The 576,716-nt window shown below is 41.7% G+C and overlaps 1 protein-coding gene and 1 non-coding gene across 12 annotated transcripts; both read left to right on the forward strand.

Moving 5' to 3' along the window:
* The first annotated feature begins 10,850 nt into the window (after positions 1-10,850).
* SYNDIG1 (synapse differentiation inducing 1) lies at positions 10,851-285,130 on the forward strand. Of its 11 annotated transcripts, none has more exons than XR_007515430.1 (6): positions 10,851-10,974; positions 72,619-72,733; positions 154,561-155,093; positions 175,958-176,095; positions 224,471-224,658; positions 283,189-283,210. XR_007515430.1 is itself a non-coding variant. In XM_049869586.1 (6 exons), the coding sequence occupies exons 3-5, from the start codon at positions 154,614-154,616 to the stop codon at positions 283,345-283,347; spliced, it is 777 nt and encodes a 258-aa protein (XP_049725543.1). In that variant the 5' UTR covers positions 10,851-10,974; positions 72,619-72,733; positions 154,561-154,613; the 3' UTR covers positions 283,348-283,386; positions 283,545-285,130. The 11 variants fall into 11 exon arrangements, 9 of the variants coding, with proteins under 9 accessions (XP_049725543.1, XP_049725542.1, XP_049725544.1 ...); XR_007515429.1 differs by lacking the exon at positions 283,189-283,210 and adding an exon at positions 233,453-233,525 and having other exon boundaries at positions 224,471-224,660; XM_049869586.1 differs by lacking the exon at positions 224,471-224,658 and adding an exon at positions 283,545-285,130 and having other exon boundaries at positions 283,189-283,386.
* LOC126067861 (U6 spliceosomal RNA) lies at positions 271,812-271,918 on the forward strand. The gene has a single exon (XR_007515475.1). It is a non-coding gene; the product is annotated as a U6 spliceosomal RNA (small nuclear RNA).
* Positions 285,131-576,716: the final 291,586 nt, after the last annotated feature.

The following is a 576,716-nucleotide window of genomic DNA, read 5'->3' on the forward strand; positions in this document are numbered from 1 at the left end:
GTATTACGCAACGCTGTAGAACAACAATGAATCAATCTGTGAAGCATCACATAACATGGATGTATCTGGAGGACATTATGCTGAGTGAAATAAGTCAATCAAGAAAGGACAAATAGCGTATGAGACCACTACTGTAAAAACTCATGGAAAGGTTTACATACAAAAAGAAACAATCTGTGATGGTTATGAGGGTGGGGAGGGGTGGGGATGGAAAAACACTTAACAGACAATAGATAAGTGGAAACTTTGTTGAAGGTAAGACAGTACACAATATTTGGCAAGCCAGTACAGCCTGTACAAGGCAGAGCCATGGCAGTTCCATAGACATACCCAAACTCCCAGAGGGGCCAAATTGCTGGGCTGAGGGCTGTGGGGACCATGGTTTCAGGGAATATCTAGCTCAGTTGGCATAACAGAGTTTATCAAGAAAGTGTTCTACATTCTACTTTGGTGAGTAGCATCTGAGGTCTTAAAAGCCTGTGAGCAGCCATCTAGGACACTCCACTGGTCTCACCCCTTCGGGAGCAAGGAAGAACGAAGAAAACTAAAGACACAAGGGAAAGATTAGTCCAAAGGACTAATGGACCGCATCTACCATGGCCTCCACCAGACTGAGTCCAATATAATGAGATGGTGCCCAGCTACCACCATTGACTGTTCTGACAGGGATCACAGCAGAGGTTCCCGGACAGAGCTGGAGAAAAACGTAGAACAAAATTTTAACTCAAAAAAGCAAGATCAGACTTCCTGGCCTGACAGAGACTGGAGAAACCCTGAGAGTATGGAGCCCAGACACCATTTCAGCTCAGTAATGGGGCCACTCCTGAGGTTCACCCATTAGCCAAAAAATGAACAGCCCCATGGGACAAAACAAGACTAAACGGGTGCAGCAGCCCTAGGGCAGGGACTGGAAAGTAGGAGGGAACAGGAAAGCTGGTAATAGGGAATCCAGGGTTGAGAAGGGAGGGAGAGTGTTGACATGTCATGGGGTTTTTAACCAATGTCGTACAAAAATGTGTGCACTAACTGTTTGATGAGAAACTAGTTTGTTCTGTAAACCTTCATCTAAAGCTCAATTAAAAAAAATAAAAAGAAAAGGAAAAAAAAAGATGCATTCTTTTCCTGACGTATGAGTGATATACCGGGAATCACAAAAATGAAATTGCTTACCTTTGTAGTTTTTTCTCCGGCTCCACATCCTACAAAATTATAGAAGTGGTTATTTTTTAAACAGAACTTTTTTTTTTTTAAGAAAAGGGCAAATGCAGCAAAAAATATATTTTCATGAGCCAAAAACAAGTATTCAGGACTTTCAGAAACTGCCAGATATCATGCTAGTAATTAATGACATGTTTAAATGGTAAGTTCTATACTGGCAATGTTTTTAAGAATTCCAACCTCTTAGGTTTTCATTATGTTGGAGCTACACAAATACATTTAGTGCTCTTTACAACAAGGAAAACACAGTCCTATATCATTTTAGACAAGGAGGGACATTGCCTGGTCCTCTTGGGTACACAGGTCACAGGGGATGTCTGTCTTGGTTTCTTGAGGTCAGTTTTTTGAGCACATGCTCTAAATTTTGGCATCAAAGGTGATCCTGATGGCAAGGTTTTGTGAAGATAAACATTTCTACTATTTTTTTCTTCTCCAACACTCTCGGAAACAATCGTATTTTCCACCTTCCCTCTAAAACACATTTTCTTAAAGACATTGATTATTATAATACTACATCTGTCATAACAATAGACACTTAATTTTATATTTAAATATATCATATAAATTATTAGATAAAAATTCAACCAGAGGCCTGCTGTGGATTGAATTTGTTTCCCAAAAATGTGTGTCAACTTGGCTAGGCCATGGGTCCCAGTATTGTGTGATTGTCTACTATCTTGTCATCTGATGTGATTTTCATACGTGTTGTAAATATGGGCTCTATGGTGTTAATGAGGCAGGATTAGAAGAAATTATGTTAATTAGGCAGGACTCAATTACAAGATTAGGTTGTGTTTTAAGTCAATCTCTTTTGAGATATAAAAGAAAAGTGAGCAGAGAGACTTGGGGACCTCATCACCACCAAGTAAGAAGAGCCAGGAGCATGCGTCCTTTGGACCCAGGGTTCCTGTGCAGAGAAGCTCCTAGTCCAAGAGAAGACTGATGACAAGGACCTTCCCCTAGAGCCTACAGAGAAAGAAAGCCTTCCCCTGGAGCTGACACCCTGAATTTGAAGTTCTAGCCTCCTAGACTGTGAGAGAATGAATTTCTATTTGTTAAAGCCATCCACTTGCAGTATTCCTGTTATAACAGCACTAGATAACTAAGACAAGGCCATGTGCGAAGGCAAGACGGGTGATGCAAGTGTCTACTCTATACAGAGGGCTGGCTACATTGGCCACATGGGGCACTGGGTGCTAAGGCTTTGGTTTGATTAGGCTGGGGATGTTACTTAAAGTAGTCAGAAATGCCCAAAAGAAGACTGAGGCCAAATATTCATTTAGGTCAAGTAACAATCTAGGAACAAGAAATGAATTATTATTGTGTAGTATTCCATTGTGTGTATGTACCATAGTATGTTCATCCATTCATCTGTTGATGGGCACTTCGGTTGTTTCCATCTTTTTGCCATTGTGAATAATGGTGCAAAGAACTTGAGTGGTCATATGTCTATTCCTATGACGGCTCTTATTTCTCTAGGATATAGTCCTAGGAGTGGGATAGCTGGATGTATGGTATTTCTATTTCTAGCTTTTTAAGGAAGCACAATATCATTTTCCAAAATGGTTGTACCATTTTGCATTGCCACCAGCAGTGCATCAGAGTTTCCATCTCCCTACAGCCTCTCCAAAATTTGTTATTTTCTTTTTTTTTTCATTCTAGCAGGGACTGTCAGGGTGAGACGGTACCTCATTGTGGTTTTGATTTGCATTTCTTTAATGACTAGTGATAGTGAGCATTTGTTCATGTGTCTGTTAGCCAACTGAATGTTTTCTTTGACCAAGTGTCTGTTCATATCCTTTGTCTATTTTTTAATTGGATTATTTGTTTTTTGTTGTAGGAGTGTTGGGTTTTCTTACAGATTTTAGAGATTAAACCTTTGTATTTATCTCATGTAACCCACAGAAAGTCTCCAAGCCTCATGACCCAGTCTCAGTCCAGGGTCCCATTCGAAGAAAGATGCATTTGATGCCTAAAGTCTTGAAACTAAATGAAGATCTTTAATATAGGGTTCCTTGAATGGGTGATATAGGGATTTCACACAGTGAATTAAACAGCAAAACTTCCCAAAACCCTATTTAGATGTCTCTCTTATGCCAGAGGGAGTCTGTTTGACATATTTTTAGGCACCACCAGAAACACGGAGTGTTGATACCCCAGGGGGTAGCTCTCAGCCATGGGGGCAGGGCTGATGGATGTGCATGTTCTCCTTATTCCTTGGTTGAGTGATTCTGAGGAAATCTGTCTTCGTTTGTCAGATGTCAGGTGGCTTCAGGGGACAGAGAAGTGGTCACTGCCCACAGTGGTAACCAACCTGGGGATCCCTTTGTATTGGCTCCCTCCACCCATTCACCCTCCTAGCCCTTACTCCATTTCCCTGGGACTACTTCCTGAATGAATTCTTGGGCTTCAATGCCATGAAGGAGGGCAACTTGACACTTTGAGTATAATGACACCAAGAGACTATGCAGCAAAATCTGTTGTTTTGGCTTCATTTGGGTATTGAAGGAAGAAAAGAGAGAGCCTTGAGGGATTTCTCCAGCAGCACATCTGATCCCATTCCCCCATGTGTGCTCAATTCTGTCAGGTGCCCTGCACTGGCCCTATATAGAGAATGTCACTATGCCCATTTAATAGAAGGTGAGACTTGTATTTTGAGATGTTGACGAACTTGCTGAATGCCAAATGGGGATCTATGGATGAGCTGGGCTCTAACCTTACCCACCCGCCTTGGAAGCCTGAATTCTTCAACTGTGCCATGGTATGCTCCCAACTTCCAGAGCTTATGCTTCTGCCTCTCCAGTCTGAGAGGTCTGAGCTCTGAGAATAGAAAGCAGGATCTGTGCTCTAAAGTGGGATGGAGAAATTGACTGCCCAAGGAGTGAGGGCAGCACTGAAGAAATTTGCAGGTGCGAGCCATTAGCAGCAAAGCATGCAGAAGCTGAGGCCAGTAAAAGGATCTGAGGGGATCTGCGCAGGCACCCACAGTGACAGCCCTACACAACTTCAGCCCCCTTGAAACAATTGTATGAGAGATACCATCAATTATCATTCATATGTAGTATTCTATTGGCCATTCATCATAAGCATCAGTTTTCTGTAAAGAATCTAGTATCTGCCATTCCCTCAACTTCCTTGGAAAAATTGCCCAGCACCCCGGCCTAGCTAACTGTCTTTAATAGCAATAATCAGCTAACTCTGCTCAGAAATACAGGCTCAGTGCTTTGAGCACATTCTTGCCTCAGCAGATGCTATATTTTTACTCATTTGAGATATGAGGAAACCAAGGCTCTATCAGGTACTGATAAGAGAGTGATGTTGTTGTTGTTGTTAGGTACAGTCGAGTCGGTTCTGACTCATAGCGACCCTATGCACAACAGAACGAAACACTGCCCAGTCCTGAGCCATCCTTAGAATTGTTGTTACGCTTGAGCTCATTGTTGCAGCCACTGTGCCAATCCACCTCGTTGAGGGTCTACCTCTTTTCCGCTGACCCTGTACTCTGCCAAGTATGATGCCCTTCTCCAGGGACTGATCCCTCCTGACAACATGTCCAAAGTATGTAAGACGCAGTCTCGCCACCCTTGCTTCTAAGGAGCATTCTGGCCGTACTTCTTCCAACACAGATTTGTTCGTTCTTTTGGCAGTCCATCGTATATTCAATATTCTTCGCCACCACCACAATTCAAATGCGTCAACCCTTCTTCGGTCTTCCTTATTCATTGTCCAGCTTTCACATGCATATGATGTGATTGAAAATACCATGGCTTGGGTCAGGCGCACCTTAGTCTTCAAGTGACATCTTTGCTCTTCAACACTTTGAAGAGGTCCTTTGCAGCAGATTTGCCCAATGCAATGCATCTTTTGATTTCTTGACTGCTGCTTCCGTGGCTGTTGATTGTGGATCCAAGTAGAAGGAAATCCTCCACAACTTCAGCCTTTTCTCCATTTATCATGATGTTGCTCATTGGTCCAGTTGTGAGGATTTTTGTTTTCTTTATGTTGAGGTGTAATCCATACTGAAGGCTGTGGTCTCTGATCTTCATTTGTAAGTGCTTCAAGTCCTCTTCACTTTAAGCAAGGAAAGTTGTATCATCTGCATAACACAGGTTGTTACTGAGTCTTCCTCCAATCCTGATGCCCCCGTTCTTCTTCATATAGTCCAGTTTCTGGTATTATTCGTTCAGCATACAGATTAAATACGTATGGTGAAAGAATACAACCCTGACCCACACCTTTCCTGACTTTAAGCCAATCGGTATCCCCTTGTTCTGTCCGAACAACTGCTTCTTGATCTATGTAAAGGTTCTTCATGAGCACAATGAAGTGTTCTGGAATTCCCATTCTTCGCAGTGTTATCCATAGTTTGTTGTGATCCACATAGCCTAATGCCTTTGCATAGTCAATAAAACACAGGTCAACATCCTTCTGGTATTCTCTGCTTTCAGCCAGGATCCATCTGACATCAGCAATGATATCCCTGGTTCCACATCCTCTTCTGAATCCAGCCTGAATTTCTGGCAGTTCCCTGTCGATATACTGCTGCAGCCATTTTTGAACAATCTTCAGCAAAGATTAAGAGAGTGACAGTAAGGGCAAAAGCCTACATCAAACCTAGGTTTGTCTGGCTCCAAAGCCTGTGCTTCTAACCTTGATGGTAAACATCTGGCAGACTACTGGTAGACAAGACACCCTTTCTTAACTTTGGCTATTGGGGAAGGCTGAAGACAGACCTGGATCGGAATATCACACCTCCACCCACCAGCTATGTGATGGCTGCAGAGCAACTCCATCTCTAAGGCTTAGCTTCCTGTCTCCTGGGACTTCTTCTCCCTGCCCCACAGAACTAACACCAAGATTCAACGAGGGTGTGTATATAAAGAACATACCTTAGTTCTCAAATGTGCTCAACTGCAAAAGTGGCCACAGATTCCTCCCACCCCCGATCACATGCCTTCTTCCAATGTGCCTTATGGTTTCACCCATCGTAAGGTGGAGTCCATTTCTCCAGCTCCTGGATCTGGGCTGGAGTACATGATTTGCTTTCTTTAAAGAGACATTAACTAATGTGGTGTTGCCTTGAAAAACCCTGCACATTGGTGCTTGTTCTCTCTTGCTGCTTTTGGGAACCCTGCAGCTTCCACTTTATGAAGAATCTCAGGCTGACCTACTGGACAAGGAGGGACTAATGGCCCCTTTGGCCCATTGCCCCAGTCCACAGACAACTGACCCTCCAGACTTGTAAGCCTGGCCCACATCTTGTGGAGGAGGGGCAGTCCATCCCAGCTGGGCTCAGCCTAAACTGCCAGCCCTCAGAATTGTGAGCAAATAAATGATTACTACTAGAAGTTACCAAGTTTTAGGGTAGTTTGTTATGCAGTAATAGATAACTGATACACTATTAACTATACACTGATACACTAAAAAAAACAAAAAATAGATGCCTTCGATTTGAGTCCATACCAACTCATGGCAATCCCACGTGTCCCAGAGTAGAACTGCACCCCATGGGGTTTTCAATGGCTGATTTTTTAGAAGTAGATCACCAGGCCTTTTTTTCTGAGGTGCCTCTGTGTGGACTTGAACCTCTAACCTTTTGGTTAGTGAATGAGTGCATTAACCATTTGCTCCACCCAGGGTCTCCCTGATACACTACAATGGTTCCTTAAAATGTATGAACTTTCTCTCTTCCTTGATTCTTTCCAAACAGAGATAATCGTTGCAGAGACAAAACTGGGATGTAGAAGTCAGAAGACCCAGGCCTGAACTTGACTTTGCTCCTTGCTCCACTTCTCTAGAACTGTCTCGTCACTTGTAAAGTCAGAGGGCTGGATTCAGTGGCCTCCAAGGTCTCCTCTGACGCTAACCTCCTGATGTTCTATTGCATCTTTTTCTGTTCTAAACTCTCACATCAACATTCCCTCAGGCATTTTTCTAGGTTTTGAATCTTTCTCCTTTTATATTTGATAGCAGTTCATGTTTTTCTTAGAGACTTTCCTGTCGTGTCTGCGTTGAATGTTTATCTTTCTACCTTTCCAAGTCAAGGAGATTCTCCAACTGTAGGATGTCATCAGCTTAGGACAAACAATTTAATAACAGATTTTTGGGAGAGAAAATAATAAGGCAGATTAATTATTAAAAAAAAATACAACTTAAAAAAATGTTATATCAGTTTTTTCTTTAGTATTAAAATCAATGTTTGAGGCTAAGCATTTTACGCATTTGACCTAAAGATAGTTTCTGAGTGAGCAATGTGAACCCTTAGTCCACACAGCTTCACAGGGCTTTCTGTAACCTGTACCCGTGGTCTAATGCCCTTTAGTTAAGACATATCGAGGAATGTTTCCTACTTGAAAAACTCTTAAATTCATGTTTCCTGTCACCAGATCACCTGTCTCAGAGAATGCCATAGATTCTCCTGAGAGTTGCCCAGAGACCCTGACAGAAGGCAGGGTGCCAATGACAGCTCCTCACAACACGTAAGTCTGTCCCAACCTTGCTCCACTCTGGAGATTCTGTTATCTTTTCTATGAGATACAGCATTGTGGAGGACCTTACCCAATTTCGCAGAGATTTGGCAGTTTCTACAGTGTCCTGTTCCCCCATACATGGCAAGGCCCTTGTTTGCTTCCTTCAATGCCTTTTTCATTTCAGCGCTCTGTTATAGCATGATATTTGTGATAACATTCCAGGCAACAATTCGGGATCCAGAGTCAAGAGAAAGTGCAATTGTTATAAACCAGCTGAGGTGTCCATGAGGAGCCAGAGAACTTTCCCAAGCTGCACACCCACCTGAAAGAGGTAAAGGAGGATGACACCACTTTCTTCACACATGACCCCCCAGCCCTGGCAGCTGGCACATCACTTTTGAAATAAGTGTAAGGCCCGTTCTGATTGTAGAAACACTAAAATGTGTGTGGGGATTGGGAGGTCAAGAAAAGATAACATACATCTGGGATCTTGATGCTCTGTGGGTAGTGGGGCAGGGGGCACCACCTCTGAACTTATCCTTGTTCTTTCAAGCCATCCTCTTTCTTTAGTAGACATCTATTTTTTGACCCCACAACCCAGTGTGATTTTTCAATAACTATCACTCACTAAGTATTTGTTGAGTGTTGCTTAGGATATGCCTAAGCAAACAGTTGTGCAGGTATAAAACAGCCACCTAAAGGGGCCCAATGATATAACTGGGAGAGATATGTTACAAATTCATTCAACAATAGGAAAAAAAAAAAAAAATGAAAGCAGGTTATGAGAATTAAGCCTGAGAAAATTTTAGGAAAAGCAAGCCCACCAAAAAAAGAGCTGTACCCATGTTCAATACACTGCCTAAGAGCCAGATTTTAGAGTTCCCCTGGAAACTTTCAAAGGACCTAAAACATGGAGCTGTTCCACGAGGACTCAATCCAGGAAGCAAGTGCAGAGGCATAGTTCTTTCTTTAACTTCTGCGACTCTCAGGCTGCACGCTACAAGATGGCTGCCTGTGGACTGCAGTGTGAAAAGCCCAGTTTAAACTGAAATGGTACACTGGAGGTTAAAGTCCCCATAGCTGCAACCCCAGAAGTGACTTTCTGGCTTGGCAAAAACAACGAAAACAGCTGTTGTCCAGTCAGCTCCAGCTCATGGCGACCCCATGTGTGTCTAAGCAGAACGGTGCTCTACAGTGTTTTCGGTGGCCCAGTTCTCAGAAGCAAATCACCAGAACTCTCTCCTGAGGTACCTCTGTGTGAACTGCCAGCCTTTCTGTTAGCAGCCTAGTGTGCCAGCATTTCCTATTACCCAGAGATTCCTAGTAAAATAAAACTGACCTCTAAGCCATATCGAACTCGCGGCCACCAAGTCAATTCCAACTCATAGCGGCCCCGTAGGTTTTCCAAGGCTGTAAATCTCTAGGGTAGCAGACTGTCACAACTTTCTGCTGTGGGGTCACTGGTGGTTTCCATCTTGGTTAGCAGTAGTGCACTGGATAAGCAAAAAGGCACTGATTTGGAGGCAGGAAGCCTGAGTCCCAGCCTACTCCAGCGTTTTAGGTGGCTTTAGAAAACTCAATCTTTTTAAATCGCAGCTTCTTCATCTGATAAACGGGAATAATGATTCTCTTCCTCAAAGGGATCTAACACTATCTGCTCAGCCCAGTGGTTCAGATGAGAATACACCCAGGAAAAGGACCCAGGAACTGTAAACTGCTTTACTAAGTAAGTTAAGGCGGCATTATCCTCCATTTTGAGACGTTCTGCCCTTTTTTGTATTTTGTGAAATGCCCTTTTTTCTGAGTGTTCCAGACCACAGCCTTGCAGATCTAGGGATCCAGAGGAAGGAGATGGAGTTGTGCCTGAGGATATGGAACCAAAGGTGGGATGTGCCTCAGATGGACACATACCACACATGGCGCTGGTCCCTCTGATCTGCTCCTCCACCTATACACCCCCTTACTGGCCCATCTGAATTCTGCTCTTCTCTTTGGGCTCCTGAGGCTCTACAAGGGCCAAGGGAACACCTCCAACTCTGGCCTTTTGGAAGCACTGCCATAGGAGGAGACCAGAGGCAAAGGGTTGGTTACCAGGCAGTAGGGTAGGGAAGGCTCTGCACCTAGGAGGACAGGTTCCATAGGAGGACAAGTTCCATGAGCATAATCAGCTGGGATCAGCAGGGTGGGGAGCCTAGGTTGGTGGGGTGCCTGGGTTGGTGGGGCTGGTACATGTGGTGGGACCACAGCCTGATGTTGGAAGAGACATACTTTTTTTTTTCTGAATCACTTTTGACCTTAATGGGAAATCTTTCTTTAATGGTGGTTTTCTAAGATACCCAAACCAAACCACCGAGCCCCCCTCCCCCCACACCGAGTTTGAAATGCATAGTGTCCTGGAGGTAGCCTTCTTGGATTCCCACTAACCACCCTCCCAGCCATGATATGCCCCCCTAGTCTCCTTTCAATTCCAACTGCCTAGTTAGTTCCTACTGCTGGTGGACAAGCTGGCTGGTGGCGGGGGCAGGTTCCAGCCTCTGGGCTCCACTCTCATTTGGCCTAGATGGCTTCCAGCGTCAGGACTTGAACAGACGCTGGGCCTGTCAGGTGGTTCCTTATGAATCTCAAAATTGAACAGGAGTCTGGGGATGCCTTTAGGACCGAGGGGAGCCATCTCCTCCTTGAGCCTGGCGGCAAATTCTGTCCTCCCTGTCCCCAGCAGCTTCCTCCCCTCCCATCCTCTGTCTCCCTCACAATCCCAGACACGGGCCCCGGGGCCACGCGCCACAAGCGCTCACCCGCTGGCTCCGCAGGCCTGGGGTAAAGTTGGCCCCCGCCTTTGCGCGTGGCCGATACCTCCTCCTCAAGGCCTTCCTCAAACCCCCATCCCCCCAGCCCGCTGCCGCTCCCTCCGACTAAGCGTCGCCAGACTCCGAGCTGATCGCCTCAGGGCGATCGTCGCCCACCACAGTGACGGACCACGAGCCGCGGAAGTCTCCTTGCACCCTTCCCTTTCCGGACCGAAGACCCGAGCTCCGCCTCGGCGGGCGCCGCTCCCGAACCCCCAGCGCCCGGCGCTCCGGTGCGCGCGGGGCAGCCGGGGGCGCGGGTGGCGAGCAAGGAGGGGGGCGCGGGGGCGGGGCGGAGCGGAGCAGAGGCGGGGAGAGCAGGAGCCGCGGAGCAGCAGCGGGCTCTGCACCGCTCTGCGCCCGCCAAGCTTGCCCAGAGACGCGCGGGCGGCAGCTGGGTGGCCGCCGGGGCGAACCGGCCGGGTCACCTTGCCCTGGAGGTAAGTCCAGCCGGCCGGGGGCCGGGGTCCGGGGGACCGGGGCCGGCAGGCCCGGGCGGGGCGAGGGCTGGGCAGGCGAGGGAGACGGCCCCAGCGAGGGCGAGCAGGCGGGCGTCCTGGCTCCGACTGGGTGCTAGCAGACCCGGCAGCGGCGCCGCACCCGCGGTGAGTCAGGGCGGTCGCGGCGGGGACCCGGGAGGCGCGGGGCCCCGGACTAGGGGAGAAGCAGAGCGGCGGGAAGATGCGCGGGAGGGGGTCGGCGGCTGGCGGACCCGCTGCAGTGTGGCACCTCGCCATCCCCCAGGTGCCCCGGCGACGCCAAGGGACTGCTGCGCGAAGTCGGCGGGAGCGGGTGAGACCTAGACCTGGGCGCGCGGCGGAGCTGGTTGCCCTGGGCTGTGGGGGCGCATGGGGATAGGCTCGGCGGCTTCGGGCGACTCTTGTGGAGCGGCTCCCCTGGAGCGGGGTTGGTGAGCGCGCTGGTGCGTATCTGGGGACCGAGGTCCATCTGGGACCGGGAGGGAAGCCGCCTCCGATTTTCCTTGCTGAGAAGAAAAGGAAGGCGAGGGGCAAGCGAGCTGGAGATGAGGAACCCCAACCGGCGACGGGGACAAAGATGAGGACACCTAGTCGGACATCCGAGCGAGCGGTCTGGCCCCCTGGCCTTGGTGTCCAGCAGCCGCGACCGGCCGCTACCCTGGGAGCCGCGGTCCCCTACACCGCGAGGGAGCCCAGCGGTGCGCTTTTTGGATTTAAATCATGGTCTCACTACCTTTGGGCGCGATTTCTTCCTCTTGGTGTGCTCTCTCCAAGCAGCAGAGAGGGACTTGGTTGTCAGAGGAGTTAGGCACTTTTCTTAGGGAAGAGGGCTTTGGTTGTTATATGCTTTCTGGGAAACCCGAGGAGAAAGAATGCCAGCAGCCCAGCTTTGGGGAGGATGTCAGAGGAGTCGCTTGGCTTTGGGGAAGGACAAGAAGAAGGGGTCCTCTGGTCGCTTGGGTGTCCCCTTGCACTCAGAGGCTTGGGTGCCTCGGTACCCACACTTCAGATGCTGGCGGCCCTCCTGCGGCGTCAGAAGCCCTGGCGTCATGCTCCTGGCCCCGACCCTGTCTGCGACTCCGCTGGCCTCATCCTCGCGTCCAGCGCAGCAGGCACTGGCTAGGGCTTGGTTGACTTGGGTGGCCCCATTTTAGGGTTAGTGTCAGGGGTGGGGTGTCTGCGCATCAGTGGCTGTGTATCTAACTGACCCCCTCCTCCTGGCAAGCAGCTTTGGTCAGAGACTAAAGCGAAGGAGTGCTGCGGAGACCCGCAGCCGGGGGCATGAGCAGCCTGTTCTGACAAACCCCTAGCCAGCCAACTTTTTATCGCTAAGATGCGATTGCTGGTGCCGCCTGAGTCCATGCTGGGATGATGAGATCTTCAAACGGGTCCTGATTTCTCAGATCATAGCAGCGAAAGTAAAAAGGACACACAGAAGTGGCTGGTGTCAGCTGGCTGTCTGCCCTGGGGAGGACAGAAAGGATGTGGAGCCGAATATTCCGAGGAGCTGCGTGTTGTGTTGTGTAGCTGGTAACCGGTCCTGCTGACTGACTTTATTTTTTGGAGATGCATACACAAGTATGGGTCCTGTGGGATTTGTGAGGAAGGGTGTCCATCTTCATCCCCTCTTCCCAGCAGTATCACCTGGCCACTTGGCAAGCTCCAGGTGTTGGCTGGTAGCTATCAGGTGCCCTTTTCCTATCCCATCCCTACGGACTGCATGAAAACTGAATTATATAGTCAACAGGACCTTGTTAAAGAAAGAGGAGAAATGGAGAAATCTATTTTTAAACTTTTGTATTAGGGAAAATTTCTATGGTGCAAAGGTAGGATAGTAAATGACCCTCCATACACCCCTCACCCACTTGCCATGTCCTTCACAGTTTGACAGTTTGTCCCTTCCGTCTTATTTATCCATCTTTATCACTGTTTTGGGGATCATGTTTGATGAAGGATTTGAAAACCTAATCCAAGCCTCATTTCACTTCTAAACTCATCCCTGTGTATCTACAGCTGATGACGCTTCATTTTATTTCCCCCTAACCATCATCAGAAATGACTGCTTTTAATGATTCCATTAGAACATAAGTGATGTTAAAATAAAAGTAAAGGTACCCCCCCATTTCCATTTTTGGATAGGAACAGAAAACGAGCTAGCTTTCCTTGAGGCATTGAGAAATGGGTGGAGGAAAGAGAAATCCAGGACCTGTGAAAACAGACATTTTAAATCATTGGATTTGATTTATGCTAATGGTTGTACAAGGGATCAACAAGATTCCCGATGAATCATGACAGGGAAATCAGTTTTTTGGTACAAACTTTAAAACTCAGTTAATAAATCATAAGCAATTAATTTCTCCCATATACAGCCTTGCCGTAAATGAAAAATGTACTCGACTCATCTTTCTCATTAACTTTAACTCATATTTTCAAGGGAATTCTTGCTACTATCAGAGAATTATAAGATGGTTTCTTACGTAAGTTTTCTCTTTGTGACACTAGTTGATGCTCCTCTGAGGTCCCAGCGCTGTGCTGAATACTTAATGTAGAATTAGAAAATGCTTGGCCATCTGATGAGAGAGACCCTGTGTAGAGAATTCTTCTGGCTCAGGTTTCTCTCAGGTGTGATTTCATGGCTGGAGAGGACTAGGTGAGTTAGCGGGAGGTGGCTTCCTCCCCACACGCCCCTCCCACATGCACGCCTCTGTGCCTAACTTTATATAAAAGCTGATCGTAATAATTGTCAATGACATTCTGGGAGCATTCAGACTTTTTATAACTTTTTAAGGGGTGCTATTTAAAGTCTTCATTAGTTAACCTGTAATATGAATAACCCTCCTGTGGAGGAACAATTTTATAAGTCCTCCCAAATAAAACCTGTCTTTTCATGACATCACATGGTCCCGTACCCCTCACTTTGGCGTCGCAGTGCCCCTAGATACTGGGAAACACAGATTCTCATTGACCCCATGCACTAAGTGCAGTGCTATGCCTAGAGTTTAAACAGGCTCCAGGCTATCAGTGCGAGTCTCTGAGCGAGTGGGTAAAGGCGGCAAAGATCAAAGTTTGATATGTTTATTTGTCAGCATCAGCAATGCAGTGGGGTAAATGGGAAGCCAAGCACCCTGTTCATGGCAAGTCACAGAGACCATTCTGTGGAAATGCACAGATAGGACATCACATTGGAGCCATAGCTTTGGCCCAGCATCATGCACTCGAGACATTATGGCAACATGTCAGTGTAACCTAGTGGTGCCAGAAGCCTTCTAACTTCAGGGGAAGGCAGGAGAATCACCATTGTCTTTGGTGATTCCTATGAGGTAGAGGTCAGGCAAACCTCCACTCTCCAACTTTTTCACCATTTCTGATATTTGCCATTCCCCCACAGCACTGTCTACTTCTCTTCTGGGTTTGCTAATTCCTTACAATGCCACACAGAACTCAGACCATTGTTGTTGTTAGGTGCCGTCAAGTCAGTTCCAACTCACAGCGACCAGGACCAAATACTGCCAGTTTTCTGCTATCGTCACAATCGTTGTTACGCATGAGCCCATTGTTGCAGCCACCATGTCAGTCCATCTCATTGAGGGTCTTCCTCTTTTTTACTGACCCTCTACTTTACCAAGTATGATGTCCTTCTCCAGGGACTGGTTCCTCCTAATAACATGGCCAAAGGAAGTCTCGCCATCTTTGCTTCTGAGGAGGATTCTGGCTGTACTTCTTCCAAGACAGATGTGCTCGTTCTTCTGGATGGCCTTGGCATATTCAATATTCTTCGCCAACACCATGATTTAAAGGCATCGATTCTTCTTTGGCCTTCCTTATTCTTTATCTACCTTTCACATGCATATGAAAACCCACTGCTGTCAAGTCGATTCCGACTCATACTGACCCTATAAGACAGAGTAGAACTGCCCCATAGAATTCCCAAGGAGTGCCTGGTGGATTTGAACTGCTGACCTTTTGGCTAGCAGCTGTAGCACTTAACCACTACGCCACCAGGGTTTCCTTGCATTCGTATGAGGTGATTGAAAACACCATGGCTTGGGTCAGGTGCACCTTAGTCCTTAAAGTAACATCTTTGCTTTTGAACACTTTAAAGAGGTCTTTTGCAACTGATTTGCCCAATATGAGTCGCTTGATTTCTTGACTGCTGCATCCTTGGGTGTCAATTGTGGATCCAAGTAAAACGAAATCCTTGACAACTTTAATGTTTTCTCCATTTATCATGATGTTGCTTATTGGTCCAGTTGTGAGGATTTTTGTTTTCTTTATGTTCAGATGTAACCCATACTGTAAGTGCTTCAAGTCCTCTTCACTTTCAGCAAGCAAGGTTGTGTCGTCTGCATATTGCAGGTTGTTAATGAGTCGTCTTCCAACCCTGATGCTGCATCCTTCTTCATATAGCCCCGTTTCTGGGATTATTTGCTCAACATATAAATTGAATAAGCATGGTGAAAAGATACAACCCTGATGCACACCTTTCCTGACTTTAAACCACACAGTATCCCCTTGTTCTTTTCAAATGACTGGCATACTCATGATTATGTGGTTTATTAGGGAAATAGCAGGCTATAACCCAGGATCAGGATTAACTCGGAAATAATAGCATACAACTCAGGAGGCAGAATACAAATACAGTTCTTCAATCAAGATGACTTCCAACCAAGATTGCTCTCAGCTTCTTCTCAGCCATGCCTGCTGCTGGACCTCACTCTTAGCCTGGCCTCTGCTGCCGGTCTCTGCTACCGGACCTCACTCTTGGCCTGGCCTCAGCCCTGCTCAGGCAAGTGTTACAGCTCTTTAGTTCCTCCAGCAAGTGCCTGGAGGCAGCCTCCTGCCCAAAGCTCTCTCTAGCTCCGTGGGTTGACAAGCTCACTGCAGCTGCCTCACACCAGCCTCCTCGTTCACGCTGCTAGTGCTCCTGCGCTGCCTCATGGTGTCTCTCACAGTGTTACAGCTCTCTCTACTATGTCTAGGAGGCTCTCAGGCCAGGGACCTGGGCCCAAAGGACGTGCTCTCCTTCTTGATGGTAGTGTGGTCACCCTCAAGCTGTGTGAGATTGCCCCTTTTATAAGCCTACCCCTCCCACCAAGACCACAAAGTGACCAATCCCCTTCGTAGGCCACAGTCATCTAATTTGCATATTAATTGACCAGTCCTCAGAAAACATTTTATGTGCCCTGTGAAACCCTGGTGGCATAGTGGTTAAGAGCTACGGCTGCTAACCAAAAGGTCGGCAGTTCCACGAGGCGCTCCTTGGAAACTCTATGGGACAGTTCCATTCTGTCCTATAGGGTCGCTATGAGTCGAAATCGACTCGACGGCAGTGGGTTTGGTTTAGCTTTTTTATTTGAGTAGCAGACTAACCAATCTCTTTGCAAGATTGTGGTCTGGCAAATCATCTTGGAGAACTAAAAAACTGAGGGGCCAGAAAGGCCATGTATAAAAAAAAACACATTGCACCGCAACTGAAAAAGTGGAAATATTCAAAACATTAAAAATAGGCTAGGAGTCCCCACCCATGTCACTGGATTGGAAAAATGAAGGTAGTACCGGGTGGCTTTAACAAATAAGATTTTCAACATTCTCCACACACTATACTTAGACATCTCACACTGTTCCCAAGAGTTCATGTACATGACTCCTGAGGAGAAGCTGCGGTGACTTTCAGCCGCATGGTGACAATTTAGTGCCCTCATGATTGCCCTCTTCCTTATGTCCCCACAATGTACTGAAGTTTCAGCGGGAGTGGAGGAGAGCTGGGGGGATGCCCATTTTCTTCATGTGGCCTGATGTCTCATGGCTCCCTTCTGGAGTGAGTGTGAGAGGACAGGCTCCTAACCCTGGGATCTGCCAGAGTTGGAAATGAGTGTCCACATTCCCATGGGATGTTCGTACTGGCACAGTGATGTGCCTCAGTTGTGTAGACATTTGTGCTCAGTAAGAATGTCAGGTAAATGCACAGTAAAGGCATATGAGCAACTATCTTAAGAAATGTGCCTTTAATACAACCAAATTTAGATTCATATCACATTATAAAATTTGCATATTTTCTACTACAAAACATTTTAAAACAAATTACCAACAAACCAAAATCCACCATCTATGATATGTGATGATTTAAGTTACAAATTGTGTTTAAAGTTAAAACTATGTTTAAAACATGTATGCTATAAGGCATCTTATAAGTAACATGTTGAATTACCAAAACTAAAGTCAAATAAAATGCTAATGAACAGCCAAAACAAGTAAGCATTTTGACCCAAGATAGCTGTTAAAACCAAGAATAACAACCAGGAGACAACATATATGTATGGAAAATAGGAAAAATAAAAGGAGGCTGCAGGTCAATCCAGGGGAAAACTTTGCATATCTGCTTGCATAATAACAGTTTACTGATAATTCAGTGCTGGGTATTTTGTTCTCAGGATTCAAATCAATGTTGAGTGTGAAATGGTTTCTTTTGACCTTTTATCTCCAAATCTATTCTTGTGTCAATCACTGTCATTTTTAAACCTTAGGTCACAATAACACTAGAGTAATACATTTTAAGGGAAAAGCTCCGAGAGAACTTGTATACATGTATTGATTGTAAACTGGCTCTTTTAAAAAACATACACCTAGTTGAAATCCATATTTTGAAAAATGATTAAATCTCAAACAAGTTCAGCTGTAATACATCATTTGTACCCCTGTGCACCAACATTCAAACATGTCTTTCTCTCTCTTCCCTATTCTGTTTCTCTGTTGGGAAAGTTCAGTGTCCAAAAACAGAAAAGCAAACGAACAATTGAGACAGTTTGAACCACAAAAGTTGCCTCAACTTTAAACTGAGAATATTTCTGAAAAAATGATACAAGTGCTCTTACCTTAAATACACTTGGGCCGGCACATGCCCCTCCCCGCCCAGGAGAATAAAGAAACACAAATGCTGCATCAACTTACTTTTATGCCATGTGTACAATTGCATTTTTAACTTATCCGTGTGATCTGGGTCCTCACACCTGGGTGATGCAAGCCTTTATCTGGGGTAGGTGCTTGAAGTACAAAGGCTTGCCTTTAAGGATTGTGATGGCTTAAATCCTGGAACACGGTTAAGGACCCAGTTGCAATGCTGAGAGCTCTAGCTTTAGCATTGGCTTGGACCCCAAGGGTAACCAAACTCATCCTACCATTGTTAATTTTTTGAATTATCTAAAAATACCTTTAAATAAAGCTTGTTTATTTCTGTAGCCAAGCTTAATATCTGAAGCCTCAGCCTCAGCCCATTACTGCACAGTTTTCTTTATAGGAAATGTTATCCTTACCATTGAGTGTACCAGGGCTAATGGCACTGTGCCCTGAAGGGTGGTCGGGAAAACTGAGATGTAATAGGTAAGCAATGTACACTGTATCTGAGACACCATCTAAGCACAGGGCCTGCTCTGTGATAATGGCTCCAACCTCATAGATTTACTTTAAGAGCTGCTCACATGCTCCAGATCTTCTGTAGACGCCCTCCACCTACACGCATGAAGGCCATGGTGAAGCTCTGGACTAGGATCTTCAATTTTTTTTTCTCCATTTTTCTTTCCTTTCCTTGCCCCTTTGGGACAAGCAGTTCTACAGCAAAGAACTCTGAGCAGAATAATTAACAGGCATACTGTTCTACAGTTTTTCTTGTATACTGGACTCAGAGATATGATGCATTTGAATCAGTATTCTGAATTCCCTCACAAAGAAGAGATTTTTGTTAAAAGCTAATTTTAAGTGTGAGAAAGAACTCATTTTTTTGTTTTTAAATTCGTGCTCTGCCTTTCATTCTTATCCTTCTTGGAATCCTCTTCTAGCTTCCTCTGGGCTTCGTAAGGGCCATGCAGCCTGCAACAGCGCTACTCTACTTGAGTGGCTCATAAAAAGGAGGGCATTTGCCCGTCTGGGTCTCAGTCCTTAAATCACCCCTTGGGCCTGCCTGTTGTGTGCTCTTGCAGAATATTCATTGGCACAATTGCAAATCTGAATGTTCTGGGTGTAGATGTATTATCTGTGAATACGATCCTTGGATATATTTTGGGGAATCACAGTCTATTCTAGAACCATAGAGAAAAAATACATTTTCCAGCTCAAAATGTGCAGAACAATGCAGTTTCCTTTCCTGTTGCTAGACCTTGAGATGCTAATTTGCTCAGAACCTTTCTAGAAAAAACACATGTCAGGCCCAGGGTCACAAACATTTACCTATGTCCCAAACCCCAGTGTCCACACTCTTGTCTTGGATCATAGATCCACAGGCACACACAGGTGCTTGCACACATTGGTCAATCTCCAGACGTGAGGTGTCCCTTACCTGTCTGGGCCTTGGACACTGACTCTTTCTGGCCTTATTGACTGCAGGGTCTTGGCCCCACTGACTTGATACAGCTGTCATCCATGGGTGATGGGTGGCCATGCCCATGCTGTCCTCCCTAAGACCACTGCATGGCCTAAAGCCTGCCCCTCACCAGCAAAGTCGGTCCGGGCACATTGGAAGGGTTACTGCCCTTCTGGTTCCTGGGTGAAGTTGAGATGAGCCAGTGTATTTGGAAGAGTAAGCAGAACTAAAGTCTGAGGGCAGACAAAAGTTTTAATCACTTGCCTGTATCTTGTTGCAAGGTTACTCAGGGAAGGGAACAGAGCTGTATGCACTGTATTGTATTATCGCTATCTATCCAGGCAGGAATGGCAGTGCCAAGAATGGAAGGCGAGAAGCAAAGAAGGAAAAAATGAGGGCTGGAAACATGTGTTATTCCTTCTGACTCCCTCAACAGCTTCATGTGATGCCCATTTTACATGTAGTGCCCGAGCCCAGGGGTGCGCAGACTTGCTCCTTAATGTTGCTGTGGAAGAGCCATATGTGAACCAGGCTCTTTTTTCAGGTTCATGGTGGTATGTTCTATTCTTGTCTCTGAAGTTCATGTTTCCCACTCCACAATGCTCAGTTATCGATGTACTGCTAGCACCAGCATCCCGCTCAGAACAAGGCACTTCCTCCATGATAGCTGAGCCAACATGCAGATGCAGACATTCGTTTTGACCATAAATCCCAAGAAGGACAAACTGTAATTAGGCCATCTCTCCACCTGTGATTTCTGAGTGCTTCCAGTGGAGGAGTGATCTCACAGCAATCAGCCATGGTGACCTGTGGGCCTGGGGACCTGGATTGTTGGCTGGGCGAGGAAGGAAGTTGTGCACCTAGAAAAGTCTAGGAGAAATCTCCTGCAGAACATACAGGCTGTCAAAGGGGAACACTCATGTCCAGAGAATGCCACAGGCTCAGTTGTGTACAGAGAACAAGTTGTGAACAGAGACAGCAGCTTGGCAGCGAGACCCCATTGTTACTGTTCGCATCTTACTCTCAGCATAAGGCTTTTCCCAGAAGAAGGAAATGCCCTTTCTCCTGAGAGGCTGCCCAGAAACATTAACCTTACTGGAATTTGTGTTCAGAACTGTATATATTTCAGAAGTATACTTCAGTGACTCAGACACTGCCCACTGCTAAGTCTCTCCTTAGAAGAAATTGGTATCTTCTTAGGGAGTCATGCAAGATGGGCCCAGGTGCTTCTGGGGCCCAGATCACAGGGAATGTGTCTCCCCCAGAGGCTGGCAGGGCCCTGGAGCAAGTCCTGGGAGCAAGGTTGGATCAGCACTTCACTTTCCTCCAACAATTTGCCCTCATCCACATCTTGATTTCTAGGCCAGGCCTTCTCCATATGTCTGTGGTGAGCCAACCTGGTAGGCCACCCTTGGCTGTTGTCTTCATACTCCTCACACCCTTACCAACTCAACTTCTCTGTGTTCTCCTTTGAGTTGTGATCAGTATTTTTCTGGCTCCAGGACTTATTTTTATCTTTCTGGGCTCTGTCCAAGGCCCAGCCTTGTCTATCCGAATGCTTACTGGCCCCCTCCACTGGGGTTCCCTGGAGTATCAACCTCAGCTGAAGTCGTCCTCCCACCAGCCTCCTTCATGACTTTACCCTCCCCACCTCCACGTCCCTTCTTCTGATAATGAAACAACCCAAAACCACCAAACCTGTTGCCATTGAGTTGACTCCAACTCAAAAAAACTCATGCGGACCTTATAAGACAGCGTAGAACTTTCCCATAGGGTTTCCAAGGAGGTGCTGGTGGATTTGAACTGCCAACCTTTTGGTTACCAGTTGAGCTCTTATCCACTGTGCCACTAGAGCTCCAAAACAACAGCAACCCAGATATCTATAACTTAGGTCTCCACGGCCCAGGGCTCCACAGCCCAAGTATCCACACCAGTGAAGAGTGTACCTCCTGGGCCCTTCCATCTTCCTCAGCTGCAGATTTTTTATTTTTTTTAAGTTAGTGTTTGAATTTTTCTTAATTGTGGTGAACTATATACAGGAAACATTTGCCATTTCAACCGTTTTTATATGTACAATTCAGTGACATTAATTACCTTCACCATGTTGTGCAGCCATCACCATAGTTTCCAATTTTCTCATCACCTTTCACACAAACTCAGTGCTTCTTCTCTGTTTCATCAATAACTTTGTAACCACTAATAAACTTTGATCTCTATGTATTTGCCTATTCTAGATATTTTTATAAGTGGGATCATACAATATTTGTCATTTTGTTTCTGACTTACTTGGCATAATGTTTTCAAGGTTCAGCCATGTCTTTGTATGTGTCAGAACTTCATTTCTTTTTATAAACTCATTGCCGTCGAGTTGATTCCAAATCATACTGACCCTATAGGTCAGAGTGAAACTGACCTGGTGGCTGGTGGACTCAAACTGCCGACCTTTTGGTTAGCAGACATAACTCTTTTTTTTATAATTTTTATTGTGCTCTAAGTGAAAGGTTACAAATCAAGTCAGTCTCTCACACAAAAACCCATATACACCTTGCTACACACTCCCATTACTCTCCCCCTAATGAGACAGCCCACTCTCTCCTTCCACTCTCTCTTTTTGTGTCCATTTCTCCAACTTCTAACCCCCTCCACCCTCTCATCTCCCCTCCAGGCAGGTGATACCAACATAGTCTCAAATGTCCACCTGATCCAAGAAGCTCACTCCTCACCAGCATCCCTCTCCAACCCATTGTCCAGTCCAATCCATGTCTAAAGAGATGGCTTCAGGAATGGTTCCTGTCCTGGGCCAAAAGAAGGTCTGGGGGCCATGACCACTGGAGTCCTTCTAGTCTCAGTCAGACCATTAAGTCTGGTCTTTTTATGAGAATTTGGGGCCTGCATCTCACTGCTCTCCTGCTCCCTCAGGGGTTCTCTGTTGTGTTCTGTTGTGTGTCAGGGCAGTCATCAATTGTGGCCGTGCATCATCTAGTTCTTCTGGTCTCAGGATGATGTAGTCGCTGGTTCATGTGGACCTTTCTGTCTCTTGGGCTCATAATTACCTTGTGTCCTTGATATTCTTCATTCTCCTTTGATCCAGGTGGATTGAGACTTATTGATGCATCTTAGATGGCCACTTGCTAGCTCTTAAGACCCCAGATGCCACTCTTCAAAATGGGATGCAGAATGTTTTCTTAATAGATTTTATTATGCCAGTAGACTTAGATGTCCCCTGAAACCATGGCCAGACCCCTGCCCCTGCTACCCTGGCCTTTGAAGCATTCAGTTTATTCTGGAAACTTCTTTGCTTTTGGTTTAGTCCAATTGTGCTGACCTCCTCTGTATTGTGTGCTGTCTTTCCCTTCACCTAAAGTAGTCCTTACCTACTATCTAATTAGTGAATGCCCCACTCTCATCCTCCCTCCCTCCCCATCTCGTAACCAAAAAAGAATGTTTTCTTCTCAGTTTAAACTATTTCTCAAGTTCTTATAATAGTGGTCTTATGCAATATTTGTCCTTTTGCAACTGACTAATTTCACTCAGCATAATGCCTTCCAGGTTCCTCCATGTTTTGAAATGTTTCACAGATTCCTCACTGTTCTTTATCGATGCGTAGTATTCCATTGTGTGAATATACCATAATTTATTTATCCATTAATCCATTGTGGGGCACCTTGGTTGTTTCCATCTTTTTGCTACTGTAAACAGAGCTGCAGTAAACATGGGTGTGCATATATCTGTTCTTGTAAAGGCTCTTATTTCTCTAGGATATATTCCAAGGAGTGGGATTGCTGGATCGTATGGTAGTTCTATTTCTAGCTTTTTAAGGAAGCACCAAATCGATTTCCAAAGTGGTTGTACCATTTTACATTCCCACCAGCAGTGTATAAGTGTTCCAGTCTCTCCACAGCCTCTCCAACATTTATTATTTTGTGTTTTTTGGATTAACGCCAGCCTTGTTGGAGTGAGATGAAATCTCACTGTAGTTTTGATCTGCATTTCGCTAATGATCGTGAACGTTTCCTCATATATCTTTTAGCTACTTGAATGGTTTCTTTAGTGAAGCGTCTATTTATATCTTTTGCCCGTTTTTTAATTGGGTTGTCTTTTTGCAGTTGAGTTTTTGCAGTATTATGTAGATTTTAGAGATCAGGTGCTGATCAGAAATGTCACAGCTAAAAACTTTTTCCCAGTCTGTAGGTCATCTTTTTACTCTTTTGGTGAAGTCCGTGGATGAGCATAGGTGTTTGCTTTTTAATAGCTCCCAGTTATCTCGTTTTTCTTTTACGTTCTTTATAATGTTTTGTATACTGTTTATGCCATGTATTAGGGCTCCTAATGTTGTCTCTATTTTTTCTTCCATGATCTTTATCGTTTCAGGTTTTATGTTTAGGTCTTTGATCCATTTTGAGTTAGTTTTTTGTATGGAGTGAGGTATGGGTCTTGTTTCATTTTTTTGCAGATGGATATCCGGTTATGCCAGCACCATTTGTTAAAAAGACTGTCTTTTCCCCATTTAACTGTTTTGGGGCCTTTGTCAAATATCAGCTGCTCATATGTGGATGGATTTATGTCTGGATTCTCAATTCTGTTCCATTGTTCTATGTATCTGTTGTTGTACCAGTACCAGGCTGTTTTGACTACTGTGGTGGTATAATAGGTTCTAAAATCAAGCAGAGTAAGGCCTCCCACTTTGTTCTTCTTTTTCAGTAATGCTTTGCTTATCCGGGGCTTCTTTCCCTTCCATATGAAGTTGGTGATTTGTTTCTCCATCTCATTAAAGAATGTCATTGAAATTTGGATTGGTATTGCATTAAATGTATAGATCGTTTTTGGTAGAATAGACATTTTTATAATGTTAAGTCTTCCTATCCATGAGCAAGGTATGTTCTTCCACTTATGTTAAGTTTCTTTTGGTTTCTTGCAGAAGTGTACTGTAGTTTTCTCTGTATAAGCCTTTTACATCTGGTAAGATTTATTCCTAAGTATTTTATCTTCTTGGGGGCTACTGTAAATGGCATTAATTTGGTGATTTCCTCTTTGATGTTCTTTTTATTGGTGTAGAGGAATCCAACTGATTTTTGTATGTTTATCTTATATCCCGATACTCTGCAGAACTCTTCTATTAGTTTCAGTAGTTTTCAGGAGGATTCCTTAGGGTTTTCTGTGTATAAGATCATGTCATCTGCAAACAGAGATAGTTTTACTTCTTCCTTGCCAATCTGGATGCCCTTTATTTCTTTATCTAGCCTAATTGCTCTGGCTAGGACCTCCAGCACAATGTTGAATAAGAGTGGTGATAAAGGGCATCCTTGTCTGGTTCCTGGTCTTAATGGGAATGTTTTCAGGCTCTCTCCATTTAGGGTGATGTTGGCTGTTGGCTTTGTATAAATGCCCTTTGTTATGTTGAGGAATTTTCCTTCTATTCCTATTTTGCTGAGTTTTTATCATGAATGAGTGTTGAACTTTGTCAAATGCCTTTTCTGCATCAATTGATAAAATCATGTGATTCTTGTCTTTTGTTTTATTTATGTGGTGGATTACACTAATTGTTTTTCTAATGTTGAACCATCCCTGCATACCTGGTATGAATCCCACTTGGTCACGGTGAATTATTTTTTTGATATGTCGTTCAATTCTATTGGCTAGAATTTCTTTGAGGATTTTTGCATCTACATTCATGAGGGATATAGGTATATAATTTTCTTGTGGTGTCTTTACCTGGTTTTGGTATCAGGGATACGGTGGCTTCATAGAATGAGTTTGGGAGTATTCTGTCCTTTTCTATGCTCTGAAATACCTTTACTAGTAGTGATGTTAACTCTTCTCTGAAGGTTTAGCAGAACTCTGCTGTGAAGCCTTCCAGACCACGGCTTTTTTTTCGTTAGGAGTTTTTTGATTACCTTTTCAATGTCTTCTTTTGTTAGGGGTCTGTTTAGTCGTTCTACCTCTGTTTGTGTTAGTTTAGGTAGGTATTGTGTTTCTAGGAATTCATCCATTTCTTCCAGGTTTTCAAATTTGTTTGAGTATAGTTTTTCATGGTAATCTGATATGATTCTTTTAATTTCAGTTGGGTCTGTTGTAATATCGCCCCTCTCATTTCTTATTCAGGTTATTTGCTTCCTCTCCTGTTTTTCTTTTGTCAGTTTGGCCAGTGGTTTATCAATTTTGTTGATTTTTTCAAAAAACCAGCTTTTGGTCTTGTTAATTCTTTCAATTGTTTTTCTGTTTCATTTAGTTCTGTAATTTTTATTATTTGTTTTTTCTGGTGCCTGTGGGTCTTTTTTGTTGCTCTGTTTCTATTTGTTCAAGTTGTAGGGATAATTCTTTGATTTTGGCCCTTTCTTCTTTTTGGATGTGTGCATTTATTGATATAAATTGGCCTCTGAGCACCACTTTTGCTGTGTCCCAAAGGTTCTGATAGAAAGTGTTTTCATTCTCATTGGATTCTATGAATTTCTTTATTCCATCCTTAATGTCTTCTATAATCCAGTGTTTTTTTGAGCAGGGTATTGTTTGGTTTGCAAGTGTTTGATATCTTTTCCTGTTACTGATTTCCACTTTTATGGCCTTATGGTCAGAGAAGATGCTTTGTAATATTTTGATGTTTTGGATGCTGCTAAAGCTTGCTTTATGACCTAATATGTGGTCCATTCTAGAGAATGTTCCGTGTGCACTAGAAAAGAAAGTATACTTGATTGCTGTTGGGTGGAGTGTTCTGTGTATGTCTTTGAGGTCAAGTTGGTTGATTGTGTCTTTTAGGTCTTCCGTGTCTTTATTGAGCTTCTTTCTGGATGTCCCGTCCTTCACCAAAAGTGGTGTGTTGAAGTCTCCTACTATTATTGTGGAGCTGTCTATCTCACTTTGTAATGCTGACAGAGTTTGTTTTATGTATCTTGCAGCCCTGTCATTGAGTGCATAAACATTTAACATGGTTATATTTCTTGGCTTATTGTCCCTTTAATCATTATGTAGTGTCCTTCCTTATCCTTTTTGATGGATTTAACTTTAAAATCTATTTTGTCAGAAATTAATATTATCCCCCCTGCTGTTTTTTGATTGTTGTTTGCTTGATATATTTTTTTTCCATGCTTTGAGTTTTAGTTTGTTCGTGGCAGACATAACTCTTGACCACTGCATCACCTGTGCTCCATTTATGACTGAGTAATATTCCATTGAATGTACATACCATACTTTTTTTTTTACCTATTCATCTGTTGAATACTTGGATTGTTTCTCCCATATGGCTATTGTGAATAATACTGCAATGAACACTGGTTGGTATACAGGTATCTGTTTCAGTTCATGGGAGTGGAATTGCTGGGTCTTATGGTAGTCGTATGTTTAACTTTTTGAGGATCTGCCAAACAGTTTTCCACAGCAGCTGTACCATGTTATATTCCTACCAGCAGTGGATGAGGGTTCCAATTTCTCCATATTCTTGCCAACGACTTTTTTGTTTTCCCTTTTTCTGATAATAGCCATCCTAGTGGGGTTGATATTCCATCAATTCCTGGAGCCTTGTTTTTCGCCAGTGCCTTCAAAGCAGCTTGGGCTTCTTCCTTCAGTACCATCGGTTCCTGATCATATGCCACCTCTTGAAATGGTTGAATATCGATAATTCTTTTTGGTATAATGACTCTGTGTATTCCTTCCATCTTCTTTTGATGCTTCCTGTGTCATTTAATATTTTCCCCATGGAGTCCTTCACTATTGGAACTCGAGGCTGGAATTTTTTCTTCAGTTCTTTCAGCTTGAGAAATGCCGAGCATTTTCATCTGTTTTGGTTTTCCATCTCCAACTCTTTGCACGTGTCATTATAATACTAATATAATGCTATGAAGGCATTGGCAAAAAACAAGGCTCCAGGAATTGATGGAATATCAATTGAGATGTTTCAACAAACAGATGCAGTGCTGGAGGTCCTCACTTATCTATGCCAAGAAATATGGAAGACAGCTTCCTGGCCAACTGACTGGAAGAGATCCATATTTATGCCTATTCTCAAGAAAGGTGATCCAACTGAATGTGTAAATTATGGAGCAATATAATTAATATCATATGCAAGCAAAATTTTGCTGAAGATCATTCAAAAACGGCTGCAGCAGTATATCAACAGGGAACTGCCAGAAATTCAGGCCAGTTTCAGAAGAGGGCGTGGAACCAGAGATATCATTGCTGATATCAGATGGATCCTGGCTGAAAGCAGAGAATACTAGAAGGATGTTTACCTGTGTTTTATTGACTATGCAAAGCATTCGACTGTGTGGCTGATAACAAACTATGGATAACATTGGGAAGAATGGGAATCCCAGAACACTTAATTGTGCTCGTGAGAAACCTTTACATAGATTAAGAGGCAGTTGTTCAGACAGAACAAGGGGATACTGATTGGTTTAAAGTCAGGAATGGTGTGTGTCAGGGTTGTACTCTTTCACCATACCTATTTAATCTGTATGCTGAACAAATAATACCAGGAGCTGGACTATATGAAGGAGAACGGGGCATCAGGATTGGAGGAAGACTCATCAACAACCTGTGTTATGCAGATGACACAAAGTTGCTTGCTTAAAGTGAAGAGGACTTGAAGCACTTACTAAAGAAGATCAAAGACCATAGCCTTCAGTATGGATTATACCTCAACATAAAAAAAAAAAGAAAAAAAATTAAAGAAAACAAAAATCTTCAGAACTGGACCAATGAGCAACATCAGGATAAATGGAGAAAAGGCTGAAGTTGTCAAGGATTTCGTTTTACTTGGATCCACATTCAACAGCCATGGAAGCAGCAGTCAAGAAATCAAAAGACGCGTTGCATTGGCAAATCTGCTACAAAGGACCTCTTCAAAGTGTTGAAGAGCAAAGATGTCACCTTGAAGACTAAGGTGTGCGTGACCCAAGTCATGGTATTTTCAATCACATCATATGCATGTGAAAGCTGGACAATGAATAAAGAAGACTGAAGAAGAGTTGACGCCTTCGAATTGTGGTGTTGACGAAGAATATTGAATATACCATGGACTGCCAAAAGAACGAAAAAATTTATCTTAGAAGTTCAACCAGAATGCTCCTTAGAGGCAAGGATGGTGAGACTGCATCTTACATACTTTGGACATGTTGTCAGGAGGGATCAGTCCCTGAAGAAGGACATCATGCTTGGCAGACTACAGGGTTAGCCGAAAAAAGGAAAACCCTCAATGAGGTGGATTGACACAGTGGCTGCAACAATGAGCTCAAGCATAACAACGATTGTAAGGATGGTGCAGGGCCAGACAGTGTTTCGTTCTGTTGTGCTTAGGGTTGCTGTGAGTCAGAACTGACTCAATGGTGCCTAACAACAACAACAACAGCAACAGTGGGGTTGAAGTGGTATTTCATTGTGACTTTGATTTGTATTTCCTTAATGACTAATGAATGAGATCTGGTTGCATAGTGGTTAAGCTTTTGGCTGCTAAACAAAAGGTAGGCAGTTAAAGCACACCAGTTGCTCTGCGGGGGAAAGATGTGACAGCCAATTTCCATAAAGATTACAGCCTTAGAAACCTGGTTGGGCAGTTCTACTGTGCCCTATAGGGTCAGTATGAGTTGAAATCAACTGGATAGCAGTGGGTTTGGTTTGAGTGACTGATGACATTGTTCATCTTTTCATGTGCTTATTAGCCATTTGTATATCTTTGGTAAAATGTCTGTTCAAATTCTTTGCCCATTTTTGATTGGATTGTCTTTTTGTTTTTCAGTTGTGGGAGTTCTTTGTACAGTCTGGATATTAAACCCTTACAAGATACACAGTTCCCAGATATTTTCTGCCATTTTGTAGGTGTCTCTTCTCATTGTTGATAAAGTCCTTCAGTGGACAAAAGTTTTTAATTTTGGTGAAGTCCAACTTCTCTATTTTGTCTTTTATTTCTCATGCTTTTGGTGTCATATCTAAGACTCCATTGTCAAAAACTAGGTCCCTTAGCATTACCCCTATGTTTTGTTCTAAGGGTGTCATGGATTTTAGCTCATGCATTTAGGTTGTTGATGCATTATGATCTCTGCATATGGTGTGTTCTTGGAGCCCTGCTCATATGGTGTGAGGTGTGGGTTTGGCTTCATTTTTCTGCATGTGGAAATTCAGTTGTCCAAGCATCGTTTATTAAAAAGACTATCATTTCTGCTGTTGTATAGACTCAGCAGCCTTGTTTCAAATCAAATGACCATAAATATATGGATTTATTTCTGAACTCTCAATTGTATTTCATTGGTTTGCATGTCTATCCTTATACCAGTACCAACTGTTTTGATTACTGTGCCCTTAGAGTATGTTTTGAAATCAGAAAGTGTGAATTTTCCGGTTTTGTTCTTCTTTTTCAGGATTGCTTTGGCTATTCAGAGCTCCTGCAATTCCATATAAATTTGAGAATTGGCTTTTCCATTTCTTCAATGAAGGATGTTGGAATTTTGATAGGGGTTGCATTGAATCTACAGATTGTTTTGGGTAGTATTGTCATTTTAACAATGTTAAGTCTTCAAATACATAAACATGGTATGCCTTTCCATTTATCTAGGTCTTCTTTAATTCCTTTCAGCAAGGTTTTATAGTTTTCTTTAAACAAGTCTTTCAAATCTCTGGTTAAATTTATTCCTAGGCGTTTTGTTCTTTTAGATGCTGTTATAAATGAAATTATTTTCTTAACTTCCTTTACAGCTTGTTCATTGCTGGTGTTTAGAAACCCAACTGATTTTTGTGTGTTGACCTTGTACCTTGCAACCTCAGTAAATTCACTGATAAGCTCTAGAAGTTTTATTGTGGGGATTTGGGGGTTTTCTATATATAGGATCATGTCTATGAATTGGAATTGACTCAACGGCAACAAGTTGTTTTATCATCTGTGAAAAGGGATAGTTTCACTTCTTCCTTTCTGATTTGAATACTTTTTGTTTCTTTTTCTCCTTAACTGCTCTGACTAGGACTTCCAGTACAATGTAGAATAACAATGGTGACAGCAGGTATCTATGTTGTGTTCCTGAGCTTAAGGGGAAAACTCTCAATATTTCTCCATTGAGTGTATGTTGCCTGTTGGTTTTTCATAAATGCTATTAATCACATTGATGAATTTCCCTTTTATTCCCAGTTTGTTGGATGTTTTTACCATGAAAGGGTGTTGGATTTCAATAAATGTTTTCTCTGCATTGATTGAGATGATCATATGATTCTTTTCCTTTGTTCCATTAATGCATTGTATTAGAAAGGTCAGTTTTCTAATGCTGAACCACTCCTGCATTCCTGGAATAAACCCGACTTGATAATAGTGTACAATATTTTTAATATGGTGTTGGATTAGGTTTCCTAGTATTTTGTTCAGTATTTTTGCATATATATTCTTAAGTGATTTTGGTCTGTAGTTTTCCTTTCATGTAGTATCTTTGACTTGCTTTTGTATCAGGGTAATGTTGGCCTCATAGAGGAGTTAGGAAGTGTTCCCTCTTCTATTTTTGGAAGAGTTTAAGCAGGATCGGTGTCAGTTGTTCTTTAAATGTTTGGTAGAATTCCTCAGTGAAGTCATCTGGTCTGGAACTTTTCTTTGTTGTGAGATTTTTGATTACTGATTCAATCTCTTCACTTATTATGGGTCTTTTAAGATTTTCTGTTTCTTCTTGGAACATACAGGGGTGGATATGAGGCTAGAGGGTAGACAGGACTGTGTCACCAAGAGTCTCGTATCCTCTCCAATTTACCTGGCCTGAGTTACTGGAGATAAGTAGTCAATGGAGGGTCCCAAGCTAGAGAGTGTCTGGAGCTGGAAGAACAAGTACTGAGCAGCTGTGGGCTGGCCAGAAATCTCCATGTGTAACGTCAGTAACTCTCCAGGTGGTCTCTCCACATAGGCTAGATTGGGCTTCCTCATGCCCCAGTGGTCTTGAGATGTTGGGCTATTAAATGGTTGTGCAGGGCTCCAGTGCAGGATTCTAAAAAAGGGCTGAAGTGGCATGATCTCTTCTGACTCAGCCTTAGTAGTTCCATAACATCATCTCTGCCACCTTCTATTGGATATATGCATCCTAAAAACCAAAAACTTGTTGCTGTCGAGTCGATTCTGACTCATAGTGACCCTAAAGGACAGAGTAGAAGTGCCTGCTTGATAGGGTTTCTAAGGAGCGCCTGGTGGATTTGAACTGCGGACCTTCTTGTTTAGCAGCCGTAGCTCTTAACCACTAAGCTACCAGGTTTCCTACGTATTGTGAGCCCACCTGTATTCAGGAGAGGAGCAGAGGTCCCACCTCCCAATGAAAGGAGTGTCAAGGCAACCTTATGGCATAGATGTGGGATGAGAAATAGTGTTGTGTCTACCTTTGAAAAATATGGGCTAACACAAATACTAAAAAATAAAAGACTCAAATTACTTGTCTCATACATAGTAGGTTTTTAGATAACAAATAAATAAAAAACGGAACTGTTCCTCATCAGAAAATTATCTAGACCCATTTTGAATATATGGATTTTTACACAGTTCATTAATTATTTTTCACTGTCAGCATAAATCCTTAGTGTGTCAAATTGTTCCTCAAAAGAATGTTCTACAGTGTGATGCTGATGCAATAGTTAGGTCCATAAGTAAAAAACTGGGATATTAATTAATAGCACCAGTTTTGCACATTATATGGGTGGGTGCATTAGCTATTATTTAAGGGAATTCTAGGTCTTCAAAGGAATCGTTCCATCCTATCACTCTCCTTTTTTTTTTTTTTAATGAAGATATAGAAGAGAAAGGTGATAAAAATTGGAAGTTTGAGGTCCTTCTGTATCTAGTGATTTTTCCAGACTCATGCAGCAATGAGCGCAAAGCTAATTTGGATCTAGCTTTTTCCCTTCTTTTTTTTTTTTTTTTTTTGCTCTTTTCCTTCTTTTTTTGTTTTTTCTTATTTTGCACAGGACTGTCTCTTTGAAGAAAGACCCCTTTAAGTCAGTGTGTGAGACATAAGTTAGAAATGGTACAGCAACCAGTGATAGGAAACCAGCAATATAGGAGCTAAACAATTGGTGTGTATTTTTCCTCATGAGAAAAGTCTGGAGGTAGGAGGCACCAGTGCTGATTCAGCAGCAAATGGAGTCAGGGTGGGCATTGCTACATCTTCACAGCCTTCCCCTCCTGGTTCCCAGGTGGCTGCCACAGCCCCAGTCATCATATCTGAGACCAAGGCAAGAAGCAGAAAAGGTGGACAGAGCCTCCCAGAAAACATTTGCTAATAGCTTTTTCGACAGAGCTGTGTCTCTGTTATGGAAAAGGCTGGGTGAAGGATGCGAGGAAGTGTATTTAACTTTGCCAGTCTCAGTGGTGAAGTTGTCAAGGATGAAGGGGACTGAAATCCAGTGGCGGGTTACTCACTCAGTCACTGGCTGTCATAGCAACACTGTGTGTATTTGTGACTAAAGAGGAGAACATTCGGTGGCTGGCTGGTGACTCTGAAGTTGTGTGTGATGCAAGTGGGAAGGATGGCAGTAGATGGGGACAAGAAAAGAGGCAAACCTTGTGGTTAGGGTGGGCAGCAGGGGCGGAGGTCTGGACTGCAGCAGAGGAGTGCTGCCCAGGCTTGAGTGTGCGTATGAAACTACGAGGGTCTTGTTAAAATGCAGATTCAGATGCAGCGGATCAGGGTGGGAGAGCCTGCATTTCTGACAAGGTCCTAGCTGCCGTTGCCGCTGCTGCTCCTGGTTCTTGGGCCACAATGTGAGCACCCCAGATACAAATGAGGCCACAAATGGAGTCCCTAGGTGGCACAAACGGTTAAGCACTCTACTAGTGGAACAGGTGGTGGTTCAGACCCACCCAGAGGTGCCTTGGAAGACGGGCCTGAGGATCTGCTTTTAAAAGGTTACAACCATGAAAAACCTATGGAGCACAGTTCTGCTCCACACACATGGGGTTGTTATGAGTCGGCGTCAATTCGACAGCAACTAACAACAACAGGTCCAGAGAGGCTCTCAATTTTTGCTGCACATTAGAGTCATCTGGGTATATTTAAAAATTGGCTTACACACACATAATGTAAATAAAATAAATTGAGTTGGGTCACTAATATTAAGGAGGCAGCTGAATTAGTTTTGCTTACGGACACACCTGTTAGAGCAGTCCTCCTCATGCTAACGCACAGCCAGCGTGCTGGGGTCTGCACAGGTGCAGAGTCTGGCCCAGTGAGTCTGGCCTGGAGACTGAGCTACCAGTGATGCTGCTGCTTCTGGTCCCTGGACCCGCTTTCAGCAGCTCAGCAGTGATGGACTGAGATGGTGGTGCACAGGAGGTGGAGGTGGCACTGGAGTGTGTGTGGGCACTGAAGACAATGACATCTTTTGTCCCTGGTTTGAGCAAGTGACAGTGGAAGCTGTTCAGCTAGAGATGCTAGTGGTGCAGAGCTGCAGGCTTTGATACATAGTCCTGCAACCATAAGTAAACTTATATAACCTGGATTTTGCATCAAGAACTATATGTTTAAAGTTTGTCTTATATAACAGCATGATTAAAAACAATTCTGAGTATCCCGTTTGTTTAAATATGTGGAGGTAGAAAATAAAGGCTAGAGTTGGAGACAGTTGTGCCTCTGGGCTTACTGGGGTTCGACATTGCAAGGAGACATGGCTAGAACCGAAGCCTGGACGAGGGGCCTGTATCCAATGCCAGCTTTGCCTCTGGGCCAACTCCGTGGCCATCCCATACAACTTCTCAGTGCTTTTTTCTCCATTTCCACAGTGAAGATAAGTGCTTTTATCTCCAAGATGTGAGATAATGTTGTACAAAATGCCTAGCACACTTCTTGACACATTGTTCTTGTTAGCTGCTGTGGAGTCAACCTCTGACTCATGGTTTCCCCATCCGCAATGGGATCAGACCATTGCAGTCCATAGGGTTTTCACTGGCCGATTTTTGGAAGTAAGATCGCCAAGCCTTTCTTCCTAGTCTGTCTTAGTCTGGAAGCTCTGCTGAAACCTGTTCAGCACCATAGAAACATTCAGGTCTCCACTGACAGATGGGTGGCGGCTGTGCTTGAGGTGCATCTGTCAGGAATCGAACCTGGGTCTGCTGTATGGAAGATGAGAATGCTACCACTGAACCACCGTTACCCGCTGGATATGTAGTCAAAAAAAACAAAACCTACTGTTGTTGAGTCGATTCCAACTCATAGCGACCCTATAGGACAAAGTAGAACTGCCCCACAGGGTTTCCAAGGCTATAAATCTTTACAGAAGCAGACTGCCACATCTTTCTCCTGCGGAGCTACTGGTGGTTTTGAACTGCCGACCTTTCTGTTAGCAGCCAGGTACTTTGACCACTGTACCACCAGGGCTCTGATATGTAGTAGAACTTAATGAATAAATGAATTGTACCTACATATGTAAGTACACACGTGCACACACGTATATATGTGTGTATATATGTATGTATACATATGAATATATACATACATGCTAACCTCCCTGCCCCTTCTTCTCCCTCTGTAATATTTAACCCATGTGAGATTTGGTAGGCTGTTGGCAAACATGTGCTGCACCAGTTCCTCTTGTCTCCTGTCACAGCCCTTTGCACTGTGACATTTTCACTCCTCCATCAGGAAGAGGAGTCCATTCTTCCTTCCTTGAATCTGGGCTAGCCTTGCGACAGGCTGTGACTGATACTATGAAATGGAAGTGACGATGTGCCCAGGCTGCTGAGTCAGGCCTCAAGAAGCCTGTGTACTTCCTATCTCACTCTTTTGGACCTTGTCCACCCTCTTGTGAAGGAGCCCAGATTGGCTTGCTGGGGATACGTGGTCCAGCCAGCAGCTGTCACTGACCATCATTGAGTGAGGCCAGGAGATTCAGAGGTAACCAGGAGTGGCCCTGTTTCCAGGCTGCCTGGGGAAAGACTCTTGGTGCAGTTAATAGTCAAACTTTTCCATCAAACTGCCTGCTACTTGCAGACCTTTGTGTACCAAGCTCGATGGCAGGACCTGCGCTGTGTAGGATGACAACCCTGAGCTGAGGGTCTCAGACCCACCATGTGGAGTGGTGGGGGCCGTGGCAGAGAGCTTTGGGGTGTCTTCCTGAGGGAAGGGGAGATGCAGTGTGCCCCTTCATTCCTTGAACCCTACTTTGACCTCTGGCCCATGAGGTGACGAGCCAAAGAAGACGAGATTTTTGAGCATGCACACAATGTCCCCACTCCCTCCCTCCTGTCCCAGCTCTTCTAGGGAGGAGAGGAGGACAGGGCTCCTGAGCCCCACAGTGGTTTCCTGCAGTGGAGGGAGTGTGCTGTCTCCAGCTCATGCTTCTATTGGAGCTCGTGGACATTGCCAGAGGCTTTGGCTCTGTGAGAGTGGCAGGCCTTCATGGAGCTTTCGGCAGTGCTGACAGAGAATCTCCAGCCAGTTGCATGGAGGGCCAGTGGGAAGCTCAGAGGAGCCTGCCGCTCTGGGACCACTCAGACAGAATGTCCTTGCTTTCCTCCCTTTGCCACCATGCACCTGCCCCTGGTAGGATTGCGTGAAATGGACAGCAACACTCCCTGTCTGTGCTCCAGATGCCTTCCAATCAGACAGGAAGAAAAGAGTCCCTAAAGAGACTCGAACCCAGCTGTGGCAGGGTGGGTGGGCACCACAGCTGCTGTAGGTCTGGTGGTGCCTCCTTACCTCAGAAAACAGCCCTGAACTCAAGCTTCAGGGACGGGCCATTCTTTCTGGTCAACTACATGAAATGAGAGCTGTAATTGTTATGAGTATTTGTTCCTTGTATGTGAACAGCAAATATTTTTGTTTTCTTCACTTACAAAATACACAATGTAAATGCGGATAGTGCAATTTTAGTTGTGTGCATATTGTGTCATGTTACACACAAGTGTGACTTTCTAATTTTATTTTGTTTAGAGATTATTTATTATTTAAGGAGATGTATACCATCCTACAGGGTCGGTATGAGTCGGAATTGACTTGACGGCACTGGGTTTTGGTTGGGTATACAGGTGCCAAGTTGACACGGGGTGGACTCCAGTGGTTAAGGTTGTGTGTCAACTTGGCTGGGCCATGATTCTTAGTGGTATGGCAGTTACGCAATGATGTAATTTGGCAGTTATGTAATGATATAATCAACTCTGTGATGAGCTTTGCTATGAGCAGCCAGTCAGTTGAAAGAGAGTTTCTTTGGGGGTGTGGCCTGCCTACAGTGTATAAATGAATGTTCCAGAAAGGCTTTTGCTCTGGATCCTGCATCCACCTCATCATCATCTGACCTCTGCATATATATGTGTGTGTGTATATATATGCTTCGTTGGTTTTGCTTCTCTGTAGGACCCAGACTAAGATAGTCCTCTAGAAAAATATAACTTCTCCTTGAGTCATGCTGTTCCACTATCCATAAAAGGATGAATTTGTTCCAAGGCTGCAGGTATTTCTAGGTTATGCCGTTTAGACAGAGGCTGATCTGGGTGTAAGTTGTCCCTGGACCAAAGAGAGATTAGAATACAAGAGTTATAAAAGTAAAGATTGAGATGATGTGCTTTCTCCTTATTTAGTGTTAAATTTTCCTTTTAACAAAATGATATTTTCTCTTCTTACCTGACAAAAATAAGAAGTTGGCAGTGTTATTTTCATTTCTTCCCTAACCACTTTTCACATTTAATTTCCTAATCCATTATATTCAGATGACTGAGAAATATTGAATTAGGAAATAGGTAGCAAAGCATAGCCTATTCTTTTAATCTTTTTTAAGATTGAAATATAATTCATGTACCATAAAATCACTCTTTTAAAGTTTTTTTTTAATATACAGGCAGTTCCTGGTTTATGAACGAGATCTCTTCCTAACTGTCTTTAAGTCGAATTTGGAGGTAAGTCGGAACAGGTACATATGGCTCTTATTTAGCCTGACTTTAGTGCGAGAACAGGCTGGAAGCCTTTTCAGTGATTTAAAAGCTGCACATGAAGAAAGTGAAGAAGATTCTGATGAGGAATTTGTTGCGAGTGGGGGGGTTGGTTCAGTCGTTTCAAAGTGAGGGCAAATTTACATAACCTTAAAGGGCAAGTTGGACCTTCTTAACCTGGGGACTGCCTGTATTCACAAGGTTGTACAACCATCATCACCACCTAATTCCAAAACATTTTCATTACCCCAAAAAGAAACTCAATACCATTTAGTAGTCCCCCTTAATTTGCCCCTGTCCCCATGCCCTGACAGACAGTAGTCTACTTTTTGTCTCTATGGAGACATTCTCTCTGAAACTTATTTTCTCTTTTTTTGATAATAGCCATCTTAGTAAGCATGAGGTGGTATTTCGTGGTGGTTTTGATTTATATTTCCCTAAAGAATAATGTTACATTGATCATCTTTTCATGTATTTATTGACCATTTGTATAATTTATTTGAAGAAGTGACTATTCAAATATTTTGCCCATATTTATTGTTGATTTGTAGTACTTCATTATATATTCTGGATGGTGTTGTTGTTAGGTGCTGTCAAGTCGGTTCCAACTCATAAAGACCTTATGTATGATAGAATGAAATGATGCCCAGTCCTGTGCCATCCTCACAATCTTTGCTATGTTTGAGCTCATTGTTGCAGTGACTGTGTCTTTCCATCTCATTGAGGGTCTTTTCTTTTCCTTGACCCTCTACTTTACCAAGCATGGTGTCCTTCTCCAGGGATTGGTCCCTCCTGATAGCATGTCCAAAGTATGTGTCTAAAGAGCTTTCTGGCTGTACTTCCAAGACAATTTGTTCATTCTTCTGGCAGTCCGTAGTATATCCAGTATTCTTTGCCAGTGGCATATTCATTCAGGTGCATCAATTTTTGTTCCATCTTCTTGTTCATTGTCCAGCTTTCACATGCATATTAGGCAATTGAAAATATCATGGCTTCTGTCAGGTGCATCTTAGTCCTCAAAGTGACATTTTTGCTTTTGAACACTTCAAAGGGTTTTTTTTTATGCAGCAGATTGGCCCAATGCTATACGTTGTTTGATTTCTCAACTGTTGCTTCCATAGGCATTGATTGTAGATCCCAGAAAATTAATTCCTTGACAATTTTAATATTTTCTGCACTTAACATGATGTTGCTTATCAGTCCAGTTGTGAGGATTTTTGTTTTCTTTATGTCGAGGTGTAATCCATACTGAAGGCTGTAGTCTTTGATCATCATCAGTAAGTGCTTCAAGCCCTCTTCACTTTCAGCAAGCAAGGTTGTGTTATCTGTGTATCGAGGGTTGCTTGCCTCCAATCTTGATGCCATGTTCTTCTTCATATAGTCCAGCGTTTGGAATTATTTGTTCAGCATACAGAGTGAATAAGTGTGGTGAAAGTATGCAACCCTGATGTATACTTTTTGATTTTGAGCCACACATTATCCTCTTGTTCTGTTTGAACAACTGCCTCTTTGTCTATGTACAGGCTCAAAAAGAGCAGAATTAATTCCCATTCTTAACAATGTTATCCATAATTTGTTATTAACCACACAATTGAATGCCTTTGCATCGTCAGTAAAACACAAGTGAACATCTTTCTGATATTCTCTGCTTTCAACCAAGATTCATCTGACCTTAGCAATGATAAACCTCTTTCCATGTTCCCTTCTGAATCTGACTTGAATTTCTGGCAGTTTCCTGTGGATGTACTGTTGCAGCTGTTTTTGAATTATCTTCTGCAAAATTTTATTTACATGTGATAATAATGATATTCTTGGGTAATTTCTGCATTCTGATGGATTGCCTTTCTTTGTAATGGGCTTGAATAGGGATCTCTTCCAGTTGGTTGTCTGGGTAGCATTTCTTGCCATAAATGAGTGAGTGCTTTCAGTGTTGCTTCCACTTGCTGAAGCATCTCAGCTGGTATTCTATCAATTCCTGGAGCCTTATATTTTGCCAATGCCTTCAGTGCAGCTTGGACTACAATGGCTACTAGATACTTATTTGGATACCAGACCCTTATCAGATATGTGATTTGGAAATATTTTCTCCCATACCGTGGGTTGTTTATTTATTTTCTTTTTTTTAATTAACTTTTATTAAGCTTCAAGTGAACGTTTACAAATCCAATCAGTCTGTCACATATAAGTTTTACATACATCTTACTCCGTACTCCCACTTGCTCTTCCCCTATTGAGTCAGCCCTTTCAGTCTCTCCTTTCGTGACAATTTTGCCAGCTTCCCTCTCTCTCTATCCTCCCATCCCCCCTCCAGACAAGAGTTGCCAACACAATCTCAAGTGTCCACCTGATATAATTAGCTCACTCTTCATCAGCATCTCTCTCCCACCCACTGACCAGTCCCTTTCATGTCTGATGAGTTGTCTTCGGGGATGGTTCCTGTCCTGTGCCGACAGAAGGTCTGGGGAGCATGGCCGCCGGGATTCCTCTAGTCTCAGTCAGACCGTTAAGTATGGTCTTTTTATGAGAATTTGGGGTCTGCATCCCACTGATCTCCTGTTCCCTCAGGAGTTCTCTGTTGTGCTCCCTGTCAGGGCAGTCATCGATTGTGGCCAGGCACCAAGTAGTTCTTCTGGTCTCAGGATGGTGTAGGTCTCTGGTTCATGTGGCCCTTTCTGTCTCTTGGGCTCTTAGTTATCGTGTGACCTTGGTGTTCTTCATTTTCCTTTGCTCCAGGTGGGTTGAGACGAATTGATGCATCTTACATGGCCACTTGTTAGCATGTAAGACCCCAGACGCCACATTTCAAAGTGGGATGCAGAATGTTTTCATAATAGAATTATTTTGCCAATTGACTTAGAAGTCCCCGCAAACCATGTTCCCCAGACCCCCGCCCCTGCTCCGCTGACCTTTGAAGCATTCATTTTATCCCGGAAACTTCTTTGCTTTTGGTCCAGTCCAATTGAGCTGACCTTCCATGTATTGAGTGTTGTCTTTCCCTTCACCCAAAGCAGTTCTTATCTACTGATTAATCAATAAAAAACCCTCTCCCTCCCTTCCTCCCTCCCCCCTTCGTAACCACAAAAGTGTGTGTTCTTCTCAGTTTTTACTATTTCTCAAGATCTTATAATAGTGGTCTTATTCAATATTTGTCCTTTTGCCTCTGACTAATTTCGCTCAGCATAATGCCTTCCAGGTTCCTCCATGTTATGAAATGTTTCACAGATTCGTCACTGTTCTTTATCGATGCATAGTATTCCATTGTGTGAATATACCACAATTTATTTAACCATTCATCCGTTGATGGACACCTTCGTTACTTCCAGCTTTTTGCTATTGTCAACAGAGCTGCAATAAACATGGGTGTGCATATATCTGTTTGTGTGAAGGCTCTTGTTTCTCTAGGGTATATTCCGAGGAGTGGGATTTCTGGGTTGTATGGTAGTTCTATTTCTGTTTAAGATAACGCCAGATAGATTTCCAAAGTGGTTGTACCATTTTACATTCCCACCAGCAGTGTACAAGAGTTCCAATCTCTCCGCAGCCTCTCCAACATTTATTATTTTGTGTTTTTTGGATTAATGCCAGCCTTGTTGGTGTGAGATGAAATCTCATCGTAGTTTTAATTTGCATTTCTCTAATGGCTAGTGATCGGGAGCATTTTCTCATGTATCTGTTGGCTGCCTGAATATCTTCTTTAGTGAAATGTGTGTTCATATCCTTTGCCCACTTCTTGATTGGGTTGTTTGTCTTCTTGTGGTTGAGTTTTGACAGAATCATGTAGATTTTAGAGATCAGGCACTGGTCGGAGATGTCATAGCTGAAAATTCTTTCCCAGTCTGTAGGTTAGGTGGTCTTTTTACTCTTTTGGTGAAGTCTTTAGATGAGCATAGGTGTTTGATTTTTAGGAGCTCCCAGTTATCGGGTTTCTCTTCGTCATTTTTGGTAATGTTTTATATTCTGTTTATGCCTTGTATTAGGGCTCCTAGGGTTGTCCTTATTTTTTCTTCCATGATCTTTATCGTTTTAGTCTTTATGTTAGGTCTTTGATCCACTTGGAGTTAGTTTTTGTGCATGGTGTGAGGTATGAGTCCTGTTTCATTCTTTTGCAAATGGATATCCAGTTATGCCAGCACCATTTGTTAAAAAGACTATCTTTTCCCCAATTAACTGACACTGGTCCTTTGTCAAATATCAGCTGCTCCTACGTGGATGGATTTATATCTGGGTTCTCAATTCTGTTCCATTGGCCTATGTGCCTGTTGTTGTACCAGTACCAGGCTGTTTTGACTACTGTGGCTGTATAATAGGTTCTGAAGTCAGGTAGAGTGAGGCCTCCCACTTTCTTCTTCTTTTTCAGTAATGCTTTGCTTATCCGGGGCTTCTTTCCCTTCCATATGAAATTGGTGATTTGTTTCTCTATCCCCTTAAAATATGACATTGGAATTTGGATCGGAAGTTCGTTATATGTATAGATGGCTTTTGGGAGAATAGACATTTTTACTATGTTAAGTCTTCCTATCCATGAGCAAGGTATGTTTTTCCACTTAAGTATGTCCTTTTGAATTTCTTGTAGTAGAGCTTTGTAGTTTTCTTTGTATAGGTCTTTTACATCCTTGGTAAGATTTATTCCTAAGTATTTTATCTTCTTGGGGGCTACTGTGAATGGTATTGATTTGGTTATTTCCTCTTCGGTGTTCTTTTTGTTGATGTAGAGGAATCCAAGTGATTTTTGTATGTTTATTTTATAACCTGAGACTCTGCCAAACTCTTCTATTAGTTTCAGTAGTTTTCTGGAGGATTCCTTAGGGTTTTCTGTGTATAAGATCATGTCATCTGCAAGTAGTGATAACTTTACTTCCTCCTTGCCAATCCGGATACCCTTTATTTCCTTGTCTAGCCTAATTGCCCTGGCTAGGACTTCAAGTACGATGTTGAATAAGAGCGGTGATAAAGGGCATTCTTGTCTGGTTCCCGTTCTCAAGGGAAATGCTTTCAGGTTCTCTCCATTTAGAGTGATATTGGCTGTTGGCTTTGCACAGATGCCCTTTATTATGTTGAGGAATTTTCCTTCAATTCCTATTTTGGTAAGAGTTTTTATCATGAATGGGTGTTGGACTTTGTCAAATGCCTTTTCTGCATCAATTGATAAGATCATGTGGTTTTTATCTTTTGTTTTATTTATGTGATGGATTACATTAATGGTTTTTCTGATATTAAACCAGCCTTGCATAAAAAAAAAAAGCCTTGCATACCTGGTATAAATCGCACTTGATCATGGTGAATTATTTTTTTGATGTGTTGTTGGATTCTATTGGCTAGAATTTTGTTGAGGATTTTGCATCTATGTTCATGAGGGATATAGGTCTATAATTTTCTTTTTTTGTAATGTCTTTACCTGGTTTTGGTATCAGGGAGATGGTGGCTTCATAGAATGAGTTGGGTAGTATTCCGTCATTTTCTATGCTTTGAAATACCTTCAGTAGTAGTGGTGTAAACTCTTTTCTGAAAGTTTGGTAGAACTCTGCAGTAAAGCCATCCGGGCCAGGGCTTTTTTTGTTGGCAGTTTTTTGATTACCTTTTCAATCTCTTTTTTTGTTATGGGTCTATTTAGTTGTTCTACTTCTGAACGTGTTAGTTTAGGTAGGTAGTGTTTTTCCAAGAATTCATCCATTTCTTCTAGGTTTTCAAGTTTGTTAGAGTACAATTTTTCGTAGTAATCTGAAATGATTCTTTTAATTTCATTTGGTTTTGTTGTGATGTGGTCCTTCTCGTTTCTTATTCGGGTTGTTTCCTTTCCTGTATTTCTTTAGTAAGTCTAGCCAATGGTTTATCAATTTTGTTAATTTTTTCAAAGAACCAGCTTTTGGCTTTGTTAATTCTTGCAATTGTTTTTCTGTTCTCTAATTCATTTAGTTCAGCTCTAATTTTTATTATTTGTTTTCTTCTGGTGCCTGATGGGTTTTTTGTTGCTCACTTTCTATTTTTCAAGTTGTCGGGACAGTTCTCTGATTTTGGCTCTTTCTTCTTTTTGTATGTGTGCATTTATCGATATAAATTGGCCTCTGAGCACTGCTTTTGCTGTGTCCCAGAGGTTTTGATAGGAAGTATTTTCATTCTCGTTGCATTCTATGAATTTCCTTATTCCCTCCTTGATGTCTTCTATAACGCAGTCTTTTTTCAGGAGGGTATTGTTCAGTTTCCAAGTATTTGATTTCTTTTCCCTAGTTTTTCTGTTATTGATTTCTAGTTTTATTGCCTTGTGATCAGAGAAGATGCTTTGTAATATTTCGATGTTTTGGACTCTGCAAAGGTTTGTTTTATGACCTAATATGTGATCTATTCTAGAGAATGTTCCATGTGTACTAGAAAAAAAAGTATACTTTGCAGCAGTTGGGTGGAGAGTTCTGTATAAGTCAATGAGGTCAAGTTGGTTGATTGTTGTAAGTAGGTCTTCCGTGTCTCTATTGAGCTTCTTACTGGATGTCCTGTCCTTCTCCGAAAGTGGTGTGTTGAAGTCTCCTACTATAATTGTGGAGGTGTCTATCTCTCTTTTCAATTCTATTAAAATTTGATTTATGTATCTTGCAGCCCTGTCATTGGGTGCATAAATATTTAATATGGTTATGTCTTCCTGATCAATTGTCCCTTTTATCATTATGTAGTGTCCTTCTTTATCCTTTGTGGTGGATTTAAGTCTAAAGTCTATTTTGTCAGAAATTAATATTGCTACTCCTCTTCTTTTTTGCTTATTGTTTGTTTGATATATTTTTTTCCATCCTTTGAGTTTTAGTTTGTTTGTGTCTCTAAGTCTAAGGTATGTCTCTTGTAGGCAGTATATAGATGGATCGTGTTTTTTTATCCAGTCCATGACTCTCTGTCTCTTTATTGGTGCATTTAGTCCATTTACATTCAGCGTAATTATAGATAAATAAGTTTTTAGTGTTGTCATTTTGATGCCTTTTCATGTGTGTTGTTGGCAACTGCATTTTTCCACATACTTTTTTGTGCTGAGACTTTTTCTTAGTAAATTGTGAGATCCTCATTTTCATAGTGTTTGACTTTATGTTAGTTGAGTCGTTGTGTTTTTCTTGGCTTTTATTTTGAGTTATGGAGTTGTTATACCTTTTTGTGGTTACCTTATTATTTACCCCTATTTTTCTAAGTAAAAACCTAACTTGTATCGTTCTATATCGCCTTGTATCACTCTCCATCTGGCAGTTCAATGCGTCCTGTATTTAGTCCCTCTTTTTGACTATTGTGATCTTTTACCTATTGACTTCCATGATTCCCTGTTATGTGTATTATTTATTTATTTTTTAAATTAATCCTAATTTGTTTGTTTTTGTGATTTCCCTATTTGAGTTGATATCAGGGCGTTCTGTTTTGTGACCTTGTATTGTGCTGGTATCTGATATTATTGGTTTTCTGACCAAACAATATCCTTTAGTATTTCTTGTAGCTTTGGTTTGGTTTTTGCAAATTCTCTAAACTTGTGTTTATCTGTAAATATCTTAATTTCGCCTTCATATTTCAGAGAGTTTTGCTGGATATATGATCTTTGGCTGGCAGTTTTTCTCCTTCCGTGCTCTGTATATGTCGTCCCATTCCCTTCTTGCCTGCATGGTTTCTGCTGAGTAGTCTGAACTTATTCTTATTGATTCTCCCTTGAAGGAAACCTTTCTTTTCTCCCTGGCTGCTTTTAAAATTTTCTGTTTATCTTTGGTTTTGGTGAGTTTGATGATAATATGTCTTGGTGTTTTTCTTTTTGGATCAATCTTAAATGGGGTTCGATGAGCATCTTGGATAGATATCCTTTTGTCTTTCATGATGTCAGGGAAGTTTAGTGTCAGGAGTTCTTCAACTATTTTCTCTGTGTTTTCTGTCCCCCCTCCCTGTTCTGGGACTCCAATCACCCGCAAGTTATCCTTCTTGATAGAGTCCCACGTGATTCTTAGGGTTTCTTCTTTTTTTTTAATTCTTTTATCTGATTTTTTTCAGCTATGTTGGTCTTGATTCCCTGGTCCTCCAGATGTCCCAGTCTGCATTCTAATTGCTCGAGTCTGCTCCTCTGACTTCCTATTGCCTTGTCTAATTCTGCAATTTTATTGTTAATCTTTTGGATTTCTACATGCTGTCTGTGGATTCTTGCAACTTATTAATTTTTCCACTATGTTCTTGAATAATCTTTTTGAGTTCTTCAACAGTTTTATCAGTGTGTTCCTTGGCTTTTTCTGCAGTTTGCCTTATTTCTTTTGTGATGTCTTGAAGCATTCTGTAAATTAGTTTTTTATATTCTGTATCTGATAATTCCAGGATTGTATCTTCATTTGGGAAAGATTTTGATTCTTTTGTTTGGGGGGTTGGAGAAGCTTTCATTGTCTGCTTCTTTATGTGGTTTGATATGGACTGCTGTCTCCGAGCCATCACTGGGAAACTAGTTTTTCCAGAAAATCCGGTGACTGGTACGCTGGCTCCAGGCTCTGAAAACAATTGCTGCCTCCCCGTATTTGTTCGTTCTCCGTCTCTAAATCTGTGTTTGTTGTTCAGGGTTCGTATATTGTTATGTATGTGATCGATTCACTTGTTTTTCTGAGTCTTTGTTGCAAGAGGGATCCGCGGTAGCGTCCACCTAGTCTGCCATCTTGGCCCCGCCTCCTCTGGTTATTTATTTTCTTGATAGTGTCTTTGGACGCACAAATGTTTTTGGTTTTAATGAAGTCCAGTTTATCTGTTTTTTTCTTTGGTTGCTTGCACTTTTGGTGTCATATGTAAGAAACAGTAGCCAAATTCAAGTTCAAGGAGATTTACACTTATTAAGAGTTTTATAGTTTGTGCAAATAATTTTACAGTTTTAGCTTATGTAGTTAGGTTTGTGGCCCATTTGAGTTAATTTTTGTTTATGTTGTGAGGTAGGAGTCCATCTTTACTCATTTGCATGTAGATATCCAATTGTCTCAGCACCATTTTAAAAAAAAAAACTATCCTTTCTGTATTGAATTGTCTTGAAACCCTTGTTAAAATTCAGTGGAGCATAAATGTTTAGGTTTATTTAAGGATTCTCAATCCTATTCCATCCATACATGTTTATTCTATTTTATTATTATTATTATTGTGCTTTAAATGAAAGTTTACAAATCAAGTCAGTATCTCATACAAAAATTTATATACACCTTGCTATGTCCTCCTAGATGTTCTCCTCCTAGTGAGACAGCACACTCCTTCCCTTCACGCTGTATTCCCTGTGTCCATTCAGCCTGCTTCCGTCCCATTCTGCCTTTTCACCTCCCCTCCAGACAGGAGGTACCCACGTAGTCTCATGGGTCTACTTGAGCCAAGAAGCTCACTCCTCACCAGTATCATTTTTTACCTTATAGTCCAGTCCAATCCCTGTCTGAATAGCTGGTTTTGGGAATGCTTCCAGTCTTGTGCTAACAGAAGGTCTGTGGACCATGACCTCCGGGGTCCTTCTAGCCTCAGTCAGACCATTTAGTCTGGTCTTTATATGAGAATTTGAGGTCTGCATCTCACTGTTTTCCTGCGCCTTCGGGGATTCTCTGTTGTGCTCCCTGTGAGGGCAGTCATCAGTTGTAGCCGGGCACCATCTAGTATTTCTGGTTTCAGACTGATGTAGTCTCTGATTTATGTGGTCCTTTCTGTCTCTTGGGCTCATAATTACCTTGTGTCTTTGGTGTTCTTCATTCTCCTTTGCTCCAGGTGAGTTGAGACCAGTTGATGCATCTTAGGTGGCCACTTTCTAGCGTTTAAGACCCCAGAGGCCACTCACCAAAGTGGGATGCAGAATGTTTTCTTAATGTGTTTTATTATGCCTGTTGACCTAGATGTCCCCTGCAACCATGGTCCCCAGACCCTGGCCCCTGCTACTCTGGCCTTCAAAGCATTTGGTTTATTCAGGCAACTTCTTTGCTTTTGGTTTAGTTCAGTTGTGCTGACCTCTCCTGTGTTGTGTGTTTTCTTTCCCATCACCTAAAATAGTTCTTGTCTACTATCTAATTAGTGAATGCCCCTGTCCCTTCCTCTCTCCCCACACTCCTAACCATCAAAGAATATTTTCTTCTCTGTTTAAACTATTTCTTGAGTTCTTATAATAGTGGTCACATACAATATTTGTCCTTTTGCAGCTGACTAATTTCTCTCAGAATAACGTCTTCCAGATTCCTCCATGTTATGAAATGTTTCATGGATTCATCATTGTTCTTTTATGGATGTGTAGTATTCCATTGTGTGAATGTACCATAATTTATTTATCCATTCATCCATTGATGGGCATCTTGGTTGCTTCTATCTTTTTGCTATTGTAAACAGTGCTACAGTGAACATGGGTGTGCATATATCTGTTCGTGTAAAGGCTCTTATTTCTCTAGGATATATTCCAAGGAGTGGGATTGCCAGATTGTATGCTAGTTCTATTTCCAGCTTTTTAAGGAAGTGCCAAATCAATTCCCAAAGTGGTTGTACCATTTTACATTCCCACCAGCAGTGTATAAGTGTTCCAGGCTCTCCACAACCTCTCCAACATTGAATTTTTTGTGTTTTTTGGATTAATGCTAGCCTTGTTGGAGTGAGATGGAATCTCATTGTAGTTTTTGATTTGCATTTCTTTAATGGCTAATGACCTTAAGCATTTCCTCATGTATCTGTTAGCTGCCCGAATGTCTTCTTTGGTGAAGTGTTTATTTATATCCTTTGTTCATTTTTTAATTGGGTTATTTGTCTTTTTGTTGTTGAGGTTATACATTATCTTTTAGATTTTAGAGGTCAGATGCTGGTAGGATTTGTCATAGCCAAAAGTTTTTCTCAGTCTGTAGGTTGTCCTTTTACTCTTTTGGTTAAGTCCTTTGATGAGCATAGGTGTTCGATTTTTAGGAGCTCCCAATTATGTAGTTTTCTCTTCTGATATTTGTGCATTGTTAGTGATGTTTTGTATTCTGTTTATGCCATGTATTAGGGCTCCTAGCATTGTCCCTATTGTTTCTTCCATGATCTTTGTTGTTTTAGATTTTATATTTAGGTCTTTGATCCATTTTGAGATAGCTTTTGTACACGGTGTGAGGTATGGGTCTTGTTTCATTTTTTGCAGATGGATATCCAGTTATGCCGGCACCATTTGTTGAAGAGACTGTCTTTTCCCCATTTAACTGGCTTTGTTAGTTGTTACGTGCCGTAGAGTTGGTTCCGACTCGTAGTGACCCTGTGCATAACAGGATGAAACACTGCCCAGTCCTGTCCCATAGTTACAATCACTGCTATGCTTGAGCCCATTGTTGCAGCCACTGCATCAGTGCATCTCATTGAGGGTCTTCTTTTCTGCTAACCCTGTACTTTACCAAGCATTATGTGCTTCTCTAGGGACTGATCCTTCCTGACAACATGTCCAAGGTATGAAAGTCACAGTCTCACCATCCTGACTTCTAAGGATCGTTTTTGTTGTGCTTCCTCCAAGACAGAGTTGTTATTATTTTGGCAGTCCATGGTATATTCAATATTCTTTGCCAACACCACTCTTCAAAGGCGTCAGTTCTTTTTTGGTCTTCCTGGTTTTGTTCATTGTCCAGCTTTCACATGCATATGATGCAATTGAAAATACCATGGCTTGGGTCAGGTGCACCTTAGTCTTCAAGGTGCCATCTTTGCTTTTCAACACTTGAAAAAGGACCTTTGCATCAGATTTGCCCAGTGCAATGCATCTTTTGATTTCTTGACTGCTGCTTCCTTTGGTGTTGATTGTGGGTCCAAGTAAAGTGAAATCCTTGACAACGTCAATCTTTTCTCAGTTTATCATGCTGTCTCTAGTTCATCCAGTTGTAAAAATTTTTGTTTCCTTTATGTTGAGGTGTAATCCATACTGAAAGCTGTGGTCTTTGATCTTCGTCAGTAAGTGCTTCAGGTCCTCCTTTTCAGCAAGCAAGGTTGTGTCATCTGCATAACACAGGTTGTTAATAACTCTTCCTCCAATCCTGTTGCACCATTCTTCTTCATATAGTCCATCTTCTCGGATTATTTGCTCAGCATACAGATTGGATAGGTATGGTGAAAGGGTACAACCCTGACGCACACCTTTCCTGACTTTGAACCACTCAGTATCCTTTTGTCCTGTCTGAACAACTGCTTCTTCATCTATGTACAGGTTCCTCATGAGCACAATTAAGTGTTCTGGAGTCCCCGTTCTTCGCAATGTTATCTATAATTTGTTATGATCCACACAGTTGAATGCCTTCACACAGTCAATAAAACACAGGTAAACATCCTTCTAGCATTCTCTGCTTTCATCCAGGATCCATCTGATATCAGCAATGATATCCCTGGTTCCACGCCCTCTTCTGAATCCAGCTTAAATTTTTGGCAGTTCCTTGTGGATATACTGCTGCAGCCACTTTTGAATGATCTTCAGCAACATTTTGCTTGGGTGCAATATTAACAATATTATTCTATAATTTCCACATTGGGTTGGATCACCTTTCTTCTGAATAGGCAGAACTATAGATTTCTTCCAGTCTGTTGGCCAGGAAGCTGTCTTCCATATTTCTTGGCATAGATGAATGAGCAGTTCCAGTGCTGCATCCATTTACTGAAACATCTCAGCTGATATTCTGTCAATTCCTGGAGCCTTGTTTTTCATCAGTGCCTTCAGTGCAGCTTGGATTTCTTCCTTCAGTACCATTGGTTCCTGATCATATGCTACCTCTTGGAATGGTTGAACATCAACTAATTCTTTTTGGTATAATGTCTCTGTGTATTTCTTCCATCTTCTTTTGATGCTTCTTGTGTAATTTAATATTTTCCGCATAGAATCCTTCACTATTGCAACTCGAGGCTTGAATTTTTTCTCCTGTTCTTTCAGTTTGAGAAACAACAAGAGTGTTCTATCCTTTTGGTTTTCTATCTCCAGCTCTTTGCACATGTCGTTACAATACTTTACTATCTTCTTGAGCCGCCCTTTGAAATCTTCTGTTCAGTTCTTTTACTTCATCATTTCTTCCTTTTGTTTTATCTGCTCAGTGTTCGAGAGAAAGCTTCAGAATCTCCTCTGAAATCCATCTTGGTCTTTCTTTCCTGTCTTTGCAGTGACCTCTTGCTTTCTTCATGTATGATGTCCTTGATGTCATTCCACAACTCGTCAGGTCTTCGGTTGTTAGTGTGCAACACAAGAAATCTATTCTTGAGATGGTCTCTAAGTTCAGGTGGGATATACTCAAGGTCCTATTTTGGCTCTCATGGACTTGCTCTCATTTTCTTCATTTTCAGCTTGAACTTGCTTATGAGCAATTGACGTTCTCTTCTGCAGTTGGCCCTGACCTTGTTCTCACTGATGATACTGAGCTTTTCCATCATCTCTTTCCACAGATGTAGTTGATTTGATTCCTGTGTATTCCATCTGGCGAGGTCCATGTGTATAGTCACCATTTATGTTCAAGAAAAAAGGTATTTGCAGTGAAGGAGTCATTGGTCTTGCAAAATTCTGTCATGCAATCTCTGGCATTGTTTCTATCACCAAGGCCGTATTTTCCAACTACCAATCCTTCTTCTTTGTTTCTGCCTGTCACATTCCAATCTCCAGTAATTATCAATGCATTCTGGCTGCATGTTCGGTGAATTTCATACTGCAGAAGCTGATAAAAAAATCTTCCATTTCTTCATCTTTGGCCTTAGTAGTTGGTGTGTAAATTTGAATAATAGTCGTATTAACTGGTTTTCCTTGTAGGCATATGCATATTATCCTATCACTGACATTGTTGTGCTTCAGGATGGATCTTGAATTGTTCTTTCTAATGATGAATACTGCACCATTTCTCTTCAACTTGTCATTCCTGGTGTAGTAGACTGTAAGATTGTCAGATTCAAAAGGGCCCAAACCAGTTCATTTGAGCTCACTAATGGCTAGGATATCGATGTTTATGTGTTCTATTTCATTTTTGACATTTTCCAATTTTCCTAGATTCATACTTTGTACATTCCAGGTTCCAAATAATGGATGTTTGCAGGTGTTTTTTCTCATTTTGAGTCATGACACATCAGCAAACGAAGGTCTCGAAAGCTTTGCTCCGTCCACGTCATTAAGGTTGACTACATTTTGAAGAGGCAACTCTTCCCCATTCTTGTTTTGAGTGCCTTCCGACCTGGCGGGCTGATCTTCCTGCACTATATCAGACAATGTTTTGCTGCTATTCATAAGGTTTTCACTGGCTAATTCTTTTCAGAAGTGGACCACTAGATCCTTCTGCCTAGTCTGTCTTAGTCTGAAAGCTCAGCTGAAACCAGTCCTCCATGGGTGATCCTGCTGATATCTGAATATTGGGGGCATGGCCTCCAACATCACAGCAACACGCGAGCCCCCACAGTACGACACACTGACAGACATGTGGGGTAACTGACTTAGATCTTTGTCAAATATCAGCAGCTTATGTGTGGATGGATTTATGTCTGGATTCTCAATTCTGTTCCATTGGTCTATGTATCTGTAGTCATACCAGTACCAGGCTGTTTTGACACTGTGGCGATACAATACATTCTAAAATCAGGTAATGTGAGGCCTACCACTTTTTTCTTCTTTTTCAGTAATGCTTTTCTTATCCGAGGCTTCTTTCCCTTCCATATGAAGTTGGTGATATGTTTCTCGTCTCATGAAAAAATGTCTTTGGAATTTGGATCTGAATTGCATTGTATGTATGGATTGCTTTTGGTAGAATAGACATTTTTACAGTGTTGAGTTTTCCTATCCGTGAGCAAGGTATGTTTTTCAACTTATGTAGGTCTCTTTTGGTTTCTTGCAATAGTGTCTTGTAGTTTTCTTTGTATATGCCTTTTACGTTTCTGATTAGATTTATTCCTAAGTATTTTATCTTCTTCGGGGCTACTGTAAATGGTATTGATTTGGTGATTTCCTCTTTGACATTCTCTTTGTTGGTGTGAAGGAATACAACTGATTTTTGTATGTTTTATCTTGTATCTTGATAATCTGCTGAACTCTTCTATTAGTTTCAATTGTTTTCTTGAGGATTCTTTAGGGTTTTCTGCGTATAAGGTCGTGTCTTCTGCAAATAGAGATACTTTTACTTCTTCCCTACCAATCTGGATGCCCTTTATTTCTTTATCTAGCCTAATTGCTCGGGCTAGGACCTCCACCACAGTGTGAATAAGTGTGGTGATAAAGGGCGTCCTTATCTAAGAGTGGTGATAAAGGGCATCCTTGTCTGGTTCTCCTTCTCAAGAGGAATGCTTTCAGACTCTCTCCACTTAAGACGATGTTGCCTGTTGGCTTAGTATAAATGCCCTTTATTACGTTGAGGAATCTTCCTTCTATTCCTATTTTGCTGAGAGTTTTTATCATGAATGTGTGTTGGACTTTTTGAGATGCTTTTTCTGTATCCATTGATAAGGTCATGTGGTTCTTATCTTTTGTTTTATTTATTATGAAGGATTACATTGGTTGTTTTTCTAATGTGGAACAATCCCTGCATACCTGGTATGAATCCCACTTGGCCGTGGTGGATCATGTTTTTGATATATTGTTGAATTCTATTGGGCAGAATTTTGTTGAGGACCTTTGCATCTAAGTTCATGAGGGATGTTAAAAAATAGGGATATTACCCATTAAAAACCCATTCCTGTTGAGTCGATTCCGACTCATAGTGATCCTATAGGACAGAGCAGAACTGCCCCATAGGGTTTCCAAGGAGCACCTTGTGGATTTGAACTGTTGACTTTTCGGTTAGCAGCCAAACTCTTAACCACTACGCCAGCAGAGGGGTATAGTTCTGTAATTTTCTTTTTTTGTGTGTTGTCTTTACCTGGTTTTGTTATCAGGGATATGCTGGCTTCATCGATTGAGTTTGGGAGTATTTCATCCTTTTCTATGCCCTGAAATACCTTTTGTTGTAGTGGTGTTAACTCTTCTCTGAAAGTTTGGTAGAACTTTCCAGTGAAGCTGTCCAGGCCTGGGCTTTTTTTTTGCTGGGAGTTTTTTAGTTACCTTTTCAATATCTTTTTTGTTACGGGTCTATTTAGTTCTACCTCTGTTTGTGTTAGTTTAGGTAGGTAGTGTGTTTCTAGAAATTTGTCCATTTCCTCTAGGCTTTCAAATTTTTTAGAGTACAATTTTTCATAGTAATTGGATATAATTCTTTTAATTCCAGTTGGGTCTGTTGTGATACTGCCCATCTCATTTCTTATTTGAGTTATTTTCTTCTTCTCCTGGTTTTCTTTTGTCAGTTTGGGCAATGGTTTATCAATTTTATTATTTTTTTCAAAGAACCAACTTTTGGTCTTGTTAACTCTTTCAGTTGTTTTTCTGTTCTCTATTTTATTTAATTCTGCTCTAATTTTTATTATTTGCTTTCTTCTGGTGTCTGAAGGTTTGCTTTGTTGCTCTCTTTGTATTAGTTCAAGTTGTAGGGAAAATTCTTTGATTTTAGCCGTTTCTTCTTTTTGAGTTTATTGCTATAAACTGACCTCTCAGTACTGCTTTAGCTGTGTCCTAAAGGTTCTGATAGGAACTGTTTTCATTCTCATCAGATTCTATGAATTCCTTTATTCCATCCTTAATTTCTTCTATAACCCAGTCATTTTTGAGCAGGGTGTTGTTCAGTTTCTAAGTGTTTGATTTCTTTTTCCTGCTTTTTCTGTAATTGATTTCTACTTTTATGGCTTTATGGTCAGAGGAGATGCTTTGTAATATTTTGATGTTTTGGATTCTGTTCAGGCTTGCTTTATGACCTAATATGTTGTCTATTCTAGACAATGTTTCTTGTGTGTTTGAAAAGAAAGTATATTTGTCAGCTGTTGGGTGGAGTGTTCTGAATATGTTTATGACGTCAAGGTGGCTGATTGTGGTATTTAGATCTTCTGTGTTTTATTGAGCTTCTTTCCGGATGCTCTCTCCTTCCCTGAAAGTGATGTGTTGAAGTCCCCTACTGTTATTGTGGAGCTGCCTGTCTTATTCTTCAATGCTGTTAGAGTTAGTTTTATGTATCTTGCAGCCCTGTCCTTGGGTGCATAAATATTTAATATGATTATATACTTCTGGTATACGTCCGTTTAATCATTATGTACTGTCCTTCCTTATCCTTTGTGGTGGGTTTAACTTTAAAGTCTGTTTTGTCAGAAATTAACATTGCCACTCCTACTCTTTTTTGATTGTTGTTTGCTCGATACATTTTTTTTCATCCTTTGACTTTTAGTTTGTGTCACTAAGTGTAAGGTGTTTCTCTTACAGGCAGCATGTAGACAGCTCGTGTTTTTTTTATCCATCCTGCAACTCTCTGTCTCTTTATTGGTACATTTATTCCATTTACATTCAGCATAATTATGGATAGGTATGAATTTAGTGCTGTCATTTTGATGTCTTTTATGTGTGTGTTTTGACAGTTTCTTTTTTCCACTGAATTTTTTGGGCTGAGTAATTTTTCATTACATAGTGTCTTTTCCTCTCATTTGTTGTTGTTTATTTTGTTTTTGGTGATTCTCTATTTTTTTTCTTGTATTTTATTTTGATGTGTAGAAATGTTAGTCTCCATTGTGGTTACCTTAATATTTACCCCTTGTTTACTTAAATTAAAGCAAACTTTTATTTCTTTGTATCACCTTTACTTTCTCTCCATGTGAAAGATCTATGACTACATGTTTTCGTTCCTCTGTATTGTTTTAATGTTGTCGTCTTTTACATAATGACATCGATGTTTCCCTGTTTTGAGACTTTTTTTATCTTTATTTATTTTTGTTATTTTCCTATGTGGGTTGATATCTGGTTGCTCTGTCCTATGTTCTAGTCTTGAGTTGATATCTGATACTATTGATTTTCTAACCAGAGAATTCCCTTTAATATTTCTTGTAGTTTTGGTTTGGTTTTTGCAAATTCCGTAAACTTCTCTTCATCTGGAATTGTCCTAATTTCACCTTCATATTTGAAAGACAGTTTTGCTGGATATATGATTCTTGGCCGACAGCTTTTTTCTTTCAAGGCTTTATATAAGCCATCCCATTGTCTCCTCCTTACTTGCATGGTTTCTGCCGAGTAGTCTGAGTTTATTCTTATTGACTTTCCTTTGTAGGTGCCTTTTCATTTATCCCATGTCACTCTTAAAATTCTCTCTTTATGTTTCGTTTTGGCAAGTTTGAGTATAATATGTCTTGGTGACTTTCTTTTGAGATCTACCTTATGTGTGGTTCGATGAGCATCTTGGATAGATATCTTCTTATCCGACATGAAATCAGGGAAGTTTTCTGCCAACAAATCTTCAGCAATTCTTGCTGTATTCTTGTTCTCCCTCCCTGTTCTGGTACTCCAATCACTCGTAGGTTATTTCTCTTGAGGAAGTTCCACATGTTTCTTAGCATTTCTTCATTTTAAAAATTCTTTTATCTGTTTTTTCTTCAAATATGTTGGTGCCAAGTGTTTTATCTTCAGTCTTGCTATTTCTGATCTCCATTTCCTCAATTCTGCTCCCCAGACTTTCTACTGAGTTGTCTAATTCTATAATTTTATTGTTGATCTTCTGAATTCTGATTACTGTCTCTGTACGGATTCTTGCAGCCTATTAAATTTTTCATTATATTCTTGAGTAACCTTTTTAATTTCTTCAGCTGCTTTATCTGCATGTTCCTTGGCTTGTTCTGCATTTTGCTTATCTCCTTCCTGATTTCTTGAAGAATTCTGTACATTAATTTTTTTGTATTCTACCTCTGGTAATTCCAGGAATACATCTTCATCCAGAAGATTCCTTGATTATTTGTCTTGAGAGCTTGTTGAAGTGATCGTGGTCTGCTTCTTTATGTGATTTGATATTGACTGTTGTCTCTGAGCCATCCATAAGTTATTGTATTAATTTTTTTTATGTTTGTGTACTGTATCCTAGCTTCTTGCTTTGTTTTCTTTTGATATGCCCAGATAGGCTGCTTGAGTGAGCTAGCTTGATTTTTTCTATCTTTGAAACTCTAACATCCTGTCACTAGATGGCTAGAGCAATTACTAGGTATATTAGCCTAGGAGTCCATTCACTTTTACGGATTCAGCTCAGGTGTCCAGGTAGTTGGACATCAAGTGTGTGTTTCAGGCTCTGTCCTACAGTCTTAGAGGGGCAGGGGTGATAGATCTAGGCACAGGTATCTGGTTGCAGCAGGGGGTCATGCTCTGAACAAGGCAGGGGGCTGACATCTGTCTCCTGAGTATACGTGAGGAAAGCACGTTTCTGTTCCCATGAGCTCACAGCTTGGTGCATTATGCAGCTGGACCATGGGCTCCCAATGCTTTGGGTTGTAAGGACTGGGAGGTGCCATTTATCCTTGGACTCCTGTCGCGGGTGGCTAGGTGAAGTGGGTGGAGCCACCAGTCCTCAGTCCCCTGATGTGGGTAGGTGAGGACCCTGTTTAATAGGCAAAATGATGTCAAACATCAAAAACCCACCTCTGGGCCTCACAGTTGAAACAGTTGTAGTCAGATCTCAAGCACATACACTGCCAACAAGGGCTTAACCTAGTGAAATGGGCCCACACAGTCCACACAGGGGTGAAAGATATTGAATGTCCACAGGCGGACTGTTTGTGCCTGGACAGGAGCCGCTTCTCTCCTGAGCGCCCCAGCTTAGTGGAGCTGGCAGATTATCTTTTCCCCCAACAGTTTATTTATTCTTTCTCCAAGGCTAGAGAATGGTTCAGGGGGTGCAGCAGGACCTATCTCAGGCCCAGGGAAATCGACAGTCACTGATGCCGGCTTGGGGGCTGGGGGTACAGTAAAATAAACACAAGTACTTCACTTTTGCCGAAAGCACTGTTCTTCTCTGGTTCCGGAGGTGTGAGTAGGCTGCATGGCTCGCTGTCTCTCCCTGAGGAAACCGCGCCCTAAGGCTACCGCCTCGCTGCAGTCACTCCAGGGGATTGTGCCTGAGGGGCATTGGTTCCCGCCGAGTCAGGTCCAGCAGCTCGTCACTGCTTCTGAACTGTCTCTCCCTCTCCCTGCTGCTCAGTCCAATTTCCTAACTTTGCCTTTGATGTGCAGGGATCCTAGCTTGTCGTATATGTAATTATTTCACTTGTTTTTTTGGGTCTTTGTTGTAAGAGGGATCAATGGAATCGTCTGACTACTTCACCATCTTGGCCCTGCCTCCAATACATGTTTATTCTTAGACGTACCACCTGTTAATCAATTTGGGAATTATTCCCATCATAACAATATTGTTTTCCAAACAATGAACATGGAATATCTTTCCATTTATTTAGGTCTTTTTAAAGTTCTTTCAATGATATTTTGTAGTTTTCAGTGCATGAGCCTTGTGTTTCTTTCGTGAAATTTCTTCCTAATTATTTTATTCTTTTTGATGCTAAAAGCATGGAGTGGAACAAGCATGAGTTTTGGCGTTTGACAAACTAGGTTTAAATTCTGTATCTGTACTGACCAGGTTTGTAGATACTGGTTTCTCTGAACTTCTGTTTCATCATTTTTAAACTGGGCATCATAAGTCATTCTTGCTGGGGTTGGTGAAATGATCACCAAGGATGATGTATATGAACATGCATAGCACAATGCTAACAAATATTAGTTTCACTCCTTCTTTTATTTGATCTGCAGTAAAATTATTTTTTTCACATATGACATCTTACCCTCCTGAATCAAAGTACCTTCAACAGAGTTAGAAAAAATATATATTTTTCACTCTTTCTTTCTCTTCAATGATATAATTTAAAAAATGTATTTCTAATTCTCCATTCTCTCTGCCTGCCCCAAACACTGGAATCTCTGAGCTTCTTCAATTTAAAACCAGTCTTTGAGTTTATTAAACAGTCTCACCTCTTTAAGATAGCGTGAATGTAATTCGGGGGCAGTGGTGGTTCAGTGGTAGAATTCTTGCCTTCCGTGTGGGAGACCCAGGTTCAACTCCTGGCCAACAGGCCTCATGTGCAACCACCACTCATCTGTCATTGGAGGCTTGCCTGTTGCTGTGGTGGTGAACCAGTTTCATCAGAGCTTCCAAACTAAAATGGACTAGGAAGAAAGGCCTGGCAATCTAACTCTGAAAATTAGGCAGTGAAAACCCTATGGATCACAACAGTCCAATCTGCAACTGATAATCGGGATGGTGCAGGACCAAGCAGCATTTAATTCTGTTGCTCACGGGGCTGTCATGAATCGGGCCAACTTGATGGCAGTCAACAACATCAATAAGAATACAATTTACATCTTTTAAGGAGCCCTGGTGGCCCACCGGCTAAGCACTCAGCTGCTAACTGAAAAGTCAGTGGTTTGAACCCACCAGCCACTCCACAGGAGAAGGATGTGGCAGTTTGCTTCTGTAAATATTACAGCCTTAGAAACCCTATAGGACACTTCTACTTCATCCTGTCGGGTCACTTTGAGTTGGAATCATCTCAAAAACAACAGGTAATACCTCATTATTAGCTCATATTAGAAGCGTTGAGTTTTATCAGAATTTCATTCTTCTGTTCTGTCCTTACGTATATTTAAATACACCTTATCATACTTAAGAATATGATGAAATAAATGAACTGACTGATGCCTAGGCCCTGTAGGTCAGGCAAGTTTATTACCAGTCTTTAATTCATTATTGTGCATGGAATACTTGGATTTCAGGACACTGAAGGACTGACCACCTGGCCTTCAAGGGACAGGCCCAGTCATTTCACATGTGCTGCACTGCACACACTGCAGGTGGAGTGACAGGTGTGCTGTGCCACCCACACGCAGTGGGGAGTAGGGGTGTGCTGTGCACACATGCTGTGGGGGGTAGGGGTGTGCTGTGGCACACACACGCAGTGGGGAGAAGGGAGTGCCGTGCTGCACACCTGCAGTTGGTGACAGGTGTACCATTGCACACACTGCTGTGGTGTACACAAGTGTGTCTGCTCTTTGTTGCTTAGTTGGATGAACTTGTAAGAGCAATTTAGGACTCTGACAAAATAAATAGAATTAGACTTTTAAATAACACTGGAAGCCGTTGCTGTTAAAAGAAAATCCATGATCTGGTGAAGAATGCCAGCAACATGAATTCAAGTACTGAGTTATCTAACAACCCCAGTGAATATTTGTAGACCATTCACTGTTCTGGTTTTACACGTGATGCATAATTTCACTTCTGCCAGAGCTAGATGGAAAATGATGGCTAGATAATAATAGTAAATGACTTTCTCCACCTGGGCTGTTGAAATATATGATTTTACAATGGGAACTCAATACACACTCTTATGCAGAGATTTTTTTTTTCAGTCTGGTGCACAGACACGTTATTTAAATAAACACCCAAAGCTCTCAAAGCCCTCATTCTTGGGTGGCTTCTTGCATGGGGATATCATGGTCTAGACCTTAAAGAAGCATCACAGTTCATACTCTTGATATGCATGAGTTTTACTCTTTGTGTTTGTTTGTGGTGATTTCTTTAAAAAATGTATTGTGGTAAAATATGTATATATATATATTTTCATTTAACAATTTTTAAGTGGAATTCAGTGACCTTAATTACATTCACCAAGTTGTGTAGCCATCACCACTATCTACTTCTAAAACTTTTTCATCACTCAAACAGAAACTCAGTGCCCCATAAGCCTTAACTCGTCCTCCCCCACAGTCCCTGGTAACCATTAATCTCCTTTGGTTTCTATATAATTGCCTGTTTTAGGTATGTCATATTAGTGGGATTATACAATATTTGTTCTCTTGTGTCTGACTTATTTTACTTAGCAGAGCATTTAAGTTTTACTCTCTTAAGGAGAGATGGAATTTTTTCCTGATTCAATTGTCAGTAATAAGTGGTCAGAAAAGGGCCAGGAAAATGAGGTTTTATTCTCTCTCATTTTCAACTTGAGTGCTGCACAGTTTGTTTCAGGCGAGTGGTGGCAGGTAATTGGTTTACATTCTCCACTGTCCACCGTCGCTGCTCCGGGCAAGTCTTCACTTTGTGTCTCCTGTAAATTGGCAGTTATGGCATTTACCCATGAACATATGAGTGCACCTAACATAAAATGAGAACCATAATGCTGACCTGGTGTCTTATAAACAACATGATATTTAATATCAATAATTAGGAGTGACTTGTTAGAGGTGGATGGTATCCCTCCAGATAAACTAGCTCTGCAGAGAATCTCAAATACACAAATGGCAGTTTCCCCAGCCTTATCAGGTAGAGGTTGCTCACCAGTGGGAAAGTGAGAAAAACAGGCACCCTAGGTAAAGCAAGTAGAGAACACACTCTTGTCATTTAACAGTTCTGTAAAACAACAGGGAAATCTTTTTTTATTTTTACTGTGCTTTTTTTTTTTAGGTGAAGGTTTACAGGGCAAATTAGTTTCTCATTCAACAATTCATACACGTATTGTTTTGTGACATTGGTTGCCAACCCTATGACATGTCAGCACTCTTCCCATCTTGGGTTCTCCATTTCCATTTGTCCAGCTTTCCTGCCGCCTCCTCCCTTCTATTTATTTATTTATTTATTGTGCTTTAGGTGAAAGTTTGCAAGTCAGGTCAGCCTTTCATACAAAAAGTTATACATACCTTGCTATGTACTCATAGCTGCTCTCCTCCTAATGAGATACCACATTCCTTCTCTTCACCCTGTATTTCCCATGTCCATTTAACCAGCTTCTGTCCCCATCTTCCTTCTCATCTCACCAGCAGACAGGAGTTGCCCACATAGTCTCATGTGTCTGCTTGAGCCAATAAGCTCACTCCTCACCAGTATCGTTGCCTATCTTACACTCCAGTCCAATCCCTGTCTGTAGAGTTGGCATCAGGAATGGTTCTAATCTTGGGCTAACAAAGGGTCCGGGGACCATGACCGTCAGGGTCCCTCCAGTCTCAGTCAGACCATTAAGCCTGGTCTTTTTTTACAAGAATTTGAGATCTGCATCTCACTGTTCTCCTGCTCCATCAGGGATTCTCTGTTGTGTTCCCTCTCAGGGCAGTGATCAGTGGTAGCCAGGCACTATCTATTTCTTCCAGTTTCAGGCTGATGGAGTCTCTGGCTTATGTGGCCCTTTCTGTCTCTTGGGCTCATCTTTACCAAATGTCTTTGGTGCTCGTTCTCCTTTGCTCCAGGTAGGTTGAGACCAATTGATGCACCTTAGATGACTGCTTGATACCGTTTAAGACCCCAGACCCCATTCACCAAGGTGGGACGCAGAATGTTTTCTTCATACATTTTGCTGTGCCAGTTGATTTAGATGTCCCCTGAAACCATGGTCCCCAAACCCCCACCCCTAGCCTTCGAAGCATTCTGTTGTATTCAGGAAACTTCCTTCCCTTTCGTTTAGTCCAGTTGTGCCAACTTCCCCTGTGTTGTGTGTTGCCCTTCCTGTCACCTAAAACAATTCTTGTCTACTATCTAATTAGGGAATATCCCTCTCTTTCCCTGCCCACCCCCTTCTGTGTTTAAACTTTATCTAGAGTTCTTATAATAGTGGTCTCATACAATATTTGTCCTTTTGCAACTGACTGATTTCACTCAGCGTATTGCCTTCCATATTCCTCCATGTTCTTCATCATTGTGTAGTATTCTGTTTTGTGAATATACCATAATTTATTTATCCATTCATCTGTTGATGGGCACCTTGGTTGCTTCCATCTTTTTGCTATTGTAAACAGTGCTGCAGTGAACATAGGTATGCATACATCTGTTCGTGTGAAGGCTCTTATTTCTCTAGGATATATTCTAAGGAGTGGAACTGTTGGATCCTATGGTAGTTGCATTTCTAGCTTTTTAAGGAAGTGCCAATTTGATTTCCAAAGTGGTTGTACCATTTTACATTTCCAACAGTGTATTAGTGTTCCAGCCTCTCCACAACCTCTGCAACACTTATGATTTTGTGTTTCTTGGATTACTCCCAACCTTGTAGGAATGAGATGGAATCTCATTGTCATTTTGATTTACATTTCTCTAATGGCTAATGATCATGAGCATTTCCTCATGTATGTTAGCTACCTGAATGTCTTCTTTAGTGAAGTACCTGTTCATATCCTTTGCCCATTTTTTAATCGGGTTGTCTTTTTGTTGTTGAGTTTTTGCAGTAACATGTAGATTTTAGAGATCAGAGTCTGATCAGAAATGTCATAGCTAAAACCTTTTTCCCAGTCTGTAGGTAATCTGTTTAGTCTTTTGGTGAAGTCTTTGGATGAGCACAGGTGCTTGACTTTTAGGAGCTCCAGGTTATCTAGCTTCTCTTCTGGTGTTTCTGCATTGTTAGTAATGTTTTGTATACTGTTTGTGCCATGTATTAGGGCTCCAGGAGTTGTCCCTATTTTTTCTTCAATGACCTTTATCGTTTTAGATTTTATATTTAGGTCTTTGATCCATTTTGAGTTAGTTTTTGTGCATGGTATGAGGTATGGGTCTTGTTTCATTTTTTTTGCCGATGGATATCCAGTTATGACAGCACCATTTATTAAGGAGACTGTCTTTTCCCCATTTAACTGACTTTGGGCCTTTGTCAAATATCAGCCGCTCATACATGGCTACATTTATGTCTGAATTCTCAATTCTGTTCCATTGGTCTACGTATCTGTTGTTGTACCAGTAGCAGGCTGTTTTGACTACTGTGGCAGTATAATAGGTTCTAAAATCAAGTAAAGTAAGGCCTCCCACTTTGTTCTTCTTTTTCAGTAATGCCTTATTTATCGGGGCCTCTTTCCCTTCCATATGAAATTGGTGATTTGTTTCTCCATCTCATTAAAGAATGTCCTTGGGATTTGGATTGGTATTGCATTAAATGTATAGACCGCTTTTGGAAGAATAGACATTTTTATAATGTTAAGTCTTCCTATCCACGAGCAAGGCACGTTCTTCCACTTATGTAAGTCTCTTTTGGTTTCTTGCAGAAGTATACTGTAGTTTTCTTTGTATAAGTCTTTTACATCTCTGGTAAGATTTATTCCTAAGTATTTTATCTTCTTGGGGGCTACTGTAAATGGTATTGATTTGGTGATTTCCTCTTCGACGTTCTTTTTGTTGGTATAGAGGAATCCAACTGATTTTTGTATGTTTATCTTGTATCCCAATACTCTGCTGAACTCTTCTATTAGTTTCAGCAATTTTCTGGAGGATTCCTTCGGGTTTTCTGTGTATAAGATCATGTCATCTGCAAATAGAGATACTTTGACTTCTTCCTTGCCAATCTGGATGCCCTTTATTTCTTTATCTAGCCTAATTGCTCTGGCTAGGACCTCCAGCACAATGTTGAATAAGAGTGGTGATAACGGGCATCCTTGTCTGGTTCCTGATCTCAGTGGGAATGTTTTCAGGCTCTCTCCATTTAGGGTGATGTTGGCTGTTGGCTTTGTATAAATGCCCTTTATTATGTTGAGGAATTTTCCTTCTATTCCTATTTTGCTGAGAGTTTTTATCATGAATAAGTGTTGAACTTCGTCAAAGGCCTTTTCTGCATCAATTGATAAAATCATGTGATTTTTGTCTTTTGTTTTATTTATGTGGTGGATTACACTAATTGTTTTTCTAATGTTGAACCATCCCTGCATACCTGATATGAATGCCACTTGGTCACAGTGAATTATTTTTTTTGATATGTTGTTGAATTCTATTGGCTTGAGTTTTGTTGAGGATTTTTGCATCTACATTATTGAGGGATATAGGTCTATAAATTTCTTTTCTTGTGGTTTCCTTACCTGGTTTTGGTATCAGGGATATGGTGGCTTCATAGAATGAGTTTGGTAGTATTCCATCCTTTTCTGTGCTCTGAAATACCTTTAGTAGTAGTGGTGTTAACTCTTCTCTGAAAGTTAGGTAGAACTCTGCAGTGAAGCCGTCCTCACCAGGGCTTTTTTTTGTTGGGAGTTTTTTGATTACCTTTTCAATCTCTTCTTTTTTATGGGTCTATTTAGTTGTTCTACCTCTGTTTGTGTTAGTTTAGGTAGGTAGTGTGTTTCTAGGAATTCATCCACTTCTAGGTTTTCCAATTTAAGTATACTTTTTCATAGTAATCTGATATGATTCTTTTAATTTCAGTTGGATGTGTTGTAATATCGCCCATCTCATTTCTTATTCAGGTTATTTGCTTCCTCTCCTGTTTTTCTTTTGTCATATTGGCCAATGGTTTATCAATTTTGTTGATTTTTTTCAAAAAACCAGCTTTTGGTCTTGTTAATTCTTTCAATTGTTTTCCTGTTTTCTATTTCAATTAGTTCAGCTCTAATTTTTATTATTTGTTTTCTTCTGGTGCCTGTGGGTTTCTTTTGTTGCTCTCTTTCTATTTGTTCAAGTTGTAGGGATAGTTCTTTGATTTTGGCCCTTTCTTCTTTTTGGATGTGTGCATTTATTGATATAAATTGGCCTCTGAACACTGCTTTTGCTGTGTCCCAAAGGTTCTGATAGAAAGTGTTTTCATTCTCATTGGATTCTATGAATTTCTTTATTCCATCCTTAGCGTCTTCTATAATCCAGTCTTTTTTGAGCAGGGTATTGTTCAGTTTGCAAGTGTTTGATTTCTTTTCCCTGCTTTTCCTCTTATTGAATTCCACTTTTATGGTCTTATGGTCAGAGAAGATGCTTTGTAATATTTCAATGTTTTGGATTCTGCTAAAGCTTGCTTTATGACCTAATATGTGGTCCATTCTAGAGAAAGTTCCATGTGTGCTATAAAAGAAAGTATAGTTGGTTGCTGTTGGGTGGAGTGTTCTGTATATGTCTCCGAGGTTAAGCTGGTTGATTGTGGCATTTAGATCTTCGGTGTCTTTATTGAGCTTCTTTCTGGATGTCCTGTCCTTCACCGAAAGTGGTGTGTTGAAGTCTCCTACTATTATTGTGGAGCTGTCTATCTCACTTTTCAATGCTGATAGAGTTTGTTTTATGTATCTTGCAGCCCTGTCATTGGGTGCATAAATATTTAATATGGTTATATCTTCTTGGTGTATTGTCCCTTTAATCATTATATAATGTCCTTCGTTATCCTTTCTGATGGATTTAACTTTAAAGTCTATTTTGTGAGAAATTAATATTGCCACTCCTGCTCTTTTTTGATTGTTGCTTGCTTGATATATTTTTTTCCATCCTTTGAGTTTTAGTTTGTTTGTGTCTCTAAGTCTAAGGTGTGTCTCTTGTAGGCAGCATATAGACGGATCTTGCTTTTTATTTTTTAATCTATTCTGCCACTCTCTGTCTCTTTATTGGTGCTTTTAGTCCATTTACATTCAGGGTAATTATGGATAGGAATGAATTTAGTGCTATCATTTTGATGTCTTTTTTTGTGTGTTGACAGTTTCTTTTTTCTACTTGATCTTATGTGCTGAGTAGATTTTCTTTATATATTGTCCTTTCCTCGTATTTGTTGTTGGTTATTTTGTTTCTGCTGAGCCTGTATTTTTCCTTTGTATTTTATTTTGATGAGTAGGATAGTTTGTCCCCTTAGTGGGTACCTCATTATTTACCCCTATTTTTCTAAATTTAAAACTAACTTTTAGTTCTTTGTATCGCCGTATCTTCCTCTCCATATGGAAGATGTATGATTGTATTTCTTAGTCCCTCTTTATTATTTTATTGCTGTCTTCTTTTATGGGCTTTTTTTTTTTTTTTTTTTAAATCTTGCTGTGTTTTTTTGATTTCCCTGCCTGGTTTGACTTCTGATTGCTCTGCCCAGTGTTCTAGTCTTGGGTTGATACCTGATATTATTGATTTTCTAACCAAAGAACTACCTTTAGTATTTCTTGTAGTTTTGGTTTGGTTTTTACAAATTCCCTCAACTTGTGTTTATCTGGAAATGTCTTAATTTCACCTTCATATTTAAGAGAGAGTTTTGATGGATATATGAGGCATTTTTTTTCCTTCAGTTTTTTAAATATGTCATCCCATTGCCTTTTTGCCTGCATGGTTTCTGGCAAGTAGTCCAAGCTTATTCTTATTGGCTCTCCCTTGTAGGTGACTTTTCATTTATCCCTAGCTGCTCTTATAATTGTCTTTATCTTTGGTTTTGGCAAGCTTGATTATAATATGTCTTGGTGACTTTCTTTTAAGATCTACCTTATGTGGAGTTCAATGAGCATCTTAGATAGATGTCTTATCTTTCACAGTATCAGGGAAGTTTTCTGCCAACAAATCCTCAACCATTTTCTCTGTATTTCCTGTTATCCCTCCCTGTTCTGGTACTCCAGTCACTCGTAGGTTATTTCTCTTGATAGAGTCCCACATGATTCTTAAGGTCTCTTCATTTTTTTTAATTCTTTTATCTGATTTTTCTTCAAATATATTAGTGGCAAGTGATTTATCTTCAATTACAGAAATTCTAGCTTCTACTTGCTCAATTCTGCTCCTCTGACTTTCTATTGAGTTATCTAATTCTGTAATTGTATTGTTAATCTTCTGAATTTCTGATTGTTGTCTGTCTATGGGTTTTTCCAGCTTATTCACCTTTTCATTATGTTCCTGAATAATCTTTCTGATTTCTTCAGTTGCTTTATCTGTGTGTTCCTTGGCTTGTTCTGCGTAGTGCCTCATTTCCTTCCTGATGTCTTGAAGGGTTCTGTATATTAAACTTTTCTATTCTGCATCTGGTAATTCCAGGAATGCAATTTCATCTAGAAGATCCCTGGATTCTTTGTTTTGAGAGCCTGTTGAGGTGATCATGGCCTGTTTCTTTATGTAACTTGATATTGACTGTTGTCTCCAAGCCATCTATAAGTTATTGTATTAGTTTATGCTTGCTTACTGTGTCGTAGCTGCTTGCTTTGTTTTGTTTTGGTATACCCCTATGGGTTGCTTGAATGAGCTAACTTGACTATTTTCACCTTCGGAGCTCTGGTGTCCTGTCCCAGCTGGCTAGAGGTGTTATCAGGTATATCAGTCTAGGAGTCCATTCAGTTTTTTTGTATGAATTCAGCTCAGGTTTCCAGGTAGCTGATATCAAGTGTGTGGTACAGGCTCTCTCCTACAGTCTTAGAGGAGCAGGGGTGATTGGCGTATATACCCATATCTGACTGCAGCAGGGGGTCATGCTGTGAACAAGGCAGGGGCTGAGAACCGACCCCCAAGTGTCTCTGAGGAAAACATGTCTCTGTTCCTTAGAGCATGCTGGTGGGTGGGCTCTGCAGAGGGACCATGGGCACCCAAAGTTTTTGTTGTAAGGGCTGGGAGGTACCAGTTATCTTTGGACCCCTGTCGGGGGTGGCTGTGTGACCTGAGTGGAGCTACCAGTCCTTTGGTCCCTGTTGTGGGTAGGTGAGGACCTTGTTTAATAGGCAAAGTAATGTCAAACGTCAAACACGCACCTCTCCACCGCACAGCTGAAATGGTTGGAGTTTGCCAACAAGGGCCTATTCTTCTGAAATAGGCCCACACAGGTCCATGCAGAAGGGAAAGGTGCTCAAGGTCCACAGATGGTGTATGCCCGGATAGGAGCCGCTTTTGTCCTGAGCTCCCCCAGTTAATGGAGCTAGCAAATTATCTTTTCCCTGTAGTTGCAAATTTTTTCCTTCCCCAAGGCCGGGAGGACAGCTCTAGGTGCTCACCAGGGTCTATCTCAGGTCTAGGGATTCAGCCGCTGAAGCCGGCTTGGGGTTGGGGTGTGCGGTAAAATATACGCAAGTACTTAGCTTTTGCGGAGAGCGCCCTTCTGCTCAGGTTCCGGAGGTGCGAGTGGGCTTTGTGGCTGGCTGCTTCTCCCTGAGGAAACTGCGGCTGAACGCTAGGACCAGCCCGCCTCCGCTGCCGCTGCTGTGGGAATGGTACCTGAGGGCTCCCTGCAATTCAGGTCCGGTAACTCCTCTTTGCTTCTGAACAGCCTCTTCCTCCCCCTGCCCATCAGTTCATTGTCTAAGCTTGCCTTTGATGCTCAGGGCTCCCAGCTTGTCACAAATATACTCATTTCACTTATTTTTTTGGGTCTTTGTTGTAAAGAGGGCTCAACGGAAGCATCTGTCTATTCCGCCATCTTGGCTCTGGCTCGGAATCCAACTGATTTTTGTATGTTTATGTTGTATCCTGGTTCTCTGCTGAGCTCTTCTGTTAGTTTCAGTAGTTTTCTTGAGGCTCCCTTAGGGTTTTCTGTGTATAAGATCATGTCATCTGCAAATAGAGTTACTTTTACTACTGCCTTCTGAATCTGGATGCCCCTTATTTCTTTATCTAGTCTAAATGCTCCAGCTAGGACCTCCAGCTCAATATTGAATAAGAAAAAAAAAAATTTTTTTTTTTTTTCTTATCAATATTGAAAGAGCAGTGATAAAGGGCATTCTTGTCTGGTTCCAGATCTCAGGAGGAATGGTTTCAGGCTGTCTCTATTTAAGGTGATGTTGGCTGTTGGCTTCGTATAAATGCCCTTTATTATGTTGAGGAATTTTCCTTCTAGTCCTATTTTGTTGAGTGTTTTATCATGAATGGGTGTTGAACTTTGTCAAATGCCTTTTGTGCATCAGTTGATAAAATCGTGTGATTTTTGTCTTTTGTTTTATTTATGTGGTGGATTATATTGATTGTTTTTCTAATGTTGAACCATCCCTGCATACCTGGTATGAATCCCACTTGGTCATGGTGAATTATTTTTTGATATGTTGTTGAATTCTATTGGCTAGAATTTTGTTGAGGATTTTTGCATCTAAGTTCATGAGGGATATAGGTTTGTAATTTTCTTTTTTTGTGGTGTGTTCACCTGGTTTTGGTATTTGGGATATGCTGGCTTCATAGAATGAGTTTGGTAGTATTCCATCCTTTTCTGTGCCCTGAAATACCTATAGTATTAGTGGTGTTAACTCTTCTCTGAAAGTTAGGTAGAACTCTGCAGTGAAGCCCTCTGGGCCAGGGCTTTTTTCATTTGGAGTTTTTTGATTACCTTTCAATCTCTTCTTTTGTCATGTGTCTATTTAGTTGTTCTACCTCTGTTTGTGTTAGTTTAGGTAGGTAGCGTGTTTCTAGGAATTCATCCATTTCTTCTAGGTTGTCAAATTTGTTATAGTACAATATTTTGAAGTCATCTGATATGATTCTTTAATTTCATTTGTGTGTGTTGTAATATTGCCCATCTTATTTCTTATTTGGGTTATTTGTTTCCCCTTCTGTTTTTCTTTTGTTAATTTGGCCAATGGTTTATCAATTTTGTTATTTTTTTTCAAAGAACCAGCTTTTGGTCTTTAAATTGTTTTTGTTGTTTTCTATTTCATTTAGTTCTGCTCTAATTTTTATTGTTTTCTTCTGGTACCTGAGGGTTTCTTTTGTTGCTCTCTTTCTATTTGTTCAAGATAGAGGGATAATTCTTTGATTTTGTCCCTTTCTCCTTTTTCTTTGTGCGCATTTATTGATATAAATTGGCCTCTGAGCACTGCTTTCACTGTGTCCCAAAGGTTGTCATTTTCATTGGATTCTATGAATTTCTTTATTCCATCCTTAATGTCTTCTATAATCCAGTCTTTTGTAAGTAGTGTATTGTTCAGTTTCCAAGTGTTTCATTTCTTTTACCTGCATTTTTTGTCATTTATTTCCACTTTTATGGCCTTATGGTCAGAGAAAGATGCTTTGTAATATTTCAATGTTTTGGATTCTGCTAAGGCTTGTTGTATGGATGTCCTGTCCTCCACCGAAAGTGGTGTGTTGAAGTCTCCTACTCTTATTGTGGAGCTGTCTATCTCACTTTTCAATGCCGATAGAGTTTATTTTATGTATCTTGCAGTCCTGTCATTGGGTGCAAAAATATTTAATATGGTTACATCTTTTTGGTATATTGTCCCTTTAATCATTATATATTGTCCTTCCTTATCCTTTATGACGGATTTAACTTCAAAATCTATTTTGTCAGAAATTAAAATTGCCACTCCTGCTCTTTTTAGATTGTTGTTTGCTTGGCATATTTTTTCCTATTCTTTGAGTTTTAGTTTGTTCATGTCTCTAAGGTGTGTCTGTTGTAGGCAACATATAGATGGATCGTGTTTTTTAATCCATTCTGCCACTCTCTGTCTCTTTATTGGTTCATTTAGTCCGTTTACATTCAGGGTGATTACAGATAGGAATGAATTTAGTGCTATCATTTTGATGTCTTTTTTTGTGTGTTGTTGATCGTTTCTTTTTCCCACTTAATTTTATGTGCCGAGTAGATTATTTTTTACATTGTCCTTTGCTCATATTTGTTGTTGTTGATTTTGTTTCTGCTGAGTCTGTATTATTTTCTTTTGATATGTAAGATAGTTTGTCTCCTTATTTTAATGAGTAGGACAGTTGTCTCCTTTACCTCTATTTTTCTAAATTTAAACCTAACTTTTATTTATTTGTTTTGTGGTATCTTCCTCTCTATGTGGAAGATCTATGATTGCATGTCTTAGTCCTCTTTATTATTTTAATGTTGTTTTCTTTTATACATAACATCACTGTTACCCTGTTTGAGTTTTTTTTTTTTTTCTTTTAAATGTTACTTTGTTTTTTTGATTTCTCTGTCTAGGTTGACTTCTGATTGCCCTGCCCAGTGTTCTAGTCTTGGGTTGATACCTGATATTATTGATTTTCTAATGAAAGAACTCCCATTAATATTTCTTGTGGTTTTGGTTTGGTTTTAATGAATTCCCTAATCTTCTGTTTATCTGGAAATGTCCTAATTAACCTTCATATTTAAGAGACAGTTTTGTTGGATATATGATTCTTGGCTGGGAATTTTTTCCTTCAGTTTTTTAAATAAGTCACTCCATTGCATTCTTTCCTGCATAGTTTATGCCAAGTAATCCGAGCTTATTCTTATTGGCTCTCCTTTGTGGGTGACTTTTCATCCCTAGCTGCTCTTAAAATTCTCTCTTTATGTTTGGTTTTGGCAAGTTTGATTATAATATGTCTTGGTGATTTTAACATCTACCTTATGTGGAGTCCAATGTGTATCTTGGATAGATATCGTCTCATCTTTCATGATATCAGGGAAGTTTTCTGTCCAGAAATCTTCAACAATTCTCTCTGTAATTTCTGTTATCCCTTCCTGTTTTGGTGCTCCAATCACTCATAAGTTATTTCTCTTGGTAGAGCCCCACATGATTCCTAAGTTTTCTTCATTTTTTCAAATTCTTTTATCTGTTTTTTTCTTCAAGTATTTTAGTGCCACGTGATTTATCTTGAAGTTCAGAAATTCTTGCTTCTACTTGCTCAATTCTGCTCCTCTGACTTTCTATTGAGTTGTCTACTTCTTTAATTTTATTGTTAATCTTCGGAATTTCTGATTGCTGTCTGTCTATGGATTTTTCCAGCTAATTAAACTTTTCATTATGTTCCTGAAAAATCTTTCTAATTTCTTCATTTGCTTTATCTGTGTGTTCCTTGGCTTGTTCTGTGTATTGCCTCATTTCCTTCCTGATGTCTTGAAGGGTTCTGTATATTAATCTTTTGTATTCTGCCTCTGTTAATTCTAGGAATACACTTTCGTCTAGAAGATCCCTGGATTCTTTGTTTTGAGAGCTTGTTGAGGTAATCATGGTCTGTTTCTTTATGTTTCTTGAAATTGACTGTTGTCTCTGAGCCATCTATAAGTTATTGTATTAGTTTATGCTTGCTTACCGTGTCATAGCTGCTTGCTTTTTTTTTTTTTTTCTGGTATACCCAGATGGGTTGCTTAAGTGAGCTAGCTCCATTATTTTTGCCTTTGGAGCTCTGATGTCCTGTCTCCAGATTCGTAGAGCTGTTATTAGGTATATCTGTCTAGGATTCCATCCACTTTTCTTGTATGAATTCACCTCAGGTTTCCGGGTAGCTGATCATCAAGTGTGTGGTACATGCTCTGTCCTACAGTCTGAGAGTGGCAGGGGTGATTGGTATATGTACGATCTGATTGCAGCAGGGGGTGACACTTTGAGTAAGGCTGGGTGCTGAGATATGGCCACCCAGTGTCTCTGAGCAAAGCACATCCCTGTTCCCTAGAGCATGCAGGTGGGTGGGAAGACCGACCATGGGTACCAATGTTTTTGGTTGTAAGTCGTGGGAGGTACCAGTTATCCTTGGACCCCTGTCGCAGGTGGCTTGGTCAACTGAGTGGAGCTACTAGACCTCAGGCCCTTGATGTGGGTAGGTGTGGATCCTGTTAATAGGCAAAGTAATGTCAGACATCAAACACCCACCTCTCCACAGCGGAAATGGTTGGAGTCTGCCAACAGTGCCCTATTCTCCTGAAATAGGCCCACAGAGGTCCATGCAGAATGGAAAGGTGCTCAAAGTCCACAGACTGTTTATGCCTGGACAGGAGCTGTTTCTGTCCTGAGCTCCCCAGTTAGTGGAGCTGGCAAATTATCTTCTCCCCCAACTGCAAATTTTTTCCTTCTCCAAGGCCAGGAGGATGGCTATAGGTGCTCAGCAGTGCCTATCTCAGGCAAAGGGAATTCAGCCACTGGAGCCAGCTTGAGGGTGGGGAGGGCATGACAAAATATATGCAAGTACTTAGCTTTTGCTGAGAGCGCTGTCCTTCCCTGGTTCCACAGGTGTGAGTAGGCTGTGTGGCTGGCTGCTTCTCTCCGAGGAAACTGTGGCCGAATGCAAGTACCAGCACACCACCACCGCTCTGGGAATGATGCCGGAAGACTCCCTGTGATTCAGGTCCGGTAACTCCTCTTCACTTCTGAATGGTCTCTTCTTCCCCCGACCCTCTGTTTGTTTTCTATGCTTGCCTTTGATGCTCAGGGCTCCTAGGCTGTCATAAATACACTTGTTTCACTTGTTTTTTTGGGTCTTTGTTGTAAAGAGTGCTCGCTGGAAGCATCTGTCTCTTCTGCCGTCTTGGCTCTGCCTCCACTATGTTGATTTATTTTTGTGATTTCCCTGTCTGTGTTGATATCTAGTTGCTCTCTGTCCTGTGTTGTGGTGTTGGGTTGGTACTGATATTATTGATTTTCTAACCAGAGAATTCCCTGTATTACTTCTTGTAGTTTTGGTTTGTTTTTTGCAAATTCCGTAAACTTCTTTTTATCTGAGAATGTCCTAATTTTGCCTTCGTATTTGAGAGACAGTTTTGCAGGATATATGATTCTTGGCTGGCAATTTTTTTCCTTCAGTGCTTTCTATAAGTCATCCCTTTGCCTTCTTGCCTGCATGGTTTCTGCTGAGTAATTTCAGCTTATTTTTATTTACTCTTTTATAAGTGACTTTTTTTTTATCCCTAGCCATTCTTAAAATTTTCTCTTTATCTTTGGTTTTGGCAAGTTTGATTATAGTATTTCTTGGTGAGTTTGTTTTCGCATCTACCTTGTATTTGGTTCAATGAGGATCTTGGATAGATGTCTTCTCATCTTTCACTATATTATGGATGTTTTCTTCCAACAAATCTTCAACAATTCTCTGTTTATTTTGTGTTTTCCCTCCCTGTTCTGGTACTGCATTCACTCATAGCTGATTTTTCTTCATAGAGTCACTTATGATTTTTAGGGTTTCTTCGTTTTTTTTTTAATCTTTTTTCTGATTTTTCTTTGAATATATTGTTGCCAAATGCTTTATCTTCATTCTCGCTTATCCTAACTTCCAGTTCCTCAATTCTCTTCTGGTGACTTTGTACTGAGTTGTCTAATTCTGAAGTTTTATTGTTAATTTTCTGAATTTCTGATTGCTGTCTCTCTACAGATTCTTGCAGGCTATTAAATTTTTCATTATGTTTTTGGATAACCTTCTTAATTTCCTCGACTGCTTTATCTGTGTGCTCCTTGGATTGTTCTGCATTTTGCCTGATTTCCTTCCTGATGTCTTGCAGAGGTCTGTATATTAAGCTTTTGTATCGTACCTCTGGTAATTCCAGGAATACATCTTCATCTGGAAGATTCCTTGAGTCTTTGTTTTGGGAGTTTGTTGAAGTGATCATGGTCTGCTTCTTTATGCGATTTGATACCGACAGTTCTCTCCATGCCATCTATAAGTTATCATATTAATTTATTTTATGTTTGTTCACTGTGTTCTAGCCTCTTGCTTTGTTTTGTTTTGATATACCCGAATAGGCTACTAAAGTGAACTAACTTGATTATTGGAGCCTTTGAAGCACTAATGTCCTGTCACTAGACGGCTTGGTCTATTATCAGGTATATGAGCCTAGGAGTCCTTCACTATTCTTGTATAGATTTAGGGCAGGTGTCCAGGTAGTTGGTCACCAAGTGTGGGGTGCTCACTCTCACTTACAATCTTAGATGGTGATTGGTGTATGCACAAGTTTCCAGTTGCATCAGGAGTTCCAAGTCTGAGGAAGGCAAGGGCTGACAACCTTCCCCCGAGTGTCTTTGGGGAAGGTGCATTCCTGTTCTGTAGAGCACACTGGTGGGTGGGCTCTGTAGTCGTACCATAGGCACCCAGTGCTTTTAACTGTAAGGACTGGGAGGAATCACTTATCCTTGGACCCCTGTCATGAGTGGCTAGGTGGTGTGGTTTGGAGCCACCCGTCCTCAGACCCCTGATGTGGGTAGGTGAAGACCTTGTTTAATAGGCAGAGTGGTATCAAACATCAAAAATCCCCCTCTCCACTGCACAGCTGAAACAGTTACAGTCAGACCTCAAGCTCATTTACACTTGCAATGTAACAGCCAGATCCTAGCTGCTGAAATGGGGCCACCTGGGTCCACGGAGGGGTGAAAGACATTCAAAATCTGTGGGCCACTTGTGCCTGGGCAGTAGCCTCTTCTGTTCTAAGTTTCCACATTGAGGAATCCAGCAGACTATTTGTTCCCCCATTAATTAATTCCTTCTCAAATGCCAAGAGAATGGCTCAGGGAGTGCAGCAGGCCCAGGGAGATCCAGCTGGGGCAGAGGGAGGAAGGATCAGATAGATGAGAGAGAGTTCTTTTAAAAGGAGGAGCTATTAGATCCACATGGTTAATTAGATGAAATCACTTATCTTGTGCCAAGAGCTCTTTTTTTTCACTGATTCTGGAGGCATGCATAGATTCTGTGCTCTGGCTTGGCCCGGTTGCAGTTGCACCAGGCATCAGGGTTGAACCACTTCGCTTGCCTTCTTTTGCTGAAATAACCATGTCCCAAATGCTACTGCCAGCTCCACTGCATTTGTGCCAGGGGATGGGGCTGAGGGGTGCTGGCTCCCACCAAGTGAGGTCCAGTAACTCTTTACTGCTTCTGCACTGTCTCTCCCTTCCCCTGCCAGTCAGTCTGATTTCTTAACTTTGCCTTTGATATTCAGGGTTCCTAGCTTGTCATATATATGATCGATTCACTTGTGTTTTGGGGTCTTTGTTTTTTAGAGGAACCACTGGAAACATCTGACTATGCTGCCATTTTAGCCCCACCTCCCAAGATGGAAATCTTTATGACTAGTTTATGTAAATACATGTAAGGCTGACACCTGAATACTAGCCAAGGGATCAGTGATAATAGAAGCTTCATAACTCATGTCATTAATTTTAATGATTCTGAACAAAGCATGTTTCTAATGCAGATAGCTGCATTTGGAAGTGCCATAGTCACTTTCTTTCTATACCCACTTATCTCCCCAGATTTGATGGGGAGCAAAATGGTCAAAAGGTGGGCATCAGTAAAGGCAAAGAAATGAAGGCCAGCAAGTTATCGATATACCAGCTGTTGGTTTGCTGTGACAGACTCAGGAGTCAGTGTCTGTTCATCTGTGCAGACAAAATCATGGAGCAGAGTTGGCAGCTCTGGCCCTCTGGGTGGTGCTTTTGCTACTGAACCCTCAAAGTTGGGTTGTTGGCTGGCATCCTCAGACTTGCCAGTTATCTGGACACCAGTCTTTGAAGAAGAGAAACTAAGTATTGCAATGTGTAAAGCAAGGAGCCATGAGGAAGTTCCTCAGATCTGACTTCCCTAGCTATGGGGAAGCACGGCTTATATGTGATTTGGGCAGCAAGACAGTGGCCACATAGGGATACTGGGGAAGGAAAATTCTAGAAGGTGGCCAGGAAATAGGAGGTGACGTGGTTTCTGTCAGACCTCCCACTTTGGAATAGGGTCCAGGTGCTGATTTTCCTTCTGATTGATTCCATCTGTTGCTGCATCCACTGTTGATATCAGTTAGTGGTCACACCTGGCCCTTCCGTGCATGCAGCGTGGGCGAAATCTGGCTAGGGCTAGTTTAAGGACTAATGGAAATTTGCTGGCATTTGTAGGGTCAGGTTACACTTTGATTTAGTTATTTACATCTCAAGTGATACAGAAAATGATGCCAAATGGTGGCTCTGATACTTCTTTTAAAATGGATAGAGTTGGAAGATGTTACTGATGGAAAATGCCAGAAAAAAATAGAAATGCCTTAGGGGTACCAAAGAAAGGATCAAGCACATTCCTTTCCGTAAAGTGCTATGTTTATCCCTTTCCGTGTGTTTCCATGGGCCATTGAGCTATTTGGACATTTCAGTATCAACGTACAGAATCTGATGTTTCTAATGGGCAAACAAAAGCAAATACTTTTCTTCTCCTTGCTTACATCTTAATTCAAGTAATATGCACCACATCCTGAGAAAGCATGGGATCTGAACATACTGGCCTTGTGGTATATCTCCATCTATAGCTACCAGGCTGTGCGGGAGCTGGACTTGGGATTTACAACGGCCCTTGCTTTGAAGCATAACAGTTCTTAGTTTACAGTTTTCTTCAGACTGAATCAAGATCCAAACTTCTAAGTCTATACTTCATGGAGAACAGCTTTTACTTCAGAGAATAAAAAAGGCCAGATGGCTGAAGCTCAGAAAGCTAGGGGTGGTGGATGGAGGTGGGGAACCAACAGGGGTTGGTGCATACTAGGTCTTGAAAGCTGTGTTAAGGCCTTTGTACTGCAGGAGTAGTGGGAAGTCACTGCGGTAATTTATGCAGGGGTGTCACAGATCAGTTGCCTTTCTAGAAGACCCCTACAGCCAAGAATGGATGTGGGAAAGGCTTGGAAGATAGTTGAAGTTGTCTGGGTGGGAGATGGTTTTCGCCTGGTCCAGGGTGGGAGATAGATCAGAGAATGGGCAGGGCTTGTCAGATGATTAGGTTTTGGTGGTGAGGAGGAGGTGGTAGTGAAACTGGACTCACTCCCAAGCTTGGGCTTCACAGTTGGAGAGATGATGATGCCAGTCAGGCACAGATGTGGGTGAGAACACTGCAGAGGGCCCAGGATATCCTAGTGGGTCTGGAGGTCATTGTCTCATGGATAGTAGTGGCAGCCATGGGCTACAGGAGATTATGAAAGAGAAAAGGATTAAACCCATTCCCTATGAGTTGTATGGAGGAAGGTGATCTGGTGAAGAAGAGCAGGTAGGAGACCTGGAGAAACAGCAAGAAAGACCAGAGAATGTAGGGTCATGGGAGCCAAGGGGAATTGTCTCACAGAGAAGGGAATTGTCAGAGGTCAGTTTGGTCCTGAGAGGTCAAGCACAGCCTGGCTTGGAAAGCAGCCATCTGGCTTATGGACGTTTAGGCCACTGGTTATTTGAGAAGACGGGTGCGGGGGCGAGATGTCAGATTTATTCCTGAATATCCACACCCTGGGACCTGTCCTCCTTCCTCAACCTCACCACTAAATTTGGGTGCATTTTAGGAATCCACATGGGTTTCTCAGACCTCAGGGTTTGTTTTTTAATGGCACTGAAACATTTTTAATAAGATTTAAATTTAATAAGATCCCAGGTGACCTCTACCCATATTCGTTGCCTCATTTTTTACTCTGGTAACCTGCTTGGGTGTTCCTGTTAACTGGCTCACTTCTCAGCACTCTCTTAGGAGAGAAGATCATACACACCAAGGCAAGTCAGGGTAGGGCTCATTTTAAGAGGCCAGAAATCTAATACAGGTATTAGATGTTAGACCTTATCCTTGTAGCCTTTGAAGCAAAGCTTTAAAAAAATGCTGTAGATAATGACATGTTATTAAAAGATGTTTTCAGTTGTCTCACTCTCCCAATCCTAAATTTTGTGGTTCAGTGGTAACCAGAGGCAGGGAAATGGTTTCTTTTAACTTTGTTGTTGTTAGTTGCTGCCAAGTTAGCTCCGACTCATGGTGACCCCACGTATAACAGAATAAAATGTTGCCCAGTCCTGCGCCATCTTCACGATGGTTGGTATGCTCTAGTGCATTGTTTCAGCTGTTGTGTATTTTGAGGGCCTTCCCACCTAGGGGGCTCATCATCTATATCAGGCAGTGTTCTGTTGTGATCCCACAGGGTTTTAATTGGCTAATTTTCAGAAGTTGATCACAAGGCCTTCCTTCCTAGTCTGTCTTATTATGGAAGCTCTGCTGAAACCTGTCCACGACAGATGACTCTGCTGGTATTTGAAATACTGGCTTCCTGCATCACAGTAACACGCAGGCCACCTCAGTACGGCAGACTGACAGACGGGTGGTAGTTTTTTTAACAAGTCCAGAATGCGTGTACCAGGATGGCAGAAATAAAAGGAGGCTATTGACCCCAAGGCCTGGAGTATGATTTTGCCTCTGCAAGCCCCCACCTCTGGCCTTGATTTATCCCAAGTGCTCGCTTCCATTTGACACCACCAGGTTCTGTTCATAAATAGCCCCAGGGAGGAATTTTCCATTTAGGCTAATGCAACTGTGACTGCAAGTACTCTCACTGCCCAGTGGTTCCAGGCATGTTGTGTCTATCCAGGCATCCACATCCTTAGCATGTATTAGGACAGAGGGCACGTGGAATAAGGTAAAGTTAAACATTTATCTAAAACATAGTGTTCAGGTGACAGCATTCCCACATACTCAGAAAGCGAAACATGCCATGACACATCTGAGGTAACCAAATCAGGTTTAGGAGAAAGAAATTCTTCCTCGATGAGGTAGAGCACATAACAGCACCCCTGTCTGTCACACCACCAGATTTAGGGCTACCAATATTCTGTTACACTGTCACCTTCCTTTTTTTCCTTGAACTCCTGAGAATAAGATCTCAAACCATAAACTTTCCAAAATTCATGAAACCATGTACTATATACATATAACACTCACTGAAAAAGACAACACATTAGGGTCTTTCCCTGGAAGCCCCAGATTGGCCGTTGCTAGAGAGGAGCCTGGTCCCTATGGGAGCAATACAGGGATTGTCCACACCTATGATAAAAGTGCTTGTTGGTCTTACTTGCTGGTTTGTCTAAAGTTTGCCAATGCTTTGACATCCAGGGCAGTAGCTCCTGGATCTGGCAAGTCAGATTATGGAGTTCTAGGTCCTGGAATTGACAGAATGCCATGTGAGTGAGAAGCTGGGAAGTGAGTGAGGCAGCTGCAGGTCAGCTCCTCATTTGGTCTGGGGTAGGGTGGGGTGGGGTTATGAGAATAAAGGAGCGGTTGGGCTAAGGATCTGGTATCTTCTCACCCCCAAAGCAACTACAAAGATATGGGTGCAGGTAGCTTATCTGAGAAGTGATTCCAGGAAGTACTGGTTGGAGAGTAAAGAAGGGAGCTGGAAGATAAGATAGTCAGAGACATCTGGGGGTCAGCCCTGCTGGGGGAGCTCTGGAGACAAAAAGGGGCACTTCAGAATCATCACACAGATCCAGGTGTTGGTGGACTCACCCCACCACAGTCCATCAGCTCCCTGCCTGCCAAGCTCCTGGATCAAGAGTACTCATGACGGTTGCAGCAGAATGCTGCAGTGAAGAGGCCCAGGGCATTTAAGGTGCACCACTGGCTTCTTCAACACCAACAGTGCCTAGACTAGTGCTAGTTCATCATCTTTACTCCCATGCGGCCCCTGTTGGAGAACAGACAAGACTCAATATCAGTTTATTCCTGCCTGGAAAGAGCCCTGTTTTTTCTGGAAAAGCTGAAGCTCTCTATGTAGGCCCCTCCTTTGCATGAAGCCTGCTCCCTAACCCTTTCCTGCACCAAACAGGAATTGAAGTCTTGCCACAGTCTAACCTCTGTGATCTCAGGAGCCTGAGCATGACCAGCTGCTAGGTGGGCAGAGGGGAGGGAACCTGGCAGGGCCTTCGAGGTTCCACTCAGCATAGAGAGGTAGGTGACTGCATGGGAGAAGATACCTGAAGCAGGCCAGGAGTGGTGTGTCCAGCAGAAGACGCTGCCTGACATCTCCCCGTTCCTTGCCCAGGACAGACTGAACAGGTTGCTCATCACTCAGAAGGGGTGGTGGGGTAGCCAGGAGACGTGCTATTCTAGTCAACCCAGGAACCCTACCAGGGAAGCTGCATTCTGCAGGGAGGTGCCAACACTGGGATGCGAGCATGCCTCTCAGAAGAGCTGGGAGCCCAGAGGGGCACTTCAGGCACAGCCAGAAAATGCCTGGATCTCCCCAGGTACACAGTGTGGTCTAGAAAGCAAAAATAAGAAAGGAGAGAGAAATGCCTGAGAAGCAGAGGGAATAAAACATAGTTAAGAAAGATGAGAAGAGTTTAAGAGATTTCCAGAAAAATGTTAACAACGGGGTAATGCAAAATTAAAGTTAAGGGGGTTACTATTTAAATGTCAGGTATTTAAATGTCCCAGTGAAGAAAAAGGTGAAACAGATAAGATTTAAAATAAAAGTTAAACAAACAAAACTCTTAGAACCAACAAAATTCAAAGGAAAGCCTAGAAGTTAAAGATTGCATTTTACAGTAAAACCAAAACAAATGAGCAAGCAAATACTAACACATGGCTAGGAAGTGTTGTTGTTAGGTGCCATCGAGTCAGTACGGACTCATAGCAACCCTATGAGCCACAGAACCAAACACTGACTGGTTCTGCTCCATGCTCACAATCATTGTTATACTTGAGCCCATTGTTGCAGCCACTGTGTCAGTCCATCTCATTGAGGGTCTCCATCTTTTCTGCTGACCTTGTACTTTACCAAGCATGATGTCCTTCTCCAGGGACTGATCCCTTCTGACAACATGTCCAAAATATGAAAGACACAGTCTCTCCATCCTTGCTTCTAAGGAGCATTCTAGTTGTACTTCTTCCAAGACACATTTGTTCATTCTTTTGGCAGTCCATGGTATAATATTCTTAGCCAACACCACAGTTCAAAGGTGTCAGTTCTTCTTTGGTCTTCCTTATTCATTGTCCAGCTTTCACATGCATATCATGCAACTGAAAGTACCATGACTTGGGTCAGGCACACCTTAGTCTTCAAGGTGATATCTTTGCTTTTCAACACTTGAAATCCTTTGCAGCAGATTTGCCCAATGCAATGCATCTTTTGATTTCTTGACTGCTGCTTCCATGGCTGTTGATTGTGGACCCATGTAAAACGAAATCTTTCACAACTTCAGCCTTTTCTCCGTTTATCATGATGTTGGTCATTGGTCCAGTTGTGAGGATTTTTGTTTTCTTTATGTTGAGGTGTAATCCATACTGAAGGCTGTGGTCTTTGATCTTCATTAGTAAGTGCTTCAAGTCCTCTTCACTTTCAGCAAGCAAGGTTGTGTCGTCTGTACAATGCAGGTTGTTAATGAGTCTTCCTCCAATCCTGATGCTGTGTTCTTCATGTAGTACAGATTCTTGGATTATTCCTTCAGCATACGGATTGAATAGGTATGGTGAAAAGATACAACCCTGATGCACACCTTTCCTGACTTTAAACCACTCAGTATCCTCTTGTTCTGTCTGAACAACTGTCTCTTGATCTATGTACAGGTTCCTCATAAGCACAATTAAGTGTTCTAGAATTCCCATTCTTTGCAATGCTATCCATAATTTGTTATGACCCACACAGTCGAATGCCTTTGCATAGTCAATAAAATACAGGTAAACATCCTCCTGGTATTCTCTGCTTTCAGCCAGGATCCACCTGACATCAGCAGTGATATCCCTGGTTCCACATCCTCTTCTGAATCCAGCCTGAATTTCTGGCAGTTCCCTGTTGATATACTGCTGCAACCACTTTTGAATGATCTTCAGCAAAAATTTGCTTACATGTGATATTAATGATATTGTTGTATAATTTCCACATTCGGTTGGATCACCTTTCTTGGGAATAGGTATAAATATGAATCTCTTCCAGTGGCTTGGCCAGGTAGCTGTCTTCCATATTTCTTGGCATAGACGAGTGAGCACTTCCAGCAGTGCATCGGTTTGCTGAAACATCTCAATTGATATTCCATCAATTCCTGGAGCCTTTTTTTCCACCAGTGCCTTCAGTCAGGTTGAACTTCTTCCTTCAGTACCATCGATTCCTGATCATATGCTACCTCTCGAAATGGTTGAACATCAACTAGTTGCTTTTGGTATAATGACTCTGTATTCCTTCCATCTTCTTTTGATGCTTTCTGCGTCATTTAATATTTTCCCCCATGGAATCCTTCACTATTGCAACTCGAGGCTTGAATTTTTTTCTTCAGTTCTTTCAGCTTCAGAGACGCCGAGTGTGTTCTATCCTTTTGGTTTTCTATCTCCAGCTCTTTGCACATGTCATTTTAATACTTTACTTTGTCTTCTCGAGCCACCCTTTGAAATCTTCTGTTTAGTTCTTTTACTTCATCATATCTTCCTTTTTCTTTAGCTGCTCGACATTCAAGGTGAAGTTTCAGAGTCTCCTCTGACATCCATCTTGGTCTTTTCTTTCTTTCCTGTCTTCAGTGACCTCTTGTTTTCTTCACGTATGATATCTTTGATGTCATTCCACAACTTATCTGGTCTTCAGTCATGCATGTTCTACGTGTCAAATCTATTCTTGAGATGGCCTCTAAATTCAGGGGGATATATTCAAGGTCATATTTTGGGTCTCATGGACTTGCTCTGATTTTCTTCAGTTTAAACTTGAACTTGCATATGAGCAATTGATGGTCTGTTCCACAGTTGGCCCCTGGCCTTGTTCTGAGTCATGATACTGAGCTTTTCCATTGTCTCTTTCCATAGATGTAGTTGATTTGACTCCTGTGTATTCCATCTGGTGAAGCCCATGTGTATAGTCGCCATTTATATTGGTGAAAAAAGGTATTTGCAATGAAGAAGTCAGAAGTCACTGGTCTTGCAAAATTCTATCATTTGATCTCCAGCATTGTTTCTATCACCAAGGCCATATTTTCTAACTGCCGATCCTTCTTCTTTGTTTTCAACTTTTGCATTCCAATCAACAGTAATTATCAGTGCATCCTGATTGCATGTTCAGTCAATTTCAGACTGTAGAAACTGATAAAAGTCTTCAATTTCTTTATGTTTGGCCTTAGTGGTTGGTGTGTAAATTGGAATAATAGTTGTATTAACTGGTCTTCCTTGTAAGTGTATGGGTATTATCCTATCATTAACAGTGTTGTACTTCAGTATAGATCTTGAAATATTCTTTTTGTCGATGAATGCGACACCATTCCTCATCAAGTTGTTGTTTCCGGCATAGTAGACTATATGATTATCTGATTCAAAATGGCCAATAGCAGTGCGTTTGAGCTCACTATTGCCTAGGATATCGATGTTTATGTGTTCCATTTCATTTTTGACAATTTCCAATTTTCCTAGATTCATACTTCATACATTCCATGTTCCTATTATTAATGGATGTTTGCAGCTGTTTCTTCTCATTTTGTGTTGCGCCATATCAGCAAATGAAGGTCCCGAAAGCTTTACTCCATCCACGTCATTAAGGTCAAATCTACTTTGAGCAGGCAGCTCTTCCCCATTTTTCTTTCGAGTGCCTTCCAACATGAGGGGCTCACCTTCCGGCACTATATCAGAAAATGTTCCACTGCTATTCATAAGGATTTCCCAGGCTAATTCTTTTCAGAAGGAGACTGCTGGGTGCTTCTTCCTAGTCTGTCTTAGTCTGGAAGCTCAGCTGAAACCTGCCCACCATGGGTGGTCCTGCTGGTATCTGAATACCAGTGGTATAGCTTCCAGCATCACAACAACACACAAGCCCCCACAGTACAACAAACTGACACGTGGGGGTGGCTAGGAATTGGAAGCTAAATAAATATAGTTTTTCGAAATTACAAAAAAGATAAGATTGTTACCAGTTTCCACTCCCCCCTCCCCTATAGACACACATTGGCATAATCATCAGGATTGAAGGACAAAGGAATTAAATATAGAAACAAAAAGCCTAGGATTAAATAGCATTAAAAAAAATTTTTTTTTGAAGAAATAAAAACATAATTGCCTAGATGCCAAGTTCTACAACAAAACATAGTGATTTCAGAAAGTACCATGCAGTAAAAGACCACAAGTAAAATACATGAAGAATTCCACTGAACTAAGTTGTTACTCTCTTTGGAGTAAACATTGGTTTACTGTGTGACATCTCTGGGTCCCTGGGGCAGACAAGTGACTCTCAAAGATTACAAGCTGGCAGGCTGTGTTGTTGTTCTGACTCATAGCGACCCTATAGGATAGAGTAGAACTGTCCCATAGAATTTTCTTGGCTGTAATGTTTATGGAAGGAGATCACCAGGTCTTTTCTCCCCGGAGGCACTAATGGGTTCGAACTGCTGATCTTTTGGTTCACAGCTGAATGGTTAACTACTGTGCCATCAGGGCTCCTTTTGCAGGCTATAAAACAAACAAACCCAGTGCCGTCGAGTCAATTCCGACTCATAGTGACCCTATAGGACAGAGTAGAACTGCCCCATAGAGTTTCCAAGGAGTGCCTGGCGGATTGGAACTGCCGACCCTTTAGTTAGCAGCTGTAGCACTTAACTACTATGCCACCAGGGTTTCCTAGCTATAAAAAAAAAAAAATTTTTTTTTTTTTTTTTTTTTTTGCTATAGATATGTTTTATTTAGCCCCTAGAGGGACTCAATGTGTGTGTATGTATATATATATAATTCAATTACTTATCATTATCAAATAAATCTGAAATCCGAATTTCCATTTTCTCTTGAACTGTTTGTTTTTTTCTCCCTCTACCTGTTTTGAAGATATGCTTTTTATTTATATCATTAGCTATCACCCTTAAATTTTTAATGTGTATTCCGTAATGTAAATATTCTAGAGTTAATACTATATCCATCTTTCTTCTTAATAACATAAGGATCTTAGAACCTCCTTCCTATCTTACATTATTGTTCAGTATATCAATTCCGTCTCACTTTTATTCACCTTGCATATCATTTCTACTCTCTTTGATCATTTTCCTTTTTTTCTTGAGGACAGTAGTCCCTTTCAGGAAGGTCTGTTAGAGGTTCATTCCCTCAGTCTTTGGCCAGGTGTGCTTTGTTCTTATTTGTGAATTATATTTTAACTACGTATAGAATTCTAGGTTAACAGTGTTTTTTCTTAGGAACTTTGAAACTATTTTTTATTCTCTTACAGTTTCTATCACTGTTGTTGAGAAATTTACTCTTGTTTTTCCTATGGGTTGAGGTCATATTTTTGGTTAAGATCATATTCTGGTATGTTGCATAGTTTTATTACAAGATGTTTTGGTGTGTAATACCTTTCATTTACCTTGTTTAATGTGTTTCTGAATCTGCCAGTTCATATCTCTCATTAGTTCTCATAAATCTTCTAGTCTCTTCAAACATTACCTCTTCCCCATTTTCAATGTTTTCTCATCCTGGAATTCCCAGTCTATTCTTCCGTAATTTCTACTAGTTGAATGAGGATGTTCTCATTTTTGTCTTTCTTCTTTTTAATCTGCCTTTCATATTTTCCTTTGTATGCTGAACTCTGGATAATATCATCAGGCCTATATTCCCATTCATTAATTTTCTCATCTGATATTTCTGATTTGCTCATTAACTCACCTGCTACGTTTTTAATTCAATGACTTTTTTTTCTGGAAATTCAAATTTGTCTTGTATCTTATGATAATGTATTTTTCCCCTGTAGCTTTGATTCCTTCTCTTATGTCGTGACTATACCAGAAGAGACTATTTGATCACTTATTTTATTACCTCCATCACATTGTTTCACTATATGAAGTCCTTGGGTGGCCTTTCTGTCTGCTGACTCAGGCTCATTGTGGATTCTTTCTTTGTAAAAAATAAAAGACTTTGAATTGTGTTTAAGTGAAACAAACTGTGAAAATTCTGTTTGAGGATTTCCTGAGGTGAGGGTGTGTCTGACAGGTACCCTAGGGATTATTGACTTGCAACCACTTTTTATGTTAATTTCTCAGTTTGCAGGCTTCCTGACCATGCAAATACTAAACTTTCATACCTCAGATCCACGTAATCCTCAGTTTCTAGCAGAGAACTTTCCCAGTGCTTTTGTCCGGCACTGATGAGCAGGCAGAGTGATTCTAGTCTGCACGCTCACTGGACATGTCATACTTCGAGATTCTCAGCTTAGTGTGGGAGAATCAGCTCCTGTCCCCACTGGAAAAGACCCAAAGTCTTGTGTCCTCTCTATACATGGCCACTAAAACTCAAGCCTGGTTTACCAGCACTGGCATTTGTCCCTAAGGCTGCAGTGGCATCAACCTGGGTTTGTAGTAGCTAAACACCAGTCTTACACTCTGTTAGAAATGAAAACAAAGAATTTTATTGAAGGATAAAACTGATTCACGAATTGCGAGACACACAAGCATCCAGGCAGGGTACCGCAATGTGTTCCAAATTGCGAGAAGACAGGGAGGCTTTTATCAGGTGAAGCAAACAAAGGTCTGTGTGTCTTAGGCACGAAGTGGGGCAGGGGAGGGGGGGAGGTTACACGGCAAAAGTTAGAAAGGGTTTGTTAAATTATAACCTTAATATCAGTAAGTCTTATTTACTAACATCCTGGGGTATGCTGAGCAAGACATTCTGTCTGGAACAGGTGAGTCAGTTTTCTGTAACAGCTGCGTGATTGCCTCTTCTTAGAGTAGCAAGCTATACTCCTACCTTGGTTACAGAGTTACAAGGAGTCAGCAGAAAAGGAGTGAAGGTCTCAGTGAATGAAGTCTGATTTGGAGGAGTCAGAAAATTAGAACAGACTTGGTTGATTGGCGTTTATCTCATCATTGTTTCAGAGTTTTGAGACAATTACACGTCCCATCTTTACTTAACATTATCAGTTCTATTTCCTAACCTCCTGGGATATGTTGACTAAAGTATTTTTCCATAGGACATGCTGTACAAACATCCTTGACAAACATCTTTTACCAAACAATACTTTGCATAAGCTAAAGTTCTGACCCTTGCTTTTTTCTGTGTTACAGTTAAACTTTTATGAGAGGCTGAATTGTCTTTTTGTAACAGCAGAAGCAGAGGCTTCTAAATCAGACTGCAGTCTGATTCAAAATGGAGTTTAATTTAGATCTGGGGCAGCCATCTCAGATCATGCCAAGCACTCTGCTTTAAGGTCTGCATACATAGGTTTAAGACTCCGTATTTCACCTCCCTCTTTATTTTTAGCCCCTGAAGGTTTTCCTTGCTTACTTGTGAGCTCAGCTATGCCTGTAAAGGAATATTTGCAGCATTACCCAGCATGTTTAGCTGTTTTGTTGCAGGAGGTTTTCCGATTGGATAGTCACCCACAGTGTTAGAAACAGATTTCTCCTGAGAAGTATGAAGATCTAGCAACACCAGATGTGTTTCTGCAAGACTGAAATAAGCTGGACACTTGGGTGAGGGGTATGTGCTCCCTGTTCGGTCTCTAATTTATCACCTGTAATGTTATTTTAATGTTATTCTCAGGAGTTCCTGGGTGGTGCAAACTATTATGGTTAAGGTTGTGTCAACTTGGCTGGGCCATGATTCTTAGCGTTTGGCAGTTATGATATAGTTTGGCAGTTATGTAATGATGTAACACCTCCATGGTGAGATCTGATATTATGTAATCTCCCCCATGACAAGATCTGCTGTGAACAACCAGTCAGTTGAAGGGGAGTTTCCTTGTGGGTATAGCTTGCATTCAACATATATGGACTGTCTGGCAAAGCTCACTGACTTTTGCCCTGCTGTGGATCCTGCATTTGGTTCATCATCATTGAATTCCAGTTCTTGGGACTTGAGCCAGCAGCCTAATACCTTCTAACATCTTACCTATCAATCTTGGATTCGTCAGCCTCTGCAGCTTTGTGAGTCAGGAGAAGTCTCCATCTACAAGCCTGATCCACGAACTTCATACTTGCCAGCCTCTGCAACCACGTGAATCATTTTGTTGAGACCTATAACTAGACTAAAGTCTCAGTGAGCCCCAAAAGTTGAAGTAAAAAGTGTGACCCAGGAGGAGGCACACTACATGACAAAAGAACTGCTTCAGTTTTCATTTTTTTTTATTTTGCATCTTGAGTCAGTCTCTCTTTTTTTTAATTGTGCTTTAGGTGAAAGGTTACAGCTCAAGTGAGTTTCTCATACAAAAAGTTATACACATACTGTTATGTGACCCTAGTTGTAATCCCTGTAATGTGATAAAACACTCTCCCTTTCCACCCTGGGTTTCCCATGTCCATTCAACCAGCTCCTGTCCCTTTCTACCTTCTCATCCCGCCTCCGGACAGAAGTTGCCCACTTAGTCTCACGTATCTACTTGAACTAAGAAGCAAACGCTTCACGAGCATTATTTCATGTTTTATACTCCAGTCTCATCTTTGTCTGAAGAGTTGGCTTTGGGACTGGCTTTAGTTCTGGGTTAACAGAGAGTCCAGGGGCCATGTGTTTTGGGGTTCCTCTAGTCTCAGTCAGACCATTAAGTCTGGTCTTTTTATGTGAATTTGAATTCTGTACTACATTTTTCTCCTGCTTCATTGGGGACTCTCTGTTGTGTTCCCTGTCAGGGCAGTTGTTAGTGGTAGCCAGCCACCAACTAGTTCTTCTGGTCTCAGGCTGATGGAGTCTTTGGTATATGTGGCCCCTTTTGTCTCTTGGGCTAATATTTTCCTTGTGTCTTTGGTGTTCTTCATTCTTCTTTGTTCCAGGTGGTTTGGGACCAATTGATGCATCTTAGACAGTGACTCACAAGCTTTTAAGACCTCAGACGCTATGCAACAAAGTGGGATGCTGAACATTTTCTTAATAAACTTTGTTACGCCAGTTGACCTAGATGTCCCCCAAAACCATGGTCCCAGTACCACTGCCCCTTCTACTCTGCCCCTTGATGTGTTCGGTTGTGTTCAGGAAATTTAGCTTCTCCTTTAGTCCAGTTGTGTTGATTTCCCCTGTATTGTATGTTGTCGTTCCCTTCACCTAAGATAATTCTTGTCTACTATGTAGTTAGTGACCCTAATTGGACATGTCTTAGCCAAAAATTTTTTGCCTGTCTGTAGGTTGTCTTTTACTCTTTTGGTGAAGTCGTTTGATGAGCACACGTTTGATTTTTAGGAGCTCCCAGTTATCTAGTTTCTCTTCTGGTGTTTGTGCATTGTTATATTTTGTATTCCGTTTATGCCATGTATTGGGGCTCCTAGCGTTGTCCCTATTTTTTCTTCCATGATCTTTATTGTTTTAGATCTTATATTTAGGTCTTTGATCCATTTTGAGTTAGTTTTTTGCATGGTGTGAGGTATGGGTCTTGTTTAATGTTTTTGCAAATGAATATCCAGTTATGCCAGCATCATTTGTTAAAGAGACAGTCTTTTCACCATTTAATGGACTTTGGGCCTTTGTCAGATACCAGCTGCTCATAGGTACATGAATTTATGTCTGGATTCTCAATTTTGTTCCATTGGCCTATGTATCTGTTGTTGTACCAGTACTAGGCTGTTTTGACTACTGTGGTGGTATAATAGGTTCTAAAATCAGGTAGTGTGAGTCCTCTCATTTTGTTCTTCTTCAGTAATGCTTTATTTATCTGTGGCTTCTTCCTTTTCCATTTGAAGATGGTGATTTGTTTCTCCATCTCATTAAAAAATGCCATCGGAATTTGGATCAGAATTGCATTGTATCTGTAGATCGCTTTGAGTAGAATTGACATTTTCACAATATTGAGTCTTCCTATCCATAAGCAGGGTATGTTTTTCCACTTATGTACGTCTCTTTCGTTTTCTTGCAGTAGTTTCTTGTTGTTTTCTTTGTGTAGGTCTTTTATGTCTCTGGTTCGATGTATTCCTAAGTATTTTATCTTCTTGGAGTCTATTGTAAATGATATTGATTTGGTGATTTCCTCTTCGAAGTTCTTTTTGTTGGTATGGAGGAATCCAGTTGGTTTTTGTGCACCTGTCTTGTATCCTGATACTTTGCTGAAATCTTCTATTAATTACAGATTTCTTGTGGATTCTTTGGGATTTTCCGTGCATAAGATCATATCATCTGCAAATAGGGGTACTTTTAGTTCTTCCTTACCAATTTGGATGCCCTTTATTTGTTTTTCTTGCCTAATTGCTCTAGTTGGGACCTCCAGCACAATGTTGAATAAGAGTGGTGATAAAGGGCATCCTAGTGTGGTTCCCGTTCTCAAGGGGAATGCTTTAAACTCCCTCCATTTAGGATGATGTTGGCTGTTGGCTTCGTATAGGTGTCCTTTATTATGCTGAGGAATTTCCCTTCTATTCCTGTTTTACTGAAAGTTTTATCATGAAAGGGAATTGGACTTTGTCAAATGCCTTATCTGGATTAATTGATAATATCTTGTGATTCTTATCTTTTATTTATCTGATGGATTACATTGACTGTTTTTCTAAAGTTGAACCATCCTCCCATACCTGGTATGAATCCCACCTGGTCATCGTGAATTCTTTTTTTGATACGTTGTTAAATTCTGTTGACTAGAATTTTGTTGAGAATTTTTGTGTTTGTGTTCCTGAGGCATATTGGTCTGTAATTTTCTTTTTTTGTGGTGTCTTTACCTGGTTTTGGCCTCAGGGTCATGCAGGCTTCAGAGAATGAGTTTGGGAGTATTTCTTCCTTTTCTATGCTCTGAAATAGCTTTAGTAGGAGTGGTGTTAACTCTTCTCTGAAAGTTTGGTGGAATTCTCCAGTGAAGATGTCAGGGCCAGGGCTTTGTTTTGTTGGAAGTTTTTTTAATTACCTCTTCAATCTCTTTTTTTGTTATAGGTTTATTTAGTTATTCTGCTTCTGTTTGTGTTAATTTAGGTAAGTAGTGTGTTTCTAGAAATTAGTCCATTTCCTCAAGGTTTTCAAATTTGTTGGAGTACAATTTTTCATCGTATTCTGTTATGATTCTTTTAATTTCATTTGGACCTGTTCTGATATCACCTATCTCAGTTCTTATTCAGGTCATTTTCTTCCTTTTCTGTTTTTCTTTTGTCAGTTTGGCCAGTGATTTATTGATTTTGTTGATCTTTTCAAAGAACCAGCTTTTGGTCTTGTTGTCTTTCAATTGTTTTTCTATTCTCTATTTATTTCTGCTCTAATTTTTATAATTTCCTTTTGCCTGGTGCCTGTGGGCTTGTTTTGTTGCTCTCTTTTTTTATTTCAAGTTGTAGGGTTAATGTTTTGATTCTGGCCCTTTGTGCTGTTTAGGTATGTGCATTTATTGCTATAAATTAGCCTCTGAGTACTGCTTTTGCTGTGTCCCAAATGTTTTGGTAGGATGTGTTTTCATCCTCCTTTGATTCTGTGAATTTCTTTATTCCATCCTTAGTTTCTTCTATAATCCAGTCGTTTTTGAGCAAGGTGTTGTTCAGTTTCCAAGCATTCGATTTTTTTTTCCTTGCAATTTCTGTTATTGCTTTCTACTTTTATGGCTTTATGGTCAGAAAAGGTGCTTTGCAATATTACGATGTTTTGGATTCTTTTAAGGCTCGCTTTGTGGCCTAATATGTGGTGTGTTATGGAGAATGTTCCATGTGCGATGGAAAAGCAAGTATACTTGGTTGCTGTTGTGTAGAGTGTTCTGTATATGTCTATGACGTCAAGTTGGTTGATTGTGGCATTTAGATCTTCCATGTCTTTATTGAGCTTCTTTCTGGATGTTCTGTCCTTCACTTAAAGTGATATGTTGAAGTCTCCTACTATAATTGTGGAGCCATTTCTGTTTTCATTGTGGCTAGAGTTTGTTTTATGTATTCTGGAGCCCTGTTGTTGGGTGGGTAAATATTTATTATGGTAATGTCCTCCTCTTGTATTGGCCCTTTAATCATTATATAGTGTCCTTCCTTATCCTTTGTGGTGGGTTTTACTTTAAAAACTATTTTGTCAGAGATTAATATTGCCAAGCCTGCTTTTTTTTGGTTGTTGTTTGCTTGGTATATTTCTTTCCATCCTTGAGTTTTAGCTTGTTTGTTTCTTTGAGAATAAGGTGTGTCTCTTGTAGCTAGCATATAAAAAAAATAGACAGAATTTTAACCCATTTTAATGTTTTTTAAGCCATTCTGCCACTTTTTGCTTCTTTATTGGTGCATTTAGTCCATTCACATTCAGTGTAATTATTGGTAGGTATGAGTTTAGTGCTGTCATTTTGATTTTTTTTTTTTTGTATGTTTGTGTGTTTTTGACAGTTTGTTCTATTTAATTTTCTGTGCTGAGTCTTTTTTCTTTATGTATTTTCTTTTCATCGTTTTCATTGCTGATTTTTTATTTGCTGAGTCTTTATGTTTTTCTTTTGATGTGTAAGATTCTTAGTTTCCTTTGTGGTTACCATAATATTTACCTCTGTTTTTCTAAATTTAAACCAATCTTTTATTTCTTGACTTCCAGTTCATATGAAAGTTCTATGGCTACATTACTTAGTCCCTGCTTTTTGTTTTAATGCTGTCATCTTTTACATATCGATGTCTCTTTTTCTCTATTTTCAGTGTTTTAGCTTTGATTTATTTTTGTGACTTCCCTATCTGGGTTGATGACTGGCCATCCAATCCTGTGTTCCAGTCTTGAATTGTTATTGATTTTCTAACTGGAGGACTCCCTTTTGTATTTCTTGTAATTTTGGTTTGGTTTTTACAAATTCCCTAAAGTTCCCTTTATCTGGAAATTCCCTAATTTTGCCATCATATTTGAGAGACAGCTTTGCTGGATATATGAATCTCACCTGACAATGTTTTTCCTTCAAGGCTTTATATATGTCATCCCATTGCCTTCTTGCCTGCATGGTTTCTGCTGAGTTGTCAGAGTTTAGTCTTATTGATTCTCCTTTGTAGATGATTTTTTGTTTTTCCCTAGCCACTCTTAAAATTCTTTATCTTTGGGTTGGCATGTTTGATTGTAATATGGCTTGGTGGCTTTCTTTTGGGATCTTACCTGTGTGGAGTTCATTGAGCTTTTTGGATAGATATCTTCTCATTTTTCATGATATCAGGGAAGCCTTCTGCCAACAAATCATCAACAATTCTCTCTATATTTTGTGCTATCCTTGTGTGTTCTTCTTGATAGAGTCCCACATAGTTCTTAGGGTTTCTTCATTTTTTTTAATTCTTTTATCTGATTTTTCCTGAAAAAGTTGGTGTCAAGTGCTTTATCTTCAGTCTCACTGATTCTGACATCTGTTACCTCAGTTCTCCACCTATGAGTTTTTTATTGAATTGTGTAATTCTGAAATTTTTATCATTAATCTTTTGGATTTCTGTTTGCCGTCTCTCTATGGATTCTTGCAGCCTGTCAAATTTGTCGTTATGCTCTTGTATATCCGTCTTAAGTTCCCCTCTTGCTTTGTGTGTTCCTTTGCTTGGTCTGCATTTTGCCTGATCTTCCTGATCTCTTGAAGAGCTCTCTATATTAATATTTTGAATTCTACCTCAGTAATTCCAAGAAGTTATTTTCTTCCAGGAGATTTCTTGGTTCTTTGTTTTGATTGCTTGCAGAAGGCATCATGATCTGCCTCTTTATGTGATTTGATATTGACTGTTGTCTCCAAGCCTTCAATAATTATTATACTTATTTATCTTATGTTTGATTAGTGTGTCCTAGTTTCTTTTTTTGTTTTGTTTTGACATGACCAAATAGGCTGGTCGTGTGAGCTGCTTTGATAATTGGCCTCTTTGAAGCTCTCACATCCTGTCACCAGGTGGTTAGAGCTGTTACTAGGTATATGAGCCCAGCAGTATTTTTACTTTTCTTGTATGGGTTCAGCTCAAGGGCCCAGGTCATCAGTCACCAAGTGTGTGGTTCAGGCTCTCACCTGCAGTCCTAGATGGGTAGGGGTGATTGGAGTAGGTGCAGATATCAGGCTGCAGTAAGGGATCATGTGCTGAGCAAGGTAGGGGGCTCATGTCTGCCCGAGTGCCCAGGTGCAAGGCATGTTGCTGTTCTCTAGAGCATGTGAGTGGCTGGGTTTTGCAGCTGGACTTTGGGCACCCAATGCTGTTGCTTGAAGGGCGGGAACACACCACTTATTCTTGGACCCCAGTCACGGTTGCCTCGGTGGAGTGGGTGGAGCCACCAGTCCTCAGGTTTGTGATGTGGGTTGTTGAGGGCTCTGCTTAATGGCAGGGCAGTGCCAAATATCATGAATCTACCACTCCCCCTTAGCTGTCACAGTTAAAAATAGCCTCAGGTATATACACTGTTGTGCTGTACTAATGAGGACCTATGCAATTGAAATGGGCCCCGCACAGTTCTATGCAGGGGTGAAAGGTGTTCAAAGCCTGTGGACCTCTTATGCCTGTGTGTAGACAATGGGGCTGTGCCTGCCCTGTGTTCCTGGCTTAGGGGAGCTGGAAGATTATTTTTTCCTGTTTGTTAATTTTTTTCCCTCTACAAAGGTGAGCAATGGCTCTGGGTGTGTGGCATGTCCTACTTCTGGCCCAGTGGCACAACAGTCACTGAAGGTGTACCGGACCCAGAGTAGAGTGGGGAGGGGGCAGGTAAATGAGAGAGAGTTACTTCCCAAGGGAGGAGAGGATTGTTTTTCATCCCTGGCTTAGGTTAGATGCTTGTACTTATCTTTTGCCTATTTAGGACCACTTCACCCTAGTTCCAGAGGTTTGAGCAGAATCTTTGCTGTTTGGTTTCTCCCTATGTGGAAAATGTATCCAGAGCACTACTGCTTGCCTCAGGCTGTGCATGCCAGCTGAGCCAGCCTGCAAGGTGCCAGTCAGGTCAGGTCTGGCAAATCCTCACTGCTTCTGAACTTTCTCTTCCTCCCCCTGCAGCTCGGTCCAACTCCTCAACTTTAACTTTGATGTTTAGGGCTCCTAGATTGTCATATATAATTGAATCACTTGTTTTTTTGGGGGGAGGTATTTATTATAAGAGGGGCCATGGGAAGCATCTGACTACTTCAGCTTCTTGGTTCCACCTCCTTGAGTTTTCCAATATGTATGAATGGAAACCTTGGGAATATGTTTGTGAATGGCTATTAAGTGTGTGGGATAATGGTGTAAGGAACATAAACTTGCATTAGTGTGAGTTTATTGATATTGGCCCACTAAGCCCAGATTCTTCATTCAGTGTTTCAGTTCGAGAAGTTAGGAAAGGATCTTATAGTTTATTTGATTGGGATGCTGAATCATGGATTACATGGTGGCCTGCACTAAATCAAGTTGAAGAGTCAGTCCTGCTTTGGTATACTGTAGATGCAGGTATCCTAAAGCTTAGGTAAATTGGCATGCTACAGTGAATTTATCAGGTTAGATCCACAGATCCATACATGGAGTGCTCAGAAGACAGACCTTTTACCACAACTGTGATGAACAAATTTGTGAAGGGAGCCCCAGCATCCTTGAAGCCTGCTGTGATTGCTGTTTTATGTAAGTCAGATTTGACAGCGGGAACAGCCCTAACTGAATTAAGACCTGTCATGCTAGGGGCCAGGTGGTAGAACTCATCAACAAAGATGAGTTGGGCATGGTTACTGTAATGGACAGTGGAGTCAAACAGTAATTAGAATATTCTGACTTATATGGACTTACAGTATTGCCTACTTAGTCTTGGTGTCCCCAGGAGTGAAATAGATGGAAAATCTACTAAATAATTACTTGATGTGTATAAGTGGAAGAATTCTAGGTCACGTGAATGGCAGTCTAACTCAAATCACCAGAATAGAGAGTCACGGACCCTCAATCAATTACCAGGTTTGAGTGAGTTTACAGACCCACATGGCTTAAATGAAGGGAGACCAGGTCCTCTTGAGGAAGGACCCTGCTACACCGCCAATAATTTATACTGTTAATCTTTCTGCCAGCCTTCCCCAAAGGGATCTACTGCCTTTTATGAGAGTGACTATTCACTGGGGAAAAGGAAATAGACTTTTCAGTTATTACTGGATACTTGCTCTGAACTGATTGTAATTCCAGGAGACCTTAAATATCACTGTGCTCCGCCAGACAGAGTGGGGGCATATGGAGGTCAGGTTAGTAATGGAGTCTTAGCTCATGTCCATCTCACAGTAGGTCTAGTGGGTCCCTGAACTCATGTTGTAGTGATTTCCCCTGTTCCAGAATGCATAATTGGAATAGATACACTCAGCAACTGGCAGAACCCCCACACTGGATCCCTGACAAATGGAGTAAGGGCTATTTACTATTATGGTAGGAAAATCCAAGTGGAAGCCATTAGAATTTCCCCTCCGTAGGAAAATAGTAAACCAAAAGCAATACCGCGTTCCTGGGGGGATTGCAGCAATTACTGCCACCATCAAAGACTTGAAGTATGCAGGGATGGAGATTCTCACCACATCCCCGTTCGCCACGTCTATTTGGTCTGTGCAAAAAATAGATGGATCTTGGAGAATGACAGTAGATTATCTAAAGTTTACCTAGGTGGTGACTCTAATTGCAGCTGTTCTCCCAGATGTGGTTTTATTGCGTGAGCAAATTAACATATCTCCTGGTGACTAGTGTGCAGCTAATGAGCTGGCTAATTCCTTTTTTTCCATACCTGTTTTGAAGTTCCACCAGAAGCAGATTGCCTTCAGCTGAAAGGGACCTTGGTCGCCTTTCCCTTCTATAAGACAACACACTGGTCTGTTAAATTAATGACATTTTGCTGATTGGACCTAGTAAGGAAGAAGTGCCCATGACTCGACTTATTAGTAAAACACTTGTGTGCTAGAGGGTTAGAAATTGACAAAAATTCTGGCACCTTCCACCTCAGTGAAATTTCCAGGGGTCCAGTGGTGTGGGGCATGTTGAGATAGTCCCTCTAAAATGAAGGATAAGTTATTACATCTGGCCCCTCCTACAACTAAAAAGGAGGTACAATGCCTGATGTGCCTCTTTGGATTTTGGAGGCAGCATATTCGTCATCTGGGTGTGCTGCTTTGGCTTATTTATCAAGTGACTTAAAAAGGTGCCAGTTTTGTGTGGAGTCCGGAATAAGAAAAGGCTCTGTAATGGGTTCAGTCTGCTGTGCAAGCTGCTCTGCCACTTGGGCTGTATGGTCTGATGATCTAATTGTGCTTGAAGTGTCAGTGGCTGATAGAGATGCTGTTTGGAGTCTTTGGCAGACCTCTATTGGTGAATTATAGAGCAGACCCTTAGGATTTTGGAGCGAAGCCCTGCCATCCTCTGCCTATAACTACTGTCCTTTTGAGAAAAAGGTTTTGGCTTCTTACTGGGCCTTAATAGAGATTGAACGCTTAACCATGGGCCACCTAGTCACCATGCAGCCTGAGTTGCACATTGTGAACTGGGTGTTGTCTGACCCACAGAGTCATAAATTCTGGTGTGCTCAGCAGCATTTCATTATTAAATGGAAGTGGTATATACCAGGTCATCCTGAGCAGGACCTGAAGGCACAAGCAACTTAGCATGAGGAAGTGGCCCAAATGCCCATGGTCTCCACTCCTGTCACATTACCTTCCATCTCCTGGTCTGCACTTATGACCTCATGGGGAGTTCCTTATGATCAGTTGACTGAGGAAGAGAAAACTCATGCCTGGTTTACAGATATTCTATGTAATATGCAGGCACCACTTGAAAGTGGACAGCAGCAGCACTACAGCCCCTTTCTGGGACCTTCCTGAAGGACAGTCGTGAAGGGAAACCCTCCCAGTGGGCATAACTTCAAATAGGGCACCCAGCTGATTACTTTGTTTGGAAGGAGAAATGACCATCTGTGCAATTGTATACTGGTTCATGGGCTGTGCGGCCAGTGGTCGGGGACTTGGAAGGAACAGGATTGGAAAATTGGAAACAAAGAGTTATGCGAAAGATGTATGCAAATAGATCTCTGAATGGGCCAAAGAAGTGAAGATATTTGTGTCTCATGTGAATGCTCACCAAAGGGTGAACTTGGCAGAGCAGGATTTTAACAACCAAGTGTGTAGGGTTACCTGGTCTATGTAAACCAGTTGTCCTCTGTCCCTAGCCACTCCTGTTATTGCTCAATGGGCTCATGAACAAAGTAGCCATGGTGGCAGAGATTGAGGTTATGCATAAGTTTAGCAACATGGACTTCCACTAACTGAGACTGACTTGGCTACAGCTGCTGCTGAGTGACCAGTCTGGCAGCAATACAGACCAACACTGTGTCCCCGATATGGCAGTATTTCTTAAGGTGATCATCCAGCAAACTGGCGGCAGGCTGATGACACCGGAAAATTTTCATCATGGAAAGGGCAGCATTTTATTATTATTGGAATAGACACTTACTCTGGATATGGACCTGCCTTCCCTGCAAACCTGCTTCTGCTCAAACTACCATCCATGGACTTATAGAATGCCTTATCCACTATCACGGTATCCCACACAGCATCACCTCGGATCAAGGGACTCACTTCACAGCAAATGAATTGTGACAATGGGCCCATGCTCGTGAAATTCACCATGTTCCCCATCATCCTGAAGCAGCTCGTTTGATAGAATGATGGAATGGCCTTTTAGAGACAAAATTATTGCTCTAGCTAGGTGACAGTACCTTGCAGTGTTGGAACAATATTCTCCAGGAAGCTGTATTTGTCCTAAATCAGCATCCAGTATATGGTGCTGTTTCTCCCAGAGTCAGAATTCATGGGCCCAGGAATCAAGGTTTGGAAATAGGAGTAGCATCACTCACTATTACCCCTTGTGACCCACTCTCAAAATTATTGCTTCCTGTCCTCGAGACCTTATGCTCTGTGGGTCTAGAGGTCTAGTTCCATATTTCCAAAGGGAAGAATACTCCTTTGGTAAGATTTATTCCACGGAGACACATCACAGGATTTCACTGAAATGGAAGTTATGAATGCCTCCTGGCCACATTGGGCTCCTCACACCTCTGAATCAACAAGCATATAATGGAGTTACCATATTGGCTAGCATGATTGGTCCTGATTACCAAGAGGAAATCAGATTGATACTACATAATGGAGGTAATGAAGAGCATGTCCGGAATGCAGAGATCCCTTAGGGTGTCTCTTAGTACTACCATGCCCTGTGATTATTATCAATGGAAAACTGTAGTAACCGAGTTCTGACATGACTACTAATGGCCCAGATCCTTCAGGAATGAAGGTTTGTGTCATCCCACCAGGCCAATTGAGGTGATTGCTGAGGATAAGGAGAGTATGGAATGGGTGGTAGAAGAAGGTAGTTCTAAATACCAGCTATAACCACGTGACCAGTTGCAGAAATGAGGACTATAATTGTTATGAGCATTTGCTCCTTGTATGTATGCATCAAATATTTTTATTTTCTTCACTTATAAAATATATGATGTAAACAGGGCTAATGCCATTTTTTTTAAATAATTTTTACTGAGCTTTAAGTGAATGTTTACAAATCAAGTCAGTCTGTCACATATAAGCTTATATACACCTTTCTCCATACTCCCACTCATTCTCCCTCTAATGAGTCAGCCCTTCCAGTCTCTCCTTTTGTAACAATTTTGCCAGTTTCTAACCCTCTGTACCCTCCTATCTCACGTCCAGACAGGAGATGCCAACACAGTCTCAAGTGTCCACCTGATACAAGTAGCTCACTCTTCATCAGCATCTCTCTCCTACCCATTGTCCAGTCCCTTCCATGTCTGATGAGTTGTCTTCGGGAATGGTTCCTGTCCTGGGCCAACAGAAGGTTTGGGGACCATGACCGCCGGGATTCCTCTAGTCTCAGTCAGACCATTAAATCTGGTCTTTTTATGAGAATTTGGGGTCTGCATCCCACTGATCTCCTGCTCCCTCAGGGGTTCTCTGTTGTGCTCCCTGTTAGGGCAGTCATCGGTTGTAGCCAGGCACCATCTAGTTCTTCTGGTCTCAGGATGATGTAAGTCTCTGGTTCATGTGGGCCTTTCTGTCTCTTGGGCTCATGGTTATCGTGTGACCTTGGTGTTCTTCGTTCTCCTTTGGTCTAGGTGGTTTGAGACCAATTGATGCATCTTAGATGGCTGCTTGTTAGCATGTAAGACCCCAGACGCCACATTTCAAAGTGGGATGCAGAATGTTTCCATAATACAATTATTTTGCCAAATGACTTAGAAGTCCCCTTAAGCCATAGTCCCCAAACCCCCGCCCTTGCTCCACTGACCTTTGAAGCATTCAGCTTATCCCGGAAACTTCTTTGCTTTTAGTCCAGTCCATTTGAGCTGACCTTCCGTGTATTGAGTATTGTCCTTCCCTTCACCTAAAGTAGTTCTTATCTACTAACTAATCAGTGAATAAACCTCTCCCACCCTCCCTCCCTCCCCTCCTCATAACCACAAAAGTATGTGTTCTCAGTTTATACTATTTCTCAAGATCTTATAGTAATGGTCTTATACAATATTTGTCCTTTTGCCTCTGACTAATTTCACTCAGCATAATGCCTTCCAGGTTCCTCCATATTATGAAATGTTTCACAGATTCATCACTGTTCTTTATCAATGCGTAGTATTCCATTGTGTGAATATACCACAAGTTATTTAACCATTCATCTGTTGGTGGACACCTTGGTTGCTTCCAGCTTTTTGCTACTGTAAACAGAGCTGCAGTAAACATGGGTGTGCATATATCTGTTCGTGTGAAGGCTCTTATTTCTCTAGGGTATATTCCGAGGAGTGGGATTTCTGGGTTGTATGGTAGTTCTATTTCTAACTTTTTAAGAAAATGCCAGATAGATTTCCAAAGTGGTTGTACCATTTTACATTCCCAACAGCAGTGTATAAGAGTTCCAATCTCTCCGCAGCCTCTCCAACATTTATTATTTTGTGTTTTTTGGATTAATGCCAGCCTTGTTGGAGTGAGATGGAATCTGATCGTAGTTTTAATTTGTATTTCTCTAATGGCTAATGATCGAGAGCATTTTTTCATGTTTCTGTTAGCTGCCTGAATATCTTCTTTAGTGAAGCGTGTGTTCATATCCTTTGCCCAATTTTTAACTGGGTTGTTTGTCTTTTTGTGATTGAGTTTTAACAGAATCATATAGATTTTAGAGATCAGGCACTGGTCGGAGATGTCATAGCTGAAAATTCTTTCCCAATCTGTAGGTGGTCTTTTTACTCTTTTGGTGAAGTCTTTAGATGAGCATAGGTGTTTGATTTTTAGGAGCTCCCAGTTATCTGGTTTCTCTTCGTCATTTTTGGTAATGTTTTATATTCTGTTTATGCCTTGTATTAGGGCTCCTAGCGTTGTCCTTATTTTTTCTTCTATGATCTTTATCGTTTTAGTCTTTATGTTTAGGTCTTTGATACACTTGGAGTTAGTTTTTGTGCATGGTGTGAGGTATGGGTCCTGTTTCATTTTTTTGCAAATGGATATCCAGTTATGCCAGCACCATTTCTTAAAAGACTATCTTTTCCCCAATTAACTGACACTGGTCCTTTGTCAAACATCAGCTGCTCACATGTGGACGGATTTATATTTGGGTTCTCGATTCTGTTCCATTGGTCTGTGTGCCTGTTGTTGTACCAGTACCAGGCTGTTTTGACTACTGTGGCTGTATAATAGGTTCTAAAATCAGGTAGAGTGAGGCCTCCCACTTTCTTCTTCTTTTTCAGTAATGCTTTACTTATCCGAGGCTTCTTTCCCTTCCATATGAAGTTGGTGATCTGTTTCTCCATCACATTAAAAAATGTCATTGGAATTTGGATCAGAAGTGCACTGTATGTGTAGATGGCTTTTGGTAGAATAGACATTTTTGCTATGTTAAGTCTTCCTATCCATGAGCAAGGTATGTTTTTCTACTCAAGTAGGTCCTTTTTAGTTTCTTGTAGTAGTACTTTGTAGTTTTCTTTATATAGGTCTTTTACATCTTTGGTAAGATTTATTCCTAAGTATTTTATCTTCTTGGGGGCTACTGTGAATGGTATTGATTTGATTATTTCCTCTTTGATGTTCTTTTTGTTGATGTAGAGGAATCCAAGTGATTTTTGTATGTTTATCTTATAACCTGAGACTCTGCCAAACTCTTCTATTAGTTTCAGTAGTTTTCTTGAGGATTCCTTAGGGTTTTCTGTGTATAAGATCATGTCATCTGCAGATAGAGATAATTTTACTACCTCCTTGCCAATCCAAATGCCCTTTATTTCTTTGTCTAGCCTAAGTGCTCTGGCTAGGACCTCTAGCACAATGTTGAATAAGAGCGGTGATAAAGGGCATCCTTGTCTAGTTCCCGTTCTCAAGGGAAATGATTTCGGGCTCCCCCTTTTTTTTTTCTCCATTTAGGGTGATGTTGGCTGTTGGCTTTGTATAGATGAGCTTTATTATGTTCAGGAATTTTCCTTCAATTCCTATTTTGCTGAGAGTTTTTATCATAAATGGGTGTTGGACTTTGTCAAATGCCTTTTCTGCATCAATTGATAAGATCATGTGGTTTTTGGCTTTTGTTTTATTTATATGGTGGATTACATTAATGGTTTTTCTAATATTAAACCAGCCTTGCATACCTGGTATAAATCCCACTTGGTCGTGGTGGATTATTTTTTGATATGTTGTTGAATTCTATTGGCTAGAATTTTGTTGAGGATTTTTGCATCTATGTTCATGAGGGATATAGATCTGTAATTTTCTTTTTTTTTTGTGATGTCTTTACCTGGTTTTGGTATCAGGGAGATGGTGGCTTCATAGAATGAGTTAGGCAGTATTCCGTCATTTTCTATGCTTGGAAATACCTTTAGTAGTAGTAGTGTTAACTCTTCTCTGAAAGTTTGGTAGAACTCTGCAGTAAAGCCATCCGGGCTAGGGCTTTTTTTTTTGTTGGAAGTTTTTGATTACCGTTTCAATCTCTTTTTTTGTTATGGGTCTTTTTAGTTGTTCTACTTCTGATTGTGTTAGTTTAGGTAGGTAGTGTTTTTCTAGGAATTCTTCCATTTCTTCTAGGTTTTCAAATTTGTTAGAGTACAATTTTTCGTAATAAACTGATATGATTCTTTTAATTTCAGTTAGGTCTGTTGCGATGTGGCCCATCTCGTTTCTTATTCAGGTTATTTGTTTCCTTTCCTGTATTTCTTTAGTCAGTCTGGCCAATGGTTTATCAATTTTGTTAATTTTTTAAAGAACCAGCTTATGGCTTTGTTAATTCTTTCAATTGTTTTTCTGTTCTCTAATTCATTTAGTTCAGCTCTAATTTTTATTATTTGTTTTCTTCTGGTGCCTGATGAATTGTTTTGTTACTCACTTTCTATTTGTTCAAGTTGTCGGGACAGTTCTCTGATTTTGGCACTTTCTTCTTTTTGTATGTGTGCATTTATTGATATAAATTCATCTCTGAGCACTGCTTTTGCTGTGTCCCAGAGGTTTTGATAGGAAGTATTTTCATTCTTGTTGCATTCTCTGAATTTCTTTATTCCATCCTTAATGTCTTCTATAACCCAGTCTTTTTTCAGCAAAGTATTGTTCAGTTTCTAAGTATTCGATTTCTTTTCCCTAATTTTTCTGTTATTGATTTCCACTTTTATGGCCTTGTGGTCTGAGAAGATGCTTTGTAATATTTCGATGTTTTGGACTCTGCAGAGGTTTGTTTTATGACCTAATATGTGGTCTATTCTAGAGAATGTTCCATGTGAGCTAGAAAAAAAAGTATACTTTGCAGCAGTTGGGTGGAGTGTTCTATATAAGTCAATGAGGTCAAGTTGGTTGATTGTAGCAATTAGATCGTCCGTGTCTCTGTTGAGTTTCTTACTGGATGTCCTGTCCTTCTCCGAAAGTGGTGTGTTGAAGTCTCCTACTACAATTATGGAGGTGTCTATCTCACTTTTCAATTCTGTTAAAATTTGATTTATGTATCTTGTAGCCCTGTCATTGGGTGCATAAATATTTAATATGGGTATATCTTCCTGGTCAATTGTCCCTTTTATCATTATGTAGTGTCCTTCTTTATCCTTTGTGGTGGATTTAAGTCTAAAGTCTATTTTGTCAGAAATTAATATTGCTACTCCTGCTCTTTTTTGCTTATTGTTTGCTTGAAGTATTTTTTCCATCCTTTGAGTTTTAGTGTGTTTGTGTCTCTAAGTCCAAGGTGTGTCTCTTGTAGGCAGAATATAGACGGATCGTGTTTCTTTATCCAGTCTGAGACTCTCTCTCTTTATTGGCGCATTTAGTCCATTTATATTCAACGTAATTATAGATATGTATGTGTTTAGTGCTGTCATTTTGATGCCTTTTTATGTGTGTTGTTGACAATTTCATTTTTCCACTTACTTTTTTGTGCTGAGACGTTTTTCTTTGTAAATTGTGTGTTCCTCATTTTCATAGTATTTTCCTTTATGTTTGCTGAGTCGTTATGTTTTTCTTGGTTTTTATTTTGAGTTATGGAGTTGTTATACCTGTTTGTGGTTACCCTAATATTTATCCCTATTTTTTTTTTAAGTAAAAACCTAACTTGTATTGTCCTATTTCACCTTGTGTCCCTCTCCATGTGGCAGTTCTATGCCACCTGTATTTAGTCCCTCTTTTTTTTTTTTTTGATTATTGTGATCTTTTACATATTGACTTCAATGATTCCCCGTTTTGAGCGTTTTTTTCTTTTTAGAATTAATCTTAATTTGTTTTTGAGATTTCCCTATTTGAGTTGATATCAGGGTGCTCTGTTCTGTGACCTTGTGTTGTGCTGGTATCTGACATTACTGTTTTTTTGACCAATTTCCTTTAGTATTTCTTGTAGCTTTGGTTTGGTTTTTGCAAATTCTCTAAGCTTGTGTTTATCTGTAAATGTCTTAATTTCACCTTCATATTTGAGAGAGAGTTTTGCTGGATATATGATCCTTGGCTGGCAGTTTTTCTCCTTCAGTGCCCTATATATGTCATCCCATTGCCTTGTTGCCTGCATGGTTTCTGCTGAGTAGTCTGAACTTATTCTTATTGATTCTCCTTTGTAGGAGACCTTTCTTTTATCCCTGGCTGCTTTTAAAATTTTCTCTTTATCTTTGGTTTTGGCAAGTTTGATGATAATATGTCTTGGTGATTTTCTTTTTGGATCAATCTTATATGGGGTTCGATAAGCATCTTGGATAGATATCCTTTCGTCTTTCATGATGTCAGGGAAGTTTTCTGCCAACAGATCTTCAGCTATTCTCTGTGTTTTCTGTCCTCCCTCCCTGTTCTGGGACTCCAATCACATGCACGTTATTCTTCTTGATAGAGTCCCATATGATTCTTAGGGTTTCTTCACTTTTTTAAATTCTTTTATCTGATTTTTTTCAGCTATATTGGTGTTGATTCCCTGGTCCTCCAGGTCTCCCACTCTGCATTCCAATTGCTCGAGTCTGCTCCTCTGACTTCCTATTGCGTTGTCTAAATCTTTAATTTTATTGTTAATCTTTTGGATTTCTGAATGCTGTCTCTCTATGGATTCTTGCAACTTATTATTTTTTCCACTATGTTTCTGAATAATTTTTTTGAGTTCTTTAACTGCTTTATTAGTGTGTTCCTTGGCTTTTTCTGTAGATTGCCTTATTTCATTTCTGCGGTTATCCCTGATGTCTTGAAGCATTCTATAAATTAGTTTTTTATATTCTGTATCTGGCAATTCCAGGATTGTACCTTCATTTGGGAAAGAGTTTGATACTTTAGTTTGGGGAGTTGTAGAAGCAATCATGTTCTGCTTCTTTATGTGGTTTGATATCGAGTGCTGTCTCCAAGCCATCACTAAGATATTGTAGTGATTTATTCTATATTTGCTCACTGAGTCTTATCTTGTTTTGTTTTCTTTCAATATACGTAGATGGGCTACTAGATTGTGCTGTCTTGATTGTTGTAGCCCTTGACTCACTTACGTCCTATTACCAGCTGGTTTGGGCTGTTACCAGATATATAAGCCTGAGTCCATTCACTATTCTTGAGTAGAATCTGATTTTGGGTCATCAAGTGTGTGGTGCAGACTGTCACCTATCCACCTAGAGAAGTAGTGGTGATAGTTGTGTGCACCAGTTTCTGGTAGCAGCAGGGGTTCACACTCCAGGGGGGCAGGATGCTGACAGGCTTCCCCCAAGTGCCAGTGAGGTAGGTGTGTCTCTATTCCTAAAGCACCTTGGTGTGTGGGCTCTGCAGCTGTACCTTAGGCCCCCAATGCAAGTACCTCTACAGGTTGGTAGGTGTCACCCTCCTTAGATCCCTAAGGCAGGAGGCTAGGTGGTCTGGGGGGAGCTTCAGCCCTCAGTTCCCTGTTGTGGGTCAGTGAGGGCTCTATTGAATATGCAGAGGTATCAGACCTGGGAAACTTGTCTTTCCAGTAATCCGCTAAAACAATTACAGGCAGATCCCTATCAGAAATGCCTTTACATTATAATAGCCACCTTGTTCCCTGTAGGGATGAAAGCCCATTACTGTGGATCACAGATGCTTGGCTGGAGCTGGTTCTGTGTTTTTAGTCCAATTAGGGAAGGATTTTTGGTCCCTGGGTTTTTTGTAGCTGCTTCTCTCAGGCCAGGAGAATGGGTTAGGAAAAGACAAAAAGAAAAGAAAAACCGCAACGCGGTTCACTCTCTGGCTCAGGAAATTCCAATGTTAATGAAGCCGCCTGGCAAGGGGAGGGGAGGTGTCAGATAAATAGTAGAGAGTAGCACCCTGGAATATAGATGAAGTTACTTATCTTGCTTGGGATGACTGTTTTATCTGAGATTCCCAAGGGGCACGTCGACTGTGTGCACTGGCTGGGTAGAGATTGCCCCCGAGGATCAGGCCTGCGTCCCGTGCTTGCGCTGTCTCAGAAGCTGTGGTTAGTTCCTCCGCTCCCAGTCCAAAGCCCAGCAGCAAGCCGCACCCCCGGCTTCAAAACCATTCGCTGCCTCCTGGTGACTTCTCCTCCTATCAGCGGCATCGCTGCGCTGTATGCGTGCACTGGCTGGGCTTCTCCCGAGGTCAGTTTTGAGGGCTAGGGCTGCATCCCGTTTTTGCTCCATCTCAGGATTCCCTGCTCAGCTCCCCTGTGCCCAGTCCAAAGCCTGGCACCAAGGTTTCCTGACTGGGACACTGGCTCCAGGCTCCAAAAACAGTCGCTGCTTCCCCGTGGTTGCTCGTTCTCAGTCTCTGTCACTCAGGTCAACTCTTTAGATCTGTGTTTGATGGTCGGGGTTCTTAGATTGTCATGTATGTGATCTAGTCACTTGTTTTTCTGAGTCTTTGTTGCAAGAGGGATCCGAGGTAGCTTCTACCTAGTCAGCCATCTTGGCCCCTCCTCCGCTAATGCCGTTTTGGTTGTATATATGTTTGTTTTGTCATGTTACATGCAAGTGTGACTTTATAATTATAATTCATTTAGAGATTATGTACAGTTAAGGGGGATATGCACAGGTACCAAGTTGACAAGGGGTGGACTCTGATGGTTAAGGTTATATGTCAACTTGGCTGGGCTATCATTCTCAGTGGTTTGGCAGTTATGTAATGATGTAATTTGGCAGTTATGTAATGATGTAATCATCTCCATGATGAGATCTAATATAATGTATTCTGCTCCATGATGAGATCTGCTATGGGCAACCAGTCAGTTGAAAGGGAGTTTCCTTGGGGCAATGGCCTGTATCCAATATATATAGACTGGCAAAGCTCACTGTCTTTTGCTCTATTCTGGATCCTGCATTCAGCTCATCATTATGTGAACCCCAGCTTTTGGGCCTTGAGCCAGCAACCTGCCATCTTGGATTTGTTAGATTCCACAGTTCATGAGCCAGTAGCCTGCCATCTGATCTGCCACTTTTGGATTCATTAGCTACTGCAGCTACATGAGTCAGGAGAAGCCTCCGGCCTGATGCCTGACCCTCAGACTTGGGACTTTCCAGCCTTTATAACCTCGTGATCCATTTTCTTGATATAAACCTCTCTTTACTAATTTTGCTTCTCTAGAAGTACCTTGAAAGAAAGGCCTGGTGATCTTCTGAAATATCACTGCCTCTAGAACTCTATGGAACGCAATTCTACCCTGACACACAGGGGTTTGCCATGAGTCAGTCAACGGGATGACGACTGGAGAGGAGAGAATATCATTCTCATCATGTGTTAAGATTTATGAGCCAGTGTTATACGGTGCCTATTTTTTCTGACTTTAAGGCTCGCTTCTGTTCCACCTACCAAATACCAATAGGAACACACCCATAGTTTAAAAAAAAAAGAAAAGTTTTTTTTTTTTTTTTTTTAGCTTGCCATACCAAGAAAAATGGACTGCGTGGAATCTTAGAAGCATCTCAGTTGGGAGGAGAAGCTTTTTTAAAAATTGGAGTTGTGCTAAATGATTCTCAGGAGCATTTAGAGAAAGGGGTAGGGAGCTCTGGATTGGACACTATGGGGAAGTTTAGGAGGTTCCACAACTGGGTGTCTAGCAGTCTCTGTTCATTTGGTAGGAGGAGCCCCGCACGGCTGGAACTGGCACTGGTAAGATGGAGCCCTCACTCAGAGGCAAGAATGCAGATGTTTTGCAGCTGCAGTAACATGTAAAAAAAAACATGTAAAATATGTTTAAAAAATTAGCGTAGCATGCTTATGTACCTTGTGAGGGGGAGGGTGTGGTTGGCAAAAAATCTAGAATACATGAGTTATTTGCATAAAAATATGGTATTGCTCTTGTATTCGAAGCATGATTTATGGGGACTGGACCATGTCCTGTTGGAAACATAGTATTACCAACAGGACTGAATTTTCATTTTTTCACTTCTTGGGGCTTAACTGACATTTCAGAGAAATATTTTCATTAAAGAGAGGTCCCCAGTTCTTTAAAGTGCAATGCAGAGGGCGATCACAGTAGCTGCCCAGGCAGCCCGGCCCAGGCTTCTTGCCTAGTGTGATGCATAGGGGCCCTGGCGCTGCTGTATGTATGACTCACCTTCATACCCACTCCTGGAGCAGATTTCTCAGCACTGTGCCTTCACTCTTCAAAGCCCAGTCCACAGAGCATCAGGAAATTAACCTGAGGAGAGACCTGTTCTCATCTGTAGTGATGTAACAGAATTGACACAAGCCTAATTACCCACCATGATGACAGTTCCCCAGATTTAAAGCCTGAGCAGGTTTTATTTTTACTTCATCAAATGGTCGAAAACACTCCAGGGTGAGTGGAGGCTGGCCCAGTGGGCCCTGGGGTGTGTGGTTTATTCCAGTTTGTGTTCCTTGACCTTCCTTAGGTCTGTGAGGCACACCACTGGCTGGTATAGAATAGCTGAAGAGCAAATGGCCACAGGAGTAAATTCGAGATATTAACACAGGAATTCTGGGTGGAAATGTGACTCATTTTCCCATCAGTGAACTTGGATGACCTGATGCTGCTACTAATTTTTTATATGCTTCTCCTAAGTTTTTTTTTTTTTTTTCCTCCAGCTAGACTTGTACACTTCCTCCTAGAAAAGCCCAGGAGGTAGCCTGAGAGTTTATTATATTGATTAATTGGAAGGTGAGCGCTGGCCGCCACCTGTGAAATTGTGTGTTCAATTCTGAATCTTCGGAATAAAGAAAACCATATTTCTATGTTGAAGACAGACTTAGTTACAGGGAAAATGTGAGAGAATAGCCATTTTTAATTTTTTTCTGCTTTTGGCTTGTTTTAGCAAATCTGAGGTTTAGTAAAAGCTCATTGCATAGGAAGAAGCACATCGATCTACCACTTTGTATTTGTGGGTACCAAGGTCTCATGTTGCTTCCTAAGTGTCTTTTGATAGATTGATTTGAATGACGGGTTGGCCATGCTCTCACTTTTAGATTCATTTCTGTGACCTTGGGAAGGTAAGAAGCACTTTGTCCTTGCAGTTTTCTTTTTACACTTTTCCATAAAACAGATCCTAGCAACAGCCAATCCATATTCCATTTCTGTACTCGGTGTCTTCACTATCGATACAGAGAGCAGCAGCTATATGACTCCTTTGATCACTTATATTCCTCAGGAAACCTGGGTCTACTGGAGGCCCTTACTTCCAGCAGATTGACCTCTCTCTCACACCCCCCACAACACAAAACACAGGATGTAATTACTGGAGATGTCCATTTTATTAAAACTGTAACACATGCTGAAGGATTATCTGGGTTAAATGTTATACTCTGAGGTTGTCTTTCTCTTTCCTCTTTAATGTTGTATGTCTCGGATTCTATGACACCATTCTTTTCTTTTCACATTTTAACATTTTTGAAGTAGGGATATATCTTATAATCAATGGCTTCTGAGATTTGATGAAAAAATGATATTTTCTCCTAATCATAGTTTTACATATGTGGTAAATCTTAATTAGTAGTGTCTGCATAAAACAATAATAATACACTATTGTGAGATTTAAAGATGTATACATATAGTTAAAATGATGACAACAGTAGTACAAATGCTGGGAAGATGCAACCAGAATTAACGTGTTCTAAGTTTCTTGTATTTTCCAGAAAGTGGTAAAATAACTAATTTATATTAAAATCTAATAAGTTCAAAAATACCATATCTTAAGCTTATATGTCAATGCCAATACTTCTTTTTTTTTGGTGGTGGGGGAAGTGATTTAAAAAAATATATTTTTGTTATCATTTTTCCAGGATAATAAAGACACATTAAAAAATTAAGTAGTGTTAAAAATAATCAAAACTCAAAGAAATTGAAACAAGTTTATTCTAAGCAGTTATTCCGTATGCATATAGGGAGACCATTTGGATTCTAAGAAAAGCAAATGGCTGGAAGTAGACTAGTGACAATGAGGTTTGTAAAGAGAAGAGGAGGGAGAAGAATAGAAGATCAGCCTTTGGCTAATTTTAACATGATTGATTGAACCCTGCCTCCCCCTTTTACTGAGATCAGCTGATGTCCAGCCACAAGGTGGCCCTTAGCCCTCCACCCACCTGCAGCCATGATATCTTTTGAATTTAAATCAAGTAAGCTTGTCTTAGAACAGGAAAGGAAAAAAAAAAAAAAAAAATCAGCAGTTTTGGGTGAAAAAAGCCACTGGCAGAATTTGGTCAGGAAATTTTATGGTTAATATTTGGTGGGTAAAGAAAACCCTAAAATCAATGTAAAATGATGTCTGTTACTAATTTTTCTCTTTGCCAGTAGTACTCAAAATATAGCAATGGAAATTTCAAACCTCTTCTTTTGGTGCCTAACATACCACTCCATACCCCTGATCTACTTCCCTGAACCAACTGCTGTTAGCCTTTCTCTTTAGACAGGTATGGCGAGTGGAAAAGTAGCAAATCTCCACTTCTCATGCCAAACTGAGTTGATCAGTGCAAATCAATGTGTTATCAATTCTGTTCCCCTCTGTTCCATTTCTGTTCTAAAATCAGCACTTCTTCCTCCGCAGCACTCCTTTCTCTGACCCTAACCACTCAGAGCTAGGTCAGAGTAACCACCCAGAGCAGGTCAGAGCTCACAAGTTAAAGAGCACAGTCCTCCAGACAGCCAAGTTGGCCCAAGACTTTATACACCAGCACAAACTCACTTCTGACCTGCTGCCTACAAATTTGGGGTTTTCCAGCTACTCCTTCAGGATGTCAACCACAAGCTCCAGGTGGGAGGTGGGGGTTGAGCTTCCCCATTTGTGACCTGCTGACTACAAATCTGAGGGTTTCCTCTACCTCTCAGTTTAGCAGTCTTAAGTTGGAGGTGGTTGTCATCGCCTTCACTTCTCACCTCCTGGATCCCACAACTCCCTTGAGTTCGATAATTTATTGGAACAGTTCACAGAACTCATGGAAAGTGTTTTACTTAGCATTACAATTTTGTTACAGCAAAAAAGGATAAGAATGAAGAGATGTGTCAGGTGAGGTCTGGGAGGTTCTCAAAGTGAAGTTTCCATGTCTTAAAAAAGGGACACACATCTCATAGATGTCTTTCACCCAACCTGGGAAGACCTAGAGCTTCCTTGTCCAGAACCTTCACTGGGGACCTGATGCTCAATCATGATCGATTGAATCACACCTCCACCCTCTCTGAGGCTGACAGATATCACAAAGTGGTCTTTCTGGCCTGGCCAGCTTCCGCCTGAGTCACCACATGAACATAAACTCTCAGATGTGGCCTGGAGGTCTGTAGATAACAGAGGCCCCTCAGTTACTCAGGAAATTCTAAGGGCTTAGAGTTATCTCTCAGGAACCAAGGGCAAATACCAGATTACTTTAGGTAAAATTGGTGTAAACCCCACATATGGCTGTATTAAACTACTGTGTTCATCTAGGTATTTTTTTATCTATCAACTTTAGATTCCAACCAATGGACTTCCTGCTCCAAAGGGTGGAATTTTCTGTATCTGCCCTCTCTCTCTCATTTTTGGAGTAGTGGCTTGCCCTGTGTTCTCAATTCTCTGACAAATCTAAGGGTTGTTTTTCAATTTGTTCAGCTCTTTTCTTGTTGTTAGGATGGGAGTGACAACTTCCAAGGTCTTTACATTTGGGAGCAGAAATTAGAAGCCTAGACTCACCTTTTTAGCTTAAGTTAGAATTGAGTTCACTTATACTACACTCATCTCCTTACCCTCTTCCCAGTGTCTCAGAGTTGTATTATTATTTTGAGTTTTTACATTGGTTACTATTGGACCTTTAAATGAACGTCATCAATCCCCTGTCTCCTGTCTTCCCATTATGGAGGCTAAGACTGTGGGTGGCCCCCCTTCCCCACTCTTCCTTCTTTCCTATTCTGGCCTTCCATTGAGTGAATATCCTTGATTTTCCATTAGAATGAGCCAATCTAACTTAGTGCCATGAATTAGACCCTACCAGCAGACTTCATAACTTCCTGGGGGCAAGATCTAACACTGCTGCTTACCGCTGAGAGACCCTAAGCTAGACTCTTCATTTATTGGTGCCTCAGTTCCCACCTCAGTAAAATAAGGATGACAGCAATACCAGCCTCAAGGGGTTATTGTGGGAATTTAACAGGATAATCCTTATGAAGATTTAGCACAGTGCCTGGCAATACTTCTTGGCCAGAAAGACATTGTTGCAATGTTGAAGGTGACTTTGTCAGGAGTTACCTTTAGAGTCTGTATTTTAATTATTTTTGGTCTGTACGTAAATTCCAAATGTTAAATTATTAGACATTTATTATCATTGTTCTACAGTCGTTGCTGACTGTAAATCCAAGTCTTGTGGTAAAATAATATTTCCTCTGTAAATATTCTTAGTGTGTATGCCAAAGGGATTGTCTTAAATTTCAAAATTCTTCAAAATAATGGCAAATTTTGTTTTGCTTTGTGTTTGGACCCTGGCATTCCCGAACAGTTTTCCTGGTGGTGTGTTTTTTTCTGGAGTTCCTAAATGACTTTATCTCAACATTGAGGAGAGAAACCGATGCCTTCTTCGCAGCATCACTAGTATCTCCCAGCTTTGTGTTTGTCCTGTCATTCTTGCTCAGGATAGCGGTCTTTGTGAAGCCCAGTGATGTTTGTTGTAAGTTGGACAGATTGCTGCTGGACAACTTTTATACAGAGATTTCTTTTTATTCATTTCTTGAGTTGTTTCCACTGTTTCTTTTATCCTTGATGACGCTTTTTTGGTTTTCACTCTCCTTTTCGCTGGAGTAAATTTGCAAGTTGTTTCTTCAGAGGGGGTGTATGTAGATCTTTTTCTGAATCCTGAAAATATTCATTGTTGTTCTGCTTTCTTTTTTGTTTTTGCTCCTACTTGAATGGCTCATTGGTTAGGTGTGCAATTTGAACATTTTTTTCTCCCAACTTTGATAGCGCTGCTCCCCACCCTTTCTCGAATCCATTGTTCCAGTGAGGAGCCTGACATCAGCCTGAGCACCTGTCTGTACCTTCTCATGGCCATCCATCCCTCTCCCATCCTGCAGCTTCCCGGTTCAACTTCCACTCACTTTCCTTCCTCCAGCAATTAATTGAAATCCTAACCTACTTAGGGATTTTTAAAGTTCTTTATTTTGTTTAGGATTTCTTTCCATTTTATCTTCTATTAAGATCCGTTTTGAATTCTTTTACTAAAATATTGATGGGTCTTGAAGAGAAGGAAGAAAAATAATATGTGCCAATTCCCCCATCATGAATCAGAAACACTACGTAACCTTTCTCTTTATCCAGTCTCATCAGAGAGGTGTCTTTTTGAAGAACAAACTTTTGGTATTTTTGATTCTCTGTATTATATCTTTGCTTTCTTTTTCACTAGTTCCTGTTCTTATATTTATTATAGTCAGTCATATATTCTTTGCCCTTCTTATTATCATTTTGCCAAATTATTAAGTCAGATGTTCAGTGCATTATTTTTAAATTTTATTTCCTAATATATGCATTTAAGGCTAATTATTTACCTCTAAGTATTGCTTCACTGCATATGTGGTCTTTTCAGTATAATTAAGTTTTAAGTAATTTTACTTTTAATTTTGACTCTTCTTTGACTTTATAAAATAAACTTTTATTTTATAAAATAAACTTTTATTTTATAAAATATTATTTTATAAAATAAACTTTTATTTTATAAAATATACTTTGACTTTTATATCAACTGCATTGTGGTTAAAGAAAGTGGTCTATAAGATACTCATTCTTTGGGGTTTGTTGCCCTAGTATTTGATCAGTTTCTGGAAGAAAGGAAAGAAGGTGGAGCGGGGAGGAAAGGAAGGTGGGGGAGAAGGAAAATATATGTCTAGAAGAATCTGTATTCTCTAACTATTGGATGTGGAGTTATATGTATATGAAGTTGTATATACATGCTCAGTTGATCAAATTTGTTACTTATTATTCAAATATTCTATGTCTTTGTTATTTTTGGTCTGTTTATTTCTTAACATTAATTGTGAGAGTGTTTTGCAGTCTCCTTTCTAGTGTTGAAGACACCACATTATCCTTGTAATTCTATCAAGTTTTGGTTTATATAATATGATACTAACTGATTATGTACATAAAAGTGGAGGATTGTTGTATCTACCTGGCGAATTGAACTTCTTACTATGTAGTAACTATGTTACTGGGTAGTAACACTTTCTATGCCTTAAAGTCAGCTTGTTTTGTGTACCTTAAATTGTGCCAGATTTCATATTTTTACCCAGGATTTTATATGTATATGACTGAAGACTAGGCGAGTTGTGGAATGACATCAAGGACATCATATATGAAGAAAGCAAGAGGTCATTGAAAAGACAGGAAAGAAAGAAAGAAAAGACCAAGATGGATGTCAGAGAAGACTCTGAAACTTGCTGTCAAACATCAAGCAGCTAAAGCAAAAGGAAGAAAAGATGAAGTAAAAGAACTGAACAGAAGATTTCAAAGGGCAGCTGGGGAAGACAAAGTAAAGCATTAGAATGACATGTCAAACAGCTGGAGATAGAAAACCAAAAGGAAAGAACAAGCTTGGTGTTTCTCAAGTTGAAAGAACTAAAGAAAAAATTCAAGCCTTGAGTTGCAATAGTGAAGGATTCTATGGGGAAAATATTAAACAATGCAGGCAGCATCAAAAGAAGATGGAAAGAATACACAGAGTCATTATACCAAAAAGAATTAGTCGATGTTCAAACATTTCAAGAGGTAGGATATGATCAGGAACCAATGGTACTGAAGGAAGAAGTCCAAGCTACACTGAAGGCATTGGCGAAAAACAAGGCTCCAGGAATTGATGGAATATCAATTGAGATGTTTCAACAAACAGATGCAGCACTGAAGGTGCTCACTCGTCTATGCCAAGAAATATGGAAGACAGCTACCTGGCTTTCTTTTTATTTTGCCTTATTTAATTTGATGAGGTTTCAATTTTTCTTCAGTTGTATTCATTTGTTTCTGTCTCCTGATTTGGAATGTATATAACTATTACTGCTCATTTAGTAGTTATCCTTGAAACTTACCTGTTTTTAACATAAGTCTAAAACTAAATATTTTAACACACTTCTGCAACATTAAAGATTTTAGAATCACTCACCTCCTTATTTGCATGCTATTGTTTTCCAGTTTTTATTTATTTTTTAAAAACTTTTCTTCTTTTAAAAATAAACTTTAAAATTCTGATATTATTATTTTTGTTGTATGTAGTCAATGTTTGTTTGGATTTACAAACATGTTATTTATGTGCTTATCAGTTCTTTCATCTCTGAAATGTATCCTTTAGAACTTCTTTTAGCTTACATCTCTTGGTTTTTTTTTTTAATTTATCTATAAATGTCTTATTTCACTTTTTTCTTGAAGGATAATTTTAATGTATGTTGTTCTAGGCTGGGAAACCCTGGTTGTAGTGGTTAAGTGCTACAGCTGCTAACCAAAGGGTTGGCAGTTTGAATCCGCCAGGCGCTTCTTGGAAACTCTATGAGGCAGTTCTACTCTGTCCTATAGGGTCGCTGAGTTGGAATCGACTCGACGGCATTGGGTTTGGTTTTTTTGGTTTGGTTCTAGGCTGACAGTTTTTCTCAGTTCTGTATTTTTATGCAAATATCACATGCATCCTACTTTTTTTTTGCTAAGTGTGCCCTCCCTCTGGTAAGGTATTTTCCTAAGCATACTATGCTTTTTTTTTTAATAGCCACATGTAAAAAAAAAAAAAAATTGGCATAGCGTGCTTATGAAAATACCTCGTGGGGGGAGGGAGTAGCTGGCAAAAAATGTACAAAACATGCATTATTTGGGTAAAAATACAGTATATTTAAAACCTTAGTCTATTGTCTTTTGGCTTCTATGATTGCTTGATATGTCTGTTGTCATTCTGCTTTGTGTTGCTTTATAGGTTATATGCTTCCTTTAAAAATTTCTTTGAATTTGATGTTCAGAAGTTTTATTACAGTATATCATTGTGTTGTTTCTTGAATCAGTGAATTTGTGTTTGTCTTCAGTTCTGACAATTTGACCAGTGACATCTTTTCAAGTATTACTTCTCTTCTCCCCAATATTCTTCCTTCTCTTTTTCTAGTACTCCTCTTACAAGTAGGTTGGGCTTTGTTAATCTATACTCTAGACTCTTACCCATCCATTTATATTTTCTACCTCTTTTTCCATCAGTGGTACATTCTTTTTTTTTTTTTTAAATTAAAGATCTGTTGTAGTTTACAGGTTTTTCTTCAGCTGTGTCTCTTCTGTTAATTTTTAATTACACTGTTGACTTTTTAAATAATTTTTATTGTGCTTGAAGTGAAAGTTTACAAATCAAGTCAGTCTCTTACACAAAAACCCATATACACCTTGCTACACACTCCCAATTACTCTCCCCCTAACGAGTCAGCCTGCTCTTTTGATGCTTTATGTGTGGTTTAATATTTTCCCCATGGAATCCTTTACTAATGCAACTCGAGGCTTGAATTTTTTCTTCAGTTCTTTCAGCTTGAGAAATATCAAATTTGTTGTTCCATTTTGGTTTTCTATTTCCAGTTCTTTGCACATGTCAACATAATACTTTGTCTTCTCGAGGCGCCCTTTGAAATCTTCTGTTCAGTTCTTTTATTTTGTCATTTCTTCCTTTTACTTTAGGTACTAGACATTCAAGAGCAAGTTTCAGAGTCTCTTCTGAAATCCGTTTTGGTCTTTTCTTTCTTTCTTGTCTTTTTAGTGACCTCTTGCTTTTTTCATGGATGATGTCCTTGATGTCATTCTACAACTTGTCTGATCTTCAGTCATCAGTGTTCAATGCGTCAAATCTGTTCTTGAGATGGTTTCTAAATTCAGATGGGATATACCCAAGGTCGTACTTTGGCTCTCCTCGACTTTTTCCAGTATTCTTCAGTTTCAGCTTGAACTTGCACATGAGCAATTGATGGTCTGTTTCGCAGTCAACCACTGGCCTTATTCTGACTGATGATATTGAGCTTTCCCATGTCACTTTCCAAAGACGTAGTCGATTTGATTCCTGTGTATTCTGGTGAGGTCCCAGTGTATAGTCACCGTTTATGTTGGTGTAAAAAGATATTTGCAAAGATGAAGTCACTGGTCTTGCAAAATTTTGTCATGTGATCTCTGGAATCATTTCTGTCACCAAGGTCATATTTTCGAACTACCAATCCTTCTTCTTTGTTTCCAACTTTTGCATTCCAATCACCAGTAATTATCAATGCATCCTGGTTGCATGTTCGACCAATTTCAAACTGCAGAAGCTGGTAAAAATCTTCAGTGTCTTCATCTGTGGCCTTAGTTATTGGTGTGTAAATTTGTTTAAGAGTCGTATTATCTGGTCTTCCTTGTAGGTGTATGGATATTATCCTATCACTGACAGTGTTGTACTTCAGGATAGATCTTGAAATGCTCTTTTTGACAATGAATGCAACACCATTCCTCTTCATGTTGCCATTTCTGGAATAGTAGACTATTTGATAGTTCCAATTCATAATGGCCAATACCAATCCATTTGAGCTCACTAATGCCTAGGATATCATTGTGTATGCATTCCATTTCTTTTTTTTTTTTTTTTTTCTATGCTCTGAAATACCTTTAGTAGTAGTGGTGTTAACTCTTCTCTGAAAGTTTGGTAGAACTCTGCAGTGAAGCTGTCCGGACCAGGGCTTTTTTTGTTGGCAGTTTTTTGATTACCTTTTCAATCTCTTCTTTTGTTATGGGTCTATTTAGTTGTTCTACCTCTGTTTGTGTTAGTTTAGGTAGGTAGTGTGTTTCTAGGAATTCATCCATTTCTTCTAGGTTTTCAAATTTGTTTGAGTATAGTTTTTCATAGTTATCTGATATTATTCTTTTAATTTCAGTTGGGCCTGTTGTAATATCACCCCTCTCATTTCTTATTCGGGTTATTTGCTTCCTCTCCTGTTTTTCTTTTGTCAGTGTGGCCAGTGGCTTATCAATTTTGTTGATTTTTTTAAAAAAACAGCTTTTGGTCTTGTTAATTCTTTTAAATGTTTTTCTGTTTTCGATTTCGTTTAGTTCAGCTCTAATTTTTATTATTTGTTTTCTTCTGGTGCCTGTGGGTTTCTTTTGTTGCTCTCTTTCTATTTGTTCAAGTTGTAGGGATAGTTCTTTGATTTTGGCCCTTTCTTCTTTTTGGATGTGTGCATTTATTGATATAAATTGACCCCTGAGCACTGCTTTTTCTGTGTCCCAAAGGCTCTGGTAGGAAGTGTTTTCATTCTCATTGGATTCTCTGAATTTCTTTATTCCATCCTTAATGTCTTCTATAATCCAGTCTTTTTTCAGCAGGGTATTGTTCAGTTTTGTTCCATTTCATTTTTGATGATTTCCAATTTTCCTAGACGCATACTTTGTACATTCCAGATTCCTATTACTAATGGATGTTCGCAGCTGTTTCTTCTCGTTTTGAGTCATGCCACATCAGCAAATGAAGGCCCTGAAAGCTTTACTCCATCCACGTCATTAAGGTTGATTCTACTTTGAGGAGCTAGTTCTTTCCCAGACGTCTTTTGAGTGCCTTCCAACCCGGGGGGCTCATCTTCTGGCACTATATCAATGTTTCACTGGTATTCATAAGGTTTTCCCTGGCTAGTTCTTTTCAGAAGTAGAGTGCCTGGACCTTCTTCCTAGTCTGTCTTAGTCTGGACACTCAGGTGAAACCTGTCTGCCATGTATCTGAATACCAGTGGCATAGCTTCCAGCATCATAGCAACACACAGGCTCCCACAATACGATAAACTGATAGACACATGGAGGAAATATATGTAAAGAGATTTGTGTCAAGAAAATGGCTCACGTGGTTGTAGAGGCTGGAATCAGGCTTCACCTGATTCACATAGCTGCAGGGGCTTGCGCACCCAAGATCCGCAGGTCAGACATCAGGACTCTTGCTCACAAGTTGTGAAGGTCAGTGAATCCCAAGGTCAGCAGGCAAGGTGGCACATAAGCTGCTAGCTCAAGCCCCAAGAACAGATGAACAAGAGCCAGCTGCAGGATCCCGAACAAGCAAAAGCCAGCTAGCCTTTCAAGAAAGCTTACTTACATTTGATGCAGGCCACTCCCCCAAGGAAACTCCCTTTCATCTGATTGGGTACTCCCAGCAGATTCCATCAATGAGGTGATCACATTATATTAGATCTCATTATGGGGTGATCACATTATCATACGACTGTCAAACTACATCATAAATGTCAAACCACTGAGAATCACGGCCCAGTCAAGTTGACACACAACCTTAACGATTACAAATGGATAAACAAAACGCGGCACACACATACAATGGAATACTACTCAGCCAGTAGGAGAAATGAAGTCTTGGTACATGCTACAATATGGATGGAGCTTGAAGGCACAATGCTGAGTGAAATTAGTCCACACAAAAGGCCAAATATTGTATGACCTCACTTATATAAAAAGACAGGAAAAGGCAAATGTATACAGACCAAATTTTGTTAGTGCTTACCTGGGCCAGGAAAGGGGGTATAGGGGAGTTAATGGTGATGGAAAAATCATATTTATTAAGGATAGGGCTCCACAGTTGACTATTGTAACTGTTGTCGATAATTTGTACACCCAAAAAAGTTGTATTTAAATGTATTTTTTATTGTGCTTTAAGTGAAAGTTTACAGCTCAAGTTAGTTTCTCATACAAAAATTTATACACACATTGGTATATGACTCTAGTTGCTATGCCTGTATCATGATGATGGCATATTCCTCCTTTCCACCCCAAATTTCCCGTGTTTATTCAACCAGCTCCTATCCCTTTGTGCCTTCTCATCTCACCTCCAGACAGGAGCTGCCCATCTAGTCTTGTGTATCTGCTTGAACTAAGAAGCGCACTCTTCACGAGTATCATTTTATGTCTTATAGTCCAGTCTTTGTCTGTAGAGTTGGCTTTAGGAATGGTTTTAGTTCTGGGTTAACAGAGAGTCCGGGATTCTTCTAGTCTTGAGCAGACCATTAAGTCTGGTCTTTCTACTAGAATTTTAGTTTTGCACCCCATTTTTCTCCAGCTCCATCAGGTACTCTCTGTTACATTCCCTGTCAGGGTGGTCACTGGGGTTAGACAGGCACCATCTAGTTCTTCTGGTCTCAGGCTGATGGAGTCTTTTGTTTATGTGGCCCCTTTTGTCCCTTGGGCTAATATTTTCCTTGTTTCTTTGGTTTTCTTCATTATCCCTTGCTCCAGGTGGTTTGGGACCAATTGATGCATCTTAGATGGCAGCTCCCAAGCTTTTAAGAAGCCAGATGCCATGCAACAAAGTGGGATGCAGAATATTTCTTAATAAACTTTGTTATGCCAGTTGACCTAGATGTCCCCTGAAACCATGGTCCCAGATTCTCTCCCCGTCTACACTGTCCTGCAAAGTGTTTAGTTGTGTTTAGAAAACCTCTTAGCTTTTGTTTTAGTCCAGTGGTACTGACTTCCCCTGTATTGTGTGTTGTCCTTCCCTTCATCAAAGATGATTCTTGTTTACTTTCTAGTTAGTGAATTCCTCTCTCCCTCCCTCCCTACCCTGGTAACCATCAAAGAATGTTTTCTTCTACGTTTAAACCTATTATTGAGTTTTTATAATAGTGGCCCCATACAGTATTTGTCCTTTTGTGATTGACTTATTCCACTCAGCATAACGCCTTGCAGATTCACCCATGTTATGAGATGTTTCGAGGATTCATCATTGTTCTTTATTATTGCATAGTATTCCATTGTGTGAATATACCATAATTTATTTATCCATTCATCCACTGATGGGCACCTAAGTTGTTTCCATCTTTTTGCTATTGTGAACGGTGCTGCAGCGAACATGGGTGTGCATATATCTATTCATGTGATGACTCTTATTTCTCTAGGATATAGTCCAACAAGTGGGATTACTGGATTGTCTGATAGTTCTATTTCTAGCTTTTTAAGGAAGTGCCAAATCAATTTCCAATGTGGTTGTACATTTTACATTTCCACCAGCAGTGTATAAGTGTTCCAGTCTCTCCACAACCTCTCCCACACTTATTATTTGGGGTTTTTGGATTAATGCTATCCTTGTAGAGGTGAGATGGTATCTCATTGTAGTTTTGATTTGTGTTTCTCTAATGGCTAATGATCGTGAGCAATTCTTCATGTATCTGTTAGCCACCTGAATGTCTTCTTTGGTGAGGTGCCTGTTAATATCCTTTGCCCATTTTTTAATTGAGTTATTTGACTTTTTGGTTGTTTAAGTTTTGCAGTGTCCTGTGAATTTTAGAGATTAGACCCTGACTGGATATGTCATAGCCAAAATTTTTTTCCCGGTCTGTAGGTTGTCTTTTTACTGTTTTGGTAGGCCTTTTGATGAGTATAAGTGTTTGATTTTTAGGTACTCCGAGATGTCTAGTTTCTCTTTTGGTGTTTGTGCATTGTTAGTAAGGTTTTGTGTACTCCTTTTTATGCCATGTATTAAGGCTCCTAGCGTTGTCCCTATTTTTTCTTCCATGATCTTTATCATTTTAGATTTTATATTTAGGTCTTTGATCCATTTTGAGTTAGTTTTGGTGCACGGTGTGAGGCATGGGTCTTGTTTCATTTTTTGTAGATGGATATCCAGTTATGCCAGCACCATTTGTTACAGAGACTGTCTTTTCCCCATTAAATGGACTTTGGGCCTTTGTCAAATATCAGCTGCTCAGAGGTGGATGAATTTAAGTCTGGATTCTCAATTCTGTTCCATTAGTCTGTGTATCTGTTGTTGTACCAGTATCAGGCTGCTTTGACTACTATGACAGTATAATAACTTCTAAAATCAGGTAGCGTGAGGCCTCCAACTTTGTTCTTCTTCGGTAATTCTTTACTTATGCAGGGCCTTGTCCATTTCCATGTGAAGTTGGTGATTTGTTTCTCCATCTCATTAAAACTGCCATTGGAATTTGGATTGGGATTGCCATTGACATTTTCGCAATATTGAGTCTTCCTATAAGCACGGCATGTTTTTCCACTTATTTAGGTCTCTTTTCGTTTCTTGCAGTATTGTCTTGGATTTTTCTTTGTATAGGTATCTTACATCTCTGGTTAGATGTATTCCTAAGTATTTTATCTTCTTGGGGGCTATTGTAAATGATATTGATTTGGTGATTTCGTCTTTGAAGTTCTCTTTGTTGGTGTGGAGGAATCCAACTGATTTTAGTATGTTTATCTTGTATCTGGATATTTTGCTGAAATCTACTTGTTCTGGTAGTTTTCTTGTAGATTCTTTGGGGTTTTCTGTGTATTATATCCTCTGCAAATAGTTATACTTTTAGTTCTTCCTTACCAATTTGGATGCCTTTTATTTCTTTTTCTAGCCTAATTGCTTTGGCTAGGACCTCCAGCACAGTGTTGAACAAGAGTGGTGATAAAGCGCTTCCTTGTCTGGTTCCTGTTCTTAAGGGAATGCTTTCAGACTCTCTCTATTTAGGATAATGTTGGCTGTCGGCTTTGTATAAATGCCCTTTATTCTGTTGAGGAATTTCCTTCTATTCCAATTTTGCTAAGTGTTTTTACCGTGAAAAACTGTTGGTCTTTGTCATATGCCTTTTCTGCATCAGTTGATAAGATCATATGATTCTTGCGTTTTGTTTTATTTATGTGATGGATTGTATTGATTGTTGAACCATCCATGCATACTGGTATGAATCCCACTTGGTCATTCCGAATTATTTTTTTGATATGTTATTGAATTCTGTTGGCTAGAATTTGGTTGTGGATTTTTGCTTCCATGTTTATGAGGGGTATTGGTCTGTAAATTTCTTTTTTTATTTTTGTGGTCTCTTTACCTGGTTTTGGTATCAGGGTTATGCTGGCTTTATAGAATTTGTTTAGAAGTATTCCATCCTTTTCTATGCTCTGAAATACCTTTAGTAGTATTGGTGTTAACTCTTCTCTGAAAGTTTGGTAGAAGTCTCCAGTGAAGCTGCCAAGGCCAGGCCTTTTTATTTGCTGGGAGTTTTTAAATTACCTTTTCAATCTTTTCTTTTGTTATAGGTTTATTTAGTTGTTCTACCTCTGTTTGTGTTAGTTTAGGTAGGTAGTGTGTTTCTAGAAATTATTCCATTTCTTCTAGGCTTTCAAATTTGTTGGAGTACAATATTTCATAGTAGTCTGTTATTCTTTTAATTTCAGTTGGGTTCTGTTGTGATATTGCCCATCTCATTTCTTATTCGGGTTATTTGCTTCCCTCGTGTTTTTCTTTTGTCAGTTTGGCCAGTGACTTATTGATTTTGTTGATCTTTTCAAAGAGCCAGCTTTTGGTGGTGTTTTTTAGTTGTTTTTTTGTTTTCTGTTTATTTCTGCTCTAATTTTTCTTATTTCCTTTCTCCTATTGCCCATTGGATTCTTTTGCTGCTCTCTATTTGTTCTAGTTATAGGGTTAATGTTTTTATTTTGGCCCTTTCTTCTTTTTGGATGTGTGTGTTTATTGCTATAAATTGACCTCTGAGCACTGCTGTTGCTGTGTTCCAAAGGTTCTCATAGGATGAGTTTTCATTCTCATTTGATTCTGTGAATTTCTTTACTCTGTCCTTAATTTTTTTCTATAACCCAGTAGTTTTTGAGCAAGGTGTTGTTTAGTTTCCATGTATTTGATTTTTTTTTTCCCTTGCTTTTTCTATTGTTGACTTGTACTGTTACGGCTTTGTAATCAGAAAAGATGCTCTGGTAATATTCCATTGTTTTGTATTCTGTTAAGGCTTGCTCTGTACCTAATACATGCTCTATTCTGGTGACTGTTCCATGTGCATTGGGAAAGAAAGTATACTTGTGTGCTGTTGGTTGGAGTGTTCTGTATATTTCTATGAGATCGTGTTGATTGACTGTGGCATTTAGATCTTTCTTGTCTTTATTGAGCTTCTTTCTGGATGTTTTGTCCTTCACTGAAAGTGGTATGTTGAAGTCTCCTACTATTATTGTGGAGCTATCTCTCTTTTCAATGCTTCTAGAGTTTTTTTTGTGTGTGTCTTTTGGAGCCTTGTCATTGAGTGCATAAATGTTAATTATTGTTATGGCCTCCTGGTATAGACCCTTTAATCATTATGTAGCGTCCTTCCTTATACTCTGTGGTGGATTTTATTTTAAAGCGTATTTTGTCAGAAGTTGTTATTACCACTCCTGCTCTTTTTTTTGACTGTTGTTCGCTTGATATATATTTTTTCTATCCCTTGAGTTTTAGTTTGTCTTTAAGTCTAAGGTGTGTCTCTTTTAGGCAGCATATAGACGTATCGTGTTTTTTAATATATTCTGCCACTCTCTGTCCCTTTATTAGTGCATTTAGTCTGTTTCCATGTAGCCTAATTATTGATAAGTATGAGTTTTAGAGCTGTCATTTTGATGTCTTTTGTGTATGTGTGTTGTTGACACTTTCTTTGTTCCTCTTAATTTTCTGTGTTGAGTGGATTTTCTTTTCATCTTTTTCATTGTTACTGATTTTGTATCTGCTGAGAATTTATGTTTTTCTTGTTTTTTATTTTGATGTGTAGGTTTGTTAGTTTCCTTGTGGTTATCTTAATATTCATCCCTGTTTTTCTAAGTTTAAACCAATCTTTTTTTCTTTATATTGTCTTGACTTTCTCCACATGAAAGATCTGTGGCTACGGTTTTAATACTTCTTTTTTGTTTTAATGTTGTCGTCTTTTACGTATTGACATCTCTGTTTTCCTATTTTCACTTTTTTAGCTTTGATTTATTTTTGTGACTTCCCTGTGTGGGTTGATATCTGGTTGCTCTATCCTGTGTTCTAGCCTTGGGTTGTTACCTGATGTTATTGATTTTCTAACCATAGGACTTCCTTTAGGATTTCTGGTAGTTTTGGTTTGTCTTTTGCAAACTCCCTAAAATTCTGTTTGTCTGGAAATGTCCTAATTTCGCCATCATATTTGAGAGACAGGTTTGCTGCATATATAATTCTTGGATGGTAATTTTTTTCCTTCAAGGCTTTGTATATGTCATTCCATTGCCTTCTCTTCTGCATGGTTTCTGCTGAGTAGTCTGAGGTTAGTCTTATTACTGTCCTTTGTAGATGACTTTTTGTTTATCTGTAGCTGCTCTTAAAATTCTTTATCTTTGTTTTTGGCAAGTTTGATTATAATATGTTTTGGTGACTTTCTTTTGGGATGTAACTATTGTGGGATTCGATGAGCATCTTGAATAGATATTTTCTCATCTTTCATGATATCAGGGAAGTTTCCTGCCAACAAATCTTCAACAATTCTCTCCGTATTTTCTATTATTCCTCCCCCCTCCCCGTTCTGGTACTCTAATCACTCATAGGTTATTTCTCTTGATAGAGTCCCACATGATTCTTAGGGTTTCTTCTTTTTTTGAAATTCTTTTATCTGATTTTTCCTCAAATAAGTTGGTGTCAAGTGCTTTATCTTCAATAGCACTAATTCTGACTTCCCGGTGCCTCATTTCTGCTCTTATGACCTTCTATTGAGTTGTATAATTCTGAAATTTTATTATTAATCTTTTGGATATCTCTTTGCTGTCACTATGGATTCTTGCAGCCTGTTAAATTTGTCACAATGTTCTTGTATCAGCTTCTTAAGTTCCTCTATTGCTATGTCTTTGTGTTCCTTGGCTTGTTCTGCATGTTGCCTTATATCCTTCCTGATCTTTTGAAGAGTTCTGTATATTAGTCTTTTGAACTCTGTCTGAGATAATTTGAAGAAATTATCTTCCTCTGAAAGGTTTCTTGATTCTTTCTTTTGGTGGCTTGCTTAAGCCATCATTGTCTCCCTCTTTATGTGATTTTATATTGACTGTGGTCTCTGAGCCATCCTTAAGGTATTATATTTATTTATTTAATGTTTGTTTACTGTGTCCTAGCTTCCTGTTTTGTTTTGTTTTGATATGCCCTCATAGGCTGGTTGTGTGAGCTAGTTTGATTGCTGGTGTCTTTGAAGCTCTCACATCCTTTCTCCAAGTGGCTAGAGCTGTTACTAGGTATGTGAGCCCAGAAATCTGTTTTCTTTTCTTGTGTTAATTCAGCTCCAGCATCCAGGTCGTCGGCCGCTGAGTGTGTGGTTGTAAGCTCTCACCTACAGTCCTAGATATGCAAGGGTGATTGGAGTAGGCACAGGTTTCTGGCTGCAGGAGGGAGTCACGCACTGAGCAAGACAGGGAGCTGATGACTGGCCCTGAGTGTCTGGGTGGAAGGCATGTCTATGTTTCCTAGAGTGCATAGGTAGGTGGGTTTTGCAGTCGGACTGTGGGCACCAATGATGTTGGCTGCAAGGACTGGGAGTCACCACTTATTCTTGGACCTCTGTCGTGGGTAGCTCAGTGAAGTGGGTGGAGCCACCAGATCCCCAGGCCCCTGATGTGGGTAGGTGAGGACCCTGCTTAATGGGTAGGGCAGTGTTATGAATCTGCCACTCCCTCTTATAGCAGATACAGATGAAAATAGGCTTCAGGTATATATCCTGTTATATTGTGCTAATGAGGGCCTACGCTGTTGAAATGGGCCCACACAGGTCTGTGCAGGGGTAAAAGACATTCAAAGTTCATGGACCCCTAATGCCCATGCCTATGCAAAGGGGCTGTGCCTGCCCTGAGTTCCTGTCTTAGGGGATCTGGCAGATTATTTTTCCTGTTTATTAATTTGTTCCTTCTCTGAAGCCGGGTGAATGGCTCAGGATGTGCAACGAGTCCTACTTCCGGCCCAGGGAGTACAGCACTCACTGAAGCAGGACTGGGACTGGAGCAGAGTGACAAGGTCAGGTAAATGGGAGAGAGGTATTTTCCAAAAGGGTTTTTTTTTTTGGATCCACACAGTAGGTTAGACACTTGTGCTTATCTCACTGATTGATCACCATTTCTTGCTGGTTTTTAAGGCTTGAGCAGACCCTCCGCTGCTCGGTCTCTCCCAATACAGAAAACAAGTCCTGAACACCACTGCTTGCCTCACTGTGAGCACCAGCTGATCCAGTCTGCAGGGTGCTGGTGCTGGCCAGGTCAGGTCTGAGAACTCCTTGCTGCTTCTGAACCGTCTCTCCCTTCTGCTGCTGCTCAGTCCAATTCCTCAACTTTGTCTTTGATGTTCAGGGCTCCTAGATTGTCATATACAATCGATTTTACTTGTTTTTTCGGGTCTTTGCTGTCAGAGGCCAACAGGAAACATCTGACTACCCCACCGTCTTGGCCCCTTAAACTTATTTTAAAAAGTATTATTTAAAACAATGACCAAAAAAAAAAAAAAAGAGTAGCTGCTGAGGCTGCTAATCTACAACCAGACACCTCATGGGATTTGGATCCTTGGTTTGGAGGTTTAGGGTCATAGTTTCATGGGACATCCCAGGTAATTGGCCTAGTTATGTGTTTAGTGCTTCTGTTCTACATCCTGATTCATCGTATAGTGCCTGGGGTCTTAAAAGCTTTCACACAGCCATCCAAGGCGCAGCAATTGATTTCTATTTTTCTGGAGCAACAGAGGAAGAAGGAGAGTCAGGAATAGCAAGAGGATATCAAATGTGTTGGTAATTGCCTCCATGAACAACTGCCTTCTTTGCCCTGAGACATTATTATAATCTAGGACCTTGTCTAATTTAAAAACACCCCCGGGAACACTCTCTAGGCTGCCTCCATGAGGCCATGGGGAGCATTCTTTTTCTTGGTGAGGAGTAGTGACTTAGGTTCCCATCCTGTGCCATCTAGGCCAGGAAGTCTGTTTCCCACCATGTGGTAAGAGAATCTATCCTTCAGGGGGAGGACTTAAGCCCCCCTCCTCTTCCTGAGTCTGCTGCAGGGAACCAGAGCGCCAATTTGTCAATTAGCGATGAAGAATACTTCTCTTGGGAATTGAGGAGAGGAAGCCCGGGGGCCTCACAAACACTCTTCTTACAGTAAGGCAGCTTATACATCTACAAAGAGGATGGATTGTCCCACAAGCCTGCTTTTAATTTTTGCTTTGAATTGTGTTAATCTATGCAGACATGTCACTCTTCTGACTTGGAGGCCTTCCACCTATTTACGGTGGCTTCTGTTGGGATATGTGAAGACAAATGTCTACCTTCTTCTCCAAGTTCCGACACAGAAATGAGTGTCAGTAATTCAATAATATTTATCCAGCTGTGATCATTATAGACACTCCCAGGGCCTGCTTGGTTTTCTTACCTGTCAGATGTAGTTGCACCATACAGGCTTGCTGGAAGACAATCTGATTCCTTGGGTTGGCTCCTCAAGGAATCTGTGACAGGATTCTCAGAGGTGGTTGGTGAGTGTGGAAGTGAGAGGGGACAGGTAGGCAACAGATTGTACATAACCCACCCAGTTACTCTTCGGACAGCTGGGCTCAGTCTCTGGGCCCTATGGGAGGATGTGTAGGACACACAACACAAGGTTGTTTCATGCAAGGAATAAGGAATTAGGGCATTTGTCCACCAACCCCTCAGCCCCTCTAGCCTGCCTATGTGTAAGCCAAGATTACAGCTCAGTACCTGGAATGGAGAGAGCCAGGGGATGGGGTGCAGCTGACTGTTTCAGCTCACCTGATATATGTGAGTTTATCATCACCCTCCACATCTTTCCCCAATCTCCCCTCAGTGTTCCCTACCTCAGAAAGTAACCCCTCATCCACCAGGGATGCTTTACCTTAACCTCCTCCCCATGCCCCATTATGCATACTCAAGGAACCATCAGCCCTGCTGATTCTACCTTCTGCACCCCTCCTGAACTTGATCACTCCTGAACTGCTCCACCTCTAGCCATTCTCATGACCTTTCCTGCAGCCTGGATACCTCAGTGGCCTTCTACCGGGCTCCTGCCCAGCCCTGCTCCACCCAGTCCACTCCCCACCAGCAGCCTGTAGAGCATCTTTTCAAATTCTCACTGACCTACAGGCCTCTCTTCTCTTTTCAGTCCTGCTTCCCTTTGGATCCAAGGTTCTCACAATAGGGCCCAGCACTGTGCTGCAGTTCACACCCTGCCACCTCTCCTGAGACTCCCTCTTCCCCGTTCTACTGCCCCTTTGTGTCCAACCTCAGAGGCTCAGGGAATGTGGAACACTTCTCTGAATTCTTGGCATAGTTAACTTGCAGGCCTCACCTTGAATGCCATCCCTGCAGCAGGCCTTTCCAGAATCTCCAAAGTGGGCCATTGCACTTCTGTGTGTGCCCTCGATGCTGGGGCTTTCCCTGTTTATACATAAACATCGTGCTTTAGACCCTTTTCAAAGACTTTCTTCTGGGTGCAGCATCCTGGCTGGATCTTTGTCTGAGTCCCCCGTCTACTCGCTCCTCATTCTCAGCGGGTGCTCGTTAAATTCATGTCACATGGGTGCATGGACTGGCCTGGCACACGCTCTCCATACACTGGTGTTTGATGCATATCAGCTTCCTTCCTTCTCAGGTGTTGGGAGAGGGGATTTGAATTTGCACATTTTGAAACTTTCACAGGGGACATTGCATCATGCTGAGGCTGCCCCTACTCAGGCCATGGTTCATTCTGGAGGTTGGCTTTAGTTTACCCCAGGTCCTGACTCCCCAGCCCTAGGTGGCTTCCACTTGGACTGAGAGATGATTGTCACCTGAGAGGTGTTTGCTGGTCTAGGCCTAAAAAGCCTCTGACATTTAGCACTCATAGGAAAATGGTATGGCTTTGTGGAAAGAGATAACAGGATATCATCTTTAGCTAAAATGGGGATGAACTGGGCACTATGGCCTGTTTTTAAGCAGGATCATAATAGTTTGCTGATATTTATTGCTGGCTTATGTGCAGACACCTACTAGATGAGAATAAAATGGTAGTTCTTTGTGCCAAAAGGAAGTTCTAGAAAACTGTGTAATTAATGAAAATCCAGCTCTTATCACTAAAAGTATGGCAATATGCTTCCTCCTTAAATACTATGGAATTCCTGACTGGAAATCTTCTTGTTACATGAAATGTTTATTTATAAGTCAAGGAAAGCTACTAGCATTCAGTATGTTAGTCTAAGATAGGTGAACTTTTAAATTACACATCTCTCTGGATTAGTGACTGAACAAGTAATTTTTCTGCAATGATGAATAATGTTTTGTTTTCATCAGTGAAGTTCTTGTCACACATATTTTATGGTTCAGGAATGGCCTATATTGGCAAACCATCACTTATTTATTCATCAAGCACTTATGGAACCAATGAATGATATACTCCTACCCATCAGAATGGCCAAGATCCTTCAGGTAGTTTCTCTGACCTTGAGGAGCTCGAGGTTCAGTTGAGGAAACGGCCATGGGCCCAAGTGCATCACAGACAATTGTGGCAGGTGGTATAATAAAGGTATGAACTGGGTAGTTCGAGAATCCAGATTATTTAACTCTGCTTGGGGTAATTGGAAGGGCTTTACAGAGGAGATAGTGTCTGAGCTGGATCTGCCTCGAAGGCCAGGTATGAAATTGCTGGACAATGAAGGGAGAGGGGCAGAGGAAGGAGAGGGAACAGATCCAGCTGGGGACCAGCATATGCAAAAGCCTATCAAAATGGCCTTTTTGCTCCAGGAGGAGTGAGGAGTTGGGCATACTGAGTCCCTGTGTGGGGTTGAGCTGGGGAATTGAGGCTGAGAAGGGACATGGGTACAGGGTCGGGATGTGGTTGCCCAACGGGGCATTTGGAATGTGGAGTATGGGCCCACTGGAGCCATTCAGGACAAGCATAATCAGGACCTCGGTGTCAACAGAGCATCACACCTATGACCCTTGGCAGAGCTTGGTGGGCAAGAGTTGTCCCAATTAGCACTTTTCATAGAATGAAAAAAAGAAAAAGCCAATATGAGTAAATTTGGAATATTTTTCATAAAAATCTCTACTTTCATTGTCTCTTAAAAAATTAGAAGTGGCAACCCAGACCGAATTCCTGCATGGGTGGGGGTTGCAGGAGCTGGAGCCGCAGCTTCCTTTGGCTGAGCGGTGGAGCTGCCTCTGGCCACTGCCCACACATGGCCACTGCCCACACGTTGCCACCTGGCTCTGTGGGCATTTGTGATTGAGACCCTTGGTCTGATACCAGCTGAAGAGGGCTTTTTGGGTGGCCTGAGTCTGAGGGCATCTCTGAGCCAAAAACAGCAGAATTTGTTGACTGGTTGGTTGATTTCAGGGGAAGGAGTAAAGAGTAGAGATGGCTTTTTGAACTTGGGAGATTGGAGGGATGAACTGTGTGAAGACTGGTTTTGAATCTAGGTTCACTGGCAGTAGAAGCACTAAGTATTAAATACCAGACAAACCAAAGAACCCACAAACCAAAAGAGAGACGGAGCATGGGAGCAAAGAGCTGTATCCTGAGTCCGTGTTCAGCTCTCCTGTCACTCTCTCTTCATTATTATTATTCATTTTACCCCTTTCCTCTTTCCTGGAGGTCTTCTCTGCCTGTTTTGGTTGTTCATAACTAGTGTTCAATGAATTATTGAGCCATAGTTTCAGATAAATTCTTGTCTCTTTAACCTGAGTAGCAACAGGAGTCAGGGGACAGCTGTTGCTTCTTCCTCTTTCTTGCTGGGAGAGGGCTGTGCCTCCAAATCTATGAACTTCAGGCTGTCCATGAATAAGCTGTAGTTGGGTCTCAGCTTGCCTTACTCAGAGACTCCCCAAGTAAGAAGCCCCCACCTCCCCCTCAGAACACACCAGTGCTACCTACCTCTCCAGGGACTAATCTCAGTGTGCTATGCACACATCAGGCTCTGCAGTGAGCTTTGTGCTTCTGGCCACTGGTCCTCATTGGGCTTTTGGGGGACCTCAGGACCTGCAGCAACCTTGTGTTAGAATGTGGTCTGGGGTTCATAAATACCCTCTGGGCAAAGCTTACTCATCAGGTGAGTCAAGCCCATCACATTCTTCTGGAAAGTGGAAAACCACATACCAGCCTGGAAGGATAGCTGTGCTGCAGATGAATGAGTAAGAGGGATCCATCAGGACACCGTCTTCAGCACCTCCTTCCTCCCACTGTGTGCCAGGTCCTCACCCGTTAAACTGGAAGGAGTTGCTACTGTGGTCAACTCATGCTTTCCAGTGGGTCTGGCAGCCTTGTGTCATTCAGGTAGGTCTTTTTTTACCTCTCGTGGGATGGCAGACCAGGAGCTGCTGGTTATAGAATTTTCCATCTCCTGGAAGTGGCTGCACAGCTTGCCTCTTCATCACCTGTTTTCAGGGGAAAAAAATGAAACACACAAAACTCAGGAAATGTGATTTAGGGTTCTGTTGGTTCATGTCATCCCGAAGACTTCTACAGGGTGTCAGCACCCTAAAGGCTCCTACCGGGTGTCAGACCTTCTCATCGCCCTAATGCCAGCTGAATATTAGAGTGGATGGTTTGTCCACTGCCACGTCACCAGTGATTTTCCTTGTATTCATTCCCTACGCTGTCCACAAGTCCATTTGCCTAAACTGCCTCTATGCTGATCACATTCCACTCAAAAGCCTTTCTTCAACATTGGCATTCAAGACCTTCCAAATAAGGCCCCTCCCCTTTTCAACCTTATTTCTCCTGGCTCCCCTCCTCTACTAGCATTTTCCCAAACACTTCCTGTACACCCCTTGCCTCCTTGCCTTTGTTTAATGCTGCTCCCTTGGCTTGGAAAGCTCTTCTTACACTTCTTTGCCTGTTGAATTTTAAACTCTTTTTCTACAGAAAATTTAAAATATACGTGAGAGAGAATTGTGTAATGGACCTCCACGTGCCCATCACTCAACTTCAATATTTACCAACTCATGCCTAATCTTGTTTCATACCCTCATCACTCCTCCTCCTTATCCCAATTATTATTATACAAGTCCAGATATCATATTATTTCATCTGTAAATATTTCAGTACGATTCTTTTAAAAAGTAGGTAGCTCTTTTTTTTTAGTTTTTATCGTGTTTTAAAAATTAACAAGACCCTTATGCCTAAAAGAATTACAATAACTCCTTAGTATTGTCTACTATCCAGTTAATATTCTTATTTCTTCAACATTGTATGTATAAATGTGTATGAATATAAGCATATAGAAACATGTGTGCATATACATAAATATATACTTACATGTGTATATGTATGTATAGATATAGATACAGATACAGATACAGATACAGATACAGATACAGATACAGATACAGATACAGATACAGATATAGATATATGTTGTTTGTTACTGTCAAGTGGGCTCTAACTTATAATGACTTTATATATAACAACGAAACATTGCCCAGTCTTGTGCCATCTCCATGATTGTTGGTATGTTTGAGCCCGTTTTTGCAGCTATTGTGTCAACCCATCTTATTGAGGGTTTTTCTGACTCTCTACCAACCATGATGTACTTTTCTAGCAACTGGTATTTCTTGATGTATTCAAAGTGAGCCAAATTCTCCCCAACTCATCTTCTAAGGAGCATCCAGGTTGTATATCTCCTAAGAGTGATTTGTTCATTCTTCTGGAAGTCCATGATATATTCAGTATTCTTTGTCAACACCACAGTTTGAATGCATCAGTTTTCCTGTCTTCCTTTTTCGTTTTCCAGCTTTCCTATACATATGAGATGATTGAAAAGAGCATGGTGTGGGTGCTGTGCACCTTAGTCATCAATGTGACATCCTTGCTTTTTAAAACTTTAGAGAGATCTTTTGCAGCATATTTGACCAATGCACAACGTCATCTGATTTCTTGAGTCCTGCTTCCATGGACGTTGATTGTTGATCCCAGTAGAATGAAATTAATAACAACTTCAGTTGTACTTATTGTTAGTTGTCATGAGTCAACTCTGACCCATAGTAACCCCATGCATGCATTGTAGCAGATTTCCATAGAGTTTTCAAGACTGTGAACCTTCAGAAACAAACCACCAGGCATGTCTTCCAAGGAACCTCTTGGGGTGTTTGAACTACCAACATTTTGGCTAGTAGTTGAACACTTAAACATCTGCACCACCCAGAGAGTTCTAGGAAACTTCAATATCTTCTTTCTTTATCATGATGTTGCTTATTAGTCCAGTTGTGAGGATTTTCATTTATTCATGTTCACATGCAATCTATACTGAAGGCTGTAGCCACTGACCTCCATCAGTAAGTGCTTCAAATTGTCTTCACTTTCTGCAAGCAAGATTGTATCATCTGCATGTCTCAGGTTGTTAATGAGTCTTCCTCCAATCCCGATTCCACTTTTATCTTCATATGGTACAAATTCTCAGATTATTTGTTCAGCAAAGAGATTGAATAAGTAAAGTTAAAGTATATAACCCTGCAGCACACCTTTTCCAATTCTGAACCATGCAGTATCCCCTTGTTTTGTTAGAACTACTGCCTCTTTTATTTATTTTTTTGAACATTTTATTGTGTTTTAGGTGAAAGTTTACAGAGTGTTTTAGGCTGGGTTCTCTAGAAAAGCAAAACCAGTAAAGCATATAAATATATATATATAGAGAGAGATTTATATCAAGGAAATGGATCGCGTGATTGTAGAGGATGGAACGTCCCAAGTCCATGGATCGGAATAGAGGCTTCTCCTGATTCAAGTAGGTGCAGGGGCTGGTGAGCCCAAGATGGGTAGGTTGGAGGGCAAGGCTCTTGCTCACAGGCTGTGAAGATCGAAAAATCCCAAGATTGGCAGATAAGCTGCTAGCTCAAGTCCTAAGAACAGGAGGTCAGATGAACAGGAGTCAGCTGCAGGATCCAGAGCAGGCAAAAGTCAGAACAGCCACTTATATTCAGATGCAGGTCACATGCCTGAGGAGACCCCCTTTCAACTGATTGGCTACTCAGAGCAGATCCCATTGTGGGGGTGATCACATGTAAACACCGAGGACCATGGCCCAGCCAAGTTGACACATGATCTAAACCATCACACAGAGCAAATTAGTTTCCCCTTCAGTAATTTATAAACAAATTGTTTTTTGACATTGATTGCAATTCCTGCAATGTGTCAGCACTCTCCACCTTTCCACCTGGAGTTCCCTGTTTTACATTGCTCTGGTTTTCTAGCCCTTTCCTCCCTTTTTGGAGCCCTGGTGGCACAGTGGTTAAGATCTCAGCTATAACCAAAAGGCCAGCAGTTCAAATTCACCAGCCCCTCCTTGGAAACTCTGTGGGGCAGTTCTACTCTGACCTATAAAGTTGCTATCAGTCAGAATCAACTCGATGGCAATGGGCTTGGTATTGGTCCTGCCTTTTCATTTTAGCTTTTGGGAAGATGCTGCCTGTTTGGCCTCTTATACTTGATTGTTCCAAGGAGCATATTCCTCACAGGTGTTATTGTTTGTTTCACACACCTGTCCAATATTTGGCTGAAAGGTGATTTCTGGGAGTAGTTTCAATTCTGAGTTAGAAGGGTGTCTAGGGCCCATAGTCTGGGGGATTTCTGCAGTTTCTGTCAGATCAAAAAGTGGTCTTTATTTTGGATTTGAATTTCGTTCTACATTTTTCTCCCACTCTGTCCAGGACCCTCTATTGTGATCCCAATCAGAGCGATTGGTGGTGGTAACCGGGCACCATCTAGTTCTTCTGGTCTCAGGCTAGCAGAGGCTGTAGTTCATGTGGTCCATTAGTTCTTTGGACTAATTGCATCCTTATGTTTTTGATTTTCTTTATTCTCCTTTGCTCTGGATGGGATGAGACCAATAGTAATATCTTAAATGGCCACTCCCAAGCTTTTAAGACCCAGACACTACTCACCAAAGTAGGATATAGGACATTTTCTTTATGAGCTATATTATGCCAGTTGACCTAGATGCCCCCCTAAGACCTATCCCTCAGCCCCAGCAACTCAGTCCCAAAAGGTGTTTGGTTATGTCTAGAAGCTCCCATGACTGTGCCCCATGTGTGCTCTATTATAGATATATGAATATACATGCTACACAAACAAATATGTATTTAAAAATATCCACACCCAAACCTATATATGTACATGGGTATACTCCTATACTCCCCTCTACCCCTCTTCAGCATATACATCTGCTTGGAAATTATTGTTTGTTTTTGCTGTCATTGTAGGGTTGTGGGTTGTATATGCTATAGTATATACTGTGTTTGTGTATTTTTTTTAACCATTCCTCTCAGTGTCTTGCCTTGGTCAAGTTGTGATGACTTCCCCTATGTTGTGTATTGCCTTTCCTTTCACCAAAGTTAACACACAGCTACCATTTAGCTGATGATTTTTCCTCCACCAATCTTCCCTCCTAGTAACCATCAAAAATTGTTTCTTTATGTGTGTAAACCTTTTCTTGACGTTTAATAGTAGTGGGCTCATACTATATTATATATGTAATTAATTTATTTCGCTCAGCATAATGTTCTCCAGATTCATCTATGTTGTGAGGTGTTTCGAGGATTCATAAGTTTTTTTTTTTTTTTTAAGCAGGTTTGGTTTTTCTTTTTTTTTAATTTTTATTGTGCTTTAAGTGCAAGTTTACAAAACACGCCAGTCTGTCACACAAAAACTTATATACACCTTGCTATTTTTTTTACATACTCCCAATTGCTCTTCCCCTAATGAGATAGCCCACTCCCTCCCTCCTTCCTCTCTTTTTGTTTCCATTTCACCAGGTTCTAACCCCCTTACCCTCTCATCTCCCTTCCAGGAAGGAGATGCCAACATAGTCTCAAGTGTCCACCTGATCCAGGAAGCTCTCTCCTCACCAGCATCCCTCTCCAACCCCTGGTCCAGTCCAATCCCTGTCTGAAGAGTTGGCTTTGGGAATGTTTCCTGTCCTGGGGCAACAGAAGGTCTGGGGGCCATGACCACCAGGGTCCTTCTAGTCTCAGTCAGACCATTAAGTCTGGTCTTTTTACGAGAATTTGGTGTCTGCCTCCCACTGCTCTCCTGCTCCATCAGGGGTTCTCTGTTGTGTTCCCTGTCAGGGCAGTCATTGGTTGTAGCTGGGCACCATCTAACTCTTCTCGTCTCAGGCTGACATAGTCTCTGGTTTATGTAGTCCTTTCTGTCTCTTGGGCTGGTAATTACTGTGTGTTCTTGGTGTTCTTCATTCTCTGGCCCAGGTAGGTTGAGACCAATTGATGCATCTTAGATGGCCACTTGCTAGCATTTAAGACCCCAGACATCTCTCTCCAAGGTGTGATGCAGAATATTTTCTTAATAGATTTTATTATGCCAATTGACTTAGATGTCCCCTGAAATCATGGTCCCCAGACCCCCGCCCCTACTACGCTGGCCTTTGAAGCATTCAGTTTATTCAGGAAACTTCTTTGCTTTTGGTTTAGTCCAGTTGTGCTGACCTCGCCTGTATCGTGTGTTGTCTTTCCCGTCACCTAAAGTAGTTCTTATCTACTATGTAATTAGTGAATACCCTTCTCCCACCTTCCGTCCCTCCCCCTCTCATTACCATCAAAGAATATTTTCTTCTCTGTTTAAATGATTTCTTGAGTTCTTATAATAGTGGTCTTATACAATATTTGTCCTTTTGCAACTAATTTCTCTCAGCATAATGCCTTCGGGATTCCTCCATGTTATGAAATTTTTCACAGATTTCTCTCTGTTATTTATCAATGCGTAGTATTCCATTGTGTGAATATACCATAATTTATTTATCCATTCATCCATTAATGGACACCTTGGTTGCTTCCATCTTTTTCCTATTGTAAACAGTGCTGCAGTGAACATGGGTGTGCATATATCTGTTCATATAAAGGCTCTTATTTCTCTAGGATATATTCCAAGGAGTGGGATTGCTGGATAATATGGTAGTTCTATTTCTAGCTTTCTCAGGAAGTGCCAAATTGATTTCCAAAGTGGTTGTACTATTTTACACTCCCACCAGTAGTGTATAAGTGTTACAGTCTCTCCACAATCTCTCCAACATTTATTGTTTTGTGTTTTTTGGATTAATGCCAGCCATGTTGGGATGAGATGGTATCTCATTGTAGTTTTGATTTGCATTTCTCATGGGTGGGTTGGGTGGGGAATGGGTAATGATCCTGAGCATTTACTCATGAATCTGTTAGCCACCTGAATGTCTTTGGTGAAGTGCTTATTCATATCCTTTGCCCATTTTTTAATTGGGTCATTCATCTTTTTTTGTTGAGGTTGGTTGTGCATTATCTTTTCGATTTTAGAGATTACACACTGATCAGATTTGTCGTAGCCAAAAATTTTTTCCCAGTCTGTAGATTGTCTTTTTACTCTTTTGGTTAAGTCCTTTGATGAGCATAAGTGTTTGATTTTTACCAGCTCCCAGTTATGCAGTTTCTCTTCTGATGTTTGTGCATTGTTAGTAATACTTTGTATTCTCTTTATGCCATGTATTAAGGCTCCTAGCATTGTCACTATTTTTTCTTCCATGATCTTATCGTTTTATATTTTATATTTAGGTCTCTGATCCATTTTGAGTTAGTTTTTGTGCATGGTGTGAGGTATGGGTCTTGTTTCATATTTTTACAGATGAATATCCAGTTATGCTGGCACCATTTGTTAAAGAGACTGACTGTTCCCCAGTTAATGTACATTGGGACTTTTGCAAATATCAGCTGCTCATAAAAACCAAAAACCCAGTGCCGTCGAGTCGATTCCATCTCATAGCGACCCTATAGGACAGAGTAGAACTGCCCCATAGGGTTTCCAAGGAGCGCCTGGCAGATTCAAACCGCCGACCCTTTGGTTAGCAGCCGTAGCACTTAACTCTGCTCATAGGTGGATGAATTATGTTTGGATTCTGAATTCTGTTCCATGGTTCTGTGTATCTGTTGTTGTACCTGTGTGGCAGGCTGTCTTCACTACTGTGGCAGTATAATACTTTTTAAATCAGGGAGTGCGAGGCCTCCCACTTTGTCCTTCTTCTTCAGTAATGCTTTACTTATCCGGAGTCTCTTCCATTTCCGAATGAAGTTGGTGATTTGTTTCTCCATCTCATTAAAAAATCCCACTGGGAGGCGGGGCCAAGATGGCGGACTAGGTGGACGCTACGGCGGATACCTCTTGCAACAAAGACTCAGAAAAACAAGTGAATCGATCACATACAACGAACCCTGAACAACAAACACAGATTTAGAGACAGAGAACGAACAAATACGGGGAGGCAGCGATTGTTTTCAGAGCCTGGAGCCAGCGTACCAGTCAGCGGATTTTCTGGAAAAACTAGTTTCCCAGTGATGGCTCGGAGACAACAATCCATATCAAACCACTTAAAGAAGCAGACCATGACAGCTTCTCCAACCCCCCAAACAAAAGAACCAAAATCTTTCCCAAATGAAGATACAATCCTGGAATTATCAGATACAGAATATAAAAAACTAATTTACAGAATGCTTCAAGACATCGCAAACGAAATAAGGCAAACTGCAGAAAAAGCCAAGGAACACACTGATAAAACTGTTGAAGAACTCAAAAAGATTATTCAAGAACATACTGGAAAAATTAATAAGTTGCAAGAATCCATAGAGAGACAGCATGTAGAAATCCAAAAGATTAACAATAAAATTGCAGAATTAGACAATGCAATAGGAAGTCAGAGGAGCAGACTCGAGCAATTAGAATGCAGACTGGGACATCTGGAGACCAGGGAATCAACACCAACATAGCTGAAAAAAAATCAGATAAAAGAATTTAAAAAAATGAAGAAACCCTAAGAATCATGTGGGACTCTATCAAGAAGGATAACTTGCGGGTGATTGGAGTCCCAGAACAGGGAGGGGGGACAGAAAACACAGAGAAAATAGTTGAAGAACTCCTGACACAAAACTTCCCTGACATCATGAAAGACAAAAGGATATCTATCCAAGATGCTCATCGAACCCCATTTAAGATTGATCCAAAAAGAAAAACACCAAGGCATATTATCATCAAACTCGCCAAAACCAAAGATAAACAGAGAATTTTAAAAGCAGCCAGGGAGAAAAGAAAGGTTTCCTTCAAAGGAGAATCTATAAGAATATGTTCAGACTACTCAGCAGAAACCATGCAGGCAAGAGGGAATGAAACGACATATACACAGCACTGAAGGAGAAAAACTGCCAGCCAAGGATCATATATCCAGCAAAACTCTCTCTGAAATATGAAGGCGAAATTAAGATATTTACAGATAAACACAAGTTTAGAGAATTTGCAAAAACCAAACCAAAGCTACAAGAAATACTAAAGGATATTGTTTGGTCAGAGAACCAATAATATCAGATACCAGCACAATACAAGGTCACAAAACAGAATGTCCTGATATCAACTCAAATAGGGAAATCACAAAAACAAACAAATTAAGATTAATTAAAAAAAAATAACAATACACATAACAGGGAATCATGGAAGTCAATAGGTAAAAGATCACAATAATCAAAAAGAGGGACTAAATACAGGAGGCATTGAACTGCCAGATGGAGAGTGATACAAGGCGATATAGAACGAAACAAGTTAGGTTTTTACTTAGAAAAATAGGGGTAAATAATAAGGTAACCACAAAAAGGTATAACAACTCCATAACTCAAGATAAACGCCAAGAAAAACGTAACGACTCAACTAACATAAAGTCAAACACTATGAAAATGAGGATCTCACAATTTACTAAGAAAAACGTCTCAGCACTAAAAAGTATGTGGAAAAATGCAGTTGCCAACAACACACATGAAAAGGCATCAAAATGACAACACTAAAAACTTATTTATCTATAATTAAGCTGAATGTAAATGGACTAAATGCACCAATAAAGAGACAGAGAGTCACGGACTGCATAAAGAAACACGATCCATCTATATGCTGCCTACAAGAGACACACCTTAGACTTAGAGACACAAACAAACTAAAACTCAAAGGATGGAAAAAAATATATCAAGCAAACAATAAGCAAAAAAGAAGAGGAGTAGCAATATTAATTTCTGACAAAATAGACTTTAGACTTAAATCCACCACAAAGGATAAAGAAGGACACTATATAACGATAAAAGGGACAATTGATCAGGAAGACATAACCATATTACATATTTATGCACCCAATCACAGGGCTGCAAGATACATAAATCAAATTTTAACAGAATTGAAAAGTGAGATAGACACCTCCACAATTATAGTAGGAGACTTCAACACACCACTTTCGGAGAGGACAGGCCATCCAGTAAGAAGCTCAATAGAGACACGGAAGACCTACTTACAACAATCAAACAACCTGACTTCATTGGCTTATACAGAACTCTCTACCCAACTGCAGCAAAGTATACTTTTTTTTCTAGCGCACATGGAACATTCTCTAGAATAGACCACATATTAGGTCATAAAACAAACCTCTGCAGAGTCCAAAACATCGAAATATTACAAAGCATCTTCTCAGCCCACAAGGCAATAAAACTAGAAATCAATAACAGAAAAACTAGGGAAAAGAAATCAAATACTTGGAAACTGAACAATACCCTCCTGAAAAAAGACTGGGTTATAGAAGACATCAAGGAGGGAATAAGGAAATTCATAGAATGCAACGAGAATGAAAATACTTCCTATCAAAACCTCTGGGACACAGTAAAAGCAGTGCTCAGAGGCTAATTTATATCGATAAATGCACACATACAAAAAGAAGAAAGCCAAAATCAGAGAACTGTCCCTACAACTTGAACAAATAGAAAGTGAGCAACAAAAGGACCCATCAGGCACCAGAAGAAAACAAATAATAAAAGTTAGAGCTGAACTAAATGAATTAGAGAACAGAAAAACAATTGAAAGAATTAACAAAGCCAAAAGCTGGTTCTTTGAAAAAATTAACAAAATTGATAAACCATTGGCTAGACTGACTAAAGAAATACAGGAAAGGAAACAAATAACCCAAATAAGAAACGAGAAGGACCACATCACAACAGAACCAAAAGAAATTAAAAGAATCATTTCAGATTACTACGAAAAATTGTACTCTAACAAACTTGAAAACCTAGAAGAAATGGATAAATTCTTGGAAAAACACTACCTACCTAAACTAACACATTCAGAAGTAGAACAACTAAATAGACCCATAACAAAAAAAGAGATTGAAATGGTAACCAAAAAACTTCCAACAAAAAAAAGCCCTGGCCCGGACAGCTTCACTGCAGAGTTCTACCAAACCTTCAGAGAAGAGTTAACACCACTACTACTGAAGGTATTTCAAAGCATAGAAAATGATGGAATACTACCCAACTCATTCTATGAAGCCACCATCTCCCTGATACCAAAACCAGGTAAAGACATTACAAAAAAAGAAAATTATAGACCTGTATCCCTCATGAACATAGATGCAAAAATCCTCAACAAAATTCTAGCCAATAGAATCCAACAACACATCCAAAAAATAATTCACCCTGATCAAGTGGGATTTATACCAGGTATGCAAGGCTGGTTTAATATCAGAAAAACCATTAATGTAATCCATCACATAAATAAAACAAAAGATAAAAACCACATGATCTTATCAATTGATGCAGAAAAGGCATTTGACAAAGTCCAACACCCATTTATGATAAAAACTCTTACCAAAATAGGAATTGAAGGAAAATTCCTCAACATAATAAAGGGCATCTATGCAAAGCCAACAGCCAATATCACTCTAAATGGAGAGAACCTGAAAGCATTTCCCTTGAGAACAGGAACCAGACAAGGATGCCCTTTATCACTGCTCTTATTCAACATCGTACTTGAAGTCCTAGCCAGGGCAATTAGGCTAGACAAAGAAATAAAGAGTATCCGGATTGGCAAGGAGGAAGTAAAGTTATCACTACTTGCAGATGACATGATCTTATACACAGAAAACCCTAAGGAATCCTCCAGAAAACTACTGAAACTAATAGAAGAGTTTGGCAGAGTCTCAGGCTATAAAATAAACATACAAAAATCACTTGGATTCCTCTACATCAACAAAAAGAACACCGAAGAGGAAATAACCAAATGAATACCATTCACAGTAGCCCCCAAGAAGATAAAATACTTAGGAATAAATCTTACCAAGGATGTAAAAGACCTATACAAAGAAAACTACAAAGCTCTACTACAAGAAATTCAAAAGGACATACTTAAGTGGAAAAACATACCTTGCTCATGGATAGGAAGACTTAACATAGTAAAAATGTCTATTCTCCCAAAAGCCATCTATACATATAACGCACTTCCGATCCAAATTCCAATGTCATATTTTAAGGGGATAGAGAAACAAATCACCAATTTCATATGGAAGGGAAAGAAGCCCCAGATAAGCAAAACATTACTGAAAAAGAAGACGAAAGTGGGAGGCCTCACTCTACCTGATTTCAGAAGCTATTATACAGCCACAGTAGTCAAAACAGCCTGGTACTGGTACAACAACAGGCACATAGGCCAATGGAACAGAATTGAGAACCCAGATATAAATCCATCCACGTATGAGCAGCTGATATTTGACAAAGGACCAGTGTCAGTAAATTGGGGAAAAGATAGTCTTTTTAACAAATGGTGTTGGCATAACTGGATATCCATTTGTAAAAGAATGAACCAGGACCCATACCTCACACCATGCACAAAAACTAACTCCAAGTGGATCAAAGACCTAAAATAAAGACTAAAATGATAAAGATCATAGAAGAAAAAATAGGGACAACCCTAGGAGCCCTAATACAAGGCATAAACAGAATACAAAACATTACCAAAAATGATGAAGAGAAGCCTGATAACTGGGAGCTCCTAAAAATCAAACATGCTATGCTCATCTAAAGACTTCACCAAAAGAGTAAAAAGACCACCTACAGACTGGGAAAGAATTTTGAGCTATGACATCTCAGACCAGCGCCTGATCTCTAAAATCTACATGATTCTGTCAAAACTCAACCACAAAAAGACAAGCAACCCAATCAAGAAGTGGGCAAAGGATATGAACACACATTTCACTAAAGAAGATATTCAGGTAGCCAACAGGCACATGAGAAAATGCTCTCGATCATTAGCCATTAGAGAAATGCAAATTAAAACTACGATGAGATTCCATCTCACACCAACAAGGCTGGCATTAATCCAAAAAACACAAAATAATAAATGTTGGAGAGGCTGCGGAGAGATTGGAACTCTTATACACTGCTGGTGGGAATGTAAAATGGTACAACCACTTTGGAAATCTGTCTGGCATTATCTTAAACAGTTGGAAATAGAACTACCATGCAACCCAGAAATCCCACTCCTCGGAATATACCCTAGAGATACAAGAGCCTTCACACAAACAGATATATGCACACCCATGTTTATTGCAGCTCTGATTACAATAGCAAAAAACTGGAAGCAACCAAGGTGTCCATCAACGGATGAATGGTTAAATAAATTGTGGTATATTCACTCAATGGAATACTACGCATCGGTAAAGAACAGTGACGAATCTGTGAAACATTTCATAACATGGAGGAACCTGGAAGGCATTATGCTGAGCGAAATTAGTCAGAGGGAAAAGGACAAATATTGTATAAGACCACTATTATGAGATCTTGAGAAATAGTAAAAACTGAGAAGAACACACACTTTTGTGGTTACGAAGGGGGAAGGGAGGGAGGGAGGGAGAGGGTTTTTTATTGATTAATCAGTAGATAAGAACTGCTTTGGGTGAAGGGAAAGACAACACTCAATACATGGAAGGTGAGCTCAATTGGACTGGACCAAAAGCAAAGAAGTTTCCGGGATAAAATGAATGCTTCAAAGGTCAGCGGAGCAGGGGCGGGGATTTAGGGAACATGGTTTGAGGGGACTTCTAAGTCAATTGGCAAAATAATTGTATTATGAAAACATTCTGCATCCCACTTTGAAATATGGCATCTGGGGTCTTAAATGCTACCAAGCGGCCATCTAAGATGCATCAATTGGTCTCAACCCACCTGGAGCAAAGGAAAAGGAAGAACACCAAGGTCACTCGACAACTAAGAGCCCAAGAGACAGAAAGGGCCACATGAACCAGAGACCTACATCATCCTGAGACCAGAAGAACTAGTTGGTGCCCGGCCACAATCGATGACTGCCCTGACAGGGAGCACAACAGAGAACCCCTGAGGGAGCAGGAGATCAGTGGGATGCAGACCCCAAATTCTCATAAAAGGACCATACTTAATGGTCTGACCGAGACTAGAGGAATCCAGGCGGCCATGCTCCCCAGACCTTCTGTAGGCACAGGACAGGAACCATCCCCGAAAACAACTCATCAGACATGAAAGGGACTGGTCAGCGGGTGGGAGAGAGATGCTGATGAAGAGTGAGCTAATTATATCAGGTGGACACTTGAGAGTGTGTTGGCAGCTCTTGTCTGGAGGGGGGATGGGAGGATAGAGAGAGAGGGAAGCTGGCAAAATTGTCACAAAAGGAGAGACTGAAAGGGCTGACTCAATAGGGGAAGAGCAGGTGGGAGTACAGAGTAAGATGTATGTAAACATATATGTGACAGACTGATTGGATTTGTAAACGTTCACTTGAAGCTTAATAAAAGTTAATTAAAAAAAAATCCCACTGGAATTTGGATTGGGATTGTTTTGTATCTGTAGGTAGAATAGAATTTTTGCAATGTTGAGTCTTCCTATTCGTGAGCAATGTATGTGGGTCTCTTTTGTTTTTTTGCAGAAGTGTCTTGTAGTTTTCTTTGTATAGGTCTTTTATGCTTCTGATTAGATTTATTCCTAAATATTTTATCTTCTTGGGCTATTGTAAATGGTATTGAATTGGTGATTTCTTCTTCAACATTCTCTTCGTTGGTGTAGAAGAATCCAACTGATTTTTGTATTTATCTTGTACACTGATAATTTGCTGAAATCTATTAGTTTCAGTAGTTTTCTCGTGGATTCTTTAGGGTTTTTGGTGTATAAGATCATGTCATCTGCAAATAGAGATAGTTTTAATCTTTCTTACCAATTTGGATACCCTTTATTTCTTTTTCCAGCCTGATTGCTATGGCTAGGACCTCCAGCACAATGTTGAATAAGAGTGGTGATAAAGGGCATCCTTGTCTGGTTCCCATTCTCAAGGGGAATGCTTTCAGAGTCTCTCCATTGAGAATGATGTTGGCTGCTGGCTTTGTATAAATAAATCCCCTTTGTTATGTCGAGGAGTTTCTCCTCTATTCCTGTTTTGCTGGGAGTTTTTATCACAAATGGGTGTTGGACTTTGTTAAGTTCCTTTTCTGCATCAGATGATAAGAATATGTGGTTCTCGTCTTTTACTTATGTGATGGATTACATTGATTGTTTTCCTAATGTTGAACCATTCCTGCATATCTGGTATGAATGCCAGTTGATCATGGTGAATGATTTTTTAAATATGTTGTTGAATTCTATTGGCTAGAATTTTGTTGAGAGTTTTTGTGTCTATGTTCATGAGGGATATTGGTCTGTAATTTTCTTTTTTTGTGATGTCTTTACCTGGTTTAGGTGTCTAGGTTAAGCAGGCTTCACAGAAGGGGTTTGGGAGTATTCCATCCCTTTCCTATGCTCTTAAATACTTTTAGTAGTAATAGTGTTAACTCTTCTCTGAAAGTTTGGTAGAATTCTCCAGTGAAACCATCATGGCCAGGATTTTTTTTTTTTTTTTTAGTTTCTTAATTACCTTTTCAATCTTTTCTTTTGTTATAGGTTTATTTATTTGTTCTACATCTTTTTGTGTTAGTTTAGGTAGATAGTGTGTTTCTGGAAATTTGTTCATTTCCTCCAGGTTTTCAAATTTGTTAGAGCACAATTTTTCATAATCTGTTTTGATTCTTTTATTTTCAGTTGAGTCATTTATTCATTTATTATTCAGGTTATTTGCTTACTGTCCCGTTTTTCTTTTCTCAATTTGGCCGATGGTTTATCGATTTTGTTGATCTTTTCAAAGAAGCAGCTTTTGGTCTTGTTAACTTTTTGTGTGTGTGTGCTCTAATTTTTATTATTTCCTTTCTTCTGTTTCCCATGGGCTTCTTTTGCTGCTCTCTTTCTATGTGTTGAGTTGTAGGGCTAATGTTTTGATTTTGTCCCTTTCTTCTTTTTGGGTGTGTGCATTTATTGATATAAATTGACCTCTGAACACTGCTTTTGCTGTGTCCCAATGTTTCTGGGAGGATGTGTTTTCATTCTCATTTGAGTGTATGAATTTCTTTACTCTGTCCTTAATTTCTTCTATAATGAAGTAGTTTTTCAACAAGGTGTTGTTCAGTTTCCATTTGTTTGATTTTTTTTCCATGCTTTTTCTGTTATTACTTTCTACTTTTATGGCTTTATGATCAGAATAGATGCTTTGTAATTTTTTTTTAAATAATTTTTATTGTGCTTATATACACCTTACTCCTTACCCACTTACTCTCTCCCTAATGAGTCAGCCCACTCCCTCCTTCCAGTCTCTCCTTTCGTGACGGTTTTGCCAGTTTCTAACCCTCTCTACCCTCCCATCTCCCCTCCAGACAGGACATGCCAACACAGTCTCAAGTGACCACCTGATACAAGTAGCTCACTCTTCATCAGCATCTCTCTCCAACCCACTGTCCAGTCCCTTCCATGTCTGATGAATGGTTCCCATCCTGGGCCAACAGAGAGTTTGGGGACCATGACTGCCGGGATTCCTCTAGTCTCAGTCAGACCATTAAGTCTGGTCATTTTATGAGAATTTGGGGTCTGTATCCCACTGTTCTCCTGCTCCCTCAGGGATTCTCTGTTGTGTTCCCTGTCAGGGCAGTCATCAGTTGTAGTCATCTGGTTCTTCTGGTCTCAGGATGATGTAAGTCTCTGGTTCATGTGGGCCTTTCTGTCTCTTGGGCTCATAGTTATCGTGTGACCTTGGTGTTCTTCATTCTCCTTTGATCCAGGTGGTTTGAGACCGATTGATGCATCTTAGATGGCTGCTTGTTAGCATTTAAGACCCTAGACGCCACACTTCAAAGTGGGATGCAGAATGTTTTCATAATAGAAGTATGTAATATTTTGATGCTGCGCATTCTGTTAAGTCTTGCTTTGTGGCCTAATATGTGGTCTATCCTGAAGAATGTTCCATGTGTGTTGGAAAAGAAAGTATACTTGGCTGCTGTTGCCTGGAGTGTTCTGTATATGTCTATGAGATCAAAGTGGTTGATTGTGACATTTAGATCTTCCATGTCTTTACTGAGCTTCTTACTGGATGTTCTGTCCTTCACCGAAAGTGGTATGTTGAAGTTTACCACTGGTATTGTGGAGTTGTCTTATTTCTCTTTTCAGTGCTGTTAGAATTTTTTTTATGTATTCTGGAGCCCTGTCTTTGGGTGCATAAATATTTATTATGGTTATGTCCTCCTGGTGACCCTTTAATCATTATATAGTGTCCTTCCTTATCCTTTATGGTGGATTTTACTTCAAAGTGTATTTTGCCAGAGATTTACATTGCCTCTCCTGCTCTTGTTTGATTATTTTTTCCTTGATGTGTTTTTCCATCCTTTGAGTTTGAGTTTGTGTATTTAAGTCCAATGTATGTCTCTTGTAGGCTGCATAGACAGTGTTTTTTTATACACTCTGCCACTCTCTGTTCCTTGATTGGTACATTTATTCCATTTACATTTAGCATAATTATTTATAGGTATGAGTTTAATGCCTTTTTGCATGTGTGTTGTTGACAGTTTCTTTGTTCCACTTAATTTTCTGTGCTGATTTTTTTTTTTTTATGTATTTTCATCCTTTTTATTGTTGCTGATTTTGTATTTGCTGAGTCTGTGTGTGTGTGTGTGTGTAGGTTTGTTAGTTTCCTTTGTGGTTACGTTCATATTTACCTGTATTTTTCTAAGTTTAAACTGGTCTTTTATTTCTTTATATCCTTGACTTCCTCTCTGTTTGAAATGACTATATTATTTAGTCCCTCTCTTTTGTTTTAATGTTGTCATCCTTTACATATTGACGTCTCTTTTTTCCTATTTTCATTGTTTTAGGTTTGATTTATTTGTGACTTCCCTATCTGTGTTGATACCTCGTTATTCTGTCCTGTGTTCTAGTCTTGGATGGTTACCTGATGTTATTAATTTTCTAACCAGAGGAGTCTCTTTGGTATTTCTTGTAATTTTGAAAATGATTTTACAAAGTCCCTACACTGCTGAGTTTTGAAAATGCTGTAATTTCACCATCATATTTGAGAGACAGTTTTGCTGGATATACAATTCTTGGGTGGCAGTTTTTTTCCTTTAAGGCTTTATATATGTCATCCCATTGCCTCCTTGCCTGCATTGTTTCCGCTGAGTAGTCCGAGCTTAATCTTATTGACTCTCTTTTGTAGATGACCTTTTGTTTATCCGTAGCTGCTGTTAAAATTCTGTCTTTATTTTTGGTTTTGGCAAGTTTGATTATAATAGTCTTGGTGACTTTGTTTTGGGACCTGGTCTTCTGCAGGGTTTGATGAGCTTCTTGGACAGATATCTTGTCATGTTTCATGACATCAGGGAAGTTTTCTGTCAACAAATCTTCAACAATTCTCTCTGTATTTTCTATTTTTCCTCCCTTCCCCCTCCCCATTCTGGAACTCCAATCACCCATAGGTTATTTCTCTTGATAGAGTCCCACATAATTCTTAGGGTTTCTTCATTTTTTTTAATTCTTTTATTAGATTTTTCCTCAAATAAGTTTGCGTCAAGTGCTTTATTTTCAGTCTCACTAATTCTGACTTCCATTGCCTCAGTTTTGCTCCTATGATTTTCTATTGAGTTGTACAATTCTGAAATTTTATTGTTAATCTTTTGGATTTCTGTTTGCTGTCTCTCTATGGATTCTTAAACCAAAAAAACCAAACCCACTGCCATCGAGTTGATTCCGACTCATAGTAACCCTATAGAACAGAGTAGAACTGCCCCACAGAGTTTCCAAGGAGTGCCTGGAGGATTCGAACTGCTGACCTCTTGGTTAGCAGCCGTAGCACTTAATCACTACTCCACCAGGGTTTCCTATGGATTCTTACAGCCTGTTAAATTGTCCTCATACTCTCGTATAGCCTTCTTAAGGTCCTCTATTGCCTTGTCTATGTGTTCCTTTGCTTGGTCTTTATTTTGCCTTATCTCCTTCCTGATCTCTTAAAGAGCTCTGTATATTAATCTTTTGAATTCTGCCTCCCGTAATTCCAAGAAGTTTTCTTCCTCTGGAAGTTTTCTTTTTTGTTTTCTTCTCTTGCTGAAGGCATCATGGTCTGCCTCTTTATGTGATTTGATATTGACTGTTGTCTTTGAGCCATCAGTAAGTTTTTATATTTATCCATTTTATGTTTGCTTACTGTGTCCTAGCTTCATGGTTTTTTGTTTGTTTGTTTTTGATGTGCCCAAATAGGCTGATTGCGTGAGCACTTTTATTATTGGCCTTTTTGAAGCTCTGATGTCCTGTCACCAGGTGGTTAGAGCTGTTACTATGTATGTGAGCCCAGGAGTAGGCACAGGTATCTTGCTGCAGTAGGGGGTCATGCGCTGAGTAAGGCAGGGGCTGATGGCTGCCCCTGAGTGTCTGGGAGGAAAGTGTGTTCCTGTTCCCTAGTGTGCATAGGTGGGTGGGTTTTGCAGCCTTAATATGGGCACTCAGTACTGTTGGCTGTAAGGACTTGGAGGCACCATTTATTCTTGGTGGTATGGGTGGAGTCACCAGTCATTGGGGCACCCCGTTTGCTTAGGCAAGGACGCTGCTTAATGAACAGAGCAGTGTCAATCATCACGAACCTGCCACTCCACCTTACAGCTGAAACAGTTGAATGTAGGCTTCAGGTATATACCCTGTTGTACTGTGCAAATGAGGGCCTACTGTTTTGAAATGGGCCCACACAGGTCTATGCAAGGGTGAAAGGTATTTGAAGTCCCTGGACCTCTTATACCTGTGCCTAGGTAAAGGAACTGTGCCTGCCTTGAGTTCCCAGCTTAGGGGAACTGTCAGATTATTTTTTCCTGTTTGTTAGTTTGTTCTCTCTCCGCAGTCAGGAGAATGGCTCAGGGAGCGCCATGGTTCCTACTCCCGGCCCAGAGGACACTGCAGCCACTGAAGCTGGCCAGGCCCTGGTGCAGAGTGGGCAGGGGGCAGATAAATGCAAAAGAGGTTCTTCCCAAAGGGGGTGTTTTTTGATCCACACAGTAGGTTAGACACGTGTACTTATCTTCAGCTGTTTGAGCACCACTTCTCACTGGTTTTGGAGGCTCGAGCAGAATCTGTGCTGCTTGGCCTCTCCCAATGTGGAAGACACGTCCAGAATGCCAGTGCTTGGTGCACCACCCACACCAGGTGATCTGGCCTGCAGGGTGCCAGTTCCCACTGGGTCAGACTTGGCAAGTCCTCACTGCTTCTGAACCCTCTCTCCCTACCTCTGTCACTCAGTCTGATTCCTCAAATTTGCCTTTGATGTTCAGGGCTCCTAGATTGTCATATATAATTGATTCACTTGTTTTGGGGGGGGGTCTTTGTTGTAAGAGGGACCACATGAAGCATCTGACTACTTCACCATTTTGACCCTGCGTCCAATCATTTGATTCCTTGACTGCTGCTTTCATGGGTGTTGATTGTGGATCCAAATAAAATGAAATCCTTGACAACTTCAATCTTCTCCCCATTTATCATGATGTTCCTTACTGGCCCGGTTGTGATGATTTTGGTTTACTTTACGTTGAGATGTAATCTGTACCGAAGGTTGTGGTCTTTGATCTTCATCAGCAAGTGCCTCAAGTCCTCGCTTTCAGCAAGCAAGGTTGTGTCGTCTGCATTATGCAGGTTGTTAATGAGTTTTTCTCCAATCCTCATGCCCCATTCTTCATATTGACCAGTTTCTTGATTATTTGCTCAGGATACAGATTGAATAGGTATCGTGAAAGGATACAACCCTTACACACACCTTTCCTGACTTAAACCACACAGTATCCCCTTGTTCTGTTCAAACGACTGCCTCTTGATCTATGTACAGGTTCTTCATGAGCACAATTAAGTGTTCTGAAATTCCCGTTCTTCTCAGTGTTTTCTATAATTTGTTATGACCCACATAGTCGAGTGCCTTTGCATAATTAATAAAACACAGGTAAACATCTTTCTGGTATTCTCTGCTTTCAGCCAGGCTTCATCTGACATCAGCAATGATAATCCTGGTTCTGTGTCCTCTTGTGAATCCAGCTCGAATTTCTGGCAGTTCTCTGTCAATATATTGCCGCAGCCTCTTTTGAATGATCTTCAGCAAAATTTTACTTGCATGTGATATTAGTGATATTGTTCAATAATTTCCGCATTTGGTCGGATCACCTTTCGTGGGAATAGGCATAAATATAGATGTGTTCCAGTTGATTGGTAAGGTAGCTGTCTTCCAAATTTCTAGGTATGGATGAGTGAGTACTTCCAGCATTGCATCCATTTGTTGAAACACCTCAATTCGTATTCAGTCAATCCCTGGAGCCTTGTTTTTTGCCAATGGCTTCAGTCCAGCTTAGACTTCTTTCTTCAGAAATATGGGTTATGGGTTCCTGCTTATTGGTACCTCCTGAAATGGTTGAATGCCAACTAATTCTTTTTGGTATAGTGACTCTGTGTATTCCTTCCAATTTCTTTTGATGCTTCCTGAGTTAATATTTCCCCCATAGAATCCTTCAATATTGCAACTCGAGCATTGAAAATTTTTCTTCAGTTCTTTCAGCTTGAGAAATGCTGAGTGTGTTCTTCCCTTTTGGATTTCCATCTCAGGTTTTTGCAGATGTCATTATAATACTTTACTTTGTCTTCTCAAGCTGCCCTATGAAATTTTTTCAGTTCTTTTACTTCATCATTTCTTCCTTTCGCATTAGCTACTTGACCTTCAAAAGCAAGTTTCATAGTTTCTTCTGACATCCATTTTGGTCTTTTCTTTCTTTCTTGTCTTTTAACTGACCTCTTGCTTTCTTCACAGTTGATGTCCTTGATGTCATTCCACAACTTGTCTCTCTTTGTTCATTAGTGTTCAACGTGCCAAATCTATTCTTGAGATTGTCTCTAAATTCAAGTGGGAAATACTCCAGGTGGTACTTGGGCTTTCATCAACTTGTTCTAATTTTCTTCTGTTTCAACTTGAACTTGCATATGAACAATTGAAGATGTGTTCTGCATTCGGCCCCTGACCTTGTTCTGACTGATGATATTCAGCTTTTCCATCATCTTTTCCTACAGATGTAGTCAATTTAATCCCTGTGTATTCCATCTGGCAAGGTCCATGTGTATAGTCTCCATTTATGTTGGTGAAAAAAGGTATTTGCACGGAACAAGTCATTGGTCTTATAAAATTCTAACATGCTATCTCTGACATCATTTCTATTATTTCTGTCACCAATGCCATATTTTCCAACTATCAATCCATTAGTTTGATAGTCAGGTGCAAACCATTTGTGCCACCCAGAGACTCCAGTAAGTATATTAGAATATACTAACATGTACATATGAGGAATTCCTGAGATGAGGAATTTTGTCCACATACAGTACTAATGATGTGGGTCCTCTTGTCATTTATCTTCCAAATCTGTTTGGGACATTATTTCAAACCCTTTGTCCTTGATTATGTGTTTTCCTGTTTGAATGAATAACTATGGATTTGGAAAGAGCCAATGCTGATTACAGATTTATGGATTTTTTTCCCCTGTGGACTGGATGGATGCCAATGGGATTGTGTTTTCCCTGTTGGTTTCAGGATATCTGCTGGCTATCATAGGCTCCTCTAGAGCTGCAATACCTCTAATTCCTGCAGAGTCCCCACAGTTTGGAAGCAGAGACTTTATATAAATGTGGGTAATCGATTTTTGGCTTCCTTCCAGGTGGCTGCCCTGATAGAGCTTTTTTAAAATTTGGCAGGCCTGGATGTTGTCTGACTCTCCAGGTTGACTGGTACAGTCTGGAACAAGGGTTTTGCTGATTAGCTATCTCTCAGGTGTGGTTTTCTGGTCTCATCTCTGTCTCCTCTACCTCTAGGAGAAATGGGCCCATGAGGTGAAGGTGGACTCACCTGTCCAGAGGAGGGTGTCATGGCGAGCATCATGGAGCAGAGGAGCATGCTGGTGCACAGTAAAATCAGTGATGCTGGCAAGAGGAATGGCTTGATTAACACCCGGAACTTGATGGCAGAGAGCAGAGATGGCCTGGTGTCTCTTTACCCGGCACCCCAGTACCAGAGCCACCGGGTAATGGTTGGCACCACACCGGCTGTCCTGGACAGCAGCAGAAGTGAGCCAGTCCAGCAGCTGCTGGACCCCAACACCCTTCAGCAGTCAGTGGAGTCCCACTACCGCCCCAACATCATCCTCTACTCAGAAGGCGTGTTGCGCTCCTGGGGGGAAGGCATGGCTGCCGACTGCTGTGAGACCACCTTCATTGAGGACCACTCACCCACCAAAGACAGCCTAGAATACCCCGACGGGAAATTCATCGACCTCTCGGCTGATGACATCAAAATCCACACCCTCTCCTATGATGTGGAGGAAGAGGAGGATTTCCAGGAACTGGAGGTCAGAGGATATTTGTCCGCTCCCATTTTCACGGGCCTTCTGGGATGGGATGGTAGGGGTTTGATAGGAAACCATGAGTGCTAGGCAACAGCAAATAAAACCAGTGCACAAAACGTCAGAGAAATTGAAGGCATTCTCGACGCCTCTTAACTCTTGAATATTTTTGAAAGATGGAAGGAGTGGAGAAACGCTAGATGCGTGAAGACCCAATGGGTGCTTCATCAGTGATCTGGTCAGAGAGGACCAGGCTACAGAGTGAAGATGCAGATAGATTTAAGGGTGAGCATCACTGATGGGTTAGTTGGAGGATCCTCATTTTCTACCACCCCAAGCATTAGTAAGTAGGTAAGAGTGGTATATGGTTCTAGAGCCACACAAGGCTGGAAATGTATGTGTGGGGGCAACTTGGGAACTGTTCTTGCTATCCCATGTGGTTTCCCTAATTTGGCATTCTAAAGTTTTTACTAAGGGATTATTGGTATAGCTAAAATCTGTTGGAAGAAATAGTAGAAATTGATAGCATAAAGGGAAGGTGACTTGAATTATTATATGCAGCATTTCTTTAGTAGATTGGAGGGCAGGTAAGGGCATTTGAAGTACAAGTATACGAATGTGCACACTGGACATGGTGTAAGATGGCGCAATGGTCTCTGGTTGGTGTAGCACATCCCCTCCCCTTCAAAATGACATTGAGTGGGAGGTGGAAAGAGTTGATGCCACACAGGCATGAAGAGGGTGGATCTGGGGCAAAGTCTGTGGCATTTGTCAACTGGGAGGTGGATGCTCAGGTTTGAGAAGGCACTGTGACTACAGTGAAAGTAGAGTGTGTTCTTCAAAGACACGAGTGGCAGTAAAGTCATATTCTCGGTAGGTTTATGGGGAAGGAAACTACTGAGATGGTCCAGTCTTGGTAGGAAGTGTGATCAAAGGGAAGAATGTCTGTCTTGGCTGAGGTAGGTGAGAATATTTTACAGGTGGAGGGGGATGTCCAGGGAAGAGAGGTCAGAACAGGGAGGCTGTAGTGCACAGTTCTGGAGAAACGAGAAGGGCTAGCCTTTCTTGAGAAGTCCAAGATGAAGAGGAAGGAAAGGAGGGAGTCTGTGTTGTCTGGGAGTAAACAGAGCCAGGGGAGTTTGAGGCATGAAGAAGTTGGGACACCTCAAAGCAGCCGTCTGGAGGAAGCGACCATGAGATTGTTGTAGAGACAGTCAGGCTGCAGTGGGAGTCTGTTTGGAAGTTTGGTCTGATCTGTGATTCCCAACTGTCTCCAGCAGGTAAGGGTCTCAGCAGGGCATACATAGTCTGGCTTCCTGCCTACAAGTACAAGATGGGGGAGGCAGAAGAAAAAGGGAGAAGTTTTAGAGTGAAATTAGACCCACATCACCCAAAAGCATTGGTCATGGAGTACCAGGCTGGTCAGAAAGACAAGTGAACTCACAAGGAAACCATAGGGGCCAATGACAGGAGCTACCAGTGGGAACCAGAAGCAACTGGAGAGACGGTTTCAGTCAGGACAATTCAGAAATATAAAAATAAAGTCAGATGTTAGAACGACCTAATGATGGAACACATGAAAGTGAGTTGAAGGGGTTGAGAGAAGATGTTAGGTTGGACGAGGTACATGGAATGGGAAGTCAGGAGGTCAGAGGAGACTCATAGAAGAAAAAGAGTGTGAGCTCAGGCTAAAGGTTTGAGAAAGTTGACAGGGTGCTTTGGCTTCAATTCAAAAACATATATTTAGTGTCAACTGCTTTCCAGGTCTGAAGTTTTTGCTGAAAGAGAAAGTATAAATGTTACCTGTTCTATTGAAGTTTTAGGGTTTAGGAAGCCAGTACCTAAAAAAGCAATTTCAATATAACGCACGGTGATTGAACACCCAGTTTACTCCAAAAGCATCCAAAGGGGAATGGGACTCTGAGCTCAATCTGAGGGAATTACTTATTGTTCCAGGGGCCACCTGCACTGCATCTTGACGTACAAATCTGCGATAGTCAGGCAAAGGAGGTTTGGGGTGGTCGGTGGAGAATTCCAGGAGAGGAGACCTCAGGAGCTGATGGAAGCACAGAAGCATGAGACGTGGGAGCTTGGAATATGAGAGATTTTTAGGACACAATCACTAGTTTAAAATTGCTGAACTTGTAGCTGGTGGTGAGGGGTGCGGGAGACAGGGCCAAGAGGGACTGAGTTTTAGTGAAGTCACTGACTCAGATACCTACAGGAAAGGAAAGGAAGAAACACAAGAATGAAAAGAGCCCTGAAGGGGCCACAGGGTGGGGAGAGTCAGAGACTGGAGACACAAAGTGAGCAGGGCACTGTGTGGAGAGAGTGGAGGCCACAGAGGCTGGCCTTGACACTCCACTGCCCACAGACACCCACTGGTGAGGGGGTGCTACAGGCAGGAGGGAGGGGTCAGACCTACATTCTGGGGAGTTGCTCTGCTTGCAGAGTAGGGCACGGTTTAGGGAATGGAGGTGAGAAGGGAGGGGCAGGGGGCCAGGGCCAAACCAGATGCACACAGCCCTGTTGGGGGGCCTGTGGTAAGAAATTTAGGACAGTGTTAGAGATGTTGATGAAGCACTTGAAGGCAGAATTTGTCATTGATGGGCATGATGGTTAAGGTTGTATGTTAGCTTAGCTGGGCTGTGATTCTCAGTGGCTTGGCAGTTATGTAATCAGGCATTTTTGAGATCTGATGTAATCATCCTCCATTTCATGATCTGATATGAGCAGCCAATCAGTTGAAAAGGGAGTTTCTTTGAGAGTGTGGCCTGTATCCAATATTTATGGACATTCTGTCAGAGCTTGCTTGCTTGCTGTGGATAACACATCCAGCATGGCATCATCTGCCCTCTGATTCTTGGGACTTCAGTGGCCTGCAGTATTGCCTGCCAGTCTTGGGATTCGTCAGCCTCTGCAGCCTGTGTGAGCCATTGGCCTGTGGTCTGACCTGCTTATTTTGGGTTCATCAGCTCCTGCAGCTGTGTGAGTCAGGAGAAGCCTCCAGTCTGATGCCTGAACCATGAACTTGGAACTTACCAGCCTCTACAATCACGTGAACCATTTCCTTGAGATAAATCTCTCTGTATCCATGTATTTTTTTTTATGTATGCTTCACTGGTTTTGCTTCTCTAGAGAATGCAGCCTAAAACAATGGGAGACAATGGGGACTTGCCAGGACTCTGGTGTGGCAGAGCTGTTCCTAAAGTCCCAGGAGCAAAATTGTCTAGGAGAGGATTCTCAGCTTTGCTTTGAATTTACAGTAAATCAGCTGTAGTATGTGATATGCATCAGCAATAGAAGGCTTGGTATAACACTAGATTGAAATGAAAGAGCATTTTCTGAGTGTTTTCATCATTACTTGCTCATTTGTGTAAGCTTTATTCCTGCCCGCCTTCTGTTTATTGCCATACACTTTCCTTGAATAACTACATGTTAAGGTCAGTGGGAGTTGTTAGTTCCAACTCAGAGTGACCCCACATACAACAGAAGGAAACACTGCCTGGTCCTGTGTTGACTGATCCTCACGTTGAGTGTTGTTATGCTTGAGCCTGTAGTTGTAGTCACTGTGTCAATCCGTCTCATTGTGCATCTTCCTCTTTTTCACTGACCATCTACTTTGTCAAGCATGATGTCCTTCTCCAAGGACCGATCCCTCTTGACAACGTGTCCAAAGTACTTGAGACTAAGTCTGGCCATCCTTGCTTCTGAGGAGCATTCTGGCTGTACTTCTTCCAAGACAGATTTGTTTGTTCTTCTGCCAGTCCATGGTATATTCAGTATTATTTGGCAACGCCTCAATTCAAAGACATCAATTCTTCTTAGGTCTTTCTTCTCATTGTCCAGCTTTCACAGGCATATGAGGCGATTTGAAAACACCGTGGTTTGGATCTGGTGTACCTTAGTCCTTAAAGTGACATCTTTGCTTTTTAACACTTTAAAGAGATCTTTTGAAGCAGATTTGCCCAGTGCAACGTGTCCTTTGATTTCTTGACTGCTGCTTCCCTGGGTGTTGATTGTAGAGCCAAGTAAAATGAAATCCTTGACAGCTTCAGTCTTTTCTCCATTTATCATGATGTTGCTTATTGATCCAGTTGTGAGGATTTTTGTTTTCTTTACGTCGAGGTGTAATCCATACTGAAGGCTGTGGTTGTTGATTTTCATCAGTAAGTGCCTTAAGCCCACTTCACTTTTAGCAAGGTCAGAGGGAGATGAACATGTTATTAGAATATCTTCTTAGTCCTATGTTCACTTCCATTCTGTAGCTTTACAATTAATTAAATTCAAAAGAATTCTATCTCTTTCTTTAAGACTTGCATGGGCTTCTGATTGAGCTTGCAAACAAATACAACCAATATTTAAATGTAGATCTTTTATTCATAGTATGCCTGAATCCACATTTTGCCCATCAATTACTGAATCCATTTTACTGGAACAGTTTTCGCACAATGACCTCATCCAATACATGTGATTTATGGAACTCTACAACGTCCTAGGGCAACTCAGAGACAGTCCCTTACATGTCAGGATATGGGGGGGGCGGGGACAGACTTGTTCATCCTGGTTAGTCCAAAGCTTTCTCCAGGTGAAGTGGTGTATACTTCTAGGGAAGCTCATTACCACCCTTTCATGTCCTCTTTCCTAGCAGCTGTGGTGGAAACCCACCATAGATAGTACTCTTCTTTTTCCTAAATTTTATCTATTTTGTTGTTGTTGAGAATACACACAGTAAAATATATACCAACTCAATAGTTTCTACATGTGCAATTTAGTGACACTGATTATATTCTTCAAGTTGTGGCAAGCATTCTTACCCTTTTTTGTTTTTTTAGTTGTTCTGCCCCCATTAACATAAACTCATTGTCTCCTAATCTTTCTACATGAGATAATTGCTGTTGTCTCATATTTTATCTCATGTAGATAGAAAAGCATAGTCTTCAAGCAGACATTTTTTACTAGTTAAGCTAAACTATTATTTGGTTTTAAGAAGATTTCAGGGAATATTTGTGGTTTAAAGTTTAAATCGGAGCAAGTCCACGAGACTCAAAATACGACCTGAATTTAGAGACCATCTGAAGAATAGATTTGACACACTGAACACTAGTGACCAAAGACCAGATGAGTTGTGCAATGACATCAAGGACATCATACATGAAGAAAGCAAGAGGTCTTTGAAAAAACAGGAAAGAAAAGACCAAGATGGATGTCAGAGGAGGCTCTGAAACTTGCTTTTGAACGTCAAGCAGCTCAAGCAAAAAGAAGAATTGATGAAGTAAAAGAACTGAACAGAAGATTTCAAAGGGTGTCTCGAGAAGACAAAGTAAAGTATTACAGTGACATGTGCAAAGAGCTGAAGGTGGAAAACCAAAAGGGAAAAACACGCTCGGTGTTTCTCAAGCTGAAAGGACTGAAGAAAAAATTCAAGCCTCGAGTTGCAATAGTGAAGGATTCTATGGGGAAAATATTAAATGACTGGAGAAGCATCAAAAGAAGATGGAAGGATTAGTTGATGTTCAACCATTTCAAGAGGTGGAGTATGAATGGATGATACTTAAGGAAGAAGTCCAAGCTGCTCTGAAGGCATTAGTGAAAAACAAGGCTCCAGGAATTGATGGAATATCAGTTGAGATGTTTCAACACACAGATGCAGCACTGGAAGTGCTCACTCGTCTATGCCAAGAAATATGGAGGACAGCTTCCTGGCCAACTGACTGGAAGAGACCCATATTTATGCCTATTCCCAAGAAAGGTGATCCAACTGAATGTGGAAATTATAGAACAGTATCATTAATATCACATGCAAGCAAAATTTTGCTGAAGATCATTCAAAAACGGCTGCAGCAGTATATCGACAGGGAACTGCCAGAAATTCAGGCCCGTTTCAGAAGAGGACATGGAGCCAGGGATATCATTGCTGATGTCAGATGGATCCTGGCTGAAAGCAGAGAATACCGGAAGGATGTTTACCTGTGTATTATTGACTATGCAAAGGCATTTGACTGTGTGGATCATGACAAATTATGGATAACATTGCAAAGAATGGGAATTACAGACCACTTAATCGTGCTCATGAGGAACCTTTACATAGATCAAGAGGCAGTTGTTCAGATAGAACAAGGGGATATTGATTGGTTTAAAGTCAGGAAAGGTGTGCATCAGGGTTGTATTCTTTCACCGTACCTATTCATTCTGTATCCCGAGCAAATAATCTGAGATGCCGGACTATATGAAGAAGAATGGGGCAAATCTGCTGCAAAAGACCTCTTTAAAGAGTTAAAAAACAAAGATGTCGCTTTGAGAACTGAGGTGCGCCGACCAAAGTCATGGTGTTTTCAATCGCCTCATATATATGTGAAAGCTGGACAATGAATAAGGAAGACCAAAGAAGAATTGATGCCTTTGAATTATGGTGTTTGCAAAGAATATTGACTGTACCTTGGGCTGCCAGAAGAACGAACAAGTCCGTCTTGGAAGAAATACAGCCAGAGTACTCCTTGGAAGGGAGGATGGTGAACCTTTGTCTCACACACTTTGAACGTGTTATCAGGAAGGACCAGTCCCATGAGAAGGACATCATGCTTGGTAAAATAGAGGTTCAGTGAAAAAGAGGGAGACCCTCATCAAGATGGATTGACACAGTGGCTGCAGCAATGATTGTGAGGATGGCACAGGATCAGGCATTGTTTTGCTCTGTTGTACATAGGGTCGCTATGGATCAGAACTGACTCGACAGCATCTAACAACCTTACCCTTAGCTATATTCGGACCACACAGAGAGACTTTCTATATGGGGAGAAAAGAAGGAAATGTCCAATAATCAAGTAGTATGTGCCAGAAGGAGCCCTGATGTCACAGTGTTTAAGCACTTAGCTGCTTACCAAAAGCTAGGTGGTTGGAGCCCACCAGCCACTCCCTGGGAGGAAAATTTGGTAGCTTGCATCTGTAGAGATTACAGCCTTGGAAACCTTTTGAGGTACTTCTGCTCTGTCCTATAGGGTTGATATGAGTCAGAATTGACGCCATGGCAATAGGTTTGGGTTTTTTTTTTTTGTTGTTGTTGTTTGCTTTTGCCCTCTCTTATGTGAGATTACGGAGTTCTGCTAGAGCAGTGGTTAAGCGCTCAGGTGCTCCTCAGAAGATTGGCTGTTCAAATCCACAGTCCACTTTGACAGAGAAAGATTTTGCAGTCTGCTTCCGTAAAGATTTACAGCCTTGGAAACTATGGGGCATTTCTACTCTGTCCCATAGGGTTGCCGTGAGTCATAATTGGCTCAGTTGCAGTAGGTTTGGGTTTTCTACCATAAGATTGAGGATCCGTGGTGGTGCAGTGGTTAAGCACTCGCTGTTAACTGAAAGGTCAGTGGTTCGAACCCACTAGCTCTTCCTCGGGAGAAAGATGTGGTAGTCTGCTTTGTCAAGATTTAGAGCCTTGGAAACCCTGTGGGATAGTCCTATAGGTTCTCTATGACTTGTAATCACCTAGACAGAAATGAGTTTTTGGCAATGAGTAACAATATTGCAAATGTACATACATATAAGAATGACTAAAGTCCAAATATCTGACAACATCAAGAGTTGACAAGAACATGGAGGAACTAGAACACTCATACACTGTTGGTGGGAGTAAAAAATGCTACAGCCACTGTGGAAAACATTTTTTGGTTTCTTATAAAGTTAAACATACATTTACTATATGACCCAGCAATCCTAGTCCTGGGTATTTACTGTAAGAAATACATACTTAGGTTCACTCAAAAACCTGTATGTGAACGTTCATAGTACGTACTTAATTTGTAATTGCCAAAAATTGGAAACAGCCCAAATGTCCTTCAGCAGATGAATGGATAAACAAACTTTGGTACTTCCTTATCATGGAATACTCCTCAGCATTTAAAAAGGAGCAGACTGAACACACAACAACGTGGATGAATCCCTAGGGTATTATGCTTCGTGGAAAATGCAAGTCTGGAAAGGTTGCATACTGAGTGATTCCATTTTAAATGACATTGCTGAAGAGATGGAATTATAATGAAGGAGAGCATATCAGTGGTGGTCAGGGGCTAGGGTTGAGGGAGGGTGTGCAATAAAGGGGAAGTGAAAGGGAGTTTTTAAATAGGACACTTCTGTATCTTGATTGTTGTGGTGGTTGCATGAATCTATACATGCGTTTTGGTATGATGCTAGAACCTATGCCACCGGTATTTCAAATACCAGCAGGACCAACCATGGTGGACAGGTTTCAGCTGAGCTTCCAGACTAAGACAGACTAGGAAGAAGGACCTGGTGGTCTACTTCTGAAAATAATTAGCCAGTGAAAATCTTATAAATAGCAGAGGAACATTGTCTGATACAGTACAGGAAGATGAGCCCCTCAAGTTGGAAGGCACTCCAAAAATGACTCGGAAAGCACTGCCTCCTCAAAGTAGAGTCGACCTTAATGATATGGATGGAGTCAAGCTTTCGGGACCTTCATTTGCTGATGTGGCATGGCTCAAAATGAGAAGAAACAGCTGCAAACATCCATTAATAATCAGAAAGTGGGATGTACAAAGTATGACTCTAGGAAGATTGGAAATTGCCAAAAATGAAATGGAACGAATAAACCTTGATATACGAGGCATTAATGTGCTGAAATGGACTGGTACTGGACATTTTGAATCAGAAAATCATGTGGTCCACTTTGACAAGAATGACAAAACTTGAAGACGAGTGGCATTGCATTCATCATCAAAAAGAACATTTCAAGGTCTATCCTGAAGTACAATGCTGTCAGTGATGGGACAATATCTGTACACCTACAAGGAAGACAAGTTAATATGGGTAATATTTAAATTTATGCACTAACCAATAAGGACAAAGATGAGGAAATTGAAGATTTTTACCCACTTCTGCAGTCTGAAATTGATTGAACATACAGTCAGGATGCTTTGATAAATACTGGTGATTAGAATGTGAAAGCTGGAAATAAAGAAGGATTGGCAGTTGGAAAATATGGTCTTGGTGATAGAAACAATGCCAGAGATCGCATTATAGAATGAACAAATCTGTCTTGGATGAAGCACAACCAGAATGCTTCTTAGAAGCAAGGGTGACGAGACTAAGTCCTATATCCTTTGGAAACGTTATCAAGAGGAACCAGTCCCTGGAGGAGGACATCATGCTTGGTAAAGTAGAGGGTCAGCGAAAAAGAGGAAGACCCTTCATGAGATGAATTGACACAGTGGCTGCAACAATGACCTCAAGCATAACAATGATTGTGAGGATGGTGCAGGACCAGGCATTGTTTCATTCTGTCATGCATAAGGTCACTATGGGTCAGAACCTACTCAATGACACCTACCAACAACAACATATGCCACCAAAAAAAAAAAAAGAAAGAAACAAAAGTGGGGCCTGGGTAAACTGAAGCCCCATTAAGGTTTGTAGTTTAGTCTGTCGTATCATACCAATGTCATTTCCCTGGTTTTGATCATCATACTGTGGTTATATGAGAGGTTAGGTAAGGGTTCACAGGCACTCTCTCTTTTATCTTTGCAATTTCTACGGGAACTCTTCTGTTTTTGGAATTTTTATGTGAGACAAAGTTATTTCAAAGCTTATGTGTGTTTTTATATAAGGTCATCTTTAATGAATTTTAATATTCTTTCTAAAGTCTTCAAACCGTAACCTAAAAAACAACTTAAATACATGTTTTTCTTCCAGTAAAACAGAACATTTCAGAAAAGTGAAGAAAAAAGGAAATTAATCATTTTCAAAAATGGCAGATACAGCGCCAAAACATGTGCTTACGCAGACAGTCCAGCCTGTTCCTTGATCTGTAATCAAAGGTGTGCTATAACTGGATTTTGCATGAAGCAACCTTTGATTTAGAGCATAGCCTGATTCTCAACAAGGAAGGTGCCCAGATGTGCAGGGCTCTGATCCACGGGTCTACCACAAGGGGCCAAGAAAGGCCAGGCTGGTGGTTTCTGGAATCAGCTGAATGCAGATTTTCCCTGATCCTTATAAAAAAATGGAAAATGTAGATTCATGACTCTCACACAATACAGGGGCTGCTGACTTTGGGTAGATGCCTGGGACTTTGAGAGGGTGCAGAATACACTGTACCAGTCAGGTGAGGGATCTGCATTCTCCTCACTCTGGAATAAGATGGACCTGGTTCTCTCAGGGCAAAGAGGTCTCCGGTGCTCTATGACAGAGGACAGGGCGGGAGGACAGGCTGGGTCCAGATATGGGGAGTAAGAGATGGTTACTGGTCCCTTAGAGGAAGGGACACTGTGTTTATTCATTTGTGCCCCTCCCACAGCATCTGAAACAACTCCTGGCCCCCACTAGAGGATCTGTTTGTTGGCTAGATAGTTGTGGATGGATGGATGCCAGAATCCTACACCCTTTCCCCTTTTTCCCAGGAGGGTATTCTACAGGTTCCTCCAGCCCCCAGTGTGTGTGCCTGTCATCACCCTCCTCCATCTGCCGTCTTACCCAGTTGTTCTGTCTAAGCTCCTCGACTGCAAAGCAGTGGGTCTGACAAGTACAGACCGTGTGTCCTGTGAATAGCATCAGCCGTGGGCACATCTGAAGAGCAGCTTATATCTGGGCTCCTGGTGGTGGGCATGCGCCGCCTTTTCTTTGAGATGCTGCCTCTTACTCTGAAGGGTTACCCTCTCTTCCTGTATGGCGGGAAGGAAGGCGGTGCAGCTGCCACAGCAGCCAGGAGGAAGATGTGCCCATCACCTCGGAAAGCTCCCCCTGCCTGTGGGCTCAAGTATCTTTCCAAGTGTTCGACGTGCTGCGATGCGATACCAAACTCTACTAAGTAGCTTCTCTGTGAAAACTTGATGAAATACCAAATTGCAGTGTAAAATGAATTGTTCATATGGCGTAAAAGTGAATTCTTTTTTTTTTCATTTTTTCCAGTAATGCTAACAGTATTTCCATTAAGCATTATCAAACAAAAGAAAGAAAAAAAAAAAAAGATACAATGCTTAACCCCAAAAGGAAAGAAATTGAATTTATAGTATAATTTTTTCCTACTAAAATAGTACATGTGTGAGAGTTTTTTAAACTTATTTTTGAAATAATTTCAGACATGCAGAAGAGATGCAAGAATAATACAAAGAATTCCTGTATACTCTGCCTAGCTTCTCTAAATATTCATCATTTACCATACTTGCTTATCACTTCCTCTGTTGATACAGGTATTTATATATTTAATGAACTATTTGCAAGTAAGTTACAGACTTGATATTCCTTTTCCCCTACCAACCCTCTTCAAAAAATTCCAATTGTGCCAATATTGCCAGTAATAGCAAAAGGAAAAAGAAATCCAGGTCCAGGATCCAATTCAGGATCCCTGGCTTCATTTTCTTGTCATGTCTCTTTTGTTTTCTTTTATCTATCTTTCCTGACCTTGATATTTTTGAAAAGTACAGTTCATTTATTTTATAGGACCCTGGGTAGTGTGAACAGTTGACTGCTTGACTGCTAACTGAAAGGTTGACGGTTCAAGTCCACCCAGATATGCCTCAGGATAAAGGCCTGACCATCTACTCTCAAAAAAATTAGCCATTGAAAACCCTGTGGAGTATAGTTCTACTGTGACACATATGGGGTTGTCATGAATCAAAATCAACTCGATGGCAATTGGATTTTCCTTTGCCATGGGTTTGGCCTCTGTTTCCGCGAGCTGGACGCTGGAGTGCACAGAAGTGAGGCAGTACCTGACTCAGTGCGCCGGATGAGGAGGCCCACAGTGCCTCTGTGTCCCGTTGCTGGAGTGGTAACTGGTTGGTTATTTAGGATGGTGGCTGCCAAATGGCTCACTAGTCAAGTTACAGTTATTTTCTTTGTAATTAGTATTTTGTAGGGAGGTACTATAAGACTGGGTAAATACCCTGTTTCTCATTTAGCAGCCCTTGATGAATTTCTACCTCCATAGTTAACCTCAATATTTATTAGTTGGCATCCCACTATGAGAAAGAGTGCTCCCTTCCCTTCCTCTCATTTGTGTATTTATTAGTTTATAAATCCATTCATTACTTTAATTATGGATTCACTGATTCTTAGTTCACTCAGTGGTTCATAATCCCTCACTCTCAGCAATTTGCTATTATGCTCAATTTGTTCCAGACATGGACAGCAGGGGATCATTCAAGATGGATTCTATGCCTTTTAACATATCTTATCATTCTTTTATCCTTTTTAATCAGTATTTTCCAGTACAACAAGTTGTTTGAGGTGCACCTTGTACTCTGCTAGCCCTAACCCTGGAATCAGCCATTTCCCTAAGGAGTCCTAGTTCCTTTACTGGAGAATGGTGTTAGAGACTGAGGTCTGGATGCTGTGGGGGTGTCACTGTTTCTAGACCCTCTTGGCAGACCAACCTTGGATATGTACATAAGCACGTACGTACCTATAATGCGTGTATGAGGATATACCTAAACATATTTATATAACAATATACATACACACACACATATATATATCCTATGTATCTATCCTCCTTAAAAAGTATAGCTTCAAACTGATACCCTCAATTTCAATCCAATTAATCTGAACAGAGACCCCTAATTCTTTTTAAAATAGCATTGTAGTTCATCATGTGGGTGTGCCATAGTTTCTTTAACCATTCTCTTTAAGTGGGAAATTAGGTTGTTTCCACTATTTTGCTATTACAAATAACATGATAATGAGAACCTTGTGCATATGTATTTATATTATTTGAGGTGAACCTTTAGGGTAAATGCTTAGCAGTGGGATTGCTGGGTCAAAAGTGAACACATGTCTAGCTTCGTTGTATTTACCAAACTTGCTTCCCAAAGGCTACACCCATTTGTGTTCCCATCAGCCTATTGCCCCAGTGCCTAACTAATAGTATGGTTGGTGGTGCTTTCTAATTTTGACAATCTGAGAGGTGAGAAATGGTCTATTATTGTAGTTTTAACTTGCCTTTCTCTAATTATAAGTGAGGCTGAGCATCATTTCCAGGGCATGGACTAAGATGAGGCCCACCAGGTGCCTAGGGCAGTGCTTTGAGGAAGCAGGTACTTCCAGACTCCAGGCCTGCACTCGTACGCCTCTAAGAGTGAGGTCTCCCTAAGAATACAAGCATACTGACGAGAAGGCTGGACTAAAAGTAGATATCCTATTTCCCGTATGTACCTTTAAATTGAACCTAAACCACACTGTTAAGACTGCTTTCCTCTGAGAACAGTAAGAAACATGGGAGATTATGTGTTCTGGGTTCTCAGACAAATGTGACATAAACTGGAAGAACTAAAAGGGACCTTATACAATAATATATGTACCTCTCATGTGTAGAAAATCATTCATGCAAGCAATGAACATTTAAAGCACTGGTATACATTTGAAGGTGAATCAACATTTGATGATAACTTGACATTCCGGGGCTAATTTCTGAGCGTAACACGAGCCTCTGTGTTGGTCCTAAAACCTTTGTTGCCTTTAGCTCCCAGTCAGTGGTTGCTGTAGAATAAGAAAGTCGTGTGATCTCTGGTTTTCTCGAAGAACAAAAAGCTGGTTGGCTCTCTGCATGGTCTGGCTGCAGACATTTTCCTGGTTTTACCTCAGGACACATTTTCCCTCGCTCTCGACAGTCTTTTGTGTGTAAAGTACTCACTCCTGACCCAAGGCCTTTGCACACACTGCTCCCTCTGCTCACAGGCACTTCTCCTTCAAGGGAGCAAGGGGCCCTCAGACAAGTCTCAGTTTCTTCACAAAACTCCAAGTCCACATCCTGAAAACAAAGCAATGTGAGAGTGAAAGGATAGTAACGAAGTTACTGACACTGTTATGCGCTGGTCACTCTCACCTGAATCGTTTGACTCTTCTCTTTTAAGCACGCAGAAACCCTGACATAGTGCGTTTTATAACAGTTCTGTCCTTGAAAGCACATGATGTGCACTTGTTCTTGCTAGTTTGTAGTACTGTGCTGATTTGTATGTGCTGTGTTGCTGGAAGCTATACCACCACCACCACCACCGCCAGTATTTCAAATACCAGCAAGGTCACCCATGGTAGACAGGTTTCAGTGGAGCTTCCAGATTAAGACAGACTTGTAAGAAAGAACTGGCTATCTACTTCTGAAAATTAGCCAGTAAAGCCCTATGGACCAAAACAGAACATTGTCTGATGTGCTTGCTTTGGACATGTCATAAGGAGGGATCAGTCACTGGAGGAGGACACCATGTTTAGTAAAGTCAGCAAGGGAGACCCCCAGTGATAAGAATTGACACAATAGGTGCAAGGATGGACTCAAACATGCTGGGGATCATAAGAATTACACAGGAGAAGGCACCATGAGGTCACCATGAATCAGAGTTGACTCATCGGCAACTATCTATCTATCTGTCTATCCATCTGTCTATCTATCTATTATGTATTTGGAAGTGGTGGTGGGATTTATCATTCTGGCTGACCACATCCCTCTCGTCCCTGCTGTCTTCTCACCACCCCCCAGATGTTTGCTGACTGGGCTGATCTGGCTCCATGTGAGTTGCCCCATGGGAGTTTTTAGGGATCTAACCAACCCCTTCTGTTCTTCCACGGGTTCTGTGGCAGGTGCTCTCAGTGCCTGTCCACACCATCCCAGATGTGCCCTTGTAGCAGAAGTCACTTGGGCCTGGCCAGCACTGGCCTGGGCTTTCTCTGAAGACTGGAGCTTGCTCTGAAAATGTGGAGGACCGTGGCCTGAAAGCAGTGGCACCAATGACTGTGGGGAGTTGGTCTGTGCTGTGGGGTGATCTGGGAAATATGCTGCACCCTGACTCCCTGTGCCACTGCAGAATCCAGCTCCAGTTACCCAGAGAGTGAGCTAACTGAATAGCATGCTTTTTGTGGGCTAGTCTCTCTCCTGTGTCTTTCTTCTCTTCTTCCTCCCTGTGTTTCCTGCCTTGCCTCCCAGGAAGACATTCCACTCGTATCCTCGACTCAGGATCTGTTTCTAGTGGAACCCTGATTAAGGAACGTGCCAAGAATGCACTCCCGGAACATAGGAACAATTTAACCTAACAGATTACATCAGAGTGGGAGTTTATTATCATAATTCAGTTGTCGAATTAAACACCTGTGTAGCTAGAAAGCAAATATTTAAATCAGTGCAGGAATACAGAATATCAGTTCTCTAGTATGGAAATCCTAGTGGCGTAGTGGTTAACTACTATGGCTGCTAACCAGAAGGTCAGCGGTTCAAATCCACCAGGCACTCCTTGGAAACTCTATGCAGCAGTTCCCCTCTGTCCTATAGGGTTGCTATGAGTCGGAAGTTACTCGATGGCAATGGTTTGGTTTTTGTATGTTTGTTTTTTAAGTATAACTATATGTCTAACTGCCATACCGCACCATCACAAGGACAACCAGGCACTCCACACAGAGGGGAACTGGAATGAATTTTGCTTCATTGGGCTCCTGCTTCAGAGTATTAAGGACCCTGCAGGCCGCAGCCATCTTCAGATGCTAATTAGACGTGGCTCAGTCTAGAGACCTGAGACAAAAGGGGCTGACATTGAGAGGTTAACAGAGAGGTTTCTTTCTTGACCGTGACTCTGTGCAAGCAAATGCTGGCCCCCTGAGAACTTCAGCCGTGCCATGGGGCCCTGGCTATGCACTCAATTACCTCAGTTGACTTTGGTGAGCTTATTGTCTGGCAGAGGTAAACGGAGAGTGCAGCCCTACAGGTTGTTCACTGGAACCTTCTGGAACCTGATGCCTACCTGAAAAAGGCTGAACATTTTAGATGGAGAGTGGACATCTCAGAGGAATCATGTCCGTTGATCATGGCGTGGTCTTTGTGCAAAGGTAGTAGGTGCTAAGACCTGAAGCAAACACCACAAAGACGAAAACAAACCTTGAAGGAGCAGAAGGAAGAACACTGCTCTCAACAGTGACCACACAGATGCATCTGTTAAGTTTCTGCCGCTCTACTTTCACAGACTAAAACTTGGTTTAGTTTACACAGAGTCTGTTTGCAAGTAAAAACTAAACAAACTCATCGTGTTGAGTCGATTCCAACTCATAGCGACAGTGGCTCAGCAATGGGCTCAAACATAGCAACAATTGTGAGGGTGGTGCAGGACCAGGTAGTATTTCCTTCTGTTTTATATAGGATTGCTATGAGTCAGAACCGACGTGATGGCATTCAGTAACAACCACCGGAAATACTAGATTCCGAACTGCCTGAGGTCCACCCCTGCATCATCCTCATCTCTGTGTCTTCACTACCTCCCCCAGGGCCCTGTACTCACCAGATATCAATAACAGCAGAGAAGGCTAGGTGGAGGGAGGACAGCAGGAGTGGTCTGAGGACCCCAGAGGGTGGATGGTGAGTGCTGGAGTGAGGTAGCCAAGTCCCAGGCGCCTGAGCCGGCTCCCGCACCCATAAAACAGAAGCATGACAGCCCCTGCTCAGGAGCTGCAGCCAAGAAGGAACAAGGTGATGTCATCCCTAAAGTTATTTTATTACAGCATTCTAAGGAAGAAAACCCCAGACTGAGAGCCATCTCTCTAAGTGAAGGTACTGAAAATGGGCAGATTGTGCGGGGAGGCAGGTGAATGAGCAGGGGACAGGTGGAGAAGTGGAAGACAGATGAATGAGCAGGGGACAGGTGGATGAACAGGAAGGTGTGGAGGACAGATGGATGAGCAGAGGGAACAGGTGGATGAGCAGGGAACAGTTGGGTGAGCAAGGAATAGGGGGACAGGTGGGTGAGCAAGGGACAGGTAGGTGAGCAGGGTGCCAGCCAGAGTCCTGCAGAATCTTCTGCATTCCTCCACCTTCTCCTGAGCTCTCTGTCAAAAGGGGGCACCCCTGCATGGAGTGTAAACTGGTTTGGAGTGCTTCCCAACTACCTTGCAGATTCTCCAATCTACAGACTCATGAGGAAGGTCTTAGACACAGCTTTGGGTGCAATGATACCATCGGGGTCAGTGGTTAGGTGTAATCTCCACTTGGTTTATTGGTATCTTTACAGAACCACTTGGGCCAGATTTATCTACTCTGTAATATTCCCTGAGTTTTAAAAAGTTGACTAATTGTTTTGGTGCCATGGAGCCACAGCTCTGCAATTATGGACTGTGATCCCTTTATTCTTCCAAATAAAAATCTGTGAAGGTTCTGGAATTGAATCCTGCTTCGTGGGGGTCCCAGTTGACTCCAAAGCAGCTTCCACAGAGGATGTCAGCACCCTGCCTGACTGAGTGGCCTGGGACACCCTGCCTGACTGAGTGGCCTGGGAGCGGGGCATAGAGCGTTGACTGCTTGATTGGGCGAACACTGTTGCCACGGCCTCCTCCTTGCCACCAAAAGGCGAGCCATCAGAATCCTTGGGGGTAAGATGCCTTGTCTTTGGACGAGAAGTCATTGGGGCAATGCAGCTTGGGTTCTGTTTATAACCAAACTGTGCAGCACAGAGCCTGGGACTAGGATCCAGGCAACACGAGTCTGAGATTCTTGCGTAGCTGTCACCTGGTCAGTTCTGTGATTGGGCAAGTGTTTTAACAGAAAGCCTTGGAACCTCAGCTTTGTCCTTTGTGAAATGAAAATAAAAATAAAAGTAGAATAACATTTATTTTCATAGGTGCTGTGAGGATCTAGTGAGCTCAGTATAAAAAACATTTTGTAAACTAAGAAGAAGGAAGAAAAAACTTAATAAATATACACAGATCTATATTGTTCATATGCAAATACATTCGTCTACGCATCTTCACAGGAGGCTGTCAATGCAAAGCTCATCAAGCAAGTGGTCTAGTGGACAGCGAGGAGGACTGAGTAAGCCTGGCATCCTCCTTTTAGTCCTCCACCTCTCTGAATGGGGTCTTGGGCCTGGCTTGCCCTGGATTTGACCCATGCCAGATCCATTCCCTTCCCGGCACCACCGGCACCCCAGGGTCTTCCGAAGCATCTCAGCAGAGGTGGCCGCTTTCAATGTGGGTGGGGACCTCTGGATCCTCAGGCACTTTATGTAAGAAGAAGCACAGCTGTGGAGACTCCCAGGCCCCACCTGGCAGCCCAGGACACTGCCACCCTTTGTCGGTCCATGGTTAGATCTTCTTGAAGACTGTGGAAGGTGCATCCCCCTGGGCAGCTCCAGGTCCCAAGCTCACTGTGAATCGCAACCCCTATACGCTGATCAGCGTGACCCCCTGGAGACAGCACCAGGGCTTTCATTCCCCCCCCCCGCCCACTGTCTGGGAGACCATCTGGGAGAGGGTGCCACAGAGAGAGAGGAACAGAAGCTCCCTGATGGTTTACGGTCAGACAATGGGGACGCAGCCATGGTGACCACATCAGATGGTGCCGACTCTGTCCTTGAGCTGGTACCTCCCCTTGGGCCTCACTTCCTCTTGGGGAAGCAAGGTTCTAGGTTCAACTGATCTTTGGTGATGTGGGATATGGGGGTGGATGGGGTGCAGTGCGGTGTAAACCACTGAGCCACAGACTCAGACCCCAGGGCTGCCCATGGGGTCCAGCAGAACATCGCTGTTTTCTCTCAGCTGACTAGCCAAAGACAGGAAGCAGGAAGCTGGGGCAGTGTGTGCTGTCTCCGTGCTGATTAGAGACTCCTGTTGGCAGTGTTGTTGCATTCATTAACAAAAGGAGGAACAGATCCTGCTATCGCTTGTGGGCTTCCTATGTGTGGCCTGTGAGGATGCTTATCTAGGGCTGAGGGCGTCGGGCATGGGGAGCATAAGCCTCCCCAGTGGTGTTAGGACCTTTCAGTGTGGGAACTCTTGAGTGTGGGAGACATTATTTTTGGGGACCTCAGCGTGGGGAACCCTCCAGTGTAAGGACTCTCCACTGTGGGGACTTCCTAGGGTGTGGGAGACCCTCCAGTGTGGGGGACTCTTCAGTGTGAGGATTCTCCACTGTGGGGACCTCCCAGTGCGGGAGACCCTCCGGTGTGGGGGACTAACACCCTCCCGGCAGGCAGGACCTGCACATGGTTTTCCCTGCAGTTAGATTCCTAACCAAAGGGCTACATCCCTGTGGGCGTGTTCTGAGCATCTCCATGCTCTCCCAAGCCTCTGGTAACTGGTTAGGGAGTGTGGACCTAATCCACCTCTTTGGGGGAAAATGCTGTTTCTTTTTTTAGAAAATGGAATCTGTAGTGAAGGTGACTCCATCTTTGTATAAAACAAACGCATCAAGACAGGGACCCCATTTCTGATGAGTCAGAGTGAGTGCGGTGTGTTTTGATGAGGAAAGAAAATTCACAGTGGCAGGGCCAAGCAGCGTGGGGACTTGCTGATTAAGAACAAGTGCTTTCTGCGTGTGGGCATCAAGACAGGATAAGTATTTTACAAGTCTGGCCATTAGCTCTCTGGGTGCACCAGCCCACTGTCTGTAGGGAGGATAGTCAATGAAGGCATGGCTGGGCAGGAGTGCCCAGAGCATGCCCATCACAGGCCCCAGGAGGCTGTCACTTGAGACCTCTGCCAAGAACAAACCAGTTATGTACCTGATCATAAGGAACCAGGGGTGGGTGCTCAAGGCAGCAGTTGAAAAGGAGGCTTCAGCTCCTTGAGGAGGAGCCTGCACGTCCCAGGCTAGAATCAGCCTCACCCGTGTCTGTGCCCAGATCAGTGTCGAGGGAGATGTGAAGGGAGATTCAAAGGGTAGTGCCCTCCATTCTGCCACACCGTTGGACTGCCCTGTAACCACAGGTCAGTCTTGGAATAAAAAAATGGAATCCCAATGGTCTTGTGCCTCTACGAGTCCCCCAGCCCATTCATTCTCTCAGAGATCAGACCTTCATCACCACTGTCAAACACTCAGATCCCAAAGGAGATCTTGAAATGATCCACTTCTGAACAGGTTTTGTCTCCTACTGAACCTACTAAGGGCCTAGCACTTGGGACTTGTTCTTCCTGTTCTTGGTAAATGTTATGGATTGAATTGTGTCCCCCCCAAAAAATGCGTGGCAACCTGCCTAGTTTGTAATTCCCACCATTGTGTGATTGTCCACCATTTTGCCATCTGATGTAATTATCCTATGTGTTGTAAACCCTACCTCTATGATGTTTATGAAGTGGGATTAGTGGCAGTTATGTTAATGAGGCAGGACTCAATGTCCAAGATTGGATTGTGTCTTAAGCCAATCTCTTTTGAGTTATAAAAGCAGACAGACAGGGGGACCTTATACCATCAAAAACAAGAGCCAGGAGAATAGTGTGTCCTTTGGACCCAGGTTTCCTGTGCTGAGAAGCTCCTAAACCAGAGAAGATTGATGACAAGGATCTTCCCCCACAGCCAAGAAAGAGAAAGCCTTCCCCTGGAACTGACACCCTGCATTCGGACTTCTAGCCTACCAGACTGTGAGAGAATAAAGCTCTCTTTGTTAAAGCCGTCTGCTTGTGGTATTTCTGTTATAGCAGCACTAGATGACTAGAACAGTAAGCATGTCCTTCACTGAGCCAGGTGCCATACGTGTCCTTCTTTTGAGGATGTGTGCTTTCAGGCAGTGGCGGCATTGGAGCATTAGTTGGCAGAATTCTCGCCTTCCATCAGAGGCTTGCATGTTTCTCTGATGCCAAACATGTTTCAGTGGGACTTCCAGACTAAGACTAGGAAGAAAGGCCTGGCAGTCCATGTCCAGAAATCAGCCAATGAAAATCTGTGGATCACAACAGTCAGATCCACAACTGATTGTGGGGATAGCGTTTCATTCTGTTGTGCATGAGGTCACCATGAGTTGGGGGCCGACACCATGGCAGCTAACAACAGCAACAACTTGCAGGCAGTAGCAACATCAACCACAGTAACAGCATCAACAGCAGCCTTCCTGGGTGTGCAGTTCACTGGTGGAGCATTCCTTTATTAACCGCCACCGCCCACCTTTTCTCTGTTGCAGAGTGACTACTCGAGCGACACGGAGAGCGAGGACAACTTCCTCATGATGCCCCCCAGGGACCACCTGGGCCTCAGTGTCTTCTCCATGCTCTGCTGCTTCTGGCCCTTGGGCATTGCTGCCTTCTACTTGTCCCATGAGGTAGGCATGCCAGACTTAGGGTGGAGGCACCAGTGAAGCCTGCTCAGCGTCTGCTATGAGCAGGGGCTGTTTTGTACTTGTGTGTACATATGGTGGGGACTAGGCCAAGGGAGGTGTGGGCCCTGGGGATGTGCTTCATCTCAGCATGACTAGCAACCCTCCAACTGTGCTCTCCAAGGTGTGCTTCCCTGGGAACACCGGGGAGCAATGTGGGGCAGTCTTCAAGAAGGGGCCTGCACAGCAGAATCAAGCCTCCACCTGTGTTGCCGGTGGCCTTCAGGAGCCTGGCCTTCCCTTGGGAACTGGTGTCACTCTGACGGTCAGACCTCGAGCTGGGAAACAGTGCCCAGGCCAGGGAACCAGTGGCAAGGTTGGACTCCATGAAAAAGGCGGCAGAAGCAGGCCTTGTTTTTCTTGTAAAAGGTCTTTTATATACAATAAATTCTATTTGAACAGCAGATTTGTACTCACCCCAGGTTAATTTTCTACTAACAAAAAATGGCATCTCTTAGTGCATATTCATGCCCTTTCCCCCAGTGTAAGGGCTTCCAGCCCCTTCTCACCATCAGGCATTCTGTTTGCTGTCCCTTCATGGAATCCAAGTTTGAGAGCTTTTCTCTAGCAAATGAAGGGTATTCATTCAGAATTAATCTATTTGCCTATTTTTATTAATCAAAGAAAATAAAAAAAACAAACCTGTTGCCGTCAAGTCGATTCTGACTCATAGTAACCCATGTGTAATTGCCAGTTAAGGCATACGATTACCAGTGTGTCCAAGCCTGCCACAGTTGTCCCGACCAGAGCACAGATGGAGGTGCCCCACTCACTGGCAGGACTGGTGGGTTTTCTAAGGGCTGTCAGTGGTGGGGCACCTAGGCCACTCTGGTTCTAGGGTTCAGTGCTGAGCTTGGGGACACCTGGCTTGTTTGCAAAATTCTTGGCTTGAAAACAGACCCCTCACTAGTCAAGCGGTGGCGTCTTGTTGCTGCTTGCTGGCTTCTGTGTTAAGAGCCAGTTTTACTTGATGGGGGAGAGCAGCCCCCACCCCTGCCTGAGGCCCTGGTCTTATCTCACCTACACTTCTGTTCCCTGATGTGGAGGCTGCTCCCTCTCTCTCCTAGCACAGAGGCACCCTGTCCACAGAGGAGCCAGGCTCTTCTGGGGCCGATGCTCCTCAGAGGCAATGCCAGACGCCTGAGAAGCCCCTCGGGGGAACGGGGGAACAGAGGGGTGGGGGATGCATAGTCCTGTGTGGTACTGATTCCAGGGGATGGTGGGGGTGACGGAGGAAAGCCCAAGCTGCTGGTTTGGGGTGAGCAGTATTTCATGTCCCAGCTTCGGCCTCGAGGTTCTGTCCAAGTTTCATTTTGTGAATTTGAAAAAAAAAAAAAAATTTTTTTTTTTTTTTTTTTTTTTTATGCCAAAGTCCCCCTTCTCTGGAAGCACCAGCACAGAACAGAAAACCAACATCCAAGTCTGGCTGGGTGTGGGTAGCTGTGGGGGGCCAGAGCCGGTGAGACCAACTCAAGGGAGAGGCCCAGTACTGCGGCCTGAGGGTCTGGGAGTGTGCAGAGCCCTGGAGAGAGGCGCATACTGAGGCCCCACAGTGCACGGAGCACACGCTGAGGAGGTCCCGTGCTGGCCCAGAGTTGCGCCGCCTTTGTAAACAGCAATTCGAAGCCTGGGCTAAAATACACAATTACCATGGAGTTGGCCCTGGTGCATGTCAGAGTAGAACTGTGCTCACAGTGTTTTCAATGACTTACTTTTCTAAAGTAGACCACCAGGTCTTTCTTCCGAGGCATCTCAGGGTGGACTCCAGTCTTTTGGTTAGCAGCCAAGCATGTTAACCATTTGCACCACCCAGAGACTCCAAAACCTGGGCCGGGGTGGTACAAATAGCCAGCATTCACCTTATTAAGAAATGTCAGGGAAGGTCAGAAATGTGGAGGGGAGAGAAACTGCTTCCCACACACAAGGGGCAATTGTAATGTTTCTTCAGGACCCCTCTTTCTCCTGCTTCCCTGCCCACCCACATCTCCTCATGTGTAAGGCAGACATGCTGAGAAAAGCCTTTACCCCTCCTGGCAGGGCACAGGGCTGACATCGGAGCTGTATTTTCATTACCAGATTTTAGCATTGGACTGGCATTTTAATCTTGGATTCTATTGGGAGAGGTATTGCCTGTTCCAAGAGATGGTGGCAGGGCTCTGGGCAGGAAGTGAGCCCCGGACACAGGGCAGGAAGGGTGAGGGGCACAGGCTCTGTGTGGAGAGATGATTGATTCTCCTCGGCCAGCAGAGCACTGACGATGCAGCCTTCCATGGTCTCTGCAGCTCCACGTGGCGGTGGAAGGCCTCTGTGTGCAGCCATGCAACTGTCAACAGTGTCACTGTCCAAAAGAAGTAATTATAATAAAAACCAATACTGTGATGCCCAGAGAGTGGCGATCCAGATTCTCTTTCTCAGAAAGCAGTTTAATTCTTAACACCATAAGAGCTGTTCAGCCTTCATCCTGGTTACTCTTATCTAATGCCTTCTATGGTAAAGAGGACTTTGGTGACTTGTTTAACATCGATTATGAAATGTTGTTTCTGTCAAGGCCTCTGATCACATTTCTCAGAGGTGAGGGCAAACATTTTGAGGGGTGCAGGCCTCCCTAAAACTGTTGGAACAAAAAGAGAGGCTCTCTAGGGTCTGATCCTGCAGCCCACCCCGCTTCATTGTGCTGCCCGGATGGTTTCCACTCAGCGGAACCACAGTGGAGCAGAAGTGCTGATGTTTTCATATAGAAGCCTTTGTAGGCGGGTGCCCGTGTGTTTGTCTGTCTGTCTGCATTGCACATGTAGACAGGCTGTGCCAAAAACTTCCAGGAAGCAGTAAGACTGCTAGGAACGAGACGTGTACACCCACTGGCATCAACCATTCCAGTGTACTACATTCATCTGTGATCAAGCTGGACAGAGTGTTGGCAAAATGAAAGCCAATATTATTTATAGAAAGCAAATAGTAAAAAATAACAACAGATTCTCCAAGCGGAAACACCCTTCCCCAAATTACCCGTGTCCATTCTTACATCACTGGGCAGGTACGCAGTGGTTCAGGACAGACGCTGTGCTCGCATCACCTCAGCCTCTGGTTTCCACCATGTTGTTTGGGGGCTTCTGAGGCCTCTGCTCTGCACCTGGGCCTCCCTGGGGCTTGCCTTGCTAACAGGAAAACCTCTGCACAGGATTCTCCAAGCCTCTGCCACTGGGCCCTTGTAGGCCTCTGACACTGGCTCCTGCCACACTACCAGACCTCTCTCTCTTGGTTCTCTCTCTTGCCACCAAGATAACCAGGCCTGCACTGCCCAAGGGCAACTATGGCTCCCACCATGCTACCCAAGGGGAAGCGGGGCGGGGGAACATGGAATCCCTGCACAGAGTGCACTCAGGCCCCTCTGCCCTCCACTGGCAAGTGTTACAGCTCTTTTAGCTCCACCAGCAAGTGCCCGGTGGCACCAGCTCCAACAGCAAGCCTTGTGCATGAAGGCTCTCAGCTCTCTCCCACCACGGCCACCTCTCTCCATGGGCCGGCAAGCCCACTGCAGCCTTCTGCTGATCTATTGGTTCCCTCCACTCATTCTGCAACCACCATTTCTCTCCTGCTTGGCTTTGCTGTTCTCGTGCCATTTCTCTTCACCTCACACCATCTTCAGTGTTACAGCTCTCTCTTCTGGGCCTAGGAGCTTCTCAGTGCAGGGACTCCAGGTCCAAATGGGCACTCTGCTCCAGATCCTTCCTGAGGGTGTTGAGGTACCCCTGAACCTTTTTGGGATTGGCCCTTCTATAAGCCTAACATGATGGCAAAACTGACCAATCCCCAAACTGGGCCTCAAGGGGCTCAGTCCTACTCTGTGGATTTTCAAGCTACTATTTGCATAATGGATACTTGATGGTGTAATGGTTAAGTGCTCAGCTGCTAACCAAAAGGTCGGCAGTTCGAATCCACCATCTGCCTCTTGGAAACCCTATGAGGCAGTTCTACTCTCTCCTGTAGGGTCGCTATGAGTCAGAATCAACCGAAGGCAAAAGGTATGGGTTTTTTGCATAATAAATCGACCAATCTTTTGCAAGATTGTGACCCAGCCAGTCATTTTATGGGTGTTATAAAGGCCGTATAAAAGGGATTCATTGCGCTGAAGTGCCTGCCACAGGGCTGTGTTCACATTCTTCCTGGTAGGAGCCCACACTGAGACCCTCCCCACACGGCCTCCTCTCTGCAGGCCTCAGCTGTGGCCTTGCTGGGCTTTGCCACAGACCTGGGCAGTGTCAGTTCCTGGAACTCTGAAATTCTGCCCAGACATTCGGCTGTTGGGCATTCTGTTTACACTTATGTAGCCTCAACTGAAAACTGCAGCTCTCCAAAGGCTGTTTGATGGAGCAGCAGCCACAACAGGAAACATACAATGAGGCAGGAGTACAGCAGTCTGCTCTGAGAGTCATCACAGTAAATGTGGTTCCCTGTCCAGGTGGGAGCTCCAACGCCTGTGGAGCTAGGGGGAACCAGTTCCTCATGGCCCTTTGGAGTTGGTCCAGCCTTTCCTGCTGTCCGGTGTTGTTGGGGTGGGGGTGATGCTATATCAGAGCAAACAGCGTATCTGTTCAGCTAAGACTGCACCCCTGAGTTCTAAATGCTGTTGCCAAGGAAATTTTTGACATCTAAGTGAGACTCTTCAGTGTTTGTCTTTTATCAATATCTCAGTGTAGTCCTGAGGCACAATTAAGCTGTGCCTGCACATTGTCAAAATAACTACTCGTGAAGCCAAGGGAACAGGTGAGGTCTTTCCCAGAAAACAAAACAAAACAAACCATGGTAGCTGGGTGAAATCAGGTAATGGTGAAAATAATCACCATGGCCCTTAGGCTTGCCCTCAAAACCCAAGACAGTCTGTCCAGTCCTGTTCGAGCTGCCATCACCCATCTGTCAGTTTGTCATACTGTGGTGGTCTGTGTGTTACTGTGATGTTGGAAGCTATGCCACTAGTATTTCGAATATCAGTAGAGTCACCAATGGTGGACTCGTTACAGCAGAGCTTCTGGACTAAGACAGACTAGAAAGAAAGGCCTAGTGATCTACTTCTGAAAATCAGCCAGTGCAAGCCTTATGGATCACAACAGAATATTGTCCAATATAGTTCTGGAAGATGAGCCCCTTAGGTTGGAAGGCACTCAACATATGCGGTGGCTCCGATAACGGACTTGAGCAGACCAACCATTGTGAAGATGGTGCGGGTCCAACCAGGCAACGTTTCCTTCTGTTGTTCATGGGGTTGCCATGAGTCAGAACCAACTTAAGGCAACTAACAACCAAAAACAGCAGTAGTTGTATAAGTATTAGCAGAGTGGGTAACACTTATTGAGCACTTACTGCGTGCCAGTACTGCGTTAAATTCTGCAGACCTTCACTTCTCAGAGTGGGATCCAGGACCAGCAGCAGGATCCTTCTGGGAACTTGTGAGAAACACACATTACAGACCCCATCACAGACCTGCTGAATCAGAGTCTCAGGGTGGCGGACCCTACGTGTGAATAAGCTGAGGCTGATGGGAGGATGCTGCTGCCCACTCAGGTTTGGGAAGTCCTACTCTGCATGCATGGTCTCATGGGAACTCTGGGGCATTAGTGATGCCATCACCCCTGCTCTGTGGCTGATGGGGTCAGGGTTCAATGAGATTAGAGGTTGTGCCTAAGGCCACTGCTGGTAACAGTCACCCCCACTCTGTGGCTGGTGGGGTCAGGGTTCAGTGAAGTTGCAGGTTGTGGTAGGCAGTGGGCTGGTCAGGGCTGGGCTGGTCAGCCCTGGAGCACGGTTAAGGGAGTCAGCGTGGAGGCCAGGGAGAGGAAGAGGAGTGCAGTGTTTCCTGCACACCCTCTTTTGCCCCCAGCAGTATAATCGCTTCATTCAGCTCCCAATGCCGTCAAGTTTTAGCAGCCAGTTTATCAAGAGAAAAGTGTTGTGTATGTGACTTTAGTAGTATGGAACCGTCTAGAAACTGGAGCTTCTATGACTGTCAGCATAGAAATCCACCCCATAACTCACTGAGTGACACTGTGAGCTGGTTAATACAACACTCTCTCTTATTTAATCGTTGCAGTGGATCTAAAAGGGGAAAAATTATCGTCCCCATTTTACGGATGGAAAGAAAACCCTGATGTTTCAAGATTTAAATAATTTACAGAAATCAGAGATAGCAAGTACTGGCACACTGATGCAAATTCCAACATTTTTAACCCTTAAAACCAAATTTTCTGCAGTGTAACTTTGACTTTTATCTGCAAACAAAAACTGAAGCATATCTGTGGTTCTGAATCCACTGTCCACTGCCATCCTGCGTGAAGAGAGCTGCAGTAGAGGAGCCAGAAGCCCACTGGAGACGGGAGTGTGAGGACTGCCCTCGTGGCCTTCACTCCTTGGGCCCTGGCTCTGTCTGGAACAGGCCCCCATCAGGCCCAAGGACTCTGCACTGCACCTGCTGGCAGACATCGTACTCGAGCATTTATTATGTCTTGATTTCATTTCATTTCATAAAATGCTTCTTTCCTTTATTAACTGCAACATTATAACAATAATTAAATGAGAAATGGGTATTAAGAATCAGATTATGAATTTTATGAATAGAACCAGCAAAGGAAATTGGGCAAATTAAGAAGAAAAAAAGAAAAAAGGAGAATCTCTTCCTGATACTGAAAATCTAGAAGAACAAGTCCACCTTAACTAATAACAATGTTCCCTAAAATCCAACCATTCATTCAGTATTTATTGAGCAGGCCTTCTCCTGGACACCAGAGATACAACGGTAAACAAAAGAACTACCTTCACAGAACTTACATTCTAGTGAAGACAGCCAGCTAATAAAAGTAAAATTATAAAATGTCAGAAAACTGTAAATACAGGGATGTGCTGCATAACGTCCATTCAGGCAGCATCCTATTGCACAGACATCCGTGACCCCAGCCCCCTTAAAGCCTATTATATTAAAAATTTGACGTACATACAATGGTTCGTAATAACAGGCACTACTTTGCGATGCACGTGAAAACATTATTATTATTACTGTATTATCATGTTAAAGATGTTTTAGTGTATCTGGAAGTGTTTCTTTAGTGTTTTGTATGCATACAAAGGTACACTATATTTTATAGACTAAGACAAACATTTGACTAACTGACTCTAGATATGAACCATACCTAAGTGTTCCAACTTATGTATAAATTTGACTCAACGACAGATTTAGGAATGGAACTCATTCGTAATCTGGGGATTGTCTGTATATAATATGGTGTTGGCACAATGTCCAAATCAAATAACATCCTATTTCACAGAACATATCTTTCATGTTAAGTGACACATGATTGCATAAGGAGAAAAATAAAGCTGGAAGTGGGTAGGGGGAATGTGAAGCTGAGATAAAATTTTAAACAGGGTGGTTGAGGAATGGCTTACTGAGAGGATAACACTTCCAGATAAAACTATAGGAGCAAGTCACAAGAATATCTTGAGGAAGAGCCCCCCAGGCTGCGAGGCAAGTGCAAAGACTGTGTGGTGGGAACACTCCTGGTGTGTACAAGGAGCAATATGGAAGCCAGTGTGGCTGAAGAGAGTGACACTGGGTACAGAACTAGGAGATGAGGTGGGAGAGGTGACAGGGCAATGGAAGAGGGGGAGGGCAGACCCCCACAGGGCCTTTTAGGTGGTGAGAAGACTGGGGGACACAAGTCCCTCGGGCGTTTGAGCCAAGGAGCAACACTGTCTATCTACACTCCATCAGCATGGCCTGTAGATGGCAAGGGCAGAAGCAGGGACACCATTTTGGAGAGAGACAATGGTGGTCTGCACTGTACCTATGCTGGAGACTTAATAAGAAGTCAAGAGATGCTAGAAGGATGGCCAACAGATGTTGGTTGCTGGGTATGCAAGGAAAGGAAGCTGGAGGAATCCACTGAAAGATGGAACCCCTACGCTGGGGAAGGCACGGTGTATAGAGAAGCAGGTGGAGCTTGGCTTTGCCATGGCAGGTTCAGAGCACCTCCTGGGCATCCGGGTAGAGGTGCTGAGCAGGCAGCTGGAGACGTGTTTGCGGTTCAAGGTGGCAAATGTAAGACAAGATCTGAGAGCTAATTGCTGATGTAGCAATGAGGAGGCCAGTGGTAGCATGGACAAAAGTGGTTCAGGGGGCACTGGGAGGAGAGCTCGACTGGAGCCGGTCTGAGAGGGAATGGGTGGGACAGTGCTGGACTGTGCTGCTGATAGAAGTTGGAATGTGGCTTCCATGAGGGGTAGTGACCAGAGGCAGCCTGAGGCAGACGTCTGGGTGCTGGGAATATTCTGTTTCTGGATCTGGGTGCTGGTTACACAGTTGCCAAAGAGATTGAGTTTATACTTGTGATCTGAGTGTTATACCTCCCAGGGGTTTCTTGGCCCTTACTCTGTCCCTGTCCCCACATTTAGCAGGGGTCAGTGGTCATCATGTGGACATGTGGTTTCTGGGTCACAAAGTGCACTGCCTGCCCACCAGGGTTTGTGTGGGAGCAGCCTGTGTAGAGGCAAAGGAGTGCACAGCCCTTTCGGCCACAGAAGTTGAATAGAGTGCCTTGGGTGCCCTGAGGGCTGGATGATCGTATTCTCCAGGGATTGGGAAAGAGAATTCTACACACACTCCTTTCCTCCTCCATCCTTCCCTACCCCCCCATCTCATCACCACAGGCCTTCTCAATGGTTCTCTTCCAGGACGCATTTGGAGGGACAGTTTTGGCAGCACTCCCCAAGCAGACAAAGGACAAATGCCCATTGTCCAAAAAGGCGCAGTTCAGGAAGGGAAAACATCACGTGTGCAGGAGACATGCTGGCTTTATGTTATGAAGAGGGCTGCATGTGGTTTTTCTCATTCCAGGTCTAATATTTTAGGACATAATTTCCTTCCCCAGTGACGGCCCTATTCCATCTGATTTCTGTTTCTCAACGAGCTGTAGTATAGGCTTTTTGTAAGGTGAAAAGTAGACATCTTGTCCCATTTTTTTTTTCTTCCTAAGTATCAAACAAGGTTATTTTTGCCTTGTTCTCGAGAAAATGCTGAGGCTGGGAGATACAGTGCACTTACTGCAAATTGTTGAGTGATCTCGGCCAGCCAGGGCTTGGACTCAGGACCTTGATTTCCTCTGGCACTCTGTGCATTCGCTAGCAATATGGCTGATGAGCATTGAGCAGAGGGGTTCCAGGAGCCTCTTTGACTTGACCTGGATTGCCGGGAACATGGCCCGCAGTGAGGTTTATGTGCTAATGCTTTCTCTGGAGGTACACCACAGGCCAACAAGAGTAAGATGAGGCATAGAGAGAGGGAAAGAAAATCCAAGCTGGAGCATTGCCACCCTGGCCACCACTTCAGAGAGGCAACTGGGGGCTTGGCCACCTGGACCTGTCTGGACATGTCCTTCTGCCCCATTGGTCAAAGTGTGCCCTGTGGGGAATTAACTTCCCTACACTTCCGGGCAGTGTTTCGTTCTGTTGTGCATAGGGTCACTATGAGTCGGAACCGACTCGACGGCACCTAACAACAACAACAACTCTTCCAAGTTGTCCATCTGTCTTTATAGAGATGCAGCGGGGCCAGATATGCCACACCTTCCAGCACAGAGCTCATATCCACAGACAGTGGTGCAGGGGCCAGGAACTCCAGGCCAGGGAACCACGTGACCTGCCAGGAATTGGTTGTAGAGGAAGGGCCAAGGCAGAGCCAGCACTCAAGAGCTTGAGAGACTGATGAGGCCAAGTGAGATGGGTCTGACATTTCTCCTCCTGGAAGCAAAACACTGACCTGGAGTCTCCTCTTTAACCAACAAGCTGGAGGGTGCCTCACCCCACTGACCTCAGTGCCCTCATTTGCAAAGTGCAGATGACCTCATTCCCAGTCCACAGGACCTGGGAGGGCTAAACAGCAAAGACCTCTTCTGCTCCAGACGGGACCTTACACCAAAGGGCAATCTAAGTGATGTAATAAACTAAATATAACCAGTGTTAGCCAAATCTGAACTAATCCTCACCAGGACAACCCTATTTGGAGCACATGGTCAGGATCCTACTTGGCGTGAGAACGAAGTTGTTTTCAGGCCCTTGTTACTGGCCCCAGCTCCAACTGAAGGGCCCAGCTGGCTGAGAACTGCACTGCTTAGACTTACAGTGCTCTCAGCACATGGAATGTAGGATAAAGTTCTCCCCTCTTACTTCCCTGAGACAAGATTTCAATTATAGTATCCTTTGGGATTATCAAGCTCTAAATACAAACTATGCAATTTGCAAGATGCTGCATATGCACAGTTGCACCCTTTCTTGCATAGTCCTGTGAAATGTTGTACTAGCGTTGTCACCATTTTATACATGAAAAAACTAGAACTTGGTTCCTGGATTGTCCCAAGGCATGTAGGAAATGACAGAACCAGGAGTCGATCCCAGGTCTTTACAAATGAAAGTCTGTTCTCTTTTTTAATCCTTCTCATACTCCCAGAGCCACTTGTTCAGTCATCAAGTGGCCTCTCTCTTTTTTCTCTCATCTCCATCTCTGACTCCATATGTGTATTCCCTATATTGATTGTAGCTTTTGAGAGCTGTTTTGTAACTTCTGGTTTTAAATAATTCCGTATAAATATTAATGATCTAGTGCAGCCAAGACAAATCAGATTTCTGATCTATTTTTCCTCTGGAATCTATATTTCAGTCAAGTTATTGATTTTAACTTATCTTGGTATATAAATGAACAGATGCTTTATGTCTGTGTCGTTCCTGCAGTGTACTGGATGGATTTATTCAGTTACGGGTGCTACGCTGTCTCAGAATTAGCAACTTGATTTTGTGATTATTTGTAGCAGAGAAAAGGTGCATTGTTTGTCCACAGGTGGGGCCCACACAATGCCTTCACAACTGAAACCCAGGTTGGAATTGCCATATTTCAAACTTTACCATCTTCCATCTGGCCTTATGCTGCACCTCTAATTGCAATTCCAAATGTGTGCTCATATTTTAAAACGAAGCTTCCAGTGGGAGGGCTCTTCCCATGTCTCTTTTGGATCTCTTTGAAGACCAAGGCCCCAGGCACAGGTACTGTTACTGCCTAAGGACTAAGCAAAAGGTGCAGTCCCAGGAGCTTATGGTGTTGTATGTGGCCATCATCTGTGGCTGTTTCTGGGAATGCCAAGCCCAGCCGAGCTGAGGCCTGGACACACCTCAGCCCAGAATGCCGTGGTGAACCACAGAGGCACCAAAGTCACTGCAGGTGTCCCTGGGCTCAGCCATAAGGACGTCCTCTGCCTCTGTCAGATGGCATCAAATCAGGTCCCTTTCATCTGGATACATCAGGGATGTGACTCAGGGACCGCATGGGTTGGTGGGATTTCACCTGCTTCCTGAGCTGGAGAGCAGATCATGGTTACCACTGCAGTCTATCCGATGGATAACTAACAAACGGTCGGCTTCAGGAACTTCTTACTTACTGAACTCTAACAGAATTTTCCCAGAAGGCATTTTGTCCCAATTTTCTTCAAAATTCCCATCTTCATGGTACTTTTTAATATAAAAAACACATATTCCATTTTAAGATAAAACTAGTTATATTGTTGAATATTAAAATGATTGCACTTTAGGAAATGTTTAGAACCAATATGAAGATAATTAGAAATGTTCTATATCTGCATGATAACGCAAATAGATTTAGGAAAAATTGCTAATGTCTATTTGATCAACTATCAGAATTTTATGGAAATAGGAATCAGAAGTAGACTTTATGCTGGAAGTGGGCAGAGAGAAACACACACCAAACTTGGTTCAGGGAAGCCCTCTCCTGTGCACATTTGAGAGAGAATCTGCAGGGACGGAGGAGCAGGAGGATTTGGTTCAGTTGAAGCACATGTGCTCGTGTGTTCCTCAGAAAAAGAGAGACCTCATGTAATGGTTACCCATGGACTCTGACCTGGAACGCCACAGATGGCAATCAGGAGCAGAAGCGGGGTCTGTGAGGGGGTTCTGTGCTTTCTCATGTTGAAGTGTCTGTAGGCAATTAAGGTGATGATGTCAGTTGTTAGTGTTGTGAGTTGCCGGGTAGTCAGCTTCAACTCGTGATGACCCCATGTACGATAGAAGGAAATGTTGACAGGTCCTATGCCATCTTCTTGATCTTTGGTGTGCTCAAGTTTATTGTTGTGGTGACTATATTTTGAGTTCCTTCCAACCTAGGGGGCTCATCTTCCATAGGACAGTATTCTATTGTGATCCATAAGATTTTCATTGGCTAATTTTCAGAATTAGATCATAAGGCCTTTCTTCCTAGTCTGTCTTAGTTTGGAAGCTCTTCTGAAGCCTGTCCCTTGGGTGGCTCTGTGAGTATTTGAAATACTGGTGGCATAACTTCCAGCATGGCAGCAACATGGAAGCCACCACAGTATGACAAATGGACAGATCAGTAGTAGAAAAACATGGAACACTGAAAGGTGTTTGAAATAGGGAATTTTCAAGGCTTATATGTTCTGTGAGTGTCCTTGTTTGTGTTCATGTGGGCTTGTTTTATTTTTCTGTGATTGCCTAGTGAATGTTCTTGTTGAAAAACCCCAATCTCTTTCAGCTGAAGGGTATCAAAACTGAATTCAAACAGGGTGCCATTGTGCTGTCACTTGGCCAAAGGGGCCACAATACTTGGGCTCACTTGCAGCTGTTACAGTGGGGCAAGACTTGGGAAAGCCATAGATAATGACGGCACCCATTCCTTCCATTGACTACCTGTGACTTTTTCTACACAAGAGAGAGGCAGGGTGCAGCAGGCCATGTTCACCAGCCAAAGAGAAGGCACACAGCTTCACTCTTCTCCCTGCCCAAGTGATGAAATTCACAGGAAGCTACAGGGAAGTGGAGCCAAAACTGCACAGTGCAACTCTGGGACTCAACAAAATCCAAGAACCTTCATTAATTTAGTTAATAAGGATCAGCATAAATCCAGTCCCAAGAATGTGAGGAGTAATCAAATCCCTACCTTCTAACTTCTCCATCATCTGTGATATCAGCCAGCCACGTGGTACTTTCTGTCTCTGACCGTAGCCACTCAGAGCTAGGTCAGATCTCACAAGTTAAAAGGACACCGTCCTTAAGACTGCCAAATAGGCAGATGCCAGCTGAAAGTTTGGGGAGTTCACACGACATCCCAAACTTCTGATCTGGCCACATGGTTCTTCCACTACCTTCAGGATACCAGCCACAAGGTTGGGGGCCTCCCCTGTACTCCCTCACTTTTACCTACTGTCTCCCCTTTCTCCTCTGGGCTCAATAATTCACTGGAATGACTCACAGAACTCACAGAAAGTACAATACTTATAATTACAGATTTAATATAGGAAAGTATACAAATTAGGATTGTCATAAAGAAAAGATAAGCATGGGCAAGGTCTGGGAAGGTTCCCAATGCACAGCTACCATGTCCCAAAGAATGTGCTGTCCTCTCAGATGCATGGATGACTTTCACCAACCAGGAAGCTCTCTGAGCCTTCATATTCTAGGCTTTTATTGGTCAGTCCTGCATGATAGGCTAAATCATGCCTCCTGAGGCCAGTTGATACAAGTCTCCCAGGTGAACCTTTTCTGGTCTGGCCAGCCTCCATTTCCCAGCACAAATCCTCAGGTGTGGCCTGGAAGTCCCAGACCAAAGCACCCCAATTATTCAAAGGACAAAAGTCATCTTACTTTGGGTAAGGCTAAATTATTATCCCACATTAGTTAATTCCATTCTTTCCCTTATACAGAATTTTGCAGCAGCATTTTAGAGGAGCCCTGGTGGTGCAATGGTTAAGTGTTTGGCTGCTAACCAAGAAGTCAGCAGTTTGCACCTACTAATCGCTCTGCTGGTGAAAAGACCTGGCAATCTGCTCACATAAAAGTTATATCCTGGGAAACCCTGTGGGAAAATTATCATCTGTCTTATAGAGTCGCTATGAGTCAGAATGGACTTGACAGCACACAACAACAACAACCTATTTTAAGAAAACTCTATGATGTAAAAAATTCCAAGGAGTTGTTGGATTTTAATGTTTCCTTCCAAGTGTGTGCAAAATAGTAGATATTTTAATTATAAAGATACGGTCTATCTATCAATGCTTTCTCAGATGTAAAACCAAAACAAAACAAAATAATCTATTGTTATGGAGTTGATTCTGACAAATAGTGACCCTACAAGACAGAGTAGAACTGCCCCATAAGCTTTCCAAGGAACAGCTGGTGGACTGAATTGCTGACCTTTTGGTTAGCAGAACTTGCTATTAACCACTGTATCACTGGGGCTCTTCTCAAACGTAAACTCGTCACTAATAATGCAGAGGCTATATAAAAGGTTTGACAATATCATCTTCTAGATAAAATCTTGATTGTGATAGTTGGTCTTCTATCAATGATCTGCTTCAAGAAAGCCCTAAAACTCTTTGATCGCTTCCACTGGGCCTTATGTACTCAGGAAAACGAGGAGCCTGCAGATGAGAAAATAATTGGGAGTAAAACACAGGAAATTACATGTGCTGACCTCATACATGAGACAATAATTAATGGATGAGAGAAACCACTTTTCCTGGTGATTAGGAAAAGCTTTATGCTTTTATCAGTAACCACCTCTCATAATGCCCAGATGACTTTAGAAAAGACGTGGCTGAGAAGTGACATAGTTAAGGTGTATAGTATAAATGATATTGATACTATAACCTCATTCTTTTTCCATCCTCTGCATCCCTGAATTAAAGCTAGGTGTAGATAATGTTCAGAAAAATAGCACAAAGTGTTGCTCTGCGTGGTGCATACTAATCGCATGTGTCTCAGCCCATACGTATATTGGTGCAAGCCAAGCATACAAATTCAACAAGATTGTGACGGGTCATTGGCTGGTCCACACATTATAGGCCCTCCTGGGGCTCTAGGGTCATTTCAGGTCAATTTCTGATATTCTAAATTTGGCATCAACAGAAGGAAGCCATGTTCTATAGAATGTCCCGATATCACTGCTAGAGACCCCCTTCTGGCATACCTCACCTGTCATTCAATTGTGCATGGCTTTTTAAAGGTCCTGCAGTCTCCTTATAGCATTCTTGTCTAAGCTCCACCGTAAAATATGACACAGAAGAACACAAGAGCTCTGCTCACGACTCTGGAGGTGGCTGCTCTTGGCAGTGCCTGTTTTCGTGCCTCTTCACATGGCTTTAGTATTTTCTGGCATTTTGAGAATTATATGAATCCTAGAAATGGTGCAAAGCAAATGCCACATCCAGAGCTGAAAAAAATTACCTTGAGTGTGTACTATGACATGGAGAGCATATGCATCATTCTTCTCTTCTTTTAGACTGGGCATACTTTATTTTAAAACTGCCTAGATTTATGCATAAAGTAGTAAAGGGTCTTTGAAACACAACTGCAGAATTTGTTTACATTGGTCTGTATCTATGTCGACCTAAGCTTTGTCGTTGTGGAAGTGTTCCAGCATTCACGAGAGTAAAGAGGATACTGTAATAAACCCCCATGTGCCCTGCTTGTGAGCTTGTAGGTGAGAGCTGTGGAGATGGATGCCTCAAAAATAATTGCAAAGATAAATGACAAAGCAACGAATTCTTAAATGACATGACTACAGACTGCTCAGGGAACCTGGACACAACAAAGTATATAGCAGAAAGAGGTGTCTTTTAGAACCAGCCCTGCACTGGAGCAGTAAAATGCAAGCGGTGAATTTATGAGTATAAATCAGCTGGTCAGGGACCAATCACCTGCTCAGGCCAGGCCCTAGATGCCTCCTACCATCTGAACTGGCACAACCGGTCCATGGTTCAGGACTGCTTTAGCATTCATATCTCAGTTCCACCTGCAAGGCCCAACCTCCACATGGGCAGTATGTCACTCCTCAGGGGCTGCCTGGGACTGCCCACTGTATTCAAACTGATTTTGCATTTTAACACAAGCCTGAACCCCAAGAACTTCCCAGCCACCTACCAGCAACCCTCCAGCCACCTCCTACCTTACTACCCACCAACATTATCACCACCAGCCCCACTCCACGCCCACCACCAGATGGGGTTTCCAAAGAAAGACCAACAGCTTCCAGGGCTGTCCTGGGAGTGATTCACAGGCACAGAAAATGCCATTCCTGTGGTTATACCAGAAATCCTTTCTTCTAAGCTTAATTGAAGACATGAAATGAAAATTCTTATCTGGTTAATCTTAACCTTGAACTTGTAGATGGAAAGATGGGGCATCTTGAGACCCTTTCCATGGAGCTTAATTTTAAAGTAATTCTCTGCTTTCCTGAGATGATTTTTAATTATTTTAGCCTGATCATTATAAATGTTTTGCATTCTGTTGGGATGGCATGCAGAGCTTCATCACAGAGCCATGTGCATCCAAGCAAGGATTCCAATCACCCTGTCATTGGTGCCCAGGTGCATGTTTATGCATGTAGCATTGCATAAGAGGGAGCCAGGTGCTAATCACCGGCCTTGCATAATGTCCCATCTCTGATTCCACAGCAGGGTTCCTCAGTCACGCACACTGCTCATAAAAGAAGTTCAGATTTATGCATCGCCTGATTGTTCTGGCCCTTAAGCTGATTGTTAGGTAATTGGAAAGGTATCTCACAAGTAACACTCACAGCAAGGCACAATGTATTATGCATCAAGAGAAAGGGAGCTGCCCAAAGACAATCTCAGCAGACATCCTGAAAGCTGAAAGAAGCCAGAGTCTTACTGAAGTGGCTGACCCTACCCCACCCAGGCTGGGTTTGCTCAGGTACACATGGTTTTTCTTGGCCAAAGTTCTGCTGGTCACTTCTTAGGGAGGGAAGATATGCCTACGAAGTGAGGCAAGGCCACTTTAGGCATCCTGACTTTCTAGAGAAGGTTTGTATTTGTCCTTGAAGATGCTTCTACCTAAGAATCCTTCTTGTTGTTAGTTGTCTGTCAAGTTGGCTGTCTCATGGTGACCTTATGTATAACAGAAGGAAACATTGCTCAGTCTCGTATCATCTTCAAGGTCGTTGGTTGGTATGTTTGAGTCCATTGTTGTGGCTGTTGTGTTAGTACATCTCATTGAGGGTTTCCCGCATTTTCACTGACCCTCTACATTACCAAACATGATGTCCTTTTCTAGTGATTGGTCTTTCCTGATGACATGTTCAAAGTAAGCAAGTAGAAATCTGGCCATCCTCACTTCTAAGGAGCAGCCTGGTTGTATCTCTTCCAAGGCTGATTTGTTCATTCTTCTGAAAGTCCTTAGTATACTCAGTATTCTTTGCCAACACCACAATTTGGATGCATCAATTCTTCTGTTTTCATTTTCCTTCTACCCTGATTTAATTGTGGGAAACTGGTTGAGCTGGCATCACATTTCTTTAGTCAACGGGGAATTTTCTGTGCTGGGTGGCCTTCAGGCACAATTCCCTGAGGATATCTAGAATCTGCTTCGTGTCTGAACCTTGTGATAGTCAGGATATTCCAGATGCTGCCTAACAGTGTTTTCTCTGTCTTCATGGCACTGATATTTGCCCACTTACAGCACCCTGCAAGGTAATGGCCCTCACAGTCACTTTCTTCCATCCCTTTGCTTCCCTCTAGGCCCTCGTGGCCTCTTCTCTGAATCATTAAACTACTATTCTGGCTCATCTCTCTGTTTCTAGTGTCTGTCTTTTCTAATAAAAAAGTTCCACTTCTTGGTGACCCCGCATGTTACAGAGTAGAACTGCACCAGATGGTTGTCTTAGCTGTAATGTTTATGGAAGTAGGTGGTCAGACCTTTCCTCTGCAATGCCCCTGGGTGAGTTTGATCTGCCACCCTTTAGGTTAGTAGTTAAGGGCAAATTGCTTCTGCCACCCAGGTACCATCACCCTTCTAATAGGTCTCCCCAAATCACCAAGCTAATATCTTTGGGCCAGATTGACCATCCTCAGCTCAGCAAGCCTGTGGCTCCGAAGACCTGCAGGGCAAGCTCAGAGCACCTTTACCCAGCAGCCAAAGGCCGTCTTGGCAGGCTGAGGGTCTGCTTCCAGCATCCCCTTCCCCATAGCCCACCTGCTGTGTCCCAAACAAGGCTGTTACTCTTTCATCTCCACATCTCTACTGCCACTGGTCCCTATGTCTGGTGTGCCCTTCCCTTATCCACAGCCTGTGAACTTGACTCTGCCACCTAATCCATGAATGCTCTATTGGCCCCAGCCATGGGGACCCCTACCCTGCAAGCTGCCACTTTATCTGCACAAAGGAGGATGTGCCCATTTTCTGCCCACCATAGGCCCCTTGTCTTCATCTGTGAGCCAGGCCCCACATGCATACTCAGTCATCATATGCTGGTGGAGTGAGCAGGCCTGAGTACCCATCAAGGGACATGCACTGGTCCTTTGCCTGACTTCTGTTCTTGTGATGTCAATCTCAGAAACATGTGGGGAGCATCTCTTGGCTCAAGAATCACAGGGAACTAGGCCAAACTCATCTTCTTGTCAGTGTCAGACTTGATCTTATGGATGGAATAAATCTATAGTTCAGATGTTTTAAAATAAAATATATGAAACACACAAACTCTCGCTGCTGTCTCGTAATACACATCTTAACGAGAGTGTTCTCGATTTATCTAATTTCACTGCATAACTGTGCTAACAGTTACATAGCCACTTAATGCCAATAGCAAGGAAAACATTACCCCAATGAATATTGCACTAATTTAGCTATCTAATTCTGTACGGATATGATTAATAAATTGCAGACAATTTTACCTGCCTCCATTCTTCATGTAAGAGCCTTTCATGAGAAAAGCCAGTTCCTTCTAAAAATTCTTTATTAATCCTTATCACCACTTGAGGGGCAGGGAGGCCACAAAGTGACTCAGTGTATTTCACCAGAGAGTGGACCTTTCTTCCAATAATTTTTCTGTTTTATTAGATAGGCACAATCTGACTCTAGTTGAAGAGTATGGGGGAGAGGGCCTTTAATTTATGGCCAGGACTTAAGCCCTTGATGCCAGGACAGCAATCAGGTGTACCCTAAACTCCCCATATAGTTGGAGATACTGTGGCTGGCCCTGCTGTCATAAACACCCTGGTGCCTTGTCCGGAAGTTGGAGTGGGGAGGTAAGAGAGTGCACATATGTAGCATCCCAAGTCATAAAACTAAAGTATGGCCTTGGCAGCAGGACTTAAAACTGACCTTGGCACAACTTTTCATTAACCTGCAAAATGACTAATTTTACTTCCTACTAACTTAGTATCCTTTAACCATACTTATTCAATCTGTATGCCAAGCAAATAATCCGAGAAGCTGGACTATATGAAGAAGAACGGGGCAACCAGGATTGAAGGAAGACTCATTAACAACATGTGTTATGCAGATGACACAACCTTGCTTGCTGAAAGTGAAGAGGACTTGAAGCACTTACTGATGAAGATCAAAGACTGCAGCCTTCAGTATGGATTATACCTCAACATATAGAAAACAGAATTCCTCACAACTGCACCAGTAAGCAACATCATGATAAAAGGAGAAAAGACTGAAGTTGTCAAATATTTCATTTTACTTGGATCCACAATCAACCACCATGGAAGCAGCAGTCAAGAAATCAAAGGATGCATTGCATTGGGGAAATCTGTTGCAAAAGACCTCTCTAAAGTGTTAAAACGCAAAGATGTGACCTTGAAGACTAAGGTTCACCTGACTCAAGGCATGGTGTTTTCAATGGCCTCATGTACATGTGAAAGCTGGACAATGAATAAGGAAGACCAAAGAATAATGGGTGCCTTTGAATTATGGTGTTGGTGAAGAATATTGAATATACCATGGACTGCCAAAAGAACGAACAAATCTGTCTGAGAAGAAGTATAGCCAGACTGCTCCTTAAAAGCAAGGATGGCAAGACTACATCTCACATACTTTGGACATGTTATCAGGAGGGATCAGTTCCTAGAGAAGGACATCATGCTTGATAAAGTAGAGGGTCAGAGAAAAAAAGGAAGACCCTCAACAAGATGGATTGATACAGTGGGTGCAAAAATGGGCTCAAGCATAACAATGATTGTGAGGATGGTGCAGCACTGGACGGTGTTTCCTTCTGTTGTACATAGGGTTGCTGTCAGTTGGAACCAACTCGACAGCACCTAACAACAGCAACAACTAACTTAACAGAATCCAAAAGTTAGGGAGAAATGCTTACAGTAGAGTCAACCTGAGCTATGCTTCTAAATATATCTTCACTTGGAAATATCCTACCTCAGCTCCCAGCACAGAACTATAGTAATAGTTTGTCACTATCAAAAAGCAAATATTAAGGGTAGTGGATGGACAGCTAATGTGAAGAGTCAGGAATTTGAAGTCTAGACAGGCCCTCAATGCTGCACACACCTGATGGCCCCTCAGGACAGGGACAGTGTACGCTCAGTATCATGTGTACACTCAGCACACACATTAGGGACAGCAACTACAGTCACACTACTGTAGCCGAGGGCATAACACATGCTGGGCACCATGCTGAGCATCATCATCCCTGCTGCAGCCCTGAGGTGATACGGGGAGGATTCATTACAGGTGGAGAAACTCAGTCTTGGGTGTTAGGTAGCCTGTCTGAGGCCCCAGCTGTAGAGTGCTAGGGTCCCTGGCTGCAGATCCAAGTTCACTTTGCCACACTGCCTCACTACACAGGAAGCCACAAGACGCAGTGCCTCCAAACCATTCAGGGTGTTTGGAGCTGGAATTTTGGAGACCATCCTGGTGTGCGGTCTCACTGGGGGAAAGCAACAAGGGTACATAGCAAGCTGTATGTACCTAAGTTTTTGTATAAGAGACTGACTTGATTTGTAAACTTTCTGGAGTGGAGTTTTGACCTTGCAGCAGATGTGCACTTCCTCTTTTCCAGGCACACAGTGTCCAGGAAAGGCAGCAACCTGCCGAGGTCACACTGCCAGGAGCAAGTCACCAGGATGCCTCTCCCTTCACTGCACCCTCTGGTTTCTACTCCAGAGCTCCTGCTCAGACCTTAAAATCAGCTCCATACCCACCAAGTGAAGCAGGCTCCCACAGTGCCCTGTGGTACCCCTGAAGAGTAAGCCCTTTTCCTGTTAACAGAGGCATGAGGTGAAGGTATGGGGAAGCTGGGAGGCATTTGGGAGTTGTGAGCCTCTAAAGCCTGTAACTCAGGGCACACAAGATGTGGGTGGGAGGCCAGACCTGACGTGGACTGAAGGCCAGTCATCACCAAGATAGGGCTAAAGCCATGCAGACTCTGTGCTGTGGGTTCTGGGGAGCCCTCGACGTCTGCAAACAGGGGTCCCTTTGCAGGTGTGTAGTGTAGGAAGCTGACTGACTGTGGAGGCAGCATGACAGATACAGATTCTGCTGAGGCTGTCTAGGGGTGAGATGCACCTCTCCTGAGTGGAGTTTTGACCTTGCAACAGGTATGCACTTCCTCTCGTCCAGGCACACAGTGTCCAGGAAGGGCAGCAACCTGCCGAGGTCACACTGCCGGAAGCAAGTCACCGGGATGGTCTCCAAAATCCCAGCCCTGTCTTCTCATCTCCCTTCCAGACAGGAGCTGCCCAAATAGTCTCACGTGTCTACTTGATCCAAGAATGTATCTCCTCACCAGTATCATTTTCTGTCTTATAGTCCAGCCCAATCTCTGTCTGAACAGCTGGCCTTGGGAATCCTTCCAGTCTTGGGCTAACAGAAGGTCTGGGGACCATGACCTCCGGGGTCCATCTAGTCTCAGTCAGACCTTTAAGTCTGGCCTTTTTACGAGAATTTGAAGTCTGCATCCCACTGCTCTCCTGTGCCATCAGAGATTCTCTGTTGTGTTCCCTGTCAGAGCAGTCTTCTAGTTCTTCTGCTCTCAAACTGATGTAGTCTTTGGTTTCTGTGGCCCTTCCTGTCTCTTGGGCTCATAATTACCTTGTGTCTTTGGTGTTCTTCACTCTCCTTTGCTCCAGCTGGCTTGAGACCAACTGATGCATCTTAGATGGCTGCTTGCTGGCATTTAAGACCCCAGATGCCACTCACCAAAGTGGGATTCACAATGTTTCTTAATACATTTTGTAATTCCAGTTGACCTAGATGTCCCATGAAACCATGGTCCCCAGACCTTCGCCCCTGCTACTCTGGCCTTTGAACTATTTGGTTGTATTCAGGAAACTTCTTTGCTTTTGGTTTAGTCCAGTTGTGCTGATGTCTCATGTATTGTGTGTTGTCTTTCCTTTCACCTAAAATAGTTCTTGTCTACTATCTAATTAGTGAATACCCCTCTCCCTCCCCCCTCCCCACCCCCATAACCATCAAAGAATATTTGAAGAATGGGAACTTTTGGTAGCTTGGATTAAGATGTTCGGCCTCACAGGTGGGGACAAGGGACCACTTACAAATGCCAATTAAGGTTTATAAAGGAGAAAGCACTGATGACCAATGGCATTTACATCACTTTAAAGTTTCAATATGATTATTAGCGTTTTTAACATTCATGTAACCTGTGGCTTGGTAGGAAGTATAATAAAGGTAAGTTTTTTTTAGGTTTGTTTGATTCGTTGGTTTAAAGAGGAAAATAGGGAGGCAACATTCAGGGTGTGACAGATAAGAGTGCTTTTCCCAAAACTTTCCACTCTAATTGACGGTCAGAAGACAAATTGAGGGGAGCTACTTTAAAGTTCCTAATTTAAGATTCTGGAGTGATCGAGGCAACATATTAACTTAGATCTTAGAAACTAGAACTTGGAGTACCAATTGGAAAGTGTCACTCCTATGCGAAAGATGAACTAACCCTTTGCTTGGGTCTTTTTGAAAGTTTTTGGGATTATTCGCAAGACACAGATATAAACTACTAATAATTGATAAATTGTTGTCCAGGAGAAATCCTCCTTCACTGATTTAAATTCATAGAATGCATTTAGAATATTTGTTGTTCATAAATTAATGTAACCAGAAGGTGTGAACCCTCCCAACACTGGTTCGTTGGGGAATGATTGAACAGAATTTAACAACAACTTATAGGTTGGACCAAATTGTCTAATACTTTTATTCTAATATTTTTTAACACAACATTATTTGCTTTCAAGTACTTCTTGTTAGCTTGGTATTAACTAGTTCACATTTCAAAGGATTTCTGTCCTGGTGTACTTTAACAAAAGAAAGCTCATAGTTGAAATTAATAGATGATTTCCACATGTTTATCAAATTCCTTGCATTGATAATTACTGGCAATTGGAATGCAAAAGTTGGAAAAAAAAGAAGAAGGATCAGTAGTTGAAAAATATGGCCTTGGTGATAGAAACAATACCAGAGATTGAATGATAGAGTTTTGCAAGACCAACGACTTCTTCACTGCAAATACCTGCTTTCACCAACATAAACGGCAACTATACACATGGACCTCACCGTATGGAACACACAGAAATCAAATTGACTACATCTGTGGAAAGAGACAATGGAAAAGCTCAATATCATCAGTCAGAACAAGGCCAGAGGCCGACTGTGGAACAGACCATCAATTGCTCATATGCAAGTTCAAGCTGAAACTGAAGAAAATCAGAGCAAGTCCACGAGAGCCAAAATATGACCTTGAGCATATCTCACCGGAATTTAGAGACCATCTGAAGAATAGATTTGACACACTGAACACTAGTGACCGCAGACCAGAGGAGCTGTGGAAAGACATCAAGGATGTCATCCATGAAGAAAGCAAGAAGTCATTGAAAAAGACAGAAAGAAAAGACCAAGATGGATGTCAGAGGAGACTCTGAAACTTGCTCTTGAGCATCGAGGAGCTAAAGCAAAAGGAAGACTTGATGAAGTAAAAGAACTGAACACAAGATTCCAAAGGGCCTCGAGAAGACAAAGTAAAGTATTATAGTGACATGTGCAAAGAGCTGGAGATGGAAAACCAAAAGGATAGAATGCACTTGGCGTTTCTCAAGCTAAAAGAACTGAAGAAAAAATTCAAGCCTCGAGTTGCAATAGTGAAGGATTCCATGGAGAAAATATTAAATGATGCAGGAAGCATCAAAAGAAGATGGAAGGAATACACAGAGTCATTATACAAAAAAGAACTAGTCGATATTCAACCATTTCAAGAGGTGGCATATGATCAGGAATGGATGGTACTGAAGGAAGAAGTCCAAGCTGCTCTGAAGGCATTGGTGAAAAACAAGGCTCCAGGAATTGATGGAATATCAACTGAGATGTTTCAACAAACAGATGCAGCACTGGAGGTGCTCACTCGTCTATGCCAAGAAATATGGAAGACATCTTCCTGGCCAACTGACTGGAAGAGATCCATATTTATGCCTATTCCTAAGAAAGGTGATCCAACCAAAAGTGGAAATTATAGAACAATATCGTTAATATCACACGCAAGCAAAATTTTGCCAAAGATCATTCAAAAACAGCTGCAGCAGTACATCGACAGGAACTGCCAGAAATTCAGGCTGGTTTCAGAAGAGGACGTGGAACCAGGGATATCATTGCTGATGTCAGATGGATCCTGGCTGAAAGCAGAGAATACCAGAAGGATGTTTACCTGTGTTTTATTGACTATGCAAGGGCATTCAACTATGTGGATCATAACAAACTACGGATAAGAGTGCGAAGAATGGGAATTCCAGAACACTTAATTGTGCTCGTGAGGAACCTTTACATGAATCAAGAAGCAGTTGTTCGGACAGAACCAGTGGATACCGATTGGTTTAAAGTCAGGAAAGCTGTGCACCTGGGTTGTATTCTTTCACCATACGTATTTAATCTGTATGCTGAACAAATAATACCAGAAGCTGGACTATATGAAGAAGAACAGGGCATCAGGATTGGAGGAAGACTCATTAACAACCTGCGTCATGCAGATGATACCACCTTGCCTGGTGAAAGTGAAGAGGACTTTAAGCACTTACTAATGAAGATCAAAGACCACAGCCTTCAGTATGGATTACACCTCAACATAAAGAAAACAAAAATCCTCACAACTGGACCAATGAGCAACATCATGAAAAATGGAGAAAAGATTGAAGTTGTCAAGGATTTCATTTTCCTTGGATCCACAATCAACAGCCATGGAAGCAGCAGTCAAGAAATCAAAAGACGCATTGTATTGGGCAAATCTGCTGCAAAGGACCTGTTCAATGTGTTGAAGAGCAAAGATGTCACCTTGAAGACGAAGGTGTGCCTGACCCAAGACATGGTATTTTCAATCACATCATATCCTTGTGAAAGCTGGACAATGAATAAGGAAGACCGAAGAAGAGTTGACGCCTTTGAATTGTGATGTTGGCGAAGAATATTGAATATACGATGGACTGCCAAAAGAACGAACAAATCTGTCTTGGAAGAAGTGCGGCCAGAATGCTCCTTAGAGGCAAGGATGACGAGACTGCATCTTACATACTTTGGACAGGTTGTCAGGAGGGATGAGTCCCTAGAGAAGGACATCATGCTTGGCAGAGTACAGGGTCAGCGGAAAAGAGGAAGACCCTCAACGAGGTGGATTGACACAGTGGCTGCAACAATGAGCTCAAGCATAACAATTGTAAGGATGGCGCGGGACTGGAGAGTGTTTCGTTCTGTTGTGCATAGGGTCGCTATGAGTCGGAACCGACTCGACGGCACCTAACAACAACATCAAATTCTTAAAGGCATTAGTATCTTAAGTAGGTCAAACAGCTTCCTTGCTAATATTTTAACATCCAGTCATTTGGTCCACACAGATTTGTGTCTGTTCTAGTTACCTGTCTCCCATGTGCGATGCCCGTGTTCCTACAAAGCCATTCATTGTTTGAGCTGCTAACACCCTGAGATGTGACCTGGCCAGGCATTACACCAGTGTGGCAGAACACAGACACAGAGAATCAGAGGTGCCAAACCACCCACCTGATATCCCTCAAGTGAGGATTTTCTCGAAGTTTCCCTCTGCAGCCTTTCCCATCCTTCCAGGTTTCATGTTCCTAATCCATGGGGCCTGGAATAAGGAGCCAAACAGTCGCCATCGAGTCGACTTCGACTCAAGCAACCGTGTGTCAGAGTACAACTGTGCTCCATAGGATTTTCAGTGGCTGATTTTTCAGAAGTGGATTCCAGGCCACCACTTCTCCCTAATCACCTGATACCTCTGTAGACAGTGAGGCTCCTGGAGGCAGGAGATGGGGTGGCGGTGCCAGGATCCCATCCTCTGAACTTGTGCTCCCTGAGCACCTTTGCAGAGGGGCACAGGCCCTCAGTTTACCCCACATTGCTGTCCAGGAACAAGCACCCACCAGCACGCAGTGGGGTGTCTCAACTGTCAGCACTGCCACTCCACGTGCTGCTCCCAGGGCCCCTGAACTTCCTTTTCTTGCTCAGAGGCCTGCAGTCCTCTCCCTCTCCTTTTCTCTCTTCACCTGTCTTTCCAGAGGGGTCCACAGCCCCTGAGGACTCCATGGAGACAATTTAGAACACGTATGAGCTTGGGTGGGAAACAAGTTACATTGTCACTTTTCCCAGCCTCTACTGTAGCACTCCCTCTGTTCGTGAACACAGCAACAAACCATGTAGGTTGGCAGTGCCTGTGGCCAGGCCACCTGTAGAAGCCATGATGTCTTTACATCCCATGAGAGTTGTTGCAGGTGTCTGGAAATACGGCATATGTTCACCACTACTCTAAAAACCAAACCCTAGTTCTTATTTAATGCCTTAATAAAGTAACACATAATGCATTGCAAGTGTAACTTTGTAACATTTCCACAGCTTTATTCCAATCCATTTGGTTCCTTTGGAAGCCTCTGTATTTAGTTTCGCGTTTAAAAACACTGCTCTGAGAAAGAGCCCACGGCTTTCACGATCCTCAAAGGCACCGTGCACCAGGAAAGACCGGTGCCCAGACAGGCCTATCGTCCTTGCTGGACCCTCCTTCCCACTCGGCTAAGTCCAGCTTCTCAGAATTTTCACCTAGCCTTTCCTGAAGCTCACCTCTTCCACCTGTCTGTCCTGGCACCACTTTGCACTGGCGTCCTTCCAGCTGCTGCCATCACCACCCACTCTCTGCAGCCTGGTCTCCAGTGTCTGGCGCTGCCTGTGTTTTTTGGTCTCCCTGATCAGCTCACCAGGATCCCCAGACCTAGTGCTGTACCCACCACCTCAGCAGGCCCAGAAGTGCTATTTGCCCAGCTCCTGCATGGGAGCGAGGCAGGCTTGAGTGGGCCACTCCCCACCCGCAGTACCAGGTCACGGAGAACACATATGATAAAGGACTGTTTGAATTCACTGGAGGTTGTCAATGAACCTGCATTGCATTCCTCTTAATGGCTTTTGCCTGCTTTTGAAGCACAGCCTCACAGACATCTGTGAGATACATTTAATCAGCTTATACATAATGCTTGGTATTTGAATGGTGCTCTGTGGTAACCCCTTCCTTCCTCCGAGAAGGCCTCAGCCTGTGGGTGAAGGACTATTTCACCTTTAGAAAACCCAAAGAGTCAGCATACCTAGCATTGTAGAGGTAAGCCATCTGGGTTTCTTTTGCCGTCTGGGATTCACAACAGGATGGACACCTCTCCACAGGGTAAGTGGCCCACAGTTGGGCTCACCACTGATCTGGTGGGGCTGCAAGAGGTGGGCACAAGGGCAGGAGGAAGGAGGGCCCTGAACTGCTCCTCAAGTCACACCATTAGGCCTGCTCTTTCCAGTCTGTCGCCAGGGTAGTTGCTGACCCAGCAAACTGTATTCCTCACAACTCTGTGACTGCCAAACCTCAAGTCTCCAAGGAGAAAAAGACATAAACTCAACAGCAGTTTCATTACCTTCATCTTTTACTCTCATCTTTTTGTGGAAAAAAGATATTTTGTATTAAAATGTTCCTCCCCACTGTGCTCAGTGCTAATGTCCTCAACATAAAAAAGCTAATGGAATATTTTACACACTGCAAATAGCCGCAGTGACCTTTTCTTCATTCTGGAAGAGTCGCTTATTTTTTCTTTCTTTCTCCTCCCTTCTTCCCCTCCACCTTTTTTTTTGTTTTCTTTTCCTTCCTTTTTTTTTTTTTTTTTTTTTTTGCATTTCAGTTATCAGACACCTATAACTAAGCGACCAGGGCATCTTCCAGGATTAGTATTTCCTTGATTAAAGCAACAACAAAAAATACCACCAAGTAATATATCCAGAAGGAGATGCATTTCCTTGCTCCAGTTATGGCCTCTGCAAACCCTCAGACTTCTGCATGAGAAGATTCAGATCTCTGGGAGGCCCCACGCACTGCAGTGTGCACTGTTGGGTAGCTTTGGTCGGAAGCTTCCTGTAATTTTAGGGGGTTAGACTTATTAGAACCATCTACTGACCTTGACTATCATTGGGTCAGAGATTCTTTAATACAGATGCTTTATTGAATAGGGCCAGTCCACACACCTTGGCTCCATGTTAAGTCCCCCTCAGGGCAGTCTGTTTTTCTGTCCCTTCCCTGAAGAGCAGGTGACCTATGGCCCTTCTTCCTCATGCTCAGTCATCACCTGTCATATTTAAGTCTGTTCTTCTTAAGTGTCACTCTTCCTACGGGAACGAGTGGAAACACATCACTTGTACAGCACAGTCAAAGCTCTTTTCCTTCCTCAGCCTTTAGGAGGTGACAAGAGAAACAAGACAGAGGCTGGCCTGTGTGTGACTGATGGCAAAGGTGCAGCAAACCAGAAAGAATTGTCTGCAAGGTGTGGGGAAGTGGAAGAAAGAGCAGGGTTCTGAGTATTCTGTGTTATAGATTTCCTAGCCAGAAAGGTGCTTTTCTTCTAGAGGTTGCACTTGTTTCTTACAATGGAAGGATGGTGGCAAGAATATCGAGGCTTGCAAAAGGGGCAGCCATGCAAAAGGGGAAACATAGAGTAGGTGTGATGGGCCCAAGCTATGTCTCAACTGCACATGTCTAATCTGTCTTTCCTCTGCCTACCCTCCCTCCATATGCCATACATGGGCCCTGTTGCTGGTGGTTCCCATGGATCTGGTGTTTACATGGCAGACAGAGGAGCCTGCATTTGCAAACTCACAGAGTGCAGTGTCTCCCATTTGACAGTGGCATTGAGAGAGAAGAGGTGGGGTGAAACTAATCTTCTGGGTTCAGCCTCTGAATGAGTTCCCAAGTTTTGCAAATGAAGAAACTGAGGCCACAACAGTTTAATTATGGACCCAGAAGTACACCAGCTCGTAAGAGGTACAAAATCCCAGATTCACCGTGAGATTTCTAGAGGAGGAGATTGACTTCTCTCTTTCAGGGTGACTTTGGATGTTTCTCTCAAGCTCACATCCACACTTTGTGCAATTCTCAATGGTTTTGTAGTAGAAGTGCTTTCCCTGAAACACATGCACACCTTTCCTGATAAATCTGGAAATTTTATTTAAGATCCTGAACCAGTTATTGTTGCAAAACAAACCACCCCAAACCTAGTGGCATAAAACAACCTTTTTATCATGCACTTGTTTGGTTTCTGGGGTCAGGAGTTTGGGAAAGCCAACAGGGGTGATTTTTCTCTGTTCCATGATGTTTGGGGCCACAGTGGGGAAGACTCAAGGCTGGGGACCACTTGGCAGCTGGGGGCTGGAGCCATCTGAAGATACCATCACTGACATGTCTGGTAGTTGATGCTGGCTGTTGGCTAGGACGTTAACTGGCTGTGCATGGGAATACCCATACATGGCCTTTCTTTTGTTTCCTCCATGTGGGCTAACTTGAGTTTTCTCACATCATGACAGCTGACTTCCAAGAGCAAGCATCCCAAGTTTTCAAGATGGTAGCAAGAGACATTTTTATGATCCATCCTCCCTTCCTGTGTACTCTGCTTTTGGGGCATTCATAAAGGTCCATCAAGATTCGTCAATGCCATGTCTGGGTGCAATAGTGGCAAGCTTCTAGAAGAGTATCAGGGATGGGAAATATTGCACAGCCATTTTGGGGCAGGTAACAATCTGCCACAGTTGCATTTCTAAGGATTCCAGAAAACTATACATGCAACATATTTGTATTATTAGGTTCATAGGAAAATGAATAACTAGTGACAGAACAACTTTATTTTCTAAATAACCTATTCAGAAAGAATATATCAAATTAGCCAAACCTCTGAGATGTAAAATGCCTTCTAGTTTATGAGATCATGGCATTGTTACAGGATAAGGAAAAAGGCATTTTTACACAAAAGCTGTTACACTTATCAAGTGCACATTATCATGTGTAATAATGATGATACATGCATTCCTAATGAGGACAGAAGTGCTGAGAATCTTGTGACTCTTTAATCAGCAAAGCAAACAGATTATGTTGGTAAGGCTTAATGATATCATTAAGTATTTAAAACAGTTTGCTAAGCTAAAGTTAGCATATTCCTTTAAATATCTACAACCTGATTCTGTGTGTACGTACAGGAAAGAACAGAAACTGTCTCACCAAAGGAGAGCCGGCTTGGAGCATTTTTTAACCTTCAGTGCACATCTGATTTACTATTCTAAAAGCAAAGTGCTGGGGAAAGTTCGTCATACTTGCTTTTGCCAGTTAAGAAAATAATTTATTGCATCATAAGTGTATTGCACTTAGGAGGTTTGAGCTGGCTGGCCAAGCACATGGTTAACACCAATTTGGCACATTCTTGTTGTTAAGTAGCCATTTAGAAAGTGTATCATCTCAGATTTGCTGAAATGTGGTATTTCTAAGTCCCTATCTTGCTTTTTCATATTTTTAAATCGCTTTTCCATTTGATCTCAAACCCTTTTATTGACATATATGATGGGATCTCTGTACTTCCTCAGTATTCATATCTGAGGCAGGATGGTCTCATGCTTTTGATGGGGCTTGGAGGAGCTAAGTGTCATGCAGCTTCCATTTTTTTAAGAATCTGTGATAGTTAACTGTAAACCAGGGCTCTTAAGCATTGAGGTGCACCAGAATCTTCTGGAAGGCTTATTAGCTCACAGATTGCTGGGTCCCACCCCCAGAGTTTCTGAATTAGTAGGTCTGGGGCAGGCCCCAAGAATTTGCATTCCAACAGGTTTTCAGGTGGTGCTGCTCGTTTGGGAGCCCTCTTTGAGAAATACTACAGAAACAGTGGACTTTGATTTTGTGTTTCAACTCCATCCTGTAAAGAGTTCAGAAGTCATCGTTTCCATTCTTACAACAAGAAAAAGCTGAACAAACTGAAAATCAATGGCTTTTTTGCACCCACCAGAGAATTGAGGCCACAGGGCAAACTGCCATCCCCAAATCTGGAGAGACAGATGCATCCAGGAAAATAAAAGACCCAAGATTTGTTTACCTAGAGCAGAAGCTTCCAGACTTCATAAACCCATAGGAACATGAAACAAGCAAGTCTGAGGATTTGCTGGAGGCTGAGTGTGGGCAATAATGAGAGTGAAAAAGTCTTGGAGCCAGAGTCATAAGGGGTCCCCAACACTTTTCACAGGCTTTTCCTCCAGGAACCCCACCAGGCTGTCACAGGGAGGATTGAGATGAATCCGAAGAAAGAATCCCACCCTGGCAGAGGGAGCGCAAGAGTAAAGTGTGGCCATTGTGAAGCCCTCCTAAACCCTCTCCCTTACAGAACAAAGATTTAATGTCCAGGTGTAGGGACTTCACTACAGAGTAATAGTGAAATCTCATCCCAACTGGGGAAAAGGAACTCCATCCAACTCCACACACTTCAGTCTCCTTGTCTTACCTAAAAAAAAAACCAAACCAAACCCACTGCCGTTGAGTCAATTCCGACACATAGCATCTTACCTAAAGGGAAAAAAAAGCCATAGTATACAGAAAGAGGATTTCAAGGACTTAGACTGGGAATGCTGCAACTGGGGAAAGGACTGGGGACAGAAAAACAGAAAAACTATATCCTGGAGGAGGAGGAACAGAAAGAGCTGTAAAGTCACACCCCTTTCTGGAGTGAACCCCAGGCCCCCAGTGCACTCCAAAGAATGAAGCTTAATCAGAAGATCAGAGAAAACCCCTCTCCCATACCCTACCACCATGTGAATAAGCCTCCAGTATAATAACCATGGACTTCAGCTAAAAAAAAAAAAATTTTTTTTTTTTTTTCAGCTAGGAGATCTGCAAGATATAGACTCCATCTAAGGAATAGTGCATACAGAAGCCCCAATGCCAAGAGGGAAGATGAAAATAAGGGTGCTAGAAGAATTTTAAACCTCTGGTACCTAAGGCTACAACAGTGATCAAATACACTCCATCCTCTGACCAAATTAACAAATCCTATTTATCTTAGTATCTACTGTCCTATACAACATGTTTATCTTTCAACAAATATTATTAGGCATGTCAAAAGTCAAGAAAAGACTGAGAGACAAAGCATTCATCAAAAACACTCAGATATGACTCAGATGTTGGAATTATCAGACAAGAAATTTTACACAACTATGATGTTAAAGGTTCTAATGGGAAAGGTAGACAACATCCATGAATAGATGAATAATGTTACTAGAGAACTGGAAACTATAAGAAATAAATGCTACAAACACACAGAAACAGAAATGAAGAATGCTTTTGGTGGGCTCATTGGTAGATTTGACCCGCTGAGGAAAAAATCAGTGAGCTTGAAGTAAAAATGTATTACCCAAACAGAAAGACAAAGAGAAAAAGGAATGATTAGAACTGTGGAACAATAGTGAATGGTATAACAAATATGTAATTAAAATAACAGAACAAATATTTGGAGAAATAATAACCAAGACCTTTACAATATTAGTGACAGACACCAAATCCCTACTTCAAGGGACTCAGAATTTAACATTTAAAAAACCTATACATATACTCAAACTGTAGAAAACCTAAAGCAAAGAGAAAATCTTGAAGATATCCACAGGAAAAAACACCTTACCTACAAAGAAACAAGAAAACAAATTACAGCAGACTTATCAGAAACCAAGCAACCAAGAAGGCAGTTAAACGCAATCTTTATTGAAAGAATTAAAAAAAAAAAAAGTCAACCTAAAAGCATATATCTACTGAAAGTATCCTTCAAAACCAAGCAGAAATAAAGGCTACTCAGACAAAACAAAACAAAATCTGAGGAAATTTATTGCCAGCAGACATGTCATGTAAGATATATTGAAATAGGGAAGCAGGGCCAAGATGGCCAGACACTTCCTGTGGTCCCTCTAACAACAAAGATCTGAAAAGACAAGTGAACTGGCAACCTGCAGGCTAGGATCGGCTGGCGCCAGCCATGAACCAACCAGTGGTGTTTGGAATGCATTTTTCACAATGGCAGAGACTGAGAGGTGAAGAGTCAACTCACACCTCCAGAATCAGCAGAAAGCAGCACTCAATCTGCAAAAGATAAGTACATGCGTCTAACCTACTGTGCAGATCAAAAAACACCCCTTTGGGAAAAAACTCTCTCCCATTTACCTGACCCCTCCCCACTCTGCACTGGGTCCTAAGCTAGCTTCAGTGACAGCCACACTTTGGGCCAGAAGTAGGACCCATTGCATGCTCTGAGCCATTCTTCCAGCCTTGGAGAGTGAACAAATGAACAAACACAGAAAAAATAATCTGCCAGCTCCCCTAAGCCAGGAACTCAGGGCAGAAACAGCTCCTTTGCCTAGGCGCAGGCATAAGGGGTCCATGGACTTTGAATGCATTTCACTGCTGTGTAAACCTGTGTGGGCCTATTTCAACAGCACAGGCCCTCATTAGCACAGTGTAACAGGATATATACCTGAAGTCTAACTTCAGCTGTTTCACTTATATGGCAGAAAAGTAGGTTCATGACGTTTGACACTGCTTTGCCTACTAAGCGGGGTCCTCACCTACTCACATCAGGGCGCTGAGAACTAGTGGCTCCACCCATGCCACCTAGCCACCCACTGCAGGGGTCCAAGGATAAGTGGTGCCTCCCAGTCATTAGATCCAACAGCATTGGGTGCCCATAGTCTGGTTGCAAAACCCACTCATCTAGGCACTCTAGGGAACAGGGACATGCTTTCCTCCCAGACACTTAGGGGCAGTTATCAACTCCCTGCCTTGCTCAGCACATGACCTGCTACTGTAGCCTGATACCCCTGCTCTTCTAAGACTGTAGGTGAGAGCCTCTACCACACACTGGATGACTGACTATCTAAACACCTGAGCTTAATCCATACAAGAAAAGTCAATGGACTCCTGGGCTCATATACCTAGTAACAGTTATAACCACCAGGTAACAGGAGGCTAGAGCTTCAAAGACTCCAATAATCAAATTAGCTCACTTGAACAGCCTATTTGGGCATATCAAAACAAAAAGCTAGGACACACTGAGCAAACATAAATAAATACAACTACTTTCTGCTGCCTCAGTGACAACCAAAAAAAACCATTGTCATTGAGTCGGTTCCGACTCATAGTGACCCTATAGGACAGAGTAGAACTGCCCAATAGGGTTTCCAAGGAGTGCCTGGTGGATTCTAACTGCCAACCTTCTGGTTAGCAGCTGTAGCTCTTAGCCACTACGCCACCAGGGTTTCCTCAGTGACAACAGTCAATATCAAGTTCTATAAAGAGGCAGACCATCATGCCTTCAGCAAGCTCCCAAAACAGAAAATGAAGACATCTTCCAGATGAAGAGAACTTCCTGTAATTACAAGAGTTAGAAAACAAAAGATTAATATACAGAACTCTTCAAGAGATCAGGCAAAACTCAGAACAGGCCAAGGAACACACCAAACAAAGCATGAGAGGAACAAAAGAAGATTAGAGAAGAGCATAATGACAAATTTAATACACTGCAAGAACCCATAGAGAGACAGCAAACAGAAATCCAGAAGATTAACAATAAAATTTCAGAATTAGACAACTCAATAGAAAGTTACCCGCACGTGTCTGTCAGTCTGTTGTACTGTGGGGGCTTGTGTGTTGCTGTGATGCTGGAAGCTATGCCACCAGTATTCAGATACCAGCAGGGTCACCCATGGAGGACAGGTTTCAGCTGAGCTTCCAGACTAAGACAGACTAGGAAGAGGGACCCGGCAGTCTGCTTCTGAAAAGCATTAGCCAGTGAAAACCTTATGAATAGCAGCAGAACATTGTCTGATATAGTGCTGGAAGATGAGCCCCCCAGGTTGGAAGATACTCAAAAGATGACTGGGGAAGAGCTGCCTCCTCAAAGTAGAGAGTCGACCTTAATGATGTGGATGGAGTAAAGCTTTCAGGACCTTCATTTATTGATGTGGCATGACTCAAAATGAGAAGAAACAGCTGAAAACATCCATTAATAATTGGAGCCTGGAATGTACGAAGTATGAATCTAGGAAAATTGGAAATCATCAAAATTGAAATGGAATGCATAAACTTTGATATCCTAGGCATTAGTGACCTGAAATGGACTGGTATTGGCCATTTTGAATCAGACAATCATATATAGTCTACTACGCTGGGAATGACAACTCGAAGAGGAATGGTGTCACATTCATTGTGAAAAAGAACGTTTCAAGATCTATCCTGAAGTGCAACGCTGTCAGTGATAGGATAATATCCATACCACTACAAGGAAGACCAGTTAATATGACTATTATTCAAATTTACATACCAACCACTAGGGCCAAAGATGAGGAAATAGAAGGTGTTTATCAGCTGCTGCAGTCTGAAATTGATCGAACATGCAATCAAGATGCATTGGTAATTACTGGCGATTGGAATGCGAAAGTTGGAAACAAAGAAGAAGGATCAGTAGTTGGAAAATATGGCCTTGGTGATAGAAACAATTCCGGAGATTGAATGATAGAGTTTTGCAAGACCAATGACTTCTTCATTGCAAATACCTTCTTTCACCAACATAAACGGCAACTATACACATGGACCTCGCTAGATGGGACACACAGAAATCAAATTGACTACATCTGTGGAAAGAGACGATGGTGAAGCTCAATATCATCAGTCAGAACAAGGCCAGGGGCCGACTGTGGAACAGACCAACAATTGCTCATATGCAAGCTCCAGAGTTTAGGAAACAACCTAATAGTTTATTTGGTTAGGTTGCTGAAGCATGGATTATGTGGTGGCCTACACTAAATCATGTTGAAGTACCAGACCTGCCTTGCCGTACTGTAGAAGAAAGTATCCAAAGGCTTAGGGAAATGGGCATGTTAGCATGAATTTATCAAGTTAGACCCACAGGCCAACACGTGGCCTGCCCAGAGAACACACCTTTTACCACAATGTTGAGGAACAAATTTGTGAAGGGAGCCCTAGCATGATTGAAGACTGCTGTGATTGCTATTTTATGTAAGTCAGATTTGACAGTGGGAACTCTCCTAACTGAATTAAGACACAAACTACACTGGGGCCGATTGGACCCCATGGTGGTATGGGCCAAGTGGCAGCACTCAATCAACAAAGACAAGGTGGGCATGTTACTTAATGGGCAGCAGAGTCAAAGCAGTAATCAGAATAGTGTGACTCATGGATTTATGGTGTTGGTTACTTAGTCGTGGTGTCCTTAGGAGTGAAATAGATGGGAATTCCGTTTACTTGATCTGTACAAGCAGAAGAATTCTAGGTCAAGTGAATGGCTGCCTAACTTGAATCACCAGAATAGATAGTGATGGCCCCTCAATCAATTCCCAGATGTGAGCAAGTTTACAGACTTACAACCCCTTGTATGAAGGGGAGGCGAGGTCCTCTTGAGGAACAACCTCACTACACCGCCAAAACTTTGTGCTGTTAATCTTTGTCCCAACCTTCCACAAAGGAATCTGCCACCTTTTACAAGAGTGACCATTCATTGGGGAAAAGGAAATATTCAGATTTGGGGGGGAATCACTGCATACTGGCTCTGAACTGACACTAATTCTGAGACCCAAAATGTCACTGTGGCCCACCAGTCATACTAGGGGCATATGGAGGGGTCAGGTTATTAATAGAGTCTTAGCTCATGTCTGTTTCACAGTAGATCCAGCGAGTCCTGGATCCCATCCTGTAGTGATTTCCACTGTTCAAGAATGCATAATTGGAGAGATATACTCAGCAACTGACATAACCCCCACATTGTGTCTCTGACAAGTGGAGTACTGACTCTTATGAAGTGGACTACTGACTCTTATGGTAGGAATAGGCATGTGGTAGCCATCAGAATTACCCCTTCCTAGGAAAATAGTAAACCAAAAGCAATACCACATTTCTAGAGGAATTGCAGAGATTATTCCCACCATCAAGGACTTGAAGGATGCAGGGGTGGTGATTCCCAATACATTCCCATTCAGCTGGCCTATTTGAGCTGTGCAAAAAACACCTGGGGGCAGAGCCAAGATGGCGGAATAGACACACGCTTCCTGCGAGCCCTCTTTACAATGAAGACCCAAAAAACAAGTGAAACGAGTATATTTATGACAAGCTAGGAGCCCTGAGCTTCAAACACAAGCTTAAAAAACAAACAGAGGGGCAGGGGAGGAAGAGACTGTTCGGAAGCGGAGAAGAGTTACTGGACCTGAGTCGCGAGGAGCCCTCAGGCACCATTACCGGAGCTGCAGCAGCGGGCTGGTACAAGCGTTCACCCGCAGTTTTCTCGGGGAGAAGCATCCAGCCACACAGCCTACGCACACCTCTGTAACCAGAGAAGAACGGTGCTCTCGGCAAAAGCTAAGTACTTCCATATATTTTAATGCGCCCCTCCACCGCCAAGCTGGTTTCAGCAGCTAAATTCCCTGGGCCTGAGATAGGCACTGTTGAGTGCCTAGAGCCATTCTCCCAGCCTTGGAGAAGGAAAAAATTTGCATTTGGGGGGAAAAAATAATTTACTTTCTACACTAACCGGGGGAGTTCAGGAAAGAAGTGGCTCTTGTCCAGGCATAAACGATCTGTGGATTTTGAGCACCTTTCCCCTCTGTCATGGACCTGTGTGGGCCTATTTCAGGAGCATAGGCCCTTGTTGGCAGACTCCAACTGTTTCAGCTGTGCAAGGAGAGGAGAGTGTTTGATGTTTCTCATTGCTTTGCCCATTAAACAGGGTCCTCACCTACCCACATCAGGGGCCTAAGGACTGGTAGCTGCACTCAGGTCACCCATCCTCCCGTGACAGGGGTCCAAAGATAACTGCTACCTCCCAGTCCTTACAACCAAAAACATTTGGTGCCCATGGTCCATCTGCAGAACTCACCCCCCTGCACGCTCTAGGGAACAGGGATGCGCTTTCCTCAGAGACACTCGGGGGTCAGTTCTCACCGCTGCCTTGTTCAGAGCATGACCCTTTGCTGCAAGCAGATACCAGTACTTAAACCAATCACCCCTGCCCCTCTAAGACTGTAGGACAGAGTCTGTACCACATACTTGATGATCAGCTACCTGGACACCTGAGCTGAATTCATACAAGAAAAGTAAATGGACTCCTAGACTGATATACTTGATAACAGCTCTAGCCATTTGGGGACAGGACATCAGAGCTCCAAAGGTGAAAATAATCAAGCTGGCTCACTCAAGCAATGCATCTGGGCATATCGAAACAAAACAAAGCAAGAAGCTATGACTCAGTAAGTAAACATAACCTAATACAATAACTTAGAGATGGCTCAGAGACAACAGTCAATTTCAAGAAACATAAAGAAACAGAACATGATCACCTCGACAAGCTCTCAAAACAAAGAATCCAGGGATCTTCTGATGAAAGTGCATTCCTGGAATTACCAGAGGCAGAATACAAAAGTTTAATATACCGAACCCTTCAAGACATCAGGAAGGAAATGAGGCAATACGCAGAACAAGCCAAGGAACACACAGATAAAGCAATTGAAGAAATTCGAAAGATTATTCAGCAACATAATGAAAAATTTAATAAACTGGAAAAATCCGTAGGCAGACAGCAATCAGAAACTCAGAAGATTAACAATAAAATTACAGTAGACCACTCAATAGAAAGTGAGAAGAGCAGAATTGAGCAAGTAGAAGCCAGAATTTCTGAACTCAAAGATAAATCACTTGGCACTAATATATTTGAAGAAAAATCAGATAAAAGAATTTTAAAAAAATGAAGAAACCTTAAGAATCATATAAGACTCTATCAAGAGAAATAACCTACAAGTGATTGGGGTACCAGAACAGAGAGGGATAACAGAAAATACAGAGAGAATTATTGAAGATTTGTTGGCAGAAAACTTCCCTGATATCGTGAAAGATGAGAGGATGTCTATCCAAGATGCTCATCCAACTCCACGTAAGGTATATGTTAAAAGAAAGTCTCCAAGACATATTATAATCAAACTTGCCAAAACCAAAGATAGAGAATTTTAAGAGCAGCTAGGGATAAACAAAAAGTCACCTACAAAGGAGAGCCAATAAGAATAAGCACGGACTACTCACCAAAAACCATGACGGCAAGAAGGCAATGGGATGACTTATTTAAAAAATTGAAGGAAAAAGATTGCCAGCCAAGAATCATATATCCAGCAAAACTGTCTCTTAAATATGAAGGTGATTTTAGGACATTTCCAGATAAACACAAGTTTAGGGAATTCACAAAAACCAAACCAAAACTACAAGAAATACTAAAGGGAATTCTTTGGTTAGAAAATCAATAATATCGGGTATCAACCCAAGATTAGAATACTGGGCAGAGCAACCAGAAGTCAAACCAGACAGGAAAATGAAAAAAAACAAAGTAAGATTACCAAAAAAAAAAAAAAAAAAGCTCCAAACAGGGCAACAGTGATGTTATTATACAAAAGAAGACAACATTAAAACAATAAAGAGGGACTAAGAAATGTAATCACAGACCTTCTGTATGTAGGAGAAGATACGGTGATACAAAGAAATAAAAGGTTTAAGTTTAGAAAGATAGGGGTAAATAATAAGGTAACCACAAAGGAGACAAACTATCCTGCTCAACAAAATAAAATACAAGAAAAAAAATACAGACTCAGCAGAAATAAAATCAACAACAAATATGAGGGAAGGAGAGTATATGAAGATAATCTACTCAGCACATAAAATAAAGTGGGAAAAAGAAACTGTCAACAACAAACAAAAAAAGACATCAAAATGATAGCACTAAATTCATGCCAATCCATAATTACGCTGAATGTAAGTGGACTAAATGCACCAATAAAGAGACAGAGAGTGGCAGAATGGATTAAAAAACACTATCTTTCTATATGCTGCCTACAAGAGACACACCTTAGACTTAGAAACACAAGCAAACTAAAACTCAAAGGATGGAAAAAATGTATATCAAGCAAACAACTAACAAAAAAGAGCAAGAGTGACAACATTAATTTCTGACAAAATAGACCTTAAAGTTAAGTCCATCATAAAGGATGAGGAAGGACACTATATAATGCTTAAAGGGACAATATATGGCGAAGATATAACCATATTAAATATTTATGCACTCAATGACAGGGCTGCATGACACATAAAACAAACTCTATCAGCATTGAAAAGTGAGATAGACAGCTCCACAATAAGAGTAGGAGACTTCGACACACCACTTTTGGTGAAGGACAGGACATCCAGAAAGAAGCTCAATAAAGAAACGGAAGATCTAAATGCCACAATCGACCAACTTGACCTCATAGACACATACAGAGCACTCCACCCAACAGCAACCAAGTATACTTTCTTTTCTAGTGCACATGGAACATTCTCTAGAATAGACCACATATTAGGTCATAAAGCAAGCCTTAGCAGAATCCAAAACATTGAAATATCACAAACCATATTCTTTAACCAGGAGACCATAACAGTGTAAATCAATAACAGGAAAAGTGGGGAAAAGAAATCAAACACTTGGAAACTGAACAATACCCTGCTCAAAAAATACTGTATTATAGAGGACATTAAAGATGGAATAAAGAAATTCATAGAATCTGATAGGTTCCTATCAGAACCTTTGGGACACAGTGAAAGCAGTGCTCCGAGCTCAATTTATATCAATAAGTGCACATATCCAAAAAGAAGAAAGGGTCAAAATCAAAGAATTACCCCTACAACTTGAACAAATAGAGAGCAACAAAAGAAACCCTCCGGCACCAGAAGAAAATAAATAATAAAAATTAGAGCTGAACTAAATGAAATAGAAAACAGAAAAACAATTGAAAGAACTAACAAGACCAAAAGCTGGTTCTTTGAAAAAAACAAAAAAAATTGATAAACCATTGGCCAAACTAACAAAGGAAAAATAGGAGAGGACAAATAACCTGTATAACAAATGAAATGGGCGATATTACAACAGAGCCAACTGAAATTAAAAGAATCATATCAGATTATTACCAAAAATTATACTCTAACAAATTTGAAAACCTAGAAGAAATGGATAAATTCCTAGAAATGCACTACCTACCGAAACTAACGCAAACAGAGGTTAACAAAAAAAAACACAACTAAAAGACCCATAACAAAAGATTGAAAAGGTAATAAAAAAAACTCCCCGCAAAAAAAGCTCCAGCTCCTATGGCTTCACTGCATAGTTCTACCAAACTTTCAGAGAACAGTTAAGACCACTACTACTAAAGGTATTTCAGAGGATAGAAAAGGACGGAATACTACCAAACTCATTCTATGAAGCCACCATATCCCTGATACCAAAACCAGGTAAAGACACCACGAGAAAAGAAAATTATAGACCTATATCCCTCATGAACGTAGATGCAAAAATCCTCAACAAAATTCTAGCCAATACAATTCAACAACATATCAAAAAAATAATTCACCATGAACAGGTGGGATTCATACCAGGTATGCAGGGATGGTTCAACATTAGAAAAACAATTAATGTAATCCATCACATAAATAAAACAAAAGACAAGAATCACATGATTTTATCAATTGATGCAGAAAAGTCATTTGAAAAAGTTCAGCACCCATTCATGAAAAAAACTCTCAGGAAAATAGGAATAGAAGGAAAATTCCTCAACATAATAAAGGGCATTTATACAAAGCCAACAGCCAACATATAACCCCATTCTAAATAGAGAAAGCCTGAAAGCATTCCCCTTGAGATCGGGAACCAGACAAGGATGCCCTTTCTTACCATTCTTATTCAATATTGTGCTGAAGGTCCTAACCAGAGCAGTTAGGCTAGACAAAGAAATGGAGGTCATCCAGATTGGCAAGGAAGAAGTAAAAGTATCTCTATTTGCAGATGACATGATCTTATACACAGAAAACCCTAAGGAATCCTCAAGAACACTACTGAAACTAATAGAAGAGTTCAACAGAGTATTGGGATACAAGATAAACATACAAAACTCAGTTGGATTCCTGTACACCAACAAAAAGAACATCGAAGAGGAAATCACCAAATCAATACCATTTATAGTAGCCCCCAAGAAGATAAAATACTTAGGAACAAACCTTACCAGAGATGTAAAAGACTTATACAAAGAAAAATACAATAAACTTCTGCAAGATACCAAAAGAGACCTACATAAATGGAAAAACATACCTTGCTCATGGATAGGAAGACTTAACATTATGAAAATGGCTATTCTACCAAAAACAATCCATACATTTAATGCATTTCCAGTCCAAATTCCAGTGACAGTCTTTAGTGATATGGAGAAACAAATCACCAACTTCATATGGAAGGCAAAGAGGCCCTGGATAAATAAAGCATTACTGAAAAAGAAGAACAAAGTGGGAGGCCTTACTCTACTTGATTTTAGAACCTATTATACCACCACAGTAGTCAAAACAGCCTGGTACTGGTACAACAACAGAAACATAGACCAATGGAACAGAATTGAGAATCCAGACATAAATTCATCCACATATGAGCAGTTGATATTTGACAAAGGCCCCAAAACAGTAAAATGGGGAAAAGACAGTCTTTTTAACAAATGGTGCTGGCATAACTGGATATCCATATGCAAAAAATGAAACAAGACCCATACCTCACTCCATGCACAAAAACAAACTCAAAATGGATCAAAGACCTAAATATAAAATCTAAAGTGATAAAGATCATGGAAGAATAAATAGGGACAACATCAGGAGCCCCAACACATGGTATAAACAGTATACAAAACATTACTAACAATGCAGAAGAAAAACTAGATAACTGGGAGCTCCTAAAAATCAAACACCTATGCTCATCCAAAGACTTCACCAAAAGAGTAAAAAGATTACCCACATACTGGGAAAAAGTTTTTAACTATGATATTTCCGATCTGCACCTGATCTTTAAAATCTACATGACACTGCAAAACCTCAACTGCAAAAAGGCAACCCAATTAAAAAATGGCCAAAAGATATGAACAGACACTTCACTAAAGAAGACATTCAGGTAGTTAACAGATACATGAGGAAATGCTCACGATCATTAACCATTAGAGAAATGCAAATCAAAACTACAATGAGTTTCCATCTCACTCCAGCAAGGCTGGCATTAATTCAAAAAACACAAAACAAATGTTGGAGAGGCTGTGGAGAGATTGGAACACTTCTACACTGCTGGTGGGAATGTCAAATGGTACAACCACTTTGGAAATCAAATCTGCACTTCCTTAAAAAGCTAGAAATAGAACTACCATACAATCCAGTAATCTCACTCCTTAGAATATATCCTAGAGAAAGTAGAACCTTTGCAGGAACAAATATGTGCACACCCATGTTCATTGCAGCACTGTTTACAATAGCAAAAGGATGGAAGCAACCAAGGTGCCCACCAATGGATGAATGGATAAATAAATTATGGTATATTCACACAATAGAATACTAAGCATCGATAAAGAACACTGCTGAATCCGTGAAACATTTCATAACATGGAGGAATCTGGAAGGCATTAAGCTGAGTGAAATTAGTCAGTTGCAAAAGGACAAATATTGTATGAAAGCACTATTATAAGAACTCAAGAAATAGTTTAAACAGAGAAGAAAGTATTCTTTGATGGTTATGAGAGGGTGGAGGGAGGGAGGGTGGGAGAGGGGTATTCACTAATTAGATAGTAGATAAGAACTACTTTAGGTGATGGGAAAGACAACACACCATACAGGTGAGGTCAGCACAACTGGACTAAATGAAAAGCAAAGAAGTTTCCTGAATAAACTGAATGCTTCAAAGGTGAGCATAGGAGGGGCTGGGGTTTGGGGACCATGGTTTCAGGAGACATCTAAGTCAATTGGCATAATAAAATCTATTAAGAAAACATTCTGCATCCCACTTTGGAGACAGGTGTCTGGGGTCTTAAATGCTAGGAAGCGGCCATCTAAGATGCATCAATTGGTCTCAACCCACCTGGATCAAAGGAGAAAGAAGAACACCAAGGACACAAGGTAATTATGAGCCCAAGACACAGAAAGGGCCACATAAACCAGAGATACATCAGCCTGAGACCAGAAGAGCTAGATGGTGCCCAGCTATAACCGATCAGTGCCCTGACAAGGAACGCAACAGAGAACCCATGCAGGAGCAGGAGAGCAGTGGGATGCAGACACCAAGTTCTCATAAAAAGACCAGACTTAATGGTCTGTCTGAGACTGGAAGGACCCCTGTGGTCATGGCTCCCAGACCTGTTGGCCCAAGACAGGAACCATTCCCAAAGCCAACTCTTCAGACAGGGATTTGACTGGACAGTGTGTTGGAGAGGGATGCTGGTGAAGAGTGAGCTTCTTGGATCAGGTGGACCTTGAGACCTTGGCATCTCCCCCCTGTAGGGGAGATGAGAGGGTAGAGGGGCTTGGAAGCTGGCAAAATGGACACAAAAAGAGAGTGGAGGGAGGGAGAGGGCTGTCTTATTAGGGGGAGAGCAATTGGGAGTATGTGGCAAGGTGTATATAAGTTTTTGTGTGAGAGACTGACTTGATTTGTAAACTTTCACTTAAGAAAAAAAAAGCACAATAAAATTTTTTTAAAAAGCTGGGTCTTGGAGAATGAAAGTGGATTATTGAAAACTTTACCAGGTGGTGACTACAATTACAGCTGCTGTTCCAGATGTAGCTTCATTGCTTGAGCAAATTAATACATCTCCTGGTACCTGGTGTGCAGCGACTGACCTGACTAATGCGTTTTTCTCCATACCTGTTTTGAAGGACCACCAGAAGCAGTTTGCCTTCAGCTGGCTGGGCCAGTGATACACCTTCGGTGTCTTACCTCAATGGCATATCAGCTCTGCAGCCCTATGTCATAATTTAGTCTGCCGGGACCTTGATTGCCTTTACTTTCCACAAGATGTCACACTGATTCATTACACTGAGGACAGGCTGATAGGACCTAGTAAGGAAGAAGTGTTAATGACTCCGGACTTATTGGTGAAACATTTTCATGCTAGGTGGTGGGAAATTAATCCAAAAAAATTCAGCTACCTTACAACCGTTGACTGCCCTTACAGGGAACACAACAACCCCTGAAGGAGCAGGAGAGCAGTGGGTTGCAGACCCCAAATTCTCACAAAAAGGCCAGACTTAATGGTCTGACTGAGACTTGAATGACCCTGGAGGTCATGGTCCCCAGCCAGACCTTCTGTTAGCCCAAGACAAGAACAATTCCTAAAGCTAACTCTTCAGGAAGGGATTGGACTGGACTATGGGATAGACAATGATACTAGTGAAGAATGAGCTTTTCGGATCAAGTAGACACATGAGACTATGTTGGTTATCTCCTGTCTGAAGGGGAGATGAGAGGGTAGAGAGGGTCAGAAGCTGGCCAAATGGACTTGAAAAGAAATAGAGGAGAGAAGGAGTGTGGTGTCTCATTAGGGGGAGAGCAATTAGGAGTATATAGCCAAGTGTTTATAAATTTTTGTAGGAGAGTCCGACTGGATTTGTAAACTTTCACTTAAAGCAAGATAAAAATTAAAAAAAAAAAAAAAAAAATTTCAGCCGCCTTCCATCTCAGTGAAATTTCTAGAAGTCCAATGTTGGGAGTATGTTGAGATTTTCTTTCTAAAGTGAAGGATGAATTATTGCCTCTGCTCCCTCCCACAGCTAAAAAGGAGGCACAATGCCTGTTGGGCCTCTTTGGATTTTGGAGGCAACATACCCCTCCTTTGGATGTGCTACTTTGGCCTATTTATCAAATGCCTTGAAAATCTGCTAGTTTTGAGTGAAGACCAGAAAAAGAGATGGCTTTGCAACAGACTAAGACTGCTGTGCAAACCACTCTGCCCCTTGGGCCATATAATCTGGCTGATCCAATGGTGCTCAAATTGTCAGTGGCTAATAGAGATGCTGCTTTTTTTTTTTTTGATAGAGATGCTGTTTGAAGTCCTTAGCAGGCCCCTATTGGTGAATCACAGCACAGAACCTTAGGATTTTGGAGCAAAGCCCTGCCATCCTCTGCAGATAACTGCTCTCCTTTTGAGAGTAGTTTGGCTTATTAGTAGGCCTTAGTAGAGACTGAATGCTTTACCATGAGATACCAAGTCACTATGGGACCTGAACTGCCCATCATGAACTGGGTATTGTCTGACCCACAGAGCCGTAAAGTTAGATGTGCACAGCAACACTCCATCATTAAATGGAAGTGGCATATATGAGATTGGGCCCAAGTAGGACCTGAAGGCACAAGTTGCATGAGGAAGTAACCCAAATGCCCACGGTCTCCACTCCTGTTACGTTACCTCCCATTTCCTAGTCTATACTTACGGCCTCATGGGAATTCCTTATGATCAGTTGACTGAGGAAGTTAAAACTCGTGCCTGGTTTATAGATGGTTCTGTGCAATATGCAGGCACCACTCGCAAGTGGGCAGTGGCAGTGCTACAGCCCCTTTCTGGGACCTCCCTGAAGGACAGTGGTGAAGGGAAATCCTCCCAATGGGCAGAAATTAGAGCAGTGCACCTGAATGTTCACTTTACTTGGAAGGAGAAATGGCCAGATGTGCGATAGTGTACTGATTCATGGGCTGTGGCCAATGGTTTGGCTGGATGGTCAGGGACTTGGAAGGAACATGATTGGAAAATTTGAGGCAAGTATTTATGGCAAAGAAGTATATGCATAGACTCTTCTGAATGAGACAAATAAGTGAAGGTATTTGTGTCTCATGTGAATGGTCACTAACGGGTGACCACAGCATAGGAGGATTTTAACAGCCAAGTGGATACCATGATACATTCTTTGGAAACAAGTCATCCTCTTTTCCCAACCACTCCCTTTATTGCCAAATGGACTCATGAACAAAGTGGCCATCGTGGCAGGAATGGAGGTTATGCATGGGTTCAGCCAAGTGAACTTCCACTCGCCAAGGCTACAGCCACTGCTGTGTACCCAATCTGTCAGCAGCAGAGAAGGCCGAGTCTCCAACATGGCACCATTCCTCAAAGTGATCATCCAGCAACCTGAGGCTGCGTATGCTTTATACCAGCATTCAGTATATGGTGGTGTTTTTTTTCCATAGCCAGGATTCATGGGTCCAGGAATCAAGGGGTGGAAATGGGAATGGCACCACTGACTATTACCCCTAGTGATCTATTGACAAAGCTTTGCTTCCCGTCCCCACAACCATGTGCTCCACAGGTCTCCTTCCTAGTTCCAAAGGGAGGGATGCTCCCACATGGAGACACATCACTGATTCCATTCAATTGGAAGTTAAGAACGCCACCTGGCCACTTTGGGCTTCTTACACCTCTGGACCAAAAGGCAAAGAAGGAAGTTACAATATTGGCTGGTGTGATTGATCCTGATTACCCAGAAGAAATTGGATTGAAATTACATAATGGAAGTAAAGAAGAGTATGTCTGGAATGCAGGAGATCCCTTAGGGTGTCTCTTACCAGTACCATGCCCAAGATCAAAGTCAATGGAAAACTCCAGCAACCCAATCCAACAGGACTGCTAATGGCCCTGACCCTTTAGGAATGAAGGTTTGGGTTATCCCATCACGCAAAGAACTACAGCCAGATGACATGCTTGCTGAAGGTAAAGGGAATACGAAATGGGTGGTAGAAGAAGGTAGTTGTAAATACTAGCTACAACCATGTGACCAGTTACATAAATTAAGACTGTAATTGTTATGAGTATTTCTGCCTTGTGTATATATGTGTGCATCGAATATTTTAATTTTCTTCATTTATAAAATATAAGATGTAAACAAGGCTAGTGTGTTTTCAGTTGGATGAGTGTTGTATCGTGTTAGGTGTAAGTATGACTTTATAATTGTCTTCATTCAGAGATATGCATGGCTTAAGGAGCTGTGTACAGCTGCCAGGTTGACCAGGGGTGGATTGTGATTGTTAAAATTGTGTATCAACTTGGCTGGGCTGTGATCCTCAGTGGTTTGGCAGTTAAAATGTAGTTTGGCAGTTGTATAGTGGTATAATCACCTCAATAATGAGATCTGATATAATGTGATCACCTCTGTGATGGGATCTGCTGTGAGTTGCCAATCAGTTGAAAGAAAGTTTCCTTGAGGGGTGTGGACTGCATCCAATATAGGTGGGCTTTCCTGCAAGGCTTGCTGACTTTTGCTCACTCTAGATCCTGCAGCTGGCTCCTGTTCATCCAACCTCTGATTTTTGAGACTTGAGCTCGCAACTTGCCACTGATCTTGGGATTCGTCAGCCTCCACAGTCTGGATCTTGGTTTCGACAGCCACTGCAGCCACATCAGCTGGGAGAAGCCTCCAGCCCACCTCATGAACTTCGAACTTTCCAGCCTCTACAGCTGTGTGAGCCATTTCTTTGATATAAATCTGTCTTTTTTTTTCCTCTCTCTCTCTCTACATATAGATGCTTCGCTGGCTTTTCTTCTCTAGAGAACCCAGCCTAAGACATCACCTAAGCCTATAAACACCACCATTGACTGCCAGCCTCCAATTCAGCATTTCTTCTTCTTGAAAAAATTTACCAAAACTTTTATTTTTGAAGAAAGGCAAGATTTTTATATTGCTGAAGAACATTATTAGTTTATTAGGAATATACTTGGAAGGACTTCAGAAGCACAACCTCAAGGCACAAGTCTGCTTAGGCCTCTGGGCATTAAGATGTCTCGCCTGGAAACGGACAAGTTGTAAAAACTGCAGAAAATGGCCCAATGATTCCTCTAGCCTGTATAGTACCTCTGTTGGTAAATACATGGGAAATCATACCCTTTGAAGCCAGTCTTATTTTCAGTGAGCATTTGAAGAGTTGTAATAAAGTAAAGTTCTTTGTCTGTTTCTATTCTCTACCATCACCTGGCAGCATATATGAGGGTAAGTCAAAAAGTATTGCTACAAAATCGTAGATATTTTTGATATTTTTATTTAATAAAATCATATCTTATTAAACAAAAATATCAAAATGTGAAGCTATTATTTCATGATATATCTTCCATCTAGGTCTATATACTTCTAAAAGTGGTGTTTCCATCTCTTTAACCTTCCCTGGAAGAATTCTGTCTTCTGTGTACACCATGTCAAAATGGCAGTTTTGGCATCCTCGAGGAACTCAAATAGTATTACTTTTAAATGTCCTCTGACTTTTGGTAACAAAAAAAAAGTCTGAAGGGGCAAGATCAGGGCTTCAAGGTGGTTGAGGTAGGGTTTCCCAATGAAGTTCTCATAGAACAGCCCTTGCTACTTTCAAAGGATGAGCAGGTGCATTATCGTGATGGAAAAAACTCTCTTGGCACAACTTTCCTGGCCTTTATCTCACAAAAGCAGTTTTCAATTTTCTTAAAACTTCTTCATAATAAGCCCCTGTGATCGTCCTGTGTCTTTTGGGAAAATCTATCAAGATTACCCCTTTGGAATCCCCCCCCCAAAAATTGTCATAACCTTCTGAGCAGTCTTCCCTCTCTTGGCTCATTTTTGAGGTCTTCCCTACCTTCCTTAAAACACTTGATGCATCTAAAATCTGTTGTTTTATGTAGGGTAGCATTCCCATAAACTTGTTGCAAAGCTTCAATGATTTGGGAAGATGTCCACCTTAGTTTTGTTAAAAATTTGATGCTAGCCCTGACCTCAAAATCATTTTTTTTTCCATTGCACAAAAAGTATCCCTTTTTTTTCTGAAGGTACTCTAATGAGACTAAGACAAGTGTATCACTGATAGAACTTGTCTGTAACCATCCACTGATCACAGAGACACATTTAAACATGTTTTGTTTGGAATAAACCTGTGCATGTATGAACTGGAACCATAGTAGCAATATTTTTTGACCTACCCTTGTGTATGTATATTTTTTCTTTTTCTTTTTTTTAAATAACAGGCTTGCTATGTTGATGATTTCTAAAGCCTAGATTTCTGGAAGTTGCACCAACTGGGACTCTCAAAAATTATGGACAAAAGGCCCTGTCCATGTCCTTCGGGTCTTATCCTTGTCCTATCTTCAGACTGGGGTCCTCAGACTGGATCAGTATGGTTCTTCTTTTTCCAAATGTATCACTGTTGGAGTTGGGGTTGTTGGCCATGGAGAGGGTGTGGGCAGTGAGGAGCTTGGAAAACCTCTCCAGTCATGTGGAATCTCTTGCTGCTTGGATTCAGTACCTAATTTAATTAGGACCCCATGAAAATATGCAGAAGATTGTTAACAGCCTGAAAGCTGGTAGAATCATTTCAATGAGGTAGAAATCTGCCACCAAAGCACATGTTCCACCTACTATTCTTTGTGGGGAGCACCAGGTAAGAATGGATCCAGTCATCTGGCCTCTACCGGGTGGGCAGGTGAAGGAGCAGGAAGCTGCCTTACCTTTTAGATACTCGTAAGTGTCTGAGGGAAAGAGGGATCAACAGCAGTGACTTTATAAGGAAACAGTTTTCCTAATGCTGAGAGGACTCAGGTATAGAGGAGCCACACGGGTTTCTGGAGGGAGTTCTCACAAACTGGAATAGATTTGTGAGAAGCCAAAACAAAACTCAGAACAAACTGTGGCGTTTTATGAAGGCCCTTGAGGATACGGTCATTGCTTATGTGTAGCTGCTTATGTTTTTTTGTGGTCCATAACGTTACCATTGGCCTCCACAACACAAAATCATCGTTCCCATCTTTTCCATGTTTCTCTGTGTTCTCTTCTGCTTGCCCCTCAGGAAAATCAGAAGCAATGTATAAATTTTGTCTAGTGTGAACATAGCTTGGTTTGGTGGCAAGTGTACCACATTATGTATATTGGTGAGGAGAAATGCCAGAGGCTGTCTCCTGCTGGTCAGAGTTCTTGTACACATCCAGAGTGCCCTCATCCACTTATCTGGGTGGATTTTACAGTTCTGAGTGCAATGTGGGACTGCAGCCCTATGCTGTCCACAGTCCACCGGTGCTGACCACTCCCAAGCTCTTCTGCCTGTGTCAGCATCCCACACTGTTGGTGACCACCTTTTCTCTGTTATCATCCCTTGGCATTCTCCTGGCACCCCAACCCTAAACACATGTTCCAGCAGCCTGAATCTCCGATATTTCAGCTCCTCAGGCCCCCAGACCTTCAATGGCCTCAGTCTTTTGCATGTTCCCTCTTCTGGAATGCCCCTCTTTCCTTCACTGCCTAGCTGGGTCTCCTAAGATGTTGAGACTCAACTTAGACTATACCTCTTGCAGAAAAACTTCCTAATCCACCCCTTCCTCATCTGATTTAGGTTTTCCATCAAGTCACCTGCTCCCATGGTGGTCTGCAAGTACCTCTCTTGGGGATCCTACACACAAAGGGTAGCTATGCTTTCCTGCTTTGGGCTCCCGGGCCAGACTGGTCCTTGCCTGTCTGGTGTCTCCATTTCCTAGCCCTGCAGCTGGTACAGAGTTGGCACTCAGTAAGTGATGGGTTGAGAGATGGAAGGATGAGTTCTGGCTGGCAATTTTATCAGTTATAAAGAAAAAAAAGTGATATTATTTCATACTTTCTGGTAGAACAAGATGCCTAAAAGTCTAGAAAAAAAGTGCATTTTGATAAAAGTAAAAATTAAATTTTGAATCTGACAATCATATAGTCTACTATGCTGGGAATGACAACTTAAAGAGGAATGGTGTTGCATTCATCGTCAAAAAGAACATTTCAAAATCTATCCTGAAGTACAATGCTGTCAGTGATAGGATAATATCCATATGCCTACAAGGAAGACCAGTTAAAACGACTATTATTCAAATTTACACACCAACCACTACGGCCAAAAGATGAAGAAATAGAAGATTTTTATGAGTTGCTGCAGTCTGAAATTGATTGAACATGCAATCAAGATGCATTGATAATTACTGGTGATTGGAATGCGAAAGTTGGAAACAAAAAAGAAGGATCGGTAGTTGGAAAATATGACCTTGGTGATAGAAAAATGCCAGCGATGGGATGGTAGAATTTTGCAAGACCAACAACTTCTTCATTGCAAATACTTTCTTTCACCAACATATACACCAACTACACACATGGACCTCGCCAGATGCAACACACAGAAATCAAATTGACTACATCTGTGGAAAGAGACGATGGAAAAGCTCAATTTCATCAGCCAGAACAAGGCCAGCGACCGATGCTGGAACAGACTATCAATTGCTCATATGCAAGTTCAAGCTGAAACTGAAGAAAACCAGAGCAAGTCCACAAGACCCAAAATATGACCTTGAGTATATCCCCCCTGAATTTAGAGACCATCTGAAGAACAGATTTGAGGCATTGAACACTAGTGACCAAAGACCAGACAAGTTGTGGAATGACATCAAGGACATCATACATGAAGAAAGCAAAAGGTCATTGAAAAAGACAGGAAAGAAAGAAAAGACCAAGATGGATGTCAGAGGAGACTCTGAAACTTGCTCTTGAGCATCGAGCAGCTAAAGCAAAAGGAAGAATTGATGAAGTAAAAGAACGGAACAGGAGATTTCGAAGGGCCTCTCGAGAAGACAAAGTAAAGTATTATAATGACATGTGCAAAGAGCTGGAGATGGAAAACCAAAAGGGAAGAACACGCTGGGCATTTCTCAAGCTGAAAGAACTGAAGAAAAAATTCAAGCCTCGAGTTGTAATAGTGAAGGATTCTATGGGGAAAATATTAAACGATGCAGGAAGCATCAAAAGAAGATGGAAGGAATACACAGAGTCATTATATCAAAAAGAACTAGTAGATGTTCAACCATTTCAAGAGGTAGCATGTGATCAGGAACTGATGGTACTGGAGGAAGAAGTCCAAGCTGCTCTGAAGGCACTGGCGAAAAACAAGGCTCCAGGAATTGATGGAATATCAATTGAGATGTTTCAACAAACAGATGCAGCACTGGAGGTGCTCACTCGTCTATGCCAAGAAATATGGAAGACAGCTTCCTGGCCAACTGACTGGAAGAGATCCATATTTATGCCTATTCCTAAGAAAGGTGATCCAACCGAATGTGGAAATTATAGAATATCATTAATATCACAAACAAGCAAAATTTTGCTGAAGATCATTCAAAAATGGCTGCAGAAGTATATTGACAGGGAAGCCAGAAATTCAGGCCAGTTTCAGAAGAGGTTGTGGAACCAGGGATATCATTGCTGATGTCAGATGGATCCTGGCTGAAAGCAGAGAATACCAGAAGGATGTTTACCTGTGTTTTATTGACTATGCAAAGGCATTAGACTATGTGGATCATAACAAATTATGGATAACTTTGCAAAGAATGGGAATTCCAGAACACTTAATTGTGCTCATGAAGAACCTTTACATAGATCAAGAAGCAGTTGTTCGGACAGAACAAGGGGATACTGATTGGTTTAAAGTCAGGAAAGGTATGAGCCGGGGTTGTATTCTTTCACCATACCTATTCAATCCATATGCTGAGCAAATAATAAGAGAAGCTTGGCTGCATGAAGAAGAACAGGGCAACAGGACTGAAGAAAGACTCATTAACAACCTGTGTTATGCAGATGACACAACCTTCCTTGCTGAAAGTGAAAAGGACTTGTAGCACTTACCAATGAAGATCAAAGACCACAGCCTTCAGTATGGATTGCACCTCAACATAAAGAAAACAAAAATCCTCACAACTGGACTAATAAGCAACATCATTATAAATGGAGAAAAGATTGAAGTTGTCAAGGATTTCATTTTACTTGGATCCACAATCAACAGCCATGGAAGCAGCAGTCAAGAAATCAAGTGATGCATTGCATTGGGTAAATCTGCTGCAAAGGACCTCTTTAAAGGGTTGAAGAGCAAAGATGTCACCTTGAAGACGAAGGTGTGCCTGACCCAAGCCATGGTGTTTTCAATCGCATCATATCCTTGTGAAAGCTGGACATGAATAAGGACGACTGAAGAAGAATTGACACCTTTGAATTGTGGTGTTGGTGAAGAATATTGACTATACCATGGACTGCCAAAATACCAAACAAATCTGTCTTGGAAGAAGTACGACCAGAACGCTCCTTGGAAGCGAGGATGGCGAGAGTACGTCTTACATACTTTGGACATGTTGTCAGGAGGGATCGGTCCCTGAAGAAGTACATCATGGTTGGCAAAGTACAGGGTCAGCAGAAAAGAGGAAGACCCTCAACAAGGTGGATTGACACAGTGGCTGCAACAATGAGCTCAAGCATAACAACTATTTTAAGGATAGTTGCAGTACCAGGCAGTGCTTCGTTCTGTTGTGCATAGGGTTGCTTTGAGTCGGAACCGACTCGATGGCACTTAACAACAACAACAACAGTAGAACAAGTTCCTTAAAAGTCTATAAAAAAAGGTGCATTTTGACAAAAGTAAAAATTAAATTTCAGATTGTCAGTGAGGCTTTGAGTAAGACCAGTTTGCTCTGCTTTCCACATTTCACAAATGAGTAAAGAGCGGCTGGTAAATGGCAGAGCCAAGTCTGGACCCAGGCAGTGTGAGGACGGGAGTGCATGGCTGCATCTGGTTTACCTGGTGCCTGGTACAGTCCTTAGCACCTAGCATGGGACCAAGTCACAGGGAGCACGGAATTAAGCATGGGTCAGTATTGACTAAGTGTCAGAGAAGTAACAGTCCAGGGAAATACACTTTCCAGATAAATTTGTTAAGCCCCTTAAGTTTCCCCGCTTTTAATCCTACATGAAATTGCAAAATTACAATAAGACTTTTCCTTCTTTACTGAGAACAGTGCTCCAACCAACAGCATCAGCATCACCTGGAAGCTTGTTAGAAATGCAGATTCTCGGGCTCCACCCCAGAACTGCTGATTCAGAAACCCTGGGGGTGTGCCCAGCAAACTTTGCTCTAACACATACTGCAAAGGGTTTTGGTGTGCCTCAAAGGTGAGACAACTGGATTAACATATACTTCTCCTGATGAGCCCAGTGTCCATGTGAAGGTGTGGTTCAGAGTTAGCACCAGGGTGTGTGAGGAAGGCTGTGTGCACGGTGCCTACCAAAGGTCTCTGTGCTGTGCCATCATCACAGGTGCTGCTGCCTGCATTTGTCCTCTCTCATCACCACTTGACACTGTCAGATCCACCCTCTGTAAGTTCACCAGTATGCATACTGGCCTGCTGCTCCTTTAATTATCAGAGGAACACATGGACATAAGTTTCTGCTTTTTCATTCATTGCCTTTTAAAATCACATGAGTCATGCATTCCCATAGTAAAAAGCAGGAAAAGGAGAATGGAGAAAGGGCAAAATGTGAAACTCCCTCTCCATGCCCCTTCCTCAAAGCCCTCCCTCTGAGGGGCCACTGTTTTCCATGCCTTTATAAACATGCGGACGTGTAGTTTTGACATTTTGATTTACAAGTGAAAGAGGATCAAATGCGTGGTAACTTGCTTTTTCACATAATAGAAATACTTTGATATCGGTACTTTTAGATCAGGATCAATGTTTTTAATGGTTTTGTAGCATTACATAATAAGAATGTGCAGTAATCTATCATTTCCTTACAAATGGACATAGAAGTTGTTTTCAATTTCTTTTCCTTTGAAAGTATATGAACAAATGAAAGTCCACTGGATCAGAGATTAAACCAAAGCTGAACCAGTTGCATTTAAGTCGGTTCTGACTCATAGCAAGCATGTAGGACAGAGTAGATCTGCCCCTTAGGGTGTCCGAGGCTGTAATCTTTAGGGAAGCAGACTGCCACCATCTTTCTCCTGTGGACAGGCTGGTGGGGTCGAACCATCAGTCAGGCACTTAACCGCTGCTCCACCAGGGCTCTTAATCAGAGATTATGCACATTTAAATTTACTTCTTTTTGTTAGCTGCTGTCAAGTTGTTCCCAGACTCATGGGAACCACATGCACAGCAGAATGAAACACTGCCTGGTCTTGCCCTGTTCCCATGGTTGGTTGTTGTGATCCATAGGGTTTTCATTGGCTGATTTTCTTAGCTATTATCAAATTGTCCTCCAAAGTCTGTCCCAATTTCATTCCTGTGGGTGCACTGTTCAAATTTCTTCAATCTGATAGGTAAAAGTAGAGATCATACTGCCTTTCAATTTAGATTTCATTGTATATTGTGATGTCAAATATCTTTGCATGTTAGACTTTTTACTGTTTTTATTATTTCTTCTGCAAATTGCTAGTTTATACCCTTTACCTATTTGTATTAGGCTTTCTATATTTTGTTGATTTGTAGGAACTCTTTGTTGTTGTAGGTGCTGTTGAGTAGCATGTATATAGGTGATTGAAATCACCATGGCTTTGGTCAGGTGCACCTTAGTACTTAAAGTGACATCTTTGCTTTTAACACTTTAAAAAGGTTTTTTGCAACAAATTTGCCCAATGCAATACATCGTTCGATTTTTTTGACTACTGCTTCCATGGGTATTGATTGTGGATCCAAGTGAAATGAAATCCTTGGCAATCTTTATATTATAGAAATTAGCCATTTGTCTGCTGGGTTATCACAAACACCTTCCCCTGGTAGACTTCTTGTTTGTCAGCGGTGGTATTTGCTGTACAGAGAAGTTATGGAATCACTTTTGTTTTCTTGGAAGGAAGCTAAGAACACACCAGTCCCAAGTCTATAGCCAATGTGAGCCGTCTGCTTAGTGTCCCACATAGCAGAAGTTGAGGCTGGTACTCACTGTCTTTCAGACTCCATCTGGATGAGCAGCAGGAGTCTGACCCAGCCTAGGGTCACCCTGGACTCAATACAAGCAGGCTGTGTGGCTCCTGCATTTCAGCCCTCCTCCCCACCCCCACCCCCCTCCCCGGAACATGCTGGGTCCAGGGCAGACAACTCAGAAAGCTGACACAAACTTCTACCTGCCCCTTTTGCTGCTAGCGTGGAGCCCTCCAAGTCTTGTGGAGAAAAGGCAGTCAAGACTCCCCCCACCTACCCACCCAACAGCCCCACCCTAAAGAGTGCTGAGCTCAGTCTCTGGTGCTGGCTTCACATTTGTGATTCATAAACAGATGTGGAATCAGACCTGATGGCACCAGAAGCCCGCCAAGCTTACACAAAGCCCCATGGCTTGCTTCATTTCTGCTCCACCACCTGCACAAGTTCCACCCAGCCTCCTACTAAGATAGTCCTCTTATCATCCACAGAGTTTGTGGCTTTCCTTGTTCTGAATGGCCTCTCCACTCACTGTCAATCTTTTGTATTTTTCCACAGAACCTGGGTGGAGATCAGAGGACTTGCAGTTACTCCAAATGCTGTAGAGGCCCTTCCCTGTTCTCATTTCCCGGTTAAATACTTCAGTTTCTATACTGCAGACACATCTTGAAGAGGCCAACCAAAGCAGTAGATTTTTTTAAATGTGGTTTTATCTCTATATATTCATATATTCATACAACATACTTAATCTTGCGCGCATGCAGTCATTCACACATGCATTTATTTTTTTAGTGCAGCCTTTCCCCCTCTGTGCTGTGATTGGGCTCCCCTACCCCACACCAGCACCACCTGGAACACCTCCCACCAAACCTCCGCATTCTTACCTTGACATACACGTGTGTTGTGTACATCCATCCACATGGTGGCCCTATCATAAAGTTGTTTTTAAATGGGATGAGACAAGACACACTTGGTCTTAATCTTTTCACTGACAGTACTTCACAGCACTCTCAAAATTTCTTAGTTAACCTGAATGGCTGTTTTAACATCTATGAACTAATCTACATAAAGATGGTTGTCATTTATTCATCTATCCTCCCAGTTCTGTACAGTTCTGATGTATGGGTTTTTTTGGGGGGGGGTGAGTGGAGGAGGAGAGGGGTGTACAAACAATGTTTCGGTCAAGTGTACATGGTGAAAGTTTAAATGCAGTATTCCCTGGTGTATAAGACTAGGCTGTAAACAAGATACTTTCATTTTCATGGAAAAGAATTAACTGCTTTTCCCTATTTTGAAAGTGATTTTAAAGCACTGTTGTAGGAACAAATCTATGTCAATCATGTAACTAAACCCAGATTGTGCCCTGGAACCCAGTAGGAAGTCAGAAATTGCAGTTAAAGCTTTTGAGGATCCTAGGAGGAGTTCTCAAAAATTTTCCCAAACAGGGGCCTTTGCCTCTCAGCCAATCATGGCTGTGACCCTTCCCCTGGAGGATGGCCTTGGGCAAGACAGTCACCGGCGGCCAAGGGCAGTGCGCTATGAAGGGCACAGCCTTGAGCCTCCCACAGCGCAGGCTCCCAGCAGCTGTAGTGGGGGAAGGGGAGAATTGCCCTTGGAGAGGGCTATGGGCAGAGCTCCTCCAGGATTGCATCACACACACATAGTGAAAGGACAAGTGAGCAAAGAACCAAACACGTGAGTGTGTGTATGTCTCATACAGTACCAATCATGTGATTATTGTTTTTTTATTGTTGAAATATACACAGCAAAACACACCTATTCAACAATTTGTGTATGTACATTCCTTAAATTATACACCCATCCTCACCTTTTCCAGTCTGTTCCTTCCCTATTGACATAAACTCACTTTTCCCTAAGCTTCCTGTCTAACCTTTTCAGTTGCTGTTAACAATTTGATTCCATATACTATGTTTTTAATTAAAAGAGCACAATGCACATGACAAATATTCTTTACCAATTAAACCAAACTGTTGTTTGGTTTCAAAGTTGGCTTCATAGGCTATTTTTGATTTACGAATTTTTCATTTTTAATTTTTCTTGTGTTTTAAGTGAAAGTTTACATATCAAGTCAGTCTTTCATAAAAAAAACTTACATACACCTTGGTATATACTCCTAGTTGCTCTTCCCCTAATGAGATAGCACATTCCTTCTTTCTACTCTCTATTTTTGTGTCCATTTGGCCAGCTTCTGACCCCCTTCTCATCTCCCATCCAGACAAGAGCTTCCCATATACTCTCATGTGTCTACTTGATCCAAGAAGCTCATTCCTCACCAGTACCATTTTCTATCCCATAGTCCAGTCCAATCCCTGTCTGAAGAGTTGGCATTGGGAATGGTTCCTGTCTTGAGCTAACAGAAGGTCTGGGGACCAGGATCTCTGGGGTCCTTCTAGTCTCGGTCAGACCGTTAAGTCTGGTCTTTATATGAGAATTTGAGGTCTGCATCGCACTGCTCTCCTGCTCCCTTAGGGGTTCTCTGTTGGCTTCTCTGTCAGGGCAGTCATCAGTTATAGCCAGGCATCATCTAGTTCTTCTGGTCTCAGACTAATGTGTTGCTGTTGTTGTTAGGTGCTGTCAAGTCTGTTCTGACTCATAGCGACCCTATGCCCAACAGAACAAAACACTGCCTGATCCTGAGCCATCCTCACAATCGTTGCTATGCTTGAGCTCATTATTGTTGCAGCCACAGTGTCAATCCACCTCGTTGAGGGTCTTCCTCTTTTCTGCTGACCCTGTACTCTGCCAAGCATGATGTCCTTCTCCAGGGACTGATCCCTCCTGATAACATGTCCAAAGTATGTAAGACGCTGTCTTGCCATCCTTGCTTCTAAGGAGTATTCTGGTTGTACTTCTTCTAAGACACATTTGTTCGTTCTTTTGGCAGTCCATGATACATTCAATACTTTTCGCCAACATCACAGTTCAAAGGTGTCAATTCTTTTTCAGTCTTCCTTAGTCATTGTCCAGCTTTCACATCCATATGATGTGATTGAAAACACCACGGCTTGGGTCCGGTGCACCTTAGTCTTCAAGGTGACATCTTTGCTCTTCAACACTTTACAGAGGTCCTTTAAAGGATCTCAGGCTAATGTAGTCTCTGGTTTATGTGGCCCTTTCTGTCTCTTGGGCTCATAATTACCTTGTATCTTTGGTGTTCTACATTCTCCTTTGCTCTAGGTGGGTTGAGACCAACTGATGCATCTTAGACGGCTGCTTGCTAGCATTTAAGATCCCAGACGCCACTCTCCAAAGTGGGATGCAGAATGTTTTCTTGATAGATTTTATTATGCCAATTGACCTAGGTGCCAATTGACCTAGGTGTCCCCTGAAACCATGGTCCCCAAACCCCCACCCCTGCCACACTTGACCTTCAGTTATTCAGGAAACTTCTTTGCTTTTGGTTTAGTCCATTTGTGCTGACCTCTTCTATATTGTCTGTTGTCTCTCCCTTCACCTAAAATAGTTCTTGTCTACTATCTAATTAGAGAATACCCAACTCTCCCATTCCTCCCCACTCTTGTAACTGTCGAAGAATATTTTCTTCTCTGTTTAAACTATATCTTGAGCTCTTACAATAGTGGTCTCATACAATATTTGTCCTTTTTGCAACTGACTAATTTCACTCAGCATAATGCCTTCCAGATTCCTCCACATTATGAAATGTTTCACAGATTCATCATTGTTCTTTATGGATGCATATGCATAGTATTCCATTGTGTGAATGTACCATAATTTATTTATCCATTCATCCATTGATGGGCACCTTGGTTGCTTCCATCTTTTTCCTATTGTAAACAGTGCTGCTGTGAACATGGGTGTGCATATATCTGTTTGTGTAAAGGCTCTTATTTCTCTAGGATATATTCCAAGGAGTGGAATTGCTGGATCGTAAGGTAGTTCTATGTCTAGCTTTTTAAGGAAGCACCAAATCGATTTCCAAAGTGGTTGTATCATTTTACTTTCCCACCAGCAAGTTTTTAAAATAAGTTTTGTAAGTTTTTCAGTCTCTCCACAACCTCTCCAACATTTATTATTTTGTGATTTTTGGATTAATGCCAGCCTTGTTGGAGTGAGATGGAATCTCATTGTAGTTTTGATTTGCATTTCTCTAATGGCTAATGATCGTAAGCATTTTCTCATGTATCTGTAAGCTGCCTGAATGTCTTCTTTAGTGAAGTACCTGTTTATATTCTTTGCCCATTTTTTAATTGGGCTATTTGTCTTTTTGTTGTTGAGTTTTTACAGTATCATGTAGATTTTAGAGATCAGGCATGGAATGGAAATGTCATAGCTAAAAACTTTTTCCCAGTCTGTAGGTAATCTGGAAACGCTGGTGGTGTAGTGATTAACTGCTACAGCTATTCGAATCTGCAAGGAATTCCTTGGAAACTCTATGGGGCAGTTCTACTCTGTCCTGTAGGATTGCTATGAGTTGGAATCTACTCTACGGCACTGGGTTTGGTTTGGTTTGGGTTTTGGTAGGTGATCTTTTTACTCTTTTGGTGAAGTCTTTGGATGAGAACAGGTGTTTGATTTTTAGGAGCTCCCAGTTATCTAGTTTCTCTTCTGGTATTTATGCATTGTTAGTAATGTTTTGTATACTGTTTATGCCATGTATTAGAGCTCCTAGCATTGTCCTTATTTTTTCTTCCATGATCTTTATCGTTTTAGATGTTATATTTAGGTCTTTGATCCATTTTGAGTTTGTTTTTGTTCATGGTGTGAGGTTTGGGTCTTGTTTCATTTTATTGCAGATGGCTATCCAATTATGCCAGCAACATTTGTTAAAGAGACTGTCTTTTCCCCATTTAACTGACTTTGGACCTTTGTCAAAATCAGCTGCTCATAAGTGCATGGATTTATGTCTGGATTCTCAATTCTGTTCCATTGGTCCATGCATTTGTTGTTGTACCAGTACCAGGCTGTTTTGACTACTGTGGCGGTATAATAGGTTCTAAAATCAGGTAGAGTGAGGCCTCCCACTTCCTTCTTCTTTTTCAGTAATGTTTTACTTATCCAGGGCCCTCTTTCCCTTCCATATGAAGTTGGTGATTTGTTTCTCTGTCTCATTAAAAAATGTCATCGGAATTTGGATCGGAATTGCATTGTATCTATAGATTGCTTTTGACCTTTTTTCAATGTTAAGTCTTCTTATCCATGAGCAGGGTATGTTTTTCCACTTATGTAGGTTTCTTTTGGTTTCTTTTAGTAGTGTCTTGTAGTTTTCTTTGTATAGGTATTTTACATCTCTGGTAAGATTTATTCCTAAGTATTTTATCTTCTTGGGGGCTACTGTAACGGCATTGATTTGGTGATTTTCTCTTTGATGTTCTTTTTGTTGTTGCAGAGGGATCCAACTGATTTTTGTATGTTTGTCTTGTATGATTTATGGATATTTTGGGGTTAAACAAAATCTCAGGGCAGCAGTTTCGGGGGTTCATCCAGCCTCAGTGGATCCAGAAAGTCTGGATTCCATGAGAATTGAAGTTTTGTTCCACACCTTTTCCCCTTTTGATTAAGATTCTTCTTTAGACTCTTTGATCAAAACATTCAGTAATGGTAGCTGGGAACCATCCAGTTCTTCTGGTCTCATGGCAAAGGAGGCAGTTGTTCATGGAGGCGATGAACTACGCATTCCATTTCCTCCTCCTATTCCTGGATCTTCTTCTTCTCTTACTCCAGACCCATAGAGACCAATTATTGTACCTTGGATGGCCACTTGAAAGGTTTCAAGACCCCGGGCACTATGCAACGAACTAGGAGGTAGAACAAAAGTGCTAAAAAACTATTTTAGGCCAATTAATTAGAATGTTCCATGAAACCATGATCCTAAAACCCCCAATCAAGAAACTCAGTCCCATGAGGTAATTTAGCAGCCTTGACAGCAACTCTTTTTTTTTTTTTTAATACACATCACACTGCATTTGCCATTTCAACTTATTACAGGTGAAAAATTTAGTGATATCATTTAAACCAAAGGGCTGTGTATTCATTATCCTTAATCAATGCAATTTTTGCATCATCGTGAACAGAAACTCGGGTTCTGTGCAATAATTCCCTCTTTCTCAAACCTTCTGCCCCTGGTAACCACTAACAAACTTTAGTCTCTATACATTTGCCTGTTCTTATCTTTTTATATACATAAAACCATATAATATTTGACCTTTTGTGATTGACCTATTTCACTCAGTATAATGTCCTCAAGCTCCACCTAGGTTGTAGCATGTATCAGGACTTCATTTCTCTTTGTGGCTGAGTAGTATTGCATTGTATGCATGTACCACATATTATTTATCCATTCATCTGTTGTTGAACATTTAGGTGATTTCCGCCTATTGGGTATAGTGAACAGTGCTGCGGTGAACATTGGTGTACGTATGTCTGTCTGTACAGCTGCTTTCAAGCCTTTTGGGTATATTCCTAGCAGTGGAATTGCTGAGTCAGATAGTAGTTCTATTTTTAGATTTTTGAAATACCACCACCCTGTTTTCCACAACCCCCAAAAAACCAAACCTGTTGCTGCCAAGTTGATTCCAACTCATAGCAATCATATAGGAGAGAGTAGAACTGCCCCAAAGGGTTTCCAAGGCTGTAATCTTTATGGAATCAGACTCCCACATCTTCTTCCCATGGAGCAGCTGGTGAGTTCCAACTGCCAACCTATTGGTTAGCAGCCAAACTCTTAACCACTTGCCACCAGTTTTCCACAACAGCTGGACTACAATGCTTTCCCAGCAGAGATGGATAAAGGTTCTAATTTCCCCACATTGTCGCCACCATTTGTTATTTTCCTTTTTTTATTATTTTTTTTAAATCTTTTTAGCCATCCTAATTGGAGCGAAATGGTATCTCCTTATGGTTTTGATTTGCATCTCTCTGAATGCTAAAGACATTGAGAGTCTTTTCATGTTTCGTTGACCATCTGAATATCCTCTTTGATGAAATGTCTATTCAAGTCCTTTGCCCATTTTTTTTTATTGTTCTTTAGATGAAGGTTTACAGAATAAACTAGTTTCTCATTAAACAGTTAATACACAGATTGTTTTACAGCATTGGTTAACAACCCCACAACATGTCAACACTCTCCCTTCTCAATTTTGGGTTCCTTATTAGCAGGTTTCCTGTCCCCTCCTGCCAGCTAGTCCTTGCCTCTGGGCTGGTGTGCCCCTTTAGTCTCATTTCGTTTTATGGGCCTGTCCAGTCTTTGGCTGAAGGGTGAACCTCAAGAGTGACTTCATTACTGAGCTGAAAGTGTGTCCACGGGCCAAACTCTCAGGATTTCTCCAGCCTCAGGCCAGCAAGTCTGGTCTTTCTTTTTGAGTTAGAATTTTGTTCTACATTTTTCTCCAGCTTTGTGAAGGACCCTCTATTGTGATCCGTGTCAGAGCAGACAGTGATGGTAGCCAGGCACCATCTAGTTGTACTGGACTCAGACTAGTGAAGGTTGTGGTAGATGTGGTCCATTAGTCCTTTGGACTATTCTTTGTATCTTTAGTTTTCTTCATTTTTCCTTGCTCCCAAAGGGGTGAGACCAGTGGAATATCCTGGGTGGCTGCTCACAGGGTTTTAAGACCCCAGACACTGCTCACCAAAGTGGAACATAGAACATTTTCTTTATAAACTATGTTATGCCAATTGAGCTAGATGTTCCCTGAGGCCATGGTCCCCACAGCCCTCAGCCCAGCAAATCAGTCTCTCAGGGAATTTGGATGTGTCTATGGAGCTTCCATGGCCCTGCCTTGTACAAGTTGTGCTGGCTTCCCCAATATTGTGTACTGTCTTACCCTTCAACAAAGCCACCACTTATGTATTGTCTGTTTAGTGTTTTTCTACCTCCACCCCTGCCTCCCTCGTAACCATCGAAGATTGTTTCTTTTTGTGTGTAAACCTTTTCCTGAGTTTTTACAGTAGTGGTCACATACAATATTTGTCCCTTTGTGATTGACTTATTGCACTCAGCATAATGCCCTCCAGATTTATCCATGTTATGGGATGCTTCACAGGCTCATCACTGTTCTTTATCATTGCATAATTCTCCATTGTGTGTATGTACTGTAGTTTGTTTATCCATTCATCTGTTGATGGGCATCTAGGTTGTTTCCATCTTTTTGCTGTTGTGAACAATGCTGCAGTGAACATGGGTGTGCATGTGTCTTATTTCTCTAGGAAATAGTCCTAGGAGTGGGATTGCTGGGTTATATGGTATTTCTATTTCTATCTTTCTAAGGAAGCACTGTATCGTTTTCCAAAATTGTTGTATCATTTTGCATTCCTACCAGCAGTGCATAAGAGTTCCAATCTCCCCGCAGCCTCCCCAGCATTTTTTATTTCTTGGGTTTTTTTTTAATTCATGCCAGTAAAGTTGGGGTGAGATGTATCTCATTGTGGTTTTGATTTGCATGTCTCTAATGGCTGGCTAGAGATTGTGATCATTTCCTCATGTGTCTGTTGGCTGCTTGAATGGCTTCTTTGGTGAAGTGTCTGTTCATTTCCTTTGCCCATTTCCTAATTGGATTATTTGTCTTTTTGTTGTAGAGGTGCTGGATTTTCTTGTAGATTTTAGAGATTAGATAGACCTTTGTCTGATTCATAATAGCCAAATTTTTTTTCTCAGTCTGTAGGTTCTCTTTTTAGTCTTTTTGTGAAGCCTTTTGATGAGCATAAGTGTTTAATTTTTAGAAGATCACAGTTATCTAGCACATCATCTGGAGTTTGTGTGTTGCTGGTTGTGGTTTGTATCCTGTTAATGCCATGTAGTAGGGCCTCTAGCATGGATCCTATTGTATCTTCTATGAACTTCATAGTTTTGGGCTTTATGTTTAGTCTTTGATCCATTTTGAATTAATTTTTGTATGTTGTGTGAGGTATGGGCCTGTTTCATTTTTATGCAGATGGACATTCAGTTTTTCCAGCACCGTTTGTTAAAAATACTGTCTTTTCCCCTATTTGATGGACTTTGGACCCTTGTCAAAGAGCAGGGGACCATAGGTGGATGAATTTACCTGTGGGTTCTCAATTCTGTTCCATTGGTCAATGCATCTGTTGTTGTACCAGTATAAGGCTGTTTTGACTACCTTAACTGTAGAGTAGGCTCTGAAGTTAGATACTGTGAGTTCTTCTACTTTTTTCTTCTTTTTCTATAGTGCTTTACTTATCTGGGGCTTCTTCCCTTTCCATATAAAGTTGATGATAATTTTTTCCATCTTTTTGAAGAACATTATTGGTATTTGGATTGGGATTGCATTGTATTTATAAATTGCTGTGGTTAGAATTGTCATGTTCACAATGTTGAGTCTATCCATGAGCATGGTATGAGTTTCCATTTAGGTAGATCTCTTTTGATTTCTCACAGTAGTGTTTGGTAGTTTTTTTGTATAGGTCCTTTATATCTCTGGTTACATTTATTCCTAAGTTTTTTTAAGGGGTATTATAAACAGTTTTTTTTTTTTAATTTTTATTGTGCTTTAAGTGAAAATTTACAAATCAAGTCAGTCTCATACAAAAATTTATATACACCTTGCTGTATAGTTCTAATTGCTCCTCCCCTAATGAGTCAGGCCGCTCCTTCCCTCCATTCTCTTTTTTGTGTCCATTCTGGCAGCTTCTAACCACCTCTTCCCTCTCACCTCCCCTCCAGATAGGAGATGCCAACATAGTCTCAAGTGTCTACTTGATCCAAGAAGCTCTTTTTCTATCTCATTGTGCAGTCCAATCCTTGTCTAAAGAGTTGGCTTTGGGAATGGTTTCTGTCCTGGGCTAACAGAAGGTCTGGGGGCCATGACTACCAGAGTCCTTCTAGTCTCAGTCAGACCATTAAGTCTGGTCTATTTACCAGAATTTGGGGTCTGCATCCCACTGCTCTCCTGCTCCCTCGGAGGTTCTCTGTTTTGTTCCCTGTCAGGGCTATCATCAGTTGTAGCTGGGCACTCTCTAGTTCTTCTGGTCTCAGGCTGATGTAGTCTCTGGTTTATGTGGCCCTTTCTGTCTCTTGGGCTCATAATTACCTTGTGTCCTTGATGTTCTTCATTCTCCTTTGATCCAGGTGGGTTGAGACCAATTGATACATCTTAGATGGCGACTTGCTAGCGTTTAAGACCCCAGATGCCTCTCTCCAAAGTGGGTTGTAGAATGTTTTCCTAATAGATTTAATTCTGCCAGTTGAGTTAGATGTTCCCTGAAACCATGGTCTCCAAAGCCCTGTCCCTGTTATGCTGGCCTTCAAAGCATTCAGTTTACTCAGGAAACTTCTTTGCTTTTGGTTTAGTCCAGTTGTGCTGACCTCGCATGTACTGTATGTTGTCTTTCCCTTCATGTAAAGTAGTTCTTATCTACTATCTAATTAGTGAATACCCCTGTCCTTCCCTCCCTCCATCCCCCCCGCCTTTAACCATCAAACAATATTTTCTTCTATGTTTAAACTCTTTCTCGAGTTCTTATAATAGTGGTTTCATACAATATTTGTCCTTTTGCAACTGACTAATTTCACTCAGCATAATGCCTTCCAAATTCCTCCATGTTAGGAAATGTTTTACAGATTCATCATTGTTCTTTATGGATGTGTAGTATTCGATTGTGTGACTATATCATAATTTATTTATCCATTCATCCATTGATGGGCACCTTGGTTGCTTCTATCTTTTTGCTATTATAAACAGTGCTGCAATGAACATTAAAAAAAAAAAAAGTGTGCATATATCTGTTCGTGTAAAGGCTCTGATTTCTCTAGGATGTATTCCCGGGAGTGTGTTTGCTGAATCATAAGGTAGTTCTATTTCTAGCTTTCTCGGGAAGTGCCAAATTGATTTCCAAAATGGTTGTACCATTTTACATTCCCACCAGCAGTGTATAAGTGTTCCATTCTCTCCACAACCTCTCCAACGTTTATTATTTTGTGTTTTTCAGGTTAATGCCAGCCTTGTTGGAATGAGATGGAATCTCATTGTAGTTTTGGTTTGCATTTCTCTAATGGCTAATGATCATGAGCATTTCCTCATGTATCTATTAGCTACCTGAAGTGTCTGTTCATGTCCTTTGTCCATTGTTTAATTGGGTTATTTGTCTTTTGTTGTTGAGTTTTTGCATATCGTGTAGATTTTAGAGATCAGGTGCTGATTGGAAATGTCATAGCTCAAAACATTTTCCCAGTCTGTAGGTAATCTTTTTACTCTTTTGGTGAAGTCTTTGGATTAGCATAGGTGTTTGATTTTTAGGAGCACTCAGTTACCTAGTTTTTCTTCCACATTGTTAGTAATGTTTTGTATACTGTTTATGCCACGTATTAGGGCTCCTAACTTTGTCCTTATTTTTTTTTTCCATGATCTTTATCGTTTTAGATTTTATATTTAGGTCTTTGATCCATTTTGAGTTCATTTTGTGCATGTCGTGAGGTATGGGTCTTGTTTAATTTTTCCTGATGGATATACAGTTTTGCAAGCACCATTTGTTAAAAAGACTGTCTTTTCCTCATTTCATTGATTTGGGGCCTTTGTCAAATATCAACTGCTCATATGTAAATATATTTAGGTCTAGATTCTCAGTTCTGTTCCATTGGTCTATGTATCTGTTGTTGTACCATTACCAGGCTGTTTTGACCACAGTGGCGGTATAATAGGTTCCAAAATTAGGTAGAGTGAGGCCTCCCACTTTGTTCTTCTTTTTCAGCAAAGCTTTAATTCTCTGGGGCCTCTTTCCCTTCCATTGAAGTTGGTGATTTGTTTCTCCATCTCATTAAAAAATGTTGTTGCAATTTGGATCGAACTTGCATTAAATTTATAGATTGCTTTTGGTAGAATAGACATTTTTACAATGTTAAGTCTTCCTATCCATGAGCAAGGTTACGTTTTTCCATTTATGTAGGTCCCTTTTGGTTTCTTGCAGAAGTGTTTTGTAGTTTTCTTTGTATAAGTCTTTTACATCTCTGGTAAGATTTATTTCTACATATTTTATCTTCTTGGGGGCTACTGTAAGTGGTATTGATTTGGTGATTTCCTCTTCAATGTTTTTTCTTGGCATAGAGGAATCCAACTGATTTTTGTACATTTATCTTGTAACTTGATACTCTGCTGATCTCTTCCATTAGTTTCAGTAGTTTTCTTGAGGATTCCTTAGGGTTTTCTGTGTATAAGATCATGTCTTCTGCAAATAGAGATACTTTTACTTCTTCCTTGCCAATCTGGATGCTCTTTATTTCTTTGTCTAGCCTAATTGCTCTGGCTAGGACCTCCAGCACAATGTTGAATATAGTGGTGATAAAGGGCATCCTTGTCTGGTTCCCGATCTCAAGGGGAATGCTTTCAGGCTTTCTCTATTTAGAATGTTGTTATATGTTGGCTGTTGGCTTTGTATAAACGCCCTTTATTATGTTGAGAAATTTTCCTTCTATCCCTATTTTCCTAAGAGTTTTTTCATGAATGGGTGCTGAACTTTGTCAAATGCCTTTTCTGCGTCAATTGATAAAATCATGTGATTCTTCTCTTTTGTTTTATTTATGTGATGGATTACATTAATTGTTTTTCTAATGTTGAACCATCCGTGCATACCTGGTATGAATCCCACTTGGTTATGGTGAATTATTTTTTGATATGTTGTTGAATTCTATTGGGTAGAATTTTGTTGAGGATTTTTGCATCTAAGCTCATGAGGGATATAGGTCTGTAATTATCTTTCTTTTTTTTTTTTTTTTTGTAGTGTCGTTACCTGGTTTTGGTATCAGGGATATGCTGGCTTCGTAGAATGAGTTTGGGTGTATTCCGTCCTTTTCTATGCCCTGAAATACCTTTAATAGTAATGTTGTTAACTGTTCTCTGAAAGTTTGGTAGAACTCTGCAGTGAAGCCGTCTGAGCCAGGGCTTTTTGGGGGGAGAGTTTTTTGATTGCCCTTTCAATCTCTTCTTTCATTATGGGTCTTTGTAGTTGTTCTACCTCTGTTTGTGTTAGTTTAGGTAGGTAGTGTGTTTCTAGGAATTCATCCATTTCTTCTACGTTTTCAAATTTGTTAGAGTGCAATTTTTCTAGTAATCTGATATGATTCCTTTAGCTTCAATTGGGTCTGTTGTAATATCACCCATCTCATTTCTTATTCGGGTTATTTGCTTCCTCTCCGGTTTTTCTTTTGTCAGTTTGACCAATGGTTTATCAAGTTTCTTGATTTTTTTCAAAGAACCAGCTTTTGGTCTTGTTAATTCTTTCAATTGTTTTTCTGTTTTCTATCTCATTTAGTTCTGCTCTAATTTTTATTATTTATTTTCTTCTGGCGCCTGAGGGTTTCTTTTGTTGCTCTCTATTTATTCAAGTTGTAGGGATAATTCTTTGATTTTGGCCCCTTCTTCTTTTTGTATGTGTGCACTTATTGATATAAATTGACCTCTGAGCACTGCTTTCACTGTGCCCTAAAGGTTCTGATAGGAGGTGTTTTCAATCTCATTGGATTCTATGAATTTCTTTATTCCATCCTTAATGTCTACTATAATCCAGTCTTTTTTGAGCAAGGTATTGTTCAGTTTCCAAGGGTTTGATTTCTTTTCTCTGCTTTTCCTGTTATTGATTTCCACTTTTATGGCCTTATGGTCAGAGAAGATGCTTTGTAATATTTCAGTGTTTTGGATTTTGCTAAGGCTTGCTTTATGGCCTAATATGTGGTCTATTCTAGAGAATGTTCCATGTGCACTAGACAAGAAAGTATAGTTGGTTGCTGTTGGGTGGAGTGTTTTGTATATATCTATGAGGTCAAGTTGGTTGACTGTAGTATTTAGATCTTCCATGTCTTTATTGAGCTTCTTTCTGGATGTCCTGTCCTTCATCGAAAATGGTGTGTTGAAGTCTCCTACTCTTATTGTGGAGCTGTCTTTCTCACTTTTCAATGCTGATAGAGTTTGTTCCATGTATATTGCACCCCTGTCGTTGGGTGGATAAATATTTAATATGGTTATATCCTCATGGTATACTGTCTTTTTAAATCATTATACAGTGTCCTTCCTTATCCTTTGTGGTGGATTTAAGTTTAAAGTCTATTTTGTCAGAAATTAATAACACCACTCCTGCTGTTTTTTGATTGTTGTTTGATATTTTTTTTTCTACCCTTTGAGTTTTAGTTTGCTTCTGTCTCTAAGTCTAAGGTGTGTCTCTCGTACAGGATATAGATGGATAGTGTTTTTTAATCCATTCTGCCACTCTCTGTCTCTTTATTGGTGCATTTAGTCCATTTACATTCAGTATAATTATGGATAGGTATGAATTTACTGCTGTCATTTTGATGTCTTTTTTTGTGTGTTGTTGACAGTTTCTTTTCCCACTTAATTTTTTGTGCTGAGTAGACTATCTTTCTATATTGCCTTTTCCTAATATTCGTTGTTGTTCATTTTATTTCTGCTGAGTCCTTTTTTTTCTTGTATTTTATTTTGATGTGTAGGATTGTTTGTCTCCTTAATATTTACCCCTATTTTTTTAAGTTTAAATCTAACTTTTATTTCTTTGTATCGCCTTGTCTTCCTCCCTGTAAGAAAGATCTGTGACTACATTTCTTAGTCTCTTTTTATTGTTTTAATGTTGTCTTTTATGCAATAACACTGCTTTTTCCTTGTTTTGAGCATTTTTTTATCTTGATTTATTTTTATGATTTCCTTATCTGGGTTGACATCTGATTGCTCTGCCCAGCGTTCTAGTCTTGGGTTGATACCTGATATTATCGATTTTCTAACCAAAGAACTCCCTTTAGTATTTCTTGTAGTTTTGGTTTGGTTCTTACAAATTTCCTAAACCCCTGTTTATCTGGAAATGTCCTAATTTCACTTTCATATTTGAGAGACAGTTTTGCTAGATATATGATTCTTGGTTGGCATTTTTTTTCCATCAATGCTTTATATATGTCATCCCATTGCCTTCTTGCCTACATGCTTTCTACCAAGTAGTCCAAGATTATTCTTATTGACTCTCCTTTGTAGGTGTCTTTTCGTTTATCCCTAGCTGCTCTTAAAATTCTCTCTTTATCTCTTGTTTTGGCAAGTTTGATTATAATATGTCTTGGTGACTTTCTTTTAAAATATACCTTATGTGGAGTTCGATGAGCATCTTGGATAGATATCTTCTCATCTTTCACAATATCAGTGAAATTTTCTGCCAACAATTCTCTCTGTATTTTCTGTTATCCTTCCCTATTCTGGTACTCCAATCACTCGTAGGTTATTTCTCTTGGCAGAGTCCCACATGATTCTTAAGGTTTTTTCATTTTTTTTTTTTTAGTTCTTTTATCTGATTTTTCTTCAAATATATTGGTGCCAAGTGCTTTATCTTCAAGTTCCCAAATTCTGCCTTCGGCTTGCTCAATTCTACTCCTATGACTTTCTATTGAGTTGTCTGATTCTGTTATTTTATTGCTAATCTTCTGAATTTCTGATTACTGTCTGTGGATTTTCGCAGCTTATTAAATTTTTCATTGTGTTCCTGAATAACCTTTTTGATTTCTTCAGCTGCTTTATCTGTGTGTTCCTTGGCTTATTCTGCATATTGTCTGATTTCCGTCCTGATGTCTTGAAGGGTTCTGTATATTAATCTTTTGTACTGTTCATCCGGTAATTCCAGGAAGGCACTTTCGTCTAGAAGATCCCTTGATTCTTTGCTTTGAGACCTTCTTGAGGCAATCATGGTCTGTTCTTCATGTGACTTGCTGTTGACTGTTGTCTCTGAGCCATCTATAAGTTATTGTATTTGTTTATTTTATGTTTGCTTCTTGCTTTGTTTTGTTTTGATATGCCCAAATGGGTTGCTTGAGTGAGCTAACTTGATTATTTCCACCTTTGGAGCTCTGATGTCCTGTCTCCAGATGGCTAGAGCTATTATCAGGTATATCAGTGTAGAAGTCCATTCACTTTTCTTGTATGAATTCAGCTCAGGTGTCCAGGTAGCTGATCATCAAGTGTGTGGTACAGGCTCTGTCCTACAGTCTTAGAGTGGCAGGGGTGATTGGTGTAGGTACCGGTATCTGAATGCTGCAGGGGGTCATCCCCTGAGGAAGGCAGGGAGTTGAGAATCATCCCCCACATGTCTCTGAGGAAAGCATGTCCCTGTTGCCTTGAGAGTACAGGTGGGTGGGTTCTGCAGACGGACCATGAGCCCCCAGTGTTTTTGGTTTTAAGGACTGGGAGTTACCACTTATCCATGGACCACTGTCACAGGTGGCTGAGTGACCTGAGTGGAGCCACCAGTCCTTAGGCCCCTGATGTGGGTAGGTGAGGACCCTGTTTAATAGGCAAAGTGGTGTCAAACATCAAACACACATCTCTTCACCGCACAGCTGAAATGGTTGTAGTCTGCCAACAAGGGCCTATTCTCTTGAGATAGGCCCACACAGGTCCATGCAGGGGGGAAAGGTACTCAAAGTTCACGGACTGTTTATGCCTGGACAGGAGCCATTTCTGTCCTGAGCTCCCCTGGTTAGCGGAGCTGGCAAATTATCTTTTCCCCCAATTGCAAATTTATTCCTTCTCCAGGGCCTGGAGGATGGCCCTTGGCACTCTCAGGCCCAGGGAAATGAACAGCTGCTGAAGCCAGCTTTGGGGCAGGTGGCTCGATAAAATATACTCAAGTACTTAGCTTTTGCTGAGAGCTCGTTCTCCTCTGGTTCTGGAGATGTGAGTAGGCTGTGTGGCTGGCTGCTTCTCCCTGAAGAAACTGTGGCCAAACGCTAGTACCAGCCCACTGCAGCCACTCCCGGGAATGGTGCCTGAGGGCTTCCAACAATTCAGGTCTAGTAACTCCTCTCCGTTTCTGAACCATCTTGTCCTCCCCCGGCCCCTCAATTCATTTTCTAACCTTGCCTTTGATGTTCAGGGTGTCTAGCTTGTCGTAAATATAATCCTTTTGTTTTTTTCGGGTCTTTGTTGTAAGGGGGCTTGCCAGAAGCATCTGTCTATCCCGCCATCTTGGCCCCACCTCAAAATGGTATTATTTTTGTGATTTTCATTTCCTTGTTCTCTTTATTGTCATATAGGAATTCAACTGATTTTCATACTCTTACCTTGTATCCTGCTACTCTACTGAATCTTTCTATTGGTTCCAGTAGTTTTCTCGTGGAGCCTTTTGTGTTTTCTATGTATACCATCATGTCATCCACATATAGGGACAGCTTGACTTCTTCAATACCAATCTGGATTCCCTGTATTTCTTTTCTTTTTTCTTTTTTTTTTTCCTTATTGCTCTAGCTAGGACTTCCAGCACAATGTTAAGTAGAGAGGTGAGATAAAGGACATCCTTGTTTTGTTCCCATTGTCAAGGTGAATACTTTCAGTCTCTCTCCATTGCAAATGATGTTGCCCATTGGTTTTGCATAGATGCCCTTTATTATGTTCAGACATTTCCCTTCTATACCTATTTTATTGAGAGTTTTCATCAGAAATGGGTGATGGACTTTGTTGAATGCCTTTTCTGCATCCACTGAGATGATCATGTGATTCTTTTTATTTATGTAGTGGATTATGTTGATTGATTTTCTAATGTTGAGCTATATTTGCATAGCTGGTATGAATCCTGCTTGGTCATGATGTATTATTATTTTTTGATATGCTGAATTCTATTAGCTAGAATTTTGTTGGGAATTTTTGCATCTATATTCATGAGAGATATTGGTCTCTAATTTTCTTTTTTAGTGGTGTTTTTGCCTAGTTTTGGTAACAGGGTTTATGCTGGCTTCATAGAATGAATTCAGAAGCGTCCCTTCCTTTTCTGTATTCTGAAATAGTTTGAGTAGTACTGGCATAAGCTCTTCTCTAAATGTTTGGTTGAATTCTCCAATGAAGCCAGGGCTTTTTGTTGTTGTTTGAGTTTTTTGGTTTTTTGTCTTTTTTTTACCTTTTCAATCTCTTCTCTAGTTTATGAGACTGTTCAGATTTTCAACATCCTTTTGTGTTAGTTTGAGTAGGTAGTGTGTTTCTAGAAATTTGTCCATTTCTTCTAGGTTTTCAAATTTGTTAAGGTATAGTTTTTCATAATAGTTTGTTGTGATCCTTTTTTTTTCAGTTGAATCTGTTGTAATGTCCCCCATTTCATTTTTTATTTGGGTCATTTGCATCCTCTCCTGTTTTTCTTTTGTCAGTTTGGCCAGTGGTTTGTCGATTTTGTTGATCATTTCCAAGAACCAATTTTTGTTTTTTCTGGTTCTTTCTATTGTTTTTCTGTTCTCTATTTCATTAATTTCTGCTCTGATCTTTATTATTTTCTTTCTTCTGCTGGCTTTGGGCTTCTTTTGCTGTTCTGTTTATATTTGTTCAAGTTGTGTAGCTAACGTTTTATTTTATCCCTTCTGTTTCGATACGTGCATCTATTGCTATAAATTGACCTCTATGGACTGCCTTTACTGTGTCTCATACGTTTTGGTATGAAGTCTTTTCATTCTCGTTTGATTCTAGGAATTTTTTTTTTTTTATTCCATCCCTATTACCCAGTGGTTTTTAAGCAGGGTTTTTATTCAGTTTCCACATACTTGATTTTTTTTACTTGCTCTTCCTGTTGTTAATTTCTACTTTGAGGCTTTGTGGTCAGAGAAGATACTTTGTATTATCACAATGTTTTGGATTTTGTTGAGGGTTGCCCTGTGGCCTATGATGTGGTCTGTTCTGGAGAACGTTCCACGCGTATTGGAAAGAAATGTTTACTTCGCAGCTTTTGGGTTGAGTGTTCTATTTATGTCTCTGAGGTCAAGTTGGCTGATTGTGCCCTTTAACTCTTTGGTATCTTTGTTGAGTTTATTTCTAGATGTTCTGTCCTTTACTGAGAGTGGTGTGTTGAAGTCTCCTACTATTATTATGGAACTGTCAATTTCTCTTTTCAGTGCTCTTAGAGTTTGTTTTATGTGTTTTGGAGCCCTGTCATTGGGTATGTAAATGTTTATTATGCTTAAGTCTTTATGATGGATCATCCATTTAGTCATTATATAGTGCCCTTCTTTGTCTTTTATGGTGGATTTTGTTTTAAAGTCTATCTGAGATTAGTATTGCCTCTTCTGCTCTTTTTTGGTAGTTATTTGCTTGATATATTTTTTTCCATCCTTTGATTTTTAATAAATTTATATCTTTGCTTCTAATGTGTATCTTTTGTAGACAGCATATTGATGGATCTTGTTTTTTTAATCCATCCTGAAACTCTCCATATGTTTATGGGTTCATTTAGGCCATTTACATTCAGTGTAATTGTTGATAGGTGTGAATTTATTGCTGTCATTTTGTAGTGCTTTGTTTTGTGGTGCTGACATTTTCTTTGTTACTCTTACTTTCCTGTGCTGAATTCCTTTTGTTTGTGGATTTCTTTTGTTTTTTATTGAGACTTTCTTCTTTACTTTAATGAGTAGGTTTGTTAACTTTCTTTGTGGTTACCTTGAAATTTACCCTTATCTTCCTGGATTTGAACCCATGTATTATTACTTGGTATCACCTTGCTTTCCTCTCCATTAGAAAGTTCTATAAGTACGCTGCTTATTCCCTTTTTTATTGTTCTGACGTTGTTGTCATTTACAGATTAACCTCTCTGGTTCCCTGTTAATTCTTTTGGCTTTGGATAGTACTTGAGAGTTCATTTCCTAGGTTAGCATCTGGCTGGCAAAACCTTACATCTTAGATTCAGGCTGTGGTTTGTTGTTTGTTCTCAGACAGAGGGACTCCCTTTAATAATTCTTGTAAGTTTGGTTTGGTTTTTACATATTCCCTTAATTTCTGTTTATCTGGAAATGTCCTAATTTTACCATCATATTTGAAGAAGAGTTTTGCAGGATATATCATTCTGGGTTGGCTTTTTTTTTTCCCCTTCAAGGTTTTATGTGTGTTATCCCATTGGCTTCTTGGCTGCATGGTTTCTGCCAAATAATTAGATCTTAGTCTTATTGTTTCTCATCTGTATGTGACTTTTTGCTTTTCTCTAGCTGTTATCAGGAGTTTTTCTTTGTCTTTGGTTTTAACGAGTGTGATTATGATATGCCTTGGTGGTTTTCTTTTGGGATCTATCTTATTTGCGGTTCGTTGAGCTTCTTGGATGGTCAGCTTTTCATCTTTCTTGATATTAGGGAAGTTTTCTGCCAGCAATTCTTCATTGATCCTTTCTGTGTTTCCCATTTTCTGCCTCTGTTCTGGAACTCCTATCACTCCAAATCTTTGCTTTTGATTGTATCCCACATAATTCTCAGGGTTTCTTCATTTTTCTTCTTTCTTTTTTCTGATTTTTCCTCAAACAGAGTTGTATCCAAGTTTTCGTCTCCAATTTTGCTGATGCTATCTCCCATCACTTGAACCCTGCTCCTCGGCCATTCTATGACACTGCCCATTTCTGAAGTCTTGTTGTTTATCTTTTGGATTTCTAATTGTTGTTTTTGTATGATTTCTAGTTGTGAACTTATTTTGGCACTTTTTTCCTGTATGTTCCTGAATTCTTCCATTTTTTTGTCTGTATTTTCCATGGATTTGTCTGCCTTTTCCATGCATTTGTCTATTTTTTTCCTCATTTTTGTCTGCTTTTTGCTTCAACTCTTGATTTTCTCTGAACGTTAGAAATTTGAATTCCCTGCTTGGTTGGTCAGATAGTTCTAGTGCCTTTTTCTTCTACTGGAAATTCATCTGGTGTTTTATTTTGGAAGCCTACTGGAACCATCCTGTCCTTTTTTAAAAATATGTTTCAATATTATCTGCTGTCTTTGGGACATTCAGTAGTTATTTTCTTTGTTTATTGATTGTAGATCTGTTTATTTCATCCTGCTTTTTTGTTTTATTTAGTTATGTCTGACCAGGCAGGCTCTGCATTCTTTGTTTACTTGTCTGTGATCATGATACTTTTCACCTCCTTGTCCACTGGTCAGGGCCAGTTGCTCAGCTATGGTGCAGCAAGGCAGGTTCAGCTCAATGGAAGGGGCTGGCATGGGTTTGTGGCACGTACCAGGAATGATACAGTAGGCCAGGAATCAGTGCTAGACAGGTTCTGGTAGGCTGTGCCTGCACTGCTTTTGGGTGTGATGGAAGGCAGGAAGAAGTGGGGAGGTTGTCATATGTGGAGCTAATATGGGTTTGGTAAAGATGAGAGGGAAACAGGAGCCAAAAATAACAACAACAAAAAATGCTATGAGAACTTGCCATTCAAGTGTAGAGATGAGAACTGGAGGAAAACAAAAGGGAAAAAGAAAAGAAAAAGGAAAAAAAAAATAGATAAAAATTTAGAAAATGAAAGCCCCCAGGAGTTGCATTGGTGTGGCTGTGAAGACCAGGGAAGTGGCTTTCACCCTACATAGCCTGGCTAGAGGGGGTATGGATGTCACACAGTGCCACATATTCAGGAGACAGGAAAAGAAGGTAAGTATACAGAGACAAGAATTGAGAAATGAAGAAAGAAAGAAAAAAGAAATGTCCCCAGGGATCCCACCAACACAGCTGCACAACTGGGAGGGTGGTTTCTAAGCTATGCCTTGCAGTTTGGCTAGAAGGGGCTCCCAAGCTGTGAGAAGAAAAAGAAAACAAACAAGCAAAACAAATCAAAGTGAAACAAAAAGCCCCAGGAATCCCAGTGTGACAGGCTGGGGGAGTGTTTCCTCAGTCGAGTGGTGCTTCATAGCCTTTCAAGAGGAAGCAAAGATGGCACATGGAGTCAGAAGTTTGAGAGAAAGGCAGGGGAGGTGGCAGGAGGCACAGAAAAAAAACAAGAGAAATGGGAAAAGGTAACAATAGCAATAGACAAATGGCACTCAGGGAGCCAACCCGTTTGGGTGGGATGAATCTAAGCATCTCAAGGTCAAAGCAGTTGCCTTCCAGCCAAGAGACTGCAGCCAGCAGGAAGCAGGGGAGGTGAAGGGGGGGAGGGGAGAGGGTTAGGAAAGCTTATATCGCTTGTTACCAGATGCTCTGTCTCCTGCTGGGAACTTCGTAAAGCTGCTTTCCCGTACTCCCTGTCTGCCGATCTCCAATGTAGGCAGGGTGAATCCAAGCAGCACAGATGCTGCACTTCCTGGCTGTCTGAGCCACCACTGCCAGCCAGGAAGCATGGAGGTAGAGTAGCGGGGAGAGGATGGGGGATGGGAAAGCATGTAGCATGGATTGAATTAAGTCCCCCCAAAAATGTGTGTAGCAACTTAATATCACAGATTGAATTATGTCCCCCAAAAATGTGTTTATCAGCTTAGTTAGGCCATGATTCCCAGTATTCTGTGGTTGACCTCCATTTTGTGATTGTAATTTTATGTTTACAGAGGATTAGGGTGGGATTGTAACACCCTTACCAGGTCACATTCCTGATCCAATATAAAGGGATTTTCCCTGGGATGTGGCCTACACCACCTTTTATCTCTCAAGAGAAGAAAGGGAAGCAAGCAGAAAGTTGGAGACCTCATACCACCAAGAAAGCAGCACCAGGAGCAGAACACGTCCTTTGGACCTGGGGTCCCTGCCCCTGAGAAGCTCTTGGACCAGGGGAAGATTGAGGACAAGGACCTTCCTCCAGAGCCAACAAAGAAAACCTTCCCCTGGAGTTGACACCCTGAATATGGGCTTGTAACCTACTAGACTGTGAGAGAATAAATTTCTCTTTGTTAAAGCCATCCACTTGTAGTATTTCTGTTATAGCAGTACTAGATAACTAAGACAGCATGTATCCCTGGTTACCAGGTTCTCTGTCTCCTGCTGGGAGCTCCGTGAAGCTGCTTTCCTGTGCTCCCTGTCTGCTAATCTCCAAGAGGAGTCCAAGATGGTGAATCCGTGCTGCGTTAGCTGATAGGGGACTTCTGCACATATCTCTTCTCGATTTCTGTCCTATGTCAGTTTCTTATTCCATTCGGTGCTTGGCTGAGTTCTTTATCTCTTCATTTGGCACATCGGGTTCCAGGATTGTTTCTCTGTTTTACTTAGTTTTTCAGGTCTTTGCTGTAGAGGAATAGTGTGGTGCTTCTGTCTATGGAGCCATGTTGGCCTGAAGTCTATGGTCAATTCTTTTGCCCAGCTTTTGACTGGGTTATTTGTCTTTTTTGTTTGTTTATTTAATTGTTGAAGTTTTATTTTATTTTTTTTTTTTCAGATATATGGTTTCCAAAGATGTTCTCCCAATCACTAGTTTTTCTTTTCACTTTTTGGTAAAGTCTTTTGATGAACAAAAGTATTTAATTTTATGATGTCCCATTTATTTATTTTGTCTTTTGTTTGTGCTGTTGTTATTATATCCAATAATCCATTATTAAAAGCTAGGCCTGACAGCCTTGCCCCTGCTTTTTCTTCTAAAAATTTTATGGTTTTAGTTTTCACATTTAGGTCTTTAATCCATTTTGTTTGTTTTTGTGTATGGTGTGAGGCATGGATCTTGTTTGATTTTCTGCAGATGAAGATCCAGTTTTCTCAATGCCATTTTTTAAAGAGACTCTTCTTTCCCCATAATGGATTTAGCACGCTTATAAAAAATCAGTTCATCGTCGATGTGTGGGTTTATTTCTGGATTCTGTATACTATTCCATTGGTCTCTGTGTTTATTGTTATACCAATACCAGAAAAAACAATCAAACAAACAAAAGCCCAAAACCTGTTGCCATCGAGTCGATTGTGACTCATAGCAGCTCCATAGGACAGAGTAGGACTGATAGAGTAGAACTGCCCCATAGAGTTTCCAAGGAACGCCTGGCAGATTTGAACTGCCGACCCTTTGGTTAGCAGCCATAGCACTTAACCACTACACCACCAGGGTTTCTCACCAGTACCAGGGTGTTTTAATTACTGTAGCTGTAGAATATGTTTTAAGATCAGGGAGGGTGAGTTCTCCTACCTTGTTCTTCAAAATTGCTTAAGCTATTTGGGCCTCTTGCTTTCCATGTAAAATTGAAGATTTTTTTTCGCAAATCTGTAAAGAAGGCTGTTGGAATTTTGATTAGGATTGTGTTGGCTCTATAGATTGTTTTGGGTAGTATTGACATCATAACAAAATTAAGTCTTCCAGTATGTAAACCAGACATATTTCCATTTATTTAAGTCTACTTTAATCTCTTTCAGCAGTGTTTTATAATTTTCATTGTGAAAAAGTCTTTCACATCCCTGGTTAACTTTATTCCTATTTTCTTCTCTTAGATGCTATCGTAAATGAAATTGTTTTCCTAATTTCAGTTTAAGATTTCTCATTACTGGTGTATAGAAGCCCAACTGATTTTTGTTTGTTGACCTTGTACCCTGCAACTTTACTAAATCCCTCTATTACCTCTAGAAGCTTCCTTGTAGATTCTTTGGGGTTTTTTATATATAGGATCATATCATCCACGAATTGAAATAATTTTACTTCTCTTCCAGTTCTAATACCTTTTACTTCTTTTGCTTGTCTTATTGCTGTGGGACTTCCAATACAATATTGAATAGGAGTGTGGGAGTGTGCATCCTTGTGTTGTTCCGATTTCATCACGGGGAAAGCTTTTCATTTTTCTCTATTAAGTCCAGAACGGGCTGTTGGTTTTTTATGTCCTTCATCATATTGAGGAACTTCTCTTGTATTCTTATTGTGTTGAGGGTCTTTATCAAAAAAGGGTGTTGCATTTTGTCAAACACCTTTTCTGCATCAATAGCGATGATCATGTGGTTCTTTTCCTTTGTGCTATTAATGTGGTGTAATACATCGGTTGTTTTTTTAATGTTGAGCCATTCTTGCATGTCTGGAATAAATTCCATTTGTTCATGGTGTATAACTCTTTTAACATACCGTTGGATTCTACTTGCTAATATTTTGTTGAGGATTTTTATACCTATGTTCATTAGGGATATTGGTCTGTAGTTCTCTTGTGGTATCTTTGTCTGGTTTTGGTCTTATGGTAATGTTGGCTTCATAGAATGAGTTAGGGCTTGTTCCTTTCTTCTCTATCTTTTGGAAGAATTTAAACAGGATTGGTGTTATTTCTTCTCCAAATGTTTCGTAGAATTCCCCATTGACACCATCTGGTCCAGGACTTTTTGTTGTTGGTGGAAGGTTTTTGATTACTGAATTAATCTCTTCACTTGCTATTGGCCTGTTGAGATTTGCTATCTCCTCTTGAGTCAGTTTAGGTAGTTTGTGTGCTTCTAGGAATTTGGCCATTTTATCTAAATTCTTCAGTTTGTTGGCGTACAATTGTTCATTGTATTCTGTCATTTATTTTTATCAAATCAGCTGTAATGTCTCCACTTTCATTTTTTATTTTGGTTATTTGCATTTTTTCTCTCTTTCTTTTCTGGTCTAGCTAAAGATTTGTCTATTTTATTGATCCTTTCAAAGAACTAACTTCTGGTTACATTGATTTTTCTGTATTGTTCCTCTGTTTTCAGTTTTTCTGCTCTGATCTTTGTTAATTCCTTTCTTCTAGTACCTTTGGGTTTAGCTTGCTTTCCTTTCTCTACTTTCTCAAGTTGTAAAGTTAGATTATTTATTTGAGATCTTTCTCTTTATTAATGTGTTTATTGCTATAAATTTTCCTCTGAGGACTGGTTTTGCTGTGTCCTGCACGATTTAGTATGTTGTGTTTTCATTTTCACCTACATCCTGGTTTTCATTTTTTTGATTTTTTAACTTCTCTCTTGATTCCTTCCTTGACCTGTTGTTTTTCAGTAGTACATTGTTTAATTTTCATGTATGTATGTGAGAGAGCATATGTGTGTGTTTCTTCTTTTTTTTTTTAATTTTCCCTTCTGTTATAAATTTCTGTTATTCCTCTGTGGTTGGAAAAGATACTTTGTATAAATTCAGTTGGTTTTTTGTTTGTTTGTTTGGATTTGTTTTGTTACCTAGCATATGATCAATCCTAGAGAATGACCTATGTGCACAGGAGGAAAATGTGTCTTGTTTTGATGATGAGTGATGTTGTTGTTGTGTCCCATTGAGTAGAGTTTGACTCATAGTGAGCCTGTAGGACAAAGTAGAACTGCTTCAAAGGTTTCCTAGGCTGAAATCTTTACAGGAGCCAATCACCAGGTCTTTTCTCCTGCAGAGCACTTGGTGAATTTGAACCTCCAATGTTTTGGTTAGCAGCCAAGTACTTAACCATTGTGCTATGCAACTTTGATAATGGGTGTAGTGTTCTATATATGTCCATTAGTTATAATTGGTTTATGGTGTTGCTTAAATCTTCTATGTCATCTTTTTTTGTTTTTTGTTCTCTACCATATTGAAAATGGTATATTGGAGACAACTATTATTGTGGAGTTGTCTATTACTCCTTTCAGATTTTTCAGTATGTGTTTCATGTATTTTGGGGCTCTGATGTTAGGTGCAAAAATGTTTATAATTGTTATGTCTTATCGATGGGTTGATCCTTTTATTATTACATAATGCTCTTCTTCATCTCTTTTAACAAATCTTGATTTAAAATTTATTTGTCTGATACCAGTATGGCCACCTCTGCTTTTTTGTTGGTTACTGCTTGCATGGAATATTCTTTTCCATCCTTTCACTTTCAGTCTGTTTGTATGTATCTTTGGGCCTACGATGTGTCTGTCTCTTGTAGGCAGCAGAAGGATGGATCATGTTTTTTTTTTTCTTTTTTTAAATCCAGTCTGCCACTCTCTGCCTTTTGAATGGAGAGTTTAAACCATTTACATTTAAGGTAATTACTGAAATTGAAGGACCTACTTCATTCTTATTTCTAATTGGTTTGTATGTGTGTCTCTCTTGTTTTCTACAATTTCTGTAATTTTGTTATTTTTGGCATTTAGTTGCTTTTTGTGTTGAGACTTTTAAATTTCTTCCTTATTCCTTTCTGTGAATAGTTTCTAAGTAGTTTTTTAGTGGTTTCCACAAATAAAATATTTAACAGTGTACAATTCCACCAACGTATTTTAGCTTTATGCCAATATTTAACATACATAGGACAACTAACACACATTAACATACTAAAACTTTATTCCTGTTTCACTCCTGCCTTCCTCATTTTTGTTGTTGTGACATCATTACATCATTATACATTTTATGTCTGTTAGGTTAAGTTTATAATTATTTCTCATACATTTGACATTGTATTGTTTGTGGAACTTAACTACTATGGTTACCCTCTAGAAATACCATAAAACTGGCCCTTATATTTCCTCATGCCATTGCATTTGTTGGTGATCCCTCTCTCTCTCTCTGTCTCACTCTGTCTCTTTTTCCTTTTCCCATGTGCTGATTTGAGTATCTGTCTTGTGTTCTTTTTTTTCCATCTGAGAAACTCCTTTAAATTTTCTTGCTGAGTATATATGGTAGTTATGAATTCACCCAGTTTTTTTTTTAATTTAGGAATGTCATCATTACATTACTGCCAAGTTATATCATTGCATAACTGCCAAACCACTGAGAATCACAGCCCAGCCAAGACAGCCTTAACCATCAAAGCCAGCATTACTCTTGCCTTGGACATCAGGGTTCATTACTGCCAGATATATGTCATTAATGTGCAAAGTAGTAAATTTTTTAATATTATTGTAAATGTGAAATGTCAGATAACAAAACAGTCAATAAGTGAGAAGGTGTATATGTTGTTCCGTTCCCACCTGGCCACCAGGGTTTCTGAGGAGAAATCTACCCCTTTTATGTTATCCTGTACTTTTGCTGCTTTCAGAACTCTCTCCTTGTGTTTGGTTTTTAAGAATTTTATTACAGTATGTCTTGATGTAGACCTGTTTGTATTCTTTCTGTTTGGAGCCCACCTGGATTCCTGGATTTGCAGGCATGACTCTTTATTCAGTCTGGGAAATTCTCTTAGAAAATCCCTTTCTTTTCTCTTCTTTTGGAATTCCAAAAATCCTAATGTTGGATTTCTTGTGTCCCATAATTCCATTTGACTTTGTTGGCTTTTTGTGTGTATGTTTTTTCTTTGTTTGTCTGAGACTTGGTAAGTTCAGTTACCCTGTCATTTAGTTTTCTTATTTTGTCTTCTGTCTGCTCAAGTCTACTGTTGAATTCTTCTCTTGTATTTTCCATTTCAGTAATTTTATTCTTCAGTTCTAATATTTCTCTTTGTTCTTTTTAACATTGTCTATCTTCTTACTGAGCTTTTCATTTTGTTTCCTGATATCCATTAATTTGTTTTCTCTGTGTTCTTTGCTTTCTTTGAACGTATTTAATGTTGTCTGCAGGTCCTCTATTTTTCCCATTACCTGGCCTCCATAGGACTAATTTCTGCTTCTACATGGTTTTCTTTTAATTGAGCATTTTCTCTTGTTTTTTATATGCCTTATAATTTTTTTTGGACCTAAGGCATTTGAATATTTTATTGCGGTAATTATGGCACTCAGAATCTTCTCTTTCCCCAGGTCTTGTGATTTTATTTTTTCTTTTCCCCTTATTTTCTTCTTCCTTCCTAAAAAAATGGAGCCCTGGTTGCTCAGCGGTTAAGATCTTGGCTGCTATCCAAAAGGTCATCTGTTCAAACCTACAAGCCACTCTTTGGAAGCCCTATGTGGCAGTTCTACCCTGTCCTATAGGGTCATTATGAGTCAGGATGGACTGGACAGCAACAGGTTTTTTTTCCTAAAAATCTCCTAGAGGGTGCTCTTGCCTTTAAGTTTTCCATCATGGACTCAGCAATTCTGGGGACTTGTGCACTCCTCCCCTCTTCTGTGGTAGGGCCCCTAGCACTTTCTTTGTTTATATTTCACAGCTGTGCTTGTGTTTCCCTCCTTGTTTGGGGACAGGGTAGTAGGGAACTCTCTTAAATGCTGGAGAGAAAGGTCTTCCTGCTTTGTAAAATTGGTATGGGCTATTTTCTCCCTGTGGTTCAGTTTTACTAGTTGCCCCCAGAAAGACATTTGGAGTTTGAAGTATCAGACTATTGGTGAAATTTAAACTTCTTCATTTTTTTCCTTGCCTTAAAGAACTCATTCTCTATATTTTACAGCACAGCTCAGTCCACTTCTAGCTGTATTTGAGATTCCTGGCTTGGATGGGGGAGGGACAGGAGTGGCTCTCTAGATCACTGTAAAAAAAAAAAAAAACGATTGCCCTGGAGTCAGTTCCACGTAGGATAGAGTAGAACTGCCCCATAGGGTCTCCAGTGAGTGGCTGGTAGATTCAAACTGTTTACCTTTTGGTTAGCAGCCAAGCTCTTAACTTCTACACCACCAGGGCTCCAAAGCTCTGTAGAGAAAGATTTTCCTTAGGCTCTTCTTTTTTAGGTCTGTGCACAAGAGGCTTCTCTGCCTGTAGTATGCTCGTGGGTGTCTGGCTGCCTGCAGAGACTGGATCTTACTGTGTTCTGCATGCCACTCTTTCCTGGGACTGACATGGCCCCAGATTTGATGGATGCCCAGACTCCCCTTCTTATGTCTGCACACAGAGGCTTTTTTGCCTGCAGTGCCCTCAAGGGTGATTAGCTTGCCTGTGAAGTCCTGGTTTCCAGGGTACCAAGCTAGCAGTACACCAAGTCACCCTTTCATAGGTCTGCTTTCTTAGCCTTCCCTGCCCACAGTGCCCCCAACAGGGCTTCACTACCACTAACTCCAAGCCTCACTGTGCCCTGCACTAGCTGCCACTATCCCAAGATGGTCACACTGTGCCTGGGAAAAGAGTGGAGTGAAGATACTCTGTGAAACTTCTCTTTCCTACGGTATGTCACCTTTTACTTGATTCAGAGTTTCCTTTGATCCTCCAATCCTTTGTCTGGTGTCCAGGATTCTGAGGGTATTTAATTTTACAATATTTGCTTCTTTTCTTTTATAATAGCTGTGGGGGATTCAGGGCATGCAACTGTTTATGCCACCATCTTTCTCTACCTCCCAACCATATGATTATTTAAAGCTCCTTTTATTTGAGTGATATTTTCCCCAAGTCCTTCCTCCTCTCCATTCACTGTCTTTGTGGAAAGTGGGCCTGCAGAGACGACACCCCCATTTAGAGAAGCCTGTCCTCAAAGGCCCCACCCAGCCACAGGATCCCTTTCATGAGGCCTCATTAAGCTAGAACACTCCAGCCTCTTGCCACAGAGAAGACCTTTTTCAAATCTGACATCCATAGACTTTGCAGATATTAAGACATTATGATCCTAAATTTCAAACGAAGGAAAAAAGGGCAAATGTTGCAGAAAACAAACACTAAGAAGCAGAAGGATGTCCCAGCAGGCACTGTCCGAAAGCCAAGCACCACAGGATATGAGTGTGTGCTCAGGAGAAGCAGGCATGGGGCAGGGTGAGGATGGCTATCTGCAACTCTTGCCTGCCATGTAGCTTGGATTAGACCACCTGGTGCCCTTTGAACTCCCCTCCCCCTGAAATCCTCTCAACCCCGTTAGACTCTGTGCTGTCAGGACCTCTTGGATACAATCCAGGATGATCATAGAACCAAAAGGATCTTAGAAACTGCTGAGTCCAGAGGGGTTAAACACTGCTAGTCATGGTCAAGCAGGATCAAAGGAGAGGTGGATGGGTCACCTAAGCAGAGCATATACTGCTCATCCCTCATGTGCAGAAGGAAAGCAGGCAGCAACCACCCCCACCCCCACCCCACAACCACAACCATCAGCACCAAAGAAGCCAGGAGCCATGGTGGTGACCAAGCAAACCAGCATAACACCTCCCTGGGCCAACAGGAAACGGAGGAGATGGCAGAGGAGAATGGCTGTGAAACAAAGTCTGCTGTGGCATGGGCTGGGAAAGGGCTCACAACTTGTCTGAGAGGTTCACAGTGCACTGTGTCTGAAGATCAACTTCATGCTTGGTCAGAAAGTTGGACTCATGAAAAACTGCATGAGGTCCCCAGCACACTGCTCCTCACCAAGGAGAGTTGGGTCTCAGAGAAAAGGAACTTTTGAGCTTTGGAAGGTAAAGCATGGCCTGACTTCTCTTCACATAATAGTCAAATGGGAAATAATTGCCAGTGGTTTGTCAATGGTCTCTCCTTACCGTGACAAAAATATACACGAGAGGTACACTCCTCCCTACCCACCTTGGGAAGAGCAGTATTTGTTGTTGTTAGTTGCCCTTGAGTCAGCCCAGACTCATGGCAACACTATGCACAACAGAACAAAACATTGCCTGGTCCTGTACCGCCCCACGATCAGTTGCAGACCAGGCCATTGAGATCCATAGGGTTTTATTGGCTGATATTTGGAAGTAGATTGCCAAGCCTTTCTTCTTAGTTGGTCTTAGTTTGAAAGCTTCACTGAAATCTGTTCAGCATTATAACAACACGCAGACCTGCACTGACAGATGGCAAGTGGCTGCACATGAGGGGAACTGGCCAGTAATCAAGCCCAAGTCTCCCACACAGAAGGTGAGAATTCTACCACTGCATCACCACTGCCCCAGAGCAGTATTTAAAACTTAACAAATAAACACCCAGTGGGGTGGCATTACTTTCTTGGTGGTATGTACCCATGTCTCTTTTCTTGCTTCTCTCTTTTATATCTCAAAAGGAATTGGCTTAAAACACAATCTAATCTTGTAGATTGAGCCCTGCCCCATTAACATAACTGCCGCTAATCCCATCTCATGAACATCATAGAGATAGGGTTTACAACACATAGGAAAATCTTATCAGATTACAAAATTGTGGACAATCAGACAGTACTGGGAATCATGGCCTAGCCAAATTGATACACATATTTTGTGGGGACACAACTTAAACCTGGGGGAGATATTTCTCACCCTCATTCATGGAGAGGACACCTATTTGAGGCTATGATCTTTATACATGACACCTGTCCTGGCCAAAGACCATGTCCTCTCTTCCCTTAAAGGCTTTAGAAGCCCAACCACAGCCCAGGCCTGTCTCTAGGCTGCATGGTTTCTGTGTCTTTGCAGTGGGAGGGGTCACCCATATTGGCTCATCTGCAAAGGCATAATACCTTTCACTGATAAACAACGACAATAGCAGATGCTCTTTAAAAAAAGAAAAAAAAAGACTAGAATAAAAATGCAAGCATAATTGTAATCCTCCATGCCTTGACAACAGGTAGTTGGGTCTCACGGTCATAGAAGGAGCACCAAATGCAGCTGCTCATGTCTGTCTAGCCTCATGGCTCCACACTTACCCATCAGACGAAATAGGGAGCAGCATGCAGACTGGGAAGGGCACTGGAGTTTGATTCAGAAAAACACGTGCCTCTCCCAAACTTTCACTGACTCTTTGCATCTGTTACTTTCTCAGTCTTGGTTTTCTCATCTGTACCGTGTCATCCTGACCAGCCCCCAGGATTGTTGTGAAAGCAATCTCGTAGACAGTGAATCAGGGAGAAACTAGCATTAGTTCCAGCAGAATGCCATGTCTGCCTTTAGGAGATAGCACGTCTAGGCACAGAAAGATGTGAGTTTGCCAGCTGTACTAGAAATAAGTGGTTTATCTAATTTGTGTTGTGTCCTTTGGCCACATTTGATTCTCCAACCGCAGTCCACAAACAGCCACATCTAGCTGTGCATCTCTAACATGGCCTTCTGCATTTGGGAGCCACCCAGTTCTAAGTGCCATCATCACTGGCACCATTGTACTTAGTGCCTAATCTGACAATAGTGTAGCCAAATGAGGCAAATTTTGGGGCAGCCTCATTTTCATCCTTTTTTAAAAACTTGGATTATAGAAGATTCACCCTGTGTATTCCACAAATCCTCCAAGTGAGGAAACAGCCCTGCTCTTCACCATAAATAATGAGTCTCAGAATTCAGAAAGCTGACCCATCCATCGGGGACTATAGTCTTTCTTCAGATGCTGTTGTCAGCAGTAAGCATTTGCTGTATATATTTTAATGACTGTTTCATAATATGAAAACAAGGGTGTGTCTCTTGGAACTATACTACATCGTGTAGTGCTTCAAGTTTACTTCTGACGACCAAGGCCAGTGAGATCTGTTAGCTTGCTCCTGTACCAGGAAATCATTGTTTATTTTTTTTCTTTCTATTCATATTTATATTTGCTTTTATTAATGTTTCCTCAGCATTTCTTTGTATTTGTTCCCATATATTTGCTCTTGAACTTGCCTGCTTTACTTCTCTGCAGAGAGTCCTCCTTTAAACATCTGTGTTAGCCAGGGCTGTACCCCAAAGTCACCTTAGAAACCATGGCCACAGGCTGCACTAATAATAGATAAAGGCCACAAAAACCTCACAAGTGTCTCTCTTGGTCAAAAAGGCAATGGGGTAAGAGACCGTGGGCTAATAGATATAAACCTGCCCCACCAAGAGCCCATCTAAATTTCCTGAAGTTGTAAACAGGTGTCCCTGCTATAGGATTAAGAAATCATGAATAGTGAGCACATGTGAACCAAGCTTACAACTAAATCAGAAAAAGCATGTGTCAAAACCGTTGTGACATGTGTTTCAAGCAATGGAACTTTACTCTGCTGCATGAATTACAAACCCCATAATGAGCGAATAACACTTCACAGGCAAAGCTTCCACTTCTGGGGCCTTTCAAGTAAAAGTGGAGTGCCAGAAAGGTAACTAGAAGAGAGGGATTATCACTGCAGTAGGTGGACACAAATTCTTTGAAGTGCTTTCCATCTGTGTCCCCTCCCCTTGAATCTGGGCTGGGCCTAGTGGCTTGCTTATAATCAGTAGAACACAAAAGAGTGATGTCTGGGTCTTCTGAGGCTGGTAGTAAGAAGCTTTTCAGCTTCAACATGTATGTCTTAGAACACTCATTCAGAGCTCTGAGGTGCCACACAAGATGTCCACTACCCAGTGACTGCCCTGCTGGAGGGACCCAGTGTGAGCTGTCCCCACCAAGGTGCCAGACATGTGAGTGAAGCCACCTTGGACCCTCCCAAACAAGCTGAGTATTACTAAGTGATCCCATTTCATTCCATGTGGCGTGGAAGAATCAATTACCCACCTAGCTCCATCTAAATTCCTGACCCACAAAGTCATGAGATATAGCACAATGGTGGTTATTTCAAACCACTCAGTTTGGGGGGTAGTTTGTTACACAGCAACAGACAGTTAGAGCAGTCACCACTCCTTCATACAGAAATCTTTGCTGAAGAACAAAGCATAGACAAGGTAGCCCAGGCCCTCATATTGCATCTGAAAAGCAGAGAGTACTAGGAAGGAGGAGACAAGGAGCTCCTCTCCTCAAGATGACTGTTGAGGCCAAAGAGGAACCTGATCCCCAGACTCTGGTCCATACATATTCCTCTGCCTGGATCCCTCACATATATATATATTTTTTTTTTCCAATTCCCAGGGTTCATCCTTATCCAAAGCTGCCTTAATGAGAAATCTTCACAAAACTTGTGAGAGTTCCATCACTGCAATATTTTCCTCTTATCTCCTCCTACTTCTGATCCTTCCCATCACCATGGTAACCTACAAATAAAAAGAGCCATCAGTAGAGGTTCCTGTTGGTGTCTTATCTGAGGTCTGATCCAGCCCTCAGTTCATGGTTGGCTCTAGCTCCAATAAGTTTAGCAGTTACCTTGGTAATTCTAAGTTATCCAGCTGTTTCAATCAGCTTATTAGGATATGAGAAAAAATAGAAATACCCTAAGTCAGTTGTTTGAGACATGCAGAAGATGATGCCAGCGCCATGGTTTTATGCCCTTGGCCCTCACAGTGCTTATTGCAAGAACCCATGATTCTCTGCCTGAAGGCTCTCTCTAGTCACAGAAGAGTGCCATCCATGTGCAAAGGCAGGGCAGAAATGGCAGAGGAGGGGTAAAGCCCAGGAGCAGCCCCCACCCAATGGTTAGATACCTCAGAGTCTGTGCTACTTGAGGGAAGATGTCATTTGTACAGTGTAGGAGGATGGGAAGGTCAGGGACTTCCCAAGTGAGAGCAGTGGGCTTATGGGGACCAAAGCAAAGAGGAGGGTCCCTGGGGCAGGAGAGGTCAAGGGGCTCTTTTGATCTGGTTAAGCAGTTTTCCTTTTCTTGTTGCCTTCACTCAGTCCTGCCTTTTGGTGCCCTAAGTGCTCCTCTCTGCCTGTGCAGACCAGGAACTCCCAGTGGCAAGCGGTTCCTGTTCCAGAATTACCTCTCTACTTCCTTTACCTGGTTGCACCTCCCAACCCCTTCGGCACTCCTGTTCTTTTCAAGGTGCCACAGGTGTTCAGAGCACAGATTGTTAAGGAATAACAATGGTCATAAGAAATTCTCTTGTAAAATCGGAATTAGAGGTAAAATCAAGGGAGCTGAAAATTTTTCTTCTCCATTCCTCAAGTCTGAACTGCTGTGAGTGGTCATAATTTTGCATACAGACTTTCCATGTGTCTTCTTTCTTTAAAAATAATAATAATATATATATATATATATAGCTTTACAACAACCATAACATTCATAGAGAAAAGTGCATAATTAATATATGTACGGCTAGGTGAATGTCACAAAGAGCACCACCTATGGAACCACCATCTAGATAAAGAAGAGAACACTGTCACCACCAGAAGTCTCCCTCTGCCCCTTGCAGCCACTCTCCCTGCATAATGACCACCATCCTGACTTAGATCGGATCAATAGTATGGATCACTTGCCCTGTGTTGGAGCTTCCTATGAACAGATCCTTCAGCATTTGTCATTGTGTCTGGCTGCCTCACTCTTTCTTCAAGATCCATGTCTGCTGTATACAGTCATAGATCATTTATTCCATAGTGTCTTGATGCATGACTCTACCGCAATTAACTTGTCCATTCTCCTGTACACACACATTTGAGTAGTTTCCAGTTTGTGGCTATTATAAAATAGTGCCATTAATGATATTCTAGTACTTTTTATTTTTTTCGATGAGCATATATTTCTATTGGGTACACAGATAGGAGTGACACTGCTGATAATAGGGTATGTGTATGTTCTGCTTTTTAAAGTTTTTATAATCAAAGTCATCCCTATGCAGACTTTTAGGAAACACATCATACCAAAAGTTTTAAAAAATATACATCAGCTGCTGTGCTAGTTTCCCTACCTGAGCCATCCAATATGGTGGCTACTGCCCACATGTGACTATTTAAATGTAAATTAAAACTAAATAAAATTCAGTTCCTCAGTTGCACTAGCCACATTTCAGGTGCTCAGTAACCACATATGACTAGTGGCTCCCACACTGGCCAGAGCAGATATAAACATGTCCATCCTCACAGAAAGTTCTAGACAGCACTGCTGCCCTTTCCAGCTTCTAGCCATGTTCCTGCCTCTTCTCGTCCTCCTTTTCTGATCACCTGAGGAGCAATGAGTCTGTCTCCCTCTGTCTTGTGAGCACTGTATCACATAAGCCCATCCTAACTTAGGTGGCATATCCTCTGATGTCACACAGAGCCAAAGGGACTTCTGTTTAGTAAGCTTCGCCCTCCATGAGAGGTAGCACTGGTTATAAATATTTATTTTGGGGGGATAATTGATATATAATTTGGTTAATAGCTTATGGTCTCTGTGTAAGACCAGTGATTATCAGCCAATAGGCCTGCCTCCAGAGTCCCTATATGTAGTGGAAAATGTTTCTGACTGAAGTATGCTGTGCTCAGGAATGGTGTGGGAGGAAATGTGGTACAGCAGTGCCCCCCCCCCGCCCCCGGCCAGCACTCCTTCACTGAATAAGTAGGTATCAGCTGGACAGGCCAGTTCCAACCTGCAGGACACAGAAGAGAGATATGGTGTCTCCTGTCTCAAGGGAGAGGGAAGAGGGGGGGTATAGATGCACCCCAGGGTGGAGACCTCGGGGAGACAGGGGAGTAGGGAGTATAGATGCATCTGGTGTGGAGACCTCGGGGACCCACAGAGGAGGGCTCCTTCCTTCAGTAGGTGTCAGCTAAGCATAAATATGGTTAAAGGGCAGCGAGTGACATGAAGGCAGCTGCAGATACATCTGGAGCTGAGGTATGAAGGAGGTGAGAGTAGGTCTGGTGCAGGGGCCCAGCCACACCTGTGCTTGACGAGAAGCATTTTCACCTACGTTTATAGGAGAAATTAGCATCTTATTTCTTCCTCTCCCACACTCCTTCTGGTTATGATAGCAGAATTTTACTAATTTTATAAGTTTCTTTGTTCTTCATGGATCATTCTTATCTGTTCATTTAATTCTTGGTAGAATTCACTTCTAAACTACCTCGGGGTACAAGAGCAGATTTTTTTTTAACTATGCTTTCTTCCACTTAACGACCTTTCTAAAGGTAGCCACAACTCTGACATCCCTACGCTGGCAGCACAGATTCCTTTGGCCTACTTTGTACTTTATATAAATGGAGCCTTACGTCTAGCTTCTTTTGTTCAACATTGTGTTTCTGAGATTCATTCTCATTGCTGTGTAGCATTGCCCTGTGTGAACATGCTGCGATTATTTATCCTTTCTACTCCTGTTGGGCATTTGGGTGGTTTCCAATTTGGGACTATTATGAACAGTGTTGCTATGAACATTCCTGTAGGTATCTTTTCAAGAACATATAGAATAATTTTTGTTGGGCATTTACTTAGGAGTGGAATTGTTGCTACATAATGTGTCCATATGTTCAGCTATAAGAAATACAACAGTTTTCCCAAGAGGTGCCACAAATTTTCACTCCCAAGAACTGTATGAGAATATTCATTGTTCCACATTCTCGACAACACTTCCTATTGTTCGATCTTTCCACTTTAGCTATTCCGGAGGGTTGGTGTATAGCTCTGCTGTTTTTAACAACAAACATTGCCAACTAGGACAGGATCTACCACCACCAGTGGAGAGAATTGTTGGTTGATAAACACAGATTAAACATTAAAGCTTACCAACAAGGAGTATAAATTTGATTTTATTCCGCTGTAAACAGATCATCTCTCATCATGAAAACATGAGCACAAATGATTTACAAGTGCGCATCAAAAAACTTTTTGCTGCCCACTCTAAGGAAAAAAAAATTGATTTAATAGTGGTCACCATGCAAGCAGGTACATGAGACATGGCTGGTGGCACCACACTCTCATCCGACAGCAATTGCAGCTCTGTTGGGACCATTTTGGCCAAAGCACATTTTTCCATTTGTGCAATTTCTGTTTATGTGATTTTTATTTTCTCAGTTCAAATAGCACTTTACTCAAGGGAGAGGATGTTGTTTTCGTGCATTTCAGCACTACGGTTTTATTTTTACTCTTCAATTTAAAATCAGTTTTCTCCTTATCTTTACAACTAAGTAAGTGAATGTAGCTGTGTAATGAAGAAAAGAGTGTGCACACCTAATACTTCAATTAGCAGTGTCCCGGGGGCTGTATGTGAGCTCAGCTCCCATGGGTTGTTGATTGAGCCGACATGCCCTTGAGTGGGACTGCCTGATGCTTGTGTCTGGTTGTTGGTGCTTTCTGCCCGGTGATGTAAGGCTCGGCTCTCTCCATCCCCCATGGTTTTTGTTCTGTGAGGTGGAATGCACACATTCACTAGCATTCATGAGCGTAGGGCCACATCAACTCCCTGCCCCCAAGCCCACTACCTAGAACAGTCGCATCTCAATACTTACCAACCACCCGCACTTTGTTTTCTGAGCAAAAGGCCCCAAAAAGAAAGTAACAGACTTTACTCATGACCTGGTAAAATTCAGCACCAAGGAAGAACTTTACCAGCTGACCTTCTTCAGAGGGCTTCAAAGCAGAGCGCTGATACCCAGATTCACTTTGTCCTTTGAAGTGGATTCTGTACACCCAGGAGGCTCTTTTCAGAAGGGATTGTGGACTGGCTCAGACCACACACTGGTTACTGCCTTCTGATTGAACCCGGACCTCCACAGTCCTGTGCTGGAGTAGCACTAGAGCAAGCTGGGAGGTGAGAAGAAGCATAGGTAGCTGAGGAAAGGTGACCATACACCAGTAGGCCTGCACATCTAGAGCTGCCATGCAGGATGCCAGGCACCACAAAATAGCTAACTCTGGAAGGACATGTGCAGAGGGAGCCACGAAGCAGCAGCACTGCTCCATCCCTGCTGCCTGGTCTTCTTGGCTGGGCACAGACATGCTGATGAGTCTTTGGGGATCATTGTGGCCCAGTCTTATCAGATACAGCTGGTGAGGGACTGCAGGTCAGAGTTGCCCAGCCCAGCAATCCCTTTGGCAGCACATATACTAAAATTGGAACAAAACTGAAGAGATTAGCATGGCCCCTGCGCAAGGATGACATGCAAATTTGTGAAGCATTACATAGTTTTACATTTTCAGATAAACAGAAGTTTAGGGAATTCATAAAAACCAAACCAAAACTACAAGAAATACTAAAGGGAGTTTTCTGGTTACAAAATCAACAATATCAAATATCAGCCCAAAACTAGAACACAGGACAGAGCAACCAAATGTCAACCCAGATAGGGAAATCACAAAAATAAATCAGGAAAAAAAAGCTCAAAAGAGCAAAAAAACGATGTCGTTATGTAAAAGAAAACAACATTAAAACAAAGAGGGACTAAGAAATATAATCATAGATCTTTCATATGGAGAGGAAGGCAAGGTGATACGAAGAAATAAAAGAGGTTTAAATTCAGAGAAATAGGGGTAAATATTAAGGTAACCAAAAAGGAGAATAAAAATCATACTCATCAAAATAAAATAAAGAAAAATGTAGGGACTCAGTAGAAACAAAATCAACAATAACGAATGACAGGAAAAGACAATATATAATGATAAACTACTCAGCACAAAAAATTAAGTGGGAAAAAGAAACTGTCAACAACACCCTGAAAAAGGCATCAAAATGACAGCACTAAACTCATACCTATCCATAATTACGCTGACTGTAAATAGACTAAATGCACCAATAAAGAGACAGAGAGTGGCAAAACGGATTAAAAAACACAATCCATTTATATGCTGCCTACAAGAGACACACCTTAGACTTAGAGACACAAAAACAAACCAAAACTCAAAGGATGGAAAAAAATATATCAAGCAAACAACAAACAACAAAAAGCAGGAGTGGCAATATTAACTTCTGACAAAATAGACTTTGAAGTTAAATCCACCACAAAGGATAAGGAAGGACACTACATAACGATTCAAGGGACAATATACCAGGCAGCTATAACTATATTAAATATATATGCACCCAATGATAGGGCTGCAGGATACATAAATGAACAGCATTGAAAAGTGAGATAGTTCCACAATTATAGTAGGATACATAAACACACCACTTTTGGTAAAGGACACAACATCCAGAAAGAAGCTCAATAAACACACAGAAGATATGAATGCTACAATCAACCAACTTGACCTCATAGACATATACAGAACACTCCACCCAACAGCAGCCAAGTGTACTTCTTTTCTAGCACACATGGAACATTCTCGAGAATAGACGACGTATTAGGTCATAAAGCAAGCTTCAGCAGAACACAAAACATTGAAATATTACAAAGCATTTTCTTTGACCATAACACCATAAAAGTAGAAACCAATAACAGAAAAAGCAGGGAAAAGAAATCAAACACTTGGGGAGCCGAACAAATACCCTGTTCAAAAATGACTGGATTATAGAAGACATTAAGGATGGAATAAAGAAATTCATAGGATCCAATGAGAATGACAACACCTCCTATGAGAACCTTTGGGACACAGCTAAAGCAGTGCTCAGAGGTCAATTTATATCAATAAATGCACACACACAAAAAGAAGAAAGGGTCAAAAGTCAAAGAATTAACCCTACAACTTGAACAAATAGAAAGAGAGCAACAAAAAACTCCTCAGGCACCAGAAGAAAGCAAAAAATAAAAATTAGAGCAGAGTTAAATGAAATAGGGAACGGAAAAACAATTGAAAGTGTTAACAAAACCAAAAGATGGTTCTTTGGAAAAAAATTAACAAAATTGATAAACCATTGGCCAAACTGACAAAAGAAAAACAGGAGAGGAAGCAAATTACCCAAATAAGAAATGAGATGAGCAATATCACAACAGACCTAATGGAAATTAAAAGAATAATATCAGATTACTATGAAAAATAGCACTCTAACAAATTTGAAAACCTAGAAGAAATGGATGAATTTCTAGAAACACACTACCTAAACTAACACAGAGGTAGAAGAACTAAATAAACCCATAACAAGAGATCGAAAAGGTAATTTAAAAACTCCCAACAGAAAAAAGCCCCGGCCCAGACAGCTTCACTGCAGAGTTCTACCAAACTTTCAGAGAAGAGTTAACACCACTACTACAAAAGGTATTTCAGAGTATAGAAAATGATGGAATACTCCCAAACTCATTCTATGAAGTCAGCATATACCTGATACCAAAACCAGGTAAAGACACCACAAAAAAGAAAATTACAGACCTATATCTCTCATGAACAAAACTCTAGCCAATAGAATTCAATAATATATCAAAAAAATAATTCACTATGACCAAGTGGAATTCATGCCAGCTATGCAGGGATGGTTCAACATTAGAAAAACAATTAATGTTTTTTTTTTATCATATAAATAAAGCAAAAGAACCACATGATCATTTCAATTGATGCAGAAAAGGCAATTGACAAAGTGCGGCGCCCATACATGATAAAAGCTCTCAGGAAAATAGGAATAGAAGGAAAATACCTCAATATAATACAGGGCATTTATACAAAGCCAACAGCCAACATCACCCTAAATAGAGAGAGCCTGAGAACATTCCCGTTGAGATCGGGAACCAGACAAGGATGCACTTTATCACTACTCTTATTCAACATTGTGTTGGAGGTCCTAGCCAGAGCAGTTAGGCTAGATAAAGAAATAAAGGCATCCAGATTGGTAAGGAAGAAGTAAAAGTATCTCTATTTGCAGATGATATGATCTTATACACAGAAAATCCTAAGGAATCTTCAAGAAAACTACTGAAACTAGTAGAAGAGCTCAGCAGAGTATCAGGATACAAGATAAACATACAAAAATCAGCTGGATTCCTCTACACCAACAAAAAGAACATCGAAGAGGAAATCACTAAATCAATACTGTTTACAGTAGCCCTCAAGAAGATAAAATACTTAGGAATGAATCTCACCAGAGTTATAAAAGACCTATGCAAAGAAACCTACAAGACACTACTGCCAGAAACCAAAAGAGACCTACGTAAGTGTAAAAGCATACCTTGCTCATGGATAAGAAGATTTAACATTGTAAAAATATCTATTCTGCAATGAAATTCTGATCCAAATTCCAACAACATTTTTTAATGAGATGGAGAAACAAATCGCCAACTTCATATGGAAGGGAAAGAGGCCCTGGATAAGTAAAACATTACTGAAAAAGAAGAACAAAGTGGGAGGCCTCACACTACCTGATTTTGGAACCTATTATACTGCCACAGTAGTCAAAACAGCCTGGTACTTGTACAACAGCAGATAAATAGACCAATGGAACAGAATTGAGAATCCAGACATAAATCCATTCACATACGAGCAGCTAATATTTGACACAGGCCCAAAGTCAGTTAAATGGGGAAAAGACAGTCTCTTTAACAAATGGTGCTTGCATAACTGGATATCCAACTGCAACAAAATGAAACAAGACCCATATGTCACACCATGCACAAACACTAACTCAAAAGGATCAAAGACCTAAGTATAAAATCTAAAACAATGGAGATCATGGAAGAAAAAATCGGGACAACGTTAGGAGCCCTAATACATGGCATAAACAGTATACAAAACATTACCAATGCACAAACACCAGAAGAGAAACTAGATAACTGGGAGCTCCGAAAAATCAAACACCTATGCTCATCCAAAGACTTCACCAAAAGAGTAAAAAGTCTACCTACAGACTCGGAAAAAGTTTTTAGCTATGACGTTTCCGATCACCGCCTGATCTCTAAAATCTACATGATATTGCAAAAGCTCAACTACAAAAGGACAAATAACCCAATTAAAAAATGGACAAAGGATATGAACAGACACTTTACCAGAGAAGACATTCAGGAAGGTGACAGATACATGAGGAAATGCTCACGATCATTAGCCATTAGGGAAATACAAATCAAAACTACAATGAGATTTCATCTCACTCCAACAAGGCTGGCATTAATCCAGAAACACAAAATAATAAATGTTGGAGAGGCTGTGGAGAGATTGGAACACTTCTACACTGCTGGTGGGAATGTCAAATGGTACAACCACTTTGGAAATGGATTTGGCACTTCCTTAAAAACCTAGAAATAGAACTACCTTACAATCCAGCAGTCTGACTCCTTGGAATATATCCTAGAGAAATAAGAGCCTTTACACGAACAGATATATGCACACCCATGTTCATTGCAGCGCTGTTTGCAATAGCAAAAAGATGGAAGCAACCAAGGTGCCCATCAGTAGACGAAAGGATAAATAAATTATGGTATATTCACACAATGGAGTATCTACTCATAAAGAACAATGATGAATCCGTGAAACATTTCATAATGTGGACGAATCTGGAAGGCATTATGCTGAGTGAAATTAGTCAGTTGCAAAAGGACAAATATGGTATGAGACCACTATTATAAGAACTCGAGAAGTAGTTTAAACAGAGAAGAAAATATTCTTTGATGATTACAAGAGTAGGGAGGGAGGGGGTATTCACTAATTAGATAGTAGACAAGAACTATTTTAGGTGAAAGGAAAGACAACAGACAATACAGGAGAGGTCAGCACAACTGGACTAAACCAAAAGCAAAGAAGTTTCCTGAATAAACTGAATGCTTCGATGGCCAGTGTAGCAGGGTCAGGGGTTTGGGGACCATGGTTTCAGGGGACACCTTGGTTGATTGGCATAATAAAATCTATTAGGAAAACCTTCTGCATCCCACTTTGGAAAGTGGTGCCTGGGGTCTTAAACGCTAGCAAGCAGCCATCTAAGATACATCAATTGGCCTCAACCCACCTGGAGCAAAGGAAAATGAAGAACACCAAAGACACAAGGTAATTATGAGCCCAAGAGACAGAAAGGGCCACGTAAACTAGAGACTACATCAGTCTGAGACCAGAAGAGCTAGATGGTGCCCGGCTACAACTGATGACTGCCCTGACAGGGAACACAACAGAGAACCCCTGAGGGAGTAGAAGAGCAGTGGAATGCAGACCTCAAATTCTCATAGAAAGACCAGACTTAATGGTCTGACTGAGACTAGAAGTACCCCAGAGGTCATGGTCCCCAGGCCCTCTGTTAGCCCAAGACAGGAACCATTCCCAAAGCCAACTCTTCAGACAGGGATTGGACTGGACTATAGGACAGAAAATGATACTGGTGAGGACTGAGCTTCTTGGCTCAAGTAGACACATGAGACTATGTGGGCAGCTCCTGTCTGGAGAGGAGATGAAAAGGCAGAGGGGGTCAGAAGCTGGCTGAATGGACACAAAAACAGAGAGTGGAGAGAAGGAATGTGCTTTCTCTTTAGGGGGGAGAGCAACTAGGAGTATATAGCAAGATGTATTTAAATTTTTGTATGAGAGACTGACCTGATTTGTAAACTTTCTCTTAAAGCACAATAACAATTTAAAAAAAGAAAGAAAGAAAGAAAAACTGCCCAGCCCAGCTGCTCCAAGCTCCTGACCCACTGAACTGGGAAGAAGGCAATGACTTTTTCTTTTTTGTTAAGCCACTCAGTTTGGGAGTAACATGTTTCTAAACAGTGGATAATTAGCATACCCATGGGAGGGAGGCTGTTCTGGTGTCCTTGACTGGTGTCAGCAGACAGCCTGGGGGCTGACTGGGCCCGTGGTACCCAAAGGAACATGCTCTCAGTGGGTAGCCAGTCCACCCCAAGGCAGGCAATGGTAACCACCATAATTAGAGCCAGGTCAGTCAGCAAACAGACGCACTCAAACTAGATAACTGAGGGGATTATTCACAAGAATGGTGTAGGGGACCTGAGCACATCTGAGGGGCTACCAACCTGGGGCCTGGAGGGCCAGGAGAGGGTGTGGTGAGCATGCCTGAGGGAAAGGGTTATGTAGATGAAGGAGGGTGCCTTGAGGGAGCCTTCAGTCAGGGAGCCTGGGACTCAGTACCCTAAGCCAGCCCCCTCCATCCCTGTGTCCAACCTGCTCTCCAGCCAGAGCATCCAGGTGCCTACAGACAGAGTACATCGGGTCAGCCTCCCCAAGAGAGACAATGTTGATGTGGAGGTGGGCAGGGGAGGGGAGTCTGCCTCTGGACTGCAGAAAGAAACAGCCAGATGGAGTCACAGCGACAGTGCACCCCTCTTTGCCTGTGCCTCCCAGCCCTCCAGCCACCCTGTCGGGCAGGCACCATGGGGCCCATTTCACAGACAGGCATGGGAATCCTAAAGCAGCACAGTGAGGTGCTCTGCTCCTGGGGTGGTGCCACCTTCTGCCACTCCTGTGGCTTTACACCCTGGAGGCCTTCTTGGTGGCCACCCAGCATATGACCTCCCTGATTTGCCCAAATAGCAGCAATGTCTGTCCTTTCATTCCCCACTCCTAGAACCACTGCACACACTTCCTCTCCCCAGCGCGGCACCTGACATGCCTGCTGCCTTTCGGAAGCTACTGGGGCGTTTCAAGTGTCAGCAAAACCTCACCCAGTCCAAATGAAGAGCTTTGGCTAGAGTATCAGGGACCTTGGCGGAGTGAGGGCCAGGGTGTTGAATAGGCTTTTTGGAGAACTACGAGACGAGGATGCCTGGTCGTGGAGAGCAGTGATGCTGGGCAAGTACAAGGAGCAGAACCAGAGGCCAGGGACACACTGCTACAGATGGTGGTGATCAAGTAGGGCACTGTAGACCACATTTGACTTAAGGAAGAGCAGCCCAGGCAGCATGTAGAGTGAACTACAGTAGTATGGGCAAGATAGGAGGTGGGACATCTGTTGACAAGCCTGAGACCACTTAAAATAAGTTTTTTGAGTGTTTCAGAACAAAGGATGTGACCTGGATTAAGGTTTTGATTTCCTTGGGTACAAGTCACCTTCTTCAGGAGGTAAAATGACAGGAAATAATAGAGAAAGCAGTTGCCACACATCAGTCAAGGAGCAATCAGGCTTGGAAATAATGCCCCACAAGCCAAAAATAAACCTTGAGGGCTGAGTCTGGGGCTCCCCTTCCTGCAAACCACACCTCAGTGTGATGGGAACTTCTGATCCCAGCATCAGAGTTGTACCTCCTCTGAGTGGCTTACACAGAGGCAGGCAGGCCATCAAGGGGATGCTGTGCCAGCACAGGAGCATATTTGGGGCACACAGTGTGAGGGAGGGAGACAGGAACCCAGGCCTTCCTCCAGCCAGATCAGTAGACATGTGAGGGCCTGGCCAAGCTGCCACACCTTCCACCCACGCCTGATAGCTTCCTTCTCAACTGAAAGAGGAAGGCTGATGGATGGACAGAGAGATGGTGAAGAGGTGATTCTATTGGTTAGTGGGTCATCAGGATCCTCTTCATGCAGGCAAAGTAGTGGGTCTTAGCTAAAGTTCCTGTGCCAGGATAGTCCCAATTTTGGCACTGGAATTTTCTTGTCCCAGGAACTCTCAGGCCTGGGATGACCAGACAGATGGCCTCCCTTGCTCAGCCTTGGCTGCACACTGGAGTTCCTGAAACCTTTAAAAGCACTGGGCTCCTGATGCACCTGACCTGGGGTATGCCTGACATCAGCTTTGTAAAGCTCCCGGCTAAGTCTGATGTGCATCCAGGGTAAGGGACCTGCTGCATTGTCAGTGTGCCACAGATGGTGCTGGTCATCATACCCTGGCATACTTGGGTTGGCTTCCTCAGGGATACTTCTGGGTCTCCACTAATCCCCAGGTGGGCAGTCAACCAAGGGCCAACAGGCTTAGAGTTCCAATTAGGACAGGCAGATGACACTGTTCATCCAAGCCAAGAAGCAAAACTCCCCTGTCCCCACGGGGAGAGAGGCTGCACTTCTTGCCTCTTCTCCTCCCCTCACCCCACTAATGCAGTGGGTGGAGGGCTGTGAACTTGGGCTGCTTTGAGAATCAAATGAAGTTGGTAGAGCCATCTTCTCATAAAAATACTCTCACACACAAAACCTTGCCTTCAGTATAAGGTTCACAGACTCATGGACCCCAGGTTAAGAACCTGGCCACAGTGCATAGAGAGAAGACTGTCAGATAGCCTGGGGTTTTAGTCCAGAAGTTACTAGGATGGAAGGAAACATTTCCTTTAATTGTACCTTCTCAAAGGGATGAGCAAACTGCTTTGTAACTATGGTAATCCATTTGCTGAAACAAAGGATGAAAGGTCAGGGAGTTAGCTTCATCAGGCCACGGTGTTCCTTCTGTGTAATGCAGATGACATCCTGGACTCAGGAATTCTCTGCTTCTGTGAAACGAAGAAGGAGAAAGGCCTGGCAAGCTACTTCTGAAATCAGCCAATGAAAACCTCATGAATCACAACAGAATATTGTCCAACTCACTTGTTTTGGACAGGTAGTCAGGAGGGATCAGTTGCTAGAGAAGGACATCATGTTTAGTGAAATAGAGGGCAAGGGAAGCCCTCAGTGAAATGGATTCGCACAATAGCTGAAACTATGGACTTGAACATGCCGATGATGGTAAGGATGACTCAGACCAGGCAATGTTTCATTCTGTTGTACATAAGATCGCCATGAGTCAAAGTTGACTTGATGGGACAGCTCTCAGCTGTCTGTCTGCCTGCCTGTCTTTCTGTCCATCCATCCATCCATCCATCCATCCATCCATCCATCCATCCATCCATCCATCCATCCATCCATCCATCCATCCATCCATCCATCCATCCATCCATCCATCCATCCATCATCCGTCCATTTATCTATCTATCCATCTATGAAATGAACATGTTGATAGCATAATTGAAAGCCTATTTGTGAAGGCATTGTTTGTTTGCTCTGTTTGAATATCTCAAACTGATAGTGTTTCCAACAGCAGATTTCCTAGGTCTCTTGTTGGAACAGTTGCCCGAGGCTCAAACATATGAACATGCAGAGCACCTGCCCCCAGCTTGGACCACAGAATAAATGAGTGGAAGCGATTTTCACAAAGACAATTCTGGCTTCTCGTGATCAGCTCTCAGAGCAGGCAGAAGAGTGAGTTTGGTGGAGAGCTGAGCCCAAGCATTGGTGAAGAAATAGCACAAGGCCATGGCCTTCCTCATAAATCCCACCAAAGAACCCAGGAGCATGTGTGTGTGTGTAGGTGTGTGAGGGCTGACACCACGTAGGGAACTTGAAGGGGATGAACTGCAAGGGGTCTCACTCGTTCACTCACAGCCCAGGCTGCAGGGAGACCACAGGGACAAGGAAGACAGGGACCCTGCTTACAGATGAGCAGGAAAGGCAACTATCAAACAAGTAATCACCAAGCACGGGACTCTGACAAGCTAGGCTACATCCAGGTTGAGTGGATGTCGACAGAGGCTGACAATGTCCAGGGAAAGGGCGGTCACCTCCCTTTGAGCCCCTTTAATTATCTACTCCACCAGTGCCCATGGAGTGTGATGAGGACGGTGAAGAGGGCAGAGACAGCAGCAAAGCTGCGATTCTAGTGAGTGATGGCTGTGTGCAGTTAATGCTAAGGAAGGATAATTACAGTAAATTATGTTATGGGAGATCGGGGTGTTTGGGAGTGCAGTTAGATAAAATGAAGCTCAACTAATTAAGAATTAATTAGTTAATTAATTACTGTTGTCCTGGGAGGCTTCCAATTTTGTATTCCCTTAGCTCTGCTTCATTAAAAACTGATGTGAGTTGCTAAGCTCAGTTCCAAGCCAAAAAATTTGAAGGAGGAAAAATTAAAACTCACATTCAACATCATGAGTTGGGGAAAAAAGAGGGAGGCCAATTGGCAGATTGGAGTCCCTTCTCAACCCAGCACAAGTGTCCAAGTCCCATTTACACCAAGGCTCAAGAGACTGTGGAAGATGAAGATCCAAGCCATGAGTTATCTCTGAGTCTACTCCTTGTGGTGCATTGCAGACGTGTTGGTACTTTTTAGTTTAGTAAGTGACATGCTGATGCTCACACCTGCCTGTAAAATGTACAAACCCCACTGATGACACAGGGAAATGGGGCCAGAATGATGCTGGTTCTCTGGAGATGGACCACAACAGTGAATCAGGATGACCCCCAGGGCAGTGGGTGTGCCTTGACCACAGGGTCCTCCACTGGCTTAGAATTTGCTCTATTCAGCAATGCAAAACTCCTGGGATGTATCTGCCATTGTAGTACATCACCCCCATTTGCCAAATGAGTTTTATTCAGGTGACCACTACATAGAGGTTACAGCTGCATATCACATCACATTCCCTGCACTCCCTAACCCTAACCCAACCAACAAAAGTATAAACAGTGTCTGTTTTCCTCACACTACCATCTGGGGCAGGATGCTTCTGGTGTGGTTCCGGTGTTCTATAGTATCAGCTTCTGCTTCCATGCAATTCTCTCAGCTTCTCTGGACCCCAGCGTGTCCACCATAGTTCCAGACATCATATCTAAATTCCAGACAAGAAGGAGGAAGACTTATGCTGTCATGACTCCTATTTTTTATCAGGAACACAAACACTTTTCCATAATCCCCGCCCCTCCCCAGAGACTTCTCCTGAGAACTTGATGAGCCCAGTGACCACCCCATGCAGCAAGCCAAGTTAAAGCATGCAGCATGTCTAATTTTGCTTATGGCCCTGGACAACTAAGGGGCTGTGAGTGCGTCTGTGGTGTCAGACACAAAATATCAAATCAGATACAACATCTCAGACCTCTAATTCCTGTCCAGCTCGAGACCCCAATAAGCATGGATCTTATGTAACCAACACCCTCCAATATGTAATTGAGTACCCAGAAATATAGGTTTTGGTGTTATATTACATTATTTTATTTATGGATAAATTTTACCAATGCAGCCATATTCAGGGTATGGTCAGGACATGAGCGACTGTGGCCACATGGTCACTGACCAGAGGAAAAGTAAAGTCTCGAGTAACTTGCAATTGATTTAATGATCTGATGCCATAATTTCTGAGAAAATAGAATTATAATTTCCTCCCCCATTAGGCCTACTAGGTTGTAGAGATGAAATGAGGGAAATGTGAACATACTTTGGAAATTGTTACTCAGATGAGATAATGCTGTTCAAGGTGGAAAGAGCAGCAATGGAGGAGTGATATCTGGCCACCCCTCACCTACTGTGCCCCAAGACTCTAGCCACCACATTGGTGGCAGTCAGTGGGCTACTGCAGTCATGGCTATTTCAGGGCAAGGAAAATTGAAGCTTTTGACTGTCTCAGTGGTATGGGGAACAGTGATAAGCAACAGCTTCAAGTCCCCTTCTCGCCAGGCAGAGTGAAGACACTTCCATGGCTATGAACACACACTGTCCCCTGGCCTTCTCTACCTTGCAAGCCAGCTCTTTTTGGGATCCAGTTAAGTTTCATTTGGAAGGAAGCCGTAGACAAACCCTCCACTCACTGTGTTTGTTCAGACATGCTCATCTTGACTCCTTTTTCTTCTCCTTCCTTCCTCTCCAATTCTGCAGACCAACAAAGCTGTGGCCAAGGGAGACTTCCACCAAGCCAGCACCAGCTCCCGGCGAGCCCTCTTCCTGGCTGTGCTCTCCATCACACTGGGAACTGGCATCTACGTGGGCGTGGCTGTGGCCCTCATCGCCTACCTCTCCAAGAACAACCACTTATGAGTCTCCTACAGGCACAAGGGGAGAGTCTCAGCCATTCTGGTAGGTGTGGACAAGGCAGAGCTGACGTGGGGCAGGCACACGGGAGCTCACACTGTGTGATGCTGTAAGAAAATCATGGCAGAACGACTCCAGGAAGCCCTGGAATTTTCTACCCATGGATTTCCTTTATTTTTATCCTTTAATTTTTGTCTTCTCAGCACTGTGTAGAGCAAGAGACAGATGGACTTTGCAAACTCTTACGTACGGAAGTTCCAAAGAAGATCCCAACCTGGAAGGCTGTCTCTATATGGTTCCGGGTGGGTGGATGGCAGTGCAGTGCTCTCCACAGCTGCTGGTGCCTGCAAGGCCACCACATTAGCAATATACAAACAGTTTTAAAAAAATGTTTATTTTTTAATGGACCATGGTGCAATAGGCAGAGGCAGGGACAGCCCTGTGTGACCCCTCTGGTATTGCCCCAGCTCACAGGCCTTCCCCCAAAAAAGAACCTGGAGGCTGAGGAAGAAGAGCCCATTATTGAAACCACCCCAAAAGGACAAAGCAAAGAGACAAAACAGCACCTGGTAGAACCCCCAAGGTCACTGGTCTGCAAGTCAGCCCAGCCCTGAGAAAGCAAAGCCAATATAGCCTGAGATATGCTCAGGCCAGTGCTCTATTCAAGCCGCACTGCCTCCAGCAGAGAGAATGCCAGGCTCTCCTTCTGAACCTGTCAAGCCCAGCAGTGACCAAGCAGCAATACCGCAGTCTTGGGAACTAGTTGACCTAGGACAAGGGAGGCCAACCACAGCCTTCCTTCTAAGACCCAAACAGAACAGCCAATATGCACCCCAGGAACTCAAGGCAAAGAATGTGTGAACACCCCCTCAGCCTGGATAACGCTCACCTTAGCGATAAGAATGGCACTAATAAGCTTACAAAGGAGAGGAACCTTTGCTCTGTTGACTCAATGAATAGCTTATTTTCTTGTCATTTTTTAAGTCGCAACTATTGCTTCATGCTGCCTAATTTATCAGATGAATGCTAAAAAATAAGTAATCACAGACATTTTAATACCATTTCATTGCTCTTTTACCAGTGTTCATTATTCAACAAAAATTATCTTTTAACTTTTTTGCTTATGGCTTTTTTTTCTGATTAGTATCAATGGTTGGGTTTTATTTTTACTTTGTACTTGTGGTTGAAACAACTGCAGAGCCACCCAGAACTCTGATGCTTAAATAATAGCAGGGTTTCCAGCAGCCCTGGCTGCTTAACTTTGACCACCATTAACACTCTCTAACATGCTCTATGGACACAGATGTCATCCTTCCATGATAGTGATTCTACCCTTGGCACTGTAGAAACCCCTGACTCCTGGGTCCCAGCCTCAGAAGTCCCAATATGATTAATCAGTGATGCAGCCTGGTGGCTCCAAGGTTGAGAATCACTGCTCTGGAAACAGAATTCCTCTCACCTGCTGCTTTCCCCCTTCACCTTGAATATTTAAAATTCTGAAAATTATTAGCACTGTCTTTGTGGGTCCAGTCCAACATCCCTCCAGCATTTGGCTCTAATAGATACTTTGAAATGTCCTCTAAGACTCTAGCCCTAAGAACAATGTATGGAAGAAAATGAAACATCCCTGTAAGAGTCAGAATGACCTGGTGGTAAAGAGGATGGGCTTGGGGTAAAACCAGTCTGGGTTTGAATCCAGTTGTGCCACCTTCTAGCTGTGTGATTATAGACAAATCTCTACACTTCTCTGAACCTTATCTCTCAAAGAGGTTAATAAATAAGGCCTACTTACCCGGATTACTGAGTTATCTTATGAAGCACAAAGCATAGTGCCCTGTTCCGTGGTCAGAGCTTTCTGTTTTGCATTAACTCATTTAAGTCTTAAACTCTTTATTACAGACATAGTAATTTCTCCAAAACCATGTACATGGGAAATGGCAAAGCCAGGATAAAGTCCAGACCATTGGATCCTGACTCCCAAGGGCTTCCTAATGCCTTAGTTACTGCCTTATGAAGCAAGGTAAATTGCATTTTGGCCCAAATCACATTGGTGGGTCAAAACTCTTACGAACTTGCAAGAACTTCACCAGATAATCCCACCTCACCAAATGTCCCTACCTTACCAGGTAGCTCTGCCTCACCAGGTATCCCAACTTCACCAGGTATCCGCACTTCACCAGATATATCAACTTTCCCAAGGGAACTAATGGGTGCCAAGGAAAACATGAGGAAGGGCTATACTGGTCACTCACTGTACAGTTGGGGGCTGCTTGAGATGCCACAGACAAGCAGGTAACACTGAAAAGCTTGCCAGGAACAAGGCTCACCAACAATAAGAGTGGCCTCTCCAAACACTGCAGTGATGATTCCCCAAACCCAGCCAGCCACCCTGCCCCTCTGAAGGTGCTGAAGGCACCTCACATTCATAGCAGCCTGTGTTTTAAGTGTGTCAATGGAGCAACTTTCCCATTTGCTAACACCTGCTCTACTCCCTGGAAACAAATGCCAAGTGGCCATCTCAGCTGAGGCCATGATGGAGGCTGCCCTCACCAGGGCCCCTGGGCTGAGTTCCAGAGCCTCACCCCTCCCTTTTTACAGGGCCTCTTGGAGGACCCTAGTACACTGGCTTAAAAGCCAACCTTAGAGGACGTTTCTGCATTCCTCCTCATGCTCCCATCCACCTGCATCAGTTACCATGGGCTTTGATGCCTGCCAGCCCAATACACTATTAGATGTAAATCCAAGCCCTCTCAGAAGACGCAGCCTTCCCTTTCATGTCGCGAGACCACATCCATGCCACTGCTTTGTGATTATGATGTGGGACCTGTGCCAGGCAACCAGATGCAGAATGAGGCTCAGTCTGTGCTGTCCCCTCCTCCTCTTGACCTCCTGATAGCTCCTCCCAGTCTTCAGGACAAGCTAAGCTGCTGAGGGGGGGAGACCCTCTTGTGTCCTGAGGCTTTCCTCTAGACCTGGTGCATCTCTGCAGAGCAGTGGAAGTGCTAAAAGTCCAGGCACACAGGGCCCACCGATGGCTGGCAGCGTGCCAAAAAAGCATGGACACTAGGCAATGGACTTGTCAGACACTAGGTTCCAGAGAAGGGGCCAGGGCTCTGCAGGGCATAGGAAGCAGGGCAGGGAGCTGTCAACCTTTTAATCCAGGCCAGCAGGACTCAGGCTTCACAGGTAGGGGCTGTGCCACTGCCAGGATGGGGGACAGGGCATGGATCACTACAGCCTCAGAATGGGCTTCAGGGATGATGATAAAAGCAAGTGCAGTTGCCCACACAGAAGGGAATAGTGATGTGCAGAGCATCTTCGTGTTTGAAAATGGTATCTTAAATGACAGAGCAGGGGAAGACTCTTTGAGGATCTAAAGATATGCCCATTGTGCTTCTGCATTATCATTCCCATACAAACACAGCTATCTGAGAGTCCTGAGCCAGCTCTGCAGATGGTGTTATATGATTTTTTTTTTGTAACAGGTATTGTGGAAATAACAGGGTTCCCTAAACTTCAAGAGTGCATTACACACCCTATTTACCTAATTGACTTAACTTCATATTGACATCAGGCCTGAGAGATGCCTGTCATGGTCCTCACTTCCAGATGAGGAAACTGGAGCTCACGGAGGGCAGGTGTTTTACTCAACATCAACCAGTGAGGAAGTGACAGAGCCTGAATTTGGGACTAGGTCATGCAGCTGCAGCCAGCATCCTTAAGCCATAGCAGATCCACTACAGAATCCAGATTCTCCCCATCACCCTGAAAACCCAGGCATCAGGCTGTGCCTCCCATTAGAGTTTGATCTGTGGCAGGAGAGAAGACGGGAACGCCACTGTGCTACGGTTTTCTAAAGAAACAGATCCAATGACGTAGAGAGAGAGAGAAGCAGAGAGACAGATTTACTTCGAGGAATTAGTTCACACAATTGTTGGGGGATAGCAAGCCCCCAATCCGTAGGTCAGACATCAGGTTGGAGACTTCTGCAGCCTTCTGTCCAAAGATCAGTAGGTCAGGCAATGGGAAGAGTGAAGAGTGAAGTGAGAGTTCTGCAAAATACCTATTTGTAGTCTGAAGGCAGAATACGCCCTAGAAAAACTCCCTTTTCAAATGATTGATTAGATTACATTATGGATGGTCATTACATTACATAGAAGGTCATTACATTACGTTATCAAAGTTCATTCCATTCCATTCCATTCCATTACAGAAGGTAATTTGCTATACTCAAGGTCCACTGGTTTAATCACATGTACCTAACTACTCCATGACAGTAACTAGATTAGTGTTTAGCCAAACAACGGAGAGCCGTGTCTAGCCAAGTTAACACATAAAATTAACCATCAAAGTCACATTTCCACAAATGTCTTGGCCTAAAGTGTGACTTCCTCTGGAACAGGGGCAGCTTCTCAAACAAGAGAAGGAGCTTCTTCCCCCATTCCCCATCAGTGCTGTCAGGGTCAAACCTAATGTGTGGCAGTGGTTGGAACCAGAGACATGAGACCAGAGTAAGTGAAGCAGAGTTTAATGACCTCCAGCGCATGAGAGACAACCAAGATCTGACAGTAAGTGGAGAAAAGCAAAATGAGAATAACGTGCCCAGAGGCCACTGCTCTGAAGGAGCAAGTCTCAGGTTCCATGGCAGAGTCGTCACAGGAAGGTGGGGCCAGGGGGCAGGTACACTTGCTGTTGTGTATGAGTGGAGTGGGGTGAGAGTAGGAACCTAGAACCACTACCCACCTAGAACCACTACCCAGCTTGGACACACTAAGGGCTGCCAGGCTACTCTTCACCCATGTTTCAGGTTCCTCCTTGTGAAGTCCACCTTGTCCCTGGTCCTGGGGATGGATCCTTTTAGAGCCCCAAAGAGAGGAGTCCAAGTTACTCCTAAATCAAGGAAAAGTCCCCAGGTGAGAGGTCAGGAAGGGGTAGATGCTGCACTAGGCTGTCTGTGAGGAGATTAAGCACCCAACACGGCTCCCATCAAGGAGGCAGCCAGACGCTTTCTGTCCACTGCTCATGAATAGGTTCCCCAGTACAAACTCTGAGTTGGAGACTTACTAGGGGGAAATTTACTTCTTAAGCAACACCTGCAAGGGCAGGAGGACACGGACAGACTGAGGGAGAAGCTGGGCTCTGATGCCCTCACAGCACAGGCCTCAGGCTCCCTCAGGAGCTTTAGGGCGAGAAGGACCTGGAGATAACCTAGCTACAACTCACCTGGAGTCAAGGCCTCACCTGAACCCTCCCCACCAGGGCCACTCTGGACAGGCAGCCCAGGGGAGGGGGTGTGGCCTTGGGTAGGTGACTCTCCTCAACTGAGTCCAATTCCTGAGGGGAGCTCAAATGTGAGCAATCACCCACCGACACACTTGGTGGTTGGGCAAGTGAACACCTCACCTTGAGAAGGGTGTGAGTGTAAACTGGGCAAAAGCTTAACAGTACCTGTTACACAGAGGTTTTCAGTTGGGGTGATTTGCCTCCAGGGGACATTGGACAATATATGGAGACACCTTTTGTTATCACAACTGGATGTGAGGGTGCTGCTGGATGGAGGCCAGTTGTGCTGCTGAACATCTATGATGCACACAACACCCCCAAAGCAGAATGATCCAGCCCCACGTGTCAATAATGCTGAGAAACTGCACCTATCACCTGCCATGGCCCCTGTTCACAGATACCCACACCTGAGATAGCTGCTCTGTATTAGACACCTGCAGGCAGAGCACCAGCAGGTCAACTTGGAGTCCACTCACAGACTAGCAAGGCTGTAGTGAAAACCCTTTCATGGATTAAACTAACGAGAGAAAAGAAGAAGAAGAAGGAGAGAGACCAACTCCCCCTTCTCCATCTTCTGGAAGAAACTGCTGAGCCAAACACTGCTTCAGTGTCTGGGGTGACCTGCCACCTATTTGACCAGTACAAGTATCCATTATAGTAAAATAGTGACAGTAGCCCCTCACCTGATGTGACTTTGAACTTTAGAAACGATGCTTTTCCATCCACTGTGTCCTTGAGTCCACAGACACCCTCCGACTCAAAAAGTCTTGGCCAAGGCTCCACACAGTGAGGACTTATTCAGTGGGCACAGCCAGGCATGGTCTGAGGGAGCTCCAGTTTTCTCACCATTGGCTGAGCTTCTCCCCACCTGCACTGCAGGAGCTCAGGCTGTGGAGCTCATCAACCAAGTTGGGCCACGTGCAGCAGGTGGACACAATCCCAGGTACCTGGACCATCCATGGGAATTGTCCCCAGGGGCCACAAGTTTTGTGATCTCGTGGTGATGAGATCAGATCCACTGGGCCAGAGCTGGTCACAGAGGGATTCATTTTCCTCCTCTTCCTCCTGAAGAAGGAGAGGACAGAATGAGAACAGAGGCTGGAGGAGGCCAATGGGGCCACCAGGAAGCATCAGGCTTTCATTGAAGTTAGTGGGAGTGTTTGTTCATTCTGGTCCTTCAACAACCCAATGGACTAGAACCAAAGGGGCTGTGTGGCTGAGTAGCCGATTTTACAAGTATTTGCTGAGCACCTACTGTGCACAAAGACTAAGACAGACCCTTGGGAGGGAAGATGAGGGAGAGATCAGATCTGTGGAAATGTTCAGCCTCAAGGGAACGGAGCGGGTGCATGTGCAAGACTGCGGGTACACGCATGGGTGGGTGAGCTACAGGACTGGGGCAAGAGTCAAAGCCAAAGATGAACCAAGGGCCAAGAGGGGGAGGTGGGGCATGAGGGGCTGGACAAAAAACCTCAAAGACAGTTTGTCTTTTTCTCTGACATGCTTCCATTTTACTGACATTGTTCATAGATGTCATGTTTGGCTCAATGTGTCACATAGCAGTGCTGTGCCAGCCATGGACTTCCTGTCCATTCCCACATACTAAGCTTCACAGCAGAGAGGGAGGCCCTGTCCAAGTCTCACCTAACACAGGTGGTGGCATCACCTCCCAAGGGTGTCTGAGCATGACTGGAAGTATTCCCATCCACTTGTCCAGATGGCCAGTGATGGAGCACCTACCTGTGTGGGCATTGTGAGGCAAGGCCACAAAGCCACCTTGAAGGTCCTAAGCTTGTTGTCAAAAGTAGTGCATCATTCTACAATTAACGAGAAGGTAGCCATGTCAATGAGAATAGCAGACAGACAGTGTGGAGGGCAGATGTGTGACCATCATGTAGCTCTGTACATATGCCGTCTCGTTAATGCTGCAGCTCTGGGAAAGGAGTGCCATTATCTTTTCCAGATCTCAGGGGCAGACCAAGGTTCACATCAGGCCAAATGTGACACCTAGGAACAATGTCAGTAAAAGTGGTAGCATGTCAGAGGAAAAGCCAAGCCTTCTTTGAGGTTGCTGATCCAGCCCTGAGTGTGCTTTCCCCACACACCCTCTTAGACATGGGTAGTCTTTGGTTTTGACCCCTACCTAGTCCTGCATCACACCTGCCCATGCTCGTACCCACAGTCTTGCACCTGCAGCTGCACTGTCTCCCTGTCCCAGGTGACACAGCTCCCACTGATCTGAATTATGACTCTGTGCCATATGAATCCCAGGTTCATGATCTTAACTGCCTCACACAGACCCAGGTTTGGTTGGGCTCATTTGCCCTCAGTCTTCATAACTGGAGGCCCTGCCCCTCTAGTTTTCTGTGCATATCACCTGAGAGGCTGGGAAGTCCTGGGCCTAAGGAAACCTTGCCTGATCTCTCCACTGCTCTCATCTGAAATTCCTGGCCTCTCCATTTCCTTGGAGAAAATTGATGAGATTTGATTTTGTGCCTGGGAATTCAAGTCCGTGTCCCCACATGCACAGAGGTGGGATGGCTATAGAGAAGGAAGGACAGCACAGCCAGACTGTGCTGAGGACCAGCAGCATGTCCCCCTGAAATCAACATCAACAAAGACTTCCTCTGGGAAACCTCACCACAGCCCTTCAAGATGGGCATGATGCTTATCATTCCTGTTTTAGAGATGAGGAAGCTGAGGCTCTGAGGATGAGTAACTTGCTTAGGTGGCAGAGATGGTCCACCACAAGCAAGAGTCAGGAGTCCAGACCTATGTGACTCCAATGGGAGGCCCCATCTTCATCATCTCTTGAGGCCTGCACTGGAAGAAAAAAAATCATCAAAAACATACAATCAAGGCTGAAATTGTATGTCCAGGATAGTGACAGTGACCTTACACACTTGAAAATCACTGCCCAACCTTGTGATTTTCCATCCCACCCTCTCATCCACATACACTGCCTGACCCCCCTACCACCCACTCAGCAGTGCTGCCCTGGGTCCAGCCCATCTGTACCTCTGTCTGTTGCTTCACTCACCACAGGCCCGTGGGCTTCACACCAAGGTGTGCTGGATCCACAAAGGGCTCAGGCTAGCCTACCCTTGGGCAGTGAATGGTGCAGCATCCTGGCCTATTGCCCTGTATCTGGGAGCTGGTTGGCACCTTGCTGAGCCCCAGGTGCTGTTATAGGCAGACCTGTAAGGAGAGGACAAGTCAGCCTCTGAGATGGAGAAGGTTGACTGTATGGGCGACCTGGTAATGGTGCTTCCATGCCAAGAGGCAGCTGCAATGAAGGCCTGGTGTTCCCCACTCAAGTGGTCTTCAGCCCACATCTGAGCCCTATGAGACAGAGGAGCTCCTCATGGAACTCAACAAGAAGTTACTTCACACTGCCTCAGGTTCTTCTCCCATCATGTGAGCCCCTGGGAACAGCCACACCACAGGGGGTAAGGTTGGCTGTACATGAGGCACCACTGATGGGAAACAGGAGAATTTCAGAGGCATGGCGGCCTCCAGTGAGGACTGATGATTAACACACAAGCACACAGGGTGCCCCTGAGGAACTCCCAGAAATACTCATCTGGGGGAGGCAACTGATGAAGTACCACATGAGCCTGCCTGAGAATAACAGCCAACCCAGCCCCTCCTACTGAGGTCCTGTGTCCACACAGAGACCCTGCTCAGTCCCATGGCTATTAGCTGTGAATGTCCTGGCACCTAACTGCCTCCAGCTCCATCCCTTCAGGCATGTGACCCAGTGTCCCCAGGGGTAGTGGAACTGCCATTGGGCCTCATGTCCTGCTGTCCCTTCTTGCCAACCTGGTAGCCCCATTTCAAGTTCAGAGGAACCCCCACCCCCAAATAAACCTTGTGCCCTTCTCGCTCCGTTCTAGTATCACTTCCCAGGGACCCAACCCTAAAAGTTTCTTGGTGCGGAAATTTGAACAGATTTTAGGAAGTTGAATCCCAAAGAAGAGATATGCCCAGAATTCATCAGTGACTGGAGACAGCATCATGCAATTTCCCACTTGCCACAATCAAAAACTATAATCCAGCTTTCCATTTTGGATGTGCCTCCCGGGTCTCATTTGACTTCATACACCCCACCTCCCTCCTCACAATGAGGCTCTAGGACCTTTGCCTGGCCTTCCCCTGGGTTTCTGATTCAAACCCACACTCTTCCCCTGCAGATCTAGTTATCGTCTATTGCCACTTCCCAACACAAAGCAGCCCCTGCTCACCAAGGTATCTGCAGAGAGTTGGGAGGAAGAAGAGCAGAGTTGCTATCTGACAGTTGCTATCTCTGTTTTCAGCCCACACAATTCATTCTGATGGAGACAAGTTTGACAGGCCCAGCAAATTTATTCATAATCCAAGTGTAGTGCAAAATTTTTATCTCTCTCTACTGTAAAGAGTAGGCTTCTGTTTGTTTTCAGAAGACCCTTATTAGCACAACTGCCATGGTAAGTGTAGTTAATACTAAGCATAAAAACTAAGCATAAATGTTTGGAAAGCCAGGATTTGAATACAGCCATGGTAGTTTCTACTACTCTCTTCCTGTGGGTCCCTGTTTACTTATGTTTTCTCAAGTTTCATTTGTGAAATAGAACTCTTTCTGGATCAGAGCTCAGCATGGTTGTTCCAGGAGCAGAACTGTACCACAGTGGTGCAGCTTTAAGGTGTGGGCATAAAGGAAAATGCATCATTCAGTTTTAAAGTTATAAATGCAATTGTGATGCACTGGAAAATCAATCAGCCCTGGACTCCCATCCACAGCTAAGCCACAGGTCCTCAGGAAACGTGGAGTAGCAAAGGAGGCTGGGCAAGTGGGCACATTGGGCTCAGCTTCCTGCACCTCTTCCAGACTTTGAGGTGCCCAATGTCACCCCCACTGTTGAAGCTCACATACTGCCCACAAGCTGAGGCTTCCAAATAACCAGTTCCTGACATCCACTTGGGTTTTACAGACCCAAACTGCTCCTGCTCATATTTGATAAGATGCTGGGTTTGCACCAGCCTGGGAGCACAGGGGCATTACTGCCCCACAATGTCAAAGGTCAGCTCACACCACTCCCAGCAGCAACCCCACCTCCTGGAAGCCTGCAGGTGTTTTATGGAGGCCTGCGTTGGTAGACATAATGCCGATCACTTCAGTGGACTGACTGCTTCCCAGGGAAGCCTGATTTTCTCTGTGTTCCTCCTTGTCTTCAGGAAGGTAGAACACTGGCCTCTGACCTACCTGGACTTCTCTGCCCTCTAGGTAGGCTGTTCCTGCTTATCTTCCAAAGCCAGCTGAGGCCCACCTTCTCCAGAAAGTCTCTTCTGATCATCTCTCCAGAACCAGGGACCCATGCCTCATCTGGACTCATGTAACATTAAGACCTAGTTGTCCCTCATCCCCAGCAGATGGGTGGACTTGACCAGCTGGCTGCTCAGTCACTGACACACGGGTCTTGCAGATCTGCTCTGTGCTTGGTATTGTTCTGAGCTCAGAGGTCACGATAATCAGTAAGAGAAAGGCACAGTCTTTGTGGGGAACAGATGATGATCATGCACACCAATAGCAGAGAATTGTGAGGTCCATAAGGAAGCAAGGGCAGGGTGATAGAGTGGGCATAACTGGGGGTTGAAAGTGGAAGCAACTGGGAGGTGATTGAGGTGATGAATCCAAGGATGTGGCCTCGAGATGTACTGAAGCCAACTCAGGTGCCATTGACTAGAAGTTCCAGAAGAGGGAGAGATGCGTATTTTGTATTTTGGCAAATTACATGCTTGGGTCTCTTTGGACCTCACATGTCATCAGTGATACAAAGGTCAAACATGTTTCTGGAGCCAGCTCATATCCTCTACCCCAGTACAGAGGGAGGGCCCCAGCCAGTGTTCATCATAGGTGCCTAATGAAACCAGTGGCAAAACTCAGTGCCCGTTTCCCATCTTGGTGTATCTCATCATTAGATTGTGGAAATGAGATATGTAAGAATTTAGGATTGCCAGAATGAGAGGTGGCCTCAGAGTTCAGGTTGTCACATCAGGGTGGTAACAGACACCAGCTCTGATAATGATTATAGGTGGGTGTTGTGAGATCACTAGGGACATCCTGGAAAGGCATCTCAACCAGGAAATAGTTTCTAAAGAGCATAACGTGAAAACCTCAAATGGTCAAAATTACCTTCGGACCTTGTTTTAATTAATACCTATACCAGTCAACATGTTGTGAGTTAACAGCCCTGTGCAGTAATACATTCCAGTGTTGTATGTACGATAACGGCTGCTAATGTCATTGCACAAAGCGATCACATTGAACAAGTGAACCATCTCTGTGTTCTACTGCTGGCAACACTGCAGCAAATTCAGGAAGATTCCAACTTTCCAGCTTTTCCTACTGGTCATTATAATTTTCGTCTTCAGGAGATGGTTCACCAGGTCCTCCAATTATACCTAAGGTGGTCTTTCTATAGGCCACCAGCAACTTTGATTCTTCCTTGAGAATACTGAAGGCACCAGTATTCTCAAGGCCCCTCCCCCTCAGCAACACCATCACTCCCTCGTCAACAGCAGGAAAACTTTACAATCATTAAGCCTTGCTTAAAATACATTGACTTTTTTCAGGCTTGATTGCATTTGTTGCCTCAAATAAATGCTCATTGACTGAGGTACCTATATAAATAGCGTCCCTACCTCCAGCCTGCCCTCCAAAGCTCTGTTTCTTTGCGCTGGTTGATTATAAGGATGGCTCAGGATCAGGCCGTGTTTCGTTCTGCTGTGCATAGAGTCGCTATGAGTCAGAACCGACTCGACGGCACCTAACAACAACATGGTGGAACTCTACTGTAATCTCTGGATTGATGTGGAGGAAAGGTCTTCATTAAATGTTTGTTGAATTTAATTACATCGAATTTGAGATTTTATGCATAGCCCTTCCTGAGTGAGGTGCTAAGCTTTTCCAAACAGAAATGAGAGACCCATCTTAAAGAGAGTAAGAGCGGAAGGTTGAGGAATGAAGGTTGTGAGTCTTGATAATGAATGATCAAATGAAACGTCATCAATCACAGGGCTCAGTGCCTCAGTGACCCTTTCCGTTATCCTCTGACAGCAGTTGGCTGAATGAGGCAGCATCCTGTATTCAGGATGCTAGGCATTGGTTGGGAACAACCTATATTCTGGGGAATACCTGAGGGTTCTGCCTTCAGCCTGGGTTCTTCAGAGCTTGAACCTGGAGCCTTCCAAGCTCCTTGATTCCAAATAAAGTGAACTTAATCTATGTCCTAAGACTGCTAAGAAGGAAGTTCCATTTTAGACTCCTTGAACCAGCCCCTGCAGCAATCTTTGTAGCTCATTGGCAAAGGCTGGCCCTATGTGAGAATATTTCATTAAGGTGATAAACCCAGAGAATAAAGGACATTTTCTTCCCTTATGCTTCTCTCTGATATGCATACATTGGGGGATGGGAGATATTTAATATAATAATAGAGGAGGATGGACAGGATGTGACATAATGCAGTGAGGTTAATTTCTTGCCCTGGTGAGTGGAATCTGCCTTGTGACTTCAGAGTCATACCTCGTACATGTGCATATGAAAACAGAATGATGCAATGCTGAACACTTGGACACTTCTCCTTATTGTACAATACACTTTTCTTAACAATGTTCACATTCTCCAGGAGCTTATTTTACAAGGCTTTCTTCAAGGGATTGTTGACCTTGAAAAATGAGGACAAAGGGGAAAGAATTCTGATTTTCTCCTTCTTTTTAGTGATCCACTTCCTGCAACTCAATTCATTGAACTACCAACTTTTTCCTTTCACTCCGGTTTGGAATTTAAACTTTTTTCTCAATAAATGCCTCAAAAGTTAATTTTCCCTTGGGGTCCAGAAGCAAACTAGCAATCTACCAGTCTCTCTCTCACTCACACACACACACAGAGACTCACTCACAAGGTAACAAAATTACACATATATCTATCAAAATTTTGCTTAAGAACCTTCCACAGATCCTACAGTGCAGAATCCTACTTCCTGGCCTGAGAGCAAAGCCCACACAGTCTGACCCTAAGCCAGCGCTGTGACCTATCCTCTCCAGAACATACTCTGTGCTTCAGAAACACCAAGCTGGCTCCTCTGCTTTCTAACTATTCACAAGGCCTGGATGAGAACACACTCCACGGAAAAAACAAAGAGATCCCCTCCACAAGGTTGTGGACACATGGCTCAGGAACCTGTATTTCAAAACAGCTCATTTGCTGGGGTTGATAAGGTACCCTAGTTTCACCAGTACCTTCCTTAATTTTTGTCAAACTGTGTCTGGGGGACATGTGCCCTGGGGACCGTTATAGACAGCAAAAGGCTGAGGAGGTGAATATACAGCAAGAGAAAAACTGTGAAGTGCCTTTCTGAACTATGTGAATTACCACATTTAGGGTTGTCTCACGTTTACAGGTAATACAGGGACTAGGAACTCATCCTCGGGTCTTAGCAGTGTCTGCATATCTCTGTATGTGAAATAAGAAGGCTCCAGGAAAAGCTAATGTCACTCATCTTAGTAAGTGAGTGCTCAGGGTCTGGACTTACTTCCCTCTGAGTGTGAATCCAGGAGCCCCTTCTGAAGGTGAAGTGTGGGGGAAGTGTCTGCACATAGAACTGAGATCCTAACTTTGCTTCCCCAAGGAGTCCTCTCTCACTGTACCTTTCCCCTTTCTACCCTTGGTCATGCTGATCCCTCAGTGTGGCACACCTTGATCAGCCCAGTTCCACAACTATTACCCACACATACACATCACATCACATCCCATCCCATCCCACACAAGTACACATCTGAGACAGGTGCATCCCTAAAGTTCCAGGTAAATGCAGACCCTTATGAAACCTTGCCTTTAAGTCACCTCCCAAACTCAGACATCCTTCTGCTTCTGTACTCAGGCATATGTGGATCTTCAATCCATTTGTTTAATCAATAACCTTTTCTGAAGGCCTACTACCACTAATGCTACTGTGGGAGGCCCATGGAATGTTGAAAATGAATGAACAACTGCATGAATCTGAAAAACATAATACTGAGCAAAAAAATGTAAGTCCTAGAAGATACATGTTATGATCCATTTAGATTTGGTTCAAAAGAAGAAAAACAAAACTACAATCAAGCATACATTAAAAAAAAAAAAGAAAGAAAGAAAAAGTTGCTGTTGAGACAGCTCCAACTCATGGTGATCCCATGTGTTTCAGAGTAAAACTGTGTTCCATAGGGTTTTCAATTGTTGATTTCCCAGAATTAGATCACCAGGCTTTTCTTCTGTGGTACCTCTGGGTGGACTTGAACTTCCAACCTTTCCGTTAGTATCCAAGCACATTAACCATTTGCATCACCCATGGATTCCAGAGCATATATTGTTGTTATTAGTTGTCATTGAGTTGATTCTGACTCATGGAAACCCATCCAAAACTAAAAACCCATTGCCACAGAGTCGATTCCAACTCATAGTGGCCCTATAAAGCAGAGTATAACTGCCTCATAGGATTTCTAAGGCTGTAATCTTTACAGAAGCATACTGTCACATCTTTCTCCTGCAGAGCTTCTGATGGATTTGCACTGCTGATTTTTTCAGTCAGCAGCCAAGCACTTAACTACTGTGCCACCATGGCTCCTTATGGCAACCCATAGATGATAAAAATATAATGAACCCAAAAACAACAGATTATACACTCTTCTCAAGTACACATTGAATATGCTCCAGGATAGGCCATATAATAAAACTTAAAACAAACCTCAAGAAATTTAAAACATTAAAATAACAAGAAGTATATTCTTGAATGGCAGTGCAATAAAATTAGAAATAAATAGCAGGAAAAATTGGGGAAATCTCAAATATGTGGAAATTAAATGACACACTCTTAAATAATCAATGGTTCAAAAAAGAAAACAAAAGGAAAATCAGAAAAAAAAACTACAAAATAAATGAAAATGAAGACACAACATACCAAAATTTATGGGATGCAGCTAAAGCAGTGCTTAGAGGGAAATTTATAGCTGTAAATGCCTGTGTTAAGAAAGAAGAGAGATCTCAAATCGATACCATAGCCTTGCATCCTAACACACTGAAAAAAATTAAAAAAAAAAGAGCAAGCAAAATCTAAAGAAAGCAAAAGGAAGGAAATAATAAAGATTACAGTGGAAATTAATGAAATAGAGAACAGAAAAACAATAGAGAAAATCAATGACACCAAAAGCTAGTTCTCTGAAAAGATCAACAAAATTGACAAAGTTTTATTTAGATTGATCCAGAAAAAAAGAGAGAAGACTCAAATTACTAGAATCAAAAATGAAAAAAAGGGGCCATTACTATGGACCTTGGAAACCCTGGTGACAAGGTGGTTAAGTGCTACAGCTGTTAACCAAAAGGTTGGCAGTTCAGATCCAGCAGGTGCTTCTTGGAAACTCTATGGGACAGTTCTACTCTGTCCTATAGGGTCACTATGAGTTGGAATCGACTCAAAGGCAACAGGTTTACTATGGAACTTACAGAAATACAAAGAATTTTAAAGGAATGCTATGAAAAAAATTGTATGCCAATAAATTAGATAACTTAAATGAAATGGACAAATTCCTAGAAAGACACTAACGACCAAAACTGATTCAACAAGAAATAGGCAATCTGAATAGACATATAACAAGTGAAGATATTGAATTAGTAATCAAACAACTACCCAGAAAGAAAAGCTCAGGCCCATGCTCTGCCACTAAATTCTAGTAAAAATTTAAAGAAAAATTAATACCAACTCTTCAGAAACTCTTTTAAAAATAAAAAAGGAAGGAATACGTCACAATTTATCCTATGAGGTGACTGTTACCCTAATAACACAACCAAAGATATCACAAAAAAAGAAAGCTACAGAGAAATATATCTTATGGATATGGCTGGAAAAATCCTCAATGTAATATTAACAAACTGAATCTAGCAAGACACAAAAATAATTTTGCACAGTGACCAAGTGGGATTTATCCAAGAATGCAAGGTTGGTTTAACATCTGGAAATTAGTTAATGTAATAACATATATAGAATGAAAAATCATTACATGATCATCTCGATAGATGCAGAAAAAGCACTTGACAAAATTCAACACTCTTTCATGATAAAAACACTCCACAAACTAGGAATAGAAGGAAACTTCCTTAACCTGATAAAGGAGGTCTATGAAAAAAACCCACAGCTAACATCGCACTTAATGTGAAAGATTATGAAACAAAGATATCCATTCTTGCTGCTTCTATTTAGCATTGTACAATAAGTTTCAGCCAGTGCAATTAGACAAGATGACATTATCTTGTATATAAAAAAAAACCTATGGACTTCACTAAAATACTATTAGAACTAATAAAGGAGATCATCGAGGTTGCAGAATACAATATTAATAAACAAAAATAAATTTTATTCCTGTACTCTTGCAATGAACAATAACACGAAAAAGAATAGACTACTTATGAATAAATTTAACAAAAGAAGTACAAAACGTATACTCTGAAAACTACAAAACATTAATAAAAGAAATTAAAGATTTAAATATAAGAAAAATATCCCATGTTCATGGAAATGAAAACTTAGCATTATAAAAACTGCAAATTGATTTATAGATTCGATGCAATTCCTATCAAAAATCCCAGTTGACATCTTTGTAGAAATTTATAAACTCAATCTAAAACTCATATGGAGTTGCAAGGGATCCAAAATAGCCTAAACAATCTTGAAAATGAAGAAAGTAGGAGGACCTGCACTTCCCAATTTCAAAAATTACTATAAAGTAACAGTAATCAAGACAGTGTTATACTGTCACAGGATAGACATAAAACAATGAAATTGAGAATACAAAAATAAACCTACACATCTATGGTCAACTAATTTTCAAGGGTGTCAAGATCATTCAATGTTGAAAAAAAAAGTCTCTTCAACAACAGGTGCTGGGAAAACTGGATCGCTGTCACACTCCAATGGGCCAATGGCAGGAGTGGCTCTTAGGGGATCAGGTGGGATTCTGAAAAAAGAGGAACCAACAGCCAGATTGATCAGATGTAGCTTTATAAGGAAACTTACATAGATCAGTGCCAGAAATCTCAGAACAGTCACTAAAGTGCCAAGAGTCACCCAGGTACAAGTCCGTGCACAATAGTGAGGATTGGGTGTTTTCATACCATATCAGTTAATGCTAATGTGTAGGGAGAACAACATACCTACATTCAAAGATATTTGCAGGGGATTCAGGAAAAAACATGTCTAATCTATGATTGATCGTTTGTTTTTGGACTAGTTAATGGGTTTCAATTAATGTTACCATAAAGTCAGGTGTTTGATGTGCTTTTTCTTGGCCCAGGTTATCTGCTTGGTAGGCACTATGGTTCTCTCCCACAGCACTATGCCGGCAGGACCAACCTTGTATTGTTCATGGCCTTCACGATGCCATATGCAAACGGATGGATTTGGACCCCTACATTTCACCATACACAAAAATTAACTCAGAATGGACCAGAGACTTAAATGTAAGAGGTAAAACTGTAAAACTCTGTAAATAAAACATAATTTTAAATCTCCATAATCTTAGATTTGGCAAAAGATTCTTAGGCATGACACCAAAGTAGGACAACAAAAGAAAAAATAGATAAATTGAACTTCACCAAAATTTAAAAATTTTCTGCTTCAAACACTACCAAGAAAGTGAAAACACAACCTACAGAACAGCAGAAACTGTTTGCAAATCATACCTTTGGTAAGGCACTTGTATCTAGACTATATAAAGAACTCATACAAACCAATAATAAAAAGACAAATAGCTCAATTTAAAAATGGGCAAAATACCTGAATAGACATTTCTCCAAGGAAGATATAAAAATGGCCAATAAGCACATTAAAAGATGCTCAACGCCATTAGTCATCAGGGAAATGCAAATCAAAACCATAACGTTGTACCACTTTACAACCACTAGGATGGCTAAAATAAAAAACTCAGCAATAAGTGTTGCGCAGGGATGTTGAGAAATTGCAGCCCTCATGCATTGCTGGTGGGAATGTAAATTGGTGAATCCACTTTGGATAATAGTCTGGCAGCTCCTCAAATGATTAAAAACACAGAGTTACCATATGATCCAGCAATCCAAGATAAGTGAAAGCATGTGTCCACACAAAAATCTGTACACAAGTTTTCATAGCAGAATTATTCATAATACCCAAAAGGTGGAAACAACCCAGGTGTCCATCAAACTAAATGTGCTATAGGCATAAAATGGATTAGTATTTATCCATAAAAATGAATGAAGTTCTGACACAAGTTACAACATGGATGAACCCTGAAAACACTATGTTAATTGAAAGTAGCCAGTCACAAAAGACCACATATTATACGATTTCATTCATATGAAAGTCCAGAAAAGGGAAATCTATATAGACAGGAAGTAGATTAATGGTTGTTTATGGCTTGGTGGAGAGGGTGAGAGAGGATTAAGGGGTAGGAAGGCGACAGCCAAAGAGTACAGGGGTTTCCTCTTGAGGTGATGATAATGTTCTAAAATTGACTGTGGCAATGGTTGCACAACTCTGTGAATATACTAAAATCTATTTACCGTGTTTTTCTTTCCCACCAAAATAGCATGTGGCATAGCTTGCTTACGAAAATAGGGAGAGGGATTGCTCAGTTGGCAAAAATGTGTAATGTGCATGTTATTTGCATAAAAATATGGTAATTGTACTCTTTAGAAGAGTGCTGTGTATGCTATATGAATTATATCTCAATAAAGCTGTATAAAAGAAAAAAGTAATGAAAAGCTGGAAAGTGATAGCACACAATTCATGATAGTGGTTCTTACACAGGAAAGGAGGAAAGGAGGGAGGCAGTCAGCAGTGGGGCACACAAGGCACTGGCGGTGCTGTGTTTTTTAAGCTGGATGGGGTACATGGGTGCTCATTATTGTTCTTAAGCTGTATTGTATGCATTGCCTTATGATGTCTTTACAGTTTAAAACAAACGCCAAATATTCAGTATGTGCCAGGCACTCTGCTTGTTTTGAGGACATAACCCCTGAACTGAAACACCTGCTGTCTACATTTCTATGAATGCAAATGTAATGAAGTTGTTCCAACCACAAACTTCATGGTCAGACAGTATGACTGGAAATTCTTCCACGCCTTCCCTAGCAAGTTATTGAATATCCCTGAGCCTCGCTTTCCTCATCTTTATAGTGGGGGTAATGTTGACAGAACAGACATCTTATTTCATGCACTTTATGCGTTCCCTCAATATTAGGCGTTCAGGAAACAGGGTGAGTATATATGTGTACGTGTGTGTGTTTGGCAGTAGTGTAATGTTGTGATAACTTCCCTGTTGAGATTTGATATGTGATTACCCCCATGATGAGATAAGCTGTGAGTGGTACTGGTGGAGGCGGGGTCTGTGGCAGCTCACCACTGCCTCAGCCTTCATCTCTCTGCCCCCTGCTACCTAGTCCTTCCTGCTCTCTTTGCTGAGGTTTTTGCTTGTTCTGGATCTTGCAGCTGCCTTCTGTTCATCTGACCTCTGGTTCTTGAGACTTGAGTTAGCAGCTCACCTGTGGTCTTGCCTGCTGATCTTGAGGTTTGTTGGTCTTCACAGCCTGTGAGCAACAGCTCTGCTTTCTTGCCTGCTGATCTTGGGTTCGCCAGCCCTTACAGCTCTGTGAATCACCAGAAGTCTCTTTCCTGTCCTGTGGACTTGGGACATTACAGCTTCTAAAAACTCTGTGAGCCATTTCCTTGACATAAATCTCTCTCTCTCCCCCTCTGTCTCTCTCTCTCTATATATATTTATACGCTTTACCAGTTTTGCTTCTCTAGAGAACCCAGCCTAGGCCAGACACTATCTGTTTAATTTACAAGTAGGGAAAATGAGACTCAGAGATGCCAAATGTCAGCAGACAAGACAGTTCCTCTATTACAAAGCAACAATGCTGAAACATGAAAGCAATATTTATATATAAGATTTTCTCTCTGCATCTGAATACGTAACCATAAATTTTGAAAAGACATGGGTTCAAAGCATTCAGCACAGCTAATGTCAGGGGCAAGTGTTATGACTGATTGTATCATGCAATGGGGAGGTGTGAAAAGGAGCCAGACAGAAGTTGTTGGAATCTGGGTCTTGACAGCAGCTCAGCTTGAGCCCCATGTGTGGGCTTCATCAAACAGCCTGACCTCTCTACCTGGGCCTTCTCAACCTCAAGAGGGAATTGGTCATGAGGATGAGAGAGGGGATGAGAAATGACATTACCACTCACTCACATGGATGTTGATGAGATAACAAAGAAAGCCAAACAGTTCTGTAAAGCAATTTCATTTCTTGATAATAAGACTTCTCCAAATGCAAGTCAGTTTTGTTGAGTCAACTATAACAGTATTTGGTGGCGCTCTGCCCACATGCTCTCAACTCAAGTCTCCAAAAAGGCCATGGAGCCCCACCTGAATGCTCTGCTTAAGGGTTTCTCTTTGCCTCTGGAAGTGAAGGTCACGTGACCAGCATCTAATGCCCTGGAAGCATCCTCTTGCCAGTGAAAATGGAAATTAGTGAACCACATCCAGCTTCTTCACTGCTCAGTGTATAACTCCAAGGTGTGCTCTACAGGAATTTCCTAGTGTCTCCAGTAAAACTGAGCTTCAGTTGTCCATAGCTGGTACCTGCTCTTTAATGTACCACATATTAGCTCCTTCTGCCACACCCCTTAAGTGCTTCCTGGGATCACCTCCCCAGGAAACAATTGGCACTCAAGTCTTTCCCTAGGGATCTGCCTGAGGGAGGAGCAGACAGAGCAACAACTTTCCTTCCCTCTATTCTTCCACATGAAGCTCTTCTGAACATGCCCCAGGACCATCTTTGTTCATGCTTCTGCCCCTCAGCTTAGTGAAATCTGACCTTCAAAACTTTACTCAAGTGTGTAGGATCACCCTAAAACTGAGGCACCTGGCATAACTGAAATGGCTGACCCAGGTTGGAATCAAACTCCGGTTTCAGTTTTCCCTAAGTCCCCACTTCTGCTTTCAAAATACGCAACTATTTTCAGTAAATAAGAATGTAGCTGTCTTGGGAAGGGTTTGGTGATGTTAAGAAAGATTATGGTACTGGTGGTCTCTGGCTACCCTTCCCCATTTTGCTGATAATCACACACTATCATGCACTTGCCTTCTCCATTTTACTATATAAAAAACTCACTTCCCCCTCAGAATGTTGGAACACTTGGTATATTAGTTTGTGCCCTGTGTTTGCTGGTTTGAACTGTATCTCTTGCCCTCAAAAGAACTCCTTGCTTTTACTTTTACAGAACAGCCTGTTTTATTATTTGACAATTCTGGTGTTAGATATGTGGGATTCAAAGATGCTTTATCTCTGTTGACACCCCCAGGCACTGAGGATTCAGGTTTGTGGCACCAGGAGGAGCCACTTGAACTCTCTTTCTCCATGGAACTCTTGGGAGTCTACTAAGGTAAATAATTACTAAGACTCAAGCTCCACTTCCTTTCATTGAAGTTCTCTGGGTTTTGCTGAGGGTTTGTTTCTTTGGTGTTTCTCTCCATTTTAAGTCAACCTAGGTCTTTTGTGCAGAAATTACACTGGTGGGGGTTGTTGTCTTCAGGAATCTCAAAGCCTTAAAAGCCAAAAGTCATTTTGGACACAGGTTGGGTGTTAGATGCCATTAGGGTGTCCACCTCCAACTGAAAGGTTGGTAAAGATTCCCCTGAAAAGAGAAGCTGGGTTATAAGAAGGCCCAGGAGCATCAGGCTATCCACCAGCTACAATAAACTCTCATGCAGTCTTAGGTACACTTTGGCCCAAGCAAAACACTATTGCAAACCCCATAGCTGTTCCCCAATTAGTAAATTTATTCTGGCTCTGAGAAAGCAAAGTTCTCCATTTTCAAGACTCAGGTTCAGAGTCTTTTGTGTGCACCTACTGGTGGAAATCATCAACTTGCTCTTGCGAGAAAATAGGGAATTTCAAGTCTAAAGGGGGAGATTTCCCTTGAGGGACTGCCGCTCACTACTTGAGCAAGCACTTTGGTTCCAAAACATGCTTGTTTTTACTGAACAGCATAACCTCACCAGGGACAGTTTAGAAAGTCAGTGGCCCCTGTGAGAACATTTTGACCTCTCTAAACTAATTTTTTTGCACAGTATATTGGAAAAACTAGGCTCCAGAATTAAGCCACCTCAATGGGGTGTCTATTTTGATTGGTATTTAGCAGCTTCCAAAAGCCAGTTGGAAAGTAAAAAGCCTTTTGTGAGACAGTTTCTAAGTTAACAAAAAAAATAAAGAATTGCAATGCCAAATTCCTGCTACTAAAACTTCTGCTGTACCACCGATGCTAATGCCCCTTTATCCTTTTCTTCCCTATTACATTCCTGAAAACTCCCTAGCTGAACTCTACTTTTATCCTAAAGAGACTCAGGGAGAAAATAAGCCTCAGCCTGAAACGGTTTTTAAACTAAAATGCTCGGAGGAAGCTAACAAATCTCCACAGGTTACTTTCACTCCTTCGTATAAAGTGGAACTTCACACATTTGTAAAAGAATTTCCTAACCTTTGTGAAAAAAAAACCCAAACCAAACCCATTGCCATTGAGTTGATTCTGAGTAATAGTGACCTTATAGGACAGTGTAGAACTATCCCATAGGGTTTCCCAGGAGTGGCTGAATGATTCAAACTGCTGACCTTTTGGTTAACTGCCAAGCTCTTATCCACTGCACCACTGCCACCAGGGCTCCAAACCCTCATGAAGACTCCTAAAAATTTACTGAGGAATTAAAAATTTTAACTGACACTAATGAACCTTGACTATATGATTTATTTCGATTAATAAATATGTTACTTGGGCCAGGAAAAGCTCAGATATGGTTAAGAGAAACTAATTGGAGAAACCCAGAATGGTCTTTAACTATTAAAGTCAAGGCACCTGGCACTGAATTATTAGAAGAGTCAAGAAACAGAGCCATGGATCTCTTAAAAGACATTCCAAGAGGATTCAACAGAAAAATAGACTGGGCTAAGTTCCAAAGTTGTAAACAAACAAATAAAAAAAAGATGAAAGTGTTTATAATTACAGGGATTGGTTAGCTAAATCTTTGCTGAACATTCTGGCCTGACCCTTGAGGAGGAGGATGCTGTAATTGGTTTTAACTCAATGTTCTTAAATGGCTTATACCCAGACCCAGAATTTTCTGAGTTTTACTAAACTTTTATAAAACTGTTTTAGTGTTTTACTAAACAGTGCTCTAGGTTAGACTGGGAAACTGTACCCATAACTGAATTAACCATTATCAGTTATAAGTTGACCCAAACTCTAGAGCAAAAAAGCAAGCCAAGCAAGATAGGATGATGGCTTTACAGCTTCAACAGCTGCAGCACCTTGGTAAAAAGGGACCACTTATGCCCCCTGAAGGATCTAAAATCTGCTACTACTGTAAGAAATCAGGTAACTGGAAGTATTATTTTAATTTAAAAAATAAACAGAGGACTCCCAGGAGGAAGACTTCACCAAATAACTTAGAATGAAGGGTCTCTGGGGACAAAACAAGGGTTTTTCCAATGGTAGTATTGAATTCTCAAGAAGAAAATATTCTGATGGTCAGTGGGGAAACACACAAATTTTAAATTGATATGGCAACCACCTTATCTGCAATCAACCCACAAATTTACAAAAAACCCTTGCGCTGGAGTACAAATACAACCAATATAGTGAGGGTTACAAATAAAACACAGACTTTAGATCAATCCCAACAAGTAGCCATATCTCTTGGTCTAATTGATAATTTCCATCCTTTCCTTCCTTGTTCAGATACCCCAGTTAACCCTTTTAGGAAGAGATCCCTTATCTAAATGGAATTTCCATTTGCAGTTCAATAAAACAGTAGATCTTATTGACCCTCATAAGACCTATGAGTAAACAGGTTCTGAATTAGATAACATTAAAGAAAAAGAATTTATTTGCTATATGCAGGCACTTATCTTTCCTCTTCAAGACTCAGCCTTGCCTAATCTTCTCCCCCAGAGGGCCTTTCTTCAGTTCTAGAAACTTTGTGAGCCACTGTATCTACTGATGTAGGGTGAATCTTATCTGCAGAACCTATTAAAATCCATGTAGGTACATCTAAACCCTTGACAAAAATCCCCCCAATATCCTCTTAAATGAGAATCTAAAGTGGGACTAACTCCCACTATTCAAGGTTTTCTTTCTAAGGGCTTAATTGTCCACTGCACCAGCCCTTGTAACACTCCTGTACTCCTTGTCAAGAAACCAAACAACAGAGATTGGAGGTTTAGTCAGGATTTAAGAGCCATGAATCACACCATGATTCCTAGGTTTTCAGCTGTCCCTAAACCTTGTTTATTATTTCCTGCAGCTGGCAGAGTGATGGGGACAATTAGCAGGGTATGGAGTGAAGTGAAGACAGTGCTTGTCTCCTGGTTGGGGGAAGCAGCCTGGATTTTCCTTAGCAGAGATGCTTAAATGCACTATTAAACTTCCATAGATGGAGTATAAAAGAATGGACTGGCTTTATAATGCGCACAGAAAGATGCCTAAAACACATTGCTGAGTGAAAAGAAAAAGCAAGCTACAGAATGACATGTACATAATAATACGATTTTTGTTAAAAAAAAAAAAAAGAAAGAACACAAAATTATGTCTTTCCATATATATAATACATAATACATGCAGTACTTAGGAAAAGTCATGCCACTCTTCTCAAAAGGCACCCAGGTTCCACATGTGTAGAGTGAACAATCTAGTGTGCCTTCTTCAGTGCATTGGGGAATCAAGGGTTATTTTTACTTTATTTGCATACTTTAAATATTATACAATAACATATGTATGTTTTACTTCCACATGTAAAAGCATAACGAGTTTATTCGATACCTGGCATTTGACTGATTCTACCAGTAATTCTGTGATGTCATCTTTAAAAGACTTCCTCATACACCTGCATCTTATGAAAATGCAGACTCTGACCTGGTGGGCCTGAGTTCCCCATTTCCAATGGGGTTGCCAACAGTGCTGGTCTGTGGACCACTGTTTGAGAAGCAGGGAAATAGTCATGATTAGCCCAAACTTCCAGTTGGGCTTAGAGTCTGAACCTCCCTGGAGTACAAATGTGGGACTGGGACATGAGCTGGATGCCAGCTCCTCTTCTCTTAGCTCACAGGCCAGACTTGTGTTCCTGCAGCATCCTGCTTTGCTTCTGAGAATTAACCCTTGATTAGTGCCCTCTGTGGCCACCTCACATTTGTTGTTCACCACCAGATACTGCTTCTTCTACCTACGAGGCCAGGCAGTGTTGGGCAGAGGATGCACTTCCCATACGGGCTCAACCTCAGGGTCAGTGGTCCTGCTGCCATTGTTGCAAAAAGGGAACATGACCACAGCCAGAGCCCTGCTTCAGGGCCCTTACTCACAGAAGTCCCTCAGCCTTACCTCACTCTGTGCAGCCCCCTGAGCCCCAGACCAAAGGAGGCTCCAGGAGGGGCAGGAAGCTGTGTTGTGTTTGTACTGCCTAGTGCAGGGGATGCCAACTACATCCAACTACTGAGCACTTGAGATATGGCAATGATGCTAGTGTTTAAAGTAGGGGACAGTGCATGCCTAGATGTGAGGGCAGGGGAGGCATCTGGGACACAGCTCTGCTTACACAGCAGGGAAGAAGCCACCTGTATCTTCCACAGCAGCACAAGGGCAGAGATAATGGATGAGCTGGTGGAAGGCTTATTTTAGGGTTTTAGCGGGTAGCCTCTTGGAACGGAAGGGGAAAAACAAGGGGAGAAGAGCCACAAGTTGTGGGAGAGGACTGGAGATGGATGGAGGTAGACGGAGCCCAACTTGGGATGAGGAAGGTGAGTGGGGGAAGCAGCTCCTTGAAGTAACTGTGCTGATCCAACACAAATAGAACCTGGTCAAGAGCCCGTCCTGGGGTAAGAACTTGGCTTAGGAAGGAACCAAAGTTATATTGCATTATGGGACAAAATGGGGCCAGAGTGATTTTCTCATGTAACCTTCTTTGTGGATAATTTCCGAGGCCTGAATACGAATTCAGATCATAAAGCTCCAGCTTGGAACTACAAGGAAAGATGGAGAAGGAGAAAGACAGCATTTCTAAGAGTCGGTAACCCTCCATGTTATTTTGTCATTGCAACTACGGCCCAGAAGCCTGACCAGACCCATCTCCAGCACCAGTGGTATGTTGAAATTCTGCCCCAAGATGATCCTCAGTCCAACAGAAACGTTACCAAGTAAAACTGTCACTGGTTGCTGCATCTTCAGTTCCTTCTCACCATGTGTGGAGCTAGGAGCCAAGATGAAGGAGGTTCTAGAGCATGGAGCCATGACAGGAGCTCCAGGTTGAATTAAAGATGTGTGATGGGAAGAAGAAGACCGAAGTCCCCCTCCAGTGCTGCCTCCAGCAGATGGCCTGGGTAACCCTTGGCCCTCCCTGGGCTCCTGTTTCATCAGTAAATTGTAGTCCATAAACAGATCAGGCTTTCAAGTTCTGGTGGGCCTAAGATGGCAAGAAGTGCTTGTTTGAAATCTAGTTCCTGGTATCTTGGAACAGAAAAAGTACATTCATGGAAAAACAGGTGAAATTCTAATAAAGTCTTGTAATGTAGCAATGTTTTTTTCTTAGTTCTGACAAATGTACCATGATAACATAAAACCCATTGCCGTCAAGTGGATTCTGAATAAAGTGACACTATAAGAGAGAATAGAACTACCCCACAGAGTTTTCAAGGCTGAAATCTTTACAGAAGCAGACTGTCACATCTTTCTCCTGTAAAGCAGCTAATGGGTTCAAATTGCCAACCTTTCAGTTAGCAGCCAAGCATTTAACCACTTCACCATCAGGGCTCCTTATGATAACTTAAGGTGATAACACAAGGAGATACTGAAAGAGAGGTGTATGGAAACTCTGTATACTTATTATTTTTGCATCTTTCCTGTAGATCCAAAATTATTCCAAAATAAGATGTCTATTAAAAAAAAATCCACAACTCAACAACAAAAAAGCAGTGGCTGAAATTGAAAAACCAAAACAAAGAAAAAAACACACACACACACAATATCCATCATCAGGTAACTAGTTAAATAAATTCTGATGCCCTCAGATAATGGGAGAAAAAAGATCCTGAGCCCCATCCCAGATACCCTGACTAGGTTTGGGTACAAGTTTAAGGAATCAGGATTTTATCAAGGTCTCCAGGGGTTTTGATGGAATGGGTTGCAAACTTTTGTTGAGATGACTGTTGCTGAAGTTTTCTGAGACAGGTTTCCACCCCAGTGAGCAGGGTACACCACAAGGAAGCAGGACACAGAGGACCAGTGGGGTCTGAAAACTACAGTCAGAGATGCCTGAGGTACAGAAGGGCCAGAGGGAGAGGTGAGGAAGCCAGATGGTCCAATCTGGAAGCAGGGCAGGTGGGGCAGAGCTCAGGTTTCCTGCAAAGAGGCACAACTCCTTGGATCAGCATGGAGCCCAGTGTCTGAGAAGGGCATTGAGGCCGGACGCCATGCACCCGGAAGGCATATCTGGGTGAGGCTGAGCTACCCAGAGTACCCACCCACCCACCCGAGTCCACAGGTGAGGCCACCTTTGTCTCACTCCTGAGAAGGCATGTAAGGCACTTGTGGCTGAGGCTTTGGGCTTGAAGCCAGAGCTGAAGATTGGGCAGAAAATCCAATGCCTGGGTGGAAACAGCAAGAATGTCAGTAGTTCAAAGGTCCAGCCTGCTGTCTCCAGAGCTCTTTTGTGTTGAGAAAGTTCTCACTGAATAAAGGGGTTTGACATTGTGACCAGAAAGGACCAATAGATTTGTACTCAGAGGGTTGAGTGGGGGACATTCCAGCCACAGCAGTCAGCACTTGCAATGTGATATGTGTGTGTGGGGACCAGTGGGGAACAGCTGTGACTGACACCAAGGGTGAGGAGGCACATGGCTGCCTAGGCCCAGGAATGGGGGAATCACTTGTCCCGTGAGGATGGGGCCTCTTTCTTGAGACCAGTGAGGAGTCTGGGAGGCAGGACAACAGAATTGTACTCCTGGAAGGCAGCTGTGCTAGCATGCTTAGGATAGGGGGCCACAAGAGCCTGGAGGAGACCCAGTCTAGTAGACAGTCATAAAGCCCCAGGGGGGAGGCTGTGAAGGTGGAGCAGAGTCCTGGCAGAGGGAATGGCACAGAGACTCTGACTGGCAGCAGATCATGGGGCCTTGGGGGATAAGCGGGGTGAGGCAGTCTGAGGTTGAACTTTGACTCTGTCTGTGACCACATCTCCGAGCCTCAGTTTCTGGGGAGAGGGGTAAATGAGATTCCCAATCCCAAGCATTGATGTAATTTACACAAAAACCAAAACCAAAAATCCCTGTTGCTGTCGAGCTGATTCCAACTCAGAAGGACCCTACAGGACAGAGCAGAACTGCCCCATAAGGTTTCCAAGGAGTGGTTGGTGGATTCGAACTGCCAAACTTTGGGCTAGCAGCCATAGCTCACCATAGCTCTTAACCACTGTGCCACCAGGGCTCCAATTTACACAAAAGTCGCTCAAAAACATTTCAACAAGAGCAGGTAAAAACTCCTCTGAAGTTTGGGACCCTGCGAGCTGTTTTCTTGTGGGGGCTACAGAGGCAGGTGAGGTGATCACTATGCCCTGTTCCACAAAGCAGCTCAGAACCTGGATGAGGGGGCTCAGTTTGTGCTGCACGGCAGCGTACCTGGAGGGCCATCATCACTGCCTATGCTGTCTGAAGGGAGCACAGCTCCTCCCCTCTGTTCAGCACTCCCTCTGTGGCCAGAAGGCCTGAGCTCCCCTGTGCTGCTGACCCCAGAGCCCAGAGCCATAAGACCCACTGTTGCATGAGTGGACTCTGATAGCAGAGTGCATGCTTCCTGAGCCAGGGTACAGCTGGCTCCCAGCACTCCAAACCATGTTGCTTAGATAATAAATATCTGCTTAGTGAATTGAGACCAAAGCTAAGCTCCCCACATTATACAAGAAGTAGAGTGTTTTAGAACTCAAGTTCTGGCTGTTCCTTTCCCTAAAGACATAGAAGCTGCTGAAGACATTTCTCCATCCTTGGAGGCCTAAGACTCATCCCTGCTTGTCACCCAGTCCATTCTGATGCCTTATCCCTTTGCAGTAGGAAGGCATATTACATTTCTAGGGGATCGAGGCAGGGAAGTATCAGGGTAGTCAGGGGTGTGCAGAGGGACTCATGTGGAGGACGACTCACAGGCAGCCAGTAGTAAGACAGGTAAGGTGGCAGGTGCAATCAGAGGGCTGTGAAGAAGAAGGCCTGGCAGGCATTGGGACCCACCCAGGTAGACAGGGAAGAGAAGGGCACAGTTGAAACAGCTCATTCTGAAGAACAGAATATCTAACTTAGAGAGGAAACCACGGGGTAGCTGTGGTACAGCATTCAAAGGGCTCTCAGGGCATAGTGAGAGGACACTGAGAGTCATCAAGAGAAGATGCAGTACCCCAAGGTCACTTGGATTGTCCGTGCCCTTCCTCATGTGACTTTGCCACACCTCCGCCATGGGCAGTGTGAGATTCTCCATAGGATCCGTGGTCCCAGGGATCAGGGCTGTATTGCCAGGTCTGCTCAACTTGCTACTAAATACAGGTCCTACCTTGGACTTGCTAAGTTGGCATCTCCAGGGTTGAGGCACAGGGATCTGCATTTTTTAAAGCCACAAGACGATTCTGATGTTAACCAGGTTTAGAAACCTCCGGACCAGATAACTGCCAAGTCCCATCCAAAGCCTAGATTCCAGATTCTTACTGAAGATCAAATGAGAGACATAAACCAAATGCTTAGGCCCTGGCTATGCTGAGAGAAGGACTATCCCACTCCCATCGCAGGTGCTTGGAAGTCTTCTTCATGCTCATCTTCACCTGCTGAGTCCACCAGGGCCACGGCAGTTATTGCTGCCCTGAGGGGACTCAAGGAGTTATTGCTGCCATAAATTTAAAGAAATGAAGCATTTGAGGAGATAATTTCCTTTTTGATGCCCAGCCAGGCTTCCTGTGGAGAGATGACTATAAATCCACACTATCGCCGGCAGTCTCCCTTCCCTCTCTACCCTGCACAACCAGCAGCATCACCTTGCTGGCTCTTGGGTGGGTTCGAGGCTTCCTGGATCCCAGGTGGCTCTTTCTGAGCCTCTGGCCTCCCCTCCTTGGCAGCGCCGTGGCACAACACAAACTTCATTCATTCTCTTTCTCTACCTTACTTCCTTGACCTTCCTTCTGTTTCTGCTCTTTTAGCTTCCATGAATGCTCCATGAACTTTAATCTCGACAACCTTCAGAGCTGGTAGTTGATGCAAGCAGAAACTGAGGTCTGCTTGTTGTGAATAATTTAATTCAGGTGCCAACTCAATAGCCAAATTTTACTTTTGCCCTTGATTCTGTGCACAGCCACAGTTGTGCATAGGAGAGCTCACATCACACTGAGCAGAAGGATAAGTTACACAAGTCTGGTAGGACTGAGTTGCAGGTGGATATCAAAACAGAGTTAAAAACACATGACATCCTGGAAGTGTATTCAATCACTCATTCATTCACTTACTCATATTATTGAGCAGCTGTTGTGTGCAAGAAACTGTGCTAGGTGGCCTCTACCAAAGGGAAAAGAGGAAAGATCGACAGTTTTGTGTGTGTATGTATGTATGACATGATTATATATGAACTGTATATACATATATGATAAAACAAACATGAATGCTCATGGTATGTAATTGCCCTAAGAGTGTGCAATGGGATGTTACATGGGAAAGAAAAGCATTTCAGAAGGGCTCCTAGCTGTCAACAAAGCAAAGACGGGTTCGTCAACTAAAGGAAGTCTCTACACTTGCAGGGAGTAATTTGGTCACTAAGCACCACCTGCCCTTTGAGTTCATCCTTCAGCATTAGCCCTTTGTCCTCTTCTGAATATCTGTGGCTGGAACCAGGGCACTCTGGATGTGAGGGAATGAACCTCGTTAAATTGTTTCTGCACATCTGGGGCTTGTGACTTATGTATTTGCCAACTCATGTTGCCAGTCATCCATGTGCACCGTGCACTGCAGGAGCCATGGCACACACATAACACATAGTCCTGTGTGGCATGGGTGGAGGGGGTCCACAAACCACTCACAGATGGTGGAAAGTGACAGGGGCCACAATAGAGGGGTAGGGAAAGTGCTACAAACATCGGGAGGGATCAGGGAACTCTTCCAGGAGTGAAGTGTGGGCAGACTTCATGGAGAAGGGTAAGTGGGATTTAGACATGGCAGTGGTGAGGGGAGGAGTGAGTGACTTGCCAAGAAGAGGGAACCATAGAATAGACCCAGGAGTGAAACTGGTGGTATAATTAAGGGGAACATTAGAGCCAGACTTGAAGACCTTGAGTGACAACAAGGGCTCTGAGCTGTACCCTAAAAAGCTGGGGGTTTGTTTGGTGGAGCAGAGTGTCAGATCAGCAATGTTCCAGGCTCTGCAGTCTTATGACCTTGTGGAGGCAGGTGGAGGAGAGGACATGGTATGAGGTGGGTGTAAGGCTCCCTGTGGGCTGAGACTGGGTACAGAATCTGCACAAAGAAGGCTCAGATTTGGGGAGGCTTTGCATTTGTCAAGCCCATCCTCTAAGCTTAAACAGAACATCTGAAGAAGAGCCTAGAATATGAAAAGAAGAAACTATGTCCACGCAGCTTCCAGCATCTTGAGTAACCCATCCTTGGCTCATACCTGACAGGCTGCTCCAGGTTCCTGAGGGGTCACCTAGGGGTCCTGGTTTCTTGTGTTGTTTAGACACTAAAAGTAACAAGCTGGATTTCTCTCTCTCTCTCTTTTTTTTTGTAAAGAAAAAGAAAGGTTTTATTCAGCATATGTTGAAAGAGGAAAAATTGGGAAATGGACAAACATGCTGCCAGAGCCATGTCTGCCCAAGTCCAAGGAATATTACAGACTAAACACAAGTGGGAAAACAGAAAAGCATACTGCCAGAGCCATGTCTGCTTGAATCCAAGGAACTTTACAGAATGATCAGAATATTTAACATTAAAAATGGGTAAAATCATTGAACCCTTCACCTTTTCACAGCGTGGCTAAAAAAGTCAAATCACCATTATTCTACATTTTTACCCGCCTTTTTTAATAATCATCGGTACAGGTTTCAATAATGACAGTCAAGAGGGTCTGCACTGGGTCAACAAATCTTAATATTCACTGAATGCTAAAAAAAAAGATACAAGTGAAAAATAGTGGGTGTTTTGCGCTCTGTTTATGATTTGTTTATCTGAAAGGTTCCCTAAAAGATGCTTTCCAAGATTGTCCTAGCTATCGTCTTTCTACCTTGGGGGCCAGATGATGTGTCCTTGCAAGTCCTTGTGAGTCCAGCTCCAGCTGGGTCACATTCTTTATACTCAAGGACATGGAATAATGGTTCCAATATTATCTCCTAAGTCATTCCCTCCTTTTGATCAGATATTGGACATAATACATCAACGATCAATACCAGGACTTAGTCAGGCTCCTAGATGGTGGCTATGGCAGGCTCTTTAAACTTACAGTGCTGGTTTTCCACCAGATACCATCTGGCTCTTCACCAGAATCTTAAGTAAGAGTGACATTCTCATCAATCACATTGACAAAAAGAGCTGATTCATTGTACATCAGCATTCTAGCCCAAGGCCTTCTTTTGCCTTTTAAGTGTGTAACACAATAGAAGATAAGTTTTATTATCCCTAATACTATTAGGGTGCAGACTAAGAATATTACTATTACTTGCAATACTGATCTCACCTATGTACTTATTCCTGATGGTAACCAACTACATAAATCTTGTGTTTGTAAGGATGTTTAAAGCCAAAAGGACACTCAAAAGACAATGGCCTGTGTGGGTTACCCCAACCTCCATGATAAATTTCTTAAGGATTTCTCCAGCTCTACTATACCATAAATAGGAATTGAAGCTACCACCCTACCTTGAGTGTTGGACCAGTGGGTTTTCTTCTGACTCTTGTTTTACAATGTGTAACAATTTAACATTATATTTTCAATATTTACTAGCACCATTACTATAAATATCTAAAGGTAATCCTAAAGTTCCCAAAGGCATTTCCCATGCATTTCCCAGGAATCTAAACAAGAGATTGCCCATGTAAATTCACTGTCAGTTGAAAAGGAAACACCTAAACTAGTATACTTGAATCCACCACACAAAAACATATATCCATAAGGAGCACACAAAGTTTGTCTAGAGGAAAAAGAAGGTATAGAAAAATTTGCATGTGACAACAAAGTTTCCATTAGCGAATACATGATTACCAAGATAATAAAGGATGGACCTCTCCTGTTGGAGGTCTTCAGTTAATCTCTTTAAAACATACTAAGTAGGGAGGCAGGGCCAAGATGGCTAAATAGACAGACACTACTGCTGAGCCCTCTTACAACAAAGCCCTGAAAAAACAAAGTGAAACGGTTATATTTATGACAATCCAGGAGCCCTGAACATCAAAGGCAAAGTCAAAAAACAGACTGAGCAGCAGGGGGAGGAAGAGAAGGTTCAGAAGCAGAGAGGTGTTACTGGACCTGAATCACCAGGAGCCCTCAGGCACCATTCCAGTGTGTGGCTGGGCGGGGGGGTGGTACTAGCATTCCCCTGCACTTTCCTCAGGGAGAAGCAGCCAGCCGCACAGCTTAATGACACCTACGGAAACAGAATAACAGTGCTCTTGGCAAAAGCTAAGCACTTGCATATATTTTATCATGCCACCCCCCCCAAGATGGCTTCAGTGGCTATTGATTTCCCTGGGCCTGAGATAGACCCTGTGAGCACCTAGAGCCATCCTCCTACCTTGGAGAAGGAATAAATTCGCAACTGGGGGAAAAGAGAATTTGCCAGCTCTACTAACCGGAGGAGCTCAGGAAAGAAGTGGCTCCTGTTCAAGCATAAATGGTCCATGGACTTTAAGCAAATTTCCCCCCTGCATAGAACTGTGTGGGCCTATTTCAGGAGAATAGGCCCTTTTTGGCAGACTACAACTGTTTCAGCTGTGCGGTGGAGAGGTGGGTGGTTGATGTTTGACGCTGCTTTGCCTATAAAACAGGGGCCTCACCTACCCACATCAGGGGCCTAAGGACTGGTGGCTCCAATCAGGTCACCCAGGCACTTGTGACAGGAGTCCAAGGATAACTGATACCTCCCAGTCCTTACAACCAAAACTTTGGGTACCCATGGTCTGTCTGCAGAACTCACCCACCTGTACACTCTAGGGAATGGGGATGCACTTTCCTCAAAGACACTTGGGGGTCGATTCTCAGCCCCCTGCCTTATTCCATGCTGCAACCCCCTGGCCCTCTGCTGCAACCAGATACTAGTACCTACACCAATCACACCGCCTCTCTAAGACTGTAGGACAAATCCTGTACCACACACTTGATGACCAGCTACCTGGGCTGAGTTCATACAAGAAAAGTGAATGGACTCCTAGACTGATATACCTAATAACAGCTCTAGCCATTTGGTGACAGGACGTCAGAGCCTCAAAGGTGAAAATAATCAAGCAAGCTCACTCAAGCAACCCATTTGGGCACATCAAAACAAAACAAAGCAAGAAGCTATGGGACAGTAAGCAAGCATAAAATAAGCTAATACAATAACTTATAGATGGCTCGGAGACAACAGTCAATATCAAATCACATAAAGAAACAGACCATGATTGCTTCAATAAGCTCTCAAAATGAAAAATCACGGGATCTTCTAGATGAAAGTGTCTTCCTGGAATTACCAGATGCTGAATACAGAAGATTAATATATAGAACCCTTCAATATATCAGGAAGGAAATCAGGCAATATGCAGAACAAGCCAAGGAACACACAGATAAACCAGTTGAAGAGATTTAAAAGGTAATTCAAGAACATAATGAAAAATTTAATAAGCTGGAAAAATCCAAAGACAGACAGCAATGAGAAATTCAGAAGATTAACAATGAAATTACAGAATTAGACAACTCCATAGAAAGTCAGAGGAGCAGAATTGAGCAAGTGGAAGGTAGAATTGGTGAACTTGAAGATAAACCACTTGGCATCAACACTTTGAAAAAAAAAATCAGATAAAAGAAATTTTAAAAAATGAAGAAACCTTAAGAATCATGTGGGACTCTATCAAGAGAAATAACTTATGAGTGATTGGAGTACCAGAACAGGGAGGGATAACAGAAAATACGGAGAGAATTGTTGAAGATTTGTTGGCAGAAAACTTCCCTGATATCGTGAAAGATGAGAAGATATCTATCCAAGATGCTCACCGAACTCCACATAGGGTATATTTTAAAAGAAAGTCATGAAGACGTATTATAATCAAACTTGCCAAAACCAAAGATAAAGAGAGAATTTTAAGAGAAGCTATGGATAAACAAAAAGCCACCTACAAAGGAGAGTCAATAAGAACCTCAGACTACTCGGCAGAAACCATGCAGGCAAGAAGGCAATGGGATGACATATATAAAGCATTGAAGGAAAAATATTGCCAGCCAAGAACCATATATCCAGTGAAACTGTCTCTCAAATATGAAGGTGAAATTAGGACATTTCCAGATAAACAGAAGTTTAGGGAATTCATAAAAACCAAACCCAAACTACAAGAAATCCTAAAGGGAATACTTTAGTAGGAAATCAATAATATCAGGTATCAACCCAAGACTAGAACACTGGGCAGAGCAATCAGAGGTCAACCCAGACAGGGAAATCATTAAAAAAAAAAAAAAAATCAAGATAAAAATGCTCAAAATAGGGAAACAGCAATGCTATTATGTAAAAGAAGGCAACAATAAAACAAGAAAGAGAGGCTAAGAAATGTAGTCATAGATCTTTCAAACTGAGAGGAAGACAAGTTGATATAAAGAAATAAAAGTTAGGTTTAAACTTAGAAAAACAGGTAACTATAAAGGTAATGACAAAGGAGAAAAACTGCCCTCCTTACCAAAATAAAATACAAGAAAAAAATAGAGACTCAGAAGAAACAAAATCGACAACAACGAATAAGACCAAAAGACAGTATATAAAGACAAACTACTTAGCACAAAAGATTAAGTGAGGAAAGAAACAGTCAATGACACACCTAAGAAGACATCAAAATGACAGCACTAAACTCATACCTAGCCATAATTATGCTGAATGTAAATGGACTAAATGAACCAATAAAGAGACAGAGAGCAGCAGAATGGATAAAAAACACAAGCCATCTACATGCTGTCTACAAGAGACACAAATAAACTAAAACTCAAAGGATGGAAAAAAAATATGTCAAGGAAACAACAATCAAAAAAGAGCAGGAGTGGCAAAACTAATTTCTCACAAAATAGACTTTAAAGTTAAGTACACCATAAAGGATAAGGAAGGGCACTGTATAATGATTAAAGGGACAATATACCAGAAGGATATAACCATATTAAATATTTATGCACCCAATGACAGGTCTGCAACATACATGAAACAAACTCTATCAGCACTGAAAAGTGAGATAGATAGCTCCACAATAAGAGTAGGAGACTTAAACACACCACTTTCGGTGAAGGACAGGACATCCAGAAAGAAGCTCAATAAAGACACCGAAGATCTAAATGTCACAATAAACCAATGTGACCTCATAGCTCGTATACAGAACACTCCACCCAACAGCAGCTAGGTATACTTTCTTTTGTAGTGCACATGGAACATTCTCTAGAAGAGACCCCATATTAGGTCATAAAGCAAGCCTTAGCAGAATCCAAAACTTCAAAATATTACAAAGCATCTTCTCTGACCATAAAGCAATAAAAGTAGAAATCAACAACAGAAAAAGCAGGGAAAAGAAATCAAACACTTGGAAACTGAACAATACCCTGCTCAAAAAAGACTGGGGTAAAGAGAACGTTAAGGATGGAATAGAGAAATTCATACAACTCAATGAGAATGAAGACACTTCTTATCAGAACCTTTGGGAAACAGAAAAAGCAGTAATCAGAGGTCAATTTATATCAATAAGTGCACACATCCAAAAAGAAAGGTCCAAAATCAAAGAATCATCCCGACCTTTTGAATAAACAGAGAGAGCAACAAAAGAAATCCTCGGAGCAATAGAACGTAAAAAAAAAAAAAAAGGAAATCCTCAGGCACCAGAAGAAAAAAAAAAAAAAAACGATAAAAATTAGAGCAGAAATAAATAAAATAGAAAACAGAAAAATAGTTGAAAGAATTAACAGGACAAAAGGCTGGCTCTGTGAAAAAATCAACAAAATTGATAAACCATTGGCCAAACTGACAAAAAGAAAAACAGGAGAGGAAGCAAATAACCCGAATAAGAAATGAGATGGTCAATATTACAACAGACCCAACTCAAATTAAAAGAATCATGAGATTACTTCGAAAGATTATACTCTAACAAATTTGAAAACCAAGAAGAAATGGATGAATTCCTAGAAACACACTACCTACCTAAACTAACACAGAGGTAGAACAACTAAATAGACCCATAACAAAAAAAGAGATTGAAAAGGTAAACAAAAAAATTCCTCTCCCCCCACCCCCCACCCCCGAAAAAAACACTCCCTTGCCTGGACAGCTTCACTGCAGGGTTCTACCAAACTTTCGGAGAAGAGTTAACACCACTACTACTAAAGGTATTTCAGAGCATAGAAAAGGACAGAATACTCCCAAACTCATTCTATGAAGCCAGCATATCCCTGATACCAAAACCAGGTAAAAGGTAAAGACACCACAAAAAAAAAAAAAAGAAAATTACAGACCTATATCCCTCATGAACCTAGATGCAAAAATCCTCAACAAAATTCTAGCCAACAGAATTCAACAACATATCAAAAAAATAATTCACCATGACCAAGTGGGAGTCATCCCAGGTATGGACGGATGATTCAACATTAGAAAAACAATTAATGTAATCCATTGTATAAACAAAACAAAAGACAAGAATAACATGATTTTATCGATTAATACAGAAATGGCATTTGACAAAGTTCAACACCTATTCAGGATAAAAACTCTCAGCAAAATAGGAATAGAAGGAAAATTCCTCAACATAATAAAGGGCATTTATACAAAGCCAATGGCCAACATCATCCTAAATGAAGAGAGTCTGAAAGCATTGCCATTGAGATCGGGAACCAGACAAGGATGCCCTTTATCACTACTCTTATTCAACATTGCGCTGGAGGTCTTAGCCAGAGTAATTAGGCTAGATAAAGAAATAAAGGGCATCCAGATTGGCAAGGAAGACGTCAAAGTATCTCTATTTGCAGATTACTTGATTTTATACTCAGAAAACCCTAAGGAATCCTCCAGAAAACTACTGAAACTAATAGAAGAGTTCAGCAGAGTATCGGGATACAGGATAAACATACAAAAATCAGTTGGATTGGTCTACACCAAAAAAAAGAATATTGGAGAGGAAATCACCAAATCAATACCATTTACAGTAGCCCCCAAGAAGATAAAATACTTAGGAATAAACCTTACCAGAGATGTAAAAGACTTATACAAAGGAAACTAAAAGAAACTACTGCAAGAAACCAAAAGAGACCTACATAAGTGGAAAAACATACCTTGCTTATGGATAGAAAGACTTAACACCGTAAAAATGTCTATTCCACCAAAAGCGATCTAAAGATACAGTGCAATTCCAATCCAAATTCCAATGGCTTTTTTTAATGAGGTGGAAAAACAAATCACCAACTTCATAAGGAAGGGAAAGAGGCCCCAGATAAGTAAAGCATTACTGAAAAAGAAGAACAAAGTGGGAGCCCTCGCTCCACCTGATTTTAGAACCTATTTTACTGCCAGAGTAGTCAAAACAGCCTTGTATAGCTACAACAACAGATACATAGACCAATGGAACAGAATTGAGAATCCAGACATAAATCCATCCACATATGAGCAGCTGATATTTCACAAAGACCCAAAGTCAGTTTAATGGGGAAAAGACAGTCTTTTTAACAAATGGTGCTGGCATAACTGGATATCCATTTGCAAAAAAAGGAAACAAGACTCATACCTCACACCATGCACAAAAACGAACTCAAAATGCATCAAAGACCTAAACATAAAATTTAAAATGTTAAAGATCATGGAGGAAAAAGTAGGAACAACACTAGGAGCCCTAATACATGGCGTAAACAGTGTACAAAACATTACTAACAATGCAGAAGAGAAACCAGATAACTGGGAGCTCCTAAAAATCAAACACCTATGCTCATCCAAAGACTTCACCAAAAAAGTAAAAAGATTACCTACAGACTGGGAAAAGGTTTTTAGCTATGACATTTCTGATCAGCACCTGATCTCTAAAATCTACATGATACTGCAAAAACTCAACTACAAAAAGACAAATAACCCAATTAAAAAATGGGAAAAAGATATGAACAGGTATGTCCCTAAAGAAGACAGTCAGGTAGCTAACAGATACATGAGGAAATGCTCACGATCATTAGCTATTAGAAAAATGCAGATCAAAACTACAATGAGATTCCATCTCACTCCAACAAGGCTGGCATTAATCCAAAAAACACAAAGTAATAAATGTTGGAGAGGTTGTAAAGAGACTGGAACACTTATACGCTGCTAGTGGGAATATAAAATGGTACAATCATTTTGGAAACTGACTTGGCGTTTCCTTTAAAAACTAGATAAAAATCTACCATACAATCCAGCAATCCCACTCCTTGGAATATATCCTAGAGAAATAAGAGCCTTTACAAGAACAGATATATGCATACCCATGTTCATTGCAGCACTGTTTACAATAGCAAAAAGATGGAAGCAACTGAGGTGCCCATCAACGGATGAATGGATGAATGAATTCTGGTATATTCACACAATAGAATACTACACATCGATAAAGAACAGTGATGAATCTGTGAAACATTTCATAATATAGAGGAATCTGGAAGGCATTATGCTAAGTGAAATTAGTTAGTAGCAAAAGGACAAATATTGTATGAGACCACTATTGCAAGAACTCAATAAATAGTTTAAATGGAGAAGAAAATATTCTTTGATGGTTATGAGAGGGGGGAGGGAAGGAGAGACAGAAAGGGGAAGATCTATTTTAGTAGATAAGATCCATTTTAGGTGAAGACAACACACAGTACAGGAGAGGTCAGCACAACTGGACTAAACCAAAAGCAAAGAAGTTTCCTGAATAAACTGAACGTTTCGAAGGCCAGTGTAGCAGGGGTGGGGTTTGAGAACCATAGTTTCGGGGGTCCTCTAAGTCAATAGGCATAATAAAAACAATTAAGAAAAAATTCTGCATATAACTTTGGAGAGTGTCATGTGGGGTCTTAAACGCTTGCAAGTGGCCATCTAAAATGCATCAATTGATCTCAACCCACCTGGAGCAAAGAAGAATGAAGAACACCAAAGACACAAGGTAATTATAAGCCCAAGAGACAGAAAGGGCCGTATAAAAAAGAGACTACATCAGCCTGAGACCAGAAGAACTAGAAGGTGCCCGGCTACAGCCGATGACTGCCCTGACATGGAACGCAACAGAGAACTCCTGAGGGAGCAGGAGAGCAGTGGGATGCAGACCCCAAATTCACGTAAAAACACCAGTTTTAATGATCTGACTGAGAGTAGAAGGACCCCAGTGGTCATGGTCCCCAGAGCATGTGTTAGCCCCCGACAGGAATCACTCCCAAAGCCAACTCTTCAGACAGGGATTGGACTGGACAATGGGGTAGAAAATGATACTGGTGAAGAATGAGCTAATATGGATCAAGTAGACACATGAAACTATGTTGGCATCTCCTATCTGAAGGGGAGATAAGAGGGCAGAGGGTGGCAGAAGCTGGCTGAATGGACATGAAAAGAGAGAGTGGAGGGAATGGGTGTGCTGCCTCATTAGGTGGAGAGCAATTAGGAGTACATCACAAGGTGTATATAAGTTTTTGTATGAGAGACTGACTTGATTTGTAAACTTTCACTTAAAGCACAATAAAAAAAAAATCAATAAAATAAAACAGCATACTAAGTACTCTTTCCAAGGGCAAGCTGCCCCTTCCCGGTTTACCTGTTAACAGTCATGGGTCACTTTCTCAGAAGCAAAAGTGGAACCTAAGACAAAATGAAGTCTGAGCCATGAGGTCAATCTCCTCTGAGAACCTGGTTTCTTTAAGACACATAAATTTCTGCATAAGGGGGTGACAGTTTGATTACAAACATTAGATAGGTATTTCCTACAACATTGTCTTGAAGACTAATTAAAATAATTACTGATTTACCCTAAACATTTTTTAGCTCCCAGTCTGAGGTTTGGAGTCAGTTTCCCAAAACAGACTGAATTCCTTAAATAAACACAATTCCCAGAGCAAAAGTGTCTTACCAGTGTATCTGGATCATTGTTTGACTCAAAAGTGACTTCACGAACCAGTTTTTTTCCCTCAAAGTTCAAGATTCAAAATGACACCCAAAGTCAATGGCCTGTGTGGGTTACCCCAACCTCCATGAAAGCCAGAAATCTGGGTTCCAGGAGAGTTATGACTCTTTCATGGTTTCCTCCTTTGTATCATGATCCTACTATAGAGTCTTTGATCCAAAACATTCAATGATGGTAGTTGGGCACCATCTGGCTTTTAAGGTACCAGTCACCGTACAGCAAATTTGAAAGTAGGACAGAAATGCTAACAATAATATTAGGCCAATTGTGTGAAATACCCAATGAAACCATGACCCTAAGGTCTTTGAACTAAGGAAACAAATCTTATGAGGTGTTTGTTCATACATATGCAGCAACAGTAATTGCTTTTCATGTGCCCCAGCAGCAACTACATTCTGCAATACCTCAGATCTCATATTCATGTAAACATAGCAACATATATCTATTAAAGCACAAAATGTTCCTTGAGAGACTAACAGGAGATCTAATGCTGTTCTATTTTGTAAAATCATAGCTCACACTTCAGACACTTATCTGGTTATGATAGTTACAACTTCACTAAGTTTACCAACAGAAACTTTTAATTCAAGAGTTATAATATCTAAATCCATTAGTTAGATAATTTAGGAGAAAGGAGGAAATGTTTTCTTATATCCAGAAAGTAAGACCTTAAAACATCAGCAATATTCCCACATAAAACCCGCAGTAATCTTTTCATTTACTCAGTCTCATGTAGTTAATTTCTGTTCCACATGAATCAAGATCAACCACAATCTGTGCACCCACCAGCTTATCCATACGAGTTCCAGAAATCTTGCAAATACATTATAGTCCATCTTTTTGTTGAGATATTTTGGTCAAACTTTTTCAGCAAATCAGCAAAATAAAAACTTATCTGCAGGTTGCAAAACTTAATATGGCCATGATTAATTTATAAAAATAATACTCTTAAAAGAGAAAGACCTGATAGAAACTAATTGCAAGTGTAATGCAAAGCCAAATACATTGTCAGTTAAAAAAAAAAAAAAACTTTGGATAAAAATACTTCTAACTACAATGATTAACCTTATTTTCATAGAGCTTCAGATATAATACATAATAATCTTGAGGCACAACACCATATAGTCAGAATATACCAAGAAGAACCAAGATTGTCAATTTCCTAAATAGGTGAATAGTAAAAAAAAAAAACAAACTTAATAGGTAAATGATGTGAATTTCCCAATCAAACCATTGGCTTTGATGATGCAAGATTAAAAAATAAAGTTGCGACCAAGCTAGCAATGAAGAAACAATAATAAAATTATGACACACTATTATGTGTTTATTGTCTAATATTAGGCAAAAGCATAAGAGGAAATACATATAAATTTTAACCCAAAGAGAATCAGGTGCTTCTCTTAATTTTGGTAACATGTTTCATGTTATTTATAACATATTAAGTAAATCTTTTTAGCACTTTTATAAAAAAAAATTGTGACTTTCCATGAAATTTCGAGTTGTCAGGAGCTTATTATAGGTCACTAAGGAACAATTCTTATTTAACCAAAAACCTTAAAGGTAAAAAACTTAGCTTTTTTTTTTAAACCATGTGGCTTGGTTTTCAAGTCAGGAATCGTATTCTAATGAGATCAGACCTTTGCCTTTGAAACGGATTACACAAAGGATAAATTAACTCTTCAACTCAGTAATCAAAGAAAATTTTGTTGTTTTAACAGCAAGAAACCAATTCTTTGTTTTATATGCTATTTAACATTAAAAACCTGTTGCCATCGGGTCTTGTCTCCACAGGACAAAGTAGAAGAGCCCAACAGGGTTTTCCGGGAGTGGCAGATTCAAACATCCAGCCCTTTTGGTTAGCAGCCAAATGCTTAACCATTGCACCACGAGGGCTCCTATTTAACATTGAAGCTCCTAAAAATCTCATAAATTAAACCATTAAACTTTATCGTATAGTGGTTAAGAACTTGGCTGTTAACCAAAAGGTCAGCAACTCGAATCTACCAGCCACTCCCCAGAAACCCATAGGGCAGTTTCATTCTATCCCACAGGGTTGCCATGGGTCAGATTCAACTCCACAGCAACTTTTTTTTTTTTGACAGATAAAACTTTTGACCACATCAAATAAATTTCTTTTAATAAACCATTTAAACATTATCTTTGTTGCATATCTTTTATAGTACATCCCTTAAATGGCAAAAAAATGAACACACTCACTGGCAGATTTAAATATATATATGTGTATATGCGTGTATATACATCCTTTCTCTGGGGCATAAAAATCAAAAGTATATGAACTTAAATTATGACAAATATCTATTAACTCAATTTAATACCGGTAAGTTATCTAAAAGTTCCTGGAAATTATTTTAAACCTGTGCACAGTGAAACATAACTGCAGTTGAAACAAAGTTTGTTTAAACATTTCAAGTTTTCATTCAACTTTTACTATTTCCTGTATTTTTCCCAATCTAATTTTAGCTCTTTAAGATTTAATCAATAGGCTTTGGAAATCACAAAGTCTTTGCTCAGCTGACCAATTCATTGATATGGCTATAATCTTAAGTCTCTCGCTACGGTTGGAAACATTTTTCCAGGTCATTTCAGATGTGTCTCATCTTAATTTCTATTTTTTTTTTTTACGGCTTTTTATATTTTATAGTTCCCTTACAATAGAGAGAACTTGTTTACAATTCCTTTATGATTGGAATCCACCAAAATTCTGATAACTATATAAAAAAAAAAAGTAGAACAGTAATTTTTTTTCTTTTTTCTTTTTTTGGTCTAGAAAGGTCTCCACTCCACCCCTTTGGAAGGGGTCATTCAAAAGCTTCCCTGGAGCTATATGACCTCAGAGACTGAGGGCCCAGGGAGGCCTGATCTTGCCCAGCCCTCTTTCTCTTTTTAACTCATGGTAGAAGGCAAGATTAGGCCATTCCACTTCATTTACACATGCTTAAATTGAACTAGGCATTTTGAAAGGCAAAAGATAACTAATTTCTTTCCCTTTTACTATTCTCTTGGTAAGCAGTTTTGCTTTCTCTTTATCACAATCTTTTATCTACCCAGTAAATACCAAAGCACTTCAGCAATTTTTTTCTAGCCTTGTCCTATGCCTCCTTTTTCCCACCCTGGAACTATTAGTTTTACTTAAAGACAAAATTATCCTTTTTCCTTAAATAAAACATGTTTCATATATCTAGCTTAAGTTACTTGGAAAGCTTTTCCTTTTAAGGTTGACATAAACATTCCTTTTCAAAGCCTTGTTATGTCAATCAAAATAAACAACCTATCCTTCTTTTACCGCATCTTTTCAAAAGGCCAATTTATATCAAATCTTCTCCAAGTAGCTACTAAAAGTCTAAATTGTAAGACAGACACAATATACAGTTTTTCTTTGGATGAGGAAAAAGCTGCGGTTCTAAAACCAGCAACTGTCAGCCATAGCCTCCTACCTGATACAAGACAGAAATTTAGACACAGTGCTCTAGACCAGAAGCAAGCTCTCAGGACAAAATGAGACAAAAAGACCACATAAACTCACCATCCAATACCACACAAACCAAGGATATGGGGATCCTAGCTTCTTAAAGTGTGTACAGCAATTTTTGGTAATATCAACTCAAAAGAAAAAACAGGTTCTAGATAAAACTTATTAACTTGCCAGATTCTCAGATGGAGGAATATTAGGCCTTTTGACAAAGCCCGAGAAATAAGCAAAAGTTCCCCAAAAAGGAAAAGACAACACAAATTGAAACTCATTTTCCCAAAGTGGTCACTGAAATTACATATTACTTCTAGTGTATTCAGTTTATAGTGTTTTAAAAATATGAACCCGAAACCAGTGTCTCGGGGTGGGGGTGGGGGCTGGGAGTCGAGGCTCTTTTATTAAAGATGTTAAACTCTAAAGATCAAGCTTTTGGTATCCTTCTTTTTTTTTTTAATTTTTATTGTGCTTTAAGTGAAAGTTTACAAATCAAGTAAGTCTCACACAAAAACTTATATACACCTTGCTACATGTTCTCATTCACTCTCCCCTTAAAGAGACAGCCAGCTCCCTACATAGACTCTCTCTATTCGTGTCCATATCGCCAGCTTCTAACCCCATCTACCCTCTCATCTCCCCCCCAGGCAGGAGATGCCAACAGAGTCTCAAGTGTCCACCTAAACCAAGAAACTCACTCTTCACCAGCATACCTCTCCATCCCATTGTCCAGTCCAATCCCTGTCTGAAGGGTTGGCTTTGGGGATAGTTCCTGTCCTGGGCCAACTGAAGGTCTGGGGAACATGATCACCGGGGTGCCTCTAGTCTCAGTCAGACCATTCAGTCTGGTCTTTCCACGAGAAGTTGGGGTCTGCATCCCACTGTTCTCCTGCTCCCTCAGGGGTTCTCTGTTGTGTTCCCTGTCAGGGCAGTCATCAGTTGTAGCCAGGCACCATCTAGCTCTTCTGGTCTCAGGCTGCTGTAGTCTCTGGTTTATGTGTCCCTTTCTGTCTCTTGAGCTCGTAATTACCTTGTGTCCTTTGTGTTCTTCATTCTCCTTTGGTGCAGGTGGGTTGAAGCCAATTGACGCATCTTAGATGGCTGCTTGCTAGCATTTAAGACCCCAGATGCCAGTCTCCAAAGTGGGATGCAGAATGTCTTCTTAATAGATTTTATTATGCTAAATGACTTAGATGACCCCTGAAACCATGGTCCCCAAAACCCTGCCCTTGCTACTCTGGCCTTTGAAACATTCAGTTTATTCAGGAAACTTCTTTTCTTTTGGTTTAGTCCAGTTGTGTTGACCTCTCCTGTATTGTGTGTTGTCTTTCCCGTCACCTAAAGTAGTTCTTATCTACCATCTAATTAGTGAATACCCTTCTTCCACCCTCCCTCCCAAACCCCTCTCGAAACCATCAAAGAATATTTTCTTCTGTTTAAACTATTTCTTGAGTTCTTATAATAGTGGACTCATGAAATATTTCTCCTTTTGCAACTGACTAATTTCACTCAGCATAATGCCTTCCAGATTCCTTCATGTTATGAAATGCTTCACAGATTCATCACTGTTCTTTATCAATGTATAGTATTCTGTTGTATGAGTATTCCATAATTTCTTTAACCATTCATCCATTGATGGACATCTTGGTTGTGTCCATCTTTTTGCTATTGTAAATAGTGTTGAAATGAACATGGGTGTGCATACATCTGTTTGTGTAAAGGCTTTTATGTCTCTACGATATATTCCAAGGTATGGGATTACTGGATCATACGGTAGTTCTATTTCTAGCTTTTTAAGGAAGTGCCAAATTTATTTCAGTTCTGACCCATTGGTCCATGTATCTGTTGTTGTACCTGTACCAGGCTGTTTTGACTACTGTGGCAGTATAATAGTTTCTAAAATCAGGTAGAGTAGGCCTCCCGCTTTGTTGTTCTTTTTCAGTAACGCTTTACTTATCTGGGGCCACTTTCCCTTCCATACGAAGTTGGTGATTTTTTTCTCCATTTTATTAAAAAATGTCATTGGAATTTGGATCAGAATTGCACTAAATCTCTAGATCGCTTTTGGTAGAATAGACATTTTTATAATGTTAAGTCTTCCTATCCATGAGCAAGGTATGTTTTTCCACTTATGTGGGTCCTTTTGGTTTCTTACAGAAGTGTTTTGTAGTTTTCTTTGTATAAGTCTGTTACATCTCTGGTTAGATTTATTCCTAAGTATTTTATCTTCTTGGGGGCTACTGTAAATGCTATTGATTTGGTGATTACCTCTCCGATGTTCTTTTTGTTGGTGTAGAGGAATCCAACTGGTTTTTGTATGTTTATGGTGTATCCTGATACTCTGCTGAACTCTTCTATTAGTTTCAGTAGTTTTCTTGAAGATTCCTTAGGATTTTCTGTGTATAAGATCATGTCGTGGGCAAATAGAGATACTTTGACTTCTTCCTTGCCAATCTGGATGCGCTTTATTTCTTTATCTATCCTAATTGCTCTGGATAGCACCTCCAGCACAATGTTGAATGAGAGTGGTGATAAGAGCATCCTTGTCTGGTTCCTGATCTCAAGGGCAATGCTTTCAGATTCTCTCCATTTAGGGTGATGTTGGCTATTGGTTTTTTATAAATGCCCTTTATTATCTTGAGGGATTTCCCTTCTATTCCTATTTTGATGAGAGTTTTTATCATGAATGGGTGTTGTACTTTGTCAAATGCCTTCCCTGCATTATTTCATAAAATCGTGTGATTCCTGTCTTTTGTTTTCTTTATATGATGGATTAGCTTGTTTTTCTAATGTTGAACCATCCCTGCGTACCTGGTGTGAATCCCACTTGGTCATGGTGAATTATTTTTTTGATATGTTGTTGAATTCTGTTGACTAAAATTTTGTTGAGGATTTTTGCATCTAAGTTCATGAGGTGTCTTTACCTGGTTTTTGTACCAGGAATATGCTGGCTTCATAGAATGAGTTTGACAGTATTCCGTCCTTTTCTATGCTCTGAAATACCTTTAATAGTAGTGGTGTTAACTCTTCTCTGAAAGTTTGGTAGAACCCTGCAGTGAAGGCGTCTGGGTCAGGGTGTTTTTTTGTTGTTGTTGGGAGTTTTTTGTTTACCTTTTCAGTCTCTTCTTATGGGTCTATTTAGTTGTTCTACCTCTGTTTGTGTTAGTTTAGGTAGGTAGTGTGTTTCTAGGAATTCATCCATTTCTTCTAGGTTTTCAAATTTGTTAGAGTACAATCTTTTGAAGTAATCTGATATGATTCTTTTAATTTGAGTTGGGTCTGTTGTAATATTGACCATCTCATTTCTTATTCAGGTTATTTGCTTCCTCTTCTGTTTTTCTTTTGTCAGTTTGGCCAATGGTTTATCAATTTTGTTAATTTTTTCAAAGAACCAGCTTATGGTCTTGTTAATTTTTCAATTGTTTTTCTGTTTTCTATTTCATTTAGTTCTGCTCTAATTTTTATTATTTGTTTTCTTCTGGTGCCTAAGAGTTTCTTTTGTTGCCCTCTATTTGTTCAAGTGGTAGGGATAATTCTTTGATTTTGGCTATTTCTTCTGTCTGTATGTGTGCATTTATTGATATAAATTGACCTTTGAGCACTGCTTTCGCTGTTTTCCAAGGTTCTGATATGAAGTGTTTTTATTTTCATTTTTTCTGTGAAGTTCTTTATTCCATCCTTAATGTCTACTATAATCCAGTCTTTTTTCAGCAGGGTATTGTTCAGTTTCCATGTGCTTGATTTCTTTTCCCTGCTTTTTCGGTTACTGATTTTTACTTTTATGGCCTTATGGGCAGAGAAAATGCTTTATAATACTTCAGTGTTTGGGATTCTGTTAAGGCTTGCTTTATGACGTAATATGTGGTATATTGTAAAGAATGTTCCATGTGCACTAGAAAAGAAAATATACTTGGCTGCTGTTCGGTGGAGCATTCTGTATATGTCCATGAGGTCAAGTTGGTTTATTGTGGCATTAAATCTTCCTTGTTTTTATTGAGCTTCTTTCTGGGTGTCCTGTCCTTCACCGAAAGTGGTGTGTTGAAGTCTCCTACTCTTATTGTGGAGCTGTCTATCTCATTTTTCAATGCTGATAGAGTTTGTTTTATGTATCTTGCAGCCCTGTCGTTGGGTGCATAAATATTTAATATGGTCATAGCTTCTTGGTATATTGTCCCTTTAATCATTTTATAGTGTCCTTCCTTATCCTTTCTGATAGATTTAACTTTAAAGTCTGTTTTGTCAGAAATTAATGTTGCCACTTCTGCTCTTTTTTGATTGTTGTTTGTTTGATATATTTTTTTCTATCCTTAGAGTTTTAGTTTGTTTGTATCTCAAAGTCTAAGTTGTGTCTCTTGTAGGCAGCATATAGACGGATCACGTTTTTTAATCCATTCTGCCACTCTCTGTCTCTTTATTGGTGCATTTAGTCCATTTACATTCAGCATAATTATGGATAAGTATGAGTTTAGTACTACCATTTTGATGTCTCTTTTTGTGTGTTGTTGACAGTTTCTTTTTCCCACTTAATTTTATGTGCTGAATAGATTATCTTTATATATTGCCCTTTACTCATATTCATTATTGTTGATTTTGTTTCTGCTGAGTCTCTATTTTTTTCTTGTATTTTATTTTGATGTGTAGGATAGTTTGTCTCCTTTGTGGTTATGTTATTATTTACTTCTGTTTTTCTGAATTGAAACCTAACTTTTATTTCTTTGTATCTCCTTGACTTCCTCTCCATGTGCAAGATCTATGTCTATATTTCTTGGGCCCTCTTTATTTTTTGTAATGTTGTTTTCTTTTACATAACATTGCTGTTTCCCCATTTTGAACATTTTTTTATCTTGATTTATTTCTGTGATTTCCCTGTCTAGGTTGACCTTTGATTGCTCTACCCAGTGTTCTTAGTCCTGGGTAGATACCTGATATTATTGATTTTCTAACCAAAGAACTCCCTTTAGTATTTCTTATAGTTTTGGTTTTTCAAATTCCCTAAACTTCTGTTTAACTGGAAATGTCCTATTTTTGCCTTCATATTTGAGAGACAGTTTTGCTGGATATAAGATTCTTGGCTAGCAATTTTTTTCCTTCAATTTTTTGTATAAGTTATCCCATTACCTTCTTGCCTGTGTGATTTCTGCTGAGTAGTCCGATCTTATTCTTATTGACTCTCTTTTGTAGGTGACTTTTTGTTTATCCCTAGCTGCTCTTAAAATCCTCTCTTTATCATTGGTTTTGGCAAGTTTGATTATAATATGTCTTGGTGACTTTCTTTTAATATCTACCTTATATGGGGTTTGATGAGCATCTTGGATAGATGCCTTCGCATCTTACACAATAGCGGGGAAGTTTTCTGCCAAAAAATCTTCAACAATTCTCTCTGTATTTTCTTTTATCCCTCCATGTTCTGGTACTCCAATCACTCGTAGGTTATTTCTCTTGGTAGAATCCCACACGATTCTTAAGGTTTCTTCATTTTTTTGAATTCTTTTATCTGATTTTCTTCAAATATATTAGTGCCAAGTGCTTTATCTTCGAGTTCAGAAATTCTGCCTTCCACTTGCTCAATTCTGCTCCTCTCACTTTCCTTTGAGCTGTCTACTTCCAGCTTATTAAATTTTTCCTTAATTTCCTGAATAACCTTTTTAATTTATTCAATTGCTTTGTCTGTGTGTTCCTTGGCTTGTTCTGTGTATTGTCTGATTTCCTTCCTGATGTCTTGAAGGGTTCTATTTATTAATCTTTTGTATTCTGCTTCTGGTAATTCCAGAAAGGCACTTTCATCTAGACGTTCCTTTGATTCTTCGTTTTGAGAACTTGTTGAGGCAATCATCGTCTGTTTCTTTATGTGACTTGATATTGACTGTTGTCTCTGAGCCATCTATAAGTTATTGTATTAGTTTATTTTATGTTTGCTCACTGTGTTACAGCTTCTTGCTTCATTTTTTTTTTTTAATTTTTATTAAGCTTCAAGTGAACATTTACCATTCCAATCAGTCTGTCACATGTAGGTTTACATACATCTTACTCCCTTCTCCCACTTGCTCTCCCCCTATTGAGTCAGCCCTTACAGTCTCTCGTTTTGTGCCAATTTTGCCATCTTCCCTCTCTCTCTATCTTCCCATCCCCCCACCAGTCAAGAGTTGCCTACCCACTCTCCCGTGTCCACCTGATTTAATTAGCTCACTCTTCATCAGCATATCTCTCCCCCCCACTGACCGGTCCTTTTCATGCCTGATGATTTGTCTTCGGGAATGGTTCCTGTCCTGTGCCATCAGAAGTTCTGGGGAGCATTGTCTCTGGGATTCCTCTAGTCGCAATCATACCATTAGGTGTGGTCTTTTAGTGAGAATTTGGGGTCTGTATCCCATTGGCCTCCTGCTCCCTCAGGAGTTGTCTGTTGTGCTCCCTGACAGGATAGACATCGATTGTGGCCGGGCACCAACTAGTTCTTCTTGTCTCAGGATAATGTAGGTCCCTGGTTCATGTGGCCCTTTCTGTCTCTTGGGTTCTTAGTTGTCGTGTGACCTTGGTGTTCTTCCTTTGCCTTTGCTCCAGGTGGGTTGAGACCAATTAATGTATTTTAGACGGCCGCTTGTTGGCATTTAGGACCCCAGGCGCCACAATTCAAAGTGGGATGCAGAGTGTTTTCATAATAGAATTGTTTTGCCCATTGACTTAGAAGTCCCCTCAAACCAAGTTCCCCAGACCCCAGCCCCTGCTTCACTGACCTTTGAAGCTTTCATTTTATCCCGGAAACCTCTTTACTTTTAATCCAGTCCAATTAAGCTGACCTTCCTTGTATTGAGTGTTGTCTTTTCCTTCACCCAAAGCAGTTCTTATCTACAGATTGATCAATAAAAAGCCCTCTCCCTCCCTCCCTCCCTCCCCCCTTTGTAACCACAAAAGTATGTGTTCTTCTCCGTTTTTTCTATTTCTCAAGATCTTATAATAGTGGTCTTATACAATATTTGTCCCTTTGCTACTGACTCATTTCACTCAGCATAATGCCTTCCAGATTCCTCCATGTTATGAAATGTTTCAGAGATTCGTCATTGTTCTTTATCGATGCGTAGTATTCCATTGTGTGAATATACCACAATTTATTCACCCATTCGTCCGTTGATGGACATCTTGGTTGCTTCCAGCTTTTTGCTATTGTAAACAGAGCTGCAATAAATATGGGTGTGCATATATCTGTTTGTGTGAAGGCTCTTGTATCTCTAGGGTATATTCCGAGGAGTGGGATTTCTGGGTTGTATGGTAGTTCTATTTCTAACTGTTTAAGATAATGCCAGATGGATTTCCAAAGTGGTTGTACCATCTTACAATCCCAGCAGCAGTGTATGAGAGTTCCAATCTCTCCGCAGCCTCTCCAACATTTATTATTTTGTGTTTTTTGGATTAATGCCAGTCTAGTTGGTGTGAGGTGGAATTTCATCGTAGTTTTAATTTGCATTTCTCTAATGGCTAATGATCGGGAGCATTTTCTCATGTATCTATTGGCTGCCTGAATATCTTCTTTAGTGAAATGTGTGTTCATATCCTTTGCCCACTTCTTGATTGGGTTGTTTGTCTTTTTGTGGTTGAGTTTTGACAGAATCATGTAGATTTTAGAGATCAGGCGCTGGTCTGAGATGTCATAGCTGAATATTCTTTCCCAGTCTGTAGGTGGTCTTTTTACTCTTTTGGTGAAGTCTTTAGATGGGCATAGGTGTTTGATTTTTAGGAGCTCCCAGTTATCTGGTTTCTCTTCATCATTTTTGGTAATGTTTTGTATTCTGTTTATGCCCTGTATTAGGGCTCCTAGGGTAGATCCTATTTTTTCTTCCATGATTTTTATCGTTTTAGTCTTTATGTTTAGGTCTTTGATCCACTTGGAGTTAGTTTTTGTGCATGGTGTGAGGTATGGGTCCTGTTTCATTTTTTTGCAAATGGATATCCAGTTATGTCAGCACCATTTGTTAAAAAGACTATCATTTCCCCAATTGACTGACACTGGTCCTTTGTCAAATATCAGCTGGTCATACGTGGATGGATTTATATCTGGATTCTCAATTCTGTTCCATTGGTCTATGTGCCTGTTGTTGTACCAGTACCAGGCTGTTTTGACTACTGTAGCTATATAATAGGTTCTGAAATCAGGTAGGGTGAGGCCTCCCACTTTCGTCTTCTTTTTCAGTAATGTTTTGCTTATCCGGGAGTTCTTTCCCTTCCATATGAAATTAGTGATTTGTTTCTCTATCCCCTTAAAATATGACATTGGTATTTGGATCGGAAGTGCGTTATATCTATAAATGGCTTTTGGTAGAATAGACATTTTTACTATGTTAAGTCTTCCTATCCATGATCAGGGTATGTTTTTCCACTTAAGTATGTCCTTTTGAATTTCTTGTAGCAGAGTTTTATAGTTTTCTTTGTATAGGTCTTTTACATCCTTGGTAAGATTTATTCCCAAGTATTTTATCTTCTTGGGGGCTACTGTGAATGGTATTGATTTGGTTATTTCCTCTTCGGTGTTCTTTTTGTTGATGTAGAGGAATCCAAGTGATTTTTGTATGTTTATTTTATAACCTGAGACTCTGCCAAACTCTTCTATTAGTTTCCGTAGTTTTCTGGAGGATTCCTTAGGGTTTTCCATGTATACGGTCATGTCATCTGCAAATAGTGATAGCTTTACTTCCTCCTTGCCAATCTGGATACCCTTTATTTCTTTGTCTAGCCTAATTGCCCTGGCTAGGACTTCAAGTACGATGTTGAATAAGAGCGGTGATAAAGGGCATCCTTGTCTGCTTCCCGTTCTCAGGGGAAATGCTTTCAGGTTCTCTCCATTTAGAGTGATATTGGCTGTTGGCTTTGCATAGATGCCCTTTATTATGTTGAGGAATTTTCCTTCAATTCCTATTTTGGCTAGAGTTTTTATCATAAACGGGTGTTGAACTTTGTCAAATGCCTTTTCTGCATCTATTGATAAGATCATGTGGTTTTTATCTTTTGTTTTATTTATGTGATGGATTACATTAATGGTTTTTCTGATATTAAACCAGCCTTGCATACCTGGTATAAATCCCACTTGATCAGGGTGAATTATTTTTTGGATGTGTTGTTGGATTCTATTGGCTAGAATTTTGTTGAGGATTTTTGCATCTATGTTCATGAGGGATATAGGTCTAAAATTTTCTTCTTTTGTAATGCCTTTACCTGGTTTTGGTATCAGGGAGATGGTAGCTTCATAGAATGAGTTGGGTAGTATTCCGTCTTTTTCTATACTTTGAAATACCTTCAATAGTAATGGTGTTAAGTCTTCTCTGAAGGTTTGGTAGAACTCTGCTGTGAAGCCGTCTGGGCCAGGACTTTTTTTTGTTGGAAGTTTTTTGATTACCGTTTCAATCTCTTTTTTTGTTATGGGTCTATTTAGTTGTTCTACTTCTGAATGTGTTAGTTTAGGTAGGTAGTATTGTTCCAAGAATTTATCCATTTCTTCTAGGTTTTCAAATTTGTTAGAGTACAATTTTATGTAGTAATCTGATATGATTCTTTTGATTTCATTTGGTTCTGTTGTGATGTGGTCCTTCTCGTTTCTTATTCGGGTTATTTGTTTCCTTTCCTGTTTTTCTTTAGTCAGTCTAGCCAGTGGTTTATCAATTTTGTTAATTTTTTCAAAGAACCAGCTTTTGGCTTTGTTAATTCTTTCAATTGTTTTTCTGTTCTCTAATTCATTTAGTTCAGCTCTAATTTTTATTATTTGTTTTCTTCTGGTGCCTGATGGATTCTTTTTTTGCTCACTTTCTATTTGTTCAAGTTGTCGGGACAGTTCTGATTTTGGCTCTTTCTTCTTTTTGTATGTGTGCATTTATCGATATAAATTGGCCTCTGAGCACTGCTTTTGCTGTGTCCCAGAGGTTTTGATAGGAAGTATTTTCATTCTCGTTGCTTTCTAAGAATTTCCTTATTCCCTCCTTGATGTCCTCTATAACCCAGTCTTTTTTCAGGAGGGTATTGTTCATTTTCCAAGTATTTGATTTCTTTTCCCTAGTTTTTCTGTTATTGATTTCTAGCTTCATTGCCTTGTGGTCTGAGAAGATGCTTTGTAATATTTCGATGTTTTGGATTCTGCAAAGGTTTGTTTTATGACCTAATACGTGATCTATTCTAGAGAATGTTCCATGTGCACTAGAAAAAAAAGTATACTTTGCAGCAGTTGGGTGGAGAGTTCTGTATAAGTCAATGAGGTCAAGTTGGTTGATTGTTGTAAGTAGGTCTTCCGTGTCTCTATTGAGCTTCTTACTGGATGTCCTGTCCTTCTCCGAAAGTGGTGTGTTGAAGTCTCCTACTATATATGTGGAGGTGTCTATCTCACTTTTCAATTCTGTTAAAATTTATGTATCTTGCAGCCCTGTCATTAGGTATGTAAATATTTAATATGGTTATGTCTTCCTGATCAATTGTCCCTTTTATCATTATATAGTGTCCTTCTTTATCCTTTGTGGCAGATTTAAGTCTAAAGTCTATTTTGTCAGAAATTAATATTGCTACTCCTCTTCTTTTTTGCTTATTGTTTGCTTGATATATTTTTTTCCATCCTTTGAGTTTTAGTTTGTTTGTGTCTCTAAGTCTAAGGTGTGTCTCTTGTAGGCAGCATATAGATGGATCGTGTTTTTTTATCCAGTCCGTGACTCTCTGTCTCTTTATTGGTGCATTTAGTCCATTTACATTCAGCGTAATTATAGATAAGTAAGTTTTTAGTGCTGTCGTTTTGATGGCTTTTCATGTGTGTTGTTGGCCATTTCATTTTTCCACATGCTTTTTTGTGCTGAGACGTTTTTCTTAGTAGCTTGTGAGATCCTCATTTTCATAATGTTTAACTTTGTGTTCATGGAGTCGTTACGTTTTTCTTGGCTTTTTTCTTTAGTTACGGAATTGATATTCCTTTTTGTGGTTACCTTTTTATTTACCCCTATTTTTCTAAGTAAAAACCTAACTTGTATCCTTCTATATCGCCTTGTATCACTCTCCATCTGGCAGTTCAATGCCTCCTATATTTAGTCCCTCTTTTTGATTATTGTGATCGTTTATCTATTGATTTCCATGATTTCCTGTTATGTGTATTATTTTGTTTATTTATTTATTTTTTGGAATTAGTCTTAATTTGTTTGTTTTTGTGCTTTCCCTGTTTGAGTTGCGTTGATATCAGGACGTTCTGTTTTGTGACCTTGTATTGTGCTGGTACCTGACATTATTGGTCATCCGGCCAAACAATCTCCTTTAGCATTTCTTGCAGTCTTGGTTTAGTTTTTGCAAATTCTCTAAACTTGTGTTTATCTGTAAATATCTTAATTTCTCCTTCATATTTCAGAGAGAGTTTTGCTGGATATATGATCCTTGGTTGGCAGTTTTTCTCCTTCAGTGCTCTGTATACGTCGTCCCATTCCCTTCTTGCCTGCGTGGTTTCTGCTGAGTAGTCTGAACTTATTCTTATTGATTCTCCCTTGAAGGAAACCTTTCTTTTCTCCCTGGCTGCTTTTAAAATTTTCTGTTTGTCTTTGGTTTTGGCAAGTTTGATGATAATATGTCTTGGTGTTTTTCTTTTTGGATCAATCTTAAATGGGGTTCAATGAGCATCTTGGATAGATATCCTTTCATCTTTCATGATGTCAGGGAAGTTTTGTGTCAGGAGTTCTTCAGCTATTTTCTCTGTGTTTTCTGTCCCCCCTCCCTGTTCTGGGCCTCCAACCACTCTCAAGTTATCCTTCTTGATAGAGTCCCACATGATTCTTAGGGTTTCTTCTTTTTTTTTAATTCTTTTATCTGATTTTTTTTCAGCTATGTTGGTGTTGATTCCCTGGTCCTCCAGATGTCCCAGTCTACATTCTAATTGCTCGAGTCTGCTCCTCTGACTTTCTATTGCGTTGGCTAATTCTGTAATTTTATTGTTAATCTTTTGGATTTCTACATGCTGTCTCTCTATGGATTCTTGCAACTTGTTAATTTTTCCACTATGTTCTTGAATAATCTTTTTGAGTTCTTCAACAGTTTTATCAGTGTGTTCCTTGGCTTTTTCTGCATTTATCCTAATTTCATTTGTGATATCTTTAAGCATTCTGTAAATTAGTTTTGTATATTCTGTATCTGATAATTCCAGGATTGTATCTTCATTTGGGAAAGATTTTGATTCTTTTGTTTGGGGGGTTGGAGAAGGTGTCATGGTCTGTTTCTTTATGTGGTTTGATATGGACTGCTGTCTCCGAGCCATCACTGGGAAACTAGATTTTCCAAGTAGTCGGCTAAAAAAAAATGCAGTCAGATCCCTATCTGAATTCTCCCTCTGGCTCCGGGTATTCGGATGTTAATGGGGCTGCCTGGGGAGGGTGGGGGAGGGGTCTGAGAGCTAGGAGTGTAGCACCACAGAATATAGAGCTGAACACCGAGTTCACGCTCCGACCCCGTTCGCCAAAATCCGGGCGGGACGGATCCCCGGCTAGGACGCTGCTTCCCTTGCTCGGATACCAGTCACTTCCTCCCGGGGACTTCTCCCTCCGGTGCGCGGCACCGCTCGTGGGCACTGGGTGGGCGTTTCCCGCAAGAACGGGTGGGCCTGCCCCCAGGGTCTATTCAGGCGATTATAATTGGGCCCCGCGGTCACGCCCCGCCCATGCGCGTGCCCAAATCCCAGCGGGACGACTTCCGGGTTGGGACACTGCTTTCCCCGTTCCGGAACCAGTCACTTCCTCCCGGGGACTTCTCCTTCTGGTGCGCCACACCTCTTGCGCGAACTGGGTGGGCGTCACCTGCACGGCCAGGTGGGCCCGCCCCCTGGGTCAATTCAGGGTAATAAAAAAATGAACCCCGCGCTCACTCCCTGCCTGCGCGCGCGCCCAGATCCCAGCGGAATGGCTCCCCGTCTGGGATGCTGCTTTCCCCGCTTTGAGAACAGTCACTTCCGGGGATTTCTCCCTCTGGTGTGCCGTGCCACATGGGCGGACTGGGTGTGCGTCCTCTCCCACGAACGTGTGGGCCGCACCCCGGGGTCACTTTAGGGAAATATAGTTGACCCCCCCGCTCGCGCCCCGTCGACTTCTCGCCTAACTCCTGGCGGGATGGCACCCCAGCTGGGACGCTGTTCTCCCCACTCCCAGATCAGTCACTGCCTCCCGGGTGCTTCTCCCTCCGGCTGCGCCTCTACGCTGCCTGCGCCAACCAGCTAGACTTCCTCCCGGGATGGGTTCGGGGGGGAAGGGGTGGGCCCCCTTTCTGTGCCGTCTGCCCCCCTGGGCTCTGCCCCAGATTGGGCTCCGAAGGTCACCTGCCTGGTACGCTGGCTCCTGGTTCTGAAAACGGTCGCTGTCTGCCTGTATTTGTTCGTTTTCCATCTCTAAGTCTGTGCTTGTTGTTCAGAGTTCGTAGATTGTTATGTATGTGATCGATTCCCTTGTTTTTCCGAGTCTTTGTTGCAAGAGGGATCCGCGGTAGCCTCCACCTAGTCCGCCATCTTGGCCCCGCCTCCTCATTTTGTTTTGATATCCCCAAATGGGTTGCTTGAACTAGCTTGATTATTTTTGCCTTTGGGTATCTGACATCCTGTCCCCAGATGGCTAGAGCTGTTATCAGGTATTTCGGTCTAGGAGTCCATTCACTTTCCTTGTATGAATTCAGCTCAGGTGTCTAGGTATCTGATAACCAAGTGTGTAGTACAGGCTCTGTCCCACAGACTTAGAGGGGCAGGGGTGATTGGTGTAGGTACTGGTACGGGGTTGCAGCAGGGGATAACACTCTGAACAAGGCAAGGGGCTGAGAATCATCCCTGACATGTCTCTGAGGAAAGCATGTCTTTTTTCCCTAGATTGTACAGGTGGGTGTGTTCTGCAGACTGCACATGGGCACCCAATGTTTTTGGTTGTAAGGACTGGGAGGTACCAGTTATCCTTGGACCCCTGTTGCAGATGGCTGAGTGACATGAGTGGAGCCACCAGTCCTTAGGCCCCTGACGTGGGTAGGTGAGGACCCTGTTTAATAGCAAAGTAATGTCAAACATCAAACACCCACCCCTGTGCCCCACAGCTGACATAGTTGCAGTCTGCCAGCAAGGGCCTATTCTCCTGAAAGAGGCCCATACAGGTCCATGCTGAGGGGAAAGGTACTCAAAGTCCATGGACCATTTATGTCTGGACAGGAGCCACTTCTGTCATGAGCTCCCCTGATCAGTGGAGCTGGCAAATTCTCTTTTCCCCCAATTGCAAATTTATTCCTTCTCCAATGCCTGGAGGATGGCTCTAAGCACTCAACAGGACATACCTCAGGCTCAGGGAAATCAGCCACTGAAGCCGACTTCGGGGGGGAGGGGGTGTAAAATATATGCAAGTACTTAGCTTTTGCCGAGAGCGCTGTTCTTCTCTGGTTCCGGAGGTGTGAGTAGGCTGTGTGGCTGGCTGCGTCTCCATCAGGAAACTGCCACTGAATGCTAGTACCAGCTCACCGTCTCCATTCCCAGAAATGGTGCCTGAGGGTTCCTGGTGGTTCAGGTCCAGTAACTCCTCTCAGCTTCTGAACCATCTCTTCCTCCCCTGCCCCTCGGCTTATTTTGTAAGCTGGCCTTTGATGTTCAGGGCTCCTAGCTTTTCATAAATATACTCATTTCACTTGTTTTTTCAGGTCTTTGTTGCAAGACAGCTCACCAGAAGCATCTGTCTATTCCACCATCTTGGCTCTACCTCCCCTTGGTATCCTTCTTTTTGAACTGAATTCATATTGCTGGCTAGAGACCTAGTCTCTTATTTTAGACCTTTAATACACTAGTTCCTCCAACTGTAAAGTACTTTAAAATAGTTACTAATGATTTTAATTTTAATATGATAAGTTTTTTTATTGAGAAACTATATCATAAAACAGATTAGGAGTTACCATCTCCTCCTGTGAATTTCATAGCTGCCACCTCCCCCCATGAATTTGGCAAAACAGAGCACTATTTTTCAGATTTAGTCTGAACCACAAAAAGAACCCAAACAAGAAATGCCAAGTGGTTTGGACAGTGTTTTGCTTGGACCAGTGTGTGCTGTCATTGCATGACAGTTTTCTTGCAGGTGGCAGGCAGCCTAGTTCTCTAGCCTGTCTCTCAACTACCTTATCTTGTCATGGGAGTCTTTAACTCTGGTGATGAGCACTGGTGACCACCCTAATGGCTTTTACTGGTTGACCTATGCTCAAATGTTGCAGCTTATAGTGACCCAGAGCTCTTTCAAAATAGAATTACCCCTTTAATGTTTCAAATGCCTGAATCTGGACACTAAACTGCAGTTCACAGAAACAGTCACTAAATGTCACTCTTAGCCAAATGATCAAGCAAAAATCTTAATAAATATTCTCCTTAATCAAACAACTGCTTTCAAACAACTTGCTGAACACGAAGGTCACAGAGACTGGAAGGGGGCTTGTGGCGGTCAGCCCTTGGTGAGCTCCCTCAACCCAGCCCTCCTTTTTGCTTCAACCTGTGCAATGAGAAGCTCCCATGACTCTGCTCAACTCAGTCCAGGTTGCCTCTCACAGTCCCCAACTTCTAAGCCTCTACATGTCTGCCTTCCCTGCAGGAAGGGGAAGCCACATGGGGAGTAGTAGGTGTAGAATGTGAGGGAGTGAGCCACCCCTGTCCTACTCCAGGCTTCCTCAGTTGCCTCTGCTTCCTCCTTGCTTGCTTTCCCCTTCTTCAGACAGGATGCAAATGTGGAGGAGAACCAGGTGATTGAGCAGCAACGCAGTGCACCATGGAAGAGACCCTAAAAGGGGGACAAAGCAACCATGAGATGGAGGGATCTGGGGTGGGTGGGTGGAAGAGCCACATAGTGGAGGGAGCCTGGGGTAGTGGAAGAGCCACAAGTTCAAGGTAATCTGTGGTAGGGGATGGAGGAGCCATAAGTGAAGGGAGCCTAGCAAGGATGGAGGAGACACAAGATGCAGGGAGTCTGGGGAGGTGGAGGAGCCATGCAATGGAAGGAGCCTGAGGGTGTAGAGGAGCCACATGGTGGAGGGCGTCTGGAAGAGGTGTAGTGGTGACAAGTCTGGGGGAGTGGAGTAGTCACAGGATGGAGGGAGGTTGAGGGGGTAAAGGAGCCAAATGATGGAGGGAAGCTGGGCAAGATGGAGGAGTCATGAGGTGGAGGGAGCCTGAGGGGGGACGGAAAGGACACAAGGTGGAAGGACTTGGGTAGTGAGGGGGGAGGGGACATCTGCCTTCCAGGAAATAACACTGGCCTTTTCAGTGAAAAAGAAATAAACCTGTCCTAGTCTGGGTACCGTAAAAAAGCAAAACCAGTGACACTTGTATAGGTATATATGCATAGAGAGAGAGAGAGAGAGTCAGAGAGAGAGAGAGAGAGTCAGAGAGAGATTTATATCAAGAAAAATGGCTCACATGGTAGTAGAGGCTGGAAAGTCCCAACTCCATGGGTCAGGCAGGAGGCTTCTCCTGGCTCATGCAGCTGCAGGGGCTGACAGACCCAAGATTGGCAGGTCAGATGCATACCTCTGACTCACAGTCTGGGAGGCCGAAGAATTGCAGAATCGTCAGGTAAACTCCTACCTCAGGTCCCAAGAACTGGAGGTCAGATGAGCAGGAGCCAGAGGCAGGACCCAGAGTGAGGAAAAGTCAGCAAGCTTTGCCAGAAAGTCCATATATTTTGAATACAGGACACACCCCTAAGGAAACTCCCTTTTAACTGATTGGCTGCTCCATAGCAGATATCATCATGGAGGTGATTACATCAGATTTCATTATGGAGGTGATTATATGATCACATAGCTGTCAGTTCAGAGCCAGTATCCAGCAGACTCCAAAAAATCTTATTATTTCCTTTTTCCCAATGAATAATCACTCTCATCCAAAACAATCCCATAAAAGGTCATATATCCCTTGGGGAAGGCTGGGAGAAAGGTTAACAGTATAAATTTTTGGCAGTGTAATGAAGTCCATTCCTCAAGAGGACCTGGCCTCCCCTTCATTCCAGGGATTGTGGGTCTGGAAACTGGCTTAAGTATGGGAATTGATTGAGGTGCTATGACTCTCTATTCTGGCAATTCAGGTTAGACTGCCATTCACTTGACCCAGATTTCTTCCACTTGTCCAGATCAAGAAAATATTTTGTAGATTTCTCATCTATTTCACTCCCAGGGACACCATGACTAAGTAGTCAACGCCATGAGTCCATACAAGTCAGATTATTCTGATTTGTTCTTTGACTCCACTGTCCATTACAGTAACCATGTCCACCTTGCCTTTGTGATTGAGTGCTGTCACTTGGCCCCTACCACCAGGGGGTCTAATCTGCCCCAACGTAGTTAGGCGTCTCAATTCAGTTAGGGCCATTACCACTGTCAAATCTGACTTACATAAAATAGCAATCACAGCAGTCTTCAAGGATGCTGGTGTTCCCGTCACAAATTTGTTTCTCACTGTTGTGGTAAGAGGTGTGTCCTCTGGGCACTCCATGTGTGTGTCTGTGAATCTAATCTGATATATTCACTCTAAAATGCCAATTTTCCTAAGCCTTTTGAATATCTTCAAGTGCTCCAAGGCATGTGTGGCTCTTCAACCTAATTTAGTGTAGGCCGCTGTGTAATTCATTCTTCAGTGAACCAACCAAATGAACTATTAGATTCTTGCCTAACCTCTTGAGCTGAAACATTGAATAAAGAACCTGTGCTTAGTGGGCCTATATCAACAAACTCAGACTGATCCAATTCTATGTTCCTTGCACCATTATCCCACACCCTTAAAGCCATTTCCACACATATTCCCCAGGTTTCTCTTTGTACATATTAAAAAAGTCAAGCAGTTCTTTTGGAGTGTAATGTACCTCTTCCTGGGTCACACTTTGTATTTCACCTTTTGGGGCTTGCTGGGACCTTAGTCTAATTATAGGACTAGAAGCAAAAATGTGTGGTGGGGGTGTGTTCTGAGAACATTCAAGAACATCTTGTAAGGCATCTGCCTTAGGCGATGCCCCAGGCAATGACTCAGACAAAGGCTCTTCAGACACAGCTGGATTAATTTCATCAGATGGTGGTGGAGTGGCTAATGGTTTTACTGGGGAGGGTGGCTTAGCAGACAAAGGTAATCTATTCAGATGGGACTGAGAGGGTTGATTCTGTTGGCCAGAGTGATTCAATGGATTTTAGGGGCTCAGTGACCCCAGCATCTAATTATCTGCCCATATGTTCCCATCACAAAGTTTAGGATTCCACTTCTTCCCAATCAATGCCTTCTCTTTAACTTCAGACCCAATTTAGGTTGAGAATTCATTTGGTGTTATAATTCACCCACTCTAATGATACGACTCTGGGTTTGGTTTTAGACAATATCAGCTCTGTTATTTCAAGAAAAAAGGCTTTCTTTCAAGACACAAATGACCACTTTGAGTCACTTATATAGCACTTGAGCTGAGACTCTGTGTCCCTGAGGCCACCTCTTTCTTTCACCACTTTGTCTGTTGAAAGTAAAACCAATCAACCAGCTTCCTTACATTTCTCATTGTGACAAAATTGTAGAAAAGTATCAAACATGGGATCACTCAGAGCCTCATTTCTCACCAATATTTGATCTATTGGTGGTGATAGTTTGCATAATTCTATTGCCATCTCACACCATGGATTAGCAGTACCCTGTTTACTACTGGAAGCAGAATCATCTAATCTTTAAGACTAACCAGATTTGAGAACCAATTAAGAAAACTCACCCTTAAAATTTGTTTCTCTTGAACCATTTCAGCTTCAAGATATTTTAGACTGGGTTCTCTCGAGAAGTAAAACCAGCGAAATATATATATACTTACTTTACATACATACATACATATATATATATAGAGAGAGAGAGGCCTGGTGGTCCAGTGGTTAAGAGATTGGCTGCTAACTAGAGAAAGGGCAGTTCAAAACCACCTGCTGCTCCATGGAAACCCTATGGGGCAGTTCTATACATACATACACACGCATACACACACATTTCTTTGATATAAATGTCTCTTGAGAAAGAAGAGAGACATTTATATCAAGGAAATGGCTTAAGTGGTTATCAAGGCTGGAAAGTTCCAAGTCTTCAAGTCAGCCTGGAGGCTTCTTCTGACTCATGTAGCTGCAGGGGCTGATGAGCCCAAGATCATCAGGTCAGACAGTAGGCCTCTGGTTCACAGGATATGGAGGCTGATGAATCCCAAGATCTCCAGGTAAGGTGTTACCTCAAGTCCCAGGAACTGGAGGTCAGATGAAAGGGATCCAGATGCAGAACCCAGAGTGGGCAAAAGCCAGTGAGCTTTGCCAGAAAGTCCACATATATTGGATACAGGCCGCACCCCCAAGGAAACTTTCTTTCAACTGATCAGTTGCTCATAGCAGATCTCATCATGGAGGTGATTATAGTATATCAGATCTCATTATGGATTACATCATTACATCACTGCCAAACTATATCATAATTGCCAAACCACTGAAATCATGGCCCAGCCAAGTTGACACACAACCTTAACCACCATGCCTGTTTATTTGAGACTTTGGGTATTTGAGGGTTCTTGTGCTGAAGATGTCAGCATTCCCCTAATTGATACAGACCCAAGTCATTGTCATCTGCAAGACTTCTTACAAGAACAGTGTCATCAGGGGAATCTGCCTATCCTTAGAAACCAAGGGAATTCAGAAGGGAAGGAGAGCTGTTTCCCTGAACCCCAGTGAAATCCAGCTAAGTGTGCAGGATTCAGGCCAGAAGTGCAGTCTTGCAGCCTGGAACACAGCCATTATAAGGGAACACCATTTCCCCGCTCTGAGAATCTAACTTCCTGGACACACACCTGAAGATGTGTAGCCTATAATCATCTAATATGAGTAGATCTAAGGGCCCTACTTAGCCTGGTAAAGACATCTGAAAAATCTGCAGGAGATCTGATGATCGCATCTTTCTCTCCTTAGGAGAAAGGGAACAGCAGGGCCAGCACAGTCATTATGGAGGCCTGGCCCAGCTTCCACCTGCCACTCCCAACAGTACAGCCTCCTCAGGATCTCCCTGGCATGCTCTATGATCACCCACAGCTAATGTGGGGCTCCTCACACACCTGGGCCAACCCCTGTTCAGTCTTGTTCAGTGACACAGATCAGAAAGTCTCAAATTCCTTCGGAAGAAAACACCACAGGCAGAAACTTGAGCCTTTGGGCAGGGATTCACTTCAGAACAGATCTTTCCCTGGTGATGTGGGACACTTGCAATACAGACAGACATTTTAACTGGCTCAACCATAATCAGGGCATACATTTAAACTCTGATTGTATCCACAGGGGAGCATTGTGTGGTCTTCCCTGGATGTGGCAGCTGTGCACTCTCTCTCTGTGGACTTCAGAATACACCTTACTGAAGTCTCTGTTGTGCCATCCCACCTCCTCAGCATCTTTGTTCTGGAAGCTTCCTAATACAGCAAGGGGCTCAGGATGCAGAGGTAAGACACGGTCCCCACTTTTGTGCCAAGTGTGGGCTTTGGTGGCCTTAGAATCACTGCTCGACCTCTCACTTGCTCTGTGACCTGAGCCTTTCTCCTCATCTGAAATGCAGGGATGACATCTGCACTCCTTCCCGAATTTGCTGGTAGAGGCCAGGCACACCCTGCCCAGTACCTGGCACCCAACACTGTCAGTGTCCCCACAGGCACCAGGCTTGCATGAGTCATACTTGAGCTGGTGTGGGCCACTGGTTCTCTGTGAGCCTCCATTTTTGCTTCTTTTCCATGCCTACCCTGATGGGGCTATTTTGAGATTACAGGGTAAACACTGATGTGGCTACAAAACCCACCAGACCACTGTGTGGGCCTGCCTTCACCAATTCTTAACCACAAAGAGTGCGTAGTGATTCTTGGGTGCTGCAGAGGAAGACCTTCCAGGACATCTGCCCAGTGCCTGGAGAATAAGCTGTCTGAATTAGAATGTAGGTGTGAGAGACTGCTGTAAAAGTTCAAGGGCTTTCAGTTCACCAAAGCCTTGTGGCCATGGCAACCCTCATCAGGAGCTCTGTTTAGGGGTGATTAAGGAACACTTAAATTAATTAACAGTCCAAACAACTACTTTGGCCACCCAGGAACATTGCCTGCTCACACCTCTTCCCACCCTCATGGGCAGACTCCACTTGGCACTGGACAAGGCTGCTGGGTGCTGGACGACAGGCCCTGTGGGCAAAGCATGCTCGCTTGGCCCCCCAAGCTAGAAGTGTAGAGTCTGGGGGCAAGGTGGGCACTTGTATTAGCTTACCTCCCTTCCCTCTGTCCTGCCTTCTAGGTGAGCCACCAGCACCCTTCCACCCACTGCACCATCTAGGCTTTTTAACAAAACTGATTTTTTGTCCTGGTAGGCTCAAACACTGCCCTCTCCCTCTTTTACCTTATTGTTAACAATAGTCATGGGATTATAGGAAGATGATAAACAGACCATCACTCTGACCCTCCCCCCACAGATACAACAAGAAATACAAGGAAATGGTGTTTGGCCTTGAGGGAATCTGAATGGGGGGTAGAGGACAGCAGCAGGGAACTGCAGACAGAAAAAAATGAATGAATTAACAATGAGTAATGTACTATAGGAAAATCATTTCTCCTGCCATTCCTGCCCCTCTCCCTAGTCATACAGGCTGCTGGCTACTGTGAACTGGGCAAGCAACCCCAGCAAAAGAGTCTGCTTCCCTAACTACCACACTCCCTGCCCACGTGAAGAGACAGGACCCCAAGCTTCTGCTCTAAAATCAACAAGGCAGACCTCCTTGGGGGTCATTTTGGAACATGAAAGTCCTTCCCCCACCCAGCTGCCAGGCTCCTGCAAATTGCTACAGAAATCCACTGCACTGGAGTCTGCTCCCATGGTCAGCATTCTACCCATCTCCCTGGACATCCCATAGCTCAGGTCTTCAAAACCAACAGGATAGACCTCCCTGGGTGTCAGTTCGGGCCAGTCTGCACCCCTTTCCTGTTGGGATGGTACAGTCCCCCCCCAACCTGATAACTGTCAGTCACTAAACTGATATGAACTACTACAGAAGGCTCCCTGAAGTGGAGCCAGAAGGTTGGCTACCAAATAGAGACTGCTCCCCCAACTACCACAGGGCCAATGGTATTCTGAAACCAACAAGACTGATCTCTCAGAAGTCCTACTGTGGAGTGCCAGCTCCTCCTCCTCCAGAAATGGAGGAAAGTCTGCCTGTGTTTCCCTGTATGCCAGCTCAGCCCCCACAGAGCAGGGAAGGAAGCCTCAAGCAAAACTGGAGGCCAACATCCCACTGGGTGTGGGATTTCCAACTGAAAAGGTGGTTGCAGAAACAGAGAAGAGAAGGGACAGTTTGGTTAGTGCACAATATCACTCCTGAGTAGAGGTGCCTGCTGGAGGACAGATTGACCACAGCATGTTCTCTGGTGTGTTTGGGAGACATTGAAAGTTGAAAATTATGGTCTAGAAATTTTGAATCCTAATTAAAGGAGGGAAGAAGGGACTCACAGAGAGGAAGAGGAAGTGGTAAGCAAAGGCTGAAGTCTCTGCCAGCCTGTCTTAGTTATCTAAAAAAAAAACTAGTGCTACTATAACAGAAATACTACAAGTGGATTGCATTAACAAACAGAAATTTGTTCTCTCACACTCTAAGGGGCTAGAAGTCCAAATTCAGGGTGCCAGCTCCAGGGGAAAACTTCCTCTCTCTGTCAACTCTGGAGGAAGGTCCTTGCAATCAATCTTCCCCTGGTCTAGGAGCTTTTCAGCCCAGGCACCTAGGGTTCAAAGGATGTGTACTCTTGGCTCTGCTTTCTTCCTGGTACGAGATTCCCATGTCTCTCTGCTCACTTCTTTCTTTTATAACTCAAAAGAGACTGACTTAAGACACAACCTAATCTTGTAGATTGAGTCCTGCCTCATTAACATAACTGCCTCTGATCCCGCCTCATTAACATCATAAAGGTAGGATCCTCGACACAGGAAATGAGAAAATGGTGGGCAATCACAGAGTACCAGGAATCATAGCAAAATTGACAGATGTTTTTGGGGGACACAATTCAATCCATGACACTGTCTAAGATTTTTTTTTTTTTTTGCAGAAGAAAGTAGTCCAGGCAAAAACACAAATACTGGGGAGAATTGAGAAAGTTAATACCCTCAAAAATTCCAATGCCCCAATAAAAAATCACAAGACACACAAAGAAAAGAAATGACAGCCAATCCACATGAATATTATGAAGGGATTGATATCTCATTTATGGAAGACTGAATAGTGAAAAGAATGGAAGAATATTATACAACAGCACAAAACATAATTAAAAAGCTAAGGGGAGAGGCGGGGCCAAGATGGCGGACTAGGTGGAGGCTACCGCGGATCCCTCTTGCAACAAAGACTCGGGAAAACAAGTGAATCGATCACATATATAACAATCTACGAACTCTGAACAACAAACACAGACTTAGAGACGGAGAATGAACAAATATGGGCAGACAGCAATCGTTTTCAGAACTAAGAGACAGCGTACAGGCAGGTGACCTTTGGAGCCCGATCTGGGGCAGAGCCCAGGGGGGCAGACGGCACAGACAAGGGGCCCAGCCCTACCCCCCCGAACCCAACCCGGGAGGAAGTCTAGCTGGTTGGCACGGGCAGCGTAGCGGCGCAGCCGGTGGGAGAAACACCCGGGAGGCAGTGACAGATTTTGGAGCGGGGAGAGCAGCGTCCCAGCCAGGGAGCGGTCCCACCGGGAGTTTGGCGGGAGGTGGGCGAGGTGCGAGCGTGGGGATCACCTGTATTTCCCTAAAGCGACCCCGGGGGGGGGGCGCCCAGACGATCGTGAGGGCCACGTCCACCCAGTTCGCGTGAGCGGTGCGGCGTGCCAGAGGGAGAAATCCCCGGGAGGAAATGACTGATCTCGGAGCGGGGAGAGTAGCGTCCCAGCCAGGGAGCCGTCCCGCCGGGATTTTGGCCGATGGGGGCGGAGCGTGAGCGCCGGGATCAGCTCTATATTCTGTGGTGCTACCATCCTAGCTCTCTGATCCCTCCCCTAACCTCCCAGGCGGCTCCATTAACATCCGAATACCCTGCGCCAGAAGAAGAATTCAGATAGGGATCTGACTGCATTTTTTTATAGCTGATTACCTGGAAAATCTAGTTTCCCAGTGATGGCTCGGAGACAGCAGTCCATATCAAACCACATAAAGAAACAGACCATGACAGCTTCTACAACCCCCCAAACAAAAGAATCAAAATCTTTCCCAAATGAAGATACAATCCTGGAATTATCAGATACAGAATATAAAAAACTAATTTACAGAATGCTTAAAGATATCACACATGAAATTAGGATAACTGCAGAAAAAGCCAAGGAACACACTGATAAAACTGTTGAAGAACTCAAAAAGGTTATTCAAGAACATAGTGGAAAAATTAATAAGTTGCAAGAATCCATAGAGAGACAGCATGTAGAAATCCAAAAGATTAACAATAAAATTACAGAATTAGACAACGCAATAGAAAGTCAGAGGAGCAGACTTGAGCAATTAGAATGTAGACTGGGACATCTGGAGGACCAGGGAATCAACTCCAACATAGCTGGAAAAAAATCAGATAAAAGAATTAAAAAAAAAGAAGAAACCCTAAGAATCATGTGGGACTCTATCAAGAAGGATAACTTGAGAGTGATTGGAGGCCCAGAACAGGGAGGGGGGACAGAAAACACAGAGAAAATAGTTGAAGAACTCCTGACACAAAACTTCCCTGACATCATGAAAGACGAAAGGATATCTATCCAAGATGCTCATCGAACCCCATTTAAGATTGATCCAAAAAGAAAAACACCAAGACATATTATCATCAAACTTGCCAAAACCAAAGACAAACAGAAAACTTTAAAAGCAGCCAGGGAGAAAAGAAAGGTTTCCTTCAAGGGAGAATCAATAAGAATGAGTTCAGACTACTCAGCAGCAACCATGCAAGCAAGAAGGGAATGGGATGACGTATACAGAGCACTGAAGGAGAAAAACTGCCAACCAAGGATCATATATCCAGCAAAACTCTCTCTGAAATAAGAAAGAGAAATTAAGATATTTACAGATAAACACAAGTTTAGAGAATTTGCAAAAACTAAACCAAGACTGCAAGAAATGCTTAAGGAGATTGTTTGGCCTGATGACCAATAATGTCAGGTACCAGCACAATACAAGGTCACAAAACAGAACGTCCTGATATCAACGCAACTCAAATAGGGAAAGCACAAAAACAAACAAAGATTAATTCTAAAAAGTAAATGAATAAAAAAAATAATACACATAACAGGGAATCATGGAAATCAATAGATAAACGATCACAATAATCAAAAAGAGGGACTAAATATAGGAGGCATTGAACTGCCAGATGGAGAGTGATACAAGGCGAGATAGAACGATACAAGTTAGGTTTTTACTTAGAAAAATAAGGGTAAATAATAAGGTAACCACAAAAAGGAATATCAATTCCATAACTCAAGAAAAACATAACGACTCAACAAACATAAAGTTAAACATTACGAAAATCAGGATCTCACAATCTACTAAGAAAAATGTCTCAGCACAAAAAAGCATGTGGAAAAATGAAAAGGCCAACAACACACATGAAAAGGCATCAAAATGACAGCACTAAAAACTTATTTATCTATAATTACGCTGAATGTAAATGGACTAAATGCACCAATAAAGAGACAGAGAGTCACGGACTGCATAAAGAAACACGATCCATCTATATGCTGCCTACAAGAGACACACCTTAGACTTAGAGACACAAACAAACTAAAACTCAAAGGATGGAAAAAAATACATCAAGCAAATAATAAGCAAAAAAGAAGAGGAGTAGCAATATTAATTTCTGACAAAATAGACTTTAGACTTAAATCCACCACAAAGGATAAAGAAGGACACTATATAATGAAAAAAGGGACAATTGATCAGGAAGACATAACCATATTAAATATTTATGCACCCAATAACAGGGCTGCAAGATACATAAATCAAATTTTAACAGAATTGAAAAGTGAGATAGACACCTCCACATTTATAGTAGGAGACTTCAACACACCACTTTCGGAGAAGGACAGGACATCCAGTAAGAAGCTCAATAGAGACATGGAAGACCTACTTACAACAATCAACCAACTTGACCTCATAGACTTATACAGAACTCTCCACCCAACTGCGGCAAAATATACTTTTTCTTCTAGTGCACATGGAACATTCTCTAGAATAGACCACATATTAGGTCACAAAACAAATCTTGGTAGAATCCAAAACATCGAAATATTACAAAGAATCTTCTCAGACCACAGGGCAATAAAACTAGAGATCAATAACAGAAAAACTAGGGAAAAGAAATCAAATACTTGGAAAATGAACAATACCCTCCTGAAAAAAGACTGGGTTATAGAAGACATCAAGGAGGGAATAAGGAAATTCTTAGAAAGCAACGAGAATGAAAATACTTCCTATCAAAACCTCTGGGACACAGCAAAAGCAGTGCTCAGAGGCCAATTTATATCGATAAATGCACACATACAAAAAGAAGAAAGAGCCAAAATCAGAGAACTCTCCCGACAACTTGAACAAATAGAAAGTGAGCAACAAAAGAACCCATCAGGCACCAGAAGAAAACAAATAATAAAAATTCGAGCTGAACTAAATGAATTAGAGAACAGAAAAACAATTGAAAGAATTAACAAAGCCAAAAGCTGGTTCTTTGAAAAAATTAACAAAATTGATAAACCATTAGCTAGACTGACAAAAGAAAAACAGGAAAGCAAACAAATAACCTGAATAAGAAACGAGAAGGACCACATCACAACAGAGCCAAATGAAATTAAAAGAATCATTTCAGATTACTATGAAATATTGTACTCTAACAAATTTGAAAACCTAGAAGAAATGGATAAATTCTTAGAAAAACACTACCTACCTAAACTAACACATTCAGAAGTAGAACAACTAAATAGACCCATAACAAAAAAAGAGATTGAAACGGTAATCAAAAAACTTCCAACAAAAAAAAGTCCTGGCCCAGACGGCTTCAGTGCAGAGTTCTACCAAACTTTCAGAAGACTTAACACCACTCCTATTGAAGGTATTTCAAAGCATAGAAAAAGACGGAATACTACCCAACTCATTCTATGAAGCTACCATCTCCCTGATACCAAAACCAGGTAAAGACACCAAAAAAAGAAAATTTTAGACCTATATCCCTCAGGAACATAGATGCAAAAATCCTCAACAAAATTCTAGCCAATAGAATCCAACAACACATCCAAAAAATAATTCACCCTGATCAAGTGGGATTTATACCAGGTATGCAAGGCTGGTTTAATATCAGAAAAACCATTAATGTAATCCATCACATAAATAAAACAAAAGATAAAAACCACATGATCTTATCAATAGATGCAGAAAAGGCATTTGACAAAGTTCAACGCCCGTTTATGATAAAAACTCTAGCCAAAATAGGAATTGAAGGAAAATTCCTCAACATAATAAAGGGTATCTATGCAAAGCCAACAGCCAATATCACTCTAAATGGAGAGAACCTGAAAGCATTTCCCCTGAGAACAGGAACCAGACAAGGATGCCCTTTATCACCGCTCTTATTCAACATCGTACTTGAAGTCCTAGCCAGGGCAATTAGGCTAGACAAAGAAATAAAGGGTATCCAGATTGGCAAGGAGGAAGTAAAGCTATCACTATTTGCAGATGACATGATCGTATACATGGAAAACCCTAAGGAATCCTCCAGAAAACTACGGAAACTAATAGAAGAGTTTGGCAGAGTCTCAGGTTATAAAATAAACATACAAAAATCACTTGGATTCCTCTACATCAACAAAAAGAACACCGAAGAGGAAATAACCAAATCAATACCATTCACAGTAGCCCCCAAGAAGATAAAATACTTAGGAATAAATCTTACCAAGGATGTAAAAACCTATACAAAGAAAACTATAAAACTCTGCTACAAGGAATTCAAAAGGACATACTTAAGTGGAAAAACATACCCTGATCATGGATAGGAAGACTTAACATAGTAAAAATGTCTATTCTACCAAAAGCCATCTATACATATAACGCACTTCTGATCCAAATACCAATGTCATATTTTAAGGGGATAGAGAAACAAATCACTAATTTCATATGGAAGGGAAAGAACCCCCAGATAAGCAAAGCATTACTGAAAAAGAAGAAGAAAGTGGGAGGCCTCACTCTACCTGATTTCAGAACCTATTATATAGCTACAGTAGTCAAAACAGCCTGGTACTGGTACAACAACAGGCACATAGACCAATGGAACAGAATTGAGAACCCAGATATAAATCCATCCATGTATGAGCAGCTGATATTTGACAAAGACCCAGTGTCAGTCAATTGGGGAAATGATAGTCTTTTTAACAAATGGTGCTGGCATAACTGGATATCCATTTGCAAAAAAATGAAACAGGACCCATACCTCACACCATGCACAAAAACTAACTCCAAGTGGATCAAAGACCTAAACATAAAGACTAAAACGATAAAGATCATGGAAGAAAAAATAGGGACAACCTTAAGAGCTCTAATACAAGGCGTAAACAGAATACAAAACATTACCAAAAATGATGAAGAGAAACCAGATAACTGGGAGCTCCTAAACATCAAACACCTATGCCCATCTAAAGACTTCACCAAAAGAGTAAAAAGACCACCTACAGACTGGGAAAGAATATTCAGCTATGACATCTCAGACCAGCACCTGATCTCTAAAATCTACATGATTCTGTCAAAACTCAACCACAAAAAGACAAACAACCCAATCAAGAAGTGGGCAAAGGATATGAACACACATTTCACTGAAGGAGATATTCAGGCAGCCAACAGATAGATACATGAGAAAATGCTCTCGATCATTAGCCATTAGAGAAATGCAAATTAAAACTACGATGAGATTCCATCTCACACCAACTAGACTGGCATTAATCCAAAAAACACAAAATAATAAATGTTGGAGAGGCTGCGGAGAGATTGGAACTCTCATATACTGCTGGTGGGATTGTAAAATGGTACAACCACTTTGGAAATCCATCTGGCGTTATCTTAAACAGTTAGAAATAGAACTACCATACAACCCAGAAATCCCACTCCTCGGAATATACCCTAGAGATACAAGAGCCTTCACACAAACAGATATATGCGCACCCATATTTATTGCAGCTCTGTTGACAATAGCAAAAAGCTGGAAGCAACCAAGATGTCCGTCAACGGATGAATGGGTAAATAAATTGTGGTATATTCACGCAATGGAATACTACACATCGATAAAGAACAATGACGAATCTCTGAAACATTTCATAACATGGAGGAATCTGGAAGGCGTTATGCTGAGCAAAATGAGTCAGAGGCAAAAGGACAAATATTGTATAAGACCACTATTATAAGATCTTGAGAAATAGAAAAAACGGAGAAGAACACATACTTTTGTGGTTACAAAGGGGGGAGGTAGGGAGGTAGGGAGGTAGGGAGGGAGAGGGCTTTTTATTGAACAATCAGTAGATAAGAACTGCTTTGGGTGAAGGGAAAGACAACACTCAATACAAGGAAGGTCAGCCTAATTGGACTGGACTAAAAGCAAAGAGGTTTCAGGGATAAAATGAAAGCCTCAAAGGTCAGCGGAGCAGGGGCTGGGGTCTGGGGAACACGGTTTGAGGAGACTTCTAAGTCAACGGGCAAAATAATTCTATTATGAAAACATTCTGCATCCCACTTTGAATTGTGGCCCATGGGGTCCTAAATGCCAACAAGCGGCCATCTAAGACACATCAATTGGTCTCAACCCACCTGGAGCAAAGGCAAAGGAAGAACACCAAGGTCACACGACAACTAAGAACCCAAGAGACAGAAAGGGCCACATGAACCAGAGACCTACATTATCCTGAGACCAGAAGAACTAGTTGGTGCCCAGCCACAGTCGATGTCTGCCCTGTCAGGGAGCACAACAGACAACTCCTGAGGGAGCAGGAGGCCAATGGGATACAGACCCCAAATTCTCATAAAAAGACCATACCTAATGATATGACTGTGACTAGAGGAATCCCAGAGACAATGCTCCCCAGAACTTCTGATGGCACAGGACAGGAACCATCCCCGAAGACAACTCATCAGGCATGAAAAGGAATGGTCAGCGGGGGGGAGAGAGATGCTGATGAAGAGTGAGCCAATTAAATTAGGTGGACACTGGAGAGTGTGTTGGCAACTCTTGACTGGAGGGGGGATGGGAAGATAGAGAGAGAGGGAAGATGGCAAAATTGGCACGAAATGAGAGCCTGAAAGGGCTGACTCAATAGGGGGAGAGCAAGTGGAAGAAGGGAGTATGATGTATGTAAACCTACATGTGACAGACTGATTGGAATGGTAAATGTTCACTTGAAGCTTAATAAAAATTAATTAAAAAAAAAAAGCTAAGGGGAAGCATAGACAAAGATCTAAAAGAAATAAGGAAAACAATGCATGAGCAAAATGAGGATCTAAAAAAAAAAAAAGACTACAAGAAACCAAACAGAAATATTGCAATCAGGAAAGACAATAACTGAAATGAGAAACACAATGGATGTATTTAACAACAGATTTAATCAAGCAGAAGAAAGAATCAGGGAATCAAGGGACAAGAGTCAAAATTACAGAGGCTGACAAGCAACAAGAATGGAGGCTCAAAAAGGCTCTGGACTGTTTAATGGCATCAAGGGACAATATCAAGAAATCTAACGTATGCATAATGGAAATTTCAGAAGGAGATGAAAGAGAGAAAGACACAAGAAGAATATTTGAAAAATAATGACAGAAAATCTCTCCAATCTGATGAAAACAATGAATCTACAAATCAGAAAAGCTCAAAAAACTTCAAATAGGATAAACTCAAATAGATCTACACAGAGACATGTAATAATCAGGCTCTCAAAAATTAAAGATAAAATCCTGAATGCAGCAAGAGAGAAGCAAACAGTTATATACACAGTATTCCCAATAAGATTAAGTGCTGATTTCTCCTAAGAAACACTGGAGGCCAGAGGCAAAGGATTTATATACACAAAGTGCTGAAAGAAAAAAAAAAAAAAACTGTCAACCAAGAATATGATACCTAGTGAAACTGCTCTTCAAGAATGAGTGTGAAATAAAAAATATGCTCAGACAAACAGAAGCTGAGAGAACTCATATTTACCAGACTGGCCCTGCAAAAATATAAATGGAAGTTCTGCAGATGGAATGAAAAAGACACTAGGAAGTAATTCAAAGACATGCATAAAAAGAAAGATTTCTAGCAGAGGGAGTTGTGTGAACAAGTATAAGGGCTAGTAATAAGATAAACCATGCTTGATAATTTTAATTGTGCTTTTCTACTTGCTTCTTAATGACAAATGTGTCAAAAGCAAGGATAAAATTGTTACAGGGCACATGAAATATAAAGACATCATTAGTGCTAATGAAGTGGGGACAGAAATGGTATAGGTATAGAATTTCTTGTATGATACTGAAGTTAAGTTGGTACCAATTTATTCTGGGATTTTTTTTTTTTCATAAATGCAAGTTGTTAAATGTAATATTCATGGTAACTACTAAGAAAATATCTATGAAACATTCACAAAGGGAAAGGAGAAGGGAATCAAAATGGCACACTATAATAAATGAACAAAACACAAAAGCAAGCAATAGTAAAGGAAAAGACAAGGAAGGCTGAAGACACACAAAAACCAAATAACAAAATGGCATTAGTGAGCCACTTATCATCAAAAATTACAGTGAATGTAAATGAACTAAACATTTCATTTGGAAGGCAGAGTGGCAGAATGGGTTAAAAAAAAAAAAAGGTGATCCAGTTTGTTTACAGGAGACACACTTTAAACCCAAGGATAGAAACATGTTTAAAGTGAATTGATGGAAAAAAAAAATTCCATACAAATGATTACCAAAAGAGAGCTGAGGTATCATCTTAATGTCAGATAAAGTATACTTTAGGACAAAATTTGTAAAAAGAGATAAAGATGAGCATTACATAGTGATAAAAGGGTCAGTTCATCAAGAAGATTTGACAGTCTTAAAAAGTGTATATGCCCCCACGTGTCTGTCAGTTTGCCATACTGTGGGCGCTTGCTTGTCACTGTGATGCTGGAAGCTATGACACTGGTATTCAAATACCAGCAGGGTCACCATGGGGGACAGGTTTCAGCTGAGCTTTCAAACTAAGACAGGCTGGGAAGGACCCGGCAGTCTACTTCTGAAAAGAATCAGCCAGTGAAAATGTTGTGAATTGCAGTGGAACATTGTCTGATATAGTCCCATTGGTACTGAAGGAAGAAGTCCAAGCTGAACTGAAAACTTTTGTGAAAAACAAGGCTCCAGGGATTGATGGAATACCAATTGAGGTGTTGCAACAAATGGATGCAGCACTAGAAGTGCTCACTTGTCTATGCCAAGAAATGTGGAAGACAGCTACCTGGACAACCGACAGGAAGAGATCCATATTAATGGCTATTCTCAAGACAGGTGATCCAACCAAATGTGGAAATTATCAAACAATATCACTAATATCACACTCAAGTAAAATTTTGCTGATGATCATTCAAAAACGGCTGCAGCAGTATATCAACAAGGAACTGCCAGAGATTCAGGCAGGATTCAGAAGAGGATGTGGAACCAGGGATATCATTGCCGATGTCAGATGGATCCTGGCTGAAAGCAGAGAATACCAGAAAGTTGTTCACCTGTGTTTTATTGACTATCCTAAGGCATCCAACTGTGTGAATCATAACAGATTATGAATAACATTGCAAAGAATGGGAATTCCAGAATACTTAATTGTGCTCATGAAGAACCTGGACACAGATCAAGAGGCCATTGTTCAGACAGAACAAGCATATCCTGCATGTTTAAAGTCAGGAAAGGTGTGTGTCAGGGTTGTATCCTTTCACCATACCTATTCAATCTGTATCGTGAGCAAATAATCCAAGAAGCTGGGCTATATGAAGAAGAACAGGGTATCAGAGTTGGAGGAAGACTCATTAACAGCCTGTGTTATGCAGATGACACAATCTTGCTTGCTGGAAGTGAAGAGGATTTGAAGCACTTACTGATGAAGATCAAAGACTATAGCTTTCAGTATGAATTACACCTCAGCATAAAGAAAACAAAAATTCTCACAACTGGACCAATAAGCAACATTATGATAAACGAGGAAAAGATTGAAGTTGTCAAGTATTTCATTTTACTTGGAGCCACAACTAATACCCATGGAAACAGCAGTCAGAAAATCAAAAGATGCATTGCATTTGGCAAATCTGCTGCAAAAGACCTCTTTAAAGTGTTGAAAAGTAAAGATGACACCTTGAAGACTAAGGTGCACCTGACCCATTCCATGGTGTTTTCAATCCCATCATATACATGCAAAAGCTGGACAATGAATAAGGAAGGGCAAAGAATTGATGCCTTTGAATTGTGGTGCTGGTGAAGAATATTGAACATACTTTGGAATCCCAAAAGGATGAACAAATCTGCCTTGGAAGAAGCACAAACAGAAAGCTCCTTAGAAGCAAGGATGGCAAGACTGTGTCTTACATACTTTGGACATGTTTTCACGAAGGGTCAGTCTCTGGAGAGCAACATCATGCTTGGTAAAGTAGAGGGTCATTGAAAAAGAGGAAGATCCTCAGTGAGATGGATTGACATGTGGCTGAAACAATGGGCTCAAGCATAACAGTGATTGGGAGCATGGTACAGGACTGGGCAATATTTTGTTCTGTGGTACATAGGGTCGCTATGGGTAGGAACCGATTCTACAGCACCTAACAACAACAACAAGTATATATGCACTCAACATCAGAGCATCTAAATATATAAAACTAACACTGATATAATTGAATGACAACTGCAATAATACCTGGAGACTTCGATACGCCCCATACTGGACAGAACATCTGCTAAGAAGATCAGCAAGGAAACAAAAGACCTGAATGACACTATGAACCAAGTAGACTTAACAGACATTACAGAACACTTTCCCAACAACAGCACAATATGCATTCTACTCTAGTGCACATGGATCATTCTCCAGGATAGACCACATGTTAAGTCACAGAGCAAGTCTTGATAAATTTATAGCAATAAATGCCTACATAAAAAGAAAGACTGAAAATCAACAGCCTAACTCTACGACTTGAGGAACTAGAAATAGAAGAGGAAACTAAGTTTACACCTACTGGAAGAAAGGAAATAACAAAGATCAGAGCAAAAATAAATAAAATTATAAACAGAAAAAAAATAGAGAGAATTAACAAAACAGGAAGTTGGTTCTTTGAATGGATCAATAAAATAGACAAATCTTTAGCTAGATTGACAAGAAAAAGAGAGAGAGAGAAAACATGCAAATAACCAAAATAAGAAATGAAAACGGAGGCATTACAACTGACCCAATAGAAATAAAGAGAATTATGACAGAATACTGTGAATAACTGTACAGCAACAAACTGGATAATGTAGATGAAATGAATGAATTCTTAGAAGCACACAGCCCACCCAAACTAACTCAAGAGGGAATAGAAAATCCCAACAGACCCATAACAAGGGAAAAGATCAAATCAAGGATAGAAAACTTCCGAGTGAGAAAAAGTCCTGGACCAGATGGCTTTATTGGGGAATTCTACCAAACATTTAGAGAAGAATTGACACCTGGTTAAACTCTTCCAAAAGACAAGGAAGGAAGGAATACTAGGAATACTCCCCAATTCATTCTATGATGCAAACATAACCCTGATACCAAAACACAAGAAAAGAAAATGGCAAGCCAATATCCATTATGAATATAGATGCAAGCATCCTCAACAAAATAGTAGTGAACAGAATCCAACAGCATTTTAAAAAAGTCATATGCTAGGATCAAGGGGGATTTATTCCAGGAATGCAAAAATGATGGTTCAGCATTAGAAAATCACTAACTACATCAGTAGAACAAAGGAAAGAACCACATAATCATCTCTATGAATGCAGAAAAGAACATTTGATAAATTCCAACACTCTTTCTTGATGAAAACACTCAAGAAGATTGAAATAGAAGGGAATTTCCTCAGTATGATTCAGGGCATATATGAAAAGCCAACATTATACTTAACGGAGAAAAATCAAGAGCGTTCCCCTTTGGTATCAGGAACAAGACAAGGGTGCCTACTCTCACCACGTCTATTCAATATTGTATTCGAATTCCTAGCCAGAGAATTAATACAAGAAAAATAAATAAAAATCGTCCAGATTGGAAAAGAAGTAAAATTATTCGCAGGTGACATGATCCTGTCTATAGAAAATCTCAAAGAATCTGCAAGAAATCTTCCACAAGTAATAGAGGAATTTGCCAAAGTTGTAGGGTACAAGGCCAAGAAACAAAAAATCAGTTGTGTTTTTATACACAGGCAATGAGAAATCTAAACAGGACATTAGGGAAATGATTCCATTTGCAATAACATCTAAGAGAATAAAATATCTAGGAATAAATGTAACCAGGGATATGAAAGACTTATACAATGAAAATTTTAAAACACTGCTGAAAGAGATTAAAGAAGACTTAAACAAATGGAAAGATGTTCCATGTTCGTGGACTGAAACACTGAGTATTGTTAAGATGTCAGTACTACCCAAAGTGGTCTACAGATTCAACACAATCCAGATCCAAATTCCAATAGCCTTCTTTACAGAAATGGAAAAACCAATCCTCAGCTTTATATGGAATGGCAAAAGGCCACGAATAACTAAAGAAAGGTTGAAAGAGAAGAACAAAGTAGGAGGGCACATGTTTCCTGATTTTAAAACATATTATATAACCACAGTAATCAAAACAGCCATGTGTTGGTATAACAATAGACAGATAGACAAATGGAATAGAATTGAAAGCCCAGAAATAAACCACATATCTATGGTCAACTGATTTTTGACAAGGATGCTGAGTCCAATTATTGGGGAAAGAAAAGTCTCTTCTATAAATGATCTTGGGAAAAATTGGATTTTCACATGTAGAAAAATGATGCATGATTTGTACCTCACCCAAGACACAAAAAACAAATTCAAAATGGATTAAAGTCCTAAAACAGTAAAATCATAAAATTTTTGGAAGAAAATACAGGAGGGGCAGGGCTGTCTGGCCTAGCCTTTAAAAAGTGGATTATAAACCCTGGAGGCATAGTGGTTAAGTGCTACAGCTGCTAACCAAAAGGTCGGCAGTTTGAATCCTCCAGGCCCTCCTTGGAAACTCAATGGGGCAGTTCTATTCCGTCCTATAGGGTCGCTATGAGTCAGAAGTGACTCGAGGGCACTGGGTTTAATACAATAACAGCACCACAAACTACAAAGGACAAAATAAATAAAATATTAAAAACTTTGTTCATCAGGAGACTTTTCCAAAAAAAGAAAAGACAAGCTATCAACTAGGAGAATGTCTTCAGAAAGCATATATCCAATAAGAATCTCATAACCAAAGGTAAGGCCAAGATGGTGGAATAGTCAGACACTTCCTGTGGTCCCTCTTTCAACAAAGATCTGAAAAAACAAGTGAATCAGTTATATATGACAATCTAGGAGCCCTGAACATCAAAGACAAAGTTGAGGAGTCAGACTGAGCAGCAGGGAGAGGGACAGACAGTACAGAAGCAGTAAAGATGTCCCACTGCTTCTGTACAGTGCCCTGCAGGCTGGATCATTTGGCACATGCGGGCTGAGGCAAGTAGGCACTTGGGGTGCATTTTAACACGTCAGTAGAAATCGAGCTGTGGAGAGTCTGCACAAACCTCTGGAACCAGGGGAAAGCAGTGCTGGATCTGCAAAAGTTAAGTACAAGTGTCTAGGATAGTATGTGGGATCAAAATAACCCTTTTACCTCTGGGACTTCCTTAACGGAGAAGTGCCTCTCTTCCCCTCACCTGCCTCCTCCCAGCACTTCTCCAGGGCCAGTTCAGCAGTGTTCAGTGGTTGCCACACCCCCTAGGGCTGAAGTGGGAGGAACAAACAAACAAAAAAAGGAAACCACCAGCTACCCCAAGCTGGGAGCTCAGGACTAACTGCTCGCAAACCAACTTTTCAGCTTTAAAATATTGCCACATCCCCTAGGCCAGGAACTCAGGGCATGCACTGCCCCTTTGAGTAGGCACAGGCATAAGGGGTCTGTGGACTTTGAATGCCTTTCACCCCAGCCTAGAGCAATGTGGGCCCTTTCAACAGCGTAGGCCCTCGTTAGAATAGTACAACAGGGTACATACCTAAAGCCTATTTTCAACTGCAACAGCTAAGGGAGAGCAACAGATTCATGACATTTGACACCATCCTGCCCAATAGGTAGGGTCATCACCCACTCACATCAGTAGCCTGAGGACTAGCAGCTTCACCCATTCTGCCTACCCACCCACAGCAGAGGTCTGAGAATCAGTGATGCCTACCAGTCCTTACAGTCAACAGCACTAGGTGCCCAAAGTTCAGCTGCAAAACCCACCCACCTATGCACCGTAGGGGGCAGGGACATGTCTTTCACATAGGTACTCAGGGGCAGCCATCAGCCCCTACCTTGATCAGCACGTAACCCTCTACTGCAGCCAAATACCTATGCCTGCTCCAATCACACCTATGGAGCCCTGCCCATCTAAGATGGTAGGTGAGAGCCTGCACCACACACTCGGTGACCAATGACCTGGACACCTGAGCTAACTCTACCCAAGGAAAGTAAAAAGACTCCTGGGATCACACATGTAGCAGCTGCTCTAACCACTTGTTGATGGGATGTGAGAGCTTCAAAAACACCAAAACCAAAGTAGCTCACACACCCAGCCTATTTGGACATACCAAAACAAAACAAGAAGCTAGGACACAGTAAGTAAACATACAATAAATAAATATATTAACTTATTGATGGCTCAGAGACAATAGTCAATATCAAATCACATAAAGAGGCAGGCCATGGTGGTTCCAACAAGCAACCAAAATAAAGAACCAGAAAACCTCCCAGAGGAAGAGAAGTTCTTGGAATTACCAGAGGTAGAATTCAAGAGCTGAATATACAGAACTCTTCAAGAGATCAGGAAGAAGATCAGGCAAAACTCAGAGCAAGACAAGGAAAGCACAGACAAAGCAATAGAGGAATTTAGGACAGATATACAGAGCAGAATGACAAATTTAACAGGCTGCTAGAATCCACAGAGAGACAGCAAATAGAAATCAAAAAGATTAAAAATAAAATTTCAGAATTAGGCAACTCAATACAAAGTCATAGGAGCACAATTAAGGCAATGGAAATCAGAATTAGTGAGACTGAAGGTAAAGCACTTGGTACCAATTTATTTGAGGAAAAATTAGATAAAAGAATTTAAAAAAAATGAAGAAACCCTAAGAATTATGTGCAACTCTATCAAGTGGAATAAAATGTGAGTGATTGGAGTGCCAGAACAGAGAGGGTAACAGAAAATACAGAGATAATTGTTGAAGATTTGCTTGCAGAAAACTTCCTTGATATCATGAAAGACGAGAGGATATCTATCCAAGAAGTTCATTAAACCCCACACAGGGTAGATCCCAAAAGAGAGTCACCAACACATATTATAATCAAACTTGCTAAAACCAAAGATAAAGAGAGAATTTTAAGAGTGGCTAGGGATAAACGAAAAGTCTTCTACAAAGCAGGGTCAGTAGGACTAAGCTCTGACTACGCAGCAGAAACCATGCAGGCAGGAAGGCAATGGGATTACATACACAAAGCCTTGAAGGAAAAAAAAATTGCCAGCTAAGAATTATATATCCAGCAAAACTGTCTCTCAAAAATGAAGTTGTAATTAGGGCATTTCCAGATAAACAGAGTTAAGGATATTTGTAAAAACCAAACCAAAATAACAAGAAATACAAAAGGGAGTCCTCTGGCTAGAGAATCAATAATATCAGATAACAACCCAACACTAGAACACAGGACAGAACAACCAAATACTAACCTAGTTATGGAAGCCACAAAAATAAGTCAAAGCTAAAACACTGAAAGTAGTGAAATAGAGACGTCAATATGTAAAGATGACAACATTAAAACAAAAAAGAACCAAACAGTGTAGTCATAGAACTCCCATATGGAGAGGAAGTTAAAAAGATATCAAGAAATAAAAGATTGGTTTAAACATAGAAAAATAAAGGTAAATTTTAAGGTAACCACAAATGAAACTAACAAATTTACACATCAAAATAAAAAAGAATATAAAGGCTCAACAAATACAAAATCAACAACAATGGAAAAGATGCAAAGAGCTCAGCACAGCAAATTAAGTGGAACAAAGAAACTGTCAACACCACACACACGTGCACAAAAGACATTAAAATGAGAGAACTAAACTCATATCAATAATTACACTGAATGTAAATGGACTAAATGCACCAATAAAAAGACCGAGAGTGGAAGAATGGATTAAAAAAAAAAAAACAACTCCATCTGTATGCTGCATAACAGGGACACACATTAGACTCAAAGATACAAACAAACTATAACTCAAAAGATGGAAAAAATATATCAAGCAAACAACAATCAAAAAGGAACAGGAGTAGCACTACTAATCTCTGACACAATAAAATTTAAAGTAAAATCCACCACAAGAGATAAGGAAGGACACTATATAATGATTAGAGGGTCAATATGCAAGGAGGATATAACCATAATAAATATATATACACCCAATGACAGGGATCCAAAATACATAAAACAAACTCTAACAGCACTGAAAAGAGAAATAGACAGCTCCACAATAGTAGTAGGAGAATTCAACACACCACTTTCGGTACAGGATAGAACATCAGAAAGCTCAGTAAAGATACAGAAGATCTAAATGCCACAATCAACCAAACTAATCTCATAGACATATACAGAACACTGCACCCAACAGCAGCCAAACATATTTTCTTTTCCAACACACATAAACATTCCCTAGAATAGATCACATATTAGGCCACAAAGCAAGCCTTAACAGAATCCAAAACATCAAAAATTACAAAGCATCTTTTCTGACCCTAAAGCATAAAACTAGAAATCAATAACAGAAAAAGCAAGGAAAAAAATCAAATACATGGAAACTGAACAACACCTTCCTCAAAAACTACTGGGTTATACAAGAAATCAAGCACAGAATAAAGAAACCCATAGAATCAAATGAAAATGAAAACACATTTTACCAGAATCTTTGGGACAGAACTAAAGCAGTGTTCAGAGGTAAATTTATAACAACAAATGCACACATGTAAGAAGAAGAAAGAGCCAAAATCAAAACATTAACTATACAACCTGAACAAACAGAGAGCAGCAAAAGAAGCCCTCGGGCACCAGAAGAAAGCAAATAATAAAAATAAGAGCAGAAATAAATGAAATAGAGAACAGAAAAGCAATTGAAAGAGTGAACAAGACCAAAATCTGGTTCTTTGAAAAGATTAAAAAAAAAAATAGATAAACCATTGACCAAACTGACAAATGAATAACAGAAGAGGGAATAAATAACCCAAATAATAAATGATATGAGATCCAACAGAAATTAAAAGAATCATAACAGAATGCTAGGAAAATTTGTACTCCACAAATTTGAAAACCTAGAGGAAATGGATAAAATCTGGAAACACACTATCTATCTAAACTAACACAAACCAAGGTAGAAAAACTAGATAAACCTGTAACAAAAGAAGAGATAGAAGAGGTTAAAAAAAAAAAAAAAAAAAAAAAAAACTCCTCACAAAAAAAGCCCTGATGGCTTCACTGGAGAATTCTACCAAACTTTCAGAGAAGAGTTAGCACTGGTACTACTAAAGATATTTCAGAGCATAGAAAACAATGGAATACTCCTGAATTCATTCTATGAAGCCAGCATAACCCTTATACCAAAACCAGGTAAAGACATCACACACACACACACACACACAAAATACAGACCAATATCCCTCGTGTACATAGATGTAAAAATCCTCAACAAAATTCCAGCAAATGGAATTCACCAATATATCAAAAAAATAATCCACCTTGACCAGGTCAGATTCTTAGCAGGTATGCAGGGATGATTCATTGTTAGAAAAACAATCAGTGTAATCAATCACATAAATAAACAAAAGATAAAAACCACATGATCTTGTTGATCAATGCAGAAAAAGCATTTGAGAAAGTTCGACACCCATTCATGATAAGAACTCTCAGCAAAATAAGAATAGAAGGGAAATTCCTCAACATAATAAAGGGCATTTACACAAAGCCAATGGCTAACATCATCCTAAAGGGAGAGAGTCTGAACACATTCCCCTTGAGAACAGGAACCAGACAAGGATCCCCTTTATCACCACTCTTATTCAACATTGTGCTGGAGGTCCTAGTCAGAGCAATAACAAAAGAGAAAGAAATAAAGGGCATTCAAATTGGTAAGGAAGACCTAAAAGTATCCCTATTCACAGATACGATCTTATACACAGGAAACCTCAAAGGATCCACAAGAAAACTATTGGAACTGACCAAGGATTTCGGCAAAGGATCAGGATACAAGGTAAACATACAAAAATCAGTTGGATGCCTCTACATCAACAAAGAGAACTTCAAAGAGGAAATCACCAAGTCAATACCATTTAGAGTAGCCCCCAAGAAGATAAAATACTTAGTAATAAACGTAACGAGAGACATAAAAGACCCATAAAAAGAAAACTACAAGATACTGCTGCAAGAGACCAAAAGAGACTTACATAAGTGGAAAAACATACCATGCTCATGGATAGGAAGACTCAACATTGTGAAAATGTCTTTTCTACCCAAAACAATCTGCAGATATAATGCAATCCTGATCCAAATTCCAAAGGCATTTTTTAATGAGATGGAGAAACAAATCACCAACTTCATACGGAAAGGGAAGGGGTCCTGGATAAGTAAAGTGTTACTGAAGAAAAAGAACAAAGTGGGAGGACTCACACTACCTTTTAGAGCCTATTATACCACCATGGTAGTCAAAACAGCCTGGTACTGGTACAACAACAGATGCATAGACCAATGGAACAGAATTGAGAATCCAGACAAAAATTCATCCATCTGTGAGAAGCTGATATTAACAAAGGCCCAAAGTCAGTTAAATGGGGAAAAAGACAGTCTCTTTAACAAATGGTGCTGGCATAACTGGACATCCATCTGCAAAAAAATGAAACAAGACCCATACCTCACACGATGCACAAAAATGAGCTCAAAATGGATCAAAGACCTAAATATAAAATCTAAAACGACAAAGAACATGGAAGAAAAAATAGGGACAATGCTAGGAGCCCTAATACATGGCATAAACAGTATACAAACCAATACTAACAATGCACAAACACCAGAAGAGAAGCTAGATAACTGGGAGCTCCTTAAAATCAAACACTTAACGCTCATCAAAAGACTTCACGAAAAGAGTAAAAAGAAGACCTACAGACTGGGAAAAACTTTTTGGCTATGACATATTCAATCACAGTCTAATCTCTAAAATCTGCAAAATACTGCAACACTTCAACAACAAAAAGACAACCTAGATTTAAAAAATGGGTGAAGGATATGAACAGACATTTCACTAAAAAAGACATTCAGGCGGCTAACAGATACATCAGAAAATGCTCATGATCGTTAGCCATTAGAGAAATGCAAACCAAAAATGCAATGAGACACCATCTTACCCTCCCCCCCAACAAGGCTGCCACCAATCCAAAAAACACGAAATAATAAATGTTGGAGAGTTTGTGGAAAGACTGGAACACTTATGCACAGTTGGTGGGAATGTAAAATGGCACAACCACTTTGGAAATTGATTTGGGGCTTCCGTAAAAAGCTAGAATTAGAACTACCATACAGTCCAGCAATCCCACTCCTTGGAATGTATCCTAGAGTAATAAGAATTGTCACAGAAATAGACACATGCACATCCATGTTCAGCGCAGCAGAATTCACAATAGCAAAAAGATGTACACAACCTAGGTACCCACCAACAGAAGAATGAATAAAGACTTTATGGTACGTACACACAATGGAATAGCATGCAACGATAAAGAGCAATGACGAATCTGTGAAACATCTCACAACATGGATGAATCTGGAGGGCATTATGCTGTGTGAAATTAGTCACAAAAGGACAGATACTATATGAGGCCACTATTATAAAAATTCAAGGAAAGGTTTAAACACAGAAGAAAAAATTCTATGATGGTTAGGAGGGTAGAAAGGGAGGGAAAGGGGAGCTCACTAACTAGATAGTAGACAAGAATCATCTTAGGTGAAGGGAAGGACAACACACAATACAGGGGAAGTCAACACAACTGGACTAAATCAAAAGCTTAGAAGTTTCCTGAATGCAACCAAACGTTTTGAGGGGCTGGGGCTGGGGTGTTGGGACCATGATTTAGGGGGATATCTAGGTCAACTGGCATAACAAAGTTTTTTAAGAAAATGCTTTGCATCCCACTTTGGTGAATGGCATCTGGGGACTTAAAAGCTTGTGAGCAGCCATCTAAGATGCATCATTGGTCCCAATCTACTTGGAACAAAGGAGAATGAAGAACACCAAAGATACAAGGAAAATGCTAGCCCAAGAGACACATGGGCCACATAAACCCAAGACTCCATCAGCCTGAGACCTGAAGAAATAGATGGTGCCCTGCTACCACCAACAACCACTCTGATGGGGAACACAACAGAGGATCCCTGAAGGAGCAGGACAAAAGTGTGAAGCAGAACTCAAATTCACATAAAAAGGCCAGACTTAATGACCTCTCTGAGACTGGAAGAACCCCTGATGCCATGACCCCTGGGCACTCTGTTAACCCAGAATGAAAACCGTTCCCAAACCCCACTCTTCAGACGAAGATTAGACTGGACTTTAAAAAGTACAGTAACACTTGTGAAGAGTGTGATTCTTTGTTCAAGCAGATACATGAGACCAAATGGGCAGCTCACAGCTAGAGGCAGGATGAGAAGACAGAAAGGACAGGAGCTGGTTGGACAGACACCGAAAACTTGGGAGGAAAAGGAGGAGTGTGTTGTCACATTATAGGGATTACAAATAGTGTCACATAACAATGTGTTTAAATTTTTGTATGAGAAATTAACCTGAGCTGTAAACTTTCACCTAAACACAATTTTAAAAAAGAATCTCATAACCAAAATTATATAAAATACCTACAACTTAACAACAAAATGACAAATATCCAATCAAAAAATGGGTAAAGGACTTGAACTGACATGTCAGCAAAGAAGACATTCAAATGGCCATCAAACACATGAAAAGATGCTCAGTGTCATCAGCCATCAGAGAGATGCAAATTAAAACCACAAAGAGATACCATTTCACTCCCACTAGGATGGCAAAAAAAAAAAAAAACAGAAAAACAAATGTTGGCAAGGATGTGGGAAAACTGGAACTCTTATACATTGCTGGTGGGAATGTACAATAATTCAGGCATTGTGGAAAACAGTGTGGGGGTTTCTTAAGTAACTAAAAATAGAATTACCAGAAAATCAATCCCATTGCTGTCAAGTTGATTCTGACTCATAGCGACCCTGTAGGACAAAGTAGAACTGCCTCATAGGGTTTCCTAAGCTGAAATCTTTACAAAGGGAAACTGCAACATCTTTTTGCCATGGAGAGGCTATTGGTTTCAAACTGTCAACCTTGTGGTTAGCATCTGAGTACTTTAACCACTGCACCACCAGGGCATCTCAGAATTATATAACCTAGCAATTCCACTCTTAGTTATCTACCCAGAAGGCTTGAAATTAGAGACTAAAATGGATACTTATAAAACGAGGTTTATTGCAGCACTAGTCACAATGGCCAAAGTGTGAAAGCAACAATAAAGTGGGATGGAGAAACAAAATGTGGTGCATACATACTGTTAAGGATTGAAATGTGTCCCCAAAATGTGTGTAAACTTGACTAGGTCATGATTCCCAGTATTGTGTGATAGTCTATCATTTTGTCGTCTGACGTGATTTTCCTACGTGTTGTGAATCTTACCTCTACGATGTTAATGAGGAGAGATTAGAGGCAGTTAGATTCATGAGGCAGGAGTCAATCTACAGGATTAGCTTGTATCTTAAGTCAAAGTCTTTTGAGACAGAAAAGAGAGAAGTAAGCAGAGAGACAGGGGGAACTCATTACCATCAAGCAAGAAGACCCAGAAGCACGCACATCATTTGGACCTGGGGTTCCTGCACTGAGAAGCTCCTAGACCAGAGGAAGATTGATGACAAAGACCTTCCCCCAGAGCTGATAGAGTCAGAAAGCTTTCCCCTGGAGCTTGCACCCTGACTTTGGACTTCTAGCTTCCTAAACTGTGAGAGGATAAATTTCTCTTCGTTAAAGCTATCCACTTGTGGTATTTCTGTTACAGCAGCACTAGATAACCAAGTCATATACAATGGAATATTACTCAGCCAATCAGAGAAATGAAGTCTTGATACATGCTACATTATGGATGGAACTTGAAGACGTTATACTGAGTGAAATAAGTCAGTCACATAAGGACAAATATTGTATGACCTCACTTTTGTAAAGAGATAAGAACAGGCAAATGTATAGAGGCCAAAGTTTATTAGTGGTCACCAGGTATGAGAGGGAGGGGAAAAGGGGTTATAGTTTATGGAGTACTGAGATTTGGTGTATGGTAATGATAAAATCTCATTAAGAGTAGGGGTTCACAGCTGATAAATGTAATTGCTGTCAATAAGCCATACACCTGTCAAAAATCTATTAGGCAAAAATCGTATGGTAGACATATTTACAAAACCAGCAACAACAAAGCATAGCTGCTGAGGGTGCTTAAGTACAAACAAACACCTCATGAGATTTGGTTCCTTCGTTTGGAGGTTTAGGGCCATAATTTCATGGGACATCCCAGTTAATTGGCCTAATGACATGTTGAGTACTTCTGTTCTACCTCCTAGTTTGTAGCGTAGTTCCTGGGGTCTTAAAAACTTATAAACAGCCTTCCAAGGTACAATAATTGGTCTCTATTGCCTGGAGCAACAGAAGAAGAAGGAAAGTCAGGGATAGGAGGATATGGAATGTGTGTCTAATTGCCTCCATGAACAACTGTCCCTTTGCCGTGGGACCAGAAGAACTGTATGGTGCCTGGCTACCATTACTGAACATTTTTATCAAAGATTTTGTAGAAGAACCCTGATCCAAAGGGGGATAATGCAGAACGTAATTTGAAATTCTCATGAAATCCATACATTCTGGAGCCACAGAGGCTGTACGAACCCCTGAAACTATTCCCCTGAGATAGACTTTAAACCTTAAACCAAAAATATCCATTACAGCCTTCTTAAAACCAAACAACAGTTCAGCTTAAACAGTAAAGAATATCTACCTTGAGCACTGTGCTTTTTTAAGATTTATACGGAATCAAATTGACAACAATAACAGTTAACAAAAATTAGATAGGAAACTTAAGGGGCAAGGAGTTTATGTTAATGGAGAGGAACAACTCAGAAAAGGAGGGTGAGAATGATTGCACAACTTGAAGGACATAATCAATGTCACTGCACTGTACATGTAGAAATTGTTGAATTGGTATGTATGCTCTACTGTGTATATTCTCAACAACAAAAATAAATTATTTTAAAAAATATTTGCTATTTTGTTTAAGCCAGAATTTTCAAATATTGTGCAAAGATAGTGTCCCTTTGAGTCGTAAGAAGACATGTGACACCCAGAAACTGGAAACAAAAGCCAAGCCCTCAAGGCATCGCCAGACATGCTGTGAGGCCTGGCTGTGTGGTGACCAGTGGAGACTGGGGACCAGGAGTTGGTGTCACAGAGTAGGTTGGGAGATGCTCCCAGAAAGCCAACCCCACTGCCTCAGCAGAGTGTTTCTGCCTTGGTGGAGATTAGTGCGTGGTTAGGAAGATTAGGTCAGGGAAAGATTCAGCAGAATACAGCACCCCACCTGCCTAATGAACTTGCGTCCACAAAAATAGAGGGCATGGTGCACTCCTCCTTTAAGTCTCCAAACTGTGGCTTCTCCCAAAAAATGTTCAGCTTGCTTTAGCCAGGGCATCAATGGTTCTTTAGCCAGGGCATCGATGGTTCAGTGGCAGAGTTCTTGTATTCCACGTGAGAGACCAGGTTTTGATTGCTGGCCAACACACCTGATGTGCAGCCACCACCGGTCTGCCAGTGGAGATTTGCGTGTTGTCATGATGCTGAACAGGTTTCAGCAGAGCTTCCAGACTAAGATTGACTGGGAAGAAAGGCCTAACAACTTAATTATGAAAATCGGCCAATGTAAACCCTTTGTATTACAATGGTTCGATTTGCAACTGATCATACGGATGGCACAGGACTGGGCAGTGTTCTGTTTCACTGCGCATGGAGTCGTCATGAGGTGGAGGCCGACTCGATGGAAGCTAACAACAACAAAGCCATATAACCCTGCCCCCTCACCGACCCTCCACTTCCCATTTCCGTGAATCAGGAGGACCCAGCAAACTAGAAGCAAGCATGGGTGAGTGCCAACATCCTTTCTGGCCCAGCTCCTGGATCAGCACCATACTGGCCTGAGTGGTCCTCCCAGGTAGGGACATGGGCTTGGTCAGCATTTTCCTGTGGAATTAACAGTAGGAATGCTTTATACCTAGAGAGTTATCCCAAGGTATGGCAGACAGTCCTGTTTCCCATTTGCGTGAACATCTTGGGAATGATGGGCCCTGTCTTCAAAGTCACAGAAGGTGTCCAGGAGGATGAAAGTAGAAGGATAATAGGAACGCCGTGAGTCAGAGAGCCCTTGTGCTGTGGGGAAGAGGGCTGCACTGCGCTTGTCTCACCAGGGAGCTTGGAGAACTCTGCTTCTTTACCCAGAACCTGAGCCCAGTGGTGTCCAACTCGCAGCTCTGAGCCCTTGCTCTCTGCTCGTTGCATTTTATCCACCAAGGCCAGCAGATGACCAGCTCTTCAGTGACGCTGAAGGGGCACATGGGTGTAGGCCTTATGTGCCCCACTAGCAAGGTCCCAGGAGTCCCTCGCCTGCCCCTATCTGGACATACACCCAGCAAGGCCCACATCCCTGTTAGTTGGACCTGGAGCAGAAATGCAGCTGATAAGCTGGGTCCCTGACCCCCATTTGTGGGCTCAGCTAGTGATGAAGCCTGATCCCCAGACCCTTGGCAAGGATGTGTGGCCTTCCTGGCCCTCCTGTGTTTCTTTATACCTGCCATCAGCTGTGCCTCTAGTCTGTTGGAGCTGCTGGGCCCAGCAGCATAGTCCTCTCCACTTCCCAACTATATTTCATCTCCCACATGGAACCCCTAGATACTGACAAGGTCTAGGTTGGTCTAAGACTCTTTGTGACAGCTGCAATGGTGGAATGACCAGCTTCTTGGGGAACTGTCCTCCCTAGGGCAGGCTGAAGTCCCAAGCTTGTTCAGTCCTAGCCCACTCTTCTGGCCTGGTGACATGTATCTTGTGGGTCTGGCTTGCACCACCTCTGAGGTCACCCGTGTTAAAAATGATGGCCTGTGTGCTGTGTGCACATGACCTTCTTATGGTGTGACACCAGCTTGCCTCCATTAAGGGTGGCATCTCTTTCTTCCCTCTGGGTCCATGTGGGCCTTTGTAACTACTTCAGGCAATAGAATCTGGCAGAAACACTGTCATCTGACTCCAAGGGTAAGTTTTTCCTCTCCCACCTCCCTTTTTCTCTCTCAGGTCATGTGCCTTTTGAAGCCTTAGGAATCTGGCTACCCCGATGCTGCCATGCTTGGGAGACCACATGGAGAGACTAGGAGCTCCAGGGGCCAAGGAGCCCAGCCATAAGTCTTCCCAGCTGAAGACAGTGTGGACCAAGAATAAACACCATGCTGGCTCTGTCCAAATTCAACCCACAGAGTCATGAGCACGATAAATATTGTCTTAAATACCTATAAAGTCCCAGCCTAGCAGGAGAATGAGAAGGAGAAGTGAGATGGGGAACATCACATCACTTTATGGTGACTCTACATTACATAATGACAGTGGGAGAGAATTGTGTACTAAACGTTAATAGTGGCTCTCTCCAGGCAAAATTACAAAGAACCTTCTCCTTTCAATAGGTATTTTTGAAACATTGGGGTTTTGAGTGTGAAAATTCACTGCTTAGTAATAAGAAAAACAAGATGCTAAAGGACTTCCTAGAAAGTGAAAGCTGCTTAGATTAGTTTTCCAACCCTGGATTTTCAGGAGTGAGCAGGACTATCATTTCCCACGTGTGAGGCCTGGTACATGCAGGTTGGGGAGGTGCCAGGTCCTTTGCAGACCCATGATGCAGTGGCCAGAGGAGGGACTGCATTACCTGATGATGCTTGATCCATCCTCACAGGTAGAGGGAAGGGTGACACCGCAGAACTCCTGCCCTCACTGGAGGCTGGTCTTAGCTCATTTCCTAGATGGCAGAGCCCAAGACAAAAGTGTTTGTGCTAACACTTTCCAAGAAATGCAACCTCAAGGAAGCAGGAGATAGGGGAAGAAAAACTAGCAGGGAAGGCAAGAGACCAAAACAAAGGGCTGCAGTACTGAGTGGGCCCCAGTCACAGGCCTCATGGAGCCTCTTCAGTGAGGCCACAGGATGTGCCATGTCTAGGAACAGTTCGTGGGAGTGGGGCAGACACGGAGAAAAGAAGAAATCATCTCCACCAATGGAGACACAGTTTTTCCATTGAGCAAAATGCACCCCATGACAAGCAGCTCTCTCACACTTCTAGACTGCATCATCTGGCTGGCCTGGCAGTTGCCTGGGAGACTGGACCCTCTGAGAGAGGAAAGCCAGTGCCCTTTCTGCCTGTTCTTCACAGTCTGCCAGTCATGGGCCCCACCAAGCAGGCAAGCCAATCACCAGGACATCATGGCCACATCGCCAGGTGGCAATGGAGAGAGAAGGAAGCTCAGGCACTCCAGCTGAGTTATACAAAAAATGATGCAGATCCCAGGTTATCTTCCTGGAGGGTCACCAGCATCATAGAGCAGAAAACCAATGCCCTGGGCTTCATCACTTAGCATGTGACTACTCTTGAGAGCATGAGTTGAGCCTCAACTTCCTTAAACCTACCTGTCCTCAATACTGTCAGGATTACATGAGGTATTGCCCATAAGTGGTCCAGCACACAGTACATACTCAACACATGTTTGCTCTGAGCATTGGTGTTAGCACTCACATCAGCATTGGTATTGGTATTGCAATATAAAAAACTGCTTCACACATGTCATATATATTTGGCTTACACATGTTCACTATAACTGACTTAAATTTGCAGAAATTTTAGGAGTAGTCTGATAGCATGAAATCAGCCATAATGGGAGTATCTACATCATGGAAGTTAGTAAGTGCTACAAAACAAGGTTTTTTGTCTTATTTTTCCTTCTGGAGGGCTGGCTTACCACCACACCGCTGCTTAGTACTGTCAAATGTATTTACTTGTCAAGTTAAATCAGAAAGAGTGGTCCTAGGAGAGTTCAGATTCTCAGGGCTCACTCTAGACCTCTTAGAGTAGAATCTCTAAGTGTGAGGACTGGGCATCTGCATTTTGACCAGCAATAGTGATTATTCATACTCACATTAGTCTTAAGGAACTGCTAGCCTAGCCTTTCAGTTACTTGGAGATGCTGTGCCAAAGGCGCTCCAGGGGTCAGCCATCTGGAGCTGGTGACCATTGTCCTCCCCACTCTTCCCTCCAAGTTACCTTTCATGTAGAGTTGATTTTCTCTTCACCTCCCTTTCTCAGTCAATAAAGTGCACCTGCTTTGACACTTAACAGAGTTCTGGTCACTGATTTTCTCTAAGGATGACTATATTGGCACTTTTAAGCTTGAAATACAAAAGACTAATTATATGGTTGTAGAGTGGCCATGGGACCTCTCTTTCAAAGATTCCAAACAAACTCACAGAGATATCTCAAAGTACAGTTGTATGTGCAGAGGTTCATGACCCTCCACACCCTTGCTACTCAAAGTGTGGTCCTTGGAGCATTGGCACCAGCAACCTGGAGGAATCTAACAAATGCAGAAGATCAAACCTTAGATGTATGCTCTTTTACATAGACCATAATCCTCAAATGTTAACCTACACATGGAACACCTGGCAATCTTGCTAAAAGCAAATTCTGATCCAATGGGTATGGCGTATGGGGCCTGAGATTCTGCATCTCTAACGAGTTCCCAGGGATACCAGTGCTGCTGGTCCACGGACCCTGTCTTAGTAGTGAGGGTTCTTATGAAAAAGGTAGTAAATGCTCTGATACCATTATCGATGAAAAGATCATCACTATTTGTGTATTTATTTCTGATGCCTGCTACCTTTTCTTCAAGCTATGTCTCAGCTAGGACTCCTAACCCTCTGATTCAGTTGTCTATCGCTGAATAACAAAACATTCCAAAACTTAGTGGCTTAAACAACAATAATGAGTATGAGCTGAGTCTCAACTGGGCAGTTCTTCTGTTCTAGGTAGTGCATGCTGGGGCAGTGACACCCAAGATACTTCTACACCCATGTATCTGGTGCTTCAGCTAGCAAAACTGGGACAACTTGGAGCGGATCAGACTTATCTCTCTCTACATGGGACCTTACTACTCAGCTAACTTGGGCTTCCTTCCAGCATGGTGGCCACAGACTAGTCAGACCTCTTACATGGCAGTTGGTTAAGAGGACATATCCCAAAGTGCAAGCATTTATCAAGCACCTGCTTGCATCACACTTGGTAAGTGGGTCCCATTGACCCAGCAAAGTCACACAGCCAAGCCCAGAGTCAGTGGAGAATGGACCTACGCAAGGGCAAAGACACTAGACGATGTTCATTGGGGAACAAAAGAAATATGGCAGCCTGCCACATTATTGCTTTCTCATTAGTCCTTATCTGAAGATCAGTTCCCTTGTAAATTATTTCATCAAATAGCTCATTTAGGGGAGTCGTGGACCTTACCAATTATTATCTCAGAACTGCTTTCTGAATTCAGCTTCATTAGAACACTTTAAAGGAAACAGTTCATTAGAAGTTCAGAAATTCTCATTGTCATGCAAGAATCGCTTGCTTATTACACTGAAAATTAATTCTTTTAGTCATTTTTTAATGGAGGAACTTAATTCTTTGTATAGTATGACAAATTTGTGCTTAAGCTGACAGCCGTGGATGTTAATCACTGTTTACATTTTGGAGACAATTCTTGTAATTTTATTATTTCATGGTGAAAGAATAGGTTAGGCTAACTCTTTTGCCACTGGCAAAAGAGAATTTGGGCCACAAAGTTAGGGTTATTATTATTACGAGTAGGGTGAAGAAGGGCCTGGGAGCTACATCCAAACTCCAGTGCTAACAGGAGACCAAGTAGCTGCAGGATCAGTTAGCAATTTTAGCATCATCAGCTCACATTTCAGAGATTCTCCTGCAGATTTTATCTGGGATTTTATCTCTTCCCAAATTGAATGGTTAATTTATGTATTTTTGTTCTTTCTTGTTAAGTGATACTTGTTTAAGGCTAAAAACTTTTATATGAGCACAGCTGTAGCTATATGACATAATTTTTACTACTTTCTAGAGATTCTTCAAAGTTGGTTTTATTATATTGAGGTCTGAGAATGTGGTATTTGATACTTTTCTACCTTTTTATATTTATGTTGCTTTTCCTAACAGCCTAAAAGAAAGAGAATTTTTGTAAATGCTCCATGAACAATTAAAAATAAGAGTCTTCTCTGTTTTCGGTATAAAAAGTTCGTAAAACTTGTAGTTAAATCCTTTTCCATTGCTAATACTGCCTCTTTTGGTTGTCTCTCCTGTTTTTAATCAGTCTCACCAGGGATTTATCAATTTTATTAGCCTTCCAAAGAAGCAAATTTCCATTTTGTTAACTATTTCTATTATATGTATGTTTTCTGTTTCATTAATTTCTAATACCTTATCTGATGCCTTCACTTATTTGGGGTTTATTTGCTATTCTTTTTATAATTCCTTGAAATGAATACATCACTGAATTTCAGCCTTTCTTCTTTCCTAATGTATGGCACTTAAGGCTTTGAATTCCTTTTTAAGCAGAACTTTAGCTTCAAACCACACATTTTAATGTTATGAATTTTAAATCATTTATTCCAAAATATTTTCTAATTTCCATTGTGATCTCTTCTCTTTCCCATAAGTCATTTATATGGGAAAATTATATGGCCGTCTTTTAATTGTCTTCCTATTTGTTATTGATTTCTACCTTAACTCCACTGTTGTCAGAGAACATACACTGAATGATCTCATTCTTTGAAATTTATGGAGACATTATTCAGCACACAAATTATTTTAATGTTCTGTGTACCCATAAAAATAGTGTACTCTGCAATGTTGGATTCAGTGTTCTAGTCAAATAAACCAGGTCAAATGTTGATCATGTTGCTTAAAATTTCTATTTCTCTTCTTTTTGTATACCTGTTCCATCAGTAATTGAGAAAAGCATGTTAAAATATCCCACCATAATTATGGGTTTAGCTATTTTTACTTTTAGTTCTATCAATTGCTGCCCTATGTTTTTGAAATTATATTATCAGGTGCATATAAATTTATGATTTTTACATATTTCTGGTGAATCAAATTTGTTATTATTAAATTTCTTCTTTGATAAAAGTTTTGTGTTTTAAAGTGTACATTGTCTGACATTAATATAGCTATATCAGGTTACTTCTTAGTGTTTTATTTATATATTTTTCTATCCTTTTACCTTAAAACTTTTTCTTTCTCTGTGTTTAAGATGGGTATTCTTATACAATTTAAAATTCTTTGCCTTTTCATTAGAGAATTTTGTCCACTTACTTTTAAGAAATAACATGTGTATAACTTTTTTTTTTTTAATCTATCTTATTTCTAGTTTTTTAAATTGCCATCTGTTCTATGTTCCTTTCTTGTCTTCATTGGATTATTTTTATTATTCCACTTTGCCCTTTTTATTAGCTTGGTAGTTACACATTATTTTGCTATATTTGTTTAATGAATACCATAAAAATTACAATATATACATTATCAAAATTTTGTGTTCTTAATATTTTTATTTCTTCCCAGAACATGCTAGAAACTTAGACATAATAATTATTTTAAGTTAATTATAAATAACAAATCAAATTAAATAAATTGTTTTGTTGTATTTTATTAATGTTATCTTTTCTTATTGACTGTTTTTTATGAAACCCCCCACTTTTAGTTGGAAGTCATTTTTTTTCAGAAAGGGTTGATGTATGGATGCTGTTTTTCAAGTTCTGGTATGTCTGAAAATGTCTGTCTTAGGCTTTTTTACATAAAGAATACTTTTCCAGGAATTTCATTCTTGGATTAATTTTTCTCTAATAAATTAAAATATGCTGCTTCACTTTCTGTTTGATCCAGTATTGCTGTAGAGAAGCCTGAAACCAAGCTGGTGTTTCCCCTTTTTTGTGTGACTTGGGCTTTTTGTGTTGGACCCTTTATCTCTGAAGTTTAAAATCATCACCAAATATTCCTTGGCAATATTCATGATATTCCTTTCTTTCATTCTGTTCACTGAGACTGCTTTATTCTAGGAGTGTTTTATTATATTTTTAAACATTTTTTCTTTATCACTTGCTAAATTTTCTTGCTCTTGACCTCATTAATATATATATATTATTTGACTGATACTTTTTCCTTAATCATTTTTACCTCTATTTTCAAGCCTGTTACCCATACCTCCATCTATCCTCCTCTTATATCTTACCTATTCTTTGATTTCTAGTATATTTTCTTTTGTTATTTTTCCCTATAGATTACTATATTAGTAGGTGTCCAGTATGAAAAACTAAACCACATCAGGCATTTTAACTTAACGTAAGTTATTGTCAATCAAGCACTGGATAAATGAAAAGGAAATTGAGGATTCATGAAGATAACAATTGCTGGAAGCAGCTGTCATCTCTAGCCCAGAAAAACAAAGGGAAGAGGTGGAATCTTTCAAATATAAAACTTCAGCAGTGGTGCTTCCTCAAACTGGAGCCAAATTTCTGTGTAGTGGCAGCTGCTTGGCTAGTGCTGGTGTCTCCAAGCTCTGAGGAGAGTCCGAAGGACCTATGACTTAGACACCTAAGGATGGGACTTCTTGGCCAGTGATGGTATGTCAGGAGCTGAGAGGAGGTCCTATGGAATTGGGATCAAGGACTCTGAGGAGGGGACAATGTTTGGCTGGTGCTATTGTTTCTGAACTCAGCGGAAGCGCCTGTGAAGCTGAGACTGAGACTCCGAGGAAAGGTCTGGGGGAACTGGGACCCAGACTGAGGAGTTGCCTTTGTCTTTCAGTGGCATGAGGTCACTGGTTCTGTGAGGGTTGAAAAACTGCGAGCAGGATTCCACTACTACTGTGGGAATGAGCACCCAGTGCTGGGTGAAGACACATTGCTGGGGCAATGCTCACAGAAACAGGAAGTGCTCAGGAGGGAAGAAGCAGGGCCCTTCTCCCTCCTGTAGCTTTGAAGCCTCCCCCTAACATCCCCTCTTGGCAGAACCCAACAGGGAGCAGCTGACAGGTCTAAAATAATGTTGCAGAGTCCCAGCTCTAGCATCACAAAGTAGAGATTAGAAGGGCGGGTTTGCAGCCGAGAGCTGACAGCTTAATAACTAACTAAAGTACTTCTGAAGAATGATTTGTTCAAAATTCCTGTCGACTTTATAGCTCAAGTCCTCTGAAGAGTACACTTCATCAGCTTTCGGTTTAAGTTATTTTCTCCTTTTAGGGGTAGTATTTTTTTTTTTTAATCTATGCATTCATTGCATGCTGGTTCCTTCTGAGTGTTTTCCACTGAAGTGTTGGAAAAAGTGTACATCAGGGGAAGGAAGGCATGGGTCTCATTCCACCTGTCATTGTGCCCCTGACATCTGTAAGTCAATGTTTCCTTTTTACTGCCTTGACTCTCAAGAAGCTCAAAGCAAAATATAAAGATAGATATTTTTATGTTATCTCTCCAATATGCTTCTTTTGATTTTTTTTACGGTGTTTATTTCTATTTGAAGTTCCTTGACATCCTGTCTGCAAGCACCTGAGATATAAATAATAGTTTTTAAAGGTTAATGGGGTTGATGATTACTTAAGATGTGGATGTCATGCTGCAGTCTAACTACAATGCGGCTCAGTAGTGATATTTTAGCTTCTTGGGAAAGATAGGGTGAGGTGCTAGGGAAAGTGATGTCAGTGCACTTTGGTTTGTGTCCCTTTCTCTCTCTGGCACTGTGAGTAGCCAGTGCCACTTGCCTCGCTAAACTACCCACGTATGCATGTCTGGGTGATCTGTGAAGGTCTATAAGTCACTCCAAGTCTCCCAGCCTTCACCTTCGGGGTGAGGACGGATAATGGTATCTGCCTCATAGGATGTTGTGGGGATACAATGTGATGTGTAATCATATACACTCCCTGTCCTTTCCCAAGATTAGCAAAGCCCATCATCCTCACTCCTGCCAATTTGCTTAAGAGTGAGTATGAGTATGAAACTTCACCTCCATTCACGGTAGACAAATGCATGGGAGTCGTATTAAAAAAAAAAAAAACTTGTACATAGGAGGTCTGATTCCTCAATAATCTATTGGTAACAATCAATTTGTCCACTCCAATTATGGAGGCCCAAAGATTCTTCTTAAACCACCGTTATGGATAGAATAGTGTCCTCCCAAAATTTATGTCTACCCAGAACCTGCGAATGTGACCTTATTTGAAAATAGGCCTTCGCAGGTGTAATAAAGTTAAGGTAAGGTCATACTGGGTTAGAGTGTCTGTACAAGAAGGCACACATAGAAGGAAGAAGGACATGTGATGACCAAGGCAGAGAATGGAGTGATGTGTCTATGAACCAAGGAGTGCCAAGGATTGTCAGCTATACCAGGAACTAAGAGAAAGTCATGGAACAGATTCTTGCCTGGAAACTTCAAAGACTGCAATATCTTGATTTTAGACTTCTGACGTTCAGAATGGTGAGAGAATAAATTTCTGTGTGTTAAGTCACACAGTTTGTGTTATTTTGTTGCAGTGGTCCTAGAAAATTGGCACAACCATCTTTGTGTTCATATTGGCTCCCGGCTTCCATGGAACTAGGTTCCATGGTCTTTATTATCCTTAGCTTTCATGTAAAATATCTTGGGTTTGTGTCTCTCTAGCCTTCTTTAGTTATGAGCCACTGGTGGGTATAGGCCTCATTCACCTGTCATTGTTGCCCCAACCTACCCACATGACATCTGGAAGTTACTTTAATAAATGTTAGCCGAACCGAATTAAAATGGCAATAGTTGGCAAGTAATGCTCTTTAAAGACGTGAATGAGTGGAGACGGGTGGAGTAAATGAGTGACGAGTAAATGAATGAATGCTGTGAAGACATCTGGTAAGTTACAAGTTACCTGAAATTAACAACCCACTCTGTGTCAAATTTTTACTTTTTTCTGTGTCAAATGCTGTGCCAGGTTCTGACAGAAGGAGAAAAAGATGTGGCCACAACCTCTTTTTTTCAAGTAAAGAACACTATCTGAGGTACAATACGAGGTGTTTTACTCAAGGAAGTTTAGAATTTTTTTTGAGGTATAATTGATATGAAATTTCACATAACATAAAATTCATTCTTTTAAAGTATATTCCTAAGATGGTACAATTATTACCACTACGCAATTCCAGAACATTTTCATCACCCTAAAAGAAACCTCTTGCCAATTACCAGTCATTCCAAATTCTTTCCTCCCTTCATCATTGAAAACCACTAACCTACTTTCTGTCTTTACAGATTTGCCTATTCTAGACCTTTCCTAGAAACAGAATCACATGATATACGGCCTTTTGGTCTGGCTTCCTTCATTGAGTATAATGTTTTCAAGATCCATTCGTTGTTGTAGCATGAACCAGTACCTCATTCCTTTATAGAGCTGAAAATGTTGTTGTATGAATGTATCACATTATATTTATCCATTCATCAGTTGATGATGAATTGCTCCCACCTTTTGGTTATTACCAGCAATGCTACTTTGAACATTTGTATACAAGTTTTTGTGAGAACATACATTTTCAATCCTTTTGCACTTGCAATTGAAATTCGCGAGCTATTTTTGGATCACATGGCAACTCTGTTTAAATTTTGAGTAACTGCCAAACTTCTTTCCATAGTGGCTGTACCATTTTGCATTCCCACCAGCAATGGAAAATGATTTCAATTTGTCTGTATCATTGCCAACAGATGCTATCGTTTATCTTTTCTCTTATAGCTATCCCAATGGGTATGAAGTGGTATCTCATTGTGGTTTTGATTTGCATTCCCCTAATGGCTAATGATATTTTCTTTGTTTGTTTGTTTTTTAATGACTAATGATATGAGCATATTTTCATATGCTTATTGGAGATGTATATATCTTCTTCAAAGAAGTATTTATTCAAATCCTGTTCCCATTTTTAAATTGGGCTACTTGTCTTTTTATTGTTGAGATACAAGAGTTCCTTATTTAGTCTGTATGCTAGACCCCATCAGATATATGGTTTGCAATTTTTTTTTTTCATTTTGTTAGTTATTTTTTTCTCTTTCTTGGTAGTGTCCTTGGAAGCACAAATATTTTAAATTGTGATGAAGTCCAAGTTATTCATGTTTTAAAAATTGTTTGTTTGTTTTCATGTTATTGGTATCATGTCTAAGAAACTGTTACCTAATTCAGGATCATGAAGATTTACACCTGTGACTCCTTCTTTTACATTTAAGTCCTTGATCCATTTTGACTTAATTTTTGTATATGGTGAGAGACGGGGATACAAATTCATTCTTTTGTGTGTAGCTATCCAGTTGTCCCAGCACTTTCCCCATTAAATGTTCCTGCCAACTTTGTTGAAAATAAAGACACCATAGGTGTTATTTATGTATCCTCAATTCTATTCTATAGATCTACATGTTTATCCTTATGTCAGTACCACAATGTCTTGGTTAAAGTTACTTTGTAGTAAGTTTTGAAATAGAAAAGTGTGAATCCTCCAGCTTTGTTTTTCTTTTTCAGGATTATTTTAACTATTCTTGAACCCTTGCATTTCCATAAAAACTTTAGGATCAGCTTGTCTATTTGTGCAGAAAGACTATTGATATTTTGATAGAAATTGTGTTAAATCTGTAGATCAAATAGGGGAGTACTGGATCTTAACAAAGTTAAGTCTTTCCATTTATTTAGACCTTCTGTAATTTCTTTCAACCATATTTTGCATGTTTCAGCATACAAGTCTTGTATTTCTTTGCTTAAATGTATTCCTTAGTATTTTATTATTTTTGATGTTATTGAAAATGGAATTGTTTTCTTAATTTCTTTTTCAGATTATTATTTGCACATGTATATAAATAAAACTGATTTTTGTATGTAGATTTTGTATCTTGCAACTTGGTTAAAATTGTTTATTAGCTTTATAATATTTTTGTGGCTACTTTTGGAGTTTCTAGACACAAGATCATGTCATCTGTGAATAGAGATAGTATTACTTCTTTCTTTTTAATCTGTATCACTTTTATTTCTTTTTCTTGACTAATTGTCTTGGTTAGAACCTCTAGTACAATGTTAAATACAAGTGGCAAGAGTGGACATCCTTGTCTTATATCTGATCATGGGGGAAAACTTTCAGTTTTTCACCATTAAATGCTGTATTAGCTGTAGGTTTTTTTGTAGATGCCCTTTATCAGGTTGAGGAAGTTTCTTTCCATGCCTAGTTTGTTGAAAAAATTTTTTTTCCTTTCTTACCATAAAAGAGTGTTGGATTTTGTCAAGTGCTTTTTCTGGGTCTGTTGAAATGATCAAGTGATTTTTCACTTTATTCTCTTAATATGGTGTATTACGTAGACTGATTTTTTTGTTGTTGTTGAACCAAACTTGCATTCTTGGGATAAATTCCACTTGGTCATGGTGTATGACCCTTTTTATATGCTGCTTGAAAAGACCAAAATGGATGTCAGAGGAGACTCTGAAACTTGCTCTTGAATGCCAAGCAGCTGAAGGAAAAGGAAGAAATGATGAAGTAAAATAATTGAAGATTTCAAATGGCAGATCGAGAAGACAAAGTAAAGTATTATAATTACATGTGCAAAGAGCAGGAGATGGAAAATCAAGAGGAAAGAACACTCTTGGCATTTCTTAAGCTGAAAGAACTGAAGAAAAAATTCAAGACTCCAGTTGCAATAGTGAAGGATTCTGTGGGGAAAATATTAAAATATTTAATAAAAATATTAAATGACTCAGGAAGAATCAAGAAGTTGGAAGGAATACAGAGAGTCATTATACCAAAAAGAATTAGTTGATGTTCAACCATTTCAAGAGGTAGCATATTATCAGGAACCAATGGTACTGAAGGAAGAAGTCAAAGCTGCACTGAAGGCACTGGCATAAAACAAGGGTCCAGGAATTGATGCAATATTAATTGAGATGTTTCAACAAACGGATGCAGCAGGGGAAGTGCCAAGAAATTTGGAAGACAGCTTCCTGGCCAACTAACTGGAAGAGATCCATATTTATGCCTATTCCCAAGAAAGGTGATCCAACCAAATGCAGAAATTATTGAACAGTATCATTAATATCACACGCAAGCAAAATTTTGCTAAAGATCATTCAAAAGTGGCTGCAGCAGTATATTGACAGGGAACTGCCAGAAATGCAGGCTGGATTCAGAAGAGGACGTAGAACCAGGGATATCACTGCTGATGTCAGATGGGTCCTGCCTGAAAGCAGAGAATACCAGAAGGATGTTTACCTGTGTTTTATTGACTATGCAAAGGCATTCAACTGGGTAGATCATACCAAATTAGGGACAATATTGTGAAGAATGGGAATTCCAGAGCACTTATTTGTGCTCCTGAGGAACGTGTACATAGATCAAGAGGCAGTCGTTTGGACAGAACAGGGGATACCGAGTGGTTTAAAGTCAGGAAAGGCGTTTGTCAGGGTTGTATCTTTTCACTACACCTATACAATCTGTATGCTGAGCAGACAATCCAAGAACCTGGACTGTATGAAGAAGAATGGGGCATCAGGAAGACTCATTAACAACCTGCATTATGCAGATGACACAACATTGTTTGCTGAAAGTGAAGAGGACTTGAAGCACTTACTGATGAAGATCAAAGGCCACAGCCTTCAGTATGGATTGCACCTCAACATAAAGAAAATAAAAATCCTCACAACTGGACCAATAAGCAACATCTGATAAACAGAGAAAAGATTGAAATTGTCAAGGATTTCATTTTACTTGGATCCATAGTCAACACCCACGGAAGCAGCAGTCAAGAAATCAAAAGGCACATTGCATTGGGCAAATCTGCTGCAAAGGACCTCTTTTAAAGTGTTGAAAAGCAAAGATGTCACCTTGAAGACTAAGGTGCGCCTGATCCAAGCCATGGTATTTTCAATCACATCATATGCGTGTGAAAGCTGGACAATGAATATGGAAGACCGAAGAAGAATCGACACCTTTGAATTTTGGTGTTGGCAAAGAATATTGAATATACCATGGGCTGACAAAAGAACGAACACGTCTGTCTTGGAAGAAGTACAACCAGGACGCTCCTTAGAAGCAAGGATGGCAAGACTGTGTCTTACGTACTTTTGACATAGTGTCAGGAGGGATCAGTCCCTGGAGAAGGACATCATGTTTAGTAAAATACAGGGTCAGTGGAAAAGTGGAAGACCCTTAACGAGGTGGATTGACACAGTGGCTGCAACAATGGGTTCAAGCATAACGACCATTGTAAGGCTGGCACGGGACCGGGTAGTGTTTGGTTCTGTTGTGCATAGAGTCGCTATGAATCGACTTGATGGCACCTAACAACAGACTTAGTTTGTTAATATTATGTTAAAGATTTTTGAATCTATATTCATAAGAGATATTGGTATGTACCTTCCTTTTCTTATCATGTCTTTGCCTAGTTTTGATATCAGGGTAATACCGGCTTCATAGAATGCATTGGGAAGTGTTCCCTTCTCTTCTATTTTTTTTTTCTTGAAATAGTTCATGAAGGACTAGTGTTCATTTTTCTTTAAATATTTGGTGTAATTCACCAATGAAACAATCTGGTTCTGTGGTTTTGTACTTTTTTGGGGGTGTTGATTACTAATTAAATCTCTATCTAGATGTGTATAGATGTGTTCAGATTTTCTATTTCTTCCTGAGTCAGTTTTCAGTTTATATGTTTCTAGGAATTTGTTCATTTCATCTAGGTTATCTAATATGCTGGCATACAATTGTTTATAGTATTCTCTTATAATCCTTTTTATTTTAATTAATTAATTTATTTATTTTAATTAACTTTTATTAAGCTTCAAGTGAACATTTACAATTCCAATCAGTCTGTCACATGTAAGTTTACATGTATCTTACTCCCTCCTCCCACTTGCTCTCCCCCTATTGAGTCAGCCCTTTCAGTCTCTCGTTTCGTGCCAATTTTGTCATCTTCCCTCTCTCTCTATCTTCCCATCCCCCCTCCAGTCAAGAGTTGCCAACACACTCTCCAGTGTCCACCTAATTTAATTAGCTCTCTCTTCATCAGCATCTCTCTCCCCACCGCTGACCAGTCCCTTTCATGTCTGATGAGTTGTCTTCGGTGATGGTTCCTGTCCTGTGCCAACAGAAGGTCTGGGGAGCATTGCAACCAGGATTCCTCTAGTCGCAGTCAGACCATTAGGTATGGTCTTTTTATGAGAATTTGGGGTCTGTATCCCACTGATCTCCTGCTCCCTCAGGAGTTCTCTGTTGTGCTCCCTGACAGGGCAGTCATCTATTGTGGCCGGGCACCAACTAGTTCTTCTGGTCTCAGGATGATGTAGGTCTCTGGTTCATGTGGCCCTTTCTGTCTCTTGGGTTCTTAGTTGTTGTGTGACCTTGGTGTTCTTCATTTCCCTTTGCTCCAGGTGGGTTGAGACCAATTGATGTATCTTAGATGGCCGCTTGTTAGCATTTAGGAACCCATGGGCCACAATTCAAAGTGGGATGCAGAATGTTTTCATAATAGAAATATTTTGCCAATTGACTTAGAAGTCCCCTCAAACCATGTTCCCCAGACCCCAGCCCCTGGTCCGCTGACCTTTGAAGCATTCATTTTATCCCGGAAACCTCTTTGCTTTTAGTCCAGTCCAATTGGGCTGAACTTCCTTGTATTGAGTGTTGTCTTTCCCCTCACCCAAAGCAGTTCTTATCTACTGATTGATCAATAAAAAACCCTCTCCCTCCCTCCATCCCTCCCCCCTTTGTAACCACAAAAGTGTGTGTTCTTCTCCGTTTTTTCTATTTCTCAAGATCTTATAATAGTGGTCTTATACAATATTTGTCCTTTTGCCTGACTCATTTCGCTCAGCATAATGCCTTCCAGATTCCTCCATGTTATGAAATGTTTCAGAGATTCGTCACTGTTCTTTATTGATGCGTAGTATTCCATTGTGTGAATATACCACAATTTATTTACCCATTCATCCGTTGACGGACACCTTGGTTGCTTCCAACTTTTTGCTATTGTAAACACAGCTGCAATAAACATGGGTGTGCATATATCTGTTTGTGTGAAGGCTCTTGTATCTCTAGGGTATATACCGAGGAGTGGGATTTCTGGGTTGTATGGTAGTTCTATTTCTAACTGTTTAAGATAACGCCAGATGGATTTCCAAAGTGGTTGTACCATTTTACATTCCCTCCAGCAGTGTATGAGATTTCCAATCTCTCCGCAGCCTCTCCAACATTTATTATTTTGTGTTTTTTGGATTAATGCCAGTCTAGTTGGTGTGAGATGGAATCTCATCGTAGTTTTAAATTGCATTTCTCTAATGGCTTTTGTTTTTTTTTTTTAATGGCTAATGATCGGGAGCATTTTCTCATGTATCTGTTGGCTGCCTGAATATCTTCTTTAGTGAAATGTGTGTTCATATCCTTTGCCCACTTCTTGATTGGGTTGTTTGTCTTTTTGTGGTTGAGTTTTGACAGAATCATGTAGATTTTAGAGATCAGGTGCTGGTCTGAGATGTCATAGCTGAATATTCTTTCCCAGTCTGTAGGTGGTCTTTTTACTCTTTTGGTGAAGTCTTTAGATGAGCATAGGTGTTCGATTTTTAGGAGCTCCCAGTTATCTCTTCATCATTTTTGGTAATGTTTTGTATTCTGTTTATGCCCTGTATTAGGGCTCCTAGGGTTGTCCCTATTTTTTCTTCCATGATCTTTATCGTTTTAGTCTTTATGTTTAGGTCTTTGATCCACTTGGAGTTAGTTTTTGTGCATGGTGTGAGGTATGGGTCCTGTTTCATTCTTTTGCAAACGGATATCCAGTTATGCCAGCACCATTTGTTAAAAAGACTATCATTTCCCCAATTAACTGACACTGGTCCTTTGTCAAATATCAGCTGCTCATACATGGATGGATTTATATCTGGGTTCTCAATTCTGTTCCATTGGTCTATGTGCCTGTTGTTGTACCAGTACCAGGCTGTTTTGACTACTGTAGCTGTATAATAGGTTCTGAAATCAGGTAGAGTGAGGCCTCCCACTTTCTTCTTCTTTTTCAGTAGTGCTTTGCTTATCCGGGGCTTCTTTCCCTTCCATATGAAATTGGTGATTTGTTTCTCTATCCCCTTAAAATATGACATTGGAATTTGGATCGGGAGTGCGTTATATGTATAGATGGCTTTTGGTAGAATAGACATTTTTACTATGTTAAGTCTTCCTATCCATGAGCAAGGTATGTTTTTCCACTTAAGTATGTCCTTTTGAATTTCTTGTAGTAGAGCTTTGTAGTTTTCTTTGTATAGGTCTTTTACATCCTTGGTAAGATTTATTCCTAAGTATTTTATCTTCTTGGGGGCTACTGTGAATGGTATTCATTTGGTTATTTCCTCTTCGGTGTTCTTTTTGTTGATGTAGAGGAATCCAAGTGATTTTTGTATGTCTATCTTATAACCTGAGACTCTGCCAAACTCTTTTATTAGTTTCAGTAGTTTTCTGGAGGATTCCTTAGGGTTTTCCATGTATACGATCATGTCATCTACAAATAGTGATAGCTTTACTTCCTCCTTGCCAATCCAGATACCCTTTATTTCTTTGTCTAGCCTAATTGCCCTGGCTAGGACTTCAAGTACGATGTTGAATAAGAGCGGTGATAAAGGGCATCCTTGTCTGGTTCCCGTTCTCAAGGGAAATGCTTTCAGGTTCTCTCCATTTAGAGTGACATTGGCTGTTGGCTTTGCATAGATGCCCTTTATTATGTTGAGGAATTTTCCTTCAATTCCTATTTTGGTAAGAGTTTTTGTCATAAATGGGTGTTGAACTTTGTCAAATGCCTTTTCTCCATCTATTGATAAGATCATGTGGTTTTTGTCTTTTGTTTTATTTATGTGATGGATTACATTAATGGTTTTTCTGATATTAAACCAGCCTTGCATACCTGGTATAAATCCCACTTGATCAGGGTGAATTATTTTTTGGATGTGTTGTTGGATTCTATTGGCTAGAATTTTGTTGAGGATTTTTGCATCAATGTTCATGAAGGATATAGGTCTGTAATTTTCTGTTTTTGTAATGTCTTTACCTGGTTTTGGTATCAGGGAGATGGTAGCTTCATAGAATGAGTTGGGTAGTATTCCATCTTTTTCTATGCTTTGAAATACCTTCAGTAGTAATGGTGTTAAGTCTTCTCTGAAGGTTTGGTAGAACTCTGCAGTAAAGCCATCCGGGCCAGGGCTTTTTTTTGTTGGAAATTTTTTGATTACTGTTTCAATCTCTTTTTTTGTTATGGGTCTATTTAGTTGTTCTACTTCTGAATGTGTTAGTTTAGGAAGGTAGTATTTTTCTAAGAATTTATCCATTTCTTCTAGGTTTTCAAATTTGTTAGAGTACAATTTTTTGTAGTAATCTGAAATGATTCTTTTAATTTCATTTGGCTCTGTTGTGATGTGGTCCTTCTCGTTTCTTATTCGGGTTATTTGTTTCCTTTCCTGTTTTTCTTTAGTCAGTCTAGCTAATGGTTTATCAATTTTGTTAATTTTTTCAAAGAACCAGCTTTTGGCTTTGTTAATTCTTTCAACTCTTTTTCTGTTCTCTAATTCATTTAGTTCAGCTCTAATTTTTATTATTTGTTTTCTTCTGGTGCCTGATGGGTTCTTTTGTTGCTCGCTTTCTATTTGTTCAAGTTGTCGGGACAGTTCTCTGATTTTGGGTCTTTCTTCTTTTTGTATGTGTGCATTTATCGATATAAATTGGCCTCTGAGCACTGCTTTTGCTGTGTCCCAGAGGTTTTGATAGGAAGTATTTTCATTCTCGTTGCTTTCTAAGAATTTCCTTATTCCCTCCTTGATGTCTTCTATAACCCAGTCTTTTTTCAGGAGGGTATTGTTCATTTTCCAAGTATTTGATTTCTTTTCCCTAGTTTTTCTGTTATTGATTTCTAGCTTCATTGCCTTGTGGTCTGAGAAGATGTTTTGTAATATTTCGATGTTTTGGACTCTGTAAAGATTTGTTTTATGACCTAATATGTGGTCTATTCTAGAGAATGTTCCATGTGCACTAGAAAAAAATGTATATTTTGCAGCAGTTGGGTGGAGAGTTCTGTATAAGTCAATGAGGTCAAGTTGGTTGATTGTTTTAAGTAGGTCTTCCGTGTCTCTATTGAGCTTCTTACTGGATGTCCTGTCCTTCTCCGAAAGTGGTGTGTTGAAGTCTCCTAGTATAAATGTGGAGGTGTCTATCTCACTTTTTCAATTCTGTTAAAATTTGATTTATGTATCTTGGAGCCCTGTCATTGGGTGCATAAATATTTAATATGGTTATGTCTTCCTGATCAATTGTCCCTTTTTTCATTATATAGTGTCCTTCTTTATCCTTTGTGGCGGATTTAAGTCTAAAGTCTATTTTGTCAGAAATTAATATTGCTACTCCTCTTCTTTTTTGCTTATTGTTTGCTTGATATATTTTTTTTCCATCCTTTGAGTTTTAGTTTGTTTGTGTCTCTAAGTCTAAGGTGTGTCTCTTGTAGGCAGCATATCAATGGATCGTGTTTCTTTATCCAGTCTGTGACTCTCTGTCTCTTTATTGGTGCATTTAGTCCATTTACATTCAGCGTAATTATAGATAAATAAGTTTTTAGTGCTGTCATTTTGATGGCTTTTCATGTGTGTTCTTGGCCATTTCATTTTTCCACATGCTTTTTTGTGCTGAGACGTTTTTCTTAGTAGATTGTGAGATCTTCATTTTCATAATGTTTAACTTTATGTTAGTTGAGTCGTTACTTTTTTCTTGGCTTTTTCTTGAGTTATGGAGTTGATATTCCTTTTTGTGGTTACCTTATTATTTACCCCTGTTTTTCTAAGTAAAAACCCAACTGTATCATTCTATATCGCCTTGTATCACTCTTCATCTGGCAGTTCAATGCCTCCTATATTTATTCTCTCTTTTTAATTATTGTGATCTTTTATCAATTGATTTCCATGATTCCCTGTTATGCGTATTATTTTGTTTATTTATTTATTTTTTAGAATTAATCTTTGTTTGTTTTTGTGCTTTCCCTATTTGAGTTGCGTTGATATCAGGACGTTCTGTTTTGTGACCTTGTATTGTGCTGGTACCTGATGTTATTGGTCATCTGACCAATCTCCTTTAGCATTTCTTGTAGCCTTGGTTTGGTTTTTGCAAATTCTCTAAACTTGTGTTTATCTGTAAATATCTTAATTTCTCCTTCATATTTCAGAGAGAGTTTTGCTGGATATATGATCCTTGGTTGGCAGTTTTTCTCCTTCAGTGCTCTGTATATGTCGTCCCATTCCCTTCTTGCCTGCATGGTTTCTGCTGAGTAGTCTGAACTTATTGATTCTCCCTTGAAGGAAACTTTCTTTTCTCCCTGGCTGCTTGTAAAATTTTCTGTTTATCTTTGGTTTTGGCAAGTTTGATGATAATATGCCTTGGTGTTTTTCTTTTTGGATCAATCTTAATTGGGGTTCGATGAGCATCTTGGATAGATATCCTTTTGTCTTTTATTATGTCAGGGAAGTTTTCTGTCAGGAGTTCTTCAACTATTTTCTCTGTGTTTTCTGTCCCCCCTCCCTGTTCTGGGACTCCAATCACACGCAAGTTATCCTTCTTGATGGAGTCCCACATGATTCTTAGGGTTTCTTCATTTTTTTTTAATTCTTTTATCTGATTTTTTTCAGCTATGTTGGTGCTGATTCCCTGGTCCTCCAGATGTCCCAGTCTACATTCTAAGTGCTCGAGTCTGCTCCTCTGACTTTCTATTGCGTTGTCTAATTCTGTAATTTTATTGTTAATCTTTTGGATTTCTACATTCTCTACATCCTCTCTATGGATTCTTGCAACTTATTAATTTTTCCACTATGTTCTTGAATAATCTTTTTGAGTTCTTCAACAGTTTTATCAGTGTGTTCCTTGGCTTTTTCTGCAGTTATCCTAATTTCATTTGTGATGTCTTTAAGCATTCTGTAAATTAGTTTTTTATATTCTGTATCTGATAATTCCAGGATTGTATCTTCATTTGGGAAAGATTTTGATTCTTTTGTTTGGGGGGTTGTAGAAGCTGTCATGGTCTGCTTCTTTATGTGGTTTGATATGGACTGCTGTCTCCGAGCCATCACTGGGAAACTAGTTTTTCCAGAAAATCCGCAAAAAAAAAAATGCAGTCAGATCCCTATCAGAGTTCTCCCTCTGGCTCAGGCTTTTCGGATGTTAATGGAGCCCCCTGGGGAGGGTGGGGGAAGGATCAGAGAGCTAGGAGTGTAGCACCTCAGAATATAGCCAGAGTTGTTTGTCTTACATGGAATGACTCTTGTATCTGAGATTTCCGTGGGGAGCGTCGCCTATATGTACTGGGTGTGTGGAGATTGCCCCCCGGGGGGGTCTGGCCCGCTGGCGTCACGGTCAGATCCTCCGCTGTCAGCCCCACACCCAAGGTTAAGGCTCCCCTACTGAGACGGTGCACTCCCGTCTCCAAAATCCTTCGCTGCCTCCCAGGGGCTCCCCATCCCTCCAGCCGCGTCGTGCGCCGCTCCCGCGAACTGGGTGCGACTGCGCGTCCCGGCTGGGACGCCACTCTCCCTGCTCCAAGACCAGCCACTGCCTCCTGGGGACTTCTCCCTCCGGAGCGCCATGCCGCTCACGGGAACTGGGTGGGCGCCTCCCGCACGAATGACTGGACCCCCCCCCGGGGTCAATTCAGGGAAATGTAGGTGGTCCCCGCGCTCACGTCCCGCCCTCACCGCCAAACTCCCAGCGGGACGGCTCCCCGGCTGGGACGCTGCTCTCCCCGCGCCAAGACCAGTCACTGCCTCCCAGGGACTTCTCCCACTGGCTGCGCCGCCACGCCGCCCGCGCCAACCAGCTGGGCTCGCTCCGGGGATGAGCTCGGGGGCTAGGGCTGGGCCCCTTGTCTGTGCCGTCTGCCCCCCTGGGCTCTGCCCCAACTCAGGCTCTGAAGGTAACCTGCCTGGTGCGCTGGCTCCTGGCTCTGAAAATAATCACTGTCTCCCCGTATTTGTTCGTTCTCCGTCTCTAAATCTGTGTTTGTTGTTCAGAGTTCGTAGATTGTTATGTATGTGATCGATTCACTTGTTTTTCTGAGTCTTTGTTGCAAGAGGGATCCGCGGTAGCATCCACCTAGTCCGCCATCTTGGCCCCGCCTCCTAATCCTTTTTATTTTTGAGACAGCAATTCTCTCTTAAATTTGAGGGGCTCCATTATCCTAGTCTGTTTGAGTGGCAACCCTACCCTCTCGGCCCCAGGAGGCCATATTCTCCTGCCCCTTTGGCATGGCAGCACTGTCCCCTCAGCTTTAGGCAGTAAATCCGGCCCCATCTCCCCAGCACTCGTGAATGGCAGCCCCACTCTTCACCAAGTATGTGAAGATCTGACTGTTTGAAATCTGTGAGGCTGTGGCCCCATTCTTTGAGACCCAACAGGGTTGTGGTTCCACCACAGATTCTGGACGGAGGACTCTCAGCCCTGGGCTTCAGCTCTGGTCTCCAGGCTGGGAGTCAAACTTACTGGCCACAGACGCTCAGAGGATGCCAAGTGAGCATCTCTTCCTGGAACCCCCTTGGTTCCCAGGAGATCCTCTCTCCTGCCTCCAAACAGCAGGCTCTGAGCTTGTCAAACTGGACTTCTCTCCTAAATTATTCGCAAACTGTCAGCTCCACTAGTATTTTCTATTTGGCAATTGAATAATTGGATATAATTAATAACCTTACCATAATCCTAACATTATAGGTATTAGAGACCAGACCCGTTGCTGTCGAGTCAATTCTGACTCATAGTGACCCTGTAGGACAGAGTAAAACTGCCCCATAGAGTTTCCAAGGAGTACCTGGGGGATTTGAACTGCTGACCCTTTGGTTAGCAGCCGTAGCACTTAACCACTACGCCACCAGGGTTTACATTATACGTATTAGGAGGATTTAATTTAATTATAGGTTAACATTTTTGGCTCTGATTCTGAAGCTTCAGTTAAGCTGTACATTGTGGTCTCGCTGGCTGGGAAGTAGGAATCATGCCCTTTGATTAATTTTGCTGTTTCCACAGTGCGAAAAATTAGATAAGGAAATACACTAATTTCCTGGGATATGGTAGCTTAAGAGAATTTCCCAGCAAACCACTCTGATATTTATGTATCAACATTTCCAGAAGACCCATATTGGGCAAAGTGCTAGTCACTGTGGGGACAAAAAGTGAGTCAAATGTGGACCTTGTCTTTATATTTACAGCCAGGAAGATGAAACGAGACATGCACATTAAAGTGGTGACTTCCATATCACTGAGCTGACCTATTCTGGTTCACAGTGTGAGTGCAACCGGGAAATGTGTGCTTTTTGAAGAAGGTGGCCCTTTAATGTACTACTAAGTATGATTTTTTAGGAGCTCTAGTGCTGGGTGGTTAAGTGCTCAGATGCTAACTGAAAGGTTGGTGGTTTGAACCCACCAGCTGCTTCATGGAAGAAAAGACCTGGAGGTCTGCTCTCCTAAAGATTTACAGCCAAGACACACTGTGGGAAAGTTCTACTCTGTCCTACAGGGTTGATATTAGCCAGAATCAACTCGATGGCACACAGCATGCATGATTTTTAAAATTTATACCTTCCTGAGACTTTTTCTGTAATGAAATTTACAGGTGAAGGAAAGAAACTCTTTGTCAAGATATTAATCATTATTTCAGACTTAGGAAATGTGGCTTTTTAGGGGATGCAAGATAGACAAAATGCTGTGGGAATTGTAAAGAAGATAGGGTTGCCTCTGCTCGAAGGCGTTAGAACTCTTTCAGTTGCAAGCAAGGGAACCCTAAGCCAAGTTGGTTTAAACAGAAAGACAAAAAATGTGCTATTGTCACAAAGATGTCATTTTGAGAACTAAGGTGCACCTGACACAAGCCATGGTATTTTCAATGCCTCATATGCATGTGAAAGCTGGACAATGAATAAGGAAGACTAAAGCAAAATTGATGCCTTTGAAGTATGGTTTGGTGAAGAATATTGATTATACTGTGGACTGCCGGAAGAACGAACAAGTCTGTCCTGGAAGAAATACAGACAGAGTACTCCTTGGAAGTGATGGAGAAACTTCGTCTCATGTAGTTAGGAGATGTTATCAGGAGGAACCAGTCCCTGGAGAAGAAAATCGTGATTAGTAAGTTAAAGGGTCAGCGAAAAAGATGAAGACCCTCAAGACAGATTGACACAGTGGCTGCAACAATGGGCTCAAACATAGCAACAATTGTGAAGATGGCACAAGACTGGGCGGTGTTTCATTCTGTTGTACATAAGGTTGCTGTGAATCAGAACTGACTCAATGACACCTAACAACAATGACAACAACAACACTGACACATAGTACTGAAAGCTCTAGGAGTTGATATCAGGGGTGGCAGCATCCAGGAAGTCAAACAGTGTCATCCAGAAGCTCTCTTTTTTTTTTTCCTTTTTTTTGGGTTCTGATCCTACAAGTTGGCATTTTTCTCAGGGAGTCTTCCCCCCAAGTGTGGGAAAATAATGAGGTTTGACTTTCTCCCAACTTAGTTACTTCAGTACAACATTATCAAGAACAATGACAATGATAACAAAACAACTAACATTTTTTGAATGCTCACTGATTTGGGCAACAGTCTAAGTGCTTTATATGTACTATATGCACTGACACACTTAATTCTTCAACATCCTTGAGGATAGGTATTATGATAATCACCCCACCTAATAGATGAGAAAACTAAGGTACATAAAATTTAAGCAATTGCCCAGGGTAATTCACCTAGGAAGTAGAAAGTGAGTCAAAGAAAACATCTCTTTCCTGGCAGTTCCGGTAATTCAAGATTTCACTCTCTATGGCCAAGGGTGTGAGTCCTTACTGGTCCAGTCCAGTTCATGTGTCCAAGTGGCCCATCAAGGGTACGGGGAGGCTAGCCCCATTGGGTCTCATTGACTGAGAGCAGGATAGAGACAGCCAACTTTGAGGAGTGATTGTGGCTGCAGGCTATGGGGCCAAGCTGCCAGAGTCCTCATGAGCCAGAGACTCTGAGAGCTCCCTGCCTAAGAAGAAGGAAGTTGGAGTCTTCACCTGCAGAGCCTACTCCTCACTGCCTCTGGCTTCTATTGTGGCCTTAATTCCGGGTTCTCCTGGACCTCCCATGGCCATAAAACGCCTTCACAGTGAGACCTGGGAGCCACTGGCTTTTAGATGAGCAATGTGGAGTTAACTGTTGGTGTGGACTAGGCTTGGACAGGGCACCACAGTGGGCATATTCATGTGAGCACCCTACCTACGTACCCTTCTCATGCCATTGAACCATGTTGTAGTGTTACTTACCAAGGTGTTCATACCCAGCACCTTAGGTCTGGGACCTGTTTTTAGACAAAGCCATGAAGCACAGAGCTTTGAAGCCAGACCTAACCCTGTCTTTCCGCACTGACCCCACCATCTCTGCAGCAGGGCCCTGAGCTCTGGTTGGGTGAGCCTCCCTCTCTTCCCTTTAAAACTCAGGCTTAGCTGGGAAAGCCCGACCATGCAGGTCATTTCATCTCCTTCTTGAGTTCTCCACAGAGACTCATTTGCTTGCGTCCTTTGAGTCAGCTTGGGCCCCTGCTCAGCACTCCTCGCAGGGAACAGTTAGCACAGGAGCCTTGGGCAGCTCTCCACAAAGGCAGCAGGTTGAGTGCCATCCAAGACAGCTTTGGACTCACCACTGCTAAGCAAAGAGGAGGCTGGGCAGCCTCAGCCAGAACACCAGGTGACAGGTCCCTCCCAGTAACTTCCTTGTACAGAACTGGGTAGGAGGAAAGTCCCTCACTTGTGCTGAAGGCTAGTTAGTGGCGAGGCTCTCAAAAACCTCTAATAAACAGAATTCTAGCTACAATCAACACCCATGGAAGCAGCAGTCAAGAAATCAAGTGACATATTGCATTGGGCAAGTCTACTTCAAAAGACCTCTTTAAAAGTGTTAAAAAGCAAAGGCATCACTTCTAGGACTAAGGTGTACCTGACCCAGGCCGTGGTCTTTTCAATGGCCTCATATGCATGCAAAAACTAACTGTTGTTGTTTTTAGGTGCCCTCAAGTTGCTTCTGACTCATAGCAACGTTGTGTATGATAAAACAAAACACTGTCCAGTCCTAGGCCATCCTCACAATTGTTGCTACGTTTGAGCCCATTGTTGTAGCCACTATGTCAATCCATATCATTGAGGGTCTTCCTCTTTTCCAGTGGCCCTCTACTTTGCCAAGCATGATGTTCTTCTCCAGGAACTGGTCCCTCCTGATAACATATTCAAAATACAAAAGACAAAGTCTTACCATCCTCGTTTCCAAGGACCACTCTGGCTGTACTTCTTCCAAGACAGACTTGTTCGTTCTTCTGATGGTCCATGATATATTCAATACTCTTCATTAGTACCATAATACAAGGCATCAGTTCTTTGGTCTTCTTATTCACTGTCCTGCTTTCACATGCATATGAGGCAATTGAAACTATTATGGCTTGGGTCAGGTGCACTTTAGTCCTCAAAGTGACATCTTTGCTTTTTAATACTTTAAAGAAGTCTTTTGAAGCAGATTTGTCCAATGCAATACTTCAGTTAGTTTCCTGACTGCTGCTTCCATGCACCTTGATTGTGGATCCAAGTAAAATGAAATCCTTGACAATGTCAGAATTGATGCCTTGTGAATTATGGTGTTGGCAAAGAAAATTGAACATACCATGGACTGCCAGAAGAATGAAAAAAACCTGTCTTGGAAGAAGAACAGCCAGAATGCTCCTTAGAAGCCAGGATGGTGAGGCTTATTCTCACATAGTTTGGACATGTTATCAGGAGGGAATAGTCCCTGGAGAAGGATATCATGCTTAGTAAAGTAGAGGGTCAGTGAAAAAAAAGAAGATGTTCAATTAGATGGGTTGATATAGTGGATGCATCTATTGCCTCAAACATAGCAACTATCCTGAGGATGGTGCAGGACTGGGCAGTGTTTCATTCTGTTGTGCATGGGGCTGCTGTGAGTTGGAAGCAACTCGATCGCACCTAACAACAACAATAGCCACGTGTAAACAGTTCCATTCGCAAAAGCTGATGCAAGAGGATATTCAGGACTGGGCCATTTTGAGACTCTGACTGCCACAGGATGCTGAAAACACAGGCAGACCCTGCTCTCTGGGGTTTCACCCACCTCTGTAAAACAGGCTGCAGAGGACAGCTCATCACCTCATCTGAATGACATCTAACTCACTGCAGAGAAGGCAGAAAAGCCACCAGGGCACCCTAGAGGGCCAAGTGTTCCCTCTGAGCCTGTGCAGTGATCCAAAACAGGCCCCATCTTGGGCTTTGATGGATCATTTGATTAAAAAGAAACGTTAAAGGACAAAAGACCTGCAGATTTCTAGCTGCAGCTTTCAAATGATAATCATTTGAGAAAATGGAGAGGGGGAATGTGGGAGGGAAAGAATGAAGGAAGAGAAAAGGAAGAAAAAAACACAGGGTCAAGACATCATCAGTAGCTGGGCCAACGGCCTGCTTCTGCAATAGAACTGACCCATATATCCTTGTCCTGAACTAAATGACAATGGCGGGGGTGGGGGGGGGCGGGAATCTAGCAGAAGGTTCTGCAAACCTGAGTGATACAGGAGGGGCTGAGGGCCTGAAAACATGCTTTTTCCTAATATGGAGGCTGGTTACAGGGGTTAGTTCAGCTGATAAAAATTTATCAATAAAAAGTTCCAAAATGTACTTTTTAAAGAGCACGGCAGGATACATGCTAATATAGAGGGTTGTCTTCATGAGGTCATGAGGCAAATGTTTCACAATTGATGGGAAGTAAATATGCCCAATGAAATCCAGTTGCTTCTTTGTGTTGAGATTTTTGTGTTTTGTTTCCTACTTCTGATATATGCCAAATACTCTATGATAAGTGCCATGACTGATAATAAAAAAAATTTTTTTAATTAAATTACAGATGAGAAAAGGCCCCCAGTGGCAGAGGTCCATAAATCTGCTGAGGAGGAGAAAACCATCTCTGTTCTGTGGGTCCTTGGTCCTCCTAGGGAATCAAATCCCATGGAGGAGTGCAGTGGAGTGCTGACTGCCTGGCTGCCTGGCATCAGAATACTTGGAGTGGGAGGCATCTTTAGCATCTGAGAAGCTGAAGGGAGAGACTTATAGGAATGAGCCCCACGTTGGGCTGGCTGTGTCAGACCTTACAACATGAACGACCGCACCTACCCCTTGGGGCTACACTTGCTTGAGCCAAAGGACCAGTCTCAGAGAGGTAGCATCTACTCCTATTCTCCCACCCAGGAGAGGGGAGTGAGCACTCACTCGGTTCCTCCATGCAGGGGGAGTCTTAGTTCTAGGCCTCACAGAAGCCCTTGGATGTTCTTTTACACTCAGATTCCTGGCTTTACCTCCCAAGTTTCTGACTGAGTCCCTGTGTGGTAAGCCCAAAGAATGTGGGTTTTATAAAGCATGCCATGTTTGTTCCTGACAAAGCTTTACTAGAGAAAATGAAGTCTATTATATTGAGCACTGCCTGTCTGCCAGGCTGAGTGCTGAGCCTTGCAGAGGAGCTGCAAGGCAGAAAGCAAAGATGCCTAAAGAGATTTAGGGAGATAAGAATGTTTCTGAAAAGGTAATCTCAAAATACTCACTTTCTAAAACTAGATGGAGGGCCACTCATTCACCTGAACATTCATTTTGAAAATCGTGTTTTGATTATCTCTGCTCCTTCCCCATCTTTCAATACATGATATTAAGAGAATAAAATAGGTATAAACCTCAAATAGGAGATATTCAGGTTATTCTCTGAAGAATCTGGCTGAGAACCTGCAGATACAAGGCCTTGTGGTTCCAGGGAGTAGATGTCACCTGCCTTTCACCCTCAGCAAGGCCACTGGGCAAAACACACATATACAAACCAAGCTTCTGACTTGCCTTAATTTTTAACATGAAAAGATAGCCAAGAATCACCAGACATCTGAGGAAAGCCACCAGCATAGATTCACAGAATAATAATTAAATAAGTGAATAAATAGTTTAAAAACGTTTAAAACACATGGAAACTGATTTTATTTCATAACTGAGGTATAAAGATCTTAAAAGCTTCAAAGAGGGGGCAAAAATGCAGCTTCCATACAGAAGACCAGCTATTAGGACGGCATTAGATTTTTCAACAGCCAACACCAGTAGGCCAGAGACAAACAATGAAATTACAAGGAAAATTATGTCTCACATTATGTCTAATCTAGAATCTCCTCCCATGTTGTTGTTAGGTACTGTCAAGCAGGTTCCAACTCATGCTAACCCCATTCACAACAGAAAGAAACACTGCCCGGTCCTGTGTCATCCTCACAATTGTTGATGTGTTTAAGTCCATTGTTGCAGCCTCTATGTCAATCCACCTCATTGAGGGTCTTCCTCTTTTTTGTTGACCTTCTACTTTACCAAGCATGATGACCTTCTTCAGGGACTGATCCCTCCTAATAACATGTCCAAAGTATATGAGTCATAGTCTCGCAATCCTGGCTTCTAAAGAGCATTCTGGTTGTAATTCTTCCAAGACAAATTTGTTTATTCTTTTGGCAGTCCATGGTATATCCGATATTCTTTGTCAGTTCTTCTTCAGTCTTCCTTACTCATTGTTCAGCTTTCAAAGGTATATGAAGCACCATGGCTTAGGTCAGAAGCACCTTAGGACTCAAGGTGACATCTTTGCTTTTTAACACTTTAAAGAGGTCTTTTGCAGCAGATTTGCCCAATGCAATGTGTCTTTTGATTTCTTGACTGCTGCTTCCATGGCTGTTGATTGTGGATGCAAGTAAAATGAATCCTTGACAATATAAGTCTTTTCTCCGTTTATCATGATGTTGCTTACTGGTCCAGTTGTGAGGATTTTTCTTTCCTTTATTTGAGGTGTATTCCATAGTGAAGGCTGTGGTCTATGATCTTCATTAGTGTTTCAAGTCCTCTTTCTTTCAACAAGTTTGTATCGTCTGCATAATGCAGGTTGTTAATGAGTCTTCCTCCAATCCTGATGCCCCATTCTTTTTCATATCATCTAGCTCCTTAGATGATTTGCTCAACATACAGGTTGAATAGGTACAGTGAAAGGATACAACCCTGACACACACCTTTCCTGACTTTAAACCATGCAGTATTCCCTTGTTCTGTTCGAATGACTGCCTCTTGATCCATGTACATATTCCTTACAAGCACAATTAAGTGTTCTGGAATTCTCATTCTCCACAACACTATCCATAATTTGCTGTGATTCACACAGTTGAATGCCTTAGCATAATCAATAAAACAAACATCTTTCTGATATTCTCTGCTTTCAGCCAGGATCCATCTGACATCAGCAATAATATCCCTGTTTCCACATCCTCTTTTAAATATGGCTTGGATTTCTGGCAGTCCTTGTTGATATACTGCAGCAGCAGCTTTTAAATGATCTTCAGCAAAACTTTGTTTGCATGTGCTATTAATGATATTGTTTGATAATTTCTGCATTTGGTTGGATCACATTTCTTGGGGAAATAGGCACAAATGTGGATCTCTTCCAGTCAGTTGACCAGGTAGCTGTCTTCCAAATTTCTTGACATAGACAAGCGAGCACTTCCAGTGTTGCATCCATTTGTTGAAACATCTCAATTGGTATTCCAGCACTACAAAATGACAACAATAAACTCACACCTATCAATAATTACACTGAATGGAAATGGCCTAAATGCACTCATAAAGAGACACAGAGTGACAGAATGGAGTAAAAAAAAAAAAGAATCCATCAATATGCTGTCTACAAGAGACACACCTTAGAAACAAAGATGCAAATTTATTAAAAATCAAACATGGAAAAAATATATCAAGCAAATAACTACAAAAAAAGAGTAGGAGTGGCAATACTAATCTCAGATAAAATAGGCTTTAAAACAAAATCCACCTTAAAAGACAAAGAAGGACACTATATAATGATTAAAGGGATGATCCATCATGAATGCTTAACCATAATAAACATCTATGCACCCAGTGACAGGGCTCCAAAATGCATAAGACAAACTCAGCACTGAAAAGAGACATTGACAGTTCCACAGCTATAGTGGGAGACCCCAACACACCATTCTCAGTAAAGGATAGAACATCTAGAAAGAAACTCAACAAAGATACAGAAGAGCTAAAGAGCACAATCGGCCAACTTGACCTCATAGACACATAGAACACTCCACCTAACAGCTGCAAAGTACACATTGTTTTCCAATGCACATGGAACGTTCTGCAGAATAGACCACATCTTAGGCCACAGAGCAATCCTCAACAAAATCCAAAGCATTGAGATAATACAAAGTGTCTTCTCTGACCACAATGCCATCGAAGTAGAAATTAACAACAGGAAGAGTAAGGAAAAAAAAAAAACAATTACATGGAAACTGAATAACACCCTGCTTAAAAACCGCTGGGTAATAGAAGAAATCAAAGATGGAATAAAAAAATTCCTAGAATCAAATGAGAATGAAAACACATCATACCAAAACCTTTGGGACACAACAAATGCAGTCCTCAGAGGTCAATTTATAGCAATAGATGCACACATCAAAAAAGAAGAAAAGGACAAAAGCAAAACATTAGCTACACAAATTGAACAAATAGAAAGAAAAAAGCAAAAGAAGCCCACAGTCACCAGAAGAAAGGAAATAATAAAGATCAGATGAGAAATAAATGAAGTAGAGAATAGGAAAACAATAGAAAGAATCAATAAAACCAAAAGTTGGTTCTTTGAAAGGACCAACAAAATCGACAAACCACTGACCAAATTCACAAAAGAAAAACAGGGAAGGATGCAAATAACCCAAATAAGAAATGAAATGGGGGACATTACAACAAACTCAACTGAAATAAAAAGAATCATAACAGAGTATTAGGAAAAATTATACTCCACAAATATGAAAACCTAGAGGAAATGGACACATTTCTAGAAACCCACTACCTACCCAAACTAACACAAAATACTGTTGAAAATCTGAACAGACCCATAACAAGAGAAGAGATTGAAAAGGTAATAACCCTCCCTCCCCCCAAAAAAAGCCCTGGCCCAGATGGCTTTACTGGAGAATTCCACCAAACTTTCATAGAAAAGCTTATACCAGTACTACTCAAACTATTTCAGAACATAGAAAAGGAAGTGATACTTCTGAATTCATTCTTTGAAGCCAGAGTAACCCCGATACAAAAACCAGGCAAAGACACCACAAAAAAAGAAAATTACAGATCAACTGATATTCCATCAATTCCCAGAGCCTTGTTTTTTGCCAATGCCTTCAGTGCAGTTTGGACTTTTTCCTTCAGAACCATCAGTTCCTGATCAGATGTTACCTCCCGAAATGGCTGAGAAGCTGCTAAATAATAATGAAAGAAGAATAAAGATATATGTGACAAGCAACTCTCAAAACACAAACTTCCTATATTACATTTCTAAGAAAGTTACTGGAGCAAATCCACAGGAAAATGAGGGAATTAACCAAGAAAGAGGAAGCATTGAGACAGACATGAAAATAAGAGGGTGGGGAAGGGTGCTATGAACTTGAAGGTGAAGGCATATAGTAGGCCTTCAACTCTTCTAACTGTGGAAATGAGTAATCCACCTAAATAAGAACAGACACAAGCTATTTATTCAGAGCTTGAGAATGTTGAAGCTTACCTGAGCCCTATGCTCCTGGAAAACAGCAATGATTAAGAAACCCCGCCACCACCACCACTTTTGTGTTCCAAGAAAGGTCTTATCAGGAAAAAAAAAAAAAAAAACACTCTTCTGTCATAATCTTTTTGAATAAAATCTCTCCTTACCAATGCCAGGAGTTTGTTTTTACTTTATACAACCATTCGTTGCTCTTGGCAGAGACTCAAAACTGGGCAGGGGAGTGGGGAAGCTTTAGAGTGGAGTAAAAAGGAAGGCTTCAAGTACGGTTTGATTGGGGTTGTTGGCAGGGCAACTCATGTATTTGGTTTGGGTGTCATATTTGGCCTTCTCTGGTTGGTCCTGAGTTGGATGTGGTAGGGGCAAAAAATAAGGAAACTGGAGTCACTGATCAAGTCCTGACTGGGCCGGTTGCTGCAGAGGTTGTGGATGAGAGTTCCGTTGTCATATATGGCCATTTATATATTCAGTCTCTCAGTGCCCTTTCTGTGTCATTCTCTTACAAGTGGTTGACCAATTCAGAGAAGACTAAACCAAAAAAACCAAACTCACTGCCCTCGAGTCGATTCCGACTCATAGCGACCCTAGGCTAGAGACACAGATATTTACTGTTCAGTGATTGTTCAGTTGTCTCCATATTTAAATGCATTGCAAGATTTTCTTGACCTTTTTATTGTAACATCATGGTGTTCATCTGTGTGGAAAGAGAGATCCTGTAGGCTCCTTTTTGGGTCAGTCCAGTTTTTGCCATTTTGGATTTAGCATCTACGGTTCTGATCAGCATGCACACAAGTTGATATGGGTCAGGTAACCATGGCCAAACACATTCAAAAGAATTCCAAGTTCTCCAATGAATATGTGCTGGCCTTGTTTGAGTTTAAGGAAAACTGTAATTATAGATCTTAATTCAGTTTATGGCTTATGGGAGGGATGGATCTTTAGGCACAACTGGTATTTGGGAGTCTGAAGTGAGTTGTTGGGAAAAGACAAGTGGTCTGGACAAGGGGAAGAGGAGAGAGGGGCTGATGGAAGTGCAGAAGCAGAGAAATGAGAAAAATCAGGTGAAGCTAGAGAGCTGAATATGGGGAGACAACTGGAGAACAAGAAGAGGGAGGATTTACTAGGATAATGACTCTAGTTTGTTGCTGTTTGTCAAATTGCTTATTAGCTTTGGCCAAAAGATCTTTTAGTGAAGCAATTTTTGAAGAAAAGTTTCACTTCAGGACCTCCGTGTACCAATCAAAACATGCTGCACATTGGGCCCAAGAAACATTGTTCCCTTTCTCTTATTAGGGATATGGACCAAAGCACCTTCTTAGTTGAGACAGTGACCCCAAATGTTGATCTAAGCTGATCTAAGTCCCCTCTGGTGTCCTACTCTGGCTCCATGCCTTCACTAATGACAACTTCTCTACCTCAGAGCCCTCCCACAGGTTCTCTGTGCCTCAACTGCCCCATCATTTAGGGCTCAGCTTGAATGCCACCTCTTCAATGCATCCTTCCCTAACACCCTTTCTGGATCTCCTTCCTAACTCCCACCCCTACTTCCCCAGATAAAAACAACCTAGAAATATTTTTGTTCTTCACCAAACTCTCAAATTGCTCTTAGGGTATGGATCATTCATCCATACATTCATTTTCCCCACTGGACATCTTGGGGCTAAAGGACAGGGTATGTCTCTAAATTATTCTTCTAACAACAGCTCACCACAGCCCTGGATCCTCCCCACCCCCACCTGCTGGCTCCCACCCTTGTCATCAATTTTTTTTTTTTGCTCTTTTTCTCTTCTTTTGCCCTCCCACCTAGCCCCAGACATCACCTCCCTTTCCATCGGCCCTCAGGCCCACTCCACCTCACTCACTTGCCTCCACCATGCAGTCAGTTTCTAATTAATTTTAATTTTCTCATTCTTTTCTTTCTCCCTCCCACCTAGCCCTGTATGCCACTTCCCACCCTTCCTGCCAGACCCCGCTGCACCACCACAACTAGAGGGCCACCAGCATACAGGCCTGCCACTGCCCTGGGTCCACACCACCCCCACATGTGGCCTCCACCACAGCACCATTTTTTTTTCTTTTTCTTTCTTTCCTTTCTCCCTCCTACTTCGCCCAATGTTTCACCTCCCCTCCCTTCCCAGTGGCCCCCAGCTCCACCCCACCCCATCTCACTGGCCCCTGCCATGCCATCATTGTTTTTCTTTTTTTCCTTTCTAGTTTTTCTTTCTCCTTCCCACCTAGCCCCATATGCCACCTTCCACCCCTCCCCCTGGACCCCTCTGTGCCATGATAGAGTGTCATTGGAGGACTGGCCCTCCACTGCCCTGGGTCCACCTGGCACCCACATGCCAGTCCCACTGCACCATCATTTATTTTCTTTTTCCTTTATTTCTTTTCTACCTTCCGCCTAGCCCCAAATACCACTTCCTCCCTTCTCGCCAGCCCTTAGGACAGCCCTGCCTCCACAAGCCAGCTACTCTTTTTTTTCTCTGTCTTTTCTTTTCTTCCCCCCACCCCACATAGCTCTGTATGTGACTCCCACCTTCCAGCCAGCCCCCACCAAGCCACCTCTGCTACAGCATCCCTGGCCCTCAAGCCCACCACCACATGGACCCATACCACCCCTCCTTTCTGACTACTCAACAGTAGCTGAATGGTTGGAAGCGAGCCCATACCACCCCGGTCTGACATCCCTGCCTATCTAGCAATGGGTTGTAAATGCTCCCATACAGTTGGATCAGCATCAGGAGTCAGACATCGCCCATGCAGTCCACCCTCAAGCACCTCGCCAAACCAGTGCACAGCAAAGCAGGCTTACCCTGCCTGCTGCTGTCCTGCTCACTCAGGCAAGGTGGTGAGAGCTATCATGCCCACAGATGAGCAAGAAGCAAAGCATGCCTGGCCTGCCCACCCTGACATATTAAAACAAAAAAGCAGAAGGAAACAAATGAACATACAGTCAAAAAATAAATAATACCTGAATGTCTTGGAGACAGCAGACAATATCAAAACATACAAAAAAGCAGAACAAGATGACTCCTGCAAGTGACCAAAATAAAGAATCAAAAGAACTTCTGGTCCAAGAAAAGGCAGTGGAGCTACCTAATGTGAAATTCAGGGGACTGATATTTTTGGATTCTCCAAGGGATTAGGAAAGAGATCAAGGAAAACAGAAAAAGACAAGTAAAAAATAGACAAAGTCATGGAAAACACAGACAAAACCAATGAAATCGTATCCAAAATGAAGGAAAATTCAGACAAAGCAATAGAAGAAATAAGGAAAATAATACAAGAACAAAATGTCAGAATAAACAATTAGAAATCATACAAAAAGAGCAACTAAAAATCCAAAAGATAAACAACAAAATTTCGGAAACAGACAACTCAATGGAAGGTTTTAGAAGCAAATTTGAAACAACAGAAGACAGAATCAGCGAGATTGAAGACAAATCCATGGATGTTACTTTCTTTAAGGAAAACTCAGAAAAAAGAATGATGAAAAATCAAGAAAACCTAAGAATTATGTGGGACACAATCAAGAGCAAAAAATTTGCATGTAACTGGAGTTTCAGTACAGGAGCAGAAAATGTAAAACACAGAGAAGATTGTTTTGGATATTTGCTGTCAGAAAACACCCCAAATACCATGAAAGAAGAAAAGCTGACCATCCGAGAAGCTCAACAAACACCATACGGATAAACTCCAAAAGGAAGTCACCAAGACATATCATAATCACACTTGCCAAAACCAAAGACAAAGAAAGAATCCTGAGAGCAATCTGATGAAAAAAAGTAACATTCAAAGAAGAAACAATAAGACTAAACTCTGATGACTTTGCAGAAACTATGCAGGCAAGAAGACAATGGGATGATGGCATATATAAAACCTTGAAAGAAAAAAGACTGCCAGCCAAGAATAACATATCCTCCAAAACTCTCAAATATGATGACAATAATAGAACATTTCCAGATAAACAGAAATGGAAGGAATTTGTAAAAACCTAACCAAACTTATAGAAATATTAAAGGGAGTCCGTTGACTAGAGGGCCAACAACATCAGACAAGAACCAGAGTCTAGTACACAGGACAGCATCAGCCAGATACCAATCTAGGTAAAGAACTCTCAATAACAAATCAAAGCTAAAAGACTTAAAACAGGGAAACAGAGAGGCCTATCTGTAAATGATGGCAATGTCAAAACAATAAAAGGGGGAATAAATGGTTTAGATATAGAACTTTCAAATGGAGAGGAAGTCAAGATGATACCAAGTAATAAAAGACTGGTTCAAACTTAGGAAAATAAAGGTGAATTTCAAGGTAATCATAAAGAAAGTTAACAAACCTACCCATCAGAATAAAAAAGAAGAAAAACATAAAGTCTCAGTAAACACAAAATCTATAATAATGAAAGAAAAGAAAAAAAATCCACAAACATAAGGAACTCAGCACAGGAAAATAAGAGGAACAAAGAAAATGTCAGCACCACACACACACACACACAAAGCACAACAATATAACATAATATATACATACTTATCAATTATCATATTGAATATAAATGGCTTAAACATACCTATAAAGCACAGAGAGTGGCAGAATGGATAAAAGAGCATAATCCATTAATATGCTGTCTACAAGAGGCATACCTTAGACACATAGATATAAGTATATTAAAAATCAAAGTATGGGAAATAATATATCAACCAAACAATAACCAAAAAAGGGCAGGAGTGGCAATACTAATTTCAGATAAAAGAGACTTTAAGGAAAAATCAAGCATAAAAGACAAAGAAGGACATTATATAATGATTAAAAGGACAATTGGCCAAGAAGACATAAACTTAATAAGTATCTACACACCCAACAGCAGAGCTCCAAAATACATAAAACAAACTCTAACAGCACTGAAAAGAGAAATACACAGTTCTGCAATAATAGTAGGAGAGTTCAACACACCACTCTCAGTAAAGGACAGAACATCTAGAAAGAAACCAAAGATGTAGAAGATTTAAAGGTCAAAATCAACCAACTTGACCACATAGACATATACAGAACACTCTACCCAACAACAGCAAAGCATGCATTCTTTTCCAATGCACATGGAACATTCTCCAGAGTAGACCATATTTAAGGTAACAAAGAAACCCTAAATAGAATCCTAAACATCAAAATAATACAAAATATTCCCCTGATCACGATGCCAAAGAAGTAGAAAACAATAACAAGAAGAGAAAGAAAAAAAAATACATGCAACTGAATAACACCTTATTTAAAAACAGCTGGGTAATAGAAGAAATCAAGAACAGAATAAAAATATTAATAGAATCAAATGAGAATGAAAACACATCACACCAAAACCTTTGGGACACAGCAAAAGCAGTGCTCAGAGGTCATTTTATAGCAATAAACTTGCACATCAAAAAAAAGAATGGGCCAAAATCAAAATGTTAGCACTACACCTTGAACAAGGAGCATTATGGCTGTACTTCTTTTAAGATAGACTTATTCCTTCTCCTGGCATTACATGTTATATTCAATATTCTTCGCCAACACCACAATTCAAAGGCATCAACTCTTCTTTGGTCTTCCTTATTCGTTGTCCAACTTTCACACGCATACGAGGTGAATGAAAATACCATGACTGTGTCAGCCCTACCTTAGTCCCCAAAGTGACATCTTTGCTTCTTAACACTTTAAAGATGTCTTTTGCACCAGATTTACCTAATGCAATACTTTAATTTCTTGACAGCTGCTTCCATGGGCATTGATTGTAAATCCAGGTAAAATTATTTCCTTGACAAAGAAGGGCAGTATATAATGATTAAAGGGATGATCAATCATGAAGACATAACCATAATAAACATCTATGCACCCAATGACAGGGCTCCAAAATACATAAAACAAAGTCTAACAGCACTGAAAAGAGACATTGACAGTTCCACAATACTAGTAGGAGACTTCAACACACCACTCTTGGTAAAGGACAGAACATCTAGAAAGAAACTCAACAAAGATAGAGAAGAGCTAAAGAGCACAATCAGCCAACTTGACCTCATAGATTTATACAGAACATTTCACCCAACGGCTGCAAAGTACACACTCTCTTCCAATGCACATGGAGCGTTCTCCAGAATAGGCCACATCTTAGGCCACAGAGAAACCCTCAACAAAATCCAAAACATTGAGATAATACAAAGCATCTTCTTTGACCATAGCACCATCAAAGTAGAAATTAACAACAGGAAGAGTGAAGAAAAAAATAAAAATCAATTACATGGAAACCGAATAACACCCTGCTTAAAAACCACTGGGTAATAGAAGAAACCAAAGATGGAATAAAAAAATTCCTAGAATCAAATAAGAATGAAAACACATCATACCAAAACCTTTGGGACACAGCAAATGCAGTCCTCAGAGGTCAATTTACAGCAATTTATAGCACATCAGGAAACCCTGGTGGCATAGTGGTTAAGTGCTACGGCTGCTACCTAAGATGTTGGCAGTTCAAATCCGTCAGGTGTTCCTTGGACACTCTATGGGGCAGTTCTACTCTGTCCTGCAGGGTCACTATGAGTCGGAATCAACTCGATGGCAGTTGGTTTGGCTTTTTCTTTTTTTTTTTTTTTTGTTTATAGCACATCAAAAAAGAAGAAAGGGACAAAAGCAAAACATTAGCTACACAACTTGAACAAATAGAAAGAGAACAGCAAAAGAAACCCACAGCCATCAGAAGAAAGGAAATAATAAAGATTAGAGCAGAAATAAATGAAATAGAGCACAGAAAAACAATAGAATCAACCAGACCAAAAGTTTGTTCTTTAAAAAGATCAATCAAATCAACAAACCATTGGTGAAACTGACAAGAGAAAAACAGGAGAGGAAACAAATAACTTAAATATGAAATGAGATGGGGGAGGAGGGCCAAGATGGCTGACTAGGTAGATGCTACCTCGGATCCCTTTTGCAACAAAGACTCGGAAAAACAAGTGAATCGATCACATACATGATAATCTCCGAACCCTGACCAAGAAACACAGATTTAAAGAGTTGACCTGAGTGACAGAGATGGAGAACGAACAACTACGGGGAAGCAGAGACTGTTTTTGGAGCTTGGAGCCAGTGTCCCAGTCAGGTAACCTTGGCGCTGGGCTTAGGACTGGGCACGGGAGGGCTGAACACAACATTCTGTGACGGCACAAACATGGGGCACAGCCCTACCCCCCTGAACTGACCTCAGGAGGGGGCCCAGCCAGTCAGCACAGGGGGTGCGGCGACGCGGCTGGCGGGAGAAGTCCCCGGGAGGCAGCGACTGGTTTGGAGCTGGGAGTGCAGCATCCCAGGCAGGTAACCTTGGCGTGGGGCTTTGGACTGGGCGCAGGGGAACTGAACAGGACATCCTGTCACGGCGCAAACACAGGGTGCAGCCCTACCCCCCGAACTGATCCCGGGAGGGGGCCCAGCCAGTCCGCGAGGGATGCGCGGCCATGCGGCTGGCAGGAGGAGAAGTCGCTAGGAGGCAGTGACTGGTTTTGGAGCCGGGAGTGCAGCGTCTCAGCCGGGGAACCTTGACGCTGGGCTTTGGACTGGCAGCAGAGGAACTGACTACGGCCTTTGCGGGCCTGACCCTCGGGGGCAATCTCTACCCAGCCAGCACACATAGGCGACACGCCCCTAGGGAATCTCCAGATAAAATAGTCATCCCAAGCAAGATAAGTAACGTTGTCTATATTCCGGGGTGCTACTCTCTCGTTTTTCTGAACCCTCCCCTCCCCTTCCCAGGGGGCTTCATTAACTTTGGAATTTCCTGAGCCAGAGGGAGAACTGCTCCGCGGTTTTTCTTTACCTTTTTTTTTTTGGTCTTTTCCTAACCCATTCTTCCAGCCTGAGAGAAACAACCATAAAAAAACCCAGGGACCAAAAATCCTTCCCTAATTGGGCTAAAAACACAGAACCAGCTCCAGCCAAGCATATGTGAGCCACAGTCTCTGGCTTTCAACCCTACAGGGAGCAAGGTGGCTATTATAATGCAAAGGCATTCCTGATAGGGATCTGACTGCATTTTTTTTTTTTTAGCAGATTTACTGGAAAGACAAGTTTCCCAGGTCTCATATCTCTGCGTATTCAACAGAGACCTCACTGACCCACAACAGGGAACTGAGGGCTGAAGCTCCCCCCAGACCACCTAGCCTCCTGCCTTGGGGGTCTAAGGAGGGTGACACCTACCAATCTGTAGAGGTACTTGCATTGGGGGCCTAAGGTACAGCTGCAGAGCCCACCCACCAAGGTGCTTTAGGAATAGAGACACACCTACCTCACTGACACTTGGGGAAAGCCTGTCAGCATCCTGCCCCCCCCGGAGTGTGAACCCCAGCTGCTACTACAATCTGGTGCACACAACTATCACCACTACTTCTCAAGGTGGATAGGTGATAGGGTGCATCACACACTTGATGACCCAAAATCAGATTCTACTCAAGAATAGTGAATAGACTCAGGCATATATATCTGGCAACACCCCAAACCAGCTGGTAATAGGTCATAAGTAAGTTAAGGGCTACGACAAACAAGACAGCACAATCTAGTAGCCCATCCACGTATATTGAAAGAAAACAAAACAAGATAAGACTCAGCGAGCAAATATAGAATAAATCACTACAATATCTTAGTGATGGCTCGGAGACAGCAGTTGATATCAAACCACATAAAGAAGCAGACCATGACTGCTTCTACTACCCCCCAAACAAAAGAATCAAAATCTTTTCCAAATGAAGATACAATCCTGGAATTATCAGATACAGAATATAAAAAACTAATTTACAGAATGCTTCAAGACATCAGGGATGATCTCAGAAATGAAATAAGGCAATCTGCAGAAAAGGCCAAGGAACACACTGATAAAACAGTTGAAGAACGAAAAAAGATTATTCAAGAACATAGTGGAAAAATTAATAAGTTGCAAGAATCCATAGAGAGACAGCATGCAGAAATCCAAAAGATTAACAATAAAATTACAGAATTAGACAACACAATAGGAAGTCAGAGGACCAGACTCGAGCAATTAGAATGCAGAGTGGGAAATCTGGAGGACCAGGAAATTAACACCAACATAGCCAAAAAAAAATCAGATAAAAGAATTTAAAAAAATGAAGAAACCCTAAGAATCGTGTGGGACTCTATCAAGAAGGATAACTTGCTTGTGATTGGAGTCCCAGAACAGGGAGGGATGACAGAAAACACAGAGAGAATAGTTGAAGATCTGCTGACAGAAAACTTCCCTGACATCATGAAAGACAAAAGGATATCTATCCAAGATGCTCATCGAACCCCATTTAAGATTGATCCAAAAAGAAAAACACCACGACATATTATCATCAAACTTGCCAAAATCAAAGATAAAGAGAAAAATTTAAAAACATCCAGGGATAAAAGAAAGGTCTCCTAAAAGGGAGAATCAATAAGTTCAGACTACTCAGCAGAAACCATGCAGGCAACAAGGCAATGGGATGATATATACAGGGCACTGAAGGAGAAAAACTGCTAGCCAAGGATCATATATCCAGCAAAACTCTCTCTGAAATATGAAGGAGAAATTAAGATATTTACAGATAAACACAAGTTTAGAGAATTTGCAAAAACCAAACCAAAGCTACAAGAAATACTAAAGGAAAGTGTTTGGTCAGAAAACCAATAATATCAGACACCAGCACAACACAAGGTCACAGAATAGAACATCCTGGTATCAACTCAAATAGGGAAATCACAAAAACAAATTAAGATTAATTTAAAAAAAAATGCTCAAAACAGGGAATCATTGAAGTCAATATGTAAAAGATCACAATAATCAAAAAGAGGGGCTAAATACAGGTGGCATAGAACTGCCATATGGAGAGTGATACAAGGCAATATAGGACGAGTTAGGTTTTTACTTAGAAAAACAGGGGTAAATATTAAGGTAACCACAAAGAGGTATAACAACTCCATAACTCAAAATAAAAACCAAGAAAAACGTAACGACTCAGCAAACATAAAGTCAAATATTATGAAAATGAGGAACAGACAATTTACAAATAAAAACGTCTCAGCACAAAAAAGTAAGTGGAAAATTGAAATTGTCAAGAACACACATAAAAAGACATCAAAATGACAGCACTAAACACATACATATCTATAATTACGCTGAATGTAAATGGACTAAATGCACCAATAAAGAGACAGAGAGTCTCGGACTGGATAAAGAAACACGATCCGTCTATATGCTGCCTACAAGAGACACACCTTAGACTTAGAGACACAAACAAACTAAAACTCAAGGGATGGAAAAAAATATATCAAGCAAACAGTAAGCAAAACAGAAGAGGAGTAGCAATATTAATTTCTGACAAAATAGACTTTACACTTAAATCCACCACAAAGGATAAAGAAGGACACTACAAAATGATAAAAGGGACAATTGATCAGGAAAATATAACCATATTAAATATTTATGCACCCAATGACAGGGCTGCAAGATACATAAATCAAATTTTAACAGAATTGAAAAGTGAGAGAGACACATCCACAATTATAGTAGGAGACTTCAACACACCACTTTCGGAGAAGGACAGGACACCCAGTAAGAAGCTCAATAGAGATACGAAGACCTAATTACAACAATCAACCAACTTAACCTCATTGACTTATACAGAACTCTCCACCCAACTGCTGCAAAGTATACTTTTTTTTCTAGCGCACATGGAACATTCTCTAGAATAGACCACATATTAGGTCATAAAACAAACCTTTGCAGAATCCAAAACATCGAAATATTACAAAGATCTTCTCAGACCACAAGGCCATAAAAGTGGAAATCAATAACAGAAAAATTAGGGAAAAGAAATCAAATACTTGGAAACTGAACAATACCCTCCTGAAAAAAGACTGGGTTATAGAAGACATTAAGGAGAGAGTAAGAAAATTCATAGAATGCAACGAGAATGAAAATACTTCCTATCAAAACCTCTGGGACACAGGAAAAGCAGTGCTTAGAGGCCAATTTATATTGATAGATGCACACATACAAAAAGAAGAGCCAAAATCAGAGAACTGTCCCTACAACTTGAACAAAAAGAAACTGAGCAACAAAAGAATCCATCAGGCACCAGAAGAAAACAAATAATAAAAATTAGAGCTGAACTAAATGAATTACAGAACAGAAAAACAATTGAAAGAATTAACAAAGCCAAAAGCTGGTTCTTCGAAAAAATTAACAAAATTGATAAACCATTGGTCAGACTGACTAAAGAAATACAGGAAAGGAAACAAATAACCCCAATAAGAAACGAGAAGGGCCACATCACAACAGACCCAACTGAAATTAAAAGAATCATATCAGATTATTACAAAAAATTGTACTCTAACAAATTTGCAAACCTAGAAGAAATGGATGAATTCCTGGAAAAACACTACCTACCTAAACCAACACAATCAACTAAATAGACCCCTAACAAAAAAGAGATTGAAACAGTAATCAAAAAACTCCCAACAAAAAAAAGCCCTGGCCTGGATGGCTTTACTGCAGAGTTCTACCAAACTTTCAGAGAAGAGATAACACCACTAATACTAACGGTATTTCAAAGCATAGAAAATGACGGATTACTACCCAACTCATTCTATGAAGCCACCATCTCCCTGATACCAAAACCAGGTAAAGACACCAAAAAAAGAAAATTACAGACCTATATCCCTCATGAACATAGATGCAAAAATCCTCAACAAAATTCTAGCCAATAGAATTCAACAATATATCAAAAAAATAATTCACCACGACCAAGTGGGATTTATACCAGGTATGCAAGGCTGGTTTAATATTAGAAAAACCATTAATGTAATCCACCATATAAATAAAACAAAAGACAAAAACCACATGATCTTATCAATTGATGCAGAAAAGGCATTTGACAAAGTCCAACACCCATTTATGATAAAAACTCTCACCAAAATAGGAATTGAAGGAAAATTCCTCAACATAAGAAAGGGCATCTGTGCAAAGCCAACAGCCAATAGCACTCTAAATGGAGAGAACCTGAAAGCATTTCCCCTGAGAACGGGAACCAGACAAGGATGCCCTTTATCATCACTCTTATTCAACATCGTACTTGAAGTCCTAGCCAGGGCAATTAGGCTAGACAAAGAAATAAAGGGTACCCGGATTGACAAGGAGGAAGTAAAGCTATCACTATTTGCAGATGACATGATCCTATACATGGAAAACCCTAAGGAATCCTCCAGAAAACTACTGAAACTAATAGAAGAGTTTGGCAGAGTCTCAGGTTATAAAATAAACATACAAAAATCACTTGGATTCCTCTACATCAACAAAAAGAACACCGAAGAGGAAATAACCAAATCAATACCATTCACAGTAGCCCCCAAGAAGATAAAATACTTAGGAATAAATCTTACCAAGGATGTAAAAGACCTATACAAAGAAAACTACAAAGCTCTACTACAAGAAATTCAAAAGGACATACTTAAGTGGAAAAACATACCTTGCTCATGGATAGGAAGACTTAACATAGTAAAAATGTCTATTCTACCAAAAGCCATCTATACATACAATGCACTTCCGATCCAAATTCCAATGTCATTTTTTAAGGTGATAGAGAAACAAATCACCAACTTCATATGGAAGGGAAAGAAGCCTCGGATAAGCAAAGCATTACTGAAAAAGAAGAAGAAAGTTGGAGGCTTCACTGTACCTGATTTCAAAACCTATTGTACAGCCACAGTAGTCAAAACAGTCTGGTACTGGTACTACAACAGACACATAGACCAGTGGAACAGAATTGAGAACCCAGATATAAATCCATCCACATATGAGCAGCTAATATTTGACAAAGGCCCGGTGTCAGTTAACTGGGGAAAAGATAGTCTTTTTAACAAATGGTGCTGGCATAACTGGATATCCATTTGCAAAAAAATGAAACAGGACCCATACCTCACACCATGCACAAAACCTAACTCCAAGTGGATCAAAGACCTAAACATAAAGACTAAAACGATAAAGTTCATGGAAGAAAAAATAGGGACAACCTTAGGAGCCCTAATACAAGGCATAAACAGAATACAAAACATTACCAAAAATGATGAAGAGAAACCCAATAACTGGGAGCTCCTAAAAATCAAACACCTATGCTCGTCTAAAGACTTCACCAAAAGAGTAAAAAGACCACCTACAGACTGGGAAAGAATTTTCAGCTATGACATCTCCGACCAGCGCCTGATCTCTAAAATCTATATGATTCTGTCAAAACTCAACCACAAAAAGACAAACAACCCAATCAAGAAGTGGGCAAAGGATATGAACACACACTTCACTAAAGAAGATATTCAGGCAGCTAACAGATACATGAGAAAATGCTCTCGATCATTAGCCATTAGAGAAATGCAAATTAAAACTACGATGAGATTCCATCTCACTCCAACAAGCCTGGCGTTAATGCAAAAAACACAAAATAATAAATGTTGGAGAGGCTGCGGAGAGATTGAACTCTTATGCACTGCTGGTGGGAATGTAAAATGGTACAACCACTTTGGAAATCTATCTGGCATTATCTTAAACAGTTAGAAATAGAACTACCATACAACCCAGAAATCCCACTCCTCGGAATATACCCTAGAGAAATAAGAGCCTTCACACAAACAGATATATGCACACCCATGTTTATTGCAGCTCTGTTTACAATAGCAAAAAGATGGAAGCGGCCAAGGTGTCCATCAACAGAGGAATGGTTAAATAAATTGTGGTATATTCACACAGTGGAATACTACCCATCGATAAAGAACAGTGATGAATCCGTGAAACATTTCATAACATGGAGGAACCTGGAAGGCATTATGCTGAGCGAAATCAGTCAGAGGCAAAAGGACAAATATTGTATAAGACCACTATTATAAGATCTTGAGAAATAGTATAAACTGAGAAGAACACATACTTTTGTGGTTACGAGGTGGGGAGGTAGGGAGGGTGGGAGAGGGTTTTTTACCGATTAGTTAGTAGATAAGAACTGCTTTAGGTGAAGGGAAGGACAATACTCAATACACGGAAGGTCAGCTCAACTGGACTGAACCAAAAGCAAAGAAGTTTCCGGGATAAACTGAATGCTTCAAAGGTCAGTGGAGCAAGGGCGGGGGTTTGGGGACCATGGTTTAAGGGGACTTCTAAGTCAATTGGCATAATAAACTCTATTATGAAAACATTCTGCATCCCACTTTGAAATGTGGCATCTGGGGTCTTAAATGCTAACAAGCGGCCATCTAAGATACATCAATTGGTCTCAACCCACCTGGATCAAAGGAGAATGAAGAACACCAAGGTCACAGGATAACTAAGAGCCCAAGAAACAGAAAGGGCCACAGCAACCAGAGACTTACATCATCCTGAGACCAGAAGAACTAGATGGTGCCTGGCCACAACCGATGACTGCCCTGACAGGGAGCTGAACAGAGAACCCCTGAGGGAGCAGGAGATCAGTGGGATGCAGACCCCAAATTCTCACAAAAAGACCATACTTAATGGTCTTACTGAGACTAGAGGAATCCCAGCGGTTATGGTCCCCAAACCTTCTGTTGGCCCAGGACAGGAACCATTCCTGAAGGCAACTCATCTGACATGGAAGGGACTGGACAAAGGGTTGGAGAGAGATGCTGATGAAGAGTGAGCTACTTGTATCAGGTGGACACTTGAGACTGTGTTGGCATCTCCTGTCTAGAGGGGAGATAGGATGGTAGAGACGGTTAGAAACTGGCAAAACTGTCACGAAAGGAGAGACTGGAAGGGCTGACTCATTGGGGGAGAGTAAGTGGGAGTATGGAGTCAGGTGTATATAAGCTTATATGTGACAGACTGACTTGATTTGTAAGCGTTCACTTAAAGCTCTATAAAAATTATTTTAAAAAATTAAAAAAAAATGAGATGGGGGACACTACAACAGACCCAACTGAAAAGAATCATATCAGAATACTATACAAAATTGTATTCCTACAAATTTGAGAACCCAGAGGAAATGAACAAATTTCTAGAAACAGACTACCCACCTAAACTACCACATACTGAAATAGAAAATCTGAACAGACCCATAACAAGAGAAGAGATAAAAGAAGCAATTAAAACAAAATAAACAAGCAAAAAACTCCCAACAACAACAAAGCCCTGGCCCACATGTCTTCACTGAAGAATTCTAGCAAACATTGAGAGAAGATCTTACAGCAGTACTACTCAAACTATTCCAAAGCATAGAGAAGGAAGGAATACTCCCAAATTCATTCTATGAAGCCACTATGTCCCTGATACCTAAGCCAGGCAAACACACCAAAAAAAAAAAGAAAGAAAGAAAAGAAAATTACAGACCAACATCTCTCATGAATATAGATGAAAAAATTCTCAACAAAATTCTGTAATTCAGCATCCTATCAATTCTAGAATAAAATTCAGCATCATGTAAAAATTAATAATAATACACCACAACCAAGTTGGATTTACACCAGGTATGCAAAAAAAAATTTTTTTTATGCAAGGATGGTTCCACTTTAGAAAATCGATCAATGTAATCCACCATATAAAAAGAACAAAAGAATCACATGATCATCTCAAATGACACAGGAAAGGCATTTGATAAAATTCAACACCCATTCCTGATAAAATCGCACAATAAAATAGGAAAACAATAGAAATTCCTCAACATAATAAAAGGCATCTATACAACAAATGGAAACCCTGGTGGTGTAATGGTTAAGTGCTACGGCTGCTAACCAAAGGGTCAGCAGTTCGAATCTGCCAGGTGTTCCTTGGAAATTCTATGGGGCAATTCTACTCTGTCCTATAGGGTTGCTATGAGTCAGAATCAACTCAACGGCACTGGGTTTGGTTTTTCCTTTGGTTATACAACCAACGGCCAATACCACTCTCAATGGAGAGAGGCTGAAAGCATTGCCCCCTGAGAATGGAAACAAGACAAGAACGCCCTTTATCACCACTGCTATTTAACATTGTGCTCAAAGTCCTAGCTAGAGCAAAAATAAATAAATAAATAAATAAGGTACAAAAATAAATAAATAAGGTACAAAAATAAATAAAGGCATCCAAATTGGAAAGGAAGAAGTAAAACTATTCGTATTCACAGGTGATATTATCCTATACGTAGAGAGCCCCCAAAACTCCACAAGAAAACTACCGTAAGTAATAGAAAGATCCAGCACAGTAGGAGGATACAAGATAAACATACAAAAATCAATTGGATTCCTACACGCCAAAAAAAAAACAACTTCAAGAAGGAAATCAGGAAAACAATATCATTTATAATAGCCCCTAAAAACTTAAATATTTAGGAATAAATCTAACCAGGGACACTTAAAAGACCTATAGAGAGAAATCTACAAAACACTATTGCCCTTTTTTGATTGTTGTTTCCTTGATAGATTTTGTTCCATCCTTTGAGTTTTAGTTTGTTTTTGTCTTTGAGTCTAAGGTATCTCTTTTGCAGGCAGTATACAGACGGATCGTGTTATTTTGTCCATTCTGCTACTCACTGTCTCTTTATTGGTGCATTTAGTCTATTTGCATTCAGCATAATTATTGATAGGTATGTGTTTAGTGCTGTCATTTTGATGCCTTTTTTGGTGTTTTGTTGACAGTTTCTTTGCTCCACTTAATTTTCTGTGCTGAGTCGTTTTTCTTTATATATTTGCTTTTCCTCTTTTTCATTGTTGTTGATTTTGTATTTGCTGAGTCTTTATGTTTTTCTTGTTTTTTATTTTGATGTGTAGGATTGTTAGTTTCCTTTTTAGTTACCTTAATATTTACCCCTATTTTTCTAAATTCAAACCAATCCTTTTTTCTTTATATTGCCTTGACTTCCTCTCCATATGAAAGATCTATGAGTACATTTTTTAGCCTCTTTTTTTTGTTCTGATGTTGTCATCTTTTACATAATGACATCTCCGCTTCCCTGCTTTGAGCATTTTATCTTTGCTTTATTTTTGTGATTTCTCTATTCGTGTTGATATCTGGTTACTTTGTCCTGTGATCTAGCTTTGGGTTGTTATCTGATGTTACTGACTTTCTATCTGGGGGACTCCCTTTAGTATTTCTTGTAATTTGGGTTCAGTTTGTGCAAATTCCCTAAACTTCTGCTTGTCTGGAAATATCCTAATTTTGCAATCATATTTGAGAAACAGTTTTGCTGTATATATAATTCTTCACTGGCAATTTTTTTTTTTTTTTTTATTCAAGGCTTTATATATGTCATCCCATTGCTTTCTTGCCTGCATGGCTTCTGCTGAATAGTCTGAGCTTAGTCTTAGTGACTCTCCTTTGTAGGTGACTTTTTTTTTATCCCTGGCCTCTCTTAAAATTCTCTCTTTATCTTTGGTTTTCGCAAGTTTGATTTTAATATGTCTTGGTGATTTTCCTTTAGCATCTCCCTTCTGTCGGATTCAATGAGCATCTTTAATAGATATCTTCTCATCTTTCATGATATCAGGGAAGTTTTCTGCCAACAAATCTTCAGCTATTCTTTCTGTATTTTCTGTTATCCCCCCTGTTGTGGTACTCCAGTCACTCGTAGGTTATATCTCTTGATAGAGTCCCACATAATTCTTTGGGTTTCTTCTTTTTTTTAATTCTTTTAACTGAGTTTTCCTCAAATATGTTGGCGTTAAGTGGTTTATCTTCAATCTTACTAATTCTGACTTCCATTGCCTCAATTCTGCTCTTATGACTTTCTGTTGAATTTTCCAATTCTGAAATTCTATTGTTAGTCTTCTGAATTTCTGTTTGCTGTCTCTCTATGGATTCTTGTAGCCCATTAAATTTGTCATTGTGCTCTTGTCTAATCTGCTTAAGTTCCTCTAATGCTTTGTCTGTGAGTTCCTTGGATAGTTTTATGTTTCACCTGATCTCCTTCCTGATCTCTTGAAGAGTTCTGTATATTAATCTTTTGTATTCTACCTCTAGTAATTCCAGAATGTTCTCTGCATTTAGAAGATTTCTTGATTCTTTGTTTTGGGAGCTTGCTGAAACCATTGTGGTCTGCCTTTTTATGTGATTTGATATTGACTGCTGTCTCTGAGTCATCAATGAGTTATTGTATTTATTTATTTTATGTTTGCTTACTGCATCCTAGTCTTGTTTTGTTTTCTTTTGATATACCCAAAATAGGCTGCTTGAGTGAGCTGGTTTGATTATTGGTGCCTTTGAAGCTCTAACATCCTGTCACCAGGTGGTTAGAGCTGATACTGGGTATGTGAGCCCAGGAGTCCAGTGTCTTTTCTTGTATGGATTCAGCTCAGGTGTCCAGATAGTCAGTCACCAAGTGTTCAGTACAGTCTCTTACCTACAGTCCTAGACAAGCAGGGGTGATTGTTGTAGGCACAGGTATCTAGGTGCAGAGAGCTGACAACCTCGCCTAAGTGTCTGTGAGGAAAGCATGTCCCTAGAGCAAGTAGGTCAGTGGGTTTTGCATCCAGACTATGAGCACCCAATGCTGTTGGCTGTGAGGACTGGGAGGCACCACTTATTCTTGGACCTCTGCCATGGTTGGCTAGGTGTCATGGGTGGAGCCACCAGTCCTCAGACCCCTGATGTGGGTAGGTGAGGACCCTGCTTAATAGTCAGAGCGGTGTCAAATGACAGGAATTTGCCTCTCCACCATGTAGCTGAAACAGCTGAAGTTAGACTTCGGGTTTATATCCTGTGAGACTGGAACTCTTATGCACTGCTGGTGGCAATGTAAAATCGTACAACCACTTCAGAAAACAATATGACACCTCCTTGAAAAGTTAGAAATAGAAATATCATAAGATACAGCAATCCCACTCCTAAGAATATATCCTAGAGGCATATGAACCATCACACGAATAGACATATGCACACCCATGTCATTGCAGCTTTCTTCACAATAGCTTAAAGATGGAAACAACCTAAGCGCCCATCAATAGATGAGTGGAGAAACAAATTATGGTACACACACAGTGGAATACTATGCAATGGTAAAGAACAATGATGAATCTGCAAAACATCTCACAACATGGATGACGCTGGAGGGCATTTTGCTGAGCGAAATAAACCAATCACAAAAGGACACATATTGTATGAGACCACTGTTATAAAAACACAAGAAAAGGTTTACATACAGAAAAAAAAAATCTTTGATGGTTACTAGGAGGGGAGGAGTGGGGAGGGGAAATCACTAACTAAATAGTAGACAAACATTAACTTTGGTGAAGGAAAAGACAATTCATAATACATGGGAAATCAGTACAACTTCACCAAGACAAAGCCATAGAAGCTTTCCGTTGTTGTTAGGAGCTGTCCAGTCAGTTCCAACTTATAGCAACCCTATGTACAACTGGACAAAACAGTGCCCAGTCCTGAGCCATCTTCTCAATCATTGTTATGCTTGAGCCTATTGTTGCAGCCACTGTGTCAGTTCATCGTGCTGAGGGTCTTCCTCTTTTTCACTGGTCCTCAGTATGGATTACACCTCAACATAAAGAAAATAAAAATCCTCACAACTGAACCAATAAGCAACATCATGATTAATGGAGAAAAGATTGAAATTGTCAAGGATTTCATTTTACTTAGATCCATAATCAACAGCCATGGAAGCAACAGTCAAGAAATCAAAAGACGCATTGCATTGGGCAAATCTGCTGCAAAAGACCTCTTTAAAGTGTTGAAAAACAAAGATGTCACCTTAAAGGCTAAGGTGCACCTGATCCAAGCTATGGTATTTTCAGTCTCCTCATATGCATTTGAAAGCTGAACAATGAATAAGGAAGATAGAGGAAGAACCAACGTCTATCGTCTATGAATTGTGGTGTTGGTGAAGGATATTGAATGGACTGCCAGAAAAACAAACAAATCTGTCTTGGAAGAAGTACAACTGGAATTCGCCTTGAAAGCAAGGATGGAGAGGCTACGTCTCACACACTTTGGATGTGTTATCAGGAGAGAAGCTTCCTAGACACATCCAAACACCTTGAGGGACCGAGTTACTGGGACTGAGGGCTGGGGACCATAGTCTCGGGGGACATTTAGGTTAAGTGGTATGACACAGTTCATAAAGAAAATCCTGCTTTGGTGAGTAGTATCTGAGGTCTTAAAAGCTTACAAGAGGCCATCTGAGACACATCTACTAGTCCCATGATGTAAGAAGCAAAGGGGAATGAAGAAAACCAAAGACATAAGGAAAATATCAATCCAAAGGACTAATGGACCATAAGAACCTCAGCCTCCACCAGCCTGAGCCCAGGAGAATGATATGGTGTGCGGCTACCACCACCCACCGCTCTGACAGGGATCACAGTAGAGGGTCCGGGACAGAGCAGGAGAAAAATGTAGAACAAAATTCAAATTCACAAAAAATGACCAGACTTACTGGTCTGACAGAGAAGAACACCACCGGACACCCTGGTAACTCATAGCTGAAGCCACTCCCAAAGTCCACCATTCATTCAAAGATTAGACGGACCTATAAAACAAACAGTAATAAACGAGAAGAATGTGCTTCCTAGTTCAATCCAGTACACAAAATGGACCAAATGGGCAACACCTGCTCAAAAGCAAAGAGGTGAAGACAGGAAGGTACAGGAAAATTGGACCTGGGTGGAAAGGAAAAGAGGGGAGAATACTGATACATTGCAGGGATTGCAACCAATGTCAGGAAACAATTTGTGTATAAATTTTTGAATGAGAAACTAATTTGCACTGTAAACATTCACCTAAAACACAATTTAAAAAAAAAGCAGTTGATGGAGCTAGATGGTCATGTGGCCAATTTTTTAACCAAGGCCGTCACATGCATGCTCAGCAAATACTATTAGTTTTACTTTACCCCTGGGTGGCACAGTTAAGAGTTTGACTACTAACCAAAAGGTTAGCAGCTCAAACCCACCCAGATGTGACTTGGAAGAAAGGCCTGGTGATCTGCTCTTAAAAGGCCACAGACTTGAAAACCTTGTGGAGTGCAGGTCTACTTTGCACACTTGGGTCACCATGAGTTGGAATCAACTCAACGGCAACTGGAAAAAAAATTTTTACTTTGTCCAACTCACTTGCTTTGGACACATCATCAGGAGGGATGAATTGCTAGAGGAGAGCGTCATGTCTGGTGAAGTAGAGAGCCAGTGAGAATGAGGGTCGTGATCAGGGAGAAGAACTGGCACAGTAGCCATGATGAACTCGAACATGACGGCAATTGTGAGGCACCGGGCAACATTTCCTTCTGTTGGTCATAAGGTCAGGATGAGTTGGAGTCGACTTAACAGCAGCTAACAGCAAAAACAAGATAGTTTTTACTAATTATTTGTAGCAATAATGATGACAGGGATTGTATAACTATAGCAGCCATTAGCTCGGACTTCTAAAAACATGCATGATATCAAATATTTTGTTACACTATCTCAGAAATTTTAATCCAGTATTTTGAAATCCAAATAGAACCTTTCAGACAGGTCTTTGATCTGGAAAACAACCTCAAATCCTTTGTAAGACACGTTGTCCAATGCCTGTATCAGAGAACAGGGTAAGAAAAGACTCACATTCCTCAAAGTGGCAGTCACCGTGTTGGTGTGACACTTGTTACAATTAGTACTTGCAGAAGTTATGCTATGATGAGCTGGAGAAAAGGCCGCTCTGAAAACTGAGTGAGAAAAGAGTTCATCTTGTGTGGATGTCCCCAAAAGGCACTGAACAAATTTAGCTGGGTGCTATCATTTTCTCTAATGAAGTACCACAGCAAATAGCAACTGATTTCCTTCCAGTACTTCCCTGCCCACTCATCCTTCCTCTACCTGGGCCTTCCTCATCACACAATCTCCTCTGTCATCTCACAAATGCAGTGAAGATAATGCTGCCTGTTTGGGGTTGCTAATCTTCCTATAGGGTCACTATGAGTCAGAAATGACTCAATGGCAATGTATCTCTATATGTATAGTCCTCCTAAGAGAGAACTTCCTAGCTGCAAAATGGCAGTTTAATGGCCATGTCTAAAGCAGAGAAACAGCTATCGCACCTGGGTAAGGATGAGCCACCGGGGAGCTCAGAGCATCCAGTTCAGACTCCCCCTCCCTGGATCAGCTGTCTGATGGAGTCGGCAGTAACTATAGGCTGCAGACATGGATGTGACGTGCATGGCTTTCCTGTCCCAGAGGAGAAGCAGGCCTCAATAAAATATCTCTGGCTGTACATGGAAGCAAGCACTCTTTATTCCTATTAACGTACTAAAGATGACAGACAGACTGGTGCCAGGAAAACAAAGTCTAGTGTTCACCCTGCATTAGTCATCCTCACGTCATCAACTTCCAAATGCAGGCGGCCTTTGGCTCTGAAATCTGGAGAAACAGCAGACATAGTCCATCCAGACTCTGTGTCCTAAGGTAATTAGACATGTGCTTGATGGTCTCAGTTTCTATTCCTGGCCTATGGATGCTTTTTCTGTTTTTTCTCAGATGAGAAAAACAGGGGCTCTTCACTAAGCTTCAGTAGAGCAGGCCAACTGAAAACATCCTATCAACACCAGCGGACTGGAAGTAGCTGCCTGAAGTACCATTAGGAAGGATTCTGAGTCAGGCTGTGTGGCAAAAGAAGTAGAGTAGAGGGATAAATTAGCAGTGTGTGCTTCTGGCTGTGAATTGGGTGACATCTGCAGGGCAGGTTGCCACCTGGGCTGAGAGCAGGACAGCCTTGGTCTTTGGCCTGGAATTCAAAGCCCCCCACAAATGTGGACTCATTCACCCCCCAAATGTCTTCTGTTAGTGTTCCTACCACTGGTTGTTTCCAACTGCCATCTTAGAGTGTCCACATGAGAAGCACTAGAGGTCATTGTGACAAGCTGGGTCAGAATCCCTGAGCGGTGTGGCCCAGACACCTGCATTTAAACACACCTTGTAAAGTTTGAGAACCACTACTTACCTCTTCTAGAATGTTAGCTTTCTGAGGGCAGAGACTACCTTATTCACTGCTGTCTTCTAGTGCCTGTTGTTGTCAGATGCTGTCGTGTCCGTTCCGACTCATAGCGACCCTATGCACCACAGAATAAAACACTGCCTGGACCTGCGCCATGCTCACAATCATTGTTATGTTTGAGCCTATTGTTGCAGCCACTGGGTCAAACCATCTTGTTGAGGGTCTTCCTCTTTTCTGTGCCAAGTAACTGCCTATTAAATAGTTCTGGAAGGAAGAAAGGCAGGCACCTCTCTGGGAAAGAGCTCTCCATCTTTACTGTGAAGGGTTTGAGGTCAGGAGAGAGCTGACAGGCCCGTGCCCTCACCTATCCTCTCTGGACTCCTATTTGTGGCAGACATCCCCAAATGATGGCCGCACTCTGTGTTCCTGTGACCTGAGCTGCTCAACCTAGCCTTACAGGCAGCCCAGCAAACCAACCCAAGTTAGGATCTGGGAGAGGTCATATCTTCCAGCCAGGATTCAATGATTATCCATTTGTTCTAAAACTGGGTGAACATTGAGTAAGGCCCAAAACTGGCCCTCCCACAAGGGAGTGCCACCACAAGGGGCTCGGTATGAAGTACCAAGATTTTTGTTGTTGAAAAGGTGCTTTCAAGTCATCACAGCCAAGTGCAGAAGGCCAGGTGCATCAACACAAAGAAAGGCACGTTCCCCAGAGGGTGCTAATCAGGCCTGGGGAGCATCACAGCTGGGATCAGGGTGCAATGTGGAGTATCTGCCCAAGCATTTGGGTAAGTAAGTGCTAATGCTGGTCACAGACATTTGCTGAACCTCAACTGGGCCCAGGAAGTGCCAGACAGTGTCCTTGATGCTGGAGCATGGGGTGAGCATGATGCAAAGTTTATAGCACATGTGGACTACACTCATAAATAAACCTTCCCTGAGAGGTGGTGACTGAGGTGGGGAGTCCTGCAAGAGCTGAAAGGTCACCTCTGCCACACATAGGACGATTAGGAATCATTTGCATTTAATTTCTTTGCATTTTACTTACTTTAGGAGAAAAAGTATCTTTGTTTATGATCCGGCTCTCCTGCTAACATGTACTGTCTTACTAGAGTTGTCACTGGTTTCCCATGCATTATGCCACTACATGTGTGAATTGCTTGGAGACACACCCTCTTCCCCAAAGGATTTGGGGTCACGTAAAACAAATGATCTCTCTGAAATAAAGCAAATAGGACAGAATTAGATGCAGAAAAGAAGGACTTGAGCAGGACAGAAACATACAAGGGCCTTAGAGGTTCAGTGGCAAATCCACAAAGGCCAAGGGGGGCTGCTGTCAACCTTAGATTCTCTTCCTGTCACTGGCAAGAGGACACAGTGCAACAAAATCAGGCATCAAATAATCAAAAGAAGGAGGTTATCACACGTCCAGATTGGAAGGTTCTTTTCTAAAAAAAACTTCGGTGTGGATAGAAAAGACATCCCATAAAGAGCTCACTGGAGATAGATTTGTCTCCAGAAGTTTCTGCATTTGCACAGCTCCTACAGTAGCAAATAAGAGTACGAATATCTAGAACTCTCCACAGTCAGCTGATGAAGACTCAGCACTTCACAGTCTCCACAGTAAGCAATGATGGAGAATGGGATTCTTGGTTTGTCAAACCACCCCAGGGAAGTGACCAGTCCAAACTGAGCTGGTATCAATGACTATAAGAAGCAAAGAGATGGATTTTAACTGTGGGTGTAGGTGCAAACTCAGCTGCAGAATGGCTCAAAAAAAGGAGGGTATACAGTAAGAAGGTGGAGTTTCCCATGAGGAGGTAGGCTTCCAGTCAGATGGAAGGCCTAGCAAAGACCTTGGTAGGGGCCCCTGGGTACTGCCTATGTGCTCTCTCCACCCCTACTGGCACCACCCCATCTTCCATTGGGGATCTGGCTTTCCGAATGCTGAGTTTGGTTCCAGACCTGTAAAGACCAGAAGTTTGTAATAACTGCTAACACTTAGCATGATAAGGCAATACAGAAACTTTTGACACAGTGCCGTACCCATGGAGCTATCCCCTGAGAGCCTGTGTTGCTGGGCACTCTGGCTGAATATATCGCCTCAGGTTGATCAAGTGGGGATATCAGCAAACCGAAACCGAAAGGGTGTTTTTCAAGTAGTTTTCGGTCCTCTTCAAACACATCAAGTCAACAGAAGACGAAGATACTGATAATGTGCTTCAGAATGAAGGAGATGAAAGTGGCATGACTGTGGAACAAAGACATCATCCAAGTTTGGACCCAGGGCAGGAAAGACTGATGATGACATAATTGGAAAACCTGAAGACTATGGTAGCATTGTATTAACATGATGATGCAAATGTTTAACTCTTGGTTGCTAACCTGCCTGTTCAAACCCACTGAGGCTCTACAGGAGACAGACCTGGTGATCTGCTTCCATGAAGACTACAGCCAAGAAAGCTCTATGGCGCAGGTCTACCCTGGCACATGGGATGGCTATAGGTCAAAATCGATTCAACAGCACTCAAAATTAATATGACATTTCCTGATTTGGGGTAATTGTACAGTGAATATATAAAAGCATGTGTATGCCCCTGCTCTTAGGAATATATACTGAAACCTTAGGGGTAAAGGGGCACAATGTCTCCAACTTTCCAGTGGGCAGAGAACACAACCTAGCATTTGCACAGAGGATGATGATAGGGAACATGAACAATCAGGCACTGTGGGTAAATTGCTCATCATCTTCAACTTGCAGCTCTTCTGCAAATTTACAATTGTGTCAAAGCGAAAGGTTAAAAAAGAAAAATAGTCCCTATGTCCTGATTTGGAAAAACCTTACCGTGACAAGTTAGATGGTTAAAGTTGTATGTCAACTTGGCTGGGCCATGATTTTCAGTGGTTTGGTAGTTATGAGGTAGTTTGGCAGTGATGTAATGATGTAATCATCTCCATGATGAGATCTGATATACTGTAATCACCTCCATGATGAGATCTGCTATGAGCAGCCAATCAGTTGAAACAGTTTCCTGGAGTGTGTGACCTGCATCAAATATCTGTGGACTTTTTGACCACACTTGCTGGCTTTTTCTCTGCTCTGAATCTTGCATTCAGCTCATTATCTGACCTCTAGTTCTTGATACTTAAGCCAGCAGCCTACTGTCTTACCTGCTGATCTTGGATTCATCAGCCCTTGCAGCTACTTGAGTCAGCAGAAGCCTCCATTCTGACACCTGAGTCATGGAGTTGGGATTTTCCAGCCTGTGCAGTCACAGGATCCATTTCCTTGATATAAATCACTCTCTCTCTCTCGTACATATATGTACACACTTCCCTGGTTTTGCTTCTCTAGAGAACCCAGCCTAAAACAATGAGAGTGTCCTCTGCAGCAGTGTGTCCCTATTAACGGTTCTGGGGTCCTAGGGAAGCTGCAAGGAGGCATGAAGCACTACACACCTCTGCCTTTGCAGTTACTGTGCTTCTGATAAAGTATGAAATCCTTGGCTAACTAAAATAGGAAATTTAATCTAACACTATGTGCGTGTGTGTATGTGTGTGTGTTTGCTTCCCCAGAATGTCCCAAACCTATCTCAAATGGGCAGAAGCAGGGTGATACATTGAAACACATGGACTTTCCAGAGCTAGTACAATAGAAGGAGGGGTATTGACTGGAAAACAGGAAAGACTGTCCCTTGTGCCTCTACCAGGTGCCTTCCCAGGATCTCCATGTGGACTGACTGATGAGTTCACACCATAACTATGCTAACTAGACCTGCACTATGCTTTTTGTTTGTGATGTCCACATATTCGAGTTAATTTTAGTAGTCCAGTTCATTGGGTTGGTTGAGCACTTATTAACAGATCCTCACTGATGAATTTATAACCTGTGTGAGAACAAAGCTGAACCAGATTCTGGCCAAGCATCCCTGCATACCACACCCCTGCTGTCTGGCCACACAAAAACTGGCACCAGCACATGCTGGTCCCAAGACTGTGGATCTGGGTCACTGCTGCTGCTGTCACCACAGACTCACATCCTTCCTTTGCCCATGAGCAAAAGCTGGCAGCATCACACCTCACCTCCACCTCGCCCCATTACCTCTCACCTCATGGTTGCCCTGTTACTGCTAGAGTGTGAGATGCCACTGGGATCATTTGATGCCAACTAGTGCACAACTCTGAAAGTGTGAAATGGCAGTGCACCACTGGGGAGGGGGGAGGGCAGGCTTTGACCAAGGCTGCTGGTAACCTCCTCTCCTTTCCTCTCCCTGGGCAAACTGTTGAGAGACATGGTTGTTTCCTAAGGTCTCTCTGAAGATGCCAGATGTAGCCAAGTGGTCATTTGTCATTGGAATTTGGCCAGCCCTTGTGTTTACTCTCCCTTTCCTGGCTTCACCCCCATTTTTCTGCACTGCTGCTGCCCTGGGATTGCATGCCCCAGAAAAAGGTCAGCATATATGCTTTTGTTCAGGTTCTATTTTCTGTGGAGCCCATGCTAGGGTGAACTTTATCAGAAATTAATAAGAAGAAATTGGTAAGAAGAACCAGGAGGATGCAACTCACATTTGTGGTCAATACCACTTTACCATCACAGGGAGAGGAAATAAGCAGCATTACTCACAATACAGTGATTCAATAAACTACTCTGCCCACGTATGACAAATATACCACCTTTAATGCTGCCTGTGTTGGCTGTGACCATCCATCAAACATTTCTCTGGCTTCTGCCTTCTTTGTGTAATACAATGGCAGGTCACCTGTCTAAGGGCAGTACAAAGTGCTGCTATTACTATAAGCCCCAGAAAAACACCCCTTCTCAGACTCGCAATGTTGGTGCTTTACTGCTGTGAATTCTGGTCCATAAAAATTCAGGACCCAGGAAAGAAGCTTTCCAAAACCCCTGAAAATAGGGGGAAGGCTTAAATAGAATTTTGTGAAACAGAGTTTAAAGCAGTCATTTGAATGTTAAACCATGAAATTACAGATAATTCTGATTATTTTCATCATTCCCTAGGAAATGGACGTTTTGACACATTAATCAGTTCTCCAAAATGGCATTTACCTCAGAATTTTGGAAGTGGTCCAGGTTGCAGTGGAGTGGGGAAGTGCTGCCCAGTCAGCCTCCACTGTGGGCAGCTGAAACCCAGTCCTTCCAGGGACCTCTGAGAAGCCATAGCTAAACGCCCACCTAAAGTTCTCCCAAATGGGGATAGGGAGCTGGGAAGCTAGAATACTCATACCCCAGTGACAGAGGGCTGCTCCCAGAGGGGTGTTAAGCACTGGGCATTTCTAACCTGCTCTGTGGCTGTGTAGAAGTTGGCTTTCAGCCAAAGACCTGCATTTGCAGTGGGGCTGGTGGGCTCTGCTGTGGTCTGGGTGAAGGGATTGTGGGCAACCGACAGCACCTGCCACAGTGACCTTGTGCATCTTGGGCCCATTCTCTGGGAGGCTAGACCAGTCTCAATCACCTTTCTGACAGAGTGGCTTCTCTTTGCCTCATCACTGTGGCCCAGGGCAGGGCCATCCTCCATACCCACCAGGGCTGCAAGCTTTCTCCCTCTCACCTTCTCTTCAGGTGGAGTGCCACCATCCTCAGCCCAGAACACTCACAGCACCATGTCCTCACTGCATCTTCACTACAACCCGTGGCCACTGAGCCATTCGTGTACGTTCAGGCCACATCTTCATTTGGTGTGGATGCTCTCTGCCTAGATGCAGACATTACTCACTTCCTCCCTCACTTGCTTCTAGTCCTTTCTGAAATGCCACCTTCTAGGTGAGTCTACTGGGTCTCCTAACTAGAACTGCAAACACTCACACTCCCATCCTCTTCTCCATTTGTTCTTATCCTTAGCACACATCAGCATCTAATATCCTGAACATAGACTTTCTCCTCCCTCAGAATGAAACTTCAGGGTCAGGGATTTCTGTGTTTATCTCACAACATTGTCCCCCAATGCCTAGAAAAGTTCCTAGCACTTAAAAGCTAGTCGACATATATTTGCTGAGTGAATGAATGAATTGGGTTTAAATGAAAGGGAGCAGCTTCATTTGCACATGATTAAAGACCAACTTCTTAGCCACAGGGAAGAGATCATTGGGATGCATTCAAATGGATGTCAGGAGAGACTCTGAAACTTGCCCTTGAAAGTTGAGTAACTAAAGTGAATGGAAGAAATGATGACATAAAAGAGCTGAACAGATGATTTCAAAGAACAACGCAAGAAGACAAAGCATTATAATGAAATGTACAAAGACCTGGAGTTAGAAAATCAAAAGGGATGAACATTTCTCAAGCTGAAAGCACTGAAGAAAAAATTCAAGTATTGAGTTGCAATATTGAAGGATTCTATGGTTAAAATATTGAAGATGCAGGAAGCATGAAGGGAAGATGGAAGGAATACAAAGACTCACAACGACAAAAAGAATTTGCTGGTGTTCAACCATTTCAAGAGAAAGCATATGATCATGAACTGATGATACTGAAGGAAGAAGCCCAAGCTGCACTAAAAGGAACAGCAAAAAGCAAGCCTCCAGGAATTGACAGAATACCAACTGAGATGTTTCAACAAATGGATGCAATACTGGAAGCACCTTCTCATTCATGTTAGGAAATTTGGAAGACAGTTACCTGGCCCAGCAATGGGAAGAGATCCATATTCATTCCTATTCCAAAGAAAGGTGATCCAACAGAAGGCAGAAATTATTGAACAATATCATTAATATCACATGCAAGTAAATTTTGCTGAAGATAAAAAAAAAAAAAAAAGACTGCAGCAATACACGGACAGGGAACTGCCAGAAATTCAAGCAAGATTCAGAAGAGGATGTGGAATGAGGGACATCATTGCTGATGTTAGATGGGTCTTGGCTGAAAGCAGAGAATGCTAGAAAGATGTTTACCTGTGTTGTATTTACTATGCAAAGGCATTCGACTGTGTAGATCTTAACAAATTAGAAATAATTTTGCAAAGAATGGGAATTCCAGAATACTTGATTGTGCTCATGCAGAACCTGTACATACATGAAGAGACAGTCATTTCAACAGAACAAGGGAATACTGTGCAGTTTAAAATGAGGAAAGGTGTGTGTCAAGGTTGTATCTTTTCGCCATATGTATTCAACGTATATGCTGAACAAATAATCTGAGAAAATGTACTATATGACAAGTAACAGAATAAAAGAATTGGAAGAAGACATATTAACAACCTGTGATATGCAGGTGACACAACCTTACTTGCTGAAAGTGAAGAGGACTTGAAGCACTTACTGATGAAAATCAAACACTACAGCCTTCAGTATGGATTACACCTCAACTTAAAGAAAACAAAAATCCTCACAACTGGACCAATAAGCAACATCATGATAAACAGAGAAAAGAACGAAGTTGTCAAGGATTTCATTTTACTTGGATTCATAATGAGTGCCTATGAAGGCAGCATTCAAGAAATCAAAAGACACATTGCATTGGGCTAATCTGCTACAAAAGAACTTTGCTTTTTAAAGCATTAAAAAGCAAAGATGTCACTTTGAGGACCAAGGTGAGCCTGACTCAAGCCATGGTATTTTCAATCACTTCACGTAAATGCGAAAGCTGAACAATGGATAAAAAAGCCCAAAGAAGTGATGCCTTTGAATCATGGTGCTGGTGAAGAATATTTAATATACCTTGGACTGCCAGAAGGATGAATAAATATGTTTTGGAAGAAGTATAGCCAGAATGCTCCTTAGAAGCGAGGATGCCAAGGCTTTGTCTCAAGTACTTTGGACATGTTATCAGGAGGGATCAGTGTCTGGAGAAGGAAATCATGCTTGGTAAAGTAGAGGGTCAGCAAAAAAGAGGAAGACCCTTAAGGAGATGGATTGACACAGCAGCTGCAACAATGGGCTCAAACATAGCAATGGCTGTGAGGATTGCACAGGACAGGGCAGTCTTTTGTTTTGTTGTACATAGGGTCACTATGAGTTGAAACAGGCTTGATGGCACCTAACAACAACATCTTCAAATGTCAGCCACCCCTCTGTGAGGGTGTATCCTGCCTGGTAAGCGGGGGCTCCGAGCATCCCTCAGGCTATGCTGAGAGAGCACCATTGGCTGGCTGTGTACTAAAGGTCCCTTTGGTTCACCCCACTGAGATTCCACTCCACTAACAAGAGAGTCAGATGAAGCCATAGTTATCCAAGAGCCCCAGGTTTTGTGGAGCCGCCTCCGGGGCCACCATGGTGGGGGATCAGAGTCCAGACAGCCTCCACCCTGGCCCCACCCCACAAAACCAACAAAAAAGTAGGACTGTGTAAGGACAGCGGCATTGCTAAGCACATCCTGTGCACACTAGAGGTTTTAAACATATGGCTCCTTAACCTCACAAACTATTATTATTCCCATTTACTCATGAGAACCAGGCCTGAAGATGCTTACTCAAGGTCACACCAAATACAAGAAAGAACAGGCTTTACACTCACTTCTGTTGACCTAGGAACCTTGACAGGTCCATGGGGCTGAGAGTCTACCTGGGATCCGGCCCTACCAAGGGACAGCACTTTGGGGCCAGCTCTTCCCCTGCCTATGACAAGCCACAGTGCGTGGGCAGCGGAAGGGCCCTAAAGAGAGCCTCAGGCACCAGCCCTTAGGCTGCAGTTTCTGAATTGGTTAGCAGCCATAGCTCTTAACCACTATGCTACCAGAGTTTCCTCACATAGCCACAGGGGCTGCCCAACCCAAGATCAGCAAGTCAGACAGCAGGGCTCTTGCTTACAGGCTGCGAAGACCAACAAATCCCAAGATCGGCAGGCAAAATGGCAGGTAAGCTGCTAGCTTAAGTCCCAAGAACTGGAGGTTAGACAAACACATACCAGCTGCAGGATCCAGTATGAGCAAAAGCCCAAGAGCCTTGGCAGAAAGTCCACTTATATTCTATGCAGGCTACAAACCCAAGGAAACACCATTTCAACTGATTGGCTACTCACAGTAGATCCTATTGTGGAGGTGGTCAGTTTATATCAGATCTCATCATGGAGGTGATTGCATCATTATATGACTGCCAAACTACATCATAACTGCCAAACCACTGAGGATGATGGCCCAGCCAAGTTGGCACAAAACCTTAATGATCACACTTCCTTCCCTTCCTGAGATCATCTCTGAAATAAACTACTAAACTCAAATTCCTGCCCTTCTTTGTTTCTGGGGAATGCCACCCAAGCCACCAGGGCCAGATTAAGGCAGGTGAGGGCCCTAAGCACTGATAATCTGTGGTGCCCCCTCCTCTGCTTACTCACACATTCAAATGGGATATATGAGTTATAGATATACACGTGTAAATATGTGTATGGGGGGTTAGCTATCCATGATGTAATTTCTTTTTAAATGTGACTATGGAGCCCTGGTGGCATAGTGATTAAGTGTTTGGCTGCTAACAAAAAGGTCAGTAGTTCAAATCCACCAGGCACTCCTTGGAAACCTTATGGGGCAGTTCTATTCTGTCCTATAGGGTTGCTATGGGTCAGAATCGACTCAACAGCAAAGGGTTTGGTTTTTTTGGTTATAATATTAGCAATTGAATGCAAAAGTGTCATCTACCATTTTAGTGGAATGAGATGAATTGTATTGTAAAATTTTTAGTTTCTGGGGGGTACTAAGATTTTTACTCTATACCACATTTTCTACAAAAAGAATATTCTACATATTCTACAACAAAGAAAATGAGTCAGTGAACTTACTTGTTTCAACAATCAACATAAAATTCTATTGACCTCCCGCAATGAAAAGTTGACTTTCACAGGTTTTTCTCATACTTCAGTTTTGATGCTCGCTTTGTAAAAAATATTATAATTTTAAATGAACAAATGAAAAGATGTAAAAGAAAATTTAATGATCAGAAAAATATTACAACAAATTACTGTATTTTTAGATAGCTCTTTCACTAACATGTTATAATTAAAAACATTTCTTTTTGTTCTTTGCTCTTACAAATTCTTCAATGATTTCATCACAGTTAAGTTGCTGAACAATATCTACTTTCATACATAATGAGGACAATGAATTGAGTCTTTCTGGAAACACTGTTGTATGCTGAATGTTTTTGAGTCTTTTTAGGGACAAAGATGAACGTTCTGTTGTGCAGTTTGTGATCATTAAAGTTAGGAATATGCATAAAGCAATTTCAAAATTGGGAAGTATGCTTTGTATTTTATCTTCTATTACGGAATCACACATGCCTACATGAGTAAAATTTGCCTTTTCTGAAACTGTAAATTTAATTCTCATGTGAGGATGAAATTGTCCCACTTCTCTGTAAAAGTTTATATTTAAGTCATCCAGATAAGCCTGCACTAATTTCTTAGATGCCCTCATGTATTCTTCATCAGGTATATCCATATTAAACAAGGAAAATATATTCACAAGGACTTCATACACTTTTGCATTTCTTTTCATGCAAGATTCAAGTGTGTCAATGATGGTGTAGTACGTGGTTACAAAAAATCGATCTCTGGCACTCATTGATCCTCCTGGAGCACTTCTGTCATTTACTTGTTTCTCTCTAATGCTTCTGCAATGGTGAACTGCTTGGTAATCAGTATTTGGCAGTCTTTGTTTTATTTTCAAAATCTTCTCTTAAATTATGTAAATACCCTGCCAATGATTGGTAGAGACTTGTGCAGGTCTTTAAACTTACTTCTGAATCTTGGAGATCTTGACTCATCCAATGAAAATGTTGCAATGTATTATTCCACATAATCAACATAAATACAGAGTCTAGTGTTCACATTTTCTTGGTGAGGTTTTCAGCTTCTCTTTTGGTATACCATTTTTATGCCTTGTCTTCAGCAATATTTTCTCAGGCATCTAGAATCTGAGTGTATGATTCCAGGATTGCACTGATTGCTACAGCATGCATTTCCAAATGTGTATTAGAAAGACATTTTAATATTCTATAATCATCTAAATATATTTTAAGAACTATGTAGAGGCATCAAAAAAGTGTGTAGAGTAACTGAACAGTAGGAAAAAAATTAACTGCTTCTGGATAACAATCTACTGTGCTACGCCCTACAAGGTTAAGTGAATGCACAGCACATGGTGTGAAAATGGCATATTCATTGCATTCTAAAATTTTCTGTCCCATGCCTTTATAACACCCTGACATACTGTAGCATTGTGATATGGCTGGCCTCTGCACTTGTAAAAACCAATTTTGCAAACTTCACGTAAACAGTGAAGTACTTGATCTGCAATTTCTTCACTGTTAAGCTAGTAAATGTGATAAATCGCTTGACAAGTTTTCCACCTGCTGGAGATACATACCTAAAACAATACTTAGCTGATTTGTATGAGGAAGATCAAGAGTGAAAGCTACAGACAGAGCAAAATATTGAGCTATACTTACTTCATCAATTGAACTTTATCACTCATTAAATTTATTAATTCCTTACACGTTGCTGTAGACATACACAATGGGTTGCCCTTTCCTGTGTTACCGTGTTTTGAGATTCAACCTTCTAGATCAAATTGAGCAACAAGTTCAAGTAAACCCAGAAAATTTCCATTTTGTGGGGACCCAAACACTTCATTTCTCCTCAGACAGTCCATGTTCAACAATTGTTTCAAAGACATCAACAGCACCTTAAAAATGGCTTTCCACTGCTGATATTCTTCATTAATTTGTGTTTCAAGTTCATGAGTTCAGCCAAAACCACATCTTCGGTTTAAATATAACAACATACAATCTCTGTAAATTGAATTGTTTTCATGTTTATCAGTCATATTCAAGTTGTGCCAATCACTAAACCCATATGTAGCAAATTGAGAAGCAAATGATTTAGGACTGAATAGCTTGCAAAAAAAAAAAACAATATACAGAGCCGACTGATGGAGAACACAGTAGCCACTCCCTCTTATATTTTTCACCATTAGATTTTCTCCTTAGAAATATATTCTGGCTACAGAACCTTGTTTGTTTACCATCCAGAACTTTTTGATAAGCATTTTCAAATGGTTCATTGTGGTACCGACAATCACTTGGCCCTCTTTCTATCCAGTAATTTACATCATTAGAAGAAAAATTATTCCACAAAGCAGGATGTGTATTTCTGTTATTTATGGGGTCTAAAGATGTGACAATTTCAGAATCTAAAATAGTTTCACTTTCTACACCATTATTATTATTATCATTATTTTACTACAGCAAGGGATGGATGCAGAATTTGGAACAAATTCTGTTATATTGCTCTCAGTAATTTCTGTACTACTGGTACTAGCACAACAATTTACACCCATTAAACTCACGTGTTCAATGGAAGAAGCCTCTTCTGATTCATTATGTCCTAGAAAGGAAGTTAATTTTGGAATTGTCTTTAGGGATTCACAAATTCTTTTCTTTTTATCTTCTGCAAGCTTTTGTTCTTGTGCTCCACTTAGTCGCTGCTGTTTCATTTTGCCTGGATATAAAATTATGTCACTTTTTAAATTTGGTTCTACTGTTACAAATAAATTTAAATAATTGAAAATAAATAAAATTTGGAACATGTAATTTTGTTCCTCAGGTCTGAGGTAGTCAAAAGAAATAGTGCCTACAAGGCAATCAGAAATAATTCTGTTCTTTTGTCCTACCATGTCTTGGCAGGCCCTTCAGAGATCTCCAGGAGCTTTTTCGTCTTGAAATAATACTTGAAAACTTGCATACTCACTTTCTGTCCTTTGATGCTGCGTCTTCATAGTTCGTTGGAGTATCGCTGATACCTGATGGGGGCGAGAGCAATCACAGTTGCAAAGATGATACAAATACAAGGGTACGCTCAATCTGAAGAGCATTTTGGTTCACTTTGCGCAGGATCAGATACATCACCAGTCACATGATTTTAGTGCTGCTGGTGTGTTTTTGTGTGTTTGACAAGGGAGAACTGAATGTAAGTTTATATTCGGTCAGTCTAAAATAAAAAGGAAATACAATTGTTATCATACACAAAATTTATAAAATGGTATCAGTTTCATTTAGCACCCTGCCAGTTCCCTTCCACTGTGGTGCTTGCTTTTCCTTGTGTCCTGTCTGTTTGGCATCTATGGGTCTTTGCTTTGGACAACCCGTGCTCCTGGTTTGTTTATGCCCTAAGAACATACTTACCTTTCTTATGGGGTAATCTGTCCCTGAAAGCCATCTGTTATAAACTGAACTGGATCCCCCAAAAAGATATGTTGAAGTCCTAGTCCCTGTGCCTGTGAATGTACCTTGTCTGGGGAAATGGTGGTTTTCTTCAAAGATGTTATCAGTTAGGTTAAATGAGGTCATACCAGAATAGGGTGGGTTCTAATCCTAATCCTTTCTGAGTGGTTTCTTATAAAAGAGGACAATGGAAACAGAGTCACATACAGGGGGCAGACGACGTGTGACAAGGAAAGCAGATGTATCTATAAGCAGCAAAGGAACACCAAATATTGCTGGAAACTACCAGAAACCAGGAGAGAGGCGTGGAAGAGCCTCAAAGCCCGAGAAGGAGTCAACATGGCTAAGACCCTGATTTGGACTTCTATCTTCTGAAACTGTGAGACGATGTATGTCTGTTCTTTAAAGTCATTCACTTTCTGATGTTTTGTTATGGCACCCCTGAGAGGCTAAAACACTGTTCATCAGTTCTCAGCAAAGACAGCAGGTGAATTGGCTAAGCAAGAAGGAGGCTCTTAAGTTTGGGTGAGGGGAGAGGAAGCATGGGAGTTTTAATCCTTTACGGCTAGAAGCAGTGATTTCATCTAAGAAAGGAAGGAGGATGCTGTAGTGTACCTTTGATGTAAGTCCCAAAGGCCTGAATGCTTGGATGATGGCAGTGTGGCCCAAAAGGATAATTTGCTATAAGGGCCAGCCAGTTATCTTTGCCACCATCATCAGCAGGTGTCTTTCAACCTGGACCTCTTGCTTAGAACTCCATGGCCCTTGTGGCCTCACACATCACACAGTCTGTCCTGGTATAGTTTCTTCACTGAGTGTTGGGGTCACGTTGTCAAGCTGAGAAGGCAGGAAAGAAGAATATCAACCCAGGGTGTGAACGCGGAGATCTTGTCCTAGTTTGGGCTTCCTCCAAAGCAGATCCTAGACAAAGATTTGGGTACTTTGGAGGTGGTTCCAGGAAGCACCAGGAGAGGAATGTGGATGTGTGACAAAGAAGGGACAGAGCTGAAACAGAACATGGCGTGATGTCAGCTCACAGAGAGAAATCAGAACTCATACCCATCGAGGAGAACTGGGAGGCTATGAACTAGGTACCCAAAAAGGGAGGAAGCTGGGGTAGCATCCAGCAACTCTTGAGGATCATTGGTCGAGGGCTGCTTCTGGGGGGTTAACTCTTCAGCACTCAGGAGGATATCCTGAGATGGAGGCTGCAGTAAGAAGCTGTGGCATGCTCCAGAAAAGTGAGTGCCAAGAGGGGCGGGTTAGGGCTAGGGTTAGGGTTTGAGGGCAGCGAGGGTTATGATGTTACACTGGCCTCCCTGGCCCCAAGACTGAGACCAGGAAGCGAGAATTCAGGGATCCAAGGCTTTATCTCTATAACTTGCCCTGTCAGCAGAGACAATGCAGGATGACATCCATGTGGCCCTCATTGCATCCTATTGCACAGTCTTAGGAATTGACTATCAACAATGAGCCAGGCAGTATGCCAGGGAGCAGTTGATGAGTAGGCCCAGCTTACTCAGTTAGGCAGCTAACTAGGTCTCCAGACCAGCACCCTCCTCATCACCTGGGAACTTCTTGAAATGAAGCTCTTGGGCCCTGACTACTCGATCAGAAGCTCCAAGGGTGGGCCTGGATATACCTTTTCACAAGTCCTGTAAGGGATTCTGCAGCAAGCTGGAGTTTGAGGACCAATGAACCAAGAAATTGTGGAAGCATCATTAACTGACATGGAAGGCAGAGGAGAATCAGCCTGTCACTGAGGCAACCCCTTTAAAACACTCTCCAGAAAACAACACTCCACCAGACAGGTCTGCCCAAGTTGGGAGAAATCTGCCGGGTCTTACAGTAAATTGGGCAAAAGTGAAAGAGAATGTTACATTTCAATGCAACATAGTACTGAATGGAAGCAGTCTTTTACTTAAACCCAGTGAAATAAAGAGTTAAAAGTTAAAAGGAAAATATACACAGAAAATTCAGAAAGTACTGAAAGTTACAGAATGAAGTCAAGTAATTTCTCTTGTTCTCTGGGCTCGTTAACCCTGGTGGTGCAGTGGTTAAAAGCTCAGCTGCTAATCAAAAGGTTGGCAGTTTGAATCCACCAGCCGCTGCTTGGAAACCCTATGGGGCAGTTGTACTCTGTCCTGTAGGGTCACTATGAGTTGGAATCAACTATACAGCAGTGGGTTTGGTTTTGGTCTGGGCTTGTTAACCAATTCTCAAATGGCCTTTTTCCAGAATGTTCTGTGTATATTCCAGCATTTGTATTATGTAGTTTTAACTATTTGTTTGTTAATTCTATTTTTACACAGTATTCTGCCTCTTGTTATTCCCTTAAAAATGTTTTGGAAATAGGGACTCGGGCAGACATGGATGTGGAAGCATACTTGTCTGTTTTCCCACTTTTGCTTATTCTGTAATATCTCTTTAGACTCGGGCAGAGATGACTGTGACAGCATGCTTGTCCATTTTTCCACTTTTGTCTATTCTGTAGTATTTCCTTGGATTAGACAGACATTACCTCTGGCAGCATGCTTGTCCACTCCCCACTTAACGCCGTTTTGAATACATTCCAAATAAAACTTTCTTTTTGCTTTACTTAACTTGGGGATGCTTTTTCCACGCGACAGTTAATGGTGTAGTCATCAAGCATTTCTGAGGCTACGAATCCAGTCGAATTTGAGGAGACCTGGACTGCAGAGCAGAAGCCTGCAAAAGAGAGGCCCTATCTTTTGGACCCCTGTGTTCCCATTCCACTTCCCTTGGACAGGGTGAGTGCTCTCAGAAAACGAGCCTTTGCTTATTCTTTTTTTGTTCTCTTTCTCTTGTTTTCCTAAGTTTTGTTCGGCATATTTGTTTTGGAATACTGGTTGTTTGGTTAAGGAGGATATTCCTTAGATTTTTCCTTGATCATTTGGTTAAGAGTGACATTTAGTAACTCTTTTGGTAAACTGCAGTTTACGTCCAGATTCAGGTGTTTGAAACTTTAAAGAGATAATTCTATTTTTAAAGAGCTCTGAGCCACTATAAGCTGAAAAGATTTGGGCATGCATTGACCAATAAAAGCCATAGGAGGGTCGCCAGTGCTCTTCACGAGTGTTAAGTCTCCCATGACAGGATAAGGTGGTCACAAGACAGGCTAGAGACCTAGGCTGCCTGCCACTGGAAAGAAAACTCTCGTGCAACAGAGGTACACATTGGTCTAAGTGAAACACCGTCCAAACCCCTCAGTGTTCCCGGTTGTGGCTCAGAGAAAACTTGGAAAATAGTGCTCTGTTTTGCCAAATTTGCAGGGGAGGTAGCAGCTCCTGACCTGTGTTATGAAATTCTCAGGGGGAGGTGGTAGTTTTAACCTGTGTTATGAAATTTAAGGGACAAGTGATAGTTCTATTCATTTTTGATGATATAGTTTCTGGATGAAGAATCACAATGGTAACTTAAAATTACTGGCAGCTTTAAAATAATTTCCAATTGGAAGAACTAGTATGTTTTAGGTCTAAAATAAGAGACTAGGTCTCTAGCCATCAGAATGAATTAAGTTCAAAAAGAAGGAAACCAAAAGCTTAAACCTTAGAGCTTAATATCTTTGATAAATGAGCCTGGATTTTCCTCCCTGCTACTGAGACACTGGTTTGGGGTTCATATTTAAAAGGACTATAAAACTGAATATTCTAGAAGTAATTTGGACTTTCAGTGAGCACTTTGGGCAAATGAGCTTTTGTTTGTGCCTTTTCTCTTTGAGGAACCTTTGTTTGATGCTCAGGTTTTGTCAAAAGGGCTAATATTCCTTCATCTGAGGCTCTGACAATAAGTTTATCTAGGACCTGTTTTTTTTCCCCCATTGAATTGAGTCAATCTTACCAAAAATTGCTGTATACACTTTAAGAAACTAGAATCCCCATATCCTTGTTTTGTGTGGCATTGTTCAATGAGTTTATGTGGTCTTTTCTGTCTCCTTTTGTTCTGAGAGCTTGCTTCTGTCTAGAGCATTGTGTCTAAGTTTCTGTTTTGTATCACATTGGAGGCTATGGCTGACAATAGGTATTTTTTTTGTAAGGTTGTCTTTCTTTCCTCATCCAGAAAAACTGTGTCTTTTGTCTACTTTAGGATTTAGATTTTTAGTAGCTACTTACAAAAACTTTTATATAAATTGGTCTGTTTGAAAAGTACACTAAGATCTTTATGTTCTGTGCTATGTCAGTCTTAAAGGTGAAAGCTTCCTAATAGATATTGTGTAAAATTTGTTTTATTTAAGGAAAAAGGATAATTTTTGTCTTAAAGTGAAAGTAGCACATTCAGGACAGTAAAAGAGAAAGAAATTGGTTATCTTTTGCCTTTCAAAATGCCTAGATTGACATAAACATATGTAAATGTTTGGGATGACCTAGTCTTGTCTTCTACCATGAGTCAAAAAGTAGAGAGGGTGGGGCAGGATTAGCCCTCCCAGCCCCAGTTTCCAAGGTAGTATAGCTCCAGGGAAGCTTTTGAAAGACCCCTTCCAACTAGGTGGATACCTTTTAAAAAAATTTTTATTTAAAGTGAAAGTTTACACATCAAGTCAGTCTCTCATACAAAACCTTATATACACCTTGCTATATACTCCTAGTTGCTCTCACCCTAATGAGACAGTATTTTGCTTCCCTTCACCCTGTTTCCTTGTCCATTCAGTCGGCTTCTGTCCCTCTCGGCCTTCACGTCTTGCCTCGCTACCCACATAGTCTCATGTGTCTACTTGATCCAAGAAGCCGACTCCTCACCAGTATCATTTTCTGTTTTGTAGTCCAGTCCAATCCTTGTCTGGAGAGTTGGCTTCGAGAATGGTTCCTGTCCTGAGCTAACAGAAGGTCTGAAGACCATGACTTCTGGGAACCCTTTGGTCTCACTCAGACCATTAAGTCTGGTCTTTTTACTAGAATTTGGCATCTGCATCGCACTGCTCTCCTGCTCCTCCAGAGATTCTCTGTTTTGTTCCCTGTCATGGCAGTCATCAGTTGTAGCTGGGAACCATCTAGTTCTTCTGGTCTCAGGCTGATGTAGTCTCTGGTTTATGTGATCCATTCTGACTCTTGGGATCATATTTACCTCGTGTCTTTTGTGTTGCATCTCAGATCACCACTTGCTAGCATTTACGACCCCAGACACCACTCTCCAAAATGGGATGCAGAATGTTTTCTTAATAGTTTTTATTATGCCAGTTGCCCTAGATGTCCCCTGAAACCATAGTCCCCAAACCCTGGCCCCTGCTACTCTGGCCTTTAAAGTGTTCAGTTTATTCAGGAAACTTCTTTGCTTTTGGTATACTCCAGTTGTGCTGACCTCTCCTGTATTGTGTGTTGTCCATCCCTTCAGCTAAATTAGTTCTTGTCTACTATCTAATTAGTGAGTCCCCCTCTTCCTCCCCACTCTCATAACCATCAAAGAATTTTTTCTTCTCTGTTTAGGCTATTTCTTGCATTCTTATAATAGTAGTCTCATACAATATTTGTCCATTTGCATCTAATTTCACTCAGCATAATGCCTTCCAGATTCTTTCATGTTATGAAATGTTTCACAGATTCATCGTTGTTCTTTATCAATGCATAGTATTCCATTGCATGAATATACCATAATTTATTTATCCATTCATCCATTGATGGGCACCTTGGTTGCTTCCATCTTTTTGCTATTATAAACAGTGCTGCAATGAACATGGGTGTGCATATATCTATTCATGTGACAGCTCTTACTTCTCTAGGATATATTCCAAGGAATGAGATTGCTGGATCATATGGTAGTTCTATTTCTAACTTTTTAAGGAAGCACCAAATCAATTTCTAAAGTGGTTGTACTATTTTACATTCCCACCAGCAGTGTATAAGTGTTCCAGTCTGTCCACAACCTCTCCAACATTTATTATTCTGTGTTTTTTGGATTAATGCCAGCCTTGTTGGAGTGAGATAGAATCTCATTGTAGTTTTGATTGGCATTTCTCTAATGGCTAATGATCGTGAGCATTTCCTCATGTACGTGTTAGCTACCTGAATGTCTTCATTAGTGAAGTGTCTGTTCGTATCCTTTGCCCATTTTTTTATTGGGTTATTTGTCTTTTTGTAGATGAGTTTTTGCAGTAACATGTAGATTTTAGAGACCAGCCGCTAATCAGAGATGTCATAGCTAAAACCTTTTTCCTAATCTGTAGGTAACCTTTTTACTCTTTTGATGAAGTCTTTGAAAGAGCATAGGTGTTTGACTTTTAGGAGCTCCCAATGTTTTTGCAGTTCTAGTAATGTTTTGTATGCTGTTTATGCCATGTTTTAGGGCTCCTGGCATTGTTCTTATTTTTTCTTCCATGATCTTTGTCATTTTAGATTTTATATTTAGGTCTTTCTGATCCATTTTGAGTTGTTTTTTGTGCATGGTGTGAGGTATGGGTCTTGTTTCATTTTGTTTCAGATGGAAAAAAAAATCCTGTTACGACAGCACTATTTAACAGACTTTGGACCTTTGCCAAATATCGCTTGGTCATATGTGGATGGATTTATGTCTGGATTCTCAGTTCTGTTCCATTGGTCTATATATCCGTTGTTTTACCAGTACCAGGCTGTTTTGACTACCGTGTCGGCATAGTATGTTCTGAAGTCAGGTAGTGCGAGGCCTCCCACTTTTTTCTTCTTTTTCAGTAATGCTTTATTTATCCCGGGCCTCTTTCCCTTCCATATGATGTTGGTGATTTGTTTCTCCAGCTCATTAAAAAATGTCACTGGTATTTGGATTGGGATTGCATTTTATCTATAGATTGCTTTGGGCAGAATAGACATTTTTACAATGTTGAGTCTTCCTATCCATGAGCAAGGTATGTTTTTCTACTTAGGTAGTTTTCTTTTGGTTTCTTGCAGTAGTGTCTTGTAGTTTTCTTTGTACAGGTCTTTTTAGTCTCTCGTTGGATTTATTCCTAAGTACTTTATTTTCTTGTAAATGGTATTGATTTGGTGATTTCCTCTTCATCCCTCTCTTTCTTGATGTAAAGAAATCCAACTGATTTATGTATGTTTATCTGGTATCCTGAAACTCTGCTGAACTATTAGTTTCAGTAGTTTTCTTAAGGATTCTTTAGGTTTTTCCATGTATAAGATCTTGTCATCTGCAAACAGAAATGATTTTACTTCTTCTTTGCCAATTTGGCTCCCCCTTTTTTTTTTTTATTCCTTTATCTAGCCTTATAGCTCTGGCTAGGACCTCCAGCACAATGTTGAGTAAGAGTGGTGATAAAGGGCATCCTTGTCTGGTTCCTATTCTCAATGTGAATGATTTCAATATCTCTCCGTTTAGGATGATGTTGGCTGTTGGCTTTGTATAAATGCCCTTTATAATGTTTAGGAATTTTCCTTCTATTCCTATTTTGCTGCGAGTTTTTTTCATGAATGGTCGTTAGACTTTGTCAAATGCCTTTTCTGAATCAATTGCTAAGATCATGTGGTTCTTGTCTTTTGTTTTGTTTACGTGATGGATTACACTGATTGTTTTTCTAATGCTGAACATCCCTGCATGCCTGGTATGAATCCCACTTGGTCATGGTGAATTGTTTTTTGATATGGTGTTGAATTCTATTGGCTAGAATTTTGTTGTGAATTTTTGCGTCCAAGTTCGTGAGGGATATTGGCCTGTAATTTTCTTTTTGTGTGTGTGGAGTCTTTACCTGGTTTTGGTATCAGGGTTATGTTGGCTTCATAGAAAGAGTTTGGGAGTATTCCATCCTTTTCTATGCTCTGAAATACCTTTAGTAGTAGCGGTGCTACCTCTTCTCTGAAAGTTTGGTAGAATTCTCCAGTGAAGCCTCCAGGGCCAGGGCTTTTCTTCATTGGGAGTTTTTTGGTTACTTTTTCAATCTCTTCTTTTGTAATAGGTTTATTTAGTTGTTCTGTCTCTGTTTGCGTTAGCTTAGGTAGGTAGTGTGTTGCTAGAAATTTGTCCATTGCCTCTAGGTTTTCAAATTTGTTAGAGTACAACTTTTCATAGTAATCTGTTATGATCCTTTTAATATCAGTTGGGTCTGTATTGATATCGCCCATCTCATTTCTTACTCGGGTTATTTGCTTCCTCTCCTGTTTTTCTTGTCAGTCTGGCCAATGGTTTATCGATTTTGTTAATCTTTTCAAAGAACCAGCTTTTAGTCGTGTTAACTCTTTCAATTGTTTTTCTGTTTACTGTTTCATTTAATTCTGCTCTGATTTTTATTATTTGCTTTCTTCTGGTGCCTGAAGATTTCTTTTGTTGCTCTCTTTCTATTTGTTCAAGTTGTAGGGATGTCTTTGATTTTAACCTCTTCTTCTTTTTGTATGTGTGCACTTATTGATATAAATTGACCTCTGAGCACTGCTTTCGCTGTGCCCCAAAGGTTCTGATAGGAAGTGTTTCATTCTTGTTGTATTCTATGAATTTCTTTATTCTGTCCTTGATGTCTTCTACAACCCAGTCATTTTTGAGCAGAGTGTTGTTCAGTTTCCAAGTGTTTGATTTCTTTTCCATGCTTTTTCTCTTATTGCCTTCTACTTTTATGGCCTTATGGTCAGAGAAGATGCTTTGTAATATTTCAGTGTTTTGGATTCTGTTAAGACTTGCTTTATGGCCTAATATGTGGTCTATTCTAGAGAATGCTCCATATGCACCAGAAAAGAAAGTATACTTGGCTGCTGTTGGGTGGAGTGTTCTGTATATGTCTGTGAAGTCAAGTGGTTAATTGTGGCAGCTAGCTCTTCCGTGTCTTTATTGAGCTTCTTTCTTGATGTTCTGTCCTTCACTGAAAGTGGTGTGTTGAAGTCTCCTACTATTAATGTGGAGCTGTCTATCTCACTTTTCAATGCTGTTTGAGTTTATGTATATTGATGCCCTGTCATTGGGTGCATAAATATTTAAAATGGTAATATCCTTGTGGTATATTGTCCCTTTAATCATTATATAGCACCCTTCCTTATCCTTTGTGGTAGATTTAAGTTTGAAGTCTGTTTTGTCAGAAATTGGTGTAGCCAATCCTATTCTTTTTGATTGCTGTTTGCTTGATATTTTTTCCATCCTTTGAATTTTAGTTTGTTTGTGTCTTTAAGTCTAAGGTGCTTCTCTTGTAGGCAGTATATAGCCAGATCATGTATTTTTTTTCCATTCTGGAACTCTCTGTTTATTGGTCCATTTAGTCCATTTACGTTCAGCATGGTTATAGATCGGTATGAATTTAGTGCTGTCATTTTCATGTCTTTTTTGTGTGTGTGTTGCTGACAGTTTCATTTTTCCATTTACTTTCCTGTGCTGAGAAGTTTTTCTTTGTGAATTGTGTGTTTCTCTTTTTCATTGTGGTTGAATTTGTTTTTACCAAGTCTTTATGTTTACCTTGTTTTTTTTTATTTTGAAGTGTAGGATTGTTAGTCTTCGTTGTGGTTACCTTGATATTTACCCCTATTTTTCTAAGTTTAAACCTAACTTGTTTTTCCCTATATTACCTTGATCTATGCCTCCTTAAGCATCCTGTATTTAGTACCTCTTTATTGATTATTGTCATCTTCTACATAATGACATCAATGATTCCCTGTTTTGAGCTTTTTTTTTAATTAATCTTATTTTATTTTTGTGATTTCCCTATCTGAGTTAATATCAGAATGCTCTGTTCTCTGTCCTTGTGTTGTGCTTATATCTGATATTATTGATTTTCTGACCAAAGAATTTCCTTTAGTAATTCTTATAGCTTTGGTTTGGTTTCTGCAAATTCTCTAAGCTTGTGTTTATCTGTAAATGATTTAATTTCGCCTTCGTATTTGAGAGACAGTTTTGCTGGATATATGATTCTTGGCTGGCAATTTTTCTCCCTCAATGCTCTATATATGTCATCCCATTGCTTTCTTGCCTATATGGTTTCTGCTGAGTAGTCTGAACTTATTCTTATAGATTCTCCTTTGTAGATGACTTTTCATTTATCCCTAGCTGCTTTTAAATTTTTCTCTTTATCTTTGGTTTTGGCAAGTTTGATAACAATATGTCTTGGTGATTTTCTTTTGAAATCTACCTTGTTTGGGGTTCGATGAGCATCTTGGATAGATATCCTTTCATCTTTCATGATGTCAGGGAGGTTTTCTGCTGACAGATCTTCAACAATTCTCTCGGTATTTTCTGCTGTCCCTCCCTGTTCTGAAATTCCAATCACATGCAAGTTATTCTTCTTGATAGAGTCCCACACGATTCTTTGGGTTTCTCCATTTTTTTTAATTCTTTGATTTGATTTTTCTTCAAATATCTTGGTGCCAAGTGATTTATGTTCAATCTCACAAATTCTGCATTCCAGTTCCTCAGTTCTGCTCCTCTGACTCTATTGAGTTATCTAATTCTGTAATTTTATTGTTAATCTTCTGAATTTATGAATGCTGTCTCTCTATGGGTTCTTGCAGTTTGTTAAATTTTTCATTATGTTCTTGAATAATCTTTTTAATTTCTTCAACTGCTTTATATGTGTTCCTTGGCTTTTTCTGTTTGTTGCCTGATCTGGTTCATGATGCCATTCCCGATGTCTTGAGGAGTTCTGTATATTAATCTTTTGTATTCTACATCTGGTAATTCCAGGAATACATTTTCATCTGGGAGAGTCCTTGATTCTCTTTTCTGGGAGCTTTTTGAAACAATCATGGTCTGCTTCTTAATGTGATTTGATATCGACTGTTGTCTCCTAGCCATCTAAGTTATTGTATTAATTTATTTTATGTTTGCTCACTGTGTTCTAGTTTTGTGCTTTGTTTTGTTTCGATATAGCCAAATAGGCTACTAGAGTGAACTAACCTGGTTATTGGAGCCTTTGAAGCACTAATGTCCTTTTACCAGATGGCTACAGCTATTACCAGGTATATGAGCCTAGGAGTCCATTCAGTATTCTTGTATAGATTCAGTTCAGGTGTCCTGATAGTCAGTCACCTAGTGTGTGGTGTAGGCTCTCACCTACTATCTCAGAGGAGCAGTGGTGATGAGTGTATGCATGGTTTCTGGCAGCAGCAGGGGGTCACATCCTGAGGAAGGCAGGGGGCTGAGAGCCTTCCCCCAAGTGTCAGTGAGGAAGGAGCATCTCTGTTCTGTAGAACACTCTGATGGGTAGGCTCTGCAGCTGTACCTTTAGCACCCAAAGCTTATATCTGTAAGGACTGGTAGGCATCACTATCCTTTTGCAGGTGACTAGGTGGCATGGAAGGAGACTTCAGTCCTCAGGCCCCTGCTGTGGGTAGGTGAAGGCACTGTTTACTAGGCAGAGTGGTATCAGACCTCCAAAACCTGCCTCTCCCTGCACAGGTGAAACAGATACAGTCAGATCTCAGATAGATTTGCCCTTGGAATATAATAGCCACCTGGATCCATGTAGGAATGACAGACAAAGTCTGTGGATCACTTATGCCTGGACTGGTGCTGCTTCTGCTCTGAGCTTCCAGATTCAGGGTGTCTACAGAGCATTTTTCCTCCCATTTGTTAATTTGTTCCTTCTCCCAGGCCAGGAGTATGGCTCAGAGAGCGCAGCAGGTTCTATCTCAGGCCCAGGGAAATCAACTGTTAATGAAGCCGGCTGAGGCAGAGGGGGGGAGGGATCAGATAGATAGGAGTGTGTTCTTTCAAAAGAGGGAAGTATTAGATCTTCTTATGGTAAATTAGATAAAATCACTTATCTTGTATTGAGGGCACTGTTTTATCTCAGATTCCAGAGGCTTGCCGTGTGCGCTGGCTGGGTCCCTGCTGAGATTGCCCCAGGGTGTTATGGCTATGTCCCATGCTTGCCTTCTTTCACTGAAGCAGCTGTGTCCTAAACTCCACAGCCAGTCCTGCAGCCATCGTGCCAGGGGGTCGGCGTGTGGGCATTTTAGTTGTCTTCTTTTGCTGAAGCAGTCACTTCCTAAATGACACAGCCAGCTCCATTGTAAACCCACTACACTGGGTCTACAATGCACCACTCTGCTTGCCTTCTTTTGCTGGAGCTGCCGTGTCTCAGAGAACTACCATCAGCCCTGCCACAGTCATTCCAGAGAATGGCACCAAGGAATCAGAGCTGAGCTGCAGTGCGGGTTTAGCAACTCGTCACTGCTTCTGCACCGTCTCTTCCTTCCCTGCCACTCAGACCAATTCCTTAATTTTGCCTTTGATGCTCAGGGATTCTAGCTTGTCATATATATAATCGAGTCACTTGTTTTTTTAGTCTTTATTGTAAGAGGGATTGGTGGAAGCTACTGGCTAGTTCACCATCTTGGCCCTACCTCCGAGATCTTTTTTTTTTTTTAAGACAAAAGATAAGAAAAATTAGTTATCAGAAATTGGGTGGATCCGAATTGTGGAAGAACTTTACAAGTTCTCTCTCTGGTAGGGGAACTTGAAGAAGTCAAAAAAATAGAAATCACAACGAGACACACCTAAAATAGCCTGAGCCAGACACTTAAGGTTATATCCATATCAATGAATTGGTCACTTGAGCAGAGACTTTGTGATTTCCAAGCTGGTTGATAAAATCTTTAAGGGCTAAAATTAGATTGTGAAAAATATGAGAAATAGTAAAAGTTGAATTAAAAGTTGGAATATTCAAACAAACTTTATTTCAATTACAGTTGTTTTTTGGTATGCAGGCTTAATATAATTTCCAAGACCTTTGTAACTTACTGATATTAATTTGACTTAATAGATACTTGTTGTGATTTAGCTTATATACTTTTGTTTTTTTTTACCACAAGAAAAAGGGTGTATATGTGTCTATATTTGTGTCTGTTAAGGAGTGAGTCCATTTTTGCCATTTTAAAGGGATGTATTATAAAAGATATGCAACTAAGTTTAATAAATTTATTAAAGAGAAATTTATTTGACAATGGTCAAAAGTTTTATCTGTCTGAATAAGCTTAATGGTTTAATTTATGAGATTTTGGGGGGCTTTAATGTTAAATAGCATACAAAACAAATAATTGGGTTTCTTGCTGTAAAAATAGCAAAATTTTCTTTGATTCCTGAGTTAAAGGGCTAATTTATTCTTGTGTAATCTGCCTCTAAGACAAAGATTTGGCTTCTCATTAGAATAAGATTCCTGAGTTGGAAACCAAGCCACATGGCTTTAGTAAAAAAAAAAAAAAAAAGCTAAGGTTTTTAATTTAAGACCTTTGGATAAATAAAGTATTGTTCACTGTAACTTATAAACTCCTGATAAGTTTGAAACTTCACAGAAAGCTGCAATTTTTTTTATAAAGAAAAAGTGCTAAAAAGATTTATTTAACATATTAAAAATTATAAATCAAGAGAAGTACCTAATCCTCATTGGGTTAAAATTTATGTTAGTATTTCCTCTTATGGTTTTGCCTAATATTATACAGCAAATGCATATTATGTCATAATTTTATTATTGTTAACTTGGTCACAATTTTATTTTTTTGAATTGAGCATCATCAAACCCAATAGTTTGATTGGAGAATTCACATCATTTACCTACAAAGTTGTTTTTTTTTTTTTATTGCTATTCAGGTATTTAGAGATTTGATAATTTGGTATATTCTTAGTATATCTTGGTATTTTGCCTCAAAATTATTGTGTATTTTACCTGAAGCTCTTTAAAAATATGGTTCATGGTTATATGTAGAAATATTTTTATCTAAAGTTTTTTTGAACTGATTTTATTTGGCCTTTATGTTACGCTAGTAATTAATTTCTATCAGGTCTTTCACTATTTAGAGTATTACTTTTATAAATTAGCCATGGCCGTATTAAGTCTTGTCAGCAGCAGATAAGTTTTTACTTTGCTGATTTGCTGAAAACGTTTGACCAAAATATCTCAACAACAGCAAAAAAAAAAAAAACGGACTATATTGAACTTACCCGTTGCCGTCGAGTGGACTTTGACTCATAGCAGCCCTATAGGACGGAGTAGAGCTGCCCCACAGAGTTTCCAAGGAGTGCCTAGTGGATTCAAACTGACAACATTTTGGTTAGCAGCCGTAGCTCTTAACCACTACACCACCAGGTTTTCAGCTGCTAACTAAAAAGTTGGCGGTTTGAATTCACCAGGTGCTCCTTGGAAACTCTGTGAGGCAGTTCTACTCTGTCCTATAGGGTTGCTATGAGTCAGAATTCTCTCGATGGCAACCGGGTTTGGTTTTTATATTGAACTTATGAAAAAGTTTGGGACTGGAATCAATCAAGATTTCCAGAACTCTTATGCAGAAGCTGACAAGTTCACACACTGTGGCTGATCCAGAATCACATGGAACAGAAATTAACCGCACAGGACTGAGTAAACTAAAGGAAACTATGAGCTTTTATGTGGAAATATTTCTGATGTTTTAAGGTACTACTTTCTGGATATAAGAAATTATTTTCCTTTCTTCTACATTATCTAATTAATGGGTTTAAAAATAATGGGTTTAGATATTGTTAACCCTTCAATTAGAAGTTCCTATTGGTAAACATAGCAAAGTTGTAAATATCATAGCTAGAGAAGTGTCTGAAATTTGAGCTATGATTTTACGAAGTAGAACATTAGATTTCCTATTAGTTCTCTTGAGGAACAGTCTGTGCCCCAATAGATAAATGTTGGAGTGTTTATATTAATACTCAATCTGAGGTTTTGCAGAGGCACACGAAAAGCCATTACTGGTGCTGCTTATGCATAAACACTTCGTGAGACTTGTTTCCTTGGTTCAAAGACCTTAAGTTCATGGTTTCATTGGTTGTTTCAGACAATTGGCCTAATAGTGATGTCAGTGTTTCCATTCTACTTCTCCATTCACTGTACGGTGCCTAAGATCTTAAAAACCAGATGGTGTCCAATTACTATTTATTGAGAATTTTTGATTAAAGGTTCTATAACAAGATCATGATCCAAAGGACAGAACCATGAAAGAGTTGTATATAATTCTACTGGAATCTAGATTTCTGGCTTTCATAGAGGTTAGGGTAACCCACACAGGCTACTGCCTTTGGTGTCCTTTTGAACCTCAAACTTTCAGGAAAAAAACTGGTTCCTGAAGCCACTTTGAGTCAAACAATGGTCGAGATAAACTAGTAAGACACTTTTGCTCTGGGCTTTTTTGTTTTTAGAAGAATTCAGTCTGTTTTGGAAAACTGCCCCAAAGATCAGACTGGGAGTTATGTTTAGGGTAAATCGATAATCGGATTAATTAGTCTTCAAGACAGTGTCTTGAAATACCTGCCTAATGTTTGTAATCAAACTCTCACCCTCTAACTATGCAGAAAACTATGTATCTTAAAGAAACCAGGTTCTCAGAGGAGATCGACCTCATGGTTCAGACTCCCTTCTGTCCTAGTTTCCACTTCTGCTTCTGAGAAAGTGACCCATGACTGTTAATAGGTAAACTAAGGAGAGGCAGCTTACCTCAGGGAAAACACTTAGTATGTTTTAGACAGATTAACTGGAGACCTCCAACAGGAGAGGTTCATCCTGTATTATCTTGCTAATCATGTATTTTTTAATGAAAACTTGTTTGTCACGTGTAAAATTTTTTATACATTCTGTTTTCTATAGACAAACTTTGAGTGCTCTTTATGGATATATGTTTTTGTGTGGTAGATCCAACTAAATATATTTAGATGATCCCTTTCCAACTGTTAGTGAATTTACACGGGCAATTTCTTGTTTAGATTCTCTATGATTGTTTGGGTAACGCACTTTGGAAACTTTAGGATTATCTTTAGATATTCCTAGTAATGATGCTAATGAATATTGGAAAGGTAATGGTAAATTGTTCCACATTGTAAAATGAAAGTCAGAAGAAAACTCATTGATCCAGCACTCAGGGTGTGGTTGGTCATTTCTAAGAGCTTTAATTCCTAGTTATGGCATATTGCGATTGGAGAAATCTCTAAGAAATTCATCAGTCACTATGAGACAAATAGCAAACAAAGTTGCTAATGGGATAGAAACACAATAGCAATCTCTGATTTCATAAACCAAGCTGACATGAGATAACAGAATAGACTTGGATTTTTATTATCCCAAGAAAAATGTAGTCTGTGCTGTAGCAAATACCTTTTGTTGCATTTGGATAAATAACACGAGAGAAGTAGAACAAGGTATACATAGAATTAGACAGCAAGCTACTTGGTTACACATTGTAACACTCTTACAAACACCAGATTTATTTGGTTGGTTACCATCAGGAATAAGTATATGGGCTAGATAACTATTGCAAGGAATAGTAATATTCTTAGTCTACATCCTGATAGTATTAGGGCATAATAAAATTTATCTTCTTTTGTCTTACACACCTAAAAGGCAAAGAAGGCCTTGGGCTGAAATGATGATGTACATTGAATCTGCTCATTTCAGCAATGTAATTAAGATCCTGGTGAAGAACCAAATGATATCTGGTGAAAAACCAACACTGTGAGTTTAAAGAGCCTGCAGTGGCTGCCATTTAGGAGCTCAACTAAGTCCAGGTATTAATCATCAATGTGTTATATCCAATCTCCAATCAAAAGGAGGGAATGATTTAGAAAATAATATTGGGACCGTTATTCCTTGTCCTTGAGCACAGAGAATGTGACCCAGCTGGAGTTGTGCTCACAGGTGCTCACAAGGACTCACAAGGACACATCAACTGGGCCCTGAGGTATAAAGACAATAGCTAAGACAATCTTGGAAAAAATCTTTTAGGGAAACTTTTACATAAACAAATCATCAAAGAGAACACAAGACTTCCCACTCTTATCTTTTTCTGTTAGCATTTAGTGAGTAGTAAGATTTGTTGGAGCAGTGAAGACCCTCCTGACTGTCCTTACTGGAACCTGCACCAATGATTGTTAAGAAAGACAATTAAAAATGTAGGATCATAGTTTCTAGCCAATCAGTGAAAAGGTGAAGCTTTCAATAGTTTTGCCCATTTGTAATGTTAATATATACTGATGCTTCTGTAATGTTCTTTCAGACTCGGGGAGACATGGCTATGGCAGCGTGAGTGTCTGTTTTCCCACTTACGCTTATTCTGTAATATTCCTTGTCCTAGGGTGGACGTGGCTGTGGCAGCATGCTTGTCCGTTTTCCCACTTTCGTCTGTTCTGTAATATTTCTTGTCCTAGGGTAGACGTCATATAGGGTCGATAATGGCACTGGGCTGGGAGGGTAGACGTGGCTGTGGCAGCATGCTTGTCCGTTTTCCCATTCTTGGTTACTCTGTAATTCTTAGACTCAGGCAGACATAAGCTCTGGCAGCGTGCTTGTCTGCCTCCCACTTTTGCTTTTTTGAATATATGCCAAATAAAGCTTTCTTTTTGCTTTACTAAAAAAAAAAGTTTTGAGAATATTTCCATATTAACCGAGAAAGATTCATTTCATCCTTCTTATTCATTAATAACTTTTTACTGAAGTGTGTACTTAAAGAAAAATGCACAAATTATAAGGATTACCACGTTCTTTTTCATGGCCTGTAGTATTAATATCTATAAAATTGTTGATATTTAATTAACCAGTTCTTAATAGATACTTTGATTCTCCCTCCACCCCTGTTTTTATTTTTGTAACATTTGTAAGTGTTCCCTGGGTAACTTTTGGGAGTGTACCCAGCAGATCAATTTCTGGCAGGGGAATGGCTGGGTCAAAGGTTAGGTGCATTTTTTACTTTGATAGATATTTCCCAACAGCTTTCCGGAGAAGTCATCCCAATTTCCACTCCAGCCAACTGCTTATGGAAGTGCCCACACCAGCCGTATCATTCTTCTTTTTAATGTTTGCTACTTCCATGGGGAAGAAATGGTATGTCTTTGTTCTTTTTATTTGCATTTGTTTAATTTCAAGAGAAATTGAGCAACCACTTTCATTTATATTCCTGTGAACTTCCCACTTTTCAATTGGGTTTGCAAACATTTACTTTATTGATTGATGAGAGCTCTTTCCAAAATATGATGCTCTTAGAAGCAAAAAAGCCCTTTGCCATTTGGGCTGCAAATATTTTCTCAGTTCATCGTTTCTATTTTCTTACTTTGTGATTTTTTTCCTTGCTGTCATTTTTTTTTTTTATTCTTAGTCAAATAAATCGACATTTTGTACCAAGGCTTCTAGATGTACGTCCTCCTAAGACAGGTATTTCCCATTGGTAATATAAATAAACTAGCCTTTTTTGGTTTCAGAATGTTTTAGTTTTGTGCACATAAATCGCCAATATATCTGAAATTTGTTTTGGAATCAGGCAGGAGGTCAGAATTCAGCATGTTGTTTTCCAAATAGCCAATTTTCTCTAAGCCATTCATTGAATAATTCCTCTTTTACCCTCTAATTTGAAATGACACTTCTCTTGTAAACTAAATGTGCATAGTTATTTGTGTTTATTTTGGGGACCTTGTCAGCTCCGTGAAAACCTTCAGTTCAATCTGATTTAGTTATTGAAGGTTTATAATGTGTTTTATATCCAGTAAGGCTGTTCCCGCTCATTATTCTTCCTTTCCCCTGAATCTTGCCATTCATCTTCCATGTCAATTTCTCCCCAAACACCATGTCTGTATTTGAATTGGGATAACACTGATTTTAAAAATTAATCCAGGGTTACTGGTCATCTCACAATATTGAGTCATTGTAAACAATAGCAGATTATTGCTTTTCATTTATTTAAAATCTTCATTTAATCCCTTAGCCAAATTTTCAAGTTTTCTGTATACGTGTCCTACATATTTCTTTCTAAATCCCACTCATTATGGTCCCACCAAATTTTTACTGTAAATGAAATATTTTTCAATAATGTTTAGTTGTTTGTACATAGAAAAGTTGTGGAGTATGCAAAATATTACCATCTGAATTATTCTTTTCAGTGGGTTTTCAACCAATTTTCTTGAGTTTTCTAAACATACAATCATATCTTCTATGAATAATGACAGCTTTGTCTTGGCTTTTCCAATACCATTACCTCTTATTTCTTACTCTTATTGATTTTTTCAGCTAGTCTTCTAGAACCAAGTTCAGTGACATGGGTGATGTGTGAGCCCTTGTTTGCTCTTGACTTTAATGATAAAGTTTCTATTTTATTTTTCATGCATGAGCATAATACCATCACAAGTCTTTTTAAGCCTCACAATAATTAAATTAACTTTATATTTCATGAAGATAACCGGTAGCAATATGAAAGATGGAAAAAGGAGGGTGAAAGTAAGGAGACATTTAAGAGGGGTGATTCAGCTGGCTCTGTGCCTGGGGATCTTGTTTTCTTTCTCTCTCACTTCAGTGGTTAATGTTATGTGTGTCAACTTGGCTAGGCTGTAATTCTCAGTGGTTTGGCAGACACTGGACTAGGTGCTCTTCTATTATATAATATAATCACTTTCCATTTTTGTGATCTTATGTGTTTAGCCAATCATTTGAAAGGGGGGCTTTCTTGGGGCGTGGCCTGCCTCCAGTATGTTCTGGCAAAGCTTGCTCTTGCTCTCGACTCTGCACTATTCTCGTCACCTGACCTTCAGTTCTTGGGACATAAGCCTGTAGAAGTCTCTAGCCTGCTGTCTGACCCACAGATTTGGTGCTTGACAGCCCCCACAGTTGTGTGAGCCATTTCCTCAGAATTACATGAGCCCTTTCCTTGGAGTAAATCTCGCTATATTTATCGCTATATATACGTTTCACTGGTTTTGCTCCACTAGAGAAGCCAGACTAAGACACTTTTCTAAGCTCACAGTTCTTCCTCTGAGTTCTGAGGTCTGAACCCATGTCCACGGCCTGCAACAACCTCACACGTTCCTCATGTTACAGGATGAGCAGCTCCTGGACTGCAGCAGTACCATGGGGATGGATGGACAGAACAGGACAGCTCCAGAGATATTTTGGAAATAGAAATACGATATTTGCAGACAAGATGATAAAGGGAAAGGAAGAATGAGTAGCTGAGGGCTGGGCCAAGGTATTTATCTTCAAAGACACAGTGGATCAAACTGTGTGCTATGAAGACAGGATAGGAACGAGAAGGATCTGGTGGTGACTGAGAATATTGACATTCTTTGACATGTTGTATGTGAGGTACCCACGGTAGATTCTGGTGGGTAAGTCTAACAGGCAGTTAGAATGGTGGTCTGGAGTGAAGAGAGAGGAGTCAGCAAGAAATTTAAGACAGAGTAGTTAAAGGGAAGAGTAATGATAGAAAAAGAAAATTGGATGTTTCTTGGTTATATGCCAGGCAGTGAGCTCAGTGTCATGGGTTAAATTGTGTCCTCCCAAAATGTGTGTATCAATTTGGCTGGGCCATGATTCCCAGTATTGTGTGATTGTCCATCATTTTGTCATCTGAAGTGATTTTCCTATGTGTTGTAAATCCTACCTCTATGATGTTAATGAGGTGGGATAGGCAGCAGTGGCATTAGTGAAGAAGAACTCAATCTACAAGATTGGATTGTGTCTTGAGCCAATCTCTTTTAAGATACAAAAGAGAGGAGCAAGCAGAAAGACTGTGGGACCTCACACCACCAAGAAAGCAGCACTGAGAGCAGAGCGAGTCCTTTGGACCTGGGGTTCCTGCATGGAGAAGCTCCTAGTCCAGGGGAAGATTGATGAGAAGGACCTTCCTCCAGAGCCAACAGAGAAAGAAAGCCTTCCCCAGGAGCTAATGCCCTGAATTTGGACTTCTAGCCTACTAAACTGTGAGAAAATAAATTTCTCTTTGTTAAAGCCTTGTGGTATTTGTTATACCTGCACTAGATAACTAAGTCACTTACGAAGTTACATGTCAAATCATATCTTATCCCTGCAACTACAGTCAGGACCTTCTCCCAGCAGCCATGGTTTCCTGGGGACCCCAGAGCACCTAGAAAAGACCAAGGCAAAGCCAGTTCACAGTGACCAGGAAAAATGTACTAACTTCAGAAGTCTAAGAGTCCATATGGGAGATGAAAGTGCCATGACAAGCTCATCTTCCTGCTGAGCCTGGACGGCTTCATTCCCAAGCCCACTCTTTCCAAAACAAAACAGGAGGGAAAGTTTGGTGTCATCTCTCGGAACTGTGAACTCCTTATGGCAGCCCCTGTGAACATCGGTAAGAGGAGTATGATTCTCTTGTGATAAAGTCCTTACAGTGGTTACAAGATCCCTCACCTGACTTTCCACACCCTATCTCCTACCACACCTGTTTGTTCCACAGCAGCCACACACTTCCTTGCTGCTCCTCACACATGCCAGACAAGCTCTCACCTCAAGGCCTTTGCAAAGGCTGTGCCCTCTCCTTGGAATGTTTCTCCCTCAGTTCCAATGTCACCTTCTCAGTGTGGCCTACCATACACCTTATTCTAAATGGCAACCTCACCCACACATCTCACTCCTGCTTCTCATCCCACTTCAATTTTTATTTTTGTCCTCAGCACCTGTCACCTAACTCACTTTGTGATGCACTTACTATCAGGTTTGCTTTCACTGACCCTATACTTCTTGGGTAGTGATTCCTGCTGCCTTGCCCACATCAGGGGACCTGGAATATGAGCTGAGTGAAGACCTCAGACTCCCCTCTACCAAGACTGACATCTTCGTTGGAAGACACTGAGTGTCTAAACCACACCACAAGAGGTAAATGCAGGCCTTGTCAGGGCCGTGCCAGCCATAAGCCAGAAAGACACAGGGAATGAGCAGGAATAATGTAAAAAGGAAGTAGGCTCTTGAGGGAGGGAGAAATAGGACAGCACATGAGCTTGTCTGTCTGTCCAGGCTCTTCTGCCAATGTCTAGCAGAAACTGAAAGATGGAGAGTCCCAAAGTCCCCTCATTTGCCCTACCATTCATTCCACTTTGGTTTAATATTAATAGCGTTTAATCTTAATGGAAACCCTGGTAGCATAGTGGCTAAGTGCTACAGCTGCTAACCAAAAGGGTGGCAGTTCAAATCCACCAGGTGCTCCTTGGAAACTCTATGGGGCAGTTCTACTGTGTCCTATAGGGTTGCTATGAGTTGGAATCAACTCGACGGTGGTGGGTTTGGTTTACTCCTAATGGATGTCAATAGTTCCCCCTGCTATCCTATGATCTAAGTACTTACTTCACATTGTAAATGAGAAGCCAGAGCCAAGAAAGCACTCCAGCCATCCTGACATCACCCAAGCAACAGAACTGCTGAATTTAGCTGCAACAGGGTCATACTTGCCTGGAGCCTTCCAGAAACCTGGAAGAGGCTGACATTCAGCTTCTTCCTTTGGTTCAGCCATCCGGAAACACTGTCTACTTCTCACTATCCCAGGGAAAGGCTGAAGGACACAAAGTTCTGAAAAATCAGCCACTGAAAACCCTGTGGAGCACAGTTCTACTCTGATACATATAAGATCACCATGAGTAGAAGTCTACGGGACTGCAAATGTCTACTAGTATAAGTGGAGGGAGGGAGCGGGTTAGGTTAGTTCTGATTCATTTGAAGCCTGTGTCAGCAGAAACCACACCAGGTCCCATGATGAAGCTCAGCCGGGAGGCAGCGGAGACATAGCACAGCCAGCTCCTCTGAGAGGGGATGCCACTCTCCCACTGGAAATGGCAAGAATGCGCCTTGCTCCTGTGCACAACTCACATGCACCACAGAAGAGGCTTTCTCCTGCTTTCCCTCAGAAAGGGGCAGGAAGGTCATGAAAACAAAAAGCGTTTGTGAAGCACCTAATAGTTCTAGGAGAGCTAAGAAGTCAGGGAAGAAGAGCGTCAGGTACTTGGACATGGCTTCTGTTTCCTGAAAATCTTCCTAGTTGGAAAGTCAAAAGTAGAAATACCAGAGTGGGGTGTGTATATAACTCATTGCATGAAACAACCTTGACACTGAAAATTCAGATGCTGCCAACATTCACTCACCTCATTTACCTGAATGGCTTTTATCACCCCATTATCCACCTCCCACCCTGTCCCATGAAGAGAACAGTGTCCATAAGTTAATGTCCCTCTGCTCTGGGATCTCTGGTCTGTTTATTCAAACTCAGCACAGCTGGTTCAAGGGGGTAGCATCTGACTGGTTGAGCAACACACTAGGCAGAGTGCTGGCTGTGAAGGGCACTGGGGTTCCAGCCTCCAAGAGTGCTGGCCCAGAAGGAGACAGTTTTGAGTACAACCCAGAACAAGCTTCTGACCACTCAGAAGCGGAGAGCCCTCTGACCTACAGGATCCACGTGACAGAGCAGGACGAGGCTCCCACTGCTCACAATGGGCGCATTAGCCAGGCTATGCTTAGTTCTTATTGTCCAGGAATTCCTGGGGAAATGGGAGCTGTTACTGCTACCAAGAAGGAAGAGGGTGAGCACGCCTTTGAAGTGAAAATGCACCCCCTGGCATAGCTGTCCCTTCTGCTGCAGAACAGCCTGCCTTGGGCCTATGAGATGACCATGGGGATGGTGTGCAAAATGGTTGCCTTGGCAGGACTGGGGCCAGTCCTTGGGGTGCCCTGTGACTACATGGAGCTGGGAGCCCTCAGTGATGTGGCAGCTAAGCAATGAGAGCATGGCAAGAGGGAGGATGCTGAGGGTCACCAGGGCTCCCGGACATCATACTTTCCTTGCTGGGCTATCATGAACTAGACCGACATTTTCTTTCTTCCCCTACCCCAAGTTGAGGGGCTTCCCTCTCAGAAGGAAACAGGCATGGCCATAGTAGAGAATTGGCAGTACACCCCTGCTCAGGAGCTGCCTCCCCATGCCCTCTCCTTCCACAGGCTGGATCAAGACTGACATCTGGAGGGAAAGGCCACCACCAGGGCCAGAACAAGGGGACTGCACCCCAAGTTCTTCCTACAGGGGAGGAAGGAAAAGGCCAGCAGTTTTTTCTGCTCTTTGCAGGTGTCATTAATTCTTCATTTGTCCTCACAATGGTCATGTGGGGTAGATGCTATTATATCCATTTCACAGATGAAGAATATGAGCCCCAGAAGAGAAGAAACCTCTCTCCAGTGGCACAGCAGGCAGAAACTCAGGACCCATGTTCAGTCCCCACAGCTGACACCAACCCCTGGGTGTCCATGCCTTTAAAAGCTTTCTTTGCAGCCCCATGCTAGACCCCCCAAGAGGAGGACATCTGTTTACATTTCTATGGGACAACACAAATTGTACTTGCTCCTATTCAAGAAATTGGACTTCACTATTCTCCATTCACATGTTACATCTCCTGGATGAACACCTGTGAGTTATAGGGAAAGACCCTGTGGGAGGGGACAACCTAGCTCTGCGTCTATGAGAGCGTGGCTATGATGGGAGGACACAGCCAGAGTTCAGGATGGCCAGGCCTCAGGGATGTCATGATGTCCCTGTGTTGAGGCGCCTCTCTGCCTCATCAGATGAACACCTGTGGCCTGAACGAACAAAAGTAAAAACTGAAAAATCAAACATCATTGAGATGAACGTTCCCTGCTGACTGTCCCCAGGTCTGCATCCATGCATCTGCCCTCTGTGTGTGTGTCTGTGCAGCATCTGTGTGGCTGTGTGTTGTCTTTCTCTGGAAAATAATAAGTTGAGGAGGGGCTGGAAGGCATGGTGGGGTCATGGCTGGGGCATCCACTTTTCCACTACTAATCTGTATGAAGCAGAAAGTTGGGAGTGGCAGTGACTAAACGAAGCATGCCCTTAATGGAGTCAGGAGAGGGTGTGGCTGCAGGGGCCAGGGTTGGTCTGCTTGATATGCTGTCCCCTAGCCAGTAGACTCATTGCCCCAGCCAGCACTCCTTAGGTTTGAGTCTCAGGATAAAAGAATTCCAAATCTGTCCTTCCCTAAACCACTGACTTCCTCTGACCCAGGATGCGCTGGCCATGAGGGACTATTATTGCATCTCACCAACAGATTTATTTCTGGAAGCAGCTAGGTGCCAAATCAGCCCACCCAGGGACACCCCACATTAGCCCAGAGATGTGAGGAGCCTGGGAGGGGCGCTGCAAGCCAACAAGCTTCTGCAGGGGTTCCGAAATGTGCCCAGAGCCCAAGCCGCTGAGATGTCCTGTCTCCCTGCAAACAGGACCCCAATCTCCATTTCTGAAGGGCTGCTCCCAACAGGGAGTGAGGACTTGGGGAACTGAGCACAGCACCTGCTGCACAGCAAGCACCCACCACATCAGGCTGATGGGAGAAAGGATCCCAAGGGCAGGTGGGGGGTGGGGATTTTTGCACTGAGAAATGAACCATTCCTAACATCAAGGTAACAGGATTCTGCCCACTGAAGGCAGCCAAACCCCTCTCTCATCTTCAGTGCCTCCCTCTCCGTTGGCCACAGACCCTCACTTCCCATCCCACAAGAGAGAGTACAGGAAGTGCCAATGACCTTAAATCAAGTCACTTTCAAAGTGGAGGGTCAGGCAGGGGAGGGGTATGTTAAACCACAGAAAGAAGTAAAAGATGGTCGCCAAACTGGGGGAGAGGGTCCAAAGCAAACCCTGAAATCTGGACAGAGCTAGCCTGGGACAGAAGTGAGTTGGATGAAAGCAAGGCAAGAGCTGCATCCTAGTTTCCTGCACGGGTGGTGGGAAGGCAACTGTGCTGGAAAGGCAACTGTGCTGGAAAGCCTGGACTCTGGTTCCCTCCTTGAGCCTGGAGCCTTCCTGCAACCCACAACTTTCTCATGCTACCTCCAGGCACTGCTTTCCCTCATGACCACATTTTACCAAGAGCTTGGGCCAGCTCTGCAACTTCCATCTCTATGAGTTCTGCAAGTTGTTGCTTCATTTGTAAACAAAAGTAGCAACTTCACCCCAAAATGGACATAACTCTACACCACACACACACACACACACACACAGGAAGTAGTCCTGCTGAGGATATGAAGGTTTGGTGTCTGGTTGATCTGTCCTCTGTCCTAATATTGAGTTGTCTGAATATTGTTGGTTCTCTAACCAGAGGACTCTCTTGAATTTTATAATTTTGGACTGGTTTTTACATATTCCTTTAATTTCTGTTTATCTAGGAATTTCCTAATTTTGCCATCATATTTGAGAGACAGTTTTTCTGGATATATAATTCTAGGCTAGCCGTTTTTTTGTTTGTTTTTTCCCCCTTCAAGGCTTTATATATATTATTTCATTGCCTTCTTGCCTGCATGGTTTCTGCAGAGTAATCAAAGCTTAATCTTACTGGTTTTTTTTAGTTGGTGGCTTTTTGTTTTTCCCTAGATGCTCTCAACATTCTTTGTCTTTGTTTTTGGCAAGTTTGATTATATGTCTTGGTGACTTTCTTTTGGGGTCTATCCTGTATGGCATTTGTTGAGCTTCTTGTCTTTCATGATATTAGGGAAATTTTCTGCCAGCAAATCTTCAACAATTCTGTGTTTTCTATTATCCGCCTCCCCCCTCCCCGCCATTCTGGAACTCCAATCACATGCAAGTATTATCTCTTGATAGCATCCTACATAATTCTTAGGGATTTGTCTTCAATTTCACTAATTTTGTCTTCCATTGTCTCAATTCTGCTCCTATGTCCTCCTATTGAGTTGTCTATTTATGAAATTTTATTGTTAATCTTGTGGATTTATAGTTGCTGTTTTCTGTATAGTTTCTAATAGCCTGTTTATCCTGTCATTTTGTTCTGGTATTGTTTTCCTGAATTTTTCTATTGCTTTGTCTGTGTTTTCCTTGGTTTTGGGTATATTTTCCCTGATCTCTTTCTTGATGTCTTGGATAGTTTTGTATGCTGGTCTTTTCAATTCTTTATCAGGCAGTTCCATTGACTTATCTTAGTCTGGAATGTTTTCTTGTTCTTTATTTTGGTTGCTTGCTACAGACATCTTGACATGGTTCTTTATGTGATTTGGTATTGTCTGTTGTCTCTGAGGCATCACGAAGTTATTATATTCATTTATTTATTGTATGTTTGCTTACTGTGTCCTGAACTTTTATTTGTTTTGATTTGATTTGATATATCTGAATACACTGCATGTGTGTGCTACTCTGGTCACTAGCCTGGCGACATTGATGTTGTTACCTCCTGTCTCTGGGTGGGTGGAGCAGCAAGTAGGTATGTTCACTGTTCTTGTGGGGCTGTTGAGGATGTAGATGGCATTTTTTGTGAGGTGATATATCTGTGCTGTTGGTCACCTGGCAGGGGTTGGGGCAGGGGGTGTTCTCACTGGTCATTAGGTTAGGTGCTATGTGTGTGCTCTGCCACTTGGTAGGGGTCAGAGCAAATGTGCCTAGGTCATCAGTCACTAGGTGGGTGGTACAGGGTCTCTCACTGACAGTCCTGAGTAGGCAGGGCTGTGTGGGGGTGTTCAGAGCAGGCACAAACCTCCAGCTGCAGTGGGGGGCAGTATGGGGAGTAAGGCAGGGGGCTGCCCATAGGTGCTCTGTTGGAGGACATGCCCCTGTCCACTACAGTGTTTCATGGGGGAGGTTGTGCAGCCAGTCCTTGGGTTCCCAGTGCCATTTTCTGGAAGGATTGAGGGCACTACCAGTCTTCAGGCCCCTGTCATGGGTGGCTGGATGGAGTGGCGGTACCACCAGTCCTCAGGCCCCTGGAGTGGGTGGTCGAACTCCTGTCTTAGAGGACAGAGTGGTGGTGAATGCCACAGGTCTGCAGCTCCCACTTAGCTCCTGAAGGTGAAGTGGGCTTCAGCTGGGAATGCTGACCACCTTGTTCCAATATGCTCACACTGTGCTGGCTCAGCCAGCAAGGTGCTGGCATGGATGATTGGTGGGGGTGGAGGGTGCTGCAAATCCGTGGACTCCTAGCACTGGAGGCTGTGGTAAGGGTCAGGCATCTCCAGACCAGAGCTGTGAGTTCTAGGCTTAGGGAACTTGGCAGTGTTGAATGCTGCCAGACTAGTGTCAGAGCAGGGAGGGGGATGGGTGAGGAGAAGGGAGTGCTCTCTGTCCCGTGGAGTTCTGGTAGGGGAGGAGGTTGGGGTACACATGATGGTTTGGTTTGCATTCACTTAACTTTCACAGGGCTGGAATCACTCCTGGCTGACTCTAGTGGTGTCTGCAGAGTCACTCCTGCTTAGCTGCACCAAATTGGGATGGGACTTGGCTGGGGATGCTGCTGCTTGTCTAAATATGTCTGCAGTGTGCAAGTTTGGCTAGCAGGACACCAGTGATCCATAATTCTCTGTTTCCTCTGTTTTTGAATTGTCTCTCCTTCCACCTGTCACTCAGTCCAATACTTCAGCCTTGTCTTCACTGCTTAGGGTTCCTAGATTTTTATATATATCTGATTCACATGTTTTTTCAGGTCTTTGTTGTAAGAGGGTTAGCACAAAGTGTCTGTCTACTCCACCACCTTGGCCTGCCTTTCCTTCCAGTTTTTAACAGTACTCTTGTCTGAAGGAGCACTTGTTTTGTGCCCAAAATTCTGAAGGAGGGCCATTTTAATCCCATTTTAAGTTCTACTCTTATGCCGCTCTGAAACTTGGTGATAATTGAGGCTTTTTCTGGGTAGTGGGAGTACAGCTGCACCTCAGAGTCACCTGGGGGTGCAGAGCCTCACACCAGGGCCTGCAGGGAAGGGCCTGGCACTGCACATGCATTAAAGCTCCTCCCATGGTTCTAATGTGCAGCCAGGTTTGAGAAGCTGGCATTGGGTTTGGAGGTTAAGAAAAACGAACAAAGCTTTGGAGGGGAGCCCTCGCAGCTTCCAATGGGCCACTGATCACAGCACTGAGAAAATACAAAGGAAGCAAAGCAGGAGGGCCCCACAGAGGGTGGGGCATGGAAACCCTTCAACTTCTCCTAGGTCTTGTTCAGCAAGAAGAACAAAGTCTGCAAACCCACCACTTCTGTTCAGTCCTTCACAGCAAGGCTGAAGTTTGCCATCATTTCCCATCTTTGTGTCTATACCTGGCCCAGGGCCTTGCATAGAGCAGTGAAGAGTTGGACTCCAGCCAAACCCTGTATGTAATCACTCAGGCCAAGGGACAATCACAAGGGCTGTGCCTGGCAGCCCTTATAAGGATGTTGCCCTTTCCACAAGGTGCACGGCAGGTGATTATAGTTTTCTGGCAGGAGTTGCAGTCAAGAACTCAGGTGTCCGAAGCCCTCCCCAGAACAGCCATGCTCATAGGCATTTCTGTATTCCTAGCCCTGGTACCTGGCTCAGGCACTTTTCTCTACAATGACTCATTACTTGTCCACTCTTAGCCCAGGTTCCCTCTCCCTACCCCAGGCCCCAGGTCCATAAAAAGGCATAAGCCTTTTTTTTTTCAGGAATCCTCAGGAGGAATTGTCAGTGAGACAATTCCCCCACCTGTGCTACATGCCCAGTGGGGAAAAATGGAACACCAGGGAGCCATCACCTATTTTTGTCTCTTGCTTGCACTGTGGTAATAAGTGAATAAAGGCTTAATTGTTACTTTCAGTTTGGTTCATCGTCTTAGTTGGCCACCTTGACACCTAGCAGCTCAACAAATAGGTACTCAAAAAATAGTTGTTGAATGAATGAATGAATGAATCAGTGCCTAAGTCTCATTAATCTATACTTAGGTGTCAGGTGGGCCACCTGGCTGGATGGTTTTCAACGTTTCTGCCCTCCTTTCTGGGACTGAGGCATTCCCATCTTTATCCTTGTTAGGTGCCGTCAAGTTGGTTCTGATTCATAGCGACCTTACGTGCAACAAAACAAAACACTGCCTAGTCCTGTGCCATCCTCACAATTCTTATTATGCTTGAGCCCATTGTTCCAGCTACTGTGTCAATTCATCTCATCAAGGATCTTCCTCTTTTTCACTGACCCTGTATTTTACCAAGCATGATGTCCTTCTCCAAGGACTGATCCCTCCTGGTAACATGTCCAAAATATGTGAGACAAAGACTCACCATTCTTGCTTCTAAGGAGCACTGTGGTTGTGCTTCTTCCAAGACAGATTTGTTCTTTTTTTTGGAAGTCCGTGGTATATTCAATATTCTTTGCCAACACCACAATTCAAAGACGTCAATTCTTTTTCAGTCTTCCTTATTCATCATCCAGCTTTCACGTGCATATGAGGCAACTGAAAACACCACGGCTTGGGTCAGGTGCACCTTAGTCTTCAAGGTGACATCTTTGCTTTTTAACACTTTGAAGAGGTCTTTCGCAGCAAATTTGCCCAGTGCAATGCATCTTTTGATTTCTCGACTGCTGCTTCCATGGGCGTTGATTGTGGATCCAAGTAAAATGAAATCTTTGAAACTTCAATCTTTTCTCTGTTTATCATGATGTTGCTTATTGGTCCAGTTGTTGAGGATTCTTGTTTTCTTTATGTTGAGGTATAATCTATACTGAAGGCTATGCTATTTGCTCTTCATCAGTAAGTTCTTCAAGTCCTCTTCACTTTTAGCAAGCAAGGCTGGGTCGTCTGCATATCGCATGTTGTTGTTGTGTCTTCCTCCAGTTCTAATACTGTGTTCTTCATATAGTACAGCTTCTTGAATTATTTGCTCAGCATACAGATTGATTAAGCATGGTGAAAAGATACAACCCTGACGAACACTTTTCCTGACTTTAAACCATGCAGTATCCCCTGTTTTGTTTCAACTACTGCCTCTTCATCTATGTACAGATTCCTCATGAGCACAAAAAAGTTCTGGAAAACCCATTCTTCCCAATGTTAGTCATAATTTGTTATGACTCACACAGTCGAATGCCTCTGCATAGTCAATAAAACACAGGTAAACATCTTTCTAGTATTCTCTGCTTTCAGCCAGGATCCATCTAAATCAGCAATGATATCCATAGTTCCATATCTTCTTTTGAATTCAGCTTGAGTTTCTAACAGTTTCTTGTCAATATACTGCTGCAGCCACTTTTGAATGATCTTCAGCAAAATTATCCACTTGCATGTGGATAATTTCCACATTCAGTGGAATCACCTTTCTTGGGAATATGGATCTCTTCCAGTCAGTTTGATAGGCACCTGTTCCAAATTTTCTTGGGATAGATAAGTGAGCACTTCCAGCACTGCATCCCTTTGTTGAAACATCTCAATTTGTATTCCATCAATTCCTGGAGACTTGTTTTTTGCCAATACCTTCAATGCAGCTTAGACTTCTTTCTTCCTTCAGTACCATCAGTAATGATCATATGCTACCTCCTGAAATGGTTGAATGTTGACCAATTCTTTTTGGTGTAGTGATTCTGTGTATTCCTTCCATCTTTTATTGATGCTTCCTGCATCTTTTAATATTTTCCCCATTAACCAAACCAAACCCAGTGCCGTCGAGTTGATTCCAACCCATAGCAACCCTGGTGGTGTAGTGGTTAAGTGCTACGGCAGCTAACCAAAGGTTCAGCATTTCAAATCCAGCAGGTGCTCCTTAGAAACTCTATCGGGCAGTTCTACTCTGTCCTATAGGGTTGCTATGAGTGGCTATGAGAATGAACGTTTTCCCCATAGAATCCTTCAATATTGCAGCTCGAGGTTGAATTTTTTTCATTAGTTCTATCAACTTCAGAAATTTCAAGTACGTTCCTCCCTTCTGATTTTCTATCTCCAGGTCATTGCACACGTCATTATAATACTTTACTTAGTCTTCTCGAGCCGCCCTTTCAAATTTTCTGTTCAGCTCTTTGGCTTCATCATTTCTTTGTTTAGCTACTTGACTTTCAAAAGCAAGTTTCATAGTCTCTTCTGACATCCATTTTGGTCTTTTCTTTCTTTCCTGTCTTTTTAATGACCTCTTGCTTTCTTTATGTATGATGTCCTTGCTGTCATTCCACAACTCGTCTGGTCATTAGTGTTCAACCTGTCAAATCTATTCTTGAAATGATCTCTAAATTAAGGTGGGATATGCTCAAGGTCATACTTTGGCTCTTGTTGACTTGTTCTAATTTTCTTCAGTTTCAGCTTGAACTTGTATATGAACAATAGTTGGTTTGTTCCACTGTTGACCCCTGGCCTTATTCTGACTAATGATATTGAGCTTTTCCATTGTCTCTTTCCACAGATGTAGTCAGTTTGATTCCTGTGTATTCCATCTGGTGAGGTCCACATCCATAGTTACTATTTATGTTGGGGGAGAAAGGTATTTGCAATGAAGAAGTTGTTGGTCTTGCAAAATTCTGTCATGTGATCACTTCTAGCACCAAGACCTTATTTTCCAACTACCGATCCTTCTTCTTTGTTTCCAACTGTCGCACTCCAATCACAAGTATTATCACTGCATGCTGATTGCATGTTCTATCAATTTCAGACTGCAGAAGTTGGTAAAAATCTTCAATTTCTTCATCTTTGCCTTAGTGGTTGGTGAGTAAATTTGCATTAGTCGTATTACCTGGTCTTCCTTGTAGGCATATGGATATTATCCTATCACTGACAGCATTGTACTTCAGGATAGTTCTTGAAATGTTCTTTTTGACAATGAATGCAAGGCCATTACTCTTCAAGTTATCATTCCCAGCATAGTAGACTGTATGATTGTACAATTCAAACAGGCCAATACCAGTCTATTTCAGCTCACTGATGCCTAAGATATTGATGTTTATGCACTGTATTTAATTTTTGATGATTTCAATTTTTCTAGATTCATACTTAGTACATTTCCCATTCTGATTATTAACGGGTGTTTGTAGCTGTTTCTTCTCATTTTGAGTCATGCCAAATCAGCAAATGAAAGTCCCAAAAGCTTGACCCCATCCACATCATTAAGGTCAGCTCTACTTTGAGGGAGCAGCTCTTGTCCAGTTGTCTTTTGAATGCCCTCCAATGTGAGAGACTCGTCTTCCAGCTCTATATCAGGCGATGTTCCTCTGCTATTCTTAAGGTTTTCACTGGCTAATTCTTTCAGAAGTAGACTGCCAGATCCTTCTTCCTAGTCTGTCTTAGTCTGGAAGCTCGGCTAAAACCTGTCTGCCATGGTTTGAATACCAGTGGCATAAACCAAAAAACCAAACCCACTGCTGTCGAGTCGATTCTAACTCATAACAACCCTATAGGACAAAGTAGAACTGCCCCCATAGAGTTTCCAAGGAGCGCCTGGAGGATTTCAACTGCTGACCTCTTGGTTAGCAGCCGTAGCACTTAACCACTACGCTACCAGGGTTTCCAACCAGTGGCATAGCTTCCAGCATTACAGCAACATGCAAGCCCCCACAGTATGGCAAACTGACAGATGTGTGGGGGTAAAATTACTAAACTATAAATAAAAAGAGAAAGATCATTTGGGCAGGTAGGCAAAAAAGAGCAAGTGATGTGTCCAAAGTAAGCTAGTCAAAGTCTCGCCATTCTGGTTGCATTTCTTTTGACAGTGCACGGTCTATTCAATATCCTTCACCAAAACCACAATTCAAGTTCTTCAATTCTTCTGTCTTCCTTTTCATTGTCATTGAAAAGACCGTAGCTCAGGTCAGACTCACCTGAGTTATCAAAGTGAAAATTTTGTTTTTTAATACTTGAAAGAAGTCTTTAGTAGCAGATTTGTCCAAAGTAATACGTCATTGGGTTTCTTGACTGCTGCTTCCACGCAGGTTGGCTGTTAATCCAAGTAGAGTAAAACTGTTGATAAACTTCAATTTTTCATTTGTCATGAAGCTGTTTATTGATCCAGTTATGACGATTTTCATTTTCTTCATGTTCAGGCATAATCCATACTAGGCTGTGACCTCTAACCTTCATCAGTAAGTGCTTCATCTTCACTGTCAGCAAGCAAAGTTGTGTCATCTGCATGTTGCAGATTCTTGATGAGTTTTTCTCCAATCCTGATACTGCATTCTTCTGCAGATAGTCCAGCTTCACAAATTATTGCTTCAGCATGAAAATTGAATAACTAAGGTGAAAGGATACAGTCCTGCCACACATCTTTCCCAATTTTAAACTGTGAAATATCCACTTGTTTGGTTCAAATGACTACCTCTTAACCAATGTGGAGGTTCTGCATGAGCACACCTAAGTGTTCTGGGAGTCCCATTCTTTGCAATATTACCCATGATTTATTATGATCTGCACCATTGAATGCTTTCATGTAGTTGATAAAACACAGGTAAACACCTTTCTCGTTTTCTCTGTTTTCAGGCAAGATCCATCTGACATCAACTGTGATAACCCTTGTTCCAATTCCTCTTCTGAATCCAGCTTGAACTTCTGGAAGTTCCCTGTCGATGTGTGCTGCAGTCTCTTTCGAATTATTCTCAGCAGGATTTTGCTAGTATGTGATATTAATTGTATTGTTCAATGGTGTACTTTCCGCTTTCCATTAAATTGCTTCTTTGCAATGGGTATGAATATGGATCTCTTCAAGTTGGTCGACATAGATGAATAAGCACTTCCAGTGCTGCATCTGTTTCTTGAAGCATCTCAATTAGTATTCCATCCACTCCTGGAGCTCTGTTTTTTGCCAATGCCTTCAGTGTAGCTTGAACTTTTTCCTTGAATGCTAGCAGTTCTTGATCATATGCTACCTCCTAAAATGGTAGAATGTCAATCCTTTTTTTTTTTTTTTTTGTACGATGACTGTGTATTCCTTTTGTCTTCTTTTGACGCTTCCTGCATCATTCAATTTTTTTGTCCATAGATTCCTTTGGTAATGCCACTCGAGTTCTTTCAGCTTGAAAAATGCTGATCATGTTCTTCCCATTTGGTTTTCTAACTCCAGACCTTTGCACATTTCATCAAAATCATTTACCTTGTCTTCTTGAGCCACCCTTTGAAATTATCTGTTCAGTAGTTTTGCTTCATCATTTCTTCCATTCTCTTTAGCTACTCTGAACTTAAGAGAAAGTTTCAGAAGCTCTTTTGATACCTACTTTTGTCTTTATTTTCTTTCCTGTATTTTTATTGACCCCTCATTTTCTTCATGTGTGGCATCGTTTATGTCATCTCACAATTCCCCTGGTCTTTGGTCACTAATGTTTAGTGCCTCAAGTGTATTCTTAAGATGGTCTGTAATTTCAGAAGGGATATATTCAAGCTCGTACTTTGACTCTTGTATACTTGCTTTGATTTTCTTTAGCTTCATCCTGAACTTGCACATGAGTAATTGATGGTTTGTTCTGAATTTGACCCCTGGCTTTTATCTTCACTGATGATATGAAGCATCTTCGTCATCTCTTTCCACAGATATAGTCTATTTGATTCCTGTGTAATCCAACTGGCAAATTCCACATGTATAGTCATAGATTACATTGTTGAGAAAAAGTATTTCTGATGAATAAATTGTTGACCTTTCAGAATTCTATCTTGCAATCACCTGCATCATTCCTATCACCAAGGCTGTATTTTCCAACTATTGATTCTTCTTTTTTGTTTGCAACTTTCACATTCCAATAACCAGTAATTATCAACACATCTTGATTGCACATTTGATCAATTTCAGACTGTGGCAGGTTGTAAAATCTTCAATTTCTTCACCTTTGGCATTTGTGATTGGTGTGTAAATTTGAAAAATAGTCAGATAAATGGTTTTCCTTGTAGGTTTATGGGTATTAACCTATCACTGACTACATCGTTCTTCAAGAAAGATCTAAAAATAAAATTTTTTAATGATGAATGCAATATTTTTTTTTCAATTTGTTGTTCCCATCATAATAGACTCCTATGAATTGAATTGTGTCCCCCCAAAATATGTGCCAACTTGGCTAGGCCATGATACCCAGTATTGCGTGGTTGTCCTCCATTTTGTGATCTGATGTAATTTTCCTATGTGTTGTAAATCCTAATGTCTATGATGTTAATGAGGCAGAATTGGAGGCTGTTATGTTAATGAGACAGGACACAATCCACAGGATTAGGTCGAGATATAAAAGAGGGACGTGACCAGAGAGGAGAGGAACCTCATTACCACTAAGCAAAAAGAGCCAGGAATGGATTGCCTCTTTTAGACCTGGGGTCCCTGCACTGAGAAGCTCTTAGACCCAGGAGAAGATTGATGTCAAGACACATGGAGATTTCCAAGAAACACCAGGCCCACAGAGGTTGAAAAGACTTTTCCCCAGAGCCAACAGAGAGAAAAAGCCTTCCCCTAGAGCTGGTGCCCTGAATTTGGACTTCTAGCTGCCTAAACTATGAGAGAAAAAATTTCTGTTTGTTAAAGCCCTCCACTTGTGGTATTTCTGCTAATGTGGCACTAGATAAATAAGACATAGACCATATGATTGTTGGATTCAAAATGGCTGATACCCGTCCATTTCAGCTCACTATCACCTAGGATATCAATCTTCAAGCATTCCACTTCATTTTTGATGACTTCCAACTTTCCTTGGTTCATGTTTCGTACATTCTATATTCAGATTGTTAATGATGTTTTCAACTGTTACTTCTCATTTTGAGTCATGCCACATCAGCACCTTCATCCACCTCATTATGGTTGACTCTACTTTGAGAAGGGAGCTAAGAAGGTTGTAGTTTTAGTGATTTCTAACCTGGGGGGCTGATCTTCCAGCACTGTATTGGACAATATTCTGTAGTGATCCATATTTTTTTTTTTTTTTTTAGGGCTGATCTTCCAGCACTGTATCGGACAATATTCTGTAGTGATCCATAGGGTTTTTATTGACTAAGTTTTGGAAGTAAATCACCAGACCTATCTTCCTAGTTTGTCTTAGTCTGGAAACTTGGCTGAAACCTGTCCACAATGGGTGATCCTGATGGTACTTGAAGTACTGGTAGCATAGCTTCCAGCCTCATGGCAAACACACAAGCCACCATAGCACAACAAACTGACAGACGCAGACGGGTGGTAGATAGAAGGATGGATGGATGGATAAATAGATAACAAACCCAACAGCAGCAAATGTCTCTATACCAAGAATATTGTCATGAAATACCATTCCCCACTGAAAGATACCAAGGTTTCTTGGAGAAATTCTCTATTCCAGATCTGGAAGAAGAAATGTATAAGATGAGCCTAAAACACCTTGTCATAGCAGACAGCAGCCAGCAAGGACGTTATCAAAGACCACTCAAACCAGGGTCACATAAAAGAAACCCAGGAGCCAATACGAAGAGGCTCCTACTGGCCAATATGAGAAAATATGAGCTTTGACAAGGAAAATAATTGCAATATTTTGAAAACCATGAAATTCATGAGTTCATAATAGTTTTTTTAAATTAATTAATCATCCTTTGAAGATGATATGGAACTAATTTAGCATCTTTAAGTAAAGAGAAAGGATCACACATTTATCCTGCTTTTCCTGTATGAGCCATACTTCTGTGTAGTCCAGTAATAGATGAGGAAACATGTCTCTTTATGAAACGATTCCAGGTAATAGCAGTGATAGAAAATGAAAACTAGAATCTTGCAAATCTGAATGAATTGATGGGCCGAGACATTGAGCATGGATGGCTGCTAATATCACAAATGAGAAAAATGTTCAGTGCCTCATGATGAGAGAGTATGACCTCTTGATTCCTGGCAAAGGGACAAATCCAGCCACAATATACAGACAAGAGCAGGTGTTGAATACCACCATGAGTGTGTAGTTAACAAAACCCAGACTGGGGGACTCCATAGGTATGTCAACAAACAGGAAGAGGAAGGGGTGCAAAAGGGGCCTGTAAAAGGGGAGACTTATGAGTGCCCAGTGATGTACCTTTGGTTATGAAGAAATACAGTGAGTGATCACTACTACTACTACGCAGGGAAGGGAAATGCACATGGATACATGGTTGGGCACATGAGGGATTTCTCAGGTGCCACTTCTGTTTCCTAACTTGCGTGGTGGTTACAAGGATGTTTGCTTAAAATAGCTTTTTAAGCCATATGCTTTATGGGATTTTCTGAACCTGTTTTATTTTACAATGTAAAAAAGTTATTAAAAACAAGAAAATAAACAAAATTGCCAAGAAAGCTTGTTGAAGCACAGATTTGAAGTCCCTCCCCCAGAGCTTCTGATGCAGTGGGTCTACCATGCTCCCAGGTGATGATGATGTCACCAGTCTGTGGACTGCATTAGAGTAACTCTGGAGAGAGACCATGGATTTGCAATTAAATTTATGGCCCAGTGTTTATAATAGTAATAACTAGTGTAGCTACACTGAGCCAGATTCCGCTGTAAATTCCTAGCTTGATTTAATTCTCACAATAACCCTGTCTTTGGTATCATTATGTGCCTTTGAAACATGGAGCCATGAAGCTGAGAGAACAGAGTGACAAGTGCATGGACAAGTTCATGGAGCACCATTCCCAGGGTTCACACCAGTGCCACAGCCTCTGCAGCTTGAGTCCCAAGTACTAACTACATTGTGCTGCCTCCCTCTTAATGGGAAACATTATTGATAAATTGATATTGTATAGCTGGCCCTTCCCCTGAGGCATCTCTGGGTGTCAGGATTAGCCTATGCATGCCAAGCCCTGGTGAAGAGGAAGGCTAGTGGTCCTGGCTCAGTGATCCCCAGTGCCCACACTCCTGGTGAGCTGCCATGCAACCCGATGTCTTAGTCAGCCTGTGCTAGGTAACAAAACTCCAAAACCAAGTGGCCAAAACAATAACAACCTGTTCTTTCTCACAATTCTGCAGGTGGGCTGGGATCTGTGGTGCGGTAGCAGCCAGGGCTGCTCCTGTGACTGCATTGCCTAGGGAGCTCCGTTGAGGCTGAAGATCTAAGATGACCCCACTGCCGTGCCTAGACTTTGGTGCTGGCCATCAGCAGGCCTCTCTCTGCATGTGGACTACCACCATTCAGTAGTCTAACCCAGCTTGTTTGAGTGGCAGGGCAGCATACCGAGAGGACAGCCCCAAAGCACAGTCCCTGCAAGCCTCTGCTGGCCTTACATTTGTTAATGTCCCATTGGCCAAGGCAAGTCACACGGCCAATCCCAGAGGCAATGTGGGAGGAACGACTCAAGGGCCTGGGCCCTGGGAAACATTATTTATTGGTGGCTAAGATTTTTTTTATGATAGTAACCCACCACATACCATACTTGCGTGTTGCTGTGATGCTGAAAGCTATGCCACTGGTATTTCAAACATCAGCAGGGTCACCCATGGTGGACAGGATTCAGTGGAGCTCCAGACTGAGAGATTAAGAATAAAGGCCTGGCAATCTGCTTCTGAAAATTAGCTGATGGAAACCCTATGGATCACAACAGAATATTATGCAATATACTTTTGGGAGATGAACCACCTATACTGGAAGGTAATCAAAATACACAGTGGCCAAAACAGTGAACACAAGCATACCAACCATTGTGAAGAAGACGCTGGACCAGGCAATGTTTCGTTCTGTTGTTCATATGGGGTTGCCAAGAGTCGAAGCTGATTTGGCAACAATTAACAACTATTTTAACACTCTACCCCTCCCAACACAACTCAGAGATCTGCCACCATCACTGGCCAATGTAGGTATAAGGACAGGGTCTCTCAGTCCAGCCACCCACCCACCCCCAATAAAATTGGTACCAGATTCCCCAGGCTGTTTTCAGGATCAAAGCCTACAGGCTATAGAAGATAACGGCCAGAAGGATTTGGAGGCCAGCCAGTCCATGATTTCTGAGCCTGATATGCACCATACTCCCCAGGACCTCATGGGGGACCTCACTGTACCCCTTCAGTGAGTGTGCACAACAGGGACCCTAAGTCTGACCAGGCTCCGGGTCTAACCACCAGTATACAGGGAAGACAGGGCAGGGGAGTGTCCAGGAAGCATAGCCTGTTTCAAAGTCTCTGCCCAGGCTACTCTCTAAAGTTCAGCCTTTACAGACTCATTCCTTTCAGTTAACAAGTGTTCGTATTTACAGTGCAAATGCCTCTGGGAGATAGCACGGATACCGTACTCAGAACAATCGTTTTTTATGAGGTCATGCAGGAGTTTGGCTAACTCAAACACCCACAGAGGACAGGCCAGTTACATAAAGTATGCAAACCTGGCCAAAAAAGAGATCGTGAGTTGGCAGGGTCAGAAGAGCTAGGAGCATGTGCCCTTCTGAAGCCTTCAAATCCAGAGCAATGATACCAACAATGCACCACGCTCAGCAGAAGACTCGCTGGCGTTCCCACTCCTGACATCCAAAGAGGCTGGGCTGATGCTAGCAGCGTGGCCTTGGGCAGATCAGGAAATCACTCAGAGCCTCAGTTTCCCCCTCTGAAAATGGGCCTAAAACTATCCTCGCTTACAACAAAGGATGATTGGGAGGCTCCATGAAATAGAGCCTGGGAAAATACAAAGTTCCATGCACATGTAAAAGAGCATTATTTCTTACATTCTGCCCTAATACTGCTCCATGTGTTAACATATTAGCTTGAATATTAATAACATCTCTCTGGAAAGATTCAGCACAAGACAACTGCCCAGAGTTGCAGTTTCGTTTATTTCAATCAAACACTGGAGGAGTGAGCCACACTCCTCAAAAAGAGACTGACCTGATATTCAGTGCTCTCTGGAGCATTCTCAAAGCATTCCCAGATACTCTCCCTGGAACTCTCAGCAGCCTTAATGGAGCGTGGGAACTGCCCAAGGCCTCGGTGAAAACCCCACTGGCCAGGCAGTTCACTTCTCCATTTGTAGCCCACACACCCCTCTTTGTGGAGCATCAGCCTGCTCTGTGTCTTTGTTTAATCATCCTTCCCACAGACATCAGCCAGGCAGAGCTATCTGGCTCAGCTATTTGTCCAGCACCTAGCATATGTGCACTGACTATATGAGCTGCCTCCAAGGGAGCTGGAGATGAGGTCCCACACACTGGAAGACAGTTTCTGCCTCAAGGCTTCCTCAGAGATGTCCCATGGACAGAGAGAGACACAAACTGCCCCAATCCACCTTTCCATTCACTAAGAGGCTCTCTGTTCTCAGGTGCTGCTGGGGTTGAAGAAAAGTCTCACTTGCTGGAAAGGCCTCTTGTTCCAACAAGAGCTTCTCTGTCACCTTCAAAGCCAAGCTCATAGGTAGGTAATAGTTAGCTGAATCAGTTGCTTCCTTGTGCACCTCAAGTGTACCTGGGGTGGGTGTGGGGGAGTAACAGCAGCCATCCAGAACACCAGCATGAAGAATTTCTTTGAAGAGAAAATGTCAGGCATCAAACATTTGGATGGTTTTTGCTAGGAAAAACAACTGCACAAAGAAAAAGTCCAGGGAGATGGCTATCTCCTGTTTACTGCTCCTGTATATCACAGGAACAAGAAGTTATACAACATATTCCTAACAGTGGAACCAGAAAGATCCTTGCTTGATTGAGTGTAAAATTAAGGACACTTGCCTAGAAGACTCCTGTCCCCCACAGGATGCACCACACCTTACACTGGCTTCTTGTCTACCTTCAGAATAACTCTAAGTGGTAGATTTTGCTTTTCCATTTTATAGAGAAGCGACATAACTCACCAAGGGCATTCCTGATTGGTGAGCTAGCTGGGGTCCCATCACAGCTCAGTACCACCAAAGCCCTCTTTTGGAAGAGGGCTTTGGGGTCAAAATCAGTAGGGTGAGGGAAGACAGCAGCAGCATAAGGCATGGGCCACTAGACCTGCCCTGCCTTTGGAGAGGTGTACTCGTGGGGTAGCCCACCAGGGATGGCCACCCACGTGGGCCTGCGTGCACAGAAGGTTGGGGCTAGTGCCCCACACCTCTCCCCTATACAGACCCAGGACCAGTGAGCTTTGCTAGGCAGCAAACCACCCCAACATGTTTAAAACAACAGCATGTGTGCATTCGTCCGTACCTCTGCATTTGCAACCTGGGTGGCTCCAATGGGGCTCCTGGGGTCTTGTCGAGCTCACTTATGCATCTGTGCTCAGCTGCCAGCTGGATTCAAATCTTCTTCCAAAACACGGCTGGCTGGCCTACAGTGACTTCCTCGAGACTGCTAATCTGTATTACACGTGATGACTCATTCTCAGCTGGAAGGCTTAAGTGTGGTCACACGGTGGCAGTGCGGCCCCTAAAAGGGCAGAAAGATGCAAGACCTCTGAGGCCCAGCTCGGGACTGGTGTGGGGTAATTTCTGCCACCTTCTACTGGACAGCCCAGAGTGTAGAGGTAAGGACATTTTAAATGTGAGGGGCAGTAAAAGGGGCAGAAATGCATGGATTGTCTTGCTTTCTACAGCACTGCCATCTCTATGGTTTCCATCGAGCACAACTTAAAGGTCATGGTTTACATCTCTCAGTGCTTCCTAGGGTCTTCTTGGGATTTTTCCCCTGGAGAGGTCGCTGGCCTCCACCCTAAACTAGAAATCAACAGAGGTACTTTCTTTTGATTATGAACAAATCAACTGACCAAAGGGATGGGGTCTCAAACAGTGAAGCCCAGCAGGCTGACCCCAGGCTGGACATCAGAATCCTCCAGAAGGCTTTAAAGCTCCCAACCTGGCCCACATGACCTAAGTCAGAACCAGGGTGGGCAGGACACCAGTGTTCTTGAAGGGTCCCCAGATGTCTCTAGCACAGGCTAGGGTAGAGACATTTAGGGATAGCCAGTGGCATGGAATGGCTCAGCCATGGTTCTCACCCATGCTGTACTGCAAAGCCCCTGTGAAGTCTTTAACTCACACTCCAGCCCAGACAATCAGGATCTCTGGAGGTGGGTGGTCACCAGAATGTTTTAAAGCTCTTTCGGGATTCCGGTGGACAGCGCACAGAAGGACCCTCTACTAGTGCCCCGTGCATTCCTTCATGCCAAAATGCACACAAGCACTTTCTGGATGGGCAGGACTCAGCCTTCCTTCAAGCTCCCAGGGTTGTTCTGGGCCATTCTGGCAGGATTACATCCCCCTCACCTGATTTTCCACTCACTAGAACAATCCTTTGGGCCCTCCTTTGTCCCCTTCACCAGTGTCCTTCAACACATCAGCAGCCCTGGGAATGCAGCCTAGCTCTGCAGACGTCAGAGGCAGCGGATCACATCCAGTCCTGTGACATACTTTGGAATTTGCTTTAATGCCAAGAGCGATTTACATGATTTTCATGGGAGGCCAGTGTCCCAGCAGGAACAAAGTGAAGTCATGCAGCTGAGTAGCAGGCTCCAGCCTGCAACCTGCTGAGTCCTGGAGGTTGGAGGGGTAGCCATGTGGCTTGGTCCTAAGGTGGGTATCACCTCTGTTCCCAAATGTAGCCATGACCAGGGAGGGAAAGTCTGTTAGTCACAGGACGCAGACCCTCCAGCCTAAGGGATAGACACCACCTTGAGAAGGCCACAGCTGGGGCAAGTCCTTCAAGGGCAACAAACCTATTCTCTCCAATCTACACCCACTCCTGTCCCCTCCAAGCCTGGAGCTGAAACCTGGGGAGAAGGAATGTAGAGGCGAGAAAGCTAGCCTCAAGATTTAACACAGACATGGGCAAAACCACACGCACACATAAACACACACAGTACATACACCATACACATGCACACACACATACACATACACATCACATAACATGCACCACACACATACCATATAGTTAAAACAAAAATTGTATCAAGCCAATAATAGAAATTGGTTGAAGTTTATTTAATATTAAAAACAACAACAAACAAACAAAACCTGTTGCCGTCAATTCTGACTCATAGTGAACCTATAGGACAGAGTAGAACTGTCCCATAGGGTTTCCAAGGACCGGCTGGTGGATTCCAACTGCTGACCTTTTGGTTAGCAGCCAAACTCCTAAACTGGGGTAACATTTTCACTAGGGGATCAAAAATGTTTCAGAGAGGAAAGAACTTCCAAAGATTCTTATACCTCAACTTATCAATGTTGCCATAGAAAAAAGGCTGGAACAGAACTGATAAAAAACAATTTGTGGATGGGAAAGATTCCATACAGTATCATCTTGAAGAACAATTAAAATGATTACTGATTTACCCTAAACCATAGCTCTAGCCTGACCTTTGGAGTTTCTGTGTCTTGAAACTGACTGCACATGGATAATTCTTCAAAAGAGTCCAATGCCTAAGGCAAAACAGTCTTTGCTAATATATCTACTAGGTTCTTGTTTGACTTAAAGGTGGCTTTAGGAAACCAGTTTCCTCAAGGCTTAAGGTTCAAAACTACATCTGAGAGCAATGGCCTGGGTGGGTCACCTCACCTCCGTTGACCCCATAAATCTAGATTTCGGGAGAATTAAAACTCTGCTTCTCAGCATAAACATGCACATCACACCACACACACACACACACACCACACACAGACATACACAAACTGCACACACAACACTCATAATTACACACACACCACATACACACACATACACACCACATGCACACCAACACACCAGTCTTTGTTTGGATCTCAACAACCCTACCTATCTTGTGGAAAAACAATCTCCATTCCTCCAGGCCACATCTTCTCCCAGCCCAAAATCTTCTTGGACTGATTGAGACAAGTTCTGCTGGGAAAACAGCCTCTCGTGGTCCCTTGCCCTGAGCTTCCTGAGGCTCCGTTTTTGCACCCTGGGTCTGTGGATTTCAAGAGCATGTTTGAGAGAATCGCTGGTTCCCCTGCTTTGGCAGGGCCTGGGTCTGCCCTGGTAAAGCCCCCTGGGCACTCTGCAGCTACGTCATCCAGCCCCCTACCAGGCACAACACTGCCTGCTCGTACATGCCCAGTGCAACAGATGCACTGCCTACACAACCTACAAAGGAATAACTGGGAGGCATTTGGCAGGTGCAAACTGCTATCAGTTGGTCAAAACTAAATATTAACCAGTTTCTCTTTAGCATGGTAAAGTATGTCTTATTATGTAACATATTGGCCAAGGTATTTATCATTGAACTGAGTTACTTTTTCAGAGAAAAAAATGGTAGAGTTATCTGATATAAAAAGCTCATTTAATGTATTAAGAAAACTTTCTGCATCCCACTTTGATGAGTGGCATCTGGGGTCTTAAACGCTAGCAAGCGGCCATCTAAGATGCATCAGTTGGCCTCAACCCACCTAAAGCAAAGGAGAATGAAGACCACCAAAGACACAAGGTAATTATGAGCCCAAGAGGCAGAAAGGGCCACATAAACCAGAGACTCCATCAGCCTGAGACCAGAAGAACTAGATGGTGCCTGGCTACCACCAATGACTGCCCTGACAGGGAACACAACAGAGAACCCCCGAGGGAGCAGGAGAGCAGTGGGATGCAGACCTCAAATTCTCATAAAAAGACCAGGCTTAATGTCTGAGTGAGACTAGAGGGACTCTGGAAGTAATGGTCCCCAGACCCTCTGTTAGCCCAAGATTGGAATCGTTCCTGAATCCAACTCTTCAGACAGGGATTGATCTGGACTATAAAACAGAAAATGATACTGGTTTGGAGTGAGCTTCTTGGCTCCAGTAGACACATAAGACTATGTGGACAGCTCCTATCTGGAGGCAAGACAAGAAGGCAGAGGGGGACAGGAGCTGGCTGAATGGACAAGGGGAATACAGGATGGAGAGGAGGAGTGTACTGTCTCATTAGGGGAAGAGCAGCTAGGAGTACATAGAAAGGTGTGTATAAGTTTTTGTATGAAAGACTGACTTGATTTGTAAATTTTCACTTAAAGCACAATGGATAAAAAAATTAACAAAAAAAAAAAGCTTATTTAATATTATCCACACAACATGAAAGCAACCATAGGCATTAAGGCTCTATGGCCAACTGCAAACATTCCCAGGTTGAGATCTGTCAGTATATTTGACCTTTGTGCTCTCTAAATCTAATTTGTCTCTATGCCTTAATTTTCTCTCCTTTATTGCCTCATTACCCTTCAGTTGTTTCTGCCCCCAAAGAATCAATTTTGTTTTTTTTAAGTAATATTTTATTGTGTTTTTTGGTGAAAGTTTACACAGCAAGTTAATTTGACAATTTCCATGCAAATTCATCAATGACATTAGTTACTGTGTCAACATTCTCTTTAGTTGTGTTCTGGTTGTTCCATTTCTAGTACTCTAGTTTCCCTTCCCTCTTTTCATCTTTGCTATGGATCAAATGTTGACCTTTTGGACTCACACAGATGGTTTTTCAGTAAAGCACTGATCTAACGAGTAGTGTTCTTTATTTTGTATGTCTCTGTACTGTCTGCTAAAAGGTGATCTCAGGGGATAGTTATGGTTCAAGATTTAAAGAGTATCTCAGGGAGATAGTCCTCTGGTCTCAGCTGGTCCAGTTAGTCTGGGCTTTTTTAGGAATTTGGGTTTTGCTCTGCATCTTTCTTCCATTCTAACCACAATCATCCATTGCGACTCCGGGCAGATCAGTCAGTGATGGTAGATGGACATCATCGAGCTCTTCTCATCTCAGGGCAGTTGAGGTCATGGCTTATGTAGGCTATCACCCTCGTAGACTCGTTTCTTCACTGAGATCTTGGTTACCTTCTTACTCTCTTTCTCCTGATGAGTAGAGACCAATAGTTGTATCTTCGATGGTCGCTAACAAGATTTTAAGACCCTAGGCACTACTCACTTCACTAGTATACGGAACATAAACTTTGTGAATTATATTATGTCCATTGAATGAGTTGTCCCATGAGATTGTGGTCCAAAGATTTCAATCCCAGAAAACCAATCTCAGAAGGTGTTTGGTTATGTCTGAGAAGTACATTTAGTTGTGTCTTCAATGAATATACGTGCCTGCCCCATATATATGTAATTACACATGTATATAGATACTTCTATCTGTTCTTGGAAACCCTGGTGGTATAGTGGTTAAGTGCTACGGCTGCTAACCAAGAGGTTGGCAGTTCGAATCCGCCAGGCACTCCTTGGACGCTCTATGGGGCAGTTCTACTCTGTCCTGTAGGGTCACTGAGTCAGAATCGACTTGACAGCAGTGGGTTTGGTTTTTGGTTTGGTATCTGTTCTTACATGTGTATATACCTGTATCTACCCATATACCTATATGCCTATACCCATCCATATGTAATCCTAGACTCATTTTTTGGGGGGGTCTTTGTTGAAATTGTTGCCCTCTTACATGAGTCAAATTATGTAAGACAAGCATTCTTTCTCGTGAGTGCTTCTCAGCCACATCATTTACTTTGATCATACTGTGTTCACTACAATCACATTCAGTGCCACTTTCCCCATCATCAAAAATAACAAGTATCTGTGGTTTAGAGAGTGCTTCCCCCTCCCTTCCCTACTCCCTCTGGTGACCACCAATAAACATTGGTCTCTTTATATGTGTCTATTCTTGTCTTCTTATAAAAGAGGAATCATACAATATTTGTCCTTAACTGTTTGACTTATTTCACTTAGCATTACACCCTCCAGGTCCATCCATGTTATAATATGTTTTGTGGACTCATCATTGTTTTTTATGGCTGTGTAGTATTCCATTGTATGTATTACCACATTTTGATTATCCATTCATCTACTGATGGGCACTTCAGTTGTTTCCATTTGTTTTTGCTATTGCAAATAAAGTTGCAATGAAAATAGGTGTACATATGTCTGTTTGGGTCACCACTTTTAGGTCTCTAGGATATATACCTAGCAGAGGGATTGCAGGACTTAAAGTGTTTAAAAAAAAAAAAAAAGGCAAAGGTGTCACTATCATGGATTGAATTGTGTCCCCCAAAAAATGTGTGTCAACTTGGTTAGGCCATGATTCCCAGTATTGTGTGGTTGTCCTCCATTTTGTTTTTGATATAATTTTCCTATATGTTGTAAATCCTAATCTCTGCCTGTGGTTAATGGGGAAAGATTGGACTATGTTGGAAAAGATTAGGGTGGGATGTAACACCCGTGATCAAGTCACATCCCTAATCCAATGTAAACGGAGTTTCCCTGGGCTGTGGCCTGCACCTCCTTTTATCTTAAAACCAAAAACAAACCTGTTGCCATCGAGTCAATTCTGACTCATAGGGACCCTATAGGACAGAGTAGAACTGCCCCTTAGGGTTTCCAAGGAGCACCTGGTGGATTCAGACTGCCGATTTTTTGGTTAGTAGCTATAGCACTTAACCACTATGCCACAAATGTTTCCACCTTTTATCTTACAAGAGATAAAAGGAAGGGGAAGTGAGCAGAGAACGGGGGACCTTGTACCAGCAAGAAAGCAGTGCTGGGAGCAGAGCTTGTCATTTGGATCCAGGGTTCCTCTGAGGAGAAGCTCCTAGTCCATGGGAAGATTGATGACAAAGACCTTCCTCCAGAGCTGACAGAGAAAGCCTTCCCCTGGAGCTGAAACACTGAATTTGAACTTCTAGCCTACTAAACCAAAAAACCAAACCAAACCTAGTGCCATCGAGTCGATTTTGACTCGTAGGCTACTAGACAGTGAGAAAATAAATTTCCGTTTGTTAAAGCCATCCACTTGTGATATTTCTTTTACAGCAGGACTAGATAACCAAGATGGTCACTTTGAGGACTAAGGTGTGCCCTACCCAAGCCATGGCATTTTCAATTGCCTCATATGCATGTGAAAGCTGGACTATGAATAAGGAAGACTGAGGAAGAATTGACACATTTGAATTATGGTATTGTTGAAGAATATTGAATATACCATAGGCTGCCAGAAGAATCAAAAAATCTGTCTTGGAAGAAGTACAGCCAGAATGCTCCTTGGAAGCGAGGATGGTGAGACTTTGTCTCAGGTACTTTGGACATGTTATCAGGAGGGACCAGTCCCTGGAGAAGGCCATCATGCATGGTAAAGTAAGGGGTCAGCAAACGAGAGGAAGACCCCCAAGGAGATGTATTGACACAGTGGCTATAACGATGGCCTCAAGCATATCAACAATTGTGATGAAGGCGCAAGATCAGGCAGGGTTTTCGTTCTGCTGTACATAGGGTCGCTATGAGTCAGAACCAACCTGATGGCACCTAATAACTACACCAACATATCATTTAGAGGCCTGTTGTAAATGGTACTATTTTATTGATTTCTTTTTTTGGAATGCTTCTTGACAGTATAAAGGAACTCATCCGATTTTTGTGTGTTGATTTTGTACCCTGCAACGTTGCTGAATTCTTCTACTAGTTCCAACAGTTTTCTTGTAGAATTTTTAGGGTCTTTTTTTTCTATGTATAAGGTCCAAGCCCTGGTGGCACAGTGGTTAAGGGATCAGCTGCTAACCAAAAGGTCAGCAGTTCAAATCCACCATCTGCTCCTTGGAAACACTATGGGGCTGTTCTACTCTGTGTCATAGGGTCACTATGAATCAACATGGATTTGATGGTAATGGGGTTTTCTTTTTTTTATGTATAAGATCATGTCATCTGCAGATAGAAATCGTTTTACTTCTTCCTTTCCAATTTCGATACGTTTAATTTCTCTTTCTCGCCTTACTGCTCTGGTTAGGGCTTCAAGTACAATATTGAATACGAGAGGTGATCATGGGCATGCTTGTTTCATTTCCATTCTCAACAGGATGAGTTTCAGCCTTTCTCCATTGAGAATAGTGTTGGCTGTTGGTTTTGCGAGTATGCCCTTGATTATGTTGGGAAATTTCCCTTCTATTCCTATTTTGCTGAGGGTTTTTATCAGGAAATGGTGTTGAATTTTATCAAATGCCTTTTCTGCATCAATTGATATGCTCATATGGTTCTTTTCCTTTGTTTTATTTACACTGATTGATTTTATAATGTTGAACCACACTTGCAGTCTCAGTGTGAATTCCACTTGATCATGATGTATGATTTTTTTGATATGTTGCTGAATTCTGTTGGCTAGAATCTTGATGAAAATTTTTGCATCTATCTTCATGAGGGATTTTGGTCTCTAATTTTCTTTTTTTGTGATGCCTTTGCCTGGTTTTGGTATCAGGGTTATGATGGCTTCATGGAAGAGTTAGAGAGTGTTCTTTCTTCTATGTTTTTGAAGAGTTTGAGAAGAATTGGTGTCAACTCTTCTCTGAATGTTTTTGTCTAAATCTGCAGTGCAGTCATCTGGTCCTGGACTTTTTTTTTTTGGCAGTTTTTTTATGACATCTTCAGTCTCTTCTTTTGTAATATGGCTGTGTAGATTTTCTACTTTGTTTGTGTTAAGTTTATGTAGGTAATGTGTTTCTAGAAATTTGCCCATTTCACCTTGGTTTTCAAATTTATTGGAGTACAATTTTTTGTAGTAATCTATATGATCCTCATAATCTTATTTGGATCTGTTGTAATGTCTCCTGTTTCATTTCTTAATTTGGTTTTGCCTTATCTCTTTTTTTCTTTTGTCAGTCTAGCTATCGATTTGTCTATTTTTTTGATCCTTTTTTTTTTTTTTTTCAAAGAACCCTTCTGGATGTGTTATTTCTAATGTGTTTTTTTTTTTCTTTTTAATTTTCTATTTCATTTATTTCTGCCCTGATCTTTATTATTTTCTATTTTCTGGTAGCTTTTTTTTTTTTTTTTTTTAGGCTCTTTTGCTCTTCTTTTTCTATTTGTTCAAGTTGTTGGTTTAAATTATTGATTTTGGATCTTTCTTCTTCTTTAATGTAGGCATTTATTGCTATGAATTTCCCTATGAGAACTGCTTTTGTTGTGTCCTAAAGGTTTTGATAAGTTGTGTTTTCATTTTCATTTGATTCTAAACATTTTTTTTCACTTTTGATTTCTTCTATGACCCAATTGTTTTTTGTAGTGTATTATTTATTTTCCACTTATTTTCCTTCTCCTTATTTTTCCTGTTGTTGATTCCTAGCTTCATACCACTAAGGTCTGAGAAGATGTTTTGTATGATTTCAATATTTCAAAATTCGTTGACGCTTTTTTTGTGTCTTAGCATATGGCCTATTCTGGAAAATGATCCATGTGTGATGGAGAAAAATGTGTGTTGTCCTGATGATGGGTGGAGTGTTCTATATGTACCCATTTAGGTTAAATTGGCTTATGGTTTTATTTAAGATCTCAGTGTCCTTAGTGATCTTTTAGTTGTTCTGTCTAGAATTGAAAGTGGTGTGTTGAAATCCCCAACTATTTCTCCTTTCGTATTCGTCAGTATTTGTTTCATGTATTTTGAGGAGTTGCTGTTGGGTACCTATATAATTGTTATGTCTTCTTGCTGGATTGACCCTTTTGTTATTATGTAATAACCTTCTTTATATCTTGAAATAGATTTTTGTTTAAGGTCTATTTTATCTGCTATCGGTATGGTCACCCTGCTGTTTTTTGTTTACTGGTTTCATGGATTTTTTTTCCCATCCTTTTATTTTCATTCTGTTTGTGTCCTTACGCCTAAGATATGTTTCTTTTTCATTTTTTTTTTTAATTGTGCTTTAGGTGAAATTTTACAGAGCAAACTAGTTTCTCATTAAACAGTTAATACACAAATTGCTTTATGACATAGGTAAGGTGTGTTTCTTGTAGGCAGCAACAAGATGGACCTTTTTGTTTTTTCTAATCCTTTCTGCCACTCTGCCTATTGTTTGGGGAGTATAGACCATTTACATTTAAAGTTATTACTGAAAATGAAGTGCCTACCTCATTCATTTTTGCTATTTGTTTTTTGGATGTTTCATATCTTCTTTGTCTTTTATTTTCATTCTATCAATATTTGTGTTTGCCTCCTTTTGATGAGCATTTTTGTTTTCGTCTTTTCTTATGTGTATTTTTTCTAGGTGATTTCATACTGGTTACCACACATATTATATCACAGAATTTGCAGTTACAACAACATTTATCATATAACAACTAATGACATACAACATTAACATATTAAATTTATTCCTAATTTGCTCCTGCCTCCCCCATTTTTGTTGGTGAATCTCCATCAGCTTCCTTTCATATCCTATATCTGATAGGTTTACTTCCTACTTATTTCTTGCTAACTTGATGTTGTATTGCTCGTGGTATTAAGCAACCGTGTTTTTTCCCTAAAAATATTGTGTGCTTGGTGCCCATAATTGCCCATGTTGTTGCATTTGTATGTGTGTGTGTATTTTGGAGATCTCTCTCTCTCTGATTCTCCTCCCCCCACCCTCGTATGGATTAGAATACTTGTTTAATGTTCTTGCCTTTCCATTGGAGAACTCCCTTGAGTAATACTTGCAGACCTTGTCTGGTAGTGACAAATTCCCAGAGCTTCTGTTTATTTGGGAATGTCTTCATTTCCCCCATCATTCCTGGGTAAAGGGTTCTTGGTTGGCAATTGCTTTCATTCAATATTTTATTTATGTAGCGCCATTGTCTTCTGGCCTATAGAGTTTCTGGGGAGAAATCCACACTGTCCTTATGAAGGAACTTTGGAATGTTATACTGTGTTTTTCTCATGCTACTTTCAAATCCTCTTCTTGTCTTTGGTTCTGAGTAATTTTATTAGGAGTGGTGCAGGGTTGATATTTTTGTGTTTCTCCTAATTGGGGTTCATGTAGCTTCCTGTAGTTGCAGGCTTGGTTCTGTGTGAAAGTCTGGGAAATTCTCTATGATTATCTCTTGGAAGGAAACCCTGGTGCCATAGTGGTTAAGTGCTACAGCTGCTAACCAAAAGGTTGGCAGTTCAAATCCACCAGGTGCTCCTTGGAAACTCTATAAAGCAGTTCTACTCTGTTCTATAGGGTGGCTGTGAGTCAGAATTGACTTTATGGTAATGGGTTTGGTTTTTGGTTTATCTGTTGAAAATTTTTTTTTCTATGCCTTTATTATTTTCATGGTGTTCTGGATTCCAATTATTCTAATGTAAGATTTCTTAATTGAATCCCATATTTCCACTTTGTTTTTTCTGTTTTTCTTTATTCTTTTCTCTTTTTTCTCTTGATACTTGATAAATTCAGTCACTCTGTCTTCTAGTTCACTTATTCTATCTTCTATCTGTTTGCCTGTTGAGTGTTTCTCTGCATCTTTCTAACTCAGTTGTTTTATTCGTCAGTTCCAGTAATTCTCAGTCTCTCCCTTTTTTTTTTTTTTTTTCCATTTCCATATTGACTTTCTCATTTTGTTCCATAATTTGTTTCCTGGTCTCTGTTAGTTTGTTTTCCATGTGCTTTTGCTTCCATTAAACATGTCTAGCATCATTGCCTGAAAGTTTTCTATTCTTTCTATTATCCTGATCTCCAAAGGAGAAATTTCCTCTTCTGCATGTTTTCCTTTTTGTTGGTTCCTCCCCTCCTGTGTTTTAATGTGTTTTACTTTTTTTTGTGGAAGTTGGGCCATTTTGACGTCTTAAAAAAAAAAATACGTATTTCAATTCTGTTTCTTGAATTTCCTAAGGACCACTAGAGGGCACTCTTGTCCTTATGTTTTTTCAAGGCTATGGGGGAATTTCTGACTGATTTTTTATGTGGTTCCTTAAGTCCTAAGTGTTTATTCTGGCTGGTTCTTGCTGAGGTGGCTGACTTTGTTGGTGTGATAGCTCTCTCTGTCTCCTGAGATTTTGGCTGTGGCCCTGGGTATACCCCTGGGGTGGTTTATTTTTCCAACCTGAGTTTGGGATGTTTATGGCTCGGCAGCCCAATGCACATGCACAGGGGTTTTTCCACTGGCCAAGGAAGCTGACATAAGTCGTAGGGTTTGGCTTTCCTGGGGCAAAGGTGGGGAGTGCTTTATGTATTTCCCTCACAGGCATCCCTGTACAGGCTTTCCCACATTGTCCGCCTGTAGGCAGGGCATTAGTTCTTTCCATCTGTGCTGCCTACCTGATTTATTTTTCTCTCTCTGGCTGAAGGCTGGGTCATGTGTACCCCCAGTATCGTAGGTCCTAGATCCCATTCACCTTGGGACTTAGTGAGATTCAACAGCACTCACTCACAGTGTCTCGAATTCCCTTCACTCCCACTCAAGTGTGTGGACTATGAACTCCCACAGCCAATCTGTGCTGCCTTAAAAATCAGACTACAGTTTAACTCCCATCCCATGTTCTTTATTTGGGCAGTTGTCCATCCCTGTCCAAAAATGGCTCTGTTGAGCCAAGTCTTCCAAATGCCAGTGGCTAGTATCTCCCAGCATCTGTGCCACCCCTGCTCCTCTTCTTCCATTTCGGGACTCACCTCTACTCTCTCACTGCCATCTGAAAATCTAAGATATCAGTCTGTGCTTGTTTTTATTTGTAGCTCAATGGGTTAGTTCCTGGGGGATAAACGGAATGACCACTCACTTTGCCATCTTGCCCTGCCTCCAGCTCCTTAACTTATAATTAGCAAAGGCTAAGGGGGTCATTGACTGAATTTTTTTGCTTGGGAGCTAAGGTTCCTAAGTCATCGCATTTCCCACAGATGAGAAATTCAAATAAATTACCGTGAATTAGAAGCTCTGTTACCAGGGATCTCACACACTTAGAACAAGACCATAGTATGTTTCTCAGAACCTGCTGGCTCACCTGGTAGCATGAAGACTCCATGCTGGGCTGTTCTGTCAACACTGGGCAAGCACATGATGACACCTGCTCCTCTACCTTCCCAAATTTACTCACTGTGACCTCACACTCCCCACAGCCAATGTTATTGCCAGTGCTGGGCAGGTCTGGGGCCTCAAGTAAGCAAGCCCACCTTGACATGGGTATGATCAAGGTACAGTCCCTTCTGCATGATCCCTCATGAAAGTGTGGAGATGGCACTGTAGACACCAGGTCTCTTCAAAATGAGGAGAAATGAGAAACAGTCATGAGCGGAGCCCAGATAATATTCCAACACAAGCCATAGCATGAAGACTCCTGGCCACCTCACCAAACGAGCTGCCGTTATGCTCTTCACATCACCAAACTGACCTCCTGTGGGCCTCAGGAACCACACCAAGGTGTTCAGGGGATGCTGGTGTGGCAGTTTTGGACAACACATATTTCAATTTACTCTTCCAGAACTATAGTTTGTAGACAGGGTGGGGAGGTTTTCCTCTTACATTTAAATGCCACTGTTGCTGTTAGTAGAAGTCGAGTCAACTCTGACTCCAACACTTGGTGACCTTACGTATAAATGAATGAATCATTGCCCTCTTCCACACTATCTTCATGATCTTTGGTATGTTTGAGTCCATTGTTAAGGATGTTGTGTCAATCCATCTCATTGAGGGTTTCCTTCATTTTGGCTGGCCCTCTGCTTTACCAATATTATGTCCTTTTCTAGCAATTGGTCTTTCCTGCTGGCACATCCAAAGTAAGCAAGTCGAAGTTTCACATACTCGCTTCTAAGGAGCATTCTGGTTGTATTTGTTCTAAGACTGGTTTGTTTGTTCTTCTGGCAGTCCAGGGTACATTCAATATTCTTCGCCAACACCACAATTCAAACGCATCAATTCTTCTTTGATCTCCTCTTTTTTATTCTCCAGCATTTTTGCATGCATATGAAGCAATTGAAAAGACTGAAAGGCAGTAAAAAACCCAGGCCTCCCTGCACAGCCATGTCTCCGGACACTGATGAGTCCATCCTTCCAACCACTGAGGGAAGGTCTGGCATTTTTATCTTGCTAATGAGGTAACTAAAGCTCAGAGATGTTCAGTGATGGCCCAAGTTGTGCAAATTCTATGTGGGAGGCACGTCTGAAATCAGACCTGTAATGCCTTTCCTCCCCCAGCATTGTCACCCACATAGGACAATGCTTTCATGGGATTTGAGGGGAAACTCCCTGCTGGTACTAACCATAAGTTTCCAGAATGAATAATGCCATTTCTTGGACCCCTGGTCCTGAGCATGGGGAGACAGGCCTCCAGAAGGTGGCGCCAATACTGCTTCCCAGCCCCTCCCCAAGTATCTCCTCTTCCTCTGGGCCTTTGCCTGATCCATATCTTATCTGGCTGGAGTCCTTGTGCCAGGCAACCCCATGGGCAGGTTACCCTCAGATCCAGTGGCCACTCCCACCTCAGGACCATGAAGCTGTGTCTGCTGAGTCAGGGCTGAGAGAAGCCACTTCAGCCATGTGGGAGCTCTGGGCTGGTAGGCCTGCACAATGGGCAATGAGACTACCCAGGCAGTCCTGGTCAGTCAGAGGCCTTTATGAGAAGACAACAGGAGGCCACACAGGCTTCTGAACAGAGGAGGGTGTGCCCCCAAGCATTGCTTCTGCCATGGCATACCTGGGGTGGGCTGGAGGAGGGGGAAGAGAGAGCTGGGCAGATCAATAGCACAGGAAAGAGACCCCTGGGACAGGGAATGAAAGTGGACGTGGCCAGGAATAGACTCTAGGAAATGATTGATGAGATCTGAGAGATGTCAGAGTGGAGAGACAAGGGAAGACCACTGACCCCAGGGTTGCTCAGCTTGGGAAGGGGAGAGGGAAAATAACAGGCGTGAGTTGAGAGGCCAAAGTGCTTCTGTGGAGCAAATGAGCTTTTGTAGAAATGTTGGATTTAAGGTTAATGCTGGTGTTCAAAGTGGAATTTCCAGCAGGCTGTCAGAAACATGGAACAACATTCCTCCATCTCGGAGCTGCCTCCCTGGACTTCGTCAGCCAAGTTATGTGTTTATACTGTGCCCTTGACTTTTACTGAGGGCATAAACAACAGAATGTCACGTGACTTTTTTTTATGTTTCATCTGCAAAGCCTCTGTTGAAGGTTTTGCTTTATGTTGCTTAGTAGCCCTTGCATAAGACCAATCAAATAAACCCCTTTCAGAATGTACTGTCAAGTGGGTTCCCTTTCCTCATGGGATACTCGGATGGGTACAATTCGCGAGAAAACAGTGTGGGTAGAAGAATCATGTTCTGTTTTTCTTTGCCCTGACCACAAGGAGGCTTACAGGAAAATTTAGTGTCAGACATGGTCAATGTAATAAAGGCCAGGTTTTTGGTGTATCTCTTTGCCTTCCCTCTACTTGGCAAAAGGATTACTTCTATTTTCATGCTAGTGCTATTATGATGCCTCAACTCTTTTGGCATTCAGCTGAGTGTCACTGGAAAATTCTCTGATCCTTACTTATGGAGTGAGGAGGCTGTGCCCGGGTTGGCCAGACCCTCATGTATTATTAGAGCCTGATTCTGAGTTGTCTAGCTCCACTGGGGTAGCATCACCCTATTCCTGCCATACCACTGCCCCTGACATGGGAAATCCTGCCATGTGAAGGGCATGATTCCATGTCTCAACATCCTACACAGCCAGGCTACCCTCTGACTGTGTGTCTACTGTATGATCAATTACCAATCCCCTATGTGCATGTCATCACCATTCTTCAGCTGGGTGCACAGACCCTGCCTGGTGCTTCAGCTTCTTCAGTGCAACACTCAGGCTAATCACCTGCTTGCTGTACCTGACTGCACCATAATGTTTCTAGATTCAAGGCCAGCCTATAAAAGCATAGTGTCCTAAGTTCTACTACCCCCCCCAAGGCTCCCTGTCATCAGGGTGCTAGCTTTGCTGTCCTCTCTGTCCCACTCCTTGTGTAGACCCCTGAGGTGGGCTGAGAAGCTAACAAATGTGGAGGGACACTGCAGAAGGATGGAGCAGAGGAGGGAAGAGGTGGGGAGCAAGCATGCTGATGTTGTATGTCCTCAGCTCGGAGAGCCCACCAGTTACCTAATGCACATGTGCAACAGGAAAATAAAATAAATAAATGTACTATCAGAGTGGAAGGAGCATGTAATTTCTGGTCAATAGATGGAGGAGAGGGCCCTGCTTAGGGGTGAGGGGATGGGAGGAGACCAGGCATGCCAGCCACTGCCAAGGAGAAGCCCACAGTTGGAACACGGACACACAAGCCAGAGCAGGAAAGAGGAGCTACCGCAGAGGCCCATCTTGGGATCTGAGTCGGTGGCACCCCAAGCAAGCAGAGACCACCTCATTTGCAGACTTGCTGGCCTCTCTCAGAACCTACGGGTGGTCCCTGAACACGGCCTGGGGAGGGCTGGGCGGCAGCTCAGTGTTTGGTCTGATTTTACACTCTCGTCACAGGCCATTGGCTCCAAGCCCCAGTGCAGAGCTGCCTGACTGTCCACTGGTGGCCTGAGCAGGCCCCTGGAGGAAGCCCCTGGCCACCACATAGCTGCCCCATGGTGTGGCCCTTTTCATGTGTTAGTGTGTCATGAGGAAGTTGGGGTGTCTGAACGTGACAAGGGACTCACAGAAACCTGTCTAAGTTCATTATTCCTCAGACTCCATCAGGACCTAGTGTCTTTGTGGTCTTCACCCCTCAGCTTTATCCTGGGCAGGTGCTGGCATCTGCCGCAGAGCTCCATGGAACTTTAGCTGGTGTGATTTTCAGCAAGCCCTGCCACATGCCATATCTAATTTGTTTTAGATTTTCAACTGGCTACATCTTCTTAATAATGCTTCCAGTTGTTCCTTATGACCTACCCCAAACCCTATGCTCACCTGCTACTTTAATGGGAACTATTTATGCATCAGAAGAAAAGTTTCCCAGCTCTTGATGCTTCTCTGCCAAGTCTACTATTTCTCCCTGAAGGATAATGAGGTGGCTCTACAAATTCTGTCTCCCATCCTTCTACACGGACCCAATACCACCCACCTTAGCCCAGATCTGATGCTCACTTCCAATCCTTCCTTCCCGTATGGAACTTGCTGAAGCCATGCCCCTTTGGGGCAGGACAAGTGAACTCTTCTACCAGCCTCGTCTGCTTCTGCTGCCCTCACCTCCCTGCAGGGCAGATCATGGCATACCACACTGGGGCAGGAACCCGCTGAGCCCTTAGAGCCCAGGCACATCACTCAGAACAGATATTCTTTGCTGGTGAGGACCGTACCAGCAGAAGCAGCCAGAAAAATGAGCTACAGGAGAGGAGGCAGGGGAGAAGGGTGTGGGGTGGTGGGTGGAGAATAGTGTGTTGCCCTCACAGAGTGCCAGGCCTCCAGCCCCCTCCACACAGTGCTTCCCTGGGGGATTTTCAAATCTATCTGTCCCTCACCTACAAAGTTAATCCTTAACCATCACATGGCTTTATTACTCAGGAGTGATTTCATCAGTAGATCAGTAGTCCTGCCTGGGCTTACTGAACATGTGATGTCAGCCAGCACCACTGGTTAATTACATTCTTATTTATTTCCTTCACTCCCCACCAGCCACATCTAACTTTTGCAGCCATGAATGAATAAAGGAGTCAATGACTGAATGAAATACACGACAGAAAGAAGACTATGAGACATGCATGTGGAGGGGCTGCCTCTTTGTCGTGCTAAGTCCTGAACCACAGATGGAGTCATCAGGAAGAGCTCCCACATGCCCCCAGCTCTAAGCCCTCACAAGTGGGTGACTTGCTTACCTTGCCAAACACTGGCATCCCCTGCAGGGGCACTGTTCTGTGCCATGAAGTGCAGAGTCTTCACACAATACACTGAAATAGCAGCGAGACATCGTGTAGGACAAGCCATCACCTTCAGTGAGCCCTGCAGTGCTGATGGCCGTGAAGGCAGCGAGGGCCCTGTGCTGGGGCTGAAATGAAACCTGCAGAGCCACAGTGAGGGCTCCATGCTCAGAGGGAAGACTGGAGACCCACATGCTCTGGCAGCTCGGGGGCAGTCCTCTTCCTGACCTGCAGCTATGGCTTCAATAGGAATCACTGTAAATACAGGCTGGCTATGTTATCCTTTTCAAAGCACAATTCACACTTATTACCTTGTTTTGTCTGTGAAGTAGAGATTATCCCCATTTTACTGACAGAAAAAGAGACGTGAGACTTTGAGGGACTATGTCCAAAGGAAATTGAGAAGTTCCAATCACTTGCAAATTTAGAGGAGTAGAAAATATATTCTGATGCCTTGGACCATGACTGCATCCCTTTTCAAACAAAAGACAAAATATTCTAAAGCAGCCATTGTCTTGAAGCCAGCAGGGAGTCATCTCCATCCAGCCCTCTCCCCCTAGTCCTTCCATTCCTTATCTCCACCCATCATCTCACAGCACCTTCACAGTTCAGGAGCCCTGCAATGCTGGCCCCTGAGAAGGCGGCAAGGGTCCTGCATGTGGGGCTGAGATAGGACCTGCTGAGCCACGGCAAGATGAGAGCACCACTGCTCGGGGTTAATGAGGACATTGAGCAGAAGGGGAATAGGATCTTCAGGAAAGCACAAATTTACCAGCTGAACAATACCTAAATATAGCATTAATAAAGTGAGGGAAATGGGACTGAGCCACACTGGAAGGAAGCAGCGCCAGCTGAAGCGACGTGATGCGTGTCTTTGTAATAAGACCATTGTTCACCCTCTCCAAGGCCAGCCTGTCTCCGCACTGACAGGAACCACCCCACCCTCTCTTTGTCCCTTGGAGCAAACTGACCAAAGCCTCTCGCTGGCTCAGACACTTGAGCATCTATTTTTCATTCTCAATTGTGTGCTTTCGCAGAGACTTCCTGCACTGCTTCAGCTCAGGGACTGGAGCACCCCCCTGCCCACCACTTGGCTGTCCATTAAGGGCAAAGAAGGAGCAGCAAAAAATGCCCATCGCCCCCTGGCCTTACGGATTAAAGTGAAATGCAGCTGTAATCACAACTCCTTTTTAATTTCCCAAGGTGACTCCCCATAACCTACTGCCCCCGATCCTGGAGAGAGGAGGCTTTCCAGCTGAGGCCAGGACTCAGAGAGAAGGCTGATCCTGGATTCTAATGAGGCAGGAGGGACACAACGTCTCCCCAGGGGCCACCTACCTCCCGAGGGCCTGGGGCAGTCCCAGAGAGAGTGCGTTGAACCTTAACACCATTGGTGGGTGCACTGACCCTCGTGTGTCCACTCATCCTGGGGTGTCCCCCAGTACGGGTCAGGGTGAGAGCAGGCTGGGAACGGTAGCCCATCAGGACTCTCTGCTCACCCAGATGGGAGACTCCACTTTCCCCTTTGAAAGGCCATGGCCCATACCTGATCCCACATGACTTTAGCATGCCTCTCCTGGAAGCCCCCCTTATTGTTACCGCCCCAGTGGAGAGAGCCCCCTCTGCTCTAGCTTCACCCGACCTCTTCCATGCTCACCTGGGCACATCTTTTTCCTGTCCCTTGTTCATCTCCTCGTCTGTCACCACACCTGAGAGTCGGGGAGGGTGCTTACCCTCCTTTCTCATTGTTGTGTAAGCATAGTGCCTGTCCACATAGATGCTCAGAACCTCCTGATTCCAACACTTTACTGCCTGGCAAGGACAGGGCCCTGAAGGCAGAGAAATCTTTAAGAGCCCACAGAAAGGCTGCTGATGATGGGATCTCTGGAGCCACAGAAAGAGTAAGGATCACTTTGGGGCATGAGGCTGCTCTAGCTCAGGCAGCTGGTCCCCTCTGCCTCTGGAAGAGTGGCTGGCCTAGACAAGTCTCAGGCTTTCCACCCCAACCCATCCCATCTCCTCCCGCTCACTCTTTTTGCCTTGCTTGTCCTTCCCCAAGCTCCCAGGGAGTACCCTTTGCTGCCAGGACCATTTGTTTGTCCATGCATGCTTTGTGTTCACATTTAATGAATACTTTAGTAGTCTATAGGGTCACTATGAGTCTAAATCGACTCAATGGCAATGAGTTTGGTTTTTGCTTTTTTTTTGGTAGTAGCCTATTGCTGTTTAATGAGTCACCACAACCTGAGCAGTTTAACGTAGAAGACATTCATCATCTCCCCTCTTCTGTGGGTCAGGTGTCCAGGCACAGTTTCACTGGGTCCTCTGCTCAGTGTCTCCCAGGCTGAATCCAGGTGTCTGCCAGGATGCAGTCTCATCGAAGGCTCCACTGAGGATGAATCCATTTCCAGGCTCCTGCAGTTGTCAGCACAATTTATTCCTTGTAGCTGTAAGACCGAAGCCACTCTTGGCTTTTTTTGGTGTCCACACTCCCCACCACAGACAGCATCACCAGTCATGCAAGGGAGGAAACAAGCCAGTCTGCCAGCAAGACAGCATCTATGACACGTAACATGTTTGCGGAGTCACAGCCCCTCACCTTTGCCATATTTTAATGGTTAGAAGCAAGTACAGTGCCACCTCACTCAAGGGAATCACTCAAGGGTGAGAGCATCAGGAAGAGAGAATGGTGGGGCCACCCTTGAGTCTGTCCCCTACAGACCCTCCAGGAGGTAGCTGTGGCCCTCCAGTCTTCACAAATAAGTCTTGCCTCACTTGCTTTTTTCTCCCACCAGATTGGGACAATAAAGCCCCCCTTTTAGGGTTGTTGCCAGGATTGTAGTGTGACAGTACTGGAAACAGGGTTGATGGTTACCAAACAGCAGCTATTCACACCAGAATTATTGTACTCAAATGAAGGCCCTCTCCCAGAGAACCTAACAAGAGAACCAGTGCCAAGGACGCCCCAATGCTCTAGCTGTGCCCTAACCCAGTGAAATGCTGCTTGGGCAGATATAAGGGGCTTCTCAGCAAGTCTCCCCACCCAAGACACACAGCTACACACTGGGTGCTCCTCTGCTTTCCAGCCCTGTTTAACCAGTTCCTTATTCAAAGTCTCTGTGTGAAAGAAAGAAAAAAAAAAAACCCATGTGGGGACCTGCATAAAGAAATTTGAAAAGTGAGTGACCTAGTTTTGCCTCATAATTATGAAACTAGGAAACATAGCCAACTTTTTCTAAAATCTGTGCTTGACTTGTCAGGAGGGAAGGAAAAGGAAAAAGAGCAAGGAAAAGAGGGTGGGAGGAGGAGGGAAAAGGGAGGGAGAAAGAGAGAGAGAGGAGAGGAGAGGAGAGAAAGAGAGAAAAAGACGGAAGGAAGGGAGGGAGGCGGGCAGGGAGGGAGGAAGGGAGAAAAGGGGCTGGCTTTGAAGTTGGAAGCCAAAAGATCTTTGTGGAGGAGCTGGGCATTTGGAAAGTTGAAGAAAGTTAATTAGACAGTCTCTATTTTTTTTTTTTTTAATTTATTTAAGGTGATGCCATAGAGAACAGAACTGACAGAACTGAGTGGGTGTGTTTGCCCTTGGGGCTCACAGCTACAAAAAAAATTCTTCATCCTCAGGGCTTCCAGCTCCTTTTTATTTTAAACCTCCCTCAGGTTCCAAAGAAGATTTGTTCCCACGTGTCCATGCTACCTTGGGAGTCTTTTGTCTCACTTTCTTTTATTGGGTCAAGACCCTCCAAATCCTGGTCCTTTGCCTCATAAATGATTAGCTGAACTATTTGTTCCCATGACCAATGTCTTAGTCATCTAGTGTTGCTATAACAGAAACACCACAAGTAGATGGCTTTAACAAAGAGAAATTTATTTCCTCACAGTAAAATAGGCTAGAAGTCCAGATTCAGGATGGCAGCTCCAGGGAAATGCTTTCTCTCTGTGTCAGCTGTGGAGGAAGGCCTTTGTCATCAGTCTTCCCCCAGACTAGGAGCTTCTTTGTACAGGGACTTTGGGTCCAAAGGATGTGCTCTGCTCCCAGCACTGCTTTCCTAGTGGTATGAAGTCCCCAAATCTCTCCTTGCTTTCCTTTCCTTTTTATCTCTTCGGAGATAAAAGGTAGTGCAGGCCACACCTCAGGGAAACTCCCTTTACATTGGATCAGGGATGTGATCTGGTAAGGGTGTTACAATCTCACCCTAATACTCTTTAACATAAAACTACAATCACAAAATGGAGGACAATCACAGAATACTGGGAATCATGGACTAACCTAGTTAATACACACATTTTTGGGGGGACATAATTCAATCCACGACAGTCAATCACAACAAAATGCTTGTTAACCAAACTTTAGTTAAATTTTTCTTCTTTCCCCAGGTCCTTGAACTTTAGCCCCATCCCCCTTGGCCTAAGCCAGCAAACAGCCCCTCCTGAAGGCCCTTTCTGAGAATGGGCTGGCTTCAGCAGAAAACATTCTCTGTGGAAAATACCTACCGTCCATTCACCCACCACCCTTGCATCCCACTCCCCACACCTGGTTCTTTTTAGCCTTGTTTACTCTCATTTCTATTTTTAAAAACCCTTCTTACCTAACTCCTGACTTGCTGATATTATGGTCAGAGCCTTCCCCCTATTGCAGTGGTCCTTTCTCCCACTCTCACCCCTTATGATAACTCTTCCTGAATAAAGCCTCTCCCTCTCTAGGTCAGGAAACTCTGGTGGCATAGTGGTTAAGAGCTATGGCTGCTAACCAAAGGGTCGACAGTTTGAACCCACAAGGCACTCCTTGGTAATTCTGCAGGGCAGTTATACTCTGTCCTGTAGGGTCACTATGAGTGGGAATCGACTCAACGGCAATGGTGCTGGTTTTTTGGTTTTGGTACCTAGGTCAGGGTTTGCTTTTTATTTGTCAGTTTGGTTTAGGTTTTTTCAGACCCAGGAAAAATGTGAAGGAATTGGGCCAAATAGTCTTTAATGTGTCTCCCACCCCTGGCTTCCCTATTACTTTGGTCCTAGACTTTTTTTTTTATAATTAACTTTTATTGAGCTTCAAGTCAACTTTTACAAATCAAGTCAGTCTGTCACATATAAGTTAATATACATCTTACTCCTTACTCCCACTTGCTCTCCCCCTAATGAGTCAGCCCTTCCAGTCTCTCCTTTCGTGAAAACTTTGCCAGCCTCCAATTCTCTCTATCCTCCCATCCCCCTTCCAGACAGGAGATGCCAACACAGTCTCAAGTGTACACCTGATATAATTAGCTCACTCTTCATCAGCATCTCTCTCCCACCCACTGTCCAGTCCCTTTCATGTCTGATGAATTGTCTTCGGGGATGGTTCCCGTCCTGTGCCAACAGAAGGTTTGGGGACCATGACCGCCGGGATTCCTCTAGTCACAGCCAGACCATTAAGTATGGTCTTTTCATGAGAATTTGGGGTCTGCATCCCACTGATCTCCTGCTCCCTCAGGGGTTCTCTATTGTGCTCCCTGTGAGGGCAGTCATCGATTGTGGCCGGGCACCAACTAGTTCTTCTGGTCTCAGGATGATGTAGGTCTCTGGTTGCTGTGGCCCTTTCTGTCTCTTGGGCTCTTAGTTGTCGTGTGACCTTGGTGTTCTTCATTCTCCTTTGCTCCAGGTGGGTTGAGACCAATTGATGCATCTTAGATGGCCGCTTGTTAGCATTTAAGACCCCAGATGCCACATTTCAAAGTGGGATGCAGAATGTTTTCATAATAGAATTATTTTGCCAATTGACTTAGAAGTCCCCTTAAACCATGGTTCCCAAAACCCCGCCCTTGCTCCGCTGACCTTTGAAGCATTCAGTTTATCCCGGAAACTTCTTTGCTTTTGGTCCAGTCCAGTCCAGTTGAGCTGACCTTCCATGTATTGAGTGTTGTCATTCCCTGCACCTAAAGCAATTCTTATCTGCTAATTAATCAGTAAAAGAGCCTCTCCCTCCCTCCCTCCCTCCCCCCCTCATAACCACAAAAGTATGTGTTCTTCTCAGTTTATACTATTTCTCAAGATCTTATAATAGTGGTCTTATACAATATTTGTCCTTTTGCCTCTGACTGATTTCACTCAGCATAATGCCTTCCAGGTTCCTCCATGTTATGAATGCGTAGTATTCCATTGTGTGAAAATACCACAATTTATTTACCCATTCATCCCCATTCATCCGTTGATGGACACCTTGGTTGCTTCCAGCTTTTTGCTACTGTAAACAGAGCTGCAATAAACATGGGTGTGCATATATCTGTTTGTGTGAAGGCTCTTGTTTCTCTAGGGTATATTTCGAGGAGTGGGATTTCTGGGTTGTATGGTAGTTCTATTTCTAACTGTTTAAGATAACGCCAGATGGATTTCCAAAGTGGTTGTACCATTTTACATTTCCACCAGCAGTGTATAAGAGTTCCAATCTCTCCGCAGCCTCCCCAACATTTATTATTTTGTGTTTTTCGGATTAATGCCAGCCTTGTTGGAGTGGGATGGAATCTCATCGTAGTTTTAATTTGCATTTCTCTAATGGCTAATGATCGAGAGCATTTTCTTATGTATCTGTTAGCTGCCTGAATATCTTCTTTAGTGAAGTGTGTGTTCATATCCTTTGCCCACTTCTTGATTGGGTTGTTTGTCTTTTTGTGGTTGAGTTTTGACAGAATCATGTAGATTTTAGAGATCAGGCGCTGGTCGGAGATGTCATAGCTGAAGATTCTTTCCCAGTCTGTGGGTGGTCTTTTTACTCTTTTGGTGAAGTCTTTAGATGAGCATAGGTGTTTGATTTTTAGGAGCTCCCAGTTATCTGGTTTCTCTTCGTCATTTTTGGTAATGTTTTGTATTCTGTTTATGCCTTGTATTAGGGCTCCTAGGGTTCTCCCTATTTTTTCTTCCATGACCTTGATTGTTTTAGTCTTTATGTTTAGGTCTTTGATCCACTTGGAGTTAGTTTTTGTGCATGGTGTGAGGTATGGGTCCTGTTTCATTTTTTTGCAAATGGATATCCAGTTATGCCAGCACCATTTGTTAAAAAGACTATCTTTTCCCCAATTAATTCACACTGGGCCTTTGTCAAATATCAGCTGCTCATATGTGGATGGATTTATATCTGGGTTCTCAATTCTGTTCCATTGGTCTATGTGCCTGTTGTTGTACCAGTACCAGGCTGTTTTGACTACTGTGGCTGAATAATAGGTTCTGAAATCAGGTAGAGTGAGGCCTCTCGCTTTCTTCTTCTTTTTCAGTAGTGCTTTGCTTATCCTAGGCTTCTTTCCCTTCCATATGAAATTGGTGATTTGTTTCTCTATCACCTTAAAAAATGACATTGGAATTTGGATCGGAAGTGCATTGTATGTATAGATGGCTTTTGGTAGAATAGACATTTTTACTATGTTAAGTCTTCCTATCCATGAGCAGGGTATGTTTTTCCACTTAAGTATGTCCTTTTGAATTTCTTGTAGTAGAGCTTTGTAGTTTTCTTTGTATAGGTCTTTTACATCTTTGGTAAGATTTATTCCTAAGTATTTTATCTTCTTGGGGGCTACTGTGAATAGTATTGATTTGGTTATTTCCTCTTCGATGTTCTTTTTGTTGATGTAGAGGAATCCAAGTGATTTTTGTATGTTTATCTTATAACCTGAGACTCTGCCAAACTCTTCTATTAGTTTCAGTAGTTTTCTGGAGGATTCCTTAGGGTTTTCTGTGTATAAGATCACGTCATCTGCAAATAGAGATAATTTTACTTCCTCCTTGCCAATCCGGATGCCCTTTATTTCTTTGTCTAGCCTAATTGCCCTGGCTAGGACTTCAAGTACGATGTTGAATAAGAGCGGTGATAAAGGGCATCCTTGTCTGGTTCCCGTTCTCAAGGGAAATGCTTCCAGGTTCTCTCCATTTAGAGTGACATTGGCTGTTGGCTTTGCATAGATGCCCTTTATTATGTTGAGGAATTCTCCTTCAATTCCTATTTTGGTGAGGGTTTTTATCATAAATGGGTGCTGGACTCTGTCAAATGCCTTTTCTGCATCAATTGATAAGATCATGTAGTTTTTGTCTTTTATTTATGTGGTGGATTATATTAATGGTTTTTCTGATATTAAACCAGCATACCTGGTATAAATCCCACTTGGTCGTGGTGAATTATTTTTTTGATGTGTTGTTGAATTCTATTGGCTAGAATTTTGTTGAGGATTTTTGCATCTATTTTCATGAGGGATATAGGTGTGTAATTTTCTTTTTTTGTAATGTCTTTACCTGGTTTTGGTATCAGGGAGATGGTGGCTTCATAGAATGAGTTGGGTAGTATTCCATCATTTTCTATGCTTTGAAATACCTTTAGTAGTAGTGGTGTTATCTCTTCTCTGAAAGTTTGGTAGAACTCTGCAGTGGAGCTGTCCGGGCCAGGGCTTTTTTTTGTTGGGAGTTTTTTGATTACCGTTTCAATCTCTTTTTTCGTTATGGGTCTATTTAGTTGTTCTACTTCTGAATGTGTTAGTTTAGGTAGGTAGTGTTTTTCCAGGAATTCATCCATTTCTTCTAGGTTTGCAAATTTGCTAGAGTACAATTTTTCGTAATAATCTGATATGATTCTTTTAATTTCAGTTGGGTCTGTTGTGATGTGGTCCTTCTCATTTCTTATTCGGGTTATTTGTTTCCTTTCCTGTATTTCTTTAGTCAGTCTAGCCAGTGGTTTATCAATTTTGTTATTTTTTTCAAAGAACCAGCTTTTGGCTTTGTTAATTCTTTCAATTGTTTTTCTGTTCTCTATTTCATTTAGTTCAGCTCTAATTTTTATTATTTGTTTTCTTCTGGTGCCTGATGGGTTCTTTTGTTACTCACTTTCTATTTGTTCAAGTTGTAGGGACAGTTCTCTGAATTTGGCTCTTTCTTCTTTTTGTATGTGTGCATTTATCGATATAAGTTGGCCTCTGAGCACTGCTTTTGCTGTGTCCCAGAGGTTTTGATAGGAAGTATTTTCATTCTCGTTGCATTCTATGAATTTCCTTATTCCCTCCTTGATGTCTTCTATAACCCAGTCTTTTTTCAGGAGGGTATTGTTCAGTTTCCAAGTATTTGATTTCTTTTCCCTAGTTTTTCTGTTATTGATTTCTACTTTTATTGCCTTGTGGTCTGAGAAGATGCTTTGTAATATTTCGATGTTTTGGATTCTGCAAAGGTTTGTTTTATGACCTAATATGTGGTCTATTCTAGAGACTGTTCCATGTGCACTAGAAAAAAAAGTATATTTTGCAGCAGTTGGGTGGAGAGTTCTGTATAAGTCAATGAGGTCAAGTTGGTTGATTGTTGTAATTAGGTCTTCCGTGTCTCTATTGAGCTTCTTACTGAATGTCCTGTCCTTCTCCGAAAGTGGTGTGTTGAAGTCTCCTACTATAATTGTGGAGGTGTCTATCTCACTTTTCAGTTCTGTTAAAATTTGATTTATGTATCTTGCAGCCCTGTCATTGGGTGCATAAATATTTAATATGGTTATGTCTTCCTGATCAATTGTCCCTTTTATTATTATGTAGTGTCCTTCTTTATCCTTTGTGGTGGATTTAAGTCTAAAGTCTATTTTGTCAGAAATTAATATTGCTACTCCTCTTCTTTTTTGCTTATTGTTTGCTTGATATATATTTTTCCATCCTATGAGTTTTAGTTTGTTTGTGTCTCTAAGTCTAAGGTGTGTCTCTTGTAGGCAGCATATAGACGGATCGTGTTTCTTTATCCAGTCCGAGACTCTCTGTCTCTTTATTGGTGCATTTAGTCCATTTACATTCAGGGTAATTATAGATAAATAAGTGTTTAGTGTTGTCATTTTGATGCCTTTTTATGTTTGTTGTTGACAATTTCATTTTTCCACATACTTTTTAGTGCTGAGACGTTTTTCTTAGTAAATTGTGAGATCCTCATTTTTGTAGTGTTTGACTTTATGTTAATTGAGTCGTTACATTTTTCTTGGCTTTTATCTTGAGTTATGGAGTTGTTATACCTCTTTGTGGTTACCTTAATATTTACCCCTATTTTTCTAAGTTAAAACCTAACTTGTATTGTTCTATATCGCCTTGTATCCCTCTCCATATGGCAGTTCTATGCCACCTGTATTTAGCCCCTTTTTTTGATTATTGTGATCTTTTACATATTGACTTCAGTGATTCCCTGTTGTGAGCATTTTTTTTTAATTAATCTTAATTTGTTTTTGTGACTTCCCTATTTGAGTTGATATCAGGATGTTCTGTTTTGCGACCTTGTGTTGTGCTGGTATCTGATATTATTGGTTTTCTGACCAAACAATATCCTTTAGTATTTCTTGTAGCTTTGGTTTGGTTTTTGCAAATTCTCTAAACTTGTGTTTATCTGTAAATATCTTAATTTCTCCTTCATATTTCAGAGAGAGTTTTGCTGGGTATATGATCCTTGGCTGGCAGTTTTTCTCCTTCAGTGCTCTGTATATGTCATCCCATTCCCTTCTTGCCTGCATGGTTTCTGCTGAGTAGTCTGAACTCATTCTTACTGATTCTCCCTTGAAGGAGACCTTTCTTTTATCCCTGCTGCTTTTAAAATTTTCTCTTTATCTTTGGTTTTGGCAATTTTGATGATAATATGTCTTGGTGTTTTTCTTTTTGGATCAATCTTAAATGGGGTTCGATGAGCATCTTGGATAGATATCCTTTCATCTTTCATGATGTCAGGGAAGTTTTCTGTCAGGAGATCTTCAACTATTTTCTCTGTGTTTTCTGTCCTCCCTCCCTGTTCTGGGACTCCAATCACCCGCAAGTTATCCTTCTTGATAGAGTCCCACATGATTCTTAGGGTTTCTTCATTTTTTTTAATTCTTTTATCTGATTTTTTTTCAGCTATGTTGGTGTTGATTCCCTGGTCTCCAGATGTCCCAGTCTGCATTCTAATTGCTCGAGTCTGCTCCTCTGACTTCCTTTGCATTGTCTAATTCTGTAATTTTATTGTTAATCTTTTGGATTTCTACATGTTGTCTCTCTATGGATTCTTGCAACTTATTAATTTTTCCACTATGTTCTTGAATAACCTTTTTGAGTTCTTCAACTGTTTTATCAGTGTGTTCCTTGGCTTTTTCTGCAGTTTGCCTTATTTCGTTTCTGATGTCTTGAAGCATTCTGTAAATTAGTTTTTTTATATTCTGTACCTGATAATTCCAGGATTGTATCTTCATTTGGGAAAGATTTTGATTCTTTTGTTTGGGGGGTTGTAGAAGCTGTCATGGTCTGCTTCTTTATGTGGTTTGATATGGACTGCTGTCTCCGAGCCATCACTGGGAAACTTGTTTTTCCAGAAAATCTGCTAAAAAAAAAATGCAGTCAGATCCCTATCAGAACTGCCTTTGGATTATAACCACCACCTTATTCCCTGTAAGGATGAAAGTCTGAGATTTGGATCATATATGCTTGGCTGTAGGTGGTTCTGTGTTTTTAGTCCAATTAGGGATGGCTTTTTGGTCCCTGGGTTTTTTGTGGTTCCTTCTCTCAGGCCGGAAGAGTGGGTTAGGAAAAGACCAAAAGAAAAAAAGGGGGGGGAGCAAAGCCGCCACGGAGCCAGAGCCATTCTCCCTCTGGCTCAGGAAATTCCAATGTTAATGAAGCCGCCTGGGAAAGGTGGGGGAGGGATCAGAGAGATAGGAGAGTATCACCTCGGAATATAGTCAGAGTTGTTTGTCTTGCTTGGAATGACTATTTTATCTGAGATTCCCTAGGGGCGTGTCGCCTATGTGTGCTGGCTGTGTGGAGATTGCCCCCAGGTGTCTGGCCCACTGAAGCCGCGGTCAGATCCTCCGCTGCCAGTCCAAAGCCCAGCGTCAAGGTTCCCCTGCTGGGACGCTGCACTCCTGATTCCAAAATCAGTCGCTGCCTCCCGGGACTTCTCGTCCCGCCAGCCACCTCACCGCACCGCCCCCGCGGACTGGCTGGGCCCCCTCCCGGGGTTAGTTCAGGGGAGTGGAGCTGCGCCCCGTTCTTGCGCCGTGACAGCGCCCAGTCAAAAGCCCGGCGGCAAGATTTCCCTGGGACACTGCACTCCCAGCTCCAAAACCAGTCACTGCCTCCCGGGGACTTCTCCCACCAGCTGTGTCGCCACGCCGCCCGTGCGGACCGGCTGGGCCCCCTCCCGGGGTGAGTTCAGGGGGGTAGGGCTGCGCCCCTTGTTTGCGCCGTCAGCTCCCCTGGGCCCTGACCTAAACCGGGCGCCAAGGTTACCTGGCTGGGACGCTGGCTTCAGGCTCCGAAAACAGTTGCTGCCTCCCCTTATTTGTTCATTTTCTATCTCTAAATCTGTGTTTGTTGTTCAGGGTTCATAGATTGTTATGTATGTGATCGATTCACTTGTTTTTCCGAGTCTTTGTTGCAAGAGGGATCCGAGGTAGCGTCTACCTAGTCGGCCATCTTGGCCCCGCCCTCCAGTCGTAGACTTTTGAAATCAAAATATTTAAAAATTGACTAAGATTATACACTCAGGGGAAAAAAAGTTTTAGACCCTCACCCTCCACATTCTGTGCCCTTCCGCCACCTCACAATTTAACTTGCATTCTGGCTTCCACCCTGCAGTCAGGCGAAGAAGCCCAGCTCAACAGTGTCCCTGCAGTGCAGAGCAGCCCCTACAGAGGGCAGCCAGGCTGGAAATCCGGAGAGGGATGAATGAAACCCTCCAGACTCAGCATGAGCACCTCTGCTTCTCCCAAGGCTCTCAACATCCTCCCCGAGTACATGCCAGTCTCCCCTACTGCAGTCTCTGTCTTACTCCCTATTGCACTCAGCATCCAACATGGTCCCTGGCTTAGGATGGAGGGAAGTGGAGAACACCTGCATGGGTAAAGTATCCCCCCCACCCCTCTGGGTGAGCAATTACCCAGATCTACCTCCTGTCTAAGGGCAATGGGAAAACACGAGAATAAGTTATTTTTATTAAAATGAGTACATTCAATTCTGTGTATTCAACACTCTTTCGTTCCATATTTAGGTATTTGAACATATGGAATAGCCAATGTTGACCTCTATTGACTTCAGACCAGCATCTTTCATCTTTGAGCCGGAGATGTTGCCGTCAGCATCTAACACACAGCAGAGCGGTCCTGCTGGCTGGGTCAGAGCAGGGCATACAGGACGGAGCCAAATGAAAACCTGGGGAGAACGTGCCCCTCCACACTGATAGGGAGACCAAGGACAGGGCCCAGAGGTCCGAGATCCTGGCTGTCACCCCCACATCACAACTGTACATGATTGAATGGATGTGATCTTCCCAGACAGCTTCTAGTGGGGCTTCCAATAGAGCCACCATTGTCCACCAGGATCCCCAAGCCCTCACCCTCTCTCTCCACCATCCACGAGGCTCCCCAAGTGCTCACTCCTGTTCTGCCACTGCCTGCCAGGACCCCCAAGTGCTTGGCCCTGTCTGGCCCCACTGGGCCTCATCCTCCAGAAGCAGGAATGCAGCTGGAGACAGGGCCCACACCCTCCCTCAGCAATCTGAGCCTGAAGACATGAGCAGAAGACAAAGGAACAGAGGTCTCTCCAAATAACCCCCAAAGGTGCTCTGCTTTCATATCTACTGCTGACCAGGGAAGGGGTCAACAGAACAACCCAGATCCTGGGAGGGACTCACACCTCTCAACTTTTCTGTATGTTAGAAATTTTCACAATAAAATGTTGAGGGAGCAAAGTAAGAAATAAAACGCTGGCTCTGAAGAATTATTGTATGTTCCTTCTTGTCCTAGCCTTCAACTGAGGCAGACACACCATCCTTGGGCTACAAACAAGGGGGCTCTGGGTTCCTTTGGCTTATCCGTTAAGTTTGCTGGAAGAGAATCCCATATCAATAATGTTTTCCAAGCCAAAAGTAAGTATACCAGAAAGAGATCCACAAAAGGTAATTTGGTAATGAAGCTTGGCCCCCTGAGTCTTTTCATAACTGAGCGAGCAGCTTTAAACAGCCCCTCCTTCTAGTGAATTCTTACACAGATGTCCAGTACACAGAGCAGAAGAGGGAGTCTCAGGTGCTGTGAGAAGGGGTCTTATCTCACTCCATCTCCCTTCAGGGCAGCACAGGCACTCCCATGGACACCGTGTTGAGAACCGCTGGTCTGCAAGGGCATCTGTCTTGGGAAATCAGGGGCATTTGTGTCCCCGCTGTCAGTCTCACCCAATGGATCCAGCTATGAGGGGTTCTCTGGAGGCTGCGGGTCAGCCTGCCCCATCCAGATCCAGCCCTGCCTCTCTGACATGACCTTGGAGAAACAGGAATCACCATGTCAGAGGGCTCCAGGAGTCCCTGATGGGATGGTATTGGACCTTAAAACTCACTAGAGTGCACAGTGGGCCTTGGTTTTGCTGAGCAGAGTTTTGGCCACCCTTCCTCATGGGATTTTCTGTGGACCCAAGCCCTCAGACCCTTCACCTTATGCCATGACCCTCAGCCACTCTCCATGCCCGTGCGTGTGCCAGGGACCTTAAATCCTTCAGGTGACACTGGGACTTAAATGGATCTTCCCTTATAGCTTCAGGATATAGTCAAAATAAATAGAACTCCCTGACTTTTCATTTTTATAAAAAAGCCAATCTCTGGAATGCTGTGGGCCTTCTGTTTTGTCTTGGGTTTTTGCTACTAGCTATGAGGGGTTAAATTAAGGTCAAATGCTTGGCAAAGCCTTAAATCCTCAGGTCCACGGCTCAGAGACTCAGTGGGAGGGGGGCTAGAATGGAAGACTTCTTGCAAAGACGTAAGATTACATTCTGTGCACATATTTTTTCCTCTGACATCTGCTTCTTGTGGAGCTCATTCATGTGTGTCCAATAAGGAGAGAGTCCCTTTCTTAGCTGTCAGACTTGTGATGAATTCAGCATAGCCTTAGCTTAATGATGTGCCTTGTGATGATTGCCTGGGGCCATCAAGTCCACGGGCGCAGACTTGTGACTGCGTCAGCATCAGGGCCAGGAGGTGTGACTTCATTGGGCCTGAGCCTGACCCCTTGGCAATGCTGCCTGATTGATACTAGGGAGGAGCCCCTCACCTGCTGTATCAGTCAGACCCCAGAGGGCCACACAGGCTGCAGAGGGACTCCAGCTTCGGTGGTGGCTTTGCTGTAGAGCAGAAAATGCAAAGCCCATGTTACAATTTCTCTTCTCAGTTTGCTCATCTGCAAACTGGGAGTGAGGGAGGAAGATTATTCCTAAGTCTATGTTCTAATTCTCTGTCCCCTGAGACACTTGACTTGCCCTACCCCTTTGAGAGCTCTTTGGGGGTGATTTCTGAGTAGAATGACTTGACCATTATTTCCAGACAATGACTTTTTTTTTCCATAATTGTTAATTCTTTTTTTTTTTTTTAATTAATTTTTATTGTGCTTTAAGTGAAAGTTTACGAATCAGGTCAGTCTTTCATACAAAAATTTACATACACCTTGGTAAACACTCCTAATTGCTCTCCCTCTGACGAGATAGCACAGTACTTCCCTCCACTCTCTCTCCTCATGTACATTTGGGTAGTTTCTGGACACCTCTGCCCTCTCATCTCCCCTCCAGTCAGGAGATGCCAACAAAGTCTCATGTGTTGACTTGATCCAAGAAGCTTGTTCTATTTCAGTCCAATCCCTGTCTGAAGAGTTAGCTTTGGGAATGGTTCCTGACCTGGGGTAACAGAAAGTCTGGGGTCCATGGCCTCCGGGGTTCCTTCAGTCCCAGTCTGACCATTAAGTCTGGCCTTTTTATGAGAATTTGGGGTCTGCATCCCACTGCTCTTCTGCTCCCTCAGAGTTTCTCTGTTGAGTTCCCTGTCAGGGCAGTCATAGATTGTGGCCAGGTACCATCTAGGTCTTCTGGTCTCAGGTTGATGTAGTCTCTGGTTTATGTGGTCCTTTTTGTCTCTTAGGCTCATAATTATTTTGTGCCTTTGGTATTCTTCATTCTTCCTTGCTCCAGGTGGGTTAAGACCAATAAATGCATCTTAGATAGCCGCTTGCTAGTGTTTAGACCGCAGACGCCACTCTCCAAAGTGGGACGCAGGATGTTTTCTTAATAGATTTTATTATACCAATTGACTTAGATGTCCCCTGAAACCATGATCCTCAAACCCCCGCCCCTGATATGCTGGCCTTTGAAGTGTTCAGTTTTTTAAGGAAACTTCTTTGTTTTGGGTTTAGTCCATTTGTGTTGACCTCTCCTGTATTGTGTCTCGTCTAAAATGAAACTTACCTACTAACTAATTAGTGATACCCCTCTCCCTCCTTCCCGCCCTCACGTCTCTTGCAACCATCAAAGAGTATTTTCTTCTCTGCTTAAACGGTTTTTCCAGTTCTTATAGTAGTGGTTTTATACAATATTTGTTCTTTTGCAATTGACTGATTTCACTCAGCATAATGTCTTCCAGATTTCTCTATGTTATGAAATGCTTCATGGATTCAACATTGTTCTTTATTGATATATAGTATTCCATTGTGTGACTATACCGTAGTTTATTTATCCATTCATCCGTTGATGGGCACCTTGGTTGCTTCCAACTTTTCGCTATTGTAAACAGTGCTGCCATGAACTTGGGTGCACATAAATCTGTTTGTGTAAAGGCTGTTATTTCTCTAGGATATATTCCAAGGAGTAGGATTGCTGGATCATATGGTAGTTCTAGTTCTAGCTTTTTAAGGTAGCGCCAAATTAATTTCCAAATTAAGTGGTTGTACCATTTTACATTCCCACCATCAGTGTATAAGTGTTCCAGTCTCTCCACAACCTCTCCAACATTGATTATTTTGTGTTTTTTGGATTAATGCCAGCCTTGTTGGAGTGAGATGGAATCTCATTGTAGTTTTGATTGGCATTTCTCTAATGGCTAATGATCGTGAGCATTTCTTCATGTATCTGTTAGCTGCCTGAATGTCTTCTTTAGTGAAGTGCCTGTTCATATCCCAGACAATGACTTTCGAGAGTGCAAGCAGCACTCTTAGTAGTAACGCCAGGACAGCAGACAGGAACAAGGACTATCTCAAGTAAACCCAGTGTTAGTTAACCTGATTACTGGGCTCTGGAAAGTCCTCCTCAGCCCCAAAATCTCTCCCCTCCTTTTTGGCAGATTTACACTCAGTCAGAAATGAGATTTGCAATGTAAATACCCTGGAGAAGTTAAGAACTCACCTGAATTCATGCCAATGATTGGCAGGGGGTAGGAATCACTTGACAGGAAAGGGGAGAAGCAAGCCAGAGGGCACAAACACTGCACAAAGATGGGACTGGGTCTGAAGACAAAGTCCAGCAACTCCAGTAAGTTCCCCAATGTGTGCTAGGAGGTGCCCCCTGATATCACAAAGGGTTTGGCTCTCAAGCTTACTTCAAGCTGCCCACCAAATATCAGTAAGGGAGTTCTTGTCTCTACTCCCCAAAGTGCTGACGTATGCACTTAGCTGACGAGTTCTTCATTCCCTTCAGTCATACTGGGGCTGAGGCTATGGACTCAGGGGCACCTGACAGGCTCTCAGTTTGGGGTGGCCAGTCATCAGGACTGGAAAATCACCCCAAGAATCAGAGAGAGACCATTTCAAAGGGTCACATTTATCAGGATGCTGTTCCCCCACTGGGGATGTTTCTTACTATCCAGAAGCTTTGGAAAATAGACATGCTTAATGAAAAAAATTAATTAAATGTATTAGTAGGTAAGGGTGCTGTTTGTACATCAGTAGGGGACAAACAGGTTCAGCAACGGCACTTTGTTAGAGCTGAAAACTGCCAAGCCGTCCACACTCTTCTTCCTGTTGTCCAAACTGTGGACATCCTAAAGCAGAAGAGGACACAGAGGATTTGACTGAACTAAAGAGCATCAGTAGACTAACTCTAGAACTCACTGGCCCAGGAAAGGAATGAATCCCACTGCTATAATTACTACCCTTATGCGTGCCTCAGTGGCAGAGAGCTCCTAACCAAGGTCGTGCCTGGGCATCACACACTCTCAAATTCCCTAATTAAGGTGGGCATATAAGAGGCTGGACAGTTAGACCCAACTCAGGGCAACTCTGAAAAGCCATTCTACCTGGAGCTTCTGTGAAGCTAACACCATTGGGCCTGTATTGCAATCCTGCCCCGCCACCCCTCCTCCCCTGGGCATTGAGCTTGCGTGCAAACTGCCATCTTAAAGTCTGCTACGAGAACCTAACCCACCACAGTAGACACTCCATTCATGCTGGTTGAGTGAATACATGCTATGCTTTTATGTGTTACATGTGTGTGCATGTATGTGCATGTTGGCATGCAGGTGTATGTCATTGTGTGTGCATGCACATGTGCCTGTGTGTATATGTGTGTGTCTATGTGTGTGCATGCATGTGTGTGTCTTCATGAATACATTTGTGGGTCAGTATGTGCATGCATATGTGTCTCTGTGTGTACATGTGTGCTTGTGCATGCATCTCTGTGTGTGTCTGTGTCTGTGTGATTTGTGGGTGCATGCATCTGTGTTCGTGTGTGTGTGTGTGTGTGTGTGCATGTTATATAATCCCCACCTTTGGCAAAGTTTGGGGCTATATACAGAAGGAAATGGTAAACACCTGTGTGGCACTAGAACTTTTCGGTCTCCTTTATCCTGGAAATCCTGTGGCTTCTAGGAATAAATTTAAGGATTTCAAATATGAGGAAAGTCCACATCTCCTAGAAAACATCAGTTGGCAGTAAGTCTTCAGCATCTTATATCTTGTTTCAAAATGGCTAATTCCTGGCTGGAACTGACCTGGCTTGAGAAGAGGCCTTCTCATTTCTGATTTTAAATTGATGTGAGGGTTGATCAAGGAATTTCATTTCTTGAATTAAGCTTTGTAGAAATAAAAGTAGCTTATCAGAGCCCAACTCATTACAAATTCAGGGGATGTTACAGACTAAAGTGGAGATTACAAGGATTTCTACTAGCAGGCTTCTTCCAGCCCTCCTCTGCATTTCTAGTCAGTACACTCACAACTCCTCATTTTCTCCAGACACTGTCAAGGAGGAGCCTGGAGAGAGGAACTAACCCTGAGAGAGGGAGGGACAGGCCATGACTTTGGTAAATTGATGCTGGTACAGCTGCCAGCTGGAAGTTCAGCCAGGCTGTGGTCCAGGGCCTAGGTTCCTGTCTGTGTGGGACTCTCCACAGGCTACTTGGGCTTCCTCACAGCGTGGAGAAAGGTACTGAAAGCAGTTGTGTGATTCAGTCATGAAAGTCACACAATGTGGCCTCCACCATTCTCTCCTGGATGAAGCAGTCACAGAGTCCCACCTTCAGAAGAGGGAGGGGTAAGGTGTTAGAAGAACACCTATGATGAGAGATACTGTGTGGCCATATGTGGAAATACAACCTGCCATGTGCACATCAGGGAACATGCATAGCCCTGACTGCCAATGGGGCCATGCTAAGGAGCACAGGGAAGACAGTCATTGATCCAGTAATTCTCCACACTCTATTCTCATCAGTCAACTTTGCATCCATGCTCCCACCCCTAGGCCCTGTGCCTGTGACTTGAAACATCTCATATGTTCAGTTCAAGAAGCACATGATTGTGACAGGAATACAATTCCATGGGCTTTGTCATGGATTGAATTTTGTTCCCAAAAAGATTTGTGGAAGTCCTAACCCTTGTACCTGTGGATGTGACCCTGTTTAGAAATAGGGCTTTTCTTTTGTTATGTTAGTGGGGTCATAACAGAGAAGAGTGGGTCCTAAACCTAATCTCTCTGAGTGGTGTCCTATAAAAAGACAAAACAGACAAAGAAAAACACATGCACAGGAGGAAGACACCGTGTGAAGATCCATCTACTAGGCAAGGAACGTCATGAAATGCCCAGACTACAGAAGCGAAAGAGATAAGAAATGATCTTCTAGAGCCAATCCCCTGAATTTGGACTTCAAGCCCCAAAACTATGATAAAATAAATTTCTGCCCTTTAAAAAGTCACCACTGATATGTTTGTTATCGCAGCCCTAGGTGACTAAGACAGGCATGGTGCTAACATGGACTGCGTTGTGCTCCTTCACCCTGGGACACACTCATTTCCAGAGCTAGCCCTGACATTCCCTTGGCAGCACTAAACAGGATGCTCCTGGTGTCAGCTGGTCAGGATGCTCTGGCTATCACCAATAGAAAACTGGTCTAGAAAAAGCTTAAAAATGGGGGTTATGTCGCTCATGTAACAAAACATCTGTATACAGGTGGCTGTTAGTGTTGGCTCAGCTACACAAGAATGTCTGTCCTTCTTCCATTTTCCATGTGCTAGATTTTCATCCTCATGCTCGTTGTCTAACATCCCCAAGATGGCTGCCACCACACCAGGCATCATGACTACAGTCAAAGGCAGAAAGCCAAAGGGTGTCCAAGGCAGCAAGACTTCTTCCCTTGGTGCTTCTCTCACCTTTTATCAGGAAACAAAAACACTCCCCAGAGGGTACGAGTATACTTTACCTTAAGATTAATCTACCAAGCAGAAATGAAAGGCCCCTTGTCTTCTTTTTGAAAATGTTTTCCTCTTTCCCAGTCAGAGGGGCACCTAGTAATAACCAGGCTGGTGGGAGCTGTCCAGAGAAGGCTGTCTACTTGCTGTCCCACTGGACACCCAGCACAAGCTCAGAGGCAGAGTCACTCGTATCGCCACTTCCGTCCGCAGCTTCCAGAGGTACAACCATAGCATGCGTGGCCTGCAGTTTGACACATGAGTTAATTCTATCCCTTTCCCAGAGCACATTCTTTTCAATAAGCCTGCATCCATTTTATCACTAAGATAAGCATGAACAAAAAGAACTTCCAGTAGATCTCTCACCAGCTTGATATTTAATTTGGTTTTTGTGTGTTTGTTTTTGCTGTGTGTGTGTGTGTGCGTGCGTGTGTGCGTGTGTGCCTGCGTGTGTCGACAGGGCATATTTATCGGGTTCTCACTACAGGGTCACTATGGGTTGGAATCGACTTGATGGCAACAGGTTGTTGTTGTACTACAGGTCAAAGGCTTTAACTAAATTATCTTTTTTAATCACCACAGTAAGCCTATCAGGTAGATTTTTTAGTGTAGAATTCAGCGACATTAGTTACATTTACCGCATCATGCTACCATCGTCCCAAACAGAAACTCAGTACCCCTTCAATTTCATTTGTTTTTGATAGTCCCTTGTGGAAAATACAGTGATGCTTAATTGAAAAGTAAAAATCAAACTGGTGGGGAATATTTTAATCCTCTCTTCTCTGTCTTTTCTTCTTGACATTAAGACTCAGAGTAAGCACATGCACTGTGCTGTAGAACTGCCCAGCATCTCTGGAGCAGCGGACAGGACAAGGCCCATCTGTGTTCCCTTGCAGCCCTGTGTGGCTACTTTCATTGGCTGGAGCTGTAGCAGTTGCCAACCTGAAGGCTGTGAATTATTGCAGGGGGGGAATGTGGATCACTGAGCACTCCAAGAATGACCCATAAACAGTAGAGCAATCTACTTCATACACATAAATAGTGCCATTTTTCAAAGGGACAAGGATGGCAGAAAATCCATTAAGGCAAACTCATAATAAAGAGGAACTTAATTCATGGTAGCTTTTAATCATTATGTGCTCTCTGGAAACTCAAAACACTATCATATGTGTCTGTGAAATTTTCTTGATGTTTAAAAAGAAATTTTCACAAGGCAAAGCTGTAAGGACTAAGAACGACTCAGTGGTTGCGGGGAGTGCTGAGGGAGAGGTTTAGTAACAAGGGGTGGTAGGAGGGCATCTGGGGTGAGAGGACTGATTTGTAACTTAGTGATGGGAATGGTCACAAGACTCAGTGTATTAATCAAAAGTCATACAGCACTACACTAGAAAAAGTAAATTTTACTTTTAATAATTTTTAAATATTAAATCCACCACCCATCTGTTAGTTTATCAAACTACGGTGGCTCGTGTGTTACTGTGATGCTGGAAGCTATATCACTGATATTGCAAATACCATCAAGGTCACCCATAGTGGACAGGTTCCAGTGGAGCTTCTAGACTAAGACAGATTAGGAAGAAACGCCTGATGGTCTACTTCTGAAAATTAGTCAATGAAAACCTTACAGATTGCAACAGAACACTATCTGAACCATTTGCTTTGGACATGTCATCAGGAGGGATTAATTGCTGGTGAAGGAGAGAGCCAGCAAGGATGAGGAAGACCCTGGGTGTGACAGGTTAGCAGAGTAGCCCCAACGATGGGCTCAAAAATGCTGGCAATTGTGAGTATGACGTAGGACTGGGCAACGTTTTGTTCTGTTGTATATAAGATTACCATGAATCAAGGTCAACTAGACAGCAACTAACAACAACAAATAATAAATGCTATTAAATTAATACATTTTAATAAATTTAACAAATATTTAGTAATTTTTTTAAGAAAAGAAATCCTCAAGTTACAAAATACAAAACACTAGTGTAGTAGGGAAAAGACGAGCTCTGGTTTGGACAGACCTGCCATTTGTGAATCAGGGCCTGTGGTAACTAAACCAATCCCTTAGATCTGCCACAGATGCTTCTGGAAGGGGAAGCAGAGACAGAGCCCTTGGTTCTCAGGTGTTGTCTGTGCAGTGGTGTCTACTGCACAGGGCAAATGCAGGCACTAAATGCAATGACACCCATATCATCGGGTGGTCAGGGCCAGTTCCTTCCCCACGTCCAGTCTCTGTCCTCTTACCAAAGCACTCTGAGTCCCCTGTGTGTGATCCATCCCTCAATAGCTCCCCACCCCCAAGAGTTCCAGGGATGGGAACCTATCCCATTGGCTTGATTCCAACCACAGTGACTGAATTTAGCTGTGCACATGATCCAGTCAAAGACAGTGAGCCAGTGAGAAGGAGGAGCTCATGGAGGAAAAAGTTCTCATGGGGAAGCTTAGAATGAAACTTGGTCTTTTCTGCTTGGCTGGAAAAAAGAAGCTTGATACAGCAGGAGGTGCTGGCAGTCATCTTGGGACCATAAGGAGAGAGACCATCCCCATGCTGGAAAGGAGCAGGGGATGCAGTGAGAGATACGGAGTCCTGGTCACGTTATGTAATATCTGGGGCAAACGGGGAGCCCTGGTAGCACAGTGGTTAAAAGCTTGGCCACTAATCAAAAGATCGGCGGTTTTAATCCACCAGCTGCTCCTTGGAGCCCTACGGGGCAGTTCTACTCTGTCCTACAGGGTCGCTATGAGTCAGAATCAACTCCATGGCAATGTGTTTTTTTTTTTTTTTTTGGCTGGAGCAAATCCAGCCTGGTATTATTGATGTGCTGCTCAGTTGAGCCAGTCAATAAATGTCCTCCATGGTTTAAGACTGCATACGTGAGGCTTTCTGTTATATGATACATAAACACGCTGTCGAAAACAAACAACTCAGAACACCATTAACAGATTGTTAAGTAGATTTAATAGTCAATTTGCAAACTGGGCAGCACATCATTACTGAGAAAATCAGTGCTATAATCAACTAGAATTTTTAAAACACTTGTTTATAATATTACCAGGAAATCTGAACAAAATTTCATGTTAGTTGACACTTACTTTACCCAGGACAGGAACCTTTCCCAATGTCAACTCTTCAGACAGGAATTGGACTGGACAATGGGTTGGAGAGGGATGCTGGTGAGCAGTGAGCTTCTTGGATCCGGTGCACACTTGTGACTATGATGGCATCTCCTCCCTGGAGGGGAGATGAGAGGGTAGAGGGGGTTAGAAGCTGGCGAAATGGACATGAAAGGAGGGAGGGAGCAGGTTGTCTCATTAGGGGGAGAGCAATTGGGAGTATGTACCCAGAACCCAAAACCAAAACCCAGTGCCGTCGAGTCAATTCCGACTCATAGCGACCCTATAGGACAGAGTAGAACTGCCCCATAGAGTTTTCAAGGAGCGCCTGGAGGATTTGAACTGCCAACCCCTTGGTTAGCAGCCGTAGCACTTAACCACTATGCCACCAGGGTTTCCAGGGAGTATGTAGCAAGGTGTATTTAAGTTTTTGTGTGAGAGATTGACTTGATTCGTAAACTTTCACTTAAAGAACAATAAAAATTAAAAAAAAAATAAGTATGTGTTCAAATATTGTTAAAGTTTAAATAAAAATTTTGCTAAGCAATTGCAATACAATCACAAGATCAGTGAATTATGGTTATAAGACCCTGATGTTTAGAAAACAGGATATGTTCATTAATCTTGATTGTTTTCTGAAAGAATAAGTTTCAAGAGAAAGTTAATGAATAATAAAACTAGCCTCTTTGGTTTCAGTGAGCCTGGTCACCTAGAAAGAATTATGTGAAACAAAATAAACTACTTCTAAAGGTTAGCTATAGGTTAACACATAACTAAAAGATTATTAATTACAGTGCACAGATTTCTAACAACTTTTAACAAGATGACCTTCAGTGTCATGGGTAAGAGAACTCTTTCTGTTTTCATATTGTAAAACTTGTATTTTTCTACAATGCAAATCCATCCCTTAACCCTGAAGCACAGGACGGGTTTGTTGTCAACAGCAGCCACTGTTATCATTGTTATTCTCATGATCACTGTGTGTGCACCTTCCATCTGAGGTACAATGGGAGAAACTGAGGTATACAAAGCACTCTGCTAGGTTATGGGGTGAGGGTAGAGAGGAATTAGATGTGGTTCCTGCCTTTGAGGGGTTTAGTGGTGTGGAGGAGACATTTACACAGGCCACAAATACAGAACAAGAAAGGGCAGTGAAGTTGGAGAGTCTCAGAACACTGCTCTGAGAGTGAAAACACCAGCTGCAAGGAGCAGAAACTCTTCTTGAAAGAGGTGGCACCTGGCTTAGGCCTTGGAAGAGGCAGCATTTAGACCTTCAGACCTGGGCAGGGAACAGGAAGAAGGGCACAGCAGCCACTCCCAGAGGCCTGCTTTCTCTCCCCCACAGGCCAGAACCCTGCTGCCCAAAGTCCACACAGAGGAAGCATCACATCTGTACATGCCCAAGTTAGCCTGTCCAGGTTAGCATGTTTTTTGTTCTCTCCTGCCATCTTTGTCCTCATAGAGGGGAGCCCTGGGCCCCTGGGTGTCCACTGAGGCTACTCAATACCCCCCTAGATTTGAGTTTCTCAGTCCAAGATCAGACAACCTTCAAGACCAAGAATCTGGCCCCATCTCTGGTTACACCTTTTACCCAGAGGAAGCCAAATGCTCAGAGTACTTCTCAGTAAAAGAAGGTTCACATCACCATCCAGGTGAGACCACAATGTGTGGCTGGATGATGGCTTGAAATGCTGTCTTCTGGGTTCTCCCTTCCCTTTTTCATTCCCACTGTGTAGCCTATAGGGTCACTATGAGCTGGAATCAACTGGATGGCAACAGTTTTTTGTTTTTTTTACAGTGTAACCTCAAAGGAGGCACAATGACCATGAAAAACTCCTGGTTTTTATTGTCCAAAATCCCAAGGCCATGGAGGAGGAAAGAAGTGGAGGGATTTGATAGATTTAAGGGGTGACGGGTACCCTTCAGACTAAATAAACCACTCTCTGGAGACACGGGGCTTCAGACCTAGAGGGTAACACAAGTATGAGATGACCTGTGGCCACCAGAGCCCTCTGAGGCAGGGCATTGCCTAAGTCCTTGGAATGATCCCAGCAAGTTGGTGGAGAAAGGGGCAGGAATCAGGACTGCCCCTTACAAACCAGAAGTGGAACCTCCCACAGTCCAGGAAGGCGAGGTTTACAATCAAGATTAAGTTGGTTTACAAAAAATGAAGAAATGCAGTTTTTCTTGTGGGACTGTCACTGTGGCTGAGGCTCATATCTCTCCCACTCTCCTTCTTGCTGCCATTCTTTGTTTTGGAGGACAGCAGCTTTACTTAATCAAGAGAAAGCTGAATCGCTATTTTTCCTGAGAGCACGCCCAGTGGTCCGGCACGTGGTGATCCTTTCAATCTGTGATAATTCCAGTGCTTCACTGCACAGTCATGCAAATCCCACACCCAAACATAACCTTGGGAAGCCTAGAGACGTGTTCTGCCAGTGGAGGCTACATGGCTAAGGTGAGGGCACCTTTCACAACTTTTTCCGTCTCTGATCTCAGAAGAAATTGGACCAAGGCCTGTGACTTTTTCTCATGGAACTGCCTGAAGAAGCACTGGTACTATTCAGGGACCTTTCCAGTTACAAGAACACCAGCTTTTCCACAGTCCACAGAATCCTAGAGCCCACAGAGCTTGCCAATGGCACTGAGTGCTCAAGAGTCAACCCATGTTAAGAACTTTTGTGTTGTGTTTCCTGTAACCAACGTAACCCAAGGTCACATGTCCTTTAGTGGAATCACTGCCAACATTCTCCCTAGGTAGGAGATTATTCAGTGCTTCTAAGGAAAAGCAGTTTCCACTTTTCCAATCTAAAGTGACTCTAAGCATGGTTGTCATTTTAGATGCCATTATTCCATCAAGTGTAGACTGCCCTCACACACAGGCAAATGGTCGAAGAGGAATGGGTAAGAACACGACTGGAAAGTTCATCACAACACACTCCAGATCCATTCTAAACCAAAGTGATAATGAGTGTGCATGTCATAGGCCTACAGCTCTGGGCAATGCACACGGCACTTGAAAGGGACAGAGACATAAGAGTAAAGAGGCTCCATCAGTGACTCTGACCTGAAGTCAGTGACTCTCTTCGGAGACTGAGGCAGAAACACAAAGTTGATGAGTAGCATGTTACTAGTCCTCCCCTGTGCCACTCCTCCCTCTTTCCAAGCCAACCATGTTGCTGTGGTGCTCAGTAGATGATGGTGATATTGACCGGAAGCAACAGAAATGAGTGGGATCGACAGCCAAGGCCATGAGACAAGGGAGGGGCTCCAGGACAGAAAGGTGGGAAATCTTCTAGAGGCTGACTTTGAGCCTCCCTGAGGGGTGGGATAGAAAAAGAAGAACAATTGACTTTTGGGCATATCTCTCAGACAAAGAAAACTGAGCTGAGACTGAAACTAGAGTGGGCTGAGACTTGAAAACAGAGCTAGTAGAGCTTAGAGGGCAGTGACCCCTGCCCCAAGGCTACCTGGCTCTGGCCCACAGGACAGCACAGTCTCTCTTACAGACTGTCCCTGAGGCCTCAGGAAAGTCAGGTACCTGCCAACAGCCACCTCTATCATGCAGGACTCTGGTTTTCAGAGCCTTTCCGTGATGACCTCCATCTACCCACCATGATCTTGACATCAAATAGATGTCCTCACCCCTGAGTGTGCGCACCTGTCCTTTCACCCTCTGGCTCTGTGCTCCGAATGTCCTTTCACAATTCTTCCAGGCATCATCACATTGAGCAGTTTTTACTCAGCGTAAGTCCCAGTCTTGGACCCAAACACATTTAATGAAAAAGACTGGTAAAATGATACTGTCACAGTATATAGTTGAACACATCCAAAGAGCCCAGTTTATTTGCAACTTCGTTTAAACAAAACCATCGAATCACAGCATCTCTTTTCCATGTTGAAATTTTTTCTGGTAAATAATCTGACTTATTGCCCACTTCCTCATCTAAATAGGAGGGTAGCTGCTGAAAGTAGGGTTGCGGTGGAGGCACTTGTTTTGATTCCTCCTTGGTTCCCCTTTCAGAGCCCACCATCCCTGCCTCCACTTGACAGTTGGAGAGCCTCAAATCTGCACTCTTGGAAGCTCTTTAAAGACCCCAGTGCCCAGGCTGCGTCCCAGATCAATTAAGTCCCATCTCTTGAGGAGGAGGAGTTATAGGCTTCTGTGTTCCCTGAAGCTTCCCGGGGATTCAAACGAGCAGCCAACCTTGAAGACCACTAATCTGGGTGTTCAAAATGTGCTCAACAGTCATATTTTATCATGCATACCCCACATTCTTCAGATAAGAATTGAAACAACCATAGGGTACATAACAAGATCATTAAAAATCATCATGACATCATTAATATTAACCCAGGTGTCCACGGAGTCACACCAGAAGCACATTAACTCCTTGGAATCAACTCTGCAATAGGCAGGGAGAGAGGAGACCTGGTGAGAGACAGAATGGTGGGGAAATGATCGGGAATACCCACCCACTCAGGGACTGTGGTACGGGGGGGAAGCAAATCTTCAGTTCCCACCCAGTCCTCATCCTCCTGTGCTTCTCATATCGAACTCCTCTCCTCTCCATGCTGAGCAAAGTTTACCATTAAAGACATGCATTGTCACGCCACCTGCTCCCTAACACAACCCGGTGGGTCCCTGGCTCGACTGGCAAGTGGGTAAGGTATCCCCACACTGAGCACCATGCCTGGCTCTTGTCCTACACATAGCCATGCCAGCTGCACCCCCATAAGAGCATCCAATTCAAAGAGATAAAAATACCCTATGTCATAGCATTAATGTGAGAATTTGAATTCTTGCCCAGAACCAAAGAGACAAGAAAATCAAGAATAACCACACTAAATGGTGAATATAGTTCCCAAAGCTAAACATTTAACATAGCTCACAGTTACCTAGCAACAAAGACCACAAAGGAAAAGGCAGCCCATGAGAGGCAGCATCGGTTATCCCTATCACCAACTTTTCCTGGCCTAAACTTCTTCAGAAATGAACAGGTCAAGGCATCTCAGACAAAGGACTTTTTAAATTACAAAAAAAAAAATTTTACTGTGGGTTTTAAAATATACAGAACAAAAAATTTGCCGTTTTAATCCTTTTTAAATGTACATTCAGTGACATAATTATATTCGCCATGTTGTGCCACCATCACCACTAACTACTTCCAAAAGTTTTACATCATGCCAAACAGGAACTAAGTGCCTTTTCAGGATAAGTCCCATTTCCCCCCTCCCCTAGCCCTTGTAACCACTAATAAACTTAAGTCTGTATGCATTTCCTGTTCTGGATATTACTTATAAATAGGATCATACAATATTTGTCCTTTTGTGTCTGACTTATTTTACTCAGCGTAATGTTTTCAAGTTCAACCATCTTGTAGCATGTATCATAATTTTGCCTTATGGCTGAGTAATATTTCATTGTATGTATATACCACATTTTGTTTTTATTCATCTGTTAATGGACACTTGGGTTGTTTCCACCTCTTGGCTGTTGTGAATAGTGCTGCAATGAACATTGGTATATAAGTATCTGTTGAGTTCCTGTTTTCTCACATGGTAATTCTATGTCTAACTTTACCACACAAATGACATTTTAACCATTTGAGGAACAGTAACTAGACATTTGAGTAAAATGGGGAAAGAGGTTGCCAACAGTGAACAGTGAAGCATCCTTCGAGATCTTTCTTTAACTGATCCTCCGCAAAAGCAGGACTCCACAAGTGTGATCATCATAGCAAAAAGGCTGCCAAAACTACTGGACAGTGACAGCCCAAGGCAGCGTTTTATGTCAGCACACTCCTACCAGAAATTTGTCCAGAATGCCTGCAAACCACTGATAGACTCTGTCCCTAACTAGAAAATGGCAGGACAGCCACCAAGCATTCAAAGAAAGCTTTCTCAAACTAAGTAGGAAAGAGGGTCAAAAAGGACAAGTCCATCTTCTGCCCAATTTTGCTCTGTGAGAATGACCTGGGTGGAGCAGCAGGAATGGGGCCTTTGCTGGATCACTGGGCTCCACTGGGTTATACAGCCTTGAAATTGAGTGGCCCAGCAGCAACCCAGAAAATACTATCAGCGACAGGTAACTCCATTGAGAGTCAGAGACTCCAGCAGGGAAGACGCCCATGTCAGAGCAAATTCAAAAAGGTGGCACAGTGAAGACGCGGTCAAGTGCTGTAGCTTTCTTTGTATTCAGACCCCTAAAAAGATTTTCATTCAAAATGAATTTGTCACAAGGATGATGTAGTTTTATTGTTACTACAAATAGGTTTTACCTCACCTCCAAAATGCTGAAGGGATGCTTGGGGATTTTTTTAAGTGTATGAAAAAGAAGTAAATCACTATTCAGTTGTATGTTCTACTTTTCTCTGCAATATTTCTCTGAATCCATCATAAAGTAGATCTTTTTCTGTCCTTTCTCCATCCCATTGTTCACTGAGCCAGGCCCTGCCCTAGCCACAGAAGATTCAACAGAAAAAAAACAGACCAAAGTCTTGCCCTCAGGGAGCTGACATCCTGGCCAAACAGAACCAAGCGATGAGTAGAATGTTTCCTTGGTGGCAGGTGCCATGAGCAAAGTGAAATAGGGTGGCCTGGGGACCATGATGATATGGGGACCATGACAGCCAATCTGGGCTGGGCTGCCAAGAAAGGTTGCTCTGTGCAGGCAGCATTTTCTCAAGATTTGAGGACAGGAGAAGCACATAGCAGGCAGAGGGAATGGCTAGTCAGAGTGGTGCCCATGTCCGGGGAAAACATCAAGACTTCTCAGTAAGAGAGATTTATTTTGTGCCTGTTGTGTTCCAGCAGCTTTCCAGGTACCACTTGGGGTGTGGAACAGGGATGACTAAAACACAGCCTGTCCCCAGGGAGCCTGTCTGTGGTTGAGGAGAAGAGCCACAGCCTTTTATTGAGGACTCACCTTATACCAGGCTCTGCTCTAAGTGCTTTAGGTGAATCTACTCCTCCGCACCTAGAGGGTAGTAACTAACATTTCTATTTCACAGGGAGAACACTCTGATCAGGTCCGAGACATGGCATGCCTAACCACACCTCTCTACGACAAGCACATAGGAGGCTACAAGAGAGGACAAACATGGAAAGTGGCCTTGAGGAGAAGAGGCAGGTGGGAAGTGGGCCAGGACCTTCACAGTGGTAAAGACTGCACCACAGAGGGCATACAGACTCCATCGTGGGCTCTGGAACCCTCAAACTTGGAGCCCTGAGAAGGCTTCCTTCCTACATAGGAAGCCTCACTACGCTGAGGCAGCAATGTTGTGAGGAATCCAAGCCACAATCAGAGGCCACTTGTAGTGCTCCAGTTGGCTTACACCAGACCTGTGAGTGAAAAAACCTTCATTTAATGACTCCAGATGACAGACCCCAGCTGTCAAGTCACCCGCAACTTTCCTGTCTTCCAAGCTGAAGCCCCACCTTGTGCCCTGTCCAGATTCCTGACCCACAGAACTTGTGACCATAGTAAAATTGCTCTTGTTTTACTAAGTTTGGGATCATCTGTCATTGTCATGCTGTTATGCAGCAGTAATAAAGAAATACAAAGGATATTCAAAAAAAAAAAAGCAAAGAAGCTAACACCTCTGAAGCACTATAATCATTTCAAAGAGTAAAATGTGCTCCAAGCCCCAGTCGTGGGTCTGAAATGCAATGGGAATGTTAAAAACTGCCCCACCTTCTTCAAAGATGAGGCTCAAGGATATGGCTTTAGCAAAGGCATCCCACCTGTCCACTTTGGAGCCAGAACTACAACCTGCCTAGAGCCTGATTCCTTCTTACCTGGTATGCTTTCTGCATGCCATATTGCTCATATAAAAGCCCACATCAGTCTTTTCCATATTTGCATCTTTTATCATCTGCACCCCTCCTCTGGGAATGACACAGCAATTCCCTCATATTTTTCAATGCTTATGTCACCTGAGTCCCTTGCACCTCCCCAGCCAGGTTAAAGCTGTATGAGGTGAAAGACCCCAGCTTCCAGGACTGAAAAATGAGTTAGAGAAGATAGGAGTAGGGTGTGCTGGGAAGTCTTGTGGTGGACATAATTCTAAGATGTTCCCCAATGACCTCACCTTTGTATAGCCCCCTCCCTTTGAGTGGGGGTGGAGCCTGTGACTATGATGAGGTATCACTCCTGAGATTGCTAAATTATATGACAAAAGGGAAAGTATCCAGGTGGCCTGCCCTATTCACTGGAGCCCTTTAAGAGCAGAGATCTTCTCAGGTTTGTGGGAGAAATGGAAGTCAGAGAGGATACAGGGATAAGGATTTGATGAACCACTGACGACTTTGAAGATGGAGGGTCTCATCATGAGGAATGTGAGCAGCCTCTAAGAGCCGAATGTGGCACCTGGCTGACATTCAGCAAGGAAACGGGACCTCAGCCCTAAACCGTAAAGAACTGAACTCTGCCAACTACCTGAATCAGCGTGGAAACAGATTGATCCACAGAACCTCCAGACAGGAACCCAACCTAGCCTATATCTTGATTTCAACCTTCTGAAACCTAGAGCAGAGAACCCTACAGAACCTACCCAGACTGCTAACCTACAGAACTGTGCAAGAATCAATGGGTATTGTTTTAAGCCAACAAGTTTGTGGTAATTTGTAACACAGTGATAGAAAACCAATACATTCTCTTAGGAGTTGAAGTTTATTCCAAACAACAAGGCACCCTAGAGGTGAGGGGACAGAGAAATAATTTGATGAAGCAAACTTCTGGAAAGGCTAATCCACCTCAAGCTACAGAGCGATTTGGGAGGGGAGACTGGGATGTTTTGGTTAATAAGAGACTCTTACGACAGATCAGGTGTGTTTGAGTCCTGACTTCACCATTTGGGATATGTGTGACCTCAGGGAGCTGACCTCCCTAAACTTCAGTGTCTTTATCAGTGAAGTAGGATCAAGGAATATGCCGACCTCATGGGTTGTTAGTGTTGTTGTTGTTACTTGCCTTCAAATTGGCTCCAATTCATGGCGACCTTATATGTAACACAATGAAATATTGCTCAGTTCTGTGCATTCTTCACAACCATTGGTACATTTGAGTCCATGGTGGCTATTGTGTCAGTCCATCTCAATGAGCATCTCCCTAGTTTTTGCTGACCCCCTACTTTACCAAACACAAAGCCTTTTTCCAGCAATTGGTCTTTTCTGGTGATGTATTCAAAGTAAGAGAGTCAAAGTCTTGCCATCCTTGCTTCTAAGGAGCATTCTGGTTGTATTTCTTCTAAGGCTGATTTGTTCATTCTTTTGGCAATCCACAAAATATTTAACATTCTTTGCTAACACCACAGTTTGAATACATCAGTTCTTCTGCCTTGCTTTTCACTATCTAGCTTTCACATGCATATGAGACAATTGAAAAGACCATGGCTTGGGTCAGGCACATCTTAGTCATCAAAGTGACAACTTTGCTTTTTAAAACTTTAAAGAGGTCTTTTGTGACAGATTTTCCCAATGCAATACATCATCTGATTTCTTGACTGTTTCTTCAATGGACATGGGTTGTCATAAAGATGAGATTAAAGGGCTTCTGTAGAAACCTTGCAGACTGACTGACACACAAGCAGATTCAGTATACATTTTTGGTAGGCTCAATACCACTGCCCCCAATATGTCCACATCCTAACCCCTGTAAATATGTTACCTACATGGCTAAAGGAATTTTGCAGATGTGATTAAACTATCCTGGATTATTTAGGTAGGCCCAACGTAATCACAAGGGTCCTTGTAAGAGGGAGGTAGGAGGGTCAGAGTTAGAGAAGGAGATGTGAGGATGGAAGCAGAGAGAAAGAAGGAAATGTGACAACAGAAACAGAGAGAAGAGAGAGAGATTGAGAAATTAGAGGAGGAAGACTGGAAGATTGAGAGAGAGATTAAGAGATTGAAAGAGAGACAGAGAGAGGTTGGAAGATAGTACAATGCTAGCTGTGAAGAAGGAGGAAGGGGGCCGAGGAAAGCAAGTGGTCCCTAGAAGCTGGAAAAGGCAAAGAAATTGATTCTCCCCTCAGATCCTCCAGAAAGAACCAGCCCTGCTGACACCTTGACTTCAGTGCAGTGGGACTTATTTGGCCTTCTGACCTGCAGAAATGTATGATAGTAAATTTGTGTTGTTTTAAACCACGGAGTTTGTGGCGATTTGTTACGGTAACAATACAAAACTATACCCTGTTCCCTTGAAGTTGCACCCCTACTTAGGGCATACTCAAGTGTAAACCCAGCAGTAGGGACAGGTCATGGAACAGTCACAGGAAACAAAGCGTCTGGCCTTGGTCCCAGCTCATTTGAAGAGAGTCACCCAGGAAATCACCTGCAGTGACGCATAGATTTGTGCAAAAAATAAAACTGTTAGAACTAAAGGAGCCCAGTTGTTGGGGAATGCAACACTGAACATGGCATGCAGGAGACGACCGAAGTTAGCATCTCAGCCTGAGACTCAGGGCCACGTATGGGTTAGAGAAATGTTTCCCAGGTCAAAATCAGGATGACATACATCCAGGGAGATGAGGAGAGGGAGGGTCCAGAGAGCACCAAAGCCGTAGCCTTGTCCCTGTAGAGAAGGTCTTCCCAACAAACCTGGCAATTGGTGCAAGGATCCCAGGATGGTTATGCCTGGGTGAATGTTGTAAGGTGTATGTGTGTGTTTGTGCACACACATACACACACACATGCTTAACTCTTAGTAAAATACTTAATGTGCATTTGTTGCCAAGATAACTAGCTCAGAGTTTCCTTTCTCTGTTACCTGTGAAGGGTTGTTAGTGCCAGAAGTTCCTGCCTCCCTGAGGAAAAACAGTGAGGAAAAATGGCCAACTAGGCTCATAGGGTTTCAGGGCACCATACAGACTGTGAAAACCTGTGGGAATAGGTATATTATGATTTACTTAACAAACCCTCATTTGACACTATTTATTTCAAGGTAGGAATTTTTTTTTTTTTTTAAATCATCCTCAATTTATAGATAGGAAAACCAAGGCACAGAGAAATTAAGAAACTTGTCTAAGATCTCACTGCCTCAAGGGGCAGAGGCAGGATTTGAACACAGGCAACCTGGCTCCAGACTGCGCCAACATAGCATCTACACCAGAGCATTCTGACCTAATATGTCAAAGCTAGCTTCTACAAAATTGCCCATATCACTTAGTGGCATTCTCTTCTGAGTTCTGAGTCACTCACACTCTCAGTAGGTAGAAAGATACTGCGACCAGCTGATCCTCAGTCCTCGTGTGTCCTCCAAACTTCCTCTTGGGCAGCTGGGCTAGCTGTGACATCTGGCCCCTGCTACCACACCTGGAAAACTGATGCTTCCCCAAAAGTGACCGCGATCCTACAGATGTCCAGCACCACTGCAGTGACGATGATGTGAACATCAGTTGCAACAGAGTCTACAAGCTACTCAACTTTGTTTTTGAAGAAGAAGGAATCCACACAGTGTGGTGGACAAATGTCATCCCAGCTCTGGTGACACCTTAGTCCTCCTGCTCCCCCTTCCTATTGCTATTGCCTCCCACTGTGCAAGCCTTTTTCCTTCCAAACATGGACTCCAAAGACCCACATTTTCACCACCCTTGAAGCTGAGGAGAGACGACAGCACATTGCTGACTCTGCAACTTGGAGGCATCCACCCACCACCTTGATGTGGGCCTGCGACGTGGGCAGAGCCCCCAGGCCATAGTGTCATCATGGCAACCAGGCACCTGCAAGCTGTGTGATCAATGCCCTAAAAATAGCAGAAGGGAGGGGACATGAATTCAAGCCTTCCGTGCTCTAAGGCCAGAATTGTGGCAGCTCAGGGTGGCCTTGAAAGCAGGAGGTGCTCATTCACTGACTCCCTGTTGCCAGAAGATAGTCTCAGTGGGTACTGAAAAATTTCCTTCAAATTAGTGTGGGTGATGGTATAACAATAGCCAGTGTGAAAACACAGGGGTGACTTGGTGTGCTAAGCTTTTGAGAGCTGGGAGACTGGATAGCTGCTTTAGTCCCCAGCACTGTCCCCAGGTCTAATTAGTATGCTGAGTAAATAATCTGAGAAGTTGGACTATATGAAGAAGAACAGAGCATCAGGATTGGAGGAAGACTCATTAACAACCTTCGATATGCAGGTGACACAACCTTGCTTGTTGATGAAGATCAAAGACTACAACATTCAGTATGGATTACACCTCAACATAAAGACAACAAAAATCCTCACAACTGGACCAATAAGCAACATCAAGATAAATGGAGAAAAGACTGACATCGTCAAGGATTTTATTTTACCTGGATCCATAATCAACACTCATGGTAGCAGCAGTCAAGAAATCAAATGATGCATTGCATTGGGCAAATCTGATGCAAAAGACCTCCTTAAAGTGTTAAAAAAAAAAAAAAGTAAAAATGTCACTTTAAGGACTAAGGTGTGCCTGACCCAAACCATGGTGTTTTCAATTGCCTCATATGCATGCGAAAGCTGGACAATGAATAAGGAAGATGGAAGAATTGACACCTTTGAATTGTGGTGTTGGCAAAGAATATTGCCATGAACTGCCAGAAGAACAAAAAAATCTGTCTCGGAGGAAGTACAGCCAGAATGCTCCTTACAAGGGAGGATGGGGAGACTTCGTCTCACATATTTTGGACGTGTTATCAGGAGGGATCAGTCCCTGGAGAAGGACACCATGCTTGGTAAAGTAGACGGTCAGTGAAAAAGAGGAAGACCCACAACGAGATGAATTGACACAATGCCTGCAACAATGGGCTCAAGCATAACAAAGATCATGAGGATGGTAAAGGACTGGACAGTATTTCTTTCGTTCTGTTGTGCATATGGTCACTATGAGTCAGAACCAACTGGACGGCACCTAACGACAGCAACTGTCCCTGGCCCAGTGGCACTGTGAGTCTCTGTATCACTCCAACACCAGGGCTCCTCCTCTGCGGCAGGGGCATTTTCACCACCTGCGCAGTGGCTTGAGGCTTGAGTGAAGCAATTAAACTCATTTAAGCAAATATCTCCCTATTCCCTTGGATTCACAGTCTAGTGGGCACAGTGGGCAAGCAGATAAATAATGATCAACGATGCGGTCAGCGTCATGGACAGGCAGAGTGCAGGGCACCATGAGGTGAGCAAGTAGGGGTTAGCAAGGAGTAAGTTAGAAGGACATTCTCAGATAGTTGTCAAATGAATCTGATGATTACATTAAGGAAGTAGAAACGAAAAACAGAATAAGCCCATTTAAGCAGCTAGGGAGAAACCGGGAGACTGAGTAGCTGCTCAGTCCTTGGGATGGTCCCCTCCTCCCCACAACACATACCAGGAGCTATTGCCACCTGGAGACACTCCATACCCACTAAGAGCCCAGGTGTGTCCAGGCTCACTGTGACCCACTGACAGGGGTAATTCTTCACTATTTGCTCAAGGAAAACACTCTGTTCACTGGGTATCAAATGGCCCAGGGTGAAAAACTCAGCTGTTTGCTCAAGGAAAACACTATTCTGAAAAGAATCCAAGTTACCTTGCATACAAAAGGTAAGTGAGCTACATGAAGAAAAAGAAACCAAAACCTAACTCATTGCCATCGAGTTAATTTCAACACGTGGTGAACTTATAACCTGGGGCAAATTCCTCTGCTACCAGAGTTGTTCATCTATCTCTCCAGTGGGTATGGGAACAGAAGTAAATGATGGTAGTTGTTTTCAATCTATAGAAGACTCTACTACACACAGAGTCCATCTCAAACAGCAGCACTGTTAAATTTCGCCCAGGGCTTGCCAGGACCCCATGGTGGGAAGATGCCCTTAGTCTACCTCAAGAACCTAGCAGGCTGATCTTTGAACCTGGGACACAATACATTGAGCCTGCAGCAATGGAGTTGATTAAGAAAATCGGTGTTGTTTCTCTTCAGACAGGGATTGGACTGGGCTATGGGATAGAAAGAAACCCTGGTGGCCTAGTGGTTAAGTGCTACGGGTGCTAACCAAGAGGTTGGCAGTTTAAATCCGCCAGGCACTCCTTGGAAACTCTATGGGGCAGTTCTACTCTGTCCTATAGGGTAGCTATGAGTCGGAATCGACTAGACGGCAGTGGGTTTGGTAGTGGGTAGTTTTTTTTTTTTTTTTTTATGGGATAGAAAATGATACTGGTGAAGACTGAGCTTCTTGGACCAAGCAGACATACAAAACTATGTGGGCAGCTCCTGCCTGGAGGGGAGATAAGGCAGAGGGGGACAGAAGCTGACCAAATGGACACGAGAATAGAGAGTGGAGGGAAAGAGGAAGAGAGAGAGCAACTAGGAGTATATAGCAAGGTGTATATAAGTTTTTGTAAGAGAGAATGACTTGGTTTGTAAACTTCCACTTAAAGCACAATAAAAATTTTTTAAAAAAGGAAAGAAAATAGGGGTTGTTTTGCCCTCTCTAAAGAGCCCTAGTGATGCAATCATTAAGTGCTCGACTGCTAACCGAAAGGTCAACAGTTTGGACCTACTAGCCGCCCTGAAGGAGAAAGATGTGGCAATCTGTTTCTGTAAAGATTACAGTCTTAGAGACCCTGTGGGGTGGCTCTACTCTGTCCTATAGGATCACTGTGAGGCAGAATCAACTCCACAGCAATGGGTTTTATATTTTGTTTCTTTTTTCCCTCTCTAATGTGAGATTGAAGAGCCCTAGTGGCACAGTCGTTAAGCCTCAGGGGTCTTACAATACAAGAGTGATTTAAAAAAAGAAAAGATTTTACATGGTACCCTTGGGAGAGCTATAGGGATTAGTGATTCACCGGGTATCAAATGGCCCAGGGTGCAAAACCCAGCTATATCTCTTGCAAGCTATGTGACACTGGGTGAGTCACTTAACCTCTCTGTATGCTAGTTTCCTTATCCTGGGACGGTTAATAGGATTAAATGACAAAATCCTTGTAAAACTCAGTACAACACCTATAACTAAATGCTAGAAGTTACTCTTCAACAAATCACCACAGGTTAGCATGTTTCTCATGTTTGAGGCAACACTGTGTATATTGTTTCAGTCAATAAATATCCTGAAATGGTGAGTATTGCTTGCATTATAGAAAATCACTACATGTCATTTGAGCTAGTTAATTAAAGCAACCATGATGAATCTGTTTTGAATTTTAGAAGGCTTTGGATGGGAAAAATCAGTCCCTGCTTTATTTTGAAAGCTTATATTATAAAACACTGGGCGTCTTTTCATGTTCTTCAGCATTTTCCCAGTGCATAAAAATAATTTTTTTTTAAGCCCTGTTCTTCTACAGAACATACAGAATGTCCTTATTTTTGTGATTTTATTGAAGTTCACAAGCAGTTGAGCTCTCATCTAAGTGAGAATTTTAGACTATGGGATGTCTTTTAATTTCAGTTTTAAATGCATATAAAGGGAATGCTTTTAAAGTAGATTTTATGTTCACTCTGCTTGTTGTGTTTTGGGTTTGTTTGTTGTTTTGTTTGCTGGTAAAATGGACACAAAAAATATAAACAATTTGACAATTTCTACATGTACAATTCAGTGACACTAGTTACATTCTTCAAGTTGTGCCACCTTTCTCAATATCCTTTTCTGAATTATTTTACCACCATTAATATAAACTGCCCCTTCAGCTTCTCATCTAACCTTTCAAGTTGCTGTTGTCAATTTGATTACATAGATAATTCTTTTAAAAAGTACAATATTCAAGGTAAACATTCTTTATGAATTAAACTAAACTACTGTTTGTTTTCCTTTGTTTTTTTAAATTGTGCTTTAAGTGGAAGTTTACAATTCAGGTCAGTTTTTCATACAAAAACTTAGACAAACATTGTTATGTGACTTTAGTTGCTCTCCCTACAATGTGACAGCACACTCCTCCTCTCCACCCTGTATTTCCCCTGTCCATTCCACAAGCTCCTGTCCCCTTCTGCCTTCTCATCTCGCCTCCAGACAGGAGCTGCCATTTAGTCTCATGTATCTACTTGAGCCAAGGAGCACACTCTTCACCAGTATTATTTTTTAGCTTGTAGTGCAGCCTGATCTTTGTCTGAAAGTTGGCTTCGGGAATGGTTTTAGTTCTGGGCTAACAAAAAGTACGGGGGCTATGTCTTCTGGGTTACCTCCAGTTTTCAGTCAGACCACCAAGTCTGGTCTTTGCTAGAATCTGAATTCTACACAAAACTTTTCTCCCACCTTATCAGGGACTCTCTACTGTGTTCTCTGTCAGGGCAGTTATTGGTTGTACCTGGGCACCATCTAGTTCTTCCGGTCTCAGGCTGATGCAGTCTCTGGTTTACATGGCCCTTTCTGTCTCTGGGGCTTATGTTTTCCTTATGTCGTTGGTGTTCTTCATTTTCCTTTGCTCCAGGTGGGTTGGGACCAAACAATGCATCTTAGATGGCCACTTGCTAGCTTTTAAGACCCCAAACGCCACTCACCAAAGTGGGATGCAGAACACTTTCTTGATAAACTTTGTTATGCCAATTGACCTAGGTGGCCCCTGAAACCATGATCCCCAGACCTCCACCTCTGCTACCCTGTCCCTCAAAATTGTTGGTTGTATTTGGGAAACTTCTTAGCTTTTGGTTTAGTCCAGTTGTGCTGACTTCTCCTGTACTGTGTGTTGTCCTTCCCTTCACCTAAAATAACTCTTGTCTATTATCTACTTAGTGAATACCCCTCTTCCACTCTCCCCACCATCGTAACCATCAAAGAATGTTTTCTGTGTTTAAACCTTTTCTTGAGTCCCTATGATAGTGGTCTCATACAATATTTGCCCTTTTGTGACTGACTAATTTCACTCAGCATAATGCCTTCCAGATTCCTCCATGTTATGTATTGTTTCATGGATTCATGGTTGTTCTTTATCATTGTGTAGTATTCCATTGTGTGAATATACCATAATTTGTTCATTCATGCACTGATGGGCACCTAGGTTGTTTCAATCTTTTTGATACTGTGAACAGTGCTTCAATGAACATGGGTGTGCATATATCTATTGGTGTGACAGCTCTTGCTTCTCTAGGTTATTTTACAAGGAGTGGGATTGTTGGATATTATGGTACTTCTATTTCTAACTTTTTAAGGAAGCACAAAATCAATTTCCAAAGTGGTTATACCATTTTACATTGCCAATAGCAGTGTATAAGTGTTCCAGTCTCTCCACAACCTCTCCAACATTTATTATTTTGTGTTTTTTTGGATTAATGCTAGCTTGGTTGGGGTGAGATGGTATCTCATTGTAGTTTTTATTTGCATTTCTCTAATGGCTAGTGACTGGGAGCATTTCCTCATGTATCTGTTAGCTGCCTGAATGTCTTCTTTGGAGAAGTGCCCGTTCCTATCCTTTGCCCATTTTTTAATTGGGTTGTCTTTTTGTTGAGGTTTAGCAGTATTTGTAGATGTCAGAGATTAGACGTTGATGGGATTTGTCATACCAAAATTTTTTTACCCAGTCTGTGGGTTATCTTTTACTCTTTTGGTGAAGTTTTTGGATGAGCATAAGCTTTTGATTTTTAGGAGCTCCCGGTTGTCTGGTTTCTCTTCTGGTGTTTGTGCATTATTAGTAATGTTTTGAATTCTGTTTATGCAACGTATTAGGGCTCTCAGCGTTCTCCTTATTTTTTCTTCCATGACTTTTATCATTTTAGATTTTATACTTAGGTCTTTGATCCATTTTGAGTTTGTTTTCCTGCATGGTACGAGATATAGGTCCTGATTCACTTTCTTTTGCAGATGAATATGCAGTTATGCCAGCACCAATTTGGGCCTTTGTCAAATATCAGCTGCTCATAAGTGGATGAATTTACATCTGGATTCTCAATTCTGTTCCATTGGTCTATGTATCTGTTGCTGTACCAGTACCAGGCTCTTTTGACTACCCAGAAACCCTACAGTGGTGGTATAAAAGGTTCTCAAATCAGCTAGTGTGAGGCCTCCCACTTTGTTCTTCCTCTTAAGTAATACTTTACTTATCCGGGGCCTCTTCCCTTTCCATATGAAGTTGGTGATTTGTTTCTCCACCTCATTAAAAAATGCCATTGGAATCTGGATCAGGACAGCATTGTATCCGTAGATCACTTTGGGTGGAATAGACATTTTTACAATGTTGAGTCTTCCTATCCATGAGCAAGGTATGTTTTTCCACTTATGTAGGTCTCTTTTGATTTCTTGTAGTCATGTCTTGTAGTTTTCTTTGTATAGGTCTTTTATGTCTCTGGTTAGATTTATTCCTAAGTATTTTATCTTCTGGGGCTACTGGAAATGGTATTGATTTGGTGATTTCTTCTTTGACATTCTCTTTGTTGGTATAGAGGAATCCAACTGATTTTTGTATGTTTATCTTGTATCCTGATACTTTGCTGAACTCTTCTATTAGTTCTAGTGGTTTTCTTGTGGATTCTTTAGGGTTTTCTGGGTATAAGATCATCTGCAAGTACAGATAATTTTACTTCTTCCTTACCAGTCTGGATGCACTTTATTTCTTTATCTAGCTAAATTGCTCTGGCTAGGACCTCCAACACAATGTTGAATAAGAGTGGTGATAAAAGGCATCCTTGGCTGGTTCTCGTTCTCAAGGGGAATGCTTTCAGGCTCTCCCCATTTAGGATGATGTTGGCTGTTGACTTTCTATAAATCCCTTTATTATGTTGGGAATTTCCATTCTATTCCTATTTTGCTGAGAGTTTTTATCATGAATGGGCATTGGACTTTGTCAAATGCCTTTTCTGTATCAATTGATAAGATCATGTGGTTCTTTTCTTTGTTTTATTTATGTTATGGATTACATTGATTGTTTTTCTAATGTCAAACCATCCCTCCATAACTAGTATGAATCCCACTTGGTCATGGTGAATTATTTTTTCGATATGTTGTTGAATTCTATTGGCTAGAATTTTGTTGAGAATTTTTGCATCTAAGTTCATGAGGGATCTAGGTCTGTGATTTTCTTTTTCTGTGGTGTCTTTACCTGATTTGGTATCAGGGTTATGTTGGCTTCATAGAATGAGTTTAGGACTATTCCTTCCTTTTTCTATGCTCTGAAATATCTTTAGTAGTAGTGGTGTTAACTCTTCTTCTAGAAGTTTGGTAGAACTCTCCAGTGAAGGCGTGAGGGCCAGGGCTTTTTTTTGTTGTTGGAAGTTTTTAAATTACCTTTTCAATCTCTTCTTTTGTTATTGGTTTATTTAGTTGTTCTATGTCTGTTTGTGTTAGTTTGTTTCTAGAAATTTGTCCATTTGGTCTAGATTTTCTAATTTGTTAGAGTACAATTTTGCTAGAGTACATAGTATTCCGTTATGAACCATTTAATTTCAGTTGGGTCTGCTGTACTATCGCTGATTGTATTTCCTATTCAGATTGTTTGCTTCCTCTTCTGTTTTTCTTTTGTCAGTTTGGCCAATGGTTTATCAGTTTTGTTGATCTCTTCAAAGAACCACCTTTTGGCCTTGTTAACTCTTTCAATTGTTTTTCTATTCCCTATTTCATTTAATTCTGCTCCAATTTTTATTATTTCCTTTCTTCTGGTGCCTGAGGGCTTCTTTGCTGCCCTCTCTCTATTTGTTCAAGTTGTAGGGTTAATGCCTTGGTTTTGGCCCTTTCTTCTTTTTGGATGTGTGCATTTATTCCTGTAAATTGACCTCTGAACACTGCTTTTGCCGTGTCCCAAAAGTTCTGGTAGGATGTGTTGTCATTTGATTCTGTGAATTTCTTTATTCCATCCTTAATGTCTTCTATAACCCAGTAGCTTTTGAGCAAGGTTTTGTTCCATTTCCAGGTGTTTGATTTTTTTTTTTCTCCTTGCTCTTTCTGTTATTGACTTCTACTTTTGTAATATTTCGATGCTTTGGATTCTGTCAGGGCTTGCTTTATGGGCTAATATGTGGTCTATTCTGAAGAATGTTCCATGGGCACTAGGAAAGAAAGTGTACTTGGCTGCTATTGGGTGGAGTGTTCTGTATATGTCTATGAGGTCAAGTTGGTTGATTGTGACATTTAGATCTTCCTTGTCTTTATGGAGCTTCTTTCTGGATGTTCTGTCTTTCACCAAAACTGCTGTGTTGAAGTCTCCTACTATTATTGTGGAGCTGTCTATCCTTTTCAGTGCTGTTACAGTTTATTTTATGTATTTTGGAGCCCTGTTGTTGGGTGCGTAAATATTTAATATGGTTACATCTTCCTGGTGTATTGAAGCTTTAACATTATATAGTATCCATCCTTATCCTTTGTGGTGGATTTTACTTTAAAGTCTAATTTTTCAGAAATTAATATTGCCACTCCTGCTCTTTTTTAATTCTTGTTTGCTTGATTTTTTTTTCATCCTTTGAGTTTTAGTTTTTTCTTGTCTTTAAGATGCGCCCTTCTAGGTAGCATATAGACAGATCACTTTTTATTTTATCCATTCTGCCGCTCTCTCTTTATCAGTGCATTTAGTCCATTTACATTTAGCATAATTACAGATAGGTCTGAATTTAGTGCTGCCATTTTAATGTCTTCTTTTGTGTGTGTTTTGTCAGTTTGTTTGTTCCACTTAATTTTCTGTGTTGAGTCATTTTTCTTTATGTATTTTCTTTTCCTCTTTTTCATTGATTTTGTATTTGTTGAGTCTTTATGTTTTTCTTGTTTTTTATTTTAATGTGTAAGAATTAGTTTCCTTTGTGGTTACCTTAATATTTACCTCAATTTTTCTAAGTTCAAACCAATCTTTTATTTCTTTATATCTCCTTGACTTCCTCTCCATATGAAAGATCACTGAGTCTTAGTCCCTCTTTATTGTTTCAATGTTGTCATCTTTTACGTAATGACATTGCTGTTTCCCTATTTTGAGCTTTTTTATCTTGTTTTATTTTTGTGATTTCCCTATCTGGGTTGATATCTGGTTGCTCTGTCCTGTGTTCTAATCTTGGCTTGTTATCTGATGTTATTGATTTTCTAACCAGAGGACTCCCTTTAATATTTCCTGTTCTTTTGGTTTTGTTTTTGCAAATTCACTAAACTTCTGTTTATCTAGAAATGTCCTAATTTCACCATCATATTTGAGAGACAGTTTTTCTGCTTATGTAATTCTTGGCTAGCAATTTTTTTTCCTTCAAGGCTTTATCTACGTATTCCATTGCTGTCTTGCCTGCATGGTTTCTGCTGAGTAGTCTGAGCTTAGTCATATTGACTCTCCTTTGTAGATGACTTTTTGTTTATCCCTAGCCACTCTTAAAATTCTCTCTTTGAATGAAAAACACCAAAGACACAAGGTAATTATGAGCCCAAGAGACAGAAAGGGCCATGTAAACCAGAGACAACATCAGCCTGACAGCAGAAGAACTAGATGGCACCCAGCTACAACCGATGACTGCCCTTATAGGGAACATAACAGAGGACCCCTGAGGGAGCAAGAGAGCAGTGGGATGCAGACCCCAAATTCTCATTAAGAAACCAGACTTAATGGTCTGACTGAGACTAGAAGGACCCCAGAGGTCATGGTCCAGGAGCTTCTGCTAGCCCAAGACAGGAAACATTCCCAAAGCCAACTCTTCAGACAGGGATTGGACTGGACTATAGGATAGAAAATGATACTGGTGAGGAGTGAGCTTCTTGGATCAAGTCGACACATGAGACTATGTGGGCAGCTGCTGTCTAAAGGGGAGATGAGAAGGCAGAGGGAGTCAGAAGCTGGCTGAATGGACACGAAAATAGAGGGTGGAGAGAAGCAGTGTGCTGTCTCATTAGGGAGAGAGCAACTAGGAGTATATAGCAAGGCATATATAAATTTTTGTATGAGAGACAGACTTGATTTGTAAACTTTTACTTAAAGCACACTAAAAATTAAAATTCTCTCTTTATCTTTGGTTTTGGCAAGCTTGATTATAATATGTATTGGTGACTTGCTTTTAAGATCTACCTTGTGTGGAGTTCAATGAGCATCTTGGATAGATATCGTCTCATCTTTCATGATATCAGGGAAGTTTTCTGCCAACAAATCTTCAACAATTCTCTCTGTATTTCCTGTTAACCCTCCCTGTTCTGGTACTCCAATCACTCGTAGGTTATTCCTTTTGATAGAGTCCTGCATAATTCTTAGGATCTCTTCATTTTTTTAAATTCTTTTATCTGATTTTTCCTCAAATATGTTGGTGTCAAGTGCTTTATCTTTAACCTCACTAATTTGACTTCCATTGCCTCAATTAATTCTGCTCCTATGACTTTCTATTTAGTTGTCTAATTCTGAAATTTTATAGTTAATCTTCTGGTTTTCTGTTTACTATCTTTCTATGGATTCTTGTAGCCTGTTAAATTTGTCTTTATGCTGTTCTCTAATCTTCTTAAGTTTCCTTATTGCTTTGTCTGTGTGCTCCTTAGCTTGTTCTGCATTTTGCCTGATCTCGTTCCTGATCTCTTAAAGGGTTCTGTATATTAATCTTTTGTATTTTTCCTCCAGTATTTCCAGGAAGTTCTCTTCATCTGGAAGATTCTTTTATTCTTTGTTTTGGAACGTTGCTGAATCCATCATGTTCTGCCTCTCTATGTGATTTGATATTGACTGTTGTCTCTGAGCTATCAATAAATTATTGTATTTATTTATTTTATGTTTGCTTACTGTGTCCTAGTTTCTTGTTTGTTTTGTTTTGTTATGCCCAAATAGGCCATTCATGTGACCTAGTTTGATTATTGGTGCATCCAAAGCTCTAAAGTCTTGTAATGAAGTGGTAAGAGCTGTTACTAGGTATGTGAGACCAGGAGTCCATTCACATTTCTTGTATGGATTCAGCTCAGGTGTCCAGGTAGTCATTCACCAAGTGTGTAGTGCAGGCTCTTATCTACAGTTCTAGATGGGCAGGGGTAATTGGTGTAGGCACAAGTATCTGGCTGCATGGGGGTTAGGCACTGAGCAAAGTGGGGGCTAACAGCCACCTCCGAGTTTTTTGAGGAAAGTATGTCCCTGTTCCCTAGAGCATGTAGATGGGTGGGTTTTGCAGCCCAACTTTGGGTACCCATGCTGTTGGCTTCAAGGACAGGGAGGCACCACTTATTCTTAGACCCCTGTTGCAGGTGGCTAGGTAGTGTGGGTGGAGCCACCAGTCCTCAGGCCCCTGATGTGGGTAGGTGAAGACCCTGCCTAATAGGCAGAGTAGTGCTGAATGTCACGAACCTACCTTTCCACCATATAGCTGATACAGTTGTGGTTAGACTTCAGGTATATAACCTGTTGTACTGCACTAATGAGGGCTTACATTGTTGTAATGGGCCCACACAGGTCTATGTAATGGTGAAAGGCATTCAAAGTCTTTGGACCTCTTATGCCTGTGCCTAGGTAAAGGAGCTGTTTCTGCCCTGAGTTCCCGGCTTAAGGGAGCTGGCAGATTGTTTTTCTCCTGTTTGCTAATTTCTTCCCTCTCCAAGGCCATGATAATGGCTCAGGGCACGTGATGGGTCCTACTTCCAGCCCAGGGGATACAGCAATCTCTGAATCCATCTTGGAACCAGTGCAGAGTGAGAAGGGGCAGGTAAATGGGAGAGAGATTTTTTCCCAAAGGGGTATTTTTTGATCCGCATGGTAGGTTAGACACATGTACTTATCATTTGCCAGTTAAGCATTGCTTTTTCACTGATTTTGGAGGTGGGAGAGGACTCTCCACCGACCAGTCTCTTCCGATGTAGAAAACATGTCCCAAATGCCTCACTGCTCTTGTGCCAGTAGATCCAGCCCATGGGGTACCAGTTCCCACTGGGCCAGGTCCGGCAACTCCTTGCTGCTTCTGAACCATCTCTCCCTCCCCTTGCTGCTCAGTCCGATTCCTTAGCTATGCTTTGATATTCAGGGCCCCTGGATTGTCACATAAAATTGATTCACTTTTTTGGGGGGGTCTTTGTTGTAAGAGGGGCCACAAGAAGCATTTGACTATTCCTCCATCTTGACCCTGTCTCGTACTGTTTGGTTTTAAAAAGACTTCAAGGGATATTTTTGGTTTAAGGTTTATAGATTATCTCAGGGCAATAATTTTGAGGGCTCAACCAGCCTCCATGACTCCAGAAAGCCTGGATTCCATGAGAATTTGAAATAAATTTTTGCCTTTTCCCCTTTTTGATCTGGATTCCTATATAGAATCTTTGATCAAAATGTTCAGTAATGGTAGCTGGGCATCACTCTGTTCTTCAGATCTCATGACAAGGAAGGCAGTTGTTCATGGAGGCAATTGGACACACATTCCAGTTACTCCTCTGATTCCTGACTTTCTTTCTTCCTCTGTTGCTCCAGATAAATGTTGTTGTTAGATGCCATCAAGTCAGTTCTGACTCTTAGTGGCCTTACGTACACCGGGAAGAAACACTGTCCAGTCCTGTGCCATCCTCACAATCATTGTTATGCTTGAGCCCATTGTTGAAGCCACTGTGTCAATCCAACTCATTGAGGGTCTTCCTTTTTTTTTGCTGGCCCTGTATTTTATCAAGCATGATTTCTTTCTCCAGGGGCTGGTCCCTCCTGATAACATGTCCAAAGTATTTGAGATGAAGTCTCACTATCCTCCCTTCTAAAGAACGTACTGGTTGTACTTCCTCCAAGACAAATTTGTTTGTTCTTCTGGCACTTCGTGGTGTATTCGATATTCTTCTATAACACCATGATTTAAAAGCATCAATTATTCTGTCTTCCTTATTTATTGTCCAGCTTTCCCATGTATATGAGGTGATAGAAAATACCATGATTTTGGTCAGGCGTACTTCCTTAGTCATCTAGTGCTGCTATAACAGAAATACCACAAGTTGATTGCTTTAACAAAGAGAAATTTATTCTCTCACAATCTAGGAAGCTAGAAGTCTGAATTCAGGGTGCCAGTTCTGAAGAAATGTTTCCTCTGTCTGTTGGCTCTGGGAAAAAGTCCTTATCATCAATATCCCCCAGTTGAGGAGCTTCTCAGTCCAGGGATCCTGGATCCAAAGGATGACTTATTCTCCTGGCTCTCGTTTATTGGTGGTATGAGGTCCCTCTGTCTCTCTGATCACTTTTCTCTTTTATATCTCAAAAGAGATTGACTCAAGATACAACTTAATCTTGCAGATTTTCTCATTAACATAATTGCTGATAATCCTGCCACATTAACATCATAGAGGCAGGATATACAACACATAGGGAAATCACACCAGATGACAAAACAGTGGAGAATCACACAACACTGGACATCACATGGCCTTGTCGAGTTGACACATATGTTTTGGGGACACATGTATACTCGCCATTTATATTTTTGGAAAAAGATATCTGCAGAGGCAGGGCCAAGAGTGCAGAGTAGTCAGACACTTCTGGTGATCCTTCCTACAACAAAGGCCCAAAAAAACAAGTGAAATGATTATATATATGACAAGGTAGGAGCCCTGAACATCAAAGACAAAGTTAGGAAATGGGACTGAGTGGCAGGGGGAGGGAGAGATGGTTCAGAAGCAGTGAGGAGTTGCTGGACCTGACTCAATGGGAACCAGCACCCCTCAGGCACGATCCCCTGGAGTGACAGCAGTGGGGCTGGCAGTAGCATTTAGGACACGGTTTCTTCAGGAAAAGACAATGAGAGTGGCAGGGGGAGGGAGAGATGGTTCAGAAGCAGTGAGGAGTTGCTGGACCTGACTCAATGGGAACCAGCACCCCTCAGGCACGATCCCCTGGAGTGACAGCAGTGGGGCTGGCAGTAGCATTTAGGACACGGTTTCTTCAGGAAAAGACAATGAGCCACACAGTCTACTCACACCTCTGGAACCAGAGAAGAACAGCGCTCCCGGCAAAAGCTAAGTACTTGCATTATTTTACTGTGCCCCCAGGGCCCAAGCTGGCTTCAGTGGCTGTCTATTTCCCTGGGACTGAGATAGGCCCTGCTGTGTGCTTGAGCTATTCTTCTGGCCTTGAAGAAGGAATAAATTAACAATTGGGGAAAAAGATAATCTGCCAGCTCCACTAAGCTGGGAATCTCAGGACTGAAGAAGCTCCTGTCCAAGCTCAAACAGTCCACGGACTTTGAATACCTTTCACCCCTGCATGGACCTGTGTGGGCCCATTTCGGGAGGGTAGACCCTTGTCGGCAGACTGTATATGTGCTTGAGATCTGACATCAACTGTTTCAGCTGTGCAGTGAAGAGGTGAGTTTTTGATGTTTGGCACCACTTCCCATATTAAACAGGGTCCTCACCTGCCCACCTCAGGTACCTGAGGACTGGTGGCTCCACCCACATGACCTAGCCACCACTATAGGGGTCCAAGGATAAATGGTACCTCCCAGTCTTCAAAACCAAAAGCATTGGATGCCCATTGTCTGGATGCAGAACCCACCCACCTGTGTGCTTTAGGGAACAGGGATGCGCTTTCCTCACAGACGGGGCAATTGTCAGTCCCCTGCCTTCAGATCATGACCTCCCTGCTGCAACCAGATACCTGCACCTACACCAATCACCCCTGTCCCTCCGAGACTGTACGACAGAGCCTGTAACACACACTTGATGGCCAAATACCTGGACACCTGAGCTGAATCCATACAAGAAAAGTGAATGGACTCCTAGGCTCATATACCTAGTAACAACTGTAGCCATCTGGTGACAGAGCATTAGAACTTTGAAGGTGAAAATAATCAAGCTAACTTACTCAAGCAACCTATTTGGGCACATCAAAAAGAAAAAAAAAGCAAGAAACTAGGATACAGTAAGCAAACATAAAATAAACCAATACAATAATTTATAGATGGCTTGGAGACAACAGTCAATATCAAACCACATAAACAAGCAGACCATGATAGTTTCAACAAGCACTCAAAACAAAGAATCAAGGAATCTTCGGGATGAAGATAACTTCCTGGAATTACCAGATTTAGAATACAAAAGATTAATACACATAACTCTTCAAGAGATAAGGAAGGAGATCAGGCAAAATGCAGAACAAGCCAAGGAACACACAGATAAAACAGCTGAAGAAATTTAAAAAGTTATTCAAGAATATAATGAAAAATTTAATAGGCTGCAAGAATTCAGAGACAGACAGCAATCAGAAATTCAGAAGATTAACAATAAAATTACAGAATTAGACAACTCACGAGAAAGTCAGAGGAGCAGAACTGAGGAAATGGAAGGCAGAATTAGTAAGACTGAAAATAAAATACTGGGCACCAATATATTCAAAGGAAAATCAGATAAAAGAATTTTTAAAAATTGAGGAAACCCCAAGAATCACATGGGACTCTATCAAGAAAAATAATTTATGAGCTATTGGAGTACCAGAACAGGGAGAGATAACAGACAATACAGAGAACTGTTGAAGATTTTTGGCAGAAAATTTAATTTCCCTGATATAGTGAAAGATGTGAAGATACCTATCCAAGAAGCTCATCAAACTTCACATAAGGTAGATCTCAAAAAAAGTCACCAAAACATTATAATAAAACTTGCCAAAACCAAAGATAAAGAGAATTTTAAGAGCAGCTAGGGATAAATGAAAAATCACCTACAAAGGAGAGTCAATAAGAATCAGCTCAGACTACCCAGCAGAAACCATGCTGGCAAGAGGGCAATGGGATGACTTATATAAGGCATTGAAGGAAAAAAAAATTGCCAGCCAAAAATCGTATGTCCAGCAAAACTGTCTCTCAAATATGAAGGTGAAATTAGGACATTTCCAGATAAACAAAAGCTTAGGAAATTGTAAAAACCAAACAAAAACTACAAGAAATACTAAAGGGAGTTCTCTGGTTAGAAAATCAATAATATCAGATATCAACCCAACACCAGAACACAGGACAGACAACCAGATATCAACCCAGATAGGGAAATCACAAAAACAAAACAAGATAAAAAAAAAAAACTCTCGAAACAGGGAAACAGCAATGTCATTATGTAAAAGATGACATTAAAACAATAAACAGGGACCAAAAAATGTAGTCATAGATCTTTCATATGGAGAGGAAGTAAAGGCAATATAAAGAAATAAAGGTTAGTTTTAAACTTAGAAAAATAGGGGTAAATATTAAGGTAACCACAAAGGAAACTAACAATCTTACATATCAAAATAAAGCAGGCATTTCCAAAAGGAATTAGTGGTCAACCAGTTCCTTTCAGAGTTGGCCAATGAGTCTTGGAGTGAAAAATGGCCAATGGACTTAACAACATGGAGGCCATGGGTAATAGGATTGGTTTCTGCAGGGTGTGGGGGTACCACCTGACACGAGAAGATTTAATAGAGATTGGGGAGGGAGGAGATGGACATGGAGAGAACAGACAACTGGCTGAAGGAGTTTTCCTTGGAAAACAGGAAAATAGAAAAAAAAAAGCAGTGGAGAATATAGAAGTAAGAGAGTTATTTTTAGTATGGAACATGCTTGATACTGATGAGAAAATGGTCCAGAAAGGAAGAGAAAATTGGTGATGTAGGTGGGAGAGAGGTGTAAGGAGGAGCAAAGACCTTAAGAATGAGGAGGGATGGATCCAGTGAGCAACAAAAGGCGCTGGAAGTGCTTAAAGTGGGGTGCAGTGAAAGGTGTAAAAACCTGGAAGCCTTGCTAGTTCAAGGCAGTGCAGATAGAGTAGCAGGTGGGAGAGAGGCAGGGTGGTGCCAGTCAGGTGAGGCACAAACCTTGGAAATAGGCTTTGACCAACTTAAGGTGGGGGAGAATAACTGGAAGGAGGGGACCCTTGAATTATCCCCCTTTCCCTTCTGCCTGCCTCCATGCTTTCCTTCCATATATATAGCTAGGTGTGTGACCCTGACTTGTGGGCAGAATCAGCAGGAGGAGATGACCCACCTTCAAAGGGCTACCTTATAACAGAGACAGAAGTTAGAAAACTGAGTTCTGGGCCTTTCTTCTTCACTTATTTTCATAATAAGTTAATGGTTTCTTGAAAATGGCAGCACTCTGTTAGACACAATTCACAGGGCATCAGAAATGACACCCTTCCTGCAACCTAATCCTTACATTAATTTTATAGGTAATTTTTCTTACTTCAAATATAATATGCAATCATTGTACAACATTTATAAAATATAAACAAGACAAAAAAAAAAGATGATAAAAAGTCTCTGTATTCCTACTACCTAGATGTGTATGTTTAGTTATACCAGTTAATGCTTTGGTTTATATCCATCACCTATTTATCCATATAAAGGCGTTTTCTTTTTATAAAAATAGAACAATACTATACCTGCTCCAAAATACTTCATGTATATTTTCCCGTGTCATTAAGTGTTCTTCCATGCAGTTTTTGATGCAGTGCCCTTTCTACTCAGTGGACACAATACCTTGTATTTGAAGAGGGGGTCTATATAGTGGTTAAATTCACATGATTGAGGCCATATTGTCTACATTCAAATGCCAGCTCTGCTACTTACTGTCTGAAATCCCTTCACTTCTGTGTGCCTTAGTTTACTTATCTATAATATGGTACCTACTTCATAAGGTTGATGTGGGAATTAAAAAGGATCATTTATGGAAAAGTCCTTAGTAGGACTAAATACAAAACAAAAAGCAGGCAATTCTGACTCATGACAACCTCATGTGTTTCAGAGTAGAACTTTGCTCCATAGGGTTTACAATGGCTGTGATCTTTCAGAAGACCTGTCTTCCAAGGTACCTCTAGGTGGATTCGGACCACCAACCTTTATGTTAGTAACTGAGTGCTTAACCATTGTACCACTGAGCGACTCTAAGACTTAATAACCATCAGCTAATAACAATTTTCTACCACTTGTCTACAGTTTGTCATACTGTGATGGCTTGTGTGTTACTATGATACTGGAAGATTTGCTACTGGTATTTCAAATACCATCAGGGTCACCGTTGGTGGAAAGGTTTCACTGGAGCTTCCAAACTAAGACAGACTAGGAAGAAGGACCTGGTAGTCTATTTCTGAAAAAAATAGCCAGTGAAAACCTTATGAAAAACAGCAGAACATAGTCTGATATAGTGCCAGAAGATGAGCCGCTCAGGTTGGAAGGCAAGCAAAATACAAATGGGGAAGAGCTGCCTCCTCAAAGTAGAGTCAGCATTAATGATGTGTATGGAATCGAGCTTTCAGGACCTTCATTTGGTGATGTAGCATGAATCAAAATGAGAAGAAACAGCTGCAAACATGCATTGATAATCAGAAGGTGGACTGAATGAAGCATGAATCTCGGAAAATTGGAAGTCGTCAAAAATGAAATGGAACACATAAAGATCAATATCCTAGGCATTAGTGAGCTGAAATGAACTGGTACTGGCCATTTTGAATCAGACAATCAGGGTCTACTATGCAGAGACTGACAAATTGAAGAGGAATGGCATGACATTGACTGTGAAGTACAACACTGTCAGTGATAGGATAATATCCATACACCTACAAAGAAGACCAGTTAATATGACTATTATTCAAATTTATGCAACAACCACTAACGTCAATGATGAAGAAATTGAAGGTTTTTTTCCAACATCTGCAGTCTGAAATTAATCCAACATGCAGTCAAGATGCTTTGATAATTACTGGTGATTGGAATGCAAAAGCTGGAAACAAAGAAGGATTGATAGTTGGAAAATATGGCCTTGATGATAGACATGATGTGAGAGATCAGAAGACGGACTTTTGCAAAACCAATGACTTCTTCATTGCAAATATATTTTTTCAACATCAACGGCAACTATACTCATGGACCTCACCAGATGGGATACACAGGAATCAAATCAACTACATCTGTGGAAAGAGACGATGGAAAACCTCCATGGCATCAGTCAGGACAAGGCCAGGGGCTGACTGCAGAACAGACCACCAACTGCTCCTATGCAAGTTCAAGTTAAAATTGAAAAAAAATTAGAGCAAGTCCACGAGAGCCAAAGTACAACCTTCAGTATACCCCACCTGAATTTAGAGATCATCTCAAGAATAGATTTGAAGCATTGAACACTGATTACTGAACTGGATGAGTTGTGGGATGACATCAAGGACATCATAGATGAAGAAAGCAAGAGGTCATTAAAAAGACAGGAAAGAAAGAAAACACCAAAATGGATGTCAGAAGAGTCTCTGAAACTTGAGCTTGAGCATAGAGTAGCTAAAGTGAAAGGAAGAAATGATGAAAAGACTTGAACAGAAGATTTCAAGGGGCGGCTCAAGAAGACAAAGTGAAGTGTTATGATGACATGTGCAAAGACCTGGAGTTAGAAAACCAAAAGGGAAGAACACGTTTGGCATTTCTCAAGCCGAAAGAAATGAAAAAATTCAAGCCTCGAGGTTCAATGTTGAAAGATTCTATGGGGAAAATATTACAACGCAGGGAGCGTCAAAAGAAGACGGAAGAAATACACATGGTCAATGTTCAACCATATGCAACTATATCAGGAGGTAGCATATGATCAAGAACCAATGGCACTGAAGGAAGAGGCCCAAGGCATTGGCTAAAAACAAAAAAAACAAGGCTCCAGGAATTGACAGAATAGCAATAGAGATGTTTCAACAAATGGATGCAGGGCTGGAAGCTCTCACTTATCTATGCCAAGAAATTTGGAAGAGAGCTACCTAGCCTACCAGCAGTCAACAAGTCAAAGGATGCATCGCTTTGGGAAAATCTGCTTCAAAAGATCTCTTTAAAGTCTTAAAAAGCAAAGATGTCACTTGAAGGACTAAGGTGGACCTGACTCAAGCCGTGGTGTTTTTAATTGCATCATATGCATGTGAAAGCTGGACAAGGAATAAGGAAGTCTGAAGAAGAATTGATGCCTTTGAATTATGGTTTTGGTGAAAAATGTCGACTACACCATGGACTGCCAGAAGAAAGAACAAATCCTTCTTGGAAGTACAGCCGTTCCGCTCATTAGATGTAAACGTGGCAAGACTTCGTCTTACATACTTTGGACATGTTATCAGGACGGACCAGTCTCTGGAGAAGGACATCACACTTGGCAAAGTAGAGGGTCAGTGAAAAAGATGAAGACCATCAATGAGATGGATTGACACAGAGGCTGCAACAATGGGCTCAATCACAACAACTGTGAAGATGGCACGCGTCCAAGCAGTGTTTCGTTCTGTTGTATGTGTTGCTATGAGTCAGAACAGACCCGAAGGCACTTAACAACAACAACAATAGCAATTTAACTAGTTCCTCTTAGTTGAATACTTATTTCCAATTTCGTATAAACAAGGCTGCAGTGAACAACTGTAATAGCCAAATCATTCGTTCATTCTGAAATATTTCCAGAAGGCACATTCCGGAAGTAGAAAGGCTTTTCATACAAGCTGCAAAATTGCCCTCCACAACAAGTCATCCAAGTTATGTTACAACCAGGGTGGTAAGAAGTGTTCATTTTCTACTCTTACCCAATACTGTGTGTGTGTGTGTGTATGTTTGTTTATAAAGCTTTCCAGTTGTTAAGCAAAAAATGCTACTTTAATGTTACCTTCACTTTTTTATTGCCAGTAAATATTTTTCAATATGAATTTAATTGTTTTAATGTGCACTTGGGAATGATCAGAAACCCTGGTGACGTAGTGGTTAAGAACTACAGCTGCTAACCAAAAGATCGGCAGTTTGAATCCACCAGGAGTTCCTTGGAAACTCTATGGGACAGTTCTATTCTGTCCTGGAGGGTCGTTATGAGTCAAAATTGACTCGATGGCAACAAGTTTGGTTTTTGGTTTGGGGAATGACCTGTTAATGACTTTATTTCATATTTCTATCTGGATATTCATCTACTTTCTTTTCAGCATTAAGCACTTTTTATATACTATGGATATTAACCCTTTGCAGGATAGCCACGTAATTTATTATCCAAATTGGGCACTTTTGAGAGTAAAAGCTTTGCTATCAATAATTACAACAGGAGTAAACCAGGACTGTCTGGAGCAAACCAGAATCATGGTATATCTAACCATGTCTCACTCATAAACCAAAAAAAAAAAAAACCAAACCCCGTGCCGTCAAGTCAATTCTGACTCATAGAGACCCTAGAGGACAGAGTAGAACTGCCCCATAGAGTTTCCAAGGAGCGCCTGGCGGATTTGAACTGCTGACCCTTTGGTTAGCAGCCGTAGCACTTAACCACTACACCACCAGGGTTTCCTGTCTCACTCATAGCAAATAAATTTCCTATTTTGCCATGTACATTTCCCTCTTATTTTAGGTTTTAGATTACAGAGTTATGAATATTTATTATGTCAAATTTCTATCTTCCTTTGTAGTTCTGCTTTTAATACCTTGCTTTAAAAGGTTTTTCCCAGTTTAAGATTACAGAACACTAACACAGGTGTTTTGGGGTAATCTCGGCACATTTCTGAAGAACCCTGCAAACCCTGTCAGAGACTCCCAGGCCACAATGTCCAGGAAGGGACCCTGGAAAGTATATAACCTGTTTTAAGCCAGATGTTACCATGCTGGAACGGGAAATACAGACTCCTAATTGGAATCTCGCAATGTTTAAATGTGTGGGGTAGCTTCTATAAGTGTTTGGGGAACTCCCCAGTGAAGCCATCTGGTCTGGGACTTTTCTTTTAGGGGAGGTTTTGGATTACTAATTCAATCTCTTCACTTGTTGTCGATTTGCTGAGATCTTCTACTTCTTCTTGGGTCAATGTAGGAAGTATAAGTGTTTCTAAGAATTTGTCTGTTTCATCTAGGTTATCAAATTTGTTGTCATATAATTGTTCAAAGTACTCACACTATTTCTTAACGGGCTGTTGTTGCATCCCCACTTTCACTGTTGATTTTAGATACTTGCATCTGCTCTCTTTTTCTTTGTCAGTCTACATAAAAGCTTGGTGATTTTATTGGTCTTTTCAAAAAACTAACTTTTGGTTTCATTGATTCTATTGTTTTTCCATTCTGTATTTCATTTATACAGCTCTGGGCTTTGCTATTTCCTTCCTTCTGGTAGCTTTGAGCTTAGTTTTCCCTTATTTTTCTACTTCCTCATGTTGTAAAGTTGTTGATTTTGATCTTTTTTTTTTTTTAATATAGACATTCACCACTATAAATTTCACTTTGAACGTTGCCTTCACTGCTTTCCCTAGGTTTTGGTTTGTTGTGCTTTCATTTTTATTTGACTCTAAGTATTTTCTGATTTATCTCTTGATTTCTTCCTTGATCTATTGGTTGTTTAATAATGTGTTGTTTAGCTTCCACGTATTTGTACATTTTCCAGTTTTCCATCTGTTATTAATTTCTAGTTGCATTCCAATGATTTCAATCTTTTTAAGTGTATTGAGGCTTATTTTGTGAGATAATGTATGGTCTATCCTGAAAAATGACCCATGTACACCGAAGAAGAATATATATTCTGCTGCTGTTCAATATATGCCTGTTAAAACTAAATAAATAAGTACTTCAGGGGCAAAAAAGCAAAGCAAGAGCACATGTGCACAACAAATTTGACCCATGAGCTACCAGCAGGCCTTTGCTTTACTGTGCCTTTCTGACCATCCTGGCTCAGCCTCTGGCCCCTTACTGCAATTATGGGTACTATTATGGGTGACTTATTATATTTCTCTTTTTTGGTTTTATATAAAACTTGGATTATTTAATTATAAATGGATTCTGGCCATGGGCTTCACTAAGAGACCTTCTTACCCTCCAGGTTGCTGGTTATTTTCAGCCCAGTCCTGAGGCCCACATTTTAGAGAAGAAACCCACATTTCTAACAAGTCAGAGCCACACCAGCTCTCTCAGCAGCCCTCCGTGGAATCACTCTGTGGATTATTTTCCCAATACTGGTGGTGGAACCAATGGCCTCCGGCAAGTCAGCAGACCAGAGTTAATTAGGAGCAAAGTCAGCCAACTGAGCTCTCCACTGTTCCATTGGCCTACTACTCTGACCACCCCAACATGCACCAAGCTCTCTGCCCACACAGGAAGCTCTGTATCAATAGAAATGGCTTAAAGAGAACTGAAAGGTGTTCCTTTGAGATGTCCTTCAAGCCAAGTTCATCAGCAACCTAGAAAGGGCCTCCCTTCTCAGTACATCACCTAAGTTAATTACACAAGGTTTTTGCAAGATGAATTATTGATTTACTGCTCACTGTCTCAGGCCAGTGGCTGAGGGATGACCAACAGACCCTAAGGGTAGGAAGAGAGAGGCTCCCTTTAAGGTTATCGTAATAGGGCACTGTCTAATTTCCTTTGGGTGTGACACATAACCTTCTTGTGAACTCACCTACCTCCATTCTTAGCATCTCCCAGCTCTCCATCTTGTACACAAAGACATCACAAGGGCATTAACTCATTCAAGGGAAAACGCACTTTGTGACATTCCCTGAATGAGCAGGTCAACAAAGGTGACCAGGGGTCCTTCATGGACCCAGTCTGACTCCAGTGGTTTTTGTTTTATTTTCTGTCACTTGAAAAATTTGAGTTTGAAGGAAGCTAAGCCAGTTCAGTTCCTTCAGAAGGAGAAAACAAAGGAGTGAGAAAACCCCATCTCTCCAAAGGGCTGTCTAAATGAAAATTTCATGAAAAAAATGTTGTTGTTTTTTTTTATTTGTGGAAGGATGATGAGGAATTTAAGGAAAACTGTATACGATTAAAATCTTTTTTCATTCTTCTTAAACATCATATTTTAAAAAATTTGTAGACAAATAGGAAAGGGTAAACACTTGTGAGTTTGGGCAATGTGTGGAAGTTGCAATCTGAATAATGATTCCCACATCACTCTCACAATGACATATTCTGATTCCAGGTTGTTAAGGTACTGCAAGACTTGCACACCAGTGACAGAAGAAAACAAGGCACTTTGAGTTTGTTTGCAGCTAGTTCTGCTCTGATTCCAGAGGAGGGATGGTGGGATGGGCTCAGGTCTTCTGTGTGATGGACTGAACTGCTAGAACTAAATCTGTGATGAAAATAAAATTGCTTTCTTCATTAACATATAATTTGTTTTATATTAGCCAATGGCAAGTAAAATCTTGTTGACAAGGAATATCTCCTGAATGACAGTTAACATCTTAACAACAAGATGTAGAAGGCCCCCATCACCTCTCCAGGTGCCATAGGGCTGGAAGTGATGGAACATTTATGGGGCAGTAAATCAAAGATCCCCTAACAGGCTAAGGTTTTGGGCAAAAAATAACCAGATGCAAGATTCTGCATTTGAACTCAGAGGATCAGTCAAACAAAAATGAGATGGGAGAGACCTGAATTATTAGCAGTTTCTGGGAAAAAAATTCCTATGTTTTTAGTTCAACACAAGCTTAATACAAACAAGCACTTTGACATGGCTATTAAAAATATTAATTAAATAATAAGCCAGGACATCTTTATAGAGTATCAGAGAATTTCTATGGTTACTGCTAGTCACCTCCATGTCTCTGCCACCCATCCCTTCCTTGTCTTTACTACAAATCACCTCCATGTTTCTGCTTCTCATCACCTTCATGTCTTTGCTGCTGAGCACCACCAAATCTCTGCTGTCCATTCCTTCCACGTCTTTTCCTTTCATCACTCCATGTCTCTGAAGCTCAGACAACCCTGCTGAGCTTCAGACATGTATTTCCAACTGCCTGTGTCTCATAGACGTGACGTCTCCTCTCCCCATGAATGCACGTCCATCATGGTGCTTTTATACTGTATAATGAATCCCTGTTTACATGTCGATCTCAACCCCAAGACTGAGCAACTTGAGGACAGGAATCATATCTTGTCTTTGTAACCCAAGCACCAGGTTCAGAGTCTTCAAATGCTTGCTGAAGACAAAAGCAATGAATTAACTAATTAATGTCTAAATGCATGGTTAGAAGGGTAGATGGATAGGTGGATGAATGGATGGAGGGATAGATGAGAGAATGGATTCCACCCTCCATTCATTTGTTCATTATATTGCACCCTGATGCATTAGCTAAATCTCTCTCGGGCATCTTCTCTTTTTTTAAATTGTGATTTAGGTGAAAGTTTACAGAGTAAATTAGTTTGTCATCAAACAATTAATACACAAATTGTTTTGTGGTATTGGTTGCCAACCTGGCAATGTATCAACACTCTCCCCTTCTCCACCCTACTTCCTCTGTTTCCATTTGTACAGTTTTCCTGTCCTTCCCTGCCTCCTCGTCTTTGCTTTCCAGCTGGTATGCCCATTAGTCTCATATACATGATTGAACTATGAAGCATGTCCTTCACATGTGTTATTTTTGGCCCTATAGACCTGTCTAATCTTTGGTTGAAGGGTGAACCTCGGCAGTGACTATAGTACTGAGTTAAAAGTGTATCCAGGGGCCATACTCTCAGGGTTTCTCCAGTCTCTGTCAGACCAGCAAGCCTGGTCTTTTGTGTGTGTGTGTGTGAATTAGAATTTTGTCCTATGTTTGTCTCCTTCTCTGCCTGGGACCCTCTTTTGTGATTCCTGCCAGAGCAGTTGGTTGTGGTAAGCGAGCACCGTCTAGTTTTTCTGGGCTCAGTCTGGTGGAGGCTGTGGTAGTTGTGGTCCATTAGTCCTTTGGACTAATCTTTCCCTTTGGTCTTCTTCATTCTCCTTTGATCCAGCCTAGATGGGACCAGTAGATATATCATAGGTGGCCACTCCCAGGCTTTTAAGACCCCAGTCGTTACTCACCACAGTCAGATGTAGAACAGTTTCTAGACTATGTTTGCCAATTGAGCTAGATGTCCCCTGAAACCATGGTCCCAGCCCTCAGCCCAGTAACTTGATCTCTCAGGGCATTTGGATATGTCTGTGAAGCTTCTATGACTTTGCCCTGGTCAAGTTGTTCTGACTGCCCCAATACTATGTACTGTCTTACCTTTCACCAAAGTTACCATTTATCTGTTGTCTAGTTAGTGTTTTCCCTATCCACCACTCCCTTCCCTCATAACCATCAAAGATTGTTTCTTTCTGTGTGGAAACACTTTCATGAGTTTTTATAATAGTGGTATCATACAGTATTTGTCCTTTTATGTTTGACTTATTTCACTCAGTGTAATGCCAGGCATCTTCTGTTGATGGCATTTACAGTAACAGGAGCTGTCCTTCCAAACCCAGCCCATGGCTCACTGGTATGCAGACATGTCTGTAGCAGGTATCTCTAATAAGACTCATGTGTCAGAAAAAAGCATCAAGGCACACAAAACTGTTCTAACAAGCTCCCTGTGGAAGCTGTGAAATCAGCTGCAAGAAGTAGTAGGGAGCCTTCCTGAATGGGTGTGTGAGCTGCTCATGAGTTCATGAAAGAAGTCCTCAGGGCCAGAGAGAAGTCATCAATTTGCCATCTGTTGTAGGAAAAAAAAATCCCTGGGATGAAAAATGGGAGACAGAGGGGAGATAACAGAAGAGGAGAGCCAAAAAAACTTCTCTGAACTTTTCGTAGTCTGTGATTGCTGAGTAACTACTGACATTTTAAGCCATGCTGAATAAGGAGCAGGTAGAAGGAACAGCTCGCAGATCCATTACGATGAAAAATGGGAGAGAATTTTGTTGATCGATAATGAAAATCTTGCCCCCTTTCAGAGCATCTGGTAATAATAGCAAAGGCATTCATTACATATACAGGATTTAAAATATAAGTATTTTATCCTTTGAGGAACATTCAAAGGACATGACATCCCAGCCTTGGGAAGATTCCAGTGATCTGAAGACGTTCTAGCAGTGTTTAAATGTATACCTCCAGAACACCTTCAAAGGGCTACATTTGTGTGGGTTGCCATTTCTGTGCCATGATATTTACTTATCTTTTATAGTGACTCAAAGACAAGAGTTACTTTGAATGTCATTGAAGTTTTAATATACCAGCTATCAAGAGACGTCTTTATGTTGAGCCTTTTTGTTTTGTTGTCTGCTTTCTTGGCAAATCAAAAGCAATGAGACAATGGCAGAATAAATTACAAGGAAAAATATTTTCAAAGAAACTACTATTATAAGCCACACTTTCATCTACTTTAATACATAGTTTAGGATTTCTGATGGTCTTGGCTTAACAGCCATGCCGGGTGAGGGAAAATGGATAGAAAAAGGAGAGAAAGGGAGAGAAAGGAAATAATACTAAGTGACCATTTTCACAGATGAGGAAACCAAGGTTCAAAGAAGTTTTAAAAAGCTTGCCCAAGGCCACACACCTATTGAGCTATGAAGTCAGAATGCAAGCTTTGACTGTAGGAGATGGATGAGGAGGGTTTGCAAGAAGTGAAGCAGCTGCAAACCCCCCTGTAGTGAGGAGGCAGGATTCTAGGGTCCAGCTGTGGTGGAAGGCTCTCCGCAGGTAGCTTTGGGAGGGACGAGGAACCTAACACCAGAACTTGGCAGAAAACAAGGCCAAGAAACTCTGCCTTACAGAGGGCGGAATTGAAGTAGCTCTGACACTGGAGGGACACTTGAAATAAGTGTGTAGTGATATCTCACTGTGAACAATGGGAAGACTCCTGTCCAGTGGTCTTTCTAGCCCTATAACATTCCAAATCAAGTATAACCATATTCTCACCACTCCGTCTCTTTTATCATAAATCATAAATTGGATAAAACATTTGAACAGAAACTTCACCAAAGAAGATACATAAATGGCCAATAAGTGCATTAAAAATGTGCTCAACATCACTAGTCATCAAGGAAATGCAAATTAAAACCACAAAGAGATACCACTGCACACTTAACTTTTAAAATGCCTGCAATGCCAAGTGCTAACAAGGGTGTGGAGCAACTTGAACTCTCCTACGCTGCTGATGAGAATTCAGAATGGTACAGCCACTCTAGAAACAGGTTGGCAGTTTTATACGTAGTGAGATATACAGTTGTCGTACAATCCAGCCATCTCTTTCTGGTATTTACCCAAGAGAAATGAAAATGCATGTCTACACAAAGTCTGATACTCAAAAGTTCATAGAAGTTTTATTCTAACAGCAAAAAAAAAAAAAACTGGAAACAACCCAAATGCCCATCAACTGGTGAATGTATAAACTAATATAGTAATAATAAAGTATCACTATTACTAATAAAGTAATATTCATATGATGGAATATTACTCAGCAGTAAACTGTAAGGAACATTTGACACACGCAACAACATCGATGGATCTCAAAAGCATTATTCTGAGTTAAAGAAGCCAGAAACAAAAACCTACATACAGTATGGTTCCCTTCATATAAAATTTTAGCAAAGGCAAAACTATAGTGACATAAACTGAATCAGTGGCTGACTAAAGCTGGGAGTTGAAGGAAAGAATTGACTGCAAAGAGGCATGAGGAAACTTTCTGGGGTGATGGAAATTTCCATAACAGAGGTCAGCAAACTTTTCATGTAAAGGGACAAGTAGTAAATATTTTTCTCTTTAAAGGCTATACAGTCTGTGTCGCAACTATTTAACTCTGCTACTGGAGTGCAAATGAATGGATGAGGTGTATTCCAGTAAAACTTTATTTACAAAAAACACGTGGGAGGTGTTTGCCAATCCCTGTTCTATATCATGATTGTGGTGCTGTTATACAACTTTATATGTTTGTGAAAACACACCCAACTGTATACTTAAAATTTATGATTTTTAATGTGTATAAATTATACCTCAAAAAAACTGACTCTTAAAAACCATACGTTACTGAGATTTATTAAACAGAATTCTGTACTTTTCTTCCGGGCTCATTAGGAGTAGTAATCAGCATCATGCACAAGCCTTCACACATTGACAGAGGTTTTCCAACACAGTGAATTAAGAAGTTGATAAAAAGAGTCAGAAAATAAGAAAGACTGGGAAGACTTTATGCCCTGCCAGATGTCAAAATCCAGAATCACCTGGCATTATACACTCCAAAAGGAAATGATGTGCATTCCTCTCCAGGTCTAGGAGTGTACTTGGCAGAGCCATTCTAGAATTAGTCACTGTAAATCAAAGAAGCGGAATATCTGTTTATAAGCACAGACTTATTTGGCTTAGAGAGAAAATATTAGCTCCCCAACAGAGGACAGGGAAAGGGAAAGATTTGGAGGGTTTCTGCCTTACTTAGATGGTTCCAGTTCTGATTGATTCACAATAAGCCATGTCACAGTGAACATTAGATGCCTGTAACACTAAGCCTCAACGATCCAGCAGGATTTATTCAGAGACAAACATCAAACCCTACTAATGATGTACACGGGTGTAGGAACAAAGGAAGTGTGACATCTTGCTCTTGTGTAGAATAATATTAATATTTTTTAATGTCAGTTCTATCTAAACAATCCTGTAAATTCTATATGATCCAAATGAAAATTTCTACTGACATTTTTTAGAAACATACAATTATTCTAAATTAGGAAAAATAAACATATGAGAATAATTATGGAACACAGAAGCTGATTAATGAGGGAGCTGAAGCTACCCAGACATTAAACCTTCTTAAAGGTTAAGTAACTATAAACCCTAGTGGGCCTGGTATGTATGGGAAAAGACAGGCAGGTCAATGAAGTAAAAACAGTCCCAGATTTGTCTTTGCATATCAGAGGCAAGCATCCTGCCCCACCCAAAACCTAGATCGGAATGAGGATCTTCCAGGGAGGGACAGGGCAGATGTGGTTTAATAAAGCACCCCCATTGATTTCAGTGTGCACCTCACTGAAGAAGCACTACAGTAGATCTCCATCCAAACCATGGAAGAAAAGGAGGTTGCCGGATGTTGAATCAATGAGGTTTTTATTTGCATAAAGTGAGTCTACACCTCACTCTTACATGCAGTATATCACAAGGGGAAAACTTGGGGAAGTTTTGATTACCTGGGAGCAGAGAACATTTCTAAGTATGACATGAATTGAAAAAGGAAGCCTAAGAGACATAAACTCAACTGCAAAATTTTACACAGCAAAAAATATATGCACATACAAACACGTATGCAAAATCCAAAGACGGTTGTAGAAAATATCTGTAAAATATTATGGAAAATTGATTTAATTCTTCTTATATAGTACTAGAAATAAAGGATTAAAAAGATAATGCATCAGTTGGTTCTTATGCCTAACAAATATCCCCAGAGTTAAATGGCTTAAAGTAACTATCCTTTACTCTCATCCTTGCATCTATGGGGGTATGCTCACCTGGGCAGGTGCTAAGCTGAAAGTTGGGCATAGGTCTACTCCACATGTTTACTTCCTTGGGCCGACAGATTGTTCTTCTGATGGTGATGGTACAATTGCAAAAGAGACATGAGTGGAAATGTGTGAGGTTACTAAGGCCCAGGCTTGGAACAGGCACATTGTTACTTTTATCCAACATGGTTTCCAAGGCAACTCACATAACCAAGCCCAACATCAAGGGGGCAGGAAAACATACTCTCCTATAGCAAGAGGAACTTGAAAGTCACATGACAAAGAATTGGACACAGGAAAAAGGGAAGAATTGAGATTAGCAAAGCAACCTATCACAGATGGATAACTCAAAGGAAAATAAACAAAACCTTGAAAGACAGTTCACAACAGAACAAATACAAATGCCTAATAAATGCCTGCAACAGCACTCGGATTAACCAATAATTAAGCAAATGCTAATTTTAAGAATTAAGCATTAATTTTCTCCCACTGCATTGGCAAGGAAACTCTGGTGGTGTAGTGGTTAAGTGGTACGGCTGCTAGCCAAAATGTTGGCAGTTCAAATCCACCAAGCACTCCTTGTAAACTCTGTGGGGCAGTTCTACTCTGTCCTAAAGGGTTGCTATGAATTGGAATCAACTCGATGGCAACCGGTTTTTGTTTTTTTTTTTTTTTTGGCGCATCGGCAAAGATATCTAACACCCAGTGATGGCAAGAGTAAAAGGAATTAGACTGTCTTGTGCTGGGAGCACTGTGCAGAACCTGGGAATCTGGGAATAGCTATTAAAGTTTTCAATGCATAACCAGTCATTGCTGCTATCTTAGTTATAGTACTTACCATGTGTGTGACCTTGGGATATTTCCTAACTGTTCTGTGCTGCAATTTTGTTATCTGTAAAACTAGGGTGCACTGCAGAGTAGAGGCAAGGATCATTTATGACATGTAGCCCAACACAAGGTACAGGGCACCCCTACGCTTCAGCTATTATTATAGCCCACAGCATTGACAAGGATATAAACCCATTCTCGTCGAGTCGATTCCAACTCATAGTGAACCCTACAGGACAGAGTAGAAATGCCCCATAGGGTTTCCATGGCTGTAGTCTTTATGGAAGCAGACTGTCACATCTTTCTCTCCTGGAGCACCCGGTAGGTTCTAACCACTGACCTTTCAGTTAGCAGCCCAGCAATTAACCACTGTGCCACCAGAGCTCCTGTAAAAACATATAGGGCTTAATAATTTTAATAATGCAAGAAGCAATTATTTTTTAAAAAGAAAGTATATCCTGCTGATGGCTTTCAGATTCCAGCAGGAATGATTATGAGGATCTACTCTGCTGGTTCTGGCAGCACAGAGCTGTGGCCACACGGGGACAGTGCAGCAGTCCTGCTGGGACCTCTGCCCAGGGGGAAACAGGTTCTGCTCAGACACGACCCCATCCATGACACAGAGAGGAATACATGATGAGAGGGCACCCCCAGAGCCACCTGCGGGGTCCAACGGACACCTAGGGGCAGAGACACTGAGAAGAGATGTGGGGACAGAAGGCTGGGAGGCCTCCAGGTGGAGGCGGCAAATGCAGAGGAGCCCAGCAAGAGGGAGGTGGTTTTGGAGCTGAAGAGGAGGGCCTGGGGGAGCAGGACAGAAAAGGGCAGGAGGTGGCCAAGAGCACTCCACACCACAGAGGACCAGCCTTAGGACCGGTCCAAGGACAGGAGCACAGCCTGCTAGCCTGCCACAGCTCAGAGTGTCTTCATCACCTGTGTGGATAGCTCAGGACGCCATCGGAGTCCACAGACTGCTGTATCCACTGGCAGCGTTGCAGGTGAGCCTGCAGGTTGCACACAAGCATCCAGGAACCATGGTAGATCTATTTAAAGCCAGCCTAAAATGGGGGGAAGAGACAAATCTTCCTTACAGAAAAGAAGTTTAGGCTGTTGCCCCCGCTCCAGGAGGCAGAATTTAATCCTATCCTGCCAATGTTGGGTGTAGGCTGAATTTGGCGACTTGCTTCCCCAGAATAGATTATGAGGATCTTGGCAAACACTATACAGCAAAACGTGTGAAAACCAAAATCTACGTGAGTCAGAAACCTGTCAGAGAAGGAAAACTCAAATATTTTCCACTAAAAGGAGCAATAGAAAAGTGGTAAGACTGCTCCCTGTCAAAGGCGGAAAATTTCCGAGACCTGGAAAAACAGGGCAGCCTCAATGAGTTCCGGGTCTTGCAGGATTCACTGCATCAGCCAGGTGATTGTGTGGAAACCAGGTCCTCCTGATACCATGTGATGAGAAGGGCACATCAACTCTGGGGCATTCTTCCCCAAAAACCATAACTCCAGTCTAATAATATTAGACAGCCCCAAGCTGAGGGATGCTCTACAGAACACCTGACCAGCAGTCCACAAAACTGTCAAGATCATGAAAACTAAGGAAAGATGGTCACAAACCAGAGGAGACTATATAACGTGTCAATTTTTCTAATTTGTTGCTTACTCATTGCGTTGTCAAGAAATCAAATGATGGATTGCACTGGGCAAATCTGCTTCCGAACATCTCTTTAAAGTGTTAAAAAGCAAAGATGTCACTTTAAAGACTAAGGTGTGCCTGGCCCAAGCCATGGTGTTTTTAATCACTTCACATGCATGTGAAAGCTGGAGAATGAGTAGGGAAGACTGAAGAAGGATCATGGCGTTGGAGAAGAATATTGAATATACCATGGACTGCCAGGAGAACAGACAAATCTGTCTTGGAAGAAGTATAGCCAGAATGCTCATTAGAAGCAAGGATGGTGAGACTTTGTCCCTGAAACTTTGGACATGTTATCAAAAGGGATCAGTCCCTGGAGAAGGACACAATGCTTGGTAGAGGATCAGCAAAAGAGGGGAAGATCCTCAATTAGATGGATTGACACGGAACCTGCAACAACGAGCCGAAGCATAAGAATGATTGTGAGGATGGTACAGGACCTGTTGTACATGTTGTCACTATGAGTTGGAACCCACTCAACGGCACCTAAAAACAACAATGGCTAATGATGTTGAGCATCTTTGTATGTTTTCCTTGGCCATTTGAATATTCTCTGGCGAAATGTCCTTTGCCCATTTTTTGATTGAGTTGTCTTTTTGTTGTTAAGTTGTAGAAGTTTTCAATATATTTTCAATATTAGACCTTTGTCAAATACATGGTTCCTAAAAGTTTTTCTCCCCATCTGTCGGTTATTTTTTCACTTTTTTGATAAAGTCCTTTGATGAACAAATGTATTTAATATTAATAAGGTCTTTTTCTATTTTGTCTTTTGCAGCTTGTGCTTTTGTTGTCATATCTGATAATTCTGTCTTAGCCTTCTAGGGCTGTTCAAACAGAAATACCACAAGTGGATGCTTTAACAAACAGAGATCTATTTTCTCATAGGTTAGGAGGTTAGAAGTCCACATTAAGGGTGCTGTTTTTAGGGGAAAGCTTTCTCTCTGTGTCAGCTCTGGGGCAAAGTCCTTGCCTCTTCAGCTTGTTTCCTGGTTCATTGGAGATCTCCATGTGACTTGGCATCAATCTTCCTCCATCTCTGCTTCTTCCCTTTATTTGTTTAATCTGTTTTATATCTCAAAGGAGATTGATTTAAAACGCACCCCACACTAATCCTGTCTCAGTAACATAACAAAGACAATCGATTCCCAAATGGGATTACAACCATAGGCATAGAGGTTAAGATTTACAACACATATTTTGGGGAGACACAATTCAATCATAACAGCGTCATTAAAAACTAAGTCCCACAACTATGCCCCTATATTTTCTTCTAAGAATTTTATGGTTGAGTTTTCACTTTTAGGTCCTTGATCCATTTTGAACCGGTTTTTGTGTATGGTGTGAGGCAGGCATCCTAATTCATTTTTCTGCATGTAGAAATCCAATTTCCCATTTATTGAAGAAACTCTTCCTTCCCCATTGAATGGATTTAACACTCTTATCAAAAATTGGTTGATCATAGGTGTACTGCTTATTTGTGTACTCTCAATTTTATTCAGTCGATCTATATGTCTGTTATTATGCGAGTGCCAGGCTGTTTTAATAACTGTGGCTTTATAGTATGTTTTGAAATTAGGAAGTATGAGTCCTCCTACTTTATTCTTCTTCCTCAATATTTGTTTACGTTTTGGAGAGTGGCGTCTGGGTCCTTAAATGCAAGCAAGTGGCCATCTAAGATGCATCAGTTGGTGTCAACCCACATGGAGCAAAGGATAATGAAGAACACCAAAGACACAAGGTAACTATGAGCCCAAGAGACAGAAAGGGCCATATAAACTAGAGACTACATCAGCCTGAGACCAGAAGAACTAGATGGTGCCCGGCTACAACTGATGACTGCCATGACAGGGAATGCAACAGAGAATCCCTGAAGGAGCAGGAGAGCAGTGGGATGCAGATCACAAATTCTCGTAAAAATACCAGGCTTAATGGTCTGAGAGAGACTAGAAGGACCCCAGAGGTCATGGTCCCAGACCTTCTGTTAGCCCAAGACAGGAACCATTCCCAAAGCCAACTCTTCAGACAAGGATTGCATTGGACTATAGGATAGAAAATGATACTGGTGAGGAGTGAGCTTCTTGGATCAAGTAGACACATGAGACTAAGTGGGCAGCCCCTGTCTGGAGAGGAGATGTGAAGGCTGAGGGGGACAGAAGCTGGCTGAATGGACAGAGAAATACACGGTAGAGAGAAGGAGTGTGCTGTCTCACTAGGGGGAGAGCAACTAGGAGTATATAAAAAAAAAAAAAAACAAGGTATATATAAGGTTTTGTATGAGAGACTGACTTGATTTGTAAACTTTCACTTAAAGCACAATAAAATTTTTAAAAAAGATTTGTTTAGCTATTCAGAGTTCTTTGCACTTCCATATAAATTTGAGGGTTGGCTTTTTCATTTCTGCAAAGAAGGCTTTTGAAATTTTGATGGGGTTTGTATTGAACTTATACATTGCTTTGGGTAGTATTGACATTTTAGCTATATTAAGCTTTCCAATCCACAAACATGGAATGTCATTCTATTTATTTAGGTCTTTAATTTCTTTTTGTGATGTTTTGTAGTTTTCTGCACACAAGTCTTTCACCTTCCTGGTTAAATCTGTTCCTAGGTAATTTATTCTTTTAGATTCTATTGTAAATGGTAATGTTTCCTTAATTTCCCTTTCTGCTTACTCATTGCTGATATATAGAAACCCGACTGATTTTTGTGTGTTGATCTTGTACCCTGCCACCTTATGAATTCATTTATTAGTTCTAAAAGCTTTCTTATGGATTCTTTGGGGTTTTCTATGTAAAGGAACATGTCACCTGTGAAAAGAAGTAGTTTTACCTCCTCCTTCCTGATTTGGAAACCTTTTATTTCCCCCCTAACCTAATTGCTCTGTCTAGGACTTCCAGAATGATGTTCAATGGCAGTGGTAAGAATGGGCATCCCTGCCTTGTTCCTGATCTTAATGAGAAAGCTCTCAGTTTTTCTCCATTGACTGTGATATTATCTGAGGGAGTTTCATAAATGCCTTTTATTATATTGAGGAATTTCTCTTCTATTCCTATCTTTTTAAGTATTTTAATCATGAAGGGAGTTGAATTTTGTCAGGTGCCTTTTCTGCATTTATTGAGATGATCGTGTGTTTCTTTTCATTTGTTCTATTAATGTGGTGTACTTCATCTACTGATTTCCTAAAGTTGAACCACCTTTGCATTCCTGGGATAAATCCCACTTGACCATGGTGTGTAATCTTTTTTAGTATGTTTTTGGATTCTGTTTGCTAGTATTTTGTTGAATACTTTTTCGTCTATATTCATTACGGACTTTGGTCTGTAGCTTTCTTGTGGTGTCTTTGTCTCTTTTGGCATCAGGATAATGTTTGCCTCATAGAATGAGTTAGGTAGTGTTTCATCTTCTTCCAATTTTTGGAAAAGTTTGAATATGATTGGAGCCACTTCTGTAAATGTTTGCTAGAATTCCCCAATGAAGCCAATTGATCCATGGCTTTTCTTTCTTGATGGGTTTTTTATTACTGATTCAATCTCTTAACTTGTTATAAGTCTGTTAAGATCCACTATTTCTTCTTGAGTCAATGTAGGAAGTTTATGTGTTTCAAGGAATATGTCCATTTTCTCTAAGTTATCTAATTTGTTGACATACAACTGTTCATAGTATTCTGTTACAGCTGTTTTTATTTCTGTATGATTATGTGTAATGTACTCACTTTCATTTCTAATTCCAAGGCCCCTTTGGGAAGAAGCTGTGTCCTAAAATCCAGGCTACCCTATGGGATGCTGACACCTCTCTAGATCTCGCCAATCCCAGAGAATACTGCTATGGCCAGACCAAGCCCCTGGAGTAGCCTTGCTCATGCATGTCCAACGTGAGGCTTACCTGACACCAGGCTTCCCCTCCTGCTGCTGCCTCCATGCCCCACCCAATGCCTACCTCTCCAGCATCTGACTGACCACTAATCTGACTGGCCAGACCAGGGCACTCATTAGGCACCATTTTAAAAATGTGCAGGGTCACCCGGCCTTCAAAACCATGATCCTTACGTGGCCCTGAGCTTTCACTTCCACTGCTTGTTCATCTCCCTCCCACCAGCCCCAGCCATGCCCCTGTGATAGGTTTAGCTGAGTAAACTGGTCCCATGACTCACATTTGGTTTGGGTTTTATGGCCTTCTTGGGTCCCCAGGCAAGCTTTTTCTGCAGCTCATCCTTCTCCAGAGCTTGCAAGAGGGTGCGCAGTGTGGGTTGTGTCCGTACAGCTCTACCTGCAAAGCGTCTCCCCCGTACATTTCCCCAGCAGAATGCCACTTGGCTTTTAATACTCAAAGTTCATAGACTGGAAATATCTCTCAGCTGATTTTTATTATTATTATTTTCTGAAACAATTGTTTTATTGAGATATAATTTACATATCATGAAATTCACCCTTTTAAAGCGTGCAGTTCGGTGAATTTTAGCATATTCACAGAGTTCTGTAACTATACCCACTAACTAAGAATATTTCATCACCCCCGAAAGAAATTTCATATCTATTAGCAGTGGATCCCTTCCCCCAGCCCTTGGCAACCAATAATCCACTTCCCGTATCTATAGACTTGCCTGTTCTGGACATTACATGTAAGTGAAATTATGCAATATGTGGCCTCTCAGGACTGGCTTCTCTCACTTAGCACAATGTTTTCAAGGTTCATCGATGTTGTAACATAAATCATAACTTGACTCCTTTCCATGGCCAAATGATATTCCATCATGTGGATATAAAACCCAAACCAAATCCATTGTTGTTGGGTCAATTCCAACTCATGGCTACTCTATGGGATGGAGTAGAACTGCTCCATAGGGTTTCCAAGGTTGTAACCTTTATGGAAGCAGACTTCCATATCTTTCTCCCATGGAGCTGCTGGTGGGTTTGAACCACTGGCCTCTCAGTGAACAGTCAAGTGCTTAACCACTGTGCCACCAGGGCTCCTTCATATGGATATATCACATTTTATTTATAAATTCATCAGTTGATGAACATTTGGGTTGTTTCCACATTTTGACTACTATTAATAATGCTGAGATGAACATTTACATACAAGTTTTGTTTT

Source organism: Elephas maximus, chromosome 25 (assembly GCF_024166365.1).
Source record: "Elephas maximus indicus isolate mEleMax1 chromosome 25, mEleMax1 primary haplotype, whole genome shotgun sequence".
NCBI classification, from domain to species: Eukaryota; Metazoa; Chordata; class Mammalia; order Proboscidea; family Elephantidae; genus Elephas; species Elephas maximus.

What these genes read in the sequence shown, in the direction of transcription:
- SYNDIG1 (XM_049869581.1), top strand. Translation starts at nt 154,614, where the DNA reads ATGGCGAGCATCATGGAGCAGAGGAGCATGCTGGTGCACAGTAAAATC. An exon ending in AGGATTTCCAGGAACTGGAG is followed by an intron (nt 155,094 to 175,957) that starts GTCAGAGGATAT and finishes TCTCTGTTGCAG; the next exon opens with AGTGACTACTCGAGCGACAC. An exon ending in CCTTCTACTTGTCCCATGAG is followed by an intron (nt 176,096 to 176,273) that starts GTAGGCATGCCA and finishes GTGCTCTCCAAG; the next exon opens with GTGTGCTTCCCTGGGAACAC.